At 32.6% G+C, this 576716-nt stretch overlaps 3 protein-coding genes across 3 annotated transcripts; all 3 read left to right on the top strand.

Moving 5' to 3' along the window:
- Positions 1-125136: 125136 nt before the first annotated feature.
- LOC143912670 (uncharacterized) lies at positions 125137-126793 on the top strand. The gene is made up of 3 exons (XM_077431966.1): positions 125137-125706; positions 125743-126718; positions 126789-126793. The coding sequence occupies exons 1-3, from the start codon at positions 125137-125139 to the stop codon at positions 126791-126793; spliced, it is 1551 nt and encodes a 516-aa protein (XP_077288092.1).
- Positions 126794-126848: 55 nt separating this feature from the next.
- LOC143912509 (uncharacterized) lies at positions 126849-217498 on the top strand. The gene is made up of 29 exons (XM_077431787.1): positions 126849-130347; positions 133471-133514; positions 143279-143369; positions 144583-144591; positions 145641-145715; positions 148896-149115; positions 186808-186928; positions 195009-195115; positions 200319-200460; positions 200536-200662; positions 205493-205633; positions 209719-209897; positions 209974-210124; positions 210211-210369; positions 210442-210567; positions 210645-210812; positions 210885-210998; positions 211080-211247; positions 211321-211542; positions 211615-211781; positions 211857-211923; positions 212023-212127; positions 212200-212331; positions 212403-212549; positions 212666-212888; positions 214563-214661; positions 215621-215783; positions 215858-215984; positions 216065-217498. Exons 1-29 carry the CDS (start codon positions 126892-126894, stop codon positions 216230-216232), a joined length of 7218 nt encoding a protein of 2405 aa, XP_077287913.1. The 5' UTR covers positions 126849-126891; the 3' UTR covers positions 216233-217498.
- A 13223-nt stretch (positions 217499-230721) lies between these two features.
- On the top strand, positions 230722-551653 carry LOC143913821 (furin-like protease 1). The gene is made up of 14 exons (XM_077433837.1): positions 230722-230870; positions 238660-239295; positions 506349-506714; positions 516356-516484; positions 531245-531410; positions 535264-535436; positions 537142-537351; positions 537429-537567; positions 537642-537828; positions 537895-538068; positions 539401-539519; positions 541525-541712; positions 543818-543938; positions 549681-551653. The coding sequence occupies exons 2-14, from the start codon at positions 239119-239121 to the stop codon at positions 550319-550321; spliced, it is 2790 nt and encodes a 929-aa protein (XP_077289963.1). The 5' UTR covers positions 230722-230870; positions 238660-239118; the 3' UTR covers positions 550322-551653.
- Positions 551654-576716: the final 25063 nt, after the last annotated feature.

Raw genomic sequence — 576716 nt, 5'->3', positions numbered from 1 at the left:
CTAAAATCGTACTGTGTATCTCTCTCTATTTATTATATCGGGAGGTTTTTTTTCTTCTTTTTACGGTTTCGGGTATAATTTAATGACCGTGCTGATCGTCGTCGTCGTCGTGTGGTCACTGTCGTTATTATTCTTTGTGCGGGAAGTTGGTCGGTCGTTAAGCTCGGACGATCCTTAACCCATTTAGAAAATTGATCGTTATATCGAAGGGGAGAGAGCTTTTAGCATTGCTCATCTGCTCGTCTTGCAAAAAGGAATGATTATTTTGCGCATACAAATGTATGTGTGTATGTACATGTGTGCGTTGTCGGGAAAAATAAAATTGGCTATCCTAGAATTACGTTCATATGTTCGGGTTCAATTAGATTTTTTGTTTAAGTTTAATTTATTTAACCCTTTGAATGCAAGTCTATCAGCCTGAAATAAGCCGTTGGGCGTTGTTTTTTGAGTATTTTAAAAATAAACAAGAATACTACCCGCTAAGCCTTTCCAGGTAGCATTGAAAAAAAAATGCATTGAACATGGGTCGTGTAATCCGTGTCAATGTTTATAAAGACTGATTTACACCGGAGTTTCTGAATTTATAGCCATAGCAGAATTTCTCGATGGAAATCCCTAACTGCTGAGTATTTAAGATTGTGGCTTGGCATTTAGATTGTGCGCATTACAGTTTAACAATAATGAAGACGATGGAACAGGTTTTGGAAAAATACATTCATTAATAGACTTCTTTCGCTTATTTTATATTGTTGCAAGATATATAAAAGAGTCTCTAAACACACCCTTACAAAACTTGATATCCTCGACGGTAATTATCTAGGGTTTGTTTGGATAAGCTACAATTTTTATACCTGCTTTCTATTGGATTTCTAAATAATTCTAGTTGGAAATGTTGCCGAAATTTTCAGCGTGGCGGGCTTTCAACAGAAAACGGGTCAGCACTCAAAGGGTTAATTATTTACTTGAACATTCGCTTTTGAATTAACTATATATGTACATTGTATATAGTTAATTCAAATGATGTACATATTTTCATTGGTGATGATCATTAACAGGACCTAATATAAGGTTTCGTATAATATTAGCGCAATACTGCGGATTGACTGTACATTAAGGTACATCGAAAACGGCGAATTTTGGAATTTGAAAACACATTTAGTTGGAAAAGATGTTCTGTATCGTGGGGAATCCGTTAAAAATAAAATATGGGCACTGCCGCAAGCCCAATCACGTTTGTGAAAATCGTAAATGATATTTTTGAAAATTTAAGCTCAGTTTTAGTAGTTTATATTTTTCAATTCACTTCATTTAAAAAACTTCACATGGAAAACGATGTTTAAGAGGCATCGACAATGGACTGAAGATGCGCTAATACAGACAATTGAGGTACGCGCGACAAACTTTCAGTTTTTTTTCGTACTTAGCAATATGAAGAAACATTCCGTATAAAGTTTTTTTAATGTAAAATTAGTTCATTTACATATATGCATGATGGAGGCAAAAAAAAAACTTCTAAAACTGAGATTTAATTTTAAATTTTTTTACTTTTTACGGATTCCCATGATATTTTCAAACTAGATGTGTTTCCAAATTCTAAAATTCGCTGTTTTTGATGTAACCTACTGTACATATGTACATATATGTAATACCAGGCCAATTAATTATGAATGTTATGAAGTGTCATTTTTATAGATAATCTCGGTTTAGCGGGGATTTTAAACGTATGTATGTACATATGTACATATGTAGTTCTACGTTATTCATTTGGTGTATCCAAAAGCTTTTGACATGTAACTTATGTAAATATGCACCATATGCTATAATACTATAAAAATAAAATACAACTACATATATAGGGATATATGTAGTTGAGGGATATATATATATATATACATATATAGGGAAGCCAGTAAACCTGGGGTATATAGACGGCATAAAATAGCAAATCCTCGTCGTGATATCTATCTAACCGTTATATGTAACTTCAGATATTAATTTTTTAATAACAAACAATAAAAATCAATTTAAAAAATGCTAGCGTAATTTTTGGACAAAATATTTGAAATATGATATTTTCAATTTTTGCTTATTTGAAGATATTATTTTTTGAACGTATCGTTTTCATTTCATTATAACGAGGCTCAGCCAGTACGATTTTATTTTGATTTTATATAATTTGGTATATTTGCAATATTTTTCATGAAATATTGACATTTTACTTTACACCATTTCAAATACGAAAGCTATAGATTTTGTTTTTCATGAAATACTTGTAAGTTGTGGATATTTAAGCAGCATTCTTACAACTTCAAATGACGATTATTTTTACTACAAACGCTTTATTGAAATGTACACATATGTATATTAAATATTTTGCTGCTGAGCCTGAATATGATATTTTCAGTGTAAATTGTCGGATATTATTCTAACCTACATATTTGTCTGGTAGTCTGCGCTCATCATTTTTTTCATGATTGATTATGATTTATAAGTGGAATTTTGATTTACTCTCTTGATTTACCATTTGGGCCTCACAGGGATGTTTTGTATTTGCATTTGGTTCTTATTTATTGGAACTGGCTGTAGGTGCAAGACATTCCTTATGTAAAATTTAACATTTGATATTTTTACGTTATCTGCTATTATTAAATTCTATTGTTTTTTATGATTATGTATACACGTATTTTTGTCTGTGTATATACATATGTATATACAAGGTGTCTCAAAAGAAAGTGTATATTTAGTGGATCGATTAAAAAAAAAGTAAGCCGTGTATCGAAAAAATGTTTATTAATTATTAAAGTACACAATTTGGGAATTTATTTCTTAAAAATAATACTGTCCAAATGTAGACCCTCGCGAACAGTAAAATTACTTATGACGGCTCGGCAGGTGGACTCAGTGATGGCTGCCATTTCGGGACGGATATTTTCTTTCAAATGCGCCAGGGAAGTCGGTTTATTGACGTAAACTTTAGATTTAAGATAACCCTATAGGAAAAAGTCCATAGGGGTTAAATCAGGACTGCGTGGAGGCCAATTTATGTCACCTCTCCTGGAGATCAATTTGCCTGAGAAAATTTCACGAAGTCGTGGCAGAGACGTATTGGACGTGTGTGACGTTGCTCCGTCCTGCTGGAACCATGTTCTTTGGTTATAGCCAGGAAAGTTTTGCAGTTCAGGCACCAAGAAGTCGTCTAACATCTCCACATAACGCTCTGAATTCAATTATAAACTTTTTTTTGAGACACCCTGTATTTATTTTTCTTTCTCTATTTTTTTCATGTTATAAGACATTCCCTTTACAAAGAATTTATTATTATAATTTGTAGTTATTAATATCCGCTATTTTATAGCATATTTTTATAGCTTATGATTATGTTAAATGTTTTGTTTGTGTATATATATGTTTTGTTTTTATTTAATTTCTATAGTTATTATTTTATTTCTTTTCTTTTCTGTTATATTTTTGACCATTGTGGCGCATTACTAATTCCTGTAATGCTACAATGATCCAATGGTTAATGGTCCAAATTTTAAATAAATAAATATTAACACATACATATGTTAATATTAATTATTAAGATTAACATAAATATTAATTCATATAAATGAATGTGAAATGAAATAGTTTTATAATGAAATGAAATATTTTTATTTTTGTGGCGCATTAGGAATTCCTGTAATGCTACAATGGTATAAACTTTAAATAAATAAATATTAACATTTTAGTTGGAATTAAATCATGATGTTAACGTTGAATGGTACCACAACTTCATATATGCCAATAAAATGTGTTTCAAACCGTATAAATTCTTTGAAAAATATTTAATGAAGTGGCATTTGCGTATGTATGTATGTTCAAGTACACCTTCCGAGAAATCTCAATCGCGCTGAAGTGGCAATATATTTTCGTTTATACAAATAACAGAAGAAAATAAAAAAATACACGTCGAATACATAAATCCGAAAACCAACGGAATTTTAATTGAATTCGTTGCGATCCTTTCATCTTGCGAATCTGAGACTCGCGAAACACTATACTAATAATTCTATATCGTAACATTTGCCTCCGGCACGTAGTGGTGGTGAATTTTCCGCGTGGTGATCGGTCCTGCGAGCCAAGTTTCCTCAGTAGGCTCGCGTCGCGTGCTACAGGTGGTTGTCGGATACTCTATACACACGTTGCTCATAATAAATCCTCGTCATTCGAGTGAAATTCGACTGCCGAAAGGGCATCGTATCGAGTGCCAATTATCGGCTCGTCAGCCTGTGGCGCGATCCGACCGTGGAAATTGTGCGCTTTCCCGAAAATTTCCCGCGAAAACTTTTACGTTCGCAAATGCGCGCGCGCGCAATCTGTAAACACGCTCTCTAGAGCCCCGTGAAGATTTTTGATGTTTACGAGTGTTTTCGTACAGTTTTTGTTGTTGTTTTTGTTTTTCCAGCGTTTTGAGGTCTGCTGATTTTTGATATCGTTGATGTCTGTGTGTGTATAAGCTCTCGTTTTGTTTACGTTACGGATAAGTTTAATTAGCGGGATGATTTCCCGCATAAACCGCGTTACGATTTGTTGTGGAATGTTTGAGTTTTGTTTGATCGTTCATATATACGTAAATTACTTTTAATTAGGAGAGAGTGTAATTGGATATGTAGTCCATTGCGTAATTAGATAATTTGTTTCCCTGAAAAGATGAAAATAAATAAATTAGCAAAGGCTATTGTAGATTGTTTTTTTACCGAACGCATTTTTGAGGTTAATTGTTGTTTTTCGTATGTAGGTATATATAATTGAAAGTTTAAATATTTTGTGAAAATTTAATGCGATAATACGTATTTTGACGCGGAATTTGATTTCCCTAAACATTTTATCAATTTATAATGAAACGTAGGTGAAGATAATTTTCAATGAAAACGTGATTGTTTGCTTTAATGCCTCATTTAAAGCCCACTAAATTATATTATAAATTCAAGTTATTAAATATACATGTATGTATATGTATGTGCGTGCGAGAGATTTTCGGCTTGTCTATCTGGATTATTGTGAAAATTTCATTATTCGATAATGGCCTACATGCTATTTATTTTTGGCCATGTTAATTATCAGATATACTTGGTATCTCTGGAACTGGATTTATTTAGTCACCAAAATTATATATATATATATATAATTTTGGTGACTAAATAATATGTATATATATATATATATATATATATATATATATATATATATATATATATATATATATATATATATATATATATTTATTTTGTATTTGGCACAAAGTTGTTGCACAAAGTTGTCAATATTAGCCCGATTGCTCGGCTTTACTCAGGCGGGTAAAAAGTGAAAAGGAATATTTTCTGATATTCCTCAAACCATTTATGGAAAACGTCCAAAAAAAGGGTTAGATTCAGATGAGATAGATCCAGACCAAATTTGATGGTCTTGAGTTGTAGGTTTGAATAGCGAAAATATAAACAATATTCGTATTTATATATGTACGTATATATGTACATATGTATATAGTAGAAAAGATTAACGTGTATTATGTTAGTCAGAAGTTGATGAACAAAATCATATGTATATAGATACGTATGAAATATTTCTTACGCTATCTTGTATAATAATTAAGTATGGCGTGGGCTGAATTTACAATATTATAAATTCATATGACTTTGGGCAATCAAACAATCTCTTTGATACGACTCGAAGTGTTATTGTTAGTAATTTAAGAATTTACCAGACTGTTGATATTATATTTTCCTATATTAAAATAGTGAAAGCTAAAAATATCGCGTTTCAATTAGATATATTTGAAGAACATGTGACGTTAACGCCCTTTGAAAGTGCGCTCGTTGCTTCAAGAGGAGTGCCTTCAGGTGGCTAATGAGGTGTGAGTTCACATCTCATATGTATCTGCTGGAACCCTCGCTCACACACCTGACTGAAAATCAGAACCAAACGGCCTGGAACCCCACGTAAACACCAATAAAATTAGATTAATAAAGTCGTGTAAATAACACAAAGGGTTTCGACGCGCAACCAACCGCCCCTTTAGGTGGTGGCTAATCTAATTAATAACGCATTTTTTATCCCCCCCGCTGCCCCTCCCGTTACGCGTAATTAATCCAGTTTAATTAAACGAGACCTTTTTAATGGACACACTTGGGTCGGTGAGAGTTTCTATTTCGAGATTGGAAAAGGTTGAGGGTGGCGTGGGTGAAAAATACGGCTAGATTTAACTGCCACGCGGTAAAATCAAGTCGGATTTGCATAAAGAATTTGATCGATACCCACTCGGAGGGACAGTTTCCATAAGTTTTTCCGCGACCGATAAGACAACGCTATTTTCCGACCCTTCTGTATCGCAGTTTCCCGAACTGTGCTCGGTGAGATGTGAATAAGCGTTCTGTATAAAACTAGTTTTAAACTGGAAAAAAAAAAACTTCAGTCAATAATAAACGAATCTAATACAACGTATACAATTTTCAACGCCGATTCTCTTTATATCAATATCCTTTTTATTGCTCAATACTATCATATATGTATATATAAAATTGCTATTCTGTGTTTATGCTGCGAAAACGGACGGCGTATTATAATAGTCGTCTCAATTCGATATACATTTGTACGTCACAGATAAACCATTGCCAACAACACGTATCATATATACATATATAAATGCGAATATAATAAGAAAAGAAAAAACTTCTATATAGTATGTATATATATGTATTTTGCTACCAATGTTTACTCTAGGCAAAAGTCTCTGAGCGATTACCGCCATCTATTAAAAATTAATTTAATTCATTTTTCTATTAGTGTTTTAGTTTTTACCATTTTTTTTTTCATATTGAACAATTAGATATAAATATCAAATTAAATATATTTAAAAGGTTTAAATATATTTAAGAGGTTGTGCAACACTTTTGTATCTTGTTAAACTAGTTAAAATTTATATACATTTGTAAATGTATACATATACATCCATACGTATACATATTTACGTATTTCATAATTTGTTGTTATATTCTGTGGATACGATACAGTCGAGATGCATTTAAAATCGGTTAAAAGTCTATCAATTATGTGATGAAAAAAATGCCAATTGAAGTATGCAAAATATATTAAAATATTCATAAATCTAAATTTTTATAGCTTTTGATTAATTAAAACTAGTTTTACCCGGCTACGCTCAGTATTTGTAATATAAACAGCATAAACATGGCGAATCTAGTAGTAAATATACATTTGTTTTTTTATTAAATTTATTTGAATCGAAAAAATATAATATTCAACCAATTGAATTGTCGAAATAGAAACTTTGTTGTGTTTACGAATTTCCAATCAACATTACATATTTATAAAGTCTCTTTCGAAATTATATATTAGATATATGTATATTTCATATTACGACTTTCACTATTGACTAATTCAAATTATTGAAAGATTAAACTGATTTTTATTTTAATAACTTATAATAATTATTAATCCATTTTTAATTTGATTTTTTTAATTTTAATTCTGATCCAGTCATTTTATTATTTTGCAGTTTTTAATATATTTTTTTGTTTTTATTGTTTTAACGTTTTCATGTCATTTAATGTTCATTGCGAAGTGAGTGAAAATTTTCAAAAACCTATTTAAAATTCATATCAAATGTTCGTAAATATGTACATATTATATTACATACATATGTACAACGTACGTTATTAAAATATTGTTTTCGCCTAAAACTAAAGTATCGTGTTTCTGCCGATATTATGTAAATATTCTCATTTAGAATGAAAATGAATAATAAACATGAGATTTCATTAAACTTGCAATTAGTAGGAAAAGAATATTTGAAAATCTCTGTCACATTGTGTAACGAAAGCACACATTTTTATTACGTTTCGTCCCAGTATTCTCGTACTACATACATACATACATATGTATGTATGTATGTACATATGTATATGTACAATATGCGTGAGTGAATGTACACAAGCACTCGAGTGTGATGATTCCCATTGCCCGGTTAATGCACGAATGTCCATGGGATTATCGTGAAACGTGAAAATTCGCATATGGCGGTTGTTCGTTATCTTCTCCCGCTAATTGCCGCAATGCTAGAGCTGAGCTTTCATATATACGATAAATTGTATCGACACTGCTCGTTTAGGATTGTTTTCACCTGTGCTAATGTGATAATTTTCATCACGTACATACATATCTGTTTGTGATTAAAGCTGTGTTTGTGATTAAAGCTGAAATTTAACTTGAAATCATTTATCGTGATAAACCGAAACTCTTAACGGAAAGTTCCCGCTGAACAAATAAACTGAAACAATTTCGTTTGATGCTCGTGTATGTATATTTATGTACATACCTATACATAAAGTTGATTTAATTATGCTCCATGTTTCACGTTTAGCAGTGGATCTTATTTCCGGCAGAGATGTGTATTGATTTTATCGTTATCATATTATACATGTTATACGATATAATATCATATTGTTTAATATAATACTCACTATACGAAATTTAATTCAAATATTACAGTATATACATATATGTATATACTTTTTTTGTTGTTGTTAATATATGGGGTTAGTTTTACATTTTTGAGCTAAAATTGACTTGTATATTTTTAAACATAACCGTGTCTATTTTCGTGTATCGAAAATATTGTATGATAAACTTTTAATAGGGGTAAACTTTATTTATTGAATTTTCTTTTGAATATTGGAAGTTTATATCTTGATGGTATTATATAATATATACATATATAGATAAATATACATTTATATATTTATATTAAAATTAACGTTTAAATGATAAAACAATAGTTTGCGTGTTGTTTTCTTAATTAATTGCCTCTCGTATTGTTATTTTCCTTCTTCTACTACCCATTTTAATGGTATCCTTTTTAGCTCTGTGCTATTATACTTTAGAATATCTTCTTCTATTATTATTTTACAATTCAATTTAGAAAATCTTTATCGTCTTTGGATAGATATTTCCTCTAGAAAAAATTAATTCATAACGTATTTACATATGTATGTACATACATATACAAATATAACCCACGTTTGCACATAACTATAATATACACATACATATATGATAGTGGCAGAAGTCCAATTTTTAGTTCCAAAAACACTATTTCTGTTTGACTTAATTCACAAATTGTTATCACTTATTTTAATTCCATATGTCCAGAATCTTGGAAAAGCAGAATAAACGTATTATCATACATACAGGTCACCAGTATTTTTTAATATTGTTAAACGAAAATCATTATATTTAATGTTTTGCGATATATTTCTGGAAATGAAGAAAAGTGGACTTTCAATTATAACGGCTCATATAACACATAGAACGGTAAAATCGCTAATTATTTTAGACTTTCAGAAATAACAAAACACTTTTTTTAACCTTTGAAGGACGGAGCGTCGAGATCGAACGAGTGTCCCCAACCGGGGTCGAGTAAGACCCCAGTATTTTTTATTCAAATACAGCTCAATACAAATGGGTTCAATATATATCTTATTAATCATTTTATACATCAACATAAAAAAGTTTTAGTCCTATAGCATGTTTTTGACTATTTTTGTATTAAAAAATAACGACAAGTATCGACATGAAAACGCGTATAGGTACGGCCAACAGGCAGCTGCATGACTCAATAGCCACGCGCCAAAAGCGGCGAAAACAATAGCTTACGAAAATATAGCTGTCTCTTTCTCTCGCATTGATTCATCGATCAACAAGAATATGCAAGCGAACAGTCAAAAACATGACGTATCTTTACCGCCTTTAAATCATACTTTGGAACGTAGAAATGTATAAATGTATGTTTTTACGATGTACCCCTTTTCTAAATCATACAAAATCTATTTAAATAAATTTCTTTTAGTTCATTCTAGGAATACAAGAAATATAGGGTGTATAGCTTTGAAAACCACATAGTTATTACGTAAAAATTGGGGCACTTGCATACCTCACTTCGGTGAGGGAGGGTTAAGGATTCACAAGCTTCGAAACACACCCACAGGTTGTTGTTCACTCATTGGTGATAACATACATATGTATGTTGTATATGTATATACATATGTACATGCATATTTGACTATTATGAAGGGTTTTCCGAGCGCTTTAAATTTAGCGATCGAACACATCCGAGGGCATTAATCCATTTTACAAGTGCAAATATATTTATTTGCACAGCACGCGTAGGAAAATATATGGCGAATCGACGGATCGAGACAACCTGCTGGGCGCCGCAGGTTGCTGAAAGCCTTTCTCGACTACTTGTCGTTTCAGTCCCCTGTAGACTTTCACATTAAACAAACTAAATAATCGATGGTCTCTACGTTTTTACAATGTGCACAAACAATGTTGGAGATGTGCGGGTGTGTGTGTGTGTGTGTGTGTGTGTGTGTGTGTGTGTGTCGACCCAAAAACGACGACACTCTTTAAGGCCAAACGTTTCAGTCGATGAATACGTTTTCACTCCTTCGACGCAATATACAAATGTTCATACATATGTATCTAATATATAATTTGGAAAGAGACGTATATATGTATGCATGTATGTATCCTTCGTTCGTAGAAATCCGTGACGTTGTCGAACAAATAATTCGCTTTTTTCCAATTCAAAGGATTCGAAGTTCCCGGGGGCGTAGGCGCCGAGGGTGAAGCATCAGGGCTCCCCCCCTAGGGGGCCCAGACGCCGGGGGTGTACATATATTTTTTTATAAGAGACTTACTATATATGTTTGTTTGTTAGTGACAGTCAATTTAATAAAAAAAAACAAATGAGTATTCAAATAAATTTATATAAAATAAAACTATTCAAATAAATTTAATAAAATGCTTACTATTAGATTAGTCATGTTTAAGCGGTTTATATTACAAATACCGAGCGAAGCCGGGTAATACAGCTAGTGTTATAAAAATAAATATGTCACTATCAGTTACATACACATGTATGTAGGTCCTGACCTTTCTTTTTAAATTGAACTTTTGAATGATTGACTAAAACTTGGAAGGCTTCTGAGATTGATTTTGTGAATAGATACACATGTGTGTGTTGTACGTATGTACATATATATGTAGGGAAAATAATAAATATGTAGCTGTTTCAATAAAATTAATCAAAAGATAGTCGCCGCACAATACATACAAAGTTCGATGTTGAACGATTGCTGAAAAAAATTGTCTACCGAAATATAAATCTTATATTTAGGGTAAGCAGAGACCCGAAATTTTCTCATTGGATGGGTAATTGTTGAAAAATGTCACATTTTCTTCGCAATTTATCCTCATTTTTCTTTTATTGACCCAATTTTTCTCATATTCTTTCAAACGTATATACATACATATTATGCTTTCATATATGAGATATAATATAAAAATTATTTTCATTTGAAATAATCGAACGTAGCGGAAGTTTTATGAAATACGGAAGGATAAAATTTCATTGTGTTTCAATTTGTTTTTTTTCCCTTATGATTCAATTGTATTATATACCTATATTAGAATTTTTTAAGTCTTTAACAATAACTTAAATTGCAGAATTTGTTAGAGTGGTGTTTGATTTGTTTATCAATATCAGAGTGATATTTACATTTGCCTTACTGTGGTAAAAAAAAATCCGTTAGCCACTATGCTGCACGCAAAGCGTCCAGTTGAAAGATGTGTGTTTTTGGTTAATTAATGCAAAATTTGGGAGGTTTATTATTGTATTAGGTATATAAATCATTTTATTATTTATTAACTGTCGAATATTATGAAATAAGTGTAAGAAATGAAAAAAAAAGACAAACCAGAGCCGTCATTTCAAGGCAGATATCATTCTCATACTGACCGGTGAGCGCGGCGCGTACTGAATTCCCCCTCTCTCTCGCATCTGAAAGGCACGTCTATAAAAGGTTTTCCGGGAAAATTATTATTTATATTGATATTGATCAATTTTTTTATTTCTTAATGATGTATGTATATTCGAATCATAGAGATTTTGATGAGGGATATGTGAAATATGAAGTCCATGCATTCGGTAAATTGAAAAAATAAAATAAAATACATATAAGTCATGTAAATAGCTTTACATTAAAAAATAAATAGTTATACAAGCTGATAAAATTATGAATTATATATATTATATGTGCATATATGTATGTAATTACATAGCTATTACATTTTAAACATTGGAATGATTCGGAATAGCTTCAATTATTAAACGGTTTCTCCGATTTAGAGGGTTTAAATAATTGTTTACACAATATGTAAATATTTCTTTATGTATACATATGTATGTATGTATGTATTAATATGAGTCATGTACAATATGTCATTGAAATGTTTCCGCAACAAAATGAGCGACCGCAATCGCTATCACTGAACTGAAATATATAAAAAAAAACATTGAGAAAACCCACTCAATTTGCATATCGCTGTTCGTATTTGCTTTTCAAGTTTCGTTTTATTACCCACGAAAAAGTTGAAAACAGAACGAACGCAGTTGACGAAATCGCCATTCCGGATGCACGCTTTCAACAGTGCTTATCGAATTAAAAAAAATAAACAGCAGGCGATAATTCAAAGGTCGTTGTTAATAATTGTGTTAGTCGGTCGAACACGGTAAAATTAAATCGGTATGTAATCATAAATATATGTACTGATGTACACTTCAGTTTTAAAGTGACTGATATTTTATTTTATTTTTATTTTACATATATACCAGGAAGGCCTTACAGGTAAATCCCAATGCGCCTTCCTGGCCAATTACAAATACAAATGCAGCATTTTTTTTTATTATAAGTCGTTGAATTGCGAGACACTGAAAAAACTCGCAAATTAACGAGACATCTATGAATTGTACATAAATTTTTATTGTACATCCATCAAATTTCAAATAGTGGTGACATAGTAGGTAGGAAGGATTTTTTAGCCAATTTTTTTTCCGGGAACCGTTTCAACAATGAAATCAGAGAAAATTGGCAAACTCTGATAGGAAACGATCAACCTGGAGTCACAAATCCAGGTCTGACCAACAGCATACTCTATATATATATGTATGTATATCTACATGTATAGTCAAATAACACATTCGAAAACTTATCGAATTTGAAAGATGACGTGTACCGAAATTTCAGGCTTTAGCTATTCCAACATGCTGGCAATAAAGTATGTAAATTCATCTGACACAGAAATATTTGACCTTTTTACGGGTTGTATGTAGTATGCAATATAGAAAAATGTGAAAAGCTTGTTTATTTTGAGGTGTGCCACCATTTGATTGACACTGTAACTATTAAAGTTGCCCTCGATTGAAAATAAATTATAGTAAACTCACGCTAATGGACGATGACTTTTTTGCCTTTCGCTTTTTATCAGTAATAATAAATCTTGCCGTTCGTTTCAACCCTTCTCAATGCATCTGAGTTGTCAAAAAAAAATTGGTGTTAAATTTATGAATAAATATAGCCGTTTTATATAAAACAAAGAAGCTCAGAAGCAATCGCCTTAGGCGTATCTTTATAAAGACCGTTAACTTTTGAAGTAATTTAAACGCTTTCTTAAATTATTTTTCACTAGATGTAGGATGTATTTTTTTAATGGGAACCTTATCTAGGCTTTCTTTCAAGTCAAAATAAATATACTTTGAAACATTTATAACAAGCGAGAAACAATTGTTCGTATATAAAGCGATATTGTTATCACACACACCTGCCGATTGTTATATCTGCATTTAGAATAATCGACAAACCATTATTACTTCTAACAGGACGTTGCGGTCGGAATGTTGTATATTATTATACTAAAAAAATGAAACTTGTGTGTAAATAAATATTTAAATATAATCGACACGTTTTTGACACGTGCGATTGTTTAGAATTTCAATAGCTTTATTTTTGGGATGGTAAAAATGAAAATGTATTCGTTTGCGTACGCAATGTGATATCTAGATATAGAGTTATTAATAAAATCCGTATGATACGTTCCTTATCTATTCAGATATATTATTATTATTTATACGATTTTCAATCATCGAGAGCTTATACAATACGCTGAATGATTCGAGGATAATAATATATTTTTATTAAAAACCCCCCCCCCCCGTTTTTATATTAGATTGTGTTGTGCGAATAATGGAGGAAGAGGACAAAACAACAGAGTGGGCCCTTTTGTTTCCATTGAAGGCCGGTTTATTCGCAATGAAGTCGTCGACAATGTCCAGAACCGAATCCAGAAAAACACACCATCACTTATCGTCGTTGGGAATCAATCTGCATAAGAAAACATCACGGAAAAAGTCGGCCGAAGCCGAACCGGATATGGAGCCACCCACAGGACAAAGGATGAGGATGAGACGAGGTTCCAGCATGTCTGAGTTGGATAAGATTCAACTGACGAGCGGTGGTTTGCCCGATTTGATCAGGTCTTCGACCAATCAAAGCCAATTGGGCCAATTTGCTCAGTCGACTCTCATGCTGAAGGGATATGGCTCGGTTCCTCACAGCCCGGCGTTGTCCAGAAGTCTAGTGAGTGCGACTAGGACTTCGAGCACCCAAGGAAGTATCGGAGATCTGATGAATCTGAAGAAGTTCGGCGGCAGCTCTTGGTCTGTTCGCAGTGAGACTTTGGTAGCCAAAGCTGTGCCTCTTTCGACAGTCACTCCTAAGATATCTCCAGGAAGTCCCACTTTGCCGTCACCACCTACTCCTCCTCCGATGCCTCGTCCTGAAGTCTGCACAGCGGCTTTGACAGCAGCTCAAAGGACCCAAAGGCTTTCGCGTTTGTTGCGAGATACGAGACCTCCTCCCACTCCGCCGAAAAGAAAGGTAAACCGATTAATAATGGTGGCTGGTTTGTGTATATAGCTTATATTATCGGGTATGTTTATCTGTACGAAATTCCAGGAACGAAATGTTCTAGGAATAATCAGCGACTATGTAAATTAGTATGTATTGTGTTTGTGTTTCGATTCAATTATATTTGTCGCCGATATTTTCGGGAAATTTGCAAATTTAATACAACGTCAACATTCCGAGAAAATAAATTAAGTCTCGGAGGAATTTTTGTGCCGGTTAAAGTGTCCATTTCAACGTTCTAACGATGTTTTTTCATAAATAATTTATGACCGAATTTCAATATGGCTTTCATGCATTATGTATTCACCATGAAGATGTCGGGAGTTGCCACTCAATCGAAATATGTTTTTAATATATTTGATTTAATATTATATCGCTATGCCGAATTCATGTACAATATTGAGTTAATTTTTTTGCATAAATATAAAGCACACATATAATTCTTAGAATCGATTTAAAGAGCTTCACCATATAAATTAATTCAATGGTATGATTGCGATAAATATTTATCCAATGTAATTTTACTTTATTTATCATAATATGATTAAAATTATATTATAATTTAATTATTTTGAATAGAAAATTTTATTTAGCATGGACGCAAACCACGTAACACATTAAAGTGCAAACGCTCTCTCGATAGATGTCACTATACTTTCAGTATGAAAATGAAAAGCTTTTCATGTTTGATATGTGTTTATTTATATAAATTTTCAATTTGATTTATTATTCCATTATATATAAAGAAATATTTCTTAGAAATTAAATGGACGTAACTTGATTGCAGCTTTCATATAATATTTAAATGTATACGTATTTTATTTACAGTTCACATAAATGTATCACTTGTTTTATTTCGTTGCAAGAATTTTCTTACTAGATACATTTTATCTCGGTCTTGTTCGTCCGATTGCATTGGAAAAATCTACATTTTCAGTTGCAGCCGTCTCATATTGTCGCGTTTACATTGCGATACAGTGAAACTTTGTTGCATTGATCCTTCGATCTGAGAATTCTAAGAATATTTCCGTTGCGAAAATTCGCATTGCATCGCACTTCCGTTTGCTTGTATCAAAGGGGTAATTTCAAGGATTTCGAAGATTTTCCATTGAGGAATTCAAGCCCCGCAACAAAAATATACAACGCGTTCCCGGCATTTGCGAAAACTCAACAAAAGGAAAGGCATACGCTTTTGAGACCATTGTGTATAAACTCCTTCTTAAAAAATAAATGGTTCTTTCCTTACAATCTTGCGAAACGTCTGGAATTTTACCGCCCTCCTTAGCCGCGTTCGCAAATATTTCCGAGGGAATTTCGCGATATTAATCCGCACATTGAACGTGGCAATAGACATTGAGTGCCAAGTCAAATAAATGCCTCGTAAACGAGCTCATTGACCACACGCCGTGCTGTGGTCGTGAACTTGGCAACGAAACCTTGACTCGATGTAGGATACATTATGTGGAAATGTAAATATGTATAGTGGGCATGTAGGACCTACAAAGGGGTGATATCATTCGATGTATTTTATTTTTATTTTTTCAGCCGGAAAATTTCCATTTCCGTTCATAACGAGCTTTCACTAAATGATTTACTTTTTTACCTATGCAAATACACAAACGTGTATACGTGGGAGTACATTTTGTATACAAAAGGGGAAAACTCGTACTTTATTACGTATTTATTCAGCCGAAAGGGATTTCCTCCCGGTATTTTAATTTCGCACGCGTCGTCAAACATTTTCATTATGAATTGGATATTAATTTAATTTCAGTCTTTGATGCGCCGAATTTAATTGAAATAATTGAATCAATTGTTTATGTAGCTTCTTCGTCTTGTGACATTTAGTCTTATCAAAAGTGAGATGTTTCATTGAAAAACTTTATTATTTTAACGTTGTTTTTTGATTTTTAAATGCTTTTTATTATTACTAAATTATTATGATCACAATATATATTATATATATTTTAATAGCTACTGATCTATTCATCATATTCTATTTTACAATTTTAATTTAACTTTGTCAGTAACCATAGTATTATATTATTCTAATTTTAATGTACAGCATACTAGGAAAAAGAGCTCAAAAGCCTATTTACAATTCTTATTTTTATTCGATTTTTCAAACACAACATATGTATGTATATGTACATATATGTATAATCATCCGACTAATAGTATTGAATTGTACACAAAAGCTTTATATATGTATGTATTATATAATATATGTATGTATTAATAGCTACTGATTTACTGATCATTTTAAATTTAATTTTGTTAGTAATCATAGTATTATTCTTATGTTAATGTACAGCATAATAGGAATAAAAGCTTGTTCGTTAATTTTTAGTAACAAACTCAACAAAAGAAATTCATTGGGTTGATATAGCCAAAACATATCTTAAATACAGAAAAGTTCAGAGAACATTTGAATAAGATTTAAGGTTAAGCATTCACACCATAATATTCAGTTATATTATATTTTGCCTTTAAGCAGCTTCAACAACTTTTTGTACAAATATGATTACATTTTAAAGATGTATATAGAGATTAAAACTTATTATGCTTTTTGTAATAAATATAGGGAAAAGATAAATTATGTAGTTGCAGGAGGTTCAAATGTATATGTTTCTTAATTATGTAATAGATACTGAATTGTTTTTCTAGTTCGTCGTATTGAAACTTAGTGTTTTGAAAAAACACTTCCTTTTCGCTTTTTGAAATACATACAGCCATTAGAAAATGTGCGTAGATACATATGTATGCACATACGTATATAATTATTTTATTTTATGCTTTTTATAGTTCCGAAATTTTGTGTTTTGTCACTTAATTTAGAGCAGTCCAATTCTTCAATGCGCAGTAATTCAGTAATTTCACTCTGCTAATGTCATTATATGCTTGCTATGTAAATATGTCGATACTCTCTTGTCGATAACCTCATTATTGATGATTGAGACCTCTATTGGTCTTCCAACGAGGAGTGTGGAAGCTCCATAACAGCTCTCTCCATCACTCTCTGCGCCAAGTGACTGCTACGTGTATGCAAGATATGATTAGTCCAAAACATTTCAATGGTTGGGCCATGAATATGACCGATTTTATTTAACCTATTAGTGATTTGAAAACGTATAACTGTCTAACTGTTTAGCCTGTGAATTGCGAAGAGGTGGAATAAAAACGTATTTGGATAGCTATGAGATAATTTCAATCTGACACAAGATTCCGATGTAGTTTTTAATGAGTTAGTTAGTGATTAAACTCCTCTAGCTTCATGTTGGAGACATTAACTTACTTCAGTAAAATATCAAAGCGACTTAAAGAGTGTAAGTGGTTCAAAATCAGATGACAATTTTTTGACGGGCAGGAATGTCACCGAACTAACAGAGTGATTTTTTTGATACTTCTTAAGGACATAGGAATAGGAAAAAAAAGTAATTGTATTTTGGTGTAAAGGAAAACATATTCCAAGCAGAATTTAATTGCCTTCAGAAGTATATATTTAGAAATATAATGGATTAAAAGCAAATCGAATTCCAAGATTCAAGCATGATATGAATTCTAATTACATCATAAATATTTATTTATTTAACATATATACTTGGGGGAGGTGGCAAAGCCGATAGACCTAAGGGGTTTGATTTATACATATTTGTAAATTAAATGAGAAAGAAGTTAAATATGTACATTAAAAATGACAATATCAAAATAAAAAATAAAAATAAGAAAGAAAAAAAAGTAAACAAGAAACAGAAAATATTGGGAAAGAAGAATTACAGAAATACACCAAGCTTATTCTTAAAAATATTAAGGTTGTCAGAAATTACAATATCATTGGGAAGACCAATGATATTGTAATTCCAAATTGAAACCACTCTGTTTGAAAAGAAGGAATCTCTGATCAATTTATTAGATTTTTCTTTTTGGAGTCTAAGCGAGTGACCTCTGAGGTTAGTGGTTTCGTTGAATATAATAAGATTAGACATATGACATTTATAATGATTATTTAATATTTTAAAGACTTCGATTAAGTCGCCTCTTATTCTTATCTTATTCTTATTATAGTGAGATTCATTATTTCCAATCTTTCGTTATAAGAAAGTGAATTCAGTTCAGAAGGATTCTTTGTAATGTAATATATTTTTTAAAATGAGGATTCCATATGCTGAAAGTGTATTCTAGTTTAGGTCTGATAAAAGTTTTGTATATTTTTGATAATATAGTTAAGTTCAGAAAATTGAATACACGTTTTATTACATACAAAGAAATGAGTAACATTTGTTCACAATATTGTAGATCTATTTATATATGTACATCGTCTTATTGGTAGAAAGTATGAGTTTCATTGTGGGTTAATTTATTAAAATCATTGTTCATGTTTCAATGTGTAATACAATGGAATGTTTTTCTGCCTTGTATTATATTTGTAGGATTTTAGTTTTCTTTTGAAATAGGCTTGCAAAGGGTAATAGTACATATGTATTATGGTATTTCATAAGAGCGTAATGAAGAGCAATATCGATGTACTCGTTTTGTCCGCGAGTCAAAGTTTGTTTCGAATAGCGAGAGTTTCCCCCCGAAAGTGTAGAAACTGTCCACATTCCACGACCAGCTTGAACAGTACCAAAAAGAAGGATATTGGAATTCCAAGGCAAAACTGTACCCCGAGGTCCTTTATAAAAGGGCTTTCGTGAATATTTTATTTCGCCTTCGTATTCGAATCTTCCTCGCATCGATCTCCCCTTCGGTGAGCGTGACGAGACTATATTGACTACTCACGATGCGAATTCCTTTAAAAAAAATTATGCTTATTATAATACAATATGTACATATGTATAAATAAAATAATTTGTTCATTCAAACTTTCGGTCATTTGCTAATTTTTACAAAATTTATTGCGTGTTACACTCTCGTGGCATTTACATTTTTTATATGTGGTTTGATATCAACAGGTTGTTATTATACACCTGCTGACAAATTAATATGCCGTTAAATTTGCTTGTTAAGTAATATGTTTTTTCAAAGTATATAGCTGTCCATTTTCCGGTGCGATATTGCAGTTATTGTTTTAGATTTATGTATAGCATAATTTAAGTTTCCCAACTCTCGGCACTTATTCGCTTCTTGGGATTCGTGATACTCTTTTTTTTAAATTCCCCAGACATTCCGGTATTCGAAACTTGTTTGCAACATTTCTAACAACCTAAGAAAAAGCTTTCTGTTCTTAGCTTTACAAGCCAACACACGTAGATTGAACTCTGTTTTATTTTCGTTCGATAGTCAGTGTAACTTTCAATATATTGCAATCAGTACTGTCGGAAAAATTGTTTTTAAAAGTAGTGTTGTTATGGTAATCAAGTAAAAAATAAATTCTTTTAAATACCAAAAAGTTTTTGGTCAGTTCTTAACTACAATTGGTCATTTACTTTTAAATTAAATTGTCAGTTACTATGAATGTATGTATTTGGTAAGATAATTTAATATGTAAGTCAGTGAGATAATTTATTTCTTTAGCCAGTTAATTCTTTTATCGAATTCACCAAAAAGTCTATAGAATTTAAAACCTGTTTATAGCTTCAAAATATTATTTAATCACACTTCATAGTATCATATGATAGAACTTCGTATAGCCAATTAGAAGCCAACTGTCAAAATAATCTGGCCATTTAATTAAAGTACTGACAGTGAAATTTGATGTAGTTTAACTCGATATTTGCATGTAATTGACCACTTGTTTTAATTACTGATCGTTTGTCTACTGACCCGAAGACATTGACCGCTTATTTGATTTACTAACCTTTAATTTGACCGAAAGGATTAGAAGGTACTAATTAAATACGCGTTATTTTATATTATATAATTTTTTTTATTATTTAATCAATGTTCAGCTGATCTATGGCATCAACTAACGTTTAAAATTAAATCATATACATAATTTTTATAAGTTCATATTATATGCTGATAGAATTTGTACAGTAAATTCTATTATATTATACATATGTACATATACAAATATTATAAAAAAGAAGTGTTGAAACCCCGTCTAATTGAAATTTATGTCAGTGAAAATTTCATCAATCTTCTTAATATATATTTTTGGTTTTTTTTTGTACATATACAGTGTTTCTCATTACATTATATGTAGTGCTTATCGTCACTTTCGATATGATTTTATTGGCGGTGTTGCCAAAAAAATTTTTTAATCGCTTTACATATTCTATTTTTGGGATTCGGCTTTCCATAGGGTATTTTCACATATTTTCCAGTGAAATTATCAAAAACTATTGACCGTGAAGCTTTCTATCGAAGCGTAATCAAATTAGTCCGAAAGCCTTGGCAACACTGCATCCGGTGGTCTCGTTCCCAAAGTCACCCAATATTTATGTGGCCCGGGAGGAAATATTGATTTGCCAAGCTTACTTTAGGAAATTGTTTGCCTATGCTGATTTCTCAGAGTTTCTCGTAATGTCGTATTTTAGGCTCGTAAATATAGCCCGGATATAATTTGCTTTTAATTAAGATTATGCTGACAATGTGTATGTACCTTATTTTACGAAAGGTGTATTTGTTTGTGTTTTTTTTTTAGATTTACTTATAATATTATACATACATATATATAAAAAGACAATAATACAATATCGTTATAAAGAATATTTTGATTTATTTTTTAATACCTACTATGTATGTACATACATATATGCATGTGCATGTAAATTTGATCGTATTGTAAGATTATGTTTTAGCACTTTTAAACAATACCGGGTAGCTGTGAACTTCATAAAATGGGTTAATGAATATAAAATACTATAACAACATTCCTTTGCTCAGACCATATTTCACGTATGAAACATCATATTATAGTCTATTTATCATTGTCAGATTCATTGGAAAATATACACGGGCTTGCATTCTTAGCATATGTATGTATGCATAAATTTACAAGCTTAGATCTCACCATAATCTCATATCTGTCGGGATTCGTGTAAACGGGTTTATATAATACTATATTTACATAATAATTTATATTGGTTCGGTTCCGCGGCAATTGGTTCAATTCCAAAAGGTTCAACGACACAATGTATCCGAAAATTGGTTCACTGCCAAAATGTACACCCGAAAAAATCTTCGCCGGACAATTGGTTCATTACCAAAATGTTTACGTGACAAAATGTCCACGAATATAGCATTCACGCGACAAAATGTTCAAAAGTCCTCAACCTCATCGAAAATTTCCATATTTTAATGGAAAAAGTAACTTTTTATTGTATAATATATGTAGCTATTCATGCTAAAATTTTGGATATATGCTAGCTATCTAAAAGTATGATATATGTATTATCAAAGCGGAAAAACTATGCAAATTTTGTTCTTGATTAATCAAAGGATCTCGGAATTTATTTTAAAAGCATAATACATACATACAGGGATCAAATAAATACATACAATTTTATATATGAAATTAATAGCTAAAAAGGTCCAGCTTCCCACGGGTATTTAATGTTATAATTTATGTATGTATTATTACAGTTTTTGTGATATGCTTTAAAGTTTTCCTGTTATCATTGAAATGAAAACATATACATATGTACATATGTAATATTCATGTATAAAAAATATTATGATTTTTAAAATATTACCAAAAATAATAATATAAGATATCGCATACTATTAATCCGTGAATATGATGTTATGTTAATTACCGAATGTTATCAAAATAGTTTCTCAATTTTATCTTCAAGATGAGAGTGAGAATTTTAATAAAATTGGATACACTTCACATTTAAAAGTCTTGAAAAGGCGATTCTGATGGTCTAAGCTCTAATGAAGTAATGTAAATTATAATAAATATAAAGGATCTTTTTTATATAAAAAAAAAATGTAATATATTATGTAATAGTAATTTCTTAGGAGCAATATTGTACACAAATAGATGAAAATAATATATCTACCTTTTACGTTTGATTCGAGATTGGGGTGACGGAGTTAGGAATAAGTGGGGTAAGAATGATGGAATTTCTTAGATAAACGCACTATTAGGGAACACTGTCACGATGGACAGATAACGAAGAATGCGGAGCGTTTAGCGACAATGATAAAGGATGCCTGCGAAATTGGTTCTCTTGGAAATGAAATGAGTATGAGCCGCACTCTTTTGAATGCATAATGAACGCCATCAATTCTGACACGTGAACCCACCCACCACCCACCCCCCCTTCGTCCATTATTAGAATTTGCGAATGCTACCGCCAGACCTCGACCTTTTTCAAACGAATAAAATGGCGAAATATAAAGGACAAGGAGTCCGGACTTGGTTCACTGGTGCGCCCAACGGGAATTCTCGCGTAATTTTTGATAAATATGGGCCTCGTTCCGTGTAGTGTGTTTACGCTTGTTACGAAGCTGAGGCGTTCGCTGAATTTATAAGGACTCTCTTGAAGAGAGATAACGATAAGTTCGAATGTACTCTTTTGGTGTGGGGCCAATGCAAGAAACTTTCCAGTTGACCTATTTCTGAGAAATTTACGAAATTATTTTTATATCAATCTATTACCTCGTTTAAAATCAAAATATTCCACACCCGCATACATTTTTAGTTTATTCACGTAAACATAAACGTATACTTTTTTTGTGTATCAATTAGGTGTTGTTTTCTTTTCGTTATTTTGATTTCGACATTTTGACTGATATGTATACAGAATCAGTTCATTGCTTAGTTACATTAGAAAATATATACATACATACATACAAAAATACACAGACATAACGTATGTATGTCTGTGCATGTTGCGGATAATTCGAACTAAAAAGTGAAATGAACTATCAATCGATATGTCACTAAACCAGCAGCGTGGTCTAGTGGTGAATATTGAATTATTTCGTGCTTGATGTCACGGGTTCGATTCCCACTAAGAGTCTCGTTAATGGCCATACCTTGTTTTGTCGAAGTCGATTGTTTCTTATCAGATTTTGTCAATTTTTCTGATTTTCATTGAAATGGTTCCTGTTGGTATTGTTTCGATTTACATGTGTAATAATTGTGTATTTAAATGTCTCGTTAATTATGAGTTTTCAATGTCTTGTAATAAATAAGCCATAGTGACGATCTGGAGCTAATCTGTAATGTCACTATGGCGAAATTGTAAAAAATAGATAAATAAAATCTATTATATAAACTTCATAGAAGTAGTGTCTTTATGCACTTTTTGGCAGTTTCAAATTTTTCTATGTTTATGATATTTTTTATTTTAATTCTCATAGCAAAATTATATTTCTGACTGTCGGATTATTCTTAAATAAATAAATAAATATTAATTTTAATAGCTTCTGATGTCGTGATCATTATAAAAATTACACACATTACTTTTCTTGTTAGTATTCATTACCCTACATATGTATGGACATACATATGTCATTTTAATGTTATAGTTTAAGGTGTAATAATATAACAAAGCTCAAATACCTTTTTACAATTTTCTTATAAAATCATGTATATTATATGTATATATATATATATATACATATATATAATTGTAAAAAAAATCGGAAAACTGAAAGTAGATTCTAATAATTCTCATAATGTATACAAATGAAACAATAAAATGGAATTTTCTTCTTAGTTCGTATTTATTTTCATATTGACTCACATATAATGTTTATGTATGTCTTTATGTGCTACGAATATTTTTAAAATTTCTCTCATTTTAATAGTAATAGTATTCATCCTGATAAGGTTATATTTAATCTAATGTACATATCATGTGTGTGCTATTAGGTGGATTTTGGATAATAGATCTCAAAATTGTATATAAAGTCATAAGTATGACTTTATATACAAATTTTTTGTTATACTTGTATGCATTACTTTTTAGTTTAACATTTTCATTGAAAATTCGAGGATTGTTACGCAGGTTGTAAATACAGTATTAGATAATAAGAGAGCAGTACTTAAAAATTAATTTATTCAATTTGGCATTCATAAGCGAAAAACTCATTTATTCTCTTTATTTGACCCAGTATTAACGGGCAAAAAATGAAAGCGACTTTGAAAAATAAAATGCCTCGTCCCAATGTATGTGTATAAACAGAATTTTTATTATATTAATATTAACGGCACTCAAATATAAATTTTTCCCTTTTCGGTGCAAGCAATATACGTTTATGAAAGTCACTTTAATTTCTCAGTGTCGAGAAACGTAATATATTTATTTGTCGATTAAAAAGAAATTTAAGATTTTTACGATCGCATATAAAAGAATTGCGCTCGAATTTGAAGCACGGATAGATTTTAATTTCGGCATAAATATATACATATATTTTTTAATATAATATTTAATTTCGGTGAAGCGATGTTTCGATTGAGTGTTTTTCCTTTACGGCTCTAATTAAATTTTGAGTAAATTACACTGTCTATGTAAGAAAAAATTTAATTAAAAATATACCTACTGGCCGAATCTGTCGTCTGTTACTCTTCTTTCATACACATTTATGTACGTTGTGCTTTATGATAATGTATTTTTTCTTGTTTTTTTTCAGGTAAGTACAACATACTATTTTTCACGAGCGAGACCTACTTCTCACCCTTTGTTCGTTTTGGGTGAGTTACACGTTTCTTTTTATCCATAATGATGCACACTTTCGAGAACCAGTGTGCTATGTGTATTTTTTGACATCGTATCACACAAGTTGTACACATTTTACTGCTCCAAATGTAAATGTGTACAATCTCTACTCATGTTATGTAATTACAAAGCTTTAATTTTACCATGACAATTTAAGGTATTTTATGCCTCAATATAATTATGCATTTGTATGTAAACATGAACTCTTCTTATGTGATAAGAATTTTATAACCAAAAATGTACCGAAACAATTCATTATTGTAGTATTTTAAGTTGAATAACTTTTAAACTCGTTAAATTATTATGGGTAGATTTACTACCTCTATTAACTGTTTTTTTGTTATGTAATAAGTTTGTGTTTTAAAATAAATTTGCTGAATTGAAGGATGAAAATTAAGAAATAATGTTAAAAATGAAAGATTTTCTTGAAAATTTTGTAGTAGTGCTTAACTCAAATGGTTAAGCTGAACTTAACCATTTGAGTGCTAATGTCTTTTCTGTTGAAAGCCCGACACGCTGAAAATTTCGCCAACATTTCCAAATAGAATTATTTAGAAATCCAATAGAAAGCAGGTATAAAAATTGTAGCTTATCCAAACAAACCCTATATCACTACCCTAGATAACTACCGTCGATGATTTCGAGTTTTGTAAAGGTGTGCTTAGACTCTAGTATATCTTGCAATAATATAAAATAAGCAAAATAAGTCTATTAATGAATGTATTTTTCTAAAACTAGTTCCATCTTCTTCATTCATATTCAGCAGTTAGAGATTTCCATCGGGTAATTCTGCTATGGTTATAAATTCAGAAATTCTGGTGTAAACGAGTCTTTATAAACGTTGACAAATAAATGACATTACCCATGTTCAATGCATTTTTTTTCAATGCTACCATTAAAGGCTTAGCATGGAGTATTCTTGTTTACTTTGTACATGCTCAATATACAACGCTTATCGGCGTTTTGCAGGCCCATAGACTTGTCAGCAAAACGCTGATCGGCGTTGGTCAGCATTCAAAGGGTTAGTGCAATTAGATAGTATCAAATTCGGTGGATTTAAATTGAAAACCGTTAATTTGAATAGCAGACAATTGTTTAAAAACATTATTTTCTTATTGTATTGTTCACAAAATAAAATTTATGTCTTTATTAGGAAGAGGTAAATCTCTTGTACCAAAATTGCTAAAGTGATGAAATGTAGGGTGTAAATTTGTGGAAACAATGCGATTTATCAAAATGTGTAGCGGATGAAACATTACCCTTGATAACTTTATTTATGATATTGTTCACACAATGCAAGTCACTTTTGACACATTGACTATTAATCCCAAGCATTAAACAAGACGTATTATACCCTCGAAATTGTATTTATACATAAAATACTAGTAACGTACGCTTTCTACATGTGTATATTTATTTATTATTTTTATAATAATAATAACAATAATATGACCAACGTGACCTGGCAGATTGCCCCAAAGTGTCACACCAGTCTTACAAAAAAATAAAATAACAAAGAAAAGAACAATAAAATTACCAATCATTAATCTCATTCAAATAGACTTGCGTTGAATCTCATGAAGCTGACTAGCTTATCAACATGACAATTAAACAGGTCTAAATGTTCATCTATCACATTAAGGAACCGGAAAGCCTTTACAGGAGAAGAGTTATTGCAAGCAGAAGTTTTCGCAGGAATGGGTCGGAAAAGTAAATAATGACGCAAAGCTCTACCACATTCAGGCGCCGAAAATTTGAGTTCCAATAAAATCGAAGGGTTGTTAATTCTTCCTTTTAATTCTCCGAAGAAATATTTGAAAATCGCAATAATTCTTCTCGAAGATAGTGAGTCAAAGCCTAGCATACCTTTTAAAAAGGCAATGGGAAATAAATTTCCTCATGTAAAGGCATTTAAGAAACTTTTTTTTAACTCTTCCTATCAAGAGAGAGATTTTAATTTCAGTGGGACTCCAAATTACAGACCCAAACTCTAATATGCTCCGGACAATCGAACAATAAAGCAACACCATTATACTTGAATCTTGTAAGTAGTGAGCATTGCGCAAAACAAATCAAGGCATTTAGGTATATATGTATGTATAACTCGTTGTGTATCTTTTCTTGTAGGCACTGTCGATTAAGAATGAAGCGAAGCGACTTTAGACATCGTCGATAGTTAGCGAGGGAAAATCGCTTTTCCTCTTGCATTTTTCACCGGCGTATTGGAGTCGGATCTACCCCGTCGTTGTGGCTACAATAAGAGCAACAGATATCAGTATGAATTATTCAGACTCGCCAATCGAACAGGCCGCGGTCGACGTAGACGAACAACGTTGCTAACCCTCAATTTGCATTCTGTGTACCCGTTCAGTAACCGGCTACAGATTTTTCCTCTTTTATTTTGATTTTTTATACGTTTTTTTCTTCAATTTTAATTCGCCTCCTTGTCCCAATAGTTGGTCTAACGTTCCCACCGAGTTTCCAAGCTGACTTAGTCCGGATTAGTACGAGTTACCGTTATAACTACAGAGTAGAGTAGGATATATGTAGTACATGTATTATATGTAAGTCGACGACAGGTCTATGTACGTATTATATTTGTATGTATGTGGACTAGGAGACGTGTTACGACCGTTGTAATTGTACAATTGGTACGTGTTGTGTCTCTCGGTTGTTACTCAATTACACTGCAGTGAATGTACGTCTTATTTACGATTATTTGGTACGAATTCGGTACCATTTTAGCTCCATTCATGGATTACTTCAAACCGTAGCCTTGGAGGATTGCAATTACAACGTTTTGTTAATTTTCAACGTGTTTAAGTTTTTATTGTGGTGCTAAAATTTATACATAGGTACATAGAACACGTGATAGAGGTAACGAAATGAGACCGGTGTCAGTATTAATTGCGTTTATTGACTACTATGGGGTGTTTCACGAACATGCAAACCTGTGTTAACGACGCGTTTATGTAAATTAAATCATACATAAATGTTCATACAAATATTAAAATTTAGGTATATGCATGTGCCACATCGAATTTGGGGATTCTTCGGAAAAAATTGAATTTTAATGATCATTTATTTATAAGAATAGTATAAAATGGAGTACTAAACAAACTAGTCTTCAGTGTTATATTATCACAGTTTATTCCATCATAAATGCGCTTTTGGCCAAAGTATATAAAACCTATAGTAGACGAAAACTTGAATTTATGAAGCATTATGAATTTATGTTTAGAAAGCGTCTAACGAAAAATTACCAAAATGCCCTCCTAACTTGAATCACTTTCATATAATATGAGATTGAAAAGAATAAATCTTTTCACTTTGGAGACGAGGAGAATGACGTATAATTGAAGTCTATAAGATTATAAATAACCATTTAAATTGTTCTACGATAAACCTCATTCCGTTTAACATTATCACTCATCTGAGAGGTCACACTCTCAGACTCCAAAAATATATTAACTTCAAAATAATTAGAGAATCCTTCATTTAAAATAGAGTGGTTAAAATTTGGAATAGTTTATCCAATGATTTAGGAACTTCTAGTAACTTAAAAAATAAACTTGATGATTTCCCTAAAATAGTAATACTACTTTTTTAGGTTAATTTTTATCTTTGTTTATTTAATTTTCCTCTATTTTAGGTTATTTATGCTTTTTTTTCTTATTTGATATTTGTATTTTTGTATAACTACATATATGTACTAAAAAAACCCTTGGGTCCATCAGCTTTACCGGCTTTTTAAGACGAGTATACAATGTAGTATTTTATGATAATCTTCATCGTTACGTTCTCAAAGTTGGTTATTTTACATATAAATTATCATATAATATATCATATAAATTATTTTACAGTTCATTCGCAGGTTTCTGTAACAAACTGTTGGGTTCATCTTTCTGAGAAAAAAAATACCGTTCTATTTGATATGTGTATCTATGATAAAATTTCAGAAAAGACAAAATCGATAGTGGATATCTCACAGAAGATATTGAGGTAGTTGTACTACTTTCTGGAAAAATGGAGTAACTGTACCTAGACTGCAACAAAGATAAGTCGTATGTTGTTAAAATAATGCTAGAAGAACAGTTGTCCGCATCTCAAACGAGAGAAATTTTTCTTTGTGTATTTATATGAAACTTTTCGGTCTAGTTTTTCTTGAACTGTTCTAAAAATAGTCCTTCAGCTGGTGCCGAAAAATGCTGCATATGCATAAGTTTCCTTTTACTATCATCGATCGCTTTTCATTATGTACATATGTACGTATGTATGTATATACACTTTTGCTTAGTATTCTTGGCATTGATCTCTGATACATACTTAAAGGCAACAGGTGCTTTACATGGTTTACTAACAGTAGCAACCTTGGCAACCATTTCATAACAATCGTAAAAGAAATAAAACCATTCAAGCGCAACCTATGAATCGCCTTAGGAATATATCTACCTTCCTTTGTTGCATATTTTTTTTTATTGTTTGATTCGCTCGCGAAATGCGAGGGCGTGTTTTTCATGTAACAATTAAACCATCGTTGCCATCGGAAACCTGGCACTAATAAAAATACGATCCCTAATGATTAAACCCACTTACTGTAATTATGTGTAGGGGGGTAAACGAGCTCGTTAATTCAACACATTTACATGTTATTCGTTAAGCTAATTAGGTCCAAAATACGTCTCTCCTTTTGTCCAATCTCTGGGATTTAATCATTGTCTTGTGACCGGAGCTATTCCGTCCCGTTTAATAATAATTGAGCACGTCGATTCTTCCTACGCTTTAGGAAACTTTGAGCATTGGGATATAAAAGCAATTTTAAATTTTGATCTCTTCCTGTGTTATTTGCGTAAGATTTTATATGATCATCTTTCAATGTTTGGCGTGTCGGAAAAAAAAGATCAAAACTCTTTGCGTTGACTATCGTTCGGTACTTGGAAAATTGAAAAGTTTTCCCTCTATCCGGGACGAAATTGCCTTTCAATGTTCGCCGAATAGAAACGGTCAATTCGAGCGTTGATATAATATTTACATTCGAATATTAGTTTTTAAAATGGTGCGTTTTTGTGAATAATTCTCATCGCTGGTAGGGAATATCGTGAGTGGAATTGTTGAGCACATTCTTTTATTTGTCTTTGTTGTTTTAGGATTGTCGTTCTCCCAACAAGGCTCTTACAAGAAGAGAGTTCTTAAACAGAGGTGATTTCACGACCCAAGGGATGATTAAATGAGGTTCGACGGTGGGTGATTGAGAGTGTGCTCGGATTTTATTTAAAGATTAGTTTTTCTTTCTTTCGGAATGAAAGAAAATTCCATCATGAAAATGGTTAATTTTTTGTCCTTCTTGTAATTTACACTATACATATGTATGTCTTCAATTTTTGCAGTGGAAAATTAAGTGCTTCAATTTAATTTTAAAATATTACTATTTACAATAAGAAATTATGCTAATCTATAGTTGTCTCCTTTGATACCCATCTGGTTGGTTGCTTACAGTATTTGACATTAACTAATAATTGTATACTATTTATGAGTTGGATTTCTTTGATTGCTTTAAATAAACCATATAAATGACTACTCTATTAGCTAGAATTTCCAATGCAAAGTAAATCTATTTACAGGCTAGCTTTTCCTTTCTCTGTGAATATAATCAAATTTTACAAAACAGTTTTCCCACGGGTTCATTATTATATATATATATGTATGTATATTCAATTCAATCTGTTTTATTAATTAAGTAATTCAATTCGGTTTGTTTTAAATTAAAGAAACTGTATTATTTTTGTTGTTATCTCAGTGAAATTGGGTCAATTTCAAGACGTGCTATTTGAAATGTACTTTTTATGTACGTATTATAACAAAATTAGGTCAAATTTTATGAAAATTCGATCAAGAATTTTTTTTGCAAGATGTGGTCTTATTGGGCGGTATCATATAGAAAATTGCAGATTGTATAGGGAGAGGCTCTGTCGGCTTAAGTCTTTACACAGCTACCGGATCAGCGAGAGATCCCTTTAAAATCACTGTGGTGAACTGTGCGATCGGATTTCATTCAAGCGTTTTTGTTCGGCTCAATGCAAAAAGGCAATGACGTGAATGAGAGTATAGTATGTAGTGACACCTGGCGCTACGAGCAGGTCCGCGCGCCGCAACAGTTCGAGGGGCGCTGGCGCGAGAGGAGCGCCGCCCCCCGACAGGGACGAGGCTATGCGAGAGGGGAGACCAGAGCCGTGCCGGGACGGGGGCAGTGGGGCAGGGGGCGCTGCCCGAAAATCAATAAACCGTCGTCGTAGAGGCCCTCGCTCGCTCATGCTACGGCCGCTCTTCTACGGCGTAAGGGCCGCCCCTATCCCCTGAAAGTCGCCCCCCCATCTCCCGAATGCCGCCCATCTCTAGCCATGCCGCCCTTCGTTTAGTAAACATATTATCAACTGGGTACCGAGTGTGCACGTGCGCGCCATCCGCCCTTCTCCGGTGCCCCGGAAATAGCGACTGACGGCCAACAGCTACGAACCCTCTACGCGAGACGCTATGACCACGATTCAAACGTCAAAACACTCGACTAGGTGTGATCAAAAAATACGATGAGTTTTGTTATAGATATGTGTATGTACATATTTAATTTTTATTTTATAACATTTTGTACCAGGCCAGTAAGTCAGGTCGCACACCAAAGACGCATGCAGCATATGCACGCTGCAATTGCTTCAGGAAGTATTTATTTTTCATACTACGCCGCGCAGCAAATGTTTTGCTCGGTGTGCGTGCTACCATTCAAATGTATCTATGGGTTTAATAAATGCATCCTGAAGTATTTGCAACGTGCATGCTGCATGCGTCTTTGGTGTGTGACCTGACTTACTGGCCAATTACAAACAATACAGAATTTTTATTATACAAGTCGCTGAATTACGAGACACTGAAAAACTCGCAAATTAACGAGACGTATAAGAATTGTACATTAATCAAATTTAATTAACAAATTTTATTGTATATAAATCATACTCAAATAGTGGTGACATGGTAGGTAGGAAGGTTTTTATCCAATTTTTAATCGGGAACTGTTTTGTTAGAGAAAATTGGCAAACTATCGAAACGATCGAAAAGCGCCAGACAGACTGAACCACAGATTAACGACACGTGTACCTTATGCGTGCGCACTGCTCGCACTTACACTAAGTGAAATCTACCCGAAGTCCCGACATACCAACCCTGTATACGTTCTGTGCTTCTGATGCTTTAGTTCCGAATTTTTCCTTATTAAATTATTAAAAACTCGCCAGAAAGATCGAACTCAATTTTAATAATTACCATTTTAATAATTGCATCTGAGCTCATCGAAAGGTTACTCGTCATCTGATGTGCGAGAATTGCGTTTTAAGCAGTCATCCAGTTAATCTGTGGTTCAATCTGTGTGGCGCTTTTCGATCGTTTGCACCAAACCCGTTATTTATTTATTTAACATATTAGCCACAGTGACATTACAGAGATCTCCAACGCGTCGCTGTGGCCGGTCATTCAGTAATAATAACATGATAACAGTAATAATAACTTATAATAATAACAATATTAACACAACATCATTAAAATCATAAAAAAAAGAAAAAACATAGATAAAGTAATAACAATCATTAATATTTATAATAGGCAAAATCAACCACTGGCATTCCTCGATAACCATTCAACCAGATTAGTATATTTTATATTGAAGAGGTCAATTTCACCAGAAATCCTGTTAAGCAGATATATCGCTCTAGATATAGGAGCCGTTGACAACATATTTGTGCGAGCCACAGGAGGAACAAACAAATCACGATTTCTCAAGTCCCTGAATTTACAAGGTGCATTAAACCTAAATTCCTTTAAAACCTGAGGATTGTGTATTATCCCCTTAAAAAAGTGTCTTCCCAGTAACATATTCCGACGAGACTCCAATGAGTTAAAACCTAACGCCCCTAATAGGAATGCACTAGGATATAGCCAAGGATAATAACCATACTGTTTCAAATAAAGATATCTGAGAAACCGTTTTTGGATTCTCTCAATCTTCAATGAATGGGTTATATGGGTAGGATTCCATATAATAGAAGAAAATTCTAGAATACTACGTACTAAAGATTCATAAAGAATTTTAAGCACCAGCGTACTCTGGAAAGGTTTGCTAACTCTTTGTAAGAATCCCAGCATTTTTGTTGCACGCAAACAAATATTGTCTATGTGTCGTTTATATTGATAACTGGCTTACCTCTTCCACAAGAATATTCGAAATATGATTTTTCTATGTCGAATTTTATTTAACTCTCATATAAAGACAATTTAATATATTATCCCTATTAATTCAATTGAGATTCGTGTAAATACGAGTAAATAATAGTACGAGTTTTTAGCTGGTAATTTTACCGATTTAAACATTTTCAGCACACTTCCAATTAATCCTTTTAAACGAAAACAAAAAAAATAGTGTGGCCAAAACACTATCCCAATAAACATGTTTCAATAGAAAATACTCAATATAAAATAGTATTAACAGTGGGAAAAAATCGTGTAAAGTGAAAATAAATACAAATCAAATATTCAGTACTTTTGATTTGAACTGGTCGACTACTTAGAGAGATTTGAAAGTTGAAAAGTACTACATATGAAACATAAAATACTCGACTATAGATTCCAATATTCATTTTGAACATAAAATTGACAGATTTTGAGACGTTGACAGAACAACAACAAGATATAGAAAAATCGCGCGATTTAAAAACACATATGTATATCTCCGAATCACGAGCCAATCAACATTTTTTATTACCAGATTCGTGTTAACTGGGCATAGATCTATAAGAAAAGTCATATTTTGTCTCTGTACTAAAAAAGTCGTCATTTGTCGAACAGTGTAATTATTCAGTACGCAGTATTATACGGAAAATGTATGAAGTCGTTATAAGCTGATTTAATTGTGTTCACAAAGAAAATTTACAAGATAATGGTGACAATGATGAATCTTTGTCAAATGACGATTCTGGTATTTTTTCAATGGTGGTTGTCATGTGTCTGCTGAAAAGGGGTTAAACAATGGAAGAGAGGATGATGTCTTGGTTGTCTCAATTTTCCTATGATATGAAGGCTTTTTTGAGTAGGGTATTTTCGTGATGGCAGTTTATTCTTTTTTTTTGTTCGGAAAAATTCAATTGTAATACGTTTTTCTTGAAATGTAAAAATAAATTTAATTAAAAATATATAATATTAGATTTCAAGTGAGAAGAATGGATTCAACCGATTGCGAAAGTCGAAATAATAAACGTTAGTTCGAAATGAAATTCAAGAAGGAACACAATATTCCTTTTATTGCATTAATTGAAAGCTTTCTTCAAGTAGAAAGCTTTAAAATTTATTATGTATAAAATTAATTAATGTAATATGTATGAAATAGTCAAATTTAATACAATACAACTTTTATCAGAAGCTAAATCAATATTTTAAGATCAATTCCAATTTTTTCCATCTTTCAGAATTTTGTTTTGACAACTGACGTGTCTTAGTATTGGCTTTTAAAAAATATCTTTATTTTGGTTTTATTTAAATATGAAGACGAATGGTTTTAAATTTGATGAGTGATGACGATCGATTGAGAACAATTAGAGTTTGAGGTCCATAGTTGAATGTATTTAGTTTGAATTTGTAAGTTATAGTTGAAGTGCATCTTCTTATAATATATTTTGACTAGTTGGAATATATTTCATCTAACTACCGTTATAGTTGAAGTGTATTTCAATTTGTAATATATTTTGACTAGTTGGAATATATTCCGTCTAACCCACGTAAGTTGATTCATATGGCGAATTACATTCCAACTGGTCAACATATATTACAACTGTAAATATAGTTCAACTATTAGTTGGTACTACATAGATTAAATGGATTGGTTAGGTTTTCGTGAAAACTTCACTCGACTAGTAAATTGAAATGGAAAGTTACCGTCTTAAAGCTATCGTAATATGGTAATCATATCTAGCAAATATTAACGAATTCTAAAGCATTCCTAACAACATCAGAGCTGTCAAAACTCAACTGTTATATTACACTGGCGCAAATTTTTTAAAGTGTTTTTGCGGTTGTAGAGATATAATTTACTAGTTGAATTGTATTCGAATATGAATGGTCTAAATCGCCAGTTGAAATATATTACAACTTAAAATACAGTTTGACTGTATTTTCATTTGCATATAAAATATTCCAAATGTCAGTACATATACATATGTATATAAAATATTCCAAAACTTTTAATGCAACGTATTTATATTTTTAAACTTCGTGAATTTAATCCCAGTTATAAGTAATCAGTAATATAGTATGGTCTTTGTCAATTCGAAACGAGCGTCATTTTTTATATCTTCTGTAAACTAAGTATATACCTATGTATGTGTTGAATAAGTGTAACAATACATGAGATATCATAATATTTATTCCAAAATATATATTTACATCCTACTATATCCATTTTCTAAGCCTAAATTGAATATTCACTTGTCTAATTTTGCCCATTTGTTGTGATATAGACGTGAAACGTGTTTTCAAAGCACCTTAATCTCGACCAATCCTGTGAATCGATCGTGTTGAAATTTGCCTAGCCGATATTTGTATACTTATATACCTATAGTGTGAAACTTAGAAGCTATTTTGCAATTCATACATTTCAATTTTGCACAGTGTGAATGTATATTCACAGTATTTTTTGAGTATACCTTGTACACAAGATATTCAACAAATAGAGGCTATTTTTTTCCGTTGTTACGTTTTTTCCGTCGTTTTTATCCACTTTCGGGCGCAGAAAAATGCGTCGTAACATTTCATGGCATGCTACGAAGCGCACTAATTGGATTTGAAACTTTTATATCCTCTAAGCAACTTCTAAATAAAAAAAAGATTCAACTGCCGAAAATTAAATGATCGCTGTCTTTGTACATACTTACAAGCCACCTGGGTGGGTGTGTGTTTGTGTTCCTTAGAAATTACAGTGCTCTCGAAGAATAATAGAGAGAGCAGCTGGATGTGGATGATAAAGGACGTCTACTGTACAAGTATGTATATACGATGAGAAACAACCTGATTATAAAGGTTATACAATTAAGGGGATCCAAATTGTAAGACAACGCTTACACAATGATTTCGACGAGATTTTTCAGGTTGAATTCAAAATCGATTTGAAATTTCACTTAAATTTTATTCGAGATTAATACGTATTATGTACCAATTATGTTATTGGATATATAGATAAAAACTTTAATTGCAATTTTTGCTAGTTGGCTAAAAAGTTATTGTGGTGGTATATTTCTTCGCAGATTGCAACTGCAAACTTGGCTACTTTTTTACACCCACTTGTATGTAACTTGTAAAAGTCTAACTAGCCAACTAAAGTTAGTTAGCCCTAGTTACATAGAAAAAGTCAAGCAAGTATAGTTTTCTTTCCATTTTCAATGCAAAACTGTAGACAAATTGATTGTTTTCCTGAAATTTTGTTATTTTATTTCTTTCTTGATTGTTTTTGGGTAGATTCTTTCTAACAAATATGAATAAAAATAGGTGCAAATAGCAAAATTTGCACCTAGAGCTTTATATATATATGTGAGATTGATAATTTATGTAATATATCATATTAGGAATAATTCTTTAAATTTAGATAAATGTTATTAGTAGATATTTTGTTTATATTATTTTATTTTTAACAATTAATTACAAACATTACAAAATTTTTTATTACATAAATCGCTGTATTTCCAGAGGCTGAAGAACCTGAAATTAGCAATTAATTAATTAACGAATTAATCCATGTAGGCATCTATGGAATTAGACTTGTACATAATTTTTTTACATATTGTTCATAAATCAAATTCAGATATTTGTGACATAGCGGATGGTTTTTGCCCATTTGATGGAGGAACCGTTTCAACAATGAAATCATATAATTTGACAAACGATCGACTTGGAGTCACAAATATTCAAGTCTGACCAGCAGTATTAAATATTTGCACGGGATCGAACCCGGTAACCTCTTGGTGCTAAACATAAAATGTTCAAATCGTGAGAATAATCCGGATAAAATTCTACATCTTTCAAATAGGGGCAGTCTTCAGAGATTTCATTTCACGGAAATTGACGATGCTTTCACCGTCTCAATTTTCTAGAATTTTCTCAAAGCTCTTGTGAGTTGTTGAACTAGACATTCAAATAGGTATATTGAGAATAAATACTACCAGTATATAATATGTATATGTATGTTATAATGGGATATGAATAAAAAATTTAATTGTATTTCAAATATGTATATGTATGTATGAACACTTCAACTGTCAATTATCATGTTTTGAATTTTAGGATTTGAAAATGTATGTATGTATGCGTGTGTGTGTATGTGTTCGTGTATAAATTTAAATTAATGATTAATATTTGGTAGGTCACAGGGGCATATCAGATCTCTACAGTGAAAGTGAACCCATAATTAATGGTTTGATAGTTTGGTATAATTATGCTCAATTATTTATAGCAGCATGGTGTGGCGCTGTCGATTATTAAAATATTAATTTGTACGCAATCGTTAAATAAAAAATATCAAAATTTCCACAAAAAGCAGTGGAATATTTATTAGGGTAGCTAATTAATCTCGTCTCGATGTCGAAATGGCAAACCGAGCAAGAATGGAGCGGCATTAGTGTTACCGTCGTCGTAATAAACCTTTGCGCTAATTATTTTCGAAACGGGGACAGATATCGCTTAACCGAGGCATTTACTTCTCTTTTTCGGTATGGCTTCCGCTCGATTCGGCTAATCTTCCTCGTAAAGTTTGTTTTACACACAAGTGCACCTTCCATTTTTACGTTTATAGCCAGTTTTCAACTTGACGTTTAATTAGCCCACTTAAGCCCATTTTAGATACATTTTAGGAACTCTCTCGATTCGCTCCACGCTGAGAGACCGTTTAATAGTGTCTCGTTGCCGAGTTTCTTACGATAATTATTTCGATAAGGTAAAATAAATGCCATCGAAGGTGAATCTTCTAGTGAATCTTCCATTCGAATTTCGTACGTGGGAAAATTCTCTTTGAAAAATTGTGAAGAGTGTGCATTTACTTGAATTAAATTTAAAGTTGACGCTGACGGTGAACTTTCTTCTTTATTTGCGAGAAGATGTTAAATTTATCTAACCGTAAACGCTCCGAGAGAATATTAAGTTTGCGGAGCGTGTAAGAAACTTAGCATTTTGTGAACATTGTATGTGTGTATGTATGTATGTATTATATTTGTGTATGTATGTAGGTCCATAAGCGTATCATACTATTTTCATTTTATATATTAATCTCGTGAATTTCTCCGTAAAGAAGTTGCGTGAATACTAATGAGATACACGTTTTAAATTAGAAATTCGATCTACATACTTACATACAACACATACATATATTTTCGCACGTTTTTACCGTCCATAAATTATATTTGCAAAACTTTTTCCGGTGAGGTTTTAAGTTTTTTTTTATATACATATTTAACTATATATCATTTATCACGGATAAAACTCACGTGTTCTAATGGATCGTAAACAGAACTGAATTCGACATGATTTATAATGGTCTTATTGTGGCTATTGATTCGATTAAGCCTTTTATATATTATATATTTGATAACTGCTGTATAATAGATTAATAGATTTCTTTATAAATATTTACCGTAATTCGTATGATAAATTGTTGTTACTCACATACGTACATATGATGTGATACACAATATTGTGAAATACTTGTTACTTGGTTTTTATTTGATTGAAAGTATGTACCCATATAATATTGTTATTGATGTTCTTATATCTAGTATCAAACACACACACATTGATGCTCTACAAAATTGTATTCAAATTAGTCAAAGAGCTTGGGAATATGTGAAACAAAAGCTGATATTAAAGTCCACTTACGTACATACATACATACGTACTCGATTTAAGAGCTTGACGTTGTCCAGACTATAAAACTATTTGAGTAAATGATACGTTAACAGTTCTATCACGTAAAGCAAACAAACAAAGAAAATACTCGGAAGTGATAAATAAATGTTGGTCGTTAATTTTGCCATATAATACATAGAATAATTAAAACCGCCTATAAATATTTGTACCGAATAAATAAATTTCCTTTGTGAGTGTCATTCATATAAGGTTTCATCCATTGTTTGCAGCTTCAAAGCAACCGATTAGACTGGGCAATAAAAAATCACGCTTTTACTTTTTTACTTACCAAAACGGAGACTAATTTATTATGTAAGTTTGACCCACTTAATTCGAATATGACAAAGATTGTTGTTGTTTTCTTCACGTTCATGAAAAATGAGCTTTTAAATTTTTTTTACAGATTTTTGGCTTTTGTAATCACTATTTTTTTATATCAACGTTCTAATTCGAGCGGTACATGATTTTAAATTACAATATGAAATTTTATAAGCGAGGCGTCATCGTTCATAAGAAGTGGGAGCGAGTGAGATGGAGTGATGCGCTCTGCATTCTTCTTCCTGCTCTTGAATCATGCATACGTCCATCAACAACAGCTATTTTTTTAGTTTAATTTAAAATCATTCACCACTCAAATCAGTACGTTTAAATAACAAAAACCACATTGTGATAAAAAATCAATTCTTATAAGAATTGATTAAATGAAAAATTATCGAAATAAGCTCACTTAATATTACGAAAATTAAGTAAAGATGTGTATGAAAAAGTAATTTGGAGTTTTAAATTCGCTAGTTAATTATTTATACATATCCGTATTTTCAAAACAATAAAAATCATAATAATAGAACATTCGACTATTGATTTCAATACTCATTTTTGACAAAGCAATACCAGATTTTAAGTTAAAGCCTGCAAAAGACAAAAATCTGTAAAAATTACGTGTTTTTAAAACGCTCATATCTCATAAACGAGAAAAAATCAAAGAAAACCACTTTGATATTCGAATTCAGTGGGTCAAATTTAGTTAAGACTGAATAGTTTCCACTCTGTTTATTTTTTGTAACAGTGTTATTATTAAAATTGAAAGAAAATTATGGAATTTTTCATAACACTGCTAGCATGAAATTTCGCGAATAGATACACATTTAGCTCTATGACAAAATGATGACACGCTCAAAGTTTTTGAGAGCTTTCTCATCGTGTAAAAAAAATCCAATAAAGTTGGTTACGGTTTTTTTTTTATAAATATAATTAGAATGTGTGCCCTTCGATGATCGCCTGTTGCTAAAGGTACCTAAAACTCAAGGACACCTCGTCAATTTATGTATACAAAGGGAGCGTATCCTTTGGATCAAGCGAGGGTATTTAGGTCACATGCGCCCTTCATTAAAACCCGTCACGGAAAATCCTGTGGGGGTCACTTTTTCCACCCCCCCCCCTTCCCCCTCTACCTCGGCGTTTTGATAAATGCGATAATTTTTATTAGCTTGCGTGCTGATAGGCGCCGTGCATGTGTGTACATACATATTATAATAGTGGTGCGGTTTATAATAGGCGTTTATAATGGATTAATTGATGTTTCGATGCGATGACGGGGATGGTGAACCTTTTTTTTCCCTTCGCCATCGTCGTTTATTTATAGTCGATTGACGTGTCGCGGGACACATTGTTGAACATTGTCGAGACTCGTTTCCCTTCGTATTACTTTCACCGTTGCGTTGTGTGCTCACGAAGCGTGAAAAATCAACTCTCATATTATTCGTCTCTCGGCCGTTATGTAAACATGATTTTTCCGCTATTGAATATTTTCCGGCCTGATTGAGGTTCAAATTTATTAGACGCGTATTGTTGCGGTTTAATCAACCGTTATATTGTGTATGGCTGGAGTTTGAAATGCTGTGTCGTTAAATGGGTAGTAGGGATGTGAATGTTTTTTGTCAGTGTCACTAGTAGGGATAATGCTTTTGAATTCGCAGTTATATCAATCTCCTGAGTGCTCCGAGTGTATCTAGAATGGCGTCTGAGTAGATAATGATATGAAAAATTTAGATATTTAAAGGGAGCCACGCGCATATGTATGTATGTATGCGCTGCAACTACGCGTAAAGTAGTGGTTTAGAACCTTTTTCATTATACTTTTACGCCATCTAGCTAAGCTTTCGTATTTTTTATGAACAAACACACATGTCTCAAGTGTATCAAGACTGTTAGCATGAGCTAAGAATACGTGTATGTTAGTTTAAAAAGCAAACTGCAACATTAAAGCTATTTTCGTTTTGATTGTCGGTTTTATAACATTGAAAAGTATTGTCAGTTAAAGTTATTTAATCGATAATACATATTCTAACCTCCATAAAATTGGGTAAATCACTAGAAAATGGACCGTGCTTGGTTTCCTTTTTAAAGGAATGAATGGAATTGTAGATTGTTATGGACAGCTTGAAGGAAAGTGCTTTGGACGTTTGCCAAGTATAATAAATTTCTTAACACTTAAGCTTTCTCATTTGTCATCATAAGTATGGAATTTTCATAGGGCTTGTGCCAAAAGTTCGCAACATGTGTTTTGTTGGCAACACGTGTCTTGCTTTGCTATGACCACCTGGCCGTTTCATTGCAGTTCAGATTCGGACTTGAATTCAAACTTTTAATCACCAGAAAGTACAAAGTTTCTAAAAGGAATCATTTACTGTTTACAGCTGATTAGGAGCCTTCTGATATTTTCTCTAGTCTTCATAGCTCTTTCGTCGTTGGACTGAAAGTTTAAAGAACCTTTTTAGAAGCTGCAGATTCTTTATAGATAGTCTTATGCGCACGTAATGAATTTCAGAGTTGTTGAGATCGTAAAATATATTTAAGTGTCTACTCGTGAGTAGAGGCAAAGCCTGAGGGATATTTTTGTGACCATAAATAAATCTCGAGACAGACTGTCGATGCGTAATACATTTATTTTACATTCTAAATATTTTTATATGGAAAATATTCTCCGGTATAGTTAAATATTCCCTGTAGCGATGTTTATGAGAGATATAAAAAATACTTATAATTTTGGAAAAACAAATTATAAGTAAAAAGGTTTTTTTAATAATTCATCTGCATTATACATTTATACATATGTACATTTAATATTTTTAGTTATTGTAGCATTTTTTTTTACTTTGATTTTAAAAGCTTTTTAGTGTTCATATAAAATATATTATTTTAATAGATCTGGGTCTACTCTAAAGGCTGATCCAGTAAAAATAAAAAAGGGTCTAAGTACCAAAAATCCAAAATCAGTTTTATACAAGAAATACATAAAACCGATTCTATATGCCAGTAATGATGTTTTGAAATATGGTTTTATTAACCCAAAATCGTCTTTTAATATATATCAAAATTATTGTATTTCTCATAAATACATTGACAAAAATTGATGTATATCTCAAATTCTTAACAATGGAACTTGGATCCAATTTTCAGTTTCAAAAACACTATTTCTGTTTGATTTAATTCACAAATTATTATCTCTCATTTTAATTCGATATATCCAGAATTTCGGAAAAGCAGAATAAACGCAATAAAGTGAATGAAGAATGTGAATGAAGAAAGGTGGACTTATGCACTTTTCAATAACGGCTGATATTTTGAATACATTATTTTGTTTTTATCAATTCAAATTAAAATCGATATAGTTTATAATATTCTCGTCACCCCCTCTTTACAATAAATGAAAATTTATTTCCCGAAATAAGTTTTTGTATATGGCTTGCTTTATGTATTGAAATTAGAATTTATAATATATAAAAACCGACTGTCGCTAAATATGTATGTATGTACATATGTATATTTGTATGTTTGTGACGGACGATCAACCAGTATGGGGAACCAATCACAGTTGTGTTTGGTCCTCCGGCAGCGGTGGACGTGCTGGAAGACCCCGGAGCGCGGGAGGCGCTCTGGGTGTCGGAGGCGCAGGCGCCGGGGGTGAAACCCCAGGGCGTCGGGGGTGCGGTGGGCGAAGCCCTTAGGGCACACACATACACACACACGCACATTCATTCATCATTTCGAATGGGTTGGATTGCTAAGTGTATAATGTGCCATTTTTATTACGATTAATATTACGTGCGCCTATAAATTACCTTACATTATAAATTATACTACATATAACTTTATTTTTATTCGTTTTTCAATTCCTTTTCGAAAGCACCCGTTGAAATCAACATGGATAACACTAGTGAAGATTAGTGGTGAAGAGTTCGTCGCCCCACTATGTTGCGTTTCCTTTCCGTATAAATTCACTACCTTCCGCGAAGAAGTTTACACTTCAGAAGCATGGACTGGCCTTCTGCAGGCGAATCTCTATATATACTATTCGTATTGGTTAGAAAATGTTGGCTGACCATCTGCCAAACTAAATGAAATCTACAAAGTGATTTTTCTTTGTCGAAGTGAGCGTCCGGGAGCCGGTGGGTGATGGTCATCCTTTGAAGGGATAGGGGTTAATCCCGTGCCGGAGGGTTGTCGAGCCCTGAGCGGGCAATGAGGGGCTCAACATGGCGGCGGGCTGCGCGCGCGGCCCCAGTCGCGGCCGAGCCTCCGAGCCGGCGGCAGGCGCCCCCCGCGAGCCCCCAACATGCCGCACGGGCGCGCGCCCCTCAAGCGCCCCCCACCCGCACGCACCCTCACCCCCACCTCGACCACCTCACGACATCTCTCCCGCCATCTCTCCACACTCACCATCCGCGTCTAGTGTCATCATACTCGGCGCGACCGTATATGCGTGCGGGTGTGTGTGTGTGTGTGCACGCGCGCGAAACTCTGACACTCGACCGATCGCATATATCGTAATTCGCCGCAGCGAAAAACACCGAACGGCTACGGGAGATAAATTTTAAATTAAAAAAAATAAAAATAAAAATTTTAATCATTATAAATAAATAAAAGTTTATTCGTGTGTCCTGTATGTGTAGATGTTGTTGTCACGTTCAATATGTTAAGTGATTGAAAAGTAATAATTCATTTTATATATATATATTTAATATAGGATAAATGCAATCGTATTGTTTATGTTTAAAATTGTGAAATTCGATATTGTTTGACCTGATTTGTTACGACGTTTGTTTTTTAATTAATTTTTGCAATGTTTTTTATGTAAAGGCGTGTTACAGCTTTTAGCGACTTGCTTGCTTTACACTATAGTTATTGTATTGTAAAAGTTTTAGTGTCGTTGAAGGTGATACCGTCACGGAGAAATTTTACGATTTAACGTAAAGCGTTAAAATGAATTCATTTTTGTGGAAAATTTTATGGCATATTTCATCCCTGTCGTTAGATTTTGCAATAACGTAATTATTGGATTTTTAGATTAAAATTTTACTTTATTGAGCCGTTTTTTCTTTCTTTTTGGATTGGATGTGTAATTGTAATTGCACAATATATGAACATGTAAAATAAAAGCCGAATTTGTCGATTTTTGGTAACTAAATTTCAATAAAAATAATCGTGAGAAAATTCGGCCTTTTTAATTTTCAATGATTTTGATATATTTTTAATTTTAAAATTTATATTAATTTTGTTAGTATTGAACATTTTTTATCATGTAATATTAATTGGAATATGTACTTTATTGATTTTAAAAAGTCAAAATTTGTATTACTATGTATGTATGTACTCACAATTTGTTCCGTTATATTATCATTCGTATAATTAAGCTGTTGTAAAGCAAAATCGATTCGTCAGTTTTTGACAAATAGCTATGGTCTACAAACTCACCATCCCTTTCGTTTCCACTCCACTTTTATAAGTGGCATGTTATACGTCTACGCGTCGTAGCCATTAAACTACGCCACAATTAGCCAAACGTTTGAACGAGCGACTTGAGACAACGACTATATTTTCCACGTCGAATCATTTCGACGTGTCAACAAGTTAGTAATAAAAGAGAGAGAAAAATAAAGGCGAGGAAATTCCGTAGCCTGTTCGTACGCGTGTATGTGTATGTGTGCAATTTCCACTTCTCCAGAGCGACAAAGTGGAAATTTCCTACGGGAAAATGGGTACATTTCCGCGTATAGTGCGGTAGAACTGACGGTTTCGGTGTAAATAATTAGCTTTCACGCGACACAATAATGGACTCGTTTAATCCTATGCGATTATTAACCGATATGCGAGTTAGCCTCGTGAGCGGAAAATACGGGTCAATTACAAAATGAAAGATGCATATCTATTTATCTGGCTATCGGAAGTCTTTTTACCTGTTAATCGGCAAAGAGCGTCCATTTTGTGACATTGGAAAGTGTCGCGTTACATGAGAACGCTCACTATGAGACAATCGCGAGCGTTTCGTGCTTATTGCACATTATATTTAGGTATATGTAAGTAAGTATGCATGGCAAACTGATTGCAGAATGCTTTGGTAATTAAATCCATCAATTTAATTTAATGTGGTGTGACCTAGAATTAGGAATTTTCATAAACCGGTAAACGGTAAATGATTTTTCCTACTACCGGTATACGGGAATATAAGTAAATGAAAAAAATATTTTTTTTATATGTTAAATTACTAAATGTGGCCTAAATATAGCCTGGATAGAAATCATTAAATCATTAAAATTACATCTTAGGTAAATAATGTAATGAAAATGCATCAAAGTAAATTCGTAAAAATAAATAAATTTTATATCTTATTTTTAACCAATCATATTTATTTATTTAAAGTTTGGACCATTTGAAAGTTTCTGTCATAATTTGAAACCACTTTCTGATAAAATTTTTTACGATTTGGTTGGTCTGTGTAGCCAGTGAATTTATCAATTTTAAATTGCCACATTTAATACTGGAAATAAACAGATTCCAGACATTTGCATTGACTTTTAATTAATTATTTATTGAAGTTAATGTATTCATGCTAACTTTTGTAGCATCACAAGAGTCCCTAATACGCCATAATATACATATAAACACAGATAAAAAATACCTTTAGACATAATCATAAAAAAATTATTACCATTATAATAATAGCAGATAAAGTAAAGATATAAAAAAATAAAATCTAATATAGGGAATGTCTTGCACCTAAAGCCAGACAATATATGATATGAGAACCAGCTGCAAAAAAAAACTTATGTTTAAAGATTTCTTTTGCAGGAAAATTTACACTTTTCATTATTATTTTTTTTATAACATGTTAACGTTGGATGTATATTAAAACTGTATTGTAAGCGTTTATTAGGTAAAAGATCGGTTTTCCCATATTGAATACTCGGTTGTTCTTTTAATTGTATGGATGATATTCAACCGACAATTGTCTGTTCGTTCGTATGTGGTTATATTGTTCTGTTAATGAATGAAGTAGGATAATTGAATTTTTTGTTCATATAAAATGTTTGTGAATAGATATAATACAGTATTCTTTTTTTATAGTTTTTGTTATAATTTGTTGATTTTCATTGACAAATAAATACGTCAAACGATAGGTTTTGATGTGTGAGTGCCTCTCGAAAATAACGAAGGGGATTTACGAAAATGAAGAGTATCGAAAGTTTGCTACCTGATTGAAAGATTGAAACGTTTGAAGAATTGATGAAGAGTAAACGAGATCGAGTTGGGGGTTTTTCACCGAAAGCTGTAAGTACGGGTGAGATAGACAGAAGGACAGAGAGAGAGAGAACGATAGTAAGGGGGGGTGCAAAATAAACAGAATACAGAATGAGTGGATGGAATCGAATAAAATGTATGCGAAAGGTAAATCGAAATATCCTCCACTTGAGAAAGTCTTTTGATGCGACTCCGCACTCAAACATTATAAATATTTAAACACTCGCGATTATTACGCAACTTCTGAAGAATGATAAATAATGCCATTTCAATTGCCGCCTAGCAAAAAAAGCGGGGGAAAAACAGAATGATTTAACACGTTACCGGGGTCCACCTTAAATGCTAAGATTAGACGTTAAATGGATCGTAACGCGAGTTTATTTCCCATTTCTCTCTCGATCGCACTTTATTGCGAAACAATCGACAATCTTGCCTCTGGTTCGTTCGTCTCCCATCGCTAATGGAACGTCTTTTTGATTAACTTCGATCTGCACAACAAGTTTATATTGTGACCTCTCTCGTCAATCATAAACTCGTTACGATTTATACGAAGCGTAATTGGAAGCTCGGAATATTCGATCGAACGTCTGCTAGATGTTTTTATCTGTGACGCGCTTTTCCTCCTCTTTTCATATTAAAAGATATACATACGTATATATACATATATAGTCGATAAATTGCTTGTTTTGTCAAAAAACCTTGAAGCATCTGTCCATGCTGAGATGAAGATATTTACGATTTTATCGAAGGTCTCGTATATTTAATAAGATTTCGACAAACTTCACGCAATCGAAAGTGACAGTTTATGTACTCTGGCCTTTTTGTTTTTTTTATGATTAAATGCTATTTTTGTATTAACAAATTTAGAACACTGGTTTTTCATATTTTGATGTATGTAAAATCAACAAAATTAAACATTTTCACACCAAGTAATCTTTAAATGAATAAAAAACCGGGTAAAATTACGCCATAAAGAAATGAATAAGGTCAGATGAAATGCTTTATATGGAGTTTATTGCATAATTAATTCAAGGAATTTTATCGTTTTGAAATATTCGTAAATGCATAAAATTGTATATAAATTAAATATCAAGAGGATAAAAAAAATCGTATGTATCCTAATAATATATATATATATATATATATATATATATATATATATATATATATATATATATATATATATATATATATATATATGGAGTAATAATTAGGAATAGAGAAGAAATCATAGACAGAGTTTACACGTTCTATGCAAAACTATACGAGAACGACAACGGCCAATTCCCCACTCTGGAATCGACACACGGCCAAAGGGTTCCTGCAGTATTGCCTAGCGAAGTAGAGGCCGCGCTAAAAACTGCAAAGAATGGTAAAACCCCAGGGGAAGATAATATTCCCATCGACTTACTAAAATGTGGCGGCCCCCCCCTAATTAATATCTTAGCTAGGCTTTTCAGCAAATGCATCCAGAACCAAGCTATACCAGAAGGATGGAATAACGCAACTATCATTTTAATACACAAAAAAGGCGACAAAAGCGATATCAAGAACTACCGACCCATTAGTCTACTTTCAGCGGTCTACAAGCTCTTCACGAAGGTTATTACAGAAAGGCTGAAGAATATCCTCGACGAGAACCAACCTATAGAGCAGGCAGGGTTTAGGGCAAATTTCAGCACAATGGACCACCTCCAAGTAGTTGGCGAACTAATCGAGCGCGCCAACGAATATCAACGGCCACTGTGCCTAGGTTTCGTCGATTATGAGAAAGCCTTCGATACAGTTAGTCATAATGCAGTACTTAACGCTCTAAAAACACAGGGAGTGCCGGAACCCTATGTGGGACTGTTAGCTACAATATATAAGAATGCCACAGCTTCAGTTAAAATTTTTTCAGGTACAGATAAATTTAGCATAGGAAAAGGAGTAAGACAAGGAGATACAATCTCGCCCAAGTTATTCAATGCGGTGCTTGAGGGAGTTTTCAGGAAATTGGATTGGGATACAGCCGGAGTAAGCATCAATGGTCGCTTTTTGAGTCACCTTCGGTTCGCAGACGATATAGTTTTAGTAGCTCGTGATTCAGCTGACCTACTTATCAGACTAACACAGCTGGACAGGGAAAGTAGAAAAGTAGGATTAAAAATTAACGTAGATAAGACTAAACTAATGTTCAATAGTTATTGCATGCCTGATAGCATCCCCTTAGATGATATACCAGTAGAAGTAGTAAATAATTATTTATATTTAGGTCAAATAATTGACATGTCTGGTAGTAAAAATGAAGAGATAAAGAGACGTATGAAATTGGGGTGGAGTGCATTTGGACGGATGAATGCTGTTTTTAAATCAAAAATGCCACTCTGCCTGAAGAAAAGGATCTTTGATCAATGCGTTTTGCCAGTGATGACGTATGGATGTGAAACTTGGACACTGAACGCCAAGATGCAAAATAAAATCCAATGCACTCAAAGAAGTATGGAACGCTGTATGCTTGGCATAACGAGGAAAGACAGGAAGCGGAACACGTGGGTGAGAAATATGACAAGGGTAGTGGACATAGTGGATAGAGTGAAGAGATTGAAATGGCAATGGGCGGGTCACGTAGCTAGGAGGATGGACGAAAGGTGGACAAAAGAAGTGCTTGAATGGTACCCGAGAGAAGGCAAAAGAGTAAAAGGAAGACCGCAAGGAAGATGGGTGAACGAAATTAGGAAAATGTGCGGAATGAGATGGATGAGTGTTGCGCAAAACAGAGACGAGTGGAAGCGTGTTGGAGAGGCCTTCATCCAGCAGTGGATGGCGAATGGCTGTAAATGATGATGATGATGATATATATATATATATATATATATATGTATGTATCAATAATATATATGTATGTATGCTAATAATATATACTTACAATTTATGTTAGAATGATCTTCACTGCTGTTTTTTTTTTTACTTTTATTATATGTACAATTCTAACTAGTTTTCAGATGTAGAAATTCACATTTGAAGATTAATTTATATACGTACATACATGTGTAGGCGTGGTTATTTGTTTTCTTAAAAAAAACTATAATATATTCGTATTTTCTAGTCTTGTTTGAAACTTGTTTTTTTCAGTACTTAATTGAATCGTTTCAGCTTAACATGTATTACATTTCTTTCGTGAATAATTTATAAGTAGCGCGTTTGTATTTTATTATGTTTTTTAACTGATTGTGTGTAATTTACGATGTAGTAAACTTTTCTTCCGAAAATCGCTTCTTTGTATAGGCAAAACGCTTTGGAACTTTTCCGTTAATCTCGCCGTGAATTTTAAACGTCAAATTAGTTAAAGAATATAATTTCGCGAAATAATAATTCGCATCAAGAAAATTCCTGCGATTCGTCGAAAAGTATACGCATAGTACATTCTATACGTATGTATAATATCTCACTTTCGCCCGAGTCTTGAGTATTAAATTTTAATTTAATCTCACGCAAAACTCATTATCTCATTATGTTTGTAATACCACCCCGCTATCACGAATTCAGACGGATAATCTGCGCCCGTTGATTGCGCTATGAATAAAATTACATTCGCGACGACGACGACGAATAGAGACGATTAAAATGAAAAATATGTATTACGGTTTTTGGTTGATAAAAATAATATTCTGAATAGCTGTACATGGTATTATAGCTTCCGGCTTCCGTGGAGAGGGTTGTTTTAAGTGTGTGCTGTAGATCAATACGAGTGGAGAGGGTCGCTCGGAGCACGACCCTCTCTCCTTCACCTTGTCCTGCGAAACCTGTTCGCGAGACTACCTACAGGTGAGAGGGCTGTTGGTCTCCCTCAAGGGTCCACGAATAAGGGAAGTTCTCTGAGGCGAATTACTGACGCGGCTATACAAGTTAGATTGTGGACTTTTCCCTCCCTGAAGCTTTTGTATCGGACTAGAGCGCAACCGCACGTTCCTTGTTAACTGGGATGCTAAAACTTGAAATTACACGTTAGTTGTTACTTGTCATTTTGTATAATGGTGGTTGAAAATCTTTATTTTTTCGCAGATTTCTATTAAGTATTATTACATTGCGAAATACTTTTGAAAAACTTCATCAATGTATATTATTTTTATAATTTTCTATTTTCAGCTCAATAAAATTGGTATAATACACTTTTGGGAGATAATAGCTCTATTTTGTGAATCCACATATTTTATTACAACTACCTATTACTCTATATAATATTAATAAGCTACCAAATTTGGAATACTATTTAATAATAGCCTAATTTGGAGCGAAAATGGATTTTCGGAGGGATTTGTGTCCGGGCTTCAAATTTTTACTGCAACATCTGACAATTAGGCTTGTTTTTAAGTAAAATCTATTGATCCGTTCAATTTCTTCCACGTAATTACGTCGCTTCAACCGTACTTTGTTTGTGCCATTTTTCTGATTGCAATTTTGTCTACATCATTCGTACAACTTCTTCGAAATTCTAGACACTCAATTATCCGCATACAAAGGAAGATATTACTTTTAGTTGTGTGATAAGTTTTCTCATTATTTCTAGAAAAAATCACGACGGTAACTTCAAGGGTTTCAAGGCTTTTTAATATTTATTTAGAAATCTGGTAAAATTAATCCACAGTTTTGCCAATACTTATTATAAAGTTTGGAGTAAATCGATTTTGTATAAAATTGTCTCAATTTTTTAAGTAAACTCGAGTAAAACGAGCTTCCATTTGAACTTTTGTCGCCAAACAATAGTCTAATTTAATGAAATCTCAATTTTCCCCTGAAAGAAAAATAATCTATGTAAATTTACTTGTTCAAGGTTTCAATTAAAAATGGGTTTCAAAGCTTTCTGAAAAATTACAAATAGTTTCAAAATTTATGATTCAAATGCTTCTGAACGACAATGATTTCATATTAGTATATTTTTGATCAAATTTCTGAAAATTCAAATACAAATCAAAGATTGTCTTTTAAAAAAAAATCTTACTTACATAAGATCCGTTATGTTTGAAGGTAGTGGAAGTCCAATTTTCAGTTCCAAAAACACTACTTCTGTTTGAATTAATTTACAAATTGTTATCACGTATTTTAATTAGATATGCCTAGAATCTCAGTAAAGCAAAATAAACGTATTGCAGGCCACCAATGTTTTAAAATATTAAACGCAAATCATTATATTTAATGTTTACAGAGATATTTCTCGAAATTAATAAAAGTGCACTTGTGCCACTTTCAAATATAGTGGGTCATATATAACAGTTTCGTGTCTGGATATGTGAAAACACCAATATCACTATTTTACAGAAACAATTCTATATGTTTGAAACATAGCTGCAAATCGCATGATCCGCAGTTGTCTGTTCGGAGAACCTTATACGACTCGCGATTTGCGGGTTGCCAATCTCCATATTATATATGTAGCGTAAAAGTCTCGCGTATCTATATATATGTATATATACAATAAATATATTTTCCTTCGATTTCATGAAAAAAAGTATTAATATTCTATTCGAAGCACGCGCTAGAGTACGTACGTACAATGCCCTATCGCAGTCGACCGCGATTAGGAATCACGTTACATTTGTATTCCAGCAAACAATTTTATTACATTCACGGCTCCCGTTCGGCCAAGAGTAATCCAAGTCCGATACAATATTCAAAAGGCATACGCTGCAATATTGTACCGTATATAATGTGAATTCATCGGCGCAGTCATAAAAATTTGATCCTAACTCACTTTACTTGAGAGTGTTTATCGTACATATATCGAGTTTCTCGTTGAATTCAGTTCATTTTTGAAGGTAAATATTTATTCACATCTGCATTCTAGATGCGCATCCCTCCGTAGAAATTGCTATTGTGTGGAAACAAAGGAAACTGGTATTGGAAGCTGCACGGTGAAAACTCTCGCTATTGCTCACTTCCTCGCTTTTCCAGATTTTTTTCTGCATTTTATTTTCATGCAACATTCAACGCGTTTAAGGAAACGTGCGCAATAGTAATGATAGCTTTTGTGGAAAAAAAACTCGATGACGATGTACAGTTTTGCATAAATTTACTAGGTAAATTGTTCGCGTGAAAGTTTGCTTTAGATATAAAAAGTCGTAACCATAAACTTGGTGATATATGAGGTTTCATTTAAAATTTATGATTATTTATCATGGTGTAATATGAGTGCAGGCTGTTTACACGCGTGGGGGGAATTATATTGTTTGATATAAACATTGATGGTTAAATAAAGGCATGCGTGCCATTTTGAATATTGTAGAATGTTTTATGAACCCCTTAAAGGCTTTAAGCAATCAAACGTGAAAATGAATATTAATGTATGCTTATATTTTCGATACGATGTTATTTAGATATTTTAATTAGGATATGGTATATATTTAATATTTCAATTAAGTCAGAATATAATTAAAATAGCTATGATTTTTTATACGCATTCTGTATCTCCAACATTATAAAATTAAATGGATTTCGACTTTTACAACAATGCTTGTATAAAAAAAAATGTCTTCAAAGTGAGTACCACACCAAAAGTACATATAGAAAAAAATAATGGCGTTTTGAATTAACTTAACGGTTTAATTTGAATAAATTAGAAGATATTTCCGGTTAAAAATAAAAGCACTCAATTAGGCACGCATTTAAACGAGTGTCCAAAATTCGCCCTTTTAACATTCAAAACGTTATATCTTTACACTAGTGCGTCGAGGCGATTAAAGAAAATGAGTTTTTCCCTTAATTGAAACGCATTCGCGCGACTTTTCCTCGACCTCGAAACGAAAAGTGAAAGCGGGAAATCTAATTTTCATCCTCTTCCCTCGACTACTATTACATCGCTTTCGAATGCAGGTGAGGCGTCTCGGTTACAACTTAAATTATGTAAAATCGTCCATCCGTGAGAGACGAGGGACTTTCCCGTTCGATGCCCGTCGATCCGTCACCACGAGGAAAAGGATGTTTAAGGTGGCCATTCACGTTGAAAAGTTTCTCGTGTGTATTCTCCGGGCACGAAATTTATAGTAGCTAGTTTTTTTATGTCAGAAAAATCTCTGAATTTCGGTTTTCCAACATCTTACCAAACAAAAAAATTGTTAAACACAATCTATGGCAGTTTTTTTTAAATTATATACGTATATTTTTTTTCATCATAAATCGACACTATGGATAATTTTGTATGCATCCAAACACATTATGTACAATGCAGGTATACAGATATTAAATACAAAACGCATGTAAATGTTTGCTTACAACTATTAAAAAATCCAGACAAACTGAATTTACAAAAAAAAGTGAGACGTGCTGATTTCATTGGATCCGTCACAAAATTTAAGTCAGATAAATCAGAAAATTTTAGCAGAAGACGGTCTATCTGAACGTAATAATTATTTAAATTTTAGCTAGCAGCCGTATACGTACATATTTGTTATCGCAATCATCGAAAAAATCAAATATATTTTTCAATTCTACATAGAATTTCAGCCCACGCTAAGGTCTGGCTTAATGTACATAAAACTATTTTTTTTCGATTATCATTTAAAATTTGTTTCATGTCATAGCTTTAGTTTTTTAGCTTTATTCCCAAACTAGTAACATTGTTATAAGTAGGGATAAGTGAAAGTAATCGACATTTAAATACTGATTGTTTTCACGACTTACTATTTATAGCAATATATTGTAACTAGCTTACAAATAAAGCTCAGTAGCTGAAGTTTTGAAATAAATTTAAAGTAGGAATTGAAAACAAATCAAGGAATTGCCAAAAATCGTAGGAATTGAAAACAAAGCTGAGGAATCGTGATTTGTTTGCTCCTTCTGTGGCTCGCACAAATATGTTGGAAACGTCTCCAATATTTTGAGCGATATATCTACTCAACCAGGTTCCTGGTGAAATTGACATCTTCAATGTATACTGTGATAAACTGGTTGAGTGGTTGTTGAGCAACGCCAATAGCTGATTTTATCAATTATAAATGTCAAGATATAGCAGGTGGTTATTATTATGATTAAGATTATTATAATTATGATTGTATAATATGACTAGCCAGTGACGCGTTGGAGCTCTCTGTAATGTCTAATTTGGCTAATATGTTAAATATATGTAAAAAATAAAATAAACACTATCTGTGTATACAATTGGATGGTCTCTGAAAACCCACTAAAATAGAAAAAAAATGCTAGAGATTGATCTGCTGATTTGTCTTGAGGTCGATGACCACCTTAAGGGGGGAGCACACGAGCCACAGTTTCATTACGACATCTCTCCGGTTTCATTTCGCGGGCTGCCGAAACCTCATCAGTATGCGAAAGTCGAATCCAGCGCGACTTCTCGTTCCCGTATATAAAATATAAGTATACAAGTATGTGTGTGTTTGTTTGCCGTCGGGAGATCCCGGGAATATCCCGGTTTTACGGTTCGGTCGAAACACGGTTCGAATGAAATATACATAATGAGTTGATGCGCCACTTACCGCCGTTACTTAATATTGCACGTCGCCGAAATTTAATTAGAAACACGCTTTTACCGACACATTTGTATGTGGGTGTGTGTTTGTGTGTGTTTATGGTGTGCATACACAGGTGTTTGTCGAAAGTTTAGTCGGAATATATATGGGTAATATTTCATCGAAGGATGTATGCCGTCACTAGCAGTGATGTCAAATGTGGGATTATTCCGAAGATTTTGCTCGGTACCGTTTAATGTTTGTCTGTTTGTAGTGTGTGGGTGATTGTTTGATGTTTTATTGTTAGATCTGGATTTAATTAGTGATCTTTGTTGTGTTTAGAATTATATTTCTCGGGTTGTTTATGTATTCTAAAGGTCAAACGATGTCGAATTTTAGGAATATTGTTCAATGTTGGTTCTGTATAAGAGTTATGAAATTGTATAAATATTCAATTTATGTCTAATATAAAAAATCGTAGACTACATTATTCAATTTGAATCATTTGAAATTAAAATTGAAGATAAAGTTATGTTTAATATATAATTATGTCAGCTAATGAATAATGGTGTATCTGAATTGTTTGTTACGTATAAGTAATATCTTTTATTTTTTATTTGAGCGTTTTTTATTCAAAGCTTCTCATATAAAAAATCAAATTTAATGCTTAATTTTACAATATGATATGTAATATGTACGATTGCATTTATTCAACAGATCCTAAAAAATTAAAGAAAAAAGTCAATACGATATCAGTGTGTTTTATTTAAAAAAATTATAATTAATATTTGTGGTTTTTAATAATGAGTGTGCTAAAAAAAAGTTTATCTAATTAAAATAAAAGTGAATGTGTTGTATCTGAAGCTTTCATGTTCCAATTTATTTGCTAAATAAATAAATTAAAAAATTGTATCAATCGATGCAAATTTAAAAAATGAATGTCTATATCTATTTATAAATGCATATTATTATAATATTAAAAAAAAAGAAGTGTGCTAATTTGGAAAAGTGAAATTATCTATATTTTTGTGAATATATAATTAAAATATTAAAATCAAAGAGCTTGGACATCGATCAGGTCAGAATGTTCTTTATTATATTTGTATATATGTATGTATGTAAAATGTAAATTGACTCAATGTGATACATGTATAATTATGTTGTGTTTTACTGGCAGAGGTTAACAAGTCGAAAGGATTTATATAACATCACTACAAAGTTAAACTGAACACAACTTTCGAATTACATTCCGCGGCTATTTACCCGGCGTATAAAAGGCTTTTAACGACACCTGTAGCACCTGCAGTGTGATTAAACTTTTAAATTAACATCGTGTCAATTCCGCCGCCTCGACTAAGTAACATAATCCATTAAGAGGGAATAGAAGTGTCCCTGAAGACAGACCTCGGCGAGTTTTCCGGCCTTTGGCGAGATAGCTGAGGGTTAACCCTTCGACTGTGCAGTTAAATTTTGTTTGAATTCGTCATATTTGTTCAGCTTCGGGGTGTTGTTATCGCTGTCCGTTGTCACGGATCGATATCCGGTTGAATGGTGGATGGGAGACGCGCCGCGAGGGACTGAAATGTTAACAAGATGGATGGGTACGAGTATACATAATTTATAAGGGATGGGGGGGTGAAAAAATTGCTTTGGCGTGTTGTTAACCGTTGACCGGGAGGACCACTTCGAAACGAGACCCAGTTCGTAAAGTGCGGTTCGCTTGGAAAATTGTTTTATAGTAATACTGTATAGAGGGGGTAAATTTGCCTGAGGCTTTTCAAAAACGATGTGTGTATGTACATATATAAATTTTAAATAAATTGTTTTGTTTCAATGAAAAATTCTATATAACCGATGATAGATGGCTTAAAATGTCCTGGAAAATGTGGATTTTTTCAATTACTTTCTACGTTTGTACGTCATACCTTTATTTCAGTTTTAATACATAGAGTGGAGATTTTAATTTTAACGAGTGTGTAAAATTCCTTTATTCCCGTTTGTATGAAAACTCCATTCGTTCGGAGAGTAGAATATAAGGGACTCCCATATTGTCCTACTTTTAAAGAAAAGCTTGGGAATTCTCTCGACGGTGGATTTTAAATTCCATTTTGAGTTATTAAGTCAAACTGTGAAATACGAGTTGAAATATTTCTATAGAAGTTTGATAACAGAAAAATCCAATGATATGCACCATGGAAAACTATCGAAGTTATCTCATTGAACTTTTTAACCTTTGAAAAGTTTGATCGATCTAATATATTTTCAATCGAGAAAATCTTTCAAATATATTACTATAGTAAAATTACTTTCCTTCAAAGTCGACGTTTAATGAAATTCAATTAATCATAACCCTTTTAAATTTCATCAAAATATAAAAGTGTCATCTTTCTATTATGCAAAATTTAATTCAATTTCGAAATTGATGATCTCGATTACATTTTTTTTCTTTTAAAAAAAAAAATTTGTTCATATTATATACATGTATACAAAATTTTAAAATTTTCCCTCCAACTTAAATTTATTAATATAAATAACGATGTTCCCTCCAACTTAAAATTATTACTTTATCTATGTTTTTTTAATTAAATTTATATTATACCATAATGCCATCACGGGCTGCCCCTGAGCAACACCTATGGTATTAAACTTGTACATACATAAATTAATATATATTATAAATGTGAAATCATATTTAAATAGTGCTGAAAAATAATAGTTATGATGGTTTAGCAAATTAGATGAGGAACCGTTACAACAAAAAAATCAGATAAATTAGCAATCTCTACGATACGAAGCAATTGACTTGGAATCACAAATATCCATGTTTGACCAGCAGCACTGCAGGAATACTCGGAATAAATTATTTTCAATCGAGATCGATCCAGGGCTCGAGGCCGGCAACCTATCGATGGTTGGCATTAACGCAACCACCGATCTATACTGCTGGCTTTTGGTATCAAGTTTATATGGGTCGATAGCTCACCTAATTTTTTGACCCTGAACCATTGCTATTCATTATTTAAAGCATTTACACAAATTCGAATGCACTCTATGTATGTGGAATAGCGAAGAAATATAGGAAACAGAACATGTGGGTGAGTAGTATGACAAGGGTAATGTGATATAGTGGAGAGAGTGAAGATTGAAATGGCAATAGGTTGGCTATGGGGCTAGAAGTATGACCGAAATATGGTCAAAAGAAGTGCTATAATGATACCTTAGAGAATTTGAAAGGGTGAAAGGTAGGTCGCAAGGAAAATATGTAGGTGGATGAAATAAAAAAAAATTGTGTTGAGATGGAAGCGGAAGTGAGAAGTATGACAAGGGTAGTAGACATAATGGATAGAGTAAAGAGATTTAAATTGCAACGGACGGGCCACGTGGCTAGAAAAATGGACGAAAGGTGGACAAAGGAAGTGCTGGAATGGTACCCGAGAGAATGAAAAGGGGTAAAAGGAGGAGGGCAGGGAAGATAAGTAGACGAAATTAGGAAAATATGTGGGATGAGATAGATGAGAGTTGCGCAAAACAAAGACGAATAAAAGCGTGTTGGAAGAGCCTTCGTTCAGTGGTGGATGGCAAATGGCTGTAAATCTTTATGATGATGATGATAACACAACATATATGTATGTAATGAGCGCTGATTTCAGGACGAGACCTCTAGAATCTTCCCTCTCCAGTTGCATAATGTATATTATTCAGTCATAAAACTATGTAGTGATAAAAAGTCAGCATTACTCATTATATTCTGCCATATAATAAAATATTATAAAAAATATTAATAAAGGCCAACGGGGGAGAATGCAATGTAGAAAGCTTTTTCAACCGATGCGATCGTAACCCTCGCCGGATATATAGCATGGGGTTATATCCTGTAGGATTATGGTCTTTCTTGGTGACTGAGCTTAGCCCTACCCAGTCAAGGATTAGAAGGCACCGCGGGTGTTCGGAATCCTTACATGACCATCGTAAATCCCCTACGACAGCCGGTACACCCAGTTGTACTTTAATGACCTTTAATAAATTATTGCCAGCTCGCGAACGACCACATGGCCGTAAATTTCGGAATGAATTTCGATTTTAAACTGGGTATACAAAACCCGCGGGTGAAAATTTTTTAAGTCGGTCGTTTGGGAATTTGTAATACGATGTTTTAATTTATCATTGTATCATTTTTTTCCTCTTTCAGCTGTTCGTGCCCTATGTATTTTTAATTGATTGAAAATATATGCCCAATTTTTATTTTTCATTACGTAGTAGACTGAAGAGACGTTATGATAATATAACGTTCCTATATTATTCGTAATGGTAATTTTATAAAAACATTATATTTTGATCTCTTTTGAAAATTTTACGTAATTCTTACACAAAAAATAATGCCGAAGGGAAGGCCTTGTTTTTATGTACTTATTTTTAATATCATATATTGTGTATATTACGTAATATCATACTTTGAGAATATGAGAAAAGGCAAAATATATCAAAATATTTATTTATTATATTAAATAAAATACATTATATCTTTTCGTATTTATATATGATATTATACATACATATGTATGAATATTTAATGTTTATACATTATTAAATATAGATTGTTTAAGCCATGGAATAATATTTAAAAAATATATAATATTTTTTCATCGTATATTTATTATTCGATTCAAATTTTAATATGTATTTTATGAACAAAAGCCATGAGATTTATCGGGATCAAACTTTTCATAAGAATTTAGAATGAAAATAATCTAAGATATTTGCGTGAGATTGAGACTTTTTTTAGTGTACATATATTATGCAAAATTTTAACTTTAATAAACCACTAACATTTATTTATAATAGTCTATGGGAACTATTACCGGTAATTAATTTGACAAATTGTTTCAATGTGTAAAAATAATTTGAAAATCCAGAAAATTTTAGCTTTAATATTTTTAAACTCACTTTGAAAATTAAATAGCCTTAAACTCGTTAAGAAACTAAAAGTGAGTTCAAATAAGAATAACAAGTAGTTTACTTTTGCCATAAATTTCTCAGTTGATAAATGCATTCTGCACTTTTATCCAGCACCTAGTATGCATACGTACTATTCCGTACACGGGCATGGCTATTGCAAACTTATTCGCTAATTTAATTTGGCATGAGTCAACAACCTTTCGCTACCGCGTGCAATGAACGCTCGCCGGAAAATAGACAAACTTTTTAATTGCATCTGTGATGCACCTCAAATAGTAGCATCCTACGAGGAAAAAAGCCCAACACAACATTCTTAGACACGTACGGGTTAAAAGTTTAAAGTCGAATTGTGCTGAATTAGTAAACTCGCTGAGCACTCACTCGACCTTTTTCTATCCGCCAGTCAGTGCCTTTTTTTTCGCACGCTATTGACTCGACATTTGTGCAAAATTTTCACTGTTCGCACATTTTTTTCCATCCACAAACCGTCGTCTGCGACGTTCGGACGTGTGATTAATGGTTGAAGGGCACCTCCTGTGCGATAATGTTAGGCAGATTGATGGTACCCCCTTTGCCCAGATGCCATACGTAAAGTGGGTCCAGACTCGGAAATCCTTCTCTGCAAATTATTCCGTATACATATTTTGATTTGCACTCTCGAAAAGTGCGATAATTTGACGTTGAACATATTATACAAATATATTTATCTCTGGAGATGAATGTTTTCCATGGAGCGCCGTCTTTGTTAGAATTTGTATGACAGCTTCCGAATAAAATTGAAACAATGAATATAGCAAAACGAGGCTTTCGTAGAATACCGTGGAGACCGCCGAAGTTGTGCAAAGTGGTGCGAAAAGGCAATAAAGCATACAGAACGGTTATTAATCAACGTCTTTATAACGAATTCCGTCGATTAATTTGTACAACTGTGCTTTTGAAACAAATTGATTATATTTCGTGAAAAAATTGACTTATACAATACGAAAACTTACATATATATTTTTATGTTTTATGTAAAATTTTAAATACGCATACCTTCATATGTATGTAAATATCTTTATTAAGCGAATGGTAAATAAATTCAATTTGAACAGAACGCTTTAAAATAATGAAATGTCAAGTGACGTATCAAATAATACGTAATGTAATTAGTCCAGTATGTGAATGTGGTACTGCAAATTTATTTTTGAAAATGTACAAACACACCATGTATGTATGTAGAATTTTAATAGCTATGAGAGGTTTTATTCTGAAGTTTCACTACTATTGATTTCCTATTTTTTTATTTGCAACTGACATACCTATAGATCACAGGTATACAACTTTTTTCGGATGGCGACCCCTTTCTATAAAATCCAAGCGATCCGCGACCTAAATATATTTGAAAAATACTATAAAATTTTATTTAAACACTTTCACGTTGGTCAAAAATCAAAATTATGCTGCATTCAATATATTTTTTTTTTGGGTTATTGATTTAGTTGGTGACCCTACAGGAAACCCTTTGCGACCTCAAATAGGGTCGTTGGCAACCCTTGCCATAGATTATATAATTTATATTAAAAATTTTATATAATTCAAATTTAAAACCATAACGATGTACATATGTAGGTATCATTTTTTTTATTTTATTATATTATATTTTTATTCAATCAATCTATGTACACTCGTCATTACAAATCGCTCCAATGCGACGAGTGTACTATATAGATCAAGAAACACAACAAATTATATATTACATCATACATAATTATTAAATAATTCGAAATTATACATGACACTATGGTCAAACATAGCAAAGTGAATTGCAAACATCGTGCACAATACAATCAACAAATATTTATACAAAAATACCATTCATTTTATACAATAATTATCCACAGAGACATCTATGGAGAGAAACCCGGTGAAACTTGAGATATAACATAATAACTTAAGATTTTGCGAGGGAAATGGGGAGGGAAAGCCAATTTTGCAGGAATCGTTTCAATGAAAATCAGAAAAATTGGCAAACTCTGATAAGAAATGACCGACCTAGTCACAAACCAAGGTCTGGCCAGCAACAACCAGTGTGATTGGAACTCCTGACCATAGTTAGATATGCTAACCACTAGTTCATGTTGCTGGTTTGATTTAATTATATTAAATGTCATGATAGAATGGCATTAATTTTGAAAGTTTTTGCTGAAAATAATATATTATAATTTATTTAGCTTTTTACCATAAAATTTATGTACATAAATTGATACAATCAAGGGCTCTTAGTGTATGGTTTATTAACGTGTAAGCTTGAATGAAATATTATGAAATTAAAAAAAATTAAATAAAGCATAGCTAAATTTTCTAAAGTTTTTTTTATTGAGAAACACGATACTGTATAATATTTTACATATAATGAATTTTTATATACATTAAATGGTAATAAGTATTTATTATCGCATGTCTAGTTGGATTGGATTGAAATTGCAAATAAAACTTTTCGATATTCTATTTTTAGCCATTTCAATTTCTAGCACTATACAATCCGTCCAATGGCTATACAGATAAATCCCTGATAAAACCAGCTTTTATAGAAAAAAAACACACTTGGGGATTAGTTTTACGTTCGAAAATAATTGAATAAACAAGACGCGAGGATAGAAAAGCTTGAGCTTTTGAAAGTGACGTAAAGAACCTTTATAAAATGGGCTATTTTTTGTCTGATATCATTGAACGATACTGTAATTCCTACATAATATTTTTTTGTTTAATCAAACTTAGTCTCACTTTTGTGTGCAAATTATTTTAAATAATGCTCTCATATGCCATGTCAAATTCCTCCACACACCATAATTATTATATTTACTAACATTAATTACGTTGAACTGAAATAAAATTATGGCTTGTACTCGCCAATTCCCCCTATAAATTATCGATAATCTCCGCTAGCGTGAAAGCTATCGAATTTCCCATTTCCTAGCCACCTCTCCCATTAGCCAAGATATTTTCTAACAAGTTTTCCGAGTCGAATGTATGTACATATGTACATTATAGATAGGTCATTGGACCGCTCGTTTGAACCCCCAAAAACAGATATTCCAAACACGTGATATTCAATTTGGCGATAGGAAATTGGAACAGTTGACTAGGTGAACGTGCTTATAATTGCAACCGTTTCGTTATTGTGAACACATATATATATATATATATATATATATATATATATATATATATATATATATATATATATATATATATATATATATATATATATATATATATATATATATATATATATATATATATATATATATATATATATATATATATATATATATATATAGATAGTATCTTGGAAATTTGCATCGGTTCAAATGAAATATTTGCTCGCTTTTGTTATGTTTTTATTCGTTTTTGTGTGTATTATATTATATACAAGATGAGGCAAGGAAACCTGACAATTTTCAGAAAATAATAAAATGAAAACTCTTTTGTATCGCATCACTTGTCATCTGGTATTTTTCTTACACTCTTCCAAACCGTCTTGAAAATTTATCATACATTCTGTATGGAAATTGAAACAACTCCATTTATTAACTCTACGAAGCCTTCAAAAAATTTTACTTGAATGATATATGTATGTATGTATCTATTCTCTATATAAAATTGATTAGGCTTGAATACATTGTATTATATAATTTAGTACGTTTTTTCCCAGTATTAACTCCATACCGTTATATTTGAAAATTCCATAATTCTTCACTTCGAGAAACATTTCGCAAAACATTATATACATATTTGTATGTATAATGTTTTGTGCTTAACAATATTTAAAAATACTAGTGGCCTGTAATACGTTTATTCTGCTATTCCATGATTCTGGACATATCGAATTAAAATAAATGATAACAATTTGTGAATTAAGACAAACATAAATAGTGTTTTTGAACTGAAAATTGGACTTCTGCTACTATCAAATATAACGGCTCATATTTACTTAGCCAAATATCGAAATATGCTTAGAAAATATCGAAAAAAATAAATAGCACACACGAGAAAAAATATTTGCATATTTTATTCGATCTGGATGATTCATTTTCATTATTTAAACACTTAAAAACCCTTGCATTTTGATCTTATCAAACATTTAAACCAAAAGAATGAAAATATGGCAAAAAAACTCAACAAAACCAAAGATCGCACAAAGCTAAAAAAAAGTTAAAAAACATAAATCACATGTTTTTGATACTTAAGATCACATATGGGTTATTTTTTTAATCATCGTAAACTTTTATTAGATGAAGTCATAACAATTTATTTAAATAATGCATTTTCCATGATTGGATTTGAATTGTAAAATGTTAAATTTGATTTCGATTTATAAAATGTTGAATTACAATAATTATTGTCCAGGTTATATTATAATATTTTTAAATAAGTGACTTAAAAGGTTGATTTAAAATTAAAAAAAGCAAATTTTATTTACCGATAAATGAAAAATTTTCGACTTTTTTATACTTTTTTTATAATTTATTTTTTGTTTGAATATTTATTTACTTTTTATTACATAAAAATGATGATACACCTCGTTTGGAGGCCCCTGAATTTTGAGGCCCCAAGCTTTTTTAGTATATAGGTAAATCCTAAATTATTGTATGTATTTTACAATAAAAAGAGGTTAGTAAAAACGAGCAATGTGTAGGAACTTGCATACTTATATTTTATAAAATTAGTTAAATCACTTTTAAAATCGTCTAATTTAATGTCATTCTTTTTTATAAATATATAAAATCAGATATTTATAAAATAAATTAATAATACTTTTATATTAAAGTAATCATTATATATTTTTATTTTTAAATCTTCAGATTTATGCTTCTCAATCTATATACGTGAACATAATATATTGTACGCGTTCGGCTGCCTATAATCAAATTTACACCGCATTACAGCCTCCATATACGTCCGCTATCTTACGTTGATTGATGATACGAGTCACTTACGTACATTAATACGGCAACCTTCTCGCATACAAATTCAATTAAAAATAAAAATACCTACTAGCAGCGAGATACAGAGGGGGAGAGGTGCCGAAATTCGCGGCGTACACATATTTACAACACATTCACGAAATCCTTTTAATATTCGTCCCGTACGCAAGCCATTATTCAATTTCAATTGTACCCGTATCACGCGGCCGGACCTTTTAACGGTATTAAATCATTTTTCCGGCCGAGACTTTTCGCGAAACGCCAATTTTCACCGATTTATTAAGTGGCTCGGGCACCTGGCGTATCGCCGTTTCCGCAGCTTGCATATGAAAATGGTCCATTTGCATGCGGAAAACGGACACTGTTTGCCCACTCGGCCAAATCAAGGCTTCGTAGGACGAAGACTCGTAAAAGCTCTCGTAGTCAATTGGAGTATCCGAGTGGTGAGCTTTAATCGAGTCAGAGGCACGTCGTCGGAATCCCGTATGAAATTTTCCTTCTCCCGGTTGGGAATAAGAAAATTCCGCATGTGCGGATTTAGCCGCTTCCTATTTATTACATCGCATATATAACGTATACGGCGTATGCTGAAAAATTGGACCAGATTTTTTTGACGAAGAACTATGTCTACTCTTAATAGTAGTCGTGACACGGAAAAATGTCGCTTTTTAAATTGATATACATCGGAGATTATCTCACGTATAGTAATGATGCTTGCAGTGTTGAATAAAGCAGTAACTGTCGTATTTAATTTAGACTAATAGGTTAGAGTAAGTCTGCAGTATTAACTTTGCATAAATTTTGTATGAACTCTCTTAAATCTCTCCAACTGTCCAACGGTCTCAAAAATACAAAAAGTAGCTTAGAATTGGATCTTATTTTATTACGTACATAGATCATATCGATGGCTTAGTGTAAATGTACATATTGTAGGTTCATTTTTGAATTTGTATTGAATTTTAAGTCTGTAATAATACAGGTTTTTCCTTTCAATGTAATTTAGGTGGTATACATAAATTACCTTGAAACGAAAAACAGGAATTATTCTACATAGTATCTACAAACTTAAAATTCGATACAAGTTAAAAAATGGACTTACAGATAATACAATAGAACATAATAGAGATATATTTTCTAACATATATTGACTGAAAAGCTGATAATTAATAATCATTGAAAATATCAACATGAATCGCAAGAATCAACCGTTTTAGGCAGAGGTGAGTTCATTGAGATATTATTATGGGCTCAGGTGAGATATTATTATGGGATATTATATTATTACGGGAGAAACAGAGGACGGGAGAAAAATCTTTGTGGCTTGCAAGAAACCAGAATTAAAAGTCCTCCAGAATCGAGGAGTTATGAATATCACCCCTCAGAATCTGTAAGGAGTGCTTGACAAGGGCGAAGAATCTTTTACAGGCTTATACATATAATATCTGTCAAAGGAATTTGCGTTGCACCATTTCGACCTTCAGAAAGCGAATGGCTTCAGAAGGATTCAAGATCTGAAATCCCGATTCTGGAACACTTCTAACCAGGGCACTATACAAAACGCGTAAAAATAAAGAGCTATTCAAGTGATGCACGTTTAGAATGACAAATCCAAACATCTTTAAGGCACCGAAACAAATTTTCGAGATAGTACGAGTATGTCTCACAAATCTCCATTTATTCTCAAAGGTTATTCCCAGGTCCTTCATGGAAATTTTTCTTATCAGCAATTCATTTCCCAAAAGATCTATGTATGTATGTAAGTTTTTATATCTAGGGCTTATATTTCATAGGGTTTCAAACATTAGGAATTGATTAATGACTCAAATGGAAGAAAAATTAGCCTAGCATTAGTATTTACATATGTACGATGAAGTCTTTTAATATAGATGATTATAAATAGCATTTAAATATTATTATAAAATACAACTTGCATTAATTATTGATTTTTTTTCTGTAAGTGCTTTGTACGTATATTTGCACTAGTTTTAATTGTAGAAACCTTAAATAATGGAATGATTAAAATATATGTATAACATTTCAAAAAGCACTTTTGTGTGTTTAATTTCTACGATGAAACTTTGTGCTTGATTTTAATGCGGACATTAGTTAAAAGTGACACATTAAATAAATTATAGCAGTTTTATACATTTTCATGAGGTGTCGTATGAAAAAACCTTTGTACGTATATATTTGAAAAAAAAATATATCATTAAATACCTTCAGGGTGGTTGGTATGTCCAATTAATTCTCTTGACACTCTTCTAAAAATAGACAAGGCATATGGAAATTCCCGTGAAAATCCATTCAAACGATACGAACGACTAACGGACACTTACACAAGTGTTGCCCGGGATATTGTTTTTAACGGTTTTAAGCCCCGGTTAAATTATATTTACGATCGACAAAAAAGAAAGCTCAAATACTATTTCCGAGCAGGCAATTAGCGCAATGATCACGCTATGTCAGCTAAAAATCCGCTTCACACGGCCCTACAAAGGACGACAATATCGAAAGGGACAAAGCCCAAATTTATTCGTTTCGTAATCCTCCCTATACGACCTGTTTACACATCTACTTTAATTTTGCTTTATTCCGTCCATACATCGTCGAGGGTTGTGTTGTCGACGTTCTCGTCTGACGCAGAATCTCAAAACTCTCACACCCTATCGCTTTTACAAATTTTTATTTATTTTTTTATTTTTTATTTTTTCATTTAATTTACACCAAGAAGGCCTAACAGGTAAACCCAATGCACCTTCCTGGCCAAAGACAATTATATAAATGTGCCAGCATATACAAATGTACATACATACAAGTTATACGAAACGAACGTAGTATACTTTTGTTGAGCATTTTTCCACGCACCACTCTCGCTCTTCGCTGTAAACGTGTATGTATGTTTCCTCTTTTTCTTTCTGTAGGCACATTTTTTTTTCGTTTTCCTTTCTAATGAAACCTACTTTTTTATTCGAATTTTTTTCGCGCTGACTACTCTGAGAGGGCACTCGAACGATCTTCGTCTTTTTAACGGCTCAAGAGCTTTGCCGGCGAAACGTATGAAAAGCTCGCAGAAATGTTTAACATTTGAAACTTGTTTAATTAATTGATAAATCTTGTAAATCTGCATAATCGTATTATTTCGCCTCGAATGAGTCGTACAGTTAATTTCGTCGTATAGCAGTCGTATAGTTACATATGTAGGTGGCTATTCACGTTGAAATTTGTCTGCAGAAATATCATCATACAAATCTCTAGCAATTTGTCTATTGTGACAGTTTCTCAGAGACTAGCACATTTTCTGCCAATATATGTACATATAATACATACATACATATATAAAGCTTTTGTTTACAATTCAATACTATCATTCGGGTGATTATACATATGTATATGTATTGTATTTGAAAAATCGAATAAAAATAAGAATTGTAAATAGGTTTTTGAGCTCTTTTTCCTATTATGCTGTACATTAATATTAGAATAATATAATTTTATGGTTACTAACAAAGTTAAATTAAAATTGTAAAATAGAAATGATGAATAGATCAGTAGCTATTAAAATAGTTAATAAGATGTATTGTGAACATAATTTAGTAATAATAAAAAGCATTTAAAAATCAAAATCAAAAATCGAAAAATAAACTTTTGTTTGATTTTTTTGTTAATATGAATAGGGAAAGGATTCTGAGAATGAAAGTCGTAGGATTTGTCTATCAATATGTCTCTCTCTTTGACAATTTTTTACTTTTATTTTATTACTGGTAAACTAATTTTTATATTACAAACAATACAAATACAAATACTATGGACAAATTTGATATAAAGCAAATTTTTATAATTAATCTATACATTTTTACAAATTATGTAGGTGGGTAGCACATTTATAATAATCAACTATTTCAATATGCTAGAAACTCAAATTTTCAAGAGACGTGGATAGGTTGCCAATTCAGTGGAACTGATAAATGGGCAGACTCTGATAGGAAACAATCAACTCATAATCAAATATATCCAAGGTTTACATATACAGCAACACTGCGCCAAGGTATTAGCCCATGACCCCTCAATTCATAAAATTATATGCTAGACACTACTAGATAAAACGATAAATATCATATGTAGTTAAAAACCCTACTATAGGCTTGTCTATATAAAAATATGGGTATCTAAGCCCACTATATAAATCCATATGTACATATGTATATACATTGTTATGAAGTGAGTTCAAAATACTAATCAACTTATTCCAGTTTCCAAGTTCTTCATTAGTTTGACAAATCAACGAACTAGTTTCAATAATCCGGCTATTTACAGCCAAAGTCCATATTATGTCATCTTTCATCCCCTTTTCGATTGTCCTGTTTACCGACTTACGAGTTTACTCGTAAGTAAGAGTGCGGTTTTACTGAAAATAAAATGCAATATATAAATCCATCGTCAAAATATCGCAGAATAATTTTCTCTCGCAACTATGTATAATATTTTACGATATCTCTCAGTGTTGGCTTTTGTTTTACATATTGTTCAAGACTATTTCTCTGAGTTATGATTTTTTTATCGCGATATATACGATCGACAGTAACCAAGTTTAAGGGTGGTATATTCCAGCTAAAGTCCAAAAGTGACCCTCCATAAAGTCAGACGGGTACCCTCTTAACAAATAATCAAAGTTAACTCGTAAACTTGGTTGTATTCTCGTTGGGAGTAAGTGCAGAAATGTCGAATATATTATATACATACATATGTATGTTTGTATGAACAATTAAATATTCCATTTTAATTACTGAATTATTTGTTTAATGTTGTCTATTATTTATATGGCATGGTATTTAATTGAAATATATACGAATACAGTGTTGTTGTTATTAATGTACCGAAGCAATGTGTTTTCATATTTTCTATTCGTTTGTTTAAAAAATACAATAGTAAAGTATTTTTGCCAAAGAACAATGTATTACCAGCAGAATAGACTAGTATATGTATAGTAAGCATATGTATGTGTAGTGCTTTGAACAAATCTTACTGGTTTCTCCTGGCCAGACCTTGTATTTGTGTCCAGGTCGATTGTTTTCTATCAGAGTTTGCCAATTAATTTGATTTTCTTTGAAACGGTTCCAACAAACCTTACCCATTTTCTAGCAGATCTCGAGCTTTCAGCAATCTCGAATTTCGCTGAATTGTATAAAATGCTGCAAATTTACAAATTTGACCATGAATGTTTTTATGGATGTTAATTGATATGTATTTATGTACTTTGTATAATACTAATATTATTTGTATCAAATGTACAATGTTTCTGGGCAGGAAGGCACATTGGGGTTACATGTTAGACTTCCTGGTATAAATTAAAGATAAAAATAAAATTACATGCTTCGTATTATGAAGCTACATCTTTCAAAATCCTTGAACCATATTTTTCTCGTTTTACTGAATTTAATTTATTTTTTCATGCACTGAATGTCATGCTTTTTAAGTACATAGTAATAATCATTTCAGGAGTCAAAATTTCAAGCTTGTAACGTCTACATTTAGGTGTAATATTATATAACTTTTTTTATTACAATGTTTTCAAACGTCATATTAAATTTTAACGCAACGTTTTTATGACCGGTTTCTACGCCACTTCATGCCTTATCTATCTCCATTTAATAAGTGTAATTTGACATTTCCTCCCCCTGAAAATTTTTCCACTCACTTCATCATCGCTCATCTTCGTATACGCGAGAGTATTCCGTATTCTTTCGCGACGGGGAATATTCGTAAAATGCTGTCACATATAGGTAATTTTTCAAGTTCACTGATTTTTTTTTCTTTATATTTTACTTTATTCATTTTGTCTTTCGTTTACGCTCAATATAACACATAATTTCGCGTCGAAATATCAGAAAGGCGTAGTCAGTAGCACTCCTGTTACGATCTCAACGAATCCCATCTCTTACACAGCGAATGGTTTTATGACACATATTGAATGGAAAAAGCGAGGAATTCAATTCTGGAATAATTGGATTCTTGCTCTTTCAGCATTTCGCTTGCGGCACACTCTCGCCTCTTTTGTAAAAAGATGCAATTTTCAATCGTAAAACTGCAATTTCGAAGAGCTTCCGTGAAAAACCGTTCGAATTATTTAACTAATCAAATTACTGCAAACTTGGCCTCGCACACGGCGTGAAATTTTTCAGCAGAATTCGGATCATCTATCAAGCAAGCCGCGGTCATTAGTCTGTAATTAAATACCGTATCGCTTACATAATCATCAGTCAAAAATCTCTTCGAGGGGCGGGGGGGACACGGCGTTAACTTTAATTGTGTTTCCACCATTTTCCGCGGTGAAATTTCACATTCGCACTTATCCGAATTGGGCGATAAAATCTTATCTAAATATCTCCTATTTACATAATGTAACGATCTCGGTTTCGTTTCGCAGGCCTCACGTTTAATTAAAATATTTCAATTTGCGGCGACTTTGAAGAGTTTCGTGACTTTGTTGTGTCGAAAGCGTTGTAAGACGCTTTTGACGGGAATCGGATGATTCTAGTGTTTCGTGTCTGTATTCTGTTATATAGATTATTTTACTTTGGAGATTGTTTGCAATCATTTCGACGTTTTCAAAGCGCCTTTTAGCCCCGACTCGGGCTTATTCAATCACGTACACTGCTGAGCAATTTCCACTAATTCGCTTTAATAAAGTTCTATGTCGACTACTTACTTCTATAGCTGCTCAGCAGTTTCCGAACGGACCGAAATCGGACGTTCGGTTTTCGGGTCTTCGTTAATTATACGCTCGTTACACTGTTTGGCTATCTTTGTTTTTATTCCTCTACTAGTCGAATTTTCCGTTTGGTGAATTTTCATATTATTTGCATTGTAAATTCCATTTGGGGAAAAAATGCCTTATTTAACGTTGTTGGTTAGAATTCAAATGAGATTTTTCTCTGGGGGATAATAAATTTATATACGATGATATAAAATTTGATGCAGCTGCACTGTAAGCGGAAACCATCTTAAATAACCTTAAGCTTTTATAGTACCCTTTAGAAAACTTTCATCATACGTTCACACGCTATAATACCCCCCCGTACACTACGCGGCAATTAAATTAAATTTATGATCACTTTTGTTGTTTTTACTGTATATATTTGAATAGGGAAGACATAAACATACGATCTACTTTTATCATAGCCAATGATGGTTTCTAGTAAATTTATATATCGATGGCTCGGTGCACAGATATTGAATGTCCATTTTTTAATTTTAAGTTTGTAGTTGCTGGAATAATTCAGGTTTTTCCTTTCGTTTCCTTTGTGTATACCACATAAATTACCTTGAAAGGAAAAACCTGAAATATTCCAGCATCTACAAACATAAAATCCGATACAAACCTAAAATTCGATACACATAAAAATAATGGATATACAATATCGATGCACCAAGCCATTGATATAGTCTCTTTATTGAGACATATTATTATTATATGTATGTATATTATACATTCAATATCAACGATTTACTTTCGAGTCATGTTGCGTATCTGGCGGCATTTTAATAATATGTAATTTTATACGAATGCTATGTAAATATAGTATATTCAATTATTGCTTTCCTTTTAATTCAGAATACCTTACTGACAGATCGAATGATATATAATTTTTCCGTGCGCGGATTTTTGGCCGAATGGACACTTGGCCGAAGGACACTAGATAAAAGAACGCTTGACCGAACGGGTATTACGCTGACAGACATTTGGCCGAACGGACACTAGATCGACAGAAATTTGACCGAATGAAATTTTGATTGTTTGAATTTATCAAAAATATCAAATTTTTATGATAAATTGAAGTGATTTCTGAATAATTTATCTGCTTTCAGTGAGTTCTGAGTAATTTTGATACACGATTGGTATCGAAATTATTCAAAACTCACTGAAAACTGATACATTATTCAAAAATCACAGACTTTTCATTAAAATTTTATATTTTGGATCAAATTTTCACTACGCCAAATGTCCGTCGGTCTAATGTCCGTTCAACCATGTGTCCTTTCGGTCAAATGTCTGTCAGCGTAAAAACCGTTCGGCCAAGCGTCCGTCGATCTAGTTTCCTTCGGCCAATAGTCCGTCAACCATTTCTTCATGTTGAATTTCTTTAACATATTGCGTTATGTATTCTGAAAGACACAACTATGTAACTATTATTCATATAAATAAAGCTTTTGAAGTGGTGGATTTATGTTAAAAAAATTCAAACTATTCTTATTTCATATATGTATATGTAGGTAGTATTCCATACTTAAACGTATATGTACATATGTATATAGATCGCAAGGTCGTTGTAGAAAAGTGGCTCGCATGTACAAGAAGATTGAACACAGATAAAAAATATAACAAAAAAAAATAACCACTACAAACTATCATTACGTCGAATAAACCTTTCACAATATGAATAGAAAACATTTAATATTTCACGAAGAAGACTTTGACAGTATTTTTCCTCGCGGGCCGAGCAATATAGCACAATAACGAATAATATTCACCACGATCGCTCTTCAAATATTATTATTCCGCTTCAATACATACCATGTGACATTTAGACCTGTACCACACATACCCATACAATACACAGTATATACATACATAAGTATGTACATACATTGTTTGCGTCGAGTGAAACATCATGCGAAAGCAAACAGCGAAGCACGTGTTCACCACTAACGTTCGTATCGAACATAAGGGGGTCACAGTGCAATCTCGCATGTTTCTATACACATATTCTATTTTCCCATAGGTAATGTATTGTTACGTACGCCGTGGATTGAGCGAATTGTACTTAGACCAACGGATATCTGTTATCGGTTAACTAAATGCATGCACTTACTTCCAAAGATTATATCTGGACTCTAAGTGCATTTAGGCTAAACAATGACCGTTATTAGCTATTTCTCAGAATCGGTACGGGAAGTCCCAATGTCTTGGAAATACATATCCGAATACGTGACTAGACAACAGGTAAACAGATTAGGCGTCCTGAGAGATCTACCCTTTATAAGGCGGTACGTAGGCGATATAATTCATTCTGGACGGAGCAGTGACAGTGTGTGTAACTCCTTTATCATCAATAAATGCTGTGAAACGACTGTTGGCCTTTTACTTGGATTCTCCACCCACCCCTACGCAACAGTATTATATAATGCATATACATACATCGGTTGTATTATTTGTGTACATACTGTGGCTGTATGAAATTGGACATTCGCGGATTAGCGGACATGTCCAATCGTAGGACACGTTTCCACGATAAAACGACGTTAATCCTTCGCGTTGTGGAAATTCGCGTCACGCTACATTGTGGACCGCGTCACTTTGGTTTTGTCACTTTTCATCTATGGACTTTCCAATTTGAACGCTGCTGGAAATATGTGAAATTTTGCCATTCATTTGATGTTGAATTTTCATTATATTTCAAGGAAATGTAATTTATATGTACGTCAAGTTATATATTTATTAAGTTCATACATATGTACATATGTGCTGTCTATCCAGGGCCCTTTAATTTAAATCATAAATCAATTTCATGTTATATTTGAGTCAATTATGTTCACGCGATATTATTGTATTGTATTGTATATATGTATTTCAAACGTATATAATATTAGAGGATATCTTTAAAATCATAATTAATTAATTAAATGTCAATGATTGACATGTAATGTTGAGTTTTCATTTGATTTAAAGAAAATGAATTGAATTCTTAATTACTACATGTATACGTATTTATTTAAGCTGATATTAGTATATATTTATGTTGACTATCTCGGTTTCTTTCCTTTGAACTAGAAGTCAATTCCATGTTATATTGAGTCAATAATGTCAAAACGATAGTTTTATTTTATTTACATACAATATTTTCATAATCAGAGCAGCGTGGACTAGTGGTTAGCATATATTTTGCTTTTGAGTAGAGTGGTCACGGTTCGATTCCCAATAGTAACTGTTGACCAGACCTTGGTTTATGACTCCAGGTTGATCGTTTCTTACCAGAGTTTGCCAATTTTTCTGATTTTCATTGAAACGGTTTCTGTAAATTGGTATCTCCTTTCCAATATCTCTTGAAAAATCTCAAGTTAGCGTCATAGAGTCCTGAGGTTTGCCAATTTGTATAATAAAAATACTGTAAAAATTTCTCTATATATGTCACTGTGGATGATGTTTATATGATGCATTATGCATAGATGCATTCACATTGTATAAATGCATCTATTGATTGTATTGATCATATTGTATCTGTATTAGTACACGCGTTATTTTGGAGCGATCTGTTAAAACGAGTGTACATCTTCGATTGAAATAAAAAAAAATATATAGAGGTATTCAATATTTTGAAAGACGTCTCAGAAAATTCGATAATCAATAATAACTTTATATAATTATATAAAATAACAGTTTATTTATTATTCATGTTATCACTGATTTATTGTTACAGTTACTGAGAATTTATTGCATAAAAATAACCATATATGGTAACTGTATTTTTTTGTTTCTGTGTTTCTCCTCTCCAAAATCATCAGGAAACCAATATACAATTAATTTCCTGTCAGGAATAGAGAGAAGAAATGTAAAGAACTTTAAATAATGCACATAGTTTAATCCACATAATTTATTTATTTATTTAAAGTTTAGACCATTGTAGCATTACAGAATTCCTAATCCGCCACAATGGTCAAAAATATAACAGAAAATAAACAAAATAATAACTAAAGTAATTAGACATGACAAAAATAAAACATATACACAAACAAAACATTTAACACAATCATAAAAATAATAAGCTATATAATAGCGGATAATAATAATACTTACAAATTATAAAAAACAACAAATAAGGGAATGTCTTATAAAAGAAAATAAATATAAACATACATATATATGTATCATATAATATATACACAGACAAAAATAATACATCTCTGAATCGCAACTTAACTGAAGCACGGTTCGATTCCTTGTAAGACAGTTATGTAGATTCAAATCGACGGTGTCTTGTTAATAAAACCAAATCAAATGTGTTTATTTCTGATATAAAGTAAAAAGTAGACCCTCGTAACATACTGTACAGTTTGGATTCAGAGATACGTATAATAAAGTACGCATATACATACATACATACATGAAACAGCCAGACTATTTTAGGCATCCTAGACATTTCACAGAACACCGGATTATACACATTTTCGATAGCACAACCATATATGTATATGTTTGTACGTACATACGGGTATTTAAAACGAGTATGGCATTACACGCACGCATCTACAATTATTATGGCTAATGTCCGCTTGGCGTGTGCGGCCTCATAGTCGACGGTGTTCGATGACCTTTTAATACGCTCTAAACAGAGCTCCAAGTCCCATATTTTAATTAGAAGAGAAAAGCTTCGTACACCCACGTGTCGAGAGCACCCTTTACCGTGGTCTATTTTGCCGTTTGCTAATTTGTTTTGTACGTTTGCTAAGTTTGGTCAAAAAATGTAGGGAGTGCACGCATTACGCACGAATCTATTCTGCAATACAAACAATACTGTGAAAATGTTCATTTTCATTTAAATCTCTTCATTCACTATATTTTGTGTTACCTGTGTGTTTTTATTATTTCTATCTACGTCGATATATTGAGAATACGACGATGCACATACATATATGTACTTCAATTAGAATTTATGCAATACGACAAAAAACATTTATTTAACAGTTTATTCTTCAATCAAAGCGAAATTTGTATTTAACAACAACACTTTAATTTAATTAAATATATATTTTGATATCAATGAGATTATTGATAGGTTGATGTAAATATGAGCCGTTATATGTATTTGAAATTGGCATAAGTCCCCTTTTCTTCATTCCGAGAAATATCTTGCAAAACATTTAATGTAATGTTTTGCGTTTTAAAATATTTAAAAATACTGGTGGCCTGTAATACGTTTATTCTGCTTTCCCGAGATTCTGGACGTATCGAATTAAAAGAATAGATAACAATTTATGAATTAAGTCAAACAGAAATAGTGTTTTTGGAACTGAAAATTAGACTTCCACCACTTTTGAATATAACGTTAATATCTAACGGCAAGATTATATTCGATATCCAACTGGACATATCGAATTAAAATACGTAATAACAATGTCTGAATTAAGTCAAACAGAAATGGTGTTTCTGGATCTGAAAATTTGACATCTGTCACTTTCAAATGATGTCATAAATGTTTTTAGAGCTGGAAATTGGAAATTCCGCCAATTTCAATAACGGCTCATATATTGGATTATTGGAATTATTGGATATATTGGAATTAGTTTTTTTTATTTATTTATTTTCTATTATCAATTTGTTAATTAATATTTAATCCTATTTTCCCCGTTTAGTATATTAGCTGTATCTCAAGCTATTAAAACTACATCAACGGCAAACTGAAGATGATTCAAGAGGCAGCCATTGATTTTTATCTTAAGATTCCTCAACACAAATTCCTAAATACGCCTTCAAGTATCGCATTAAATAGCTTAAGATAGATAATATCGTCGTATGTAATGACGTAATAAGACAATTTTCAACGATGATTTATGCGGCTTAATTTATTAATGCAAAATCTATTTTGTATAATAATAATCATAATTTTCAAAAAAATATATATCCACCTATTATATATTTCGAACATCGTACTATGAAATTAATTTCCCTTAAGATTAAACTGGAAATATTTTCAAAGATTTCCCGGATTTTTTGTATACTAAGTATCTGAATAGTCAAAAATCTATCTTTACATCTTAAATTTTTACCGCACTGCATGCATGTTTGTATAATATTCTATTCAGCGAATTTTTTGGCCACACCTCGTATTTACTTACGTTTGTTTGGTAACGTTTCAAATGGGGTGGTTGCACGCGGAAAGCGACTCGGTCGGTTTCCGGGACATTTGCTTCGGTCGTATGGACAAATTGTGCCTAATTTCACGCGTTAACGATTCAATTATCCGGTCTCAGACCAGATATGGCTTCCTCTCGAACCTTGGTCCCCCAATCCCCCAAGGCAATAAGGCCTAAGTGCTCCGATTTCCCAGGACCGTCTAAGAAGCGTCAATGTTCCTCAGTTTTGATTATGCATTCACGTCGCAGTCCTCGGTATATCAAAATTTTATTATCTAAATTTTATTACTATCTATTATCCGAAGGTAGGTATTTTGAAGAGGCGAGGCTTTAGTCGAACCCTTGAACTTCGGCTCGGAACACTTGAACGCCAGCCAAACAATTTCATGGATGTGAGTTCGAGTTCATGAGATCGAAGCCAATATTCCGGGGGAGAGTGGCTTTTCAACTAATAAATCATATTTCTATTAGCGTTCTCGTGTTGCTTTGGAGACGAGTAAAGAAACAAACAATATAGATAAATTCTAGATATAAAAAAGTCCAACTAAATTATTTGTAAGAAATTTTATACTTATTACTTAAAAACAATAGATTGAAGCTTTCGACAGAAATTTCGAAAGACTCGTAAACTGTGCTATACATATTTTTTTTATTATCAAATCTGACCCAAGCCATATAATTTCAAGATTTAACCCTCCAATTGAACGATCTTTGAAGAAGTACTTAATATATTTCACGAGAAACATTTTTTATAAAAATATTTATGAAGAGTGTTTGAAGAATTGTTGAATTTTCTTTTGATGTAAACAAATAGAAGCGCTGTGAAAAATTACAAATGCTATACATTTATACGACGGATTTGTGTTTAATACAGAGATATCTAGAAACATATTAATATTAAAAGCTTCTTAATATAACTGTTTGAAACTTGGATCATTTTAATAGTTAGTTACTGACTAACAGACACTACACGTAGAAGCTCAGTCTCCGTTAGTTTCTCTTATAATCAAATAACTAGCAAATAATCCAACCCATATCAAAGTTAGGCTTTAATTGAATTGTGATTATTAGTACATGCTGGTAACAAACTCATTCATTATTCAAGCTCAGAGCAATTATTATTATTAATTTATTTTAATATATGTTTGGAATTTTTTATGAAAATGCGTAAAAAGTGTGTATATAAAATTGCACACACTTTTATATACGTAGCTGTCGGCTAATAAGCCAAATGTAAGCAAATGTCACCCTTAGGATTAATTTTGAAGGAAATATTTTTATGCAGAAAAGAATAAACTTGAAAAGTATTATTGCTGTTTGCAGAACACACAAACTTTTTAAGCTTCCCATAAAGTGTTGCCGAAAATGGCTATAAATATATATGTATATTCATGAGAAAGCTTTTTTTAATATTAATTGACACACATTTTATCAAATATTTACGTACAAATTATTTTTATTAAATCTTAATATATACATATTATATTTAAAAATTCATTTCATTAGACGCTTGAAGATTTTTACAATGAAAATTAAAAGTCTACTACATTGTAGTTCACTCGAGCATAAAATGATTAAACAATTCTCTTTTCATTCTACGGCATTTTAAAAGCATCACTAATTGAGCTTGTGAGTTGGCTTAATGAAGCAGCTATTAAAATTCTAGTTGCTCCAGTACGAAATACATTGTGCCCGTAAATATATGTACATATGTATGTATACTACTATGATATAATATATATATATATATATATATATATATATATATATATATATATATATATATATATATATTGTACACACGTGTACGTGAATTGTATACGTCTTTGTAGGCGAATTGTGAATTCTCTCGCCAGTAACAGTTGCATCTCCAGATTAAATGTAGACTAAAATGGTTGCGGAAATTTGCAGCGCACTCTGCAGCTGCAACTAAAGACCGGAAACTCTACATGCATGCAAAATGTACATACATACAAACGCCATTATCTAACGATTTGACTTCCCTGATTGTATATTCCAAAAGCCTAAATATGTATGTAGCTACATACATATGAATGGGATCCAGTTCGATTCGAATGTGTGTTATTTTAGCATCATATAAAATTTTCTCACGGAATATTGCACACATTACGCTCGACATGACGAGAAGAGACAAGAAAAATTGTAAATGCATAGATAGAGAGAGTTCGACTTTATTTGAAGAAATATAAAGTATTTGAAAATAGGGTGCAAGGAAAATTATGTACATAATATAAGTGAAATAGTTGGAAGAAGTAATGTGTGTGTTTAAGTTAGGAGTTTGCTCAGAAAAGAAATGAATGGAGAAGGCTTCATTCAGCAGAGGATTGAAATGATTATTTTTGTAAATATAAATTTTAAACCATCCACTACATATACATATACTTATATGTGAAATATTTTTGATTGTTTATCCACATTTTTCTATTTGGGAACACAAAATCTGGTTTGCTTTCTCACAGTACATTAAATCTTGCCGTTAGATATTAACGTTATATTTAAAAGTAGCGGAAGTCTAATTTTCAGTTCCAGAAACACTATTTCTGTTTTACTTAATTCATAAATTGTTATTCAGAATCTCGGGAAAGCAGAATAAATGTATTACAGACCACCAGTATTTTTAAATATTGTAAAATGCAAAACATTTCATCTAATGCTTTACGTGATATTTCTCAAAATGAAAAAAAAACTTTAAAATTGCCACTTTCAAATATAACGACACACACGTGCCATGTTAGAAATTGCCCCAAGGCAACACATGTAGTTAGATTAATTTTTGCACATAAGCACTAACAATTTTTCAAACATAACAATACATAGAATAAACATAAAGACATTTATGGGCAATCAACAACATTTTTATTAAATTGTATAGCAAATTTGCCAGAAATGCATTATGCATTTATAAGATTCAAAAAATTCTAGACTATATATTTTTAATAATTTTGATGAAAGTGTGAATGGTGAATATTCCTGGTTATAGATGCATGTCTTATATATACTTGGAAATGCGTTCGTATATCGGACGTGCTAAAATAAAAATTGGTTTGCGTTTTTGTTGGCGTCCCACGTGATGGATCACCGACATTCTTTTGTGCCCGTCGTCCTGGATGGCTTTAGATCCAACTTCCTGTATCCTTTTGAGAAAAAATAGACGACAGAGGTTGTTCTTGCGCTTTGAAAAAAAACTAGTGAAAAAAATATGATCATAGGAATCGCTGGTGACGTTTTTGCGACAGTATACTCTTGCTGTGTCTGGTGATAACCTGTCACAAACATCTGACGTACAAGTAATTTTGTCTCGCAAAACATTGTGCATTGTTGTCTTTCCACAACTATAAAACGTCACGAGTGATGTGCCAGCAAATAGTACGCGTATAAAGTCAAAAACGAGTTTCCAATCTTGTTTTGGAAAATTTTCTTTCTCTTCTTCCGTCTCTTGCTTCATTCTCGTGTACGTAAAATGTATACATACGTACTTGACTATGTACATACATACATGTGTAAATACGTATATACATATATACATACGTACTTTAGGCATTGAATATTCGATTAGGCTTTACTCTGATCTGTATATCCGATATCTTTTGAATATAAATTGTCAATTTTTGGAATGATGTCAATATCATTAACTTTTTTAATAAAGTTTCAAAGAATTTCTTATACATATGTACATGTGTATATGTGCCTTGGTTTTGCTCAAAGTTTTTCTTGATAATACATACATATTAGGTTTTCAATATTAATTTTATGTTTATAAATCGTCAAATAATAAAAATTAATATTTCTATGCTTGTAGGCTATGCAAAACCACAGTTTTCAATTTAACACTAAGAGATTTGTTTTGGCCTGCATTTTAATTATAAGTCACTATAATCAACTGTTATAGATACATTGTACATAGCTGTGGCGTAATGCACTGGTAGAGCTATTGCATTTCGGTATAGATAGGTCATGGGTTCAAGTCCCAGCCAATTACGCTGCTAGCGAGGTTATAAAAAAAACAAAGATCGACCGTCTCTTGTATCCTCCTCCTCAGTTTCTTGCAAATTCGAGCTATTATCATCTAGAATATGTTGAATCTTATAAATGCATAATGTATTTCTGGCAAATTTGCTATACAAATTAATAAAAATGTTGTTGATTGCCCATAGATGTCTCTATGTGTATTCTATGTACTGTTATGTTTGAAAAATTATTATTTCCTATTGTGCAAAAATTAATATCACAATATGTGTTGCCTTGGGGCAATTTCTAACATGGCACGTGTGTGTCGTTATATTTGAAAGTGGCAATTTTAAAGTTTTTTTTTCATTTTGAGAAATATCTCGTAAAGCATTAGATGAAATGTTTTGCATTTTACAATATTAAAAATACTGGTGGCCCGTTTTACGCTTATTCTGCTTTTCCGAGATTCTGGACACATCGAATTTTGTGAATTAAGTCAAACAGAAATGGAACTGAAAATTTGACATCCGTCATTTTTAAATTTTATTTTTACATATATACATATATATACCAGGAAGGCTTGACAGGAAGACCCCTATGCGCCTTCCTGCACAATTAATTATAAACAATGCAGCATTTTATTATTACATAAATCACTGTATTTCCAGAAGCTGAAGAACACGAAATAACAATTAATTAACTAATCACAGAATTAATCCATTCCGACATATATGGATTTAGATTTTTGTACATAATTTTTACAAATTATACACACAATAAATACAGAAGATTTGTGAAAGCAGGAAAGATGATTTTTGCCAAATTTGAGGAACCGTTTCAACAACGATCAGATAAAATACCCCCAAATCTAACCAGCATATGACCAACTATTATTAATAACTGATAAAAAAATATATTGCTATTTTGTATAATTTCTAATGATATATTAACTTAGACCGTAATCAGGTTTTGAAGCTTTTTGGTGCTTACCATTTTTAATCCGCCTAAGAAATACCAACAATACAAAATAATATATAGCTGAAACAAAAACGGATTCCATCAAATTTGATTTCAATTTTATCTTCAATAAAAAACGACTTATAGTTTAATATGCAAAATTGGTAACAAATTTATATTTTGATATCGGCGGCTACACGCTTTTTATTTTCACACAAAACATTTCAATATCCCATCGATGAGTTACGAGGAGTCACGCAATATGCATTCTCGGCTAACAATAGGGACAATTTGCATGCACATTGCATACGTGTGTGCAATAACATCCCATTGCAAACCTGATGTAAAGTGTTTGTGAATCTGTGTGTATACATATTATACATATATGACGCAACAAGCGTAACATACGCCTCTTTTACTACGGCTAATACAAATTTCCCAAAAGCTCATTATACACCCTGTCGTTCACCGTGTCGTCGCTTAAATTGTATGAATAATTTTCCGAGTCTGCGTTAAAGGGATTGATTCGCTACCGTTAAGGGTTCGTCGAGTCGAACGTTAGTATATTATTCCGCCAAGTCAACGAACCTTATTCGAGAATTTGTAATGTTGTGTAAATGTACAATAAATCCAGGCATAAGATTTTTTCATGCTTTGATTCACTGTATATTCTGATCGATCCTTTCATACACATACACATACAATACATGTGTAATTTGCGATGAAAATTTAATTTCATTAATCAACAGCAAGCGTGCGAGTGACGCGACCGAGTATTGTGTAATTCGCTGACGCGGCGAATTATCCCATTTATTACTACCCGATGATGACGATAAGCACCTACTTGACCCTTGAAGAACCTCCTTATGAAAATACATCAGTTGATAGTGAGGAAAATGTACGGGTGTGAGAGCACCGCTCTTTATGACATGTTTAGCGTCGCTTAACGGAGATCGATGCCACCAATATTATATTACGTCGTCGTAAAGTAAACCGGTCTAGAGAAAGCTTTGCTTATCTTAGAGTCTTGGGGGTGTTTGCCACCACAAAAATCTAGCCAGAGAGTGTGTAATGGTGTAATTTTTTCTCGGAAAAACACCTTTAAACAACGCCAAGCTCTTATCTGCGGTGAGTTGTAGGAAACTGTAATTATCTGCTATGTTATGGGTCCTCTATAACCTACTCTGAACACTTAGATTTATTATTTAGTCTACTGAATTGAGTTTGAAGTTTCAAAAATGTGAGGATTCTCACACCTCGCTTTACAGAAGAGGTCCGTCCTTGAAAGTAGTCCGTAAATTGAATTTCCGTATAAAGAACGATTCTATTTGAGAGCTTCTCCGGAATCCTTCTTCAATTATGTAAATAGATTTTTAGCCATTTTTATATAAACATAATACGCTTATTATTATCTAACGACCAGATAAATGTTATATTAATAGAAGTGGCTTTAGGCGTCATATTATTGTCAAGTGACGATTGTCCTCAGACAATCATAAATAATTTTAGCATCAGTCGTTTTTGATGATTGGTGCTCGACGTATGTCCGATAAAAACTTCTCTGTTTGTTTATATTACTCGCAAGTTGGGCAAGCATCGGTAAAAATTGCACAATGCATTCAAAAACACATAATAAACAACATGGGATACATTTTTATAAGTAAATTGATCCGATTGTATACCGTGCATTGTAGCGTATTTAGAGTAATATTGACAAATTTTACAAAATTTATTGTAGAGTAATATTGACAAAAATTATTTATTCGTTAGGGCCCTTCTATTATTATTACATTTCTCTGCTTACGAACTTTTCATAAAAATATATCAAATGAGCTATATTCGATCCTTACGAGAACCGAGCATACTTTCGAATTCGTGCAATGTGTCGTAACATTGAAAGGACGTAAAATAAGGTATATATACATATTTTTTGAATAATTTATTATGTAACTATATAATATAATTCAATGCAAGGTCTTTAATTACATTACTGTTAGCTTTGCTGTCCGTAACATTACATTTATATAAAATATATACGTTTTCCATAAATGAAATAATAAAATCAACAACTTACGTATTTTATATTAAAATTTTATTAATGTAAATATTTCAAAATACGAAACACGAACTCAATACTAACAAAAAATAAAATCAAATTCTACCGACTGCTATACGCACGAACAATATTGTATTTCTTAACCAAAATGCAATGCGAAACTGAAACGAAATGTAATTGGCCATCGCGAGTCAAGTGGGGGTTTGAATGCGATAGTATGTACATTTTACGTAAGTCTCATGTTAGATCGGTTCAACTAAACATATACATATGTATCTATGAATTCAAACTGTTATTTTTTTTGTTTGTGCAAAAGCTTTATCCGCAAACAAAATTTGTAAATTTTTTCAATATGTCATTATAGTGAAATTCGATAAAAATTTTATAGATGGGTATAAAATAATTTGAATCATTCATTAAAAATATCCAATCCATTCAATTTCATTAAAATAATATTTTGATTCAAAATGAAAACAAATATTTTAAATTTGCTTTCTCTCCGTGACTTGTATAATAAATTGTCCAGGAACTTATTTTTATCTTTTATACATAATAAATATGAATGAATATTACATTCTCTGACGTTAATATAAACCCATAATTTTGAAATAATACTCTCCGTATTCCTTCGCATTTTTTCGCCGTAGTAAACGATTTAAACACGTAGATAAAATATGAATTTATTCTCTTACTATTGTGAAGGCAACCGTTGCGATAATTTACACTGTTAAATTTTCGAATTAATATTATACAATGAAAGATTGATTAATATCCCGTGCTACTGTATTTTAATAAACCTACTACAGTATTATCAAGCATCGTTTGTTACGTTTGATTATAATTTCAATCAAATAAAGTACCTACGGCGTTTGTTTGTATGTTTGCTTTAATTTCGCTCTTTGTGATACAAACGTTTTAATTGGTTGAGTAACTTATTTACATACGAATATTTGTATGTATGCTAGAGATATACGGAATATATTGAGATTTTTGTAATGTTTTTTTTTTCTATCAACGTATTCCAAATTCAAATGACCTACATACTTGATTTGAATAAATCAATTCCATTAACGAGTTGAAAAGTCACCCCTCAGTAGATGTAATTTTCAGATTTAATTGCTTAAACATCATGAATATTCATCTGAAGGCAAAAAAAAAATTCGATCATAAACAAATCGGAAAAACTCTCGAAAATTATTCATGGCCCGCAATTGACCCTTTCGTCGACGAAATTGTAACGCAATCATGAACGAATTCCGTATCCATTTATTTTTCAATTAACTTTCGTTTTTACACGACAATCGAAATATGTATTCCGCTTATCGTCGGCCATATAATCGCACTATAATTCATCAACGTGTCGAAGAAAAAAATAATTACAAACGCAATTTAGTACGTATACGTACATACATATGTGACGTTCGACAAAGCATGCGAATTTTTCGCGTGGTTTTTCTCGATGCCTATAAAACACAGAGGCACTTGAAAAACCAACCTTTCCGTTTTGCGTATGTGTAACGTATAATTTTTTAAACACACAATTTGCATATTGCGAAAGCTTGTTCACGGAATCCCGGCTAATTACGAACATGTGCACGCGACAGTTTCGATCGTTTCACCGTTACAAACAAATCAGCTTATATTTTCCTTTTCGAACAGGTCGTTTGTCTCGCCGTTTCGTATTTAAATTAACGAGTTCACTTACCACACAATAAATTGATTTCACATTAAACGTCTAGACGTGAGACCATTAAAATAGTACGAAAATACGAATATGTAAATTTGTTTACCTGCGCGATATTTACGCTTATTATTTTTGCATGTCTCATTCGTTTGAGCGTGAATGTTCGTTTGTAACGATTTCCTTTCATGAATGTTACGCTATTGAGACATAATTAAAATTTTATTATTTCCTATGTCATTTTAGCCGTATATTAAAGCTCAATTAGCATAGTTTTATATTGTGTGTAATTACTGAAAGTAATGGGATTTTTAACATAGATTAAAATCAAAGTTGTTAAGAAACGTGGCTTTTTGATTTGAAATTTAAACTCAGAAATTTATTAATCTAAAAGAAAACTTACATACACATTTGGAGAATAGTTATCTAACTTTTAATTAGCTAAGTAAGTAAGTATTCAATATGCCTTAAATTGACATAAATACATACATATATAATATAACAGAAATTCCAAAAATGTTCATTTGAATTAAAACTGCCTGATAATTAACAATTTTGGATCCACTTTTTTAATTTAAACTTTCAGACTTCTTTTGATTAAAATAATCATAAAAATATAGCATCCCTCTTTTTCGTCTGAAATTTTGAATATAATTTTCTTTTTACGATTTCTTTTATGAAAAACATCCACTAACTTTATAAAACGATAGTTTTACATGCAGTTTGCAAACTACTAACATGTGTATAAAAATTTAAGCTTAGATTTATTAAATATTCAAATTCATACCATAAAAGTATTCGTATTATATGAAAATGTTAATACTTTATTCTAAACTTTTACCTGGCTTAAAACTTAACTTTGATTATTAGCAATTTGTAAGCAAAAGGGGTTTAATTTGAATAAAGTTTAACCATAATAATTGTTACTTTGATATGAGCCGCTTTCTATAGACGTATATAACACTCGGCAATAAAAAATCACAAGTTTTTTTTCCTACCGGAGTAGAGACTAACCAATTTCAACTAAATTTAAAATGACAATGATTTTTGCTGTTTTTTTCTAGTTTTTGAATTATGAGTGTTTAAAAACTTGCGCAATTATTACAGTTCCTTAACTTTTTCAGACTTTAACGCACAAAATAGTATCGTCGAGGCAAAAGTGAGTAATTGAATCAATAGTCAGATATTTTTTCTATCAATTCTGATTTATTTGCTTTAAAATTCTTATAATTAATTAACTAACGAATTTACATTTTTTCCGTGATATTATGAGCTTATTTCACCAATTTTTCATTTTACCACGTTTAAAACAATTGATTTCCTATCTCACTATTTATTTTATATCTAAGCCTACTAATTTGAGTGGTAAATGAGCGGAAAAACAGTTTTTTCACAGCAATACTATATGTTGAGTTAAAGACTGCAACAGTCAAAAAACTGTAAACTTCGCGCATTCTTTTAAACGTTCATATCTCATAAACGAGAGGAAACCAACAGAAACCAATGTCATATTCAAATTCAGTGGGCCAAACGTAAAGTAAATAAAGATCGCTAATTCCCCGCTCCAGTATTTGTTTTGTTGCTCGATGTTATTTTGAATTCCATGAATTGAAAATGTTTTTTTCGTTAAATTATTATGTAAGTCTTTCAATATTTATTTATTTATACGTCCAAAAATCCAAATCAAATTTACTCGAACTGTGGCCGTGGGTGTGGCTGAATAATAGTCGACAACGCAATATCAATGTGTGGCATTAAATCGAAACGCGTGATTGATTGAGTAAATATTCAATCGAGCAACGAACGGCGAATTGGAAAACGGCCCTCGTCAAAAGTAAGTAGGTACGAGGTGTTGCGCTTTTCCAGGAAAAATCGACACGATTTCCCGTTATCGGGGGCAGGGGGGGTCCTTTTTGTAAAGGCGACGGGACACGCACAGCGTATATTCGAACCACGCAAGCCGCGATAATCTGCTTCACGATTATGATTTAATAATGATTTATAAAACAGCAGAATAAGGAAATTAGACCCCTATCGCGCATACTGCAGTACAGTCTAGGATTACGAAAGAAAAACGCCAATCGACGGCGTTGCTCAACCGTGGCGAGCTGATCGATATACGATTTGTTGGCTTCGACGTGAATAATGGATGACGACGAAAACAACTGGCCGACAAATCTATACATTTTCTACATTCAGATCGCGTAGAAAAACCAGGTCTGGGGCTGAAAACCACGGAAATAAGCTGCTAATTTATTTATGCCCTTCAGTGGAAGTGAAGACTTACCGATATGCGCCAAGACAACTTGATTCGCCTTCGTCGTTGAAGATTAGCCAGTTGCAAAATTTTCAATTTTCATTTAATCTTAAACGAAGAACGTATCTCTGAAGTACTACTGAACCAATCCCCGTCATTCTTTTTTTAAATTTAAATTAAGTTGCTATCAAAACTTTAGCTCCAGGACTTCATTTCTGAACTAACTGTATGGTTATAAATAGTAAATTGTAGCAGAAATCATAATTTAAAGACTTCGAAAAAAAATGTTCTGAAAAGATATCAATTGGAAATTATAAGATTTCAAGTAGTATATTTTAGTATTGAGATCATTTCATTTTACTGATAAAGTGGCGGAAACTCGTACAACAAATCACTTCAAACCTGACTTTAGTGACGAAAATACAGAAATATCTACGATTTTTATTGAAAATTTAAAATAAAATATTTCTAATTGAGTCTCAAGAAAAAAATCATACAACCAAATATTTTCTTTAGAGTTCCCACAAACAGTTTGATAGAAAGTTTTCCGCATTAAGAAGGTTTGATATAATCCGGTGAAATTTTCCTTTTTACATTATAAAACTATGATTCTTATTAAAAAATAGGTATGATTTATTAGTTTGTGCGCAAGTTTCAATGACAAAAAAACCATTGTTCATTCGATTCCAATAGCGCAGCGCGGCTGGAAAGCTGGCTTGTTAATTAAACCGAGGAAATTTATAAGTTTAATATGAAAATTCTGTAATATTGTTAGTGAAATAACTGTAAGCATATATGTACATATGTTTGCTTTCATATGGGACGTTTATGTATATTTGTGAACTGGTATATGTATATGAATTTTGCTCGATATGACAATTTATCGTGTAAATAGTTTGCAAGTGTTGATTTTCATTCGGTTCAGTTCAATACCTAAACAATGTGTTTGTATTTCGTCGTTATTAACTAAATATACACGTATTTATGATGCATTATATGATGTTTACTGTGGTCACCTAATGCATGCTCGTTGACAAGCAATTAGTTTCAATGACTAATTAAAACAATGCCCAATTATGTTATCTATAACCAGTTCTACGACTAACTAATGAATAAAGTAATACATTTTTTCAATCAAATACTGTTTCTAATCTTGAAATTACTGATTTGATTTTAATATATTGTATATATGAAGCTACCAATGAGACTGAATTTCAAATCGCACGACTGGATTTATTTCTTATCTAACTAATAAAACACCGGTCTAATTCAAATAGAAAGGTTCAAATTATATATTTATGACTATAAATCAGCTTTTACGTTCCAATTAATAATAGATGTTTTCCACAGCTTTATCGAGTTTAATCCGAGCTTTTCGTTGAAAAGTATTAAGCATTAAGAACACTGTTTGTAATCGATTGTTTATTTTATCGAAAGATAAATCCTACTAAGCTATTCATATCAATATTTTCGGTAAAACCTTTTAGGCTTTGTTTGTATCGTTCATCCTCATCATCAATATGTTTTTATGAACACATTTTTATCAAATTTAACTAAAAATTCAATTTACTACCTACATATATACAATCGCTCTTAACGACATGCAAACCTTAGATTTACCGTTTTATTTTACAATAAAAGAGAATGTTTGCCTTAATATTTCAAATAATAAACCATGTTTATTTTTTGTTGGTAATCTTACATTTTCAATAAACATGCATGACATGCAAACAGGAAAACGTATTTGAGTAGAAGATACGGTGCAAAATTCATAACTTTCAGAAAGCAACGCAAACAAAATCTTTCATATAAAGCGTACGACTACACATGCAATTTTAAATCTAACATCTCACATATTTTTCCGCATAAAGCGCTTTAAATAATCGTGAAGCTTTTTAATATTACTTATTCATTTTAAGTTTAAGTTTGGATCGTTGTGACATTACAGAAGTCCCTAATGCGCCACAATGAGAAAAAGGAAAAATAAAAATAAATAGACGTTTTTACAAAAAAACAGACAAAACATACATTTATACATAATCATAAAAAAACAATAGAATTATAATAACAGCAGATAAAGTAAAAATATCAAATGATAAAACACAAAGTAGGGAATGTCATGCACCTAAAGCCAGCACCAATATATAAAAACCAGCCGCAAATACAAAACATATAAGTTAAAATAATTTTCGATAACCTACGCTCACTGAGGTAGAAAATATCACATTCAAGCTCAATAACAACGATTTCATTGAGAAGTCGTATTAGCTCTTGGAATGGGAGCCATTCGATAAAGAACTTTGCGAGCAAGAAGTACAACCATCAAATGATGATGTCTAACACGCACATAATTATAAGGGACACAAAGTCCCAACTGTTCCAGCATAGACGGGCATGAAGTATTAACACGTAGAAGCTGGAGAACAAAGCGAATTAATGAAAAGTTCCTCCGAAATTCAAGGGAAATATACCGAAGCATGATACCAATTAATTAATTGAAATTCCAATGCAAATTCAATCAAAATAAACCATTGGAAATGTGATGCATCACAAATGCGAGTACACTGTTGTGTTTTTCCAATAATCGAGACAATAAAAAAGTAAGGTTTATAAAGACGTTTTAATTTAATTTAAGTACATATATGTATAATCTGTCTCCGTTAAAATATTTTAACCCTCCCTCACTGAAGTGGGGTATGCAAGTGCCCCAATTTTTACGTTTTTCGTAATAACTATGTGGTTTTCAAAGCTATACACCCTATATTTCTTGTATTCCTAAAATAAATTTATTTTAATAGATTATATGTGATTATGTGATTTAGAAAAGGGGCAAATCGTAAAAAAATACATTTCTACGTTCCAAAGTATGATTTAAAGGCGGTAACGATAAGTCATGTTTTTGACTGTTCGCTTGCATATTCTTGTTAATCGATGAATCAATGCGAGACAAAAAGACAGCTATATTTTCGTAAGCTATTGCTTTCGTCGCTTTCGGCGCGTGGCTATTGAGTCATGCAGTCGCCTGTTGCGTTTGCATGTCAATGCTTGTCGTTATTTTTAAATACAAAAATATTCAAAAACATGCTATAGGACTAAAACTTTTTTATGTTGATGCATAAAATGATTAATAAGATATATATTGAATCCATTGTATTGAGAAAAGCTGTATTTTGTTTAAGAAATACTGGGGTCTTATTCGACCCCGGTTCGGGACACTCGTTCGATTTCAACGCTCCGTCCTTCAAAGCTTAAGCACTCGGACGGATGCATAGCCGAAAAGTTATTATTAATGCAAAAAATTCTTCCCCTTCCTTCAACCCCCTATGTATTTATATAAAGCACCATAATAAAAAAATTGACTACTCTTCTCGCTGCTGTCTGAACAATACCTGAAGGTCACAATAAAATTCAAAAGTTTTCTCATTACGGCCAACTTTTGCGCCTTTCCGACCAACAACACAATGGCAAAAATCCCCGTCATAATGTTATAAAAATACATAAATATCACACATTAAATATGCGTACGTAATACAGAGCAACACGTACATTTCATACATATGTATGTACATACAATACGTCACGAGGTGAAATTTTCCTCGTCCACGCACTCATCGCTCGTGTTGCAATATTTATATTCGTATACATTGCGTTAGTAGCTACATACATATAGTGTCGCTTAATATTCCATCTGTGGACATAATAAATTCATGTGTCCTGACGTTGGCCTCCGAAGCCGTCACTTAGGGTCTAGAAATATCCGGAACCCGTGGGAACTCGCATTTCGCCTTAAAGTTTAATGAAACCTGCAATTCTAAAACGAAAATATGCCGTTGCCGGCAGAGAACGTCAGATTTTTCAAATTCGCATAAAATTAAAACTTGTCCACTTTGGGCTTACTCGGGACTGGAGTTGCTTAACTTTTTGAATCACCCGCATATGTATGAGTTTTATTCTTCCTGGGCGACGATGCTAGTTTTAGTTCTAAGGTTTAGCTAGGACTTGAAATTATGATAAAAACTTATCTTAATATTCAAATGATTTGCAATTGTTTTTATTTGGCACTGCATATGTGCAATATTTAAGTCTACATTTAAATCCAATATTGTCTTTTATACAGTTTCATATATTTTCATTAGGGACTCCTGTAAAGCAACAATGGTCCAAACTTAAACTTAAATAAATAAATAAATCATATATAATATATGACTTTTAATCACATACAATTTTTACGTTTCTTATTTTATTTTTTATTTTTATTTTTACATATATACCAGGAAGGCCTTACAGGTAAATCCCAATGCGCCTTCCTGGCCAATTACAAATACAAATGCAGCATTTTTTTATTATAAGTCGTTGAATTGCGAGACACTGAAAAAACTCGCAAATTAACGAGACATCTATGAATTGTACATAAATTTTTATTGTACATTCATCAAATTTCAAATAGTGGTGACATAGTAGGTAGGAAGGATTTTTAGCCAATTTTTTTTCCGGGAACCGTTTCAACAATGAAATCAGAGAAAATTGGCAAACTCTGATAGGAAACGATCAACCTGGAGTCACAAATCCAGGTCTGACCAACAGCATACTCTGAAAAATTCATTTTCATTCAGGGATAGAACCCGGCACCTTCTTGACGGTAAGCAGAAGCTTAACGTCCGAGCTATGCTGCTGGCTATGTAATCCTTCATAACATTTCAACTGTAAATTATAATTTTACAAAATAATAATAATATCATAGGGCAAGATAACGCTTTCTAATGAAAAATAATTTACTAACTCATCATCATAATCATCTACAGCCATTCACCATCCACTGCTGGATGAAGGCCTCTCCAACACGCTTCCACTCGTCTCTGTTTTGCGCAACTCGCATCCATCTCACCCCACACATTTTCCTAATTTCGTCTACCAATTGTCCCTGCGGTCTTCCTTTTAGCTTTTGCATTCTCTCGGGTACCATTCAAGCACTTATTTTTTCCCCCTTTCGTCCATTATTCTAGCCACGTGCCAATTCACAAAGTTAATACATACATAAATTAAATTTTACTTGCAGTTGCGAAAATTACCGTAAAAAATGAGACTATTTTTAATAATATATTAATGTTTATAAAATAATGATATTGTTAATTTTTACCAAACAAAGTGAAATGAAATTAATTAATTAATAAATAATAACTAAGGAATCGATTATATTAAGACCGGTGTGACGCTTTGGGGCAACCTGTCAGGTCACACTGGTCATTTTATTGTTGTTATTATTTTAAAATAATAAATTAAATAAATAAAATCTAGTTATTTTGTAAAATATCCTGAAATCTTTGCAAAAGTTCATATCTGATTTTCATAATTGTTTTAACGAGTATCGGAAATAAACGTATGCAATAATCTAATATACAAAATTCATACCATTTAGAATACTTTTAAATATCGTATATATACAAATTTATATATAATATATACATACATATGAATGTATGTTTGCATCTTATATATTTTATATTTTAAATATATGTTTTATTTCATTTTTGCACAGATTCAGTTCCATTTTCTTATTAATGAAAAGGTTCTTGAGGTTTTTATGGATCGAAAACAGAATATGTACATACATACATATGTATATTAGTCTAAAAATTGTATTTTCTTTCAATTCCTTTGTTTGTTGAAGATGAAAAATCTTTACGCCTATTTAAAGTTATTTAAAACTTATAAAACCATCTTGAATTATAGTTAACTCTAGATTGACAAATTTGAACAATTTACTTCAAAATTGTGTTATCATACAAATTGCCTACTAAGAGTTTGATGACGCTTTTGAGGATGGAAAATTTATCTTTCCGATATACATACATATTTCTTTATAAAATCATGACAAATCTGATATACCTATTCAGGATGATTTTTTAAACACACAAAATGGTGAAAATTTTAAGCGATGTATATTTAATAAGCAACTATACTCTGGTGGATCAAATTGCAGTTTCTATACATAAATTTCGCTTCCGTGAAAATACACCCACACGTAACACGGGAAATTTCTCGTTTATGTTGTGAAATTTGGCGTCCAAGCCATCCATCTATGTACTTAAAATATTTAACACATAATCGCTCCCATAAATCTGTCCCGTCCGGCCTAACATAATCGAGGCTTTCGCAAAAAAAAAATGAGGCTTCGTACATTATTCCACTTAGGGGCGTCCCTTCGTTTCCGACGTGCACATAAAGTTTGCAATTTTTGAACGCAATCATTCGAGCTCTTTATTATTAAATACTATTTAGCGTGTTCGGGATAGTATAGGCCCTTTTCGGTAATTGTCCCTCACACCCTTTCGACGATAAATAAGTCGTAAATCACTGTCTCTGTCCATTCTTGCCTTGACCTTTTTATTATCACTCGGTTTGTTTACATAGCTCTCCAATAAATTTAATCGTTTTTAAATTAAATATAAATTACGAAATTTCTACGCTTAATTTACTAGCTTTTAGCGAAGTGGTTGAATTATTGAGATGGAGCTTTATAATTAAATCTTTAAGAGGCAGGTATAGAAGACTTTGGAGAATGTACAATATTTTTGCAACCCACCAAAACGATTCCGTCTGAGGAAAATTATTGAAAATTGAGTAATTTATGTTAAAAGCATTTACAAATTACGTCTTTCTATCATTACTCAATCATCCACGTATTTTGGACTGCAAGAATGAACATATAATATTATCTACATATACATACATATGTAGCTTAGTCCCGATTATTCATGGAATGTGGGAATGTATTACTGTTGAATTCCTTCACGTCGGAACTTCAATTGGCTGTCAAAATATTCCGGCTCTAAGTTTTCATCTTAGAAATCTTACGAAAATGTCAATAAAGTATTTTAATATTAAAATTTCATCCCTTAAGACTTTTTTTATTATTTGTCGTATGTTAATTCTCTAAATACTTTCATATTTTATATACATTATATATAATAGATATTATATTAGCCAACAGTATGGCTCGGTGGTTGCGTATATATTTAGCACCGAGAGGTTATCGGGTTCGATGCCGTGCTAATATTTAATAATGCTAGACAGACTTGGATATTTGTGACTTCATTTCTTATTAGAGTTTGGCAATGCATCTGATTTCATTGTTTAAATGGTTATTCCATCAAATTGTTAAAATCCATCCTACCCGCTATGTCACAAATAACTGAATTTGATTTATGTATAATATGTAAAAATGTATGTACAAGTCTAAATCCATAGATGTATCTATGGATTAATTCATTATTTAATTAGTTGCTATTTTCGCGTTTATGTTATAAAAATTCTGCAATATTTGTAATTAATTGCCTAGGAAGGTACATTGGGGTCTACCTGTTAGGCCTACCTGGTATACATATATCTTTTTAAAACAAAATAACAAGCTTAAAGTATTCAGCTTAAAAAAATCTCTCTTGATGCACATTTTGTGTATTCAAATTAGCATCACTACCTTTAAAAGTATCAACTGTAGTTTTGCCAGACAGTTTTGGAAGACTCCTACAAAACTTTCAATGGGGAAAAAATTTCATAACAACCAGTCCTGTTTGTTGACTTTGTGCATGAATAAAATGTCGCAAGTTGGCAAAACGGAAAAGCAAAATCACGTAAAAATTAAAAACATACTCGCTTTTATTGTGCACCGTTATTGCTTGACAGTCTGTAAAATACGAGCTTGACATTTCTGGACACGCCACACGTTCAATGAAGTGCCTCTACACATAAACACTGTGGTAAAACCAGGCCGTTACGTTTCACTCTTGAAATGCCTATTTTTTTTTGCTTTGAGTATTGTTTTCCATTGATTTTCCCGAAGCTGGCGGAAATAGAACAGAGCCAGCGGGAAAGCGTTCACTGGTTGAAATATTTCTCACGTTAATATTGCAAACGTTTGTACATATGTATGTATGCATATACTATGTACGTTTGATACTGGGATATTTTTCTCGTCCTGACACGTGATGGATAACACTCACGAATTAACTTGACTGTATGACAATGGAGAAGTGATTTTGATTTTTAAATGCTTTTTATTATTACGAAATTATGTTCACAATACATCTTATATCTATTTGAATAGCTACTGATCTACTGATCATTTTCTATTTTACAATTTTAATTTAATTTTGTTAGTAATCATAGTATTATATTATTATAATGTTAATGTACATCATAATAGGAAAAAGAGCTCAAAAACCTATTAACAATTATTATATTATAAATTCTCATAATAATCTAATACATAATATTAATTAAATACTCTCTAAAGTCGACGATCTAAAGCAGATTGTGTTTAAGTAATCTGTGTTTATACCTGAAGGGTATAGACAATTTGTTGTAATCACCGAGACTGTTGTGTTAGTATAGTTATTAGTGATTCTGTCATAGAATCTACTGGTTAGTTTGTTAGTAATGTCTGTAAAAAACGGAATATTATTTATGGCATGCAGTTTTTTCAAGTTAGTATATATGGGTGTATTATAAATTATTTTAAGGGATTTATTTTGTATAACTTGGAGCTTTGAAAGGTTAGTATTCGAGGTATTATTCCATACAGGTGAAGCATAGGTTAACAGACAATGTAGAATGATTTCTCTATTAGATATGTGAACTGGAAAATAGTTTTTTGATTTCGTATATTTTTCCTAATATAAATATATGTCGTGCTAGATTTATATAATGCAATAAGTAGTAGTTTCTCTTTCAAAAAAAAATCGGCTAGTTAAGTTTCACAAATTGCAAAAGCACTTAATTGTTACAAACCAAAAATAAAAAAAAATGCTCTAAGTATCAATTAACGTAGATAGTTGTTTCGCCTCTTAAAGCCATGGAGAATCTTTACTGGAGTACATATAATACTCTAGATACTTAACCATACCACACAATAGACTGTAAGTGAACCGTTAAATTCAAGTGCATCACATAATAATGTATCTCGTTTCTTTCTAAGACAAAAAGAAACCAACGAAGAATTTTTTCCCCGAGACGTTTTGCTATTACGCTTTGCGGACAATATATATTATCATATTTTAACTCATATTTTTGTCATCTACATATTATAAATAAATTGAGAACCTCTCACAGTATATCCTACTTAATAAAAAAAACCGTTTAAAATTAAATAAAAATATGCAAAGCTTTTCTATTTTAAGTTTATACAAAATAAAAATACTCTTCACACTGTGGCAATTTTCTTATTTTTAACTATAAATCAGAGACTGATTTTGGCATAACAGGGAGACTTATATTAAATAAAGCAAATATTATTAAAAATTGTAATTATGTAGATGACATCATGACTAATAGTCTAAATTATTCTAAAAATGTATGAAATAAATCGAAATCATTGTTGATTCCGATGATGTAAATACATAATTATAATATAAACATTTTAACATTCATTATATACTCTATTAGTGAAGTAAAAATATATTAGAGATAATGAGAGCTCATAATGTAAATTTTATAAGATATACTTTGAAAAAGATAAAGTTATAGGCGTTTAAACAATTAAAATCTAACAAAATGAGAGGGTGGCTGAAAGTCAAATATATAAGGTTACTAGCTATCAAACGTCACTGTCTTCAAAAGTTTCGCAATATTAAATATGTTTATTACGATTATTTTTACCATCGAACTATCAGAATCGATTTAAATTTCCATCGTTGACCAAACCGCGCAAATTAGCAAAGTTTCAAAACGATCGACGAATAAAGGAAGTGAAACATAGAAAAGCCTTGTAAAAAACACGCTGAAGTTAAGCAGCAAATCTGGAATTTCGATTTTTAAATCTAAATCCCAAGCTTAAGACACGTTGTATTTTTTTTAAATATATGTAAACGCCGAATTAACAGTTGTTTCGCATTTTTTTTCATAATACTGTCCATTTTAAAGAGCAAAGGAAAATCTGTAGGAAATATCCTTTCAAAAACATTACTATGATGAAGACATTTGTCAAAGAAGGAAATCGCTATATTTGAAACCGGGCGCGTTTAAAAAATAGCCACAGCATCCGCCGAGTTTTGTGCCCGTTTTCCGAGTTCTCTTTTTCTGTAGGATTATCTTCCGGTTCGATGTGGTTTTCCTGAAAATTTTCACTGAAAGTTGAAAGCGTGTTGGGCACGTTTTCGCGACCGTAAACAGTAATATTGTGGGCGACGCAACACATGGGCGCGTGCAGCGGCGTCCGGGGGCGCGCTGGGGCGGGGGCGCCGGCCCCGGGCGGGATCGATACTGGCGCCCCCTGCCACCCCATGCCACCCCCTCGACCTCACCCTTTGAACGACGGCCACACACCCTTCTCACACCACCTTCTGGCAAATATTTTGACAATTACCGGCGCACGCCGTACCCCATTCATTGCACACCCCACACAATTGATGCATTCAAACTAAAAGAACCGAGTCATCAACAGACACCCATTTCGTTAATAAACTTTACAAAAATTCAATTTAGGTTAAATCCTCTTTCATTATTAAGGAGTTGATAAAATTTGTATATATATATAATAGCAAATCTACTAAGTCAGTTAACCCCTATGCTCAACTTGGTACTACGTACTAATATATATGTGCATACATACATACCCAGCAGTATGGCTTAATGGTAGCGTGTATGTTTAAACCAAGTGATCAGTGGGTTCGATCCGCTATACTGCTGGTTAGATTTGGGAGTATTTGTGACTCCAAATCATTCGTTTCTTATCAGAGTTTGCCAATTCTATCTGATCATTGTTGAAACGGTTCCTCAAAATTGGCAAAAAATCATCTTTCCCGCTATCACAAATCTTCTGTATTTATTGTGTGTATAATTTGTAAAAATAATGTACAAAAATATAAATCCAAAGATGTCTCAATGGATTAATTCTGTAATTAATTGTTATTTCGTGTACAAAATCACGTAATTGCTGCAATAAAAATGCTGCATTGTTTGTAATTAATTGTCCTGGAAGGCATATTGGGGTCTTCCTGTCAACCCTTCCTGGTATATATCTATGTAAAATAGAATTGTGCTACTGATTTCATCTTTGTCTACTGCATTTTCTTTGTGAACATCATAGCATTTGAATTTCATTTAAAACGGTCATTTGCTGGATTAAATTTCATACAATTTTCGCATTTCTTTGAAATGGTTGGATATTAGAAATAGTCTTAAATTAAGCACTTTAAAATTTGTATACAAGCTAGATAATAATCTATTACCGAAATATTTTAATAATCATATAGTTAGGAATAGAGATATACACAATTATGTATAAAAGTAGGAATAGGAATAAATTAACTATAGATAAAGTTAAGAAAGTAAAAACTGCATGAGGTGTTTTCCACAGAAGTGTTCAAATATACAATATCCTTCCTGAGAGCATTAGAGGTGCTATGTAGTAATATTGATGCTTTCTTGAGGGGTGTTAATGGGTACCTCTGTGCTTCTTCAAATGCTTCTATGCTTGAAATTATATTATATTATTTTAGGGTTATGTTATATTTAGGTTAGGAACTATGTTAAATTATAGTTGTTAGTTTTAGGTTAAAATTGTTAATTGTGAAATAATTCATTAGCAATTTGCTATTTAATAATAAATAAATACAATACTGACAATATTGTTCACAAGGCTAACTACATAAGCATATATTAGTATTACAAATCATCGTTGTTGTTGTATCGAACGGCATATGTCAATATTACTGATTCCTGTGAGCTAATCATTGTTTTATAGCAAATTTAAAGACAAAAATTAAATATATACATATAGTGTAGCGTCATTTCAATGCCAAAAGTTTGATTTTTAACATTCGACTTGAGTTGAAAATACTAATAAAATTGGCATATTTTAAAATACAAGTAGATAAACGGAATCGGTATAAAAAATACAATTTTTTGACCTGTCTTAACGCAACTTCGTTTAGTTGAATTTTTTCATATCGTGTATTCGAATTGTATTGGGAATTTTCCGCTTCAAATATGCATCGGGAAATTCCCTCAGGTGTATTTAGATTTGTAGTTCCCCAAAGCAAACAATGATGGACGTTTAGTACAGGACATTCCCTATTTGCCAATTGGCTCTATTTAAGTGGATTATATTTATGTATATACTTTGTATATACATATGTATTACATATTGTATTTACAAATAAAAAAATATATTATTATACAATCGAAACCCTCGAAAGTGCTTAGATGAAAATGGCTTCAAATTTTGCCATTGGATTTAAATTCTGTGACAAAAAAGCAAAAAACTTGTCACAAAAAAGCAAGATAAATTTGACCTAAAAAGTTAATTGCACTTTCCGGTACCCATCTTTTGAATAGTACATGTTTAAAGCCTATTCATAGCGACCGCATAATAAGCATTCAACATGAGACTCTTGACTAGTCTTTTGCCCAACTTTTTTTTATTTTTTAAATCTACATTTTGCGTGTTACTTCGAACGAATGTTTTAAGATCACGTCAAGCGTAACCACATAAAATGACATTTTTCGAATTACTTTTGTCCACACGGTCGATTCAATTCGACGTGAATATCGTATCGGAAATCAAATTTTCGTGGGAAATTCCCAGTCGACAGACGTCTGATTTTTCCATGATTGACACATTCGCAAGCGTTTTGTGTACAATTTCTTTTGCGAGAAAACATATTTTACTGTTGACAGATTGTAGGTTTTTTATGATCAGCCGCATGTAATAATTTAGTGTGCTGTATATTTTGAGATTTATAATATAATATAAATCGGAACACAACTCTCACCGAAATATTTAGCTTAGATCGATACACTTTAAGTATCTTATCATTTGTCATGGTCAAAGAAGAAAAACGACATCGTAAATAACCATAAATACTATCCATTGTTGCTCTTCAATTTATATATATAAATATCTACTTACATAAAAACTACATATATAGCAATTTTCATTGTTTGATATTACGTTCGTATTCAATCATCGATATAACTGAAATAACTTGCGATAAAATCGGAAGTTTTCAGTTGATCGGTATTATAATAGCTAAATGCTTAAATTTATTTATATAATACCTAGTATGAATATTGATTGTTTTCAATAAGCAATCAAGCACTACGACTCTGTGTTTGTATTACGATAATTGCTTTATGTTTAGTCTCGCAATATAGTTTAAATGTATACTGTTTAAACTGATTTTCAAGGACATAAAATAACAATATTATTCAAAATTATTATGTGCTTTAAAATTTGCATAGAATATGAGTAAATAAAATTATCATAGTTAAAACAATTTCATTTATTACATAGAAAATAAAAACAAAAATCTATTTGAAAATGTTTATATAAATTATATTGCATAAATATGCACATATTGATTCATTCATGTGCTTATTACATATAACTTTATGTTCCTAAAATCTAAAATCCTTGCATCGATATATAAATTCCTAGAGACTTGCAGCATTCTGCTGAGCCATTTTGCGATATTTTTATGTGACAACAAGGTAAACGTTTCCTCTTCAACAATCTTTCGAGACCATGAGTATATCCATTCTGCAGGACATAAATATAAAGAGGAGCACTTATCTCACGCGCTTTTCCCGGAAAACTTCTCCAGCAGCATGGGGAGAAAACTCGGTCAGTCAGTCTGCCCTACTCAGGTTTACGACCCTTCTTGCAGGCCGGTCGTTGTCGTCAACCCCCCGAATATTGGGGTCGGGAGATAGTAAACTCACTGACCAGATCCAACAACGCCTCATTTTCATCGTGGCTTTTGAAAAAACCTGTATATACATACACAGGCACCTAAATACGTAAGCACATGATACCCCTTCGTCGGATCTCTTTAGTTCAATTAAATTTCCTGGGAGCTTTCAGCTTTTATGCGCAATCTATATCAAACAGAGCGAATTACTCGCACGCCACTGGCGAAGGGGAGCTTTTCTTGTTCCACCGCACTGGAAAACTGGTACTCTCTCTCTCGCTGCTGGAGAGCCGTAAGATTATATGACAAACGTTTCCACTGTTCTTTAAAAGCTTTATCGTGCACTGCTTTATGTCAAACTTCCTAATGTATCTTTGAAACTGATACTTGCTCAGAAGCAAACTCTCGTGTCGCTAACGTCCATCTACATAGTAACGACACATTTCGAATGTGTATATAAATATGTATATACGATGTTTCTTTTAGAGCTTTCGCCGTTTGACTAAGAAATATAGATCGAACTATCGTTTTATCGAGCAACATTACTTGACATCTAAATAGGTCAACGGTGAAGTGAGATAAAAAAATAAAATAGTTCTTCCAATGCTTTCATATTAAACGAGCAATTTACTTGTCAATTGAATCAGAACGAACTGATCTTTTTGGTCCTAAATAAGTAATGTTTCTCTATGGAAAGTCATTTATTTAACAAAATACTCACACAAACAAAAAAAAACACATATGTACATACATATAAAAATATAAATTTATTTTGTACCTGTTTACTAAAAATATTAATTCTACCATGTACATATACATATACTATAGTTTTTCATATAAATGTCATTTATTTTCACCACAAAATCAATTACAATTAAGTACTAAACTATTTTTGAAACAAATTATGGTAGTACATGAGATATGAGTATAAAATAGTTTGGTTAAGGTCAGATTTGTATGATAGGGTATTGATATGTATCAAGTACCGAATATATGAGAAATTAACTGAACGAAAGTTATTCGATTTGGTTTCGAAAAAGCTCATATCTAGGAATTACATCAGTCTGAAAGCATATTCCTGGTAAAATATATACAAACATTGGTAGATGTTTTATCTTTTAAAAGTACAATGTTTCGCAGAGTTTCCGACGACCGGAAGTTGCACTTTGTTTGCACTGCGATGTGAAAAGAAAACTAAAATTAAAAATTAAAAGCTTTCGTCTTTGCACACTAAATACATTATATTACACAGCAGTTCCGATAAATACTAAATAAATACGATTTCAAGTATCATACTATAGCCGAATATGATCAAAACAATATTTATTTGTATAGAATTAAAATGCATGTACAAAATGAATTTTATCAACATGAATAATTGCATCGGCTTTTTATATTAAATTAAACACAGTGCGCGGATAACGCTCTGTAAATACTCACTCAATCACTTAACCACACACCCCAGCAATACATTTTCACTTTAATTCCGATAAATTCAAGCGAAACGATGAGGTTTGACCCTTCCACCTCTGGTCTTTCGAGTCCACGTGGGATCAATTGCCAGAATCGTAAAGCTGCCTCATTCAAAGACCGGTGATTTTCTTCATCTGCCTCGCGCGTCCGCTCGATAGATAATTAAATACTCGTACATTTTTATTCCATAATTGAATTTTTGATGAGCAAAATTGATTTTATACATCCTCGGCCGTATATTTATATTTAATTTACATAAATAAATGGCATATTTATTAGACTTTTCGCCTTTGTGATGAGGCCGTCATTGTGCCCAGCCGATTGGCAAGGCGCATTGTGCCGCGAGTAAATTTTCACCTTCTTCACATCGACCCTCGTCTTCCTTCGTGGACTATCGATCTGGAAACACGCTGAAAATACACCTTCCATCCATCCGAAACTTCCCTTGAATGTTCCAATGAATTTATTAAGAACTTCCATTACGTGACTTGCACAATGGCAATGAAAGAACTCACAGGTCGACCGAGGTTTTCACCCCGTTCCATTCCCTCACAAACAACAACAAAAAATCGCACACACACACACACACACACACACAAATAATAATAATTACATTTAAAATAAAAAAGAAAAATTATTTACCTTCCTGTGGCGAATTCAGTTCTCTTGGGGTTGCGTTATATTTCTAATCATATTTTCATTGCATTATTTTTTCTTATATCGGCGCTTTGTACCTGGTTAACGTTTATAATTTATTCGTCACCTCGAAATACTTACTTTGTGATTCATAGAATGATTTTCGCAATAATACTTTATCGAAATAATTTGAATAAATATTATAATATTTCCTCGTGTAAAATACTCTATATATCGAATAATTTAAAGCTGTAGGTACTTCAAATATTGAAGGAGTGGAGTAAAACACAAAAGGAAAGAGTAATGTATATAGATATTTTATGAAGGTTTTGTTGCTAAATTATATACGCCAAAACTTGTAAAAAAAAAAATATGTATTTATATTGTTACTTTATCTCTGTAGTAACAATAGATAAAGTTTTGTTATCATGCAAAAATTCGAACTCGCTTTTTTTTTTAAAAAAGCACGCAATAGAAACTCCCGCAATATTTTTTAATAGAAAATTAAACGAATATTCTTAATTTAATAAAGTTCCATTTAAATATTTATATCGATCTTTTTAAAGTGCCCTTAAATGTTTTAAATTATTAAAATATGTACATTTGATCTGACGAAAATATTTTCACAAAAATGATACAAATTTTAGATTTTTAAATGCATTTTATTATTTATATAAAATATTATGTTTATAAGACATCTATGTAAGGTTGTTATAATAGTGATCCAATAATCATTGAATATTTTACACATTAATTTTTTTTTTTTTTAATTATCTTATTTTAATGTGAGTATAGAATATACAGTGTAATACGAAAAAAATCTTTTCCGTTGGTATATTTTCATATGAAAAATATGTTATTTTTATTAATTTAATTTTGAAGAATCTTGAAAAGGCAGAATAAACGCATTATAGGCCACCAGTATTTTTAAATATTATTAAACGCAAAATATGATATTTAATGTTTTGCGAGATATTTCTAGAATATCATATAATATTAATATTATATAATATTAAAAAAACGAACCAAAGTGGACTTTCCACTTTCAATTATAACGGCTTATACATACATACGTATGTGTTTGCCGTTGCTGTACAGTTTTACAATTCAACAACAATTTCACGATGTGCTAATTATTACTGCCATAAATTTGATCTGATACACGAAGCCAGCTTTCCAGTTAAAATTTTAAGCGCTTCGGTTTATATTGTTGCGTAGGGGTGGGTGTAGGATCCAAATAAGAGGCCAAATTCGCTTCACATCATTTATTGAGTGATTATGGAGATCCAAGTACTGCCAGCGCTTCGACAAGAACGCCTTCATATGGCCTAAGTACCTGCTTATAAAGGGCAAGTCACTCACTGCATCTTCCTCGACGTTTTTTTCCCTATTGTTATAGTCACAAAACAGACATGCAATCCCACGGTCTCGCGCTGTCAGTTCTGAGAACTCTAGCGGGAAACTACTGAATGCCGTTACCGACCACTAAGTTCATTCAGGGATCTCAATTGTTAGCCGACAGCACTGAGGACTGTAGATAATCCTCGAAAACCAATTAAAACGGCGGCTCCTTTTAGCATATGCTACAATATTATAGAGTTGAAATGTCTTCAAAAAAAATAACACCTATTTGAATGGGTCAATCAACTGATAAAACAATAAGTCTAATAAGTCATGCATACATAAATAAGTCTAACTTTGACATCTACACATGTACATGTCAAAGTTTACAGGCATGCCGAATCAAACGATCACAGCGGCCACAACAAAAGGCATTACTTTCGACAGCACATAAAATGCAGATGGATTTTTTCCGCGTAGTAAGGAATGGGTTAACACGTCCGAACAACTCAATCACGTCGCAGATAAATAATCCAGAGCACGTAGGTCAAAAACAAGTGTGTGCATTGAGGTTAACCCCACGCCGTCATGTCCCGGTCATTTGTCAGCGAGCTCGATCCGAAGCAAAACTGGCGCCCCCTATCGAGGGGCTGTACCCACCCCAAAGCAGGGGATTTCGTCTCAAATGGGGCGTCGTCCCATTCACCTGAATCCTCGAAACATCGGTGACCCATCGAAACGAAAACCCCCCTCAGGACACCTTCGATAGGGATACAAGCATGTACCTCTATATAGGTGAAACAAACGTTTCCCTCGGATTTGAAAGTTATATAACTACATATAGAAATATATGTATGACTATTTGTAGGCCACGACTTTCGTCTTTAAAAGCATTACGGATTGTAAAATAGGTCAAGAATATCACTTTATAACAATAATTAAAAGTTTATCTGACACATTAGACTTACATAGGTACAGACCACGTCTAAGTTAGGCGAAAATTCCATGAAGTTTTGTATTGAATTTCCATGAAGTCAAATACAGAAACGCTCAAATGAACGAGTCAATTTTGACAATCTTTGTAAAACAGCAACATATGTATGTAGGTATTATCATTTCCGAAAAAAATACTATGTTGTTCTACATTTTATTTTGATTTTTAAATGCTTTTTATTTTTACTAAATTATGTTCACAATACATCTTATATATATTTTAATAACTACTGATCCACTGATCATTTTCTATTTTACAATTTTAATTTAACTGTTTTAGTAATTATAGTATTATATTATGTTACAACATAATAGGAAAAAAAGCTGAAAAACCTATTAATAATTCTTATAAATGCTCATAATACATTTAATAAATAATATTAATTAAATACTCTCTAAATTCGACAATCTAAAGCAGATTGTTTTTAGGTAATCTGTGTTTATACCTGAAGGGTATAGACATTTTGTTGTAATCACCGAGACTCTTCACAAGTGTGTTAGTATGGTTATTAGTGATTCCGTCATAGAATATACTGGTTAGTTTGTTAGTAATGTCTGTAACTAACGGAATATTATTTTTCTACACAAATTTAAACCAGCAGGCAAACCCACTTTAGTCTCGGTGTCTTTTCTAATTCAATCTCGCAGTGAGATAATTATTTCAGGTTTAATAATGATGCAGCGATGAGTTAAGCCAATTTCATTGTTCGATTCATTCTATTGGAACATGTTATTGTTGTTGCTTCTAATATAATATAATACAATTTCTTAGAAAGCCTTCGAAATAATCTTTTGTTAGGTTGGAATGATATTCTATTGCATACCATAAATTGGCACAATTTTGGCAGATTGTATAGAATAGAAGATGTTTATATAATTATAATTAGATTTAATATTAATAATATATAAAATGCTATGTGTCCTATTATATTTACTAACTTTATCCTTAACAAAACAATTTAATCTAGAAATATATTCAATAAACCTCTACATTACCTTTATAATAAAATATTTCTGGTATATAAGTACGTATGTAATGAAATTTAACACATTTAAAAAACTAATTGGAAAATAATTTAGTTTAACAAACAAAATAAATCTCTATTATTCAAATTTTATGATTTTTGGGATACTCACGGCTTTTTATTATTTTTTTTATACAGTGATTATTCGATACTTCTCAATATGGAAAAGCTTACTGAGTAGTTGGAAAATTGCATAAGTGCTGTTTTCCTACTACTACAGTTGGTGGTCAGCTAAAATGTTTGCAAAAGTTTTAAGTTTTTAATGGATGGTTCCTGCTTTCATTATTTTACTGTGTTCGAGATAACCCAGCAGCCCATTTTGTCTAATTAAGAGTAAATTAAGCTAAATATTTTATGCTATTCCAACTGGAAATGAGCTGTACATATTTAATGGAACAATTTATAAATATATTACAAAACAAAAGTTGCAACAAATGCTTACAAATGAATCAAGCTGAAAAATTTTCTATTTATACAATGCTTTCAAAGTCGGAGGAAAAGCCTAAATGTTTTTATAGCAAGAAGTAATAAAAAGCGACCAAGTTGTATCACTTGCAATATAATAGGTAGATAGTAACTTACACGAAATCTAAAGGTGTCAGGAGACAAAAACAGATACACAAGAACCACTGCAGATACACCAAAGTACCATTATCGTAATGTAGGAGAGTGGGGTTTTGGGGCAGAATCTCAAGTTGAGTTAGGACAGACAACAATTAATGACTATTCCTCGACCACTACACACTACCTTGTACCGAGCCTCATTTCACGTACAGCCCCTAATTTTATACATTTTTCCTAATGCGAGCTAAAGCATTCCTTTCAACAAATTTTCTTTTAACTCGAAAAACTAGACTAAGTACCAGAAAAAAACTCAAAATAAGAAAACATCATATAACGACGTTTCTCGTTACCAGCGAGCATCCTACACGAAAGCTCGCGTGAAATTAAAGCTTTTATTTCACACAAAGTTGACACGACTCCCTAGACTCTAAGAATGAGATATTGTATCACGCGTAACATCGCAAAGTATCCTGGAGATAGGTGTTATCTTCCAAGACGTAATATTATCGATTACCTTGAAACTTGCGTACAACTTTCTACACATGTATGTACATATACATATATGTTGCTCGAGCACATACATAAATATGTAGAAGAGGGGACCCTAAGTGAGGTCTCGATCGGTGGAAAGTCCCCCAGTATGCAATTTGAGCTTCGGTGTTTAGCCTCGACTGTCAGGGCTAATCCCCAAAGCCCCACATAGCATCACGACGGGGTAAAGAAGAGACGTGTTCGGTTAATGCGGGTTTTCAGAACCACTTAATTACCGTTTTATAAACGCCCGCACTCGTACCCACCAAATAGCTGGCTACTCCATGGATTTTAAATCTAGGACCCATATGTAGAATAGGATGTGGTCCCAGAAGACTTCCGGTAAAAAATTGACAAAGTGATCTATGTATGTATGTATGTTTCTGAATCAAATTTATCTGCGATTATATCGAGTTTGTTTCGTGTATTTCCATTGATGACTATACATACATAGAAGTATATACAAATGCTTAAAAATAATACTGATTTATTTTATTTTTCATCCCTGGTATATTAAATCAAAAATTAATATAATATATATACAACATTACAGTACATATATTATATTATGTATACAAGTCTTAAGTCTATTTTAATAATTAATAATACAGTGGTTATAATTTATTTTACACATTATTTATCTTGTCAGTATTTATTATTTTTAGACTATTTAAAGTCGATGATAGCAAATAGTATTTTGGTAATTTCTATATACCGAATATATCTGAAGGGCTTAGCCATGTTGTTATTTAAAATTTATAAATTATTCACGAGTTCAATCTGGTTGTTAGTGATTTTTTTTAATAGGATCTCCTGGCTAGTGTTTTAGTAATATCCAAATCATTTATGGTACATATACATATATATTTATTTTTATACTTCATGGAGTTCATTCGATATTTTCTTATTTGTTTACGTTACGAGTTTTATTTACATAAGAAATAATTAAATAATGTATGATAATTTAATATGAAAAAAAAAAATAACAATTCACGACTTTATCTGACACACACACAATTTTTCTAAATCATGAAAACGGGATCAGTGATCTATTCTGAATTTGAATGAGCCAAAGACTCGACTTCAAATTTTTGCTTGATCGTACATATGTAGATAAAGTAATAACTTAATTGAAATATGTGAAAAAAATTAACATTAACTTATTTTAATAAGTAAAAGCTTTTTGAAGTTAAAATAATTCATCTGCGTAGTATACTGGTATGTATGTATTTGGTCAAAAAAGTTTGTTTTTAAGTCGTAAAAATATAACCTGGAACTTTTGTTTTTATTGCGTATAATTTATTACGTTTTAGATAAATAAAATTAAAGCGTGGTTTCTTGTTCACGAAGCAATAAATACAGATATGAATTTCATCTATTTGATACTTCGTATATATGTAAGTACATTACATTAAAATCACCTTTACTTTGGTGAAGAAAAAAATTGTTTAGTATTCCAATAAGTCATGGTAAACGTCAAATGCATATTTTATTGTGTTGTAGATGTAGTAGAATTAAATAAAATATCGTGTTTCAACCACAATAGGTATTTTTACATAGAAAATTTTTTATATAGAAAATAAATAGTCATGTCAAGATATAAATTATATTTGATCTTATTTTCTTCATGCTTATAAAATATTATAAGAAATTTCACTAAAATACTTCTACTTCACTAAAATTAATTTCACTTAAAATACTTCTACAAAACCAAAATAAAACACTATATCTGTAAACATGTGAAAACAAACAATTAAATATGGGTATAACATCAGATAATGAATCTTATAATTCAACCAAACGGAAATAAAGCAGTTGGAAAACCCCGTAGTATGTGTTTTACTATTTGCGTAATATTTTAATTTGATCACCCCCGTAAGACAAATTTCCCGTCGGTTTGTTTTCAACACTCGTTTAGTTCCGTGCGAGTTGTTGCCGGTCATTTACAAGGGGTAGGTTGAGAGATCTCTATAAAGATAGTCACGAATTTGTTCGCAGACAATGCAATCCGAAGATATAATGTTTCACAATGGGGACAATGGCGTTGTTCACTATTTTAATGGCTTTTTTTACGTTTCGTTCACGTGATGCGTTTTCTAGTGGACCCTTAATTACACGCTTCGTGTAAGGAGAGGGCTCCGGGTATGGGGTAATCAATTAAACATACTAATGCTTCGGATATATTCAGGAAAACTAATTTCCCCTTTCGGATTATGTCATCAAAACATTTCGGTATAAGTCTTGTGTTGGTGTGTATGTTTTCGATTGAGATAATAATTGGCGTCTTATTTGTTTCATAATAATTACAAAATAATGCGTATTACTTAATGAGAACATACGAATAACAAAATGGTACCATTTCGACTACAACGAAACATACAAAATATCGTAATTGAATTCGATCAAGAAAAAGGACCAATTTTATTACTTGTAACCTGCAGAAAGTAATAAAATATCTGTTTATCTGTAGGTTTAATCGAATATGTACCTAATGAGCTTATAAAGACAATATTTGTGTGTTTGTTTAACGAATTTATAGCTTTGAAGATTAAGTGGAATAATATTTATATATATAATATAATATGTACATAATGTATATATAATTCCAAACATTATTACGACATTTCTGTGATTCATTTTGGTTCAATTTTTGATTCATTATGTTCATCAAAAGATTATTTTCTTCAAACGGAAGTTTCTTCAAACGAAGCGTCTTTGATGAACAAAATCTGAATGTAGATTAAGATTTGATCTATTGAAAGTTTGATTTTTAAAATAATCATGTTGCGAATATATAATATATACTTTCAGAATACGTTTGCAATATGAATTATTTGAATTATTAGTATTAATAAAATGCGCACATTATTCTCAGAATTTTGTCTGCTTCACTCTAACAAGTCCACAAACCGAATAAATTAAATAAATAGCCAATCCATTGAAGTGTGAGCAAAGTACGTGAATAAATAAGTAATAGAGAGTCTTGCAGATAATTGCGTCAATTTGAATCATTCAATAAATTAAGGATATTTCTCTCATGAAAGAATTAAACCGTTCCTCCGACAAGTTAATTGTCAGACACAAGCGGGCACACTCATGTTTTTGATACGGATCCGATTTGCACCCTTTTGTCTGATTTTCGTTATTTATTCACCTTGCGTAATAACTGCTATCGCGATAATAACCCGAGGTTTTCGTAATTAATGCCGACACCCACCAACCCTTTGTGACGTGATAGAAAATGGGGAATGAGGTAGACTCGAATGCCATCTCGTTCGAAAGTGATCAAAGCCGAACAACTTGCAAATTACCGTGTGAATTTCCTCGACGCGGTGGTTTTCCTCGCGTGGAAATTCGTTCGAAGGAATACCCATAATTTTCTCGTGTATATACGATCAATTTTAGTATTTTATCTACATTTATTTATACAAAAAATATGACGCTTATATCACACATCGTAACTCTGAATAGCATATTATATCTATGTACATATATTTTCAATCAATTTAATCGAATTTTGATACATTTTTGATGTATTTTTATTTTTATTGTATTTCAATCGAACATGTACTTATGAACATGCCGTAACAAAACGCTCAAAGTGACGAATGCACTAATACAAATGCAAATATACAATAATATAATCAATACAAGCATTTTATACAATTTTAAATGATACAAACATCATCCACATCATGGAGAAATTTTTGCAGCATTTTATTTATTTAGAAATTGGAATCTAAAGAAGCTGAATAACTTGGAACTGGTTCAGTGATAATCGATTGGCAAACTCTGATAGCAAACTATCGAGTCACAAACTAGACATTTATAAACAAATTCATACAAAAAGGGTTGCCATTTTGTTTGAACCGTTTTAATCAAACAATAAATTGATAGAACGCCGTTGAATTGTTTTTCTTATTTTATTTATTTATATAATTTTAGCTATTTAGGTAATTTAAAAATACATTCTTAATTGCTCAACCCTAAAATTTAACTCTAACATTCTTACAAAATGTTTGTCAATAAAATATATTAAGACATCGGTTGATTTTCCGCTATACGTAATTTGGAATGAAGATCGCGGAAATGCAATTTGTCTACGGAGTAAGCGGTCGACTCCTTCCTAATGGATCGAGACGAAATCTCATTATTCAATGCGCACTCGAGAAACCGACTTCTAGCGAGAAATTTAACCGTTTCGTCAACCGCCATAATATGATATTTCCAGTCTCATATTTGTCGTGAAAATCTATACATCATAAATCACGCGGATAATTTATTGACTTTCGAGCGCGCGCCTACGTCGATGCCTTGTTTGTACACAGGCACATATTTTTATTGAAAAAAATTGATAAGCAAACATGACGTTTGTTTTCACTGAGCCACTGAAATTTTTCCTATTTTTATTATACATACACTTACTTATATGTATGTTGGTTATGCTGTCTCTTTCACACCCTCCGAGATTCTAAAATATCGTGCAAGGGGGAAACTTTTCAATTTGAATTTCGTGTTCGCTTCGAAAATAAATCGCATGTATCGAGAATTGTACGTGGTGTTTGTTGCATCGCCGATAACAAAAATTCAATACGCTTTTACTATTTATGAGTTCCGACTGAAGCAATAACGTTTCATCCATGAATTATTCCTTAGACGTGCCGAATAATAATTGTTTTTGGAGATCAACATCACCATCAAAAACAAATGAAAATTTAAAATAAGATCAACATTATTTAAAACTCTGTTACAAAATACTATTGAAACTATTCATTATTGTATTCAAAATCTAGTCCAACTATCTGTAAGTTGAAATTTTTTTTAGTATGTACATATTAATTATTAAATTAAATTTACATTTAAATTACATTTGAATTCTTTATGTTTTGTTTTAATAATATTAAATGAAAATGTTAATACATGTCATAATAGGTATGCAAAATAGCATTTTCAGATTTGAAACTTTAAAATGAATGTAAATATTTTGATAAAATTATATACTTATTGATATTTTTTGACTTTCAAATCAACCTTTATACAAATTTGTGAATCATTTCAACCGTATGTTATAAAAATTGCCACAAAGAAACAAAACACGTATGTATGTATGTAGATCTTGTATGACGAGCTACACGTATCAAAATATATTGTATCGTATACGCAAGAGATAAGGCTACTACACACTACTACAGTGTATATAAAGATAGTGTAACATTTGCGAACGGAAACTGTCTCTGTAAGCTTAAAGGTAGCGATAAATGGACCATTACGAGCTTACTGCGAAAGCTTCGAGCATAACTGAAGCGTTAACCCGTTCTGCAGCACCGAAACTTTTATATACGAACGAACGTATTCGTTACGATTCATTTAAATTGACAAATCAAAGGAAATTGTACGTTTACGGGATATTTTTCTTTTGGTTTATATTTAATATGTACGGCAAACGTTTCACTCTGAAGACGCTTACGAAGAAAAGATTTAACTCCACGCCTGTGATATTTAAACTTTTGTTCGAAAAATAAATTTTTCCAGCAAAGCCTACGAACTTCTTTACCTACATTCCTTCAGTAATTAAAGCTTCGATTAATCCCCCTTCAGGCAAAGTAGGAAACTTTGTCTTTCGTTTTGTTTAGAAGGGAGCTTAACTTCCTTCCCCTCGTTAGGGGGACGTACCCAGTGTCCCATTTCTCAAGAATATATGTACATACATTGGTAATATGATTTATTTAATAGTTGTTTCATCAAATTCACATGAGTGATCATTGCTTAAATTCAATATGAATTAAATCTAAATAAAAATTAGCCAAAAGCGTGCAAACTTTCCGGTATTAAATTTGAGCAGCACGTGAGCCGAATTTCAAGTTATAAAAGTTCATCATAAATCAGTGTGATTTAACATTTAGTTTTGAAAGACTTTGACCACATTTTTCTGATAATTTTGTTTAACTAAATAAGATTATTTATTTTTTAACAACTATCAGTAAAAAATTAATCTACTTTTAATACTAACAATTCAAGTTATCTTTGTATGAATTCAATGATTCTAACTAATCTAACCTATGGTTATTACTAATTTATTATTATTATTACTAATGTTAATTTAGCCAGCAGTATGGCTGTTAATTTAGCCAGCAGTATGATCGGTGGGTTCGATCCGCCATACTGCTGGTTAGATTTGGAGGTATTTGTGACTCCAAATCGATCGTTTCTTATCAAAGTTTGCCAATTTTATCTGATCATTTTTGAAACGGCTCCTTAAAATTGGCAAAAAAATCATCTTTCATGTTGTCACAAATCTTCTGTATTTATTGTGTGTATAATTTGTAAAAATTATGTGCAAAAATCTAAATCCATATATGACTCAATGGATTAATTCTGTAATTAATGAATTAATTGTTGTTTCGTGTTCTTCAGCTTCTTAAAATACAGTGATTTATGTAATAATAAAATGCTGCATTGTTTGTAATTAATTGTCCAGGATGTGGTATTGGGGTCTTCCTGTCAAGTCTTCCTGGTATATATCTATGTAAAATAAAATAAAATAATACAATCTTCTTCCACTGTGTACTCATATAAAGATGAATGTTTGCTATGCAAATATAGTGTTATATAATTAGATACAAATGTGATCATTTTATTTTAAAAAGCTCGGTATTTTAAATGATTCAATTATTTTTCCAACTTTTATCCGTCCAAGTAACGCTGGGCAGTTCGGCTAGTAACAGATATAAGTCCATTTATTCATCAATCACTCAAAAAACATGTTCATACGTAATTAACTAACCATCACGATCAACGGTAAGATTAAATGTGACGCAAAAGGCAATTGGTGATTTTGTGCTTTCGTCGGAGATTTATCTCAATTGTGAAACGGAAAACTTCCCGATAGATAACTAATGTTCCTTATACATAATGTATGTACGTAGGCAGTAACAAGAAGAACACGAATAGTGCCAATTCATCGTACCACATACGTTTTGAAACTAATCAATCGTCGACGTGAGCGTGTTATAGCGTACATGGGAACATTTTCCCACGTGTCGAAAGTTTTCGACCAAGCCTTGTCCTCTTATAATGTAATATCATTAGGCCTGAATTTCTTCCGGGGGGGATTTGGCCATCGTTATGTACATATATTATATTACTTGACTCGAAACCAGGTGAGATGAGCTGAAAATTTTAAAAAATTCACCCTCGATTTTTGCGTTCGAAGAACAAAAGTTTGCTCGGTCCCGAAACGATTTGCGACATCTGGCGCAGTCACGACCTCTGCAATTAGATTGAGCACGTTCTCGAAACCCCAACCACCGACTTAGAGGAGACAATTTTTCACTTTTGCACACCTGTGGTTGTCGAAAAAGAAGCACTGCTGTCCGTGTAATTTATGTATGTCGCTGCCGTAGCCGAAATTCTCCCGAGAGAAAAAAAGAAAAATTTAAGTCGCCGTCACAATGAGTATTTCAGTACGCAATTGGGTTATGCCGTTTTATTCCATCTCCCTTTCCTTTGTTTTTTTATTGAAGTAACGCTCTGTTTACTTGTATAAAATTAGAATAGGTTTAAATTAAAACGTATTTTCTCGTTGAATATTTTATTTTATTTTATTCTACATAGATATATGTACACCAGGAAGGCCTAACAGGTAGACCCCAATGTGCCTTCCTAGACAATTAATTACAAACAATGCAGCATTTTTATTGCAGCAATTACGTGATTTTGCTTTTCCGTTTTGCCAACTTCCGACATTTTATTCGTGCACAAAGTCAACGAACTCGACTGGTTGTCGTGAAATTTTTTCGTGGTCTTCCAAAACTGTCTGGCAAAACTACAGTTGATTCTTTTAAAATTAGAGATGTTAATTTGAATACACAAAATGTGCATCAAGAGAGAATAACTGAGATTTTTTTAAGCTGAATAATTTAAGCTTGTTATTTTGTTTTACATAGAAATATGTATACCAGGAAGGCCTAACAGGTAGACCCCGATGCGCCTTCCTAGATAATTAAGTACAAACATTACAACATTTTTATAACATAAGTCGCAGTATTTCGAGAGGCCTTAGAACACGAAAATAGCAATTAATTAAATAATGAATTAATGCATAGAAACATACAAATTCAGATATTTGTGACATAGCGGGTAGGATGGATTTTGCCAATACGATGGAGGAACCGTTTCAACAATGAAATCAGACAAATTGGCAAACTCTGATAAGAAACGATCGACTTGGAGTCACAAATATCCAAGTCTGACCAGCAGTATTAAAGGTTAGCACGGGATAGAACCCGGTAACCTGTCGGTTCTAAACATAAACGCAACCACCGAGCTATACTGAAAACTATATGTATGTACATATATTTAAAGTGATTGTGAATGTTTAAATGGTGTATATATAACGACAAAATAATTGTTCGACCGAAAATGATAACGAAAGTGTATAAAAACTGCAATCCATCGATTGCCTTTAACTAACCATTTATTTTATAGATTGGGCTATTTTTTATATACATCTGTATATATAGTAACGAAGGCCTAATAGGCTAACCCCAACGCGCCTTCGTTACCAATCAATTATAAACATCAATAAAAAAATTATATAAAGTATCTCATTATAAAAGAGCATCATAGAGACATCTATGGATAAATTTGACGGAAAAATCACGGCTGTACTGACCCACTAACGTTCAACTTAGCACACACCCAAAACACAAAACGATAAATAAAAAACAACACCACACACTTAATTCTCTCGTCCATTCGAGGACTTGACCCTTTCATCCACTCTCAAATTGAAAAAGAGCCTCGAAATAGCGTGTCGGAAACGGTTGAAATTTTTTTTAAACACCCGGTATATTTATTATGTATGAAATCGCTACGCACTGAAAGCACTCTCACGAAAAGTGCGATCGTTTCGATTTTTACAAGCGACATTATCGTTCAACGGTACATACTAAAGGTACCTATAATACCAACCCTAGGTACCATTTCCAATATGTACGCACACAATTTCATACACCATGAACGGCGTATGAATTTTAATTAGAACCACCACCCCCTGTTCACCCACCCCACAGTCTCTTCCAAAACACCACACGCAACCGGGCATTTATATACGCGATTTTATCTAGTTTGAGCTTTCGCAGTTTCGCGTGACGCAAATTACGAACGTACACGTAGTAACAAAAACGTGAACTCGGTACACACGTGCGAACCGACCAAAATACACCCCCATGTGTATATACATATGTATATGTATACACATGAAATATTTACTCGTGATCGTCTCTCTCGCGCGCGATCCATCTTATCGGTGAGATCCGCTGTGAGAAGGTGAAAAATATTAATAAATAAAAATAAAAATAAAGTACGTGGTTGTTAGAACATAAGGAAACGCGAGGAAAAATAAATGAAAAGCTCTCGCGCCCCTTTCGGTTGGGTGCGAGTAAACTTTTCCAATCTGCACACTTTTCAAAAGTTTCGCGATTTAAGTGTACATATACATACGTATGCGCGTATGATGTCTACGTAATATATTTTTTTAATCTCAATTTAGTGTTATTTTGGTTTGCGAATATTCTATTAGCTCAAGCTCTGAAGTGAGCCTAAAACTTTGCCGAAAATCCTTGATTTTTTTCCATCCAGTGAGTTCTTGTATTTTAATTAGTCTCATAATATATTATTTTTCTTTTAAGGATACAGAATTATTTATTTTTTACATATGTACATACATAGGAAAGCCTAATAAATGAACCTCCATTTGGCCTTCCTTGCAAATAAAAAACATCGATAAGTAATTTATAGGGCAGATCATTATAGAGACTATGACTATATAGATCTATGAATTGATTTGACAAACATTTTTGAAGCATTCATAAATCAGCAAATTCAAGATATCGTATTTTGCGATTTGTTGGAATCAGTTTTTTGGAACTATTTCAATGAAATTAATTAAATTGAAACGATCGACCATATCCAAGGTCTGGCCAGCAGCACCGGGCCAGGGATAAGCTCATAACCACTTAGTTGAAAGCATTACATAAACGCTAACCACTTATATATGGTTGATGATGTCTTATTCTCTTAGGTAGGCCATTGTCAAGCTTAAAGCTAACATTGAATTTATAATCTATCATCTATATTTATTAAATTCATAAGCTATTATCATTTAAACCATCAGAATTAATGCTAGAATTGTCCGACGACTAATTGCTTACCACACATACAATATCGTTACAATAATCAGTACGTTTAATCAGAGTGGTGCACACAAATTTCCGCTAATTTGTAACTTAATACTAGACAGAAAACAATACTTTAATTAATTATAATATCATGATTAATTTTCATATTAAACATGATAAAATGCAATGCAAATTTGATTGTTTCACGGCTTTTATTTTAGGAATATAAAAGCTCCAATTTGAATCGGTGGTCAAATATCCTATATAATTAAATGAACCCCGCATGACTGAATAATAAAACCGATATATAATATATACATATATAATTATTGCTCAAAAAATAATGTAAATCGAAACAAAGTGCACGTATCAAATTCGCTTTTGTGAAAATAGCATATGATAGGTATAATATTCCACGTGCACGGACGTTACGTTGTCTTCAATCTTTAACCTATATTTTTATATTTATGTATAATAGTTTATACCTATAGATATACGAGAACGTTCTCCTAGGTCGGCGAGACCGTTCCCACTTCCGTTTCTACTGATGGCTTCCTCTTTTTCCAGCAGCCCGTTTTTCACATTTTCCTGCTTTTCCGCTCGGTGCTATGGTTCTATATTATAGCTGGGACGCATTCATACGATCCTCGCGTATAAAGCTCGTGTTTGTCCTACCCGTAATAATATTCAGATTTTATTTCCATATTTATATTTATTTTACGTGCCCCCTCACCATACATGCCAAATATCGGAAATATTTTCAATTAGGTATATACCGCTTGAAGGTATCCTCATAAATATTTCACCCCCCTCTTTCCCCTCTCTTACGACTGCGCCCCCAAAAATATATGTTATCGGCGATGTTTATAAAGTCGACATTATATCAAGTGTTTCGAAGATCCACGTATGTATGTACATACATACATATAATATACAGATATAAGTTTTTCATTTCAAATTGATCATTTTTTTTTGACATTGACATTGAAAAGGAGTCGATTTGAAATGAAAAACGGACAATTTAAAATGATCAAAATGGTCAATCTTGAATGAAAAACCTATAATTAATCAATACATATAATTGACGTACTATTGACTGAATGGACACTTGACCGACGGACGTTTGGCCGAACAGATAGGACAACGGAAATTTGGTCGAACGGACACTTGAATCGGCCACTATGTCGCGACTATTTGAATATGATTTCTAAATTTATGGTCTTAATATTTAGATATGTATAAGTTCAATACCATAAATATTACTCCGTGCACGGAATTTCAGCCGACGGACGTTTGACCGAACATTAGACCAACGAACATTTGGCCAAATTAATTAAACGGAAATTTTTAAGTGTATAAATTAATCAAAAATATTAAATTTTTATGATTTCTTAATATTGTGTCTATTTTAAGTGAGTTTTGAATAATTTTGATACACAATTAATAATCTTTTTCGTTTTATATAAATAAAATATTAGGTTTTTTTTTCAAAATCGATAAAAAAAATTCATAATATATAAATATGTATTGTATATAAATAAATAAATTTACATCAAACATTTTCTATCAAACAACAAGTACATATAATATGTCTAAAAAGCACAAAGCGGACAAATTATGTATTGTTTGAATGATTCCTACCCGCAACCGAATGAAAGTAAAGCCAGTTACGATACGAAATAGTGATTTTTATCGACGCATTCATTCCATACGTTATTGTTATTAACGCCACATATTTTCCGAAGGCAACAATGGACATCCGCAACGGTACGAACGACCGGAACCGGAAGTGATTGATGGCGACCACGCGCTCTTTACTCCGACAAACACCTATACGCCCCATAAACTTAAACTTTTACACCACAATTCGATTCACATCCACTGTGATTTATACTCTGTACTATTGCACTCTCTTGTCGCTTAATAAAAGCCTACGGTTGTATTGTTTTGAACGACTTGTCCAATCCGGAAATTTCTAAAATCAAATTTACTTTAATTTAAATACCAATATTTATATAAAGAATATATTTAATAAGTATGTACATATATTTTCTAAAAATAGTAGCATCAAATTTGAAGGACAAGTATGCTAATGTTACAAGTCAAATTCGCGGTTGCAAATTCGACTGGTTCTGACGTTGGAGCTTGAACGCCAAAAGCTTCGTTAAATTTGCATCGAGTTTGCAGACTCGTTCCGGAAAACTGGTCGTCGTATTGTTGCCGGAAAATCGTCCGCTCGAAACTTTGGCAATCATTATCGCTCGCCTTTTTCCAGCTCGGACGATTATTCAGAGAAAATCAAGACCGATTAAAACTTCAATCTGTAGATGTTCTTTTTTTAACGCTATTTCCACAAATCAGATCGCATTTTCAAAAAATTTATTCTGTATGTTCCTCTCTTATCGAATCGGACTTATATACATAGGTATAACCTATATATTTGGGAGGTTGTCGAGATTTGGATCTCGTTTTAATCCGTTGGAAATTTCGCTCGTTTGTAATTGTTCCCTAGGAAGCTACGTATACAATTATGATATTGAGTGCGTATGTGAAACCGTCGAACCATGCTATTAATTTATCGCAAATTTAGCGTGGATGTAATGTAGAGACCTTAAAATGTTACGATTATATTATACACAGCAAACTGACTAACCACTAATGCCTATGTTGAGGCTTTAACTAACAGTTGTTAATTACTTATTATTATTACAAGCATATATCTACGTATTCCGTAATATTATGTGTAACTAATTTTACATATACATATATGGGATAATATTTATACGTGTGTACGAAATAACGCTTCAGTTCATTTGACTAATCAAAACCGAACATTATACAATTAATTCATTTGATATTTCAAATATATCATACATTTTACTACTATGTATATGTATGTATATTTTGAATCTAACTGAAATATATTATATTAACTCAAATATACATTACAGCTAAAGTAAATTGATAAATCAAAATTAAACTGCATGGAAGTAATCCTTATTGTATTAAACCGCATAATGCTTGGCGTTTACTTTTTAAGCATATATAAAGTTATATTTTCAATGGGATCGCACTTTATATTCCTATGTATAATTTTGTTATAATACATGTGCTTAAAAGTTTTACAATACATGATATATATTGTAAAGTAATTACACAACTTTAGCCCAATCTACACTCTTATCTATTTTCGAGATAACTAATCCTTCAACTTAGACGTTTGTTGTTAGACTTATGAAAGCTAACATAGTATGAGTTGTACATATATGTAACACATACGTGTAGATTGTATGTAATTTCACTGGAAACAAACTTTCAGTTACGGAATGTGCAAACATATATACCTATATGTATGCTTGCAGATTAGATCGTAACGTAATTGGGATGGGGTTGGGTCGTTAAAAATCCGTTCAAGCTTCGATTTCTCAAATATTCCCGGGGTGTCTTGCATTTAAGGGTGGTTTGGGGTTGTTATTACACAAAAACGAGCAAATTCGACGAGGTTTGGTTATCTGAACCGACGTTTGGCCGCCTCGCTAAAATAATATCCCATATTGATTTTATGACTTTGCGCTCGGGGGATTCCTTCTCGCGCCGGCTCCTGTCGGAGATATTCCTTTTTATTTCGTCAAGTAATTCAAAGCCTTGTTTTCTTTTGTTATCTCCGTCTTCTCGTGCCCTCTCCGCGTAACCCTCTCCGATAATAAAAAGAATATCTGACTTCTTTTTTTTATTTCGTTCCCTTTCGAGCGTCCCGAATTTACATGGAAAATCCAGATGCGAGTTATTAGCTTGCGCGCGCGTCGTAATTTTCCGACTTAAAAAATAGAGCTTTTCCCACCGCAAAAATGGGCTTAATTGTATTGTATGTATTCCCTTAAATGTAAAATAGCTCGTAAGAGTTAATTTACTGTAGTTTTATCTAAAATTTATGCAACACTTCCATGAAAACTTTTGAATAAGTACGTGACAACGTAATCCGTTATGTTTAGATAATTAATAGGAGGTTACTTTGCAATTAATTTTCCCCTCAAACAGGTATTACACTGTATTGGATTTAATATTATATTCTTATAGTATTATTTTGGAATACTTATTTGGTCAATTAGCAAATAAAAAAATGTGTCTGCGTTTGACTCCAATATGAAAGTACACATACACATAGAATTAATTAATAATTTTCATATTGATTAATTTGTATAAACTTAAAATGTTTAAGACTTTTAAAACTTTCATTCTGTAATACGTTTTTGATTTCATTTATTCATCAAAAATTAAAATACGATAAAAAGGTAACCATCCGTCCAACAATTCAGCAAATTACTTATCTTGACTTTCATCCAAGAAAGTTCAGACGCTTTTCTATTTTTACGTGCTTTGTATAATTTTAATTAAATGATGATATACGCATTATATGTCAAAAGATAAAATTAAATCAATACATTTTTTTTTTCGTTACTTTACTAACAAATGAAAAATTCATATTTTTCTAAACAGACCCACATTTTCTTTTCTTTGGACTTACTCTGAGGTTTTAATAAGAATATTTCGCAATTTAATTAATAGTGAAATGGTGTAGATCAATGCGGTTCTCGACCCCTATCTCCAGGGGTTTTAGTACAAAGGGGCCGCAGGGCTTCGTCCCGGATAAACCGCCTCCCAAGAGAGCTTTTTCCGACCGGACGCCTTTTAATAATTCACAAAAGCTCCCAATTATTGAGCGACAAACATTTTTATATACAACACTCATTATATGTATTATCATTTCAAACACCCTGATTGTATAAGTATGCGTCGACAAATGACGATGTAAAAAATAAATAATTATATACTGTTAAAGTTTTTCATTTCCTACATTCATATTGAGTCAATTTACATTTGGTTTGAATAATGAAATAATAAGAAAAAGGTGAGTATGAAACGATTTTTTAAAGTGCAAGTACATTTTATATAACATGTTGTTCTTTTGTTACAGATTTTCAATTTATGTCGATTTTATTTTGAAATATATATTTATGAATGGAACATTGAATCATAAGTGATTTTTTATTGAAAGTGTTTGAAAAAAATTGTGATGAGCGAATTCTTTTTATAATAATAATTTGAAGTATATTTAAAAAGAGGAACAATGCGTTTACGATCATTGAAATATGCAACGAATACCATATCAAGAGATTTTGCTGTCAGCTCGACGCAGCCGTTTCATATCATGACTGCTAAACTTAGCCAAATGTATTTATTTTATTTGAACTCATAGTTAAATCAAAAATAAATAAAAAATGAATGTTAACGTTCGTGACTGTCAAAAATGTAAGCATTTTAATTCTGTGAATTAATCCGTGCTAAAAATAATTTAAAAAAGTAGGCCGTAGTGTGTGGTACTGATCCTCAGTACCGAGCCTATATAAATATAAAGCTTCGTGTAGAGATAACGAGCTTCGGGTATGTGATGGAGGGGCCGGGGCAGATGGAGGGTGAGGGCTCAGGGGTTGTGGCCCTCCCCGGGGCCTACGAGGGCCAGACTGACTACATCATCAGCGACTACATGGAAAGACTTGGTACAAGGCTCAACATCCTTGAGACCGAGCTCAAGTACGCGTGGCGTGCCTTGGACCTGCTCTCCCAAGAATACATCAAGATGTGGGAACGGTTGGAGCGCTTGGAAGGGTTGCTCTGTGAGCAACAAGGTGTCATAGCCCATCTGCTCGACTTCTACACGACCGATAGGGGTGTACCTGCAGGTCGTTTGGGCCAACTGGAAGTCATCAGAGAGATCCTCGGCAACGGCACTGTCGAGGACGGATTGGAAGAGGGTGTGGAACCGGTGACATCATCTCGCATGATTGTCGATCTGGACGTAGACGCGGCAGACTTACAACTCCCTGTACCTGATTCCGACGAGGCCTTCTACCAAAGCCTCAATCGTGCTTATCGCGAAGACTTAGTATGTAACGATGCGTCGCGACCTCCCTCGCAGCTCGACATGATATGGGAAGACCCAGAAGATACCGAAGATCCAAACACAGTTAAAGATGAAGTGCGCGAGCTTATGGAACAAGCTTTAGAGGACGAGCGACAAGAAGTATTCAGCGCTATGGACTACAAGGATTACAGGGGAAACTCTCCTTGCGTCAGCGAACAAGATTTGGCGCAACTCTCTAGGCTTAGCTCAATAGACCAAATAGCTATAGAAAAATTACATGAATTAGATAGGTTGACTTGCAAATTACAAAAAGATTCTAAGGATCTTAAAGAGCTGCAAAGCAGACTGATCAGTCCGCAGCATACGAAACACGACCACGCTGAGAATGAAATCGAAGCGCGCACTTTAGCCGAAGACAGTAACATAATCGATGAACAACTTCGACAAATTTACGCAGATTCCGAAAATTGGAGCTTTAGCAGTGGTCCAAGAGGAATTGAAGAGCTTATGTTACTAGCAGCTAGCGGTATACCTACGACAGTTCCGAACGCAGCATCAAATCGATCAGGTTCCAGGGTGTCGATAGCCGATAGCACGATCAGCACTGATAAGGAAGTCGCAGATGCCATGGCCGGAGGGTTTAGATCTCCTAGTGTAACTTCTCCGAGACATAAATACCTCGTGGATAAATCTGTCACGACCGAACCCTACACGACAGTAACGGGAAGGTTGGCTTACAGTTCGGCGGTAGCCAATGCTGAGTCAAATACGAAACCCCCTAAATCTCCTGGCGCACACTCGAGAGATCGATACGATGGCTCCTTCTCTTACGGTGATTCTTCAGAGTACAATAAAATGTTTTCAACTAATTACTCGTCGAGTTCAAACATCGCCGCTGAATCACTAATGCGAGTACCCGCAAAACCCAGCTCACCGACACTATCAGTGCACAGCGTTCGTACCAGGCAAGACGGATACCTAGGATCGAACAACAAGTTAAATATTCAACTCGTCGAAGGTAGAAGTAACTCATCTCCGTCGCCGAGTCCACCACCTCCTGCCCCTCAAGATGGAGGTGAAACTTTCCTTATGCCAGAGAGTACGCTTATACCTGGACCAAATCGAGGTCCCTCACCAGTCTTCCTAGCGACGGTTAGCCAATCGTCTACTTTGGTGGCACAACATGACCACGGCAGATTAAGTCCACGTTCACCCAAATCCCCAAAGTCATCTCCAAGACACGCCAAAAAGGACACGACAAACATAGTAGCGGCAAAGTCAGATTCGGGGCTTTCATCAATGAGTGGTTGGTCGAGCTTAGAAAAGAGTCCAAGCTCACCACGAACAAACAAAACTCCTCCACAACGGCACCAAAACGCATCTCCAAGCATAGCACAAAATGCTTCAATAACATACGCAGATCCAAAACGATACGTAGAAAGCGACACAGATTCATACCTACCGAAAAGAATACAATCAAACCAAAATATACAGAGTAATCATCATCCATCAGCATTTACGACGGTTAAATCACCTCAAAATATTCCTATCGGATTAGAAGCTTACAATCAATACTTATCAAGCTTGAGTGCTAATGGCGAAATAGATATAAATGCAATAGTTATGCCAGACCAACAACAATTACATCATCATCACCACCAACAACAACAACAACAACAACAACAACAACAACAACTACAACAACAACAAATACAACAACAACAACAGCAACAGCAACAGAGTTCCTCAGTTTACGGAGACTATCTTTATCGTCCGGAACAACCTGCAATTTACTCAGTGGCCGGAAGTAATCGAGAGCAAAATTTCACTTCAGTATACACGTCGAGTACTTCAAACATTGCACAAAACTACCCGGATGTAATTGAAACATACAATGAAAACGCACACGTTCCGCAAGTTTCACCGCATAGGTATCCACCTGAGCCTAATTATAAAGCTCAAACTGTAGTACACGGATCGTCTTCATCTTCGAAAAAGGCATTAACTAGAGGTGTGTCGGTTGGTGCAATGCCTAGTGATGGTGTTTCGAATCATGAAGGCTATAGAAATGCTATGTATCGAACGATGTTTCCTTCCGGTAATATAACGGATGCTTTGTCGTATTATCCAACGTCTGCTAGATACGATACAAATTTCGGTTTGCCCAGAGCTGATTATAATGACCCAGCAGCTTGGTTGGCTCCAGATTCTGGCTTTTTACCGCACGATTCTACTTCAAGCTCGATGGATACTACTGCTAGTATGACGTCGCAACATGTGCCCGTAAATGTCGAAGCGAGAAAGTATCAAAATCAACTTCAACAAGAATATTTTAGACAGCAACAAAGAGAATATGAGCAGCAAAATAACAATCAACCTATATACCAGAACGCTCAAATGTTTCAGGAGCACGAAATGAGAAAAAGGGAAGAGCAAAATCATAGGCATTGGCAACCGAGAGAGTATTCCCAACCGGGTTACGAACAAGACGTTAGAAATAGAAATATGAGAGAGCAACAAATGGCGATGAGGCAACCTTCTGGAGATCAATGCTACGATGCGAGCGGTCTTTTAGTATCTCATTCTGGATACGTTTCTATATCGTCCGATTTAAAGACTAGTAAAGCTCAAGATAAATTAGTTAAGAAACCCAAAAGAGGATCGTTAAAATCGGCGATGAGTTCTGTCAGTAGTTGGCTGCCAGATTTACATCTAACTAAGAGAAATCGATCAAATTCGCTTCCAGCAGGTGTTGAACGAGATGAAGTTGAGAACGAACGAGACTTAAAATCCTCTCGAGGACGCGGTAGTGGTCCTCTTCCGAGAAAAAAGAAGAAGTATCCATTAGTTGCTACGATGTCGGGAATTTTACAAAAAGCAAAACGGAAAACGCACACAAGCCACCAATCCCTGTCTGACCCAGAAACCTCAGAGACTGAGTGGTCTAGCGGAAGATCGAGTGCTCAATACGAAGACAGCGATTCGATGTTTTCCGATACTCCACTAGACAACAATATGTTTGCAAGAATTGCATCCAGTAAAAAGCAAAGGAGGTTAGGCCAACAAGAAAAAATGGACCAACAACAAAAAGTTCAACAGCTTCAACTGCAACAAATGAATCAGCACTATCCCAAACTTCAGCCTCAGTCTAATGCACAGCCCACGTTTGAATTGATGCCATCTCAAAGCCAGCAACAAGCACAATACACGGAACAACAACAACAACAGCAACAGCAACATCATCAACAACAACAACTACATCAACAGCAACTACAACAACAACAACAACAACAGCAACAACAACAACAACAACAACAACAACAACAACAACAACAACAACATCAACAGCAACAATATCAACAACAGCAAAAACGTGAATCTCCACCGCAGAGTTCTCAGGAAACCTCACCTCCTACACATCCATTATTTGCACAGGTTCAGAAAAGGCATTCGAAAGATAGAGACCAGCTATCAGACGGTCATAAAACTGAACCAGAAACGGATCTGTCTGACAACGCTCCATATGAAGAAGAAGGTAATAAAAGCTCCGGTAGTCAAAGCGGATCATCCTCTATTTTTCCCACTGTAGGAGACGTCAAACGAGGTACAGGCTCCGACGAGTCGGGAGGAGAAAATAAGTCTTACGGTATAAGTGGTGGTTCGATGGAGTTCGCCGTGTCTAGAGCTTTGGGAAAATACAGACTGAGGCAATCCTCGTCTATTTCTGATGATCAAATTTGTCTCGACGAACCGGTAGTGAAACCTGAAGACTTGGAAACGTTCGACGAACGAGAAGAGGCAATTAAGGAACCCGTTGTAGTTAAACCGAAGGTTGAAAAGAAAATATCACCTCCGGAGATTGTCAGTTCAATTTCAGTCGAAGAACCTCACCCGATACCCGAAGGTAGTCCATCTACTCAAAGTATAAGAAGTCATTCGAATAGATTCATGCCTCGACATCAACAAAGCTTAGACGTCCCATATTCGAGGCATGAAGATGATGATAATAGAAGTACACATTCTTGGAGAAGTGGATCTAGGGTATCGTCTAGGCGTCAAAGCACTGAAGATAGTATTGATTCCGAAGACGAATGGTACTGCTATGAATTGCGTAAATTGGAAGAAATGGAACGACAATCTTTGTTGGAGACAGATAGAAACGAACCGCTAACTGAAGAGCCTGAATATGAACAAGAATCACCTTCACTAGAACCTAATGTAGATATTAAAGAAAAGATGTCGTACGTTTTAAGAGAACTTAAAATGTTAACTAAACCTGTTGATACAGGTGAAATCAAGAAGGAAATGATTGCACCGCCAAGACGTAGGACAGAGAGGAATCAAAGTCCTTTGACAGCACAGAAATCGTCAGCTTATTCAGCATTTGCTAGAGTGACTGATTATCAAGGCTGGAAGGATTCTGAAGAGGTGGTGGAAGAACAAAAGACAACACCACCTATGCAGATCGACAAAGAGGAAAGTGACATAGAAGAATCTGAAAAAGGCGACGACGGTGAACAATCGTCCGGTGAAACTTCGGGTCCTGATAGTCCTGGAGAACAGAGCGCGGAGGAGCTAGAAGAGGAGCCCATTCCTGTCTCGGAACCACTTCCAACAGAGCCCACTTCACCACCCTCTCAAAAGGACGGCCCACTTGCCAGTAAATGGAAGCTGTTGAAAACTCTGAAGGAACGGAAGGCCGAAGAAAAGAACAATCAAGAGACAGCACAAGCAGCAGCTGCCGATAAAGACAAAGTTAGTACTAGTGTAAGTTACATTATGCAAAAATTGTATGAGATTAAGGTTAAGAGCTAAATATACTATAAGGTTAATGTTATTCTTATGTAAATTTAACCTACGTCAAAGGTAGCTTGATAAGATACGTCAAATCGCTTATGAATCCATACATCATCATACACATACATTCAAATGTATTAAATACATACATATATTTAAATTTTATTTTATATTTGGTCGAATTTAACTTTAAAAAATGCTAAATATTGCTAAACATACAATCTTAATTCATATACATATATATATTTTTTATAATCAAATTTCAAACATTAAAATTCCATAATCCATCCATATGAATCTTCCGATGAGCGCGAACCAAAAAATAAATCAGCTTCCATACAAAACATATCACGAGCACCTTCATATCACGAACATACTATCGACAAAATTTATTTACACATTTAAATATAATATACACACTTATTTACTCATGAATTGTCATCAAAATCAGCCTAGGTATTATTGTGTAAGTTAATTGTTTAACCTTAATGGGATATTTTTAGTCGTAAGTGAAGCTCAGTTTCTGTTGAGTAAACAAAAAAAAATTTAAAAAAAAAGTAGTAAAAATTTGAAAATGTTATGTAGTTGTAGTGTGATAGATGGTGCTTTAACAATGTTATTTTATTTTACTTGTGTAATGAAATTTACTAATGATGAATATTCTCCAACGAACTTTTTAAATAGATTAAATTCGAGTTTGAACCCGAAGGTTTTACCATGGTAGTCGTATAATTATATTTATCTACAATGCTACTTTGCATTCTTTTCTATGAATATTTTGGTCTTTTTTGAGTCGACATTTTACTTAGGGACAATAATATTTGTTGGTGTATTCACTTCTGAACGTCAATTACTAAATGAATATAGTACATAGAACGTCGTTTACGACCCACTGTTTTTTCACACACATTAAAAAGAATAAACAAGAAGTATGGTGAAAATTTTCAGCGTAATTACCTATACAATCTGAGGTTTGAACCGATTGAATTTCCAATATTCTTTATGGTGGTTAAAGCTTATCACCGAGAAAAGCTAAATTGCGCTCGAGGGAAATATAAGGAACGAGTGCTAAACTCCAACGTCCATTTTTCATATAAAAACAAGAAACGCTTAAGGTATTTTCATCATACAATATACTGCATTCTTGCTGACCTAATTATATTATATATATATACATTTAAATTATATAAAGAGTGTTCCCGTTTTATGTTTAGTAATATTATATTATATTTAGGGTGATTGTTACCTTATTGCCTAGTCTCGAGAGATTTTGTATATGCTGTATGCTTACGTCGTATTTTCCAAATGAAATTTATATATGAAAGGAAAATATTCCATAATAATAATAATAATATGTAAACAGTGTCATATGACGTTTTTCATACCCTTGTCAAAGTATATTCAAAAGAGTGGTTAGTGGAATATCGATTCGAAAGATATTCAGCGCACACTGAAATGACAATCTATGTCAAGATGAAAACCCAAAGACTTAATCTTTACGAACCATTTTACCTGGTTTATCCTTATTACCATACGAAACTTATAATGAATTCTTATTCCTAATATCGTCGATTAAAATATTTATATTAATTAATAGACAACCCCTACCTGATATGCCTAAACGTATGTATTTCCGACTACCTAACGAAGTACACGGTAACAGCGTCAACTGTCATTTAGATTAGTGTATTAGTACTGAATAGGATTAACGAGTATCTCCTTGGAATAATTATAATATATACATATGTATGTAACATTATATTAAAATGCACTTTTGAGAAATAGAAAAATCACGCGATGCTTTGAAATATAATTATAATATAAATATATTCAATTTGCCTGTAAGATATAAAAAAAAACTACTCATTCATTTCATTAACGTAACTTAAACTCTGTTATGTAATACATACATATATACTGATAAAATTGTATTTGTACACATAATATACAAAATGTACCAGTTTTATATATTTATACATTAATAAATACACAAGATTTTCTCCAACAAAAAATGTATATTCAAAAACTTTCAGGCACAAAATTTTCGCTTATATTAAACAATGTATTATATTATATAATTACGGGTATAAAATGGTTTAACAATTACAAGTGTGTAAACGCACCGAAATTGGGTGATTCATTTTGCAATTATACATTAATAAATATATACAATTTTGAACTATTTTATAGTACAATAAAATAAAATCAGTATTAAAATATTATCGTAAGTATTTAAAAAGGTACGTCTAATTCAGAATGAATATATAAGGGCTTGTGAAATGCATTACTTTGAGCAATAATTAAAAATATATTATTACATAGATATAATTAATACACACGCTAATATGGATCTCAAATATTTTACAAATTGATTTTAAATTGTTCTGTAAGCTTTTTATCTTTTTGTGTACCTCACAATGTTACGAATTTTGATGGGTATTATATGTACATAATACTCGCAATATGAAAATTAATCATTATCTTTACACTAAATAAGAACGGAACTATATTACATTATATTATACTTGCTTCCTTGCAAAATATAATTAACTGAATTATAATTATGGTTATTAATATAGGTTAAAATGTTAACACATTATTATGATTATTATTATTATATTATGTAACGTATGTTGTACATTATGAGTCCTTAGGACTTGCAAAGGCTTTTGTGATTGTTTTTGTTTTTGTACTCGAATGTTATGATTCACCCTCGAATCTTTTACAAATTGTGTATTAGCGCTTTTGATGTGATACGATGTCAATTGTAAGCAATGATGAGAAACAATAAATCGTTTTTTTATTATTTTTAAATTTTGTTTTGTTTTTTATGTTTCATATAGAATTTTTCATGAGGTGACCAGTTTAATTAATTAATTGAATTCAATTAAAGCTAGTTAATATTTAAATATACAATTCAAATTATTAACATATGATATGAACTTTATGTACTTGTAATATGTTTGTATGAAAATATACTGAATTGTATCTCATGAAAAAGTCTACGAAAACATGTTTTTTTTTATTTATTTTTTATATTATGTATACTAATTTTTGTTTTGTTTGTTTTTTTTTTTTAAGAATGGTACTTCTGGTGGTGGAGATGCTGGAGGAAGACCCAGTGGGTATGTAAAACAATATTTTATTTAAAGCTTAAGCCTTAAACTAAGTTTTTGGTTAGTTAATAGTTAATAGTCAAATTTAAATTAGTAAATAGTCAAATTTAAAATAAAATATTCAATGCCTACATACATATACATATATACATACATATTTTGAGCAGCTAATTTAATAGTTTAGTCAGTAAATATCTTTATTGGATTCATCAAAATGCCCATTCTATAAAATTCCTTATAATTACTGTCCAGAAGTATTTAAAGTTACTGACTAATTAACTATAGTCCATACAATATCGTAAAAATAGTTCATATGCACATAATTAAATATCAATATTTAAATTTTGATTACGATTAAATGATCGATCGAATTATCTTTGAAGTTTATGTATTACCTACTATTTTATAACATCCAATAAAGATAATTTACGAATTCTAAGTATTGTGATTCCAATTTTTCAATTCAATTCAATCAAAATATCATATTTCTAATCAAAATATTATGATTCTTATTTCTCAGAACAAATAATATCCGCATCATTCCAATTATATTAACATATTATATACAAATAAACGAATCGAAATGAATCGAATTTTTCGTATTAAATTTCAAGCTTGTATAGATTCGGAAAGCGAGTGAAACAAAATAATCCACCATTATTTTAGCGAGTTTTAGAGGCAACCAAAAATTCTAATAACGAGTTGGTAAGTTTTCCTTGTATGTGTATATTTTTTTACAAAGGATTATTTTCACCGCTGTACAATCATCCGAAAACTTTCGCAATAATACCGCTAAACCTCCGATGCAAGAGCTTTTGTTCGCGAATATGAACCACCTGAATCGGGTCACAGGGTCTCAACTTTCGATATTATTTATATCGGCAAAACTTCAACACGTATATTTTTCCCCCTATTGAAAATTGCATACGATGTTTTAACATAATCGAATAAATTTACATAAATTCAAAACGTACGTCAGTTTCTTAAAACGTTTTATATTTATCACAAAAGCAAATGTTTTTATCTAATTTTAAATTCATAGAACATTTTCTTTCACTTACCATATGATCACATTTACAAAGATAATACCTTATATATGTATTTTACATTACTAAGTTTCTCTAATATTCAATTTAATACGGCATTTAAATGAAATTTTGATATAACTATTACTATATTCCATTTACAAGAAATCAAAACATAAATATTATGAAAATGTCATATATTCGTCTGCTTTAAATATTTAAATTTTATTTTATTTTATTTTATTATATTTTTAAAATATTTAAAGCCGGGTTTAAAATTGGGTTCAATATAAATTTTTATCGCCAAATCATTAACTTAAATGTATGCCTATTTTTTACCACAACACAATATTAATTGTAATTCAATCACCACATTATCGAAGTATTTTGAATATTGTAAAATAATATTATACCAATCCAATGTACATATAAATTCACGGCATTATAACAGAAAAAGGGCTTTACAATGATACTTCCTCGTAATCGTAAGAGACACATTGTCCTTGCCTTTATATAGGGCAATACTTGACATACTTTTTAAATGCCTTTACCTTTGAAAATTGCTTTTGTAAAAATGACAATTCTAAATGTGGGCACTCGGGTAGAGATTTGTCGACAGATATGTAAATTTATGTCATGTATCTAGAAAAGACCTATACTGCCTATGTATGTAATAGAGACATTTCTTTTGATAGAGAATCTTTTGCCTAGCAACGATTTTTAAAATCAAATGTGATTTTGAGATCATTTTGTAAATAAATAGTTTGAAAGACAGTAAAATCTGTGAGCGGACTTTTGGCCGAAAGGACATTTGGCCCATTGAAAATTTAAATTGTTCTTATTTACTTCTAATCAACATTGGATGGCGAATGACTGTGAATGGTAATGATGATGATGAAAAATAGAATAATACCAAGCGATATTTACCGGTCCGCGGCACGAAAAAGTTTGAGCATCACTGGGCTAGGGCACATAAAAAGCAGCGAATTTTTGAATTTAGAAACAACTTAAATTGAAAAAGACGTGAAAAGTTCCGTATCGTAAGAAACTCGTAAAAAATAATGGTCATTAAGTGCCTTAAGCGTCTTCTACTATTTACTAAATAGAAATATTAAATATAATTTAAACAATTAAAAATTTCATTCGGCCAAATGTCCGTCGACCATAACAATCATAGCGAAGTTTTAACTAGTATTATTTTGTGAATCCTTTATCTGTCGGCAGACAAGTTGCTAGTCTCTAAGATACCGTTACGACGGAGGAATTGTTACAAACTAGTTTGGTGAATTGTCTGCAAGACAAATCTCTTCACGAATAGAGAAGATAAAGTAAAAAATGCCCTACAGTTTGTAAGTAAGCCATTCCCATGCCCACATTGCTGATATCATACCCACAGTGAAATAGTCCAAAATCGATTAATCCAAGTTAGGCGAACGAACTTAAGCAATTGTGTCATCAAATCTATTCTGTAGCTCGGATAAGGGCGAGGTCTCTTCTGCTTATCGGCTCAATAAATACACAGCCGTGAGACGTACAGCTATACAGTCACACAGAGACATAAATACAGCTGTGTTTATTCTGTTTACACGGCGGATTAAACCCACTCTCTGGGTACGAATCTCCATACAAGAGTTTCGATATTTACTTTGAAATCTCAAACTACATATAGAATGTCCTCTCTCTCTCCGTGTCCGCAAGTGTTGCTGCGATATCGCGCAAATGCTCCCAAATATTCCACATTACGATCTAGAAGCTCACTCCTATACGCGCTTATGTTATAGCTTTTGCTTCGACACAATGCAAAGTTTCAAGAATACGTAATGTGGTGTCTGAATTGGGCAAGAATATCACAATATGGGCCAAAATTCTGAACCGGCTTTGTAAAATAGCAACATGCGCAGACAGAGACGCTCCCTCTCCTCTCGGATCGACTGCTCATCTTTGAACGAGCTAGACGTGTGCTCAAAATAGAACAACCTTTCTCAAAATCAACAAATGGGTACTTTATACTTCCAAAATATCCACTAGGGTAGAATTCACTGGAAATGATTCGTATCTATCACTTCAATGAATACTTTCTTCGTTCAGAGACGCTCCCTCTATTCGGCGATTGCTCATCTTCGAGCACGCACAAGGTATCGTGAAAATAGAACAAGCATTCCTGGAATCTACATATGTATACTTGCTATATATCATTGAAATACTTGCTCGAGTAGAGTTTATCGGTAATTATTCGTGTTTAATACATTGCTTGCGTATCTAATTGTTGGCGCTACGGAACTGAGCATACAAAATAATGAGCTCGGATGCAAATATTTATAATGTGCGTGTGCTGTAAAGGATAATTAATAGTAAATAAAACAACCCCTACTTTATACAAGCATCGTGAACGCCTTTAATGACCTAAACTAATCATGTAAAACAACGTGTATTATTAGCTTTGAGTTTGCCCTCCTACACTTAGTGCTTGGAGTTAAACTAATGAAATGCCTATCACACTTAAATACCTATGTACTACGTAATCTGCACTACCGTAAATAAAGTTTCTGCACGATTTTGTAATGATTCTTATGTATTTATATGATATAACGTGTATAAATATATCACATATGTATATGATAAATTCATTCATATGATATATGTATTATATATATTTATGAAACACGCTTGCAGTTATGGTGTTCAGAGTTGATCAAATCCATTTTTAACACTAAAAAATTACAGTACAACATTTGAATGTAAATTACAGTATTTAGCGCAAAAAAAAGTTTTAGTGCGTTATTGCACAATATGTACGTTCGTTTTATGTTGGATTCGCGTGACTTTTTTATTTAATATTCACCTACAAATTAGGTTAACGGATAAAGTTTTTTTTTTCGCCAAAATATAAATTTATGAACCACTTTAAAATGCAAGCATGTGTCAGAATTTTCATATTATACATATAAATAACATTAATGTACTAAAGTGTAATTTGATTGCATTTATTTACTGTCGCCAAATAAATGCAATTGTAGGATTCCTTTTTGAGGGAAAATTTACAAAAGTATGTATTTTTAAAGCAACACTTTTTAACCGACGGTATAGTTAGTTGTTTTTAATTCGCATCGCTGAAACATTGCAAGAAAATAGACTGAGAATTACATTGCAAATCTAACGTGTTTCGTACCTCGCGTATATGTTACAGTCGAAATGTATTTTCAGTGTAATATATTTATAACTCTACAAGCGCAAATACACTTTCAATAATTTGCGCCAGTTGTATGTAATATAATATCTTTGACAGTCGAGTTTTGACAGTTCTGATGTTTTTACGAATGTTTTAGAATCCAATAATACGTTAATATTTGCTAGATATTACGAATTATGGTAATGAGTATCGTATTACAATAGCTTTGAGAATGTTTTCAAAGCAAAAATGTGACTTTCAAACTCAATTTACCAGTCGAGTGATGTTTTCACGAAAATCTAACCTCTTCATCTAAAATGCTACCAACTTAAAGTTGAGATGCATTTTTAGTTGTAAAATATTTTGATCTGTTGGAATATAGTTTTCCATATGAATCAACTTGCATGAGTTAGACGGAATATATTCCAACTAGTCAAAATATACTGCAACTAAAAATATGTACACTTCAACTATAACGGTAGTTGGTACTAGGTTACATGGAATATATTCCAACTAGTCAAAATATATTACAACTAGAAGATAAAATACATATGTATAGGTATATACAGATTTTGCATAAGATGAATTATTTTTGAAATGTGCTGCTTTTTTTACTATTTTTATTTAAGAGGGCTGGACACCATTGCCTTGTCCATACAAACGTATTACACTTCTCCATTCCTCAATTATGGCACCAGATAAATTATTTTGTAATATGCTATGGATATACACCATAGGCATGTTTCTATCTTTTCATTTTTTTATAGGAGGTAGAAGCCACCAAACATCTATAAAATCGCCTCGTTTTTACACCCACGAAAATAGTCCAGTGTGCTAATTTAACGGTTGATTTTTAAAAAATTACGAAAACTAAAACATAGAAAATATGTTTCTCATACTGATGATGAATTTTTTTTTAAAATCGGTCCAGTTTCGGAGGAGAAAACTGGAAAATACGAAACCTCGATTTTGTCGATTTAAAATAGGTATTATCTGGTTGAGGCGCAACTGTCCCATTCACTCAATATATATTTTGATATATATTGTCGCATTCACTCAATATACATATGTATATATATCGAAGAAAGGAACGGCAACAAAATTAAGGTTTCGGGTATCCAGCCCTCTTAAAGACGATATTGAATTGAATGAAATATTATAAGTCAAGGTATTTGAATCGTCTATTACGTTAAAAACGATTTATCTAATCTATAATTTGGAAAGAGACTTTGTATGTATCCTTGGTCATCGTCGTCGTCGTCGTCTTCTTCGTCGTCCGTAGATCGGTGACGTCATCGAACACGTAATTCGTTTTTTTTTTTTTCGATCCATGGGCGCCGATTTTTTTTTTTCGATTCAATGGATTCACCCCCGCGGGGGCGCAAGGTGAGTAGTTTCATGGGGCCCCGCCAGGGGCGCCACAAGGGGCGCAGCCCCGTGGGACCCCAGCCTCATGGGGCGCAGCCCCATGGGGCTCAAAAGGGGGCGCCACAAGGGGCGCAGCCCCGTGGGGCCCCGAAGGGGGCCCGGGGGGCCCAGCCTCATGGGGCGCAGCCCCATGGGGCTCAAAAGGGGGCGCCACGAGGGGCGCAGCCCCGTGGGGCCCCGGGGGGGCCCAGCCTCATGGGGCGCAGCCCCATGGGGCGCCACAAGGGGCGCAGCCCCGTGGGGCCCCGAAGGGGGCCCGGGGGTCCCAGCCTCATGGGGCGCAGCCCCATGGGGCTCAAAAGGGGGCGCCACAAGGGACGCAGCCCCGTGGGGCCCCGAAGGGGGCCCGGGGGGCCCAGCCTCATGGGGCGCAGCCCCATGGGGCTCAAAAGGGGGCGCCACAAGGGGCGCAGCCCCGTGGGGCCCCGGGGGGCCCAGCCTCATGGGGCGCAAGCCCTAATAGGCATTAACTAAGGGGGGCGAAGCCCTAGACGGCAATTAATCATGGGGGCGCGGAGGGGCGAAGCCCTAAAAGGCAACTGATCATGGGGGCGAAGCCTTAGACGGCATTTAATCATGGGGGCGCGGAGGGGCGAAGCCCTAAAAGGCATTAACTAAGGGGGGCGAAGCCCTAAACGGCAATTAATCTTGGGGGCGCGGGGGGCGAAGCCCTAAAAGGCATTAATTAGGGGGGGCGAAGCCCTAGACGGCATTTAATCATGGGGGTGCGGAGGGGCGAAGCCCTAAAAGGCATTAACTAAGGGGGGCGAAGCCCGAAACGGCAATTAATCTTGGGGGCGCGGGGGGCGAAGCCCTAAAAGGCATTAACTAAGGGGGGCGAAGCCCTAGACGGCTTTGAATCATGGGGGCGCGGAGGGGCGAAGCCCTAAAAGGCAACTGATCATGGGGGCGAAGCCTTAGACGGCATTTAATCATGGGGGCGCGGAGGGGCGAAGCCCTAAAAGGCATTAACTAAGGGGGGCGAAGCCCTAAACGGCAATTAATCTTGGGGGCGCGGGGGCGAAGCCCTAAAAGGCATTAACTAGGGGGGGCGAAGCCCTAGACGGCATTTAATCATGGGGGTGCGGAGGGGCGAAGCCCTAAAAGGCATTAACTAAGGGGGGCGAAGCCCGAAACGGCAATTAATCTTGGGGGCGCGGGGGGCGAAGCCCTAAAAGGCATTAACTAAGGGGGGCGAAGCCCTAAACGGCAATTAATCTTGGGGGCGCGGGGGCGAAGCCCTAAAAGGCATTAACTAGGGGGGGCGAAGCCCTAGACGGCATTTAATCATGGGGGTGCGGAGGGGCGAAGCCCTAAAAGGCATTAACTAAGGGGGGCGAAGCCCGAAACGGCAATTAATCTTGGGGGCGCGGGGGGCGAACCCCTAAAAGGCATTAACTAAGGGGGGCGAAGCCCTAGACGGCTTTGAATCATGGGGGCGCGGAGGGGCGAAGCCCTAAAAGGCAACTGATCATGGGGGCGAAGCCTTAGACGGCATTTAATCATGGGGGCGCGGAGGGGCGAAGCCCTAAAAGGCATTAACTAAGGGGGGCGAAGCCCTAAACGGCAATTAATCTTGGGGGCGCGGGGGCGAAGCCCTAAAAGGCATTAACTAGGGGGGGCGAAGCCCTAGACGGCATTTAATCATGGGGGTGCGGAGGGGCGAAGCCCTAAAAGGCATTAACTAAGGGGGGCGAAGCCCGAAACGGCAATTAATCTTGGGGGCGCGGGGGGCGAAGCCCTAAAAGGCATTAACTAAGGGGGGCGAAGCCCTAGACGGCTTTGAATCATGGGGGCGCGGAGGGGCGAAGCCCTAAAAGGCAACTGATCATGGGGGCGAAGCCTTAGACGGCATTTAATCATGGGGGCGCGGAGGGGCGAAGCCCTAAAAGGCATTAACTAAGGGGGGCGAAGCCCGAAACGGCAATTAATCTTGGGGGCGCGGGGGGCGAAGCCCTAAAAGGCATTAACTAAGGGGGGCGAAGCCCTAGACGGCTTTGAATCATGGGGGCGCGGAGGGGCGAAGCCCTAAAAGGCAACTGATCATGGGGGCGAAGCCCTAAACGGCAATTGCTCATGGGGCGTGGAGGGGCGAAGCCCTAGAAGGCAAAGGCTCAGGGGGGTGCCGAGGGCGAAGCCCTAGAAGGCAAAAAAAAAAATTTTGATTTTTTTTTTTTGATTTTTTTAAATTTTTTTTTTGATTTTTTTTTTATTTTTTTTTTTATTTTTTTTTAATTTTTTTTTTTATTTTTTTTTTAAATTTTTAAATTTTTTTTTTTTTTTTAATTAAATTAGCTTAGTCATGTTTAAGCGGTTTATATTATAAACACTGAGCGAAGCCGGGTAATACAGCTAGTTTATTATAAAGTTAAACTTTCAACGATGTAATCGGTGCTCTTAAAATATGTAGGTATTTATGTAAACGGCATGCCTTTCCCCTAATTAATTTAACTTAAGCTAATTTACTTCCCGGAAACGATTCTACTTGGATAAATAATATACAAAATATATTAAATAAATTATTATAGCAAAAAAAATATTTTATTATTAGGTAGATGTTGCATCATAGTATTTCTTCAGTGCGCGTATATTCTCGTTAATTTTCAATTTGAATTTCGAACAGCACCTCACATGAGTCCATTCATCATGATCTACGTACTATTCTACTAGTATAGTGCTTGACCCTATTCCTTATGCATGGACGTCGATAAGTTTCCCGGAATAGTTCTTGCCCCAGAGCGGTTTTGCTACTTGCGGTCGTCCTGGGGCATTTTCGTTGCGACCACTCACTCTGCGCAGATTTATCTGAAACACCCCAAAGAGGTTTCGGGGGTAAGTTTGCATCAACAAAGGAGCTATCCTAACACCATGCACACACTCTCGTCTCGTGTGTTCCACTTCATTAAATGCCCGGTGTTGCCTAAACAAGTGCAAACTATATAGACTCGGTTACTTTGACCGACGAAGGCAGGCAGTTGCATGCAAAATCAAATTATGGATTAACTAAATTACGGAAATTTCCACCTTATCAAACTCTAAGTAATACTTAGCCGATTATTATGTTGATAAAACTATGTAGCTAGAAGCATCTGCGCGATACTGCTTTTTAGAACATTTTTGTGTTTCTTCAGCCCACAAAGTTTGTTTTCTCAATTTCATATTAATTTTTTTATAGAGCATTATGAAGTAGATAGAAACCAAAAAACGCTCGGAAATTTCTGGGTTGAAATTTTGGGGTTGATTTTATTTAAAGGTACGTTAATATATCAAACTGGTCAAATAGCAATAATGAAATAAAAAATATTAAGTTTTAGTTATAATAAATTACTAAAGTCTTTAGAAGTGTCAAATGATAATATAGTTACATACATACATACATATAGTTTACATACATATATACATACATACATATATTTTAGTACGCTGCTTTTACATTTAATTTGCAAAACATAATAATCATTTTTACCGATTATTTTTCCACGAAGAGCTCCATTTTGTTTGTGTACTTAATATGGTTCAAAATGTTGTATATTCGTATTTTTTTTGCTTTTGTAATAAAAACACATGCTTAGGATTATTATACACGTGTCTTTTTCTTTGTAAAGTATCTGTAATTCTGTCACGTGTCCTTAGGATTTCACGCTCTTTGTGTGTACGTATATGTAATACATACGTATAATATGTAGGTACATTATACATTTTATAAAAATAACAAATAGACAGCTTATTATTTTTTTGTTTTTTGAAAGTATCATATCAAACCAACATTTTTAAAAACTCTACACCGCTTTTAATTAGAAAGTTACCGTGAAAAACATTGTAAAATAAAATCATAACCAAGAAGGTATAATACGATGATTACCCACCTACTTACCTACCCAGAACTTAAAAAGAAAGAATTGTAAGCGTACGGTTTCCGCTCGTAATTTAGTTAATTAAATGTTAAAAGGTCTTGTTCTTTTAACCCTAATTTCCTTGTTTTTCCCTTGCTCTTTTGTCGTATTCCATTAAAACATCTGCCACTTACAATTACTTAATGTAGGTTTGCACAAAAACCTTTACATATTTTTTCATCTTTGTTAAGAATTTTTAATTAAAAACAAAATGGCAACCGAATTATATTAACGAGTCTATTATTGATTTAATTTCAGAGGTCCTGAACATAATCCATTCTACAGTAATATTGACAGTATGCCTGACATGCGGCCAAGAAGAAAATCCATACCGTTGGTGTCCGAGCTGGTAAGAATATTTAATTTTACATAAAAATTAAACTACATATATTAATGTCAAAATAACATTTGTTAATTTCCACCGACAAGATAAGTAAAATCAATACGGTAATATTATACTTTCCTACGGGAGACATCAACATGCATTACATACTCTTTGACTCTATTCAATTGTGTTAGTTGTTTTGTTGTCTCATTTTTGATTGTGTTGTTATATATGTGAGATCAATGTCCTTCGTTTTTCCTTTATCATATTTCTATTGTCTTTTTTGACAAAATATTTTTGCTAATGTCACCCGACCCATACATTCTCAGTATTGTCTCTAATTTTGAAAAGAACTTCCCCTACTTTTCCTTCAGTGTAACCTCATTATGATGTGTTTTGTTTGTTTCATTAAGACAATAAACTTTTTTATGACCCTGAACATGTTTTGTTTTGATTTACCATCGAGTAATTTTTATGAAAAACGTACGTATTTATACAAAAGAAGGATCGATTTAGATATTGCTCAAAAATTTAAATAATAACTTGAATTTTGCATCGCTTTCCATTTTAAATTTTCCTTTTGAAGATTTGGGCTACAAGGCTGTGTGGATTACGTGAAATATTTTCCGGTTGCGGTTTCTCTCGCGTATCCTTTGAGCATTTGTCATTTTGTATAATTACTATGAGCAAAGTTTCCATCTATGTTTGGGATTATGCCGAGGACAATATTTTTCAGCAAAACTTTTACGTGTTTATTGAGGTCGGAAAGGCTAATATTTTGACAGTGAGAAAAGTAATTTTTCCGTAAACAATTATTTACGCAATAAAAAGTATGTTATTTATTATGAAATACCCTGTCCACATCCTTCTACAAATATCCAATTTTATTTTCAACAAATAACCTTTTATGAGATATGTGTGTTGTGTAATAAACTTTGGGTTTCGGTCGAATATCTTAATCTAAAATTGTCTACATAAGAAATGTATGTATGTGGGCGTGTAAATGTACATATATTTATGTATAAATATTATACATAATTTCGTCAAACCCCAAGATTAAATTCAACCGAAATTCATCGTTTGAATTGTAAAAGCCTCTTGAATATTTTACCCGTATTTTGTCGACGTTCTTGTTACCCTCCCGTACATAAATATTATTTAAATGTTTTAGTAAAATAATGCTTTGACTAATCCAATCTCTATTCTCTTCATTTATTTGTCATGGATGGATCTACAGGTGCTCAAGGTATAAAAATCTCCTTCCTTATTTTCATCTTTAAGCTTCGTTAGCGTGAATTTTGTTTGACATCATGATTATTATTATTTCATTCGCTTGAGACAAAAGTGCTTTTGAATCTAATTTTCAATTATATTTTTTGATCCTTACGAACGCTTTCAGTAATAGCTTTCAATTTACATACATTTTCATCGGCTTATTTCAACTGCCGAATTTTTTTATATACAATTTATGACAACGCATTCTTTCACATTTCATTTGCATTCAAGCTATATAAATATTACATTCATCATATTTTTGTAAGTGCATAAAGGACAGTAAAGCTTTTATTTCTGAAGATTGGCGATATGAACGAATGTATTTGCATCCCCAGGGGACATTTTAAATGCGTTGTGATCTTTCCATTTCATCTGAAACCACATATTCTACAAAGCATGAGCATACAAAATGTATACAAAGTGTATTTATCTTCTTTATTTCAAATTTGCTACACCTATCCCTGTTTAGTGAAAACGTTTGAACATTTTACATGTCCTCAAAAAATATTTATTTATTTATATATTTATCAAATATTCCACTTTACAAGAACACGCAAACATGCTTCTAGTGATTTCGAAACCTTTATTCATTTTATTTCGATAATATAAAATGTGTTAAACAAGCTAAAATAAACTACGTAGAAAGGTGAGTTTTGATCATTCGTTATTCTCTTATTCATTTATATTTCACTATGCATAGAAATGGATATTTAAGCTTGAGATTCGTTTCGTTTCGACTGAAATGAAACGAAATATAAAATACTTTATTATTGCTGAACGTGTTTTTCTTTTGCTTCAAAGTTTTATCTTCCAATCAGTATTATTCGAAGCATGAAATTATTTCAGGTAGAAAGAAAAATATTTTATTAGTAAACAAGTACTCAACATTCATCGAATGTTTTCAAATATATTTCCATAATATTGAATTTCTATTAAATAAAATTACGACAGACTGCAGCTTCTTCTGATGTTTTTATACATATATAAATTCTAATGTTTGAATAATATTTTGGTGTTTAGACAATGGCAGCCACAAAGAGAAATGCAGGCTTAACATCAGCAGTGCCCAGGGCCACCCTGAATGACGAAGAGCTGGTGAGTGTTAATTAGACCCAATATTTCAGTGTTAAATTTAACGTTTGATTTGCAAAACAACGAAAGGGGTTAAGTCCCTTCGATGATTGATTGAACCGTGACGCTTTTCCACGCGCCGATTATAAATCATTCACAGAATACCACGCGTATTCAAATGACATTTTTGATTCGATACATCCATCAAGGATGCTTTTGAGTATTTTTTTGATAAGAAAACATTCGCCTGAAAAAAAGTACATTACCAGATCGTTATCGATTCGTGTTCGCACGCCATAGAACATTTTCGGCATAGTACATACATATACGTAAAATAGAATTAATATCTTCAATACCCGTATTATTTTTTATTCCAGTAAGATTTTATCATCTGTGAATTGAATTTCGGTCTTTACGATCACTTTTCGTCTAGTATTGATTTCTTCCGATACCCCACTCGAAACAAATGCATTATTAATGCAATGTGTGCATCTATATTCGTATATGGGTCGCTCCACACTGAATATTAGCAATTTCAGACGTGAACTGATTATATTTTCGAGACTAAAAATATACAGTAGATTAACTTGTCATACATATAATCACTATCCGTTACACTTGACGCGAACAGTCAAAGTCTATAACTATTACATCAGTGGCTATATTATATTATACTAGCTGTATTACCCGGCTTCGCTCAGTGTTTATAATATAAACCGCTTAAACATGACTAAGCTAATTTAATTAAAAAAAAAAAAAAAAATTAAAAATTTAAAAAAAAAATAAAAAAAAAAATAAAAAAAAATAAAAAAAAAAATCAAAAAAAAAATAAAAAAAAAATCAAAAAAAAATCAAAAAAAAAAAATCAAAATTTTTTTTTTTGCCTTCTAGGGCTTCGCCCTCGGCACCCCCCTGAGCCTTTGCCTTCTAGGGCTTCGCCCCTCCACGCCCCATGAGCAATTGCCGTTTAGGGCTTCGCCCCCATGATCAGTTGCCTTTTAGGGCTTCGCCCCTCCGCGCCCCCATGATTCAAAGCCGTCTAGGGCTTCGCCCCCCTTAGTTAATGCCTTTTAGGGCTTCGTCCCCCGCGCCCCCAAGATTAATTGCCGTTTCGGGCTTCGCCCCCCTTAGTTAATGCCTTTTAGGGCTTCGCCCCTCCGCACCCCCATGATTAAATGCCGTCTAGGGCTTCGCCCCCCCTAGTTAATGCCTTTTAGGGCTTCGCCCCCCGCGCCCCCAAGATTAATTGCCGTTTCGGGCTTCGCCCCCCTTAGTTAATGCCTTTTAGGGCTTCGCCCCTCCGCACCCCCATGATTAAATGCCGTCTAGGGCTTCGCCCCCCCTAGTTAATGCCTTTTAGGGCTTCGCCCCCCGCGCCCCCAAGATTAATTGCCGTTTAGGGCTTCGCCCCCCTTAGTTAATGCCTTTTAGGGCTTCGCCCCTCCGCGCCCCCACGATTAAATGCCGTCTAAGGCTTCGCCCCCATGATCAGTTGCCTTTTAGGGCTTCGCCCCTCCGCGCCCTCATGATTAATTGCCGTCTAGGGCTTCGCCCCCCTTAGTTAATGCCTATTAGGGCTTGCGCCCCATGAGGCTGGGCCCCCCGGGCCCCCTTCGGGGCCCCACGGGGCTGCGCCCCTTGTGGCGCCCCCTTTTGAGCCCCATGGGGCTGCGCCCCATGAGGCTGGGCCCCCCGGGCCCCCATTCGGGGCCCCACGGGGCTGCGCCCCTTGTGGCGCCCCCTTTTGAGCCCCATGGGGCTGCGCCCCATGAGGCTGGGCCCCCCGGGCCCCCTTCGGGGCCCCACGGGGCTGCATCCCTTGTGGCGCCCCCTTTTGAGCCCCATGGGGCTGCGCCCCATGAGGCTGGGCCCCCCGGGCCCCCTTCGGGGCCCCACGGGGCTGCGTCCCTTGTGGCGCCCCCTTTTGAGCCCCATGGGGCTGCGCCCCATGAGGCTGGGCCCCCCGGGCCCCCTTCGGGGCCCCACGGGGCCCCACGGGGCCCCACGGGGCTGCGCCCCTTGTGGCGCCCCCTTTTAAGCCCCATGGGGCTGCGCCCCATGAGGCTGGGCCCCCCGGGCCCCCTTCGGGGCCCCACGGGGCTGCGTCCCTTGTGGCGCCCCCTTTTGAGCCCCATGGGGCTGCGCCCCATGAGGCTGGGCCCCCCGGGCCCCCTTCGGGGCCCCACGGGGCTGCGCCCCTTGTGGCGCCCCCTTTTGAGCCCCATGGGGCTGCGCCCCATGAGGCTGGGCCCCCCCGGGGCCCCACGGGGCTGCGCCCCTCGTGGCGCCCCCTTTTGAGCCCCATGGGGCTGCGCCCCATGAGGCTGGGCCCCCCGGGGCCCCACGGGGCTGCGCCCCTTGTGGCGCCCCTGGCGGGGCCCCATGAAGCTACTCGCCTTGCGCCCCCGCGGGGGTGAATCCATTGAAACGAAAAAAACAAATCGGCGCCCATGGATCGAAAAAAAAAAAATCGAATCACGTGTTCGATGACGTCACCGATCTACGGACGAAAACGACGAAAACGACGAAAACGACGACCAAGGATACATACAAAGTCTCTTTCCAAATTATAGATTAGATAAACGTCGAGATTCATAGTCTATACTAGCCTTTGAACCCTAATCAAGCAAGAAACTCAGAAATTATACTTAAATACACATTTGATTATATGTACATATAACTTGAGATTCCGTCGATAATCTGGTAACGATCGAGAATTCAAGTATTTATATTTAACTTCCCAAAAAAAAATATGCTATATAAACTAATGGCATTCGCCGCTGTGACTCAATCCTCGACAGTTTTTATTATAATTAAAATGCAAATAATTTCTTTTGTTTTCAACTTTGATTATTTTTTATTAATATATAAAAGCTTGATTTCTAAAATTTAATAACTACATTGCAATGAATGGGCAGAGAAACAAATTTTATATAAAATTATTTGAATACTCATTTGTTTTTATTATTAAATTGACTGTCACGAACAAACAAACATATATAGTAAGTCTCTTTCGAAATTATATGTATACCAGAATTCGGCGCCTGCGCCCTCTATGGCTTCCATCCCTAGGGCTTCGCCCCCGTGGACTTCGAATCCTTTGATTTGGAAAAAATCAAATCGGCGCCTATGAATCGAAAAAAAAATACTTTCCTTCGAGTTACCTTTGACGTTTAATTTAACTCAATATGTGTTCGAATTTAGAAAATGCACGTGTACAAGAAGACGCTGCAGGCGCTGATTTATCCCATCTCGTCTACAACACCTCACAACTTCGTGCTGTGGACTGCAACTTCACCAACATATTGCTACGAGTGTGAGGGTCTCCTTTGGGGAATCGCCAGGCAGGGAGTCAGGTGCACAGAATGTGGGGTCAAGTGCCACGAGAAGTGCAAGGACCTGCTCAACGCAGACTGCCTGCAAAGTGAGCAATTTTATATTTTTGTTCTGTTTTCTAAATGGGCATGTTCAACAGTGTGCGATGTGTGAATGAAGAAGCTTCTGTTCCTAAAATGTGTCGTGTCATGTTGTGAAAATCCTCGAGTTTCAAGGCATGTCAAAGTAAATATGAAATACTTTCAGATCCCTTTGACGACACGAAATAAAAACAAACATTTTGTGTTTGACGTTCGAGCCGGCTAAAGTAATCAAAGTTTGGCCTGCCGAAATAAATGTCGGTTTAAGTGTAAGGATAGCTACGAATGTTGAAGCTTAGTATGATATTATATGTACTTCATTGGATTTGTATAATTCTAAGTAGATTTCTATAAAATCCTATTGTAGTTTATCTAATTTTGTATTAACTCCTTCGTCGTTTTAATGGATTTATACACAATTTTTTTTCTTTGTTTTTAAATAATATTATCAAAATTTGTAATTCACTCGACCTATTGATGATGATCCAAAAAATATTAATGATCCGACTATACAATGCCATCAAAAAAATTCTGACATTTATACTGCGCTACAATATTCGTGTTTTCCTACATTTTCGTGTAATAAATGCATCGTATTCAAAACCAAACACAAAGTGCACTAAATGTGTTGAATGCAAAAACTTTCAGTTTCTTGATGTAAAGCATAAAAATCCCTGCTCGATAATTGTTTGTATGTGTGTATGCTCTGTTTTTGTAAATAATCTTAAAAAATGATAATAATAAATTACACGACAAAATATGTTAATTTTCATTTTAATTTCATTTTCATTTAAATAAAATGTAATCTCGTGCCATTTTGTCGTGTAATTTAATGAAATATTTCACTGTATAAATTATGTGGTTTTTTCAGCGTTCATTCTTTGACTGAACATGTTTATCTAGAACAAAAAATCAAAAATAACATACCTAAAAAAAATACTATCCAATACTAACAAAATAAATATACTTATAACAAAAACCTCACACAAAAATAGTCGATTACGTGCACGCTGTCAACATAAATTACAATTTCCATTAGCACAACTAAATGTACCGATCCTGAAACATTCAAATTTTGTACGCAGATAATACGTACAATATACATGAATAAACATCAATATTTCTCGAATACAACTCATGCATTTTCTGTAACAACTGTAATTTTACTCGTATCGATAAAAAAAAACACGCCATTTGCATCACAAATTTATTTATATTATTATACCAATCAAATATTCATTTCCACCGCTGTGAAAAGTTATTTTCATACACGAACTTCATTCATTTTATTATATTTACATATAATAGTGTAAGCTTTCAGTGTGACCCTCCAATACAATTCGGTACATCGATGTATAAATTAACTACGTGCATACATGTATATTTTGTATTTCTTCTGAAACTATCGTTACTACATGTTCGTTGAATAAACTGTTTAAATTGATTTACTCTTTGATATATTTGTAGGTATTTTACGCTAGATTATATATATATATATATATATATATATATATATATATATATATATATATATATATATATATATATATATATATACGTAGAACAAATTGTGTGTATTCAATCGTAGTTAAACAATTCGTGAATATATTTTAGAACTGAGTGTTGTGCTACATCTACGTTGTTGTTTTCCCTTACTTATACTATGTATATTATACCTATCGTATTTAACTGTAATATTATATCTTAACTTTTCCTTAAACTGACTAAGAACTTCTCTTCTAGAAACACTTTTAGAAGCCCCTCGATAATATTTTACTATATGTATATGAAAATAATCCACAAAATTATTTTCATAATAAAGCATCGTCGGTATAAAAATTTCTACAGCCAAAATTCCAGCCAGATATATTCTCAACAAGCCTCTTGTAAAAAATTACACATCTCAGATATGCATATTTATTTTTTAAATTTCATACATTATTTATAATAACATATGTGTTCCACGTACAAAAAATAAATACATAAATATAAATGGAAGTTCTCCGAAAGCATTTTTACCGTCTCCTCGAAAGCTGACATAAGTATAGCTAATAAACATATTTAAGCATATCACATGTAGATATATATTAAAAATAAACAACTTTTCTATTAAAAACCAAGAGTTGAATCAGACTGAGATTCAGATTTTGTATAATTTAAATCAAACGCACATACCTTTATATAAATAAAGCCAGCTACGATACTATGTATTTAGTCATCTTTGTCATTTTTGACAAAACTAAGAGTTTAAACAGATTGAGATTCAGATTTTTTATAATTTAAATCAAACGTACATACCTACATATATATAAATAAAGCCAGCTACGATACTATTTATTTAGTCATTTTTGTTATAGGCTTTTTACTTACCAGTGTAATTTGACTTACGTATACATATAAAAATGTGATTTAAATATTGTAGCTTCAACCTTTATTTACGGTTATATACATTGATACTATTCTAAAATTGCAGGTATTTAGCAAAGTTCTTGTGTAAGTTGAAGGATTTTTTCATTCTACTGACATAGTAGCTACAAAATAAGATCTTCTCACATCGCCTTGACCTATAACGAAGCAACGTGAACTAATTGCTATTACTTTGAGACATGCAACAAAAATAAGTAATTGTGTATCAGATTACTGTGTGTCAGTTCCATTTACATAAATGTTTACCCGGTTGCGCAAGACTGTTTTTAAAGGGAAAAAAATCCTATAAACGAGACGATAACACATCGCTGAAGGAACTGAGAAGACACGCGTTAAGAAAAAAAGCTAATTGCCTGTTTTTTACTGTCGGCTAAGGATATTCCCCAGAGGGGAGCGGGTACAGAAAGATAGGACGAGCAAGCGTAACAAAGAGCGTGTCCTTTATGCACGATTTTCGCCGAGTCCTGTGCGAGATTTTTGTTTGCGCTGCGAGCGCGCAAAATTCGTCCAAAACACAATTTCTGTAATCTTATAAAAAAACAACATTTTATTTACTCGGGGGCTGGGAAATTCCGTCGCTAGAGAATTTTCCTACCCCTCCCCGTCCCTTCGGTAAGGTGTAATCCTTGCAGGGCAAACGCCACACGACCTGAAGGCTCGCCTAAGCTCTCGTATTAAATATTACGCGCATTTTTCTTTGACTTTTCCGTTCCGGTCAGAAAAGCTCGCATGTAAACAGCGTTATTTCCGTGTTTTCCGCTTCTCCCGGCCTTCACACACCGCCCTTCACGTCCAGACATATCAAAATTTTCACCTTTGAATGGAGCTTTTAATTATATCCGCCCCCGTCTTTGAGATGTAAGCATTTCATATATAATGTTTTTAAAGCGAAAAAATCGCAAGAAAATTTAGAGTGTAGTAGACCAGTGATTTTCAAGTCGAAAGCTTTCTACCGAGGTAAATCATAATGGAAATTCTTAGTTAACCAATGAATTTCAATATGGACTCACCACCATCTCCATATCCATGAAAAAATGAGGTGACTATTTACAGAAAGGATTCTTTAACGCCTTGTTGAACTAAAGAATGAAGTAAAGCAGATCCTGCAAGAATGAAAATCTGTCTTTGTTGAATGAAGAATTTATAGCTAAACTTACGTACATATAAAGTCACATTTATGCTTTTCAACGAACTGAATATTCCGGTTAAGAATGTTTGCAATAAGAAATGAGACGGATGCATTGAAAACGAACGCAGCTCTTAGAAATAGTGCCGTATAAGAGATAAATGTAGAAAAATTTACACCTCTGCAAGAAATTTTTATTGGAAATACACAACTTTCTATTTAAATAATGCATTTTATTTCTGCCTTACTGGTTTGTGAAATATTACTTCTTTAGTCAACGGTTTGCAGATTTCAAATGGTTGAAAACCACTGTCGTAAACCTTGTTGAGTCAGAATGGCGTGGTGCAATTTCTCAGCTTCGAGGGTTTTTCCAGCGGAGTGAAGTTTAATAAATACTTTGGTTTTGGGTTTAATTAAATACAGCTTTCCAAATTGCGCCTCGCATCGTTTATAATAATTTTAAATAAGTGATATGATGCTAGTTTAATAAAAGCTAATTAATGTATGAATTGCACATTTCATATGAGACCGTGTTACATACAATAAATACAATGTAATTTGCATTTAAAACATGACAAAAAATTTAAATATAGATTTACACTATATTTATGTTTGTGTTATTTTCGTTAAAAAAAATGGAAATTAATTTTAAATCGCCCACATTTACATCATCTACTCTACATTTTTTCGGGTATCTGCAAGCTGTTGACCATTGCCTTTTTCTTTAATCTGAACATTCTAATAAAGGACGAAACAAATCATGATACTTACCATTTACCATTAATGATTCATTAACTCGAAACTTTGATGCTTTAAAAACTACATTAAATATATTGAGAAATATATTGACTGTTAAAGGTTTTTTTATTTGTATTCCACTCTTTTTAATCAACACCCGCTTTTTTAATTAATAAACAATAATGTTATCTAGAAATACAGTTGGCTTTACTATATTCTTGTGATTCAAATAAACGGCTTTTGTTAGAAATTATGGTAAAAAAAGAAAAATTCAAATAAAATCACCAATTGAAATTGAAATTTTATAAATATATTATTATATTATAAATTTGAAAAATAAATTTTCGAATTGTTGGTTTAAATATTGTATATAATTTTATCTATGTACATATTTAAGTATGTAATTTTTCTTTATATCAACAAAATCGTATCGAATGAAGGATATTGCTCATCGTTTCCTCCAAGTTTATAATTTAAAATCAGAACATTTCCAGGAACTAGTTTGTGAGACATTGTCCAAATATATTTTACATTCTCAGCTATCTATAGCACAACATATGTAATAGAACATGTCGAATAATCACCGCGAGGTAATTGTAATACATATTTATATGTATGTATGTGGATACAATATTCCTTGTAAAATATTTTTTATAATTTACGACGACACAGACCACGTAAAAATTAAATATTTTATAATGTGAACAAATTTTCCCGTGACACGAAAAATTAAACCATATTTTAAATATAATATGATTCGATAAAAAGTGAATTATAGAATAATAGAATTTCGTAACCTAAAATTAGGCACGCTTCAACTTAGAGTATCTTAGTAGCCACTATTACATACATATTATCTATATAACGGTCGTTAGAATGAATAATAGATTATTTTATGTAAAAACTTTGATGCAACACTGCATTGTAATTACTATTAAAAGATATATGTACATACATACATACGTAACTATGTAAAATAGTTATACTAGACATCATCGGATTTATAGCGATTTTAACAATTTAAACAGCTACAATTAAAAGATTGCAATAAATCAGCTATTTAACCATCTTTTAATATTACTATGCTTAAATTAGGGGGTCAACACAGTTAAAAAAGTCCCGTGTTTCGGGAATTCTTATTTTGAATCCCGGGAAATATATTTCACTCAAAGCTTTCTTCAAATGTTATAATAAAAAGCAAATGTACATATAGCCTGCGATGAAACTATTATGAAGCAAGTGTGTCCTTATTATATGAACGATTCCACAATTGAAGTAGCTCTTTGATATTCTAATGAAGATGAGTCAATTTTGTGTTTGAAGATGTATGAAGAATTAAATAATGAGCTATCAAAGACAAATCGACAAAATAACGTAAATAAAAATAGCCTCAACTTTAAAAAAGAAATAAAAATATACATGCCTGGAGAAACACATAATTAAAAAACATGTTCTCGTTTCCTTCAACTTTAAAACCGACTTGATTTCTTGATTGCTTTCAACTTTAAAACCAACTTGAAAAATGACCGAAACTGAAAAAGTTTTTTCCATTGCTGGAAATATTTGTGTCAAATCTAGGCTTTCGAATTCTCATTTAAATATTTTAATATTCTAAAGAAGCTATTTCAAATAAATTAATTTTAAATATAACATTCTTCCTAGTCAATGGAAATATATGACCATTGTTTACTTTTTTTTAATATTTTGTTAGTAAATTAAATTTAAAAATTAATTTTAATTTAAAAGAACGCGAGCTCAGTCTCATATCCTGGGAATCGAAAAATTCCGGGAAATTAGAAACCCTACTCTACAAATGTACATACATATATATGTAGGTACATTTGTATTTACACACTTTCCTTTTGCTTTTATTTTTTACTATTGTTTTGACCGTTGACATGTCAATGGGTAGTTTTGAAATGAAATTTATACTAGTTTTAAGACTAATATTAAAACCTTTGTTCATTGTATTGCCAATAAATGGGAAATTATTTTTGAATAGTTGCCAATGTGCTTTAATAGAATATCAGAACCTGGACAAAACAGCATTGATATAATAACTCAATTGAACTAATTTCTGGAGTTATCACCTTTGCTCCCTGAGGACGCCATGTGGCATTTATGAATGCATACATTATTAACTCTATTTAGTACTTGTTCAAATAAGTATGCATATGTACACATATTTTACGTTAATACGTGCATTTAAATGCTCACATTTCGAATTGCTCGGACTAATGTCCTGCGGCACGATTTGTTTACGTACCCGTGCCATAATTACTGGATATGATCCAGATCGCGATACGCAAAAGTATTATTATTGCATTTCGCTTTACAAAATTTTTCTCGCTTATCTCCTTATTCACTTTTTAGATCCTGACGGCGAGCGGTTGCCGATTCCCTAATCCTGTCCATCGCATCTCGTTTTATTCTTCCAACCCTTTTCTTCGGAAAAAGCACCGGTGATTTTTCCATTTTCAACGCAAATATCCCTCTTTCCCGGGTCGAAGCACTCTGAGTGGCTTTATATGTTGCCCGCGAAATATACTATATATGTACTCTTGCGAAATATTCCCATCGAGGGCTTTCGCACGCGTGTTATATTATATTGTACATACGGGAGGTGTTACAATGAATGATAGGATAAGTCATTTCGAATTTGAAAGGTTGTAACATTATCGCCATATAAACAATTGAAACACTCACATGTACGAAAAATAATGGACATGAATGCCTCAATGCTTTAAGCCATCATCTGTTAAATAAAATTTGAATATAAAGTCATATACATACATACATACACAATAAATTGCAAAATTTCAACCCAATAAACATACATACGTACATACAGTGGTAATGGTTTCCATGGGTTTCCGGAAACCCGTTGTTAAAAATCAAAAGTATCCGGAAACCCATTATTTAAACTAAAAAGTCATATAATTTTTATCAAAAATTATACAATTCTTGAAAATTTAATGAATTTTCATGTATGAAAGAAATGTACATATTTTCAAAATATTTGTTTTGAAAAAAATATTGGACACCCGTTGTTCCAAAATCGGGGTGACACCACTGCGTATATACGACTATTATATTTTCTAAGGATAAATAAAAGATATAAAGATATATACATACAATTCAGTGCCATTTCCTTATACACAGCACACATTTTTCAAAAAGCAAAAGAGCAAAATCAAATGCTTCACATTGTATGTAGAAGAAAAAAAGAGCACTGCTTACCATAAACCCTGAATCGCTCTGTATATTTGCTAAGTTATGACGTGTGTTTTGTCTCCACCATTATAGACAAGAAGGGGGAGTAAAAGGGTGCATAGATTGAGAGCGTTCGACTCTGGGGGATTTTAAAGCAATCCGTTCACCTGTGATAAATACGTTATCTCTCGTGTGTAAACGCTACCTGCTAGGTGAGGTCGCGCATATACAGACTATGAGGGATGGGGGCTGCTAAAACCACCCCCTCTACGTCCCCCCATACGTGGCACCGTATTACACTCCGTATACAAACACACACATACACATACACACACGTATATATCGTATAGTTTATGTGTGTGTGGCGTGTGAGGAAAATAACCCCTTCAGAGCTCTCTCTCACGGTACACACAAAAATCGTTATGGCGAATGCCTCGTTCTCGCCGGAGATTGGGAAGGCCGACTTCCCACCACCTCCTCGGCGACGAAAAATGTTGACAAAATAAATGCCGCAAGGAAAATCAATTTGGAAAGATTTATTATAAAGACCTCCTCCGCTTCCTCCAACTATATACGTTCGATTCTCCGTTATTCTGTGCGGTGCTTTCGTTGAACGTATAGCGATACAAAAATGCATTCTTGTTACATTTCGATATGACTATGATGTATTATACTGTGTGGGTGGATCGCTATTTCCAAATCCATAGTCTGTGACATATTTTAGCATCTGATCCTCCTACTTTGACGTAAAACTACATTCAACACTTGCCGCACTGTGATGGATAGAGAGTGATTAGGACTTATATTTTATTTTATTTCTCCAAATATACAGAATGCAGGATCTTCATATTTATGTACGTACTCCTCATCAAAACCTCTTTGATTTGAATTATATCATTACGAAATAAAAACATTGATCAATATCAACAAAAATAATTATTTTCGCGGGAAGCTCCTTGTACACGTGCCTCACAGATGCAAGAGAGGGAGGAAATTCAGTACGCGCCACGCTCAACTTTCAATATGAGAATGATATCCGCCCTGAATTGACAGGTCTGCTTCAGCTGACATTTTTGGATTTCTTGCATTATTTTAACTTAAAAACGCACTTTTTTAACTGGACGCTTGACGTCCAACACAGTGGCTAGGGGATTGTTTTAGCACAGTAAGGCGGGTGCTAAGGAATGGTGGATAAAATCTTTATTAATCCAAGATTATCCCCATTATAGCAATAAGGTGTATTTATATCATTAGAAATTGGTCTCTTAGCTATGTAAATTCAATCTGAATTATTGGTCAAATTTATGCTCAAATATATTAAATTTTGTATGAAGTCCTATAAATGGTTGCTATACACAAAACCATTGTTAATTAAAATTATTTTCACAAAGAAAATGTACAAGACAATGGTGATGACATAGAATTAAATGAATATTTGTAAAACAGTAACTCTGGTACTTTAATTTCCACAACAAATGCTACATTTAAACAAGACAGGCAAATCTACTTTCTGCTACGTTAATTTTTACTAAATATAATATTTGAATATAGTCAATATGAAATTGAATGATAGATATAAATAAATTACAAAATCTCATTCGCACAATTCTACATTTGGTATAAAAGTACGTTGTAGTTGATGATTCACATAATAAAAAAGCCTTGTAAAAAGTTGAAAGGTTTTCTTTGTAGCTCTGTAGCTTCGTTATATATTTAATAGTAATTTATTTATTATATAATATAATTTATATTAAATTGTGTCATTTGCATTGTTATCGAACAATCGATCGCGTTCGACCTAGAACCTCAAGGTTTTTTATCTTATAAATAATAAATTTATATACGTGCCAAAGTTCCGAATTTCATGAATATTTTAGCAATATTTTCCCGTAATCGTTTTGATTTTCAGAAAGAATACTGTTTGAAAAGCGTTCACGTTACATGTTATACATATATTATAATAGTGTCATATTAATAATTTAATTTGATTTTGTTATTAATTGAATTAGTGTTTGCTTCGGAAATTAAATTCACTCCAACTGGTAAACGTGAGTGCCTTACGAATAGTAATTGCTCAATATTGAATTATAGCGTAATATACTTAGATATGGAAACCTTGGAACAAAACTTGGTAACAAATCAACGAAGTTGAGATATCACTGAAATGTGGTCTTCCACAATGATAAAAGTTCAGAATATGAATCGATATATATGTACAATTCTATTATATTCTATTACCCATCAGAATCGTATACGAAAATAAATCTTAAGCAAAAGCTCTTTGTGTTCACAACCCGTACAATATTTATGTCAATTTATATGACTGTGGAACTTTTGCAACATATGAAGCGGTCCACATAACTTGAAAGTCACAGCTCGAGTGCAAAAGCTCATTGCAACTTTGCTTTATATCTGACATGTTGCTCTGTCAAGTTTCAAAGCGAACCAAAATGTATTTATATAACTGATAAAAGTGTGAAACACATAATATATTTACACATAAATAGCACCAACTATGTAGAACTAGTGAGATAATTTTAAATCCAAAAAAATCTCCAGCATTGCAATAATAATTACATCGTTGAAAAGTGCAAGGATGATGCTTTCTAAAAATATGTATTAAGTGATCTGGTGACTTAATATTATATAATAATTTTAATAGCTACTGATATGCTGATCATTTTCTATTTTACAATTTTATTATTTGTTGGTAATTATGTATCATCTCATTTTAATATTAATGTACAGCATAATATGAAAAAGAGCTCAAAAACCTATTTAGATTTCTTATAAATACTTATAATACATTTTATATAAAATACCAACTAAAGACTGAAGCCGACGATCTAAAGCAGATTGTGTTTAGGTAATCTGTGTTTATACCTGAAGGGTATAGACACTTTTTTTGTAATAACCGAGACTTTTCATAAGTGTGTTAATATGATTATTAGCTATTCTATCATAGAATCGACTGGTTAGTTTGTTAGTAATGTCTGTAACTAACGGAATATTATTTCTAGCATGCAGTTTTTTCAGGTTAGTGTACAGGAGTGTGTTATAAATTAATTTTAGTGATTTATTTTGTATTATTTGGATCTTGGAAATATAAGTATTGGAGATTTCATACAATTGCAGCATAGGTTAAATATATGAAATTTGTGTGAAGTCCCGTAAATATTCAAAATTAGTATGAATTTCAACGATTCTCTCTAGGCAAATGTAATAAATGGATCTTAAATAAATAAAAATCGCAATTTTAAATAGAGCTACGTTTGTTTTTCGCCTACTTGGGAATGGGTGTATATTGTACTTTGTATCATATGATTTAAAATCCGTACTTACAAATGACACTGACGTGTTTGTTTTGCGTGTTCATTTCATGCACGAACATGGATAAATCGTATGTATTTTCTGGAGCAATCATTCATTTATTTTTTTTCGATAAGAGTATCGCCATCGGATCGTGCGAGCTTTATACTTGACACTTTTTCATACAATGATATACATTTTTTAGATATACATACATACGTATATATGTACTCGTACCTTCACGGTTGAAGAGGTGATTTTTTCCAGAAGAAAATTTTTAGCTGCGGTGTGCTGTTAGTCCGTTCTCATCATCCCTAAACGGTGGCGGTTTTATTGGAACACTTCTTTTCTCATTCTTGTTCCCATCTCCATTACTCCGACGTCAACGAGAGTTCGCCCGTCAGCGGTTATTGCTAACTGAATTTATTACCGATGTAAACGTTTACGCGAACCAAGATGAATGTGAGCAAGCTTTGCCCGCCGTCGAACTCGATTTCATCCCTTGCTCGGGATGTGTTTTCCCCTCCCCATCGCACTGTCCCTCCTTCACTTTTGTCAAGATAAAAGCGTGGAGAACACAAAAAAACGTAAAGGAAAAAAAGAGAAAATGCTTTTTTTTGTGTGTGTGCAACCACGAACAATTTAAGAGCGAACAAAGGACCAAAATCTCCAAAGGTTCGTCTCTACGGGTGCAGCATATTCTTAGAAATATTTCAATCGCTTTCTTGCTTTAATCTCGGCCGGTGACTAATTTCGTTATAAATTTTTGCGAAAAATGTATTTATCTCTCGAGTCTGTGATCACCAAGAGTGATACCGCATATTTGATAAAAGAACCCTTAGAAAATATTATATTTTCTACTTAGATGTATGTATTAGTACACGCTTTTTATTCCAACTACCTATTTTAAAAATGGAAGAATACTCTTATTCCTATCTCCAAAAGTTTGGAGTGGAGGAAACGTAAGCGAGATTACATAAGTTTACTACAAATTTTCTATATACATAATTTGATATTTTCCTGAATTTTATATGAATACATACAAAAAGGGTACGAAAACTTTCAATACTAAATGTATGTTATCTAGAATTAAATTTTAAGTAAAGTCATTTTATCTTATCTAAATCAAGCAATAATAAAATTCAATTTTAGAGAAAACATTGATTAATCATACATATGTATGTACGCAAGTGTCGTCAGCCTTTTTTGGCTGCGGCTCAAAATCAACTTAAAGTGAGTATTTAAAAAAAATTTCGGATCAATGGGTATTTTTTTCATTTAAAATCTGTCTTTTCGTGAATATTAAGAGAAAAAACTTTTCCATTCCTCATATATTTTCAAAATTGTGTAATTATTTCCTTGTAGTCGTTCGTTGAAATTATTATATGTAATGGTTAATTGTCTTTTAAGAACAAAAGTCGTAAAAAATATCGATTACCATTGAGTTCGAGAGCATTTTTATTGATTTCATTTAGAAATATTATGTATGATATATTTGTATGTCACCAAAGCACTCTACGAATATATAGAGAATTTTGCTTCGACTTAATCTTTGACTAAACTTGAATTTCTTCAACTTTAATCGATCAAAAACGGGAAGAAAAAAAAAAGAACAATGTCAAAATCTTATTTTAACGACCGTGTCTTTCAAAATGGACCTTCTGAGTCGGCTAAAGAAGTGAAAACGGAATTAAATTTTAAATTTTCTTTTCAAACTGTAAGAAGACATCTCATGGAAGCTTTATATTAACATACATACATATGATAAATTTAAAGTAAATTCCACTAAATTCTTCCAAAAAAAAATAATTGAAAAAAATATTCAAAAATATAAGAGATAATATAATAAATAATATAAGAATAAAATAATAATGAATCTATCACATTAAGCAATATTTTTAATCCAATAAAATATTTTCCACTATTATTGCTATTCGTACACTCACTCGTTTAATCAATAAAATGATAAACTAAATTTCCTCTTTAATAATGAACTTAAACATCCAGTGAATCAATTAGTGAAATTGTGGAAATAATTTATGCAAGCTCACAAAATAAATAAGTCTATTATCCTCTCGAGGCAATAGACCGAAAATCGGTGTATTGCCTCGAGAATCGAAAATCGTTCTATTTATTTCATATTTATAATATGAACTAAACAGTTTAAAGTATGATTATAAAAGGTTTTAAACAAATTTATAAAAAAAATGCGTAAAAACAAGATGTACAGATATTTTTTAAAACTGCTATAAAGATAATATAATCTCATTTCATATGAAATGAGCTTTTGTTTAATTTTTCTGCGTTTTTTTATGTAGGTTTTTTATGTACCTTTTCAAACGAAATTATTTTCACTTACAAAATTTGAAAATTATTCTACAGCGGAAGTTTCGTTGCCATTCTTACAAACCATTAAAACGAAAGGTATTCATTTCAGTGAGATTTTCCTCACATTTCCAGGTCTCACGTAAAAGAATTCAATTTATAATTTTCACTTTTCCATCAACAATAACAGAGCGACGCTTAAAGGACGCCTCTGCGAGACACAAAATTTCCACCGACCTCTCGTCCGATTGAAATATTTATCACAGAATGAATTTTGCGAGGAGAATTTGCAAAGAAAGGTTCCCATAGAACCAACCTTCAACCTTTACGAGCGATGAACGTATAGTCATTTCAAATTATATACACAAAAAGCGACATCGACACGGCGTTCTAACAACGAGCAAACGTGTCGATTGATTGAAACTTTCGACATTATTATTTCGCCGTTAATTGAAAACCCATTTCGTCCCCCGCCCACCCACTAAAACCCCCTGACATGACGCCATGGCGTTATCAATGAAAATTAATAATTAGAATCGATCGGGCGACAATGTCGTGTTGATGCCAATATAATCGCCATTGCGACAATTATTATAGAATCGCAAATCGATAATCCCTTGTCGGTGAATTCACGTTTACACCGACGGGCACACATCCAATATCGTGATTAAACACGTTAAATAAATTCCAATTCTGCTTTTTAACGTGAAAAGTATCTAAAGGAAATGCGTACGGAGGCAATCTGTTGCCGGTTTTAATAAAAGAACCGACTTTTCTCTCAACATTTCAAATACTAACGAGCCGTTAATATTTACATTTCGACCGAACTGAAAAACAAGCGGAAAAAGCTGGCTTTGCGATCATTCTTTAATGCGCAATTCTCTGGAATTTTCGCAAAAGAATACTTGTTTTATTCATTTACATATACTTCCATGTGAACGTGTATGGTTGTGTGCAATTAAAAGAGGCTTTAGTTCCGTAACGCGATTATTCAAAGTTGCTTCATCGAATTTGTTAAGGCTTTCTTCATATAACGAGATTATGTAAGACACGTGTATGTATTTGCATGTATTTGAACGCTCAAATAATTATACGTGATAAATCAACTAACCTTAATTATCAAATTACGTATGTATGTATTTTTTTCCAAATGAATAACATAGATGATTTATCATTTATAGCTACTTGCGAGAATGATACTTTAGATAAATTACGTAATAATTTTCCGCACAGTAGTGGTAGTAAAAAGTTAAAAGCTTCCATTCACATATAACAGGTATCAATTTGTATTCTCACAAATGGCGAGATTTGCGTACAGACCTTGAAAAACTTTCCCAAAGTTTTCTCTGCGATTTCACTGAATTGTGTAACTCTTTTTCTTTTGTGTCTTTATCTTTGCGTAAATAATTCAAGCAATTTAACACTGTGATAGGATTGAAAAATGTGACAAGAGCATATTTTTTTTTTACTTTCTCTTTTTTACGAAAGTAAACTGTAGAAATATCAGAGCTAATATTCAAGTCGAAATTACCCTCATAGTTTCATTCCGACACAGCAATAAATAACACGTCGAGTTCATAATGCAATATCACAGTGCGTAAAATTTTTATGTACCCATTAATGACTTCGTAACATGTGATATATTAACTGCCTATGTAGCATCCATCTCGATTATGTACAAACATATATACATAGGTGTGTGTATATGTGATTTTTTTTGCGCAAAATTCAGTTAAAATGAACACTGGAATTCAAATTCATGCTTAACATATTTCCAACACTTTGTTATAAGTTTAAATTGAATTTAAAATATGTTTATGCCTACATTCTATATTTATATATTTGTTTTATCTATTTTAATATTTTGCTATTTTATATTTTATATATTTTTTGTTTTCGTGAAATATTATTATTTAATTTTTATCTCAAATGTAAACCACACGTTTCTCTCCAGCGTCCATTTTTCGCCTTAAAAAACCATACATAAAATTTACCTGCTTAAAGGTAAAAATACGTACGCTCTGCCTTGGGGTTTTCTACAAAAATGATAGTACCAAATTTATCAAGAATAAAAATTCACAAAGAATTCAGCATTGTGAAAAATATTTGTTTTATAAATATCATCTAGTACATTTGCTTTATGAACATCATTAGAAATATCATTGGTGTCATTTTTTACAGTCAAAATTCACGTTTTTGCATAAATTTGACGTAATACTGAAGACTGACTGCAGGTCACTGGGCAACATTATTTTTGTTACAAAGCAACAACCTTGCTCCATTCAATGATATACATACATAAGTATTATAACGTAGAGATTATGCGATTGGTTTTTGAGATGCACTGATCGCTTGGTCGCGTTCAAGGCCTCATCCAATGAACGAGCTGATTGCAACAACCAATAAGGTCTCGTGAATTCATAGATCGATGATCTCACTAGGCTGAGAGTATCCGATATGCATAAATAGTCGGTTATTCTTTTCTGCAATTCGTATCAACAATTAACTTCGACTCCCGATATTGGAAACCCCTCCAAACGTCCACGCAACAGTATTGAATTTATAAACGTAGTTCTATGTCACAAATCTAGTTCATTCGTAACTTGCGTTTTTCTTACGTAAGAAATCCGAGCCTTTCAAACGACTTGGCAATATTTAAATAATTATAAAATATATGAAACTCGACCGAAATTCTTTCCAAGTGAGAGCTATTCTTGTCGAAATAATCGCGCATATAGGAAACGCGTATGCGCGGATAAATAATGCGAGGGTATGAGTGTTTAAATTATTCCACATGTAAATGAATCATAAAGTAGATCTCCCGGATAATTTGTTCGCATAAAATTATTTTCACGATTTTGGACCCCTTTATACCTTACATTTTGTCTCGACCTTTATCGGCATTCGAGGGGTTAATTATGCAAATTTTAATGCGTCAAAGCGCACACGATTTATACGCATGTGTCGACTCTGATTGCGCGATTTTATTAACACTAACGCCGTTTTGTTTAAAATTTTCATAGCTTAAACCTTTTAAAAATTACCAGAGCCAAATTTAATCCACCCACTGTGCTTAAATGAAGCACTAAGCACACCCAAGCATACGATTTTCAGCTTTGCAACTATTATGTAGTACATTTTAGACAGCAGCATAGCTCGGTCGTTAAGCTTCCGCTTAGCGTCGAGAGGTACCGGGTTCGATCCCATATATCTGTATTTCTGCTGGTTAGACCTGGATATTTGTGCTCCAGGTTGATCGTTTCCTATCAGAGTTTGCCAATTTTCTCTGATTTCATTGTTAAAACGGTTCCCGGTAAAATTGGCTAAATATCCTTCCTATCTACTATGTCACCACTATTCGAGATTGATGTCTCGTTAAATTGCGAGTTTTTTAATGTCTCGTAATTCAGCGACTTGTATAATAAAATAAAATAAATACTGCAATGTTTGTTATTGGCTAGGAAGGCGCATCGGGGTTACCTGTAAGGCCTTCCTGGTATATACATATGTAAAAAATAAATAAATAAATTTTATTTTTGAACATCATTGAAGTTTGTAATAGTGTCGTTTACTAAAGCTATTTATTTACTAGTCTTTACATACAATTTCATATTTTTATTAATGATATACGAGTATGTAAGTGTCATTGCTATGAAATAGAGATTGCTTCGAATTAATAGCCTTATCACAAATAGATGTAGTTCCACGTCAAAATGTCCAATTCCATATAGGAGGAAATTTAATACGTGTCGTATTAGTCATAGGTGTTTGTATGTATGTGTGTGCTTAACTTGTTTATAGTGTGATGAATTTAGCTAAGCCACCGCACATCCTCTTGTTACGTGCACGAGACCGAATAGTTCACTTTGCGTAACACGACAAACTAATTCATGATACTTTAGCTCTGGGCCTGACCAAGCTCAAAGCCCTCGGTATTCAAACTGTGAGACGATTACTCAGCGGTTTGTACAATATGTCAAAATATTTCCCACACAAAAATTATAACAAGGGTTTATTGTTGATCTTCATAACATCCCATAGTGCCTACAAGACTTTGATTTTAGATCATTCCCTTCAAATACCTGGACTTTATCAACTATAAAAAATAGACTGTATAAAAGCCGATCAATGAAATATGAAGCCCTAATTTACATATTATATGTATAGTAAATAATATGATATAAAACCTAATAAAAACATTGAAAAAAGAGAGTAGTTGAGAGCGTTCCCTTTATTTATGTATGCATAATATATGTATGTATAATAAATAAATTGTTAGTAAATAATATTCCAACGTAAACAAGGAATGTGTGTTTATACATAGATATATGTATATAAATATGTAAATAAATATATAGGTATGTACAAGGAAAACGAAATGGAAAGTCTTCATTTTGCAAGTGAACGCTGTTTATTCAATTCAAATATTTACAATTCTTTACTGTTCAATGTTGAGTTGAGAATTAATATTATTGATACAAAATCAGTTTGTTTATTTATGCATACGAAATTTCAATGGAAAAATAAGAAAAAGCGTTTTTTTCAATAAATTAACAGTTGTGTATTTTTGGGAATATTATTGAAAAAAGAACAAATTGATTCTTACAACTTCGAATGCCTTATTTAATTCCAGGAAACGGGATGGAGATCGACATCATTCCCGGGATTCACGGGTTCCCGGAACATTCGATTTAAAAAAAAGTCAATTTAATTTATTTATTTTTTATATGAGTCGAGGCTATTTTAATTTACATGCGTTATTTTGTATTTTTTGTTAGTCTTTTTTAACTTCTTATGGAATTCTTTATTCATCGTCAAACATACAATTGTCTCATTTTTATCAGAAACTTAGAGAGCTTCTTCCATTATATAAACGTCAATACAAGAAGAATTCACTAAAAAAAGTTTCATTGTATTATATAAATTCGCCTTTATGAAACCATTTAAAGAACGCTTTGACGATTTTTCCCGGGATTCGTGATAAGATTTTCCTGGACATGGAACATCAAAAATTCCGTGAGTTCCCGGGAATTTTTGTCTCGAATCGACCCGGGCAGAAACCCTACTATGTACTTACTCAAATTACCCAATAATTTAATCGTAGTTTGTTTTGAACTAAATACCAGAAGCTAAAGCTTTAATATGTGAAATAATAACAAAAAGATCATAAGAAAATTCCATTTCTGAATTTTAACAATTTACTTTATTTTAAGAAAACAGTCCGCTCTACGATTTCACTGTTTCAATTTCAGCGATTTCCAAAATATGTACATACAAACATACGCGCTAAGAAATTCAACATATCAAATATCCTCCAATTTTCATTCTAAACTTGACGCAAACACACAAATAGCACCACATAATTGACCTGACATAAACCCACTTTCACAAACAATCCAATAACAATTCCAAACGCGATCAAAACGCATTAATGCACACCTGCAAAGTTCTAAACAACTCCGACAATCGACAAAACGAGCATGCACATATTGTATACACACTGGAGAAGTTAAATTGCACCTATGCAAGAGGTGCAATACATTCAAGTCCGAGAGCTACGGATGCAACACCCGCAATTAATTCATACGTAATAAGCCCTGGGACGTTGCAGTTTCACGGCTTTTGTGCAATTGCACAATGCACCGTTGCGCACAAACAAACGTGTCTCTCCCGACACGTCCGCAATATAAATCCGTCCCTGTTATCCAGTCAATTCGAAGCATATCCCGCAACATTCATCAGTTCCCCTGCTACGACCCCATCCCATTGCGAATCTGGGTTAATTGCTTTTTATAATTACATCGACACTTTACTGCCCCTCTTACCTATATTGAATACACACGGTGGACTAAAAACGACGATAGCTCATTTATGAAAGGGTGTATCTTTTGAACCGATAATTATACACATAACAAAAACAATACATTTTAGCAAATAAATAAATAAAATATCGGAGCTGAAGTATGTAGGTGTAGAACCGCGTAAGCCCCAGCATACTTAATATTTCTCCCAGAAATTAATATATGAGCCGTTACATTCGAAAGTAACGGAAATTCAGTTTGCAGTTCCAAAAACACTATTTCTGTTTGATTTAATTCAAAAATTGTTATCACTTATTTTAATTGGATATTTTCCGAATCTTGGAAAAGTACAACAAACGTACTAACCACTTCATCGCCATAAATGCACCGGTGTGCGCTCCTTCGTATTTAAGGCTATATATAACTCGTAATTAATTTTGGTTTCTTCACAATGACATAAAAATATCCTGTGATACTAATGAAATTTAAAAAAGTCAATATTTTTCCTTAGTTTGTGATATATTCAAGAGGTAGGAGTCAAGGGTTGGCACTAAACACATAATAAAATTATAGAATCGGTTTCTACAAACGCGTGGCGATTAAATGGTCAAAGGCCACCAGTATTTTTAAAGATTGTAAAGCGCAAAATATTATTTATTTATTTTATTTATTTATTTATGTGGAAAATTTACAGTTTATTAAGTTACATAGATTGATAGTAAAAAAACATAATTATGTTAAGTAAACCATTAATAATTTTCACATATAGGTAAAAAAAGAAAAGCTTAAACATTTAAAATAAGAAACAAAAATGATAATAGAGTAAGATAGTTAGAGAAAACAAAAAGAAAAAAATAGAAATAACAGTATAATAAAATTATAATCAATGTTTTGCGAAATGTTTCTCGAAATGAAGAAAAGTGGACGTATGCCACTTTCAAATGTAACGGCTCATATATGAATAAATAAAAGCTTAGTACGACCTCTGTTTTCCTCGAGATTTTGTCTACACACTACAGTCTTGGCCGTAAGACGTCGATAAATATGCAATGAATTTCAACATTTTATTTTTATTTAATCTATCAGGGAAGTGAAAATGCATATGAGTACGTGTTAAAGCTTGTACTATAAAGTTTATATGAGATAATGTGGAAATTTTATCTGTGAAGTTGCGTATGGGGTAGCGAAAATGCGCATCCGAATAGCTAGCTGTCATCACGTCGATTTGTCAGATGGATTCAATGTACATAATTTTTAATGATAATTCGTTAATGATTAAATTTTTCTAGCACCATGTCGGAGAAGTTAGTTTATTTTATTGACAGTAAATTTCCCATACGTCACTAAAACATCAAAGCAATCGGAAGATTAACAGTGGTTAAAAATCAAACAAAAAAATATTGAACCCCATCTAAAAAACAAGTAAAGCTGATAAAAAGCATCTTTATATCTTGTGAATTTGCTATGTTAATATCATTAAATGATATTAACATAGCAAATTCGATAATTGATAATAGTGTAAACGAAATTAGGTAATTTGTGCTCATGGACCGCTGGTTTCCCATCATTAATCGCCTGATCAGGTGTTTACGCCAAAACTTCATCAGCGTATAAATGAGCCGTATACAACAACCAATAAGGTATCGCAACCCATCGACCAATGATCTCTCTATACGAAGAGTATTCTATGGGTATAATAATTATACGGTTTTGGTCTGTGCTTCGTTCGGAGTTGGCAGGTCGACGGATCAAGAACAATTAACTACTGCTGCGTCTTTCACTCCGATCTCGGAAACTACTCTCCACGTCCACGCTACGATAATATAATTTTGACACAACATGACCGAGTCTTTAGGTCAAGTAATGATCACTTTTACAAAGCTTTATATATATTTACATAAGTATTATTTATATGTGGGAGATGAATCATATTTATAGGGTTCAATACTTAATTCATATCGCCGATGCTACGAATAACATGTAACCTAACAAATGCAGCTCTAATCAACACACATTGTATGTACATATACCTATATAATACAATTGAATATTAAAATTATAATGAATAAATTCGATTCATAGCACATTTATGTAGATACAGTGGCTTAATTTAATTACATTTATTGCACAACTTCCTACAATTGCCCCAGCCATTTAAAGACAACTTTCGCTATTGGGGTTTTAGTCAACTTCTCTAGTAGCCAAAATGTTCTACTTGTTCAAAAACTACATTGTGAATTATTTCAACAATAGTTCTGAGCTTTAACAAAAATATTTCACAAAGCTGAGCACCATTTCATATAATTGAAAATTGGCGATGTTGCTGTATCTAACAAGAATCGAATAAAGTCAAATCATTCTAGTTGGATACGTTGATAATTATCGGATAAGTTTTTCCAGCCATATTCCCGTTCAAACTGCAAACTTTCCCTTGTCGAACCCATTGTCTTCGGAAAAGCTTATGCTTGAGAAGGAACTTAATTTATCTTCGTCCGAAATATAAAAGACCATTATTATTATATTGAATTTAAATACCTTTCCGTAATAATTCACATAAGAGAGAAAATTTCAAGCTTTTGGATACGAATCTCAATAGGTACTGTTGAATGATTTATTACATTTCTGTTTTGATATTATGTATGTATGTATGTACATAAATATGGTGTCACGATAAAACGCTCACGGACATAACACTCAACGACACAACGCGCACGACATAACGCTCACGCGACAAAACGCTTATAGTCGCGTGAGCGTTTTATCTCTGAGTATAATGTCTGTGAGCACGTGAGATGGAGGTTAACGCTCAGAGACTTAGCGCCATATATTTGCCTAGAGGAAATATTGGTAGCAAACAGTATATATAGAAGTTTTTTCTTTTGTTATTATATTCATATCGAAACGACTATTATAGTACGGTGAGCATTATCTCATACAGACACACAGAATAGCGATATTATATACATATGTACATATGTATGTGTGTTAAGAATTTGAACTCAAACCGAGCTAGTGTTTAATCACTTTAGTTTAAAAATCATAATATCATTATCAAATCGGCTAAGTTAAAAAATTAAAGGGAAGCTAATAAAAATAATTAACGAAAAAAAGGCTGAATTTCTTGGAATTTTTTAAGGATCAATGGAGATAAGTGGAGATCACTTTTGACATGTATTTCGCTAATAATTTTTATCGTGTTCAGGATTTCCGGAATATGTCAAATTAAAAGAGCTTATTAAAATTTCACAGTATATGTATATGTACATAATATATGTAGCATTTAAAACATCGCTTAATTTTTCATTTAATAAAAAAAAATCAAACGCTTATATTGTTATATAGCCAGCCTATTTAACGACTAATACATTATTGTTATTTTACCACGAATGAAAATAATTTGTGTCGGCGTATTTCGCCTATTTTAGTCGATACTCTGGATTGTTTAGCTACATTTGATGCCTTCGCTAACGGGTCAAAGAAAAACGGACGAGTAAACTTCAAAGAGTAGATCAAAGTCTACCCTTCCACCTTTGCGAACTCGAAAATTAGTCACCTAATGGTTTATAACAAATTTTAATTTCTCGGCGATAACATCACAGGCCGCAAGCCCAATTCTCGCACGAATAATAAATACCCACCAATTCTAATAATACACATAAATACAAAAGTAACAAAGCCTAACAATGAAAAGGCCCATCTTGCAGCATCTGTTTGCGTTTACGACTGAGCGGCATAATTGAACTTCGATTAATAATAAATAAAAAAGGAATAATGTAACACATGAGGAGAGTTAATACGCCCTCTTTATATGCTCTAAATAAGGATTTTGCGAAAATTTAACTTTGCGAACATCTGCGGCCTTCGAAGCTTCCATTAGCCTGGATCGAGACGATCACACTTTCCCGTCCCGGGAAACTCTCAATTCGCGGTCTTCATTTTTTCCTCAGTTTTAAAAAGCTATGCCGCGTAAAAGCTCCGAGTTGCAACCACTCTACCATGTAGTTTTCTTTTTCTAATGGAACTAACCCGATTGAGTGAATTTTTAGCATCAGCAAACTTTGCAAATCTTTTCTAAAACATTTATATACCCATCACTTACGAAATAAATTCTTCATACACATAGGTATATAAGAGTATGACATTGTATTATATACATTTTAAGAAGTAAAATTAATCCACATATAAAGTATAATAATACGCATAATATTGAACTTCTTTCTTCTTTTATCAAGTCGAGGTTACAGTAGTAATCCATATACTTTCTATCAATTCAGTATTTTTACTCTATATGTTACTAAACCTACATATCTTGAAAATCTGAAATAATCCTGTTGCAATAGCAACGCTATGGTGTCGTGACATTTCCACATAAATATGTATGTGTAATCAATAATATACTTGACGTATGTTCAATATATGTAAATATATATATTTTACTTATAATTAAAAGACTTTTAACTTCAGCTATAAAAAGTACCGAAATAATTAATTATTTCTTTACAAAAGCTTCTACAATGCCTTTTCCTAGTTTCATAATAAATAGTATCGAGTATAACGAAACAAATTTTAGCATGTTTCAAACCTTCTCGGGATAATTGATATGTACATATTTACATACAAACATTATATTTATGTATGTTCAAAAAGTTAAAAGACTCAAATAAATAAATACCACTAAAAAAGTTGTAATGAAAGATATGTTTTTAATATGTAGTTATCAAGACCAAGAAATAAACTTCTACATATCGATTATAATAATTTACATTAAAAAATTCCAAATACACACAAACATATTGGTACGTTCCAGGGGGTTGGTGATGATGATTCAGACAACATCATCAACACAGCATAGCTCGGTCGTTACGCTTCTGCTTATCACCGAGAGGCGCCGGGTTAGATCCCATGAGCTGACCTCGATTGAAAATATTTTGTTTGAGTAAAAGATCTGTAGTGCTGCTGGTAAGACCTGGACTCTAAGTCGATCGCTTCCTAACAGAGTTTGCTATTTTTTCTGATTTCATTGTTGAAACAATTCCCGATTAAAATTGGCTAAAAACCTTCCTACCTACTATGTCACCACTATTTGAGTATCATTAATGTACAATAAAATGTATGTACAATTCATAGATATCTAGTCTATTTGCGAGCTTTCAGTGTTTCGTAATTCAGCGACTTGTGTAATAAAAATGCTGCATTGTTAGTAAATTGGCCAGGAAAGCGCATTGGAATATACCTGTAAGGCCTTTCTGGTATAAAATGTAATAAAATAAATAAATATATTTACATACACATATGTAATATTTATTTATTTATTTAATAGTTTTGGACCATTGTGGCATTACAGGAAGAACCTAATGCGCCACAATGGCCTACATTTGAAAAAGATATAAAAACATGATATAAAAACAAGTAAACTGTAAATAAAGGAAAAAAGCAAAAGCAGAAAACATGGTAAAATAAAATAATAAAAAAAAGTAACAAAAGGAAAATAATACATCATTCAGAGAGAGAAAAAAAAAAGAACAAAAGTGTAAAAATTAAAAATAAAATCCATAAATCCCATTCTTTGTTTACACTGAACAAAATTAAAAAAGTATATAAAAATATACAAAGGAGAAAGAAAAAGTAAAATAAAATAAAACAAAATATGAATAAAAAATAAAATCACAGCGAGGCCCAAATGGAAGAGAGTAGATTAAGATTCCACTCATTCATCACATTCAAATTAAGAAAGTAATGATGAGCGCAGGTTACCAGATAAATATGTTAAGATAATATCCGATAATCTACGCTCCCCAAGGTGGAAAATATCACATTCAGGGACAGCAGCAACGATTTCATTGAGAAGTCGAATAGCTCTTGGAATAGGAGCCATTCGAAAAAGAACTGTGCGAGCAGCAGGTACAACAATCAAATGATGATGTCTACCACGCACATAATTATTAGGGACATAAAGTCCCAACTGTTCCAGCAACAACGGGCATGACGTATTACCACGCAATAGCTGGAGAACGAAACGAATTAACGAGAAGTTTCTCCGAAGTTCAAGGGAATTATACCCAAGCATGCCCAAAAGGAAAGGAGTAGGATAGAGATATGGGTAATACCCATATTCTTTCCTATATAGGACACGAAGAAATGCTTTTTGCACTTTCTCAATCATCAGAGAGTAATTTGCTTCAATATAACATCTGTCATAAATTTAGCCCTGAACCACCAATTCTATAGGTATATATATACAATATGAAATTGATCTATCAGGTGAGTGACCTTTCGGATCACTTAGCCACAAGTTTAACCTTTTCTATGGCTTCATATGTATACATATTTGTACGTACATATTATATATTATACAGAACACTAGCTCCAGCATACTTTCCATATAGATAATATAATTAAAATTAATTTTATACTCCAATATACATTCTAGTTAGCGGTTATCTACAATAAGTCGTTTGTATATGTATGTATGTATGTATGTGTGTGTATAGATCGTCTTTGATATTTTACACGAAACCACAACCAAGCTATTATAATTAAGCACATTATAGGCGATCACTTTGTTGGAATTGCGCTTAAGAAATGTGACAAATTGGCTGGCTGGTGGAATGCTGTCGTTCGTTAGGATAGTCGTGTGAGGGGGCTTCAGTGAGCTTGGCGCCCAAGAATCTGCAGAATTTGAAACCCCTAGGCGGGTGACTGTGTGGAGTACAGAGGACTTCTATCATCCGACCATAATGTTTACCCTCTCGTATCCCACACGAAAATATCCGTTTTGATGTGCTTTGTAAATTAGCAAATATAATACGTGCTTATGTGTGGAAGCAGAATTCAAACTAAACAAACACAAGCACGCACTTCATTGTTGCAATGTTGGAATTGTAAACATTTTCGCCGCCACGAACACGGTTTAATTAAACAGTTAAAAGTACATGCATTCAGTACAAATATAATATAATATAATAGACGAGACGCCGCTTCAACTTTACCGTTTGCCGTTTAGTTCGTAGACTCCGGAGCAATTGATATTATATTTTTACTATGCATAAAAGCAAACCCATTATATTTAAGTTTCGTACGTTAAATGTAAGTGGGACATTTGAAAGTCAACCATTCGAAAAAGGAACTGTAGATCTGTATAGAAACAATTATCAAAAACTTTTTAATCAAATGTTTGCGTTTAGACACTTAATTTAACACTAGTCCACCAGCAGCGTGGACTAGTGGTTAGGATATTATACTTTCGAGCAGAGCGGTCACGGTTCGATTCTCACTAGTAGCTGCTGGCCAGACCTTGGTTTGCGACTCCAGGTCGATCATTTCCTATCAGAGTTTTCCAATTTTCATTGAAACGTTTCCTGTAAATTGACATCTCCTTTCCAATCTCTCTTGAGCGTCTTGAGGTTCCCCAATTTTTATAGTAAAAATGCGGCAAAAATGTCTCCATAGATGTCACTGTGGATGATGTTTCTATGAATTCGCATTGTATAAATGTTCGTTTTGGTTATATTTATCGTATTATATCTTTATTATTATACTCGTCACTTTAGAGCGAGTGTATATATACGATTTAAATCATAAAAAACTAAAATAAATACAATTTGGTGAGCAAATACTTTCATCGGATTTATCAAATTATGTAATCTATATAATAAGCAAATCACTCACATACGTATAATCGATTTAAAAATCATTTCATCGTATACGTGTAATGGTACAATAAAACTTCATATATCAAACTACAAACCAACTATTAAAATAAACTGACCATTTAATTGAAGTACTGACCGTTGAATATAAAACGTTGACTAATACATATATTATTCAGCAACATAGCTTGATAGTTGCGTCAATTCAAGTTCAAGCCATGGGTTCACCTCAATTGAAAAGATTTTACTCTGAGTATTATCTGTATAGCTGCTTGTTAGACTTGGATATTTGTGACCCCAAGTAATCAGATCAATTGGCAAACTCTCATAGGAACCGATCGACTTGGAGTCACAATTATCCCAAATCTGATCAGCAGCACCGCAGAAATACAACGAATCATACAGATCAAACCAGGGCAGAAACCCGGGACCGCTAAATCGTTATCATTTACGCTTTCCACTGAGCTATACTGCTGGCTATTTAATATAATTCATTATCGACTATTTTGTTAAAGTACTGCCTGTTGAATATAAAATACTGATCAATCTATATACATACATTTATAACTGAATGTACTGACCGTTTATTTTGAAAGTTACTGACCAAATAAAACGGTGCTAAAGGTCAATAGTTGGTATTATTCAATGACTCCGACAAATTTTACTGTAATATTCATAACAAAGTACCATCAAATGCTGTCTAATATTGATTTTATTGTTATTCTAGAATAGAGAGATTGCAGGCTTTTGACAATTGCTTTCAATTTATGTTTGAATCAGTTATTATTGAGCTTTTAATAATTTTCTTCGAATTCTAAAATGAATGCTTTATATATTGTATGTTACAAATAGGAATTTAAAAGTCAACCAATCAACACTTGAACGAATTATATTCGAACAACTTTCGTGTGAACATTTAATTTCTTTCGCGCGATGTTTGCAGAAACTCGCTTGAAATGTGACAGAATTTAATAAATTATGATTACATCGCGCGCGTTTCAATTAATTTAGCCGAATTGGCAATTAACCTTACCCAATTTACTGTATTTCCAATAATTTCACTGCCGCACCGTTATTTAATTTGGCTTCACCAGTTACGTCTGTTACCCCCTTTATATAATTTAATGTATGCATATCGTATATCTACATAATAATGAAATTCCGAAAATGAATTATCATAAATTTCACTTCGCATCCCCGTTCGCTCGAATTTCAGCTACTCTTCGACTTTACAAGCCGAAATCGTTAAAAATAAAACGTAACGGTAACGGTATCGAACGAAACGAAATAATGCGCTGGAGGTTTTATTGCGACGTCAGCTTTTATTAGCATTCGCGTTTTCGGAAGTTTTCGCAGTGAAAAATTTCTTCCGTTTAACTGCAACGACAAACAAGAGCTTTCAGTTTTGTTGCTTTTTCAAAAGAGATACAATGAATGAAAGCGCTTCGCTCTACATGCAACTTAAGATTTCATCTCTGTGAAGTTTTCCTCGTCTTGTTATGAATTTTTAATTGAAAATTATAAAACACCGCATTCATAGCGGTAATGATAATGCGCGCTATTTTTTTTATATTACTATTTTTTTAAATTAATCAACTCTCCGACTGGTTAGTTAATGTTTCGTAATGAGTTTTACCACTTTTGAACTCGCATCGCATAAACAAACGATGTAACTTTGTGGAAATTAAAATTATATTAAAAATCAAATACAGTATTTATCCACACATGATTTCATCATTAAATTCTTATTTATTTATTATTTTATTTCTTCGTGTATCCATTAAAAAAATAAACCATGAATTTTTACATAGAATAATATGTACATATCATTAAATAATTTTATAATATAATTAAATAATTTTACATTCAAAACATATTTCATAATTAGATTTTCGTGGAAATTATTATTGTATATCTATAACAATATATTTGAAATTTTAATTATTTTGTTTAAAAAATCACCAGTTCTTATAAAGAACGAAACTAGACGTTTACTTTCAAGCACAAAACATTTTTTTAATAATATAATTGTACATAATATAACATGATTATTCCCAAGAAATTTAATCAAAACTTTATTTTCGTTTTATTTAATTTAAATTTAATCAAAACCGAACATTTTACATTACACATTATTTTTCAATAAAATATAATTTTTTTTTATCTCAATTATACTAATGTATGAAATCTTTTCTTTGGTTGTTTTTTGGATAAGAGATTTTTCAATTTGATTATTAAATTTAATTTAATTAACCTACTTAAAGATCGGCCTTCATAACCATCAGCATAGATCAATGTTTAGTGTTTAATACTTTCAACTAAGTGGTCACGGGTTTAATCTCTAGCCCAGTGCTGCTGACCAGACTTTGGATTTATGACTCCGGGTCGACAGTTTCCTATCCTATGCCAATTTATACTATGTCATATACAATTATTTAATAAAACACATATAAACAAACAAACCTAAATTACCATAAATTTTAACAATCTTATGAATAAATGGCAGTATAAATTAAACAAAATACTTGAAATAATAACAATATACTCAATAACTTTGAAATAATAACAATATAATTATACTTCATCAAAACGATTCCAACAATGTGGCAACCTTATCTTATTTCTCGCAAAATTCGAGTTTTTAGTATTTGGAATTTGCCGATTTATAAAACTTTCGTCAAATTTATCCATAGATGCCTCTTTGATATTTTTATAATTTATAAGGCGCACTTACATATGTTTACTTGTTAAACCTTCCTGGTATATTTTATACATGTAAAAATAATTTATTTAAATAAAATGAAGCCAATTATTTTTATAATATACGTATATACAGTGAGCGCTTTAATTTATATTAAATATGTACATATGTACACTATCATGAACATAATCTATAGGTATAATATCTGAATCGGAATACATTATGTATGAACCAGTCAGTTGAAATCACAAACACTATGATCATAAAATTACAAAGTCAAACCACAGTTAACGAAGTCGTTTTCTGGAAAGTTAGCGCCTTTATTGAACAATTTCATCTAAAATTCACCTGAATCTATTCAACGACTAATAAGTATTCTTCATTCGCTCTCTCTCTTTCGCCAAGCTTTACATTTTTCCACGGCGACTCTCACACCGGCGACTATTATGTTTTATCATTGCGTTAGCGATGACAACTTTTTCAGAGTACACGGGACCACCTCGTACATATTTTATGAGCAGCTTAAACTTTAGCATAAAGCCACTTCTCTCTCGGCTGGTTTTATCCGTAGTTTTGGCGCATTCTGCCACAGGAAAGAAAAACCAGCTCCATCCTACCCATCTAAAACTAGGTACTCCGGATTGCCGCTCGGGAATTATACACTTGCGCCATCCTGCAGAACAAACGAGCTTTCGTTACACCTACATACATACATACACGTGTACATAAACTTGTGAGTATACAACGCGGTCGTAAAAGTGGAACGATCGCATAACATTTTTCCCATTCCGTTGACCGGGATTTCAGCGATTTAATTTGATTTAATTGTGATGAAAGGTGACTGGAGAGATCGCAGCTTTTGATACCTTCTGCCAGCTTCAGAAGCATCTCGACGACGAGCTCTTACTCCCTAGCACGCGAGCTTTTTAATTAAAAGATACGAATGCACGTGATTCAATACGTGATGTGAAAACATCTCGGAAATCTGGAGCTTTTGTAATGAGGCGGCAGATTGTCTTGTATTATATATATAATATATTTTTCCTCCGTTTTCCTCTAATTGAATTTACCGGCTGTCTTCCCTTCCTCTCCTTTTTATTTTATTTTTTTTATGAGCAATCTTTGCAATTGATTTATTCTTCCCTTTAACTGTTGTTGTGTTATATTTACATCGCAATAACACACTTTTGCGCCTCGCGTAATAATATTTATAGTTGAGTCCAATTAAAAATGTAAATCACTTTTGAAATCGCCGCGTAGTGAAATTTATGAGTCTAATTAAAAAGCCCAAGTCGAGTAGGGGATCATAGATTTTTTTCTCCTCGTCGTTGTTTTCTTTATATAAGATGTAAGAGTAGGTGGAGAGAGAGCTCAATGTCGCAACAGCCTTAGTGGGTATAAAATTTAAGCTAAATTGTATACGTTATTATGAGATTTCGGCGAGCGATGTCATAAGTTTGCGGAAACATTAATTAAATTTTTTCCACTTTTTAGTGTTTATCATTTGAGAGGACGACGAGATCGATACGTTTGTAATGTGTTTGCGTTAGTTAAACAGTGCTATAAATACGTATTATCTTCGAGATGAACGCACTAAATCCTCAGAGGTTGTAATGTATACAATAAGGGACCGAATTTACTGGGGAAACCTATTACAATAAATATCAATCGTGCACTAAGCAAACTTTATCACTCTCGTTTATATCATAAATGCGTTTTTGTTCTTATCAATACCATTATGTATAAATCCGACGGATTGAAGCGTTGTATTTAAACTTTGCGATTGATACGAATCGTTCATTTTACAAAAGTTTGGTTTATATTGTGAAAAATCTACGAAATGTATTATCTCGAACCAATAATGGGTAAAAGTTGGATGAAAATTCCGCTGAAACTTATACAATTGCTTTCAATTCCAACTCGTCTTGATAATATTGGAGTTGCAAAGAAACACACCAGAAAACATTATTTCGAGTTCAATGCTCTTCGAAATCCGCATTACAGATATGTAAATACTTCATGCAGCTTAACATAGTATATATTTATGAATGGTTACGTTTAAAATATTTAAGTGGTAGTTGAGCCCCTTTTAAAGTTTAATCTATATTGAAAGGTGGCGTCGTTTTAATATTTAATTAATTTATCTCCATCGCTATTTGCATATTCACCGTTATTAAACGCGCTTCATATAAAATATCCGATATATTTTTATTATTCATCATAATGGTAGTATTATAATTTGAATTTTACTACCCGAAATTCGCAATACAACGCGCATATTATACAGCGTACAATATATATTTTATACGACTTATAAAAAAATTTCAGTGAATAGATACATACATATATGTATTTTTATTACGATTCAATTTGATCCCTATCGTGTTAAAACTAAAAAATAGAGAGCTTCAAATATATACGAATAGGTATAATCGAATTAAAACAGTTGAAACACAACCTTTCACTACTCCAGGCAATAAAATATCTCGTGCGCGCACATGCAATGCACACGTGCGCGAATAATGTACACGTGTCATTCGGAAAGCTCTCAGCGTATTATTCGAGTAATGCCTGACATTCGCGAAACGAGCGAAATATGCACCGTTGCACTTTTATGCAACGACCAACAAAAGTGACCCGCGAGAGCTTTCGGACAAAAGCTCGCCGATTCAAAGTTTTACACATCCACATACCCAGGCGTGTCAAACTTTCTCTTTCTAAAATTAACTTTCGAATCATTTTTTTAATATTCGAACAAAAGTAATAACAATATGCAAACACAAAGATCAAGTAGATACAAAATACGTTATATTGTAATATTAAATTTTTTTTAAATCATTTGAAATTTGTATTTTATATTATTTTGAAAAAAAACTAATGAATTTCAAATTTCAATATGCAATCAATTTGAAACTAAATAGGTATATTTTAAAATATAATATCTGTTTTAATTTTCAATGACTCATATCAGCATGTTGTAATATAAATATTTGGCAGTTATAATGAAAGTGGAATAAGATATTTAAGTGAAAAACAATAATTTATGATTTAAAAAAGTAGCCTCCATTATTTTCTATAACTTTGTTTCGTTGATAAGGCATTTTATATATATTTCTTATAGCCTGATTTATGGAATTTTATAGAAAATAACAAAAGCAATTTTTATTACAATAACTACTTACTTCACTTTCATAGTAACCGCCACAGTGACATTTAGAAAAAGAACACTCAAATCACATTTTATTAGTATTTCTATAAAATATGTACATACATAGTAACAGTACATGAAGTTTTGTGATCATGCAAAAAAAAATTCGACATCGAGATTTTGAGAAATTTAAACTCAATGATTGATCACGTTTTCGAGGTTCATTTTTTATTTTTTACTTTTTAAATTTCAAAAAACTAGACATCGTTTCAATTGTTCGTCAACCAAATATATAATTTATAATTATTAGAACTCACCACCAATAGCACCATTTATGTGTTGGAAATTTTTAATTTAATTTTACTGTCATTTCTTAGTGAATTTTTGAGGCATATTTGAAACCGTATGATTTTTTTCATCACAAGAATTTTACGTGTCTGAGGACTCTACTTTGGTGTCCTCTTTTTGTTGTAAATTTTGGCATACTTCGGTCGGTAAAGTGTTATAATTTTTGTAACATTCAATATTCAATGTGAAAAACAAAGACTTTGCCATTTAGATCAATATTTTCAAGTGCAAAAAGCTTGAAAAATGTATATCTATATTTGTATTATACATACATACATACGTACTGTAAATTGTATATAAAACGTCGTGTTGTTTTATTTATTCATAAAATGCAAATTGAATTGAAAAATAGACATAATTTTTAACAAAAGACACACACTGAACCCCTAATCTTTCCATAAAAAGGTCAAAGAAAATTGTCCTGAATATTTGAACCCACTATAAACCCATGTTATGACCCACTAGCCAAAACGAGTTTGACACGCCTGCCAGAATGTAACCTTATTATTATTATAATACGACAAAATCCAAACAGACAAACAACAAGATCAACATTTAGCATTAACAATAATTAAGTTTATTATCTAAATTATTGACTGATTCGGGCATTTTATCTACATCGCTGTGTCTCTATACACTTTTCATGTTTTCCGCGCGCTCCAGACCAGGGACAGAGTACGTACCACACACATCCACCCTCCGCTCTACAAGTATCGTAGAAAATAAAAGCAGGCTACAGACCATAAAACGGCCACGGCTACCTAAACGTAGTTTGTAAGCTTCTGTATTTCGAGTTAACGACATTATCCTACATAGAGCCGTAGTTAGTGCGCGAAAGCAGAGCAAAATGCGTGTAGATATACATATTAGTTGATACAACCATCTTAGATGCGACCAATCAGATTGTCATATTTATCATCGCAACAATACATAGGCTCTATTGTTAACCCTCTCCCATTTTGTAAAAGCTCTATTGCAATCATATTGCTGCATAATTTGATGAAGAACATTCTTAAAAGTGAATTTAACTTATGGCTGGTTCTGTAGACGAAATTGATAAGTAGACTGTAGTCGTATATTATCTATTATATATATATATATATATATATATATACAAACAATATGTAGGAAGATAGACGTAGACGTACAATATTTTATAAGTATATACAGAATATAGTCGTAGAAAACAGTAATTTTATTCTAATACATCATATAATACAGTATTTAGAATATTTCTTATCATATTAATTAAACTTTTTTATAATTTTTAATCCTTCAACTGTATGTACATTGAACGTACGAAAGTATTACACATCCCATACACTTAATATCATCAACAAGTTAAAGGATTAAGATTTATTACTTTTTATACCTATGTATAATATAATATTTATCTACATACTGTGTAAATAAAAACGTATCAAATCAACGTCAAAAGAAAAACATAAACGGAAGAATACATTTCTATGCAAAAATTTATTTTTAATTAATTTGATTCCCAAATAGTTCTCAAGTTACGTTTGGGAATTGATCGTTCAACGCTTTCCTGTGCTCATGCATTTAAATAAAATAAACAATTTGCTTTGTGTAAGCTTATGTAGCTATTTTACATACATGAATAATATGTATACATATATTTGCCGAGTTCTCGCTATAGTGGTAGGTATTATCAATTTGAATATGTATTATGTATACCGCTAGGCATTCGAATAACATTAAATTAAATTTGTAATCTTAATTCACGCCCGTCGACGCTTTCGATGCTGTAAATTTATTTTATTTTCATAAATGCCTCCTTAGATTCATCAGCGAATCAATTCGATGATTATTTAACAGATGCTCTTTTTGCAAGACACTTTCCGGATTACGTTGAGACAATATCAAGCAAAAATCGTACAAGCATACATTTAATTATGCATTTATTTCGTAAACAATACATTGTAATTAGAAACTGATGAAATTACTCCCGCTTTTTAGTATTCATAGGCTTTATATTTACATATACATCATACAAAAATATTTAATGCGTAATCGCTTACCCTTCAGGCTTAAATGTATTACATTTTTCGTTCGGAAACTCTCATCGCTGAAAACATTACATTTTACAAACGCAAACTCACATACTTTGTGGATTATAAATAAATTCATCACATGGAACTCATATATGGTTTTTATTTTATTTTCTCTCTCATGTATGAATTGCAATTTTCATATTAAGTTGTTACTACACAAACACACTTCCAATTATAATACTAACACACAAACAACAATGACCAACAAGCTTTTTCCAATATACGCATTCTAATATACAGCAAAATACATATATATAAATAATATACAATTCCAAAATATTTTATTATAACTATAAGATTCGTAATATTAGCATTATATAAAATTCGCTATTTTAGAAGTAGTTCGTTTATTTAATTAAAAAAAATGTGCACGCAATAATTTGGAATTGAATATTAAGGTACACTATTTTTACCATTCGCTTTATAATAATATAAACTAACTTATCACCAGTCTGATTCACGGATCTGCAAATCGATAAATATCAAAATTTACATATACTTTATTATATAACATCAATAAAAAATAATTCAAAATCATTCAATAAAAATTTTCGATTTGTTGATACGAAAATGAAACATATATTTCTAAGCTCTCTTACCTTTCCACTGCCACAATAACACAAAGCTTCGTATGTATTGATAATCAAAAACATAATTACAATTAAAATATCATAATTATATATCACATACAATTTTATATAATATAAATATTAGGGTAGGTTGATTATTATTTGGAAACAGGTAAATTGTAATTGTTTTGGGAATCGTTCAAAGCAAAATAAATGTTGTCTCTGGCAAGACTTCTAATCAGTTTCAATCGTTTGCAGAATCGTAAAAAATTTCAATGGAAACAATCATTCTTAAGCACATCAAATACGTATTTTTTATGATTCTGTGAACGGAAATAATACAAAGCAACCACTTTCGAAATTAAAAAACGTATGAAAAGATCATTGGATCAAAAGAGCTTTTCTGCCAAATAATATGGGATTTAAAAAAACCGTCAAATACATGTGAATCTACCTTTTATGTTACATTCCCAATTCCGTCTAGTGTGAAATGTTCTTCTTTATACATACTTATTATATTATATTACCTATTCTATCTCACTTTCTACCCATACTCCGTCTGATGCTGTTCTGTCTCCATCCAGCAACTATTTTGCCTTTGAATGTGACCGTACTAATTTTATGTATTCTCTAAATTTCATACTTTATGCCTATTCAAAGTATATATTATACGACAGACTTGTTTTGTCGATAATATGTATGTTATATTTATGTCTCTAAGTGTAAGTCGTCGCCTCATTGAATATTGCATGCTCATCCAAAGCTTTCTATTGGATCCCTCTCACTCTTTTCTTTCAAATGTCGCACTCGTTTTCTCTGTGTACTAACATCTATATAGCATGTCCTATATATATTAAAAAAGTTAAAGTCATACGTCTGATTGTTCATTTTCAGTAATTAAATGCAATCAATTCGAAGGTTCAGTCCTTGGAATTTGATCTGACTTTGTTAACGTCTGAACAGACTTCAAACGTCTAAGTGATATTAATCTATTCTCAATGTTTGTTTTCATCGTTTGGTCTAGAAAATTGCCAATAGAAAGCTTTTCATACCAAGCTCGTGTCTCTTCTGTCGTCCGTCAAATCCAGATCATTTAGTAGCTGCCTTTTCTGCTTGCAAAAGGTTGATGTGTGGTCCCACGAATCTATTTTCAAATCTGTGACTGACCCTTTTTATACATACATGTATTGCCTTCTAGTTGAGTAGAACTTGCTGAGATTTTCAAAAGGTAAACAGACCACTATTCAATCCTTCCTTAGCTAGTTTGCATGCACTTACGAAAATATGTTTATTTAAAGTTTATCCGTCAAGGTGTCTTTAGTGCACACAGCTTCTTGATCTTCGCAAAACTAAACGAAATGAAATCTTCCGACATTTTATCATTGCTAATGAAATATTGAACGTTATATTTAAATATACGTTTTTCATTTAAAATAAAATGTTTTTCAACAGAAAAATTCAAACAAAATAATACAGACGCTCATTATTCTGATTGTATTGGAATATAAAGGTATTGTTCTTACTATTTATTTTTTATATAATACAATTATGAGCAATTATAATCAAGATGTTTCAATTTTGAAGAGTTTATATAAGATTCATAAATGCATAAATGATTGATGCTCGTAGTTTCTATTTTTATTTAAATAAACATTAACTCAAAGCGAAAAATTTTAAATGAATTTAATTGAAATGTTTACATTACACAGTATCTTTGCAACGGAAGTGTACTCTTTTTCCCAGATACTGTTGATTGAATTTTTCGCTTTGAATTTTCATATTATAAAAAGCTTCATTAGCTTCCACAAGACGAACGAACAACAGCTCGTTTGTCAAACTCTCTTTGGGAATCTCGACGGCGATAGTAAAGTTTTAATTCGCGAAGGGTTCATCAATTTATCTGGGCCACAATGATATTATTAAAAAGCACGTCTTCTTCCTTTCTCTCTCGCTCTCCACTTTGGCGCCGTTTACGATTTATCAAAATTATCTCCACTTGGCAAATTTCATCAAAATTAGTCACTTTTAAGCGGATATCTCTCGGCTATTTAGACCGCCGACGAACTTTCGCACCGGTCGAAACAAACGGTTAACTTTAATCGAGCCTAGTTAGCGAGACTGTTGTTTGTTGGGAGAATTAACTCTTTGATTCGACGCTATCGAGATTTACCAAAATTGTAGTAAACGCTAGAAAATAGGTCCTCGTCCAACCCCTCCCCCATTGACGAGGTTTTAGGACTTCATCTACCGCCTGACATATAGTGTGCTTTGCAGGGGCTGCTGAAAAGTCATCGAAGCATGGTGCAGAAGATAAAGCCAATTCAATCATCACAGCCATGAAAGAGAGGATGAAGCAACGGGAACGAGATAAGCCGGAGATCTTTGAACTCATCAGGTAAAAGCTAGGTCTATGGTACTACTAAAAACGAATAAGCCGATTCCGACTTAAAAATTACAAAAAAAAAAAAAACATAAGCATATCATCGCCAAGATGATTGTGCATATTATTTTTTTATCATAAATATATATAATAAATTTTGTCTTTTTATCACCGTAGGAGAATTTTAGATCAAAGGACATTTTGCGTCGACGATAATTAATTATATTTCTTAAACAAAATTCCCTTTCAGATTTTTCCCGTCATATTTTCGAGCTTTTGGTGCGCAAGAATTTTAATCGATTAAGATACTTGGAAAAATGAACGCAAAATAAATATTTTCACTACGCAACTCATCTCTCAACAATATCGCTTTGTTTGAATTACATTTTTTATGTGACGTATTGCGCTCGTTCCACGATCTTTTGTTCTTAGCGTATAATAGGTGAAAATATTGAACCAAATTTCAGCGTCACTATGACATGAGATATCTACATAAATTCCTTAAATATATACATATATAATATGTATATGTATAAAAAAATGTATTTTAGCGAGTAAAAAATATACACATACATATTAAAGTTGAAGATAAACCCAAACTAATTGATGTCACATAAAATAAATAATCAAAATTAAATTTTAATTATAAACAATATAAAGCACTTTACGTTATGTACTTTAAATAAAACTTTCTCAACCGTTAAAGAAAATTTTATATTTTACCGAATAATATTGACTCAATCTGACAATGTTTCCTGGAAATATTGAACCAAAACATACTTTTACATGTAGATCCAATTAATTAAATGTGTACCTTTTTTGATAAACACAACTTCTCATTAACTTCAACATGTCTTGTACGAATTAAAAATATATACATACATATATATATACGGTTAAATTTACACAGACAAACAAGACTGATAGTCAACAAATATAAAGCTTGAAATTTTAGTCACGTAACTTAACGAATTGTAGAATATTAAAATTCCGAAAGTAAATATGTATTAACTTTTTGAATAATAATAACAACAGTGTTCATTGAAATATGACCGGAATTGATTTATGTATATATAATAATTCCACCGCTCGAGCGTAAAAATGGAAGCACTTCCAAAAGAATGACTAATGTATTCTTTTATACAATATTTTATTAAAAATCAACCCGTCCTTTTTTAAGCGGCATGGCAGTAAGTAAGTGATCATCGATCATTTTCGCCGAACGTCTAGTCGAATCGGTATCTGAAACGTGAGCGTTTTATGAAAATTTTCAACGCGTCCACACGCAATAAATACAATAAGCGAGCGCAAATTTCATCTCTCGCGTCTTACATAAATAAATTTCGCAGAGTTATAGTTTAATATTGGACCCTTTTCTCGGCTTCCAGGCCGAGGGTTGCTCGCCTCATCAGACATTCAGCTGGGGATTAAGCTTTCCGGCTCGCACTGTGTTAATATTTAGATCACATGCGCGCATGCGCGTTTAATAAACGCACGGCCGAAGGGGAGATTCGTTCATTGTTCCGTTTTCAGACGTTTTGCGGCTATCTTCGGGGATAAAGCATCACTTTGTCTATACAGAATGATGCAAATAGCGTTCATTATTCCTGGAAGTAATTTTCGACAGCTAATGCTAAATAAATTCTAGTCTGTTCAAAATATTCCAACACTTTTAGAATAGCCATCAAAATCACCTTTGCTATAAAACATTTGCAATTATTATGATTAATTTTAATTCGAGTATACTTTTAAATGCTTTTTATTATTACTAAATTATGTTCACAAAACATCTTATATCTGTTTTAATAGCTACTGATCTACTGATCATTTTCTATTTTACAATTTTAATTTAATTTGGTTAGTAATCATAGTATTATATTATTCTAATGTTAATGTACAGCATAATAGGAAAAAGAGCTCAAAAATCTATTTACCATTCTTATAAATTCTCATAATACATCTAATACATAATATTAATTAAAGACTCTCTAAAGTCGATGACCTAATTGCAGATTGTGTTTATACCTGAAGGGTATAGACATTTTGTTGTAATCACCGAGACTCTTCACTAGTGTGTTAATATGGTTATTAGTAATTCTGTCATAGAATCTACTGGTTAGTTTGTTAGTTATGTCTGTAACAAGTTCAACTTTTGGTAAATCAATGAGCTTAATAATTTTCTAATTTTGAGACTTTTCCATATAAAATTGAAACTGTCAATTCTTCGCCTTTTCCCATTGTTGTATTCAACTTCCACAATACTAACCCATCAATAAACAATTAAAAACTTTTATTTCATTGAAAAAACTCACACGCAAAATATATCCATTTAGATTTTTTTCATTACGACTTAAAATCGTATCAAGAAAAAGTTAAATTCCGAAATAATTGTACATGAAAATCTTCATAGTATACATATAGTTTTTATTTAATTAATAATACCTATTATGTGTATAAAATGTGACGATATAATTTTAAATAGCAACAAAAAATCACGTTTTTTTCTTCTTACTCGAGCGGAGACTGATCAATCTTTACTAAGTTTGACCCATTAAACTCGAATATGACAATGTTTTATGGTGGTGTTTTCTCGTTTATGCAATATGAGCGTTTGAATGCGCAATTTTTACAAATTTTCGGCTTTTGCAGTCATTCACTCAAAATCTAGTACTGCTGTGCTAAAAATGAGAATTAAAATCAATATTTAGATGTTCTTTCTAATGATTGTGATATATTATAGCTTTAAAATAAGTAAAATTAATTATCTAGCGAATTTTAAAAGTACATAAAATTTCATGATCATAAAATTTCATCTATGTACATATGTACGTAGTAACAATAGATGAAATTTTATGATCATGCGAAAATTCAAACTCGAGATTTTGAACAATTCGAACTCGGAATCGATCACTGAAATTCTTATCGATACAACGTAAATTTTTTTCAAATTTTTAAGTTGACCGGAAATGGTACATCCCCTTATAGGTGTCCTCTTTTTGTAAGTTTTTGAATTCAATTATCTCCCAAACCGCTAACTCAATTGGACTGTAATTTTTTTACATGTCATAGAAATAATAATCTTTATATTTTTTACTCAGTGTTATTAAACAGATTTGAAAGCGATATTATACGTATTTAAAATTCAATTACTAAATTACATGTTCCCAATTGAATTGAATTAAAAAAAAAACAAATTTTAATAAAATCTTCGATTCAATTTTTTAGACATACAAAAAGATATATTTTCTTTAAGTATTATATCTTTAAATTAAATTTATTACGACTTTGAATTGAGTCACGTCGTCAGGAATAAAATGGTGTGAAATATCTGTCACTGCGTAACATTCGTAAAAAAGTTCAATTTATAGCAAGATATTCACACAAAATATGTATGGCGTCATGGTTTTTTCCAACTATTGGTGTGAATTATTAAACATATCATAAAACATGTTATTGTGTTATTTTATTTTGAATGCCGTTAGGTTTCTTCGCCTCATAGCGGATTTACACTCTCTTCACGTATTGGCCGATGTCCCCGTAGGCTCTCCGGCCCCTTTGAGAATCGAAGAAATGTCTTTTATTATGAATTGTTTTTCTTATCGCGTCGCGGTCGCAAGGTTGAATTATTTAATTGTGTCGAAAAAAGCTCGTGGAAGCTTTGTAAGCTCCCTTTACGGCGCATTACTTCGCAGGTTCCAAATCGATGTGACACATTCGAACACCCCTCTTTTTTATTGTTATTTGTTCACTGAATGCGAACCTAATTTCATACGAAGGCGCTGAAAATTCAGTTCTAGACACGACCAAAAACCCACATCTTGTATAATTTAGAACTTGTCGTGAAATTTAATCTCAAGGGCGTGTGACGTTTTCGTGAGCGTCCGGATAAAATATATCAAATGACGTTTGATTTTGATTTTTATCGAATCTGTATCAAAGTTTTATTTTTTGGGTCGTTTGGTATGCTCTGTCAAGACTGATGATTCTCTACGGTGTGTTTTTACTTTATTTGTATTCGGTTGACATTTTATGTTTTTTGATACAAGAATATCTTATTCGAATTTACATTAACTATGTATGTACATACATATGTGTAGATATGAAGTACAGTAGAACCTCGATTATCCGGACTAATTGGGGATGAAGGTATGTAGTTATAATTGACAAGGATAAATGTGTACATTCAGTATAAATAATTTTTATTTGTCTACATTTACATATATAATAACATGATGATCAATATTAAATTATTATTTATTGAGAAATTAAATTATGGATTTTTGCTTAAAGTTAGCTGTTCTTTTTGAAGCTGCTACATCGCGAATAATTTTCATACAATAATGGACCAGATATTGGGTGTCTAGACGATCGTCTTTGAATGAACCACATAAAAATACACTATTCGACTTCTTCATATCCTGATTTTTTCATAACTTTCATCTTCTGACATTAAAAATGAGTAAACTTCATAATTTTTTCACTTTATTTTTTTTTATATCCGAGATTGTTGGCGTTTGAACACCATATTTATTTGACATAAAATGTCCTAAGACACCACGTTTTAAAGCATTGATTATATGTAATTTGTCTTTTATTGATAATACAACACGTTTACTTTTCCATATTGGTAATATTAAAAATAAATATTTAAATCGCGATCAAATTTTCAAGAAACAAAACTTTGAGTATTGAATTTTGAAGACAAATGACCCGTTTCTCCGTCTTATTTTCGAATTTTCATGGTATGCATTTCAAAGCAGCAAAATCGTAAAATTTGTGTTTGTTTTTAACAAAACGGATAATCGAGGTTCTACTGTAGATGGAAAATATTTTGTATCTAATTCAAATCATGTACATGTCTGGTAATAAAGAAAATGAAATAAAGAGACGTATGAAATTATGATGGAGTGCATTTCAGCGAATGAATGCCGTTTTCAAATCCAAAATGACACTTTGTCTGAAGAAAAAGACACAATGAGTCTTGCCAGTGCTGACGTATGGATGCAAAACTTTGGCATTGAACGCCATAACGATGTACAAAGTTTATTATATTCAAAAGTGTGTAGAATGCTGTGTGCTCAACATAACTAAGAGATACGTTGGTGAGAAGTATGATGAGGGTAGTTGATATAATGTAGAGAGCTGAGAGATTGAAATGAAATGGCAAGTAGCTAGTAGAACGGACGATACATGGACGAAATTATACTTGAATGGTACCTAATAAAGCTTAAAAGGCAGCAAAGATAGACGGGTGGATGAAATTCGAAAAATGTGTGGGATGATATGGATGAGAGTTGTCCAAAGCAGGGACGAATGGAAGGCCTTCATACAGCAGTTGTTGACAGTTTGACTTGAGAGCATACAAAACATCTAAAGAGTATACTACGATTTTTTTAATAATACGTACCTATGTACATATAATATGTATGTATTTATTATTATATGCAAAATTTGAATCCAGAAAGGGTTTCGTGATCAACTTTAATTGGAAAAACACCAACACACGTACACGTTTTCCGCATTTATTCCGTTGAATTATACATAAATCATTTTGACGCGACTTCCGACGAAAAGGTGGCAAAAACCGCAGGCCGAGATATACGTTCATTTTTATTCATAGACAATTACGACCGACGTAATCCTAGAGGCGACTATTTAGTGAATTTTTTGGTCTTTTGCCAAACGAGCCGAGTGCCAAATCTGAACATCTGGCGAAACAACCTGTTGCCGATATGCAACTGTTTGCAAAAGTGTTTTTATGAACTCATAAATCACCATTTTCGGGCAAAACGCACGGACATCTCCTTTCTCGACATTTATCAAATTATAAAAAGGATAATTCATCAATTTCTTGAAAATACAACCATGGGAAAATTGAGCACGCCTACTGATTCAACTTTACGTTCAAAGTGGAGATTAAAAATCCGCAATGAAGATGTTCATCCGTGTCCAGTTTTATGCGCGACTTTCTGCTCGATTACTCATTATTTTTCCGGAAGGGAGGAAAAGCCGCCGTCGAAAATTAAACGCACTTCGTTCAAACGAGCCATAAAATTTTTCGCACATAAAAAGTCGTTTTATGTTTTGCCAGATGCGGCTTTCCGCCCTCGTCCTTCTCTCGTCATTCATATCCGGAAAATATGGACATTTTTCCATTATGTACGCACATTTTGCTTACGTGCATTATTGTCGCCCGACGCTAGCTCCAAATTTATGGATAGTTCGTCGCATGCTCGTGTTTTTGAGCTTGTTTTTTTTCGCCTTTTTTTTGCACTCACTCGTATCCAGTGTATGAAAAATTCATAACTCTTTCTCTCTTTTTGGGTGTAAAATAATAATTCATCGGTGGCGCATTTTTTCGCATAATTTATCGCATCAGAGCGAAATGTATACAAATATTCGCGTGTAATGGCGACATTTACTAATTGCTTTTTGTATTATACCATGGAAAAAAATGCTTGGATATTAGGTAATGCTTGAGGAATCTTAACTGTAACACCTGTTTTCTCTTTTACAGATTTTTATATAAAATTAATTAACAAATCCACTATTAACGATTTACAATTTAAGCCCACCTCAAATATTATTGCTTTAATTTGAAATCAATCCTTTAATCTTTTTTTTATTCTATTTTATTTCCATTAACTATATAAATATGTATAATATATGTATTTATGTATAATATCATTTAATTTAATGTTCTTTATTTAGTTTCATTAATAAATTAATATATTCTATTTTACTATTCAGAAAACCACATGATGTACTACATATATGCTATATGTATGTACTATTAATTTTTATAAAATACATTTTATTTTACATAAATATATACCAGGAAGGCCCTACAGGTATACCCCAATGCGCCTTCCTGGCCAATTGCAGACAATGCGGCATTTCTATTACACAAGTCGCTGAATTACGAGACACTGATAACTCGCAAATTAACGAGACATATATGAATTGTACATAAATTTTATTGTACATTAAGCATACACAAATATTGGTGACATAGTAAGTAGGCAGGTTTTTAGCCAATTTTAATCGGGAACCGTTTCAACAATGAAACCAGAAAAAATGGCAAACTCTGATAGGAAACGATAGACCTGGGTCACAAATATCCAAGTCAGACCAGCAGTACTACAGATATACTCAAAAAAAATCTTTTCAATCGAGGTCAGCTCATGGGATCGAACCCGGCTATGCTGCTGGCTATATATTATATATTAGAATATTAAGAGCAATAGATTTTTGAGCTCTTTTTCCTATAATGCTGTTCATAAAAATTATAATAATATAATACTATGATTACTAGCCAAATTAAATTTTAAAATAGAAAATGATCAGTAGATCAGTAGCTATTAAAATAGATATATTATATATATATATATATATATATATATATATATATATATATATATATATATATATATATATATATATATATATATATATATATATATATTGTGAACATAATTTCGTAATAATAAAAAGCATTTAAAAATCAAAAATCAAACCTATTAAGAGCGCGATATTTATTTTTTATAGCGAAAATTTTTATAGACATTGCAGTGAAATTTTCTTATATTATATAAAGCTATTCGAAAGAATATTCCAACTATTTTCCAACACTAGAAGCAATAAAAAATATACGACCTGTCGACATACGTGCTCTACAGCAGAAATTCCTATTCGACGATTTAACGACGATTTCATGAACTTTATTTCGAGTTTTAAAAAGCCCGAAAAAAATTCATTTAGTCCTTCTTTTTTAAAAAAATAAAAGTTAATTATGCGTACAGAAAGAACAAATTATTTTCGCATTAGTGAAGAGAAGAAGCTGAGCGCCGAAAAAAAGGTTCCATTTGCATTAACGCAACGTGCAGATCTTACGGTTTTAATATATTTATATAATACGTATGTATGTAAATATTTTTATATACAGGTGGAGAGAGCTGTACGCATCGTATTAATGTAATTTTTTCAGATATATTTTTTTTTATTAATTTTATTAAAGAGGATTTGATTACTTATCTATCGCTTTTAGACCTATAGTTTTCTGATCGATAAAGTGTTATGTTATGGGCTGTATTAGGGCGGTGTTCTCTGTGGAGGAGAAGAGCCATGCCGGTCACATGAAAGCTGTGAAGCAATCTGTCCTGGACGGCACTTCCAAATGGAGTGCTAAGATCGCCATCACAGGTTTGTGGCCTGGTGGTCGAAACATCGCCTGACTATCCTCGCTATGGTCCTTTTTAATTCTGTCTATGGTCTGTGTCTGTGTGTTACCTGTCGTCTGTCGCTCAGTGTCTTTTTTTTCGTCTTCGTTTTTCTTTCAATATATATTATATATGTCGTACAACTGTGTTTAGATGTCGTCGTGCCAGAATTAATTTCACTTCCTTTTGTTTTGGAATATCGTTTTGAATTAATTTCGAGCAACAAGCGTTACACAGGCCAGTCTGATTCTGCTGTGATGTCTCTGGTTGTGAATTTTTCGCCGTTGAAACGCTAAAAGCTCACAAATCCGAGCTTTGAAAGTTAAATACCGAGCTGTTTCTCTCTCTCTCTCTACTCCACCAGCTACATACATAGAATGCAATCCAGTGGATGGGGAAAATAAACTGGGGACTGCGCGAAATAAAATATTTCATTACCATAAATTTAGCATTTTATAATGGCTCTACCGTGAAAACCTTCAGTGGATTTAGACGTCGCATACCTACGCTTAAATCCTTTTCGAGATGTTTTAGTGTTGGACTCAGGAGTAAATTCCAAAGCTCAAGGCTCGTTTCAGTGGCAAGCTCGGCAATGTTATATATACATATATAAATAAAACGTATTGTTTGAATGTTGTAGAATTATTTTAAATTAACTACATAATAGATCGAAATGTTTATTTTAATTATTTACTTTTACATTTTCGACTGTTTTTATTTGTTTTTTCATTACTGTTACTTGCATCGCTTTGGTGTACATAATTCCAGCTTTCTTCTAATAGAGATATCCTTGTTTGACTTTTGTTTTGCATATTTGACGTGTATGATTTTACATCATTCTTAACGTGAGCACAAACTCTAATCCACATTGTATTTCAGCTGGCAGATGGTTCTTCTTCTTATTATCATTATTATTTTTTTTTTTTTTTTAAACATTTTGTATCCATTGAAACTTTAAATAATACTTAAAGGCTGTGATAGTGAAACTCAATGAAGATTTTTGACTTCTACTTCAGATGCATTAGTCTTTAGATTATAGCAATTTCACTTCAGCACATTTAGACTCTGTACATACAATATATGATTAAAATATATTAAAAATTTCATAGATATGCACCTGCTCTTCTACATACATATATCATATTATATTTGCTATTATTTGACTTTGCATTGATTATTCCACCGAATCACCGAAATATTCAAATGGAAGAAAGGTCCGGTTTTGACGTCACATTTGACGCTATCAACCCTTCGGGTTCATTTGACGTTGCCCTAGCCTTTTGGCCCTTTTTTCAACCCGAAACGACATTAACATTTTCCGACCGAATCTCATCTCTGACCGTTTCCGTACTTAAAAACTTACACGACTCGCAAGTACATAAATGTCCTAAACATAACCGATATTATTTACTGCTCTAAATTTAATGAAACGCGAGATTTTTCTTTAAAAATATTCTGCAATATTACGACGGTATGTGTGTGCATATATGTATATACATAATTTAAATTGGATTTGATAAAGATCGAAAGCTAGGGTTCCAGATCGTTAAGCAATAATTATTATTTTCGAACGCGAGTCGATATTTATGCCACCAATTCAGTGAATGTATTTCAATTTATACTATCGTTATTTCATTTCGGCGGTCCAATTAAGATTTGACCAAATTGCTAAAATTCAATGGATGCAGAACGAAGTCGTTCCAATTCTGATTGTTCTCTTTCGATTTGTCCGCTTTTCCCCCCCTGTCGCTTTTTTATTTGCTTTCTTTATTATTCCCGATCCATTACGAAACCTGTCTATCTCCGCGACATTATCCCGAAAAAGTGACCAAAAGATCTACTCTCGCATAGGGGAGGAAGTGTAGGGGTGGGGGGAGTGAAAACAAGGACTATGACTTCCTCCCCGTCTGCAGGTAAAATTTATATATAGAAAAAAAAACTTGGAGCATTTAGGAGCATCGTCTATTTTTCAGGCGTGGCTGTGTGTGGAAAATTCAACGATATTTGAAAAGACAAACTTGGAAAACGAATTGGAAAAATTCATTATTCATGTAATTAGGCTAAGTTTTTTATTTGTTTTCTGTTTTCCTTGACAGGTGCGGGATCGTACGAATCGACTCATTTAATATCATTAAAAATGACAGTAAAACAATTAGTGAAATAATCATACTTTTGCTATGCGATACGCTTATATGAATTACGACGATCATTTGAAGGGGAAAAAGGTCTGGAAATGAACCGTTATCAAGGGCATTAAAAAAGAGACCCAATTTATGAACAGACTTGCGTAGATACGTATTTAGATTGCGACCGAATTTCCATACTTCGTATGAATTTTCCTTTCAAACGATCAACCGTCCAAGTATCCCAAACCAAAAGCGTGTTTACGCTGAAGATACATTATTAAAATTATTATTTAAGTAATCTATATTCTTGGTAAGCACTGCTGGAAGTTTACGTGCAAAACTATGATTATTTTGCACAATGTGGGGAGTTTGAAGTTTGAAGTTTGTTCGACCCCGCACGCAGCACGGCACTGAAGCCCTTTGGTGTTTTTGTTTTTTGTTTTGGCTAGGAAAACGTTTTCAGTGGACCCGGACACTCATATAGACTCGCTAGAGCAGGCCAAGGATATAAATATCGAGGGCACCTCCAAGTGGTCCTGCAAGATCGCCATCACAGGTGGGTGGTTCCGTTTAACAGGTGCGGCTTGGCCAAATATAATACAAAAAAGCGCAGAGCTAAACAATGCAGGGTTGAAGGCTTTAAAACCGACCCCCTAAAAAAAACCCCACCCCACAAACCGTCCACTTTCACTTTACATACACTTCACCACTATACACTTCTTACTCTGAGATAAACACGAATTTGCATATAATCTATATGTACATACACTTTGTTGAATAGATCTTCCAAAAACACACTTCCAAATCTCCACACACTGTATATTCTGATTAAAATTTTGTCGCATATATAGTTTCTATTATATTTATATATCTTCTAGTGAAGTGTCGTTTTATCTTCATAGATATATGATTCGTACTTTGATGCTTATTTATCTTGGCGTTATTTTTATATACATATGTAGATATTCAACTCTCGTAATGTAATACATTAAAATGCGAAAGCTTTTTCTTATAATGTATTATTTGTTTTGCTCAATTAAAATCTTCTTTAACGTATTGAATTTTCATACTTCTTGCTTCACTTCGATACAAAGTGTGATACTATTCATACATCTTTTTGAATCTTCATTATTCTGGATCTTGAATTTAGCATATTTAGGCATACACTAGTTTTCGATTTTATGTAGAAAAGTTGTGTGTAAGTATGTTTAATTAGTAAAATCAATTTATCTTTGGGTATTTCTTAGTGCAATAGATTTTTTTCAATTCGATCCAGATATTTTTCACTTTCTATTATACTATTAGCACTACTATATAACATTTTCACTTGCGAACACACACGTTGTCTTATAACGATTTCTGTTTTTTTGATTTTCAATTATTAACGATGATATGTACATCGAAATATGAAAATAGATACTGTATGTAAATCTTCACTCAACTTTCACATCTCAACAAGCACTAATTCATACTGTATTTTGCATCTAATTTGTGAAAATCAAAACTTCCTTCTTGCAACTTTCGATACTCACACAAACTCTACTGTTTTCAAAAGGCACCCGCACGATTTAAATTTCGATGAAAAATAAAATACATTGTTTTGTATTCACTCTTTGCAAATAGAACAGGATAAAGAGGAGAAGGAAATTTTAAGAATATTCCGTTTCGTTCTTGTTTATTGCGATTTAATTCAGATTGCTTAAATTATTTATATTTTAACCCAGTGTATTGTTCTCTTTTAATTGCTCCTGCCGTTTGTATGGACTAACCCTTATTAAATTACAATCTATCACTGAAATTTGCATTTAAATGATACTGTTATTATCCTACCCTAAGAGCATACTGACGTCGCAAAGTCTATGCTAATTACTAAATTTATAATTTACTCAAACAATGGTCTTTTTGCTCAAAACACAATACAATCCAATTAGTTGGAGGGGTTTATTCATGTCTAAAATCACTCTCGCCGGAATCACAAATTTTTCATCATTTATCAATGGCTTGAAATTAATTACGCGCAAAATAAAAACACAAACTTTTCAGTTATATACATTTTCGAAAATACTTTTTTCTTGCATACAATGTAGAGAATCTGAAAGAAATGCGTATTATCCTTTTCATGATTTGGAATATTTTCAAGCGAATCTCATTATTCTTTGAGCTGTAGGCTTGGTAAGTAATTTAATTTTTTGTTATCTAATATAAAAGTAAATTGATATGTCAATTCTTTCAACAACTTAATAAAATACATACAAATTTACATATGTACATACATATATGTGAATGTTAAAATGACATATCAATTTATTTCAAACAAATAAATAAAACTTCGTTGAATGATTAACCACTTCAAATGCCATTGAATGGACTTTGTTGATCTAGAAAATATATTAAAAATCAATTGATGATTAATACGTTTGGTTTGTATACGAATTATCCCAATTTTATATGCATGAATGTATTTCGTTGGATAGGCATATGCACGGGTAATTTAAAAATACTGATTTTTGTTATCAATATTAATTAAATAACTATTTTATTTTACATTTCACATCAATGAAAATCAGTATTTTTGGTACAAATATTTATATGTCACTTTTTGCACTTGGATGTTGCCTATTTATGTACCGCTTATTATTATTTATGCAAATAATATTCCTTGTGAAAGCTTATACTGTAAAAAATCCTGTGGTGTATTTTAATTGTATTTTTCTTTTACCGCTTTTCCTAACGCAATCCATAATTGCGATTTTATACTGTAAAAATAGATATTTACAAAGAATTTATGCAGAAATTTAAATATCAATTCTTTTTCCTATTACTTCTTCTTTGTTAAAATGAAATTATTCATCATTATAAAGAATACATTATTTTTTTGATGCGACTTTGGTCGTGATTGACTTTCCTTTCAATTTGATCTCGAATTCTTCAGATAGCTTTCGAATTTGCTTATCTCATTTAAAAATTAATTAAAAGCAAAGTTTATTTTCAGACAATTCTTATACAATTCTGGCCAGATTATAAACATCAGCATCTGGCTAACTTTCCTATATTTTTCAGTGATCTGTGCACAAGGCCTCATCGCCAAAGATAAAAGTGGTACGTCAGATCCATACGTGACAGTTCAGGTATCAAAAATCAAGAAACGCACAAGAACAATGCCACAAGAACTCAATCCAGTGTGGAACGAAAAATTTTATTTGTACGTATACCTAAAACTATACATACATACATACATAGTTACAAGTTTCTGTGAATAATTTTGCGTACATTTCAGCGAATGTCACAATTCATCTGACCGCATAAAAGTGAGAGTGTGGGACGAAGACAACGATCTAAAGTCTAAATTGCGCCAAAAGCTCACGAGGGAATCCGACGACTTCCTGGGACAGACAATAATCGAGGTTCGTTCAAATGAATTTTCACCGCTAAACAATTTAAAGTTATGCGAAAAGCATTTCGAAGTAACATCTGGAGCATAAAGAGCCCAATAAAACTGCGACACTCTCTTATACACCTTTTGAAATGTGGTTCTTTTGTGTGTTCGCCTTATAAATTGTAGACCAAGAAGTATGTACTACGATCCGCTTTCGAGCAGTATTAAAAAGTGGTACGATCGTATATTTTTCGGCAAACATGTCTATTTCAGGAAACCGAAGTAGTAATTCTCAAATGTTTGACAGCCGGGGAAGGGCCAATATATACAAAACATACACCCGAAAACACTTACATACATACATACATACATATGTACGACTTTATCTGAGAGCAATACTTTTTCAGGCTGTGTGGGAAAATAAACGTTTATTTCGCGGAAAATTGACAATTTATACTTTCCGACATTTTCATAGGGGACATTTCGAAATTTATCGCCGATCGTGACGGACCAAATCATAAAATTTTAATCGCCCACACTAAGCGATTAACGATGCGGCTACGAAGAAAATCTTCGAAAAATGCATAAAATCCCACTCGCCCTATTATTAATAATTGATAGCTATTATTAATAATTGATATCTCGTTGATACAACGTGCGATAAATTCGTACTTTGCTATTAAAATTATACGTACATTATTGCAGACACGATGACTGATTCAATTTATGTAGCTTCCTTTGTAGAAAGCTTTTAGTATTACTCGTATTTCGTATTATATTACTATCACATAGATACATATATGAGCAAATATACATACATATTTGAAGAATTATTTACTAAATGAAAGTTCATAATGAATGGCGATTTAATTATTTTGAAAACTGTTTCGAGTCTTACGCAAAATGCCAAACTTCAGTGAGTTATAAATTATACAATTTTTGAATAAACAGCTAAGAAAAAGTATGTCGGTTTTGAGGAAAGTTCAAACAAAATTAAAATAGATTCATTAAGATAAGAAGTTTCTTTAAAATTTTACCGAAAAGCTACAGAGAAATTGAAAGACGATTTAAATTGTTTATGTATACGTTACAGTAAAATTTGTTATTGTCAGTGAAATTATAATTTCACTGACGCAAGCAGTGAATACTGATGTAACAATACAATTACAAATTTACTTCTCAATATAAGAGAATTTGTAATTCGAACGCTAATGCACCATGCGCGTCGTATTACCAACCCTAACTTAACCTAACCTAACGTTAAATAAATAAAACCAACACTAACTTAACCTTAAATAAATAAGTGTTGGCTGCTAAGATATTATGATGTATTTACTTTCGTATGTTGCAACTGATAGTGGATCATAAAAAGTGCGGATGGACAGAAGCGGGATTGTGAAGTGTGGTGGCGCGATTCGTGTCGGTGACGCACTCACAATAATCTTAAATAATCTAAAAATAATGGCATTTCACTATCATCCAACCGTCAAAAATTAATTTCACTAATAGGGGTCAGTGAATATACATACATATAATCAGATATGATTTCACTGAAACGTCAATGTAAATGTATAAATGGGTGCTACTTTAGTATTCCTTCACATATCTTATTTAGTATGCGATCTACCTTCACGTTTTTACTTTAATTTGCGGTCTCAGTTCTCGCGTGTGACACTGAGACTGAATAATACCGACCCTAACAACCAAATCATAAATGAATAGGGCCAACCTTAACTTAACCTAACCTATCCTGACCCTTAAATAAATAGGTGCTGGCTTCTAAGATATATATTTTTATTTCATCAATATTTTCACAAAAAAAAAACACATCTTAGCAGCCAACACCTATTTATTTAAGGGTCAGGAAAGGTTAGGTTAAGTTAAGGTTGGCCCTATTCATTTAAGATTTGGTTAAGAGATATGTATATATATCTGCTGACGATATTTTGATAGAAATGCTTCGACAACATTATGGGGCGGCAGGAAAAAAAATTGTAATAAACATTTGGTTGCTACGATACAAATAAAAAGAAAATAGTCAACTACGATTCAAAGATAGATCGCATGCTAAGGTAGACCGCATACTAAAGTAGCACCTATAAAAATGTATATAAATAAATAAAATAAAAAATGCTTACATGTAAATTATTTCGGCAAGTTAAATTAAATCTTTTACCTTCACTGCAACCTAAAAAGTTAAAAATATTTTTTTTAATTAACATACAGGTATTAAATAAAGTTCCATAGCAATTTAAACAACATGAAGATTCACCAGCTATATGCAGTCTCCATAGCAATAGTTCAATCGCCTTTGCCAATCATCTTTTGAAAAGATTGCACATAATTTAACAAACACTGATATTTATTTTTGAAACTGATTATTTATATACTTTAAATTCACTTTATTCAAAAACAAATGAATTTATTTTTCACACGCGATGGAAAATTTCAACACAGCAAAATTATTAAAGTGATTATGAAGAACACGCACTAAAATCACTTTTTATCACAATACTTCGCAATCGAACTTGAATGGTATCTTTCGCAAAAATATCATTGCAATAATTGATCATTTTAACAATGGATTGAAACGTTAAATGTTTGCGTACAATTTTTGCCTAGTATGAGGCTCGACCATTGTTCGAAAACTGAAGTTAAATAAAAAATAAATAAATGAATTCAATTTATTAAATTCAAACGCACGTACATATTTTTCAAACGTATGAACAAGATTTTCTCGTATTAATTAATTAAATTATTTTTTTATTGATTATATTTGACTTAAAACATAATGAATACATAGTTTGACCACTGCAACATTTGCAGAGTACTTCTCACTTTTGTATATATTTACTTGATTGCCGGACTATTGGCCGTATGGAAACTTGACCGACGGTAACTTAGACGAACGTACATTAGGCCGAATGAAATTTTGAACTGTTTAAATTTATCAAAAATATCTAATTTTTAAGAGGTCAAATTGATTTCTGAATAATGTATCTGTTTTCAGTGAGTTTTGAGTAATTTCGATACACAATCGGCCAAAAATCCGTCGGCCAAATATCCGTTCGGGAAAGCGTTCTTCGGCCTAATGTTCGTCGGCCAAAAGTCCGTGCAAGATTGAATTCATTAAATTAAAAACTTCCAAAACTAAAACTTCCAAATCACTAATTGCAATCTGGCTTATTTTTTTAGCCTTTAAAATTTTTTGAATACTTTTTAATTTATGTTAAAATCCATAAATATGTATATATAAAATTGAATATCTGTGTGTGTGTCTCGTATAGGCTCCTAAACCACTGACCGATTACGATGGAATTTTCAGGATTTGTTGTATGCATGTCCGGGAAGATTAATGTGAAAAAAAAATCCCCCAAAAACGGGAATGAGTGTCATTGCAACGCAATAATTTCAAATGTGTTCGCTGTCTGCGTTTTTCGGACAAATGGGAACGGAAACTGGAACGAGAATGCGAACGGGAACGGGAATTGCATTCGTTATTGTGGCATTGCAACGCATGCCGGATTCAGCTAGTCATTAATGAAATCGAAAACTAATTAATATCAATTTTAATTTTTAAAACTTTTAAAAATTTTCCTCAATCTTGAACAAATCAACAATTCAACACACCCCTAAATTTACATATGTATATATATATATGTACATAGGTTTGATTTATAATCTCGACAGCGAAATTTCCGAATACGCAAGAATTTCGACAAGTATAAAATTTATGCCAGAGTTGATTTATATTATATTTACATACATAAATCGAAATAAACCTAAAATCTTTCACAGCAAGATATATTCACGCATATATATTCATACTTGTTATTGAAATACATATCTATATTTAAGTATAAATATAATATATAATCAATTCTAATTAGTATCAGATCGAGATTTGTTTGTCCCAATAATGCATCAAATGATCTCATACAGTCTGTGTATCATAAATTTTATTTAAAATTCAAATATTCAAAAACTCATTTCAAACTGAGCTTTCAAATTTAATTTAAAATGACATCTACCGTCGAATTCTACCAAATCTCACTGTTCGATGCATCACTATTTTTTCGTTCCATTTATATAATATATTTGTAGGTATACGTTCATATGACGTACATTTATTTATTTTATTTTTACATACATACATATTTGTATACATACATACATATATACAAACATATACCAGGAAGGCTTAACAGGTAAACCCCAAATGCACCTTCCTGGTTCACATATTGATTAATACATGTAAATCTGAACAATATCTGACATCTATGGTCAGATATTAAAAACATCGTACGATAAATAACAATGAATAACTTTTTCATGTAACAATACTCAATAATCATCCATAGAGACATCTATGGAGAAAATCTGGCGAAACCTAAGAGATAATAATATTAACTCTAGGTTTTTTGCAACAGAAAATTGGATAATAATGCCAATTTCACAGGAATCGTTTCAAATCAGAAAAATTGACAAATTCTGATATGAAACGACCGACCTCGTCAAACCAAGGTCTGGCCAGCAATAGCTCGTAACCTATAGCACGATAGAATACAACACTTACCACTAGACCACACTGCTGGTTACATATGTATGTATTTATGTCCGTGAATTTTCATCAAACAAAATATACACCATGCTTAAAAAATACCAGGAAGTGGATTCGGCCGCTTTGTATATAGAATTATGAAAATACCAGAGTTGTCGCAATTGCTTTGTACATTTGATTGTGATTTGTAATAATTGGCATTATTAACATTACCACTAATTAGTACAAACGTACAAATGTACATATATGGTTGATTATATTGAACATTGAACTAACATAAGTCTGTGACATTTTCAGGTTCGGACACTTTCCGGAGAAATGGACGTGTGGTACAACTTGGAGAAAAGAACGGACAAATCAGCAGTATCGGGTGCCATTCGACTTCATATCAACGTTGAAATCAAGGGAGAAGAAAAGGTGGCACCCTATCACGTCCAGGTGAAAATTCTCACAATTACATCATTACATATATAAAGTATAGACGCTACCCTGATGTACGATTACTCCCCATTGATGACTAAAAAATTGATTCAGTGCTTCCCTATGGTGTTGTATTTTTATCGTACAATACTATTATACACGCTACAAATTGAAAACACAATAACAAAGAAACATATTTGACCATTCCTAAATTTTTTAATTTGAATCTACATACATATATACGAGTATATATGTATATAATTTTTTTTCATTATTATAAATATTTGCAATCGACCCGTCGCTCATAAGTAAATTTTATCACTGGTCAATTTTATTTTAGAAGATTTGGCAATCCATTAATTGCCAACTTTTTATCAATTATTCGAGCACTCTGCGGCGCTTCAGTCTAGTGTCTTTTGCACTAGACTTTATAAGAGCTTTTGCCAGCTCGTTTGAGTGGGTTTCGAGTCTACGCTTGTAGTTCCTTGTATACATATGTATTTCAGTTTTAATTAATGGTATAGATACATGTTTATGAATTTCAATGTTTCTCGCAAACCATGGGGTATTTGTTATTATTCTAAGAGCTTTATTTTGGAATCGTTGTATGATTTCCACGTTGGGTGACAACCCAATTTATGTAATTTAATAAACTGCTAATTTTCCAAACAAAATAAATAAATAACATTAATGAAGTTATTGTTTCAGTGATTAGTTGAAATTTGTCTTATGTACATAAATGTGACACGTGATTCATCAGACCTGTTTTTACATTATTTGTCACTAAAAAAAACGTTTAAAAAACTGCTCTAGTATTAGTAATGTTTTTAAAAAAATCAATTAATCGGTAGAAGTATTGGTAAATCGGTTTATCGGTACCCATTTTGTATTTTCCAGATCATCGATTCCGTTCACTTATCGTTATCGTTTCGAGTCTCATATAATAATACTGTAATTAAAATTTATAGGTATTGTTTATCAAGTATCAACCATGTCCCATTTATATGACGTTAAATAATAAAGGATAAAAATTGTTCCTGCCATTTCAAATGCCAGTGAGTAAATATACAATGTTTAGACACTTTGAACGAAATTGTATAGAAATATGAATTTTCAGATCATTCAGTCACAAACGCGACGGGTAAACAACCTTTTCCGGTTGGCGGAAATTGATAAAAACCTTAACAATGCTAAGGGATTTCGTCAAAACAATACACCTTTGTATATATGTATGTGAATTTTCAGTGCGATATACCTATACTTATTGGTTTCCGAATAAAATTTGACACATACATATGTACATAGATGCAGGGATGAGACCCTTTCTAGTATTTACAACGTACTGTACACAATTTATGGGAATAAATTTCATAAATATAGGGGCAGAGGATCGAATAGATGCGTGTTGTTCCACAAATGGTCAGATCCTTTTCATCTAATAATCCCTTATAAACTATATACTAGATAAATACTATTTATATGTAACAGATCAAGTGTAATTTCCAGTTATAATATGTTTCGACTAGTTGGAATATATATTCCATCTAAACTGGTACCAACTACCGTTATAGTTGAAGTGTATTTTCAGTAGGAATATATTCCGTCTAACCCACGTGAGTTGATTCATATTGCGAATTATATTACAGCTGAAAATATAGATCAACTATAAGTCGGTACCAAGTTAGATGAAGAGGCATAAAGCATTTGTAAAAACATAAGAGCTATCAAAACTCAACTTTTGTATTAAAATTGGTGCACATTGTTGAAAGTATATTTGGGCTTGTAGAGATTGTATTCGAATATGAATGACCTCTGAGTGCTGATGTATTTTCTGTTGAAAGCCCGCCACGCTGAAAATTTCGCCAACATTTCCAACTAGAATTATTTAAAAATCCAAGAGGAAGCAGGTATAAAAATTGTAGCTAATTCAAACAAACCCTAGATAACTACCGCCGAGGATTTCGAGTTTTGTAAAGACTCTCTAATATATCTTGCAAAAATATAAAAGAAACAAAAGAAGTCTATTAATGAATGTATTTTTCCAAAACTAGTTTCATCTTCTTCATTGTTGTTAAAATGTAATGCTCACAATCTAAATGCCAAGCCATAATCTAAAATACTCAGCAGTTAGGGATTTCCATCGGGAAATTATGCTATGGTTATAAATTCAGAAATTCCGGTGTAAACCAGTCTTTATAAACGTTGACAAATTAATGACACGGATTATACGGCATATATCAATGCTACCTGGAAAGGCTTGGCGGGTAGTATTCTTGTTTATTTTGTACATGCTCAAAATACAGCGCCTATCGGCGATTTTCAGGCCCATAGACTTGTTGGCAAAACGCCAATCGGCGTTGGTCAGCATTCAAAGGGTTAAACGCCATTTGGAATATACCTACTACAACTGAAAATACACTTCGACTGTAACATATATTCATATATATAAAATATAGAACACGTAAACTGAATTTCCAAAAGTTTTCTGATGACACAGCTAAACGATGTTTAAAAAAATAAACAAAAATAAAAACCCATTTCATTCGAGACGCTTCACGAAAACCTTCACCCTTGACACATATTAAAAGATAATTCGCAGTTTTTCACGCAATCGCTCCAGAAACGATGTCGAGTTGACGCGACATCCTGACACTATCTAAATGATGATTATCCTCCAAAAAAAAAAAAAATGTAATATTATGGGTACATCTATGTATAGGAAAAAAAATACTCACTTATCACTTCGTATATGAGACTCTTCTTTGGATTTTTCGTGTTCGCATTCCATAAATTGTTTAGTCATCCGAAAACGAAACGATTTTCTGTTGACACGTTTCATTTCTTCTCTGCTTCATTTCGAAATTCGTTGATGTATTTGTATTCAAAAATATGTATAATAAAACATATTTTTCAATTTGGAAAGGAAAATTCAGATATTAACTTTTAAAATGGGGAAATTGGTGAGGTGAATAATTTCATTTTTTATTTTCTCGACTTTGACAAGGTGAATTTCGGAGTTTATACAAATATTGAATAAAATTCACTCAAACGAATGCAAACTGAAAAGGCGTATTAAATCCGAAATAAAATTTCACATCATCAAAATATAAAGCAACATTTAACATAAGATTTATATTAAACGCTTTACATAGAACCCATGGCACTTGACACCATTGACACTTTACATAGAACCCATGAAAAGTTAGTAATATAATTGAGACTATTATACACTAGTGTTGTGCCCGATGGTATATCATCGCATGGGTTATTGCATATTAAGCTATTAAAAAATTAAATGAAATGTGTCGGTTCTGTGTTCAATCCGCACGCGGTTATATATTTTTCAAATGCCTTTTAAATTGTTTAGTATGAAAAAAATGGTAAAAACTACCTACCTACTTACCTATATATAAACAATATAAAACACCAATAGAAAAATTAATTAATCAAATAAATTTTCAATAGATGGCGCTAAATGCTCAGAGACGTCTAATAGCCTAGAGGAAACATTGGTAGCAAACAGTATATATAGAAGTTTTTTTCTGTCGATATTATATTCGTACATATTTGTTGGCAATGGTTTAGCTGTGAAGTACATACATATATATGTCGAATCGAAACAACTATTGTAGTACATCGAGCGTTATCTTACACAGATACACACACAGGCACACAGAATAGCGATATTATATACATACATGATATGATGATTTTAAAAGGATCATACCTATATACATAGTATACCCTTTTTTTTTATCAAATTTAGCGATTTATCGACTTTTGTAGATTTACTTACATATATGCACATATGTATAGTATATGTAGCATTTAAATAAAATCCATATGGAGCTTTTGTATGGTGACATTAAAATAAATGGAATTATTCCATATGTAGTTTTCCATGATTGCTATCGCACTTTTATTAAATATTCATACCCGTTATCGCAATCAGTTTTCTATGGGTTTTTTTTATTGTCTGAGGGTCATCAAATGCTAATATAAAAGTCACAATTATGAACGAAAATTTAAATTGAATTTCAATACAATACCCAAATAAAAATCAGTATTTTCAATATTGGCTAATCATTAACTACCATTTACAGTACACGTGTCTTCATGAAAATCAATTCCACTACCTGTGCGAGGAAGCTTGTGGTACTGTTACTCTTCCAAAGGCGATAGGTGACGATGCATGGAAAATTTACTTCGACGAACCACCCGAAGAGATTGTCGATGAGTTTGCCATGCGATACGGAATCGAATCCATATATCAAGCCATGACGTAAGTGATGCGTTCATATTTAAAACCAATTCCATTACAACTCCATTTAATAAAATATAAATTGAAACACTTTCAGACATTTCCATTGCCTCTCGACAAAATATCTATGCGCCGGAGTCCCGGCTGTCATGAGCTCACTACTTGCTAACATAAATGCTTATTATGCTCATACCACAGCATCATCAGCTGTATCAGCGAGCGATAGATTTGCTGCTTCCAATTTTGGAGTAAGTTTCATTTGTATCAAAGAAATTTGATTTGTTTGACTGGTATTCAATTTCCATGGGCTAATTTTGTATATTCTTTTTGACAGAAAGAAAAGTTTGTTAAACTGTTAGATCAACTTCACAATTCGTTGAGGATCGACTTGTCTATGTATAGAAACAACTTCCCAGCTTCCAGTCAAGAGAAGCTTATGGATCTCAAAAGTACTGTCGATCTATTGACGAGTATCACATTCTTCAGAATGAAGGTGCGGCTTGCACTAATTCATTTGCTGTAATGTAAATCGATTTTATATTAATGAATACTATTTTATCAACAGGTACAAGAACTAAGTAGTCCACCTAGGGCTTCTACCGTTGTAAAAGACTGTGTTAAGGCTTGCTTACGTTCAACATATCAATTTCTCTTTGAAAACTGTTATGAACTTTACAATAGAGAGTTTCAAGTGAGTCTTGTTTCATTATTTTCGTAAGTAATATTTTCAATTAGATAAATTAAATAATTATTGTTTGCTTTTATTAGGTGGATCCCAATGAAGCTAAGAGAGATCCTGCTGATCACGGCCCTCAGTTGAATACTGTGGATTTTTGGCACAAACTTATTGCACTGATTGTATCTGTGATAGAGGAAGATAGAAATAGCTATGCTCCTGTATTAAATCAATTCCCCCAAGAATTAAATATTGGACAGGTAGTTTTGAACGATACATCGACGTAACACTGTCTTGTAAATTGTCTGACATAAAAACTTTGAATATTTCAGTTGTCCGCTGCCACTATGTGGTCGTTGTTTGCCGTAGATATGAAATATGCATTAGAAGAACACGAACAACACCGCCTTTGCAAGTCTTCCGCTTATATGAATTTACATTTCAAGGTTTAAAATTCACTGTGCATACCTATAAATGTGTTCAAACTTGAAAATGCATTGAATTCTTATGAATTCGTTATTTTTTAGGTTAAATGGTTGCATACAAATTATGTGACAGATGTTCCACCGTACTGTGGTGCTGTACCAGAATATCCGGCATGGTTTGAACCATTTGTGATGCAATGGTTGAACGAAAACGACGATGTCTCGTTAGAATATCTTAATGGTGCTTTCAATAGAGATAAAAAAGATGGGGTTAGAATTTTTAAATCACATTTTAATATTCTTCTCTGTGACTTTTACTATACATGTGTTATTCTTATTACAGTTCCAAAAATCCAGTGAACATTCACTATTTTCAAATTCAGTTGTGGATGTGTTTACACAACTGTCACAGTGTTTCGACGTCGTATCTAAGCTTGAATGTCCTGATCCTGAGATTTGGAAACGGTATATGAAACGTTTTGCCAAAACAATAGTCAAAGTTCTCATTGCTTACTCGGATATTGTCAAAAGGGAATTCCCCGAACACCTCAAAGAAGAAAGAATTGTAATTGTTTTTGTATTACATATTATTTTATATTATCTGAATGAGATATATTTCATACAATACTTCTTGTAGGCTTGCATATTGATGAATAATATACAACAACTTCGAGTGCAATTGGAGAAAATGTTTGAACAAATGGGAGGTAAACGGCTTGAGACTGATGCTGCCAATATTTTAAATGACTTACAACAAAGTCTCAATGCTTCATTGGATCATTTAGCCGTATTATTTGCTAATAGGTGAAATATTTATTCTTTATTTACCGACTGCACTCAAATGAAAGATTTTGTTAAATGTAAAATGTAAATTTTTAGTTTGGAGGGAAGAATAACTGGTTCCGTGAAGGAACTTGGGGAACTGTTACAAGGCGTTAAAGGTGTTGTTACCACTGCAGCAACTCCACAGCAGCAAACTCCACTGCAGCAAACTCCACTACAGCAAACTACACTGCAGCAAACTCCACTGCAGCAAACTCTACAGACACAAACTCTACAGGCACAAACTCTACAGACACAAACTCTACAGACACAAAAACCTCCACAGCCTGAAGCTGATGAAGTTTTAAGACCACTTATGGATATTTTGGTTAGTATAAGACGTTTTTTTAGCATGAATATATTAAAAACAAGAAATAAATTGGAATTAAATTTTTTGCAGGATGGGTCATTAACTATGTATGCCGAATCATGCGAAAAGACTGTACTTAAACGATTGCTAAAAGAACTATGGAAAATAGTTATGAAAATATTAGAAAAAACTGTTGTACTTCCACCTATGACAGACAAAACTGTGCGTATTCTTGACTGGTTGTGTTTTAAAATAGTTCAAATTGTGATTGACTTTTTTCATCCACATTTCAGATGATGTTCAAGAATTTGACCGACAATGCTAAGAACATTGCTCAAAACGCCAAGATTGAAGATATGTCCAGACTGTTCAAAAATCACATGGCCGGAAAGCAAGATGTAAAGCATGCACTATCTGGAGTCATGGACATATCAAAAGAGGTACGTAAAAATCACATTTTCAAATGTCATTACTTTTTAATTATAACATTACCACTTTGCTATTAGAGTTCTATATTAGATATGCATTTATTAAAGTAAGACAAATGTACTTGTAGCATTTAACGGCGGTGGAACGCAATCTTTCGCCGAAACAATGTGCCGTTCTCGACGCTGCTTTAGATACGATAAAGTTATATTTCCACGCCGGTGGGAACGGACTTAAGAAAATATTCTTAGAAAAGAGTTCTGAGCTGCAGTCACTTCGATACGCTTTATCTCTGTACACGCAAACCACTGATACACTCATTAAGACGTTCGTAACGAGTCAACTGAACGAAGGTGAGTCCCATCCAAAGACGCTTCTATTGAAGTTTTATGTTATAAGAACAATATTTTTAATTTCAATGTGGTAGAATATTTACCAAATTTATTAATTCATAATACTTGTTGAATATGCAATAAACACGTATGTATATTGTGGCAAATATCTAGTTCCCCTTAATAACAAAGACACAATAACGAGACAACGGTCAGTGGTCAGCGAACGCGACGAAGATGAAAGTCTACCGGAAGGGTTAGAAGAACCATTAAAAGCAGTTAAACGAAAGACCAGTCGACAAGGTTACATCAAAAAATTAACACAACCTCGTAGCACTTTATACTTATTTTTACTAGCTTTATTACAAATCACTTCTTACGGTAATTGCTTTAATAACTTTTGTAAGCAAATTCATTGTACCGAGTCAATTTTTGTATTCAAAGTATTATAAATTACCGTGAGAATGATGGCAAATATGAAACAATAATAGAAAGTAGTAAATAGATAAAAGACAAAGCTGTAGGTACACTAGTTATATACTTTGAGTGCTTCAATATAGCGACGACGAACACACATTTTCACTTAGTGCAAACTGCTTATAATATTCATACACACATTACTATAAAGCATTGTTAAAAATACTTATGATTATATCCGATTGTAAATTGTATGCTAGCATTTCTCTTCATACTTACATAGATCATAAGTAGTTACCGCTGTAGATTTGAATTTGCTTATTGAATACCCCCAACACATTGTACCATAATGTATTATTATTATTATGTGATAATTAAGGATTCCGACTGTAAATTTGTAGTTATAATTAAAACTATTATCAAAAACAAATCAAAAAGACTTCACATTAATTATATAGAATCGACTGATAGCAATTTTGTTTTGATTGTATCACTTTTTAGAGCATTTGTCTTAAAATTTGATTTAAACTATCATAGACTTTTATATAACTGAGTAGAAAATTTTCATGGACTGGAAAGAAATTTAAAAGGCTGATTAGATTTGAAAATATTCAAAAATTAGTTTGGATTAATTATTTTAGTAATTCCATTTCTTATATGACAGAATTTATGAAACAAAAATTGCTTGTTTTTTACAATATATCATATTATATTATATAATTTTTAGACATTTTAGATATACATAGCTATTCTAATAAAACATTTTTCTTCATAAAAAGCTTATATCCACAAATGTATTTTTTAGAGCCATGTGAATGAATTGCTTTTTAAATCACTCTGTCTCACTAAAATATTATTGTATGTATTTACATGTGTGAAAATGAATTCACATCACTCTAAAATTTGGTAAACGAAACTTATATAGAATTATATATTTAATAGTATTAAATTTATAATATTAATTTAATTTCAATATTTACAAATTTTGGCAACAAAATTTTCCAAAAGTATTTCTTACGAATTAAAATACTTTACTTTCGGAATATTTTGTCTACATTTTTATTTCTATTGACATTAAATTTTAAAAAACATTATGCAAAAAAATCCTTTTTGCTTTCAGCACCTGAATTTTTATATAATAATTCAACGTTTAACACACAATATGCATTTACACATTTTTATATACACATTTATACTTATATAATATATATTTACAGCAAACATATATACTTTTTTCGTTTTAATATTTGAATTTAATGAAACTTTAAACATTTTTAGACACAACAACGTCTGAAGAAGGGAGCTTTGGAGAAGTTTCATTACAAGTCGACTTATTTACACATCCTTCCACTGGAGAACATAAGATCACCGTCAAAGGTAACTAAATATTTTTTATACTTCAGTATAATACCTATATATATATATATATATATATATATATATATATATATATATATATATATATATATATATATATATATATATATATATATATATATATATATATATATATATATATATATATATATATATATATATATATATATATATATATATATATATATATAAATATATATATATGGAAAATTACCTAATTGAGTAATAATGACTCCTTTCTTGGCGGTTTTACTTTCCTTTATTACAAGAAATAGAAGAGGGACTGCCGGCTGGTGTATGGTGATTGGCACATCACCTATTGAATGTTTTACTGATACTAATTATTAAATGAATGCCGTGCACCGTCGGTAGCCCTCTGTTTATACATTTATAATATATCAGGTGGGGAGCGACCATAACAATATGAAGATTGTCCATACTCCCCCCTATAAGGAAATTAATTGACTTATATACTAAAAAGACAATCTTAGTGTTAAAGATAATTCAATTGATACTATATAAATCTACTTTAACATGCATAAAAATGATAAAAAGCTGTATTGGACTGTATATGAAAATCAAATCTCAATCTTAAAATTAGTAAAAAATAAAATGAGTAAAAAATAATTAAGCAATTATTTAAATATTTGTTTTAACATGCATAATATCATAAAAAACTATATGTAGTGGACTGTATATAACTGAAATGAATTATATATATGAAAATGTAATATATATATGAATTATATAAAAAAAATGAAATATATATATATATATATATATATATATATATATATATATATATATATATATATATATATATATATATATATAAATTTATATATATATATATATATATATATATATATATATATATATATATATATATATATATATATATATATATATATATATATATATATATATTCAAATCCATATTTAACTCAATATTTCAACAGTGCTTGCTGCGAATGATCTAAAATGGCAAATCGCTACCGGTATGTTCCGGCCATTTGTTGAAGTCAATCTAATTGGACCACATCTTGCAGACAAAAGGCGCAAATTTGCAACAAAATCAAAATCTAATAATTGGAGCCCGAAGTTTAACGAAACTTTCCATTTGTAAGTACCCGTTTGCACCATTTGTTGTTACATCACATTCAAACTTCGTCAATAAATTGTTATTTTTATTTTAGCATGATTGGTGGAGAAGAACAATTGAACTTATTTGAGCTACACGTTTGTGTTAAAGATTACTGTTTTGCTCGGGAAGATAGGCTTGTTGGAGTAGCAGTTATGCTGCTTAAGGATATTGTTGATCAGGTTCATATTAATCATAAGGATATAAGAAACCTGAACGTATTTAGAGACAATTGGTATTAATTTATTAAATTCAATTTCAGGGTTCATGTGCATGCTGGTTGTCCCTTGGCAGTCGAATACAAATGGATGAAACTGGCTGGACAATACTTCGTATATTATCCCAAAGGAATAACGATGAAGTTGCGAAAGAATTTGTGAAACTCAAGTCCGACATTCGAACAGAAGATCCTCCGCCAAATTTGATTTGAATTTCTTCTGCAAACAATCTGCATGTTTCAATCGCACGGGCCGGCTAAACTTCGTATTAGTTTGATTTACCAATCGCAAATTGCCAAAATATGAACACCAATTATTAGAAAAAAAAACGATTAATTTAATCAGAATGAGAAATATGGTAAGTTCTCAATCTATTGTTTTTGAAGGGACCCTAAAAAAGATTATTATAAAAAAAATTTACTAAGACTAAGAGAAATATTAAAGAAAACCTATGCTTAAGATTTCTATCGAAATTTAAGATTGAAAGAAAGAACAATAATGGATTGAGGTTTTGCTGTACTTTATCATGTAACTTTTTATTACACATATTGTACTACTAGTTTTATTTACCTACTCAATATAATTGATTAGCTAGATAAGTACTACATATGTATGTATGTATGTATGTTCTTCGATTTTGTTTGTATTTATTGGAAATTGCGACATATTCCAAATACATATATTGCTTTAAATTTGTATTACAACTTGAAAGTTTTCATTTAGTATTAATTTTCTGTGTATAAAGCACAAAACGCCTCTCTTATGGAATGTAAATTAACACTTCTATTTAAACATAACTCTAAATATTTAAAGGAACTTCTCCAATTATAATGACAATTCATAAAGATTAAGAATAAATTGAGATTTGCTGTCATTGTTGTCCTTTTATAATCAAAAATGTAAACAAAACATTCTGTAATACATTAACCTTTCACATAAACTATTTAGGCTAACATTAATAAGTATAACTTGTATCATCGTTTTTATTTATTTTTATATTGGAACAATGTAATATAATCAAAACAATATCATTATTATGCGACTCAAAAGATATGTATACATTGATTTCACATCCATTTTTTACGTTTCACACGAAATTACATTAAACATTTTAAAAAATTTGCATAAAAAAACATTTACGTCTAATGAGAGCCAAAAAATCAACTTAAAGCTTTATTGATGTCTAAAGTTAATGATTTATTGCATTTCAAAAATTTTAATGTACAAAAACATTTGAATCATGAAAAATAAATTTAATTCAATAAAATAATAACAGAAAAGTACATATTCATAGCTATTAAATGCATTTAATGTCTGAAATTAGAATAAATGTTAAATTAACCTAAAGTAAAAATTAAAACACCATTTGCCAAATATGATTCTTATGCAAATCAAAAATTATATTAATTTTTGCCGTGTTGCAAAATATGAATGTTATTTAATAGGTATGAATATTATGATTATTGTTTCTTTTTTGCAAAAAAAAAAATTATCATTTTGATATACCGCAATTTTGTTTCAAAATAATTGTAGTACAGTTGATTTAATTGTAATTTTGCATAGATTTTTTCTTAAAGTTGTAAATAATACGTGAAAATTTCACAAAAAAATAATTATATAACTAAACGTATATACAAAAAGAAAAATAACATGTAAAACTGTTTTACTATAAAATAATTAAAATTTATATAATAAAATATAATGTGTTAGTATGATTATAAGCAATTTAAATTTGTACAGTTAAAGTTTATAATATACGCAATTATTCTCATTTTAATTGTGTAAGTTTTTAATAAATCAATACTTTGACAGAATATTTTTAAATAATATTATATATATTATTATAATAATATTGGTCGGTTTCTAAAATTTTCTTAATATTAAAAAATATTTCAGAATATATAACGTTTAAGTTCATAAAAATAAATATTTGTATAAATAAAATTTAAAGTATTATTATGAAGTCTACATATGTGCATAACGACATAAAGTTTTATATGTCAAAGAGCTAATGTATACCAGTTAAATATACATATATAATATATAAAAATTATTGTGTAAAGTGAATGCAGCGTTGTTGCATTGAGCTCATGTGTTCTATAAGTGTAAGTGCGCAAAACTTTAAGCCGGTGATGCTTTTCATTCATGTTCTACGAATATTGTGTTTGTTAATCGAACTTAACAAAATCAAAAAAAAAAAAAAATCGCCTTTATTCATTGTTAATAATATAAATATCGTACGATAGTCTTATCATGAAAATTCATCAACTCCACAATAATATTTTAAAATATATCATGTACATTTTTATAATAAATAGCTTTGATATAAAATGTTATACTAAATACTTGAGTGTTAATTGAATTTCATTGCTGTTGTTATATGTATCGTTTTTGTGTCACAAAATAATTTTTTAATATTAAATTTTTGTATTTCTTTGTATTTACATAGTAAGTATCGACGATTGTTTTGTGAATTTTCTTATTGGCTAATTCAATGTCATTTATAACCTTATTGATTAAAAAATATATACACATATGAACGTTTGAGTGAAAGTACACATGTTTTTTAAATATATTGAAAAAGAAAATATTATTGTAATTTTAATATGTGGAAGTTGATAGCTTAAATTTGTTGTCCTTCAAATATCTTATCTGTTATTGGTTGCTCAAAAATTATTCTTAAATATATAATTTACAACTACAAAAAATAATATCTTTCAATAATAAACTGCAGTGAAAATCCAATCTTTATATTTTGTATTTTTAAAAAAACAACAATAAGTTGAATTGTTTATCGTATAAAAAAGCTCAATGATTTTATTGATTGACGTTTTGTAGAGACTGTATTAATTACAGTATGTTTGCATGTAAATGAGAGTATATATGCAATATATTATATATGTGTATGTTTTTATTGTAAAATCTAATTAAAAAAAAGCACAAATCTTGTGAGTACTAATAAATTTTTAATACTCAAATTTACTTTGTTGCTTTTATTAATAAAATGTTTTCAATCCTGTGATATGTATCATATTCTTTTGTCGATAAAATTTTAATATCATTTAAATTTAATCTTAAGAATTGTTTTTAGAAGTTGGGCTTAATACTATCTATTTATATATATATATATATATATATATATATATATATATATATATATATATATATATATATATATATATATATATATATATATATATATATATATATATATATATATATATATATATATTATACATATATATGATATATCAATATTTTATTAAGGAGCAATACTTGTTTTTTTGAAAATATTCACTAAAAATAGAATTTCTTTCAATATATCTATTAAATTTAAGAGATATTTTTATTATACATCTTGATTTTAATATTTTTAAAACATGTTTCTACTATTATTTGTTGTTTTTTTTCGTGAGGTAGGAATTTTGTCAATATGAACTACCTAAAAACTGATAAAACTAGATCATATCATGCTATTAGGGTATCTTAGAAGAAACATCTCTTAGTGAGGACCAATGTCTAAATGAAGAGTTGTATTTGATAGATGATCAAAGTTGTATTTAGAATCGTTTTATTGATAAATTTTTATAAATATAAAATAATAACAAATTGTTGATGTTTAAACTGAACATTTTTTTTTCATTAAAAACAGTAAGCCCAATCATAATATAACAAAAAGATGCAAACAAAGCTTCAAATTATTATTATTTTTTTTTTAGATACATGTAACGACTTGTACGATAGTAATTATTTTTTAATTACTTTCGTAAGAAAGCGAGATCGGGAGCATAATGTAGACTTGGTACAACATTTATAGCAGTACATATAAAAGTACAACACCGGAGGATAGTATGTCAAAGCCCAAGTATAGTATTAATTTTACCAACTTTTATATGAATTCAGTGTTATCTCAAGAAAATATTACCGTAGATTTGATTCTTCTTGAAAATTAATAAAAAAAATATATGTATTCTTCACTTATTCGTCAAGAAAATTAGCAAATTTATATAAAAAATGCTTACTTTCACGTTATCTATTATGCTAGTGTTATATATAGTATCATATTTACATTTTCTTTACCTTGTAAGGCAGAACAAAATCCATTAAAATATTTAGTTACAGGTGGGCTCTCTCTCTCATACACGTGTGGTGTATCTTTATATATGTTTATAAAACACATGTCTGTACTTATGTTTGATTGAACATATGAATGTGCGTATGTATGTGTGTGTATGTGAGATTAAAAAATAAAATCAACGTCCATGTTTATAAAGATCGCATCTTTCTGTATACATATGTTTTAAACAGCAGAAAAGCCAAAAGCTGTATGTTTTTTAAACTTTTTTTGCGCACATTTGCCATAGGAAAATAAGATATCATTCTCAGAGCATACTGAAGAAACACTACTGACAATACAACTAATGATATGGTTATCAAGTATTGTAGTCTCGCGGCGTCATTGTAATTTATAGAAAACTGTTATACTGTTTTTAATCAATCATTTATGAATATATTTGAAATAATCGATATAAAAGAATGTAGAATTTTTATGGAAATAAAATTACAATTAGATAATTTGTTATTTACTTAATTTTTATAAAAATCATTGAATACTACAAATAGAAATTTCATTTAAATTTTTTGAGCCCTTTAATCTACATATTGTTCTTTGATTTGTTCTCGTAATGAACTATTCTTAAAAGTACATAAATGCAATGGCTCGTTCTATTGCATAAGCATATCTATTGAGAACTCGTTTCTTTGTATGAATCTATTGAATTGCAATTATTAAACTGATATTTTCTTCCCCTTCTACACGTTAGCTATTTCCATGGAATGCTAATGTCATTATTGGTAGATTAAAAAAAATTATGTTCAAAGAATATAAGAAATTCAAATTGACCAAATACTTACTACGTATGTTGAAATAACTTGTGAAAATAATTTTATTGTAACTGTGATACTTGATTTGTTGTACTGCCTGTAAATATATGCCATGAACGTTTTGTTTTAATTATTTTATATTGTTTAAATGATCCTCTCTTGACCCATTCCTATCCATACATCACAAAATGGTTTAAAACTTATATTTATACTCACAACTACATATAATGATTTAATTTCGCATCGAACAAAGCATACAAGTTAATCTAATTGTAGGATATCTAATTTGATTCTGCGTAATACAATATTAAACTGGGATTGCTACTTCATAGCTAATAAAATTAATCTCAGAAAAAGGTTTAAATGAAAATCGAGTACTTTAATTTAGTAGAAATTCGAAACTACACAAATTACGAATTGCTCTATACATTAGCGACCCAGGATTTATTCTTGGGGAGGGAGAGGGCAAATTGAACAGAGAAATGTAATAATATACAATTCTCTGGATAGTTTTTATTTCTCTGGATAATTCAGATTCAGGAATATGCATCTTACAATAGAGGAAGATTGTATTTCACAAAATAAATGACTTTTTGTGTATTTCACATAATTGAATTAAAAGTATTTCATCTTCTACTGATTTTTAAACATTTGTTTAAAATGTGTTTAAATATTTGAAGGGTATCTGTCAAACTCGCACACGATTAGGTCAGTTGTCAAACAACACTCGTGTGTGAAATTTGTTTGGTAATGGTTTAATGAGCGCACCTCCGTTAGATCGTACACTGACTCGTCAATGCACACATTATCTTCTTAAGGGCGAAAACACAAAGCGGTGAATTTGGCACGTGGTTTTTTTTTAGATACTTTTAAACATGTGAAAAAAATGAGCCGTGACGGGCATTCATGGAACGCCCAGCACGCCCCACCCCAAAATGACCCTCTGGACCTTTTTCGGTAAAATTGTATGCTTGTATTTATCCTTGCTTGACAGTGATCGATAACGGTGTACCCTATATTTGAAGAAATGTAGGAGACCACCCACAACGAGGAGCCATGCACACGATGTGTCGTTCACCGCTGTGTGTTTTCGCCCTAAAATACACGTGGAATATAGCCATGTTTACTTTGTCGCAAACCTATAATTAGTGTATTGTTACAGTCGAAGTGTATTTTCAGTTGTAATATATTCCAACTGGCGTTTTAGGTCATTCATATTCAAATACAATTCAACTAGGAAATTATATCTCTACATTGTAGAGTCTACAAGCGCAAACACACTTTCAACGATGTGCGCCAGTTATAGTTAAACACTTGAGTTTTGACAGATGATGTTTTTACGAATGCTTTAGAATTCAATATTGCGTTAATATTTGCTAGACATTACGAATAAAGGTAATGAGCACCGTATAGCGATTACTCTAAAAATATGTTCAAATCAAAAATGTGACATTCCAACTCAACTTACTAATTAAGTGACGTTTTCACGAAAATCTATACTCTTCATCTAACCTGGTATCAGCTTATAGTTGAAGTGTATTTTTAGTTGTAATATATTTTGACAATTTCTGATGTAATTCCCCATATGAATCAACTTACGTGAGTTAGACGGAATATGTACATATATTCCAAATAGTCAAAATATATTACAACCGAAAATACACTTCAACTACATATGTATAACGGTAGTTGGTACCAGATTAGTTGGAATATATTACAACTGGAAGATACACTTCAACTGTAACATATACAATACTGAGTCATTGTATCCATTAAAAAGATTTGTCACTTTAACTGTAACACATATACGACCTATTTTTGTTTTAATTTAAGTGCCAATAGTCAAAAGTTATCTTCAAATAGACTCACCAGGTGTCGCATGAAACTTTTATTAGTCAAAACTTTTAAGATGTCAATTGCCAAGTACGAAAAAGGGAAATTTTATGGAAAGCACATTTAAAAGCTGATATTATTCCCGTTTCTGCTCATTTTTATTTCAAAATTTCAACCCATGGTACGTATTCAAGACAGAGAAAGGAAGATGGAATAAACAATTGAGCATAATGACCAAACTAGTTCGTATGTCAATTTGTTCTTTTTTGTACACTATAACTGGTCAGATCGGTTCGTGTATGAACAAATTAGTATGTTCATGAACGAATGAAATTGTACACTATAATGTATGTACATATATAAAGTACATGTCATATTGCCACAGAATTACCATTTAAATAAATTAACGCAAGCTTAAGAAGGGAAAAAACAGGTATAATTTGAGTTTCATTCACAACAAAAACACAAAGATATAAAAAATGTAAATGAGGTTTGAATACCTTTATTTTCTATAGAAACTATTTTTAAAGGTCTCGTCAGAGTTTATACTAATATTTGTATGGAATTGGGCTATTCACTATCGGTTGAACAATCTTTGCAGATGAGCAGCAAACTACATTACATGCAAATGAATTGGCAAGAGTTAACTACATATATACCTATGTACATATATAATATAATAAAATACATATACCCGAAAATCTTAATATTAATTAGACTCACTCCCTAATTTGCATATAAAATTGGATGAGAGCATATTTGGAAAGAAACACATTTAGCTCAAACTCTAATAATATGCATACAAATTTGATCCAATCTTTATTATTTTCCATCCTTATAAATAAAATCAACCCAAATTTAAAAAAAAACTTAGATAAAAATAGATGCATTTGAACACTTTGATCGATAGTATAAACAATTTGACAATAATTCCCCCAGGTGAATGTCCTAGTCGTTATATTTTATGGGGCTTACCTGTTATTTCAAATCGTTATAGGCAGGTATATATAGCGCAAGAAGCACAAAAGTAGGTGTATCTCGCTCTCTCACCAATACGGTCACAATTTGCTCTCCAATCATCAATATACCAGGTAGATATTTTCGCTAGTAGGTCACGCATAAGGTCCCAGGGGAGACACATTCGCTCATACAAAAGACCCTTCTTACATAGTTACAGAAGGGTTAAATGCAAAATGAACTTTTGCTGTCTATACAGTTATATGTGTAGAATACTGAACTTTGAAATGTAGAAAAACATATTCATATGCAGGTCGTTACATTTTTTGTATATATTACTTTGGTGACATTTTCAAGTGTACATTGCCCATATTTGCTTTATGTAGGAAAGGACAGAGTGAATTTAAAGCTTTTTGACACTACATATAAAAAACAACATTAATGTTTGTATATAGTGATACGTACATTTATAGAAATTGAAAAAGGTATATTCTTATTATATGGCACTCAAGCTATTAGAACTGACACGATTGAAAGCCGAACTGAATAATGGCGGTATAATTAGCCCTCCCTCACCGAAGTGGGGTATGCAAGTGCCCCAATTTTTACGTTTTTCGTAATAACTATGTGGTTTACAAAACTATACACCCTATATTTCTTGTATTCCTAGAATGAAATACAAGAAATTTATTTTAATAGTTTTTTTATGATTTAGAAAAGGGGTACAACGTAAAAAAGTACATTTCTATGTTCAAGTATGATTTAAAGACGGTAGCGATAAGTCATGTTTTTGACTGTTCGCTTGCATATTCTTGTTGATCGATGAATCAATGCGAAAGAAAGAGAGCTATATTTTCATAAGCTTTTGATTTCGTCGCTTTTGGCGCGTGGCTATTGAGTCATGCAGTCGCCTGTTGGCCTTACCTATGTGCGTTTGCCTGTTGATGCTTGTCGTTATTTTTTAACATGCTATAGGACTAAAGTAGTCAAAAACATGCTATAGGACTAAAACTTTTTATGTCGATGTATAAAATGATTAATAAGATATATGTATATTGAACCCATTTGTATTGAGAAAAGCTGTATTTTAATTTTAAAATACTGGGGTCTTACTCGACCCCGGTTCGGGGCACTCGGTCGATCTCGACGCCCCGTCCTTCAAAGGTTAAATACGCATACATCAACTATGCATTTAATAAATTTGTTTGGACTTACATATATGTATGTGTGTGTAGACTACGATAGTGAATAAACCAACTTGTCAACGTATAAATTGTCAAATCTGATCATTTACCGTATGCACTCAATATGCTATGGATACTTTGACTAGTTAATGTAGAGTCTACATTAAAGGATGACGACATTACGACGTACATTGACTAGTCAATGCACGCATTATCGCGTGTACACATGTAATATAGCGATGTGTACTTTGATGTGAGCTTTTAGTTGGTGCGTATGTTACAGTTGAAATGTATCTTTCAGTTGTAATATATTTTGACAAGTTGGAAATTTGGAATTTATTGCGTCAAACCCACGTAAATTGATTCATATGGCTAATTACATTCCAACTGGTCAAAATATAATACAACTGAAAATATACCTTAACTATAAATTCGGTACCAGGTTATATGGTGAGGTTAGGTTTTCGCGAAAACATCACTCGACTAGTAAATTGAGTTGGAAAGTCACATTTTTAAAGGTTTTTACTACATTTCTCTTCTTATTGATCACGTTTTTAGATTTATCGTAATGCCATACTATTTACCATAATTCGTAATACCTTGCAAATATTAACGCATTTTTGAATTCTAAATTATTCGCAAAAACATCAGAACTGTCAAAACTCGAATGTCAATGATATTATAGTACAACTGGCGCACATTGTTGAATGTGTATTTGCACTTTTAGCGTTATAATTTAATAGTTACATTGTATACCAATATGATTGATCTATACCTGAAAATAAATTTTGACTGTAACATGCAAAATAACAAGTCATTGTATAAATTACCAAGATTTGACAATTTAACTGTATCATTTTTAATTCATATTCTGAACCACTTAAACAAATAATGTTTATATAACACGTTATATATTGATAATTAAGAAGGACTCACTGGAGAAATTTCCGAAAGTCGAAAACATACCTGCCCTAAAAAAGAAATATCCAAATAGGCACATAAATTTGACCTGCTATCAACATATAATAAAAATATACATTTTTTTGTAGATAGGTATGTATATATGGGTAGTATATAAGTAAAAAAAATACAACAATTTATTGTTTAGGTACTTCGGGTGTCCTCTTCATCTTAATTCAGCTACATAGTAAAGTGATGATAAATTTAAAAATCTGAATTTGTACAATAAGTATCAAATAAAATTGGTCACCTCTGGTATACATTGCTGGCATTTAGTTAAAATATTGTACCGGGCGACGCACGATTTTATTGTAGACGTTCGCTTAATCCACAATTGATTTTAGAATTCTAAGAATTCAAAGATTCTAAGAATCTAAGAATTGTAAAAATAAAATATATAAAAATTGAATGAAATAATTGTACATTATAACTAATTTTGTGGCATATACAAACCGGTCTCCGTGACGAGACAGAATATTAAATGACAGAAAACGCAAATATCGGAAGGCAAAGATCGAAAATCGAAAGATCTTAAGTCGAAAGATCAAAAAAAAAAATAGTGCATGGTAAACGGTACATACTCACTTAATTTGCGCGAGCAGGATACAACAGGAACAAGAGGAACAGGCTTTTCCTCCCGTATTAATGTGCGTGCGCAGTTGAAAAATAATAAATCTTCAAACGAATTCACAAGAAAAATTCTTGGCGTTAATATTTAATAAGGATCGTAACTACAGTATAATTATTAAGAAAATAGATTGTGTATATTGTGAAAACAGAAATAAAAAAAAACTAGGCAAAGTAATTTTAAAATTGAAATTTATCAAAAAATACTGTTTTTTCCTAAACTTCATCTGCATAATGACCGGAAGAAATTTAAGTTGTATTGTTTAGACATAACATTTCAAATGTAGATAATTTAGACTTCAAAATAAAAATTTCTGAATGTTTTCTTCTTTTCAGGCATAATTTATTCATTTTATTTTTATTTTTTACATAGATATATACTAGGAAGGCCTGACAGGTAGATCCCAATGAGCCTTCCTAGACAATTAATGAAGAGCACAAAATTAAGAATTAATTAAATAATTAAAAAAGGGGGCAGGCAAAAATTTGAAACTAATGATAGCATATAAAATGAATATTATATGTACGATGCAAATAAAATTGAATTACAATCATTAAAAAAGTTTAGATACAAGAGGCATATGCCATAGGTAGACGAATTCCATAATATTAAAAACGTAATTATATAGAATTTCAATAGAAACCAGGTATACAAATTGAAGATAATCCAAACAAACCCTAGATCACTACCCTATATAGCTACCACCGAGAATTTAGAATTTTGTAAAAGTTTGCTTAGATCCGGATGCCTCATTCAATTCCGGATTTCGCTTACTGTTTCACTTTCGGATCCCGATTGCTGTTTCCGTTCTGGATCCCGATTACTGTTTCAATTCCAGATTCCAATTACTGTTTAGGTTCCGGATCCCAATTTGTTTCAGTTTCGAATCCCGATAACTATTTCAGTTCCGGATCTCCATAACTGTTTCAGTTCCGAATCCGGATGCCTTTTTCAATTCCGGATCCCGATTCCTTTTTCAGTTCCAGATCCAAATTCCTGTTTCAGTTCTTGTTCCGGATTCCTGTTTCAATTCCGGATCCAGATTTCTGTTTCAGTTCCGGATCCCGATGCCTGTTTCAGTTCCGGATCCCAATTCCTTTTTCAGTTCCAGATCCAGATTCCTGTTTCAGTTCCTTATTCGGATTACTGTTTCAGTTCCGGATCCCGAAATCTCTTTCAGTTCCGGTTCCCAATCCCTATTTCAATTCCGGATCCGGAATATTTTTTCAGTTCCGGATACAGATTCCTGTTTCAGTTCCCGATCAGGATTATTTTCTCAGATCCGGTTCACTTTTATATTAAAAAAACCCATTCATTTTTGATTGGCTGTCCTTCGATACTATTTTTTTTTCGATTCTTTTAATAAAGTACAAATTGATTTTTACTATAAGATTAACCATGTTTAATCGGTTTATATGATACTCATATAAATATATTTTATTTATACTCAATATAAAATAGTATTAACAGTGGGAAAAAATCCCAAATGAAAATACGTACTTTTGACTTTTGATTTGAATTGGACGACTAATTAGAGAGATTTGAAAGCTGAAAAGTACTATAGGTATGTATATTAGCTACAGAAGGCGCGTGCACAGTACTCACACAAATGCATTTTTCATATACAGTCTGTTGAAAGAAACACGCTAATATTTATATATTTTGCATTTGGAATAAATCCTTTTTCAGAACATTATTAGCATATTACCCTTATAAATCGGTACTCTGCAACCTTTGCTAGTTTCATCGGACCATGATTTTGGCATCGTATGTGAGCTATTTATATAGGATTCATCCGTGTAAACTATAGGGCGGCCTTACAATCTATACTCTTCTAATTTGGAAAGATATATGGATCTCTTCAGTCGAATTACACTTTTTTCAATAAGTATTTGTTTATTATTTTTCATCTTTCTCCATTTGAAACCTAGCCTACGAACGATAACTCTTAACGAATAAATTGCACCTTTAAATTTTAAACTATCTTTCAAAACTTCTAATAACTTTTGTAGGGTCGGAAATGTCCTATGAACTAGATGAAAATCGTAGATAGTTCGCCTGATGACCTCTTGATCAAAACTATCCACTGTAGTTATTTTTGATAACCTTACACGATTTTTGCCCGGTGTCCTTAAAACAACTCGCACAGTCGATGAAGATGTGGATGCTGCTGGATCTGATGACTCTGAAGATATAGGTTGTGTCGTTGATGGCTCCGATATTGAAGATTGCGATGTTGGCGGTTTATTAGCCACCACAAATTGATTTCGTACTTCACAAACAATTCGCTGAACACTTCTTTTAGAAACACCAGTCGCTTCCGCAGTTGAAGCATATAAATTTTTCATAAAACTATTTCTTTCGTCACTTTCACTATTCACTATACGATGCATGAAATAGTTGAAAACATTATACACAATTTCGCGAGATTGTCCCGTTAGTGTTTTCCCAGATCCAATTTTATTACAAAGCATTTTATTATCATATATCCACTAATTCTAATGAACTAACTCCAATTAACCAATAAGCAAACAATATAAGAACGCGTCACGTCAGTTTGTGGGGGTTGATCGGTGACTGACCAGTGAAACTGGAAAAAATCACCCTGTAGTGCACACTTTGAGCAATACAAAAGATAATTATTGTTTCTGTCATGCTCGGTAAGTGGGTGCGTATGAAAGGGACCAACTAATTATCCTAGAAAACAGATACAAAAAATCTAATTCATATCTTCACGGACACAATATACGTGTTTGTTTTGGTACGTGCCAGCTTACGCTGCACGAGCTAAACAAATGAAAGATAAAAAACCCAACTATAAATTCCAATATTCATTTTGAACAGAAAATTGTCAGATTTTGAGACATCGATCGAACAACACCAAGATATAGAAAAATAGCGCGATTTAAAAAACACATATATCCGAATCTCGAGCCAATCAACATTTTTTATTACCAGATTCGTGTTCACTGGGCATAGATCTATAAGAAAAGTCATATCTCGTCTCTGAACCATTTTTCGTGTCGAACAGTGTTTATTTGACCTAAATATTTTGATTTTGATTTTTAAATGCTTTTTATTATTACGAAATTATGTTCACAATACATCTTATATCTATTTTAATAGCTACTGATCTACTGATCATTTTCTATTTTACAATTTTAATTTAATTTGGTTAGTAATCACAGTATTATATTATTCTAATGTTAATCTAAAGCATAATAGGAAAAAGAGCTCAAAAACCTATTTACAATCCTTATAAATGTTCATAATACATCTAATACATAATATTAATTAAAGACTATCTAAAGTCGATGACCTAAAGCTGATTGTGTTTAGGTAATCTGTGTTTATACCTGAAGGGTATAGACATTTTGTTGTAATCACCGAGACTCTTCACAAGTGTGTTAGTATGGTTATTAGTGATTCTTTCATAGAATCTACTGGTTAGTTTGTTAGTAATGTCTGTAACAAACGGAATATTATATATAGCATGCAGTTTTTTCAGGTTAGTATATATGGGCGTATTATAAATTATTTTAAGGGATTTATTTTGTATTACTTGGAGCTTGGAAAGGTTAGTATTCGAGGCGTTATTCCATACAGGTGAAGCATAGGTTAATAATGGTAATATGAGCGCGCGATATAATTTTATTTTATTTAGCGTTGATAAAGAACTATGGCGATTAAATATTGGATATATTGAGGATATACCCCGCATCGCCTTGCATTTCGCTGCCTCAATGTGAGGTGCCCATCTCATTCTTTTATCAAACGTTACTCCTAAATATTTTATTACTGACTGCCATTTCAGACTTTCTACAGAGGGGATTTTCAGATCTGAACTTGGCTTATGTTTTCTAACACTAAAGAATATGGCGTCTGTGTTGGTTTGATTAATTTGAATTTTCCACTTAGTGAAGTGTTCAGTCATTGTTTTAATTGCAAATTCAAGATTTTTAAGAATAGTGTCTGGTTTTTTGCTACTTGTGAAGCAAGCTGTATCATCTGCATATAGGGCTATGTGACAGTTTGACCTAAATATAAATAAATATGAACATATTTAAAAATCAAAATCAAAAAACTTGCACCCCAAACACACGCAGCATCCGACCACACAAGATCGAATGCAAACGCGCCGGTGCATAAAAGCAACACACACACACAAACACACAGCCACCTCATCTAGAGCTTCCGTCTGTGTGTGTGTGTGTGTGTGTGTGTTGGCAGAGGAGAGGGGCGCGTCCCGTTTGACAGAGGCGTGTTTACTGGCTAAGCAGCCGCCAGTGCGGCCCCGGCAGCCGTTACGTGCGAACGTACTATACCGTATTTCTGCACGAATCAGCACGTGCAGCTCCGACCCGAACACCCCACCCACCAAACCGCAGGGACTCTGCCCTCGACGTGAGTTTTCCCCCCGCGGAAAAACCCCATCGAACCTCACCCAACCCCCCACACCCCGAAAACCAGAATCCCAGAGGTCGTTCACTCTGTAGGTAGAACCGAGATGAAGAAGAAAAAAAAACCTGGCCGTTTTTCACGCCGTACACACGATCTCGATCGCCGAAATATAATATATGATATATACATATGCGAATCTGCATCTTAGTGTGTCCCGCGTCCGTGTGTTTGCGGTCGTTAATCGCGTGCAACAATACAGAGTTTGTACGTGTGCAGCGCCACATCGCTGTGTGGATTGTAAATACGAACAGCTGTAGTAACGCGTCAACGTGTTCCGGCGTGTAAAATGTGTCAAAATCATATGTGTGTGTGTGCGTTTGTGTCAGTATGACAGTGACAGGTGTTGAAGCGGAATCTTATTTAAAAGTTGGGAAGCTGTGTTTGTGTGTGAGTGGTGGTTTTGAGAAGCGCGCGCAATTCATAGTCGAATACGTAATCGGATGAATGGATATTTAAATTTTGAATGAAAATTATTTGTTTTATTTTTCAATTGTTTTTTTTTTCTTTCTTCAGTAGTTCTTTTATTTCGTGCGTGAAAAGTGTGTTGAAATTTCGAATGGTATTTTTTATTTATTATTTAATATTTATTGCCCTACTTTTGACGTTTTATGTAGGATTGTTGAAAATGCTATCGACTTCGACTTTTTTTTACTTAGCCCTTTGAGTGCTGATGTCTTTTCTGTTGAAAGCCCGCCACGCTGAAAATTTCACCAACATTTCCAACTAGAATTATTTAGAAATACAATAGGTATAAAAATTGTAGCTAATCCAAACAAACCCTAAATGACTACCACCTAGGATTTCGAGTTTTGTTAAAGTGTGTTTAGACTCTCTAATATATCTTGCAACAATATAAAATAAACAAAAGAAGTCTATTAATGAATGTATTTTTCCAAAACTAGTTCCATCTTCTTCATTGTTGATAAAATGTAATGCTCACAATCTAAATGCCAAGCCACAATCTAAAATACTCAGCAGTTAGAGATTTCCATCGGGAAAATCTGTTTTGGGTATACATTCTCAAATTCCGGTGTAAACCAGTCTTATTAAACGTTGACAAATTAATGACCCGGATTATACGACCCATGTTCAATGCTTCCTGGAAAGGCTTAGTGGGTAGTGTTCTTGTTTACTTTGTACATGCTCAAAATACAACGCCTATCGGCGTTTTTCAGGTCCATGGACTTGTTGGCAAAACGCCGATCGGCGTTGCTCAGCATTCAAAGGGTTAATGTGTGTGAATGTTGAATTAATAACTAAGAATGACTCATAATACTCGATGTATGCATATCTGGGGCACAGAGCTTTTATCTTTTTATTACAAGGTTTATATTATATTATGCTTAGGTCAAATTAAGGAGAGGTCTGATATTTGATAAATCGATAAATTTAAATCAGCTCACAATATGTACATATGTATATGCGGTGCCCTGTATTAATTAGTCTTCAAGAGGTATTCGAAAATTAACACAATAGAAAAAATTTGGATTGTGGTAAATTTGTCGGAATCGGAGTCGTTAAAAAGATCGGAATTTTTTAACAACTCCACAGCCCCAATATTTATGCAATTGTGTATTGTGCTTTTATTTTGAATAGTATTCTTACAATGTATGCCAGTTATGTATAATATATCGAAGTATGTGTGATAATTGGATGTATTTCAAGTTAACTGGTGTATTGATTGCAATATTTTTGACTTAATAATTGATTTATATCGTGTTTATTTTTTAAAAATTGAAATACCGACAAAATTCGTATAGCATTTGTTTGATTGGTGCTTATGTATTGTAAATTGTTAAATTGTTTATTGTTCTCGAGTTATTTTTATACAACGTATAAGAAATACTTGAAAATGAAATGCTTTAAAAATAATCATTTTTTTATGTTTTCGTATCGGTTGGAGATTAATTACATTCTAGGAAATAAAAAAAAAATTTAAATCTTTTTAAAAATAAAAATGATAATTTTCCAGACGATAGAGAGAATAGTATGTATGTACAATCTCTGTCGTCCATATAAATAATGTATAAATAAATAATATATGTACATATATAAATATAATATAATGATAATAATTAAAGCCCGGACCCTGAGGGAGCCGTTTATTGTTCAAATGTTGTAAATGCATTGTTAAAGGTTTGCCGAACCCTTTTTACAAAGCATTTACAACAATTGAACAATAAACGGCACTATTTGTACATTTAATAATAATATTAACCTTTTCAACTCGTATGTCGCCGCTGAGTCGCAAAACGGATTTTGCGTTCCACTCGTATGTCGTCACTGAGTCGCCAAAACTTTAAACTCGTTTATATACCATGTATTGTGTTCGATTAATTATTTTTGCAATTTATTATATTATGCATATTCCATATACACTATTATTCATATAAAAATCACGAATTTGCAAGACACTACTGCTTCCCTATTGATTTTCGATGTTTGTTGGCCGTTTTTCGATATGTGATGTATTATTTCTAAAATAATATAAACTCTTATGTACGTTGTATAAGTTTTTTGTTGCAAACAAAAAACTGATAAAAATGCGTTTTATTTTCATTTTAAATTTTGAGTATGAATCCTGAAAAACGCACGAAATTAATTAGGAGCTAGGCCTACCACCCCTACACAAAAAAAAAATTAATGGAAAGGGTTAAATAACAAATGATAATAATAAGAATTGATTCATCAATCAATTGACAGTTTATGACGGTCGTGTAGTACATATGTACATAGCTCTAAAAAAAAATCAATGAAATTTAAATAAAAAATATTATTTGGTTTATAAATGCATAACAAAAAAATAATTCAATGTAAATACATATGTATGTATGTACATATATCCTTATATGTATGTATATATTTAAAAAAAATTAAGGGACATACAATAGTTAAACCTTTTTCTAGGGAAATGGAAACTCCACCGTCGAAGACATTACAGCCATTCCCTTCCACTACTGGATGAAGGCCTCTTCAACACGCTTCCATTTGTCTCTGTTTTGCGCAAATCTCATACATCTAAACCCGTCCATTTTTCTTATTTCCGAATTCAATATTATCAACATTTACAGCTATTCGCAATCCTCCGCTGGACGAAGGCCTCTCCAACACGCTTCCATTTGTCTCTGCTTCGGGCAACTCTCATCCATCTCATCCCACACCTTTTTATAGTTTCATCCCCCAACTTCCCCTGTCATATCATGTATGCACATACGTAGGTATAATATTATATGTATGATCTTAATTTTGTACGAATTGATTCACAACCTATGTATGTATTTAATAATGATTAAATTGCCCTGCAATTATATAACAATTACACAGAGTGCTTATTCCGTATATTATATCATTTGTATCTCCATATATTTATATGTACGTGTATGCATATTGCAAAACATTTAAATACTGATTAATCGATAAAACAATTATACAAGTGTGTTTCGGTATAGTATGTTATTCATACTTGGTATTAATCAGCGTTTATTGCAACTACAAATAATTAATTGTTGATATAATTATACATTTGCGATTTTAATATATATATATGATTTTATATTTGACATAAATTGGTTATTATGTAAGTGTATGTGTCTATATATACTATGCGTTAATTAACCAGTTTTTCTTAATATGAATTATTATGTTTTAAACCGAATAATGAATTGCCTCGCGTTATGTGAATATCTCGAAAATTTCACTTTAATTGCAAATGTAATGAATTATTTAAAAAAATGTATAGTAAATTATATGCTTTAATAATTACTATGCATACGATTTTTTATGTTTTTAATTTTAATTAAAGAACTATTTCAATTTTATTTTGCATGGCATCTACATACATATACATACATGTATGTATGTATGTATATATGTATTTGTGTTCCAAATACGACTGCATACTCTTAGTTTTAAACTTTAAAACGTACATATTTATTAGTTAAATAAGTCATAATATATATGTATGTATGTATGTATGTATATATCATATATGTATATATAATAGCGCTATTATTTGTGTCTGTGTGAGATAACGCTCGCCGTACTATAATAGTAGTTTCGATTCGAAATATGTATTTGAAAATACTCCCAACAAAACGTACGAATATAATACGTACATAATAACAGATCAACAAAAAACTTCTATATATACTGTTTGCTACCAATGTTTCCTCTAGGCTTATAAGTCGCTGAGCATTCAGCGCCATCTATTGGAAATTTATTTAATTAATTAATTAATTAATTTTTCTATTGGTGTGTTATATTGTTTACATGTAGGTAGGTAGGTAGTTTTTACCATTGTTTTCATATTAAACAATTAAATATAAATATATTTAAAAGGTATTTGAAAAAAACACGACCGCATGCGAATCGAAAACAGGAACGACATATTTATTTTAATTTTATTAAATAACTTAATATGCCATAACCCATGCGATGATATTTCATCGGACACCACACTAGTTATATATAAATACGAAAGGGATGCATGATTGTACTATATTTGTTTTTTATGGACATTTCAAATAATAAGTATTGCAATCATTTGAAGTTGATAAGAATGCCTGACGGATCATTTGTACGTGGACGGCTGAGCGAGCGTGCTTGGATAGAATGAGGGGGCAGTAAAGGGGAAATGAGAATTGACCGCAAGGGCTGTGCATGCTGAAACCGCTAGCGACAATAACCTATGGTGTGGTTCATGTATCAATTCCTTTCCAAAACCACCCGTGTTGAAATATCAACGGGCGCAACACTAGTTTTTCTATAAAACTTGATATTAATGACTATTTAATCGATTTAGTGGCACGGCTGCCGACCTCCAATCTCGGTCTTATTTATTTTGTTTAGCAATCAGTAATCAGCATTTATGTTACATACATATCAATTGCTGTCAGTAGTCGCATTTGTTTAGATAACGTGATTGTATGTATGTATACCCAAATAAGTATATACATATGTATTATATAAACCGGACGAGAAATTAGTGTCGTGCCATCGAATTGCACCATTGTCACTATTTATATTTATTAAATATAAAAATAAAAATCGCTTATCTAATGTGTGTGTGTAGGCATACCTCAAAAAAAAAAAAAAGAAGAAATGCGAAACAGTGTGTCTAATATATAATCGACCGCCTTCGGTGTATTGTATTTAATTTCAGGAATAACCCGATGGAACATTTTTTCTTCTTGTTTGTACACTTGTTTTTCCATCTTTTTCGAACCGGCTTGTTTGTTCAATAGCTTTATCATGTTTTTTCAGCGAAATAGCTCTATGTATGTGCATGCATACATATGTAGGTGTGTATACTTTGTGAGCAAGCGTGTATCCACACTCGCGTTCATACAATTGTATAATACAACGCGGTTGTATAATTAGTCGTTTACTTCTAAGAAACGCGAACGCTCATTTTGCACGATTACGCGTTTTTATTTTCACTCAATTAACGGTCGGTACACTTGGGTATAATTTCTAGGCTTTTTAACGATTCACTTCGACCGCAGTTAGCTCGGTGGCGTGTACTTGAAATTACTATTTTTCATTTCGCAGCTATTACTATTTTAAAAACACTCAATTGTGTACTATATGGTACGTATGTATTTATGTATGTGTAGGTAGACAAAAGCTGTTCAAAACGTATACAAAATGTTATTAAAAAAAATAAAACAAACTGCGTATATACTAGGGATTGCAATATCGGTTAACCGCCGTGTAAATATAAATAAATACCGGTAAATTTTAACAAATACCGGTAAAATCAGTAAATGCCGCTAAATTTTAAATTTTATCGGTAATTGCCGGAAACTATTTTATCACGAATGAAGTGCATATGCAGTCATATTATTACATTAGAAATTTATGCAAATGGCGTATCGTAGGTTAAGTTGTCTGGAATTTGTATTTAATGTGACAATTTGAAATTGATTAATTAACCGGCAACACAGACCAACCAAATCGAAATAAACCCGATGAGACGGCTGTTTCAACTATGATCCAAACTTTCAAATGGTCCAAAATTTAAATAAATATACATATATATGTACATAATTGGTTACAATTAAAGAATCAAAAATAAAATTGATTTGTTATTACGAATTTACTTAAATGGCATGATTCACATGAGATTTATTTTTAATTATATATAAATATATGATTTAATCTAGGCTTAAGTTTTTTTTTACCGGTATACGAGTATTAGGAAAAATCATTCACCGTTTACCGGTTTATGGAATTTGACGGTAAATTGCAATCCCTAGTATGTACTTTGATTATTATAATTAAATGTAGCGAAGATCGCGGATGCAGCAATTTGCCGCCAGATTTATCTGCCGTGGAGATCGTTGCTCACTTTCCCTGTATTTTATTTCTTTTAGATAATTTTTGTCGAAGAAAATATAATTTTAGATCACATTGAGAAAATAATATACTTCTCATAGGTATTTCTCGTCTCAACATTGGAGAGGCTATCTTATCAAAATTATAAATATCTAAGAGGTCAGACTCGAAAAATATATTTCTTGCAAAAAAATAAAATTTTTCTTTTTTTAATTGTTAGAGTAGTTTAAATCGGGAATTGTCTATCAAATTAATAAGTAACTTTTAGTATCCTAAACCTCTTAACGTAATGGGTATTTTTGGTAGTTTTTATTTTTTTGTCTATTCTTATTGTATTTTTTTTTATATCCTTTAGTTTATGGTTTTATATATTTTTTTGTTATTATTATTGACAAACCCCTTGGGTCTACCTGCCATGCCGCTTATTCTAGGTATTTTTATATAAATAAATACCGGAATTGAAAACTGTTCTTGAAAGGCCTATTTTCTACTCTATACTATGTAGTACGTCTCGATAAATTGCTCAATTAATTGTGCGACAGATAGCTGGTCTTTGGCGGTGAAGGCGAACTTATGCCAGTAGTGCTCTTCTCTAGTATGTATTGACTTATCTCTCAACTTATCATAACGCCATTAGAGCAGTTAAATAGCTTATGTCACAGGCTATTTAACTGCCCCATTATCGTTATGATAAATTTAGAGATGAATCAGCATTAGAGTTTTGTTCCGAAGGTTCACCATCACGGGTCCACGGTATCCTTTATGATACTTCATTGGATTAAATGCATTGAAGTATCGTAAAGGATACAAAAAAAGTACATATGTATATACATCGGTAATGTAAAGTCAAATCTACACATTAAATGAAACCAAATGCTATACCTACCTTACGACTTTATGTACTTGGGTCAATTTAGTCGAATCAAATTCAACACTCTTTCCATATGTACATACATATCTGTATATCGTTAACACTACTATATGACGACCTAAATCACTTTTAAACGTCCACTCGCACTCATCATAACAATCTGAATTTGAGTGCTCGAACATTAATCACACTTATAATTTTACTGTCTCTTTCCACTCGTACGATTCTGGACGCGCTGGATAAATTCGCATACGACACATATGTATGTATATATATTGTGTGTACATGTGTACATATTATACATATAGTATAATGCAAGCGTGCACGAGCAAAAACCTATCACTTCCGGTTGATAAAAACACCCCCGTACGCTCGTCATCCGGATGGGAAAAGTGTGATATGTTGCGTATTTAATCGTGTCAACGTCCTCAAATTTACGGGTTTATAATATTACCATTTTGCGAAATGAAAACTGTCAATTTTTTCGTTGTTTCACATATGTTTTTTTTTCTTTTGTCGTTTCAGATTATAACCGGGGACGATTATATGGAGCTGAAGCGCGTCAAGCTGTCACATGGACGTCGGTCATTATGGGCAACAAAAGTGATAGAATACGCGAGAGTGTAGAAAATTTTCCCAGTTGATGCCATAAGTAGCTAAGCCGACTCAAAACAATAATGACATTAACCCGGTGTTGAATATTTTAGATAAACAAACAAAAAAAAAAACTCATCTCCCATCTAGTTGTACGGACGTCTATAACAAATTTACTATTAGCATAAATTTAATTAGATTAAATTCTCAAAATCAATGAAAATATTTTTTCATTCTATATGTATGTACATATGTAGTATATGTATGTAATTGATCGCTGATTCGTCGTGAATTTCCCTTCGGATGTGTGATATTTATTCGTGTCGACGTGTATTTTCTTAGTATAATTTTTAAATAATACCACTAGGTACTCTGTAACAAATTGACAATATGTGCATGCAAAGTGTGGTGTTATGTGCCCTATCTCTGGGATGTGTTCTGCTTATGGGAAGGGGGGTCGTGGCCACCGTCGGTCACTACACCCACTACTGGGCTGTTCACGTCGAAGGAGGAAGACACGTCGCTGATAAGGTGGCTGCCGACCACGGATTCGTCAACTTAGAGGAGGTAATTTAATCACTCTTTATCTAGGTCAACATTTATGAGCGACACTGTACTGTACGAGATACATACGTAGTTTTTGTTTGAAGGGTTTTTGATCGAAATTGGCACAGTGGATTTATTTATTTTAGGTTCTCGATGAAGGTCTCGTGTCGTACAGTGTCGGTCATTTGTGTTCAATGTTTATTTTTTAATTATTATGCAATTGTGTATTGAATTTCGCATGTTTTGCTACCGAAATATCTGGTGCTCTCAGACGACTGGCCAATTTTGCTACTGTATATACAGTAGTGTTTGCTTAATACGAACCAGATTGCAGTATTATCTCGGCTGTTGCGTTAGCCACAATCAATTTGGTACGATCGTTTACGATTATCAACTGCAATATGTATGTATGTACATATGTGTAAAAGTACTGTGCGGTTGGCACAAATATTCGGAAATCTTAAGAATCAAATATGATTCATTGAATCGTGAATCATCAGATTCAAGCATTTATTGATGATACGATTAATAGCCAATACCAGTGGTGTAGTGCTAAATAAGAAAGTACCAGGGCCGTGTTTAATTTTTACAACCCTCCCCCCCCCCGCTTTTTTCATTACTTAAAAAATATGTATCCTAATATTGGTAGTACAAATATTTATAAACAAATCAAATGATAATTAATTTGAAAAGTCAATCAAAATGGTCCGAGTAAGTCTTATTATTTTTTACAGTACATAGTTCAGTTATACAAATTTTGTTAGATGATTTGATTTCGGCATCATTCAGTTTCTATAATTTTTCCAAATGGGTTGTTGTTGGGGCTGTTTTTAAAATTTTAGTTGGTCATAGGACCCGGAAATATTTTTCCCAGGGCCCGGGATTTCTCTCGGCGGCCCTGAGTATGAGCCAATATATCGATTTTCGATCAAATCTAATATAATGCAGCTACCAATCATTGTTCTATGTACGTATGTACATCCGCCTGGCTACTAGTATGTACATATGTAGGTAGGTACAAGTATGTAGCTTCACAAACAAGAACATATCTTAGAAAAGTTACGCTACTGTATTTTTTTTTCTCACCGTTCATGAATAAAAACATATTTTTCACTCGCGAACCACTTTTGTGTTTCAGCGGCATTCTCATTATCGTAGTTCGCTCGTATATGCACTTATGTGTGTATATTTTATACGTATTCTTATTATTCGGCGCAAATATTATACTCGTAGAATAATTAAATTTATAATTGGCATAGCTTTTATACGTACTCATACATATGTATGTACATATGTGTATACATATGCATGTATGTACATACATGCACGTAACACAATGTGTTTGCCACCGAGTGTGTATACAAGGTTTTCGTCCAACTAGCGACGTAAGGTCGATCTGATAAGATCTAATGTTTGCATTGGCACAGATCGTGAATTTTGAACGGCCTTTTTTATTTATTTATTTTATTTTTTTTATTTTTCGAATCGGATATGGGTATATTATTATTTTGATTAAGTGGTGAATTTGAATGTTCGATTGGAATAATAGTCGGCATCCTCTCATATTTGCTTATGAATAATTAAAAATTGGAATGAGAAATATATACATATGTATATCAATTACATATTCTTTTGTATAATTTTTTTTTAGTGACATGTGGAATTAATTTTGTTTTTACTTTTTTTATGAATAATTTTCAATTTATCGTAACACCAAAATCTCTTAATCAAAATCTTAATTACTTTTTACACGATTTTTAATGTCCTATTAAGATAAAATTTTAACTTAATTATAAATACGTAGTGATCCATTGATCGTAGTATGTACTTATGTACGTACATATATGATGCGGAGTCGGAGTCGTGGCTTTTTGGGTTGAGTCGGAGTCGTAGTCGGACTCGGACTCTGATTTCGCGTTTGAAATCGCATTTATTTATTTTTTTACTTAATAATATACATAAATAATACATTTAATTTCTAACTAAGGTGACTCATTAATGCACAATGTATGCAGATCTGAAATGGTGTTCTCATGTTTCGGTCAAATTGAGTAGAGGTCTTATATTTGACAAATCTGTTACTCCAAATGCGTACATTTTATTGGTTTCATGTTTGAATTCTCAATTTTTTTAAATTTTAAATTCTAAATCTATATAATATAAATGAATGTATGTTTGTCTGTCTCGTTTAGGCACCTAAAGCACTCAACCGATTACGATGGAACTTTCAGGATTTGTTGTATGCATGCCCGTGAAAAAAAATCCAAATGCGGGAACGGAAACGGGAAAAACGGAAATGAGTGGCATTGCAACGCAATAATTTCAAATGTTTTCGCGTCGCGACCTGCTTAGTTGGGGTGAAATAAACAAACAATAAAATGATTTTAAATGTGTTCGCTGTTTTTACGACAAATGGGAACGGAAACGAGAACGGGAATTGCATGCGTTATTGTGGCATTGCAACGTATGCCATTGAATGAAAAATGTTTAAACGAAAGTTGATAAATTACATCAGATCACTCTACAGTCCAGTTACAATATTTGTAAACCTTATGTGGGTGGAAATAGTGCGAAAAAATTTGAACGTTTTCATTTGATACGTACATTATTTTTATGATTGCAATATGTTTTTTGTCTCGAAATCACGCACTCGGTGTTTCGTTTCCTGCAAAATCAAAATACATACAGTTAGAATCGATCTCGAACGAGCCACACCATGCTTACCGATTACTAATTACATAATTTTCATTCCAGTCGCTCGCTGTAATATTTCATTGAGCGCACATTTCATTGTCATTGTCTTGGGACGAGTCGGAAGTCGGTGATCCGAACAAAAGAATCGAACAATGCGTAATTTTTTCGCATCATCAAAAGTGCGTCATCCGCATTGCGCGTATGTAATGTAATAATTTATTACGCGCGATCGGCATCGGATAGCGCCGTGCAGGAAACATCAGCGTCGTCGGCGTCACCTTCCCGAATGACCCACTACGAAAATGTTAATTGAACAACAGGTTTTTAAGCCATGTTCATTGCCGTCGAACCGCTGGACCGGTCTGCCGAGACAACGGATCCGGTCGAACTAAACCATGTACATATGTATATACATAAATATGTATACATATGTGTAGGAGCGCGAATAGACGCGGACATTCACGGTCGGATGATGAGTGAGATATATCTACATATGTATATCGTCTTCGTCTGACTGAACCTGCATAACATCTCGAGACAGGAATACCTCAGCAGGTTACATTTTAGACGTGATATTATGCAATCGTTTAGGCAAGTCTGATCCGAGAGTAATGGGACTGGTGAGCTTAGAATCTTGTTGTGGATTGGGTTCAGCCTCGTCGTATTATGTGTTCATTATGTCCTCAAGATACATACTTGAAAATGCATTTGTGGTTATGACGTCAGTCAGTGTCGATGCAACTGTACAAGGTCGCCGTGTACACAAAGCCTACGCAAAATGAGTGTTCGTACCTGCATTGAGCAGGTAAATGATACCGTTGAGTGGCTCGATTGTGTTGTAAACGTTTTTTTTTCACTCGAGGAATGTAAATCCGGCAGAAAATATCACTCTCGAGAGAGTGAGAAGTCAGTCGGTTTTTTCAATGTATGTATGTACATATGTATAAGTATGTATGCATGATGTAAGTTCTCAAGTAAATTAATGTCATAAATTTTATCTCGATTCGTAGAAGTGCATGCACATACCGGTTGCTAGAAATCTGTAAAGGGAATGTCGATTCATAAAGGAAAGGAATTATGTAAGAATTTCGTAAAGATGAAAAGTGCAGACATGTAAGAAAATCGTTAAAATTTTGAATAAAGACCTTGATTGAAACTTTTTTTTATTCATATGTACATTTGTAAATTTATTGTGATCTCTAAATAGTACATATTACTCTGGTTTATTGTACCTATAAGTTATATTGACAGTTTGTATGAATATGAATCTAATATATATTTTCGAAAAAGACTTTGTTGGTTCGTAGAAAAACAAATGAATATTCAAATAAATCTATAAATAAAATAAAACTAATTAAATAAATTTAATAAAATGTTTACTATTCGATTGGCCATGTTTAAGCGGTTTATATTACAAATACCGAAAAAAGACGGGTAAAAACACTAGTATATATGTATTATAAAATCTCTGTTTAAAAGTTTTGAATATGTGTACGCTTATATGTAATATATCTTCAGTATCATCATTAACAACTATTCAGCATCCACTCCTGAATGAAGGTCTCTCCAACACGCTTCCACTCGTTTCTCATCAACTCTCATCCATCTTACTCTACACATTTTCTTAATTTCGATTACCCCTCTTCCTTGCAGTTTTCCTTTTACCCTTTTTCATTCTCTCGGATACCCTGTTCTAGCACATATTTTGCGTTCCATACTTCTTTGAGTGCATTGGACATTGTGTAGCATCTTGGTTTCAGTGTCCAAGTTTCACATCCATACGCCATCTCTGGCAAAACATATTTGATCGAAGACCTTTTTCTTCGGGTAAAACAGCTTTTTTGATTTAATAAATACGGCGTTCATTCGTCCAAATGCACTCCATCCTAATCTCATACGTATTTTTATTTTTACTCCATCTTTTACTACCGGACATGTCTATTACATATATGTATGTCCTTAATATATGTAAATAACTAATGACTACATACTTCTACTGTTTTATCATGTGATGAAATGCGGTTCGTTGTATATAAGAAATATTCGTCATAAATATAAAAAAGATCATTCATTTTGAATATCAAAATGATCAATAATTACGATCTTGTAAATGTATACATAAATATGTACATATGTATTTATACGGCTTAAACTTTTGACCAGGCTAAAATTAGATTCAAGTATACTAAAACGAAATTTTCTTTTCGGTTTATTGAGTATGAAAAGTCTTCCCATTAAAGCCTTTGTAAATCTCTTTTAAGAAACGTTTTACAACAAGAAATCTAGAGGTGAGATATTACATAAAATCTGTACCCAGCAACGTCATGAAACAGAAGTCATAACCACAATGCTAAAAATAAATTCCGAAGAAATACAACATGGGGGAGTGCATATATGCACACACATATGAATGTATGTACCTACATATGTATGTATGTATATACATACATATGTATCAATTTGTCGTAGTTCGTCAAATCGAATCGCTTTGAAATTAACCATTTCAACGAAACTTTCAATCAACCAATCGAAATGATTATCGCACAGATAAAGTCCAGAGAAAATTTGTGCATTCGGGTTCATCGTACGTATGTATGTACATACATATGTTTGTAATAAATTTGAGTTTGGCGTATAAATATATTGTGACACTTTGACGGCGAGACACCTCTACCGAGACCCGAATTTCCCATGCGGGATAAGGCTAGGATGCGAATGGCGCTCTGGGGACACTCTGGCTAGAAATTTTCGCAAGATCACACTTTGCGTTTTACAAACTAGAGACATGGACAAAAAAGATGAACGTTTCACTTGTCAAACAGACTGGTAGGGACACGTGCGACGAAAATTGCGGAAGCCTGACACAAGTGTTGACACTTTGCTCACCGGGACGTGTGCACTAATTTTTTCCTTCTTTGTACTACAACACGTGAATGTGTGACAGACAGCAGCTTCGAGACTGAAATTTTCGTAGTAAGGCTTATAGTCGATTTGACTACGCATCTCGTACGTAAGCGGTTACATATGTATATAAGTACATATGTATGTACGTACTGAGCCGTGTGTGGAAACTCGGATCCTTTACGCCGGTATTATTTGATCGCATTAAGGAATTAAGTGGGATAAAGCTCCCCGAAATAGGATTTATCTATGTATGACGAAAATACATTGAGGATTCGACGTTCGCATTAGCGGTGAGAAGCCTTTACGATGTGACTCCGGTGTGCCAAATTCTCGTTCGGTATCTGCATGTCTGTCTTCAGACACTGGACTATTTTTCCGGTCGGATTGATTGAAAAGCTCTAATTTACCTCAGGTGTAAAGTTGGCCATTTGGCGTAAATGGGGGGGCCTTTGAAGAATTTCGCAAATTTGTGTTCACCGTTTTGACGGTATTCTGCGAAGATTTGATTCAGTTTAGGTAAATTTCGCGATCTGATTGAGAAGTGGGCGTTTGAATCGTCCGTGTCAAATCCCGTCACAGGAAGTGTGAAGATTTTGTATGATCGTAATCTGCTGACGAAGAAGTGTGATTATAGAAAATCTTCTCAGTCGAATCATTTTTTGAAGTAAAAACTTCCTTACGCACTGTAGAGTATGTAGCTGAACGTGCTATGCAACGTTGCAAACCGACTCTTCTATGTTAGAGTGGGATGCTGAAGAGGCGTCTTATGCTAACCCCTTCCTTTTCTTGTAATTTTTAGAGAGCATCATAGTTACATCTATGGATAAATATAGCCAAAGTCTGATAAATTTGCATTTTTTTTTTATAAATGGCTGAATTTTGAGCTGTTGAAAAAACTCGAAACTCGCGAAACATCTTTGGGCAAATTTGCAGCATTTTATAAATCAGCGATTTCGGGATGCGTTGAGCTCGAATTTTGTGAGAAATAGGACAGCGTTGCCAATTTGTTGGAACCGTTTCAATGAAATCAAATAAATTGGTAAACTCTGACAGGAAATGATCGACCTTGGAGTCACATATCCAAGGTCTGGCCAGCAATAAGGCCAAGGATAGAATCCGTGAGCACACAAATAAAAGCATTAGCCCTTTGAATGCTGACGTATTTTCTGTTGAAAGCCCGTCACGCTGAAAATCTCGCCAACATTTCCAACTAGAATTATTTAGAAATCCAATAGAAAGCAGGTATAAAAATTGTAGCTAATCCAAACAAACCCTAGATCACTAGTTTTGTAAAGGTGTGTTTAGACTCTCTAATATAACTTGCAACAATATAAAATAAACAAAATAAGTCTATTAATGAATGTATTTTTGCAAAACTAGTTCAATATTCATAGTTATTGTTAAAATGTAATGCTCACAATCTAAATGCCAAGCCATAATCTAAAATACTCAGCAGTTAGGGATTTCCATCGAGAAATTCTACTATGGTTATAAATTCAGAAATTCCAGTGTAAACCACTCTAAACATTGACACGGATTACACGACCTATGTTCAATGCGTTTTACTTTATCTATGTACTTATTAACAATAGATGAAGTTTTGTGATCATGCGAAAATTCGAACTCGAGATTTTGACTGATTTGAACTAAGAATCGATCACTGATCACGTTTTCATGATCTAGAAAAAAATGTGTGTCTGTATTTTGGGGATTTTTTGAACACCGTTAGTCCTATCAAACTGAAACTTAGTATCGGTTACTGAAATTCTTAGCGATATGACGAACATTTTTTTAATTTACCTGGAAAGGACTTGTTGGCAAAACGCCGATCGGCGTTGGTCAGCATTCAAACGGTCAAACGTTAACCATTGCTGGTTGTAAACGAATACTGATATAAAAAAAGTTTCCTTGAATAGTGACATTATAGAATAAAAATTCTTATCTTTAAGAAAATTTTATCTCTAAATTTCATTACCCAAAAGCTCAGATAAGATCCAATCGAAAAAGATATATTTCCAATTAAAAGGAACATGAGATAAGAAAAATGGCACTCCAATTATAAGTTAACCCGTGAGTTATCTCGTTACCCTCCCTTGAGAAAAATCACAGGATGATTGGCGGATCCGTGTTAGTCGTCCCTTTAATATTCAAAATTATACTGAATACAATACATATCTGTCTGCTATGTCAGATTTTGTTTCACATCAATATATTTTACTCGTGTCAAAATTTTGTCCAAACGAATATTTGTACGTATGGACCAGTGGCGTGCGGTAAAATTATCTCTCTTTTTGTCGTACAGCCTTACTTAATATGCGCGAACAGGATACAAGAGGAACGGGCTGTTCCTCTTGTATCCTGCCCGTGCACATTAAGTAAGGCTGTACGACAAATAGAGAGAGAGTTTCACCGCACGCCACTGGCTATGGACATACATACATAGTCCTCTCAAATAAGATATCATTCGTAACCGTAACATGTACCGATTTCGAAGTCCATGTACATATTTAAATTTTCCACGTTTATAAAATTTCGCGATTGATTGACAAAATTCGATTTATAACTGACACACGGTTAAATAAAATAAACCGTCCACACTTCCGATCGTTTTCCGAACAAGTGCACAAATCGACTACAGAAGTCAGGTTGACATTTTAAAATTTAATTTAAACCGTGTGTCGGGACGTCGAACGTCTTCCCCCCTCCCCTCTCTATCTCGATTTGGCGCGAAAAACGAATGACGTCATCGTGAATCGCAAATTAGACGACTTGTCGATATTGTCGGCGGGAAATTCGACGCCGGAAAACGTATTTGCTTTGAGTCGATACGCAAACACGATTTTCATATGTCGGATTGACAGTTAACGAAGGAAGCGTTGACGTGTATCTATTATACATATTGTATCATGTTATAACGTGATACGACCATACATAAATTCAGACGAGGTCATTCTTTCGTTTTCTTCGAACCGCTATTTTACGTCCAAATTTGATGTATGTATGAATGTATGTACATGATGTTGATATTCAATATTTGTGTTTACGTTTGACGTAATGGTTGATTAACGTTTTGTATATTGTTGTCTAATCGAAATTTTATACTCTATTTGTTCTATGTAGTGTGTATGTACATATGTATTGGGGGTTTGGTTATTTCAGTGTGCATTTTTTATTGTTGGGAAAAATGTTCCCTTTGAATAATTGGGATCAATTTTTATACACCCCCTTTGCGATCGTCCCAGTTTGATGGGATACTTTTGTAGAATATGATATTTTTATTTTAATGCATTTTTTATGTATCGTTTGGCAGCAAGAAATATATGTATATGAAAAAATAGATGTAAAAAAGTTTTGATTATTCATTTTTTTACTAATTAGATCTTCATATGAAATTTGTATCTATGGTTTTTGGATGAAATTTGCGTTACATACAAATTCAAACATATATGATTTTTTAAACGTATTTTTAATATAAATTTAAAATCTTTATTGGTTTAGATTGCAGGACGATCGACAAAAGGACACCCGCAAGGCTCTAATTGAGAAAATGTGTTATATTTTTCACAAATTTACTATAAAATTCTCATATTAACGTCCTAGCTTGATATTTTCATTCGCGTTAATACAAATCCTATTCATCTAGTTGTTACTTAAATTTGAATTTAAACGCATTTAAAAGAATAATTCTTCAAACTGAATAACTTTTCTAAGGAACATCACATACAGACATACGTGTATGTATGTATGTACATACATATGAGGCGTTATATTTGAAAGTGGAAAAAGTACACTTTTCTTCATTTAGACAAATATCTCGCAAAACATTAAATATAATGTTTTGTGTTAAACAATATCCAAAAATACTGGTGACCTGTAATAGATTATTCTGCTTTTCCAAGATGTTCGACAAATCGAATTAAAAGAAGTGATAATTGATAATAATTAATAATAATTCGTGAATTATATAGGTCAAACAAAAATATTTTTTTTGGAACTGAAAATTGGACTTTTAAATATAAATGCTTATATGCACTTACATATTTATGTTTGATTTAGATTCTTGAAAAAGCAATGGAAGAAATAGATGAAATTCTAGACATTAAACTTTAAACCCGGTAGAAACAATAGCGATTCTCTTCGTTTGTCCAAGTTTACGTTCTAAAGCCATTTTTTGCCATGCGGAAACCTTGAATGTGTGTCGGGCTTTATAAAGACATTTCGCAGTTTGTTTTATGACTCAATTGACGTATGTACATACGTTCGTATATTTTTGGGAAAGTCGCTTCTGCAAGGTTTTGGCCGACGTAGAAAGTTTCAAGCTGTGCGTGTACGAAATTCGTTCGGATCGGCGCCAACACAAAGCAAAACTTTCCTAATTATAAAATCATCAAGAGTGAATTTAATCATCCTCCGATGTTTTTACGCGGCTGGGTTCGTCGTGTGTACACACACACAATAATTTCGCATTAGCATAATCGAATCGACGCTCGTCGGAGTTTGCCAAGTGGAGGAATTAAAAGCGTATTAAGTTTGCGCGTTACGAGGTGTAAAAAATTGCACAATTCCCATCATTTCACCCGATCTCCGTTTCCTTCCCGAGTTCTTCTCGTACCCGTCATTAAACCTAACGTTTGTTTTTACGACGGAATTTTCCGTTTAGTAGAGCGTTTTCCCGCGCTGCGTTCGCTCGATCTCTCGCATTTTTCCCGGTAATTGGACGTAGTGCACTCCGGGGAGATATCAGGTAAATAAGTAATTATGCTGGCAATAGATTCTGCAGAATCTTTAACGATAATTTACCAGCGTTGGTTGGTAAGACAATTCATTTAATATATGTATGCCATTTTCTAGGTTCTGGCTCTTTACCCGGGTAAAAGTTTCTACTAAGAGCTACTTTATATTCGATTCGATAACGCTGTTGCTCTCTTTATGGCAGTTCAGCTTCACGAATTTATCTAAAATGCATTTCAAATGTTTGTGTCTATCTAAGATTCATAAATTTTCAACTGTTTCGTTCAAATAATCGTTATCAAACGAATGCACTTCGAGTATGATGAGGTAATTTATTGACCTCGAGATTTTTTCTATTATGAAATTAGTGTATTTATTAGGTTTTTTTATAAACTACTTTAATGTTCTTTTAATTTTGATGTTAAAAGCATAATAGAAAAATAGGTCGAAAATATATTTACAATTCTTAGAAATTTTTTTATAATATGTATTTTTATACATATATTATTTGATTATGGATTCATTAACTCAATGAACTATGAAAAGTAAATTATGCTTCGATAATATGTGCATATACCTATCTGAAGGGTAGAGACATCTTGTTCTAATCACCGAGACTCTCCACTAATTTGCTGGTGTGGTTATTGATGATTCAAAGCAAATTAAAAATTGACTAAACATTAGGTAGAGTAAAAATATTAAATGTTACTTATGATTTAGATTCTAAAAAAAATTTATACGTACTCCGAAGATAACTGAAAAGGTAAATATGGCATTAAGATTAGATCCCAACAATAAATAATGTTGTTAAATTTTTATATCGTAAAAATTTAACAACATTATTAATTGTTGATTTCTTTGTAAAAAAATGAAAAGTAACTGATAACAAGGCCAATGCAACTTTTCCTAATTTCAAAAACCAAACCAACTTTGTCTTTACAAAATGTCTTTACTTTTTAATTAAATCAATGAATATATATACGTACTTAATAATGTATGTACATAGTTGATATAATGGAGAGAGTAAAGATATCGAAACGGCAATGCGAAAAGAATGGATTGTAGATGGACGAAAGAAGTACTCAATACCCGAGAGAATGAGATGGATGAGAGTTACCCAAAATACCTGTGTTGGAGAAGCCTTCATCCAGCAGTGGATGGCAACGGAAATGAACTAAATGTATTTTATACAAAAATAACTTCTCAATCAGTAGGTATCGGTATAATAGTTTAAAAGAAAATTTGCATCGGTTGCATACATGTGTTTCGTATTTAATTAAATTTCGAAAGTGTCACCTATTTCTTATATAATTTATTACTTATATGTAACCATATTATATTCATTTATATAATAGAACAATAAAAAACTGTAGAGTGATTAGTAGAACCGATCGAATATCTTATACAATATTCAACATACATATGTAGATCATACATACATATATGTATATTATATAAAATGGGAATAGAAAACTAAAAATAGTCGAATTGATGTTTGCTTAAATTCCACTTGTAATATTCCAACGGCTATCGGAGGACGTTTCGTCCCTATCTAAATCGAATCTAAATTGTATGCGAAAACTAGCAAGGTGTGTAGCGAGATCGCGATCCAAATTTCCGGTCACGCAAACTTCTCCGATGCAATTTTTATCCTCGGACCGTGAGAGGATGTCCGTATCTATCGGTTCGATAGGTCCAAAACTTACATATACATATGTACATATGTAATATGTATAAAATTGTCGCTGGTTTTGGACCGATAACGAAATCATTTTAACCTTTCTCGCACTCTGTCATCTTATCACGGCGCGGAATTTATCGGGGATTTTTCGTTTTTTTTCCCCCATTATCGGTCTATTTCACCAAATGTTTATCGTCACATTGTGCGTTGTGCGTAACAATGTTCCGCTGGAGCCCTCTCGAATGTAAGATAATATACATGTATGTATGTGTTTGGGGTCAGTAGGTTTCATTCATTAGCAAATTGCTGTAAGTTGGTGACAAAATGTGACGCTTCACAATTTGACTTTGTCGTGTGTGCGAATATTTGCACATCTCTTGATCTTTTCGAGTGGGTGAAAACCCTTTTCAGCAAATAATGTCTCCTCTGTTCCACGCTTTGAGTGCGTGTGTGTGATTGTGAGCCGTTTCGGGTTGTGAGTTTGTGCCGGAAATGAAATCGCAAGTGTGTGTATATGCCTTTATATGCATGTACCAATATCAAAAGCAAAGACATCGCTCGATTCTATGTGTATTTGAATAACGTTTACGAAAACCGACGAAATTTTTCGTTTTAATTATTTCGACAGTGAGTTCTTATCTCAGGATCTACTATGTGTGTGTGTTTTTTTTCGGGGTATTTTTGAGTGCAATCGACGAATGATGAGTTTGACAGATAAGACTTAAACGAACTCATTTATTTTTTCGTTCAAGATATTGTTGAGATTAATGTGTGTTGGAATAGTAGTTTCAGTAAATATTTATTTTGTTTTGTTTACAATTTGCCATATTGATATAACAGAAGTCTTCGCTATGGCTAAGCAAAAAAGGGTACAAGAATAAATAAGGACGCAAAAACAAAATAAGATAATAAACAACGATAAAGATATGTATATATCATCATCATCATCATTTATAGTCATTTACCATCCACTACTGGATGAAGGCCACTCCAACGCACTTCCACTCGTCTCTGTTATGCGCAACCCACCCCACACATTTTCCTAATTTATTTCTAACCATCTTCCTTGCGGTCTTCCTTTTACCCTTTTACAATCTCTCGGGTACCATTCTTGCACTTCTTTCGTCCACCTTTCTTCCATTCTACGTGACCTGCCCATTGCCACTATATCATCTACGTTTGTTATGCTTCTCACCCACGTATTCCGCTTCCTATATTTTCTCGTTATGCTTAGCATGCAGCGGTCCATACTTCTTTGAGTGCATTGGAATTTCACAAAATCATTTCATTACGTTTAGTAGCAGAATCTTCATACATATGTATATCAAATTATGAACCAACGTCAATAAAACTGACCATTCAATTAAAATACTGACCGTTCTCTAAATTCTCATCCAAATGTACTGACTGAAGTTTATTTTATTAACGGACCATTTATTACGGACATGTGTATGTATGTATGTAGTGGTTACTATAATAATTGATTAAAAGTTATTGACCAACTAAATATAGGCCGTGATTAATGTGTATTGAAATATTGAGCACATCGTCTTGTATTGTTTGTTATTTTAGATAAGTTTAAATTACCCTATTATTGGTTTATATTCTAGCAAAAAATTGTACTTCCTTATCATTCATAACGTCATAGTAACGAAACTCGGCGGTTACAGAAAAAGTAGCGATAAGAGTTTGCGCCTTAGACTATATTTTTGTTTGTCAAACATTCTGCAATCAATTCACGTGGAATTAATTCCACACGAAACTTCTCCATAATCATAAATATTTAATCGCCGATCGATTAATTCGTTTTGTGTTATTTTCAATTCCTGTGGTGGTCGGGGGGAGGGGGGTGAGGAGAGTGAAAGAGTTTGAATAATAAATTTTGCACTGTTTATTCATGAGACGAATTTCATGTTGAAATTTCGCCCTACTCGATTTTAGTGGTCGACGGCGTTTGCTTCCCGAAAACTGGCCAAGAACCAACTTCCATTAGCATATTATCAAATATTCTCGGTCTTTAAAGCTTTCGGCATTAATGAGGAGATTAACATGAACTGCCGCCATATTGACAGCTTCCAGATTAGGCGGCGACGATCCAGTTCATCTGTCTTCGCATTATGTTATGTATTATGCATATAATTATTACATTGTTAGTCAACCGACAAACTAACCTCGTTCAACGTGTACATGAATATTCCTTCTCGCTCTCTGTCTCTGGCGTATATTGTTGTGCAAATTTCAACGAAACTAATCTGTACGAATCGCAGTTTCGGAACTTCCTTACGGTGTAATCTTATCTGCAAAGGATTCACGCTCTTTCATATCTACATACATATGTATGAAAATAATTAAAACATATATAATAAGGAAACGATACATCTTAATTTAATATTTATTTTCTTGCAATACGTTAATCTTCCGGTCGAATTTAAAAAATTTAAAAATAAAAATGTTTTATTCTAAGCGCCCTTGCTTGACTTCTTGTCGACAATGCCATGCTTAAATCTTTTGATGAATCATTCAGATATGATTAAAAGTAGGTCTTTTTCGTGTAGTGTGAACCCGGCGAAAAGACTATCAGGTACGCCTAACTTCGTTGCTATGTATACATTAAGGAGCTGCAGGAGTTTTTACGCGTGCTGGACGATTATTCAACTAACTTGATTAAATAAAAGACACCCCTCGTTAGTTATTTTTTTTTTTTTTTTTTTTTATTTTTTTATTTTTTATTTATTTCATACCAGGAAGGCATTACAGGTAAACCCCAATGCGCCTTCCTGGCCAAATTACAAACAATACAGCATTTTTTATTAAATAAGTCGCTAAATTACGAGACACTGACTTAAACTCGACAATTAACGAGACATCTATGAATTTTACATACATTTTTATTGTAATATTTACATTAATCATACTCAAATAGTGGTGACATAGTGGGTAGGAAGGATTTTTAGCCAATTTTTAATCGGGAATCGTTTCAACAATGAAATCAGAGAAAATTGGCAAACTCTGATAGGAAACGATCAACCAGGAGTCACAAATCCTGGTCTGACCAGCAGCATTACAGATATACTCAGAAAAATTCTTTTCAATCGAGGTCAACTCAAGGGATCGAACTCGGCGCCTCTCAGTGTTAAGCAGAAGCTTAACGACCGAGCCACGCTGCTGGCTATATCGAAGTTTAAACGAAATTATGGAACTTATGTATATTTTTTCATTGTGTTGTTATCGTTTGTAAATGTCTCTGCAATTTATATTCTCGCCCAATAAATGGCAATGATCAGTTGTCCAAACACGCGATTTGACAACAATTGAAGGATAAATTGAGGTCGTCGGTAGTGATTTGCGATAATGTATTGTAATAAAATCTCAAATAATAAACTTTACGTGTTGTCGAAACGCGCGTTCACATCGTCGTTTTTTGCGTTTATTTGTTTGCCATGTTCTCAATTATGGAAAATGATTTTTAAGAAACATCGCCGAAACTCGACGTATATAATCACGTCATTAACTCGGGTTAATAATGATATAATTTTAGGCTGAACGTGTTTCGTTTTTTTTTTTGCTTTTGTTTTTTTTTCGTTGTCTTTTGTTATGTCGGTTACCGCCGTGATGCTGGGCATATTTGCCGTGTTCGAAGAATCTTTCGTGTGTTTATTTAAATCTGAGTTCTCAAACTGTTCTCCTACGCAATCGACGTACTCAAAGTTTTTTTTAAGTGAAGACAATTTATGGTCAATTTTGTAGATTCGCATAAATTTCGTAAGAATTCGTTTAAAAAAACCGGAATGTATGTAAATTCAAATGTTTTGATTCCGCAAAATTTTTATATAAAAAATAAAAACAACTGAAAGTGATTTTGTCTTTTTTTCTATCGTAATCACACGACTGATTTGATCAATTGCATAATAATATGTATTTATATTTATATTAGTTATATAAATATAAATACATATTTGTTTGTATTTGATACATATGTACATAGATTATATATTATACAATATAGATTAGCAACAAAGATTTTTTTAATTACTTGTTATAATTAAAATCCTGCAGTGCTAAGGACTAACACAAAAGCTAACTATCAAAAAAATATTAAGTGCATGCAATAACAAGTAGCAATCAAATAGTTTTGAGATTCCATTCGACATTCCATTAGTTTAGTGAGTGCACATTTATGTATAATTTTATTAACTTACATAGTATATATAGAACATATCAATTGATTCGCAAATAGGGATTTCAATTAACCGCTAAATTTCATAAATGATTTTTCATACTAACGGTAAATCGGTATTTACCGGTAAATTAAAAAACAATTCTTTCGTGGATTACAAAATTGTATGCGGTTACTTTTTATAAAAAGCGATAACCTATGTAGATTGAAACGTATATAATTAAAAATAAATCTCAGGTGAATAATATCATATAAAAATATGTAAGTAAATTTGTTATAATAAATTTTATTTTTAATTTTTAATTTTAAGCCAATCATATTTATTTACTTAAAATTTGAACAAATTGATCATAATGGAAACAGTCGGCTGATCGCATTTATTTGATTTGGTTGAATTTATGAATTTGAAATTGCCAAATTTAATACTAAAAATAAACAAGTTCTAGACTACCTAATCCACGATACGCCACTTGCATCGATTTAAGTGTAATAACTTATATTAGTGTTATTACTATTAAGATCCAATAATATAAGTGTTTATACATACATATGTACGGTAACGTAGTTTCCGGTAATTACAGGCGTTTGCATTTACCGGTATTGCAATCCCTATTCGCAAACCTACAACAATTTAAGTAATAAAAATTGTGTTGTGGCTTATTAATAATAAGTTATTATACATAGATTGAGCATCCCTGATGTAGATTTTACCTTCGATCGCATTCTCCGCCGGTTGTCCCTTCTGCCCTTCTTTCTATCTATCTCTACCATACCTGGTACCTCCTTCCTCAAAAAAAACAAAAAAAAAACATTCACAATGAAGATGCTCCATTATCAATCGCTCAAAATGCTCTTCCTGCAGTCCCTTCAGAAGTAAACAAACATGTATGTATGTATAGGTACATACGATAATATAAAACCACGAGCGCATGGAACAAATTTACCCCGCGCGCATGCATTGCTTCATCTCTTTCGAAGTATCATTATTATACAAATATTTAGGACAATTCTCACGTAATCCCACGCTACACATACAATAAAGTAAAAAGTACGTACAATTCGTATTTTGCGCAAAACTATCGCGGTACAAATTGGCCAAATCGATTTCGATAGTCGGACGTGTGGTGCTTCGCGCATCGAATGTGGGCCAAGGCAAATTAGAATGTCACGCGTCGTTGTTGTACACGGTAGCGTAATGATGATATGAACATACCAAGGGAGAAAAAAAAAGAAAAAAATCCATATCACGTATTGTCCGTCGAATTACGTACACACGTGTGCTTAATATGCATGCGCAATTTTCCTGTGTACGGTCGTCTATCAAAAGATGAGCGCTCATGTCTCTATTCATTAGCGATCTGTCATCACATTTGATGTGATATCTCGCCGTTGCGTCGGCTAAGGCCGGTTCCTTGGATTGCGGCAGGATGTCCTGTCGACGTGAACAGCGAGGTCAACCCTGCATTGTTGAAAATGTAAAATTATGCAAATTTCTCACGAAACGACACATTTTTCGTAAATAATTAATTCCTCGTCAATTTTTGTTCGGGTTCGGAGTGTGTGTCATTATGATGATGATCGTTTTGTGTACATTTTGAAGGATTTCATGGTACGCCTGAAAATAGTCGTGTACTTACTTGGTTTGTGCCCAATTGGAATTAATGCAACAAGCTGTCGGGCGAATCAGTTGAGCAATTTATTGCGGCGTTTAACTAATATGTAGTAGGTAAGTGACAGGTCATTGAAGGACTTTGGTAATAAACAATGAAGCAAACGCTATGGCTTTATTGTGGTCGAATTTAAATCGTTTTATTTAGTTTTTGAATTATTTATTTATTTATTAAAAAATCAACAGGCCTCAGATGTAGAAATTCATAAAAATATACAATCTGAGCCCAATTATAGATTTTTACAAAATATATAATACATATATCTAGTACATATAGCCAGCAGTATGGCTTATGTTTAGCACCAAGTGATCAGTGGGTTCGATCCGCTATACTGCTGGTTAGATTTGGGTGTATTTGTGACTCCAAATCGATCGTGACTTATCAGAGTTTACCAATTTTATCTGATCATTGTTGAAACGGTTCTTCAAATTGGCGAAAAAAATCATCTTTTCTGTTGTCACAAATCCTCTGTATTTATTGTGTGTACAATTTGTAAAAATTATGTACAAATCTAAAATCCATAAATATCTCTATGGATTAATTCTGTAATTAATTAATTAATTAATTGTTATTTCGTGTTCTTCAGTTTCTGTGAAATACGGTGATTTATGTAATAATAAAATGCTGCTTTTTTTGTAATTAATTTTCCAGGAAGGCGCATTGCGGTCTTCCTGTCAAGCCTTCCTGGTATATCTCTATGTAAAAATAAAAAATAAAAAAAATATATATATATATATATATATATATATATATATATATGTACATATACATATGTATATAGACAAAAAAATGAAAAAGAAAAGAATAAAAATTAAAATATGACTTAATAGGACAATGCATAATTATACATAAAGTGATACTATATAATTGGATAAACATAAAGTGATATAATATACATAATTGAATAAAGAATTATCTACATATTTACATATAAAGTTTCAATAGATTAAGTTTTGTAATTGAGATTGCGAAATTGCATTCGTCAATAATTCTTTTGATCTTGAAAATGATCTAATGAAAATTTAGAAAATTATGTAAATTGTATATTTTTAATTTTATTTTAAAAATCAATACCACAGTGACTCGACAGGTAGCCCCAATGTGTCACTGTGGTTATAATACAAATATATAATACAAGTATAATAAAAATAATAAAAGAATATGGAGTATGTAAGAAATACATATGTATCATAAAAAACAAATAATAATATGTACATATAGAGCCAGCAACATTCTCTACAACAGATAAATCGTTTCATCTATGGGTTTTACAATCAACTTGAATATTTTTTTTACTAAATATAAAAGGAAACTCGTGCAATTTTATTAATTAACAAAATCTCATTATAACCAACTTCTAGAGACCTGTTTAATTACATAGTTGAAATTTCGTTATAATGAAAATAAAACACTGCTGTTAGGAAATTTTGTTTCAAACCGCAAAATAATCTTTTAGTATGGAAATTTCATATTTTTTTTAAATTATAAAAATAATCGTACGTATGTATATACTGTTCTTTAAAATAGTTGAATTTTATGAGTTAATTTTGCTATTGCTTAGTTAGTAGAAAACGTATTCTTATGTACACATAATTTTCAATGATATATGTGGAATGCTTTTTTGACATGATAAATATAAGAAATTACGCAAATAATTTTTTTTATTTAATTTTAAACTTCAGAGAAAACTTAAACACATCTGATTCATGAATACAAATATCGGGCGAAACATTCGTTCATTTCAGTTCAACGTTTCCCGTCTCGAATTTCATAGTTTCGAATTATTTATTATTTAAATTAATTATTGGGAACGCGTCCGTAACACGAGCCGGTCTCTCGCTGTGTGAAGTTTTAAAATGCAACACGTTTCAGAGCGAAACTAAAACGCATTCAGTGTAATCAAACACCCAACGTGTAAATGCATCAAACTGTCACAATTGTGCACATATGTATGTATGTAAAAGGATGCGCGTCCTTCTCTAAATAATTTGATTTAATTTCGAATTGGGGGGTTTTCCCGCCCGTTTTGATTCGACGATCCGATCGTTCAAATTACACCGGACGCCCGGTCCATTGTGCGAAATCGTGTCGGGTTAAATAATGTAAGTAGAAATAACCTCGTCACGGCACCTGTACACTCTTTAGGGGGGGGGGGGGGTGAGGGGTGGTAAAGACAGGCTGAAGAAAAAAAGCTCGCAAGGCCGTAAATATATTTTATTATTAGGGGACTAAAAGCTTTTCTTATCTGTATGTACCTTTTCGTTGTGCCTTATTTTCTAGGAATCCGCTTTTATGGGGCCCGAATGTTAAATGGAAAATTTTCTTGTTTATTAAACACTAGAGAAATGCGCCACTGTTTTGAGTCGACTTTGAAATTGGGAAAATGTCACAAAAGTTTGTATGTATGCGGTTTCGTGATAAATGGACGCAATTCAATTTCGCAAAATGTGATGTTTAAAAATAAAACATTTATCTTGATTTGCGTTTGATAATGAGCAAAAAATATTTTGAAGTGTTATTAATGTCATTATGCATTATTAATTTTACTTCGATACACATTCTTAAATAGGAATTCTTACAATGAACTTTTCTCGTGTGAAATTGTCTTAGTAAATTTATGTTTTTTAGAATTGTGTTTTTAAATTATTTAAAATAATTATTATACATCTAAGTTCTTGAATATTAATGTTGAGAAGGGGAGGGGGGATGTTAAAATTCACCGGGAGGGGAAGAAAATTAAAAATTTCTGTTTGTCTGTTTAAATTTCTAAATGTCTGTTTTTGGGATTTTGAAAGACGTGGTCGTTAAAACTAGATTTTGAAAGTGTTCTCTTCCTTATTCTTCCCATTTTAGTTAATTTCTTTTATATAACCAATTCACGGTATCCTTTTAATGCCATTATGGATGGCACATCGCGATAATTAAATTTGTTTGGAAATTTGTATGTATCCCGCGACCCTTGAAAATGTATTGAAATTATATGAGCCCTGTTCCCTTCACTCGATGCTAGTGTTTTTGGCATGTTTCAATAAAATAAGATGATTTTTGTAATAATTATTTCTGTAATAACGTACATATTGGAAGTTTCTTGTTGGAAACCCATATTAACGGAATGTGTATGAAAACACTGTAATACTGTATAATATGTATTAATTAAATTTCGAAACAATTATTGAAGTTAATTTTGCCGATCTTTCCCCAAGCGAGTTCGCTTCATTATATTATATAATGTTGCCCTGTAGATACGGCTCGCAAATGAAAAATTAATTTTCCTTTTATTGTATAGTAAGCTGGGTGTTTTCAGCATATACCGTGTAAATGGGATGTATTGTAGTCGTACATAGATTGTAATCGTTCCGGTCTGTATTCTATTTGACTTAAAAGGTTTTCCGCCATGATAATTCCGTCCTTGCTTATTAATAGCCAATAAATGCGATAAAATGTAATTTAGAATCAACGTTCACGTAGATTAACGATCTCAATTTAAAATCCCCTGTAAGTGGTACAGGGTGAGCTTTAAGTGCCTTGTTTCCTTCGCATTATTTGGTGTTGGCATATCTTGTAGGAAGATCTGTCTTTTCTACGGCTAGCGCCTTCGTTTCACGCAGTGGTATGTTGTTGATATTTGTTATTTGATCAAAAATGTTTATTTTAATGTTGTAAAATTAGTAGAATTCGGTTCATGTATCGGTTTTGTTAATTTCGAAACTATTTTACATAATTGTTGAATATTGTGTTGAAATTTTATTTGGTCCAGGTATTTGAACGTATCCAACGGAGGAGGAGGATATTTAATACACGAGATAATTTTCTGAAACGGGCTAAAATTAAGAGTAACAGCTGAGGCTATGCTTTTTGGGTGGCGTGGAAAAAATTTAATATGCAGCTTTGAATTTGAGTTTGAAGACTTTTCTGATGGTCATTTAAATGTCGTACATTTTGATAGCTTCGGTTTTGATTGAATTAGAAGTTACTGACGAAATAAGTTGCTTCGTTATTTATGGACAGCTGTATAAGAAGCTTTCGGTTATAAGTATTTTATAATAAATGGAAGTTTACCCTGCTTGATTCTTTCTATCTCTTTCTCTCTCTCTCTCTCTCTCCTCTCTTACCTCGCATGACCATTGTTGTCTTTTTGTTTGTTTATGACTTACCTTTTCTCTTCGGCATTGTTTCTTTACAAGAGTACTTATTTTACCTTTATATTTTTTTTGTATATATATGCCGGTATCAATTCTCGGAAACGACATAGGGTCCAGGTAATTAGAAAATAAATACAAACCATTTTCAATATTTACCTCTGCCTCCCGTAATATATACCTGTACAGTTCCGAAGGGAACATACATACATATGTATATATATTGCTTGTAGTTATTTTACGAGTGGATGGGTCTATTTTGATTGTGCGTCTTAATGTTTTCGTATCAATTTATCTATTGTATTTGTATATATATATATATATATATATATGTAGGTATTACATATATTATAATATACATATGTGAAATAACTCTGCTTAATGAAATGCAATGAATGTTCGTTTTGTTGAATGGCTCGAAAAGAAAACCCCTCCCATTTTTTTTTATTTAAGCTCAATTTTCTTGGGACCCTTCAATTTTATTTAAATCAACGACGTCGTTGAACTTTTACATTATATGAAGAAAAAGCAATTTCGTCGACTATTCAACAAATCTTTCTGAAGAAATCGTTTCAAATTGACGATAAATTTGAATCAAGTGATAATTTCTTTTGATAGAAACCTTTGGCGGGGGTGTGTGAATTCTATTGTTGAAATGAAAATAAGTCGAACTCATAATCGAAAGGCAATTTTGAAAATTAAATAAAAGTCTAGACCGAAATGCTCGGGATTACTTTATCGTTGTTATTTCACGTCTGCACTCGCTGTTAAGCTTTTCGGAGTTGCTGTGTCTGTAATTATGCTCATCTTTTTTTGTGCCGGGTTGCAAAGGTGGGTTTTTATGGTTTACCTGGAAAAAATCCGTGACAATACCCTCCTACAAAACTTGAGAAAATTATTACAGAAGCTTCAAAGCAACAAAAAATATATGTATAGATGTACTTGTACATAATAATATTTAAATATATTTTTTAATCAACACTTTTAATTTTTCATTGACGCTTCTTAATTAATTTCGCAGTGTTTTTCTTCGTTCAGTCTAAATAATTTTTAATGAAAAACGTCAAACGCACAATTGGAGCTCTGAAGGGGCGCGATTAAAATTCGAGGGTTTTTATTTTTACTAAAGTGTAATTAAAAGATTTTTCTTCCACGTGTCAGTTTAATTAATTGCGTTCGCTTGTTCTCGACGGATCGCTCGTTCTCCCAACGAATGAATTTGTTTCGCTTGTTTGTTATTCATTTTCATATTTTATGTTTGCCTATAAATTATATATAACATTTTTATTCATATTCTGATATACATATGTATGTACATTTGTGTATGTAGTAAGTGCATGTGAACTGTGATAGGAAGGCGTAATTCGATATTGCCATATCTTGTTCGCAATATAAAGGTAGTACAATAGTAGAGAAAATAGAAAGTGATTGATCATCCATGAAAATAATGAAAAATGCGTACATTAAAGTTTCATCGGTGATCAATCACTTGTAGACGCCTAGATTTTATGTGAATACATAGTTTCTTCTATTATACGCTTTCGTTTATTAATGTTTGATCAAATGTATTTGTATGTATACATATATTTTTGGATTTTACTTATATCTTCAATATATGTGTGTATATGTATGTACTTTCATATACTTATATTTTGTACAAAAACATTTTCAACTTTCTTTATTTCCTCGACAATTGCCGTAATACTGTTATTAAACGCTTCGTTAAACTCAATAATATCGCAATAATTTGAGCAATGCACCGAACTGGAGCATCGCTGTAATTTTCTACCATTCGATTTATGTTTTTGTGCTCACTTTGTATTCACAACTCCATACAAAAAAATATGATTATTATCTGTTTATTATCAAGGACAGATCCAGAAGGGGGATTGAGGCAAGTTATATCCCTCAAATTTGATAAACATTTGTACCTATCAGTATTTTAGAATGATTTAAGTTTAATTTGTATGCTGCAATAGTCACACATATGTAAGACCCGTACTATGAAATGATGATCACTATGACTTTTGGTCACGACGATACATTCATTCCTTTTACCATACAAACAGAATAGTTTCGCGCTGTATTTACAGTTGTGTTTTGATAGTTGTGTAATCCATATTGAAGTGTTTTGAATTTTAAATACCATTTCAAGAGCAGACTACTTGAACTCATCCATTGTCTCAAAATGCGGGTAAATAGAAGATTATCAGTTTTTATCCCGCCAAAAAATATATATTTTAGCTTGCTGGATAATGCATCCACGAAGTTTATTATGTATCCGTCGGTGGATAAAAAATAAAAACAACACAGGGGAAGAAAACACAGGAAAAAGGATAAGTTCGTTGCGGGGAGGAAACATAAACGAATAAAGTGATGGAGCGTCGGCTCTCATGATGTAATAAAATTGAAACGAAGGCTTTGTTTTTAAGCCCTCACTTTGGCGCATCTTAATTTCGTCGCAATTATTCATCCTCACCTTTCTTTCTGTTACGCCCCCTTGACGACAATTACGCTCTCTATAGAAGGAAAAAAGTAAATTTTGTGAAAGGGAGGCAAAATAAAACGAGAGCGAAAAAACCCGAAGCGAAAAACGTGGCGCGGCTCCCAAAGCGTTGCGCGTTGGCGGGACCTCTTAACGAGAGGATCGCTTTGTTTAAACGTGGCAAATTTAAAAACACTCTAAACGAGAAATGGCGGAAATGTAAAATAACGGAAGAATACTGATTCAATGGACGTGACTATATTTCGACTGCAAGCTTTCGTGGAGACTTCCGCTGTGCTGAGTGGTTTTCCCAACGCTATCTCTCCAAATAACGAGTGCTTTTTAATTCGAAAAACCTATCCAGCAGCTGCATATATGTATGTATGTACCAAGGATGACTTGTTCACCAATAATCCCACATCTGTAGCAGAATTTCAATACGTATGTATAGTACATTTAGTGTATTGTAGAAGATGTAAAAAAGACTGGTTACACATCAGTGTCGTATGTACATAGAAATTTGTGAGATATGCTCTAGAGATATGGTTATATGTACCTATAGAATCCTCTTTGTGTATAATCGGTCGACTTTACAGTGAAATTCTTCGATGACATCGACGCGTCGATCTTGCCTAGTTTTTTCCTTATTGCATATCGCTTATCGCATATCGCATATCGCTTTGAAACGATGATCAATCAGTTGGCCTAGTGATTTATATTTGTATGTATGTATATGTAGTCCATTCGCAGTATTGCGAGGAAAATTGTGCTAAAATCAGTAGAATTTCACTTTTTGATATCGAAATTCATGGAATCATGAGCTCTTTCATCTACGCGTGTCACATTTTTATACATTCAGAATGTATGTTTGTAAGTATACATCAAAGGCGAGAAGAAAATGATCGGTGATCAGAAATTTAATGATTTATATACATTTAGTAGCTATTGGAGGCGAGGAGAAAACGCGATAGCCATTGTGAGGATCCATTGTTCGTTTTTCTGACGAACATGAGAACCAAATAATAACCATTCGTTTTTCCGTCATGTTTTTCTTTCATATTGCTCAAATTATCCTTGAAATTATTTGCCTAGTAACAGCACGAAATCACATTGATTTGCGGTTGTATTTTACATGTACAAATAAATAGTCAAATGTGGTTTTATTCATATATGATACTCCGATTGAGAATTATAAGTATGTACATATGTATTATGTACTTGGTAATTGAAATTCGATCGCAGTGGGAAACCCAATTTTCTTTTTCTAATTGCATATATCAAGACGTTCAGTTTAGATTGGAATAATATCAAAACACAGCTTGAATAATGTATGTAAAGTTTGTTATTCTAACCTTTGTGTGCTGGCTATGGGTCAACTTCGATCCGACTTTCTAAATACAACATTTTACCTTCCGGTCAATATTTTGATAATTTAATACATTTTGACATTTGCGTAGCGATAATCTTGTATATTCGTTCAATAACACTCACTGGGTACCTACATAGTAAGTTTTTGTAGTTGTTTTTATACATTGGCATTTTGACGCTCGATCGTATCTACATACATATTTTATTTATAGCAATCGTATTAAAAGGTGACCTTCTTCGAAATAAATCGCAAATATATTTAAGCAGCGTTTTTTTGCAATTTTACCCGTGGATAAGTTAATCACCCTCGTCATTTATTCGATATTTAAATTTTTGCTACACAAAATATTATTCCTTACAATTTATCAAGCCAGACGTAGACAGTTACTGAAAAATATACAAGATTTAATTTTGAATTCAAATATAAAGTTTAAATTTTGATTCAACGCGTGACTCAATTTTGATTCATACATATGTAAATTGAAAATGGTTTTAATTTAACTCGAACATGATTTTAAATTAATATCGAGAAAAACGAGCATTGCTTAGTAAATAGGTAATATATGTACATACATAGATGAAGATGATTTATTTGCGATATTCATTATGACCTTTTCAAGCACATTCGCCAGTAAGGCACTCTTTATCCTGCTCACACATATTATTACTTAAAATATATAAATGTTACAATTTATCAATATAATAAACCCCCAAAATGAGATTATTTAAGGTCAATGTCCATTCCAAAAATAGTGAAAGAGAAAAGTGTACTTTTCAGGAAAAAATTGATAAATATATCGATGACATATTTAAGCAAGCTTCCATTATAAAAATGTGTAAAGAAAAAAATAACAAAGAATATCAAGAATTTTATAAACTAATGAGAAATGGAAACCAATTTATCACACCAAATTTTAAAACAACACAAATGCAAAACCATTATATTTTCCAAGCCATAAATAACTATAATAATCTCCCTTCTGAATTGCGCTGTATTGTTAACCAAACAGAACAAGTAAAAAAAATTAAACACTTCTTCAAAAAAAACTTGCACTGAAAAATTTTAATGTAATTTTTATATAAAAAATATTATAATAGATTTTAAGAATTTATAATAGAATCGTAGCTCCCTTATCAGGCACAAGAGCTACTCTTATCTGATAAGGAATACATGTCTAACTTTGAAATAAACATTATATCCTGTAAATACATGTATATGAATAAATAAATAACAAAAAAAATTTGTATGTATGTATATACAAGATAAGCTCCTTTGATAGTAAACATGGGATACGATAGGATAGGAATAATCGAACTCAGAATGCTGCTGATCTGCGATTTTATTTCAGTTTTATTGCACTACTTGTAATGCAATGAATCAAAATAGCAAACGAGAAATTTCAAAGAGCAAATTCAACGCTGAATTTGAATTTGACTAGTTGAAAATGAAACTCAGATAAGCGAAGCTACAAAACAAAATAAATCCGCATAAATTTCATTCGTCGAAGGATCGGATCGCATAACCCGTTGCATGCCGATGCGAAAATTATGCAATCCTCCGTTTCGATTCGACCGAACCGTGCAAAAGTCGAGATTGCCCTCCGAAATTCCACTTTATGAACCTATCAAACGGTTTATAGGAGACTGCGCACAGAACAAGTCTAGGTATATGGCTCTTTTTTATTAGCTTCATTAAATTGATGCCGAATACGGAGCCCTTAGCCGGTGGAACAAGGGACCTGTGTCCCTTTATCCTTTATTTCTGTCCTGGGCTTTGTTAAGCGTTTCGATACGGCTTCGGATACGTCTCGTGTGTGCTTAAATATAACACGGGGGTGAATTGTGACCGCGATTCGGTGAGCTGTTTTCCACGCCGGGGTCAATCTGACCCCGGTCGTTGCGGGCTTGCGACCTTTAGTCGTCAGCGACGGGTCAGATCGACCCTAACACGCTAATGGGAACGAGCAATCTAAAAATCTTCCAGTCCATTAACACCTCAAATGATAAATACCTATTCGTAGGTGTGTATGCGCGCGCTCGTATAATGTGAACACGGTGGGTAAATAAAAATGACCAACATTTTAAAACACATGAATTTTATGGTACAAATAATAATATTAAAAAAAAATCAAATCGCTTTTGTAAAGTAGACTGAATTGTTTTCTTTGCTACGCTGAAACATTGCACGAAACCAAGGTGGGACGCTGGAAAGGCCTCCCCTCTGTCTTTCGGGTTTGCTACAAATGGTTGCAAACCACGCGGCTGCATGCTCATTTCGATTGTATTTTGACTATTTGATTTTCAGCATGTACGAAAGACGAGATATTCATGGGGTTGCACAGATGACATTTCGATGTACATTGATGATTGGAAATTCTTAAAATTGAGTTGAATCTTTCTGGCAAGTTAAAAGGGCAAAATCCGAGACAAAAGTATGAAATGAGCATGCGGCTGCGTGGTTTGCTGATCTTTCTTATCTGATGTGAATAGAAACATTGCGTATTGAAATTCAAATGATAAAATGTATATATTATACAAAGTTACGGCGACCATATTTTTTGGAGAAAATAAAGGACATATAAAGAATCGGTTTTAAAATTAAGAAAATGCTTTATATGTAAGTTAATAACATTTATTATAAAATATTAGCATACAAAATTTAGAATTTTAAACACACATTTATTACAAATTATTGAAATTTAAAAGACATTTACCGCTCGATTTAGTACGTTTACATAAAAAAAAATATTGAGATAGAAAATCAATCCTTATATACGTTATTAATGTGAAAAATTTGCGAAATAAGCTCATAACATCACCGCAACAAAATGTGTGAAAAAAGTAAACTTTTGACTTTTAAAATTCACTAGATAATCAATTGTAAGTATTGTAAAGCATTGAATAATTACAATCAATAGGAAATACACCTGACTATTGATTCCAATACTCGTTTTTGTAATAACGATACTAGATTTGTAAAAACTGTAAAAGCCAAGAAACTGTTAAAATTGTGCATTTTTTAAACGCTTATATCTCATAACCAAATAAATAATTGTATTCAAAAGATTGACTGGTCTCCGCTCCGGTAATTTTTTTTGGTGCTCAGTGAAATCAATACAGATATGATAAAATTTATGAATGGCATCTTTAAATATTTCGACGTTTATATTTTTAGCGATAGTCGATATTACAAAATAAAGGACAAAAGGGCAATTTTGAAATATAAATAAATCTATTGGATTGAATAAAGGAATGTCCTCTTAAATAAAGGAAGTCGAAGTGTATTTTCAGTTATAATATATTCCAACTGTCGTTTGTAGGTCATTCATATACGAATTCAATTCAACTAGTAAGTTATAACTCTGCAAGTGCGAATACACTTTCAACAATGTGCGCCAGTTGTAATATAACATCTTTGACAGTTCTGATGTTTTACGAATGATTTAGAATTCAATAATGCGTTAATATTTGCTAGCTGTTACGAATTATGGTAATGAGTATCGTGTTACGATAACTCCAAGGACGTGTTCAAAACAAAAATGTGACTTTCCAAATCAATTTACTAGTCGAGTGACGTTTTCATGAAAACCAAACTTTAAGTTGAAGTGTATTTTCATATGTAATATATTTTGACCAGTTGGTATTGTAATTCGCCTTACTTGAATAAACTTAAGTGTATTAGACGGAATATATTCCAACTAGTTAAAAAAATTTACAACTGAAAATACACTTTAGTTGGTAACAGGTTACACGGAAAATACTCCAACTAGTTAAAATATAATGCAACTGGATGATACGCTTCAACTGAAACATATATACACAATTGCTTTCGAAAATTTTACTTTCGATTTCTGAATTCAAAAAGTGTTACCATTTTTGTGCCCATTGTGTATCTACAAATTAATTTACTGATAAAAGTTAAAAATATACGTTTAAAAGAAAAGCGTACACCACTCGCTCGTTTATTTATTAGTTTATTTTTATAACGGTTGTAAAACTTCTTACTATTACTATGTTTTCTATCGAATTTTCATTACATATAAAAGTTTTGAAGTGCTTTTGTAAATTTGAGATCAACGCGTGATTTATCTTCTTCGCTGGTTTTCCCACTAGACAGCACCTGTCTGTTCAGTAACAAAACTTAGCTTCAACATCTACATAGTTTTTACTCATGACTCATGAGTGATTGACTGCAGTACTTTCTGTTTCGTTTTAAACTATTTAGATCTATCTTAATTATAATTAACACCTTAAATCTCACTTTAATATGAAATCGTTTTACGACGTATGTACATATGTATGTATATATGTTTGTTTGTAATATAATGTTCAATCATTTCATTTACAATTGATTTACAAATCTCATAAATAAACATTTTGAATTTGAATTGTGTTCATAATCACAATTGTCTTTATTTACGGGAAGAAAAACTATGGAATCCTCTAGATTGATTTCTTAATATAATGATTAATATTATAAAGTGAGAGTTTTCAGCTTCAAGGTGACGTCATCGAGATTATCGATACTAATGATCGACTTCATGTCATACTGACATTTAAACCTCGCAAACGTTATATTAAATCAAAGGAACCAAGAATAGACAAGTCAAGCTAAGCCTACCCTTAAGCGATTTCCGATTTTCGCATTAAAATATGTGTGCGTGTGTAATCAATATATGCATGATTTTTTCTGCTCTTCCTGCGGTAATATGTATTTAATGTATTTCAATTTATCATTTTGAAACTTTTTTCCACAATTCATGAGACGCGTGCGTTCGTCCTCGGTGCTGAAGATGATCGTATTAAATTACGGAGTAATCTTTTTTATTTATTTTTTGGAAAAACAAAAAAAAAAAACATAATAGAAAGTGCCTTTGGGCTGGTTTTTTGTGCTAATAAAGTCTACTCGGAGAACAACCGATTCCGTTTCTCAAGTTTTGTGCTGGCGATTCCGTCCAATAGCCGGGGGGGGGGGGGGGGTGAGGGCAACTTTATTGAACCGAGCTCTTTTGTTTCTGGCGAATCCGTAGATTTGCCGTTCTTACCGCTAAATCCTTTCTTCGGCGAAGTGAAATAAAAAAAACAGCATCCTCCTAATGAAATCTGTTATAAATATCCACCCCGTTTGTACCGATCGTCGTCTACGTCGTTGTGTCGTGGCGAAACTTCAAATTGGATTCGTTGCTTCTTGTTTAAATCTTCATTGAAATTCGTTTATCTTTATTCAATATTCCTGAGCTGAGACGAGGTAGGGACGCATTATGTAGACTCGGTCGACTTGATTTCTGATTTAAATTGTTCGACACGGCTTTGTTTTGCGAGACTAGTTCATTAGCATAAAGGATCTCCCTGTCTCTGTCTCTCACCGTCACCGGTGTATCTCTAATGCCAGTCATCTCTGTAATAGTTTATAGCGTCGCCAATCGCGTCATTTAAATTACATCAATCATAAATTTTCAATGTACATAGTCAATATGTCGTGTCTTTAGTGCACAATGGTGATATGTCCGCAAGGCCCAATTAATATGCGAGACTACTCACCGAACAATTCTTTTGTCGAATACAATTTTGGAATCTCATTATACTGCGCTATGAACAAAAGTCAGTTGGGAAACAAGTTGCTCGTCATCAAAAGGGTCTACAGTCGTTCGGTCAAACAATTGAGCAATTTGCTATGCGATAAATTGTCGAATCTCTCGGTAAGTGGCCTTCTTTAAAGATTGCAATAAATGATAGAACTTCATCTTTCCTTGTTGTTGTTTTCCTCGTGCCTATCCCGTCTTCTGACTTCAATAATGCGATCTGTCATGATACTCCAGCTCTTTCAGCACCCAGCAGCTATCAGTGGCTCAGCTAGAGTTTTCCTAATGGCAGCCTCCACTCCATCTTGTTGGGGATCTTAATTTGCTGACTTAAACGGTTCCCATTATGTTGAATTTTTACTAGCCTCTTACTTCACTTTCGATTTTTTCGTCTGACGAAATTTGGGTTCTTATCCGATCGTTTTCAAACTTTGCAATTTTGCTCGGTTTGGTCATCAATATATGTATGTGGAAATGAAGTCCGCCATTACGATGGTGAAAAATAATCGTAATAGACACGTTTGAAAATACTCCCTCGAACTTCTCCCTGACGTTTATCCAGCGTTTTTTTTTATTTATATATACATATATGTACATATATGTAGATTTAGAATTTAAATAAAAAAAAATTGAGAATTCATACAAGAAACTAATAAAATCTCTTTCTCGATCACTTCTATTGTCCACATATTGCATTTGTCCACACTGTTTCGATCGTTTTTCCCCTTTTCGCCACTCTCTCTCTAAGTCAGATTTTAATTGCTTAAACGCCAATAACCTTTTCTTTTTTCACTCTATATTTTATAAGATTTGCTTTATAGATTCTCATTATCTCTCGTATATATTTTTAGTTCACTCATTGTGTTATTACAGGCTGTCCTGGCCTCGCCTCGCCATGTACGTAAAGAACTGGAGGATACGTCTAAAAGAGATGGATGACACATAATTATCGTCCAATTAACTGTCTTTCAATTATAATTTCATTTGACTTTAATTTTCTACTAGTGTGTTGCCTGTTGATATTTCAACGGATAGTTTTCGAGCGGAATTGATAAATGATTGAAGTTTAAGTTAAAACTTTGTCAATAAAACGACCGCGTGCTTTGCACTGCACACTACACTGGTTTAAACCTTCCTTTCGCAAACCTTACCTATTTCTTCATAACTAGATAAGAAATAAGTTAGGTTAGACGAAGAGGAAAAATATAGTCATATCAAAGCTATTCACTTATCTATATGTACATCCATAAAGAAGATCATCTTCAAAAGTTAGCAATGTGCTCGGATAAGAACAAAATTTAAATAACAATTAACTCAAATTAACTAAATTGTGGTATTATCGCCATTGTGCTTTGACGATGAGCTATTTTATATATTTACATATGTATATTATGGTTTCACGACGAAACGTTTTCGAACAAATCGTCTAACGACAAAATAATTACGCGACTAAATGGTTACGGACAAAATGACTTCGCGACATAATGTTCATACACAACATTTTATCTGTAACCATTTAGTTTCGCAATTATTTTGTAGTGGACGTTGTGTCGCTAGACGTCTTGTCTGTAAACCTTTCGACGTGACACCGTATATTATGTATGTATGCACACGAGTGGGGAGTAATTTGTCCGTGGACGTTGTTGAAAGTGTGTTTTAATTTAAGGCTTTAATTTAATGTCGTAAGTTTAAAGTCATGATGCGTAACCTACGATGTGTAATTTATATGTGTATGTGAATATTTTAATCCTCCGACCCTATTCATCACCTCGAAAATGTCTTTATAATCTAGTTTAATGCTAGGCGAACTTTTTAGTAGAGAATTAGTGCAGAACCTGCGCGATGCTTGATATAAAGCTTTCGCCGCGTGAAGAACGATCTCACTCCGGTGGGAAGTTTTAATTGATTTTAATGCGAGTCGTCTTCTTTTCTCGTGCTGTATGAGACGTCTTAATACAGGATTGGATTGAAATTGAATATTGAATAAATATCGGAGGAACTATTTGATTTTTTTTGTTGTTAATATCTTGGAATTTTTCAATTTTTTTTTTGACAGTTTTAATTTAAAGTTTTCAATTTTTTAATTAAAAAAGTTCAAAAGCTATTTAAAACAGATTGATTTTTCATCATATATATAATTCCGTAAGAGACTTTGTAAGGTTGTATATGTATATGTAAGGTTTGGCGTTTTGTTAGTAGAATCCGTGACGTCATCGAAAAAATCTAAATTTTTATGACGACATATCGATATCGATACCGATTTTAGTTTTAATTCCGATTCAGATTTCAGTTCCGATTTGAGTTCCGGATCCGGATTCCTTTTTCAGTTTATGTTTCGGATTGCTTTTTAGTTCCGGTTTCGGATGCCTTTTTCAATTCCCGATTTTGATTTTTGAAATCCGGTTCAAGATTCCTGCTTCAGTTCCGGTTCCGGATTCTTTTTTCAGTTCCGTATCTGGATTCTGTTTTTAGTTCCGTTTAATATTCATGTTTTTTGTTAAATATTAAATTAAATATTAATTACATTAAATTTAATATTAATTATTTTCATATTTTGATAAATACAAGTTAATAAAAAAGCAAATGAACGTTTACTATTAGATTAGCCGTATTTAATCGGCTTAAATTACAAATACCAAGCAAAGCCGGGTAAAACTACTAGTATTTAATAATATACTGTTAAAATTTATTTTTGGTCAGCATAAGTTAATGAATACTTCAGATTGACAGTTTGTATTCACAAATAAGACATCATTAAACGTTTTTAAAAGTCTACTAATTAGTATGCAAAACCTAATTGAATTCCAGTAATTGATCAATCAACGTCGAAAATTTTCACACACGCAGAAATAATTTGACATTTGATTACAAGTAAATATTCATACTATTTTAAATATTTTCGTTTAATAATACAAATAACACATCCGACTAGTGACATACATATCATCTTATCATAAGTAAATAGTCTTTATTGCTTCAAATGTTCCATTGGTACAAACGTGCGATACAAAAGCGACGATATGTGTGCTGAATTAATGAGACCAATTACCATATTTATGTTAATAACACATTGCCAAGATGGAATTTGCGCGCGTGCAAATCATCCCCGACTAAATATAGACTGTCGAATTCTAGTCAAACGTACCCGCAAATTGTACGGGGTGCAAAATTTTTAAAATTTCACATCAACGATGTATGTATATGTACATATGTACATACATGTAAAGCAATAAGAAAATACCTATGTTGCGGAATGCGGAAACAGATTCCGTATATGTTAGTACGCATAGTCTCATTGTGTCAGCCGAATAATGGAAATTCTCCCATGATGGATATCGCAAGTTGTGTGTGAGTGTGTGCGATTCGAGGGCTTTTGCGCGTTTCGCAGGAATTTTGCCAATATAATATGGGGGAGGGGTGGGTGTGAGGGCCAATGATAACGGTAAGGGTATAAATCTAAATAACGCCGCAATATGTTTGATTGAGTGGAAATCATCGTTGTCGCACGTGCGAAACCCCTCACTTTCTGCATATTCGAAAAATTGTATTCCCGGTGTGATCTCCCCGTGTTCGACAGGTGAGCGTTCAATAAAATGTCTCCCCTCGGATTTTACCGGTGTATTTTCGGATTTTTCAATTTTAGTAGCGTTTTATCTGATTTTGATGTATTTTGGATACTAGGGAAGTCGTTGCCGAAAGATTTTGATGTTTTTTGTTAAGACGGTTCTAAAGATGTATTTTCTGCTCAAAATTTCGATTTTTGGAGTGTTGAGGTGGCTATTCATGTAGAATTTTTTTTGTAGACAAATTTGATCTATAGCAGTTTGGTCTGTCCCTGTTTTTTCTTAGAAATCCGCAACTTTCTGATAAAAGATTGGACTTTTGTTCACGATGAAATACAATGGTTGGATGATCTTAGTTGTAAGATGTAAAATTATTATTAAATAATCATTTATAGTCACAATACTTTTTTTTAGCAATAGATGTTTAAATGTAATGATTAAGATCAGTTTTTTTGTTCATATGATTCGAAAATTATCTTTGACATAATATTTTTTTGTTCTATAAAGTGTCAAAAATGATTTAAAAAGATGTGTCTCTCGTTAGTTCTGTTATTGAGTCTTTAGTTATGAATGTTAATTATTAAAAATATATATATATACATATATACAAATATATGTACATATATATATATATATATATATATATATATATATATATATATATATATATATATATATACATATGTATATACAAATATTTTACATGTTGCCATTACGAGTTGCCCCTAAGTGACACCTACAAATGTATGTTATTAAACGGTATATTAATTTGAAATCATATTCAAATAGTGGTGACAAATAGTAGGTAACATGGTTTTACCAATTTTTTGAGGAACCATTTCAACAATGAAATTAGATAAATTGGCAAACTCTGATAGGAAACGATCAATTTGGAGTCACAAATGTCCAAGTCTGACAAGCAGCACAGAAGAAATACTTGGAATAAATTATTTTCAATCGATTTCAGGGCTTGATCTCGAAAATCTCTCGGTGGTTAGCATTAACGCAACCACCGATCTATACTTCTGGTATAAGTGAATGCCCACCTTTAGACTTCGTTAGTCAATTAAGTCAATTCGAGCTTTATTTCTTTGTACATACAGCCTAATACTAAAATTCATCTTATGAATCTTAAAATATTGAATTTTAGCAATATTTAAGTACAATATGTCGCTTGTATGTCAATATTTACAATTTGTCGTTTTTTATGCTTATTCCCATACGTGAGTTTCCAACATTTTTACATTTCTAGTACATTCCAATTATAAACTAGCTTTTAAACTTTTGATAACTATAAAGTAGGTCACTTTTTAGAACTAATTGAATTCATATCAGTCATCCATAAATTATTCCTAATCACAATATCAAAGGAAAACTCTTCGCTTCATAATACATATATGTGTATATATTTAAATAATACTTTATAAATACATATGGCTGCAAAATTTCCACGTCGGGCCGTATACGGTTTGGGGCCACAATTTGCAATCCACTGGTGACATTCATGTAGATTCGCAATTTTTGACGAAGTGGTGATGCTGTGGTGGGTGTGTGTGCGCGCGCGCGGCCCTAGAAAATTAAAAACAGGATTACTTTTTCTGCACGAGCACCGATCCGAGATTGCCAACTTGGGTACGCTTGGTACCTTCGTAAGGAAAAGGAGACTTTAATCCGTTTATACATTTTAAAGTTGGTTGTACATTATTTACACTCGGAGTGCTCTCGAGATTAGAATCGTGACGTCTGGTAGGGAAACGTTCCGGATTCGATTTTCGCTACTACTTGCTAATTGTCCTTGCTAAAAGCAAGTCATGAGTTGAATCTCCTTGCACGTTTTGACTAAAAACTGGTCGTACGCTCTTTTTATGTCGATTTGGATAGATGTCGGGTGCAATGAATTCGAAATGAAACGTAAGAGGATTGTTCTTCTTTTTAGGATGTTGGTATTTTGTGTTATATGCACATACATATACTATGCATTTCAACGTACTTTAATTACAAATGCATTCTTTGAAAGTGTACAGTAGGTACATAATAAAAGAAGAAAAACTTATGTTTTCAAAATCTTTTGTGCTAATTTTGTATGAAACAAATAAAATGAAAAAGAGTTTGATTAAATACAAATCATATTAATAGGAACAACGTACTCATATTATTAACACCTATTGTATATGCCGTAAAAATCTTTGATAAAGTTAGAAATCAAACCGTCAATCTACATATGCTGTTTCAGTTTATCGAAATGATAATATCTAAAAAAATATTCTTGCATTTGTGCATATCAAAAAGTACTGTTTAAATGCTTTTAGTTTAATATTATTTGTTGATATTTTGATACGAGTATTGGGTGATATTTTTAAACTATGGTGTTCCGACGAAATCGCTTGGACGAAACCACGCAGCGCCAAAATCCTGCAACGCATATACATATGTATAATATAATATAAACACATATAAGCAAGAGAATAAATATAAAAAAAGTAATATAAATATTAAAAACAGGTCTAGTGTATGTATAAGAAAAATCCGATAGAACACAGTAGTGATAAAATAAGAATTGTTTATTTATTTTAAGTGTACTTTTGAATTTATTCACACTTTATTGAAACTTGAATAACAAGAATTTTATATATATTCACAATTTCATATATTACATCTGTATATATATATGTATATATATATGTATATATATACATATATATACATATATATATATATATATATATATATATATATATATATATATATATATATATATATATATATATATATATATATATATATATATGTATAGAACAAAATAGTGATAAAATAAGAATCGTTTATTTATTTTAAAGTGTACTTTTGAATTTGTGCTAAGCCTTCGATATTACTTTTAATTCAGGACATAATTATTTTTAATACTAGCTGAACCCGTTCCAAGTGATGGTTGGAGCTCTACTAACGTCTCTTCAAAACCGTGTATATAATAATATATATATATATATATATATATATATATATATATATATATATATATATGTATATATATACATATATATATATATATATATATATATATATATATATATATATATATATATATATATATATATATATTATTATATACACGGTTTTGAAGAGACGTTAGTAGAGCTCCAACCATCACTTGGAACGGGTTCAGCTAGTATTAAAAATAATTATGTCCTGAATTAAAAGTAATATCGAAGGCTTAGCACAAATTCAAAAGTACACTTTAAAATAAATAAACGATTCTTATTTTATCACTATTTTGTTCTATCGGATTTCTCTTATACATTAGACGTGTTTTTAATATTTGTATTACTTGTTTTTATATTTATCTTCTCGTCTATATATATTTATATATGCAGTGTGTGATTTTTTCGCCGTTCTACTTTGGTTTGCGAGATTTTGTCCCGCGCGGTTTTGTGACGGCTAGACTATGCACTTGATGTCTGATTCGTTCTTAAAATAAGGAATTCACTATAAGAATTTTCGTCAACTATGGCTTTTATTTATCTTGGAATTAAATGTGCAGGTATCAATACGTATTTGGTAAAAATTTTAAGCCTATGTATATGCACAGAAAAATCCAAGATTTTTTAATAGCAAACTTATCAATCAAATACGTAATATTGATTTATCTCGAACGACTTTGTGAAAGGAAAGAAGGAATACGTGATTCTGATATCACCAAACGACAATCAATTACATATGACAAATAGGTCGCTTTTTCCGTAATGGTGTCGTCTATCGATTCGACGCCCACATAGGTACTAAATTTTGCGATCGCTGAAACATACGTATACCCTTTGGCCGTGTCACGCAGCACTATTGTCGATTCGGTTAAACTTTTCGAGATCTTATCCCGAGTAAATGGACGAATAAATGTTTGGCAATTTTCGTTTTGCGTTTTGCGAAATTCAACTAGACGCGAATGCATCATCGCAGTCCGGTGCATTTTACCGGTTAACCTTTCACGTTTCGCGTTTGCAACACAGATCTGCTCTCATCTGTGGCACGTTTCGCCATTTCACACTGACGTTTAATTTGTTTTCGTTTTCCTCAAATGGTCGAATCGAATCGTCGTGTAATGAAATACACTGCATTATCGATCGCATCCAAATGCAATCGTTTTGTTTTCGTTTTCACATATACTATCAGCTTGCGTATTATTTAGGTGTTATCTAAAATTATACGCTGTGGACGTTTTTGATGTGTGAACGATTGGCTTATTTAAATTGCAGTGGAAACTTCCATCTTAAGCAAAAAGTGTTTGTTGAATTTAGATTAGTCGTGTTTCTGTATGACTCGTATACAAAATAAAACGTGTATATAGACATATATGTATGTATATGTATAAAGTGGTGATAATGTTTTAATTGTAAAATATGTACTTAATATTGGGAATTATAGAAACTTTGTAATGTGGTTTCCATAGGATTTCCTATTTCAAATACGCTGCGTTTTAACATTTCAAATATTTTGATGGATCAAAAGTTTTGACTGCTGAAAGTTTCATGCGACACCTGGTGATTTGAAGATGCTTTTTGATTGCTAGCACTTCAACTAAAACTTATAGTTCGTATATTAACAAACTAGTGTATTCATGAACAAATCGGAATGAACACTTGGACTGTCACATATACATACGTAATGTTTATAATTCATATTTTAGTATCTCAGTATTTTTGTTTTAATATTGTGATTTTGAATGTAAAATATTTTACTTTTTTATATATATACATATATTATAAGGCAAAATGAGAAGTTATCATTGTTTTATTAGTTCTATATTTCATTTATTCAATATAAATATTTTTTGTGTTGTTTATTACATATTTTATTTCAATCAATCATGTAAACTCGCCTTTACAGATCACTACAAAGCGACGAGTGTACTCATACAGATACAATTTATACAAGCATTTTTATACAATGTGAATTCATATAAACATCAAACACAGTGACATCTATGAAGAAATTTTTGCAGTATTTTATTATGGCAAACCTCAAGACGCTGAATAGCTTGAGATTTGCAAGAGAGATTGGAAAAGAAATGACAATTTACAGGAACCGTTTCAATGAAAATAAAAAATATAGGCAAACTCTGAAAGGAAACGATCGATATGAAGGACTTTGGAATTTTAAGAAATAATCTAATGAAATTCCAAATCCAAAATATATTATGTGGAATATGTCGATACAAATTTAATACTTACGTCACTTTCATATAACGAAAGGTTGAAAATAATGAATCTCACTAAGATAAGAGGCGACTTAATCGAAGTCTTTAATATATTACTAAATAATCATTATAAATGTAATATATCCAATCTTTTTACATTCAACGAAAACACTCACCTCAGAGGTCACTCGCTTAGACTCCAAAAGGAAAAATCTAACAAATTGATCAGAGATTCCTAATTTTCAAACAGAGTGGTTTCAGTTTGGAATAGTCTTCCCAATGAAATTGTAATTTCTGTTAACCTTAATATTTTTAAGAATAAGCTTGATGCATTTCTTAAACTTAAAGGATTTCTGTAATTCTTCTTTCCCAATATCTTGTTTCCAAATTTATTATTTCTGTTTCTTGTTTACTTTTTTTCTCATTTAATTTACATACATATGTACATATATGTATAAATCAAACTCCTTGGGTCTATCGGCTTTACTGCCTCCCCCAAGTATAGTAAATAAATAAATTTGTTGGAATTCATATGATGTTGAATCAAACTATACGTATGAACATGTTTTCTGTGATTACTTTTCATTTATAAGTTCGTTTTCGTTTGTATGTTTTTTTACTGTATCTATGTTTTCATTTTCTCCGTGACAATAATAAACTATTCGAGTTCTTTTCATCTTCTCAGGAACACGTCTATGTTTTCATTTATTTTTCTTTTGTTTCGCACTCGTCATTCATTCAAGTGATTAAAATACGCCTATCGGTCCCCGTCCGGATATCCTTCAGTTTCAACCGAGTTCACTTCCATCTCTAGCGAGAAATAATTTTCCATTTCACTTCTCATTCAAAATCACTTTTACGCATTAAATACGTGACAGCTTGATGGTTACACCCTCGGGGAATCCAAAACTTGCCGTCATTCTGCAGAATTCGCTTAATCGTAATTAACCTCCTACATCCTCTTACTCCGCAATTTAAATTATTATTCGTCTGCGGTTTCGTATCGTCTATGTACATATATACATTACATAGATATGTATGTACATACATGTCTATGTAAATTCAAATATAAGAATTGTAAATAGGTTTTTGAGCTCTTTTTCCTATTATGCTATACTTTTATATTACATAGAATAATATAATACTATGATTACTAACAAAACTAAATTAAAACTGTAAGATAGAATGTGGTCAGTAGATCAGTAGCTATTAAAATAGATATAAGATGTATTGTGAACATAATTTCGTACTAATAAAAAGCATTTAAAAATCAAAATCAAATGTAAATTTAAAAAGAAACGTGTTCAATGTTTGTTTTCATTTTTTTTTCGATTGCATCGCGATGCAATGTGACACCTATAGACGAGAATAGAGTTACGCGAGATCATTAAAAGAACTCGGACGGATATTTTTAGTGTATTAATTAAAGTAGAGGAAGTTGTGACGTGCGTTTTTAATTTATTTTTAAATGGCCGTTTCCTCTTTTGTCTCCGGAAATTACACATACTGATTTGACATTCAAGTAACGTACACTTATAACACTAATATAATATTATTATTATATTAGATTTGTAATAAGTAGACACCGGATAGTCACAGTGCTTTTTCTAGGAATCGGGGCGTCTTAGTTCTATTTACAAAGCTAGAGTCCTAAAAAAAAACGTTCGGCGATCCTTTAACAACGCAATGAACAATACACAGCACCCTCTGGGTCCGTTTTTTTCAAGACGGCACCTTGGTTATCCGGCCTTAAGTAATAAGCCATGCAAAAATGTCATTTTTAGTTTCGAATTGCAATTTCAATAGAATTCGAAACGGTCGATTCTAATATGTATGTAAGTAGAATTTTTCAAACCGCAACCTTTGAATTTGCGGTTATTACTTTGCGGAAAAATACCGACGGAAATCAACACAAATATATCCGTAAGGTTTTCTTTTTTTTTTTAATTGGCCACAGTTTTTCGGTACGCTGAGTGCTTATAAACCGCATGATTCATGCATAGTCCAAAACTTGGTGTTAAAACATTCCGTTTTATAATAAAATGTTTGCAGGACAACCTACTTATATGTACATATGTATATAATACTATTGGTTATACCCGGCTTCGCTCGGTATTTGTAATATAAACCTCTTAAATATGGCTAATCTAATAGGAAAACTTTGATTAAATTTATTTGAATAGTTTTATTTTATTTAAATTTATTTGAATATTCATTTGCTTTTTTATTAAATTGAAAGTCACGGATTCTACGAACCAAACGATAGTTACATAAATACAAAGTCTCTTTCGAAATTATATATTAGATATTACAAATATGTATGTCGATTAAAAAAATAATAATAAGTTTTCTGACTATGTGACATTTTCGGGCTTTGCCTGGCATATAGGGAGAATTCGGATTTATTTGGGGGTTTTCTATCCAAATTTGACGTTTCTATAATGAAAACTGTAGAATTGCATAACCCTTTGTGTACTGAAGTCTTTTCTGTTGAAAGCCCACCACGCTGAAAATATCGCCAAAATTTCCAACTAGAATTATGTAGAAATACAATAGAAAACAATTATAAAAATTGTAGCTAATTCTAACAAATTCAGATCATTACCCTAGGTGACTACCGCCGAGAATTTCGAGCTTTGTAAAGGTATTTTTAGACTCTTGCATTAATTATATCTTGCAACAATATAAAATAAGCAAAAGAAGTCTATTAATGAATGTATTTTTCCAAAACTAATTCCATCTTCTTCATTGTTGTCAAAATGTAATGCTCACAATCTAAATTCCAAGCCACAATCTAAAATACTTAGCAGCTAGGGATTCCCATCGGGAAGTTCTGCTATGGTTGAGAAATTCCGGTGTAAACCAGTATTTATAAATTTTGACAAATGAGGGCTGGAAAGGCTTAGCGGGTAGTATTCTTGTTTACTTTGTACATGCTCAAAATACAACACCCATCGGCGTGTTTCAGCCCCACAGATTTTTTGGAAAAACGCCGATCGGCGTTGGTCAGCATTCAAAGGGATAACGGAAAAACTCACTTGTGTTTTTGTATAAAAGCCCTTCGATTCTGTGCTTCGAGCTTTTTTAAAACCTACTTAGGGTCCACATATGGTAGTTAACCATAATATAGTGTACTAAATTAACTGTAGATTTACATCAGTATATGTATGAAAATACATTGAATTTAATATACCTATAGAATAGATTTTTTTTATGTCCGTTGTTTTCAGATTGAATGTCTTTAGATATTATAATCGTGATTAAATTGAAATAATACGTCATTGCCTTTGTATAAATCAATTACAACTTACAATATAGACGTCGTATGTATTGTGCATGGAACAATAAGATTCGCAAATGGTAATTATCGGTTGACATTGTGACGGTTATTTGTTTATAGCCTTTGATGATACAATTAGTACTATTACAAAATTTCCAATTTCAATATTACATTATGAAATTTTGTGCACGAAACGCCCGTTTATTGTTATGCACTTATGACACTGTCTGCATGCATGCATTCATGGTAATTTTGCGGCCATGCCACTGGCGTTCTCGTATCATTCCATGTACATAAGTTATTCTTATATATAGAGATACGTTCGTAGTTATCTTATATGAGCTAAATATACCGAGATCAAAGCGTCTGCGACGAGAGCGACACACACACACCGTATACGAGTATAATGTGTAGGGAGAAGAAAAAAAAGGTTAAAAATATAAGCGAATTTCTAGATCGTGGCTTTGACCTCCACGGAGATACGCGTGTAGTTTGGCACAGTTCCAGCCAACGCGAAACATTGATTTTCCTTTATGGTGGAGATGCTGCTCGGAAAACTAGCACTTAATAAAGGGCGCGAGGGCGGGCCGAAAGTTATCCGATAATAACAACCGCCCGAATAACTTATTACTTAAGTAACTAAACGTGTCGACACTCGTAAAAAACCCTTTATCATTTTTGTGATGCGAAAGGAGATGGAGGGTGAAAGATCAAACCGAAACTCCTAACGAGCGAGATGGAGACCCGTCTCGTTATGTAGGAAACGAATGTTTGCTCTCTGCGCTTGTAATTAACAAACTTTAACTGTAGGTTAACCTAGCCGGCACCGGCTATATGTATTAATTTCGTGCTGAGAGACGTCCCGTCGTGATTTCGTGTATATTCTATGAGATAATTGGGGGATAAATCAATTTATTATGATGTAAGTGGGCAATGGTGGTAGACAACCTTGATAGGAACTTATTACGAATGTTTCGGTGTATTTTTTGATTTTTAAATGCTTTTTATTATTACGAAATTATGTTCACATTATCATCTTATAACTATTTTAATAGCTACTGATCTACTGATCATTTTCTATTTTACAATTTTAAATTAATTTTGTTAGTATACATAGTATTCTAATGTTAATGTACATCATAATAGGAAAAACGGCTCAAAAACCTATTTACAATTCTTATAAATGCTCATAATACATCTAATAATATGACTTAAAGACTCTCTAAAGTCGATGACCTAAAGCAGATTGTGTTTAGGTAATCTGTGTTTATACCTGAACGGTATAGACATTTTGTTGTAATCACCCAGACTCTTCACAAGTGTGTTAGTATGGTTATTAGTGATCTGTCATAGAAGCATTGTTTCGGTTTATAAAATCGATCGTTATTACGTACGCGACTGTTTGAAATCCAGATTGTTCATATGCACTCCCAAGTGTTATATTTATTTATTTATTTTATTCTAAACAGAGCATTGTGGCATAACAGGAATACCTAAAGCGCCACAATGGTCAAAAACATAACACAAAAAAAACAAAATAACAATTATACACAAATCAATACACAACGAAAATATAAAATTTCAATTATTTAAAACGAAAATTTCAATTATTAAATCGTCTTTTTGTAATATAATGTCGTCGTCTTTAGAAAAAGTGTTTTGATCTTGCTTAAATTACTTATTTAAAATTTTATTATTTTTAATTGGATTTTCTATTATGAGAATTCGATATCATCAAGTAGTTCAAGTACATATTCGATAGTATCACGTAATTAATAATTTTCAAAGTAAATTAAAATATAGATGAATGCATTTGAATGTGTTCTTTAATTTTCTAATGCGTTTGAATGTATTATTTTTACTATATCTATGTACATACGTAGTAACAATAGATGAAGTTTTATGATCATGCGAAAATTCGAACTCGAGATATTGACTGATTCGAACTCGGAGTCGATTACTGATCACGTTTTCATGATCTAGAAAAAATGTCTGTGTGTGTCTGTATATTTTGGGGATATTTTGAACACCGTTTTAGGCCCATCGAACTGAAACTTAGTATCGGTTACTGCAATTCTTATTGATACAACGTAATTTTTATTTAAATTTTTAAGTTGACGGAAAATGGTACCTGCCCTTATAGTGTCCTCTTTTTTTTTAAAGTTTTTGAATTCAATTATCTCTCAAACCGCCAACTGAATCGGACTGATTTTTTTACATTTAATAGAAGTAATAATCTTTACAATCTCATATTTTTAAAATATTTTTATCTGAACCGGATGTAGTACTTTTACTCCAGAGAAATCGAGGTTTTTTATATTTTTCTCAGAAACCTTTTGATATATTGAACTGAAATTTCATACCTACAAGCTCAAGTTTAATACCAAGTTATGTATGAAATTTGGTAAGCATCCGTCTACCGGAAGTGGCAGTTTTCTCTTGTTCGATTTTTTTATTAGAATTTAACTGAAACATATTTAAATTTACATACATACATATGTATATATATACACCTGTATGTATGTATGTATGTTCAACTTGATTAATTTTCGTATAATATTGTATGTATTCAAAAATAATTTAGACAATATGAATATCATACTATCGGAATAGCTAAGAAGAATAACTATTACATACGATGTATATCAAAATATTATATAGTACTTATGCACGAATTTGAATTAAAATCCGTAGTTTCGATTAGATCAATCTTAAAAGCTTAATGTGTTTAATTATTTGTTTTAAAAAAATATTTTTGTCGAATTTAAGTTCAAATGAAGTTCATTTGAATATTTTTACTATATTTTGACTTTTTTTTAAAAATTCTAAACTATTTTTACAAAAATATTGCCCTAATTTATCAAAAATCTTTGCTTTACACCACGAGTTCCAAAACTTTGTATAACCCTGTAGGGTCACCAACTAAATCAAACATCATATTATCTTCATTTTTAATTTTAAAAATATTTTATAAACATTAAAAATGTATTTTTCAAACGTTCTGGGGTCACGGGTCACTTGACTTTTATATTAAGGGTAATCGCCATCCGTAAAAGGTTGGGAGCCTGCGTTTTAAAAGTTTTAATAACACTCCCATATTATGTATGTATATAAAAATTAGCTATGCTTCTTTTGTGTAAAAAGATAAAAATTTAATATTCTTCATGCAGAAAATGATTATTCAATAAATTTCTATAGCAAACACATGGTAATATTTATTATTATGAATGTACATATTAAATGTTTTCACTAGAAGTTAATAAATATTTTGACCGTTGCACATGTCGTTTTTAAACATTCTGAACATACATGTGTATAATACTTCTGCAATGCAAATGATTCATCGAATTACATATTCCGACAGGAAGCCTTATTTTGCATAAAAATTCGACGCGAATCGTAATTTTCAATACTTAATTGTCTACTTATCTGTCGATGGGCAATATTAATATGTATGGCCACTTACAGCATCGTTCGGAGAATATATGTACATATAATATGTATGTACGTGTGCAGTATATCTGTGTTGGAAATGCATTCACGTGACACGATTAGTTTTAATTTAACCGACACGTGAATAATCAAACCGGTTTATGATAGCATCCGAACAATAAAGCTCACGTTTCAATTCATCTGTCAATTGTATTCGCGTTTAATTTATTGCACTCGCAATCGTTTGCAAACCCTTTTGATTAAACATAGACAAATTTTACGACACTATTGAGGAGGTACTTTAATCAATGTTAATTTTTGTCTCGTACGTAGCAACGTACATAAGCTTTATATAGTGAGAATTTGTATCATATGATATATTTTTTACAGTTCATTTTTGATGCAAAAATGACATTTTTTTTATGTGCCTGGGCAGATATGGACTGACTGACAGTTCGGTATATGTAAATATGTGTATGAAGGTACACGCAGCGTACATTTAATTCACCTTTCACTAAAAAAACAAATTGAAATTGAAACGAACAAGCTTTAATAAAATGTTTGTTTGTTTTCTTTTACTTTTATATATGTATGTATTTATATTGTACGTATGAATGTATATACATATGTATATGTACATACATACATTAGAATACTTTTACTTGGACATTTCGAACTCCTGTTTTTAGTCTTATATCCAGGGTTGTGGAGTCGCTTCCAAATTTACCGACTCTTAATTTTACTTATGCTCCGACTCTGATTTTGGCTCCGGCTCTGACTCTAACTCCGACTCCCACTTGAACAATTTTAATAAGATCGATTTTTCTTGCCAACTTATAAATAAATGTTAGTTACAAAAATAATAGTGAAACTCACTAAAAATTGACATGTAACACGATTTCTTAAACTTTTGATAATTCAATTAGGTATACATACATAATAAAAAGTAATTACATTCATAGTTTATGTTTATGAATTTCATACACAAACAAATCAATTTAATCAAAAAATGGTAGTAAAAATGATGAGACGGAGAAAATAATCAGCTTTGGCCACGATACATCAAAAAACGTGCTGTTTAACGATTTTATTTATAATGTAATTTAAATTCAGGATTTTTATTAAGAAATTATTAAATATAAGTGTATTTACTTCAATAAAGTTGGAGATTCTAGTTGACAAATACCGTAATACTATAACATAATTAAAAGGAGTTGGAGTCGGTTGACTTTTTACGACTATGATTCCGAATCTGACTCCGACTCTGAATCCACATCCCTGCAAATCTACATAAATGTTTTGTTTTGATAAATATTATATATACATATCCTTGTTTGAGGAACGTTTCTTCCTACTTCCACGCACAGTTAAGGAAAACGCTTACCGTGAAATAAATAGTTTCAGTTTTATTTGAAATGCATCATTCATTAATCATTTTAATTAAATCACCATCCAGTACAGTTCCCAGCTTAGTAAGTAAATTTAATCGATACGAAAAAAAGCCCACGAAACAAATTGCAAGCAACGCTCGAATAGATTCGACTATTTGTTTGCAGCGTCCTCTCGCAAAATCATTACAATTTTCGTCGCCCTTTTTCGACATAAGGCCCTTTTTCATATCGGAAAAATATTTTTCACTGAATGCTTAACGTTTTTTTCGTTTTCGCCCGCGCGAAATATCTCCACCATTGCATTGTGTGGTCCCTGAATTATTCTCAGTCTCACCCACTACAATTTTTTCCCCTTTTGGTAAACTTCACCCACACACATATAAAATACCCAACACACACACAAACTTACAACCATTCGGACGAAATATATATTTATATAAAACTGTGGGGGATGAGAAATATTTGTCCGAATTCTTTTGTTGTTCGTTCATTGAGGCTTAGGCTTTGATTGAAACCGGTCACCGAAAATGAGCATCGGCCAAATTACACGCGAAATAATATCCCTCAGGGGATAGATTTGATTTCTTGTTCGCCTTCAGTCAATATCGTAAGCTGGCTCAATACCAGTTTCTTTCTATTCCTCTTCTTATTCCACGAACACACACTCGCATACGTACAAACATACATATATAAAGTACTGAAATGGAAATGGGATCCTCGCATCCAAACAACGCCATATTATGATATCGATGATACGTTCCCAAGTGAAGGAGTATGTACATGCTGAAAAACGTTGTTGTGTCATCCAATATCGATGAGAGAATATTTTTTATCTAACGAATTTCCAAGTCGTCTGCCATTTTCAGTGATGAAATACACCGACAATAAACGTCTTATTGTATATATTCGTATATAATATATTTTATGCTACGGTGTATAATCTTCGGTTGCTTCATATTCAATCATACGTATCGACTTTTGAATAATACAGTACTATTTTGAAATGCGTGCTGTAAGTAATGACATGGCATAAAAATGCTTTCAGGAAAATGTACCATGTAATAGTCATGAACGTTTGAAACGGTTAAGTACAAAGTTGTGATGCAATATTTTTTATTTTAATTGAAATACTGTTCAGCAAACAAGTCAATATATCCGAAATGGTCATTGTGTGAAAGCTTTTTGGATGCTTTTGTATTATTTCACAGTGTTTGTCGGATATTAGAAAAACTGCTTTTTCTTAGTACGTGTACCTAAAAGCATACCTATGTTTTTGTTTGATTTTCATACGATTATATGTACATATGTTGATCTCATTGAGTCTGAAATTACATATATTATTTTTAAATGTATTTTTCGTGCAGATATTATTCCATGAATTATTCCACGAAAACAACCGTACTTATTTATTGAATTAGTTCAATGCTTTTAAATAGTTTATGCAAATGTCATTATTTTCAAAACTTAAATTTCTTGCATCCAATCCCTATACAGCACTTATTTTGTAAGTTAATTTGAGTACACGTTTAGTTAAAAACATTTTTTATTTAAGTTTATGTTTGACCATCGTGGCATTACAGGAGTCTTCGTGCGCCACAATGGTCAAAAAATACATTAGCATTATAATGATAACGGATAAAGTGAAAATATAAAATAATTAATTACAAAGTAGGGAATGTCCTGAACCTATATATGTATGTACATATAGCCAGCAACAATATATGTATAAGAACCAGCCACAAATACAAAACATCCCTACGAGGATTATCATTTCATCTTTCATATTCAAGGTTTTCTGTGTCTGGCAAATACCAATAAATGATACATTTTACAAAGGCCTTTTCAATTTATGCGAATTTAGAACGCTGTTTTAAATCTAATACATATGTATTTAGCGTGAAATTGCAAGCATTTCCATTGAAAAATATACAATGGAACCTTACGCAGTTCATCTAGAATTTATCAGATCAAATCCAAATTTTTCTTGTGGGTATTGTGAATTGTGTATCTAATCATACATTATTAGTCTTCTTTAAAATTGCAGATATGTATAATCATTTTCAAAAATTACCTAATTATTATTTACATATTTGGTTTATATTTGCTATCTGTATTATATGTGATGGTCAATTCATACTAAAGTACTGTCTGACAAAAGCCCAGCATCCAATCGATCGAATGCTCGACGATGGACGTGTCGACCACCTATCCGTGCATTGTGGCAAAGTTGAATCGCACACACGGGTCATTGAATTTGTTGGGACCGAGCTCGTAAACATATACGCTTTATGTTAGGCGTTTCAAACCCACGGACTGCGGCCCTATAGAATCTATTGAACTATTGGAATGAAACTGGGCTGGAAAATTTGTTGAAAATTACAGTGGTTTCTGGTTATGTAATGATATGATTGAATTGCACGAGAAGCGGTTTTATTATAATATTGATTGGTTTTTCAATTAATTTACATATGTATGTATTACTATATAATGGGAAAGAAGGGCTTTCACTATTGACTTTTTAAGTATCTTTCGTCCCGCACACCTGCGGTGTGCGGGACGAAAATCCGGCCCTCGGCTATTTTGACCAGCACATATATTGAAAAAATATTCCCTTCACGATTTAAGTCGAAAGTAAGGGTTTCAGGTAGTTAAGCCCAAATGTCTTTTGAGAGAATCCCAAATGACGTTTGGGATTCCTTTAATTTAGCAAAATAAATAAAGCCTATTTGGAATAACGGCATATGTATGTGTAGGTAGTTCATCTTTTTTGCACGTGCACACTGTGAGTATTTAAGTTCTCTGAAAAGTTGTGTTTTATCACTTTATCAGGATTAATGACGATTTGTCCGAAAATTCATTTGATATTGATTGATATCAACAATGCAAATGAAGAATATTTTTAGTTGGAATTGATCGATCTTTCGAGCAAATGATGGTTCGAAATCATTATTTAAAAAATAAATTTTAGGCTAAATTGGAGTCGGATTATCCATAAATAAAAGCATTTGCTGGAAAAATATATAAATTTTTGGTAGCACGTACATATGCAACTAGATGTTTTCCAAAATGAAATTTATTAAAATGATACATCGATCAGCATTTAATTTTTTTTTCTTAATTTTTAAACTATGTATGTAAATAGATATTAAAAAAAATTAGTTCTTCAAAATAAGCGAAAACATCGCACTAAATAAAATATACGCACATGTTCCATCAATATTATAAATACGTTTTCATTTCCAAAATCTATACTTTTTTCTATACAATTTTGATATTATTTTTTACGGATTTTCCATGATACAGAACGTCTTTTCCAACTTCCAACATAAGCTGTTTCCAAATTCCAAAATTCGTTGATTTCGATGCACACTTAAGGTATAAATTCTTTATGCAAAATTATGACACATGTGCAAATTTGTTTAAACTGGATTTCAATAAGATTTTTTTTCATCCGGCCATTTTGAAATTCCAAGCCGGCCCATTTCTCAAAAAGTTGGGGACCCCTAATCTAGAGAATAGTCTTCAGATGACCCATATTTGTTTATCTATATACATGTAATATGTATTTTTGGACATGCGATGGTCTATTACCTCACAAGAATATAATAGAACAAATTGTATGTATGTATTCAAAATAAAATAAATAAATTATGAAGTAAAAAAGAAGATAAAAAACCATGTGAAACGTATAAGAGGTTAGTAAAAATATACATTGACGGCTAAAGAAAAAATCAAGTTGTGTTTTTTTTGTAAATTCGTATTATATTCTTAGAATTATACCGTGTGAATTTATTCCGAAAATAATAACAATGAAGATTATTTTTTTTGTTCACTCGTAATATATTTATACAGAAGCAGATGATAGACAATTTAAATTTACCGAAATTTTCCAAAGCCGACAAAAATGTATATGTAACACACTTGAACTTGTTGCTAAATTGATCTTCACACTTTTCAATAGTTTATGTATGAGCCGTTGACGCGAATCATTTATTTAAAAATTTAAACGTAAGATCGTTAATCTTGGTCATTTTACTAATTAGCCATTCGACTAATGTGCGACTTTTGATATAATTTTATATCCAATAATTCCAAATTTCGATCAAATTAGTAAGGTCATATGTATGTATATATGTTATATTAAAAATCTCAGAGATATGTGTATTATGTACATATATAATGACGCCCAAAAGTCATTTTTTATCACTCTACATGACAAAAATATTATGACACCGTACCACATTTATTTGACCTTACTAGTATTCTGGTGTTCAATGCCCAATTTTTGCATCCATACGTCATCACTGGCAAGACACATTGATCGAAGATGTTTTCCTTCAGGCACAGTGTCATTTTCGATTTGAATACGGCATTCATTGCACTCCATTCTAATTTCACACGTCTCCTTATTTCATTTTCTTTATTACCGGACATGTCAATGATTTTATCTAGATATGTATAAATAATTTCTAACTTCTTCTGCTGCCCTATTATCTAATGTAATACTATCGGGCATGCAATATTTATTATATGTACATTAATTTCTCGTAATGAATTTATAAATTTAAGATATTTATGAAAATCGTATTTAAATTCATTTATGGCCTTTTCAGGTTTTCATTGTAGCAAAATCTGTAATTAAACCTTTATGTGTAGTTTTTTTAGAATATATCTTTAAATTAGTATTGTCATGAACCCGTTTAATCTTTCCTGACCCATAGAAGTTCTCGAATATTAAAGATTAAATATTGGGCGCCTCATGTTGCACCCTTTAATATGGCGCCCTTAGCCACGCCAGAGCTGGCCCTGCATACATACATACATATATCATAGTATTGAGTATCACAAAAATAAAATTCGAGTTGAAAACGCCTGTCTTACATTATACTTGGATGAGAATTTGTTCAAGAAATCGTTTATATTGATGTAATAATCGCCGCACGATAACCTCGTACGCTCGTATTTCCAATTTTATTACGGGGTTAGTAGACATTATTATATTTTTTCACCGTAAATACATAAAGCGGTCGCGATTCGGCAACCGGGTCCATTATCATCGCCGCCTTTATTTTCCGCCGGGAGGAAAACTCGGGACGTGTAAGCAGTGGCGCGCGTTGATCTAGTGATGAAGGGGACGACTTGCATCAAAATGCCCCAGGGCGGCCTCTATGCCCTCGCAGATGAAAACCCAACGATCCAATATCTAGTCGGTCGATTTAATGCCGAGCCAATAGACGGTTGCTGGATTTCTGCGCACATCTATTGCGGAATAAATACATACGTTCCGACGGATCCGGTCACAAAAAATAAATTGCAAATATAAAGAGCGAATGCATGCATGGTACTGGCGATGTGTATAATAAGGCGCTTTTGAGGAATTTTATTCGGTTGAATGTGAATAGCATACATGTATAAGTATTTGACGAAAGTATATATGTGGTCTGTAAGTCTGCTCTCGGATGATTGACGCATCGATCATAAAATAAGGAGCTCTTTTTTTTGTTTTTTGAATATTTTACGGCCATATTTTAGAAATCAAATTAAAATTTACTGTAAGTTATTATAATTCATTTTTATATTTTATGCATTTTATTTTATATTTTATCCCGTGTGTTCTCACGATTGCCCCGTGTCTTGGGAATTCTTATCTCGAATCCCGGGAAAAATATTCCAATCCAAACTTTCTTTAAATGGTTTAATAAAGGTGAATGCATACCCTACGACGAAATTATTATGAAGCTAGAGTATTCTTCTTGTATCGACGATTCCACAATGGAAGAAACTCTTTTAGATTCTAATGAAGATGAGACAATTTGTGTTTAACGGCGAATGAAGAATTATATATGGAGTTATCAAAATAAGGTAAAAATAATGTGAATAAATATAGCCTCGACTTTAAAAAAGAAGTGAAATATTCATGGTGACAAGTGAAAATTTAAAAAAGGGTTTTCATCAATTTTAATTATAAAACTTCGACCGAATCTAAAATTTTTTTTTTACATTGCTGTAAATATTTGTGACAAATTTAGAAATAAGGTTTCGGATTCTCATTTAAATATTTTAGTATGCTTGATAAGCTTTTTCAAAAATAAATTTTATTTTGTTATTACTTTTTTTTCAGTTAATCTTATACATACATATATAAAACCGAAACGGCGTTTGTAAATTGTTTCTGATTGGCTATCGTCAAAATCGTTTCTGATTGGTCAAAGACGTTTGTTATTCGTCGGTCGTTTAATAATATAACTTTTTTTCGATTCAAATAAATTTAATAAAAAAACAAATGAAGATTTTTTTCATGGTTTTCATTTCATTTCCATTTACCGAGCGAAGCCGGGTAGCGCCATCATTAGCTACATATATAAATAAATAATTGTAACTAACATATTTGGCCACAATGGCGCATTGGATCACACTGTAATGCTACTGCGCTATAATAAATAAAGAAATAAACTTATTTAAAATAGTTTTTTGAACAAATAAATTTTATATTAATAAAAATTAAATAATAAGTATTAAATTGAAAAAAAAATCTTTACAACCCGGGAATATCGGGAACTATGCTATTATTATTATTAATATAACTATTCTCGGACTTTTTCAATTCCTGGGACACGGGACGGAGCCCGGGATCGTTCCCGGGATTCCCGGGATCCCGGGACACATGAAAAAAAAATTTTTTTTTCAATTAAATATATTTTTTATTCATAAAAAAATATTTATTTATTTACAAAACAATACATAATATATCTTTTAACTCGAAAAAATTTAATTATAATAGTAAAGAAGATTCTTAAGAATACTTAAATATTTAAATGAGAATCCGAAAGTCTAATTCTAGATTTGGTACAAAAATTTACAGCAATGGAAAAAACTCTTTCAGTTTCGGTCGAAGTTGGTTTTAAAGGGACGAAAACAATTTTTTTAAATTATCAGTTTTTTCTCCTGTCAGTATGTATATTTTAATTTCTTTTTTAAAGTCGAGGCTATTTTTATTTACGTTATTTTGTATATTCGTCTTTGATAACTCCTTATTTAATTCTTCATTCATCGTCAAACACACAATTGTTTCATCTTCATCCGAATCTAAAAGGAGTTTTTTCCATTGTGGAATCGTCAATACAAGAAAGATATACTCGCTTCACAATAGTTTCATTCGCTTTTATTACAATATTTAAAGAATGTTTTGTTCGGTATAAAATCAGAATTATTTAAAATCTGTATTAAAAAAATCATTTTAAGCTTCTTCTTTCTTCTATTTAAATTTTTGAGAATATTTTACGATTCTTTGTGTATTTGATTTATTATTTCCCTTCGTGCAGTCGTGAAAATGGTGTATGTTTTCAAGATTTTTTTTAATCCAATTCCCGGGATTCGAGATAAAAATTCCCGGAACACGGGACAACAAAAAATCCGTAAATTCCCGGGAATGTCTGTCCCGGGTCGACCCGGGTCAGAAACCCTAGTACCTATACATATAAATACATATGTATGTATGTATTCATAAAAAAACTCGTTCTGTAAGTTACCTATGCGTCTATTTTTATATTTTGATTGAAACTTGTTGACTGAAGCTATATTTGATTACGATGTGAAAAAAAATATTTGCGTGTTTAAACTGAGTCGAGGAATAATTCAATTTGAATTTTTAAATTCGAAATGATTCAATAAAATCGACAGTGATGGTTGAATAAATTTTAACGATATTTTATTATTACCTTCATCGGAATAAACGATTCGGTATAAAAGATTCATCGCATCGCATCGTCAAAACAAGCCTTAGTAGATAATTAAAAATGCATAAAAAGTTAATTAAACCTTATAACACGCTTTCGCGAACAAAGTACTTCATAATAATAATAATCTGAACAAACTTAGTACCACTTTATAACTGGAATTGAGTTAAATGAAAACGTTTAACGTTTCAATGAAAATTTACCTGTGTAGTAATTTTATTTTTTTGTATTGTTTCAGGTATGTAAAATTCGAATGGTTATTTTTTCACCCGGCGATTGCAACTTTTTACAAATTCGCATCACGTTTCACATAAAGACAATGAGGTATTTTATCACCGTTTTTACTACTTTTTGCTTGTGTGAGTTTGGAGGATTTTTTATGGTATTCACAAATTGATGATTGTATGCGTAAGTACCATTCGAAAAAATATAATATATACGATATATGAATTCCTGCGGTTTTGTTTATCGATCTCGTATATTTATTACCTTTTTTTTCCCCGTAAGTGTATTTTTTTGAATAACTTATTGGATTATTAGACTATATGTATGTATATATGTAAGTACTGCGTACACTGGAAAATGGAATAGGATGAAAAATAAATCATTTTATGTGAACTTTGTCGGAGATATTATATTATATAATACATAGATAAATCTTGTTTTTATATGGCGTGTGCTGATTTAGTGGATGCTTACAATTCAGATATTTTACATTATTATAGGTATTATTAGGCTATATTTAAGATGATTTTTTCGGTTCCAATCACATAACCATGATGGGTCAACTTAATAATTATTTGTTTATCTAGAATAGTATAAATACATTAATACAAGTTAAGTTTTCGGAACAATTGATTGTTTTTTGAGTCTGAATTTCCATAAACTACATAGCTATCAATGTTTAAATGATTATTTAGTATTTAAAATCAAATGAAAATAGATACGTAAGACAAAGAATATTGTTAGCATTCTAATTTTATATCTTTATCATTATTTTGAAATATATGTATAATTCCATTAACTTGACGATCGTATTGAGCATTTAAAATAAATTTTTAAAGCTTTGAAGTCGATCCGGCGTAAAATGTACATATTGTAAAAAGCAGAATAAATTTGAATAGAAATTAAAATACTTAGAATAATAAATAATTTAAAATATGTATATAAATTAAATATTATTTCATAATTTGATTTCATTCTTTTGGTAGCCGTCGCATTTAATACATTTTTACTTTATTTTTCTTACACAAACTCAGTACGTTTGTATATTTGAATTAGAGATCTCAAATCTGTGTATTCGAATACTTTTTAAACAAACATTTTTTTTATTTTCAATCTACAGAACATTTGATTCTGTTTGATGTACCAGAATCTCTCTTAAAAGTCTCTTAAAATGTTAATGATATATGAACTATTTTAAACTTCATCTAATAAAATATAAGCTACTATTTGATATTCGATATTCGAATATATTCGAATATTTGGTTACCCTAATCTGAATCGATACTTTTAAATAAAGATTGAAGTCGACGTGCACCTTTAAAATAAATGAAACGGATTTTCGCTTCATTCCGCGGGATTTTTATTCGCACTCGATAATCTGCATTCTGCTCCGGCAGGCAGCTTTTCCGATCAACACAAAAGAGGCTTTTAAAGTGGCCGCCGGGGAACTTTTGTCTCGCGCGATTTTATTCGCAAAAGCTCACAAAAGCTCTCGCGCCCGATACGAGCGAAACGTCTCAGATTATACACTGCGTGCGCGTTATGTACGCGATGCGACTTCCTCCACCTCTATTGTGTTTATTTTTCTTGCTTTTCCACCTCTGAGTATTCCGAAGCTCGTATTCCAACTTTTAAAAGCATCAGGGACTTTGGGCGACGGGGATGGAGTTAATGTTTTCCTTATTTATTTCACTCATACCTATGTATGTATGTACATATGTACGTTTGCCGCGTGTAAAAAGCCTGATCAAAAATAAGATACAATCATATTTACGATTCTTTGTTATTGGATTGATCAAATCGAACCATTCGCATAACTAGTTCAAATCTGTGTAATGTTAACAATCGATTTAGTGACTATTTTAACCAATTTAAACTCGGGTAAGAATAATAATATATGTGGGAATTGATGTGAATTAATGAAATGTTGAGGGGTAATGAGGGGCAAACAGTGGTACACATGAGTGTACACTGTTATAGATTGGCGGAACTGACGCCAGCGAGTCTGAGTTGAGAGAGTTGCGGCAGCCCCGCTGCCGAGGCTGGCCGGATGCGTACGCGCATCGTGTATATTCTTATATTGAACAATAAACGTGTAAAGTGACCTAAGATCGCCTTTAATTTATCTCTCCTGCAATCCTCCCTATACCCAGCAACCCTACATATATGTATATTAAAACAGACGCGATGTAAGGATGTATATAAATATGTATATGGCAGAACGTGGGAACAATATGGGAAGCCAATCACAGTCGAGTATTCGAGACGCGGGGAAGTGTGGTAGTGGGAGTGTGGGGGGGGGGGGGGGTGTGGAGCATCATTCGCAAGTTGGGCTGACACATACACACGCACACACACATACACACACATACACAAACATAAACACATACACACACACGAGAAACACACGGAGGCCGCGGGGGTGCCGGGGGGCGGCTTTTTTCTGATCCCGTTTTCTGTTTCCGATCCTCTTTTCAGTTCCGGGTCCGGATTCTTTTTACTTTATATGTACATATGTACGTAGTAACAATAGATGAAGTTTTGTGATCATGCGAAAATTCGAGCTCGAGATTTTGACTGATTCGAACTCAAAATCGATTACTGATCACGTTTTCATGATCTAGAAAAAATGTGTGTGGATTTTTGGAGATTTTTTGAACAACGTTAGTCCTATCGAACTGAAACTTTTGATCGACACGACGTAAATTTTTTAAAATTTTTAAGTTGACCGGAAATGGTACCTCCCCTTATTTCAATTCCGGATCCCGACTACTTTTTCAGTTCCGGATCATGATTCCTTTTTCAGTTTTGGATACTGATTCCTTTTTCATTTTCGGTTTTGGATTCCATTTTGTGTCGGATACGGACTCCACTTTCAGTTCCGGATACCGATCCCTGTTTCAGTTCCGATTCCCGATTTATATTTTAGTTCCGATTTCGATTAACTATCGCTATACATATTGTAACTTTATTTTAAATCATTTATCAATTTGTTTCCGAAACTACCCGATGAAATTTCAACGGGCACAACACTAGTTTACTCATAATCACTTATAATAACTTTTGGTCAAAAACAATGTTTTTATGTTTAATTTTAAAACCATTCTAAATCTACCGAATGTTTAAATCAGTAACTACATATGTATGTACATATGTATGTATAACAACAAGATCGGCAAATCGCGATAGAAATTATAAAAGCGATGCAATATTAAGTTATATGAAGATATAAAATACTTTTTATTCAAGAACAGAGTAAGTATGTGCGAATGATCTGATGTAAAATAGTTGAATTGTTTATTTTTCCAATGGAAAGTTCTATATGTTCGTTAGGGTGGTAGTCTCTTGTTGATGGTTTTATATGTCAACTTGATTGATCTTTAAAACCACTTCAAAAATAATAATACATTAAATAGGAATATTAAGTTTAAGAAATTATATAAAAATAATCTACAAGATTTTCCATTTCTTGTTTCCAATTTATATCATATAAATAATTTGTAAGTCAATTCAAGGACGTGTTATGTTAAAAACATTATTATTTCATCTTTCATATTCATGGTATTCTGTGTCTGACACATGCTTATAAATATTAAACATAGCTACACTTTACGAAGCCCTTTAAATTTCCGAGAAATCTAAAAATATGGAACACTGCTCTAAATGTAATACATTGTATTTATATAAAAGTGATATAATATTATATTTTCATTTTCCTCCAAACAAAAAGTAATTTTAGATTAACGAGGTTTGTGTCGTATTTTCTTCTGTTTTAATGTCACGGCATATAATTCTGTATATACATATATGTATAATGTAGCCTTAGTATTTCAGATCGAACAATTATAATAGTTCGATATTTGAACAGTATAAGAGACAGATTTGACTATATCCCAAAAAAAGTTCGCAAAACATAATCTGGAGAGAATTCTCTAGAAAGAAAAATTCTCTCCAGTTACGTTTATGCAAAATAAATCTACTCTTCGATAATAATAGAACCAACATCATAGATTTTCACAATCGTTACTCAGTTTATGCAACTCGGAAGAAAGGATTCCAAGGACGACAATACATTACAATGGTTAAAAGTATTTTTCACAGAAACTTATTTTAACGGCTGTAAAACTTGAAATAAGTTTGTATGTTTCACCGAAGGTACAATATGTATGTAAATAAATATTATAGAAGGTAGTATCTCGTTGTGACGCGTGAGTTAGGGCTTCCAAGCCGGCTTAAACCGAAACCGAAAATCCGGCTATTTGACCATTTTTCAAAAAACTGAAAACCGGCTTTTTAAGGTTTTCTTTAATTCGTGCTTTTTTCCTCAAAACTAACAATTATGAATTTCAAATGTACATACTCGTATATGCGGCTTTGAGATTTAGTAATAAACGAAGAACAGGTCTTAAACCAATAACATATAAAATATTGAAAGTAGTTTTAATAACCTACACAAGGACATTCAGAATTTCGACAAATCGGGTTTTTCATAATTTGTAGTTTTTGCGTGTTAAGGTATAAAAGTATAGAAAACGTTATCATAAGTTGTTAAGAATAAAACAGATGTGTAAAATAAATTTGAAATATGTAAATATTTCATAGTTCATTACGTTTTCGGACACAAATTCATCTCAGCAGTGTTCTTATTCACGATTCCACGATAACAGTTTTTCTACGAGGTAAGACATTATTTTTTAATATATTCTTGATAGTAGCTTATTTAAATAATGACTTTGTGTCCCTAATAACTATGTGCGTGGTAGAAATCAACATTTGATGGTTGTACCTCCTGCTCGCACAGTTCTTTTTCGAATGGCTCCTATTCCAAGAGCTATTCAACTTCTTAATGAAATCGTTGCTACCGTCCCTGAATTCGATATTTTCCTCCTAGGTGAGCGTAAATTATCAGATATTATTTTATAATATTTATCTGGTATATTAAGCTGCACTCATCATTATTTTCTTAATTTGAATGTGGTGTATGAGTGGATTCTTAATATACTCTCTTCCAATTGGGCCTCGCAGGGATGTTTTGTATTTGTATTCTTATTTATCGGAACAGGCTGCAGTTGCAAGACACTCGCTCCTTTGTATTTTTACTACTTATTAAATTATCTTTGTATTTTATTACTCATTTAAATTTTCATTTATCCGCTATTTTATTAATTTAATGTTTTTTTTATGATTGTGTTTACATGTTTTTTTTATCTTATTTTGTGCTTTTGCTTTTTGTTCTATCTATTTATTTTTTGTTTTTCTCCCCCCCTTTTTTAGTATCTAGGCCATTGTGGCGCATTAGGTTCTTCCTGTAATGCCACAATGGTCCAAAACTTTTAAATAAATAAATCATTTAATTATTTGTGCGTATTCAGGATGTACCATTTTACGGCTTTGATATATGATACAAATTTTTTTACTTGTAATATTTGTAATAATAATATATAATCATGATCTTATGAAAGTTCATAATGTTTATAAATCAATTTAATTTATAAGCAACTACCTGAACCCGGCATGCGTTGCAACGCCACAATAACGCATGCAATTTCCGTTCTCGTTCCCGTTCTTTTTCCCGTTCCCGTTCTCGTTCCCGTTCCCATTTGACGAAAAAAACCAGGCAGCGAACAAATTTGAAATTATAGGGAATGACATTCATTGCCGTTTTTCCCATTTCCGTTCCCGTTTTATCCCGTTTTTTTTATAGATTATTTTTTTGCATAATATAATATCTATATTCACAAATTTTTTTCGATATAAAAATATAAATCTTAATTTTCTTTTTATTTGTAAAAAAAAACCGAAAACCGACTTTTTCTTTCGGGCGGTTTTTTGGAACCCCTACGTGTGAGTACATATTATGTTAAGAGCTCCGCACGCGCCTACACCGTTCAAGTCCGCTTCGGCATGCAGACAAATATCATAACTTTCGCACTATATCACATTTGTTTAAAACTTTTATCGAAATCGATTAAAACTTCCATCGAAGTAATTTATATTCGTCCAAGATGCCGGCTGGCTGGGCGAGGTCTTCGAGAGATACCTCTACGAGTTATCGATGAAATTACCGAAAAGTGTCTGCCGGCGAACTTTCGGCACAACTTCTCTCGAACATTGTCAGGTGCTTACAAGGCCGTGTCTCGTTCGGTCCTTCAGATTGATCCTTAAGTGATTGAAAAGGATCTGTCGACAATTTAACGCGTATGGATTTTCATCATATATACGTGTATATATGTACATGTAAATATTAGATAGAAACTCATAACTTGAAGTCGAAGACTTGAAATCAATTGCTAAAGAAATTTGGATTTACTATACACACTTTTCTACATACACGTATAAACTACTTAACTGTATCTGCCCTGTTTCTTTCAGAAGGCATTGAAAAATTGATTAAGGGACACGCAACTTGGTATTTACAAAAATATACAATGTATATGTATAGTACAGTCGAAGTGTATTTTCAGTTGTAATATATTCCAACTGACGTTTGAGGTTATTCATATTCGAATGCAAATCAATTAGTACATTATAACTATAAAAGCGCAAATACACTATTAAAAAAATCTCGAGTTCGAATTTTCGCATGATCACAAAACTTCATCTATTGTTACTGCGTACATAGATAAAGTAAAAATGTACAGTTGTAATGTAATATCTTTGACAGTACTGATGTTTTTAAAAATGCTTTAGAATTCAATAATGCGCTAATATTTACTAGGTGTTTCAAATTATGGTAATGAGTATGGTATTACGATAACTCTAAGAATGTGTTAAACACAAAAATGTGACTTTCCATTATTCAAGTGATATTTTCACGTAAACCTAATTATAGTTTGATTGTATTTGCTCTCCATCTAACCTGTTACCAAATAATAGTTTGAGTGTATTTTCAGTTGTAATTTATTTTGACCAGTTGGAATGTAACCAACTTACGTGGGTTAGACGAAATATATTTCAACTAGTCAAAATATATTACAACTTAAATTACACTTCAATTATAACGATAGTTGGTACCAGGCTAGATGGAATATATTCCAACTAGTAAAAATATATTACAACTGGAAGATACACTTCAACTGTAACATACATACATATGTACATAGAACAGTGAAAATATGTATTGTTATTCATGTTTTTCATTTAATTGATTAATATAAATTGAATATTAGATTTGAATAAATTATAGATTATATTCCTATTAAAATATAGATGAGAAAATGCTATAAAAACAGCTTTAATAATAATCATAACGCAATCGATAAACAATATAATTCAAATAGTATTATGTTATATATGTATTTATAATGAGCTTTCGTACTACCTATACATATATCAAAAATAGTAGTATGAAAGATCGCAAAATCGAGTTGACGAAGAAACACTATTTGTATTTTTCGATATTTAATTTCGGGAATGGATGAAAACAATTTTAAATATCTTCCTTTTACGGTAATATTTTCTTGAAAAATGTTTTCAAGAGATTCATCAAAGTGAAGAAGATATAAGAGGTTCGTGCGTACTCACATGTGTACATAAAATATTATATATGTATGCTTGTATGTATGTAGAATCAATATACAAATTGAAAGTCACGAATTCCAAACGGATCACAGTGTTCTATTTCAGTGACACTGTATCTGAGAGTCGATCCAATCTTTTGGCCTTTAAAACCTGTTTTTGTCCTCAAAAACCTCTTCGTCGCGAACGTACAATCGATCGCCTTCACTTTAACATTGAAATAATTTTACCGCGATAAAAACTAGATCACCTTATCTCCGGGCGAATGACGTAAAATCATTTCCGCAAAGCGTCATATACTATGCACATATGTACATACGTACATATAAGCGTATTATATGTAAGTTAGTTACCGTTGTAACTGGATCTGAATAATTAGCGAGGCGTGTTTCCGCACTATCCCACTAATTCCATCATCGTATTGCTATAATTCAACGAATTTAGGGTCAATAAATGTTGAATCTAGACCCTCGTGAGATTTACAACTATAAATCAGGCAACATTGTAGTGGTGTTGCGGCGAAACCACGACCGCACTATTAAGACGCGGTTTACAATGTTTGACTGGTAGCAGAGAGATACGAACCAAACGGTCGTTTCCTCGTCATGACTATATTTCGATGCGAATTTTATATGAATTTATTCTATTTGAGTGCTATCGAACGTATATTTTATGCGCGCTTTTCCATATTTTCGCACGGGTTGAGATATCGAATCGCGTCAATATGTTTTCTTGTTTTTGTTATGTACATATGTATGTATGTTTATAGTTAATCTACATAGAGCGGATGTTAAACGATTGTCAATGAAGACTAAACTAAGACTCACTAAAGGCTCACTAAAGCCTTTCGAGAGTCTTTCTACTTTAAATAAACTTTGAAGTTAACATTTCTATCGTGCGTAACCTTCCACACACTTTTTAAGTTTTTTGCTTGTATAGGTAGTACTTGAAATGAGGATTATATGTATGTATATTCATCGTATTTATACTTTTGATAAAATATTTCGCAAATTTTAAATACAGTTTGTATTAAGATATTTGCTTACGATATTTTAAGAGAAAGATAATAACAAAAATGTAGGACAGGTGGTTTTTATTTTCCATGAATTTCATTTCTATTACTTTTTTAACTTAAAGTTATTACGTTATCTTCTGGCCGATGTAGAATCAAACTGGGCTAATTTTTGGTACAATATATATTATACATAGGTGTGTGTGTGTATGTGGTTAAATCTTGATTCAATGGCATTTGTAGCAATTCCTATGACCTTCAATGAAACTGAATAAATCTGTCCAACGTTATGAGAATCGAACCATTAACCTTTATTTTTCGAGTCTAATGCTCTACTTACTTAGTTATGGCTTTTTTTTTCATGTGAACAATTTTTCGCCGTTAAAATATTCCAAAAGTCACACCACTCTTTGACTAGAACAATTATCATTCATTGCGCTTATTTTCATAAAGCGAATTGCATAATAAATCGTTCTCGGCCTACATTTCATTTTTAATTCTCCCTGAAAATAAATCCAAAAAAAAAACGAACTTTTATTGTTAATTGAAACAATGCGACGACCGCGAATTGCTTTACATATGTATGTATTATATTATAAAAAATTACAACAAAAAAAACCATATCGTTATCTCTTTATTTAATTTGTGTGTTAATTTGTTACTTTGCGTTTGGTATGATTTCGATCGTCGTCTTATCTCCCTTTTTATTGTGTATAATATTACATGAATGAAAGAATCTTGTATTCTGTAGCCCTTATGGCGATTCGCACCCATCAGATTTTCCGCCAACGGAAAATATATATACGCACTGCACACAATGAAAACGCTTTATCCGAGATTTTCTTTGATTCCAGACGCTGACCTGAATTTTCACGCACACACTGTAGAATATTTTCCTTTACATTTACAGGGCTGTATATACTTTATAGCGGGCGAATAAAAAAGCAATAACTCGCCAAGTGAATTAATCTTTCTGGCGTAAGCTTATTGAATATTTTGTAGACTTTGCGCTGTGATCCAGATTTTCCAGGATTAATTTCCCTCTGTTATGTATCTACCTGATATTAATTTGGGTTGGCTTTTTTTCGTTTTCTGTGCCGTCTGATTTTCATTCAATCATAATTTTAGTCAATATTTGTTTGTATTAATTAAACATCAATTTTTCTAATATTTGTTGTTTAATAGTACATATCATATTTGAATCGGTTGCGTAATAATTTTAGCTGTTTTTTCTCTATGAAATAATTCATTCAAAAAAAATTAAAGATGATTTTTTTTATAGTCGAGAAATTCTCTTCGTTTGTATTCTGAAGTGAAATAAAAAAATCGTTCAAAAGTATTGTTACTAATATTTAATGGAAAAAAATAATTTACGGAAGCTATTACAATGAGGAAAATATGTACATTTCTGAGAATGTTTAATCATACTTTTAGTGTAATCCTACAAAAGTACTCTTAAATTTAGCGAATAAATGTTCAGCACACACAGGCTTCAATTTGAAGCAGGAAAAAAATCCTTTAAGGCTATTTTACGGTATCTTACTGTGTCAAAGATCGATCAAAGCACGAAAAAATTTATGTGTCTCTTCGCAAAAATTTCTAATAAAAAACTTTCCTCACATTTTCTTCGCAAAGTGATTTTTGACACGCGTCTCCATTCGATCTTTCTCTTGCCGAAAAAATAAAACAGATGAAAATATACTCTTCCAAGTATCTTCGAATTCTAATCTGACCTTGCAGTCACCGATAGTGTTGTCTTCGGTTTCCAAACTTACACCTTTCGGGCTAATTTGATCCAATGATTGATTGCCTCCAATGGTAATCCGCGATCATCAATTCGGCGCGTTCCACCTGATTTGACAGGGGACCAACCGGCTCAGCTTAATTTACCTACTAAGAACCATTTTTCCCTCTTGCTGCTTTATTACGTAATAATATCCCTCCTCCCCTTCCAGATATTGGCTCGATAAGTGAGACTCGACGAACGATCCCAATTTGTCCCCGAAGATGAATTTCAATCGAAGCCATACACATACACACACACACCCTCATCGAAAAGTAATATTGAAAAAGCCTAGAAAAACAGATTCGTATAATAATAATGCGATATTTAATTTAGGTGTTTTCCACGTTATTGATATTGGGTTGGGGAAAATTTGGACGTGTGCTCTCCGGGCTTTTCCGTGGTTGAGGCTTTCTGCGGTTTTCGCCAGGTCGTAAGTTAAATGGTGAGGCTTAAGCTCATTTACAGTCCTGTCGTTTTCTGCCCGCTCTTAACCCGAATCCACTCTGAACGTTTCTTCCACCTGCCTAATACGACCATCAGCCAAACCAAATATATAACGCAAACAAATCGCCGAACCCCTAACGAATATAAACAAGAATTTATTTATTTCGAACTGGTATTCATTAACGTGCAGACGTGATTCGCTCGAAGCGTATTTATATGTTGTAGAAATTAAACGTTACGACCACTTTTCTCCAGACGATATTGGCGCTTTTATTTGATTTATAAATTTGATCATATTACATGGATACGTTGCCGAAAATACGTATATCACATTACATATGTGTTTGATCAATCTATATATTACATTACATTGTTGATTAATTTCGGTATATTACATAGTATGAACTTGAGAATACGTTAAATTTTGTTGACTTTGTGTATTAAATGGAATTACTTTTAGTTTACCATAGCTATAATTAATAATCCATTAATATTTATAGAAAAACAAAATTTAAATCAGTAAAATAATACATATTAATATTTAATCTCAATGTATATAGTTTATTTATTAATTTGGTCTGGAAATACTTTTATTTTAAAAATTACCACTTGTTTTCGTCTTGTAAAAAATGATTTCATGATGCATAATAGCACATTAGAACTTCGTAAGTCAAATTATGAATCAATTTTCAAATTAAACTAACCAATCGATGTATTTAACTTATCATTATGGGTATATGTATATTGTTAATCGTTTGTCTACTACTAGGAATTCGCGGACTTTTTGTTTTGTTTACTGAACATTAATTTAGGGTTTCTGGACTCCACTCGACCTGGCCGGGTAATGTCTTAAAACCCGGATTCGGGATTCGGGTATTTAAAATTTCGAGTAATGTAAAAATTCAAAATGATTATCAGTCGATACATTGAAAATATCCAAATATGCATGTATGTGTTTTTTATAGATTCTGCGTGTACATGATTCAAATATGACCTTATCTGTTCGACAACTTGATTTTACGACTTGTGAGTTCTGAGAAAACTGAAACGGATTTTGCAAATACTGAAAATAAATACCGAAAACGATACGGCGTACTGAAATTTGGCTAAATTTAGAATATCACCCATATACAGTAAACATTGTTTCAAAATTATCATCATACATGATTTCGTTTACGGTAAGCACTTTATTTTTATTATTTCGGAAGAATGTAGGAAATAATGTCAGACCTATTAGCGAAGTGAAACTAATAGAAACCTCGTATGAATCCTTCAAATCGAAACAAACTTGAAGTAAATCAGATAGTACTTTAAGTGTAACTTTTTTCAAATCGCTCAAACACTTCTCTTTTGTACATCGATTTAGCGTTAAACTTTCCATAGACCTCACTCTCATCGCGGACTCTCTTAACCAGCTTTCAGAAGTAACCTTTAAAAGCCCTTATCCCAACTTAACGACCGATTAGAATCGTAAAGGATTGTACGAATATAGTGATCCCCCAGTTTTCCAACTTTCGATAAGCTCACCCAAATCCTAAATACAGTTACGCAATGACTTCGAAATCTTAACAGCTCCTTTTCGTATATATATATTATTTTTTTCATATTACATTAGGAATCCTCTAACCATCCAATGTCGCTTCATTTCATATATATATATCCCATATTAATTGTATTGAGAAAGTTCAACTTAAATTTATTAAATCCTTACGCTACCTTTTTCCTACCTATACCCATTCTACTGTTTCCGACATTTTAAAAATCCTTTCTTTTAACAATCTTTCTGTCAGGCGACGACATACTGATGCTATATTCTTCTTTAAGCTCATAAATGTTTTCCTTGATTGTTCTGATTTACTGAATAAGGTTAATTTCAGAATCCCAGTTCGGTACTCTAGACGCGTTGCACTCTTTTCACTTGATCCTTTCAATACTAATTCCCAAAAATATTTTTATCTGCAGCGCGTTTATCGTATGTTTAACGGAGAGCTGAATGAGGTTGATCTATTTGGTATTTCCCTACATCAATTCAGGTCTAACATCAAGAGAATCTTGACCGATTGATTCATTTCTTCTCCTATTCTATTTTTCCAATATTTCCAATATTTTTATACTTTAGTTTAGTTATGTAATGTGCTATTTAATCATATTATAGCTTTCATTCTTTTCCTTTTCATTTGTTTATTTTGTATTTACCTTTTTCATTTGTTTTATATTTGTAAATTTCAATTTCTTCTTATATTCTATTTTATAATATTTTCCAAATATTTTAATACTATAGTTTAATTATGCAATGTTCTACATATTTTGTCATGCCTTTATTATTTACTTTTTAATTTGTTTTCCTTATATTTATCTTTTTCATTTTTGTAAAAATCTATTATTGGACTCGGATGTTACATATATTATTTATTTACTATTTGTTTTTTATACATATCTATGTACATCCTGTCTGTTGATTTTTCAATTAATAAAATAAAAATAAATAAATAAATATATATATATATATATATATATATATAAATATATGTATGTATATACCTATATATACATATATATATATATATATATATATATATATATATATATATATATATATATATATATATATATATATGTATATATATATATATATATATATATATATATATATATATATATATATATATATATATATATATATATATATATATATATATATATATACAGTATACACAATACACGTGCATCGTTTGAATTTTTGAATGGGGAAACACATCGAGCGTGGGTCGTGTTCGCAGAGTCGACAAAAGGTCCGTTGTTCCGCTTCTGATTCGCGAATAATCGCATTTGAATGTAAGTGTTTGAGGAGTCGTTCACGAGGAAAAGCCATTTCGTGTGTCACTTAGCGATGCCTGTCCTCCCGTCCGAAATGACTCATTTTCTGGCGAGCTGATTCAATTTCGTCCCCTGTACCATCCCTCTACCCTGCCCCCCTTTCCCTTTTCTTCGGCAAGTTCGATTGGGGCCCTTGTCTGATCAATTAAGTTAAGTGATTCTGCGACTGACTGTCCTCGTCGTCACCCATCGACCAACCTTCGAGACTACTCCACAACTTCGAATCCCAAAGAAAGTGTGATTTTCACTGTGGAAATGGGTTTAAAATTCTTTCTGAGAAAACGAGCTCTGTTTCGATGAACGACTAGTCGTTTTTCGTGGAAGGTTTACTGGGTGTTTGATTTCTAAAGTACATAATTCAATGAAATATCGGTATTTGACTATTACATTTACCAAGACTAGTCATTTAGTCTCTCATAATCTTTATTTGCATATTTTAAAGGTTTGAATCAGTTTGATTGAATTATGTAATAAAAAATGCTGCAATGTTTGTAATTGGCTAGGAAGGCGCATTGGGGCTTACTTGTTAGGTCTTCCTGGTATATATCTATGTAAATACGAAAAAAATAGTTTTTGATTCCATACCCTAATCTTTTCACAGCCTAGTATTTTAGTAGCCAATTCGGATAAAAATTTCGTCCATACTAGGCAAAGTTTGACACGTTTCATAACTTGAATTTTGTCACTAGGACGTGTGCCCACATAGTATATGCTACATATGTACAAATATGTATGTAAATGAAAGTAGCTCTTTCCAAAATACATAGGCGCGTAGTAACGAACCGGTCGACAGCATCACACGGCACCTCACACCTATCACAAAAGGACACCGGCGGAAAATTCGCGGAAAATTCAGTTAACCCTCGAGTACACGACCAAAGGCTCGATTGTGAGGGACAGACCTCGCGACCTTTACCGCAACACTATACTGGGGACACTCGAACGTATTGAACAATTCTATGGACTCTCGTGAATATGTAGAGGGACTTGCTTTGTACACTTGCGACCTACTTACCCCGCCTACTTGTCGTCGTTAAGAAGGTTTTGTAGCGGGGCGTGAAAGCGATTTCTGAATATTTACCGGGTCGAGCTTTCAGCACTTTCCCGGTCGATTTTCTCGCTCGTTGGGTGAATTTTGTTTAATGATTGTTTGTATTTATTCTTCACATTTCAACATGTCAGTACTCACCGATGATTTGGTTGTGTGGGTGTGTGTCTAAGATAAATTGATGTGGCATGCTAACCACTTCGTCGGTCTTTTCGCATGAAATCGTTGCTAAATTTTATATGATCGAATAAATAGGAATATGATTTCTATATTTGTTAAATCTATATGTTTAAAATTGAATGTCTCTTGGTCTGTCTGTCTCGTATAGGCTCCTTAACTACTCCACCGATTACGATAGAACTTTCAGGATTTGTTGTATGCATGCCGGGAAGCTTACTGTGAAAAAAACGTGAATAAACCTCTTTTACTAATAATATTCGTAATTATGATTGAACCGACGCGAAAGTTTGACGCTCCATTTTGTAGCTTGGTAACCATGTTACCAGCTGGTTTATGACGGCTTTGAAGAGACGTTAGTAGAGCTCCAACCATCACTTGAAACGGGAACGCAACGGGAACGGGAATGGGAATTTCATGCCTTATTCTGGCATTGCAACACATGTCGGGTTCAGCTTTAGTTTAAGATATAATATATGTAGCTTCGTCGAATTTTAGACATTGAAAATTATGATTTATATGAGGTTTAATAATGTTATCAAAATTCCTCGGCTATTTTTAAGAGCGTTTAAAATTTTATTCTAATCGAAAAAATCGAGATAAATTATTTGGGCTGTGATCAAAATTTCTTTTGATTAGATTTTACATCAAAAGCCTGATTTAATTTGATTTGGTCAATATAATTATATTTAATATATATGTACATATTTCATTTATAGTATCGGATTTTTCCACGTAACTAAATTTTATGTACACCTATACATACATACATATGTATCTAAAATTAAATTAAAAAATATTTATAGAAATGATTATATTATATACTTAAGAGGGCTGGACAGCAGCGCCTCGTCCATACAAACGTACTATACTTCTCCCTACCTCAATTATGGCACTAGAGAAATTATTTTTAATATGCTATGGATATCCACCATTGGGTTGCATCTATCGTTTTATTTTTTTGATTAATTATTTTTTATAGGAGCTAGGAGCCGCCAAACATCTATAAAATCGCCTCTTTTTAACGCCCACGAAAAGAGTCTAGCGTGCTTATTTAACGGTCGATTTAAAAAAAAATACGCCGATAGATGCACAGAAAATATCTTTCTCATACCGATGATGAAATTTTTTTAAAAATTGGTCCAGTTTTGGAGAATAAAATAGTAGAATACGAAACCTCGATTTTATCAATTTAAAACACGTTTTATCTGGTCGAAGCGCAACTGTCGCATTCACTCAATATATACATACACTCAATATATATATATCGAAGAAAGGAACGGTAACAAAATTAAGGTTTCGGGTGTACAGCCCTCTTAATACCATTATTTTATAATACCTTATTACCATTATTCTATAATACCTTATTACCATTATGACAAACGACCAACTTATTTTTACTGTTAACTGTTAACTGTTTTCAACTATTACGACAAACTTATTTTTGAAATAAAATTGAACTGTCGAATTAATTCGAAAAATATGCTAGCAAACTGTTCATGCAAACGTTTGAAGAAAATTCTACAATGACCTGGTCATTAAATTAAATGATTATTGTTTTCAGGACATTTTTAAAGCCTTGGATCATTTTTCGGAAATTTTGATCATTATTCACACTATTCAATACTTATAAAAATAAGAAGTTTTTAGAACCTTGTTTCAGGAGGTAAGGCTTTGTTATTCTAAATCTTTTTGTATAAAAGTTGAATTGAAAAGACTAGGATTCGCATTTGACATAAAAAATGACGGGGGACTAGGACACTGGCGGAGACACGCACCGTTGATTAGTTTATTCAAATTACAAAATGATTCCTATCAGCAGAAATTTCAATATGAAAATTTATATTACTTTATAAAGTTCTATTAATTTTCTTGAAGATGCAACTGAAACGTGTAATTGTTTTCATTTCAAACAATCAGTCGATTATGAAAATTATATACTATCGCCTAAAATGATTAAAACCGTTTCAGCTCTTATCTTTCGAGACCGATCGAGAGAGTTTTCGCAATAACAGTCACTCGGCCGTAAAAACTCTTCTTCCGAAAACGTTTCACCATTCATCAAACACTGTTAATTCAATTATAAGGTTGAACGGGAAATTTTGCAGAAAATACTCCAGAAACTTGGGATCCCATTTCCAAAGCCTTGCATATTCCTTCGTCGCGCTCTCGCTAATTTAATTTTATATCACGAGGACAATTTGACAGCTGCAAAGTGTGCTCGATTAATCCAATATTTGATTCGTTAAATTAAATCCGCTAAAATTAAACCTGCACACAAATACACCTGATCTAGAAAGCAATTCGCATCGCAATTTACATAGAAATATGTTTGAAATCATTTGAAAATAGCCAGTTTGCTAATCCTCAAGAAATTTAAATTTAGCGCATATTTGTAAACAGACACGTCAAGTTTACGCCATTTAATCACATTAACGCGTTTCGTGTTTACTATTTATGTTCCCGACATTCAAGACATCTTTCAACTCGTGTTGCATTACGTCAATATGTTAAAATGCTGAAACGTTTTATTTTCAGTTGACTCTGGGCACTTAAAGTGCTTTGCATGTTGGTCTGGAAGCTTTTCGAAGCGAATTTGCCAGTTGTATTGTTACTGTTATATAATATAAATATGTAGAGTTGTATTATAGAGTAAACTCTCTTTCTCTCTCTCACTTTCAATTTGGTCGTGGCTTATGTGCCATACTGTACTTGTACACAACTTTGTGCTGGACTTTCTGTAGTTTTATCGCGTAATAGGGTGTAAAGTTTCGCCGAACGCTTAGCAGTTACTAACAGTTATTATATAGTTTGTCCCACTAACTGGAGCTTTCCTTCACACGTAGGGTCGATGAATCGTTCGTTTTAAATACTTGTAGATTTTCTGTTTAAACAAATATGTAATAGTTACACAGCTAGTTTCAAAAGTTAACCAAACATGGTTTTCGATTTTTGGTTTATTTATATGTGTATGCCGATAAAACTTTGTAATGGTGAGAAATTTCGAAATTTTGACTGATTTTTATATAGCTCTTATCAAAACGTGGTAGAGTTTTCATGTTTAATAAAAGTATGTTTGTGATATCAAAATCAAATATATGAGCGGTTATATTTGAAAGAGGCGGAAGACCAATTTTCAGTTCCAAAAACACTATTTCTGTTTGAATCAATTCACAAATTATTATCACTTCTTTTAATTCGATATGTCCAGAATCTCGAAAAAGCAGAATGAACCTATTACAGGACACCAGTATTTTTGAATATTGTATAACGAAAAACATACATATTCGAATTCATTCATATTCGAATACAATTCAATTCGAGGTCATTCATATTCGAATTCAATTCTAGTTGAATTGAATTCGAATCTAATCCAGAATCTCGGAAAAGCAGAATAAACGTATTACAAGCCATCAGTACTTTTATTGTTAAACGCCAAACATTCTATTCGATATTTTGCGAAATTTTTCACGAAATGAAGAAAAGTAGACTTCTGCCACTTTCAAGTATAACGGCTCATATGTACATACATATGTACATATATAATTGTATTTTTTTTTTTAATATTTCACTACTTTTAGTTCAAGAAATTTTGCCAAAAATTACCCGATGCTCTGGACTTCTTCGGTAGAATTATTGTATTTTTGTTCATTAAATTTTTTGTTCATTAAACTTTTTCAAAATACTCGAAATTTTCTAAAACAATTATATATGTCCACATCAAAAATTATATCCATAATTCTGTAAGATATTTGAGTCTATGAAAAATATGTGCGATATTTAAATACATGGTATACATAATTTATACTTAAATATTAACCCACATTTTTCATCGAATTCAAAGCATTTTATTTCACATATATGTACATATGTTTTCATTCGGAATATAATAATTCAGGCTTCATACGTATATTTTCTGAATGTGAAAATAGCATTATTTAATATGTAATTCAATATTTTATTTATTTTATTTATTTTATTTTATTTATTTGGAAAATTTACAGTTTACAGTTTATTAGATTGATAGTAAAAAAAATATAATTATGTTAAGTAAACCATTAATAATTTTCACATATAGGAAAAAAAAGAAAAGCTCAAACATTTAAAATAAGAAACAAAAATGATAATAGAGTAAGATAGTTAAAGAAAACAAAAAAAGAAAAAAAATAGAAATAACAGTATAATAAAAATATCAGAATAATAAGAATAATAATATGATAAAAATTATGAAATAATATAAAAAATATAATATATAACAAAAAACAAAAAGACAAAATAAATACATCAAAATAAAAATTCATAATCATAATCATAAACTTTCATTAAAATTAATCATCGAAAAACAAATTTGCAATAATTACTCTAGCTTGTATAGCATTAATATTAAATAAGTCAAACATAGAAATTGTTAAGATTAGTGTGTTGACGGTGGAGCTTGCACGCCAGATGAATGAGCTTCTTCCATAATTAGAAAAAGTATTAGGTATGTAAAGGAGCTCATTACATCTAGTCATTCTATTTGGTACACGCAATGATAGTCTGCTCAATAATTGAGGACAGTCAATCGAGCCGTTAAGGATGTTCAAAATTGTTGAGATGTCAGCTATCTCCCTTCTTTTGACAAGAGGAAGTAGATGCTGACACCTACAAGCATCTTCATAGGAAGTATAGGTTAATCCAAAACGGCTACTGACGTACCTCAGGAATCTCTTCTGAATGCGCTCCAATCTGTCTCTTGCACCAGAGTAATCTGGGTTCCAAACTTGGGATGCAAACTCAACAATACTTCTTACGTATGCACAATATAGTATTTTGTATGATTTTATAGAAGTAAAGCATTTGGAGGACCGGATGACGAACCCGAGGGCCTTCGACGCTCGAGCTACAACATTGTCAATATGTTTACTAAAGGATAGATCAGAGTTTAAAAAGACTCCCAAATCCCTAATTTCCGATACCCTTGTGAGTCTATGTCCGTTAATTGAATGAGGAAAGTCAACTGGACATAGTTTTCTGGTGAAGGTTATGCAGGAGCATTTTGCTACATTAATTTCCAACTTATTTATGCTGCAATAAGCCTCTAGTCTGAACAAATCATCTTGTAGGGCCAAAGCATCATTTCGGTTGTCTATTCTCTTGAAAATCTTCATATCATCAGCAAATAATAGTACATTTGAATTCTGAAAACATTTTTCAATATCGAAGATGAAAATATTGAATAATAGAGGTCCCAAGAGGGAGCCTTGTGGAACACCAGAAGGAATATTCATCCATTTCGATATAAATCCATTTAATGAGACAGCCTGTGATCGACGCGTAATGTATGAGGTGAACCATCTATAGAGATCACCATGAATACCGATCTGTAAAAGTTTTTCAAGGAGAATATCGTGATCAATCTTGTCAAATGCCTTACTATAATCTGTATATATAGTATCAACCTGAGACCGATCGTTCATGGCATTAGTAACGAAATCATTAAATAGTAGTAAATTTGTTGTAACTGAGCGTCCTTTCTGAAAACCATGTTGTTGCATACTAAGAGATTGCGAGATAGCTGGAAAAAGTTGGTCGTACACTAATTTTTCTAATATCTTAGCAAATATACATAGCTTTGATATAGGCCTGTAATTGGAAATTTCGTTTTTTTTTCCTTTCTTATGTACAGGAGATATGAATGCTGATTTCCAGATACAAGGTACAAGGCCCTCACTAATAGATCTTTTATAGATAATGGTTAGTGGTAAAGTTAGGCTTTCAGCACATTTTGAGATAAAAATTGGAGAAATTAAATCTGGGCCTGCTGTTTTATGAATATCAGTTGATTTCAAAATATTTAATACTTTTTCACTTCGAATTTCAATTGATCCAATTTCAGAGGAAGATGTGACAGAACAGACGTTGGTTGGTAAGGGATAAGAGGAAGTCGATTGATTAGAGACCGGTTTAAGGAACGTCGAGTAAAAGAAGGAAGAAAACAAATTACAAATGTCCACCCCCGTATCAGCAGTAATGTCACCATGATACAGAATATGAGGTAGGACGTTGTTTTTGTTCCTTGATTTAATGTAGGACCAGAATGCTTTGGGATTCAAGGAAATGTCGTTTTCTACTAAAGTCATATAATTTTTGAAACATTCTTTCTCTAAAGTTTTTGCCCGATTGCGTAATAGTACAAAGGTATGATGGTCAGCCAGGTTGTTATAATTTTTGAATTTCTTAAAAAATTTGTACTTTTCCTTCAGGACTTTTTTTAGGGGTGCAGTATACCAAGCGGGAAATTTTCTACTTTGAACATGTTTCTGTGGGATATATTTATCCCTTAAATTATATATAAGATTATAAAATGAATTTACAGCATCATCAAGAGAAACAGTATGTAAATAAGACCAAGAAACAGAGTTTAATTCATTTTGAATCTCGTTATAGTTACCAAGATCAAAAAGGAATCTAGTATAAGGTTTAGATTTAAGTGATCGATAAAAAGTTAGATCAGCAGTAATTAACAGAGATTTATGATAAGGATCCTCAGGAACGAGAGGATCTAAACAGGCATCTACTACCAAATGTTCATTTGATAAAACTAGATCAAGAATACGGCCGAATAAGTTAAGTACTCCATTATATTGTTTAAAATTACAAAAATGTAATGCATCAATAAGAGTCATTTCGGTGCTTCTTAACGAATTGATAGGTATAAGTCCTCCTCTGGAGATATCCTGGGACCATTGGATGTTACTTAGATTGAAATCTCCAAAAATTAAAAATCTATCATCCGGGTAGTTAGTTGAAATAGTAGACATGTTTTCAAGAAAATTAGTAAGTTGAGTATTAAAAGAATTACCTATGTTCTCAGAACATAAATACAATACACATATATGAAATTTGAGAAGGTTGCGATGATTAGTGGTGCTGCGTAAAGTGAGAGATATCCAGATATCCTCCGCAGAAGAGTGCCACTCTGGACGTGAAACAACTCCAAGTTCACGCTTAGTTGCCACAAGGCAACCACCACCACGTATTTGGTTTAAGCTAACATAATTACGATCTCTTCGCCACACTATATATCTTTCATCAAAGAGTTCCTGATCACTTATAGTGTCCATCAACCAAGTTTCAGTAAGCAAAATAATATCATAATTGGACATGTTTATATTTCGTAAAAAAATATCAGTTTTTGTACGGAGACCACGTACATTTTGATAATATAAATTAATAGAATCCATTAAGTGGTCTCAGAAAAATAATAAAAAGGTACTCACACACATATATATATGTGCATATACAAATGCATATAAACACATACACACATATGTACATACAATTATACACGAAAATACACATGTCAATATTTATGCAAACATAAAAATGAAACGTATTAATAGAGTAGGAAAATAAAGCACATGGAAATAAGGAACATGGAAAGTACGCAGAATAAAATATAGCAATGTAATAAAAATAAGATAAATTGTAAAACGTAAATAGAATTGGCAATTGATGAGTACGTAGTGATAGACGTGTAGATATCTAGAAGCATAAATATCAGCAGTTATGTGTATATGAATATAAATATACACATACATACTTGCATCCATAGAAGCGATACGGAATTACCGAGCAAACCATCACTCGTGATACCAATTGAGTTAAAATAAAATTAATAAAGCGAATTATATAGTTTTTTGGCAAGTATTTGTTCATAATATAATAATAAACAATGATTTAGATGACAATTGATGATAGAATTGAAAATAAAGTGCGTTCAGAAATATAAGAAAGAACCAATAATTAATAAAGAAAACAAAAACCATAATATATGGGTAGAATTGATAGAGTGCATAAAGATAGACGTATAAGCCTACATGCGTAGGTAAGCATAGACATATGTATACAAATGAGCATGCATCAATAATTATAAACAAAGATATAGAACTATTGTTCAAATAATAATCATTGATGGTAGTAAATGAATCTGAACATATATTAACAAAGTGAAAAATGGAATTAACCAGTTTATATTCTTTAACAATAATATTAATATTAAGACAATAATCAATAATAGAAGTGAAACTATAGTTATAAATAGAGCAAAAAGTATGGAAGAAATTACAAGTAAAAAATGTAATTGCATGTACAAGTATATGTAATTATAAATGAAGATATAGAATCAATTATCAAACAACAATTATTGATGATAGCAATTGAATTGAAATAAGTATAAGCAAAATAAAATATGGAATTAGTTAGTGTATATTCTTTGATAATAATATTTATATTCAAATAATTATTATTAATAAAAGTGAAAATATAGTAAAAAATATGGTGGAAAATACAGTAAAAAATAAAGTAAGAAATGTAGATATAAAATATAGAGAAGAGAATAACAGGATCGGTAAATATAATTGTCACATAAAAGAGAAGGTAAGAAAAATATAAATAAAAAATTAGAATTGATTGCTTATTCATTGAAAAAATATTTATATAATCTTTTTTAGGTCGTCCAAAGTCTTTATGTGTAGAATCTTTGAAGTGGAGTTTTTTCTTAAAAGTATGTTTGAATTTCTTACCCAGACGTATTGAAACCCCTTATCTTTAGCATAGGATTTTGTTTTGGTCAAAAGTTGCTTATTGGCAATGGTTAATTGATCATTTATGTAAATTTTGGTATTATCAACACCAACACCTATATCATTAACTGTGAGATTCTTGTGTTTACGGGTAGTCGCAACAAAGTCTTCTTTAATATATCTATTGATGAAGCTCACTACAAGTAGTTTATCCGAAGTGCGGGTGGGAACTCTAGTGATATAATTAATTTCTGATTCTAATATTATGCGTTATTATTATTAATTCAAATAATTTACAATTTTCATAATTTTAGACTAAACAAAAATATTTCATCTCATGTAGGTACATATGTACATATATGCATTTGCATATACATACATATATACATACATGAAATTATGAGTTTGTATTGAACATGTACAATACAGATTCGTAATTTCTCATACTAAGTAATTGAAAGATTTTCTAATGCACATATGTACATATAAATTTAATATGCATATTATATTTTTATTTTATTACATACATACATTTATACATGCATCATATGGACGAGTGGTTATCATATTATGCTTTCGAGCAGAGTGTTCTCTTGTTGATACACAGCAAATTTCCGAGAAATACAATATGTAAGTAGCACTTTTATAAGATTCAACAAATTTGAGGTGCTAATAACTCGAATTTATGAGAAACTGATGGGGACGATACCGATTTATTAGATACGTAACGACAATTATGCTAGTAAAATCGGAGAATTCCAACAGCAGACCGTCGATCTGTGTTATAATAACCACAAGATCTCGCCAGCAGCGTATTTAGCTGGGAATCAAACCCACGACCTCTCTCTGGTATGCAAAAGCTCTACCAACGTTCTACGCTGTAGCTACATATATGTATGTATGTAAGTGCTATGAAACTGGAATATTCTTTCTAGATTTTGCAACATAAATTATAAATTTGATCAGTGATATGATACATATATGATATATGTGTATGTACTATGTAGTTAACGAGGCACCTCGACTCATGAGCAAACAGAAAAGTGTCATTAATTAGTCATCCCCAATTGCAGCCGAGCCCAAATCGGTATCAGGTGCACATACATATAGTACATACATACATGCATACGTCTCTTAACTTCTATCTGGAGTATCTACTAAAGGTACCTTCATATCTGCACCTGGCAACTCAAGTCGTGAATTATGCTCCGCGAGCTGAGCTTACGCTTTGTTGACTGAACGGAATATCTGCACACAAACACACTAAATCAAACAAATACACACCCACACACACACTCGAGCCGAGTGTGCCCTACGTAGGGCACTAAAATTGCTAACCATCTGTGTCAAATCTCCTGCCTCTGCAGCCGACGCAGAATCAACCCTTTGATTACGGCAACCGCATATTTGTGCCACCCCATTCCGGTGCTTTGACGGAAGCTCGGCCCCGTTCGCGTGTAACGCCAATATTCGCGTACGACGAGATTTCGCCTATAGCGAGCTCGTTTAGAAAATGTCCCAGTTCCAATTTCAAATTACAGACGAACTATGTAGTAAATGAATTCCTTCCAATTAAGGTCTCGCTCTATTTTGCTTGAATTGTCCTCGGAGGGTTTTTAATTACAATTCCAATGTTTTTTTTACATAACTAGAGCAACGCTGGGTAATTCATCTAGTTAAACCCGGTTTCCAATCACTTTGTGGTGTGATTTATACAATTATACCATGAGATACCGAATGAAACGTGAACAACGAGTGTTCCAAATTGTAACTTTTATTTGAGGCGACATATTATTAGGGTGACCATACGTCCCATTTTGGACGGGATAGTTCCGTTTTTTACTTGTTTTGCGTTTGTCCCGTCGTTTTCGTAAAATTGTTTGATTTGTACCGTTTTGTCCTTGTTTTTCCAAATCAATTTCTTTTCCAAAAACAAATATTATTATATAAACAAACATTTACATATAATATATTAATTTTAAAGTAACTTTAAATGATAATAAGTAATTTATTTTACATGTTTCTAAAAAAATTTGCGTTGTGCTATTATTTTCATCATAACTACTTATGTTTAAATAAATGTTTAATGCAATATTGTATTATATTTATTTATTTTATTCTTTTTCATTTTCTTATTTTAAAGAAATGTACATTCGGGTAAAAATTATATTACTAAAAAAAGAAGAAACGAAAATGAAAGAAATCAAAATTTTCGAGTTCACATTAATTTTTGCAATTAAAAGAAACTTAGGATATATGTTTGGAAAATTTAAGTTATATTTTTTATTAATTAAACACTTCAAAACCAGCCGCGGAGCATGAACATCAAATATTACATATTTTTTTTGTATCTTCTTTCTTTATTCCTTGTATACAAAATTATTAATGGTTATTTGAGGGAAAAATTATAAAATTCTTGGACGTGCAACACATTTTTTATAAGGGGGGGGAGGCAATTTTTTTGCGGAGCGTCTTTTTTTTAAGTCCTAGGAAATATGTTCACCCTACATATTGTAATTCTGCGTTAAAACATCCTTAAGAATATACTGAATAGTTTCCTTTAAATTGTATTACAGCTTGTACGCATTTCCAATTATAATATAATGTTAACCAAATTGGTCACATTTAAAAGCACACATGCGCCATTTGCAAATTTGCTAGTTGGCATTCACTTACACTAATGAAATTATTAAATAATTTTATCGAACTCGATATAAACGGTACTTTCATCAAAATATTACAATAATATAATTAAGCATCAAACCATTACGAATATTCAATCACAAAGCACACTCATCGTACCATACGCACACAGCTTTCGATTAATTTCGCGATAAATTCATCACGAATAATGTTTTAATGAGCAAACACCGACCGTGGAAGTGTAGTCGGGAAAAAAATTCATGCAACATGCTGCTTATTAAAACATACGCGGAATTTCGATATTTAAAAAGAAAAAATTTGCGTGAATTGATTACGCCGAATTTGAATTATCATATAAAAATGATTCAGAATTGTCTGAAATTCCGTGAATATGCTGTGGATTTGATTAATTGGAACCGGCAATAATTGAAATGTTATAGGCGAGCGTTTTTCGAATTTTTCGCTATGTATGTAAGTGGATACTTAAAACGCACACGACAGCTTGTTTTTATTATTCTTTTCGCATTGGGTATTTTCGCAAGCGTTCGGCGAATGTTTTTCAGTGAAAAATATTTGAGTGTTTTGGCGTAATATTGATCCCTGGCGGACTTGACGTGAGCAACATCTGTCGTTGATTGAGTTAAGCCTGTAATTGGAAATACAAAGGGCGACCGAACACCGATATTAAGTCTAAATCAAATCAGCTTTCAATTAATATGCCGATATGTCAAAAACCAATATTGACTTTGGAGGTTGCAGGCGAAGTGAATTGCTGTTTAATGAACGACCGAAATTGTCGATCGAAACTATGTTTGTTCGTCGTATGTATGAAATTTCAAACTAGAGAGTTACATATGTATATATGTACATACACACATTTAATATATGTATAGGTATCTCAAATGTATTAACTTCGATCACAAATCTGCTTACAAACTTGAAATATATCAGTTAATTGTATGTCCAATAGTAGCTTTGTTATGTGTATGATACTTTACCTGTACTATGCAGGCATATTATATAATGTTCATACACAATGAAAATCAAATCAAGCGATTCATGAGCATGGAAAATAAAACGTTTCGTTATACAATTTTTAAAATTACATTTTAATAACTTTTTAATTTCTCAATAATGCGTATGGTAATTTAGGACTGCTCATTACAAGACAGTTCATCAGTGGACTATTTGTCATAGACCATTTATCAGAAAAACTATTTATAGCCAGCGTTGTTGCTATCCACCGAGAGGTCCCGGGCTCAAGCCCTGGTTTAATTTCGATTGAAAAGAATTTATTTGGTGTATTTCTGCAGTGCTGTTAGTCAGACTTAGATATTTGTGACTCCAAGTCGATCGTTTCTTTTTATAATTTGCTAATTTATCTGATTTCATTGTTGAAACGATTCTTCATAAAATTTGCAAATCAACTATCACTATTTGAATATAATTTATAATGTATAAATATATATATGTATAAGTTTAATACCATAGTTGGACGAAACATATGTCCAAAATGTTCAAAAACACACTTCGAGAAACATTCAAGTTACTCGCATCGTGTCAATCCGGTATAGTGGCATAATTGTAAAATGTATATAAAAAAAGACAGAGGACCATTTATCAAGCGGACGATTTATCTAATAGACGTTCGTTGAAGAAAATATGTTTTTCTTAATCATTTTCAGTTAGCATAGGATGAAAACTTTGGTAAAAATATTTAGATTTTTAAATAACTTTTTAATTTATAATAAAAAGAAGAGCATAATAAAAAGTTATCGTTCTTATCGTAAAAGTATTTTATATCCGTTTTTCATAAATCGTCAACTAGATGAATTGGCCCGCTGATGAATTGTCCGTGACGAATAATCCCTAGATGAACAGCCCGCATACGTGTGTATGGATATTGTATAGTATTGAATTTGTAGTTTTTTAAATATATAGCAAGAGTGGATCATTGATGTCAAATGTTACAGGTCTGGAAATTTGAAATTTGGTCTATTCGTTGCATTAAAGAAGACCATATGTTCTTTCGTATACAGAAAGGATATTTTTAAAATTAGCCTCGGATTTGAAGTCTCAGTTCGACTCTATGACTGAAAATATTGTACGTTTGCAATATGATTATCAAATTTTCTCAAAAATTCGATATAAGTTTGCTTTTTAAGAAAATTCAGTAAATATTGCGTGTCGTGCCACCAAAACTAGCCTATATAAAAAAAATCGATGCAGATCGTGATGTGTCTAAAAAATTACCTAGTCACTTTAAGCTTGAGAGTTTAATTAAATTTCAGGATGAAACGTGAATTTCATATATTTGTAATATCCGAGAATGTAAAATTTAATCACAAACGATAAATGACACAATTTCCAGATGGCGCTTTAAATAAATAATTGTTACTTTGTCATTTAAACACGCTCTCTAACACTTTATAAACATTTTACTATCTAAATAGCCTCACTTACTTTAGATTTATAACAGCAATCACTGCGACGTTAAAAGCGACTTATCCACTTAAAATTTCATTACGTCGCATACATTTTTATGCATCTCCAGCTTTTGCTTCAACAAATGGTTCCGAAAAAATATTATTTTAATAAAGAATAACGTATGAATTTCGATAAACGTCGGAGACCTACCATTGTCGATTATTCCTTTTATATATGTATATATATTTTTTTAATTTTTACTCAATTGCTCAGTTCTTTGTTATTTCTTTCGATTACCAATTCGACGATTTCGTTCGAGAAATATTCATTGTTCTTTTCTTTCGATTTTTTCCACATCGGCAAACTTCCACTTTGTATATTTTTTACGACTTTCGACATTTACGTTTGTATTTAATTGGAAAATTTTTCGCAAGCAATTTATTTCGATCATTTTCGGATACACCGTACTTAATAATTTTTTTTCAATTTATATGAACGGCTTTTCTTTTAGGGTAAAAAAGAAAAGTAAAAATTATATCAAAACGGCTTAATATAATATAACATTTTATTTATACGATAGCATCGCGGATACGTTTCATTCGAAGGAAAGTAATGAAAATAAAAATAACTTACAAAAAAGGGTACGAGTACCATTTATAAACATCACCCCCTATTTCTTACGGTAGCGTTTTTTTGTGTTCGCACTATTAGCTTTCTCTGCGTTTCCATCCCTCGCTAGTTTCGTGATCGGAATCTTAAGAGTCATTCTGAACGAAAAAAACTCTCTTGTTTTTTTTATAATGCAATGTCACACCTTATAAATTTATTACACTACCGGAAATAAGCAAATATCAAATACGATTTGGAAAAAATATTGAACGTGTGTCTGTGAGGATATTATGAGAGATCACGTGTCATACGAGAACATGAAGTCTTGTATCGCAGCTTGCACAGCTTGAACGGCGACATATCGTCTTATTTTTAGGAGGGGAGCATTATTTTGGAGGGGAAACTAAAAATACACTGGGTCACTTGAAGGATGAAGTAGTAGAGACACGCGCCTTCTTGTCAAACATTGAAAGTGCTTCTTTAAGTACACTCGATAGTCCAATGAACGCTGTTCACAAATTCATAGCGTCGTGTGTTTTGATCGCTCGTAAAAACGACCATTTCTTCTACTGTGTATGTATAGTTGAGTCAACATATTACGTCTATCTGTGAATCCACCCTACCAAAAAAAGAACTTCAAAAAAATTTTGGCAACCCTTTTATTTATTTTTTGCATAATGAAATATATGTAATGAAATAGCCAGCAGTATGGCTCGGTGGTTACGTTGTGTTTAGCACCGAGAAATTACTGGGTTTGATCCCGTGCTAATCTTTAACCTTTGAAGGACGGAGCGTCGAGATCGAACCGGGGTCGAGTAAGACCCCAGTATTTTTTAATCAAAATACAGCTTTTCTCAATACAAATGGGTTCAATATATATCTTATTAATCATTTTATACATCAACTTAAAAAGTTTGAGTCCTATAACATGTTTTTGACTATTTTTGCATTAAGAAATAACGACACGCCAACGCACATAGGTAAGGCCAACAGGCGACTGCACGACTCAATAGCCACGCGATGAAAACAATAGCTTACGAAAATATAGCTGCCTATTTCTCTCGGATTGATTCATCGATCAACAAGAATATGCAAGGGAACAGTCAAAAACATGAATTATCGCTATCGCCTTTAAATCATACAAAATCTATTAAAATAAATTTCTTGTAGTTAATTCTAGGAATACAAGAAATATAGGGTGTATAGCTTTGAAAACCACATAGTTATTACGAAAAACGTAAAAATTGGGGCACTTGCATACCCCATTTCGATGAGGGAGGGTTAATACCGCTGGTTAATATTTGTGACTCCAAGTCGCCAATTTTAAGTTTGCCAATTTATCTGATTTTCATTGTTGAAACGGTTCCTCAAAATTGGCAAAAATCATCCTACCTGCTGTCACAAATATCTGAATTTGATTTATGTACAATATGTAAAAATTTATGAACAGGTCTAAATCCATAGATGTCTCAATGGATTAATTAATTGTTCATTTCGTGTTCTTCAGTCTCTCGAAATACAGTGATTTATGTAATAAAAATGCTGCACTTGTTTTTATTTCGAGAAATATTTTACAAAACAAAAAATATAATGTTTATTAATTAAATAATTATTTAACAATATTTAAAAATACTGGTGGCCTGTAATATGTTTATTCAACTTTTCCGAGAATCTGAACATATCGAATTAAAAGAAGTGATATCAATTAGTGAATTAAGTCAAGAAATAGTATTTTTGTAACTGAAAATTGGACTTACGCCACTTACAAATATAACGTCTCGTATATGTATATGTATATATGTTCATACATACATAAATACGATTCGGACTTAAAATACCAATAGAAACACGATCAATTTTCAAAACCACTATCTTATATACATGTAAATGTACATATGTACATATGTATATATGTATGTTACAGTTGAATTTACAGATATACATACATATGTACATATATAGGTATGTTACAATCTTCTAGTAATATATTTTGACTAGTTGGAATATGTATATTCCATCTAACCTGGTACCAACTACCGTTATAGTAGAATTGTATTTTCAGTTGTAATGTATTTTGACTATTTGGAATATATTCCGTCTGAGCCACGTAAGTTGATTCATATGACGAATTACATTCCAACTGGTCAAAATATATTACAACTGAAAATACACTTCAACTATAAGTAAGAGAGAGAGGTTAGGTCTTCGTGAAAACGTCATTCGACTAGCAATTTGAGTTGGAAAGTCACATTTTTCTTTTGAACACATTCTTACAGTTATCGTAATACGGTACTCATTACTTTTATTCGTAATATCCTGCAAATATTAATGCATTATATGCTAAAGCATTCGTTAACACATCAGAGCAGTAAAAACTCAACTGTTATATTACAACTGGCGTTCATTCTTGAAAGTGTATTTGCACTTGTTGAGATATAATTTACTAGTTGAATTGTATTCGAATATGAATGACCTAAAACGCCAGTTGGAATATATTACAACCGAAAATACACTTCGACCGTAACATATTCACATGTACATTCATACATATCTTATACATACAAAGTGATTATTTGTATGTTTATTTGCTGACACTTTTATATGTTGGTCCATTATTGAAATCAACAATTTTCAACATACGATGACCAAATTTTATATACACATTTCCATGGTACCCTATTTTAGACCCTAAACAGGTTTTAAAATGGCTCGAAGCTCATAGTCGAAGGACCCTTCAAAACACGCGAGAAATACCGGCGAGTTATAAGTTTATTTATAAAAAAATGTTATTAGGAAAAAACAACTATCAAAATTCCAAAGTGTGATTAATGTAACCTAAATTCATAGTAATTTGATTCTAAAGCAATTGGTAATCATTCAGATAAATATCTGCGTAAGATGTATGGTTGTTTATCGTTTAGTCGAAACGGGTAGTCCTAATATATCGAATCTTACGGAAAAACTACTTGCAAACTTTCGCCGAGTACCCTCTGGACGAGTGGTACATTACTTATGTCATTTATCATCGTGGTTTTTAATCTGGCTCCAACTTTTCGCGGTTGGGCTAGACAGAGACGACTGGAGGCAATTATAACTTGCACCGGTTTTAAGGGTTCTATCCCAGTTCTACTTTCTTTGTCTTAATTTTCGGCTCGCCTACTCGTTTAGCCGAACTTTCTTGCCAAGTTTTTCTTTTTTTTTTTTTGCTCGGACGGTTTTTGCCTTCTTAAACGTTTTATTTGTACAGATCGATCCGGGCCTGCCATAAAAAATCGGACGAATTCCAATAAACAACACAGACTCGAGGACGACGGATATTATTATGTCTATAAATAGAAATATCATCTATCATTTTGTGGGATCGGAAAATTGAGCTGCTTCTTGCTTTGAGCACTTGTGAATCTTCCTTCGTTCAATTTGGGTCGAGTTGTATGTACCTTTATAATATGATACGGATTCCATCGATGATACTGTATTTCAAAAAAAAAAAATTCATACATATTTACTATTGGAAATACTTATAATCCTGCTATATATAAAAAAAAAACATTATTCTATAATACAATAATCCCTCAATTGTGTAACTATCCTTTGGTGAAAGCTTATTTTATTAACAAAAATCATATTGTCTTGAAATAATTTAAAAAGAATTTTACTAGAAAATTTATATTGAGAAAATTTTATATTATGAATGCAAATGTCTTGAATGACATGAATGAACCATGAATTTTGGATACATAATTTTAATTTGTATACCGAAACTACAATATCGAAGATGCTGACTTATATAATTAAAGACGATCTCATCGAAATTTCTTATAATAGGATTTTAACTCAAAGAAAGTCTTGTAGGATTCTGTTGTTCCCCGAAAGTAGCCCATTTAACCCTTTGAGTGCTGACGTCTTTTCTGTTGAAACCCCGCCACGCTGAAAATTTCGCCAACATTTCCAACTAGAATTATTTAGAAACACAATAGAAAACAGGTATAAAAATTGTAGCTTTTCCAAACAAACCCTAGATCATTACCCTAGATGACTATCACCGAGAATTACGAGTTTTGTAAAGGTGTATTTAAACTCTCTAATACATCTATCTAATATATAAAATAAACAAAAGAAGTCTATTAATGAATGTATTTTTCCAAAACTAGTTCCATCTTCTATATTGTTGTTAAAATGTAATTCTCACAATCTAAATTCCAAGTCACAATCTAAAATACTCAGCATTTAGGAATGTCCATCGAGTAGTTCTGCTATGGTTATAAATTCAGATATTCCGGTGTAAGCGAGTCTTTATAAACGTTGACAAATCAATGACATGGATAACCTATTTGTCTTGTAGCCTGCACTCATCACTATTTTCATAATCGGATGTGATGTATGAGTGGAATTTTGTTCTTCTTCCATTTGGGCCTCACGGGAATGTTTTGTATTTACAGCTGGTTCTTATGTATGTATTGGTACTGGCTGTGGATGCAAGACATTCCTACTCTGTATTTTGTTATTTGTTTTTTTTTATGATATACATTTTTATGTATTATTTTGTTTTTTATCATATTTTTCTGCCTTTGTTACTTTATCTATGTACGTAGTAACGATAAATGATGTTTTGTGACCATGCGAAAATTCGAACTCGAGATTTTGACTGATTCGAACTCAGAATCGATTACTGATCATGTTTTTATGATCTAGAAAAAATGTGTGTGTGTGTGTGTCTGTGTATTTTGGGAATTTTTTGAAAACCGTTAGTCCTATAAAACTTAGTATTGGTTACTGAAATTCTTATGGACACGACGTAAAAAAAAGGGGAGGTACCGGGAATGGCACCTCCCCTTATACATAGGTGTCCCCTTTTTTTTTTAAGTTTTTGAATTAAATTATCTCCCAAACCGCTAACTGAATCGAACTGAAATTTTTTCACATGTAATAGAAATTATAAATTTTATTTGTTAATGCTACCTGGAATGGCTTAGCGGATAGTATTCTTGTTTACTTTGTACCTGCTCAAAATACAACGCCTATCGGCGTTTTTCAGGCCCGTGGGCTTATTAGCAAAACGCCGATCGGCATTGGTCAGCATCCAAAGGGTTAAAATGTGTTATTTACATATAACAACTGAGATCTTGAATTCGAGGATTCCATCTGGCTGACTAAGATGTCCATTGAACATAAATTTCAAATTATTTGCTGATGTACAAATTTTAATTTAAATATACATACATACGTAGTATATCATATGTATATACAAATCCATCAAAAAAAATAAGCTCAACTCGGTAGCTAAACGTCTATTGTAAACTCTCCTGGTTTTAAGGGAGAGTCTTTCACCGTAATTAGGTCCTTTACGAAATATTTCAGTTAGCTTAGTTTATTTTGGTTTGCGGATGGGTTCCCTGTTTCTCTCATCTCTCTCTCTCCTGCTTTCGCCGTCTCTTAGTTAAATTCCAGTTTAATACGCATAACTAAGTCGCAGCATCTTTTGGTCGGCGTCCCACGTTAGTTCTAAATGTCGTAGTGTTTGGCCGTTTGGCTCGTTTTGTTAAATTTATGCTCGACGTGTTTGCGAAACGTGCGACAATGAAAAATGTCAACATATTAATTTCAAAGCTTATATGTATGTATGCAAGTTTTGTGTATTGTTTTCGATAGATGGGTAAATTCCTAGATAAATATCTGCACTGGTTGTAATTTACAGTACCTATTCATTATCCTTCTCTACACACTGCATAGCTTCCTTTGTGTTGTATGTAATGCATTTGCTGTCTGTTTCTAAACAATACGAAACGTACATATGTGCAGTTTATATCAGCATGGTTTGGAATTTTAATACGAAAGCCTATTCAAGTTTGAGATAGTATGCGATTACAATGCTGATGGAGTTTTTCGTGTCCTTCCTCACAGAACAGTTTTAACTTCCTCTATTGGTATAATATGTTGATTCGTCTATAACCTTCGAAAGAGTAATTTTGTCATATATTCATATATAATATGTATGTAATGACGTATTTTATCAATTGCATAGGATATCCGTCATATTATGTATGTGCAATATAGCCAAACAAAGCGCCATTAAACAAGTAAATCGGAAGTGTTGCATTTTTTTCATATATTGATTGATATTGTGATATCATGACTGGCATGTCTAGTCTTTGTCGTCACGATTTTCACTAAACTCACCCTTCGGAGTATTTTCAGTGACATTTTACCGTTGTATTGACATTGATCGATAATTTTGAATACCATATTTGAAGAAATGGAGGAGAAACTTGTCGAAATAATTAGACAAATTAGCAATGACATTAAAACGTTCTATCACAGCTGGAGTTTACCTATGCATGACGTGCCGCACTTTTGAGTGCGTTATTACTATAAGGGAAGTTCGAAGTATTGCATCTAAGCCATGCAAAAAATAACATAATTTCAGCAATACATAGTACTTCAAATTAAATCAATTTAAATTTTATTGGAATAGTACGATATGTTGTTTGAGCGTTTTAAGTTATCGAAATGTTGCTTAGCAGAAATATTTAGAATTTACTTATATGCTAGTAAAATACCAGAAGTTTATATATCATTAAGTTTTGAATTTTATCAATTCGACATTAAATTAATCATCATTTTAGTTTCCAAACGATGACATCAACTCCACGACATTTGTTAATTTTATGACGTATTGAAAAATGGTCGTTTCTCTGAATTCAGATAAGGAAATTGGAAATTGATAAAGCTATCTCGTTTATTTACTGCTTTATATGACACTTTTTAATTTACTGCTTTATCATAATTATTAATTGTTTTTTTTTTATTTTTTCAGGTAAGGAACATATTTCAACCATTTTTTGGATTTTTCTTCCCACGATTTAACTGTGATAATTTGGTATGTATTTTTCTACTATACGTAACTAATTTTGTAATGAAATGTTTTGATCGTTATTTAAAAAAAGATTGTTAACAACTCGTTAGTAAAGTGTTTTTTTTTAAAGAAACTTATTGATAGTTAAATCAAAAATTAAGTGATCGATTTATAATTTGTTTGCAATGAAATCTAAAAAATATTAGTAGACTAAAAACAATTAATCATTTCCTCATCCATGATAAGTAATTATAGCTTTGGAGTAGACGAATCACTGAAATATATTCCCAACTGTAAAAACTAACAGATTGGTCACATCTCTAAACAAGATCCATTTTTATCTTTTTCGAAACAATGCAACGTCGATTGAAAATACACATAAGTAAACCAACAGTTTCGTTTATCGTATTTTATCACAAAAAGCCCCTGAAATGAAAACCCTTCACTGAAACATCAGTTTTGTTCAAAACGTGAAACCGAAATGAGTTCATTGTACATATGTACATTCATACAAGTAGAAATTCATCGTATTCGCAAGGTATTAGCGCATCAGAAAGATGAAACGTTAATGATTTTAATCGCCATACATTTTATTTTTATTTTACATAGATACATATATACCAAGAAGGCCTAACAGGTAGACCCCAATGCGTCTTGCTAGACAATTAATTACAAACATTGCAGTAATCGCTGTATTTCAAGTTACATAAATCGCTGTATTTCAAGAGGCTGAAGAACATGAAAGTAACAATTAATTTATTAATTAAGTAAACCATAGAGCAATCTATGGATTTAGACCAGTATATATTTTTTTACATATTGGACATAAATCAAATTCAGATCTTTGTGACAGCGGGTAGGATGATTTTTGCCAATTTGATGGAGGAAACGTTTCAACAATGAAATCAGTTTATGTAATTGGCAAACTCTGATAAGAAACGGTCGACTTGGATACACAAATATCCAAGTCTGATCAGCAGTATTAAAGATTAGCACGGAATCGAACACGGTAACCTTTCAGTGCTAAATATTACCGCCACCTCCGAGCCATACTGATGACTACATATACTTGTAAATAAATAGTATTCACAGACTAATAAGCGTTCCGTTACAAATCGCTGCAAAACACGCGGCTGCATGTTCATTTCGATTGCGGTATTTTTCGTCTTGACGAAATTCGCGACTGTTTGACCGCATGTTCACTCGAACTTGTATCGATGTCGAACGTATGTATGTATGTGTATTTCGCTCGCATATATTTTTCCGGTAGTACTGCTCGCACTTGAGAACTCTATGTCAGATTCCCAATATACCTCTCCACTCGACTTGCGATCCTGATACTTTTGTCTCGACTTTTGCCTTTTTAAACTTGCCAGAAAGATCCAACTCAATTTTAATAATTGCCAATCATCAATGCACATCGAAATGTGATCTGCGCGACTCAATGAATATCTCGTCTTTCGTACATGCTTAAATTCAAACAGTCACGAATTTCGCCGAGACGTCAAATATCGAAATAGAAATGCGATTTCGACAGCGATTTGTAGCAAACCCACTAATGACTAAACACACTTGCGCTTTTAAGCCTTCAAGCACCCGATTGGAGATCACCTCAAATTTTAACGATCCGTCAGCCTATCTCTCGTTGATTGTTTATAAATAAACGTAGATATATAGTACAATGAGATGGATCCCCCGACAGACGTGGCGGTTAATGAAACGGGTAGGTAGCCCCAGGCTGGTTGGGATAAACCCGATTGTTCCAAAGCCGGAGTCTGTACATACAACCCCTTCGCCGCCGAATAATTGCGTCCGGGCAAACGGGCATCCCTCGGGGTATCTGACGTTTCTTCAATTTTCTGGCTGAACTGAGGCTCAAGTGTCACCTGTTGATCGCTTTTTGCCCGGTTCCGCTCACCTGCTTCCATCGCTATATTTAGAGACCGCCGTGTATAATTGCGTTTCGTATCGCCGGAAGTGACGTTGCCTCTATTGCGCTTCCGCCGGTCGAAACCAATCTGAGGACGAAACTATGGACCGGTTTATTTCCATTATCGGTGCATTGGTCAGTATCGTTCGAATATTCAGACTAATCGTCTATTGGACTGCTGAATTTTCATTGAAGTGGATTTTGATACCGAAATTTACGTATAACGATTATTGAAATCCAAACATAGAATTTGAATACTTCGTGAAACTAAATACGTAATATCTAGTAATGATTGTTTAATAAATCGAAAAATGCTTGTTTTCAAGTTATTTTTTTTTATTTCATGCTTTTTAGCGTTCCAGAATTTTATTTAACTATAATTTCAAATCCTTTCCAATTCAGCTGGAGCGCTGTCATTGTAAGACTAGTGTTGTACCCGATGAAATATCATCGCATGGGTGTTGACATATTAAGTTATTAAATAAAAAAAAATGTGTCGGTCCTATTTTTGGTCCGCACGCGATCGAATTTTTTTTAAATATCTTTTAAATAATCCAATTGAATATTTATATTTAATTGTTCAATCAATACGAAAACAATGGTAAAAATTACCTACCTACCTACATATAAACAAATTAATTAATTAAATAAAATTTCAATAGATGGCGCTAAATGCTCAGAGACTTATTTCCCTAGAGGAAACATTGGTAGCAAACAATATATAAAATATATAGAAGTTTTTTCTTTTGTTATTATATTCGTGCATTTTTTTGTTTTTAGCTGTGACGTACATATGTATTTATGTACATATGTATTTTTTTAATTATTTTTTTTAATATAGATTTTGCTTTTAGATTTGTCATGTTAAAGCGGATTATATTACGAATACCGAGCGAAGCCGGGTAATACAGAAAGTATTTAATAATCAAATTAAATTATAGTAAAGTATAGGAACGCATACGTGACAGACAGACAAACATTGATTTATATAGATATGTAGGATTGTTATGAGTGGTACGTAATGTCAGGTTGGTATGGGTGGTACGTAATGTAGTATTTGTACGTTGGCAATGCGCGCGCGCATTGCCGCGCATTTACAAATTATTTAAGTAAACATTTCCTTAACTACACACTGGCGCTTCATACTTTCGCGTTGATAAAATCGTAATTACGAATATTATTATTATTAAGAGGTTTTTTCCCTTTTTTATTTCACAGTAATATTTCCGGACATGCATACAACAAATCCTGAAAGTTCCATCGTAATCGGTTATTTGGTTTAGGCAGTGTCGGTTTTAGGGGGGGGGGGGGTAGGTCGGGTGGCGCCCGAGGGCGCCGAACGATGCGCCATTCAAAATTTTAGATTAGAGCGCCAAAGGCGAAAGTTCTTTCTTAAAGGTGTTTAGAAAAAATTGCCCGAGGGCGCCATCGGGTGTAAGACCGGCACTGGGTTTAGGAGCCTATTCGAGACAGACAGACAGACATTGATTTGTATATACATATATAGATGATATGATATATTGCCATTTAACTTGGAGCATTATTTTTCGTCAATGCACACTCCATCTATTGATCTTACCACACTTAGGTCGACGAGGCTTTCCCGAAAGCAAAGAGTTCTTATCTTTGATGGGACATGTTGTCTACACACTTAGTCATGGCCGTGACACATCAATAGTCGTGCCGCGCATTTAGACATTTTTACTTTAATCTATTAGTGAAGTGAATATGTCTATGAGAAAGTGAAAGATAGACGACAATGTATGTACGTAGTTCAAGTGAAAATTTGAAGTATTTATCTTCGTTACTTAACCTAGGACTGAAACACAATTTGATGGTAGTTTAAGTGGACTATTTTTGTTTTCTATTATGTATGTATTCAAGTCTGATGTCGTTTGAAAATGACATTTGCCATTGAAGTTGTAGCTTTGTAAACAAAAGAAGTTTCGACCCCCTTCAAAAATGCGCATTTTATTCAAAAGATGACTTTCTGGTTATATTCGCTTCTACAACAGCGTATTTTAATTTTAATTTCAAGTGTACATAATTTTACCTAATTTATTTAATTCACAAACCACTTCTTTTAATTCGATGTGTCCAGAATCTCGGAAAAGCAGAATAAAGGTAACACAGGCCACCAGTATTTTCGAATATTGTATAACGCAAAACATTATATTTAATGTTTTACTAGATATTTCTGGTAATGAAGTGGACTTACGTCAATTTTAAATATGAAGTTCTTATATAGACTTTTGGTATAGCTGATAAGTGATAGTTAAATAATAAAATTATTATATATATACATATATATGTATATAAATGACCTTTTTGATGTTAAAAGCGTTTAAGTGAATTGCGTGAAAACGTTTATGGGAATAAAATGTTCAATACGTAGTATGTTATTAAATATAAAAGCTCGATGTAATACTTTTTAATACAGTTGCAGCTCTTTAAGTGGAGTTTGCCAGCCCCTAGGGTATTGTTATTATTTTTAAAAGTCTGAAGAAAATGAAAATTACTTGAAAGTAATTGTTCGTGCACATTGAAAATACATGTTATTTTCGCCAAGAAAACAATTACTTATTAATAACAATAACAAACCGACTTCATTTAAATATTAGTATACGTGCGCAATTACAATAACAATACAATATACTATACCCTATCAACAAAGTTATTTATAGACATATAAATATTTAATATTAATTGGCTACCATATCAATTAATCAACATTCATACGTCGCACAGCGAACAGGTAGCGTTGGAACAAAATAAAAATGAATATATTTTCATGGTTCAATTACATAAAACGTTTTTAATTCCAACTGGATAATAAATTAGCCGTTGAAAATTCCAAGAAATGTTATTTTTTAATAGTAAATTTCATTCATTTTAACGCATTGTTTCAAATTAATTGGTCGCTCGACTTCAAGCACTGCTCCTTCATCAAATGAAGCATGTATGTATGTACTTTAATGGGAACGGTATTTAACCAATAGTTATATGTATCTATACATAGTACTAAATTATCAGATTGGAAATGTTTTTGTAATCAATTCATTTATCAAAAATAATAGAGGGAACAATTTAAACGTCCATTTTATAAAATAAAAGTGCATTAAACAGAAATTTTGTATATTAAAAAAAGTTTCTATACGGATACAGATTGCATTTGAAACTTTGCTTTGATCATTGAAAAAAATATTTGCTACTTATATAGCGGATGAAATGTGTATTAAAATAACAGATAAGCTGTATCAGCAACGTCGCGAATGCCAAAGTACTAACCGACAACGATCAACGCTTCTCTACTGGATTCCTTCTTTTTTACTCTTCTGCTTGCGACCTTCGACACCTACGACCTTGGCTTCGACTCTACAACCTGACATCATCATTCATATTCATACGTAATACGTAAACGAATTTAAACACTTTTGACAGTTGGCAGTTGTCAATAACGGAAGACTGCAAAGTTTGCCACTTTTTGTGTCTATTAACATGCTTAAATCTATTTTTTCGAATGATCGTTTCATTAATGGTCACTTCATAATGCCAAAATATTTTATTCGATGCACAAAATATTCTATTCGAGATTATTTAATGCACCGAAAATAATGCAAATCCAGCAGCAAGCTCATATCGCCTTGCTGCTGGATGCTGATGTTCTCTACAAATCTTTTGCGCATGCGCACATGTGAGCTGTCACTCTTGCGTATGCGCATGAGTGAGACGACTCTACAGCCGTCTCACTTGTTCTGGAAGCAAAATCTCCTTTTCCGTATGTATGGACGCTTTTTATGTATGGACTTTTGCTTGATTCGTTGATTGATATTTCGTACGTTACGTCTTAACCCATTTGAACCCACGCGGTCAGTTATGAACTTACACGATGTATGCCAGCTCGGTCATTCACGGCATTTTACAATTTTGCGTCGTAAAATAAAGGGATCACTCAGGCCCGCCGTAAAACCTTTCGTTACGCTTGGTTAGATGTTGGTGATGAAATTTAAGAAAGTCACACGAAATTAAATCAGTTCCTTTTGGAGTTTTGAGGGAATAACATCGAGCGCTTTTCGACTTGCAGATATGTCGAAGAGAAAACATACGTAAGTTTTTTATTTTTACATATTTTTTATTTATCTTTATGTTTCTAATACAGTAGGACTTATTGTATAATATGCATAAGAGAAATTGCGTTTATATATCTCATATTCCTGAAAAAAAAAATCAAAAGTCGACGGAGTCGTATATGACTCCTTGGGATAATGACACATATTTTTTTCCAGAGAATGCAATTTTACTACTGCAAGAAAAAAGTAGGGTGGAAATCAATCAACCATTTAGCATAAATATGTATAATAAATATATGGGTGGGGTTGATCAAATGGATAACCATATTTCTAACTATAATTTAAGTATTGGAGGGAAAAAATGGTACATGCCTATTCTGTTTTGGAACATCGATGTAGCTGTGAATAACGCTTGGATTCTAAGCAAAAGTTTTGGCTGTAAATTTGATAAATTAGGATTTATCAGACAGGTAACAGAGACGTTGTGCAAGTGTTGTGGTCAAAAATGAAAACAATTGGTCCCATTCAGACCCGGCAAAGTTAATCAAAATCAAAAGGAAGTTGGAAGACATTTGATATTGGTCAAACAGAAAAGGAGAAATTGTGGACACTGTAAAAATAAAACGTTTTCCGCTTGTGGTAACTGTGAAATTCCATTGCATGACAAATGTTTTGTACCGTATCATAAAAATTAATTATTTTGTCTTCATGTATTTTGTTTTTACGATTTTTGAACCCAAAATCTCGTTTATGACATTTCTTCTTTTAAAAGGGTGCACCCTTTTTTTTGTTGACGATGTGTATATGTCACAATATATGTACCTACGTGTGTTATGTTATGCGATTTGAAAATATCATTTTATCGAAGAGATGCGTGTTTGTTATTTTTAAAATTAATTTTATAAATTTCTTAACAATAAAATTACAAATAACCAGTGAGAAAGTATTATAACTGATTATGTGACTCCATTGTGATTTTTGTTTTATTTTAAAAAACATGTTTCATTAGCCCCAAAGGTCGTTCACGACACCACCTTGAAAAAAATTAAAAATTTAGAAAAATCAATTAATTATCCATCCCTATCCTATAAAAAATATTTCCCATGAAATAACTCAAAGATTTTGGAAAATAAACGAAAAAATAGTCCTGGGCACATGGGACATGTGTTTTCACGCGAGCTCTGGGTTCAAATGGGTTAAGTTAGTAACTTTTATTATTTTATTGTAATTTATTATGTTCTAAATTATTATTTGTTATGGTCCTACATAAATATAGATAGCCAAAGTAACAATGAAAGTGGATTTATCACCGTTGTTAATAATAATTGCAATTGTTTAATCAAAAACTTACTAAAAAGGACATTTGTTTCTCTACCATATAATGAAAAAAAGAGATTATTGTTAAGAGCCCAAAACCCACAACAATATTGGAAATTCATTCAATAAGAAACGAAAACATATCAAAGACATTTTAATAAATATAAATATGACAATATTTGGAAGAATAAAATTAAATTAAAAAAAAAAACTGATCGTGTTTTGGACAGCATCCTCTGGTTGAAAAGTCACCGCACCCCACTGCTACATACATATGTATGTACATACATATGATATTATATACTAAGAATTCCGAACCGCTTCTTCTTATACTCGTATACGCATTTTATATCTTATGAGCCAAATTCGCATACGACTCGCAATCCGGAATTCCGATTGGCCCTTTGAAAATTTCCCGCACATTTTCTTCCTGTTTCCCAACCTCCACACTTCAATCGGTTATTTTTCCCTCGTTCCCGTTTTATATACATACATACATACATACATATATCTCGGTTCGCACTTCCTCGTCTTCTCAGTCGCCTTTTGATGTTTCCGACGAGTCCTCCCTTGTCACGCGATTCGCGGGTCTCAGAGTCATCCATCCCCGAGTTCTTCGTGCACTTCCATTAGACTCCTTCACGCCTGACGATCACCGTTAACTTGACGAGCGTGTCAACGACCGGTGGTTTGAGTTTCGCTAAACAATGTAAACGTTCAACTCACGAAACGGTTAATATGACGCAACTCTACGTATGAAAGATCATAATTGACTCAAACGTTTCACACGTCAATACTTAAATTACTCATTTTATTTAGAACTTTAAAAATTTGACTTGTTTGATTAGAAGAGTAAGTCTAGACCGAAAGTGAAACGAAACGCTATAGCCTAGTGTAGTGGTTCTTAACCTTTTCTTTGAATCTGAAAATATGTTCCCGCACCCCCTTGAAAAATGAGTTTTGGAATCTTTGATTTATTGTTCTGACTGACTTTTATGTGTTCTATGTATTACTCGCAGTAAAATATCTTCACTCAGATCCTGGATTCGCGATCAAATTGTATCGTTCTATAATAGAATCTGCTGGATTTTTTTTTTGTGCTTCAGAATCTAATTAAGTTTTAACAATTATTAATGCACAAGCTTTTATTAATTCCTCAGCAATTGTGAGGTTTTCTTTTTTTAGCACACGGATATGCCACTTGATAGGACACTTCTAACAAGGGCTTTTGAATTGTTGCGCCACATAATTTTGTGATTGCACCACTGGCATCAAATCGAGCCTTCTTTGACTTCAAGATGTTCAGACTATGATCTGCACCTTCACCACCATGCATATTGTTGAAATGTTCTAATAAGTTTGATGGTTTAAGATTAGAGTTTGAAAACATCTTGGAACATAAGATGCATCGAGGTCGTTGTCTACCATATTTTTCTGTTGTACAAGTGAATCCGTAACCAACACAATCGTCTTTCCACTGGCGTTTTTTGACATGGCGGGGCTTACTATGATCAAATGATAATTAGAAAGAACGTATAAGATAGTGATAATATGTACTTCAAAATTTTGCTATAAAAATTCTTATGTTTGTGTGATCATTATATCCTATTCGGGCCTTAATCACTGAACAATTAATTTGTTTCTGCTTTAAAATGGTAGATAACGTTTGCAATTCAACTTTCGTGTGTGTACACTCACTAGTCTCAAGAAGTTTTTTGCTATCTATCTATCTATAATTGTAAATAGTATACCAGTGGAGACGACGGTGTGCAAATTATGAGAAAACTATCTTTATTATTTACGAGAAATGAGGAGAGAGCTTGACGCGATATCCTTCCATAAATTATATTATTTTAGTTATAGCTACCCAAGCGCTTTCGTCACGAAAAAAATTGGCCGTGGTCATCGAATATTAAAATAGTTAAAACTAAATTTATATTGTTAGAAACGCCTCCCGTACCCCCTGATATGCCTTCTCGCACCCCTTAGGGTGCGCGCACTTCCTGCTAAGAACCACTGGTCTAGTGAGACACAGTGGCGACACCTGTCGGCTATTTTATAAGATTCGTCAACTTGAGCTTGGCCTCTGATGTTTCGATGTGCATTTGTTATCATTGTTATCGATGTGTCGCTTGTTCATATTCGCTAAGAGGGAGAAGAATTTATCGAAAGGGGAACGATGCGGGGTTTGGGGGGTGTGGTCATATCACGAATCTGTAAAAAATGTTGAATACAAACACAATCTCTATTTTTCCACATATTGTTTTAAATTTATATTTTACCATAATACCATTACGGGTTCTACCCCTGAGCGACACCTATGGTATTAAAATCGTACATATGTACATATATAAATTTGAAATCATATTCAAATAGTAGGTAGGATGGTTTGACCAATTTGATTAGGAACCGTTTCAGTATTGAAATTGGCAACCTCTGATAGGAAAGATCGACTTGGAGTCACAAATATCCAAATCTGACCAGCAGCACTGTAGAAATACTCCGAATAAATTATTTTCAATCGAGTTCAACCCAGGGCTTGAGCTCGGAAACCTCTCGGTGTTTAGCATAAACGCAAACACCAATCCAGTAATTAAAAGTAAGCACTCCTATCATGACAAATGACCTTTTACACTCCATTGTTTTGTTAATCCGATAAATTCTGCAGTAAATAATCTTTATGACCTCTTGGAGATTAGAATATCTACAGGATATGTAGACATACATACATACATATGTACATATGTCATTACTTTAATCCAATCTTATCATTCAATTTGCTAGGCAATTTGGTTACACGTTCAGCTAAAAATATTGTTCTTTCATCGTGTCAACTATATTTTCATGTGTTTTCATTGCTGTAAATATTATAAGTTATGCAAGAATTTTCTGAGCATTTTAGCATATTTCATGGAATATATTAATTTATGTATGTACTTGCTCATATCCATAATCAAATTAGGTATAAACCGGAAACTGTTCATAATAATATAATTATGTATATTTTAGAAATGAAAATGTAATCTATTTTGGAATAAATGATATTATCATATACTCGTACATCTTATAATTTAATTACAACTAATCCCAAAGATCTTCGCATAATATTAATTTAACATATTGAATGTTTGAATATATGAATACATTTCATTTAATTTAAAATGATTACTTTCACATGATTTGAATCGGTCTTGTGCTATACGAGTTGAATGTAAATCATATCAAAAATATTATATACTTAATTTCACCCGTCTTTCACAAGATTCGATCAATTCCAATTTAAACTAACAGAGTATAGAATTTTATTTCACAGAATATTGAAAAGTATCAGATCGGTATTTTTTCAATGTTCTGTTACTTCCGCACGCTTTGCAAATTTGACGAACGGTGAATCATTTTGTCAATTTTGTTGTCTCGCACCGAAATAGATCCACCTCAAATTCCAATATGCGTTTATTGCTCGTGTTTCGTTTCAGGAATCTTTATTAATTTTGCTCGAGCGAAAACCGCAACCGAGGTAGCTTCGCCGGGAAGAAAATCTGTATTGTTAGCGTTTGGCTTATAAGCTTTCATTAATCTTCATCGTGCTAGCTTATCCTGGCTAGGTGGAAACTGCACCGTTCCACACAAAAGTCTATTACTCTCTCTCACTCTCGAGTAATTAGGCTCTCGCTATCAAAGTTTCACGTTCATCTATGTGCTACCTGCATTCATACAAATAAGCTTCACATATACCAAAAAGTAGCTTAATTGGCATATTAGTCGCAGACAGAAACTTTTCAAAGTATTATATTATACATATATATATAATTTTTTTTCGTATTGTGACTAGTTTGTCAGTGCGCTTCGCTAATGTTGTGTTCACGTTCGTTGAACTGTGTGGCGTGTCACTCACCGAAGTATGAAAATCATTTGGTCGTGCACGCTCAATTATCGTTAGCTCGTTTGTTGCTAAATTATTATTCGGATAGTTCAATCACACCTAGTCATTGTTTGTTGTGTATTTTATACATAATATGTACTCATACGTTTAAAATTTGTCTCATATTTCATATACCAGCATTAGTGCTCCGGAAGATTACTTCAGCACCGGGATTGCGGTGCTAGGAATTTCCGATCCCGGGATCTCGGTGCTAGCACCGGGAAATCAAATGTATAACAACAAAAATGTTCAATTGCATATTTTTATATTTCAAAACCGTTCAATTGCATTTTGCAAACTCTCTCGATGTTTCACGCAATAAATACTCCTCCTCATATTGGCGTTCTTGTTTTGAGAGTTTGGCTACATTCTTTAAATTTTCGGTTCGCATCCATTTCTAGATTTCTAAGATTAAATAAAAAGCATTCTTTAATGTAATCAATTAAAGTAAAAAACATCACTTTGATTCATTGATTCGTTTTTTACAAATAGTTTGTACCGTCTAGTAATTATTCATCGAAACAATCCACCTAATATAAAAACTGCAATTACATTGATTTTATGTAACAAAATTTGGATGTGACCAACCCACGACTTTATCAATGTAATCACACATATCGGCTATGAGCATTTTCGATACAAATGTTGGGAAACTTACACGAGATAAAAGTTCTACTTCCGGTTTACGAATTATGACCAAAACCTTATCAACTCTACATAAAGAAACACATATACATTTTCAGCTTAATATGTTCAGAGGTGTGGAAAGAATCGTGGTCACAACAAAACGGGTCAGAGAAAACCAATGGACTATGATTGTCATTGCTCATCCCACTATTATTCACTAGTGAATAGCCCGATGAAACATCATCGCATGGGTATAAAATTATTATATACTCTTATAAAACTAAAAAAAAAAATCCGGAACCGGAACCGTTATTTTCGTAGACTCTCATAGATAGTTTTCAATTCTTTATTTGTAATAATTTTCGATTCTTAAAAATACGCAGACTCCCATGGAGAGTTTTCAATTATTTATTTAAAGACTTCCTATTTTTTTCTATTATTATTAGCTATCGCCCCGAGCGATACTGCAAATCGAAATCGATTCACTCGATCCATGACACCCGACTTCTCCCGACAACTACCGAAGATATGACTCCGTTTTGATTGGTTGTCCATACGTTCTGTTCGATTATTGAATATTAACGTTATTTAGAGCAGCCTTTATATCCGTATCATGGTGTACTGGTCAGTGTATATTGATCTGGGCGCGATGGGGGTAGGTTCGAGTCGGCGTCCTGGAATTGATTTTATTTTTTCAAATATCGCTAATATATAAATTAATTTCAATTTCAATAATTTCAATTAAAAATATATATTTAATTGTTTTATATGAAAAGAAAAAAAAATGGTTCAAAACTTCGATAAATGAAATTATTAAAATTACGTATTTTTATATGGCGAGAAGGAATATTTCAATTAATGTTTAAAAAAAAAAGGCGAAATGAAAAATTGGATTTGGCACGATGTCAGAGACCATTAGCTCATTTAGACCCATATTTAGGCTATTTGGGGTGATCGGTTCGAGTCGCGACAAAGTCGTCTCGTCGAAAAATGAATTAATCGATTTTTATCGATTCGTTCATTATGTTCGGCGAGAGTTAGGACACACACACACACCCACACACACACCCACACACACACAGATTACCGTCGTTATATATATGATTATATAATGTTGTTTTATGATTTTTCCTTATTATTTTTGTAAAAATAATATTTTTAAAGAAATTTTGCCAGCACCGTAATCCCGGTATTCAGACTAGTTTCAGCACCGGGATTCACGGTAACAGAAAACACCGGGATTCCGGGATTGGAAGCCTTAACCAGCATATATGTATTTACCTACATATATACATAATATAAAATATATATACAAGTCCTGGGTTGACCTCGATGGAAAACAATTTATTCGGATGTATTCGGATGTATTTCTGTGGTGATGCTGCTCAGATTTGAATATTTCTATCTCCAAGTCGATCGTTTCCTATCAGATTTTGCCAATTAATCTGATTTCATTAATTCGAAATCTTATATGTGACCGACCATATACAAGAAAAAGTATTGATATTACCGATATCTCTACGCCACTCTTTCCTTTTGGGCATGTTTGGGTATAATTCCCATGAGCTTCGGAGAAACTTTTCATTAATTAATTTTTTTCTCCAGCTTCGACTTGGTAATACGTCATGCCCATAGTTGCTGGAACAGTTCAGACTTTATGTCCATAGTAATTATGTGCGTGAAAGACATCATCATTTGATGGTTGTATTATACCTCCTGCCCGCACAGTACTTAATCGGATGGCTCCTATTCCAAGAGCTATCTGACTTCTTCATGAAATCGTTGCTGCCGTGCCTAAATATTATATTTTCCACCTCAGTGAGAGTAGGTTATCGGAGATTATTTAACCTATTTGTCTTGTAGCCTGCGCTCATCACTATTTTCATAATCGGATGTGATGTATGAGTGGAATTTTTTCTTCTTCCATTTGGGCCTCACGGGAATGTTTTGTATTTACAGCTAGTTTTTATTTATTCTAAACATTTATTTATTTTGTGTATTTATTGGTACTGGCTGTGGATGTAAGACATTCCTACTTTGTATTTTGTTATTGTTTTTTTTATGATATACATTTTTATGTATTATTTTGTTTTTTATCATATTTTTCTGCCTTTGTTAATTTATCTATGTACGTAGTAACAATAGATGAAGTTTTGTGATCATGCGAAAATTCGAACTCGAGATTTTGACTGATTCGAACTCAGAATCGATTACTGATCACGTTGTAATGATCTAGAAAAAATGTATGTCTGTCTGTGTATTTTGGGGATTTTTTCTTTTTATTCTGTGAATTTTTATTTTGAATTTTTTTCTCGTTTTATTATATAGGCTATTTTAGCGCAATATTCAATACCAAAAATAAATAAATATAAATACTGTAATTGGTGAATAAAATGTTCGAGCTAGTTAATATCTTAAATACTCTATACGTATCAAGGACGATAGATCAATTATTTTGCGGAAGCAATATTAATGCAATCGGGTACTGTTCCATAATTAACTATTCTCCAATGTTATGAATGTAAAATAAAATTAATTTGAATACAAAACGAATTATATGTAGATATATTTGCTGCACCTTGTATCCGTTGATAGAAAAACTTTCCTTTTTGTACATATTATAAATGCATACGTATTTTATATTTGTGCAAGCTATTGAGTACGATATACCGTATTTATTTGCGATTGTGAGTAAAACCGCCATGTTTAAATAAAAATGGTTTTCTCTCAGTACTGTTATTATTTTATATCTCTCTAAGCTGCTCTCTGACGTGAAAAATAAAATTGTGAACGATTTCAAAACCTACTTCATGCGGGTGATACGCTAGAGTAGCTCAAATTGCGCTGTAGTACATATGTACATACATACGTACATACTATATATGCATGTTGTTCGTACATGCGCTTAAAATCTTTAAATTTGTATTCTTACAACCTTTGAATCTTTGGAACGTAATGGGAATTCGGGAAGATCGCACTTTTCAATTGTGATCGGATTTTGTTGCGCAATTTCAACAATTTTACTTATAGACAAAATCACGTTCGTATGTATGCACATACATACATACATAAATAAATCAGACTATTTAGAAATCTTTTATTATAGGATGTCTCGATTACACATTCCTGGCAACATGTGAGAATTTCACAACATGTGCATCTTTCAAATTTTTTACAATCGATACATGTATACTAAAGTATTATAGTTTCTGTTTCATACATCAGAACATTTTGTTTAGATTTAAAAAAAGGAAAAATTCCTTCATTGAATATACATTTACAGTTTTCCCTTCCATGATCTTTCGATATAAAAAATATACCAAGCAAAATACACAATGTGTGTTTAATTATTTGCGATCTGTTTAAATCGAGTCGATCGTCTCCGGTAACGATTTTCTTGATGCCATAAAGGTTTTTTTCAAATACAAAGCCTTCCCGTTCTCTCCGGATTATAATTTTCGCCATAAATTATTCACTGCGGCTTACATTGTTTGTCGAATAACATTTTTTTTTCATAAGCGCGCCAACCGCGGTGTAATAAACTGAAAAGACACTTGCGAACTTCGAATAGCAAGAATCGCGTCTGCGGAATAACACTCAAAGGAATATCTAACATAATGCGAGCCGAAATCCTATATCAAAAAGGAGGACGTAAATAACGAGGCGTGCTTTATACTCGTATCAATTATTTATGTATGTATCTGTCATTTTAATAGGCAAAATGTTTTATAAGCGTCCTCTTTTTTCGTACCAAATCCGTACCAAAAAAAAAAATGTATTAATGTATGTATACATATGTATATTCGCCGAGTACAGACTGTGACGGTGGGATCTTTTCTCTTTTCTTCAACTTATTTTTTTATCCACCTTTTTTTTGACCATTAACTTTCTTCTAAGCATGATCAAATTCTGTCTCGACGACAATTTTTTTGCTAACCCCTTTTGGACCGTCTGATTTAATCAGTCTATTACTTAAGTAAAGTGTTTTGCGTAGTTGTTTACAATTAATTGTTACGCGCATTTTACATTTTATAATATAATTTCTTTTTAAATGTACATTAGAGTACATCTAAAACAGGTTGAAAATATGTTCTGTATCATGGGGAAGCCGTTAAAAATAATACAAAAATTCAAAAAAATATATTTCACTGCCGCCAGCCCATTCAAGTTTGTAAAATGGTAAAATTTTATCTATTTACGAAAGTTTTTTTTTATATAATCTCAGTTTTAGTAGTTTATTTTTTTTTAATTCACCTCATATAAATGGAACAATTTTACATTAAAAAATCTTACATGGAATGTTTTATCATATTGCTAAGGTACGAAAAAAAATTTGTCGCGCATACCTTAAACGCGTATTGGCCTGTCTCCAGACCATTATCGATGTTCTTAAACATCGTTTCTTACATCATATGTACAGGTATGTACATTGAATGAAATTCACACACATACACTTTTTATGTACTTACTTTTCATTTATACCTAGTTAATTACCTATAATTCGATAAATTGCGTTACTTGTAATTTTTTTGTAATAATTCATTATTCATATTATAAATCGCTATTATTTTTATTACTAATGATTTTATACGTTGTTTCTTACTAATATCATTCTAGTTGGAGTCGAATCATAAGATTAAGTAATCCCCCCTGGAGAAAGTCTGAAATGGCAATTAGCAATAAAATATTTAGGAGTAACGTTCGATAAAAGAATGAAAAGGAGATACGTGGTATATCTTCATTATACCCAATAGTTAATCGCCATAGTTCATTATCAACTCAAAATAAAATAAAATTATATAGTGATTACAACAAAATGTCTACATATACCTTTCAGGTATAAAAACAGATTACTTGAACACAATCTACTCAAGATCTTTGACATTAGAGAGTCTTTAGTTAATTATATGTATAAAATGTATTATTAGCATTTATAAGAGTTGTAAATAGGTGTTTTAGTTCTTTTTCCTATTATGTACATTAATATTAAAATAATATAATACTTCATATTAATTACTAGCAAAAAATAAAATAAAATTGTAAAATAGAAAATGATCAATAGATCAGAAGCTGTTAAAATTTATATAAGATAATTTAGTAATAATAAAAAGCATTTAAAAATCAAAATCAATAAGATTAAGTCAGAGTCGGAGTCGGTAAATTTTGAAGCGACTCCACAGTCCTGGTTCATCTGGTTGCAGCCATTTTATTCTTGAACTCATCTGTTGAATAGAGCCTATCAATATGTATTTAGCGATCACAAAAATTCGGAATTTTATGATATTTTTCATTGTTTAAAAGTTTGCGTTTAAAATCTACATATATCAGATGCAAATTTTAGTATGAGATGCAAGGTTCAAATGGTCAATATGTTTGCGAATCAATGTTTAAAATTCCTGTCTAATTAAATTCTACTACAGTTTTGTTGCTCATTTTATACAAATATATACGCGCGTTCTGAAGAAAAAATTAAGGTTATTAAATCCCTATGTGACTCTTTATACATGTATATACATATGTATGTACATGTGTATATTTGCACTATTGACCGCAAACTTCAATCACTCTGTATTTTTTTTCTCTCCTTTTGAACTGTGAACTTTTCACGCGGCTGTTTTTGTCATATTGCTGCGAAAACTTTCCGCAGTGCTAACCGTTTTCTTCTTTGTTCCTGTTTTACTTAAGGAGCGTAAAGGAAAGCCTTTAATCGCAACTCTTCATAGTATTTCCAAGTTCCAGTAGGACAATGGCCTTTGCCTTTGCTTGGAAATTTCAAAGATAGAAGTCATTTTCCGGAATGCCAGCCAGACTTGGATCGGTAATGCGTTTACTACAATAGCCCACTATATCCAGATCGGTCGGATAAAGCAATCTGGAACACTGTAATCATCGAAATGGAGAATAATGCTACCGTATTATACAATAATATATCACGTCCTAGGATACTTTGTGCGAATGCACCCGCATTTAAATACTAAATTACAATATGTGCCCGCCGGTTATCTTCCAGCGCAATACGTGTAAAGCATTCGCAATAACCGTTTAAAACTTTTGAATATATGAGGACAATTTATCATGCAAAATTGTAGTAATTGTGAAAACTTTATATTTATACGATTCCTCATACTGTGCTTGTCGTTGTGATTTTATTATATTATTTAGCATATCGTAACGCTGTTTATTTTCTTGCGCGTCATATTTACATAATATTCAAAATAAAATTTTCGGGAAGGTGTGCAATTATTATTTTCCGACGATTTATGTCAAAGATGGCGTTTTTGATTTTCTCGGAAGTATTTTTAATTAACACAGCTTCATACAAAGCTAACATCTATGTATTTACGCAAGCAAAAGCAATTAAAATAACAATTCGTTATTTTCCGCCGAGTCGCAAGATAACGAGGTACATACGTACGTACGTATGTCTGTATATATGTACATACATGTATGCTCTTTTCATACAAGGAATTATCAATCTGACTGTGAGACGCTCTTGACCTTTTCGTCATACTACATTATTTTAACAAGAATATATCTTTTTACATTTAAATACATACATATGTACATACAGTGTAGTGCTGATTTACACAATTTTTACCAAGTGTCATCATTGACTTTCAGATTTTATTACAGAAATGTAATATTTGCACGTCGTCTTATCATTTAATAGCTTATATGTATGTGACGAACTAATGTTCAATAGTTATTGCATGCCCGATAGCATTTCATTAGATGATAAACCAGTAGAAGTAGTATAATAATTATTTATATTTAGGTCAAATAATTTACATGTCCGGTATTAAGAAGAATAAATAAAGAAACATATTAAATTAGGACGAATGAATGCAGTTTTTAAATCAAAAATGCCACTTTGCCCGAATAAAAGGATCTTCGATCAATGTGTTTTTGCAGTGATGACGTATGGTTGTGAAACTTGGACACTGAACGCCAAGATGCTATACAAAGTTCAATGCACTCAAAAAATTAAGGAACGCTGTTTGCTTGGTATAACGAGGAAAGACAAGATGCGGATTCCGTGGGTGAGAAGTATGTCAAGGGTTGTATGTAGATATAGTGGATAGAGTGAAGATATTGAAAGGGCAATGGGCGGGATACATGACTAAAATAATGGACGAAAGGTGGACAAAAGAAATTCTAGAATGGTAACCGATAGAATGCAGAAGGGCAAAAGGAAAACTGTAGGGAAGACGGGTGGATGAAATTAGGAAAATGTGTGAAAAGAGTTGCGCAAAACAGAGATGAGTGGATGCGTATTGGAGAGGCCTTCATCTAGTAGTGGATGGCGAATGGCCGTAGATGATGATGATGATTTATTTAAAAGTTTAAAACCATTGTGGCATTAAAGGAAGAACCTAATGCGTCAAAATGGCCTAGATAATAAAACAAGAGTTGTTTTAGATAACCAATTATAATGAAAGTTTGGGAATTAAATCCCTTAACTGGCCCGGGAACAGTCCAGACCTGAACATTATCGAAAATTTATGGGCGATTTTGAAGAGGAAAGTAAGAGCCCGCAATCCAAAAACGCTTCAGGAGCTGGAAAACAGAATAACGGAGGCATGGGCAAAGGATATTTCCCCAGATGTTATAAAAAAATTGTTTTATTCTATGCCCAGAAGAATTGATCAGTAATCAAAAACAAAGGGGGAATTACTAAATATTAAGCTTTATTTTATTTATATATTATTGTTTTATGTATATATTATTAATAGGAAACATTTAAAAAATTTATACCTTGAAAACCGCTTTAAATTAAATTAAAAACGCCCGCAAACTGTCAATACTTTTTTCCCAACTTTGTCCATTTCGTAAATAATTCCAATATCTCAATAAATACATCAATATAATTAATAATTTGTCTTGTTTTATTATCTTAATGATCCTTGTCATGATTTCAGAAACTTTTAAATCAAAAATATTGCGATATACACGAATAAAATGAAATTTTGCTACTGCGTACCTATTTTTGTCGCTCACTGTAGGTATCAAATGAAAATGATGTGTTTTTATTCGTCGGCTTCTTTGTAATGCGAATAACTAAAATAGAACCTCTAATTTACGTCGATAAGATCCCGATTAAATGTTTTAATATATTTACTCGAAAGTGACATTTATCTTAGTGATAAATAAATTTAGATAGTTTCTTAGCGCGAGTTTCATTTTCCGGTCTCGGTCGCTAACGCGGCGTTTTTCCGAGTTTTCCGGCGCCGTCGGAAAATGGATATTGTGTCTAGGCCACTAGGGTGAGAGAGACTCTCATTGATGCTGCACGACAGCTGCGACGACTTGTTTCATAACTTGTCCCCGGCCGAATTACCTAAAATATAGTGTGACACTTTCTCCTTAGCCGCTGCTGAAACTTGCCTTTTTACTACTTTCCTTTATATATTTAATATACGCCGTGGTGTGATTAGCTGTCATATTTACTTTGGGCTGGCGTGATTGGACTACCCAAGTGCTTTTATGTGGGGGAAAAACTTGTCAATACACACTATAATGCGATAATAAAACATAAGCTATGTTTGTGCCTTCGTCGCGTTTTGCCACACGGATTGTTTATTGTGGATGTTGATTGAGTTTGTTTGAAACGACCTTTGATTATATGCGATGTGAGTTTACATACATACATATGTATGTATATTATATGAACTTATATATAAGACTTTCAGAAAGCAATTCGACTCTCTTAATTATTACGTATTTCTCAAGTATTGTTGATACTTCTCAAATGTACATAAATATTATGTTCTCATTTATATTACATACAACTTCATACGTATTCAGGTCTATTCATACTAGCACAGCACAGACCGACAACTGCACGTAAATAGCAGTACGAAAAGTATTCTTTGGTACGTTCTACATATTCAACCAGCAGTGTTGATATTTAGCGCCGAGAGGTCTCCGGATTCGATCCCATGAGCTGACCTCGATTTAAAAAAATTTATTCTGAATATAATCTGAAATACTGCTGCTTAGATTTGGATATTTGTGACTACACGTCGATCCTTTCCTATCAGAGTTTTCCAATTTATCTGATTTCATTGTTTCAAATCAAATTGGCAAAAACCATCCTACCCAACATGTTACCACTATTTGAATATGATTTCAAAATTGTATTATCTATAACATAGATGTCTCGCTAATTCTTATATACATATAGTATTTGTATTATGTTTATATGTCTAGTCAAAGTGACGCGTATTCTGATATGTCACTTTGGCAAAAATATGTAAAATAAATAAATATATGGACATATTCATATGTTCCGTAATGCGTACGTGGCATAGACGTAACAGCAATAGCCAAAAAAATCTATTCATATTATATAGAACTACATGTCACCGCAATGATTCAAGCAAAACCGGTTTCCTTTGGCCACTGGAAATAAAGTCATAGTAGCGAGTGCACGAATATTTTCGGAAACGTCATATTGTGACAATGTGACTCGACAATACGACGTAAGCAATATTGCGCCGTATCATCGCGCTCTGTAATGCATATGTAAGCCGATTTTGGTTTACATTCGGCCAAAACTTTCGTGAACGTGCGCCGCTGTATAGTATGAATGGAAGTAGTTTTTTCCGTGCACTGCAGTGCTAGATAGTACAAATAGACCTTTATACCTATACTATGCGATAGTTCAAATTTACATGCAAATGTAACGGTTCGTATATAAAGTTCTGAAATAATATACGAACCTAATAGAGGTATATATGTACGTATATAATAATAAATAAATAAAAAATACTTTAAATTGTGCTTATTCCTGAATATGGTATATTATAAAAATCGAGCTTACCTCATCTATTCCGCATGCCAACGAGTTTAGTTTTGATCTTTTGGGATTTCACCTTGTCAGAATTTCAATTCGTTGAGATTTTGGCTGTCGAATTATATACATATGTATAAACCAGGGGTTGGAAACCTTTTTCAAGCATTGAGCCAAATAGAAAAAAAAATACAAAATCTGCAAATTCTACGAGCCGCATTAGATTATTTTATAAATATTTAATCAAATATAATAATTATATATCAATTTTATTCGGATTTAATATAAATCTTAGAGTCTTCTGATGTTCTGATACATCCAAATATGTATCTTGAAGTCTGTTCGTAAATGATTTTTGAATTTTATTAATTAGCTTTATACAAAAAGTGTACAAAAATTTTCTCAGTTATCTAATATATAATTTTGAAAGAGACTTCGTAACTAAGTATGTATGTAAGGTTTGTTGGGAACATCGAAACAAATCAAAGTTTCTATGACGATCGTTGAATATTATTTTTTTTTCGATTCAAATAAATTTAATAAAAAACCAAATCAACGTTTACGATTAGATTAATCATGTTTACTCGGTATTTTATATAAAAAATACCGAGAAAAGCCGGGTAAAACCACCAGTACAATATAAATTTGACGTAATTGTTGCAACTTCAATTAGATATAATAATTGAAGTCGAAACAATTTTTTTTATATTATTTAAAGAATAGGTAATGTTGAGTTTCTAACATTCATTTTCCATACAAAGAAGCGAATTTGGTTCCCAACCACTGATACATAAAAAATGCTTTCAAAACATATAAAATACAGATAAAATATATTTTTTTAAGATTTTCCTTCAAAATATTTACAATGCTTCCCATATTTTTAAATACTAATCAAAACACGAATCACTTTCATTTAAAAATAATGCACGATTATTTCTCTAACGACTGATAGTAACGCAACATTTCTTAATACATCTGGTAAATATTTCGACGAATATCATAATAGTCTCGAACTGATTACGTTATCTTGACACAAAATGCACCCAATTTACATACATGATAAACTGTAGACTATTTGCATAACACACACACACACATACCTATGTACACTATATTTGCATACGTTTGTGTGTCGGTTAATGACCAGAGCCCACAATCGAACGTGCACATCTGCGCGACACAAGTCGAAACCGTATAATGTACGGTTCAATAGTGCAAAAATAGACCGAAACATACACCCGTACTTACATGCATGTTCGTATAATACGAACATACACCAAATAGACCAATAGTCCATCGTACATGGTGCACAATATTGGAACATTGTCGTAATTGGTATTTGTCGCTTGATTAATCACCGACATGTGCAAAAGCGATGCAGAGTTCATATGAAACGCGCCGTTCAAACTGAGCGAATTTCCGTGGCTTTGACTCGACGTTTGAGAAAAATAAAAAATACGCTTCGACGAAATGCTTTGGATACGCGAATCAGTGTTAAAATATATATACATATGTAGATTTTACACAATTCCATAATTCTTTTGATTTACGGACTATTGGCCGAATGGACACTTGGCCGACGGACACTAGGTCGACGGACGATTAGCCGAATGTAATTTTTAATTGTTTAAATTTATCAAATATATAAAATTATAATGTTGTGCAGATAACTTCTGAATAATTTAAGTTTGTTCCATTATGGCATAACAGGAATCCCTAATGTGCCAAAATGTTAACTATATAAATATATATATGTATGTACATACATATATAAATTTGCCTGAAGAAAAAGATCTTCGATCAATGTGTTTTGCCAGTGATGACGTATGGATGTGAAACTTGGACATTGAACGCCAAAGTTACTACACAAATTCCAATGCACTCAAAGAAGTATGGAACGTTATATTTTTGGCATAACGCAGTAAGACAGGAAGCTGAATATGTGGATGAGAAGTGTGACAAGGGTAGTGTAGTATAGAATGAAGAAATTGAAATAGCAATGGGCGGGCCACATGGCTATAAGAATAGACGAAAGGTAGACAAAAAAAGTGCTAGAATAGTACTCGAGAGAATGCAAAAGGATAAAAGGAAAACGGCAGTGAAGATGGGTTGACTAAATTAGGAAAATTTGTGTGGTGATATGGATGAGAGTTGCGCAAAACAGAGACGAGTGGAAGCGTGTTGGAGAGGCCTTCATCCAGCAGTGGGTGGTGAATAGCTGTAGATGATGATGATGATATTTATACAGACAAAAATACATTTATAAATAATCATAAAAATACAATAGCATTATAATAATAGTAGATAAAGTAAAATGTCAAATAAACAGAATACATATATATGTAGAATGGAATCTCTTCATATACAGCCAACACCAATATAAAACATCCCTGCGAGGCCCAAATAGAAGAGGGAAAATCAAAATTTGTCTCTGTGTATTTATGTTGTATCTATGTTGAACTTTGTGTAACATTTTGGCGATCGATGTCCAAGTTTCACGTCTGTTTTATTTTTATCCGATTCAATTGATCATATGTATAAATACCCATGACCGTTAGCTCTGTATAGAAATGACTATACCATGAATTGTTTCCCGAATTTAATCTCCAAGATCCATATGCCTATTAACATTCAAGAACATACTTGCATTTATCTTTTCTCCAATTGTTTACATTGCCAATGATTCAAATATACATTGTTTGAATATAAAAGGTTATTTATGAATACATTCAATAATGGGATGCTTGAAATTTTAAGATTTTCTATAACTTTATAATGAAAGCACTCTCTATCATCTACATAGTACGAACCTTATGAACAGTAAAAGCTTTTAAAATCAGAGCTTTGTTTGTATAATTAATTGATTTTTTAATCATCTGGGGTCTAGATACATGAAACGACTAAATTCTGTACATGTTTGACTTACATTATGTTTGTATTCCTATACTTTCATAGAAGCCCTCTTGACTTATTTTCAAATTCGTATTTTTTAAACACAAATTGTAAATACATATTACATATATAATATTTTACATAAAATTGAGAGCCTCTGAAAAGGTTTAAAGCATTCACATGAATACAAAAAACAAAAGTATGTATGTAAATTATTATAATTTCATTCCCAAATAATACGTTGTAGTTGTTATAATACTATTTGACGTTATAATGAAAAACTACACACAGATTTTATATGTTAATTATTACATCTGAATTTACATACAAATCATAGAATATTCAAATATTTCGAATTTCGAATAATAACACTAACTACATATGTAGGTTTAATTTGCGATATGCCACGTACATACATATACATATGTATGTTAGTGGCGTAATACATTCATTGAACATTGTATATTTTACAATTCCTGAATTATAAAGGCACACTTCATATATATACATACATACATGAATAATTAACATTAATAGCATTTTTAATTAGCTTTCAAACATGTGTTACAATTCGCCACATTGATATATTTATTTTGATACTCACATTTACATTGATTTTGTTTCAGGTAAGAAAACGTACATACATACATAAATATGTTCATTTTTTATACGGATTTCCTTTGGTGAGTTTGTAGAATTTCTGTTTTTCCTTTTATATAAATAATTTCAATGTTTTGCATAATTTTATCGCAATTAATGATGATGTTTCGAAGCGAAGGATACATATTATTATTTCTCCAATTTGCTTCCGATATTTTAATAACATCTCGGCGATTCTGATTTATTTTCAAAATGGCATTTCAATCGTATCTATCCATGTTTCCGAAATAATTTCTATAAAATGAGCAAAACATATTAAGTTTATTTTTATGAATTTGTTCATAATATCATTTGAAAGACTATATATGTATTATATGTTCTTTAAATTGGTCCTGACTTTGACGAAAAAATATCTGCTTTAGAAAGTTTTAAGGTTTATTTTTTTCTGTTGGGGATTTTTGTATAATCAGCGTTTTTTTTTTGACGTGTGATTTTTGTTGGTATTTTATTATATTTTAAATTAAAAAAATACTGCCAGTAACATTCATATTTTGTGTACATTCGAATGAGGAAAATTCAAAAGGAACTATTCAATTTCGTATTTTTTACCTTGTCGTATTCATGTACCTTGTTTGGTCACGTTTTCAGTTTCCTAGAAATTTTTCGCTCTACGCTTTTTCGTTAACATACAAATATATTCAATTTTTTTTTGTAATACTGTAATAACAAATCGATTACTCAGATACGAAAATCAAAAAAAGTTCAAATAACCTAATAAAGAAATCGAATTTTTATATCGTAAACCTAGCTTTCATCGAGTTGATGAAATAAGAAATATCGGTTCAAGTTTAAAAACAAGTTGAAAACTGTGGATTTGCACATACATTTGTACATTTTTCACATTATATATACATATATTATATCTAGGTTTAAAATAAATGGTTCTTTATGGTATACTTCATTATTTTGCTACTTTTATTACATATTCATCGTTAGTAAAATATCATTACTAAAAAAGTGGAATATTTTATTATTTAACATTCCCATTTTTCAAAGGAAGTTTGGGTGAATCGAAAAGTTTATAATCGTAATTTTACAGGAAAACCGGGCATTTATTTTTATACAATTTTCGTCATCGCAACGGAGTCAAATTAGAGGATGAGGGAAATATGAGAGGAGGAGGTGCACAAAGTTAACACATTTGCGGCCGATTTACTGTCGCGAGTTTTTGAAGTCCCGGGCAACGCCCACCGCAAACCGCGTCACAATTACGGTATCTTTTCGCCATTGTTCAACTTTTAAACCATCGAGCCGTCTCGTCTATCTTTTTGTTCCAACTTTGCTCTCCTCTCGGCGGAAAGCACGGAAATTAACTTAGGAAGTCTTTCGCACTTAACGACCGACCAATTAAGTAAACCGGCGACGCACTCTCGCCACTTTCAGCCAGAGCGATTTGAATTTTTACGATTTTTAAATTACGATCCTATTAAAAGTGGTCCACTTTTTGAACTTTTCATTTCAAATTTTGAATTGAATTCGTCTCCGCCGATTAGGATTTGAAATTTTCCAGCGTTCGGTTCGAACTCGTGTGCGTACTCGTCTATGGAGTTTTTGCTGATATTCCTTATCCACCCCTTGTTTTTTAGCGCACTTTTATCTTAAATCGGCTGGGATCGCTCGAAAAGTTTCCTCAAACGACCGCCTTTGTCATCTCGGAAACTTTTTACGGCGTTCGTTTGTCGCAGATAGAATGTTAACGTTTTAATTAACCCGTTAAAGCTCTTGTTTTACTTCACTTCTCTCGCCTATCTGTTCAAAACGGACACACTTGCTTGTTTCCTTTTATCTCTAGCGATAATTTATTACGCAACAAAACAACAGCGATTCGCCGGTAAATTATAAAATATCTATATGGAAACTAAATTCTTATTCAATCAATTGGTCAGTAACTTTGCAATTAAAAGATCAGTATACATATGTATGTATTAGGGATCCCAATCGAATATTCGAATATTCGAGTATTCGAATTATTCGTCTGATTTTTCAGCTATTCGTTATTCGAATATTTCATCAATTATTCGAATATTATTCGTATATATATTTTTTTATAAACTAAATAAACAAAATCAACATGAAAAGAGTGATGACATATAAGCCGACGATTATGAAGAAAATGAAATATATAATGGAGATAATTGTGATAAAAATGAAGATAATGAAGAAGATGAAATGTCTACATGTGAAGAAACGGATTTTTATTTATTAAATACGGAAATGTTTGAAGAAAAATCACTTTTAATCTCTACGAAATTTTACAAAACATCAGAAAAATAATACGAATATTTAAGAAGTCACCGGCGAAATATACATTTTTACAAGAAATCATAATGAAAAAAGAAAATAAAAAATTGAAATTATTATTGGCTGTAAAAACGAGGTGGAACTCAATGACAACTATGAAAAGACGATTCATTCAAACTTATGCTTGGTACATACATATGTAATTACCATTTTTTTTAATTTTCGAATATATTCGAATATTCGAATAGCTCTTGATTTACTATTCGATATTCGAATAGTTGTAGTCGACGAGTATTTGGGATCCCTAGTATGTATATATGAATTTGGTTCATTCATCAGTTTGAACACAATATTTATTGTATTGAGTCCATCAAAATGGCCATTTTATAAAATCAGTCACTTATTTTCGTCTTATACAAAATAATTTTACCATTCGAACTTACTTCATATGTCATTTAGAGTCAATAATAAATAAATTAAAATAGTTGTTTTTAAATATACTAACCAAACAACTATACATTCATATTTTATATATGGAACTAATTGTTTTTATTTTAACCGGATCATACTGACCGCTTAGTGTAGTTGAAACCATTTATTTATAGGTATAATAACTGACCAAAATCATTTAAAAATTTTGACCCAACTACTACATATGTAAATACAGACTGAAATAATGTACTCGGGAATATTGAAATGCGGACCATTCGATATATTTAACTGACCACCATTTATTAAAATTTATGAGCAATTATTCAAATTACTGTTCATTTAATAGAATCATTTAAAGTTACTGTCCATTTAAATTCCGGCCTATTGATATGCACGCAATTTTTAGAATTTAATTAACCTAAATTAGCCTTTAATGTTTCCTGCGTGTGCTTAAATTCATATTGTAAACCAACGTTTTGTGTTTCACTCTCGAGTCCCTAATGCGCCACAATAGTTGAAAAAATACGGAGAGATGAGAAAAATTAAAATATATACATACTTGTGTATATGTACATATATACATATACATATATGTATATAAAGACAAAAAATACACTTATTGATAATCATATAAAACAATAGCATTATAATAATAGCTGATAAAGTAAAAATATCAAATAATAAAATACAAAGTAGGGAATGTCTTGCACCTATAGCCAGCACCAATATATAAAAACCAATATAATATATATGTATGTAAATATATAATATATATAACCATTATATATATGTATGTATGTATATACAATCTCTGTATTTACAATTAAAATCGGCTAATATTTATCATAATATGAGACGATTTTGATTTTATTTATGTAATAATAACATGACACAATTGTCCAAAGATAGAATTTACTTCATCGCTTTTAATTACGACCGGAAGTTATATGATTTGCAACACATTCGCAAGCTGGATGATTTTATATAAAATGAATGTTTGCATGAAATCTTTTAATTCTTATTCGCTTAGTATTTCATTGTTCCGTTGAGCGCATATCTTACCCCATTTATCTGACCGTGTGTGTAATTCAAATTTAAATTTATGTTCAAAATCATCATATTTAACTATTCACCATTCGCTGCTGGATGAAGACATCTCAGGTCACCTTCGATTCTTAACACTTCAATTCGTATATATTATATGTGCATACATAAACATTCTAATGCATGTATTTAATGTATGTATGTCCTCTATGTTGTTATTCACTCACGACTTTATCTATCGATCACTTTTCGTTATGCAAATGTACATACATCCATAACTTTATTCAAGCTAAACTCAATTTATTTTCAAAATAATTTTTCTTCAACAATAACTTTATTATATAGATATATTGGTTAAATATATAAAATTATTCAAACATAATTTAAATCTTCTGAAAGTAATATATTATTTCTTTCTTTTTGTATCATTTTCCCTCTATGCACATACGTATAAACTCTTATGTATTAATGTATTAAATACACAGATATTTATTTTTTATTACAAAAAAAAGTCTTAAAACTTTATCAAATAATGGATCTTTCTTCGATGATGAAAAGTTTGCACATCGTATTTCGAAATAATTTATGTCAATTTAAAGTTGAGTTTTGACCTTTAATTTCTTTTAATACGTTCCAAGAATGTATGCATATGTATAATGGTAATAAGTAAGTGATTTATATTATTATTTAATTAAATTATAATTTTCTAAAAGCGTATAGCGATAGTCAATTTAGGCAACATTTTATTTTATTTTATTACAATCAATCAATGTACACTCGTCATTACAGATCGCTCCAATGCGACGAGTGTACAAGAACGGTCAGAATATAATAATTCATATAATACAATCAGAATACGTAGAATACAATAATTAATTGAGTATAGAAATAATGATCATAGAGACATCTATGGATTATTTTTAGATTTTTGTGCACAATTGTTGCTACAATTTTATACACATAATAAACACGAAATTATAGATTTCAGATTTCTGTGATAGATAGATTTTTGTGACAACAGGAAATGACCTATTACTAATGTTCAGGAACCGTTTCAACAATGATCAGATAAAATTGGCAAACTCTGATAGAGAAACGATCGATTTAACCCCCAAATCTAACCAGCAGTTTATTGGCAAATCGAACCAGTGATCGTAGTGGTGCTAAATATGCGATGACATTTCGGCGCGAAGATATTTCAGCGCGACGTCATTTGAGCGCATTAAAAAACCTTAAAACCAAACAAAAAAGCAAAATTTGTATGCAAAATAAACATACGAGTATACTTCCAAGTATCCGGGCTAATCTGCTAAAATCTGTTAACATTTATATTTCAATACATCATAATTATCGCCGCGCTGAAATGTCGCAGTGCCACATATACACAGATTTCCATACAACTTTCCATACGACTTACTAACATTGTAGGTAAATTGATCAAATTCATAAATTAAGTCTTCCGAATCACGAGTCAAGAACAAAGTGCTTCGAAGGACATCTCTTAATTTTATGCACGATCATTCCGAAAAGTCCGAAAATAAAGTCCTCTCAGTCTAACTAAAGTGCAATTACCTTACAGTGCTATTTTTCAGCGCACTCAGTTCGACGTGGTACCCGTAATTTTCTTCGATATCTCCACCACCGGATAAAAGTCTCCATTCTGCACCAACGTCAATGAAAATCCTTTTAGGTTATACGTGTTCGTTTGTTGGTACGTCCAATATTTCAGTCGAAGCTTCAGCACCACGGAGGCTGGGTTACGAGGGTAGACATCTAAAAAAGTTAACTAGTCGCAAACCCAGCTCTAGTTCGTACATTCGAATGTTCATAGGTACTGCGAAACTTTAATTAAGTTAACAATGGTCGTATGCGCCACGACTACCAGCAACCATTCGGCCATTAATGTCCGTAATTGGATAGTTCGCATGCGTTCGTACATATGCATATGCACAAATGCTCTCGGAACAATGCAACGGACGAGATGTATGAAACAATTCCGTTCGAAATTAGTTTTAAATTCTTTTTTCGCATGCCTCCATTCCGCTACAATGCAATTCGCTGTTATAAAAGTGTCTGCAGATGAGCTTTTCAAATTTTCTATTAGTCGAAATGTATGCTAATATGACTCATATAACTAACATAAACATGTTAATCATTAATAAAAACGATCGGATAAGAACCCAGACTTCGTCACACTACAAAATCGTTTCCGAACTAAGAAGAGGCTAGTAAAAATATGCAATTTTTGGGGTACGGATCTCTCTAATATTGCACAAAAATATACATATTATATAGTACAGTGTTCGCCAAGTGAGCTGCATTTGGGCGTTCATTTATTTAGTCTTATCCTATTGGCCGTTTTTTTTCTATAGATGCTGTTGACAGGGGTTTTCAATAAAAAATATAACATGTATCTAATATATGTATAATTTCGAAAGAGATTTTGTAAATTTTTATTTTATTTCAATTAATCATGCACACTCACTCAAAGCGGCGAGCGTGTTAAACAGATTAAGACTCGAAAAATTAGATATTACCTATGTATATTAAATACATAATTATTACATTACATACATAAACATGTAAATCGAAAATCAATACCTGATATCTATGGTCAGAAATTACAAACATCGTAAAAAATACGATCAATAACATTTTTCATGTAATAATACGAATTTTTACATTCAATAATCATCCATTAAGATATCTATGGAGAGAAATCTGGCGAAACCTGAGATATAACAATAAATCAAGGTTTGAAATAGAAAATTGGATAGGAAAAGCCAATTTTACATGAACCGTCTCAATGAAAATCAGAATAATTGGCAAATTCTGATAAGAAACGATTGACCTCGACAAACCAAGGTCTGGCCAACAACGAGGCTCTAGTGGGAATCGAACCCGTGACACCTAGCACGAAAGAATACAACACTAATAACTAGACCACGCTGCTGGTTATGTACATACATGTATGTATGTATGTATGTATGGAAGTTTTGGTTCGTAGAATCCACGACGTTATCGAAAAATTCCGGATTCCTTTTTGAGTTCCGGATAATGAATATTTTTTTTAGTTTTTGTTCTCTTATATATAAAAAAAAAACTATTCGTTTCTGATTTGAATATTATTTTGTTCCGCTTCAAACAAATTTTATAAAAAAAAATGTATGTTTACTATTGCATATATGTATGTATTAGCCATTTTTAAGCGGTTTATATTGTAATAAAATTAATCAATAACAATGTAAATAGTTTCATGATGAATATTTTGGATAAGATCCATCGTTTCCTTTTTCTCTTTGTCGGGGGAGGGATATGTCTACTTTTATATTTAGGCTTGCACTTATATTTAACGACATCGGTCCGTCCGATTTAATTACTCCGTTCCATTGAGAGTATTATTTTTAAATAAAATGAACATCCCTGCTGGCAGCTAAATAATGTCTTGTTTAGAGAAAAAAATATTTAACAGTCATTAGAAACAAAAATAATCTTTATGAATGGTGCTAAAATTCCAAAAGTATTCATTGCAGTTATTTCTTTTCAAAATATGCGAGAACAATATCAGTTGACAGGCATTCGTCCTTCATTAGGCGAAAAAAAAGGGTTCACGCCCAAAATACGAAAACAGCTCACCTGGCAAACACTGATATCGTATGTATATTTCTGTGGAAAATTTTCGTGTTAATCATTTCGATCACGGAACAAAACTCATCAATAATTGAGATCCAATTTCCCGGTAGCTGTTTCGAACTGTACATATATAATAATATCGTTGCTCTAATTTCATATCAATTAATGGATACTAATTTCAAAATAAATTTCGTCCTAAATTTGGTGATGAATATTGCGCAAGTGGCAGTAATGGCTATTCACGTTTCATTAAATTTCACTCGGCTACTTATTAAATTTTTAATATGAAATTGTACGTGTCAGTTTAATAATAGTGGTGGCTGTTTTTGGCTTAAATCCGTCGGGGATTTGGACTGAAATAAAGTGTGCCATATTCTAGGAAAGGTTTTGTGTATTCAACGTGAGCCTGGATAAACTTTTGACTGTTTATTTTTGGGGGTAGGTAGGTATAGTTTTGGGTCGAGGCGATTTTTGGCGAATTTTCCTTCAAAGAAAAAGAAGGAAAATCTTTCCCTACGATGGGAGTGTCGCGAATTTTCTGTCTTCGCCATTATTAGAGGTGCCTGAGGGCCACAATCGGTTAAGGCAACCGCTAACCAGTAAGAGAGGATCGCTACTTTTGATGTCACCCCGGGGCGAACTTTTTATTTTCCCAACCCCGAAAAATTTATCCATTCGGATGAATTTTCACAGAAACGAGCGAACGAAACGGGAAAGAGCTTACGTTTGATACTTTCGCAACTTTTTTTTATTTATGCAAAGTGTCGAGATTACGCATTCGCTCTCTTCATTTGTGTTTTTACCTGTCTGGATGCTGTGTTAAGTTTTTTTTCATTCGATTTATGTACGCACATTTTCGGCCTAGTATAAATGTGTAAAAAACTTATGAATTTTATTCATCGAATTTGAAATGATTCAGATCCCAACAATTGCGTATATATTATCGACATTATAAACATGAAGCTCAATATTATATAACCATTATTTTATTTTATTTTTGTGGCTTTTTTTGGCGTTTTGTAATTAAAACCAAACGTCATTGATGGCCCACTGAGGATTTAATTTGACCCAGCGCCTTCGGGGATGTTTTCCTTCAATTTCATCCAGTCTTGAGTCGATATCTCATTAACGAGCCACATTGCTTCATCCTCCAGTTTTTCTGCTGGCGAAAAATGTAAAAAAAAATATTTTCATCTCGTATCTTATTCAAGATTTGCATAAATTTCTATGTCGCTGTATAATCCCAAAGCTATGTACATATGTAGTACGTATTTTTAAGATTTAAAGACGTCCATTCTTCATAATATTCCCTGGTATTTATCATTCGCAATGCACATACATATGAACATAATTCTCAGATCTCAGCGTATCTTTAATTTTCAGGATGTATGACTCATTCGGTCAACTTTCAATCAACAATGTGCATATTGCGCAAATTAGTCATAATGTGAGTATGTATTATGACACATGACATGTGCACTCAATTCGCATGGATGAAAATTCTCCATATACATATATGGGAATGTTAGCGTTATTTGGTTTGCAATTTTAATATAGTGACTGCATTTTTTTTTCAATTAATATTCTATCATATGTGATTTCAAATGTTACGTTTTCATTTATTAGAAATAAATCGGAATTGAAAAGTGACAAAAATGATAATATATTGACAGTTAGTAAAATTGTTTATTATGTTTAAACTTAGGAACTGTTTACGTCAGCCATTCCCAATCTGACGTAATCTATGGTTAACTCGAAAAAATAAGGCATGTGATTATTTAGTCAGTAACTTTGTTTGAATTAGTCAGTAAATATGTATATAGATGCTCAGTAAGTCACATATGTATATTGCCAGTCACTGACTGCTTGACTATTTATTGTCTTTTTGTTAAATTATACTTGATTTACTGACCGTTTATTTTTATCTATATGGTTTGTTAGAGTTGAAGTGTATTTTCAGTTGTAATATATTTTGACTATTTGGAATAGATTCCGTCTAATCCACGTAAGTTGATACATATGGCGAATTACCTTCCAACTGGTCAAAATATATTACTAAAATTTGGTTCCAGGTTAGATGAAAAGGTTAGGCTTTCGTGAAATCGTCACTCGACTAGTCAATTGATCTGGAAAGTCACATTTTTTTTTAACACATTCTTAGAGTTATTGTAATACCATAATACTCATAACCATAATTCGTAATACCTAGCGAGTATAAAATATTAACGCATACTTGAATGTTATGTGACGATTTTTCCTTTATGGTAAGGTTCTTTTTTTAAAATTGACAAACGTTACCTATTTACAAAAATTAGCTCGGGATTTATCTATTTAGTAAACATATACATTAGTTAATATTTTAATATAAATTTAAACGAGAAGGGAGTATCACAGGTTTTCGTTTGTAAGAAACATGTTTTAGTTTATAGAAATGGACTGTTAAAATAAATAAAAAATATACAAAACCACTTGTCTGCATATGTACTTTGTATATACACTGTTTAAATCTAATTTAAATGTTTCATTTTTTTTCAATACATAATACATGTACATATGTACTTTGGACTAAACTTATTTAATTTTCAAAAACAACTTTATATTATCTTATGTGTGTAAATATATACATATAAAGATCATTCTAAAAATAGGCTTCTCGTAAATCTACCCTCAAGTGCACCCTTCTTACTATCAAACTGAATGATCCATATTTTTGCAACTCGATTTTTTTGATTATCGAATTCATATTTTTCCCTGTCGCCTTTTTTTGCGAAAAATCCACTCAAGGGAGGGTCCACTTCCCCGTGTAATAATTCATCCTGGTTTTCCCGGGGTGGGGGCAGGGTAGAGCCATTCTTTACTGGAAAACTTTGTAAATTTAAAGCAAACGTTGGCAATTCGCCCGACGTGTGCGATTTCATACAATCGGTCTTCATTCAGTGCGGCGAACACGATAATTTTCCTTTTTCGCTGTTTCGGACGTTTAATTAAAACCAACAATATGTATTTTTATAACATTCAATCTACCGTGAGATAAATCGCACGGCTTTTTCCTGCTAAAAAATTATAAAAAATACACAAACGTAAAATTATGCGGTATTGTATGAAAAATGTTCTAGTCTTGTATGGTATTAGGGTACATGACGTTTACGATCATATTTTATCTAGGACAAACCGCTTGTCCATCTGATTATGCTCGGCTTTTGTACCATCGTCTATCTTGCCTCTCTGGCTTACATTGAAATTTATTCCCCGTCCGACATTCATTATTTTTTTTAATATAAAATATATATTTTGTATTATAGAATATTGTGATCATAGGTAACGCATCGAATCGATGTTACTAATTTGAAGTGAGGGCATTATTGTCCCAAAGCGCACATTCCTGGAAATGAGTTCTCTTTCTCTTGAATCTTGAACTGAAAGTGCTTTTTGTCGACTTGGGAATTTCGAAGATGCGATGAAAACTCGTTCTTCGTTAAGTGAAAATTTATTTATTGGATCTTGTCTTACATTTTTTTTCAATATCTAGTATTATATTTCATTCTAGCGTTTAAATTAATTGCTCTCTTATATTATATAATTAATTCATTTGATAGAATTAAGATTCAGAAATAGGTATAATAATAAAAACAGGCGTGCCGTCATTGGACTAGAGGCACTGGTTTAGTACCCTAGAATTAAAAAATATCAACAATTCATATACAATAAATTCAAATAGTTGTCCGTATTGATATTGTTCAGTCGGATTAAGTCCAGAAACCGGAATCGAAACCGGAACCGGAACCGGTAGTGGATTATTATGGTATAGTCCGCCGCGTCGTTCACTTGCACGGACTCGCCGTTTCCTTTGCGGTTCTAGCGAATTATTATTATTTGTTTTATATGTATATATTATTTTTCTCTCATATCCCCTGTTTGAAAAGTCACGGCATGCCATCGACATATATAATATATAATATTTCATATTACAAAACCAATGTAATTTATTTCGGTATCAAATAATATATTATATGATTTATTTAATAAACACCAGACGGTCCATATACCTATATAGTATTGCATAATACTCAATTTCTATGTAGCGGAAATTCAAACTAATAATGATTCGCATATGTAAATCCAAAACTAACCACTTATTTTTTATTTGTATGAACATAATAATAATTTTATTGATTTTAATATTCCAAATCATATTTACTCAGGAACGAATAATAAATAATAGCGTATGGAGTTTTTGAACGTGAATTGAATGCATCCATTAAATTCAATCATACAATTTTGAAACTTCCCTTGCAGTCATACTGCACTAATGCACAACAATCATAACACGCAACCTCACACACCAGTCAATCAGCATATATGTAATATGTTTTTTACGTCCTTCGAGCACAATGATGATAAGTGCTAAGATAATTTTATAAAATAATGTTACATTTTCCAAGTAATACTTGTTTACACACGGTAAGAGTTCATTAGATTTATGCGGTTGAACGCTTCACGAAACGTTGCAACGATTATACATATATTTCACGAAACTATTCCTTAGTCCCAATTGCGTATGTATGTACATATGTATACACATACAAATGTACATTAAGCAAAAGAAGGTTCCATTTTTATGGTGTGTTGTATAAAACCCAATGTCAATTTTTAAAACATCGATTTACGAAGTACATACCAATATGTAGATATGTTTTTGTAATTGTGAGAACATTTACCTATAAATTATGATCAATGTTTAAAACACGAACGCTGAAACGCCGAACTCGTTTTTATGGTTTTTAAAAAATGTTTGTGTGTTTGTATGCTAATACATTATTTTACAGATAATTTAAACGCCTTAAATATTCTATTTTGATTTTTAAATGCTTTTTATTCGGTTCTACGACAACGTCTATGGACAAAACGTTTACGCACAAAACGTCTACGAATAAAACGTCTACGGACAAAACGTCTACGGACAACACGTCCAACAACAAAACGTCTAAGGACAAAACGTCTACGGACATAACGTCTACGGACAATACGTTCAACGACAATACGTCTACGAAAAAATGTAAGTAAGTAAGACACAAGTAAGGCTTTACGACAAAAATAGGGAGAATTTCACGGAACGCCATTGACGTGTAACATATTTGTTCATTATTTTTCGTTAAAATATTATATATTTTTCTTATTTGTTTTAAAGTATTACTAGTGGTTTTACCCGATTTCGCTCGGTATTTATAATATAAACCGATTAAACATGGCTAATCTAATAGTAAACTTTTTATTAAATTTATTTGAATATTTTAATTTTATTTAAATTTATCTGAATTTGTTCGATGACTCCACGGATTTTACTAACCAAACAAACATACAAAGTCTGTTTCGAAATTATATATTTGTATGTAAGTATTTTTGGTTGGAAACATCGAAAACAAGTCAAAGTTTCTGCGACGACGATTCCATTGGTTGAATATATATTTTTTTTCGATTCAAATAAATTTAATAAAAAAAAAACAAATTAATATTTACAATTAGATTCGCCATGCTTAAGCTGTTTATATTACAAATACTGAACGAAGCCGGGTAAAACAACTAGTACCTATAATGTTGATGGTTTTCGACAAATTGTAATTAGATATCTGTATTTATACCTGAAGGGTACACAAATTTATAGGTAGGACTATGTTGCGACCAGTAAATCTCATTTGGTAAATTCAACGTTGCGAGATCAATGGCTTAGCGTTGTTTATAATTGGGGGCAGACTAAAGTGGTGGAAGGGACACTTATCACGTCCTTTATGTCCGAATGGGAATCGGGATATTTTATTTAATTAGGTCTTCTGGACATGCATACATATCACCACTGTGCTCTAAGGATGCGATATAAACATACATACATATGTAAAGACAGGTATAATCATTTTCACTTTTAATCACGACCAACGACTCTAACACAAGACAATGTCGCGTGTTGGCAGCTCGCCCCCGTTTAGCGATCAATGTCGACGGCCTGGATGCATTGTGTCGGTGCATGTGCACGGCCCTGCACACCGCAGGTCAGTCATGATCATTGACACGTGACGCTTTGCGGTTTCAACTGCGACTCGACACGCTGATTAATATTTCGTGGCTTGCATCGCATACGTATACGTACATGCATATAAAGGAGAGACAAAATTCCCAATCGGCCACCGAAAAACGTGCACTCTCTATTCTAAAGCACCGTTTCACTCTTGGGTGAAATTTTCACGGGGATTACCCGGCGTGTCGGTTGACCGAGTGAGCCTCTGCAGGATTATGGTCTCGTTCGGAGTGCACCGAGTGCACTTAATTGCATTAACATGTACTTTGTTGTCGGAGCACACTTACATACATACGTGCATAAATAGGCGTACGTACGCAAGTGTGCGCCGTGTTAATTTCGGCAAGCCGTGTCAGACACTGCAGTTATGATAATGTGTTGTGTATGACATAATTGTAATCAGTTGATGCACCTTGAAATCGATTTAAGCTTACCAGGATGCACCTGAGGTGTGGTATCAAATTTAAAAGGTACTACACACTTGAATTATTATATAAATTTAAAGCAGCGACTATTGTATTTTCATATAGCCAGCAGTTTGGCTTAGTGATAGCGTATATATTTAGCATCACTGAGGTCATAGGTTCGTGTCCTCGCCACTGCTGGTTAGATTTGGGGGTTTTGTGACTCCAAATCGATCGTTTCTCTATCAGAGTTTGCCAATTTTATCGGATCATTGCTAAAACGGTTCCTGAAAATTGGTATTAAAAAAAATCTAATCCTGTTGTCACAAAAATCTGCCTGTGTATAATTTGTATTAATTATACACAGTAATCTGAAATCCATAGATGTCACTATGATTATTATTTCTGATTAATTGTTATATTCTATATATTCTGATTGTATATGTATGTGTTACTGTATTTCTGATTTCTGATTGTTTATGTATTTCATTAACGTACACCCGTCGCATTGGAGCAAATCTGTAATGGCGAGTGTGTATTGATTTGTGACAATAAAATAAAATATATGTATGTATGTAAGTATTCTAAGCTACTGTGAGCGTTCGTAGTTTGTTGTTTATATTATTTTTAAATATGAGAAATTTTATCATCAGATTGAGGCCAATGTACATATGTACATGTGTATAAATGAATTTCCTCTTCCATTATTGTCCTCCTTCTGACTGAATAGCTTGATCTCTCTGTAATGAGCTGATATGAGCTCTGCATATTTACAATCTGCTTCCATTTGTTCGACATTCCTTAGTGTTAAAATCATCACTAAAAAATAAATTACTAACGTTTTTAGTCTGTTTAATTACATTTGGTTATCTACTTTTTTCCCCTATCCCAAATATACATATTTCAATCACAACTACTTATCTCCACATGCATTAGTGTGTTTAAGAATTACACAATTAGTACCAATCAAGCTTCTGTCCTTGAAATCGGGTTAAACAAAATATAGAAGAAAGCGGTTATTCATATGTATAACAATAATCTAATCAGTATATTATATTCATCAAAAGGCTAGATGATTGTATGGAATATGGACGAGGAAAATACCTTATTGGTACTATTATATATGTAATGGAAGTAAGGTCTCCTGTCTCGCCCCATTTTTTTTATATTTGTTGTCATCATAAGTTTTATTTGCCGAGCTAACAATGTTTAAACAGTGCCTGAAATCAGATCAGATTTACATATATATGTATGACTGATCAGAACAGCAGCAATTTGAAATGCTCTAGTCTTATAGTATGTAGATTCTATGTACATATTCATATTGAAAAATCAGAATATTCATTACAAATTTTATCATCAGAATATCTATTACATAAATATTTAAATTTATGAAAATTACATCTAACCTACCTTATAATCAAATATTCTTATATATTTTATGAGTAATATTGTTACTATTATTATTCGATCATATTTGGAGTTGACTTGTCGAAATATAATATTGGTACCGATAACGTTGTTATCAATTTCGATCACTATTTCAAATTAATTTTGAAATGCTTTATATTAGTATACATTTCATGTACATTTAGAAGGCCTTGTTTTTGGATTATAATTATTAGATTTATAAATAAGTTTGGCGAAAACGTTTTAAAATAAATGGCGTGTTTACTGGATAAATCGCCTAATCTATGTTTAAGTGGACCTTTAATGGTATTTCTAACGTCGTTTAATACCAACGTTCTTGTCGATTTCTATCTTGTTTTTCATGTTTGTTTTCAGCGTTTAATTTCTTTCCCGAAACATTATCCCGAGTGTGCCGATATGGGATCCCTCTAAATAAATGAAACTTGATATAAAGTGAAATTCTTTTGCGATGATTTTGCATTTTCTTCCGTGGTTAAGCGGTCTCTGGTTTGAACTGGGTCGGCGAGCCTGAACGTTGTAATTTAGTTGTGAAAAAGTGGTTAAAATATAATCGCGTTAGTGCGCATTTTCCCTCTGGTTTTTCCCCGGCGAGTTAACCTTAGCGACGGAATTAATGAGTTTTCTTGGAAGTTAAACTTAAACCTTTTAAAACACGCCACTGCTGTAAACTGCACTCCGTTGCAAATTAATGCACCTGTCAAATGGACCTTTGTCGAACCTAATGCACGTCTATGCAACAATGTCGATGCAATACCCCAGAGACTAACCGAGGTTAAGAATTGCTAAATTAATGTTTGTAATAGTACTACATACACATGTTTATTGTTTAATCTCTAAATCTACCCAATAAAATAAATAAAATTAATTTAAAATCCAAATCTTTCTGTGCTCACAGAAAATCTTTTCTGTATAAGGCCAATTACAAAAAATGATTTTAATCGAAAATACTCGGGTATTACTAGCTTACTAGCAATTCCTATATTGTTTCACCTTACTTTTTCAAAGTATATACTTGTATTCAAATCAGTGTTCCGAAATAAATGGTTTCGTCGCGTGATGTTTTTATCATTTCCGTTTCTGTTTTTCGGGAATCGAGTGAAGGGAACAGATCATTTTAATACATTTTCAAGGATCAATAAAATATCATTTATGTTAAATAAAAATATCATTTATGACATTAAGAGGATACAGTGAGATTGGTTCTATAAAATTCGTTCAAAAACGGGAAGAATGAGCAAAAGAACAGTATTTCAAGATCTCGTTTTAACGAACATGTCTTTCAAGATCCCAAAAACGTATGTACCTTCTGAGCTAAACGGAGAAGTGAAATGGAATGAAATTTAAAATTTTCTTCACACACCGTTAAGAAATCGTCTTATAAAAGCTGGATTACGGAGTATCAAATGTAGAAAGTATTTGTACGAAGACATTATAAGAGAAAAAACTCTAAAGCCTTACTTACAAATCGTATCAAATATTCATAATACGTAATCTTTTTTTATAATAATCTTTCAAATTGGCTATCGAAAAATGTGCTATGATAATTTGTGTTTTCATATTAAAATGTAGAAATATCTTTTTATAATCTGTGACCAATTTTTTAGTGTGATTATCTTATATACTATTTTGTTTTTTCATTTGCCAGTTATCCCACATAATTTTATTTGAAACTTTTATTTATTCTACTATTTATTCGTTACCTTTGTTAAGATTTCTTACCATACACCTGTTCATCATTTTGTCTCATCTTTTTCTTCCAAAGATACAGTTTTCAACGTCAAAGCTTTGAATACGTCATTACTGGCAAAGCGTATTTATCAAAAGATTTTTTTTTTATAATATATTATATATGTACATATGTATGTACATAAGTAGGTATGTATATATTTTATTTGAAAACTCTATTTCACTTGTAAATATGTTTCTTCTTATTTTCTTTTGCTCGTATTCGGTCATGTTTAAAATCTCACACGGACGCGTGCGTCTTTAAAATAAACGAAATTATCAACATTTTTTTTTCTTCTTATAATGAATCCATTTCGAAGAGAAATTTTTCATACAGCAAATTATCGGCGAATCTCGAAATTCTCACATTAGCACACGAACTGTCTCTTTTGATCACGTCTAACGAAATAAGCTCGCGTCAAATTGATTTTATCACTCAAAAGTTTAAGTGCGAATATATTGAATTTTGCAATTTAAATCCCTCGGCCGAGACGACCCTTAATTCGGCCCAACTTTGGGCCTCTTCTTCAAAAGATTTCGTCCGAAAAGGGAAACGAACAGATCGATTAAAGTCTCGTCTTAATTTCGTAGTCCTTTGCTCGTCGAACCGGCGAATCTACAGTGCTCTTTGTTATTTATTATTAGAAACATTCTTTTGAACGCACAGACGATATTATTATATATTGTTATGTGATAATAATTCAAACAATAATCCCGTTGAAATGTTGTTATATTGAATTATTGCATGAGCGAGATCGCCATTCGCACTTAAAGACATCGTCGATACTTTACGACCGAATAGCGCCACTTGTGTCATTTTTATGATGTTTTCAAGAGTTTCGCTCGTATATTTCGACTTGAAAAAGGAAAAACGTGACGTTAAACGGGTCAACGACGACGTAATACCCCTGCAAGTGTTTCGCGTTAAAATAAACGTGAAGTAATCGCACACGAGTGTAGCAGCACCGCAATCACTCAGCAGGACATTAACGCAAATGGACAATTTGAGCTAAAAAAAAATCCCCCAATTCAAATACAGTGGTTTTTCCATTTCGGAAAACTTCCACGTACGTCAAACAATCAACGTCCGGGAACCGATCTGGCGAATGGAAAACTCCCGGACGAAAAATATGCGAATATTATAACACACTAGTGTTATGCCCGTTGATTTCAACACGGTGGCTTCGGAAAGGAATTGATACACGAATTAAAATAAAGTTATATGTATATTATATATATAAATAGATACAGAGTAAAGTAATTCATAGGCGCGAGCGCGTATTAATGTTGAAATGATGAATTAATGTGTATGTGTGTGTCTTCGCGGATGTGTGTATGTGTGTACGTGCATTTGACGCTGACGCCACCCGTTACAACTCGCTCAATATCAAGAGCTTAGTTCCCCACTTCCTCACATTCCCGCTACCTCGCGTCTTCTCGACACGGTCGGTCGGCACGCCACATCCCTATGCATAACGCATGTACATATACTCCAGGTATTCTGTAATTTGTTTTTTTTTTAATCTCCATACTTGACGATGCACTCGCACATACATACATACATCCCGTCCGTTTTTATATATATTATTATATTATATTAGCCGCTTCGATCCCAAGCGGACACGGGTGGCTGATACGCGCGCAAAACACCAGACCCAACCGGTCATTTGCCTCCGATGCATTTTCAAATATTTTCCACATGGTATTCCAATACGATTTAAATTGGATTATGTTGACATTTTGTAGTGATACATTTGTAAAACCAATACTCACGAAAATAAATTAAAAATATCGTGTATTTCATATGTAAAAAAGGGATTTTTCCAAACTTGACACATACATAGATGGATCGAGGATCAGTTCTAAGAAACACGCGGTACCTGACAAGCAGCGATAGTTTTAATCTGCTGCGGTATTCAAGTGGCTAGTGTTGTATCCGATGAAATATCATCGCTTGGGTGTTGGCATATTAAGTTATTACATAAAAAAATAAATAAAAGAAATGTGTCGGTCCTGTGTTCGATCGGCACGCGGTCGAATTGTTTTCAAATACCTTCTAAATATATTAATTTAATATTTATATTTAATTGTTTAATATAAAAAATTGTAAAAACTACCTTTGTACGTATAATCAATAGAAAAATTGATTAATTAAATAAATTTTCAATAGATGGCTCTAAATGCTCAGAGACTTGCCTACAAGAAACATTGGTAGCTAACAGTACATACATATATATAGAAGTTTTTTCTTTTGTTATTATATTTGTACATTATGTTGGCCGTGTTTTAGCTGTGACGTGCATATGTATGTCGAATCGAAACGAATATTATAGTACAACGAGTGTTATATTACACAGACATACACACACAGAAAAGCGCTATTATGTATATATATATGATGATATTGCATATTATATGTATGTATTATTTTTGATGAAAACACCTCAGAATAATTCATTTTATATACTGTTAAAAAGAAACGTTGTATAAAAGAACTGAGCTGTTGAAATTTGGTTAAATTTTCCATTATTCATATCCACTTTTAATCTGTATTTGCCTCGTAATCTTTCAGAAAAAAAACAGCGTTTTGAATTTTACATCTAAGAATATTGTTCTTAATCGGTGATTGTTCACATAAATTACGATTTGATTAAAGCGTTGGTGTTTTTGTGTAAATTTATTTGCATTCCAACTTAGAACGTCTTATTTGTGTTGTAAATTGTGTTGAGAAGTGCAAGAATGCTAAACTAATCGTTGTTTCAGCTACTAAAATCTTTCGGGATTTGGTTGAGATATTAATGTCGCTAGCATAATCTGTTTTCAAACATTCGAGTTAATATTGCAGTTCAAACAAATATAAATGAATTGTGGAGTATATTTCGCTGATTGAAAAGTATCGGATTTTAAAGCTACATACATATAAATTCGGCTGAATACGAAAAATAATCAAATTCTTCTGATCTCAGAATTCATATTCAATTTAGCTTTTATACTCGCAGGAAATCGAATGTGTCGAAATCACCGGTCAGATTTTTTTAAATTGATACCTATTAGTATTGATGCGTTCGTAATGATGTCTAGTATGTACCATTATATGTATGTTCGGCAACACGAGTCGACTTTTAAGCGTCAGTCCAAATTGGTAACTATTTATAATCGTAAAGAGCATTCGAAAGAATGCTTGTTGGCTTCCCTTCGAATAATAAAAATCTTTATTGATTCAGCTGTTAGCGCCGTTTGCCTTTCGGCCAAATTCAAACTCGTAAATTAAACGACTCATTAACCAACAGATTCCTCTATTCTTGAGAATGGCTCTCGTATAACTCAATTTTTCAATTTACACAAAAAACTCGATTCATTCCGATTTGCTAATCAAAGGTTAATCCCGGCAGTGAAAATACCGCTTAATTGCGTGAATTTTTTTCATTGTTATTGACTTTCAGATACATACATATACATACATATGCTACATACATTTGTAACTGATTAGAGTTGAATTTAAAAACGTCAGGTTATTCTAAAAGATATCTTATATACGCAACCTACATATTATACGCAACCTTATATATGTACCTTACCTATTATACGCAAACTAAGGCGGGCAGGACGCTTTAACCCACAAAAATGGTTCACTATTGTCAATAACACTGTTCGACACGAAAAATGGTTCAAAGACGAGATATGACTTTTCTTATAGATAAATACAGTAAATACGAATCTGGTAATAAAAATGTGTTTTTTTAAATCGCGCGATTTTTCTATATCTTCGTGTGGTTCGGTCGATGTCTCAAAATCTGTCAAATTCCTGTTCAAAATGAATATCGGAATTTATAGTCGGGTATTTTATATTTCATTTTTAGTACTTTTCAGCTTTCAAATCTCTCCAAGTAGTCGTCCAGTTCAAATCAAAAGTCAAAAGTACGTATTTTCACTTGGGATTTTTTCTCACTGTTAATACTTTTTTATATTGAGTATTTTCTATTGAAACATGTTTATTGAGATAGTTTTCTGGCCACATTATTTTTTTGTTTTCGTTTAAAAGGGTTAATTGGAAGTGTGCCGAATTTTAATTCGGTAAAATTGCGAGCTAAAAGCTCGTACTAGTATTTACTCATATTTACATGAATCTGAATTGAATAAATAGGGATAATACATATATCAAATTTTCTTTATATGAGAATTAAATAAAATTCCACTTAACAAGATCATATTTTGAGTCATTTGGTGATTTAAGTTTGGTGATAAATGTCATAGCGACGAATTGGGGACACCTGTAGTGTTGCTATGTATGACCCAACATGAAAATAAAATAAAAATATATATTAAAGCGAATCACTTGGTGTATTATACAATATATTGATATATATTTTGGTTGCATATTTTACATAGTAATATTTACCGATCTTGATTTTTTTAAATTAAAATAACAAAAAAAAACGCAACTCACAATATTTAAATACATACATATGTATAGTTGAATTATTTTATAAACGAAAATAAAATCGAATTCAAATATTCCGATTTAAACAAAACATAAAGAAAAAAAAGACATTCATTTGTTGAAATTTTCCAAAGCCGACCCATTTCTTGTGCAAGTGACATTATTTCAAATATTTCATTGATATTTAAAGGTTTGTTCCAAACAACTTACTATTTAATTTTACAAAACCGTGTATTTGAAATAGATTAAACCAATATGCAGATGTGCCCCATATTCAGACAACCAAAAAGAGGACTCTAACAGTAACATGCATGCATTGAATGCATTGATAAAATCGCAACTATGATACATATACATTCGGTGTAAATTCGTTTCAAACACATTCAAAACTACACTCACACCTCTGCTATATTCAATTACAACAAACGCGCCAAGTAGTTCAGGCAAAACCGTTACCCGCCGAACCAACCGTGAAACTTATTACAACGTGCTAACTTTTTACCGTTGCAATTCAGTTACGTTAATCGAACGCGAAAACAACACCAAAACTCACTTTTAAAACCCAATAAACCTCGACCACTTTTTTTCCCACTTTCCGCTTCACGCACCCCTAATTTACCCCCGTCGCCCTTATTCAATACTCAATACCATACCACACCGTACTACAGATTGTCTCCGAATCCATACATATATACATACGCAGGAGAGGCTTAAGACGAGAAAAGGGCCTATCTGACGGGTCGTATATGATGCGACAAACTTTCTCTAAACGAGGGACAGGCACTATCAATTGACCCGCACATGGGTTTATTCCCAAACCCAATTCCCCCAACAGTCTCCCAGTGTCGGGCTTTTGTTCTCCAACGGCTATTTTTGATCCCGTAGAAGTGCGTCTAAATTTTCCAATTAAACTTTTGATTATAACGCCATTAAAAGTTCGTACCAATTAATTCCCCCTACCCCACACATGGACGTTTTTAATGCATTAATCATAACGTTCAATCTACTGTGTGTGTTTGTACTTAAACTGGTCAATCTGACTAGTGGAACTGTTCCCAACCTTTTTTTAATTGAATACCCCTTCACAGCCCATTGCACATCGAATGGCACTCTTCATACATACTAGGATTTCTTATAATTTAATAAGCCTCGTTGTAATAATATATTTAAAGCAATTAATTTGCATTATTTTCTGTTTCGTGTTGCATTCAACATGGATAAAGGAAACCGTCAGATCTAACTAATTCCTGGGGGTGGCACACGCGATTGGGAATCTTTGGTCTAGTCAGTGTGATAGTAGTGTATGTATGTAATTGGTATGGGTATTATGGGTCGTTTACACCGGTGTACACCGCAAATTCGCCGGTGGTTAAAGTGTAATAAACGTTCATTATCGCTTCCTAGAATGTAAAAGGTCTCATCTAATAGAACGTTAGTTCTAAATACTGCACATGTTTTGTTTGTACATATGTATCAGTGTAAACGAGTCAAGATTGTTTTTGTTTGTTTAATCTATATATGCATAATTAATTATAATAGTATATTCTGCGTTTTTTATGTTTTATTATATTCAAAACATTCTTACACTCTTTTAATTATTGAGAACATAAATATTAATCACTATATATGTATGTACATACTCGTATGTGCGTTTACGTATTCTTTAACTAATCATCATCGCCATAAGCTCACCGGTGCGCGTTCCTTCATATTTAACCCTCCCTTACCGGAGTGGGGTATGCAAGTGCCTCAATTTTTACGTTTTTCGTAATAACTATGTGGTTTTCAAAGCTATACACCCTATATTTCTTGTATTCCTAGAATGAACTACGAGAAATTTATTTTAATAGATTATGTATGATTTAGAAAAGGGGTACATCGTAAAAAAATACATTTATACATTTACAAGTATAATTTAAAGGCGGTAGCGATAAGTCATTTTTTTACTGTTCGCTTGCATATTCTTGTTGATCGATTAATCAATGCGAGATAAAGAGACAGCTATATTTTATTTTATATACATGCTTGCGTAAGTTTTGGCGCGTGGTTATTGAGTCATGCAGTCGCCTGTTGGCCACCTATGTGCGTTTGCGTGTTGTTATGTTGATGTATAAAATGTTTTTATGTTGATGTATAAAATGATTAATTAGATATATATTGAACCCATTCGTATTAATAAAAGCTGTATTTTGATTAAAAAATACTGGGTTCTACTCGACCCCGGTTCGGGACACTCGTTCGATCTCGACGCTCCGTCCTTCAAAGGTTAAGGCTATGACTAGAAATTAATTTTGGTTTCTTCACAGTGACATCTAAAATATCCTGTGATATTAATGAAATTGAAAAAAGGAAATATTTTTCATGAGTTTGTGATATATACATACATATGTATTTAAGAGGTTGTGTCAAGGATCGGCACTAAACACATATTAAAATAGTTGAATCGTTTTCTGCAAACGCGTGGTGATTAAGTGGTTAAAACTTGCCTTACTGTGCTAATCCGCTAGCCACTGCTAAAATAGTGCAAAATCTACGAGCTAAATTATTGGAATTAGCTATAAAAGTCATATGCGTCAAATATAATAAAATAAGTGCAAGGAATGAAAAAAATAGCGGATGAAGCCGAGCCCTCATTCCAAGGCGGATATCATTCTCACACTGACCGTTAAGCGCGGCGTACTGAATTCCCCCTCCTTGTTGCATCTGGAGGGGCCCGCGTACAAGCGGCTTCCCGCTAAAATAATTATTTCTGTTGATATTTATCAATGTTTTTATTTCGTAATGACATTATTCGAATCATAGTAGTTATGATGAGGAATACATAAAATGTGAAGATTCAGTAGATTCAATATATTTGGAGAAATAAATTAACATGTAAAACCTGGCCGCTCGCTGTCCATCACAGGGTGGTAAGTGTTAATACAAATACTGATTGTGTTTTATTGTTGCCAAGGGCTAACTTTCCAAAAATATGTTTTCAATGTTCTTTTGTATTTTGAACATTAAATTTATTGAATATTCTTTTGTTCTTGGATAGTTTAGTTCAACATGTAATTGAATCTCTCCAAATTTAAGTCTCATGGCTGCGCTTTTATTGCGAACGTCGCATTTACGACGATGCAATATCGGAAAATTGCATTTTATTTTTAGACTTTCCACCTGAAAATGGAACGATTTTCCATAAGAAATTTCCATAATAGCTTTTACGCTGTTGCGTCTATACAAATACCCATTTTATTTCCTCGATATTGTGTTATATGTATTTTTTTTTTGTTTCAGGTAAGAGTCGCTGTATTTACCGACCCATTTGGCATTTGGATTTTGTAAGAGTCTTTTTAAATTACATTTTTTTCCATGTACGTACACATTAAACTCTTTGTTGTTTTTTCTTTTAAAATTGCGTCGTAATTGTGTAACGATGTTGATGTATTTTTTATACGTCACGTTGCCTTTGAATTATTATTATTATATAAGGTTAATTTTTTCGCGTTAATAATCGGGAAGGTCGTGTAATCAAGTCGTCGATAGGATAAAATTATCCCTGCCCCTTACGCCCCCGTCCCTTCTTATACCTTCTTCCAATTTGCGAAATTTATTTTTCTGCCTTTGATTCATTTGCGCGAATCGCGACAAAAGCGCCTTTTCTCATCTGGCCTGCGCGAAAAATGTAATTAGAATACGGATCGAATCGTCTCTCCCTTCGTGAATATAATTTTCAACGTGCTTCACATCTGCGTCCCTATTTATGGTATGTACATATGTATGTGTGTGTATGTGTGCGAGATTTGATCATAAAATACTGTGAAAGCCAAAACTATTCAAATTTTACCTAAACCTATTTATGTATATAGCCAGCAGTATGGCTCGTTGGTTGCGTTTATGTTAAGCATCGATAGGTTAATGGGTTCGATCCCGTGCTAATCTTTAATGCTGCTGGTCAGACTTGGATATTTGTGATTCCAAGTCGATTGTTTCCTACCAGAGTTTGCCAATTTATCTGATTTCATTGTTGAAACGATTCCTCCATGAAATTGGCAAAAACGAGCCTACCCACCAATATCTGAATTTGATTTATGTACAATATGTAAAAATTATGTAGAAGTCTAAATCCATAGATGTCTCTGTGGATTAATTAATAAATGAATTAATAGTTATTTTCGTGTTCTTCAGCGTCTCGACATTTGGCAATTTATATAATAAAAAGTTTTTAATTGGCTAGGAAGGCGCATTGGGGTTTAACTGTTAGGCCTTCCTCATATATACATATCTATAAAAAAATAAATAGTTAATAATTATATTGATGATAAAATTTTTTTAAAACCTTAAGATTTTTCCAAAATTATTGACACACACAATTGCGATCAAAATCAATGTAAATATATATGTATGTACGTATGTAAAAATATCACAATTAGTATAAAGATAGGATATGTATTTAGAATATTCATCTCATAGTATGTTGATTTCTTTTATATTTACTAATTACCTGACATAGCAACGAAAATTAATTGAAATTTGTTTGTGTAAGTTGAAAGTTATACTGAATAAAAAATGATATAAAGATAATTTGAGAGAGATCAGTCAAAATCACGCAGAGCTTTTTCACTAATTGCATATGTGTACAATATAATAATTAATGTCATATTGTCCAATCCATCCATCATGCAGTATTTTTATATAGATCAATAAAAGTGAAAAAAAAAACAACAAAAGAATAAAAATATAATTTTTATTTTTAAAATGAATTACACCCGAGCGCAATTGCGTAAAGGGAAATTTTTCCATGAAATTTTTTTTACCCAAAAAATTCACAATATTTTTCGATCACAGCTTTTTTTTTTGTAACCATAGAATACCATTCTACGGAAAATGTTCAACGTCAGCTTTTCGAACCGAATACCGGTCATCGTAATTTCGTCTGCCTTTCTGGTCGAAAACTACCTTTGCGATTAAAATTTTGAATAACGACAGCGGACAGTGCTCATAATGGGTTTCTCGCCGCCGAACAATATTACCATCATCCCTCCCTATCTCTATACCCCCCCCCCCCCCCCCCAAACGCAGATTTCGTTACGCTCTGCCAAAAATTTTGCAGAGTTTCGTCCGAGAGCTGTCGAAGAATAAATCTTCGCCGGAGCACTTATCCGAAAAGCTAATTTTGAAGCCGCGCATCTTAAACTCCCCGCAATTTACTTTTACCACCGGGGTCCTTTTGATGTATCGATCCATCTCGAAGCGTGCGAGATGAAATGTTTGAGTTGATTTCACTTTTGTGTGTGTGTTTGTGTTTGTGTACTACATACATATTTCGCTTTACGTATAAAGTGCAACGTAAACGCAAATTCAAAGCCCCACGGTTTGCTTGCTTATTTAACTGTCGAACTGTGTAAATATTGTCAGTTGAGCTGACTGCAACAGCTATGTATCTCGATTTTGCCTTTGTTGTGTTGTTAACACTTTAATTTCCAACTGGCCAGAAACACGATAAATATTAAATGTGCGTCCCAGTCCTTTGCCGGCTCTCGAAAGTTTACTATTATTTATTTATGTTTGTTGTATGTATACATACAAACATGCTTGCGGTGTTAACGTTGTACGTTTGTTGTTTGTTGCATTTGCATACATACATACTACGTATTGTAAATTTGAGATGTGGCTTTGAACTGCTTCGTTTTTGTGTGTGTTTTCTGCTATGTATGTATGTAAATGTCCAGTTTTCAATTTGGTTCACAATGTTGTTGTGCTCTAAATTGGATAGTTTTAAACGAGGCCGAAGATCATCCCATGCAAATGTGCCCGGATAACGCCGAGCACAAAGTGTGTTTGTTCGCAATGCGATTCCAATACAGAGTCACTATAGTTGGTCCGCTGTTGGAAGATTCTGTTTACATCATTATGTATTTTTATTATATGTATAAACAATATTAAAACCAAAATAGTTACTAAAAAAATCAATAAAATGGAAGAGGTAGATATTCAGATATAGGAAAGAGAAATGATTTTATAAAATGAGGATCTCAATGAGGATAAGAAATCAAAAAATTGGATTAATGCGGACAAAAATGTTATTAAATGAGAAATAGAATAGATGTACATGCATATGTACATATAATACATAGGAAGAGTCACTTTTGTTTGGAATTATTTCAAATTTAAATCTAAATTCATATACGTATGTATGAACCTACATAATATAATAAAGAAATTAAATAAGAAAATCTTCCAAAAAATTTTAATATTTTTTTAAACTGTATTCAAGCCAGCAGCATGGCTCGGTGGTTGCGTTTATGTTAAGCACCGAGAGGTTGCCGGGTTCGATCCCGTGCTGATCTTTAATGCTGCTGGTCAGACTTGGATATTTGTGACAAGACAAGTCGATCGTTTCCTACTAGATTTGCCACTTTATGTGATTTCATTATTGAAACAGTTCCTCCATCTAATTGGCAAAAACCATCCTACACACCATGTCACCACTGTCTGATTTATGCACAAGCTTAAATTAATCCATAGATTGATTAATAGACATTAATTAATATTGGATTAATGGATTAATTCATTAATTAATGGATTAATTAATAGCCAATTTCAGAATCTCGAAATTCAGCAATTTACCTGTTAGGCCTTCCTGGTATATGTATGTATATCTATCAAAAAAAAAATACCGTGAAACTTAAGAATTGATGTGTCCATTTGTGTCACGTTATATAAACATAGGTACAAATATATATTTAAAAGAAAACTTATCGCTAAATATATGTTCTTTTGGAAAATGTTCTTTTTACTTAATTTTAAATTGGGTCTAATGTTGAGCTTTCCTCCGGAAAGGTGGTTTCGCTTTTTAAAAATTATCCCGTGCAAGATACATAACGCTCATTTATGAAACCTATTGTGTGAACTTGTCTCTATACTTTGTTCGTGTAAATTTTAATCATTTTCTAGAACACACTTAGCGCTAATGAACACATTAGAATTTAATAACAGCGAGCAATAACGGTGTGACGCGAATTTCAGTTAAATTTAATTAAAAAGCAACTTTTACGTTTGATTAAATAATTACATATGTACATACATTATATGTTTTATATACATATGTAATACAACATGTTTATTTTGAAGTTCATATTACACTAGTGTCAAATATTCGATATCAAGTAAACAGATTTCAAAAAGGCTCCGACGCTCTTTTTATTCGCCATTCGCCGAATTCGTTCATTATCATTATTTCGCATGTGCCCATATTGGCGTTTTCCCATCTGTGTGTGTGTGTGTGTGTTTTTCCCCCGATTCGATGTGTAATGCGATCTGCTCTCGTCGTTTCTGCATATTTAATATGGATAGGTCTGGGGAATCAATTTCGTACCCGAAAAGGCTATCTCTTCCAAATCGAATCAATGCTTATCTCAGTCTTATTTTTACCCTTCTCAAAAAGCACCCCCTTATGTCCTTCTAAATATTCTCCAGCAGCCGGTTCTTTTTTATTTCACAAAACTTTTCCTACCTCGACGACGGAACAGGGACATTTCCTCCCAAGTCGTACACGTCTATTTCGAACTCTCTTTTACTATATACGTACATCTATATCTATATATGCTTATACATATATATATATATATATATATATATATATATATATATATATATATATATATATATATATATATACATGTACATATATTGTGTTTCTAAGAAGAGCGTTTCCTTGCGATTGTAATATAATAATACGTCGTCAAACGAATGTAGTCGCTTGTTAACGGGGAACATCTGATGCGAAGCAACGTTTTTGGGTCTATTTTTTTTTGCTTAGAAAAATCTGTGTATGTGTGTATATACGTATGTTTGTAGGTACATATATGTATCATACTTATACGTATATTCTTTTTAAAGAAAACTTCAGCGTATTTTTCCGTTTTCCTGTACATCGAATTTCATCATTGACAATAGCTTTTGTTGAATAGATTTTCCACCGTGCGTAACTTAATCGTATAAGTATGTGAATTTGTGTTATAGACTGTATATAATAGCTATTTTTTTATACTTGTTTTGTACAATTTTTATACATATTTTGTGAAAAATTATGTACCTACAAATGTATGTATGTATGTATGTACATTCGAAGTTTTTAATTCTGAAAGTTGATACGTCGTTTTAGTCAAAGTTATGCTTTGAAACAACCCTTTTCCCTCAACTTGTTCCAATTACCATTAGGGACAAGTGAGTGCAGACTGTTCGCAATCAATGTATAAAATAATTAATAATTTATACACATTGTGTACATATATGTACATACAAAATAAACTTCCTTGTGAATAACAAACGCCTTTTCGCCGTCGACTGAATTTTACTTCGTAACAAATTGAAATATACGCTGGGGGGGGGGGGGTGGTTTGATGGGTGATAGGGTGGGGGTGCGGTTTTCGAAATTAATTTTGTCTTAGTGGGTCGTCATCAACTTTCGGCCAACAATTGAGTTTGGCAGTCGTAGTCAGTCGTCTTTGTCATTGTATGAAATATTGTTCGAAGTTGTGCCGCCACCTCTAACAACTTCATTCGCCGTCGTAATAAACGTCAAAGTTTTCCTTTGTCGCATTATTCAATATGTGAACGAGTCTCGTTCAGACGCTAATTCAATCATGAATTTTAGCCGCAACACGTATAAATTACCGGTATTATGTACGTACATACGTTTATGTTTATATGTGAGGGGTGGTATTATTTCGACCGTCACATTACAAAACGTTCTCAAGTCCGTGTTGTGTTTGTGTGTGTGTGGTTTGTTTTGTTTATTGTTTTGGGTCGCACGTACTGTGACTTTGCCCAGTGAAAAGTGGAAGGCCAATGTCTTGAGCCGATGTACTGTGAGGAGGCTGGGTGCTGAAAGATGAGTCATGTTTGTGTGTCTGGGTTTAATTTAATATTATCGCTTGGTTTGTGTGGAAAAGTGTATTTTATATACTATATGTATGTATGTATGTATGAAGTATGCAAATGTGACAGAGGTATCGTCGTCGTTTTCATATATTGCTTGACCTTGCTCCTTTTCTGGGTATTAATATTTAGTGTGCTTGAATGAAGATATCTTCAAATTAAATATTTAATCATTTTTAATAAGGATTTCGCTTTTGTAACTTCCTTTGCGTTCTGAATGTAGCTTTGTTTACATGCTCTTTTAAGTTCGGGCTCAATATATGTAAATATTAAAATGTACATATACATATATTAGTTAGCGGTCTCCGTGACGAGCCGGAATTTTAAATTACAGAAAACGCAAATATCGCAAGGCAAAGATCGAAAATCGAGTGCAATTAATGTGCGCGCGCAGAATACGGGAGGAAAAGCCTGTTCCTCTTGTTCCTGTTGTACCCTGCTCGCGCAAATTAGGTGAGTATGTACCGTTTACCATGCTCCCTTTTTTTTGATCTTTCGACTTAAGATCTTTCGATTTTCGATCTTTGCCTTCTGATATTTGTGTTTTCTGTACTTTAACATTCAGCTCGTCACGTAGTTAGCTAGCGTTAGGTTTGAAACAAAAGGCAAATAACATAATTTTATTTACATTGTACAATTCTTTGAACCGCTTATCTAATTTTTTATATTCATACATCTACTTATCTTTTTATGAATTAAAAAAAACTATAAAAATACATGTGTGTTTACTCCGTAGTAGTAGAGGGACTAGGCTTGTTCCCTTAAATCTTTTTAATATTAATTTTAAAAGATTAAAGGATTTAATCATTTGAAAGGAATAAGGACTCATCTAAGAAAATGTGAACTCAACTCATCGTGTGTAGTATATAAGTATATGTATGTATAATTTGATAGAATGAAGTTTTAAAAATACATACATCAGTGGCGTGCCTTCATTGGACTAGAGGCACTGGGTTAGTGCCCTATAATTTGAAAATATCAACAATTCAATTACAATAAATTCAAATCATCGTCCATATTGATATTTTTCACTCGGATTAGTGAAATTCGGAAATCGGAATCGGCACTATCTGAGGTAGTGGTAGTGAATTGTTATGATATGGTCTGCCGCGTCGTTCGCTTGCACGGACTCGCCGTCTCGATTCCCTTCGCGGTGTTGGCGAATTGTTTTATATGGGCGTTCCGTCGAAAACAAAGCAATTTTTCACAAAGTTTTTCTTCGAAACAACAATAGTTACATACAAAGTCTCTTTCGAAATTATATATTAGATGTATATAATGTGATGGCTAAACTATTGGTCCTGTGCCATACATTTGATTCGACAATATATGTATAGTCCAAGTATTTATCAAATATGATTCGGTTGGGGAAACTTGACTTGACTTGTCCTGCTTTGACGTCGCAAGTTGCGGTCGATCCTACATAGCCTGCCGCGCTCGTCGTCAAAGTTAACCTCAGGCATTCCGAGTTCTTGGCTCGACTCGAAAATAAGTTCCTATTGACTTACCAATCTTCCGCAACGAAATCTCCAACTTGCGCCGAGAACACAACCCTAAACTATTTACTTTACATAATGACACCGCACGCTCTGTGAACGGTTCACGATTTACCGAAAGTGGTCTCTCTCTCTCCCACCCACCCACCCACCCATCTGTCGCCTCCGTTCCGCTCCGAGTTATTGTCTCAAGGCTTTGCTCCGTTACCTTCTATTATGACCGGGTTAATCAATGGACTTGTCGCGTCGTATCGATTGTTGCGGTTCATCGCCGTTTGTTGGCGATGAATCAACCGATCTTTTTCGGATTCAGTGATCGTTGATGTTTTATGAATACATTTTTGACATGCTCTTATTTCACTCACATATGTATGTACAGTGGTGTAGTGCTAAATAAAAAAGAACCCCCCTCGCTTTTTTCCTTGATTAAAAATTTTATTAAAAAAATCAAATGCTAATTAACAAATATTCTTACTTGTTTAAATTATGATGTTTTTTTTTATATTTTATAAAAACTTCCACACTGCATCATCTTCAACATCTTTCATTTTTCAAACCCGTGTTTGTATGTCGAAAAACTATCAAATTTGAACAATTTAGAGATGACTATATATTTAAGCTGAGTTCCCTTATTTTATCTATCCTCAAGTGCGTATGGTCAATAGTTCAAAGAATTTTTTCTTTCGAAGTTTTGGGTGGTTTTAGATAATAAAAAAAGCCCATATATTTCATTAAATGTCTTTTAAGTTTTGAATATGCTCAGATTATATTTCGGTTGGGGTTATCAAATGTTAGAATGAGAGTCTGCTCACAATATTTGGTATCTATACAAAATTTTATATGAAATATTAGCCAAAATAACTTTAATTGTACTCGAAAAACAATGTTTATATCAATCAAAGTGCCAGGGTAGCGACCTGGCTCAAAAAGAAGTACCAGGTTGGTGACCTGGCCCGACTACACCACTGCCTGTATATGTATATAACCATCGGGAGAAGCGCCGGGTTCGATCCCGTGAGTTGATCTCGATTGAAAAGAGTTTATACTGAGTATATCTGTGCTATGTACACTCGACTGTAAGCATTTCACGGTCAACGTATTTCGAATTTTGCGACACGTGAAGTTTCGTAGAATTTCATTAGGGTTTATGACGTATTTACGATTCGGAGTAAATTAATTTTCGATAGAATAATTAAATATTTAAGGTTTTCGCGGCTAATGACTCAGTTATCGGCTCGCCAGATTGGGCTTATGTTTTGGTATTTTAATAAAGATAGATTCTCAAAAAGTTATCAACAACTTTCAAAAAATCCAGCAGCATGCCTAGCACCGAGAGGCGCCCGGTTCGATCCCGTGAGTTGACCCCGATTGAAAAAAAATTATTCTGAGTATATAGAGTTTTCCGTGTCTCGTAATTACCAATGTGTATTGTGAGATGTATGTAAAAATTGTACCGCTTAATGTACAAATGATTCGTTCGGTTTGCAAAAATCGACCAAATAAATGATACATTTTTCATGCGATTTTTATTTTATAGAGAAAAACGTGTCGTGTTTCAACCGGTATTAAAACTATACTTCATTTAGTTATATTCAAGTTTAATTAAACTTGACAATTTTCAAATTTAATCAAAGCAAATTATATATAATGAGTTTTATTTTATAAGTTCAATGAAATTTCATCTTAATTCATAAAATTATTATTATTCATTATTCCAGTATTATTATCCTTATCTTTTATATGAATTGTCAGTTAAATTCAAATTGTTTATTTGCGATGATTTTGTTCTGTCTGACAGATATGTTCACAGTTCGAAACCCATCGCATATATTCATTCCGGCTCCACTAAGTATGATTTGGATTTGTTTACTAATAATATGCAAATTTCTATTGATTCTCCGAGACCCCGTGAACAGATCGTCCACATATAAGCAAGATGAAATCTCACCACTAGATTTGGGAAATTTAAATTCGTTCACTTCGGCTAACTGAACTAAACACCTAGTTGAAGTACCAAATGTTACATTGTTCAATTTGAAGTGTTGTATTGGAGAGTTGACATTGGATCTCTAAACGAGTCATCATGTATTTGTATATGTACTTGTACACATCATGTATTTGGTTCTTGTTGATATTAAAAGTATTGTTGCGTGGACGTGAAGAGGGGTTTCTAGGATCAGAGAGAAAGACGCAGTAGTATAGTATAGGTTATTTATTGGTCTGCACCCGTTGGCTTGCCAGCTTCGAATGACGGAGCAAGCTCCCACACTTACATATTTATTTATTTATTATTTTTATAATAATAATAACAATAATATGACCAATTTAACCTGACAGGTTGCCCCAATGCGTCACACGAGCCTTCAAAAAAAAAAAATAACAAAGAAAAGAACAATGAAAGTTACCAATTTCAAATGTGCATCTATCACACTAAGGAACCGGAAAGTCTTTACAAGAGACAAGTCATTGAAAGCAGACATTTTCGCAGGAATAGGTTGGAAAAGTAAATGATAACGCAAAGCTCTATCACATTCAGGCGCCGAGAATTTAAATTCCAATAAAATCGAAGGATTGTTAATTCTTCCCTTTAATACTCCAAAGAAATATTTGGAAATGGCAATAATTCTTCTCGAAGATAGTGAGTCAAAGCCTAGCATACCTTGTAAAAAGGCAGTGGGAAATAAATAGGGGTAATATTTATAATTACTTATATAAAGACATCTAAGAAACTCTTTTTGAATTCTTTCTATCAAGAGAGAGAATTTAATTTCAGTGGGACTCCGAATTACAGACCCAAACTCTAATATGCTTCGGACAAGCGAACAATAAAGCATCACCATAAGGGCGTCTGCACACTTGCCGGATCGGCCGGTGCGGACCGGCCGCAGCGGTTAGCCTCAATACAAATGAGCGGTAGCCGCAAGTCCGTCAGTGTGGCGGCTATCGCTCATTTATATGAAAGCGGACGTACTGGCATACGCAACGGGCTAGCCGCAACGAACGGTCCGGCAAGTGTGCAGACGCCCTTATACTTGGGTCTTGGAACTAGTGGGCATTGCGCAAAACAAATCCAAGCATTTTAGTAGCCCTACAGCACATATCTGAAATATGAGTCGAAAATTTGAAGTCACTCCTAAACAGTATGCCAAGATCAACAGTTGAGCCAGTTCCCGCTAACTGATAGTTCCGAAGGCTATAAGCGAACTCAATAGGGGAAGAGACCTTGAGAAGGAAACAACATGGCATTTAGTCAAGCTGAATGGTAGATTATTATTTAAAGACCATTCAGATAGTAATTCTATCTATCGTGCTAGATTTGATCCAATTCGCGTTGGTAAAATTGCTGGATAAAGTTTTTAAATGACCCACGGCACAAAAGCGCCAAATTTTTATACCCATCGAGCACTCTCCACACAGAAAGATTGTTGGTCGGAGGCCCTTTTTGGCGCTTTTTATTAAAGTTTAACCGTGTTCGAAAAACAGCGGTTACACTTTCAAAGGGAAGATTTTCCCTCGTATGAAAAAGCGCAATACTCGGGTAGCACACATATAATGTAAATACATATGTACGTTGTTATGCTGCTCTGTGCCTTTTGAATATTTTTACACAATTTGCAAGTAGTAAGTGTATTGCGAACACACGCCACCGCGCCGAAAGCTGAAAGTAATCAAGTTTTGCGCAGTTTGTGTTTTCGTTTTGCGTGTTTTACGTATTTATGTAGGTACCTAAGGAAATGTTCGCATTCGCATTCAAAAGAAAACACTCAATTAGACTTTGATCAACGGCGTTTCTTCGCGGCAGCTCTTTCGCTTTTGTCGTCAAAGAAGACGAGGTGTAGAAAGAAGTATGCGATTGCATATTTGCAGCGTGTTTACTTTGCAAAGGGTGCACGTTTACTTACTACTCGCTCGTGACTATTATAATCGAAGTCATAATATTATTGGAGTATCTGCATACCGACATAAATATGTATGTATGTATGTAGATACAATATTGTGGGAATCGTGTATAGTTTTATCTTCTGTTCATATAATATCTTCATTCGTTTTATAACGTAATTAGTCTGATAATTTTTATTTATAATTATGTATGATGCACATTTACAGGAATTTTCATCTGGTTTTTTACTTTTCATATACAATGTACGTACATATGTAGGCAAAAATTGGCTTAAATTATGTATGTCCGTAATATAATTTTTTTTAACATACATAATTCTTATTTTGAGACGAATCTTGTTTGAACATGTATGTATATGTAGAACTAAGCGAACATTAAAACACATTCAAATGTCAGAATGAGTTTTTTTCACATCCGAACCAAATGATTGCTTTTTGTTTTTTACTGTTCATAAGATACGTGCAAATGTATGTACATATGTATGTATGTATGTATGTAAGTACAAATATTCAAAATATATCTTAGGTATTTTCCATACACACGAACGTATGTATGTATAAGAATAGTTACTGGTCCAGTGATCTCTATCCAATTTGCATATTTTTTTGTTCACTATATCTACATTTTGTTATTGTCGGCATTTATATTTTTTCTCCTGTTTAATTGCACTAAACAAAATTATTACTTGATTTACTAACCGGAGTGAAGACTAATCATTCCTTACTAAGTTTAACCCACTGAATTCGAATATGACAATGATTTTGTAAGCGATTAAAAAATGTGCAATTTTGTGCAAACTAATTATCTAGAGTAATTTTTTTTCTTCTTAAGTTTATGATATATATTAATGTATGATATATATTATTTTATTTTATTTATATATTTATACCAGGAAAGCCTAAAAGGTAAACCCCAATGCGCCTTCCTGGTCAATTACAAACAATGCAGCATTTTTTATCACATAAGTCGCTGATTTACGAGATACTGAAAACTCTAAATTAACGAGACATCTATGAATTTTGACTTGTACATACATTTTACTGTACGATAGCTGAACCCGGCATGCGTTGCAATGCCAGAATAAGGTATGCAATTCCCGTTCCCGTTTCAAGTGATGGTTGGAGCTCTACTAACGTCTCTTCAACGCCGTGTCGTCATAAACCAACTGGTAACGTGGTTACCATCGAACACATTTCCTTGACTACACGTCGGTAAAATCGTTATTATGAATATTATTATCAAGAGGTTTTTTCCCGTTTTTTTTTTCACAGTAAGCTTCCCGGACATGCATTCAACATATCCTGAAAGTTCCATCGTTATCGGTTGAGCGGCTTAGGAGCCTATACGAGATATACAGACAGACAGATAAACAGACAAACAAACGTTCAATTTTATATATATAATATATAGATTAATCATACTCAAATAGTGACATAGTAGGTAGGAAGATTTTTAGCCAATTTAAATATGTTTGCTTTTAGTGATTACAGATGTGTACATGAGTACATATATGCATACATATGTATGTACATATATTTCAATCTGAATTGACGCTCAGCATAAAAATTGTGACAGTTTTCGAAAGAAGGAGAATATGAACTCGGTTTCGAAGAAAAGTCAATTTTTGGAATTTATAACACACTAGTGTAGGGCCCGTTGATTTCAACGGGTGGTTTCGAAAAGAAATTGAAACTCGAATAAAAATAAAGTTAAAGATATGGAATTGACTGGTTTCGGAAAGACAAAGGCAGAAAAAAATGAAAATTATGAAAAAAATGAAAAATATGAAAAAAATGAAAAATATGAAAAAAATGAAAAAAACTGAAAAAAACTGTAAAAACTGAAAATAATGAAAAATATGAAAATAATGAAAAATATGAAAAATATGAAAAATATGAAAAAAATGAAAAAAAAAAAAATTTTCGATTGTCGACGAAAGCCGAAGTCGATTGTCGATTGTCGACGAAAGCCGAAGTCGATTGTCGATTGTCGACGAAAGCCGAAGTCAATTGTCGATTGTCGACGAAAGCCGAAGATACGCGAATGATTGGTTCCCCATACTTGTAAAGGGTAATCGAATATTATGTACGTAATTTAGAGCATTTTTTCTATCGAAACGGCAGTGTAGTGGTTAGCGTGAATGTTCTGAACGCGGGGACCCCAGCTCGATCCCGCGTTTTGGAATTAATTTTATTTTTCAAATATCGCTAAAATATAAATTAATTTCAATAATTTCAATTAAAAATATATATTTAATTGTTTTATATGAAAAGAAAAAAAAATGGTTCAAAACCTCGCTAAATGAAATTATTAAAATTACGTATTTTTATATGGCGAGAAGGAATATTTCAATTAATGTTTAAAAAAAAAAGGCGAAATGAAAAATTGGATTTGGCACGATGTCCGAGACCATTAGACCTCATTAGACCCATATTCAGGCTATTTGGGGTGATCGGTTCGAGTCGCGACAAAGTCGTCTCGTCGAAAAATGAATTAATCGATTTTTATCGATTCGTTCATTATGTTCGGCGAGAGTTAGGACACACACACACACCCACACACCCACACACACACCCACACACCCACACACACACCCACACACACACCCACACACACACCCACACACACACAGATTACCGTCGTTATATATATGATGTATGTATATCAAGAGTAGATTCTAAAATTATACAGTGTGGCAAGTGGAAAGTTTGAGGATCTCTACATACAGCCACAACACGCACACACAAACACATACATATGTATGTACACCCCGAAACATGCACGGTTGCCATCTTTTCACCACGAGAATTGCAAACGTCGTGAAAGTCGTTCGTTAGACTAGCGGGCATGTCAAAGTTCGCCGCGAAGGAGAGCACCTCCCGTTTCAAACCCCCCACCCCGTTCGCATCCCCGTGCGCCCGCCCCTACAAAAGGGATGGAATTTTCTTTGATCCCGTGACGTGTCCTCGAAAGCCCTCCGGAAAATTTTGCAAGCATTTCTGTGTTTGTTAACCCTGCCTTATTGTCTTATGGGCCTTTCTGGAGCGTTTCATCCCGTCCCAGCCCGCCAAACCGCGCCTCTTATAATATCGTCGGATAAGCGCTTTTCTCCTTACCCTGTGCGCTTCGTATCTGGCAAACCGAAGTAGGAAATTTCCGCAGATTTCGTCAAAGTGGATTTTTGATCATTACTGCGCGTCGACGTCGTGTGTTTTTCAATGGATCCGATGTCGCCAATCAGAATTATCTTGCGACGATACTTGTTCGGAAAGCTCTCCTTCAGAAACGTGTCCGATGTCTGTCTTCAATATTGTATTTTACGGTGAAATTTAGATTGCCGCATTCGGCGAGGCTGTATTATTTTTTCATTATGTGGGAGTCTTTGACTTTGAACCAGTATAAATATGTATACACAAATATATCAATTATACATATTTGTTGGAACACATAAATTTAATTTTTAAAAATGGTTTTTATTATGGTCCGTGTCAAATACCACTTTTTAAACAAGAATATTGATCTTTTTTTTCTTTTATAAATTAAAATGACTTTTTCAGTCCGCTTCCTTTCTTGTGTGGGAAGAAAAATTTTATTAAAAAAATATATGGTAATGAGAATTAAAAATTATATATTCATATATACCTATACATATGTACATACATACATACACTTGCATGTATACATATATACTATAAATGAATACATTTATTTTATATGTAGAACGTTCCTATCGTAATATTTAATTGTATGTCGGTGAATACACGTGAATTGGCAGATATGTATGTAGCAAAAAAAAACTCACATAAAAAGTTCATTTGTCTGAAAAGCTAAATTTTATATTTTAATGGAAAACCTTCGCAAAATTTTATCATATTGGCTTCTCAAATGTCAAAATCTCAATTTGTCGTCTGCTCTATTAGATAATGAAATTTAATTCTCTTTGAAGCTCTTATTTAATAAATGTTTGTATATATACATGCATATATCGTCTATCTAGATTTAATAATATAATTACAAATATTAAGTTTTGTAAATGTATTACTTATTTGTATAAGCTCATTTGAATTCGAATTAAATTGTATTATGGTTTTATTAATTTTATTAAATAGTTATAGATTGATGTGTGTACAGGTTTAGTCCCAAACTGTATCAATACTTTACGCAATCTCCATTTAATTTCACCCTTGTTAATAATCGTTCTCGAGAGCTTATATGGCTGTTTGTGTGTGTGTGTGTTTTGATATGCAAATTTTGTTTTCGGGTTTTCCGGTTTAGACGCGCTTTTCCTATTCTTATTGAACTGAGCCAACAATGTAATTTCAGTTATATATTTAACTGGGGCGGATGGGCTTAAACGCCGACCGAAAAACTTGAAGCAACCATTAGATGTTACCGAATTGGGGCCTCGCGGGACTGTAAAACTCAAATCCAACCCTGAAGGGTGTTGAAAGCCCACCGAGCTGAAAATCCCTTTTATAACTTGTAAAGCTTACGGCGTCTAGGTGGCCGATACGATGAATTCCGCTTTTTAAGCTTTTGTGGACTTAATTTAATGGATGCTTCCGAGAATTCATTAAATAATCCTCGTATTGTTGGCGAAGATACATTTTTTTTAATATACATATATTAAATATATATTATTTTTATCTTATTCGCGTTTTCGAGCGTTGTATTGTGTTTTATTGTTAAGGCGTAAAAATGAAAATGCCGAGCTTAAAAGCGAAGTTCGCACAGTCTCGAATAATTCACCATCAATCTCTCTCAAGGAAAATACTTTCATCTCAAAAAGCATTTGTCAACTGCGATAAAGGTTCTTGTCCCGTAATAAATCCGATCGAAATTTATTATTTATCAGTTTTAAGCCTTCGTTTCATGTATAATACAATAACGCATGTACGTAGTTTCGATACAATGAATTTCCCACAATTGCGTTGGTATAATATGATATTGTAATAATCAGTGGATAGCTTTGTGCATATTGAACCGAATTGCATTCATAGTTTGAATGCAATTGCGTCCGTTTGTCATTACATTGGAATGCCAAATGCAGATCTGGCACGCGGTCGGCCTGTTAGCGAATATCTTCGTTTTATTTTTAATATATTCCAGAAGTGTTTGCATAACTGAATGTTCCGTGTCTTGAGTGTCTTAATGACGACATTCTGGAATTTTCCGCGGAGAAAAATGATACACTAATCTGAAAGTTGGCGTTGTGACTAGAAGGCTATTTTTAAGACTTTTTATTTTAATGTCGCATCTTTCGAGGTGTATTATTATGTGACGCGAAGTAGATTTATTAATGTTGTAGCCGTTGCAATATTGTATATGTATACATATGTATATTTATTTTTTCGTTCGTTCTAATATACAAATGTACATATGTACATATACATATGTATATATACCTACATTTACTTAAAAGTATTCTGTTCCATCACGGCAAATACAAATGTATTAACCTATGTATATATACAGATGATATTTCTGATATGTGAAGAACGCTTTTGAGCAGCATATATATGTATATGTACATATACATATGTATGTATAAGGAATGTTTCATCTTATTTTACAAACAAATAAATATTGTCCTAGTGATTTTTCTTTTCAGGGGAAATATTATTTACCCTGTATTCGTATGTACCAAACGAGAAACTTTATGCTAGCAAAAAAAAAGTCAAAGAATAGTCTTGCAAGAGATTTAGTTTGATTTATAAAATTAGGGAATAGTAGTTAAAATTCTACATAAACCCAATTAGTCAAAAGCTAATTGATGTGTAGTTTCATATTCAATTATCAATTGATTCATCATCACTATTGTCTATTGAAAAAATATTTGTTTTGCCTTTGAAAAAAATACTTTCATTCAAATTTTGATGGTAAAACTATCGAGAATATTCATTTGTAGTTTTGTACCATTGTGGCATTACAGAAAGAACCCAATGCGCCACAATAGTCTACATAAGAAAACGAGAAAAAATACAAAATTAAAAGTATCAACTAAACAGAATACGTAGTAGGGATGTTTTGCATCCGCAGCCAGCACCAATATACGCATGTATAAGTATGTATCATATTCAGGAATGGCAGCAACAATTTCGTTAAGAAGTCGGATAACCTTCGGAATAAGAGCTATCCAATAAAGAACTGTGCGGGCAGAGATACAACCATCAAATTATGATGTCTACAACGCATGTAATTATTAGGGACATAAAGTCGTAGCTGTTTCAGCAACGATGGGCTTGACGTATTACCACTTAGAATGTGGAGAACAAAACGAATTAATGAGAAGTTTCTCCGAAGTCCCAGGGGATTGTACCCAAATATGCTGAAAAGGAAAGGAGTGGGCTAGAGATATGGGTAATACCCATGCATTTTGCACTTTATCAATCCCTATAGAGTAATTGACGTATATTGTATGTAGATATATATATATATATATATATATATATATATATATATATATATATATATATATATATATATATATATATATATATATATATATATATGTGTTTATGTATATACACCAGAAAGGCCTAACAAGTAAACCCCAATGCGCCATCCTGGCCAATTACAAACAATGCAGCATTTTTGCATCATGCAGCAAGTCGCTGAATTACGAGACATGTATGTATATGTGATATTGAATAGCACAATATTGGGAATTTTGTGCCTTTTTTTCAATATGTACGACCGTAAAATGCATTCGAAAAATTGAAATTGCAACAATTTTCAATAGCTCTCGATGCCTTTATCGCCCGAGGGCTGGTCTGTGCATCGGTTTTGATCCGCGACAGGCAAAATACAGGAATGTCACGAGCAGACGGACCACATTAGGCGAACGCACGTGAATCGATGCTGGGACAGAGATTGATAACTGGCAGGTCGGCGAGCCGGGCTATGTATGACGGTGATTTATTCGACCCCGCCTTGAATGTATAATGCAAGGGGCATCCTCCCGCCACCCCCACCCCCTCCATATCTGTCTGATGGGGAGTTATATGTACGCCAAACCCACCCCCGCCGAATTGATAAGCTGAAGAGCCATGGAATCAGCCGAAAATCCATGAAATCAAGCGGAGTGCCTCGAGGTCTGGAAAGGAAAAGCCTCTCGGCGGCGATTTTCTACGACGCGATATGATGAAAATGTTGATTGATGCGCGCCGCGAGCTTTTCATCATCGACGCCCATTGTTTCGTCGCATCCGTCAACCTGATGCGGGGGTGTGTTGGGTGTATTCAATTTTCTCGCTGATAAGGTACATACATACATATGTATATCTGTGTGTTATCTCTTGTTTTTCCAATCGCAAGTTTATATAACTTGAAGATATAAAGGGTAGGGATTTGTTTGTATTGACGTAGAACTATGCCGTTAAGTTGCGAGAATGCGTTCTAGAAGTGAGCGAAATGTGCCTTTCTTGAAATAAAAAAAAAAATAATTTACACATTTTAATCTACAATCCTGGAAGGTTTCTACGGCACCGGGATTGTGGTGCTATGAATTCGATCTCGGGAAATAAAATGTATAAGAAAAAATAAGTTAAATTGCATATTTTCATATTTCAAAAATGTTCAATTGTATTTTTCAAACTCTCCCGATGTTTCACGCAAAAAATACTCCCATATTGACCTTCCTGTTTTGAGAGTTTGGCTACATTCTTCAAATTTTCGGTTCGGATCCATGGTTAGATTTCTGTAAGATAAAAAAAACACATCCTATAATGTAATGAAAAAAATCAGTTTGATTAATTGATTCGTTTTTGACAAATAGTTTATAACGTCTAGTAATTATTCAACGAAACAATCCACTTAATATAAAAACTGCAATTACATACATACATTTACTTTATTTTGAAAAAAAATATCACACCAAAGAAATTCAATAATTAATATTAATATAGTTTATAGTAATAGTACTGTAACGTATGTATACTAAACAGAGCCGCCGAGTAACGGCGATCGGATTAAGACGGGTAGACTTCCTGAGAGACCGTGAGACCGGTGTAAGTGGTTTTAGGGATTAGCAACAAGCTAAGTGCATGAAAGCTAAACAATGATTGCACTTCTCATACCGTGGGAATAGATATCCGAATACGTGACTATACAGTAGGTAAGCAGAATAGACGTCCTGATAGATCTACCCCTTATAAGGCGGTACGTAGGCGATCTCATGTCATTCTGGACGGAGCAGTGACAGTGTGTGTAACTCCTTAATCATCAATAAATGCTGTGAAACGACTGTTGGCTTTTTACTTGGATCCTCCACCCACCCTTTCGCAACAGTACTATCAACTATATTAAAATTAATTATTGAATAAAATTATTATACATATATCGAAGAACTGGACATATAAATATTATAATAAAATTTACTTACATCAAAATAATCTTCGTACAATTAACAGAAACAACAGCATCTTAGCACAACACACACCGCGTAGCGAGATCTGAACACTTGAAAATCCATTGTGGGACTGAGATACAATGGATTATTTTCGGTTAATACATGTCTCGTAAAAGGAAAAATTTCAATATATGCTTCAAATATCATTGGAGTTGAGCACAAAATCTGCGACACAATTCAGGCTGTTTATTCCATTTCGCGGGAACGGCGAGCCGGCGTCGAAACGCCTCAGAGCAAACAAATGGACTATGACTGTCATTGTTCGTTATATTATGTTGTTTTATGTTTTTTCCTTATTATTTTTGTAAAAATTATATTTTTAAAGAAATTCCTGCCAGCACCGTAATCCCGGTATTCAGATTAGTTTCAGCAACGGGATTCAATTCCAGAAAATACCGGGAATCTTAGTTTGCGGTATTGCGTCAACGATATAATAAAATGTTGGAAATCCCTTAAATTCAATTCAATAACACGTTACGATTACCCACGTTGATAGTTGTGGTTAAATGGAAATATGTACGTATATTATATATTCTATATTTGTCTTTTCAATATCAAAACGCAAATTTATTGGGTGAATTGGTATTTAATCAAATGTATATACATAACATACGTACATATGTAAGTGGCATATTAATATATTAATTTCTGTTCTCCATTTTGATACACATGTACCTACATACATACCACTTATTGGAAAACTTTACAATTTAGACATAATAATATATTATTAATTTTAATTGAATAAAATTAATGTAAGTGGAAGAAATTTATAACACATTGTTTGCAAACTTTATGACTTTTATCTACGTTATTAATATTTCAAGTGGAGCGAAATACTGAGTTTTACGTTATTTTATATGTGAATTTTTAAAATTTAATATTGTGCCTACATATTGTATGTATATATTTGAAATACACATACCAAGTGTGGAATATCGAGTGTAAGTTTAAAACATTATTTATATTAATATAATATGTAGAAGTAGAAGATTGTTTATTTATTTCATCCCCATGAAAATCCGATGTATGTATTTTATCACAATCTTAAACAGCAATTATTTGTTTTTACCATTTTTCTTTTTATTAATTTTAATCTTATAATCTAATAATCCTATCACATTAGTTTATATCATGTAATGTATCGTATTTTACAAGGTAAGTATAAGATTATATTTTGATTTATTGAATTAAAAAAAACCATTTGGCCTCTTAATTATGATATAAAAAGATGAATAAAAATTAAAATTGCCTTCTTTTTCAACATTTTTATCTAATACCTCGTTTTTCTTTCAAGTAAAATACGAAGTCTCAAAAATGCGCATCATTTCTTTTACCGCCTTTTAAAATCATAATTTTTTATCTTCAACATTTTTTTTAGATTTTATATTATTAAGTTAATCGACCAACCATCGGGTATTTGTTTAACGTAAATTTCTCTTCGATGAAGTGGGCCCTTATAATATCACGTTGAATACAAATTAAATCAAACGATGGCTTTTAATCTCTTCCAATTCCATTGATTGTGATTTGGAACATAAAACTTTCCAGACGGAGTTGGCATAGTTCAACAAAGCGATTATCAAATTTAAGTCTACCGTTTGAGATAGTTGAAACACCATTAATCAATTTGATGTCATCGTATAGGACGATCTGAACGAACGGAATCGATTGTGTAAATTGTAAATGTCGGCTGCCGTTTGGCATTTAACCGTTCCGTTTCGTACGTCTGACCTGACCGGCAATAGTGCTACGTGAACCGGAACGGCTAATTTCGACCAAACAATTAAACGACTACATAAATCTGTGATTCGAACTGCCGGGTCCCCTAGTGTATGTGTACATTGTCTGGCTTCGTGTAAATAATTGGCGAATACTCCGTAACACCGATCGAACATTGTCAATAGATATCTGATGGCTTTGCGAAATTCTGGTGAAATCAAACATACATATATTCAAATATTAGTTTTTGTATATGTATATGTACATACATATCGATATCAATAACATCGATACGTGTGTTCGAAAAACGAACTCTTCAGAGACATACATATCTGACCCCTTCCAAGTCTTAATTTAAATACACCACGGTGATCCATTTCTTCGATGATTATTCGTTATTGATTAGAATACCGTTTATAATGTTTTAATTGGTGTGACGACAATGTCCCCAGACGAAACGCCAAATGATAAAACGTCCCCGACAAAATGATAACGCGACACTAATCCTAAGTCTACGGAGAAAATGATAACGTGATATAATATGACGTTCACATGTTTAAAAACGAATTTTTTAACGAATAAAATGTACAGTATTTCAATAAAATGTGTGATGATGAATATCTGTATATGTACGTCCTTTGACATATTAATAAATGAATATAAGAAAATCCAGTCTAATCGAAATTTAATCTTAAATAATAAACTTTATCATTAGAACTTTCGAATACTTCGTACTAATAAGAAAACAATGATTTTGTTCACTTTCTTTGTTATTAACCTTAAGTGATAGTTTCGTTTCAATAAATAATATGAATTTATTTAAATGAAATCTCAACTCGTTAAATAAAAAAGATATATATACGGTCTAATAATAAAATTTAAATGTAGTTTACTCGTCTTCTTATATATGTATGTACGTATCAATAACTTTGATTACACATTTCAAAATCTTTACGATCATTATTGTACTTTTAATCGCTTATTATATTAAAAAAGTTTTTGATGATGAATCGAACGTACATACTCTAATATTATGTAATTCTGTTAACCTCCCAAAATGATTAAAAAAGTGAAATAGTCACAATGTTCTTATTAGTACGAAGAATTCGAAAGTTCTTATGATAGAGTTTGTTATCTAATATTCATTTATTAATATGTCAAAGGACGTGTATAGATCTTCGTCATCACACATGGTATTGCAAGCTTGTACGTATTTTTTCGTTAAAAAATTCGTGTTTGAACATGTGAATGTCATATTATGTCACGTTATCATTTTGTATGTAGATATTATGTCGCGTTATATTTTTGTCCGTGGACATTATGTCGCGTTGTCGTTTCGTCCGTAGACATTATGTCGTGTCATCATTTTTTCTGGGACGTTGTATCGTTCGACGTTTCGTCTGGGGACGTTTCATCGTGGATCCATATTAATTATTAAGAAAAGGGTATTTGAGAATCGATCGTATTGCAAACTGATTATGGCGACACAAACACGATTAGAACACGAAAATGGTTTTGACTATGTATGATATTTACATGTTTAATGAGCTGTTGTTTCGGAGCGTGTTCTCGCTGTCGCTGTTTTCGGTTAATTAAACGGAAAATGACGTCGATAAAAATAAAAGTCGAGAAAAACGCGGACAAGCAAAGAGGCTTAATCGATAAAATTTAATAATAATAACGTGTTCGTTCGTTCGTTCGTATGGGGAGATGCGCCACGAACCTTTTAACAAAGCGAAATTCGAACGCGGAATGGAAATGGAAATTAAAAAGACATTGTTTTTAAATGGAGTACGTGTCGGCGGCGCGAATGAATCGGAAAAACAATTAAGGAAATCCGGTCACGCAGAATCCATCTTCCATAAGCGGCCGGAAAACCGCGTGAAAAATCAAACGCACTTTCCTCTTCGCCCGCCCTCCGCTTGCGGAACGAAATCGATGCCAATAATCACGTCCGCTCCGTAATAAATATCCTTATCTGTGCTTGAGTGTAGTTTGATTTATATCGTATCTACATAAATACATTTAGTTAATTAATAACTCGATTTTCAACGATTTTGGTACGAACAAAAAATATTCAATTCTTATATAATAATGTGTAGGATGAAAGATAGAATGCTTATTATGTTATTAACAGGGCTGTAGAATTGAAGTCGGAGTCGCGGAGTGGTGGCATTTCAAGTGTAGTCGTAAAAAATCTACCAACTATGATTCCTTTTTATTATTTTCTTTAATTAATAGGATTGACGGTATTTGTTGACTAGAGTCTAGAGAAATTGGAATTTAGTAATTTCTATATAAAAGTCATGAATTTAAATCACATTATAAATAAAATCGTTGAGTTACACGTTTTTTGTTGTGTGTTGTGACCAAAATCGATTGAACTATGAACACTAGTTATCAATAATTCTATTTTAATTACTAACAATTTTATACGTTATCAAGAAGACTTGTATGAATGTATGTATATACATACATATAAATTCATATTTATAGGAATTTAATAATCGAATTTTTAAACTTTCATCAGAATTTGAGTTGTATATTTTTATAAAATTTTATTTATCTTGACAATTTTGTTTATGAGACAAATCTTGTAATCGTTAAAAAACCCCCGCTTTCACCTAGGCGACTTTCTTGAAAATTAACACACAATTTCAATATTATAAACAATTCATATCTAAACTATTGTACATATGTATGTACCGAAAGCTTATAATATGTACATATATGTATAATTAGTATATATGTATGTAAAGTATGTATTTGAAAAATCTTTTTTTTTATTTCAAAATATTTCGAAAATAAATCTGGTTTGAATCATATTATATTATATTATATAATATTAAAAAAAAAACAGAATGCATATCAAAGTTAAAAGAAATAACATTCATAATTATTATGAATAGTAGTTTACTTAAAAATGACATCAAAGCAGTTTGATATGTACATATATGTACTACATATTACATTGTTGATAAAAAACACATTGTAAATATCATTGCATGTTTTCCAATGTTTTTTCTCAGAAATGAACGACCAAGAAACTCACATACTGAGTAAAAAAAAAAAACAGTTACAATGTATAAATAATGCCACATCCTTTTCCGAGGCAGATATCGGTACATTGCATGACCGACCTCATTGTTTTTTTAACGTTTTCGTTTGTTTTCTACTTTCGTGTAAATGTTGTCGGCACTGCGAGGTCACGACATTTTAATAACCTTTTACCTGCAACGATTTGTTCCTCACAGGAACAGAATGTTCCTTTGTCACACCTTTGCTAGCTTTATATTGTGTATGACGTTTCCATATTTCAAAAGGTCTCGCCGCCTGAAAACGGTACGATTTACCAGCCGGGTTCATATGATTCGCGCTTATTTATTCATTCTGGAATCCTTATTCCCTTGCTGAAAAGGTTTTGTCTTCGGCTCTTCCACTGTTTGCCTTTCGTCTCTCTCTCTCTCTCTTCATCTTTATATTGGCCAGGTGGGTGCGTATTTCAATTTGTTACAGCGTAATAAAAATATTTACAAAAGCAAGATGGATAATACTATTGTATATAATATTTCACAATACTTTTTTTTTCTATGACGTCCTCGGACAAATTTCATTTTATCCTCTTTATTCCTTTGTTATGAATATTTAACAATGTAAAAGTTGGAATAAACCGCCTAAAAATCAGCACTTTGTATCTACATATGTATGTACATTATATGTATAATAATTTCCTCAAAATTCTGTTAATCAAATGTTAAACTTTTTTTTAATAATTATACATGTACATACACTTTATTTATTATATGTATATACATATAATATTTTATTATATGTATATTATTATATTTATATACATATAATAAAATAAAATCGTTTTATATAATCGTATTATTATCAATGATACGAATTTGATACGATCAATGATACGAATGAAAACTTTATACGAATTTGGTCAGGTAATTTACGAGTTTGATTGGTAAATATTTGCACTGAATTTATCAAAATGTCCATTATATAATATGTACATATTAGAAAACTAATCATGTATTTTTGACTTAATAATGATTACAATATGTATGCGTAATAGCATAATATAATTCAAATGCCATATTACAAAGCAAGATTTGAATCATTCAAAGCTACATATACATGATATACATGCTATAGTATGTATATACATGAAGCTTTTAAGCGATGAATAATCTTAAAGGTTAATGTTCCAATTATCTGTACGTAATATCAGTTTTTAACAGTTATAAAAATAATATAATAATTTTAACAGTTTCGTCAAGCTATGGTACTTTTTTTAAAATGGGTCGAAGTCGCAATCTTCCAATTTTATCAACACATTTCAGCCATAAAGCGAACCTCGCATTAGCTCGAAACAGTGAAAAGTTGGACTTACTCCACTTTCGAAGCGAAACGGCTCATATAATATAAAAAGTTGAAACATTTCGCATGTAAGTTTATTTACTTTATTTCACTTTTTTATAGGCGGTAAAAGATACTCGTAAATTTTGTGCTTGAACCACTGTACGTATGTATGTACATATGTGTATAATAATGGACATATCTATATGTATACGACGAGACGGGCTTCAACCTAATGGATTATAGTCCATAAATCTGAAACTACCCCCAAAGTATTTTTTCATACAGTCGACTGACATCTATCAAACCTTATAAGCTCGGCCATTATCAATTCCCTGATACATCCCGAAATATGTACATAGATTAATTAAACGGCAGCAACGCATCGTATACGTATGCATGTATATGTAAATTGATTTATGCGGATTATTGCGAATCTTGCGTATCACTCATTGCCGTCGCAACACTTTGTGCCTCGCAAGGCATTAATTTCGATTGAGAGAGATAAATTTGACAATTTTCACAAGTGGCCTCCGTCGTAAAATTCACGCTCTGGGAGCAATGTCGGGAGCACTTTGGTCGAAATCTAAAGAATTAAGTTAACGATCGCGATAAATGACGGTCAAGAATTTGTCCCGTTGGTGTCGCGTGCTTTCAGCGTGAATTAGGATGGAAGGGTTCTGGGCTCCCTCAGGGAAATATCCAGAAGTTGTGCCCATTCCATGTGTCTAACTTTCGAAAGTGCCCTCGGGAACCGCCGGCTGTTGACTTTCACTGCAGCTTCCGGTTCATATTTTCACACTAGCAAGTGCCTTTCCCTGTTTCGGTTGTTATTCACACACACACACACACACACACAAAATAAATAAAATTCAGAAATGAACATATGTACATAAAGAAATACCTCACGAAGGCGTGTTTTCAACATTCTATTTGTATAATTTGAATTGTAATTGATAAGAACACCGTACGTATAAATGTATTTGAACACAGACATATGTACATATGTATGTACACGTGTGGTTCTACAATGTAAATAGTTTAATTTGAATATCAAGTAATCTGCATGTGAATCTAAATTTATCATATTAAATGTTATTACGCTGTTGACCAATACTATGTAAATATTTTCTATGATTCGCCGAAATGTGTTATGGTAATGCTTAATGGAATACTATTAAATGTTATAGGATTGTTATATCATAAAATTGATTGCTTGGTAGAAGATAAATAACCACTTAAATGTATACTATGTATGTATGTATGTATGTACATACACAGTGACCATATTTTTTTGCCGAAAATAAAGGTTATAAAAAAATGCGTTCATAGCATTTATTATAAAATATAAGCATACAATATTTAGAATTTTATACAATCATATTTATAACATATTATTAAAATTTAAAAGACATTTACCGATCGAATTAATATGTATGTACGTTTAGATAAAAAAAAAATGAGATAGAAAACCAACGCGACGATACGGCACAATATTTCTTGCGTCAAGTCAATGTTGTCTCAATATGAAGTTTCTGAAAGTAGTCATATGCGCATTCGCACTTTCATCAGGACGTGAGCATTCGCTACTTTGACGTGACTTCGTGCATGAATATTTCCACAGAGGCTAAAAAAAACCTTTTTGCTTGATACGTTATGGTGACATGATACGTACTGCTGTATTGTATGAATAGATTTTGTCGGCTACTACTGTTGCATCTACGCCACATTAGATATGAATGTACACGAAAAAATGCCTTTCTTATTGCAATTCCTGGTACGTGCTGTGCCAGTATGAATCAACCTTTAAACTTAAAGCAGGAAAATTTCAAAGTTTTCAACTAATGACATCATTATTCAATTGTTCATTATTTAATATGCACGATCGTGTGTTCACACTCTTCGGTTGTATTTTAAATTCTTCGCATGTTTTTAAAGCCTGCAGACTCATTATCTGTGTTTTCGTTGACTTATGTATAATAGAAGGAATTCCTTTGTTTTCAATAGCCATGACATGACACATGTACATACGTAGAAGCTTAAAAATGTCGTACTTGAAATACTAACGACAGTTATTTCACAAGCAAGTTGAAAATTGTTCGTTTTGCATACGCAATGTGTGTGTATATCGAGCGCAATAATTCACATTTAACGAGTGAACTGTACATTTACTTCAGTTAAAACGAAACCTAATTTCAGAAAAGTGTTCGTATTCTTCGAAACTCTTCCTCGAAAAAGCAATGTAATGTAAACTTGTATCAAAGAACAAACCGTATAGTATGATTAACTGCTATCTAGAAAGAGGTATTGCTTTTTATTTGTCAAATAAAAATTTTCTATAAAAAAGAACCAAACAGCACACCAAAATGTCGAGTGTTATTACATTTTCCGTAAGGATACTGGAATTTTATGTGCGAAATCGACTTATTCCCTTTTTTTACAACTTCCACGTCTTTTATAGCCCAACCCCAATAACAAACGCCAACGGGAGCGTATTCAAAAAAAGGAAAAAAAACCTCCACCCAGAATTTCTTCAATTTGTGAGTAGACACATGTAATTTAGGGAGTCTGACTTGCAGTACTCGAGTGTGTCTTTCGAAAGGTGGTAGTCGGTTGTTTATTCGGTGAAACGTTAACGACTTCCGTCACGTTTGAGTTCTTTACGTCGCTTATCTAGAATCATTATATTTTCACGCGACTTCGTTCGTTCGTGTGCTGGTGAATTTTCAAATTCGTGGAAAAACTCGCCTAGTTGCACAGGGGGGGTTGGCCCGTGCCGTTTCAAAATTCACATAATATATTGCGGCAGATACGGGCCCGCAATTTAAAACATCTGCACGGGTAGTCTAAGCATCGCGTTGTACGAATGCACGTCTGAAAAATGCCTCGCTCGTACGTCGGTGTATGAAAATGTGGAAAACCTGACGGGGAAGACTTTACCCTGTAATGTTTATATATGTACCTATACATACATATCTACGCACGTTTTTTGGTCCTTAATTATAAGTATTTATTTTATATCAATTAATCATGCACACTCGCCTAACAGATTGCCGCTTTGGAGCAATCTGTTAGGCGAGTGCTAAGCAGATTAATAACATAAAAAATACATCAATTACAGAAGTAAAAAATAGTAGATAAAAATACATGACGTTTAAAATTCTTACAATTAATAAAAATATGACAGCCAAGTCAACAATGAACAATTAAAATTGTCAACTATTAACTGCTCTAGTTGGTCGTGACCCCCGTAACCGAGGAAGCGGTGCAGCGAATGAAAGTGATATGACAAATACCGATGGCAACATCCAGTGAATTTAAGAAACGGATACCTCGAGGAATAGGAGAATTAAAATATGCCACAGTTCTTGCCGGAGGAATATGAAATAGGGGCAATCTCCGCCAGAATAGACTGACATCAGATAAAACCTCTAAATATAAAAATAAACAAGAACTTGATGTGGGCAACATTCCTCCTGTGTTCAAGAGAAGTGTAGCCGACCATATGCATGACAAATTTGGATGGAAATAAATATGGGTAAATCCCATATTGCTCCTTATAAAAAGAAGCCGGAGCAAGCGTCTTTGAATAAGTTCAAGTTTAATAGATTGAGTTTTGGCTGAAGGACTCCAGATCACAGAGGCGTATTCCATGATACTTCTCACCAGAGCATTGTACAACAGCCTCAGAACAGTGAGATTATGAATATGGCGGGAATTGCGAAAAACAAACCCTAGCATCCTTGAAGCTGAACAACACATAGAATCAATGATTGGAAAACCTTAGGTCACTTTGAAAAGCAAACCCAAGATCAACATTAGATTCAACCCAGTTCAATTCAGAGTTACCAGCAAGATAAGGAATGATACGATCAGGGATGGATCTATGTAGATCTAGAGTTACACATAACCTTACATTTGGAGACATTGAGATTAAGAGACATTTAATTTTAATAAATGTGTGGAATTCAATTTTCATCGAGAGGAATAGATTTGAGACAAAAATCCCGCGAAAAAAAAGAATATTTAATGAAAAAATAAACCAGAATTTTTGATCGAATGTCCACTCGAATCGGGAAATTAGTATTTTTCGCAAGCCAGTATCGGAGTGTCCGTTCGCCCGCGCAAAATTTCAGCGCTTTAATTATTCCGGCGACAGGAGGGCTAAACTTGGCGGCATTTAATTAAAACCTCACTTAATCAAAATAATAATGGAGGGGGATGAAGCGGAGAGGAAGGCGGTGGCCCACTTTTCTGATATTGTTCCCTCTATTGTTATTATCGTCGGCGACGTTATTTTGGATATCGCCCGTGTAATAACTTCCATTTGGTCCCAAATTAATATTAATTGTGGCCAACGACGAGCGGTGACACTTTGCGGAAAATTTCACGCTATTTTAAACCGTGGAAGAGTTGTCTGTCATAATAAATTTTCTGTAGACTATGCTAGCTTTCCGGTCACAAAAAATCGTACTGTTTTGCCCAATATCACTATGGAACTTTATTCGTCATAAAATAATGATCGTTCATTTTATTATAATAGCCAATTAATTAAATACAGGCCGTAAGATAAATTTGTATACCCACGTATAATATTCGGTTGATGTATGTACTATTGGCCGAAAAAATATCAAATTTTAATGATAAGTCGGAATGATATCTGAATTATATATAAATATGTATATATTTTAGTGAGTCTTAAGTAATTTCTATACGAATTTCATAATTTTATATAATACATATTAGAGGATAAAAATGATATATAATGCACTTAATGGGCTGGCGGCAGTGCAAAAATTCTTATATTATTTTTCACGAACTTCTTGTGATATCGAACGTCATTTTCAACTTGTTTAAAGATTTTTTCAAATAAAACAATTCACTGTTTTTGATGTGCTACTCATACATTTTTGCGCCTTTTTCATCATCATCATTCTGTATCCATTACTTATTCGAAATAAATTAAAGCAATTAAAATTCTCAATCGGTGAAATGTCCGTTCGGCCAAGCATCTGTCGGGTCAATGTCAATGGAAAGGAAACGATCGACCTGAAGTCACCAACCAAAGTCTGGCCAACAGTTACTAGTGGGGATCGAACCGTGATACGAACCATAATATGCTAACCACTAGTCCACGCTGCTGGTTAAATAATCAAACCATTTTTTCTCGTGTACATGTACAAATACACATACATACATATTTATGTATATACAATATGTATATAAAGATACATAATATATGTATACGGTTTTTATCTCATTTTATATCTCGATATATGTATATCAGTAAAAAGGGTGTATTTTATTCTTTCGTACAAAGTTTTCGTAATGTACGTTTAAAATACAATTATTGGTCACTAATACAGTGGAAATGTATGTTCGGCTCACTTCAATACACTCGAATTTTAGAGGGGTAAAAGTTATACATATACATATGTATATAACCCAGTTTAATTTCGAAACTCAACATTGTTTAATATTATATTTCTACCTCACAAATTCATTCAAACTTCGGGTGTTTTTATTTTTCCCTCTTGAAAATAATGAGAACTCCTCGTTATTCCAAAATTACAGGCGGTATTATTTTTTTATCGATAATTTGAAGAGCGGCACTTAAAATATAGTTGAAGAAAATGATTGATTTCAGCTCCGTGCCTTATTTTGCTATTGAAAGACTGGAAGTATTACAGCAGCCCAAAACGAGGTTGAGAGTCTCAGTGGTGTGGCGCGGCTCTCGAACTATGTACCTACACTAGACGATATTAATTTTACGTATTGAAATTTGTTGAAATGTAATTTGGAGTTAAATTGCGTCGATTCGGCTTGGCGGCTCCGCTTCTGACGAATAGTAATTAATTATTTAGTGTTCAATGAACCGCATACCGCCGATATAATCCCACTGCCGAGTTCTTTCTTCTCCTCCAATTAAGCGATAATCAAAGTGTTTTTCCGGGAACCGTCTCTGGAAGCCGGGCAGGTTTTTCCGCGGCCTGGAGAGCTCTCTTAATTGCCACTTTTCAGGGAGAAAGGTTTTTGCATGAAGGGCGTTTCATTAATTTCATAGACTTTTCCGACGTCCGCGCGAAACTCGCCGAACACAAGTAAGCACTTGATTGCGCTGTCGCTATCGCTACTTCCGCTTTTCATCGACTATGTATATTGTTGTTGTTGTTTTTGTTGATGTTGCTGTCGGTGTCGGTGTTGTAGGTGTACACGTGCGAATTGCGTGGCGTTTAGCCAAAAGCGAACGGAACAAAACGAGCTTTATTTGCACGGGGGACTTTGCGTACCGGTCGTCGTCAACCTTTTTTTTTTTTTTTTGGCGAATGTTTATATAATCCTGAATTTTATTGAGTCATTTATGCAAAGAACAAAGAAAATCGGGATGATAATATGAGCCGTTATATTTGAATGTGGCATACATACATATGTAAGTCCACTTTTCTTCACTTTGAGAAATATCTCGCAAAAAATTAAAAAGAATGATCTGCGTTTAACAATATTTTAAACTACTGGGACCTATACATACGTTTATTCTGCTTTTCTGAGATTCTGGACATCTTATATTTTAGCGATTCTAATATATATAAGGCCTACATTGCTTGCGACTAGGGATCCCAAATCTGAATATTCGAATACTTTTTATACGAACTTATCTTTTTATTTTTAATAATATCTTGAACTTCTTAAAACTACAAATAAATAATTTAAAGCTACTATTCGATATTCGAATATTTGGGATCCCTACTTGCGAGCCATCCGCCTATTTTCCCGCCTCGAATACAAACCTTTTGAAGCCCCAAATAATACAAAATAAATCCCTAAAAATAATTTATTACACACCCATATATACTAACTTGAAAAAACTGCATGCCATAAATAATATTCCGTTCGTTACAGACATTACTAACAAACTAACCAATAGATTATATGACAGAATCACTAATAACCATATGTAACACACTTCTGAAGAGTCTCGGTGATTACAACTAAATGTCTATACCCTTCAGGTATGAACACGGATTACCAAAACACAATCTGCCTTAGATCGTCGACTTATGAGCATGTATAATGAGCATTTATAAGAATTGTAAATAGTTTTTTGAACTCTTTTTTCCTATTATTCTGTACATTAACATTAGAATAATATAATATTATGACTACTAACAAAATTGAATTAAAATTGTAAAATAGAAAATGATCAGTAGATCAGTAGCTATGAAAATAGATATAAGATGTATTTTCAACATAATTTAGTAATAATAAAAAGCATTTAAAAATCAAACCCGCCCATTTTCGTGTCAGATTTAAAAAAAAACCTCGCCTATCAGTCGTGCAAATATCACATACTTTCATTTGTAAACTTTCAAGAGCTGTAAACAATTTTAAAGCTCACGAAAAACATTTGAATTAAAAAACATTCTTACTAGTACATCTCCGAGGACTACTTTTAGCCCGTTAGTGTAAAGTTGGCCATCACTGGCGTACTGTGTATGTACGTAATGTACCTACGTGTATCCTTTTGGATGCGGGCAACTTTTAAAAGCTCCCTCTCTCATTCCCGCTCGCTTTCGCCTCGCTTGCTAAGCTCTCGCGTGCGTATTCTATGCCATTTCGCAAATTATACCCCGTGCCGGGATGCCTCTTAAATGCACAATTCCAGATGAAGTCAAACCCAAATGAAGAAATTTAATATTCGACGGTTTTGGGTCCCTCTCTCCCCGTTCTTTCCCACGAGCGTTTCGGCCGTATTCGCGCAAATTGCAAACAAGCGAAAGTGTTTAGCAAAGCTTTGTCGCGCATACTTATCCACGTTTAAATGTAAAATATCCTCACCTCTCTGTTGATTTCCATCCGGGGCTAATTGCATTATTTAATAAGATCCGAGCACACGTAATGGATCGTAAAACGTTCCAATGATACATATGTATATCGTATGTATGTATTTGAGTGTATGTCTATTTTTAAACAGCTTTATAATTCATGTAACGAATCTGAGATTAATTTATTTCTTTGTTTTGTTTCAGGTAAGAAAACATCATACATATGTATTATACATACTTCGGTGAGTCAAAAACATTTCGTCAGGATTTCCGTTTGTGTAAATAATTTCAATACTCTGAATAATATTATCTTATTTTAATGATGTCTTCAAACAGAAGGATAGACGCTATTATTTCTCCTTATTTGGGTTCAATATTGAAATCGGCTTCTCGGCGATTCTGATTTATTTTCCGATTGATATTTCCATCTGAATAATAATAATAATAATAAACTAGTTTTCCTTTGAATAAAGGACCGTCTAATTTAATGTAATGTATGTATGTACGTTACTTAATATGTTTATACATACATATAGTACACACACGTGCGTATGTACAAGGAAAAGGTCAATGTATTAGAGTCAGTAGGAATACACTTTCCTTGGGAAAACTGGGATGTATTTGAAAATTTGTGTTAGTGTTTTATTAAATTCGATGCTTGCACATTATTGTTGTTTGTGTGATTGCGAAATTTTAATCGACTTCTTGGAAAACTCTATTCTCTTAATTGAAAATAAATATAATGCGATTAAATTTCAAGTACTTTAAAATTTCTTTCGTAATAATATGATTTAATGTTCTTTATTATATTTCAATTATTTTTAATAAGAGTAAAATATGAATATAGTACATATGTACACAATCTAAAACTCGTATCCGGCTACTGCAACTCTCGTCCATAATATGCTTAAGCGAAAGATATTATTTTGTTTGAAATCCGCGCATACGCTCCACGAGACTTAACTTCAAAGCTTTCGACAAAGAAAACTTCTCTCGGCTGTATGGAATTCTTATTTTATGCAGCTTTATTTGATCCTCCATCGTCGAAAATCTAACCTCACCCTAGAAAAACTAACGTATTTTATTCAGGAGTTTGATTTAAATTCATCATTGTGGTACTTCGATTTCAGATTCGTACCCTTTCGGATGTAGCGGCTATTTATAAAATAATATAAATAATTTAATAAAACTTATGGAAAATATATACGATCACACGTGAATTTAAATCAAAAATACACGGTAGATACCTGCTTGATGATAGCCCATTTTATTCAAAATGTAACAAAATTAGCATTTAGTTTATATATTCTAATAAAATAAAAGCTCGACGCCATCACAATGACTGTTCGTACATATATAAGAAATCTCTCAAGGACTTTTATTTTCAAAATAATTATGGGAACATGAAAAGACAAAACGGCGACTTTGAATTCTCGTCAATCAGCCAAAACTAATCATAAATGACTCTTTTAAACTGAAATAGATTACTATAATTTTTTTTTAAATACTTAAATAATCAATACTATTCTAGAAAAATCCACTTTTTAGAAATTTTCGACGATATAATTCTATTGGTTGGAGGCAAAGGACATTGTTTAAAATCGATATATTTTTTATTTAACGTTCACTTGATACGACGATAATTTTTCATTAGATCCATCGATGAAAATCCAAAATTCTCAGCCTGTAATGTACATATGTACCTACCTATACATACATACAATACTCATTTATGTACGTCTATAATCTGCATAATTTCGAATGTATAGATTATTATATATATATATATATATATATATATATATATATATATATATATATATATATATATGTATATATATATATATATATATATATATATATATATATATATATATATATATATATATATATATGTATATATATATATATATAATATATATATGTATATATATATATATATATATATATATATATATATATATATATATATATATATATATATATATATATATATCATCATCATCATCATTTACAGCCATTCGCCATCCACTGCTGGATGAAGGCCTCTCCAACACGCTTCCACTCGTCTCTGTTTTGCGCAACACTCATCCATCTCATTCCGCACATTTTCCTAATTTCGTTCACCCATCTTCCTTGCGGTCTTCCTTTTACTCTTTTGCCTTCTCTCGGGTACCATTCAAGCACTTCTTTTGTCCACCTTTCGTCCATCCTCCTAGCTACATGACCCGCCCATTGCCATTTCAATCTCTTCACTCTATCCACTATGTCCACTACCCTTGTCATATTTCTCACCCACGTGTTCCGCTTCCTGTCTTTCCTCGTTATGCCAAGCATACAGCGTTCCATACTTCTTTGAGTGCATTCGATTTTATTTTGCATCTTGGCGTTCAGTGTCCAAGTTTCACATCCATACGTCATCACTGGCAAAACGCATTGATCAAAGATCCTTTTCTTCAGGCAGAGTGGCATTTTTGATTTCAAAACAGCATTCATCCGTCCAAATGCACTCCACCCTAATTTCATACGTCTCTTTATCTCTTCATTTTTACTACCAGACATGTCAATTATTTGACCTAAATATAAATAATTATTTACTACTTCTACTGGTTTATCATCTAAGGGGATGCTATCAGGCATGCAATAACTATTGAACATTAGTTTAGTCTTATCTACGTTAATTTTTAATCCTACTTTTCTACTTTCCCTGTCCAGCTGTGTTAGTCTGATAAGTAGGTCAGCTGAATCACGAGCTACTAAAACTATATCGTCTGCGAACCGAAGGTGACTCAAAAAGCGACCATTGATGCTTACTCCGGCTGTATCCCAATCCAATTTCCTGAAAACTCCCTCAAGCACCGCATTGAATAACTTGGGCGAGATTGTATCTCCTTGTCTTACTCCTTTTCCTATGCTAAATCTATCTGTACCTGAAAAAATTTTAACCGAAGCTGTGGCATTCTTATATATTGCAGCTAACAGTCCCACATAGGGTTCCGGCACTCCCTGTGTTTTTAGAGCGTTAAGTACTGCATTATGACTAACTGTATCGAAGGCTTTCTCATAATCGACGAAACCTAGGCACAATGGCCGTTGATATTCGTTGGCGCGCTCGATTAGTTCGCCAACTACTTGGAGGTGGTCCATTGTGCTGAAATTTGCCCTAAACCCTACCTGCTCTATAGGTTGGTTCTCGTCGAGGATATTCTTCAGCCTTTCTGTAATAACCTTCGTGAAGAGCTTGTAGACCGCTGAAAGTAGACTAATGGGTCGGTAGTTCTTGATATCGCTTTTGTCGCCTTTTTTGTGTATTAAAATGATAGTTGCGTTATTCCATCCTTCTGGTATAGCTTGGTTCTGGATGCATTTGCTGAAAAGCCTAGCTAAGATATTAATTAGGGGGGGGGCCGCCACATTTTAGTAAGTCAATGGGAATATTATCTTCCCCTGGGGTTTTACCGTTCTTTGCAGTTTTTAGCGCGGCCTCTACTTCGCTAGGCAATACTGCAGGAACCCTTTGGCCGTGTGTCGATTCCAGAGCGGGGAATTGGCCGTTGTCGTTCTCGTATAGTTTTGCATAGAACGTGTAAACTCTGTCTATGATTTCTTCTCTATTCCTAATTATTACTCCGCTCTCTGATCTGATTGCGATCATTTGGTTTTTGCCTAAGAAAAGATCCTGTTTGCACTTTTTCAGGCTACGGTTATTCTTAATGGTATTTTCTATTAGCTTGCTGTTAAAATCCCTGACATCCCTGACTATTCTCTTTTTAATTTCCTTATTTACTAGATTGTATTCTTGCTTATTATTATCCCTATCTAAATTCCTTTTATGCTTAATTAGGTTTTTTGTTTCCGCTGAAATTTTGCTTAATTTAATCTGTTTCCTGAATCCACCTAATTTCTTACCTGTTGAGGTTAGAACCGAACTAATTACAGTGTTCAATTCCTCGATGTCTGCTTCTGGGTTTAATTTCCCGTATCGATTTCCAATTTCGAGTTCGAATTCCTTTTTCCTAGACCTTAGTTGAGCGAAATCTGGAGAGTTACTGCATCCTTTTATTAATTTCCTACGTTCGCAATTTATATTAATGGCCATCTTGGCACGGACTAATCTGTGATCGCTACCTATATCTACTTTACTTAAAACACTAACGTCTTTAACGGAGTGCAGGGCATTTGTTAGGATGAAATCGATCTCGTTTCTGTCTCCTTTAGGACTCTCCCAAGTCCACTTATTGTTGGTGTTTTTCCTGAAAAATGAATTAGTGATAAAGAGCCTGTTGTGTTCTGCGAATTCTATGAGGCGATCGCCTCTGTCGTTTCTTTGGCCGGTACCAAAATTGCCTACTGCTCTTTCTGTATTTGCCTTTTGTCCTATTTTTGCGTTAAAGTCGCCCATGATTATTTTAATGTGGTGACGGCTATTATCGTATGCGTCCTGTATTTTTTCGTAGAAGTCTTCTATATATTTATATATATATATATATATATATATATATATATATATATATATATATATATATATATATATATTAATTAAAAATTATCCCTTTGTAGCATGACTTTGGTACAATATTTTTGATGTGCAGGAGATAATGTTGAATTTACAACAATTTTAAAAGCCTTTCCATTTTTATTCTGCAGCATACATATGTACATGTTTTTATTTTTATTTTATTTATATATTTATACTAGGAAGGACTAATAGATAAACCCAATGCGCCTTTTTGGCCAATTACAATTACACATACACATATATGTATATAAATATGCATATGGAAATATATCTATACGCAAATATTTTTATGTTGTTTTTACCTGAACTTTACTAATGAAAGTAAAAATGAAACGGGTCACAATTTCAACGTCGAGTTAAAAGGAAAACGTATAAAACGAAACATACGAGTAGATGTTCACGTACTTTTTACATTTGTATGTATGTATGTATATTCGTTTAGTTGTTTAATATCCTAAACGTGTGCGCGAACCCACCTACCACGTAGACAACCTTCAGAGCAAATACCTTTTGCGTAATTGAAGGGCCCAAACAAAACCTAATGTATGGGCAAAGAGAAATAGGGCCCTCCGGATAAACCGCGTGATAAAATATTAACCTGTGTCTGTTTTCTCCCTCTGAAATTTTAATATGAGATCTTAACGGTGCGTTTCCGGCTTGGCGAAAGTGCGTAATGTGTGTCGCATTAAGGGACGCGTGAAAACGACTCTTTTTCCACCGACGAGACTCCTCCTTCCACTTTCCCAAGTTTTTCTTTTTGCCGGGATTAAATTTCGCTACGTTGAAAGAGAAAAGAATAATAAAAAAATATCTTATGTAGACCGCTTTAACCGAGTTTACTATGAAAATAAATGTTCTCAAAGTTCGCATAAATGAGAGCCGTTTTGCTTCTACTTTCGTTGGATTATGTCCGCTTCACAATAATTGTTAAATTGTGCGTGGATGCTCTCAGGTTTCACCCTTTTTTCCCCTCAAGTGAATATATCGACGGTTCCGTAACAGAACCGTAACAAGTTTTAAACGGCCGTTATTTAATTTTGCACTTTAATGTTCGAAGCCCCAAAGCGCAATTTCCCATCGTCGAAAAAGGTTTTCGAACGCGCTTTGTATATTGAAATATTGATCGATCAATTTCAAATATGTTCACAAAGTTTAAAATAAAAACTTTCTTAATTTAAAATGTATTGCTAATGAGAACGTTTCAATTATTGAACACAATTGAAACGAAATTCTAAACTTGCCTAATACATTTTTGTCTAGTTGTTATTCTACAGTCGGTCTGTAACTACATAGTACCTATACACACATACCGTACATATTATATACATATACGAATTTAGCTAGCTTACTTCTCAGTTTGATTTCAAAATGTGTTTTCAACTACAAACAATATTTCACCATCGATAAAGCTTCATATGCAATTTGAACTTCATATACGATGCTTCATATACGAATCATATACTTCATATACGAAATAAAGCTTCATATAACCAATAAACTGACCATTTTATATAATATTCAATCAATATACAAATCGATGACTTAGTCCACAGATATTGTACAATGTATATTTATTTTTGAATCTTTATCGTAGTTTATAGATGATGGAATAAATTAGAGATTCCCTTTCAATATAATTTATGTGGTATGCATAAATTACCTTGAAAGGAAAAACCTGAATTATTCCAGCATCTACAAACTTAAAATTCGATACAAATTTAATAATTAACATACAATATCTGTGCACCACGCCATCAATATGTCAAGCTAACCTTTTCTTTTAATTACCGACCGTTTTGTGTTCTGATCGAAACGTATTGACCATTTAATATTCTTATTGACCATTGATATTTTTTTCTCGACTAGTAGGAATTCATAGATTTATCATTTATTTATTTAACGTATTAGTATTATTATTTATCATGTTAGTAATTTCAAATGTCTGATGTATTATATTATGTACGATGTATGTATAATATAAAAAATTCAAAATCATTATCGTTTTCCAATGAAATGTTTGTTTTCTATAATTAATTATGTAGTATTTCAAACGCAATGAGACGCAAACTTGGCAATGGACATTTAATGAAACAATTGGAAATGAAAAGACTCACTCATAATTATAAATGAAAATTGCAAAGCCTACCCATTAACCAGTAAATAAATGAATCAGAATGTAATAAAATGCTTTCGTCATTATTTTAAATATAATTTAACTCACTGTAACCAACACTACCAGTTTTCACAGTGGTTTATTATCGTTTAATAAAATAATCGACCTTGTTTTATTATGTTGAACGTGTGTAGTATAAGAGGCTTAAGTCACGCAATTTTCCCTTGATGCTTGTCAAAATCAATGTTTGCGTATTTTCCGTGTAATCTTTTGGCTCAGATTTATAATATATTTTTTTGTCAAAATCTTCTTAATTCGGTAACGTCTTCTTTGTGATATTGCCTCACAAATAGGACGTCCATCAAAAAGCAATGTCGCCGAGACATCTCTGTCGTGACGACACGACTAAAAATTCGTCATGTAGACGGAAAACGCTGACGGGTGTGTCGCGTCTCGCAAAACCTCCGGGAAATATTGTATCGCGGAAGAATCTCGCGGGAAAACGTCAAACAACGACGCCCCGAATCAAAGAGGAAAAACTGACACGTAAAAACTCTCGCTCGCAATTTTCCAAACCGTTGTTACCGTTGCTTGCGCGCGCGCGCTCGTTTTATATATTATACGTGTTCGTGAGCGTGCTTCTGTATTGGCATGCTATGTAAGAGTTCCACGATAAGAAAATTTTCGTGCGGAAAATGACAAGGTTACTGAAAAGGAAAAGTGGGCAACGAATGTTTTTGCAAAAACAGTCTCTCCCCCCCCCCCCCCCCACTCCATTCCCTTATTCTTTTTCTCGGGCATGTTTCCGGACTGACTTGCCACAACCATTCAAATGACTATGTCGAAAGCTCGACTGTTTTGATAGTCGTTGTTAAAAGAAATTCGGAAAAAATTTTCAATGAAAAATATGTTATATACGTTCCGATTCCATATTCAAATTTAAATTTATGTATAGATATTATACATGTTTTATATCTTCAAATAAACAATAATTCTGCTTACATTGCGGTTGTTATCGATATATTCAATTTTCCATCTCAATGCCTCACACATTTTTTGTACGTTTCTTGGAACTGTTGACACGATTTTATCAATTTCGTGCTTTTTTGTTCAGTCATTAACTTACATAGATACATATATTCTAAGAATTTGAAAAAACAATCTCAACTCGACGAAAATGATAATCATTTTTATCGTTGCCTGTATTAGAGTCCTACTTAATTAAATTGGAAGTATGAACTCAAGTTACCTGAAATTTTATAGTTCAAATATTAATTCCACCCACATGTATTTACATAAATAAATGATCCACTATAATTGAAAGTGTCATAAGTCCACTTTTCTGAATTTCGAGAAATATCCCGCAAAACATGAAATATAATGTTTTGCGTTTAACGATATTAAATACTCTTGACCTGTATGTAATACGTTTATTCTACTTTTCCAAGATTCTGGACATATCTAATTAAAATAAGTGATAACAATTTGTGAATTTAGTCAAATATAAATAGTGTTTTTGGAACTGAAATTGGACTTCTGCCACTTTCAAATATAACGCCTCAAATATTGTAATACTTCAAAGCATTACTCAAATAACTTTTCGTTCATTTATTTTTATTTATCGATACAAAAGACCATTTATTTGACAAATTAATTCGAATTATTAGCTCACTTATATATATATACATATATGATTTACATTCATATTAATTTCAAAATATTAAAACCTGTAATTTATTAATGAACATGTGATCAAAATTAAATTTATGAAATATCTTTCCTTATATATTTTTTATTTCAAACGTATATACCTAGATATGTTTGTATGTTGATATTGATGAGATCTCTACCATTTTAAACGGTCGGTGTACGAATTCGAACCAAATGTGCTATTTTTGTTCCTCGAGCTCCACATTAATCACAGCCCTAACATTTCCCTCACATTAAATTCCCATCCATTTTTCTGCGTCCTCATCCTAGATTGACGTCCCTATGGTGTCATCGACACGCGACTATGAATTACTTTTCTCTTTTTTTCTATTTCATTTTAAATGAATGTATTTCAAATCGCCACACGCCAACTCGTTCGAAACAATGGAAAATGTCCTTTCTGAATTCGGCAGTTATTTTTCGGCCAATTTTCTTTTGAAAGTGAATCGATATGCGATTCGTATTCGCGACTTTCGCATGCACAAAACAGCAATGCCATTAAGCTTTTATTGACCATCTTTCACGTTTTATTGGCGCTATAAATTATGATAATATATATTTGCCTCAAGATTGCGATTTCGGTCTCGTGTAGGCCGCGCGCACGCATATTTGATTTCCGGTGGATTTTCGCTTTTGTTTTATTTATCTATTGGATTTGTTATGCGGCTAAGAAAATTCGACTCGTTTATATGTAATGTTAGACGTGGGCGTGTGTGCTCCTTTCATATTTCCATATTTCACGTGCTCAGACTTACAAGCGTATTAAATTCGTATCACGAGAGAGCGTCTCTCGTCGCTGCGATGCGAATTTTGGCTTTTGAGACTGTCGGACCCCTCAAGGCGAAAACCCCATTCTCCTCAAACTGATTTCCTTAGGCAAACGCCAAACATTATTCCAGATGACTGGTTCGGAAAACTTTCGGCGGTTCACGTTTCAACGGTGATGTATATCTGCGAGGTCTTCCTCTCACTCTCCCCTCTCCACTCTGATTTGAAACACAATTTTAAATATAAATTTAAATTTAACGAAGTTTTAAGTATCCTAAACACACTCCCGAACTTTCCCGGTATACGTTCAATATACTGAGGGGGAACCGTTTCTGTTGTAGACTGTATCGAAGTGGGAAAAACTCAAGAATATACCTATGTATGTACATATATAGGAAAACTGTCAAATTTTGACTCACGGATGGCTTAAGATGAAATATTGGGACGGAAATGTATTCTTCGAATATAAAATTTTGTATTGAATAGAATTTTTCGGATCTTATTGTGTGGTGATTTAAAAATATATATACATTTGTTCAGAATTAAGTATTTTCTTTATTTATTTGTGTGCATATTGTTTATGTATGTACATGCATATTTTATTTTATTTTTACACTAGCTGAACCCGGCGTGCGTTGCAATGCCACAATAGCACATGCAATTCCCATTCCTGTTATTGTTCCTATTCCCGTTCCCGTTCCCATTTGTCGGAAAAAAGCAGACATCGAACACGTTGGTCGCGACGTGAAAACATTTGAAATTATAGCGTTGCAATGACACTCATTCCCGTTTTTCCCGTTTCCGTTCCCGTTTTTTTACGATTTTTTTTTCACAGTAATCTTCCCAGACATACATACAACAAATCATGAAATTCCATCCAGTGATTTAGGAGCATATTCGAGACACACACAGACATTCATATTTATATACATATATAGATAGATATATGTATGTATACCAGGAAGACCTAACAGGTAAACCCCAATACGCCTTCTTAGACAATTAATTACAAACATTGCAGCATTTTTTATTACATAAATTGCTGTATTTCGAAAGGCCGAAGAACGCGAAATTAACAATAAATTAATCCGTAGAGACATTTATGGATTTAGACTTGTACATATTTTTTTTACATATTGTACATAAATCAAATTCAGATATTTGTGACATAGCGGGTAGGATGGTTTTTGTCAATTTGATGGAGTAACCGTCTCAACAATGAAATCAGATAAATTGGCAAACTCTGATAGGAAACGATCGACTTGTTGCCACAAATATCATAGTCTGATCAGCAGCATTAAAAATTAGCACGGGATCGAACCTGGTAATCTCTCGGTGCTAAACATAAACGAAGCCATAAGCTTTAAAATGGCGGGCAACGCTGGTCAGTTTATATTAATTTCCAATAATATGGCCGAACTATATTTGTATGTTGATTTATTTGCATCATAATATTTCAAGGGGATGTAACATATAATAGAGTGCGCAATTAATTACAATAGCGTATGGCCTTAAAAGTTTATTCTTTCGTAAACAATATGAGGAAAAGTGGCGTGTTGATCCTTACAATTTTTTTAGAGTAACATTTCGGCGACAATTTTATCCTTCGCGCATGAATATGATTTATAGTGCGTAGAAAAGTTGGTCGCAAATAATTTTCGTTCTCTTTGCGATTTTTCCAAAGTTTGCGCTATGAGCACGTTCCAAACTGCGAGATACGATCTTGAAAAACAAAAAAAAAAAAAATAAGCATCCACGAACCCGTTTAACTTTTTCAGTAGTTGTATGTAGTATAAATAAACCCATTGCTTTTTATATGAACCGCTCTTCCACGTCCCATTACCCGTTTTTCTACGCGTAAAGATATTCGATCACAACAACAATAATCATATTCCTCGAAAATTTACATTATAATACATTTAAATTCTTCGATATTTGTATCCGAAACATTCCGTATAACATTGCTTGATTGAGAAACTGTTGATTTTGTCAAATTTTTATTGTTTTGTTGACTTTTTTTACTACCGCTTCGTTTCTCAAAACGGCAACTAATTTTTTTTTTAGTCACTTCATACTATGTACATTAAATACATTTATTTATCGGTTTTTTAAAATATCTTTTCTATGAAATTATAAAATCTCTCACGTCCTAAAATTATCATTTAATTATGCATAAAATGACAGAACTTATTATATGTCAAATAACAAACCAACTGTCAAAATAAACTTATTATTCAATCAAATTACTGACCGTTAAATATAAAACAATGGTTTATGCATTTATAACTGACCATTAGAATAGAACTAACGAGCAGAATAAACCAGTGGATAGCATAATGCATTGAACAAAGTTGTCACTGGTTCAAATACCACTGGTTTCTGCTGGCCAGACCATGGATTTGTGACTCCAGGTCGATCGTTTCGTATCAGAGTTTGCCAATTTATCTGATTTTCATTGAAACGGTTCCAACAAATTGGCAACCTTACCCGTTTTCTCGCAAACCTCGAATTTTTCTGAATTGTATAAAATGCTGCAAATTTTACAAATTTGACCATAAATGTCTGTTTGAATGTTAATTTACTTCGTGTAATACTAATAATATTTGTATCAAATGTACAATGTTTCTTTTCAGAAAGGCGCATTGAGGTTACCTTTTAGGCCTTCCTGGCAAAGATTAAAAATAAATAAAATTATAACACTGATCAGTCATTTAAAATATTCTACTTAATTAAAATATGTACTTATATCGATAATTCAGACTCATTATTTTACGATCGCTTTACCCAAATACACACTCTATAGCTAGTGTTTTTACCCGGCTTCGCTCGGTATTTGTAATATAAACCGCTTAAACATGGCCAATCTAATAGTAAACATTTTATTACATTTATTTGAATAGTTTTATTTTATTTCAATTCATTTGAATATTCAATTGTTCGATGACGTCACGGATTTACGAACCAAAAATACTGACATACATACTTACAAGGTCTCTTTCGAAATTATATATTAGATATAACTGACCATTTATTATAATTAGTGACCGTTTGGTTTATTTTAATTGCTGATAATTGACCAAAATCATTTAAAATTACTAACCAATTATTATAAATATAGACCCCTCAAAATTCCTCTAACAATCCAGTCCGATAAGCAAACTTCACCTGTATCGTATTGTATGTATGTATGTGGTTTACTTTCAAACTTTAAACCATTCGAGTGCACGCGCCGTGTAAAAAAAAATCACTAGCACGAAATGAAATTGATTTTTTGCGTGTTGTGTAAAACGTTGCAATCGCAGCGTCGGCTTTTCATCCAGTTTTATTTTCCTCATCAGCCGTTTGAAATATTCCACTATAATAGGGTAGCATGTAAAGAATTTTTTGTCACAATTTCATTTATGTCAAAGTACTTCGTTCCGCTTAACCCCGTGTCGCCCGGGTTTTGTAAATACGCGCGCGAAACTCGGTTCGGCTATCCCTCGGGGTGTGCGCGGGTCGATCGACTGATTGAAAATTTTTCCAATCGTTCACTTTTCGCGAACGAATATTTTTTGCATATAGGATGAATGTATGTACATATGTACACGTATGCGTGTGCCAATATTTAGAATTATTCCATTCTTTTTTTTTGCCCGCGCGCAGGCGACGCACCGAGCGAGATAGACGTGTGCTACGGGATTTCAAATGCTTCATTCATATTTGATTCCATCCGCCTCTACGTTCTGACAAATATTTTCTTGTAATATTGTTACGACAATTTTTTATATTATTTTTTTGTTGAAAATATGTTTATTTTGGTCGTCGTTTCGATCCAAGATTCGATCTCGCACGTAAACGAATTATAAACAAATAAAAGCAAATGTGCTTAGGCGGGGTTGAATAGGACTTTTATGTCTTTTAAGATATTCGAAGGTACTTAAAAGATTGTAGAATCGATGAAATTGGATTGTGGAATGCCGTTCGTCATCTTTAACGGCATTGAGTTGGTATATGTACATACATAATACGTCGAATTTTTATGTTTGCTTTATATCGTCGACTTTAGAGAGTTTACATTATGTCTAAAATGTATTATGAGCGTTTATAAGAATTGTAAATAGGTTTTTGAGCTCTTTATCCCATTATGCTGTACATTAACATTAATATAATATAATACTATAATTACTAACAAAAAAAAAAGTAGAATATATGTAAATTATCAGCAGATCAGTAGCTATTAAGATAGATAATATGTAAGATGAATGTGTATATTGCTTAAAAAAACCCATTCAATTGCTTTAATTTTTTATGAAATAATGGTTCTAGTTATTTAAATAATCAGTACAGATTAAGTAATATTTATGAATCGCACCCTTAAATAAAATATGATACCATATTAAAATTTTCTCGTTTCTATTGATCGTATGTTGCTCAAAATTATTCAATTTGCCATTTCAAAATTATTCAATTTGCCATGTATTATATAGAATTGATTTTCTAAAGTTTTTACGCGTGCAAATATTGCATTGTACATTTAAAACTGACGTTTTTAAAAAGGAGAATATAGGGTAACTGATAAAAGTCTGTCATATTCATTGTTGTGTGCTAATATTATACAATATATGTATAACATTATTTTAATTCATGTATCAATTCCTTTCCGAAACCACCCGTTGAAATACGTAGGTAGTTCGTTTGAAATAATAAATAGCTTAATTAAAATTTAAACCAATCAAAAATTACAAACGCTTATTAATGAAGCATTAACATTTTTGTGAAATATACTAACTCTTCATTTAATTACAGATTTTTTTTAAATAAATAAGCCTTCAAACATTTATTATTAGGTTTAAACTTTTCAATTGTGTATATTGGTACTATACGTATACGTATGTACATATTTTTGCTTACAATTTTGAATCAAAATTTATCATGCTGAAATATTTTTATACTGATTCGTAGTTACTGCCATATTTTGGTCTGAATAGCATCATTTCCATCTAGCAATCTTGTTTAATTGAAATTTGCTCGCATTCAAAAAACAAAATTGGGATATTTCGCATATTTTCAAATTAGGGAATTGGCCCCCTGTAAAGAAAAAAAACGATACGACTTTTTCACAAAAGCTACACACCCCATTGAAAATTTTTACGATGTGTAGCACAAACTGCCCGTACCCGTACTCACCTACTACGCTCGTAATCCGCTTATATTTCACAATTTCTCTCTATTGCCAAAACGTTCACCAACCCTAAAATGCTATGTCCCATACATACATGATACAGAATGAAGTTTTCAGAATTTAATAACATTTTTTTTTATTATATTATAAAAATAATAAAACTAAATGAAAATTGTATAATTTATGTTATTGAAGCAATGTGTGCATAAGGGTATATATGTATGTATGTATGTAGATTTTAAAAACTCTTCTATAGACTGTTTTTTACAACCATTTGCTAGAGAATAGTTATTTTCACTGATTTGCAATATTCGTTGAGTTGGTTGATTCAATGCTCGGAGTCATAATTGTATATAATACAATCGGTTGAGTACTTCTTTCTGCATGCAACAAAAGCTCTCGGAAACTGTATAATTGATAGAAAAACTCCTGGAATCTGAAATTCTAAACAAAAAACTATGTCAATGGGGATTTTAGTTTAAATGATTTTTTTATGTTCATAATGATAGACATTAAAATCGTATGGATTTTAATTTTTGACCTTAATTTTTACTATCATTAATCATGGCTCTGATTTATGATAGTAAAAATTAAAACTTTTTTCAGAATTTTCATATTAACAACCTGTACCTGTGGTATCCCGACTTTGTGCGACAGTCAAAAATGCCCCGACATAAACGCGCGGCGACAAAACCGCGAGAGACAACCGCGCGGTCACAAAACCACCCCAACAAAATGCGCTCGGCGACTAAACTGCGCCAGGATATTGGAAAAAATTAAAATATCAATTTCGATTTCTATTGGACAACTCGTAGGATACAAGAGCACTTTCAATGCAGTAACGATTACCGGCCTCGATGCGTTGCTTAAGCTATCATTGAAAGCGGGAAATCACTAATAGATTATGCTTTAGTTACATTAATCAAATCTAAATTAAAAAAGTCTAAATAGAAGTCCAAACCGAAGTCGTAATCGAAGTCGAAGTCAAAATTGATATTTTAATTTTTTTATATATTCTGGCGCGGCTTTCTCACCGAGCACTTTTTACTGGGGCGGTTTTGTCGCCGCGCAGTAATAACGGGGCGGTTATGTCGGTGCGCTTACATATGTACCGAGCGGTTTTGGCTTGACACCGTACCTGCATATTTTTTACGTAGGTACATCGATTTAATTCCAAAGAAAGCGTTCGATTTAGGACGTGCTCGGTGATCATTTACAAAGCCCATCCTATTTCCGATACGTCTCCTCTACGCACGGCTACGTAATGATTTTCCTTTATCGATCCGTAGACAATCCGTAGAGCTAGAGCGAGCGCCACATTGACTACGGAGCAAACTCTCCACGTGATGTACGAAGCGGGACGGTAAACAAACGGTCCTATTCAAACTACCACACGAGCCATACAAGTACGTATACATTGTATGTATATACAGGGTGGAGAAGATAGTAGCAAGACTTCTGGAGTGAGACAGGGACACCCCCTACGAAAGCTCACGTGGGTACATCTACATATATGTATGTATGTATGTATATACTGTAATCTCCTTAGGCTTACCACCTCACATGCGACCCATAAATATTGCACTCCTTTCCCGCCCCGTCAACCTTTTGTGCTTTATCTAAATTTTAGCGTACTCGGTGTGTGTTGAAAAAAAGATGGAAATAAATAAATAAAAATAAATAAAGCCCGTATCACAGCGTAAAATCGCTCGGTGTGTAGTGGGTTTTATTTTCGTAATGGACTTTTGAAATATCGCATAAATTTCCAGACACGTCTCGAATGATCGCGAATTCTATGTTGAGGCTTGATTTATTTCGTCTGAATATATTCGAGGTCGATTTAAAGAAAGCACTATGGCTAGTTAATATTGTATTAAATGTGTGCAGCTTATGTGCAGGCTTTTCTAAAGTTGGCAAAAAACTTTTAACGACTTTATCATGAAACCCGCATATCTATAGTCAAAGTTAGGATAGCATGAGACAGTGTATGTACATATGTGCATTTTAAATTTGCTAAGCGTACAATATTCATTTTTGAATTTTTTTTGTGTTCATTTGGAATGTTCTTCAGATTTTTTTTAATTGAACCAAATCATCGATAATTAAATTTTATAAGAGTTTGCCATGTATTTGAAATCAAAGTATGGCAACCTGATCAGAAGTATTCTAGAATCTGGAGTCCTTCAGAGGCCATTCGCTCTCTGGAGATCGAAAGCGTGCAACGCAAATTTCTTGGACATATTCGCACTTGTCAAACACTCTTTACAGATTCTTATGGGTGATTTTCATAATATCTCGATTCTGCAGGACTATAAATTTTGGGTTCCTGTACGGCACATATATTTTGGCACCCGTACTTTGTTTCTATCTGTAAGAGCCCATACTATAATATTTGATCATCATCATTTGATGGTTGTACCTACTCCCCACACATTTCTTTATCGAATGGCTCCTTTTCCAAAAGCTATCAGACTTATCAATAATATCGTTGATGCTGAGCTTGAATATGATATATTACACCTCAGTGAGCGTATTATCAGAGATTATTTTAACCTACATATTTGTCTGGTCATCATTATTTTTCAAAAATTAATGTGATGTATGAGTGAAATTTTTATCTTCTCTCTTCCATTTGGGCCTCGTAGGGATGATTTGTGTTTGCGACTGGTTCTTATATGTATATTTGTGCTGGCTTATATGTAGGTGCAAGACATTCCCTACTTTGTGTTTTATTATTTGATATTTTTACTTTATCTGCTATTATTATAATGCTATTGCTTTTTATCATTATGAATAAATTTATTTTTTTGTCTGTATATATATGTATGTATGTATATATTTTTATTTTTTTCATCTCTCTATGTATATCTTTTCGACCATTGTGGCGCATTAGGATTCTTATAATGCCAAAACTATACAAACTTAAACTTAAATAAATAACATCTTAATGAACCTCTATCGAAGGCAGTTGATCTTTTTAACATTCTTGCGATTCATGTTGATATTTTCAACGATTCTTATGGTTTAATTTTAATTTTTCTTAAATATCGCCTTTTTTGTCACTAAATGTCCTGTTATGTTTGGAAAATTGCTTATAAAAATAATCTAATCTAATATATTTTGCCTTATGGTAATTTTTTGTCATAGCGCATACGATGTACATATGTACGTATTTATGTATTTAATAAAATAAAATAAATAAAAAAAAGCTAATAAAAGATAAATGTGTGTAAAGGAGCGTATTAAATTACCAAGATCAAAGTGAATAATTCGAATAATTTCGATCTTGATTAGTCCTTGAGACTGGAAATTCATGAAGAGCTGTTAATTAAGTATTATAAATTTCTTTCACCGGAAGCTTTGAAGTAAAAATTAATGATTAGTTATCTTTCATTACAAAAAAAACTGTCTCAAGTTTGCTATGGGAACACTTTTTACATAAAAATCGAAATTATTAAGCTTACGCAATATTTTAATGTTTAATTTTTCATAAGTTCAAACGTTATTTCATCGACGATACTGTTTACACAATCGCGCAATATTTCACGTGTTCAAATTTCAAACTTGCTGTTTTTTATCTACATACATACATATGTACATATGTGCATATGTATTCAAAATGGACTTTTTAGTAAATACTCTTACGTACATACATAGCAAACAGTATTTACACGTATGCTAAAGTTTTCCACGTTTGCGACAATAATACTGACAGTATATTATAAATTACTGTCGTGAATTCACTATTCATTTCAATTTGTGAACTTTTCTCGTCACATCCGAACTTTGTCTAACTGCTTATGAAAACGTATGCCTCGCGTATTCCATCTCGTAGTACGTAGACGAAAATTTATTGCGCGGATCTAAACCGTGTGTATGTATCTCCACGAGTAATACGATTTAGTTTAACTAGAAAGTACTGGGGGAATAAATTCCGCTATTAATTTCACGGTTTACATATAATACAAGTTATACTGGGTACGATGGTTGTGATCCCCTTATCTTATGGTGTTTTCTATGCCGTATGGAAAACGATGTGCTCTGTCACGCTTACCTCCTCCCCTAACTCGTATTTTATTCGTGGTATTTGAATAGTTACATCAACCTGTAAAAGTTGGTCGTAAATATGCTGCTATCGTGTACTTGAATGTATTAAATATTTATGGAATACGAGCGTCAAATGCTCGATAGGTTGTATGTGTGTTAATGCGTCTGGAAATTTCAGAATTTTTTCGTTTTCTTGTTGCTAGTATTTTGATTAGTTTGTGATGTGGAATATTGGTAAGTAAACGTAGAAGCTCAATTAGTTGCTCTATGATCCTCTTAAAGACCAATAAGCTCGGTGAACTCATGAACTGTGCAAACTCGATCAGTGTTTGTGTAAACATAATATGTGGATGTTATTTAAATGACACTTGATTAAGTACAACACAAGTATTTCGAAGCTAATTTTATTTTATTTCAATCGAACATGTATGTACATATGTACACTCGCCTTTACAGATCGCTCCAAAGCGACGAGTGTTCTTATACAGATACAATAAAATAATACAAACAATACGAGCATTTTATACAATTCGTATTCATACAAATCGTCCACAGTGATATCTATCGAGGAATTTTTGTCGCATTTTTATTATAGAAATTGCCGAAAATCAAGACGCTTAATAGATTGAGATTTGTAAGAGATGGGGAAGGAGATGCCAATTAACAAGAACCGTTGCAATGAAAACCAGAGAAATTGGCAAACTCTGATAGGAAATGATCGATTTGGAGTCACAAACCAAGGTCTGGCCAACAGCTACTAGTGGGAATCGAACCGTGACCACTCCACTCGGAAACATAATATGTTAACAACTAGTCCACGCTGCTAGTTAATGTATGTTCAAGCATTTTCTTGGATCGAACTTTGAATGTTTCAATTTAGAAATCTAACACTTATATATGTACATACTTGACCATTTCGACTATATCCCTACCCCACTCCTTTCCTTTTGGGCATGCTTGGGTATAATTCCCTTGAACTTCGGAGAAACTTCTCATTAATTCGTTTCGTTCTCCTGCTCTTACGTGGTAATACGTCATGCCCGTTGTTGCTGGAGCAGTTGGGGCTTTATGTCCCTATTCACTATGTGCGTGGTAGACATCATCATTTGCTGGCTGTACCTCCTGCCCGCACAGTCCTTTTTCGAATGGCTCCTATTCCAAGAGCTATCCGACTTCTTAATGAAATCGTTGCTGCCGAGACTGAATGTGATATTTTCCACCTTAGTGAGCGTAAATTGTCGGAAATTACTCTAACCCATTTATCTGGTAGTCTGCGCTCATCATTGTTTTCATGATTGATTGTGATTTATGAGTGAAATTTTGATTAACTCTCTTCCATTTGGGCCTTACAGGGATGTTTTGTATTTGTAGTTGTTTCTTACATATTTATTGAAACTGGCTGTAGGTGCAAGGCATTCCTTATGCTATATTTTATTTGATATTTTTACTTTATCTGTTATTATAAATGCTATTTTTTATGTATGTATGGATGTATTTATGTTTATGTTAATTGTTATTTTGTTTTTTTTTCTTTTTTGTGTTATATTTTTTGACCATTGTGGCGCTTTAGGAATTCCTGTTATGCCACAATGGTCTGTTTAAAATAAATAAATAAATAAATAAATATCCACTAAGGAAGATGAATTAGTATTCATTTCGTATTTTGTGAGGATATACATACTTTTTTTCTTCGCGCATTCATCATACTCGACGCAACCAGCAACCGGTCCTTAATCTTCCCTTAAGGAAGAGAGGTGGGATTTTTTTTTCACACAAAGCGAGGATCGCACTCGAGGCACCTCATTGACCTCAGGGGGGTTGATCTTCCATCTAGTGACCCCTCGGTGGGGCACAAAACACCCCTACAGTCAGCACTGATTGCCGTTTCTCGGCACGTACGGTTAATAAACGATGCCTGTTGACCGTTACGGTCCTGGAGCGTTATATACCTTAGGACTTGCGACTCTCTCGTGACGGCTCGCCATTTGTTTACGCTTGAGGAATGACCCAGCCGCCGTCTGAGAGGGTTCGTATTTTATACCTGTCGTCATTGAACCCCCCCGTCTCATTGTTGTTAAATTAGAGCGGCAAAATGGAGAAAAATCACATGTTGTTTAAATTTTATTAAGCGGTTGGGTTCGTTCGATATCGCGTGTATGTTTTAAATATTTTATGTGTTCGTAATGATTTTTTTTCGAGTACCCTTTTTACGTTGTTTAATTATGACTGTGTGTTGGCACGAAGTGTCGTTGGTATGTTGCTGGATTTTTATTTTTAATATTTAGGCAATTTATGTGTGCATGTTTAGTTATGTGAATAGTTGATTGATTAGTTTTTTTTTCAAATTATTATTAAGTAATTTATCAGTTGGTCATTACTTAAGTATAATAATTCTCGGTTTTCCTCCTACAATCGTCATTATTTGACTTGGATGTTTATTCAACTAACTATACCTATACAAAACTCATATGTAAATTCTGCTTGTAATTAAATAAAATTACATTCCTTGTTACATTTGTCAGATTTTCGTTACAGGGTTATAATATATTTTAGATTTGTTTTTCTTTTCTTATAAAATATTTTTTTAACTGTACATATGTATATTTCAATATGTAATCTTGGTAATATAAGTTTGATTGATCAATTATATGTAGCGTTTCCAACAAATCCTTCCTAGTACCGAATTTAGTATTGACCTTTGAAATTGATACCATGAAAATATTTAGATTTTGTACATACATATTGGTATATGTGTTACAGTCGAAGTGTATTTTCAGTTGTTATATCTATATTCCAACCGGTGTTTTAGGTAATTCATATTCGAATATAAATCAATTATTAAATTATAACTCTACAAGCGCCATTTGTAATAGATATAATATCTTTGACAGTCGAGTTTTGACAGTTCTGATGTTTCTACGAATACTTTAGAGTAATACCTAAATATTTTTTAGGTCTTACGAATAAAAATAATGACTACCATATTACGATAGCTCTACGAATGTGTTCAAAACAAAAATGTGACTTTCCAACTCAATTTAGTAGTTGAGTAACGTTTTCACGAAAACCTAACGTTTCCAACTAACCTAGTACCAACTTATAGTTGAAGTGTATTTTAAGTTGGAATGTGATTCGCCATATGTATCAACTTACTTGGGCTAGACGGAATATATAATATTACAATTGAAACTACACTTCAGCTGTAACGGTAGTTGGCACCAGGTTAGATGGAATATATTCCAACTAGTCAAAATATATTATAACATTTCATCTGTTGTAACATATACATATGTACATGTACGATACATTTGCTAAATGTAATGGGTTTCTTTTTCATATATTGTATGTCTATATAGACGTTTTCCTGGTAATTATTTTGGATTCCTATTTGATTTCCGTGGCAGACTGTGAATTAAAAAGCCTTCGGCTGTTTTCCGACAGTCAACATTGTTATTTATGTTTGGTATCACGAGGGAAGAATTTTCTTCGAATTTAGTGTTTATTAGTCAACAGAATATTCTTATTTATTTACATTATTTATTATTTCGTATAAATTGCTATATTTTGGTCCAGGTAAACAAAATGTGTATTATAAATATATGGAATACACATCTCACTTGTGAGCCATTGTTTACCAATAGAGAGGTCAAGGGTTCATATTCCGGCTGGAATGAGTAATTTTTCAATGTATTTACGCTGCTAGCTAGAGCTGGATGGTTATTAAATCCAGATCGATCGTCTCCTGTTTTTGTTTGCCAATTTAACTAACTTAATTGCTATGACGAATCCAAAAAATTGGCATTCTCCCCCTCCATTTCTCGCAGATTCATCGCTTGTTGATTTTTAAATATTGTAGTATAATATGTAAATATGTACCTACATTGTTTAATGCAGTTTGTATTTATGAACAAATTTGGCCATAGATGTCGCTTTGGGGTAACCTGTTATGGCACCTTTTGTAAATATGAAATACATACATACATACATATGACTATATAAACATATGTATATAAAATAATGCTTTGTTATGAAAGTCGGATTTTTCTTATTGTATTAAATTGTTGCATCGCTTTTTGTCTGCATACAAGAAATTATTCAGTCACTGTACATTTCCTCAAAAAACAATTTTTTTTGTTCATATAATGCTAATGGGCATTTTTCCTTTTTGCTCGCTCCCTTTTGACACTTCATCATCCCGATGTGTTCCCATTTTATTGCGACATTTTTCCAAAAGGTTAATAATTTTTTATTTGATTTTTTTCAGTCGACACCTCACCCCCTTCGCTTAAAAAAAACACGAAACCGCTAAAATAAAATAAAAAGCATGCGTTTCTCTGACGTCGGTCGGCCCTCCTTCCATTCACCTGAATATTAAACGGCAATTTGTGCGAATTCGGCCGAAAGCGAACATAAAAATTAATTATGAGACGTTTTATTGCCCGCCACTCTCTTCTCGATCCTTTCATACGCTATTTGCATATGCAAAGGACGAAATTCTCGGGGTCATGCCCGTATTCTCCGCGCTTCAGGACGTATTAAGGCTTAAACGCGAACGAGGGACGGAAAAACACGAATGACGTCCGGCAATATTTAGGGGAATGTGTACGACTAACAATATGCAAAAATTGTCGCTTTCATCCCTTGCGGTCCACGCTCGTAATGCGGTTTCATTCCTTAATGGTAGCACCGACCGACGACATTTCGAGTCATTTGGGTCACCTTTGTCTCTCACTCGGATGTATTTGAATGTAGGGTGTTTGTTTTGTTCTTTTTTATTATACTATACATGCGTAGAGGTGTTTCCCGTGTTACAATTTTGATGTGGAGCTGATATGTATGTATGTACATCTCATGAAAATGTGACGTACATACATACATATATACGATTCAAAACATATTTGTGTCACGTTTGGAAGTATCTATTGCATAGCAATAATCATCATCATTTACAGTCATTCACTATCCACTGTTGGAATACCTCTCCAACACGCTTTCATTCATCTCATTCTACACACTTTTTGTATATTTCATCCAACCATTTCCCATGTGGCCTTTCTTTCACCCTTTTAAATTATCTTGGTTACCATTCTGGAACTATTGTAAGTTCTTCTGTGTAAGTGACTCGCCCATTGTCATTAAAAAAAACAATTATTATAAGTTTTTATGGGATATTTAAAGTTGTGTTATCGTTTTCATAACGTTGACAACTTACTATAACATTGTGACGTATAATTATATCTAGTCGTATGCAATATGTTGTCTTAAATATTTTATTTTATATGTATGTATGTATGTACGTATGTACATACATATGTATATACCAAGAAAAGATAAACCCCAATGCGCCTTCCTGGCCAATTACAAAAATCGATAAAAATTTATAGAGCTTTAGTCAATTACGTCAGCTGTATTATTAATGTATTATGGTTTCTTATGAAGTCTCGTAAATGAATGTAATTAATGAAACTAAAGTCAATTTTAGTGATGTTCACAAAACAGTATTAAATAATATTAGACAATGGTGACAAAAATGGATGAGTCTTTATAAACAGTGACTCTGATATTTTTATATCTACGTATATACATATCATGAGCCGTTATATTTGGAAGTGGCATAAGTCAACTTTTCTTTATTTCGAGAAATATTTCGCAAAACATTAAATATAATGTTTTGCGTTTAACAAAATATAAAAATACTGGTGGCATTTAATAATAAGTTTATTCTGCTTTTCCGAGATTCTGGACATATCGAAATAAAAAAATTCGCAATTTTTTAATTAAGTCAAACAGAAATAGTGTTTTTGGAACTGAAAATAACACTTTCAAACATAACGGTCAATATACATAAAATTAACTGAGGTGTATATTTTTCGATTTGAATTAACTTTATATCATTTTATTTTATTTTTTACAATTGCTTAATCGCTGAAGCTTTACATATATGACTATTGCTGTATTAGATGGGATGGGATATTTTAATTCAAGTAATTAATACTTATCCAGAAGCTTTCTTATTTATACAAATGCAACTGAAAATGCAGCTGCAATCAATAAAGTTATGATTAATATTTTATATAAATATCTTTATTTAAATTATCCTATAAATATACAAACTCTAAAGATCGATCTGGATTTCAATACCTGAGTATAATAATTGAACTATTTCTATATACATATAGACTAGTAATATAGAATAGTAATAGATGTACACTCATTGAGCTACATATGTATATATGTACATACATACAAACATATATGTATGAGCCGATATATTTGAATGTGGCCTAAGTCCACTTTTCTTCATTTACAGAAATATTTCGCAAAACATGAAATATAATGTTTGGCGTTTAACAATATTTAAAAATACTGGTGGCCTGTAATACGTTTATTCTGCTTTTCAGAGATTCTGGACATATCGAATTAAAATAAGTGATAACAGTTTGTGAATTAAGTCAAACAGAAATATGTACAAGCTTTTAAACGAAAAAAACATTGTTCAGTCGAACATTCGCGAATTTTCTGACATTTTGACGTTTTCTAATATAATCCCAGTGCAAAATTATAAAGTTCGGTGCTCCAAATTGCATTGCAACAATGCACAATAATGGCTCGCACGCGAACTTCTCGCCTGAAAATGTTAATAACGTTTCGTTTCAAACCCGACGAAACTACGTAGGATTTACTGCATAGTTTATGCGAGAGCTTCTTCGCGACACTTGACCCGGCCCCACGTCACCGAGAATCCCCGCCCTAGAGAGGTGCGGCAACCCTTAAAACCCCTCCTAGTACTAGTTGTCGGCCCAGATGAGTTTTTGTTTAATTTATTATGCGTCCTTTGTGTGTTCCGTTCCGTGAATACAAATTTTTCACGAGCGACTTGACGCCGGGACCTCTTTAACCCACGAGACTTCGATTGTTAACGCCGATTTCGCATGTGGATGTAATTTCGTTGAATTTGTGCGAATTAATCCGTTCGTTAGTTTTAACGATGGCCGGGGATGGTTTTTCGGGGAGGTTTGCTGTAACGGGTCGCTCATGTAAATTTCTTCGACGATTTTGCCACGCACGGACGACTCATCGTTGACCCGTATTAACCTAACGAACGTGTCTTGTTTTGCTTATTCTCTACTCAACCCCATCGGTGGCAAACCTTTTTAATTCGCGTATGAGATGAAGTGACTGAATGAGGTTTTTCAAATTTAAAAACCAAAATTCGATGTTTTTTCATATTCTTCTTAGTGGTGCATGCAATATGTATGGCTAAATGTCAAAGGTTTGTCGAATTTGTTACAATTATTACTGTATGTATGTATATGTACGCAGTTTTATAGATAAGATAATATAATCAAAAGTTTTAACATAGGGCCCCGGGTATCGTACTGAAGTTGTATCTTGTTAGATAAGCAAACACCTCATCATTAAATGTGAAAAGGGTTCATTTTAAAAGGCAAGCTAATTTCAGTCCTATGTATACATAGTGGAAAATATTAACGGCAGGTCTTTTAGTATATTACATATATAATATGTACATATAAAATAGATTTTAATTTCATATTTTAATTTCGTAGAAAATAACCCTTTGTCTACATGCTGTGGATAGTCTTTCTATGTAAAACTGCCAGCTCTTTGACGTTGTACATAAATGTTCGTGCGTCTTACAGTCTGTGTAATGTTTTAGGATTTATGACACCACATTTCGAATGCATCTAGCATGTTCCTTTCTCTATTTTTTGATGTCCATGTCTCGACTTCGTACAATTCAATGGAGAACACCAGAGATCGCATTTTCGTTCTCATAATAGAACGGTTCTTCCATATATTTATCAGACTGACCATCGCCGTCTTCGCCATTCCTACTGTTTTGCGGATTTTCGATTGGCATCCTACTTCCCTTGTGAGCAAATGCACCTACATAGGTAGATAATTTCGTCAACTTCCTCATAGTATTTTAAAGCGTTGGACTTTATGAGAGTCTTCAATCTGTCAACGAATAGCATATTTGTTTATCTCTAGACCCAGGTGTCTACTCTCTATCTCTATTCTTCGTAAGTAGTTAAGCTATTTCATCCACATTGGTGACCATTAACATTGTGTTGACTACTTTTCTCGATATATGTATATTCCCCATATATGTATGTAGGTCAGGAAAAAGTATGCATTCCTGTAGACACCTTTTTAGACTTAAATTTTTTGCGAAAGAAATTCATCTCTCCTTACTGTTGTCGCAATGAATTATAGTGTTATTTAAAATACATATTGTACATATATGTAAATATTGTAAATTAAAAATATGTTATTTATCTCTATACTAATAATTACGAATCTATATAGTCTATAATAGTAATATTTTGAAACCCGCAACTCTTTGAATCTCTTTCGAACACAAGCATACCTTTTAAATACAATAATAACATAAATAAATTATGCAGCATAATGTTGTTTTTATACAAATTTCAACAAAATTAAAATGCTTTTTTTATATACAATATTTTTATAATTTAAATATTTGAAATGATTATGATCGCCGTATTATTTTATATAAATTTTATTAACCAGCAGCGTGGTCTTGTGGTGAATGTTGAATTATTTCGTACTTGATGTTACGGGTTCGAGTCCCACTAAGTTTCGTTGTTGGCCAGACCTTGGTTTGTCGAGGTCGATCGTTTCTTATCAGAATTTGCCAATTTTTCTGATTTTCATTGAAACGGTTCCTGTAAAAATTGGCGTTTCCTTCCTTCCCATCCCAATTTTCTGTTGCAAACCTTTAGTTATTGTTATATCTTAGGTTTCGCCATATTGATCACCATAGATGTCTCTGTGGTTGTTTATCGAATAAAAAAATAAAAATTTCGTATTGTTACATGAACGTTATTCATCGTTATTTATCGTATTCAAAGGATGTTTGTAATATCTGAACATAGATGTCAGATATTGTTTAGATTAACATGTATCTACATATGTAATAATTATGTGGACCAGGAAGGCGCATTTGGGGTTTACCTGTTAAGCCTTCCTGGTATATTTGTATATATGTACATATGTAAAAATATGTATTTAAAAAATAAAAATAAATAAATTAGATAGGAATATGTGTATAATATTAATGACCCCATGATGAAAAAAATCCATCAGTTATTTTATTTAACTTTTATCATCATTTTAATGTATTCCTGTCTCTCTCTTCTCCTCATGCGCCTACTGCATATTTCATTTAACTTTTTAATTTCGTTCACAATTCCCTAAAGGTGCGTTAAATCCCATTCAAAATTTTTCACTTCTATATTCAAGCCTGTTTTCCCAGCTTTAAATTAATAAATTAACATTTTTGATTTCATATTTTGAATATGCCCATATTATGTAATACAATTATCATCACAAAATATATGTAGATAATAGGAAATCTATAGTGAGTAAATATTTCAACAATATTCAAATTATTTCGAAATACATTTACAGACCACTAACAATTTAAAATTAAAACTATTTAAACGAGTCATAATACCTGCATGTCATCGAATTTTCTCACAATCACATCTATCGATGCTTAGTGAAAAAAAAGCCTTTCATTATGATGATTTGGAAAACATTGCATTGTACAAACAACAAAAAAACCTCACTATAGTAAATTTGCAACGTCCATTTCGAAACGTAATACTTTTTGCATAATTGGATTATATTGCAATTAGCAGACATTGCACATCGGAATCGATTCGTTTCTCCTTTTTTGCCTTTTCCGTTCCTTTTTCTCGATCGGTAATCAGTCACGGCTTGCAACGAACCACCACCAACGAGGATAACAATACCGCTCGCATCTTTGTTCTCATGCAAAATCCGTACAAAATTACACAACGCGAAATTTAATCAAGTACAATCGGTCCGCCAACTTCCGTCGTCAACCGGAATCATTGCAAAGTTTTATTGTACGAACGGGAGCGTCTATTTGTGTTCGAGAAAGTCGAGTTAGTTTTCCCAGTTTTTGGTGTTTGTCCCACATTTCGACCCGGAGGATAAGGGCGCAAATTTATATAGGGGGCTTCCCTTTGTCGAAATATCGTCAAAGGCGAAAATTTCCGCAATTTACCATTATTCGTCTATTCTCCGGGGTTTTGTATATACATATGTATGTATATATACACATTTATACCGCAGAGTGAATGCGACGGACGCTTTTCTATTTCATCATATGCACATATTATATACATAGGTATATCGAGCTGCTGCGTTCCCCGTTGCGCTAAATGCATTCGCTGCAATTCGTTTCATAAACGCAACGACCACTTTTAGTCACGCTGCGTCGCATTCACATAAGCTTGACATTTAATTGCGCAATAAACGTAAACTTCAAATAAAACCGATATATGTGAATAAGTGTCCCTCTATTACAGTAGTTTATGGGGATATTGCGTGTGAATGCACTCTCGTGCGTCCCACCTTCTTAGGGGTTGTAGTAATAATTGACTATCTTTTATCAAACGATGGCTTCTATTGTGTTTTGTTTGTTCTCAAAACGTTCTTTGTAACCATAGCTAATAGCATTTTAATGTAAACTGTATGCTTTCGCTGCCTTTATATGTACATGTATACTAAGTTCAAGAATGCATCTTTTTATTCAATCGTTAATAATTGAACCCTACTTTTTATATAATACATTCAGAAATAAATACATACATAGGTTTGTCGATCTATAGGTTTTTCTTCTATTGAGGCTAAAATCGGTGCGACTGACAAAGGTACAAGTACAATGGGTGTAATTGGGTCTGTCTTAACCAAGGCAATTTCATTCTGCTTGAATACGTTGAAATCTACATAGAACGAGACTGCATTGGATTAAAACCGATTTTACGAGACGGAATTGGAAGATTTCCCAAATCTCATAATCCTGTGTTCATATTTTATATTTATACTAGTACTGCTACCCGGCTTCTCTCGGCCCCACTTTTGACGATCTCTTCCGTTTTTGCATCGATGTAATAATAGTAACTTGAAATGGAAATGCTGTCTAGTAGTGAGAACACCGTCGAACTATGAAAAAAAAATTATTTAACGGCCGACCAATCACAAAAGTCTTTGACCAATCCAGCCAATCAGAAACGACTTTGACGACAGCCAATCAGAAACGAATTACATATGCCGTTTCGGTTTTATGTATTAGAGTCGATTCTTATTATATTCTTCATATGTCTATGAAAGCTTTCAGGTTAGGTTTCTATCAAATATTGAAGCCAGCTTTTCTTCGTAAGAATTTTATTTTGTCTTGATTTTCTATTTTCAATATATTCATAAGCAAAGAAGAATCAATCGCTTTTATATTTATTTATATATATTTTAGCTATCAAGCTAATTTAATTATTATACTAGTGACCTGTGTGCACATAATTGTGCACTCCATTTGATCAGCCGATATAAATAAAATAATAAATTAAAAATACGGTTTTTTTAAAAAAAAAAAAATTAAATTGTAAATATTATTATTATATGGCATAACCAGCATCATGGACTAGTGGTAAACATATCTTGCTACGGTCGGTGTGGTTAGGAGTTTGAGTCGCACTCGTTGCTGGTGGCCAGACCTTGGTTTGTGACCTGGTCGGTCGTTTCCTATCAGAGTTTGCCAATTTTTCTGATTTCATTGAAACAATTCCTCAAATTGGCTTTCCCTCCCCATTTATTTCGCAAAATCTTGATTTATTATGTTATATCTCAAGGTTCGCCGGGTTTCTTTCAATAAATGTTTGTTGATTGTATTTTAGACGATGTATGTTTAACCATAGTTGTCATGTATAATTTTGAATTATGTAATAATTTGTACTAATATATAATTTTTTGTATTACTTGATCTGTAGGTATAGTAAACTCGTCACATTGGAGCGATCTGTAATGACGAGTTTGACGATTGATTGATTGAATAAAATAAAAATATACCGCATACATCGAACATTCACGCACAGCACATGGGCACGCATTAGACTATTATTTTATACGATTACATGAATTTATTCAACTCGACGATCTTGAGAAGGACTCGGGCAATCGTAATCAAAGTAAAATATACATATATATGTATATGTGTATGAGAGCCTATAATATAAAATTTATAAGATATAGTGTGAAAAAGATAAAGTTACAGGCTTTTAAACAATTAAATTCTGACAACACGAGTGTGGGGCGTACATAAAAACAAACATTATATAAGGCTTCAGGCTAATGGCAAAGGGTTTGCTGTCACCGTCTCCTAAATTTTTGGATTCTTAAACGTGTTTATTGCGATTATAATTTCAACATCGAATGTGCGGAAGCAATTGAAATCTCTATAGGTGGCCAAACCTCGCTAAATGGCAAAGTTTCAAAGCGATCAAAAGAGTCTAGGAAGTTTGTCACATCGATTGGCGAAGTGAAACTAAGTTAAAACTTTGTAAACATATATCTCTTTTACTTTTAAAATTATATACAGACATATATAATATTTTTAAAACAAGCTTTTCTATAATGCTATATTTCAATATAACAATTTAAATGGTAGTATTATCGCATCAATTTTATACACTGACCATTCTGACCATTCATGTACATATATTCTATTTATTTCAGTCTAGCGAACTTTTATATTACATTTTAGTCCAAAGTTAAATTTAAATTCATATTATAAAGCTAAATTCATATTATATTTTTAGTTCCATGCCCGAAATTTCGAAATTCATTAAGCTCGCTTCAGCATAAACGTTCCGGATTTGTACTTGCGATCAGTTCCAGAGTACCACGCTTGAGAGGCGTGTTCGATGAGCTTTTGAGACACATTCCATTCGAATTAGCCTACTATAATGGCCTTCTCCTTTCGCTCGAGAGTGTAATTTCCCCACGCGAAGGCTAAGGGCGGTTTTCGCAGCCTAATGGCCAAACGTCTCCTCCCACCTCCCCCCTAGAACCACCCCAACATCCAGCGGTGTGTGCCCTCTTCGTATTTATGCGACTCTCTCGTGCGGAAAAACGCAGATCTATTGTGCAGCTAAGTGCCCGGTTTTGAAATATGTACATGTATTATATTATAAAAGGGAGTCCGCATCCCTTCGAAACCTCTCGCATTTACGTATAAGTATATCTCCTAGCAAAATGACAGCCCACCCTTTTGAAATTCTATACAGAATCCGGTTAGTAGCTATCATTTCGTTTTCGATGATTTTCAAAAATGACCCGGTTTATTTCACAATTCATAGGTATGTGATGCGAATTGAGGGTAAGTGTGTGTGTGTGCCTTTTGAATAATTTGATTATTGCAAAAGGGAGCATAGAAAGCCACGCGCAGATTATTTCATGCGGGTTAATTCATGCTAGCGTGATAATTTAGCCCTAGGGAGAAGTGCGGGTCACCTTTTTTTTACCTGCTTTTGACCCCTTTACGGCGTTGAAATTTATTTTAATAACACGCTGCCGCTTCGATAATTTAGATGCTCGCTTCAAAGGTGAACCAATTTGTCGACATTTAATTATAAATATTGTGTGTTATTATTGACTCGCTTTGTATTTGTTTGATATACTATTTTTTATGCAGACTTGCCCTAAAAGTCAACTAGAAATTTAAAAATATTTTTTTTTAAATTTAAACATATTAAAAGTGCAACCACTATAAATAAAAACTTATTTAAATATAAGATGTAAATATCCTAAATTTGTACTTCGTATTAATACGTTCTTTCTCCAGAATTATATTTAATACAGCTCTGGCTACAGTTTTCAAATATGTATATGTAGAGATGTTATCGTTGAGCTTCTGAATTTTCTGGCGTTTGGAATATCCTCAAAGAAAATAATCAAGATCAGGGGAACGTGTTGGCCACAAATGGCTACATTTCGTGAAGTTACTCGCTAAAACTTTACCTTAGAAACTGTTTCAATTGCACTTTTTATGGGTATAGATGCAAATTAGCTCTTCGTATGCAATGCATAGACATTCTGGAAATCCTTAAGTCCTCAGAACGTTTGCGAATCGATGTTCCGGGTTCTTGTCTTATTTATTTTAAATTTAATTTAATATATATAAGATTTTGCGGTTTTGATTATATATTTAAGGATTTTTCAATGTGTATGTACATACATAGATATTCCTATGCAACTTTTAGGACACCTGTATTGAATATTTTGTAATATGATTTTTTTATTTTATTTCCAGGTACGTTACAGTGGTTTCAGTTTTTTCAGTCGGCGAATATTGGGATGGAGTGCATCGAAAACAGGTTTTTTAAGTCTATTTATTACGTTTTCGGAATTGATTAAATTTGTATGGAGCAAAACAAGAAGCAACAAAAAATTTTCCTCTTTTTTAAACTTCAGAGTGAAAACTCACTGAAAAGCGTGTTACGTTCGCTTAACATTCTGCTTCGTAAAAAGTTTAGTTGTTCAAAAACGTCGATACATTTATTTCGCTTTAACATAAAGAACGACGACGTTGAAAATGTTATTTTATTTTTTTTGATGTTCGTTTGTTTTTGTACTTTTATATGAAATTAAATTTATTTTTGAGTACGTGCCGTACTTAACTATCTGCGAATAAATTTCGGGCAAACGTTTGAAAATATTATTCGAAATGAAATTCTCTCCTCGATGGCTGGCCATTTTCCTTAATGATGCGGATTCCTTGCTTCTTTCATTCATTTTCCTGTAATAAGCAACGATACTGGAGGAATTCATTTATTTTTTATTCTTCCACTTCCCCTACTCTTTACGCTTAAAAAGAACATTTTTTAACATTTAAAAAAGAAGGCGGCGTCGAGGGGGGGGAGGCGGGGGGGGATTTCCTTTTTCCGAAACTAATTGCAACAATTTTTTACACTGCTAATGAATCTACAAATTCACCGATGTTTCATTTTCTTAATTTTCGCAAGCTGTGCAAGGGACGAAATTTGCATGCCGGCTAGCTGGAACAGCACAGTACAAAAATGCATAAACACTCGGCCAATTTAATTTTCACACGTACGAAGCTCGTTTTCGGAAATGTATTCATTGTCGGTTTTCGCACACTTTCAAAGTGCGCAGTTTTGTTTTGTTTTAGCGAAAGTCCTCCCAGTTTCAGCTGTGTTTATATTGTCTTGAACGAGTCGCATCCGTATCACTCGTAATCCCTTCTCGGTATCTTGCGCTCACCGTATCCTATCCACTCGTGCTTTATATTATCCAAGGTGATCCTCCAACTCTGTACACACTACGTTGAAGATGTGGCTAAAATAGTCCTTTATAGACACAATTCACATGGGTATGTACAAATACATATGTATATGTATGTAGAAATTTACTACAAAACCTATTCGTTTGCTGAATTCCTTTTTCAAACTCAAAATTTTTACTAGGCAATCAATGTCTTGAAAACTCTTTTAGGAAGCTAAATTATATTTTTTTCTAAGACTACAATCATATGAAATTAAATAATTTTTACTTATTTTAAGTATACATACATATGTATGTACTATATAACTCGATGAAATCCAACCGATAGAAGAGTCAAGGTTTAGGGAAAATTTCAACACAATAGACAATCTTCAAGTAGTCGGCGAACTAATCGAGCACACCAACGAATATCAACGGCCATTGTGCTTATATTCGTTAGCATAAGTAATAAATAATTATTCATATTTAGGTCAAATATTAGACATTTACGATAGTAAAGAAGAAGTAATAAAAAGACGTATGAAATTAGGATGGATCACATTTGGACAAATGAATGTTGTTTTTTACAAACCTCCTTTTTAATCAAAAATGCAGTCTGCCTGAAGAAAAAGATCTTCGATCAATGGGTTTTGCCAGTGATCACGTATGGATGTGAAACTTGGACATTGAACGCCAAGATGCTGCACAAAATTCAATGCACTCAAAGAAGTATGGAACGCTGTATGTTTGGCATAAAGAGGAAAGACAGGAAGCGGAATACGTGGGTAAGAAGTATGACATGGATAGTGGACATAGTGGATACAGTAAAGAGATTGAAATGACAATGGGTGGGCCACGTGACGAAAGGAATGGATGAAAGGTGGACAAAATAAGTGCTAGAATGGTACCTGAGAGAATTAAAAAGGGTAAGTGGAAGATTGCAGGGAAGATGGGTAGATGAAATTAGGAAAATGTGTGGGGTGAGATGGATGAGAGTTGCGCAAAACAGAGAAGAGTGGAAGCGTGTTGGAGACGCTTACATTCGGCAGTGGATAGTGAGTGGTTGTAGATAATGATGTTTATAAGAAAATTCGTTCAATCATTATTGCTTCGAATTGTATTTATATATATAAAATACTTCTCTTTACCATGTTCGTTAAATCGTTTTTCTGGGTACTAATAATATTCCATTTGAATTTATTCCTGGAAATTTTCACTCTTAATATGAGCAAATAAGCTCTATAATTTTATTATCAAATAACATGTTGTTTTCAACAATTTCGCTTAAAAAAATCTTTTTCCATTTACTTACATATTCATACATATAATTAAACGTCGAACACATTGTTCCTTCTGAGAAAACAATTATTTGGTGGTGAACGAAAATGTGAAATAATGGATAGAGTATATATGCTGTACATATACATTTTAAATTGTATTATTGTTTTTACCCGGCTTCGCTTAAACATGACCAGTCTAATATTAAACATTTTATTAAATTTATTTGAATAGTTTTATTTTATTTGAATATTTATTTGCTTTTTTTTATTAAATTGAACTTCTCGGATTCCACGACCCAAGCAAACAAACATACATACAAAGTCTCTTTCGAAATTATATATTAGATGTACATATGTACATACATACATACATACGTAGTAGAATATACTAGACGATGGAACTATGTAGACAGTTGCTCACTTGCTAGTACTCATTGTACCAATATAAGAATTTAGTTCTGAGTTTAAATAATGGATACATATATGTAGGTAGTTGTCTCTATAAATAGATACATATTTAATCCAAAAACTGTATTAGGTCTTAAAAAACATCCTCTCGTTCGAAGCTGTGAAGTTTGTCCTCTCGTATCGAATTTCGTGACGCTCTCGAGTTCAGCATGTAGCATTTTTGTCAAGTTGGGGCACACCCCAACACAAATTTACTCGTCAGCGACACTAGTGCCACTCGAGCTGCCTTTTCCATCGAGGTAAGCATCTTCGGAAAGAGTCAACAAGTTTCTTCTCACCCCCACAACACTGGCCGGCCATTGTTGGTCGGCACACCCCACCCACTCCTACACACTTGTCCCTTGCACTGCGCAATTTGGGTTAAGGTCGCCAAGGGACGACCGATTGGGGGACGAGAGACCCCACTTCAAATTAGCGTCCTCACCCGACGAACTTTGATGACTCATCAATATCGCAAAACGTGAGGGTACGTGGATCTAAACCCACCCCTGTGTCCGTTATAGGTAGGATTTTTCTTAGGGGTTCGTTTTTTTCTCCCCCCGTCAATTTCGCGGTGCACGAGAGAGAAGCTCGTTATGCAGGGCTTTCTGCCGCCCCTTATTTCAATTTGATCTCCGTATCAAATATGTGTGCTCTAATCGAATAGAAGATTGCGTCTTTATGGCGGAATAGGGTGCTCACCCTTCGCACCATAAAATGCATTCAGCTAGTAAATGTGTTTTTTTTTTAATGTCTATTATATGTTTAATATATGAAGTATAGTACGAAACACCTTGGTTCATATTATAAATATTTCTAACGACTGGTAAATTGTAAAAACGCTATACATCTGTGCACATGGTGTTTTTGTACACATAAATTTTCGTAATTTTGTTTGAAAAAGAGTACATAATATTATGCGAATAATTCCTTAAACTTTATTCGCTTTTTTTTCTGCTTCGTTTGAATTTTCCCACCTCTATACAATTCACAGGTGCAATTTTATTTATTTCGTATGATTTTTTTTTATAAAATGCTGTAATATACATACATATGTATGTATATATTAAATCTATAATGTATTATTTAATATTTCAGTATATTTAATTTGCATTGCTATTAGAATGGATAAAACATTTTATTTAACTCGAAATATTTAATTGAAAAAAACTTTTATTACAGTCATTTTCATCATTACCATAATGCTTAAATAACTAGTATGAGTTTATAACATTTATTACATGTAGATGATCTGAATGTGAATGAAAGCTCATCCAAATAAATCTACATACATACATATAAATAGTAATTTTTTGAAATTCGAACCTCTTATGAATATTAGAATTATTCTTATTTGCTTATAGCTTCTTGATACATATTATATAAAAAGGCATCTTTAATTCAAAATATTTAACAGATTTAAAATACGTGCTGGAAACTAAACATTTCGGTATTGAAATGCATACATATACATAGTCAATCTACATACATTAATGTTTTTGTATAGACTTTTCCTCACGCTTCTACGAAAAGCCTCTTAAATATGTTGTGTTTACATATTTTCTTCGTCGACAATGCACGTTTTATTAATGAATTTCCTTTATGAATATTTAATCCCAATTATAAATATTTGGTCGTGCGTATTCGTCCCCGTACGCATATTTTATGAATGCAAATCGACTGGCAGAGTGGGTATTCAAATTTATATTGTAATATTAGAATTGCGTTCACGTAGTACCTGAGAGCTCTCCTATGACAATATCCACGCCACAGCTCGAAATTAAAAGGTCTCTCATGGTTACTTTTCATCTGCGTCCCTATTCTTTTTCACGTTGACGCGATATTATTTTAAAAATCCGCGCCCTTTATTTTTTACTTTTCATTTTGAATCGCGGAACTGATGGGGGGTAGTCTGGCGCAAGGGATGATGCGGCTACTAGGCGTGGCGGTCTTTACGTGCTCAGAAACAATTTCAAGGAATGAATATTTCATACTGGAAAACAGCCTCTTTTCCGCTAGGAATTTTTCAGCATTCACCTGAATGAGCCTTTACGTCCTTTGGCATTCTTTTTTTCGATCCTTGCGAATGACACTTTTTTTTACTCCCCCTACCTTGTTTGTGTGTGCAGAAGATTCACGGAAACAATTCTTCCCGCTTTGACGAGCTTCAACCCCTCCTCTCGCACTCGTTTCAACTTCGCTTACATGAAACGCATATATCGATTGTGTGTTTTACGCTTTTTCTTAGTAATAGACATTTTAGTTAAGTTTGAAATGCTTGCTAGTTGTATATGTTAATGAAAATACTATATTGCATTTATTTGATATATAAACCGTTATATTTGAAAGTGGCAAAAGTCCACTTTTCTTAATTTCGAGAAATATCTCACAAAACATTAAATATGTATAATGTTTTGCGTTTCACAATATTTAAAAATACTGGTGGCCTGTAATACGTTTATTCTGCTTTTCCGAGTTTCTTGACGTATCGAATTAAAATAAGTGATGATAATTTGTGAATTAAGTAATAATGTTTTTAGAACTGAACAGAAATAATGTTTTTAGAACTGAAAATTGAACTTTCAATTATTTATTTATGGTAAAGTTTGGACCATTTTGGAATTACAGGAGTCCCTAATGCGCCACAATTGTTGAAAAATATAATATAACGGCTCATATGTATGTACGTACATATTTACATATATAATATGTATGTATGTTGCGTTTACTTCTATTATATTTATAGGTATGTTATATGTATATATGGATGATGACCGTGTATGTTGAATAAATGATATCTTTGGAATTGATATTAAACAGTAAATGGCGTTAGGCATTTTAAAAATAATTTAATGCCGTCTAAATGGCATCATATTTCATTTTCCCTGTTCTTATTCTTCTTTAGGCTAATCATTCAGTTGCCGTGAGCGACATTGAATATTTAAATTAATTTTTGGTCTAAATTTGAAATATCAACTTGAAAATATTGTGGGGGAGATGACACTTTTATAACTTTACCTACGTCATATGTCAAATAATTTCAAAATAGACTTAGAAGCCAACAAATTATTAAAGAACTTATGATGTCAAAGCTAATAATACAATATCATACCGTTCTATCGGAGAAATTTGTAGTTTAAATTTGTTATTTAAACTACCTACATACATATATGCACATACATATGTCCGTTTTATATAAGTATATCTATTCTAAGGTTGCTACTCTTCTATGATTGTGTTCCAAATTTTTCATTAAGAGTATTGGAAAGAAGTTGTAAGATTACGTTTAATGTTTAGTAGATTATTTTGAGTGAGTAAACAACATTGGAGAATTCGCATAGAAAAAATCTTATACAACTTCGATCCGATTTACATATAAAGGAACGCGTTCGAGAAAGTGGCAAGCAACTATGCATGTAGTGTTTCAAATCGAAAATAGACTTTTGCCCCATCTATTGATTTTTACTTTGCGATTGGATTTTCTCGCACGTGTGGGGACCACCCCATCGCTCCGTTTGCGGAACACGAAGAACACGATAATGAATGGAAATATCGAAATAATTCACGGGGCGTGGCTCCGGGCACAATTTGCAATTTCGCGATCCCGAGACGGACGATTGAATTCGAATCGGGTTCGTTTCAGCCGTCGTGAATGTGTGCGCTTTCAGTCGAGCGAGTCCTGCGTGAAATCTGCGCAAGGTGCACTAATAGACCTGGGGATGGTGTTTCCATGGAAACGTCTTCCTGTCGGCCGACTCCCTCTTCCTCTCCTGCAGCTGAGGAACCACTCTCGCCCTCCAACGAGAGGCCTCTCTCAGCCTCCCTTCTCTCCAGGTATCCCTCCTTCTTCCTCTCCCCAACGGACTTCTCGCCGGTGGACCCTTTAAACATGCACTAGGCCTCGTCCACACTGTACAATACAGAAACTGACTTATCATTTTTGTTCTTATTTACAAAATAAGCTATTGCTTCATATACCTAATACACACACAAATGCTCTATACACACATTTACATATTAGTGACGGTGCGTTTTAGAGCGAAATCAGACAATGGTGAATGTGGGACGCGGTTTTTTTTAGATAGTTTTACACATATAGAAAAAATGGGGCGTTCGTGGCATAGTCCTTTCAAAACGATCGATAACGAATATGGAATGCACCGTTATCGATCACTGTCAAGCAAGGATACTATTTTACCGAAAATGGTCCAAAGGGTCGTTTTGGTATATATTTGGTATAGGTCTGTCAAGTAAGGATAAATACTACTGTTGCGTAGGGGTGGGTGGAGGATCCAAGTAAAAGGCCAACAGTCGTCTCACAGCATTTATTGATGATTCAGGAGATACACGTATTACCAGTGTTCAGTCCAGAATGACATGATATCGCCTACGTACCGCCTTATAAAGGGTAGATCTCTCAGGGCGCCTAATCTGTTAACCTGTTGTATAGTCACGTATTCGGATATGTATTTCCACGACATTGGGTCTTCCCGTACCGATTCTGAGAAATAACTAATAACGGTCATTGTTTAGCCTAAATGCACTTAGAGTCCAGATATAATCCTTGGAAGTAAGTGTATGCATTTGGTTAATCCGATAACAGATATCCGTTGGTCTAAGTGCAATACGCTCAATCCGCGGCGTACGTAACACTACCATAAAATTTCAACGACATAAGCCGAATGTATCGTTTTGAAAGGACTATCCCATGTATGCCACGTTTTTTCTATATGTTTAAAACAATCTAAAAAAACCACGTCCCACATTGGACGAAATCGCGCAGCGAAAATATTGCGCAAAACAAAATAGCGCGGTGACAAAATTGCACAACGTATACATAAAGAAATATAAGCAAGAAAATATATACAAAAATAATCCGATGGAACACAGTAATGATAAAATAAGAATCCTTTATTTATTTTGAAAGTGTATTTTTGAATTTGCGCTGATCCTTCGATATTTTTTTTTTTATTTAGGACATATGCATAATTATATTTAATATGTCTATTCTTGCTATTCAAGTTTCGATAAAGTGGCAAAATATTTAAACGTACGCATTAAAAATTAATAAACGATTCTCATTTTACTGTGTTCTAACTGATTTTTCTTATACGTTAGACCTGTATTTAACATATGTATATATTACTTGTTTTTATATTCATTTTCTTGTTTATATTTGTTTATACATGCATTGCCGTTTATTTGCCGAAAATCGGTTTTGCCATTTAAACCACTATAAACCTGGGATTAAAATTTAAATCTAAATCTAAATATTTAAAGAATTAATTTGAACACATCAAAATGTATTCCTTTAATTTATAATTAACCTGGTACAGTCAGTCTATAGTACGCTAAAAATTTTCAGCTTGATTTTAAGTTGTCCCTTTGACTAATAAAGATCAAATTTTGACGTAGATCTACGCTACTTGTAGTAGACGTGGCACATACATAAATTTCAGGTTTGCAATTATTAAATTCATCTGTTATTTAATTAAAATACATACAAGTATTATATATCGTTGAGTAGAATAATAGACTTATGAGTTTGAAGCATTGCTTCAAAGTTTTAATGAAAATGTATGAAATTTAGAAATTCGACAAATGCTCTTAATAAACGAAACAATTGCTATTTCTTATGATGGCCACAAAGCAAACGTTTAAGACAAAGGTGATATCGATAAAATAAATAAGTCTTTCTAAAACGGCAACTCTGGTATTTTCATTTTCGCGGATTCCAATGTTGGAATTTGCTGTGTCTTTATATCGAGTGGCTTGTTTCTAATGAATGTTATTTCTGTTGATATATCTATTCTTATCGTGCCAGGCTGTTGTTATTGTACGTAAATAAATAACATACATATACATATATGTAGTATAGTATGTTGTTCACCACGCCTATCGATAAAATCAGCACACGTGACCTAACGACCTAAAAGTGCACAATATTTTAACGGGAGTATATATTTTTTTCGGTTTTCGTTCAGATAATGTCCCAACTCTCGTTATTTTAATCGATAATCCTTGATTTGCAGCAATAAATAGGCTAATTCTAGGATAATAGGACGCTGCGGTGAATAAGCAAGAGGCTTTGTCCTCGGTTCCTATGGTGTTGGACAGAATGTTTCCATAGGATTAGAACGTACATACATACGTACACATATCGATACAAAAATAATCTTAAAGCAAACAATACTTGTTTGCTGGTACTTATCTCATACATGTGTTATATAAATTTGAATTCTTCAAAAAGTAAGACGAAAGGTATTTCATTCGTCCGTACATGGTGATGAAAAGTCTCACGGTGAAAGCTCACCCTGTCGCAGATCTGCATAAGTAGATTTTCTCGTAAAGTTCGTTAAATAATTAAACTGGGAACACTTTCAAGACAACGCAACGCAACGTTCATAATTCGAACGTTATTTTGTAATACCATTACCCTTGCTACTACTCGTTACAAGCGTACGCGATCGTTACGTACGGTATATTTTAGTCAGGCTGGCTCTCTCTCGAGCGGATTTTCCACCTGCGAACAGCGGAAAAACGCATTCGCGCAACGGGGGGGGGGGGGGGGGGAGTTTTTCGACCCTGCTCTATGGGTGGAACAGAGGGGAGGATTTTGTATTTATGAATATGGCTTTCGTCTGGCGCAAACGTAGCTACGTCGGTTGCCACTAACCAACCTACCCACTGTACAGGACATCCCGTGGATAAACTGATTTTTCTGCACTACGATTTGCACTTTTTTATATTATATTGGATCTGAAGGTAGCTGTATTTTCTTTTATGAATCTATGTACATATAATATGTATGTATGAATATTGAAGACCAAATTATTGGCACGTCTGGTATTAAAGAATAGAAAATAAAGAAACGTATTAAGAGGGCTGGACACCAGCGCCTTGTCCATACAAACGTATTACACTTCTCCCTTCCTCAATTATGGCACTAGAGAAATCATTTTTTTAATATGCTATGGATATCTACCATTGGGATGCATTTATCGTTTTATTTTTTTGATTAGTTATTTTTTATAGGAGCTAGGAGCCGCCAAACATCTATAAAATCGCCTCTTTTTTACACCCACGAAAAGAGTCTAGCGTGCTTATTTAACGGTCGATTTAAAAAAAAATACGCTAATAATAAAATTTCTCATACCGGTGATGAAATTTTTTTTAAAATTGGTCCAGTTTCGGAGGAGAAAATAGGTGAATACGAAACCTCGATTTTGTCGATTTAAAATACGTTTTATCTGGTCGAAGCGCAACTGTCGCATTCACTCAATATACAATATGATTAAAGTGTTTTGCATCAAATTTTGTATACTATCTCTCATTGTTTTGACTTACATAGACCGTAGAATGCAAAATTTTGTGATGAAGTTCACTTTTTCTGCCAATTTTGATCCGCCCAATTATTTATTTATTTAAGAATACTAGACGAAATTAAAATGAACAAGAGAATATACAAAATATAAATTTAGCTTGAAAAAGGAATAACGACAAAAACGCACTACATATTTTAAGGAAATCATGAAGTTTATTGTTAAAATGATTTATGTATGTATGTAACTAGTTATTAATTCATTGAATAGACTATTCCAAAAATTCCACTCTATTTTTAAAGAAAGATTCTCTAATTATTTTGAAGTAAATATATTTTTGGAGTCTGAGAGTATGGCCTCTTAGATGAGTGTTTTTGTTAAACGTAAGGAGGTTTATCATAAAACAATATTGTACTGATTTATTATAATTGTATAGCCTTCAATTACATCACCTCTTATTCTTCCACTCTACAGAGTGTAAAGATTCATTCATTTCAATATCATAGCATATGAAAGTATTTTTGTAATTCAACGTTGGACCTTTTCTGAACATACATACATACATACATACGTCTTTTTTAAAACAAGCAAATTCAAGTTTTTGTCTTATATACCTAAGTGGGTTTTATAAATTTTGGCCAAACCTTGGAATTGAGACACGTTTCATAAGATACAGAAAATAATAATAATTTTTAATAGGCATTAAAAAAAATCATAAATATTTTCCCGGCATTTCTGTGAAGTGCAATTTTATAAAATCGAATTTATTTATACTTGAGTGTGTAAGGAAAGCCGTCAAAGAGCTTTAGCATCATTATGTAGGTATACCGACGATTTTAAAATTCACAAAGAGATTTTAAATCGCCTTCTGTCTCTGTCTTTCAAATCCCAATCGATCGTCGTCGCGTATTCTCTCATCGGAAGCTGGTGCACGTCTCGACGTTTTTAAATGGCCAGCGCAGCGTGAATGCCTCGTTACCGTCGAAGCCTTCGACGATTCTGGACCCGATATTGATTTTTCTCCCGGCGACAATAAAGTAATGTATCCGGTGGGTCGGTGTGTGCACGGCACATCAATCTATCCATCCATCCATCCGTCTTTTCATCGCGACACACACAGGGGACGAAATCACATTTTGATGACGGGTCGCACGTCGATTATCTTTCCGCATGACCTGATTACATACTCTGCATGCATCGACATTAGAACAAAGGCGCTTGCAAAGGGAAACATTTGCATGAAATGAATTTCAAACTTTAGTACTTGTTGCTGTGAGTGAATGGTTTTTAACGGCTCGATATTATAGTGACTATTGAAAGCAATTCTCATTGTAATGTACATACATACGTTGAAGTAAGCCCCTATCGGTAGTTACATAGATATGTCCCCTATTGAATTATCGATTGACTCATATTATCGTGTTTTGTTGTTTGAAGTATGTGCGTTGAATTTAAATGAAGATTATTCGAAATACTTGTGTGAGGAGTTTTAGAAATTTTCAATCATTTCTGGTATACAGACATTGGTAAGATACAAATCTCAAATACATATACTTATCATATGATGTACAGGTGCATTTTCTGTAACGATTTATCTAATTAAATTTATTTATTAAGTACATATTTACATATATACAAACAATCACAGCGTAGTGCACTGGTAGAGCTATTGCATACCAGTAGAGTGGGCGTGGGTTCAATACCTGGCCAAATACCCTGCTGGCGAGGTCTTGTGGTTATTAAAAAACACAGATTGACCGTCTCTTGTTTAAATTTTCCGATTTTTCTAGCTTAATTGTTGTGACGGGTCCAATAAATCAGTATCCTACCCCGCTTTTTTCGCAAATTCCAGTTATTAGCATCTTGGATATTTGTTGATTGAAAATAAATGTCTCTATTAGTATTTTATGTACTGATACGTTTGAAATTGTTAGTTCAATGTACAAACATTAATCTAACCATATGTATCGCTTTGGACTAATTTCGGTCATGGCTCATTCAATTGTATGTATGTATGTATGTATATGTAAAAATAAAATAAGCATATTTATTGGATGAAAACCATAGCATATATTATTTGGACTGAAGAAAATAAAATTTTCTACTTTATATTTCAAAAATTAAATTAGTTCAGCTTCTGAAAGGCTCACATATTAATATTGTAAGTTGAATTTCTCACTGTCATTCCTTAGCACAATTAAAATTAAAACGAGAGATATCTATATAAGCACATCGCTTTTATTCCTTAGTTTTCATTTTAAATTTTTAAACAAAGCCAATCCTACTAATATAATACTTCTCCGACTTTAATGTTTTGTAAAGTTTGTTTTGTAAGCGACAAAACGCTCATTATATTCACAGTTAAAACGCTCATGGGACAAAATGCTAATGCGACAAAACACTGACAGAATTATTTGTTCGTATAAAAACGTAATTTTTTACAATGAAATTATTCAAAAATTCAATAATTTTTTTTATTGAATTTTAGAATTTTAAAATAGCTTATTTGTACGTACGAATGATTTGGCTAGCGTTTTGCGTTGAGCGTCAAGTGAGCGTTTTATCTCTGAAAATAATGTACGAGAGCGTTTTGTCGTGATACCGTACATAGTTATAGGTATATAATTAATTAGGGAAAAAATATTTTTCATTGGTGTTTTTCCTTCATCGGTAACATGCTGTTTTTATGCTAATATACAATCTCGGTGATGATATTCAATTTCTCGTCTAAAACTGTTACATTCCACAGCCATTATCACACCGGCACACATGTGCCCGCCTGCGCACGCACGAGACAAGAGAGAAAGCGTCTCGGTAGTCGAGGAAACGGAAAAATATTCAACAATGGTGTCGAGTTTTCCGAGTGAGTCGGGGAGGGAGAGGGTTGAGGGAAAACCTCGCCGGGCTCGGATAAACGCCACGAGTATTTTTCCCGGGGAAAATGTTGTGGCATTTCCATCGGTCGGAAGCGAACTGGGGGATCCCTCCTATTATTCTTACACAAAATCCGAGAACGTTTTAATGGGTCGTATATTTTTTCTTCGCGGTCGCTTTCCCCATTCTTACATGGGTATGCGTATGTGTGTTTGCCGTTCGAGTTTCCCTTTTAACGGATTCAGGGCTAACTTTCAAATGTATCACTTTTGACATTTCGCACTAGACTTATTTAAGGCGAAGACTCGTTCATATACAATAATATTCCCTGGCTATTGTCAACGCAGGGCGAGCTATTGAAATATTTACCTGAAAGATGTTATTTATTGTCGAGCTATCTTTCCTTTGTGACGTCGCCGTAATTTGAATGTATATTAACTGTGTTAAATTTGGGTCTTAACCCCGACATTTTAGCTAGGAAAAATTGCCTCGGTTTTGTTAGCGTTTGTGTAATTTATAATTTGGTTATTGCCTTTGATATTTCTGGCTTAAAATCTTTGAAATGTAATATTCAATCATAATACGTATGAAATTTTTTATTTAATTTGATCCTTTCTAAGAAAGACATACATATATGTATGTGTTTCTTTAATATATATTTAAATATGTTGCAGTGAAGTTTTAACAGTCAGTAATATTGTGTGACTAAATTTTACTGTGATTACCTAGAGATGTTACAACAGAATTACAAATTCACTTCTCAACATCAATGATTTTGTAATTCGAACGCTAATGCACCATGCGATAGTGCACGTAGTACTACCAACACTAATTTAACCTAGCCTAACGCTACCTCGAATAAATAAAACCAACCCTAACTTAACCTAATCTTAAATAAATAAGTGTTGGCTGCTAAGATATTATGATGTGTTTGCTTCCGCGTGTCGCAACTGATAGTGGACCATGAGGAGAGTGGGAATGGACAGAAGCGAGGTTATGACATGGGATGGTGCAATTCGTGTCGGTGAAGCACTCACAATAATCTTAAATTAATTGCATTTCACTATCGTTCAACTGTCAAAAATTATAATTTCAATAATAGGGGCCAGTGAATATGTAATTTCCGTACCGAAAATATAACTATACCCAGTGAAAATGTAATAAGATATGATTGCACTGAAACGTGAGTGGAATTATAATTTCACTGTGACTTATATGTATATAATTTATAGTATATTTATGTGCATGTATGTATATATTTTGAAAACTGTGGCATTACATAGTGGTAAAACACACTCGCTCGGCGTTGCCCAGGCATTCTTGAATGGGAGCTTTTTTTAAAATTTGTATGTACAACATTTATTTAGTTTGATTTACAATAAAAAAGTTTCTTTTATAATTAATTTTACACTTAAACATGTTGTAAGTTTAAACTTAAACTTAAACGTATTGTAAGTTGCATTACATTAAATCGGTTAAATATTGAACTTTTTCAGAAAAATTGTATTATACAAAGAGATTTTGTAAAAAATACAGAAACACCGTCAGATATTTATTAAAATATTATAAAATAATTATATCAAATTTAGTGGTTTTAAATTGAAAAATGTAGATTGCGGAAAAACGAACAAATATTGGTATGCGGTAGATATGTGTTTGTTTGAAACTAATTCAAATTAGGTCCGAGTATAACGTTGATAGATGAATTAATTAAGTTTTTCGTTAAGAAATCAAATATGTTAAAAATATTTAAATGCTTTTTATTATTACTAAATTATGTTCATAATACATCTTATATATATTTTATTAGCTACTGATCTACTGATCATTTTCTATTTTACAATTTTAATTTCATTTTGTTAGTAATCATAGTATTATATTATTCTAATGTTAATTTACAGCTTAATTGGAAAAAGAGCTTAAAAACCTATTTACAATCCTTTAATAAATCAAATATAAAGTTTTTCTAATATACACTTTTTTAAGGGCTTAGAAATTCCGTTTCATTTTATTAATTTAAATTGTCTTTTTCGTTGTATGCTCGCGTTTATAGTAGGGTTTTCGGATGACACATCTTTGCTTCCCTCTTTCTATTTTACTGGCAGCAATTTACGAAATACACGCAAGATTGCAGGCCATTTCGTATAAATAGACCTCCCTTTTGGCAATTACACCGGTTAATTAATAAAATGTTCAAGACTGCGGAACGGCCGTGGTTAGCGAAATATACGAACACAATGTGCGACCGAATCACCCGGAAAATAAAGTCTGCAACTTGCAAGTCTTCGCGATTTTTAAACGTTTTGTTTTTGAGTGTGATAATAAAAAATTTCATCGTGTTTTATTATTTTCGGCTGTTTTGAAAATTTACCTAGGGCTGACCAACAAATTGTCGCGAATTCCAGTATATTAATATTGCACCAGGTGGCGTCGAGGCACTTTGCGAAACTTTTTTTTAGAGGGAAATTAGTTTTGCAAGTACGGCCGTTTTATGGGGATTAAATTTACGGGACGGTCGTATTTGCAGGGTACTTTTTTTTCGCAAGGGGAAACTTTACCACCCCTATGTGAATATGTTATGAAATGGGCCAGAAGTTTTGAAACCTTTCCGGTTTTCTGTGAAAGCAAATTATATGCTTGAAAAAAAGAAAGTTGGTGCTCTCTCTCTGAAAGGTTTCCTAAATGTTATAAATTACGCATTTTCTTCTTCATATATAAAAAAACACACTTTTTACTTTAACATGCATATATGAGCCGTTATATTTGAAAGTGGCAAAAGTCCACTTTTCTTCATTTCGAGAAATATTTTGCAAAACATTTCATATAATGTTTTACGTTTATAACAATGTTCAAAAATACTGGTGGCCTGTAATACGTTTATTCTGCTATTCTGAGATTCTAGACATATCGAATTAAAATCAAGGATAAAAGTTTTTGAATGAAGTTGAACAGAAATAGTGTTTTTGGAACTGAAAATTGGACTTTCACATATAACGACTGTGTATATTAAACGGACTATTACATATACATACGAGTATATGTTTTAATCAAATCACAAAATACATACTTTGAAAATTTTGCGAACGTAATAAAGATTTACTACCGAGTAGCTTTCGATGAATATTTTTATTATTTCTTCGATTGAAATCGAAAAATTTTTCCTGGAAAAATCTTTTTTAAATATTTTCCTTGTCATAATCTGTCTTACTTAGTGTGAGGTCAAACTTTTATACAATTTATTTATTTAGCTCAATCGTACATTAAAAATGAATTTTGATATATTTTACGCCGGGTCTTGAAATTGGGTCTTGAGCGTCATATAATAATTAATTTTGTGCGGGTTCACCATCAACGTCTAAATTAAATCACCAATGTTCCTATCTATAGCATAAAGTCAGACCTCAAACTATGAGTTGGGTCTCGTGACACATTTCAAAAGAAGGGGGAGGGGTCGGAGGTCTCGAACGCAACATTAATTATCCCGAGACGAAACCCGATAAGTTTTGATATATAAGTATGATTTTTTTTTTATTTACTTCAAATCGGACGTTAAAGTTTAACATCTCACGTGCGTATTTGATTTTGAAACACATCCAACCCTAACCGTGTTCTCCCTATATAAGAAACCCGCTAACGTAAATACATTTCCCGTGTAGGGACCCCCGAACACAAGAGGACCAAATTGATTTATAGCATACCATCTCCGCTGCGAGATTCTGGCTGATGCTTTGGGAGAATTAATCCTTCCTCGTTTCTTTTTCTCGAGTCTTTTTCGTCCGCTTCGGCGAAGGCTAGAGATGGACACGCGATAGTTTTTGCTATTTGTAATTTTCATGGTTAATTTCCATCGCCTACAATTTTCCACCCAATTTGCACTGAAACCCTCGTAAATTTTCTTCTCGAGATAATGTATGTCTTTTATACTATATACATATATAAAATTAACCACATCTCTAACCATTTAATGACGACTTGATATAATAATATACGTATACATTAAAAAAAAACAATTTGAAATATATGTAGTTTTGGTAATTGGATTATTAGTCATATTGCGGTGGTCATAAAGACAATTTTTACAATTACAATCGCGAATACGCAATATTTGGCAGTCAAGTTCTCGTTAGTATGATAGTTATCTTTAGTATGATGGACTTTTCGGCTGTCAGATGTTCCGTTATAGAGATTTTAGTGACTTTGTGACTAGTGCTTTGTGACCAATAATCACGAAACCGTAGTTTTATACATTGATTATACATATGTATGTAAATTTTCAGCGATAGATTTTTTTTATTTAGGTATCATTTCCATATATTGTAGGAAATTTTATAAAGAACATTTTAGGCATATTGGTCATTTTCTAATTCCCCTTTTCGATCAATAAATCAAACAAGCTGTCAATAATATATCAAAATAATCAGTTGGTATTATAAATGGTCCATAGCCATCGGTCAGTATGTTTGTGGTTAGTTAATAATTGGAAAATGATCTGTAATTAATGTACATATATATGTACTCAGTAATTTATATAAATTAAAGATGATTTAAATTAAATAGTCAATAATTCAAAAGAAGGACATTCACTTAAATAATTCGATGTTCAAATTTCTTTAAGATTATCGGAAAATATAAAAACAGATATCAAATCAATGTACCATTTGAACATTCCTTGAAAATAATACATGAAATATTGTTAGAAAATGGCTTCAAGCTAAAAAAATATCTAGTTATGTGGCAAAATTAAAAAAAAAAACATTTACGATAAAACCAATATTATCTAGTCTTGGTCAAATAGAATAATGGTATCGTAACTAGGTCCATACCGGGATACCAAAATCAGTGAATTGGACATGAGTTTTTACTGACTATTTATTATTTTTACGTACCGTTTATTATTTTTTACTTACTGACCGTTTATTGTTTGTTTATGACTGACCATTTTTATAAATATTTACTCAACATTATTCATTTTTATTTTTTTACATATATATACGTATACTGCGAAGGCCTAACAGGTAAATCCTAGTGCGCTTTCCAAGCCAATTACAATTATCGATAACAATTACATCATAGACATATCTATGGATGAACTTTGATAAACATATTTCCAATTTTATATTTTATGTATCAACAAATTTTGAGAATGCCATAAGCTCGAATTTTAGCTAGAGACGGGAAAGGTTGCCAATTTGGTGGAACTGTTTCAATGATCTCAAATAAATTGGCAAACTCTGATGAGGAAACGATCGACCTGGAGTCACATATCCAAAGCCTGGCCAGCAAACACCACGCCAGGGAACGAACCCAGGATCACTCAGATGAAAGCATTACACGCTGAATACTGAGAAATTTTGTTGCTGTTGATATATTTATTAACTGACCAAGAAATTTATTACCATTATTTTATTCTGAAAAGCGTTTTTCTTTTTATAATTTAGTTTTTTTGTCTTGCCATAAAATATTAATGAATATAGATTTTCCTGAAAATGTCAACTTTGATGATTATAATTAGACTTGTCTTGTCTTGCTGTTTTTTAAATAACAATAGACCCCCTCCAAACATTTACAAAGCAAGAGAGCAAAAATGCATGGACAATATATAGTAATTGAATATTACTAGTGAAAATATTAAGTGAACCATTTTTTTAACCAAAATCATCGTCCCAACGCCAATCTTTGGTTATAATATATCCATTTTTGATTTGATTCATGTGCATTCATTCATTTCATCGGTCTCCCTGATTCATTTTGTTCAAAAGATATTTGATAAAAATATATTTTATATATGTACCATACATAATGTAATGCACAATAATAATTTATTTCCCGTGAATAATTATAACACACCACGCTTAATAATTTCGGAAATTTTGGGTTAAAATAATATCATATCATATTTAAAATTCGAGATACTGTTTTTTACACACATACGTTTATTATATTTTACGTATTCATTATTATTTTATACGTATTCATTATTTACGTATTATTTATTCATATTTTACGTATGTATGTAATTTGATTTATTATTCCTATAAATAAATAATACGAAACGCAACCATTCCCGATACCCACCGCACTTAATAAGCTTTGCGTTCTTTTCATTTTTTGCTCGGCGATTTTCTTTTGAAGCAAAAGAAAATACGACGTGTGAGAGTTGAGCAAGCGACAAATCCCGTTAAGGACGAAGCTGCCAGTAAAACCTTTACAGGTTTCCATCGCTCGCCTGGAAGAGAGAAAAACTCGAGGAACATTACGCGAAGAAATATCCTTCCGTTTGTTTTATTTTAAAATTTACTCTTTTTTAACATTGACCGTCGCCATTTTTACATTATATATGCACGTAGTCGCGCATTGTTTTTTTTTTTTTCAATTTCATTCTATATATTGCTGCCTATCCAAGGACATGAATTGGTAATTTGGTGGAATTCGACATCTTTTGTACATAATATGTACGTAAAAAGCATTTTCCCGTATTGTATTGATAATAACGACTCGGCTCAGTGAACCGTTTCAGCACTGTCACTCACCAGCAACGTTCTCACATGATTCACATGTACATATATACATACATACGTACGATGGGGGAGAAATCGCTTTCTGCTTTGAAATGTCTCTAATGTTACGATTTCGAATCATTCCAAGCATCTTTGATGATAATTCATCAATTTATAACATCAAAAAGATGTACTCGAGTAGCTTCAAATCAACATTAAAATACTGTGGAATTACAGATAGTTGAACAGCCACTGTATCACCCTGTTCAATCGTGTCTATTCGTAGTTAGTTCAATTCATAGATACACAAATTGCACGTATTGATTGCATTCAGCGGTTGAGAGCCCCTGATGCCGGTTCAGATATACGCAGATAGTAACAAACACGGCAGCATGGATACCACACAATGGATCGTATCATTTTAGCCAAATCGATTTGGTACACGGCCAAGCTTGCAGCTTCATATCATAATGGATTCTTGCACATTATATGTAAGCGCAATAGTTTCGCACACAAATGTACTGGAAGCGTGTAAATGGTGTAAAAACAACGTAAAAGTTGCAAACTTGCAGTATGAAACGTAGTCAAAACTAACCTTTTGCGCATTCGCTGTCAACTTTATTTACATTTTCTGTCATTGTGAATTGGTTCTTTTTGCTTTCCGTATATACATATGTAGAATCTACACGTACATATTTTATATGTTGGTGAAAAACTTTGACGAAGGAATTTTTTTCTGAAATTAATATATTCCATTAAAATTTATCAACATAGTCGTATTAATTGATGACTTTAGTATTTTTTTCGACTGCATAGATATGTTCCTGTTTAAAATACAATATTAATACCACTTAAATTTGAAACTATAGTACCAGCTTTAATATGTCAAAAATATATCATATACACTTGTATATATAGGTACAGACATACATATATATATATATATATATATATATATATATATATATATATATATATATATATATATATATATATATATATGTATATATACATATATGTAATGCTCAAGAGTTTTAATATTTGATATTTACTCACATAAGTTAGTTTGCGTACAATAATATTTGTTTATTAATAGGTAATTAAAAAGTACTGTAAATTGGATTAACTGTATGTAAAGTGTTTTATACAGATATTGGCACATTGTTGATATTAGTTTCACTCTCGGAACTTTCATGAATATAGTGAACGCTTATTGTCAAACTTCTGCTATACAACATTTAATATAGTAGTAATTTTCAACTCATTGATTATTATTTTAATTATGCCGCACGGCAGGCGGTTGTTATTCAACTATATTATACTAGTTGTTTTACCCGGCTTCGCCTCGTATTTATAATATAAACAGCGTAAACATGGCGAATCTAATAGTAAATATTCATTTGTTTTTTTTATTAAATTTATTTTAATCGAAAAAAAAATATTCAACCAATCGAATAGTCGTCAAAGAAACTATGACTTGTTTTTGATTCCCAACCAAAAATACTTACATACAAACTTACATACAAAGTCTCTTTCGAAATTATATATTAGATGTATGTATGTAGATACACATATACATATATATGTAGATTAAATTAACTGTTTCTAGTTACAGTGAAATAAAATTTGTAAAATCAATTCTGTATCTATGTAGTACATGTACGTAGATACGGTTTTTCATTTTAGAGCGTCGTGCTGTGCAGTTTAGTGTGCGCTTTATGAGAAATTTTCCGTTTTCACGTGTATTTTCATTTTAGCTTTTCCACGGCGCAGCTTTTATTGTGACATCTGATTTGAACTTGTTCATACAATATTCGACTTTTCTACCTATAAAGTTATTTTACAATTTTTCTCTTTTAATTTGACCATAAACTTTTCACTTTAGAACACCTGTCATTTTTAAAACGTCATATAATAACTGTAAAATCAATTATTTAATATTCGTTGTTACTCGCTTCACATTATTACAGTAAATCGAATCATTTGACTTTCGCAAAAGAGTAGATTTTGTTATACTTAGATATGATGAAATTAAATAGCTAAAATAATATATCTATCTTCAAAAATGTCTATTTTCGTATGAAAATCTCTTAAATGTAATTAGCACAATTTTCCTCGCAACTAAAAATGTTATGTAATATTTTATTTATAGGCGAATATTTCATTTAAAAAAATTACATAGTGCATTTATGTATGTATTATATAAGCTTAAAACTTAATAATATTGTACGTATAATCTGCAATACGTTGTACATACATACATATTTTATTTCAATTTAAATTGACCAAATTTTGAATACCATTTCATGGCAGCTTGGAAAGGGGTAAGAAGTGTCCATATAGAATATAAACTTTCACCCACCTGAGAAACGCGTTGCAGTTTGGCCAGTTACATATATGTACATATTATCATCATCATCATCTACAGTCACTCACTTCACTGTTGTATGAAAGCCTCTCCAACAAATTTCCATTTGTTTCTGTTTTGTGCAATTCTCACCCATCTCATCCCACACATTTTCCTAATTTCGTCTACCCATCTTCCCTGCGGCTTCCTTTTATTATTTTGCATTCTCTCAGGTACCATTCTAGCACTTATTTTGTCCACCTGTCGTCCTTTCTTCTAGCCACGTGGCCCGTCCATTACCATTTCAATATCTTTACTCTATCCACTATGGCCACTACCCTTATCATACTTCTCACCCACGTGTTCCGCTTCCTGTCTTTCCTCGTTATGCCGAGCATACAGTGTTCCATAGTTCTTTGAGTTCATTGGACTTTGTGTAACATCTTGGTTTTCAATGTCCAAGTTTCTCATCTATACGTCATCACTGGTAAAACCCATTTTTTTTCAGGCAGAGTGGCATTTTAAATTTAAAATCAACATTCATTCGTCCAAATGCACTCCATCCTAATTTCATACGTCTCTTTATGTATTCTTCTTTACTGCCGGACATGTCTATTGTTAATTACATACATATAACGCATCATATATATCGTTGATACATATTCAATTATATTTGTATAGATAAATGTGAATTGAATTCTACAGATTAATATATAGAATTCGATTGGTAAAATATATTAATATCATTTCTTAAGACAATTCAATTAAATAATAAATCGATTTTTCGTATATACAGCTGGTAAGATACGACTTCTATGTTAACATATGTACGTACATACATATGTATATAGATATACTACCCCCGATATATACGAGCCATAGATCTCACAGCTCACATACACGTGTGTGGTCCACTCCTAACTGCAGCCGGGAGCACTCCTGCAACGAGATTCGGCAGACCTGGAATTGTTCCATACATAATTTATCGCTTTCATGACATATTTATAGGCACTCTCTCGTTCGCTCTTGGTTATTTGATACGTGATAAATTTATAGAGTCCCGAGGATTTCAGAGGATTCGGCATTTGGAACGGCCGTAAAACTGCTCTCGGCAAACTTGCCATTTGGTATTCGCGGTGCGACTGCGAAATTAAACTACCTATATGTGTAGTCATCTCTATTGGACCACTTGTCTAATGTCGACTTCCGTTTTGAATGATGAAGATCGTTTGTGCGTCTCAAAACCACCCAGAGCGGTATCCTCTCATACGTGTGCGAATTCCAGTTGCGTAACTTACGCCTCGCATTTATGTATGTGTGTATGTATGTACATATATGCATATCGGAGCTTTCGCTTTATTTACGAGGAGAACTTGGAATCGCGGGCTTATCCTGTACATTGTACGTTAGTGTTTGCGATACGGAGACTTTATTGGAGGATTGAATGAAGGTTTGTGATACAATCTGACGATGTAATATTGTATTGTCGCGGTATACGGGTCTCGTGGATTGATCGTCAATGGTTCTATTGCTGATTCGGTCGGGAGATTTATTCCGTTTCGAGTATCGCCGTAGATACTGGTAATGTTTGTATGTATGTATGTATGTACATATTTATGTATGTCGTAAAGATATATACATATTCGACGATTTTGTTTTATGCGAAGAAATCGGTGTATGCAAAATTTGTACGACGTATGCATATTGGTATGTTTTCCTCAAAAATATCCTTTATTTTCCCTCGAAATATTTGCCAAATTGTAAAATTACTAAGATTATTTCTAAATTTATATACATTTATTTATTAACTTTTTTTTACAGCCATGTGAAAAAATTCTAAGCCTATTTTCATAAAAAGTAGTTTAATGAAAGTCTCCATCCCCCCTATTAATTCGTTTAATGTTCTTTTTTTATTATTTTTTTTTCTTCATTTAAATACTGCGAAAGAAAATAATATAATTTACAGTTAAAAAATTCAACGCCTTACTGTATATGCTTTAAAAACTCAACCTTATTCTGATTAGTTTTGTATTATATTTTAAAAGTATTTTACTGTTTATTATAAATAATATTCACAATATGACTTAAGTGTATTATTTGTATAATAACTACTGATTTATTGATTGTTTATCAGTTTTTTACAATTTTTACTTGTTGTGGGTATTTAAAATGTTGTCTTTTATTTTAATGTTAGTATTACTTGTTGCACTGTGATGGATAGCGAATGACCAAGACTTATAATTTATTTCATTTCTCCAAATATACTGAATTGAAGGTCTTCATATTTTATGTATTCCTCATCAAAACCTCTGATTCGAATTATTTCATATCGAAATAAACACATTGCTTAATATAAACAGCAATAATTATTTTCACGGGAAGCACCTTGTACACGTGCCTCAAAGATGTGGGAGAGAAACATAGGAGTTCAGTACGCCGCACTCAATGTTCAATGTAAAAATGATATCTGCCTTGAAATGATGGCTCTACTTAAGTCGTTATTTGTTTCATTTCTTGCACTTATTTTATAATATTCGACGTTTAATGGTAAAATGATTTTTATAGCTAATTACAATAATTAACATCGCTGATTTTGCATTATTTTAACTTAAAACACACATATTTAACTGGACGCTTGGCGTCCAGCACAGTGGCTAGTGGATTTTTTGTGCACATAAAGGTATGTGATAAGGAAATTTGTTAAATATTGACAAACATACATATCTATAACTAAAAATATAATTAATTGAAATTTCACTTACATAAGAAATCACTTTGTAAATACAATAAGATAAATATATTTTTTTAAACCAATAAACATATGTATGGTTGCAATTTAGAAATGTAGTAATCGGTGTTTAATGCATCCCAAAAAATCGGTTGGATCGTTTATACATAAATATGCGCATATTAAATTTGAACATGATCACATTTTTAATAATAATTTAATATCAATGAAAATGCATAATTTAAAATGTCGCTCTTTTATAAAATGCAATCCCGTAATGTTTTCTATCTCTGGACCATGCATATTCCTTAAATAGTTGAATACCGTACCATTTCGCACAGGCTCTCCAGAGCTCCATACATACACGGTATTCCCATTCCAACATGCAATATTCTGCAGTATGCACCATACCGAATTTTCTCATTTTATAATAATAAACGAGGAGAGAAACAACGTAAAATACCCGGCGCATTCAACGAATGTTCATTACGAATATTTTAGCATGTTGTTCGTTTGACGCTCGGATGAAATATAATTAACATTATACGTTAAATTTACGTAACGTGGCGCTTTGGGAGTTCATATCGATATTAGTGTAATATATAATGGATGAAATTCGCGCGGTGAAATAAATCACAAAGTGTGCGCGATTCGCTCTTGTTGTCGGGTGATTTTGAATTTGAATTGCGGTCGGAAAACGTTTCAGTGGACGACCGTCGTATCCGGATTTCCGGTCCGGAAAATGGGATGACTCCCGACACGTCAATCCAGGGAAAATCTCCGGTGTACAGAAAAGGGGTGTCGCGTGCGTGGATTCCCTTCTCTTCCCCCGCCACTTAGGAGTAATCTCAACGACGCTATCAATTTAATGTATTTTTATCCGGAAATTCGTTTTGGCCCCGCACTTTATCCCGCTTTCGTAAGTAAACAATAAAGGTTCGCTATTAATCCGGGCTTATGTTGGTATCAGCGCTCTTGACGTTTCCGCGCCGGGGAGCTTCTGAGATCGGATAAATTTGCTCCACACGGATACAGAGAGTTGTCGGAAAAGTTCTACTTTCAGATGTGGAATTGGGACTTTTTCCTCCTGCTCTCTCTCTTTCCATCTCTCCACATCCACTGTTGAACAGAGGATTTTTTGATACATCTTCGTCCCTTTCACGTCGATGTTCAAATCGCATCTTTATTTTTTTATATACACATCCATTCCCTAATACAATCTTACAACCTTTCCTGAAAAGAAAATTTTCTATTTCAGGGTTGAAAAAGATTCTTGATTAAAATTTGTACTGACTGTTACTTAACGAGACTTTGTTCAACGTTGACAGTAGTTTCATCGATCGTTAAATTTTAAAAAAGTATTACAAATATACATATGTATGTACAATGGAAAAATATAATTTTTTATTTAAAATTTATTTTAAATGAATTTTTTAACAAATATTGTATTTCATTATGTATTCGAAAGCGTAAAAGCTATTAAATTTATTCCACAATTGTTTCAAATGAAAATACTAGAAATAAAGGATCGGAAATATTTGTATCATTGTGTATGTATTGTGAAAACAATGATGATAATAATTTAACAAACAATTCAAATACGTAAATATACATACGTATACATACGTAAATATATACATATATATTCCGTAGTCCGATTTTTTTTTTCAATCAATTTCGTTATTTTTGATTGGAAAAATACTCTACACTTACATTAATTTTTGATTTTTCATTTTGATGCCGTGTTTCTTCTCACTAAATTTTTCATTCGGATACGTTTTTTTTTATTCCAGCCGGAATTTGAACCCACAACCTCTATAAAATGTAAACCATATGTTTCTATATAAAATATTTAACCTCTATGATTCGAATTATTTCATTACGAAATAAATTCATTGGTCAATATCAACAGAAATAATTATTTTCACGGGAAGCCCCTTGTTCACGTGCCTCAAAGATGCGAGAGAGAGAGAGAGATAGGAGTTCAGTACGCCCCACTCAACGATCAATGTGAAAATGATGGCTCTACTAAAGTCGTTATTTGTTTCATTTCTAGGGCTTATTTTATATTATTCGACGTTTAATACATGTTAAAATGATTTTTATAGCTAATTACATTAATTAAAATCGCTGATTTTGCATTATTTTAACATAAAACACACATTTTTAACTGGGCACTTGGAGTCCAGCACAGCGGCTAGCGGATTTTTTTGCATAGTAAGGCAAGTGTTAAACTGCATGACTTTTTAGGTTTCATTTTTCATATTTTGACTTTAAGAGAAATAAAGCCTATTCACACAATATACATATGCTCTGCAAATACTAATTGTTGAGTCGTTGATATGATAACCAAGTGAATAAATACCATTTTATAATATTTCAACACTTTTCAATTTTTCCCACATCTATTTGTTTGTAAAATAAAGTGGATCAAAAATTGATCAAATCTGTTTCTACATATATTTTTTTTTACAATTTCTCCATAGTGACATTACAGATTAGCTCCAGGTCGTCACTGTGCCTAATTTATTACCAGACCTTGAAAACTCATAATAAACGAAACATCTAAATACATAATTATTACATACATACACATGTAAATCGAAACAATATCTGACATATGTACTGGTCAGATCTTACAAACATCGTATAAATACGATTAATAACATTTTTCATGTAACAATACGAATTTTTACCTTCGATAAACAACCAGAGACATCTATGGTGAGAAATCTGGCGAAACCTGAGATATAACAATAACTCAACGTTTGCAACAGAAAATTTGGAAGGATAAGCCAATTTTACAGGAACCATTTCAATGAAAATCAGAAAAATTGGCAAATTCTGATAAGAAACGATCGATCTCTACAAACCAAGGTCTGGCCAACAACGAGATTTTTAGTGGGAATCGAACCCGTGACATCAAGCACGAAATAATTCAATACTCATCATTAAACCATGCTACTGGTATGTTCATATATGTACATAGTTAAGTTAGATAAATCAATAAAGTCATTTTCAGTACGAATTTAAAAATATTTTAATTAAATATATATTTATAGTTGCATTCAATTTGTTATCTATGTAAACTTAATATTTTTTATACCATGACCTTTTCACATTTTATGAAAAATATTTTATACCATATTCCCTTCAACATAGCAGTATATTTAAGTATCATAGCTACACAGATCGCTACTTGCTATGATATTTCCGTCGTTGTTTCCACTTTATCGTCGGTTGTCTGACGATGAGATTGTAAAACGGCTCATATTCCTCGTGTTGACAAGTTTTTAAAGTCGGCTACGTTGATACATATTCCCGACCAGGCAGGGGTATTGCAGCTGGGCTCCCCCCACCCCCACAACATGAAACCACGTACACGGTTTGTTTTAGAGCGCGCAACTTACTAAGTAGAGTAGAAAATTGACTACGGTACGCTGATTCATCAGAAACACTCACCCCGGCTCAGACTCCTGTTGCAAGCACGTACATACATATAAAACATAGAGACCTCGCATAACGACAACCGACTTAATTACCACTTGAATATAACGTCACGCTCTACCAATATAATTGGTAGTTTGACGCCTCATACGCGAGATTATACCACGTCGCGACGTCGTCTACGTCTAATTTGTATCGAAATTAACCCCGCGTTGTCGTTTATCTACGGCGTAGCTGAAACATGCTTTAATTTGTTCTCAGACTTTGACTTAATAAACATATGTATGTATGTATGTATGTACCTATATTTATAAACCCACAGCTAGAGCTCAATCAGCCTTTGACTAAGAAGTCAATTCAAATTAACGTATGTACATAAGTAAGAATTGTGTATTTTACAATACATACTACAGAATTATATCCCAATATGAAAAAAAATCCATCGTTGACCAAACCACGCAAAATGGTTTCAAAACCAACGGAAGAGTGTAGCAATAGATACTGAATCGTTAGCGAAGTCAAACATAGAAAAGCCTTGTAAAAATTTATATGTATATATATATATATATATATATATATATATATATATATATATAGATAGATAATATGTACATCAAATGAAAAGTACATAGATTTGGCTAAGATCATAAATATCTACGTTTATTCGGTGGCTTTCAATATTGCCATAAATTCGAGATAATAATATATTTGAATACAATCTTCGTCGTTTGTGTTGGCATTAGAAGCTGTATTGTCCTTATTTGTATGAACAATATTGAAAAATGTGTTCTCGTTAGGTTATATACATATGTTAGTAAATAGTAGTCGTGGCACGAAAATATTTTTTATTTTAAATCTTAGATTATCTCTCGTGTTTTTTAAATAATTATATCGAAGAATACAGGCCCGACCGAGGGTATATGGCGCCTCTAGGCAGATTGGGTTTCAGCCCCCCCCCCCCCCCCTCCCTCAACCCAACCTTGTATGTATGCCTACCTCCCCTACCTATTTATGAAGAAAAAAGAATAAAATAATTTATTTTTTTTCAAAATAAACGAATTTTATATTCAATGAATAATATTAAATTCATTCGATTACATAATTCCATATTATTTTGAATTCAAAACTTTTAAAATACAATAGTTTTTATGTACATAAATATGTATGTATGTACATACATATCAATGTTCAAAGAAGGTTTCAAATAAAAGTTTCCCTGGCTTTTGCTAATACAAAATTCGTAATCAATCGATATGGAAGAATTTATTACAAATTTTCAATATTCAATATTTCTAATATTTAATTTAACGTTGTGTTTCAACAGTATTTTATTAAAATACAATTTCAATTAACGATTATGTTTGGCAAGTTTTATTCGTCAGTTGTTGATATTTGATAGTCGATTTTCTACATTTCTCTTAAATTATAATGTTTTACAATCAGTACTGTGAAAAATTTGGTTGACTATAAAACGTTTTATCAGTTCAAAAAAAGCAATTTTTTTTCAATTTTACAATCAAAAAAAGAAAAATTGATGGCGCCCCTTTGCTATGCCGCCCCTAGGCAACTGTCTGCTTTACTGCACCTTTGAGCCGGCCCTAAATGAATGGATTAAGAACGACAATTAACTACCATAGCTTTTCCGAAATTGTATGAAATTTCGTATCAAGTCCTCTACATTGTATATGTATGTGAATTCCAATGTTTTTTCATCTATAATACGTTTTACAATACAATCGTGAATACCACGAAAAAAATAATCCTTGTGTTTATATCAAAAGCCGTACGAGGTAAGATTTTGATGTTATTACATTTAAATCAAATGCATCTATAGAATTTAACACATTGACGTTTTACATCTTACTTTCTATTGAAATTCCTCCGATTTTTTTTTTGAATATATCAAGATTATGTTCAAGTTTCTAAAGAGGATTCGAAAGATCAGATGTCATATGACAACTTTTCCCTCAACTGATCCCCTCTGTATAAAAGGATTTCGGTAACTTTGCGATGGCAGTAATACATAAAATTTCTTCGTCCTCATATTACCTTGTCATATTTCTTTGCGAGCTATTTTTTTATCCCAGCCTCGATTTAGCACATAATACATTTCTCGTCGCGAGATAATTAACCTGTGAATAATTAAAATTAATATTCAATTAAAGCTCCGCTTGAAAAAAAAAGTATTTTTTTTCCCTCTCGAAGTCATAATTCAAAGTCGCGCTTCCGCTCAGGTAGACCTACTCTTTTTTAAATTTAATTATAACTGTATTTATCTCGTTGAACATCGTGTCTAATTGGACATTACAATATGTTTTAATTTCCCCGCTACTCCCGCTTCCCGTAAATTTCGTAATAATCACCTAAAGTCTACCCGAAATTTAATTAAAACTTCATTTAGGGGTTGGACATGGTTGTACGTGATTCGCGTCCTTCTGCGAACATTTGTATAAAAACGTTCAATTTTGCTAAAGCGTAATTAATTTTATGTAACACATACATATATGCGTATACACGCTCAACATCCGTCAAATATCAGCAACATGTGTTGCTAAGTATTATATTAATACGCATCCTGATAAATAAATACCAGTATATACACATTTACGTACATACATACGTCGGAATATATGTATAAGGAATGATGAATAATTAATTTTTAGTTTTAGATGTTATTTAAATATATATTGACCAATTCATATTATTTTTAATTTTTCCATGAATACGTAGTAACAATATATGAAGTTTTGTTATCATGCGAAAATTCTAACTCGAGATTTTGACTGATTCAAACTCAGAATCGATCACTGATCAAGTTTTCATGATCTATAAAAAATGTGTGTGTGTGTGTCTGTGTATGTTTTTGGATTTTTTTAATACTGTTAGTCCTATCGAACTGAAACTTAGTATCGGTTTATGAAATGCTAATCGATACGATGTAATTTTTTTTCAAATTTTTAAGTTGACCGAAAATGGTAGGTACCTCCCCTTGTAGGTGTCTTTTTTTAAATTTTTTTTTTATTTAATTATCTTTCAAACCGCTAACTGAATCAGTCTGAATTTTTTTTATTGTAATAGAAATTATAAATGTTATTATATCTTAGTATTTTTACCTCAACCGAGAGTAGTATGTACTTCTACTCTAGATGTTCGAGGATTTTTATATTTTTCTCGGAAACCTTTAGGCGTATTGCACTGAAATTTCATATCTAGAAGTTTAAGCATAATACCAAATTATGTATATATGAAATTTGGTGAGCACCCGTCAACCGAAAGTGACAGTTCACTCTTGATCAATTTTTCTCCCACTATTTTATTCGACCCCTTAAACATGTGTGCTCTTCATTTTTATTAGCTATTGTACAGTATTCACCTGTGTGACGAGCTTTTTATTTTCCATGAACTAATTTACTATGCGTTTTTATCTCTAAATATTATAAAGATTTTTACTGCAGAACAAACTGCTTATTTAATTTTTTTCACACGTGCAATTTATAGAAATAGTGTTACGTAAACTTGTAAGCAAGCCGTTTGAATTGATATCTTTTAATATGATTGAATAGCTAAGTATATACATATGTTCCACTGATTTCAAGAAAGTGTGTGGTAAAAATCTTGTGGGTAGGTTTTAAATGTATGACAAACAAATAAGTGTATTATATACATATGTATATTCGAAATTTATGTGTTTTATGATGAATGATTATTAATATTTTATATATAATATAATATTTATGTAGTACATTTATAAGACTTGTGATATGAAATATGCCTTCACTTAAAACTGTCATAGTTTCAATTTGAAAAACCATCAGTAAGAAAAGTCTTGCTTTAAAGTTAAATTTTAATCATTTTTCTAGATTTTAATCTGGATGCTTATAAAAGTTCTTCTTTCTAAATTTGTCAGTTTCATCTGGCAATTATTTTTGTACTTAGACGATTTCCAATAATCCATAATTTATTTCCACTTACTATTATATCCGCTTCGGAAGTAAATCTAGATATAAAAATCTTACCCAAGTCATCTACACTACATTTCTTAAACGAAGAATTTGTTGTTAATGCTTTTCGCAACTTTTCTTTAACACCCATCTGAATCGAATCTCTATAATTTGATGTAATCAATTTAAGCCATCATCAATTAGAAAAATGACTTCAACCAATACGAAACAAATCACGGTAGAACAATAGAAGACGTCCGCGCAGATATCGACCTACATCAATCTGCGGTTTCCTCGAGACGTGCTCTCCTCCGACTTTGACAGACATATCGTTTTGACAATGCCCGAATACTCATTGATAAATGGGTGGCTGGTGAGTTTGAAGACTCCTTAGCACCCGGTGGAGAGGGAGGGAGACATGAAGGGATGGTTGCGGCAATTAACCCAGAAATAATTTCTATGCCGATTTCTCCCTTCGCCTGTGCCAAAGTGGGCAAGTTGACAGTTCCCCGCCCCCACCAGGAGGGGTGGCCGGGGGAGAGAACCCGTTCGTTCATTCTTCGTGGGAAATTAATCCCCAGGGCTTTCTGTGAATGTCTTATCGCTTCGTCGTCCGCCTTTTTCTTGCATCGTCCAATTCTTCAACTCAACCCCTAACCCCTACTCTCCCTCCTGGCCTCCATGAACCCCGTGACGCGAGACGCTAATCTCCTCATTAATTATTCGACCTCTTTGTGGTCCACCACCCCGTTGCCGTATTGTTGGATCAAACACCCGTCGCATTTTTTAATACATATATGTATATGTATATGTATGTATTAAAAAGATGGGACTGAATATCGCATCATCCCCTCACGTGTGAAATCGAGTACGCTTTCATGTAAGCGTGCTAAATTCTATAGTGCCTACGGTTGGGTTTTTCCATAACTGCATGAAAATGTTTTTCCGTAACGAAATATGAATATTCAGGAATTATTAATCTTTATTCGTTTAATTTGAATTTTAAAATTTGAAGCTGAATTTTCAAGCCGTTCAAGTGATATTCGGATTATATAATATTAAATTAATTGAGAAAGTTATTTAATAATAAGTTTAATACACACAAAGTCTACACATTCAACTGATTTGTGGTGATTATCTATGAAGATTTTTATTTATTGAGGTTTGTTGGATTTAATCTTAAGTTTTTTTTTTTATAAAAGGCAAAAAATATAATAGATGGAGTTTGAATATTCAAATTCTTTAAAGAAAAAACTATTGAATACATTCGCTGTAATTCAACATCGAAAATAAATTACCTTAAGATTATATGGTCTACTTAACTATCGATTTATTCAAAAACAGAAACATACAGTAGGTATAACAATATTTTTACAAAACATTGATACCAAAAAAGTTTTGACATATTTATTTATCCATTATATGTATATGAACTCTGACCATAGATGCCAGTTGCCACTACAGGTTGCCCAAGGCGACACCTATGATCAAACTTAAGTCCATAAATACCAAATACCATTATTACACATAATGATTATACACAAAATATGAGTTTAAAACACTGTCTGACAACCCTTGCCACTCAACTCTTCCACTGTGGAAGCAACTATAGCAGCTCCGTCAAAAATAGATTAGGGTTTCTGAAAACCCGGGTTTTCAAAACCCGATAGATCCTGATAGATAGGTCCAATATTTTGAAAACCCGACGGATCCGTGTCCACAATCAACATCAAAAACTTCCGGATTTTAAATTAATTTTTATTCTTTGGTAATATATGATAATATTTAAAATAGACTCAACTTAAAAATGGTTTGTTCGGTAAATTCAAAACATTTTTCAATAACTAAACATATGCATTTTATGTAACGTAATGTGAAATATCGACAGTAAAACAGAATGAAATATTGTATGTTATAAAAATTAATAACATATTTTAATCGAGCTATTTGTTTACTGAAGTTAAAATTAATTAACAAATAAATACATATCAATATTAATATTCTTAAAACAATTACATATATCTCAGCAGATATATATCAATATTATCGACAAATTTAGCAAATATGTGATTTTGTGTCCCTTTATTACCATCATTATTATTATAGAATTTTGTAGTTTTCCGAAAAATATATTGAAATTTATACTTATATTCGGTCAAAAATTAAACTGATTTTTTAAGAGAATTACAAGAAATAATTAATGTAAAGTAGTTACCGTTAACGAAATGATGATGGTGATGATAATGTTGAAACGATGTTTTCATTCTGAAGCCTTAGAGTAGTCGATTCTAAAAATATATAGTATATGTGTGAAATTCTAAATTTAGCCAAATTTCAGTACGTCGTATCGTTTTCAGTATTTGCAAAATCCGCTCAATTGTTCGCAGTTTTCTCAGAACTCACAAGTCTTTAAATCAAATTCTCGAACAAATAAGGTCATACACGTGTACACGCAGGATCTATAAATAACACATACATATTTCGATATTTTCAATGTATCGAATGAAAATCGTCTTGAATTATTTTTACGTTAATATGTACGCTAAATTTTAAATACCCGGATCCAGTGAGTTTTGAATCCCGGATCCCGAAACCGAGTTTTAAGTCATTACCTGGCCGGGTCGAGTCGAGTCCAGAAACCCTAATGTAGATGTTCCTCTTCCCAATTCATCGAGAAATTGCAGTTCGCCTCATTATTGCTGCAGCTTCACTCAATTCAACTAGGAAGGTTGACTGTCCCAACATTACATCAGCATCATCATCCCCCAGTCTTGCAAATACTCCATCGATGTCAGCCAAACTGTACTCTGCAGTCCTTCATGCAAAAAATTTTAAGATTATTGATACGAATTAACATATACGAAACGCTAAAGATTTTATTCAATCTAATTAATAAACCATTTAATATCACCTATTTTTAATACGATACTATTAAATTATTTAAAAATGAAAATCTTTCAAATAATTATTTTAATTTTAAATTTATTAATAAAATATGTATCTCATATTTCTGTGTATGTATCACATATGTATGTATGTATAGTTAAAGCTCCAGTGGAACCGTACTCAGATTAAATCAGCATAACATACCGCAAAATCCTATATTTGGAGAAATTAATATTAAACACACTATGATGACCTTTGGGATTGATAATGCTTCATTTAAGCTTTGTCAACCGGAAGTGACACTTTTACTCTTATCATATAACGAAACCAGAGTTTCTAACTATTAAAATTGTGTAAATAGGCGGAATGATATATTACACAACATTAACATTAATCTTGAATCAGTTTTGTATAATTTCACATTAAAGTTTAAACATATATATGATAATTTTCTATTTGAATCAACATTTATTTTGATTGTACGCTTTTGGATAATTTCATAGTAGCTAAATGAGACTAGCGTGCCCCACTTTTTACAATAGTATGAAATTAGCCTGTTGCTTCAACAAAGGAAATGTTACAATTGACACATTTTCAATAAATATTTAGAGCACTTATCCAATTTAGTAGCCTTGCGAGGGTGTGTATGGAAAATAATACAGTGTGTTTTTCCACAAATACGGACAGGACAACGGGGGCGTGGGTTTCGGATCAAATTTGCGGTATTGTTCATTCTGCGAAGGGCTCGGGCGGAAAATTCGCCTCCGGATATTATCTCAAATGAACCAATAAACTTTGTCATCAGGTTTTTCCTTTATCGCTTTAGAGGGGGCGGCGCGCGACTACTCTTTACGTTGCGGACGCGTCCCGAATATTAAAGTGGCGGACGGCCCTGCAATTCTCACCACATCTTTATATATATAATGTGTATCTATCCATTTTCTAGTATTTGTGTGTATAGCGTGTCTTCTAGAAGTATTTGTGGGGTGTGTGTGTGTGTGTTTGTACAATAGACGTCGGGCTTTTCGGAAAAGCTCCCGGACCCAATCGATACTAAACATTAATTCGATTCGATTTTTTTCACTCTATTTTATTTTTTGTGCCAACCACTATTTTCTGGGTAATTCACTTTAACGTAATCGGCTTTCACTTAATGCCCGAATGGTCTAATGCCGGGCCGTAGTGCTCCATACATATTTTATAAATTCTGGAAACGTCGTGCTGTACGTATGATTTTTACATTTTGCCTCGGGCTGCTTGTTGGATTTGTGTTTGTTATTAAAATTTAATTAAGTGAGCCTTTTTGATTACGAAATAATATCGTTTAAAAATATGTACTCTTCAAAAGCTTTATTTTTCATCTCTCCCATTGGAAAATCACTGATAATCAGATTAACTGATAAATATTTCAAACATGGCTTCTATCACTCGCTAAATATTTTGTAAATAAGTTTTTTTTGGCACGGGGTCAACTGAAATTTTGATACGAAATTGTTTTACTGTCGGAAATATTGATGTTCTCATTATATGTATCTTCTAGTAGTAAATGGGTCAAAATTGATTATATATAGGAATCCATGTTTTACTGAAAACGAAAAATAACAATATTAAGAAGTGTGAAATGAAATTTACCATAATTTTGTATTTGTTTTTTATAAATTGTGTATAAAAAAAGTTTGGAATTTAACATTTGTAAATAAAAATTTCCTCATCATTTTTTTAAAAATGAGGAGGAAATTTTTTAGGTATTAAATCTTTCACAATCGTTTTTATAAAAAAAACCTTTAATTTTTTTGTTAATAAAAAGGTTGAAAATCAACAAGGCGTGAATTTAATTTTTCTAGTAATACACATAAAAAGTGTCATTTTTCGACAATCGAACTTTCTCTGTACGTCTGTTATCATTCTGTTTCCTCTTTCTGTTCAAGTTCCGTGTCCAATGTCCTCCTTAAAAGACACGAAAGAAATGAAGTTTTTCATATATTTCCACCATTATAGGGTCGCGTCTCGATTCATATTCGACGACTTACTTTTATTCCCTTTGTCGTCCGTTGAACGCGTGCTTAAAAGGAAAATCTCGTATCGGATAGCATTAAAAGAAGAAAACGTCACCAGACACATAGACCGCAAAAAAAAATGTTACCATTTTTATATTAAAATAATAAATTTTGTTCTCTTTCGCTCATACAAAATTTATTCCTCTCGCCCGACTTATCTCTTTTGGTTCTGTGTTCCAAGTGCTCCGAATATTAACTTTTCCGAGGACACTGCCGTTTTTATTGACCATGGGGGGCTTCAAAAACTTTTTTATTATTTTTAAAAGTATACACATATTCATCTATGTACATACGTACGAGACGGTACCTAACCAAAGGTAACTGAAATCTTGCTTTTAAGGATCGTATATTCAATAAAATTCTTATAATATAATCAACTTCAAAAGATTCTCCATTAGACCTACAACTTTCCTTCAATTTTATGTCTTTTCGCTCTCTTTGGGTTCTCTTTTCATTCGATGTAACAGAAAAAATATCCACACAACATCAAGCTAATAGAAAGAGTGATATTTAAAGATTTTGCCTCTTTTTTATTTCATCTTTATACATATATTGCACATTTGACCCGGGGCTTGCAGTGCGTTGTCATCGTGCAGAAATCAATCACAGGTTTGCTTCGTTCAGAACTTTTGCTTTCCTTTTAAACTTCTAATCGATTCTTCGTCCAAAAGGAATTGATTTCGAATACACAACCCATTTGAACCCAGAGCTCGCGTGAAAACACATGTCCCATGTGCCCAGGACTATTTTTTCGTTTATTTTCCAAAATCTTTGAGTTATTTCATGGGAAATATTTTTTATAGGATAGGGATGGATAATTAATTGATTTTTCAACATTTTAAATTTTTTTCAAGGTGGTGTCGTGAACGACCTTTGGGGCTAATGAAACATGTTTTTTAAAATAAAACAAAAATCACAATGGAGTCACATAATCAGTTATAATACTTTCTCACTGGTTATTTGTAATTTTATTGTTAAGAAATTTATAAAATTAATTTTAAAAATAACAAACACGCATCTCTTCGATAAAATGATATTTTCAAATCGCATAACATAACACACGTAGGTACATATATTGTGACATATACACATCGTCAACAAAAAAAAAGGGTGCACCCTTTTAAAAGAAGAAATGTCATAAACGAGATTTTGGGTTCAAAAGTCGTAAAAACAAAATACATGAAGACAAAATAATTAATTATTATGATACGGTACAAAACATTTGTCATGCAATGGAATTTCACAGTTATCACAAGCGGAAAACGTTTTATTTTTACAGTGTCCACAATTTCTCCTTTTCTGTTTGACCAATATCAAATGTCTTCCAACTTCCTTTTGATTTTGATTAACTTTGCCGGGTCTGAATGGGACCAATTGTTTTCGTTTTTGACCATAACACTTGCACAACGTCTCTGTTACCTGTCTGATAAATCCTAATTTATCAAATTTACAACCAAAACTTTTGCTTAGAATCCAAGCGTTATTCACAGCTACATCGATGTTCCAAAACAGAATAGGCATGTACCATTTTTTCCCTCTAATACTTATGTTATAGTTAGAAATATGGTTATCCATTTGATCAACCCCACCCATATATTTATTATACATATTTATACTAAATGGTTGATTGATTTCCACCCTATTTTTTTCTTTAACCGAATATCAGTTTCCAGGGGTGGTAATATGTATGTATGTGGAATCCGGAAGTTGAGACTCGTCCCAATTATCAATTTCTTCCCGTATCTCTGCAGTAGTAAAATTGCATTCTCTGGAAAAAAATATGTGTCATTATCCCAAGGAGTCATATACGACTCCGTCGACTTTTGATTTTTTTTTTTCAGGAATATGAGTTATATAAACGCAATTTCTCTTATGCATATTATACAATAAGTCCTACTGTATTAGAAACATAAAGATAAATAAAAAATATGTAAAAATAAAAAACTTACGTATGTTTTCCCTTCGACATATCTGCAAGTCGAAAAGCGCTCGATGTTATTCCCTCAAAACTCCAAAAGGAACTGATTTAATTTCGTGTGACTTTCTTAAAATTCATCACCAACATCTAACCAAGCGTAACGAAAGGTTTTACGGCCGGCCTGAGTGATCCCTTTATTTTACGACGCAAAATTGTAAAATGCCGTGAATGACCGCGCTGGCATACATCGAGTAAGTTCATAACTGACCGCGTGGGTTCAAATGGGTTAAATTAATATTTGTGACAAAATATAGGAAGTTCAGAATTATAAGGTTTTTAATTGAACACACGTTTTTTTTATTTTTACTTTTGAGTGCTTCCTCTTACTTACCCAACGTATTCATACTTATTGTTATCGGTTAATTATTAAACTAATAGATAGTCATTGGATTGATTCCTTTGCGTGTACTTAACTACCTCTCCCGTATTATGTTTTAGCTTTTAACGATGATTCATACCCTTTTATCAAACATAGGAAATTCAAAAATCCCTTTGATTCCCGATCAACGCAAAGCCATAAATCCATTTTGGTCGTTTGAACCCTTTGTATTATTAACTTCGTGTCATTAATTTTCCGAATTTTCCGGTACCCATCCTTTTTTCGTGCACATTACCTACATCATGTTTATCAATGGATCATTATATAATATAATTCTTGATCTAATTTAATAAAATATTAAATCAGTCTATGTATATTATATTATAATACATAGCTAGTCGGGTTTTTTTTTTGTATTTTACGTTCTCATTGAATATATAAGATAAGAAGGTCCCCTTAGCGATAATGTACGGTTATATTTATTTATATTTACTGAAACACCCCAAATGAAGTACCCCGAGTGTGTAAGAGGAGAAGTATCTATCTATTTATTATCGTTAGAAGGGGGAGGGGAGTTTCGCGCGCTAAGAAGAAAACCCAGAAAGAAAAATGATTTTCCTCTTTTGCTCCGGCAAATGTTAGCAAAGCTCCCGCACAAATGGATGATCTGTAAAATATCTTACATTTGCTTAATAGCACAGAAAATGGCGACACATTTTTTTCCTCTTTGTAGGTCGCACTATGGAGCTGTGTGTTTCGAGATAAGCCTTAGTGTCTTGTATTACTGAATGCATGCATATGTGTATGTGTTAGTGTATTTGTGACCCTTTTGATCACGTTATTGGAGTGCATTGTACATCTGTACCGATTTGTGTAGAAAGCCTGAGAAATTGGAGTGCATCGGACCGAGTGCATTACTGGAATTGCAGCAAATCTTGATAAGAATTTTTTCGCTTTTGAAAATGGATGCAGTCCCTTTTCTAGACCAAGTTATCTTCCGATATAGTAACTCAAAGTTCATTTTATAAGCTGGTGTTTGATTTTGATAATATTTTTTTACGATATTTCAGTCGCATTCAATAATTCCCATTCGATGCAACTTTAACTTCGAATTCTATTGATTAAATCAACCTAAAAGTGAAGGTCTATATATACATATTTACTTTATAGACTTCAATAAATTTAAATTGTATACAAAATAAGTCATATACGAATATATTTTTGAACTTTTAGAATTTGTAAAACTTTTATAATCACAGTGGAAAAATAAAGTTGTAAAGTGAAAAGTAGTATATGTACATAGATTAAGCAGTTCATTCTCCTCTGAAAATAATGTGATTTTAAAGTACGTGTATTTTATTATACAATATTCAATTACTTATTTTCTATATATTATATTTGACATACATATAATGAAATATATTATGTATTTAAATAACCATTATTATGTACATTCATTAAGTATGTACATATGTATATGTATATATCTATAAAAAATGCATTCTCACATTCAGTGCATTTTTATCAATCCTATGAAATTTAGATGTTTTTAATGTACTTTTTTTCTTAAATAATGTTCCTTTATTCACCCAGAAGTGAATTCTATTGTAATTAGGCATAATATGTAGTATAAGAGCAACAATATATAATAATTAGAAATATTTTCTCGAAGTATTAATATCTATTATTACATTCAACTATGCTCGTTTCGTTGTGCGCTCGTGTGGGCTTTGTTGATGTAAACTCTAGATTTCATAACATTTTAATAACATGTAAAAGGAAAACCCCTTTTCACTGCGTAATTAACGTTGTTACGTATATTATATACACACTTGTGTACATGTACGTGTATATGCATATTTATAATTTGAATTTGTGCCGCGAACACCAAAGCAAAATGTACCCTATTTGTTGTTCTATCCCCATTATTTGCCGCACAACCTAGACATAATGTGTAGGTGGTTTCGTATTATGATTTTAATTTAATATCCATGCACCGGTCCTGAGTCCAGAACAATATCCCGGAAAACTCGAACAATCAAATGCACAACTAACCAAACAATGAACCCGCATTACCTGGCAAATTTCATCATAAATATCTCCTATATGTAGTATGCACATATATGATATAACACAATAGATTAGTGTTTGTTTTTTTATGTTTGTATGTTTACTATATAAATTCATAATGTACCATCTTAGGTTAATATAAAACTTACTGATAATTTCAAATTTGGCATAAGTACCTCTTATCTAACTTAGACCATATACGGATTTCGGAACCTAAGAGGGGAAGGCTCATGTACAAAACACCCGGGCAACGCCTTGCAAATGTGTTTTGTCTGATACATAATTCGACATTTTTCAATATACAAATGTATCTTATGTTACCTCAACTTATATCATAGAGGATTTTGGAAAGGCTTAAAGCACGAGTTCGTAAGGTTTTCAAACAAAAATTCTCGGGCAACGCCCTGCAAGTGTGTGTGTCGGCTCTGCAATTTGATTTTTTTTCAATATAGAATTACACATTTGGTAATTTACATATATTACCGTACTCTAGCTAAGACTGTAGACAACATTTGGAAAGGCTATGAGTCCCGGGTTGAAATACTCCCATGCTCGGGTGACGCCGTGTAAATGTGTTTGTATCATTTCAATATAAAACAGTCGATTATTGCATAGTATCTCATGGTGGCCTATTTTTGGAAACGCTTCTTAATTCTCATTCATATACGCCCGAGAAACGCCATGCACGTGTTTCTGTACCCTGTCCAATTAGACAGTTTTCAATATGTTATCATAGATTCACCAAATTTTATATGGTATCTTATGTTATATGTATAGTTAGGGAACTAAAACTAAAGTTGATTTTGGGAAAGCCTCACAGTTTGAGGTTAAAGGACCCCATCAATAAACGCCCGAACAACACCGTGCAAATTATTTCGTCTTATACGTATTATAATTTGATAGTTTTCAATATAGAAATACCAAATTTGATGTAGTATATATCATGGTACTGTAACTTATGTAGACTATAGATGGGTTTTAGACTGGCTCACATCTCCAAGTTATACATAAACGCCCGAGCAATGCCTCGCAAGCATGTTTGTCCACTATAAAGTTCGACAGTTATCAATATAGAACCGCCGAACTTGATACAATATCTTACGGTGACCCGATTTAAAACATAACCGGGCTCACAGCCAGGGTCTAAAGGTCCCTATACATTTGTAATAGGGAGCCCGTTACCGGTAAACCGGTTTACCGATAAATGGCTCGGTAATTTATCGGTAAATTATAACTTTTATCGATATATCAAAAGATATTCGCTGCCCTTTATCACATTTCTTTCTTTTATTTTATTTTCTGGCAACACTGTTCTGACTTGAGTACTCTAGGAAAAAAAATATACAATAATGAATATACTAGTAGAAGCTATAAAAAGGATTTACAATGTACATGAACTACATGTACGTTGTAAATCCTTTGTAAATACTAATCTATAAGTTTCAGATTCCGATGAGAATATTGCAGTAGTTCCATCTACAACTTAATGTTTTTTATTAGTAAAATAAAGGCTTAAATTAGCTATTAGAAATAAAAGTTTGGGAAAGTTACCTACCCAGAAGGAAATTAAATAAATGAATTGTTTAGAAAGGACATGACTTTTTTGATCAAATAAATTTAAAAAAGTAAAAATTAGATCCCAACTAACGAACAATAATGTGAATACATTATTTTTTCTTCACTGTTATTTTCTTAAACGCCAAATAAAAAATAATATAAGTCCTTTATAAAATATTAATTTATAAATAATTCATTACCACGTATACCTTTTTTTTGGCAATTTATCTTATTATATAATAAATAACGTTAATTACCATTCGGTTAGATAGATTTACCACAGAAAAACAAAAAAGTAAACCGGTAATTGGTAAAAAAAAAAATATTGGATTATCGGTAATCAGAAATTACGGTAAACTAAACTCTCTATTATGTAATGAGCAACACTGGGTGAGTGCGTTTGCCTCTTATTATTTGACTGCATAATTGTGATTCGGATGGAATCATTTTGAATGCTTTCTTCAACTTTCATTAAAAAAACATCATAATTCACGATATTCAAAAGCAACGCCGGTTAGACTTGATATATTTATTTCAAGTGTTATTTCACTCACAATAAAACTATGTAGGTGACGTCTTTATTTCTATCGTAATGTTTTTAACGTGTATGCGATATTAAATACTGATGATTTCTCCGTGTGTTCGGTAAGTAGAGTGTGATTAATTTTAGCATTAGTTCAAAAATGATGATAATAATAAAGCGTAGTTTATGTGCGTGTCATTAGCGTAAATTACCACATAATGAGTACACGGGCTTCCATAGAGCAGTGTATTGGCATGAAATGGCCATTTTTACCATTATTACGCATTCCACCCCCTAAGTTCGCATCGGGCAGGTGATAAATTTCCAAAAATATTTCCACCGGTTATTATGACCGTTTTTAGCGTGGTTAATTTAATATTTTAGCACTACTTTCATTTCAGTGTTGAACGTACATATTTGGGAATCCGTTCGGTTTGAATGACGCAAGTGAACCATGGAATTGTAATAAATTTTACTGTTCAAATTATTAGGTTTTTGATTTATATGGTGTAATTAAACCAACAAAATAGTAAAGCTTTTTACCTTAACGAATGAATTATTACGCTTCGGCTTATCGACACTAATCTAATTATGTACCTAAAACTCTATTTTTATCCAATACTGTTAAAACATTATCGTATTTGAATATAAATCAAAATATGTTTTTGACGGGTAATGCATATATTCGTGCAAGTACTTATTATTGGTATGACTTGAAAAATTCACCTTTAAATTCAAGATTCACAAAACACTTTTTTTCTCATTGTGGGTATTTAAAATGTTCTCTTATTATAATTCTAGTGCTACTTGCCCCAGTGTGAATGACAGCGGGTAATCTAGTCTTATATTTTATAGTATTTCTCCAAATAAACTGAATGCAGGAAAGGCGTGTAATGAAGCTAATCAAAACCTTGTAAAAAGAGGCCTCATTCAAAAAATTTCGCATAATAGACACACATGGTTTAGATATCTTCTTAACATGAGAGATAACATTGAGAGTAGGTACACTTCAACGTTTCGATTGCCAATAAGCAGTAAACCCATTTTCAACAGACGTGTTTTGAACACAAGTCGGAAATATTCCAGACTGATATTCGTTTCGCCAAAAAATAATACATATATAAATAATATATGATATAATAAATTCACAGTGAATCGCTTTCCATATTGTCCGCATTGAAAAAACACTCTTTCAAACCCCTTCAAAAAAAAATTCATTACGTGATTACGCTCTTCAATCTCGAGTGTAACATTTCGCCTTTCACATTTTTACATGAAGCTGCGCCATATTTTCGCGAATTATCTCTCACATTCAGTGTACGTGACGCTGTTAAAAACGTAATACGTATAAAGTAGACACGAGTATGTACTTCAGACGTACGGATAAATGAATCTATCGGATTGGAACCGTCCTCGGGCTAGGTTTGTGGGGGGCGGGGGATGAAAATTCGTCATTATGTTAAATGTGCGTTTGGAAGTATACACGTGGCCTACTATGTATGGTGGATAAGGGTGTACATGTAGTACATCTGCCGGAGATGATTAACCTAAAGTGCGCGTGCCACGAGCGCCAATTAGGCGCCATTTATTCCATTTCGCGACCATTATATGTATGTGCCTCGGCTTGTTTGCCTCGTTCAACTCTTGTGAAATTTCGTCCTGTTTATTCTGCTTGTATTTATGTATGTTGGTTCTAATCAGAATGTAACTTCATTTTGTTGTAACAAATCTTTATATAAAATTCTTATACATATGATACGGTTCAAATTCGTATGTATGTAACTGTATACATATGTACATGTACATACGTTTGTATGTGATAACATTGATTGACTGTATTCGTTACGTTGTTCATCAATCTTCAATAAATATATTTGCTGCTATCTCTTAGGAGAAAAATCTCAAGGTCTCAATTTCTAATGAACATGATACTTATTACATTTTGTATCACCATCATCATCATTAACACCCATTTTCCATTCACTGCCTCTCCAAAACGCTTCCCTGCATCTCTGTTTTCGGCAATTCTCATCCATCTCATCCCACACACTTTTCTTATTTCATCTACCCATCTCTCCTATGATCTTCCTTGCACCCTTTTAAATTATCTTAGGTACAATTCAAACACTTCTTTCGTCCATCTGTCGTCCCTTCTTCTACATAGTTACGTAACTCTCTATTGCCATTTTAATCTCTCCATTATATCAACTACTCTCGTCATACTTATCCACGTATTTCGTTTTCTATCTCACCTACTTCTTTGAATGTTTACAATACATACATATAATACTTCTATAAAATAAAATAAAAAACCAAAAAAATAGAAAGCTACTTTTGCATATCCAGCAGTACAGACTTTGGTTTGTAACTCCAGGTATATCGTTTCCTATCAGGTATATCGTTTCCTATCAGGCATCTCCTTATCTCAAATAATTCAGCGTCTTGAGGTTTGCCGATTTATATAATAAAATGCTCCAAAAATGTCTCCATGTGGATGATGTTTGTATGAATTCGCATTGTATAAATGCTTATATTCATTATTTATTTTTTGAAAATCAACAGGCCTCAGATGTAGAAATTCATAAAAATAAAGAGTAAATATAACAAAATAACATCCGAGTCCAATTATAGATTTTTACAAAATACATAATATATCTAGTACATATTACAGACAAACAAATGAAAAAGAAAATAATAAAAACTAAAAATATGACTAAATAGGACAATGCATAATTAAACTTAAAGTGATATAATATAATTGGATAAAAAATAAAGCGATATAATGGAATTGGATAAATAATATATAATAAAAATAGAAATGGATCAATCAGTCAAGACTCTCCTGATGGCAGTCCTGAATTGATGTAAGTATGTAAATACCGAATAGATCAACCTCATTCAGCTCCCCGTTAAGCATACGATAAACACGCTGTAGATAGGAATATTTTAGGAAATTGGTTTTGAAAGGATTAAGTGTAAAGAGTGCAACGTGTTTAGAATACCTAACTGGAATCCTGAAACCAACCTTACTCAGTAAATCGTATATTATATGAATCGTATTATATCTATATTAGTAAACTCGTCGCTTTGGAGCAATTTGTAAATTTTACATTTTGTACATTTTTACGTTTTGAAATAAAATTTTATTTAAGAAATGTTTTTTTCTCGTTAAAATTATCTAACAAATAACTCTCATCTTCAAATGTCATTAGTGAGTAAATATTTCTAGCAAGCCTTAATGAATGACACTCGAGTTAACAGAATCTACACCGCGACAGTACTTAAAATTTAAAAAAAAAACCAGTTTCAATACTAAGCATTATACAAACATACATACATATAATTGAAATGTATAAACGCGTAGCTCAATGATATGCCATTCCTTCGTTGAACTTTCCATATTTGTTAAACAAAATTCACCCGTAACGCTCGGTTGCACTTAACAAGAATCAGATAGTTCCAACTGTCCATATCTGTTGTGGTAAACTTGGAAATTGCACCCAGATGTTCCATTTAACTTTCCTTTACTCGTATCTACATAGTACAATACGAACTTTTCATGCGCGTTTAATTTCCACGAAAAAAATATATTATACGCTTAGCATTATCTGAAATACTCTTTATAATTTTTCCGTAAATCAATCAACGTCATAAACAATCACTTTTTTTCCTCCCGGGCTCGGTTTGAGCACGACGTGTTGGGGTCGACTAGATCCCTTATTGTCGAAATATATAAAGTTGGGGCAAAGTTCGTGGGAAAACTCTGCGAGACGTACACCGATAATCCGACGTAATCTGCACTTTGACTGAAATTAATTATTTCTTCCGGTGGTGTTAGTACTTTTCCGGTTTTTTTGATTAAAGATGTTTTTGATGTACGGTTTTTCCGAGCTTGACGAGCGTCTGTTAGGATTTCCGTTTCGCGTAAGCCCAAGCACTCTCGTAAACCGGAATATACTGTTTTTTCATGTTATTATTAAAAATACATAAATTTTATCTTATCTTCTTAAGGTGCGCCCAAATTAGGACGCAAGGCACGCGCGAACACACGCCAAGAATATACGTACATATATTATATAACCAGCGGCGTGGACTAGTGGTTTGCATAATATGCTTTCGAGTAGAGTGGTCACGGGTTCGAGTCCCACTAGAGTCCCGCTACTAACCAGACCTTAGTTTATGACTCAAAGGTCGATCGTTTCTTATCAGAATTTGCCAATTTTTACTAACCTCTTCTTACTTTCACTTATACTGATTTTCATTGAAACGGTTCCAACAAATTGGCAACCCTTACCCATTTCTCATCAACTTTTCACATTCGTCGTCAACTTGCAATATTAGGTATTTGATATTATATATTGATAAATTATACAAAACAGCAGCGTTGGCTAGTAGATCTTATATCTTGGTTTGTGACTTTTTTGATTTTCATTGACACGGCATCAAATTTCAAAAGTTGGCATCTCCTTTCCTATCTCTCTTGCTAATCTCAAGTTATTCAGCGTCTTAAGGTTCGCCATATATAAATATATATAAAAATCAATGTTTCTCTGTCTGTTTGATTGCGATGAAACTTACATGAGTTGTTGTTTGCATGCCCGCGATGGTTTATGTGAAAAAAATCGCCCAAAAACGGGAATGGGAAAGGGAAAACAGGAATGAGTGGCATTGCAACGCAATAATTTCAAATGTTTTCGCATTGCCACCTACGTTGTTAAGGTAAAATAAACAAACGAAGTGTGCTGAATTTTAAATCGGTAACATTTCGAGCTAAAAGCTCGTACTACTATTTACTCGCATTTACACGAATCTTAATCGAATTAATAGGGATAATATATTAAATTGTCTTTATATGAGAATTAAATAAAATTCCACGTAGAAAAATCATATTTCGACTATTCTTGTGGATTAATAACAAATATTCGTTTATTTTATCGAGGTTAGCCAGTTATCAATAGAACTAGTGTTCTATAAAATTAAAAAATATGTACATTTGCATCACTTAATCTACAAACACAAGGATACTAAACCTACTATCTGTCTCCGCAGATGATGTTCGTCGATGTGCGCCTTGTATGTTCGTGCGCGTCTTGTGTATCCGTGCGCTCCTTGCGTTCTCATTAGTACGAAACTTTACAATATAATAGAAGATTTTCCTATCTGTTGTTTTATGACACTCGTTTTCATTTCACTTAATGTATTTCGATAGATCGAGCGATTATAGCTAGCACAATTGAAAAGTTAACGTACCGTATCGAATATCGCTAAGAGATTTACAGTAAACTGTGCCAATTTTAAACTGCTGTTTTCGAAGCGTGACTGACAACCTAAACGAAATCTTGCAATTATAAAATTTAACTCGAATCTTGCCAAATTGCTCGACCGCTGGTAATTTTTCATGTACATATTATAGGATATGTCGTAGTTATTCAAAATGAAAATTAATGGAGTCTTGCTTAATTGGCCAGAACTGTGCCTTGAGGTTCAACTTTGGCGTGATTTATATCATACAAAGTTACGAAAATTTATAGCGATTTTTTTTACGTTCGAGTTCTTAATTGTATTTATTTTTATTTACGCTTTTTGAAAAGCCGATGATTCAAACCAGAAAATCTGAAACGTTAATGTGAAATAATGTGCTTGTAATTTTCCGCTTTGAGTTTTTCTTTTGCATTCGCAAACTCCTTTAGAAAAGTTTTAAGTCCGTCCAAATTTCTCTTTAATACCGTTATAATTTCCAAAATCGTACTTGAATCGATCGTCGTGAAAGAAAATATTTTTTCATGCTTAAAAAATGAAAAGTGGTATATTTCGGACATTTAAGCGGATTAAACGTGACGAGCTGGCAAGTTCGCAACCTTTCCGTATGAATTGTGCGTAATATGTTATTGCAAGTGCTCAAATGGCACATTCAAAAGACCCCCGAAAATATTTTAAAATAACACCCAGTGACGGCTTTAACGACATAAATGTGCAAATTGGCTTTTAGAGGATAATAAATACGTGATTTCGCGCGAAAGTGCGAGCATGTGAATTTTATCTCAGTGTTTCAGGCATATTAAAGTCCCGGTAACCGAAAACGGCTCAGATTCGTAAGGTCACTCTACCTTCATAAATCTAGCTTATCCCTTAAGATAATAAAGGTATCTTTCCTCCATCGGGGCCGTTGAAATAAAACAATAAGTCGCGTGATATATGTGAACTCGCTCGCTCATTCGCTCGCGTTAATTGACACAGATTTATCTCTATAATAATGGAATTACGCTAATTATCAACCACTGTTACACATCCCCTTTATGTCTTTATTATACGAAGGTTTAGATATGGTCATTTATGCGAAAGCCTGCATGTTGCGACCGCAATCTGCTGCCATCCGCTCGGAAGAGTTTCGGCTTTCAAATGTAAACTTATGAATCCATTCCGGTAACTTGTTAAAATGTTGTAGAGTTTCTCGAACTTTAAATAGTTGTGTTTTTATTTTAAAAATTATTGGATTAGTAGAAATAAGTGCATATAGTGTGTGCGTATTATGATCAAGTATGTAAATATGTTTATTTGAGATTCAAGCTTATTTGAACGCAGCTTTTTCTTAAAAAAACATTGAAAAACAGCAGCGTGGACTAGTGGTTAATAAATTGTTCTTTCTAGCAGATTGCTCACGGGCTCGAGTCTCACTAGAGTCCCGTTTCTGACCAGACCTTAGTTTGTGACTCCAGGTCGATCTTTTTTATCAGAGTTTGCAAATTTTTTTGATTTCCATTGAAACGGTTCCAACAAATTGGCAACCCTTACCCATTTCTCATTAACTTTTCACATTCGTCGTCAACTTGCAATATTAGGTATTTGATATTATATATTGATACATTATACAAAACAGCAGCGTTGACTAGTAGAACTTTGGTTTGTGACTTTTTTTGATTTTCATTTAAAATGGTTCCTGTAAAAATTGGCATATCCTTCCTATATGTTTTATTTTTGCTATAGTGACACTGACATAAATCTCCACATACATACATATGTTACTGTGAATGTTTGTATGAATTTGCGTTGTATAAAATGCTTAAGTATAACATATTGATTGAATTGTATCTGTATAAGTGCAGTCGCCGTTTTGTAGTGACCGGTAAAGGCGATTATTCCTGTTCTATAAAACAAAAATTAAAAAAAATATTAATGATATTCGTTTATGACTGAAAGCTTGGACGTCAAACTTTCATATTTGCCAAATTATCAATTTCGATTATTTTAAATTGAAATCTTATATATAAATTTTGTGATTATATGTACATATACATATGACCTAGCATTAAGATTTCATAATCGTATATGGAATTATGAAATGTTCTTTCTTACTTCATTTTGTTTACAATTCACATACTTTTATACTAGATGTCAAAAAAAAATGAGTAGAAATCAGTTGAAATCTATAGGTCAAATTATTGCAACGTCACAAATCATCATATATTGATACTTCGTTGATGTGTACATATATACCTAGATAAAGTAATAATATTTTTAATTCTGAATTCATTCAATATAAAATATACTAGTGTTTTTACTCGGTTTCGCTCGGTATTTGTAATATAAACCGCTTAAACATGGCCAATCTAATAGTAAACATTTTATTAAATTCATTTGAATATCCGTTTGTTTTTTTTTAAATTGAACTTCACGGAATCTACTACCCAAACAAACAAACAAACATACATACAAAGTCTTTTTCGAAATTATATATTAGATATGTACGTATCATCTATGTACGTTGCAATGTCAAATATTTCATACGGAATTAAATTTAATACTTTATTCGCTCTACGTACCTACGTTCATATGTATATTGAATTTTATTCAGTCCTTCCAACTCCAATATATATATATATATTATATGTATATGTACATATTTTTATGCTACGTTTAGTTTTGAAACCACACTAATCTTATTACAATAGTATTCCATTGCCAAAAACTTCGAGAAACCTTGCACAATTCTGTTCGTATATATGAGAATATATCAAAAGCACACCATATTTACTCACTGCTGACGAAGCAGAGATTCGTGATTCGATATTGTATGTAATGGAAAAATGCACGAGTAACATCTGGTGACATGAACGCGCGTGAAGCTCACTGACACGATATTCCGATCAGCTGTCGACGTACTGCTGACACAATTGCGACTGTTTGTTGACAGATACAATGTCAGTTGTCACTTATAGTCTCTCGACAGAATTCTGAAGTCTCCAAGCAGTGCTATGTCACGTTTTGGGATTATATTTTAAGGTTTAATGCATTGTTTGCCAGGTTTAAATGGATATGATTTAGTCTTTTTGTGTGATACTAAATACACTCGTGATCTATTATGTACTTCTGCAAAGCTTTTTATATTAAAATATTTGCAAAAGCTTACAAAATATATGTATATACACATATATGTCCATTAAAAATCTTGGAAGATTGTACATATACATACATATAATATCAAGAAAATCTGAGTTTTTTTTTATTTCCATAATTACATATAATAAAAGATACATTTTGAAAAGAAATTCAAAGGGAAAGAAAATTTCAAAAACAAATTGCTAATATAAATTTTCCTTTCGTATTCTTTATTTTTACAGCAATATTTCTAGATTAATATGTATGTACATATGTATATTATATCAAAGGCTTCGTTTTTTTAATTTGTATTTTATTTAGACTTGTTAAAGAAATGCATGCGGAAAAAATTTCATTCATCTTTAATTACTCAATTGTTTTCAATGAAATGAAATCTGTTGTTTTCATAAAAATGGTGATCTGTAATACGTTAAAACTGCTCTTCTAAGATTCTGGAAATATAGAATTAAAATAAGTGATAACAATTTATGAATTAAGTCAAACAGGAATAGTTCTTTTGGAACTAAAAAATGGATTTCCGTCACTTTCAAATATAACGGCTCAATAAAATAATATATGTATATAAAAACGGACGCGATGTATGTTTGTGGGTATGTGCGGGGCATCGACAAGTATGGAGATTTAAAAAAAACAAATCTTAGATTACTAGCAGTATACTTTATGCACAGGGATGTGGCGTGATGACCGATGAGTTGGACCAGGTGACGTCAGCGTCAGACCATAGCAAGCTATATGCTAACCATTGCTGCTCGTTTATATACATAAATATTTGTAACACTACCTGAACCCGGAATGGGTTGCAATGCCAGAATAAGGCATGCAATTCCCGTTCCCGTTTCAATTGATGGTTGGAGCTCAACTAACGTCTCTTCAACGCATTGTCATCATAAACCAACTGGTAATGTGGTTACCAACGAACATATTTCCTTGACTACGTAATAAGTGTGCTCATGTTCAATGCCCTCCCTAAGTGCGTCAGGTCTTCCAAGACCGTGGATGCATTCTTGCGAAGTGCGAGGTGCGAAGTGCGAACCTCTGTGAAAGATATATTTTTATATAACATTTTAAAGTCAAGTAATTAAGAATGAACGAACATATTTCCTTGACTACATAATGGCGATTCAATTTTTCGCGACGGTGAAATCGTAATTACGAATATTATTATTAAGAGGTTTTTTCCCGTTTTTTTTACAGTAAGCTTCCCGGATAAACATACAACAAATCCTGAAAGTTCCTTCGTAATCATTTGACTGGTTTAGGAGCCTATACGAGACAGACAGACAAACAAACAGACATTCAATTTTATACATAATATATTATATATATGTAGATATAACTTTATTTTAATTCGTGTATCCTGTTCTTTCCGAAGACACCCGTTTAGCTTACATTGATACAGTCTAACTAATTGAGTCGACAACCAAAAACAAATTGTACTTGGGTGTTTATACCTAAAGTGTCGGAAAATTTTGCTATAACGTTTACACGTGGTTTATTGTGCCACTGTGCTTAATATGTTTAATGGCCAAGATTTAAAAAAATACAAAAATTACAAAATAAAGCTATGAGAGGTATTTTGAATGTGAGTAGATTAAAAAGTATTACAAGTATGTTAGATGAATGGGGATGTATGAGTATTAGAATTAGTTTAAATCTTAATACATTGTCTTTTGTTTATAAGTTAGATCATAAGTTTTTACCTTAGTATAAAGATTATACAATAAGAAATAGAGATATCCATAGTTATTATACCAGAAATAAGAACAATTTCGTTGTAGGTAGAGTAAGGAAAAAGAAGACAGCTGGTGGTGTTTTTCACAGGGGTGTGCTCATGTTCAATGCCCTCCCTAAGTGCGTCAGGTCTTCCAAGACCGTGGATGCATTCTTGCGAAGTGCGAGGTGCGACGTGCGAACCTCTGTGAAAGATATATTTATATATAAAATTTTAAAGTCAAGTAATTAAGAATGAATTTTTAAATTTGCTAGATAGCTAAAATTATATAAATAAATAAATAATCACCGAGAGAGACCCTTTACAAACTTGTTAGCGTGGTTATTGGTGATCCTGTCATATATAATATCATTATGCCAGCAGTATTTTGTTTTCAATCGAGGTCAATTCACGGGATCGAACTCGGTGACCTTTCAGTGCTAGACAAAAGCCCAACCACCGAGCCACGCTGATGGCTGTATGTGTATGTATGTATGTACATATATAGTCAGAAGTATGCCTTAACGGTAGCGTATATGTTAAGCACCAAGTGATCAGTGGGTTCGATCCGCTATACTGCTGGTTAGATTTGGGGGTTTTGTGACTCCAAAACGAGCGTTTCTTATCAGAGTTTGCCAATTTTTTCTGATCATTGTTGAAACGGTTCCTTAAAATTGTTAAAAATGATATTTCCTGTTGTCACAAATCTTCTATTCATTGTACATATGTACATACAATTTGTAAAAATTATGTACAAAATTTAAATTCATTGATGTCTCAATGGATTAATTCTGTAATTAATCAATTAATTGTTATTTCGTGTTGTTTAGCTTCTGGAAATACAGTGATTTGTATAATAATAAAATACTGCATTATTTGTAATTAATTGTCCAGGAAGGCGCATTGGGGTCTTCCTATCAAGCCTCCCTGGTATATATCTATGTAAAATAAAATAAAATAAAATAACCTCTTGGTCAATTTGACTGCATACACATACAAAGCCAAACTTGAAACTACTATTGAACACTTTTCATATGTATAGTATTCACAGTACGTAGCACTGAAACGAGCTCCACGTACAACACATTCATTGCACTGGTCGGGGGTCTATTTATACACGTCCGGGTCGGGTTCCGGGGCTCGTTTCCCTCGTTACTACACTAACGAGTGTATGTATGTATTTGCTAGTTCATATGCACAGTTAGTACGGGGAACGTTTCCTGGAAGGGGTAAACAATCGCTGCGGTGGCAGGCGGCGAGTTTTATCACCGGGCCTCCGGCAATATTTTTAGCATGGCACATTCCATCACTTTAATTATGCACGAGTCTCTGCGGAGGATATTACTTATTCGCGTTTGCGGCTAAATGGGACTCCGTCTGCGGCGGCGGCTAGTACGTGAGAGGAGCCGAACGCCGCGCTTAATCTCACCAGAACACCCCCTTTGCCTACCCCCCCACCATCACGTCGTCCTGCTCCCTTATTTTATATTGTAGGACTGACTGGCTGGGTCCTGTGTGTATGTGTGTGTGTGTTTTCAGTGAAAAATTACTTTTCGCAATGGCCGAATTTCGTTTAATACGAAAAGCGGCGTCGTGATCCCCGAGGCGCATTTGCTTATTTTAGTGTTATTTTTAGACGGATTTTCTTCTTAAATTTTTGCGTTGCTTTGATACGGAGCTTTTGCCGTGTAAGTATATCATAACTGATGCTTTCTCGCCAGATTTGTTTTTTGTATTTGTTGTTTGAATATTTATATTTCGGTTACTTTTTTATACTTGTCAAAGAGAACATGAATTAATCTCTTTGTGTTGAATCAAATTAAAGTTACATTTATGTATAATTAAATAAGAATAAAGTTATAGGCGTTTAAACAATTAAAATCTAACAAAATATATAATAAAAAAATGGCTAGAAAAGTTGGTATATAATGCAGATTAAGAAATATTTTAAGTCTTGCCACATGCGGTTTATTGTGCCACTGTGCTTAATTTGTTTAATAGCCAAGATTTAGAATGCAAAAAATACAGAATAAAGCTATGAGAAGTATTTTGAATGTGAATAGTTTTAGGAGTATTGAAAGTGTGTTAGAGTATTAGAATTAGTCTAAATATTAGTACATTGTCTTTTGTTTATAAGTTAGATCGTAAGTTATTGCCTAAGTACTTTGATGATTATATAATAAGGAATAGAGATAAACATAACTACAACAACTACGGACAGACAGAGTTGTAAGTAGAGTAAGAAAAAATAAGTTAGCTGGGGGTGTTTTTCACAGGGGTGTGCTCATGTATAATATAATGCCCCCCCTGAGTGCGTCAGGTCTGCCATGCACCATGGATGCATTATTGTGAGCTGCGAAGAGACACCTCTGTGAGAGACAGTACATACATATACATAATTATAAATTTTAAAGTTAAGTAATTAAGATGTATTTTTAAATTATCTTGATAGCTAAGATAATATATAAATAAATAAAATAAAACGAGTGGGTGGTGGAAAGTCAAACATATATTTAGCCAGCAGCATAGCTCGGTTGTTAAGCTTCTGCGTAACACCGAGAGGCGTCGGGTTCGACGTTTTGTCGCCGAGCACTTTTTGCTGGGGCGGTTTTGTCTGCGCGCGGTTTAGTCGGGGCGTTTATGTCGGGGCGCTTATTGACCGAGCGGCTTTGTCTGGACACCCTGCTCGAAAGCATAATATGCTAACCGCTAGTCCACGTTGCTGGTTGATAACAGAAAAGTTTCTTTCAACTAACTTTTATACTTATTTACATACATATTTTGTACCTTATGTAATTTACATATGTAGATATACTATAAAAGATCAAACGCCAAAATATAGTATTTTCGAATGCCTAATATAAAAAAAAAACAACAATTTTCCCAAGGCTTTCCAGTCACATTACCGTAACATAAAAAGGCTTTATCATCTCGTCTCGAGATTGGAGGACTTGATCCTCGGGGCGTTTTCCGGCTTTGCCGTCGCCATTTGATTGAACAAAGGAAGTTTTCATTAGCAAGGGTAATTATTTCCTTTTAGTACGACGAAAACCGCTCGCAAGCTTCGAGCGCCCGCTTTTGTTCCACTCCCCCTCACATTGTTTATTAATATATTTCACATCGGACTGATTTATGGCCGTAGCCTAAGGCCGACCATATTTATTTCGAGAAAATTCCTAATATTACACTTTTGCGTAATCTTCTTTCGACCTGTAGAATTCGCTCCTGGTTGCGCACAATCGGAAAGTTTCGCGTCGATTTTCCACCGGGCAAAATTTGATTAGCCGTCGACTCCCGGGGACGAAAGGTCCATTCGATTACGCTTTTTGCCTCTCTGAAGTCCCTTAATTTTTGATAATCCGTTTACAATCAATGACCAAGTTCCAATTATGTGGACAGATTCGTGCGACTAATTGAATTTCGTCGGGTCCAACGAAACTAGAACGGATCCCCGTCAACTTTTTCATCTCTCGTTCGTACAACTTTAAATTGTTATTTTATATAAAGTAACCGTCCCGTTCATGCTGAAGTTAATATTACTAAACGATTTTATAGTGAGTGTTTATGAAAAAATCAGACGCAAACATATATCTGTATATCATATTTGGAACTCAATTTTGAGTGTTTCATTTTGATTTTTTGTCAAAAGCAAATTCTTTTTCTTTTTATCAAATTTGAGTCATTAATTATCCATTATCTATGTATTTAAATGACTCCTGTAATATATGTACACAAAAATGATTCCATAACACTGAAATACATAGCTGTAATTTTATTCATATTTCTCATAACATACATACATACTTATATATATTTTTAAAGGATTTTTTGAAAATTTTGACGCTTCAAATGCTGATTATCCACTAATTATTGCAATGTTTTCCTTGTAGTTTAAAAATAAAGGCCAAAAATTGTTAAAAGAATCAATTTCAAATGAAAGTTGAAAACAGATAACTTTTATTCACATTTTAAGGAAAAAGTGACGAAAACTGGGTCACTGGATATACGTACAGTTGCCTTATATGTACATATGTATTTAGGTACAGCTAATTCTCTCTTTAGTTATCTCAATATGAAGCCTTTCGTTCAGAATGTGTGTAAACCGATACGCGAAAACACAGAGAGGGAGAGATCACTATTATTTCGGATATAATATTTCAGCTAGTGTATGTTATTCCAACCGCAGCAGCCGAACCGGGTGCAGTTAATGTGTTAACCGACAGATGTTTCCAACCCTGTCGTTATATTTTAGTATCGAAAGATTTTTGGATGAACGTTACACTCGCCTCGCATACATACGACGTCTGAAGCGTTTTCCGCACTTCAAAATGAATAAAATTACCATTTAAAAATAACCAATTGATGCTTATGTACGTACGTATACATTGTGTATACGAAATGTTTTGAGTTTTATATGTATATAATTGAAGTTGAACCGTATCTATTCGCGAGTGCGGCTTTATAATCTGCAACCCCCTCGCAATGAAATTTATACAGGTGCGGTCGTAATTATCTCCAACTTTGGTTATTATGTGTAGTTACAGATTTAGGGAAATACTACAATATAAACAACTTTAGCTTCCGACCCGCCGTATATCGTGTGCCATAATTAATGGGCCACTTTGCGAGAGCTATTTTTTATACGGGGTGATTTGCGATGTATTTTGTACGATATATACATACATGTACACAAAGTCTAATTCACTCTTATTATGAAACTTTGTATGCCTGACTGTATGAAGCGTTGTATCAGGCGAGAAACACGATAAGGGTAGCTAAGAAAGCGAAAAAGGTGAAGAAATTGAAATGCATGAGCTATGTAGATGAATGAATGAAAGGTGGACATAAGAAACGTACCCAAGAGAGTGTAGAAGAATTCAAGAAAGGCTTTAAGTGATTTAGGTGGACGAGATGTGTGGTTAGGTTGATGTTTATTACCGAGAATAGAAACGAATGAAAACAAGTCGACGAGGCTTTCATTCATCTTAATGTTGATGGTGATAATACATGTTCATTCACTTTTTTTTCAGACTTCGATATTTGTGACTCCAAGTCGATCTTTTCCTATCAATCAGACTTTACCAATTCATCTGATTTCATTGTTGAAACGGGTCCTTCATCAAATTGGCAAAATCTCATCCAAATGTCGCAAATATCTGAATTTGATTTATGTACAATATGTAAAAATTTATGTACAAGTATAAATCCATAGATGTCTGTATGAATTAATTTATTTTTAAATTCGTGTTCAAAATACAGCGATTTTTTTATGTTTTTTATGAATTGAAAAAAACAAATGAATGTTTACTATTTGATTGTTTTGCCATGTTTAAGCTGTTTATATTTCAAATACCGTGCGAAGCCGGGTAAAAACACTATAATAAACTAAAATGACGAATCCATTGGACAGATTCATATTTGAACTAATAACATGACATTTGATATCGTTTCTGGGTATCATATTTATTATATTATTATACAAAGATAATTCAGTAAAAAAAATAATAACCTCAACTCAAAAATATTATTTAGTTATTGTTTGTTTTCGTTCATTGTTTGTATATTATATGTAATACGTAGTAGAATTATGCAATGAGTATTCTCGACGTAGAACTCAATCAAAATTTAAATCCTTTTCTGAAATATGATAACGGTCTATGTTCCATTTATTTTATAACATTAATTTCATCCCTTTTATACCTATATACATGTTCATTTTTTTTAATTAAAGATTTTTCTTTTTGTTTATAGATATTCCCCAACCACTACCACTTCAGACACAACTCAGTCCACAAAAGATCAGCAACACCATCACCACACCATCACACAAAACTGACCAACGACGGTCGAGTGAGATGGGCCCAACAGCAGAGGATTATCTCGAGAAAGAAGAGGGATTTTGTACCATTTTCGGAGCTGAAATCGTCCAGCAGCCCCGCAGACGTAAGACTGACCCCTCCAAGTCCTGTCAGCTCATCTGCCTCCATCGACAGATCCGACAGGGACTTGTTGGCGCCTTTTTATCCAGACGACAAGAGATCCCGATACAAACAGTCGCCATTCATGGAATCTTACTTTCCGCTTAACGACGTCCTCTGGCCCAAGATGTGGTATTTGGTAAGTGAATTTTCCCACTGAAGCATATCGTCATTTTTCGCGCAATATGATTCTGGCAGCTTTTCCGAGGCAGCCTCGCGAGTATTTTCCACTATGCAAACGAAATATGGAGAGCATGTCTGACATCTGATCTCAACGAAAATAATGCACAATACTGTCGGTACTACTGAAGATTCTCTCTCCTATACCCAGTTTGCTTTTATGAAAAGGTGAAGTTTGAAACATACGTATTTCCTCAACGTGAGCCTTATTCTCTTTACCTTTCACGGACCGGGCCGCTTTTATTATTCTTCCGTGTATTTTTAATCAAAATCATCTCTTTTCATAGCCCCTCCGGCGTATCTGTATAATAGGTATGCTGTTTAATCGACCGTCGAAAGAGATTCGCATTCGTTTTAATTATTTCGTAAATATCGTGTCGTTTAACGATGATATACGTGTGCTATAACGTTTTGTTTATTGCTCCGTGTTGTCATTAATTTTTTCGTTATTTACCAACTGCAGATTTGTTTTTTCGCGTTTCGTTTTGCGATTCATGCCTCATTACGATTTGTTTGTTTTTGTATGAAATTCGTTGTATATTTTCAACTTAAAGAGGAAATTGAAAGACAAACGACACTTGCATCGATGACCTAATTTTTTCAGTGTTATTTTATAATAAGACGATTATTAGCTTTGGTATTTTAACCGTTTTTTCTACATTCATAGATATACATACATATAGGTATATTATGAAAATCGAATTGATCTAAAAGAACAATTGTATGGTCCAATTGCCATAGTTTAACGCTTTAATTGAATTTTATTAAATTTTATTTTTAAAATATACGAAAAATAGCCAATCGGAATCAATATCGTTCAATTTGAGACTCACCTACCCAATTCAAAATAATATATTTAAGTTTGAAAAAGCTTTTAAATATCTCCGATCTTTTCCCATCTACGGTCTGAGTTAAGTATCGTGAGGTATTATACCAAATCTGTTGGCTTTATGTTGTATGTACATTTGTATATATGTATATATATTGAAAATTGTAAGATTCAAGGCAGACACATATACATATACACATGTACATACATATGTATGTATGTATGTACACATGCTCCGCACTATCCAGGAAACTCTTTAGCCACGATCTCAAATCCTTTCCAAAATTTATCATTGGCCTACATAGGTTAGATAACCGTGAGATAGTACATATGTACATAAGTACATACATATGCACATAAATATGTACATATATATACCAAATTTGACGACCTATGTAATTTAAAACTTTGTATGATTGTGTGTGAACCCCAAGTCGATCGCTTCCTATAAGGGTTTTTCAATTTATCTAATTTCATTGGAACCGTTCCGAAAAATTGGCAACCTTAAATATTTCTCGCGAATTTTCAGTTTTGCAGCATCTCTGATTTATAAAAATGCAAAAATATTTGTCAAATGTACGCATTGATTATGCTCTGTAAAGTTACTATATATGAAACTTGTTTATCGATGTTTATAATTGACCAGGAAGGCGCATTGAGGATTACCTGTTAGGCCTTCCTGGTATATACACTATGCATGTGTATAAAAATATATATATACATATAGACCAGCGGATCAAAATATGGCCCGAGACTATGATTTTTATTTTTCAAAGAAGACCCTAAAAAAACCATAAATAATAAACATAAACTCTATTATATTTCTATACAGTACAAAAAATGTAAAATGTGCCCGGTAACTACAGTAGCGGGCAATGAAAGGTGTCCACCTCGAAAAAACACATATTTTCGTGTTTTTCGGGCTTATAAACGATTTTATTAATTTTTTTTTTGTTTACTAAAATTGAATTTATGAAGTTTGAAAGAAATTCAAGTAGTAATGCGAAGAAATCAAAACGAAACTACAATGTTATTCAAATTATTAGGAGTCGGTGATTTATGGAAAGATTTAGTAGTGTAATTAAAAAAAAAATTTTTCATTAAACTAATGTATAAATAAAAAATCTAAAAATATAAACATTTCATTTATTATAATAATACTTATATATAAAATTTGTTTCAATATTTGATTGGCCCCCCCTTATTTTTTTTAACAGCCTCAACTCTTCGAGGCATTGATTTAATTAAATTTTGAATATATTCATCTGTGATATCGTTATCCCATATATATTTTATTTTTTCAATTAATTCTAATTTAGAGGAAGGTTTTTTATTATTAATTTTAGAACCCATTATAGCCCACAGGTAATATTTAAAATATTGATAATTAACCTTTGTCTCGAGAAGTTTAGAATCGCCTTAAGATATAATATATCAATAAAACGTAAGCATTTATGTAGTCGATCTAAATTTGTTTGCATAAATATTTTTCAAACTGATAAAAGATGTAATATATTGCATTTTTATTCATACATTTAAATGCGATATATAACATTGTACATTTTTTTCGTTCACACCGCATACGAAATTTCCTACGCTTAAACAAAATAAATCGTCGCATTTTCGAGACTTTTCCGAGAGTGTATCCTCGAGAGTGCCTCCGCATCTCCGCCGAGAAAAACTCTCACACACAGAGAGAGGGCAGATACGCGAGCACACAGGGGCGCGCCTCGCTCGGGCCGATAGGGGCTTGTGTTTGTCTATTAATGATATCTCGCCAGGGGCGGCGTGTCACTCCATCATTGTGTCAGGACGAGGCGTGAGGAATGAGCGGCTTCGCTGACACGAAATCAATTTATTTGTGCGCACATCTCGCGCCACCCCTGCGCCCCGACCCCATCCCCGTGCACTGACAGGTGTCTCGCGTCTTAACGCAACCCCGTCTGAAAAAAACACACCCCCACACCCGCCCGCCCACCCCACAACAAATATTCCCCGGACACGTATCAATTATTCCCAGCCATCCATCATCATCACCTGCCCCGCGACTCGATCGCGGAAACATTGGTGTACGCGAACCCGCACTCACGGCCAACCGATCCCTGTCACTTCACCTTTCGTGCTTGTATGCGTACATATATGTATACAGAGTGGGAACTTATTCCTCTATGGGAATTTGTGTCGACTGAATTTATCGCGAAAATTAATCGCGAGTCAAGTCAATTCTTTTTTTTTTGTATATACATACATACATATGTAGTACAAATGTACATGTCAGTGGCGTGTTGTCAATAGACTAGAGGAAGTAACCAGGTCCCCTAAAATGTAAAAATGTAAACAATAAATTAAATTCGTTGTCCATACTGATATTGTGCACTTTAATTAGTGAAGTTCAGAAGCCGGAATCGGCTCTACGTGAGTTAGTGGTAGTGGTAGTTGATCGTCATGTTATGGTCCACCGCGTCGTTCGCTTACACGGTCTCGCCGTTTCAATTTTAATTCAATTTACTCGTCTCTTGAAACATACTTTAATTACTTGTCTATGAAATTTCACTAAAAATATTCTGGTTTGTAATGAAACATCATTTAGTTGTTTTTTTTTGTTAAAATAACACGTATTTACACATAACTTTTTGAGTGCAAATATGGCATGGGACTCGGCTCGCGAAACGATACATACCCTCTGAACAGATCTGTGCGGTGCGAAATTTCGTTTTATAGAAACAAATATTGAGGCCTTGGAATTTTGCATTCTCGATCCATTGTTCGGCAAATCATTCATAAGATTAAAATTTGAAGACAAAGAAGATATTATTAAGACTGGTAGGCTACTTTGAATACTTCTTTTAGTACAAAAATGAAAAATTATACATATTGAGAATTATACAAAAGAAATATAAATTATAATTATGGCGCTTCCGATAATATTTGTATTCGCATGCGTACATTCGTTAATACGCGTGCACTCGCCACTTTGAATTTACGTCATGCGCTAATATTTCCATGGTAGGCAAAGAAAACCAAAAGTTTTGCTTTATATGTTACGATGACATGTACTGCGGTTTAATATGAATAGATAATGTTGTCTACTGCTATTATGTTTACGCCACGTATATATATTATGGAACATGAATGTGTTCATATACATATGTATGTATGTAGAATGTATTGTAAAGAATATTTTTCGTAATGTTATTTACATAAAGTTGTCAGTTTGTGCTGTGCTAATATAATCGGACCCAAATACGTACGTTTTATTAGCTTAATGTATTTAATATTGTGCTAATATTTATTTATAAATAAAAAAATATAAAACACTGGAAGAGAAAAAGTTTAGTCAAAAGTTTATTTACTGAATCGGAATCGGAAGTTAAAAGTTTACACATCAGAGTCGTTTCGTAGTACTTTTTTATTCAACGCATGAAAGTTTCTTCTCAACTTCTAGTGATTTTATCTAATATTTTAAATCTTATATGTATGTTTTCTTGCATGCTATTCAGTTTTTTTTCATACTGTAATAATTTGTTTACTAGCATTTTATTACAAACAATCTCAATCATTTCTATTAGTTTGAAAATCTCTTTAAAGTTTGTAAGAGGAACTGTTTAACTTAAATATATAGATATATCTTAGTCGCATAATTATTATATGAATTGTTCCCTTTAGATAAAACTTTATGTACACAATGTTAAAAGTAATTTTAATAATCTTGCTGTTAGTTTTCTCAAAGGCTATTTCCTATTTTCATCTTTTGTATTAATCTGTGTACGTTTCAACTATGTAAAACAAACGTGCTGTGGAAAATTAGGCATTTATGTACGTGCTCATACCTACATTTGTATGTGGTTGAATTTTTAATGTCCACATAAATAAATTCTCGTTCCATTAAGCTAATCTATGGCTACCTAATGCCAATTATTACTACATTCACATTCTATTTTACCATTGATTAAAATTTATTTAATTTATAAAAAATGTTTCGACAAATATTTCAAACGTAATTACTTACGATGACAATACAACTTTTTATATACAAAAAAAAATGGATCGAACCTCCCCTCCCGCTCTCGAATTACACTTATGTATATAAAAAGTCGTTAGCAAGAGCCGATAAAAGCTATATTGTCAAATTATATCAGATGAAATTATCAAAATTTAGTACTTGCATATAAATATGTCGAGTTTTCCATTGATCAACAGTTGAAAAATAGAACGTTTAAAACATTTTAAAAAGTGTTAATAATTGTTTAACATTAGAATAATATAATACTATGATTACTAACAAAATTAAATTAAAAAATTTAAAATAGAAAATGATCAGTAGATCAGTAGCTATTAAAATATATGTATATAAGATGTATTGTAACATAATATCGTAATAATAAAAAGCATTTTAAAATCAAAATCAAATTGCGCTAATAATATGTTATTTTAATTTAAAAGTCATATGTTATTTTAATTTAAAAGTCATATGTTATTTTAAAAGTCATGTGTAATGCTGGTTTAAAATGAAATCCATCAAATTTGATTCCCATCGCGAATACTACATTTTAAAACGTGCCATTGGACTTAATTCGTTTGTATTGGACAAATAATAATACGCGCCGACAAAACGATTTTCCGCGCTGTTCGCGAGCATTTTCTTTTTTTATTATTTTATTTTCCTCTCGCCGCGCATTTTAAGCGCGTTTCTTTTCGGCTCCAATTTTTCACTTCTTTTTATTTATGGCGACTTTATCGCCGTTGTTATTTCCGTCGCGTTAAAGCCGGTTTTCATTGTCAACACACCGTCGGTCTCCGGACGAATGAAAACTGCGTATTTTCCGACCGCTTCTCGAACGGAACATCTGCATTTTTCCGATATAACCCCGACCGTATGTGCCGCGAATACCAATGCCTTGAATATATTATTCCCCTATACCGGTATATACAATATCTACTTACATATAGGCATATGGGTGTTTGGGTGTGTGTATATGAGACTTGCCCGTTTTCTCCGGTCCTCACTTACGTCCTATTTTAAATAATGTTTTATGTATGCCGCTTGACTGAATCAGGAAGACCACCAGCTTCTGCAAATTTATGATAAACATATTTCTGTATGTGCCGCATATCATCCGGCTTTACCTAATAACGATCCTTGCTATGGCAAATTTGACTGCGAGTGCGTGAGGCGTTTATTCCGAATAAAATACAAACGCTCATTAGAATTGAATTTCGTATCTTGTTCGAGTGAATTTCAGTATCGAAATTTGCACAAACAAATGTCTTGTTTGAAGTGGTATTATTATACGAGTACGTCTATTCGTATATTATACGAGCTTCTTATACTCGTATGCTATGTTATACGCAAACAAAACACTCATTCAATAAAAAATATTGGTTTATGAAATAAGTAAAGATATGTTGTACTTTAAATAAGTACATACATACTTGTGGTATGATAAATTACCATTGAAATGTATCATATATTATTATATAATATTTTTTTATTAATTTATTATATACATAAAGTAAATATTTGATTGTTTCTTCAAAAGCATGATTGTTTCTTCAATTTTGAATAATACGTATGGTTTCGTTTTTCGACATTAGACCATCAAATTTGATAAGCTATCTCAAGGTACACTCACACTGAACCTAAGCGAATTTGAGAAGGGCTTGGAGCCTTAGATCGAAGGGCTCCCTTATAAAATCACTCGAGTGTGTTTCTTTGTTTGGAAAGCTTAAGTTTTCCACTTTAGACCAACATTTTTTTTAGACCCAAAAGAGTTTTAGAAAGGCTACACGCCCTAGATTGAAGGGTTGCCATACGAACACACTATTATGTTTGCAATTCCTATGTAATTTCAAAATTTTCAATATATGAGCCATTATATTTGAAATGAAGAAAAAGTCAAATTTTCTTCATTTCGAGAAATACTTGTGAATGAAATCAAACAAAAATAGTGTTTTTGGAACTGAAAATAGGACTTCCGCTACTTTCAAATATAAATATAACGGATTATTATTATTTGTTTTGGGACAACCATCTCTTCTAGGACCTTCCATAGGCAGTTCTATGAAGTATTACGGGAATCTTAAATTCTCGACTTTTCTCGATTATTTATCATATACATATGTATTTAAAATTTGTTCTCGTCTGCCCCTGCCTTAATTAAATCCAACTTGCTCTTCTAGCATTTTCCAGTCAAGGTAGTGTTTTAGTCTTGCCTTCAGTATACCGAGCAATACTTTGCTTAGATGAGCGATGAGTGACACTGTTCTGTAATTTCCACATTTTTTGTAGATCCCTTCTAATAAATTGGGATAAATATAGATTCCGCCCACTCTGATAGTCATCTTTTCCGATTTTCCGAATTACAAAGATCCAGAAGCATTCTGATGCTGTATAATATTTTAATATTCATATTATTTCTCACTGATAATATACATGCAGATGTTATATATGTACATATGTATATATGTATAAAAAAATTACTTAAATTTTATTGTCCAACCCAACTGTGACATTTCGAATCCGTTAGCCAAATCTACGCAATAAACTACGACTACAATTTTCATTATGGAGACGATATAAAAATACAATGTCTTAGCATTCGTTCAAGATTCTTCTTTTATTTTATTTTTTCTCCGGTTGCGCAGAAATCCAATAAATCCTTCGGATAACTTCTTGAACTCAACCCTCCCCACGTTCATCTGCCTTAATTCGTCGGCCGGTAAACCGCAGGAAATTTCCCCAAAATATTCCTTCATTATTAAGTCTAATTTATGCGCAACAGTAAATATTATGATATATATGAAACTAGTGGAGCGCACATGGAAAAATAAAAGAAACGAAACCATACAAAATACGAACATAAAGCTGAAACACAAATAATACTATTATTTATATGTACATACATAAATTGAAATTCCTTGTTCTTGCTCATGTCGTGCTCCTACAAAATCCACGAATCGTTTTCGTCCAATTGCGTGCCCCTTACATAAATTGGTATGGCCGAACGATTCTGTTAAGGGAGGACTTGCAGGCACAATCCCATAAATTTTATGGAACGCGAAAATGTATCATTTTCAGCTTTAACCTTTCATGCACCGTTCGCAATTTTTTTATTGTGCGCGTAACCGGTATTGTGTACTGTTTTTACTTTATTTTGTTTTGTTTTTTTTTTTCACCCCCGTTGCGTTGTTCAGAATTTTAAGTTTACTCGTGTTCGTGACACTTTGAGTGATTAGTTGCTCAATAAATTTCATGCGCGACCGTTGGTTGAATCTTTGACAGATTCCGGTTTGCCCGATCGTTCAGAGATGGATTGACTTTGTCCGTTTGGACATCTCGGATTTATTCCCTGTGTATTGACCGATGTGAAACTCGTCTGAAATTATTGAAATCCTATGACTTTTTCAAAATATTTTATTACATCCAATATATTATAATACTTACATATCATTCGAAATTTAACCTACGCTAAATAATATTTCAAAATTAATTATCGATAGTGGATTTTTTTATAAAAATAAGATAAATATGACTGTGTTTTTGAGTGGAATGTACTAATAGAGTTGGAATCTTATACATATGAGCCGTTATATTTTAAAGTATTATAAGTCCATTTTAACATTTTGTATGAAAATTGAAAAAACTTCATTTATTATCTCTACGAAGCCTTCAATTTTTTTTACTTGAATGATATATGTATGTTTGTATCTATAAATTCTTCATACAAAATTGATTATACTTGAATACATTGTATTATATAATTTAGTACGTTTTTTCCAGTATTAACTCCATGCATACAACTCGCGTTATTTATAACTCAAATAAATTCTCTTAAGGATATATGTATGTACATATGAGCCGTTATATTTTTAAAATGCCATAAGTCCGCTTTTCTTCATTTCGAGAAATATTTCGCAAAACATTAAATATAATCTTTTGCATTTAAAAATACTGTTGTCTTGTAATACTTTTATTCTGCTTTTCCGAGATTCTGGACATATCGAATAAAAATAAGTGATAACAATTTGTGAATTAAGTCAAACAGAAATAGAATACGTGGGGTCAAATAGAATACGTGGGAGTGAAGTATATATGACAAGGGTAGTGGATAGAGTGAAGAGAATGGAATTGCAATGGGTGGGCCACGTGACTAGAAGAATGAAGAAAATAAGTGCCAGAATGGTACCCAAGAGAATGTTAAGGGGTAAAAGGGAGACCGTAAGAAATATGAATAGATGAAATTAGGAAAATTCTAGGGGTGAGATGGATGGAAGTTGTACAAAACAGAGATGTTAGGAAGCGTTTTGGGAAAGCCTTCATCCAGCATGTTCATTGATAATTTTTCATTCAAAAATATTTTTATATTCCAGCAACAGTACATATATGGCTTTATATATAGGTATATTTTAATATACAAAAATTAAAGATAAATATTATAATTGTGTGTATATTCAATTTGCTCTTTGAAATTATATTTCGCATGAATCACCTTTCACTTAAAACATCTTTTTCGTACATACAGTATCTACATATATACATTTTATAATATTATCTATAGATATAAGCAATTCAAACAAATATTTACATTCGAAAGACGACATACATATTATATCATATGCATTTATGTATACGAGTATATTGCTTGTAACACGATTCAAAGGAACTCCTTTAAATATTCTCCTTTTAATTTTTCTTCAAACATATCTTTGCTCAAAGGAAAAACTCTGTTACGACAACAACTGAAATAAATTAAAATTATTTTTTTTTTCAGAATCGTGGAGGAGGACTCGACATGAACGTAGTGTCAGCTTGGAGAGAAGGCATCACAGGAAAAGGAATAGTAGTTACAATACTGGATGACGGCCTAGAGAAGGATCACCCAGACCTTATACTTAATTACGTAAGTACCATGCATAGCACTGTAATCGAAAATACAAAATAGATCGAAATTTTACGAGGTACAATGGAACAAAAAGCATAAAATAAATATTTCACTCGTAAAATCAAAGCAACTTGCCGTTAACTACCCTCGCATTTTACTTTCGTAAGTATAATACAAAGTTTCCGTTTAATTTCCTCCCGTTTTCCTTACCGCAACATTTGCATACAATCTATATTCATAACGAGTCTCTTTTTATTGGACGTTTTATCTCCTCTCGACGGTGGCTGTACGTTCTAAAGTTGCCGATGGACGCCAAAAACCCCGCAGCTGCAATAAAGACGGCCCGCCATTTTGCAAATGGGTCTTAAATAACGGCGAACCCCACTGATCTAGAGTACCCTTATACAGACAGGGTATGTCCAATTTCAATATGGTCCGTTTGAGTGTGTGTTTTTCGCAGGCGTTGCTTTTTTTATGGCACTCTTGTCTGTGTTGTTGTTTTTCACGTGTCCCAAATGCTGGATGCGATCCAAACACAGACGCGAATTATGCACCAAGCCTTAGTGCAGTGTGCGCTTGTGTCAACTGCATTTCCTGTCATTCGATTACGCCAATCTCGTATGTATGGGATCGATGTTGAAACTGATAGTGTTGTCCTATGTACTTGAATTGTCTGCACTATAAGTACATCTTGGATTAAAATTTATAATTGTATTTGCTTTAGTTATGATAGGTTTATTTTAATTTTTGATCAGTTACTAGTTATAGTTGGTCAATAGCTGTATTATAATGTACGAAATTGAACAGTCAATTTATCAAGTTTATCATAAAATTCAGCTACAAAAAATCATTTCATTATTAACTTGATGTTGATGATATGTATGTAACCAGCGGTATGGACTAGTTATAAGCAGATTATTATTTCTCGAGCAGAGTGGTCACAGGTTCGAGTACCAGTTCGAGTCCCGCTGCTGGCGAGACCTTGGTTTGTGACTCCAGGACGATAGTTTCTTATCCAACATACCAATTTTTATTGAAATCTCTCTTGCTTATCTCAAGTTATTGTGGTTCGCCAATTTGATTATAAAATGCAGCAAAAATTTCTCCATAGAAGTCACTTTTAATGTTTGTATGAGTTCGCATTGTATAAATTGCAGTATATTGATTGGTTGCACTCATTGTATATGTTTAAGTGCACTCGTCACTTTGGAGCGATTTGTAAAGGCGAGTATTCATGTTCTTTGAAATAAAATAAAAAATAAAAAAAAATGTCAAATGAAGGACCAATTGTTAAATGAACTATTGTTATTACTGTGTGAACTTCTGGAATCGTTGAATAAATGCTGTGAAGTGAATTTGGCCTTACATTTTGATAATGAACCCACCCCTACACAACACTATTTTTAACAAAGCAACTACATTATAATTAAAATTAATAAAATAATTATCTAAACGTAATTTATTTGTCTTTTTTCAACATCATCGCCATCCATTACTGATTAGAAATATGTAAATTGAAGTAATTCAAAATTTCATAATCCTTCTACGAATAGTCCGTCGCCCTAATGTCCGTTCGGTCAAAAGTCCGCACATAAACTTTTAACACGCTTAAGTTTGATCTTCAATATTACAATATATATACCTTTATAGTACTTTTATAACTTTATATAGAAATAGAATTTATATAAAAAAAACTAATAATTTTTATCTGTATAAAAAAAAAATTCAAAGATTGTAGAAAAAGCACATATATCTTATTAAACATCCTTATTTGAAAACTCTACCTGTGATACATATTCAAATAACATATGCTCGCTCACATTTTTACTGTATAAATTTGCAAACATTTCCAGCCCAGTTTAATTTAATTTAAAATGTACACATTTACTTACGCGTAACGTAAGTAAATGTATCTTCTCAAACACTGTCACTCACGTCCTACACTATCCATTAAATCTAATTGTACTTCCAACGTTTAACGTTCGTATGCATTAATCACATTAGATACCTACTCTCACGACGCAATTCGTCTCCTGAATAAATTTTTAATTCAAAGTTAAACCGTATTGTCGGCGACACAAAGACAATTCAAATAAAAATAGATTCGAAACACGTGTGTATCGTTGCAGCGTTTGATCAATCTTCTCGGTTTATTGCTCTGCAGTTTTCCCGGTTTTATGCGAGCGCTCGGAAAATTCCGGCGGAGCTTCGCCATTTTCGCTTGCACCGCATTGAAATTTTTTCATTGCTCGTTTTAATACCGAAAAATTGCACAGTGCACAGAGGTAATAAATTTCCTCCGAGATGCAAATGAAATTCAACGGCGAGTCGTAATAGTGGTGGTAGTCGGAACTGGGCGACTTTGCGACGCTTTAATATTGAACAAATTCCGCTCGAATTCCCCATCTGACCTATTGGCACACTTTTCCTCCTCTATTTTATCAAAGATACAGGATGCGGTCGAAAATCCAATGATTTTTATTAATTTAACTTCTATGATATTTGTATCTATAATACATACGTATAAACATAAATCTAGTTAATCGTCTAGTACTGTAATCAGAAACAAATCTAAATATTTTTTCGTTGTTTTTTGCTGAGCATTTTTTACTTTATTTTATTCAATCGAACATGTACACTCGCCTTTACAGATCGCTCCAAAGTGACGAGTGTACTAATACATATCAAGAAACATTATATTTTATATAAATACATAAGTATATCAATACAAGCATTTAAGCAATGCGAATTCATACGAACATCATCCACAGAGACATCTGTGGTAAAAAATTGCAAAGTAGCATTGCAAGCAAACAATACGATCATTGCAATCAATACAAGCATTCATACAAACATCATCCACAAAAACATCTATGGAAAAAAAATGCAGCATTTTATTATACAAATTGGCGAACCTCAAGACGCTGAATAACTTCAGATTTGCAAGAGAGATAGGAAAAGAGATGCCAATTTTTTTGAACCGTTTCAATGAAAATCAGAAAAAATGACAAACTCTGATAGTAAATGATCGACTTGGAGTCACAAACCAAGGTCTGGCCAGCAACCACTAGTGGGAATTGAACCGTGACCACTCTGCTCAAAAACATAATATGCTAACCACTAGTTCACGTTGCTGCTTTCATGTGTAAATAAATTAATCATTGACATATAGATATGTATATATTTTTTTATAATACTAATTATTTTATTAATAAAAATATACTAGTGTTGCGCTAGTAGATATTTCAACGAACAGTTTTTGAATCCAATAGTTATCATCATTTACATTTTACAACCATTCGCCATCCATTGCTGGATGAAAGCCTCTGCAACACACTCCCATTCGTCTCTGTTTTAGAAAACTCTCATTCATCTCACCCAATATACATTTTTCTTATTTCATCCGAATTCGAGCGTCAAATAAAATAGCCTATTTTAGTATGTCGAAACATTATTCAACTTTCCTGTTCTTGAATTGATTCTTCATCACTTTCAAGCTTAAATTTCTAATTGCATAAAGGACAAACACACGTGGCCAGCGTTTCTCAGGCGTTTTTTGTATAGTAGCCTTTCTATCCCGAGCCCTTGAAACTCCAAGCCCTTAAAAATTGTGGCCCTATTGTTCCCGAGATAGTACACACACTTAATTATGTACGTGGTTCAAAGTTGGAAGCCGGATTTTTATAGCAAAAAAAACATTTATACTATTTGTACATTACCGTTAATGTTTCACGAATTCAAAATTGATGTTACGACTTCAAATCAGAGTTGAAATATTAAAATAAACAAGAAAGTTTATTCATTTATAATTCGATAGCTTTCCAACTTCATCCTGTATATTTTATACGCAAGCACTTCCATACATTCGTTTGTTTACGCTCGCAAACATTAACACATTAAATACACTCGGCCGTATAATATAATTAATCATCGCAGTGTGCATTTATTTACATGTACATATATATAATATTTGTATATGTGGGTTTCCTTTGTTTCGACGTATCGTTCCGTTTATAGTGCGCGCGCGGAAAAACTTTCGTGACCCGTATAATTTTTCCTCGGTTTTCCAAGTGCCAATTTTCTTTCGGGTGCGTACTACTCGACGTACGCCAGTGATTTGGAATTGGTCCAATGTTTTATTTGATGCCAAGCGCGGAAAACACTCGCACACTTTCCTACTATCGCTGAGCAAATCACCCCTGTGTTTGTATATTATATAATAAATAGGCGTGTTTTTATTATACTTCTTATTTTCGGACGTAATCTCTAACATTTGATGCGATATCTGGAAAATTTTCCGGCAGTATATATATTTTTATTTCCTTTGAAAATGTGCGATATTTTTAATATTACTCAGGTTAGAATATTCGCTTGCGAATTCAATACGAGATAAGATTCTTCCGTTTTTTGACTCGTCCAGACATGAATGGGATGTACTGCTGAAAATGGAAATGAAAATTCTGTACATTTTCTCATGCACATAACTCCTTCAATATATGTATATAGAATACATATATACGTATGAAGCTCGTTTTAGGAGCTCGGCTTTTCCCAGGTGATAGTACTTAAAAATTCAAACAAATTGTTCGATACGAAATTATAAAACCCTACTTCATCGATATTGAGTTGGTAGTAACGTTACAAAGTTTCATGCTTATTTAATAATTAATTAGCGTAAAGTTTTCGGCCTTCGCTAGTCTTCAGTTTTAAGTAGTTTACAAAGATAATTTTAATTGCTTTTTAATGAAAATCAAAAAATATTTACTAAATATAAAACAGAGTTTTAAATCTACATCCGAATTATATTGTGAACAGCCAGCATTGCACAAAAATCCTAACTTTGCCCGGTGTTCTTAAAAAAAACCTTCAAAAATTTCTTCGAAAATTGATTTTTGAAATCCCATTATGTACAATAACTTTATACATATAATCAACCATATTTGGTAGGTCTATCGACAAATGTTTAAACATACCTATTCATATAAAACTGTGGAATTACACGGCGGACAAACATATGTACTTGCATGATATTTCTCTAGCATTTTTGTATAGGGCCATTCGACCTTAGTGTCCGAATTCTTCCAAAACACGAGCTACGTTAATTTAAGTTAACTGCGGAATTTTAGTCGTTAAACGCACCTGCCCGGCGTTTCCTGGGTGTTTTTATATGAGGTCTTTCAAACTGCCAGCAGCGTGGCTCAGTGGTTGCGTTGATATTTAGCACCGAGAGGACGCCGGGTTTGATCCCGTGAGCCGACTGATTGAAAATAATGTATTCAGAGTATAATCTTGAAAGCTGTTGGTCAGATTTAGATATTTGTGACTCCAAGTTGATCGCTTCCAATCATAGTTTGATAATTGGGTAATTGTTAAAGTGGTTCCTCCATCAAAGTGGCCATAACCATCCTATCCACTATGTCACCACTATTTGAATATGATTTCAAAAATGTATTATTATCTATAACATATATGTATATCTCGCTTATTATTATATATTATGCTTATATGTCTGTAATCTTATATAAAGTATTTGTATTATGCTTATATGTCTGATCACATTGACGCGTTAGAGTATTCTGTAATAACACTGTGGCAAATATGTAAATAAATAAAACTGGGTCTCTGAATTCTTCCAGAGTACGATCAGAGCTAGGAAACCATGAGATAGTATATCATATTATATTTAAAACAGTGCATAGTGGACACACACGTGACCAGCGTCACTCGGATATTTTTTGTAGGGACAATGGACTGTAAATACTTTCAAAACAAGTCGTTTGTTTGTAAATGTTAGAGTACCGTGAGATAGTATTCCAAATTTAGTGGTCTTCAGTTTTTAACATGCAAGCAATCTTTAAATTTTAGATGCAAATGAAAAGAACAAATACATACGTATGTACCCATACATCCGTGTTGAATCAAATTTTACACAATACCTTTTGAATATAATATAATAATAAGACACGTGTGTTGTATGTATGTACATATGTCATGTTCGGTCTTTAATTATTACAATCATCAAAAAGTAACTTGGCAAACGCGACGACTTATAATCTCGTTACTGCCTTGTTGAAATTCCACCAAATTGCTCTTAAGTCGTTGTTGGAACCACGCGATCTGTGAAAATTTGATTTGAATTACGCACCATCCCGGCCATATTCTCTCACTAAAACCATCTCGGTAAACTCACCTTTAAGCGCGCGCGTATGTAAAATATTTTAGCCAGAGAGTTAATTTAACTTTAACCATTAAAATTGATTAAATCACCGCCTGCCGTATAACGCAAATTTTCGTTTTTCATTAATTAATTATCTCTCGTGCCCGTTTTCTATCGCACACACAAGAAACTCCGACCGGAAAACAAAATTTTAATTCACAACAGCGCTAAACCGTTTATAACTATTATAACTGTACATTTGGTTTCGTTCTATATGCATTGAAAACGATTACTTAATACGGCCGGCCGTATTGTTTTATTGGTGTTATAAGTTTTGCTTCGTGTGAAAGCACGTACTCTTGACGTGTGTATGTAATTGCCCATTTACCCGTGCCTGAAGATTATCCCAACTATTAATTCTGAGGATTTTTCTAGTTAGACTTTGGAGAGTGTTGTATTGACGAGTTAAATAGAATATATCAGAATCATGGGATTATAAATGACCTTGTACTAAACCTACTTGAATTAATATTGAACATAAATACGTACGTATTTATGTTGATGTCTTACATTGATAGAATTTATATACACGCTTTAAGCTCAATATGTTATATCTAACGATTTGCTACTGTTATTATATGATATGTACATAAGTACTTTTGATAGTAAATATCCAAGCGTGTGTCGGGAGATATTCCGCTTCATTTATTAGTTTTATTACCTATACTTATTTATTAGTTCGTTCTTAGTTTTTCGTGTATGGGCCATTGGTGTTTTATGACGGTTCATTCCACTATACATCTCTTATCATTGAAAATTTATTTTTTTAAGTGAAAATTCCCTTACGCAAGTAAATTCTCTCTCTGCACTGTTAGACTAGAGTGGATTACTCTTCCTCCTTTTTGAAAATTACCTCACAAACCTAACCTGTTTCTTATCTGTTGTGTATGTAGATTTTATGTAAGTAAGTTTCACTTATGCGCGTAATGTAAAATATACGGTATATATATATTTTTTAATGCTTGAAAATGTTTCCTTTGGCAAATTCGTGTACAAAATTTAAGTTTTTCGAAAGATAAAACACTTGCTTTATTATATACTATATTTCGTGTTTATTTATTGAGGTGTGAAAGACAAAGTGGAGTGTAGTCTATTAATTACAGCAGCGAACCTAAAAGTTTAACCAACCTGCTTTAAAAGCTCACTACACTAATGAGTTACCACACGGCTTTAAGTAATTCCTTTTAAACAGTATTTGACTTTCAATTTTCTTTGACTTTGAGTTGTGACGTGAAACATAACGGCCATACAACGGCCGACAAATAATATTAACAAAAGCAGCTGTTCTTTTGGCCTAAGCGTGCTCTCCGTATTGAGAATAAAGCGCTATTCGCGCTCCATATTTTACCCAGTCTTGCGTACTGTGCACAAAAGATTTCTTGAAAACGTCGTAATTCCCTTTTAAAATGGTCCAAGACCCCCAGGGGACGTACATTAATAAAGCTGGAACATGTATATACGTTGTCGCTCCAACATGATGTACCGTTTGCTTCCTCGGGGAGCGGTAGGTGGTTGCTATTCTACGACTCGGCTCCCCAACTTTACGATTTTCCTATATACTACCGAGAAAAACTTGAAAACATTTCATGTCCTTCCCCACTCGTCCTCCTTTTGCCTTCGTTAAAGCTGAAATCATCTGAAAAAATCTAAAATTACCCCCATCTAGCGTTCATCGTATTCTGCAGACGTACAGTGCGCAAAAAAAATATTTTCACAATTGCAATATATAATACATTTGTATATACAAAATTGTATACATATATAGTTTCAAAAAATATATAATGAAATCCTTATATGAATATTGGACTAGAGAGATCCTCTTAAATATTTTACCTAATATTTAAAAATGTCAACAATTCAATTACAATATGTTCAAATTGTTGTGTATTTTGATATTGTTCACTCGGATTAGTTCAGAAACCGGAATTGGCCCTCTCTGAGGAAGAGATAGTGGTAGTGGTAATAAATTATTACGGTGTGGTCCACCGCGTCGTTCGCTTGCACGGACTCGCCGCTCAATTATTTTCCCTTCGCGGTACTGACGAATTGTTACGTATCGGCTTGCCGTCAAAGACAAAACATTTTTCCATTTACTCGTCTCTTCGAGCATATATGGAATTTTCTCTAAGAATATCCTGATTTGTGTATATCAAACGTATTTTTTTTGGTTTAAATAACACATATTTACGCATCATTTTTTTTGTACAAATAAGGCAAAGTACTCGGCTCACCAAGTCCCTTCAGAACAAATCAGAAACAAATAACGAGGTCTTGGAATGTCGCATTCTCTATTGATTGTTCGATAAATCATTCAAAAGATTAAATTTTATAGACGAACAAGATGTTATTAAGAAAGGTATATTACATACTTAGGATATTTCTGTTAGCACAAAAATGTAAGATTTATACTCAACACTTCAAGACAGATTATTATAATTCAAAAATATTTTTTATTACATATGGATTTACATACATACATATATAAAATATAGCCTGTTTTAATCGTCACGTACGCCACTGGTACATCTATTATAATCAATTTTTATAAATATAAGATACGACTGTGACGAGTTTTGAAGCAGAATTATTTTAGTTTAAAAAAATCATATCTTTTTATCGTCCAATATCGTTTAGATTTTATTCCCGTTTTATACTCTGTGACCATCTTTGGGGTCGCTTCATTAATTTTACATCAAAGGCTGTGCATAAATATCACATTTCGCAAAGGACTCAGGGAACAGACGGGATTTCGTCTATGATATTATATTATATTATAAGCCCGATAAATGAAAGCTCGCTGAATAAATTCAAATTTTAATCTCTACAAATCCTTTTATTACCCATTTATAAGTAATTCGCAAGATTTTCATCTAGCAGAATCCGCAACGGGTCCCGCAATCTCCTCAAAATTCGCCACTCGCAAAAAACATACATATTGATATCATTTAATTTATTTATTTTTAATCGACGATTAAAATGAATTATAATTAAATTAAATATGTACATATGGTTTAAATTTAGCTGAATAAGTTTACATTTTCACACTACATACAAGGAATTGTAATATCGGTTTACGGGTAATACGGCAAAATTTGGCCATCAGTAAATACCAGTAAATCGTCAAAATTTACCGGTATTTATCGCAAAATATTTTATCGCGAATTAAGTGCATATACAGGCATAATATTACACTTACAATCTATGCAAATATCGTGTTTTGATTACATTGGTTGTCTGGAATTCGTTTATTTCCTGTATTAAATGTGGCAATTTCAAATTGATAAATTCACTGGCAACACAGAACAATCAAATCGTAATAAATGCGATCAAACGGTTGTTTCAATTATGATCGAAACTTTCATATATAATATATACGTTTCAATATTCGAATATTTCAAGTATATATTTGTAAATATTTCTTATATTGAACCGTCTGAACAATTTAATCACAAATCATCCCTGTATATACAGTCGGGATATTTCTCAACAATTCAAATGAATCCTTCCAATAACTCTTATCTCACTATTCCAAAATGTATGTTCATACACATGGAATATTTACGATTCTTATAGTGCGCTCTTGAGACGTTTTAAATCATAGCGACCGTCGGTGTATTGTCTCGCGTAATTTGAGATTCATGAAACGTGTGAATTTCAGACGAGACTCACAGCCTCCAGTTATTAATATACCAGCAGTATGGGGGAGGGGGGTAGGGGGTTAGTCAACAAGTCTTCCAAGTCCTCTGGCAATTTAAACTTTTAATTGTAATCATTCATTGTTTAAGTCTCCCCGGGCACAAATTGCACACGACGATCGTGATGAAAGCCACTACCAACCCTCTACTCACTCGAACACCAGGTTACACATTATGTATGTATGTATGTATATTACACGTGTGTATACACGTAGTTTAAGGTCTGACGGTGTAGTTCCGTCGAACAAACAACTTGGTTGTTTCAGCTGAAGCTGTGAAAATTAATACCCTATTTTACGTTGATGCATCACTTTTTTGGTTACATATACATATGTAGTTTGTGTTGCGTTTAGCAAGGATGGGAAATTTGTTTTTAAAAGCTTTTATATGGTTTGACAGGTATCTTCTCAAAATGGATAAAGACTAGTTCTGAAGAAGTAAGTAATGAAAGATGAATTGAAAAATTGATTATTAGTTAGGTTATGTATACATTTGTAAACATTTCTCATATTTTTCCGGTTGAACTATTAAATCAGGCAGTCGTGTCAAAATAAAATATTATACAAGATCAATCTGAAGACGACATCTACTTTATTATTTTATTTTTCATTATCATTATTATTTTGATTTTTAAATTCGTTTTACCCCCGACACCATTGTTAAATTTGTACATATATAAATTTGAAATCATATTCAAATAGTGGTGACAAATAGCAGGAAGGATGGCTTTTTTCAAGTTGACGAGGAACCGTTTCAACAATGAAATCAGATAAATTGACAAGTTCTAATAGGAAACGATCGACATCGATACTATGTATATTAGGAAAGGAGTCACAAATATTCAAGTCTGACCAACAGTGCTGCATAAATATTACGAATAAATTCTCTACAATCGTGGTCAGCCTAGGACTTGTGGTTAGCATTAACGCAACCACCGAGCTATACTTTATATGTATTATATATGTATTATGGGAACATAAAAATAAAACTATGACTGTTTGATCTGTGTACATATATTAAGCTTGTATTGGTTAGAAAGTGTGTTTTGGAGAAATAAACAATGAAATTTGAGGTTATGGGTAGCTGTTGGAATGAACTAAACAATTAGATACAACATTACTTCTTATTGAATACTTATCTCGCAGATAAAGCTCAATGAAGAGATGTACTTTTAGCAGTGAAATTGTCAGATCTGACATATTTGGCCAAAAATCAATATATATATATCGTGTATTACATTACACGAAGCTACACGCCAAATTTGAAATTTATATATACACATGAGAGTTAAAACTATAAATATTTATATATTAGAGATAACGGGAACCTATGTATAGAGCAAATTTTATAAAATATAGAGTGAATTATAGGCGTTTAAACAATTAAAATCTGATATGGCCATATCACGGCGAACAGGTTGGAAGATAGGTTATAGTAGCTTGCTAGACGAACAAAAGTCACCGTGCCCAAAATTTTTGATATTTGATACGCATTGTATACGATATTTTATCTCCAACGTAATGGCAGACGATACATTAATGTATATTAATGACCAAAATGAGCAATATGGCAAAGTATGAAAACGATCGGATAAGAGATAAGAGAGATAAAAAAATGACGACTTACACGAAAACCATGTGAACTGTATAAGAGGTATGTATGTAATAAAAATGACGATTTTCTAGAAAGAACACTTCCGCCATACAGATGCGTGGCGCGCATTGTATGGGCGCTTTAAATTCTCGTAAATTAATATAAACATAATAATCGACCTAATTAAACTGTTGAATGTTTTTTGAATTATTATTCTAACCAGCGGCATGGACTAGTGGTTGGCAAATTATGCTTTTGAGCATAGTGGTCCCAGGCTCAAGTCCCTCTGGAGTCTCGCTACTGGCCAGATCTTGGTTTATGACTCCAGGGCATCGTTTGTTAGCAAAGTATGAAAAATTTTAAATTAGCTTCCCCTTTCCTATCTCTCTTGCTAATCTCAAGCTATTTAGCGTCTTGAGGTTCGCCAATTTGATTGTAAAATGCTGCAGAAATTTCTCCATATATGTCACTTTTAATGTTTGTATGAATTCGCATTGTATAAAATGCTTATGTATATTGATTGTAATGTATCTGTATACAAGCGGACTGGTATACATATGTTCGATGAAATAAAATAAAATAAAAAATCCACTTATTCGAAATTTTAATCAAAATAAATTGATTTGTTTGGAAGCACAGAGCATCGTTTAAAATCCACGAAATTTTCCACTAGGTTCAACGAGGAAAATTCAAAATTCGCATTTTTCAAATATACATACATACATATGAATTCACCACATATGGCTATTATGAAATTGGGTTTTTGATTCGTGCAATACAAATACATACATACATAAATAGTATTATATAATATAGGAATATACGGTGAGTGGTTCGTAAAAGGGATGCTGAATACTTTTAACATCGTAATTGCTTGCTGAACCAATCGATAAACTATCGTCGGCCTGTTGATTTAATTTCCGTTCGTTTGCTATGCTAATACATTTTAAATTTTACTACACTCACTATTACTAGACTGATACGTAAACAAGTACATTTATTGTATACATGTGTATATATTACCTATATGTATGTATGTACATATATATGTACATACTTCGCTGCATATTAATCTGTATCTTAATTCAGCAGATCTAATACGATGTCTCTTTACGGACTTTGGAGTTGGTTTTAAGTTCCGTTCGAATTGATACAACACTCAGAAGTTGTTGAGTAGTATTATATTATATACGTAATATAATTAATTTTGCTTGAGAACACTGCAAAATATTTATGAAGTCATTTGTCTTTGTTTCCCTCGAGTTTGATTGAATTAGTTTCATATAAATCTTTTATACAAAGCAAAAGCGCTTCGACAAATTTGTTTGTAGTATTAAAATTACTTTTCCATTATACCTAATTGTTTTTATGCGCATATTATGTATTTATGTATATTACATTTTTCAAGCGACCCTTATAATTTCACTGTAGTGCGGAAGTTTTATATGAGAACAAAAGTTGTATGTACTTGATAAACTTAACTAGTTAAAATTTTAATACTACATACATTTTCTCTCAGATTTACATATATGTACTATTATACAATGAATGAGCATTTAAAAATAACATCGTTACCAAGGTTGTGGAATCAGCTCAAAATTTACCGACTCCTACCCCGACTTTTTTATATGATTCGACTCCGACTCAAACTCGAATGATTTTAATAAGATCCATTTTTTGCCAACGTATTATGTAAATTGTTAGTAATAAAAAAAATTTCTAAATATAAAAATTAAAGGAAGTATAAATATCACTTACAACTAACATGTAACCCAATATATTGAATTATTGGTAATTAAATAGGTATAAATAATAAGTTCATTATTAGTTTAGGTAACGTGGGAACATGAGAAAGAGTTTCCACTGTCTAAATACATTCGTGGGTGAACAATAGAGGCCCCGGATTAAGCTAACGGGACTTAGTAAGTGCCCGAACAAAGGATGCGCTGGAGTTCTCACAGACCTAGGCGGGTGCGTGCGTAAACAATAGAGTCGCCAGGATAGACATTCTAGTGCCTAGATAATAGACAAATTAATGGATCGGGGAAGCTGTGTTGTACAACTAGTCCTTTATAAGGAGGTACACAAGGTAGATCAGATTATTCTGGAGTGAGCGACGGTTCCGTGTGGACCTCTAGGATCATTGAGTAAATGCTGTGAAACGATTTTGGCCTTTCTTTTGGATCATTGATAAAAATGAGAATAAAAAAAAGTATCAGGCGTAGATCAGTTTATTTTGGCCACAACACATCAAAATACGTGCAATTCAACGATTTTATTTAAATTTTAATTTATTTTCGTGATTTTTATTAAGAAATTGTTGAATTTTTATTTATTAGTCGGTTTACTTGCAATAGAATTGCACTAAAAATGACTGTAGTTGACACATACCGTAATACTATTAAGTAAAGAAAATAAAAAAGGAGTCGGAGTCGGTTGATTTTTCCTAACTTCTTCTTAGTTCAGAATCGATTTTAGTTCAGTTTGGGTTCTTATCCGATCGTTTTCAAACTTTGCCATTTTGTTTTGTTTGTTCATCAATATAAGTGGAAATGACGCCCGCCATTACCACGGTGAAAAATAATCGTAATAGACATGTTTGAAAATACTGCATAATTTTTATAAGATATTAATATCTAATAAATTTATAAATAAATATATATTTATTATAAGTATTAATATGTTATGTTTATTTATATAATTAAATAAATAATTTATTATTATTTTAATTTAAAAAATATAAATTCACGGTGACTTCTATCGTTGACGGTGACGTCTATCATCTACACTGTCCCATTTGTCCACACTCTCGCTAAGGCAGATTGAGCACTTTGCCATACTCATGAACAGTTTTTTTATATATTGTCTTAATTTTATAAACAAAATATAGATGAGGCTAGTTTTAAAAAATCATTTTTTTAAATCATTTCCGACTCTGACTCCACAGCCCTGGAAATTAATTACGTATTAAATAAAGCTTTTATTATGCATATACATATATGTATATATAGAGCGACGACAGTTTCGTGCTAAGAATTTTCCTTTTATATTCTATCATGTAATGAAAAAATAGTTAAGTTTGTTTGGTGGGGAAACTTTCCACGATCGATCTCCCGACTTATAGAACCAATTTCGCTTTCGCAATTTTTCCGAACAAGAATGCAAACTTGTCGATTTTAAACAATGTATTGAAGAAAGTTGTTATTTACGGGATAAGTTCACCCACCCAGTCAGTAATTTCCTCGGTTAATAAGAGTTTATTTTTTTCCACAGAATCCTCAAGCTTCCTACGACGTCAACAACCACGACGAAGATCCCATGCCAAGGTATGACATGATCGATTCCAATCGTCATGGTACCAGGTGTGCTGGCGAGGTGGCCGCAACCGCTAATAACTCAATGTGCGCTGTTGGTATCGCTTACGGAGCCACAGTTGGAGGTGAGTACTTTCAATTTAATTTATGTTCACTCCCCCTACAAACCAGGGATCGATAGCAAAATTTGCATATTGAAATATAAATATAGGTTGAATTTAATTCGTGAAGGGACACGTGGTAAAGGGAGCCAATAGACTTGTTTAGTGCTTAAATGTTTCGCAGCATACCTATGTGTACATATGTACTTAAACATATACTCGATGCAAGCATGTCAACTTAATTGTAATTTATGTATATTCACTCTCTATAAACCAAGGATAAATGGCAAAATTTCGAATTAACCCCCTCCCTCCCAACGTCTCGCAAAATACACTCGTTTACAAAGCCTTTGAATCGTCATCGATAGCCAATTGAAGATATATTTGTTGTATATATATATAGTATCTGTTTATTTGGTAACCTTTTGGTTTTTTTTTAATTGTTCAAATATTATAAACTTCATACATTGAACATAACGTTTTAGTTTGTTAAAAATAACACCCCTTTTGAAAAATAATGGAATAAAAAACTGTTTTTTTATATATCACATATCACTGTGATTTTTTTTTATTAATAAGAATTACATATATGTATACATATGTTCAATGTATACAGCAGCGTGGATTAGTAGTTAGCATATTATGCTTTCGAGCATAATATGCTCGAAATCTTGGTTTAAGACTCCAGGTCGATCGTTTCCTATCAGATTTCGCCAATTTTTCTGATTTTCATTGAAACGATTCCTATAAAATTGGCATTTTCTTTCCTTTCTCTCTTGCAAATATCAAGTTATTCTTTGTTTGGATGTTCGCCGGTTTGTATAATTAAATGCTGCAAAAATTTCTCCATATCTGTGGACGATGTTCTTATAAATTCGTATTGTATTAATGTTTGTATTGATCGTTTTGTATACATACATACTTGCAATGTAACTTTTCAATGTTTGACCATAGATGTCGTATGTTATTTAGTGTTTCTCGATCTTTATAAGTACACTCGTCGCTTTGGAGCGATCTGTAAGTGTAAAAATAAAAATAAATAGAACATAAGATAAAATAAAAATTAAATACGGAGATTATATATCCTTCTAATTTATATCAGCTCATTTCATTCCAGATAATCGTTATGAGAAACTATTTACGTGTACCTGTTTGAAATTAATTTAGCTTGCCACATTTGCCCCATGATTTTTTAGATATGCTATTCAAATACTTTCATCAAAAGTATTTACATATAAAAGAAATTATCCTAGATCTAATAATCGTTCTATAATACGTTTTAATTTTTTAAATCTGATATTTCACCCTCATTTTCAGTGAATCGTTGCTTTTAATTTCCGCATAGAATATCCCTTTAAGACCGAAAGTTTAGCTTTCCCTGCCTTCGGAGATATTGTTATTTTAAACGTAATGGATTTCTAGTGCTTTTCACAATCGTAAAATTCAAATTTTAATCTATTCTAATGACCGAAAGCGAACCAACCCACCCCACGCGATCCTTTCGTTCGATGCACGCTATTTGCATTTTTACTATCGGGTCTATATTGAGTATACCGTGCGAATTTTGCGTTTGAAATCGTTTCCGTGTAAATACCCTTTCGTGTCGGCAAACACAAACTCCTGAATAAGCTTTCATCGTGCGTAAACTATCGATTTGTTATTCATTCGCACAGGTTGTTTAAATTCTTGGAATACTTTGGTTGCCAAGAACTTGAATATCTCGAGTGTTTTGCGCTTCTCCGAAACCCCCTTCTTTTTCACCTCACTCCTCCCCCCCCTCTTGCCTTTGTCCCCTTGAATAAACTTTCGTGTGGCACAACGTTCCGCTTTCAGGACGAACCTGAATAACCCAACGTTCCGTCTGAAGGGCAAAAGTAACAAAACATACGCAAAAAAAAGAAATCCTCGTACATTGTGTGGCATAATCCCATGCTTTTTCATATTTCAATATGTAACATGTGTGTGTGTATATAGGAAAAAATATAATTGCAATTTTGTTCTTAGCAGTAGTTTTCCTTGTTTCTTCCGCTATGTGAAATATGTGCTGGATATCATGGAAACGCTTTTTTTGAGTGGCATTTTTCCACTAAAGTAATTTTGCTGTGTGTTTCAAATTGTACAAGTAAACTTCATCAATTTCTTATCGCATTTATTTTTATTAGATATAACAACTAGTAGTTATTTGAAAAGTAATTTTGTTTATACTAGAGAATATAATATTTTCTATAAATATTAATTTTTTTTTTCATTATTTTGAGCTACCTTTTTATCATTATTTTTTTTTAATAAACTGGGCTTTGTATCTTTGTTACTTTAAAAATAATTAAAACTGGAAAAAAATATTGAAAACTTCCCTTCATCCAATTTCTTGAAATCATAACTAAAATTTCCCTATTTATTTATTTATTTACTCCATATAAAATGGCTTTTAATAAAATACAGAAAACATATACACATACACGCATATACATATGTAAATATATATTTAAATAACAAAAGTAAATTACACATGAATTAATATAACAAAAAATAAAATTGTATTAGAACCCAGAGACACACCCAGGGGACATGTGTATAATAATTAGTTACTCACTTATAAATACAATATTTATAGTGAAAAATTAAAACAAATGAAATATTAACCCCATACAATTTTTGAAAAATAATTTGAGAATATGTAATATCTCCGAGAAAATATTTATAGCCTTGAAAATATCTTAGATATGTTCCAGGCTTTAAATATGCACAATTATAATAATTATATTAACGGACAAAAATGAAAAGATTAGATTTGTACACATACACACATACATATATTCATTACTACAAATAAAATAATTAAAATATAATACGAGTTGGAGTCTAACTGAATCCAAACTCATTCCAAAAAAATCAATCAAATCACCACAATCATTGCCATACGTAATTAATGTAGCAATGGGAGAATGGAGATAATAACTAGTATGTACGACAACAACTACTATCTTTATAACTGCAGATATTGAATAAAGCGAAGAGGAGTTTTTAGTTGTAAAACAGATTCAAATGTAGAATGACAATCAACAAGAGAATTGACAATTTTGTAGAAATAATCAAATCAAAAGTCGGGGTACCGCAATATTATGTCAAAATTTTATATGAAGTCTGATAAACAAGCTTAATAAACGAAACTTGTTGATTCCAATGATATTCACAAATCAAATCTGTAAAACAACTGATACAAATGAATCTTTCCAAAACAAGAACTCTGGTATCTTCCTCTCCGTAAAATATCAAAATAATAACATATCAATATTTAGCCGAAGTTCAATATCTTTTATCGAATTAAAAATGTAAAATCTACATATTGCCTTAAATGTTTTCCAACTCTATTATACGATTAATTCAATAGCAACACACACGATACAGGTCTCGATTGATTGACAATTACCACGACCTTACAACACCGAACACCAGGTTTGGCAGTTGAGCTGGTTGTACCACCGCACAGCGAACGTGATGCTGTAATTTGTTTTGTCCGGACCACACTTGGCCACCCCTGACGCTTTGTACCACCCCACACCCACCCAACACCCTCCGGCCAGATCTCTCTTTGGCGGCTATCGATTGCGTCCCGTTTCGCGTTTTAACCTTTGATAGCAGCGAAATCGGTTTTCGCCCATTTCCCCGTGTCGTCGAGCGCATGAATATTCATCGCGAGAAATGAGCTTAACGCGACAAATATTTCCGAGTCGAACGTATAAATTTCCATATCAAAGTCGGACCCAAGAAAATATCCGATTCGACATCTGGCGGATATATTTTATTTCCAGCATTCAAATGCCCGACCCGCTTTCGGGAGTCTGTATTTTTGTGACCGTCCGTTATTTTTTCGCAGGCGTCAGAATGCTCGACGGAGATGTCACCGATGCTGTCGAAGCTAGATCTTTGAGCTTGAACCCTCAGCACATTGACATATACAGTGCTTCGTGGGGACCAGATGATGATGGAAAAACGGTAGATGGACCGGGAGAGTTGGCCACCAGAGCTTTCATCGAAGGTGTTACTAGAGTAAGTTCACTTTTCCGCATATATTTTAACATTAATCTACATAAAAACCTTATTTATAGTGAATTTTTGAATATTCATACGTATGTATGTAAATTATAAAGAAATAAAAAAAAGTAGATATTCCTTATACTATACATATATAATATTAAACTAAAAATAAATAGCAAACTAGTAATACATATATGTAGTATATAATATTAGACAATACTGAAGCCATACATATTGGTTATAAATCTAAATCAACCTGCATACATATGTACGTCAACCTCAAATAAAAACATCTTTAAGAAGATTCCAATACTTTTAAATACATGGTTGACTCTTATCATCAATTTTCCATATACATATATTAATATATCCATATATTAATATTTCCATATACATATATTAACATATCCAGATATCCTTAATACATATGTATTAAGGATATCTGGATATCGAATCGTGTTGCTATATTAGACGATCTCTAAACATATTGTATGATATGTATTTATCTCAGACATATCGCCATTAAAAATGCTTCATGACCCAATTCCGGGTCGCGACCCATAAGCTATCTAAGGGTTAGATCATCTGTGAAACAGTAAAGCTTCTCAACCCTTTTCCAGCGCATGACAACTATAGACGTCATGCTTAAAATGTATCGAAAATGACGTGACTCACTGTGTAAACAAAATACTTCAAACGTCATTCACTATTTAAAAAAACACTACATGTGTCAATGTACCTACGTACATATTTGTTTACACGAATTTTGCTTTTGATTTTTATATGCTTTTTATTATTACTAAATTATGTTCACAATATGTACATCTTATATCTATTTCAACAGCTACTGATCTACTGCGCATTTTCTATTTTACAATTATATTTCATTTTTATGTTAGTAATTAAATATATGTAGTATTATATTATTTTAATGTTATTTAATGTACAGCATATTAGGAAAAATAGCTCAAAAACCTTTTTACAATCTGTGTTTATACCTGAAGGGTATAGACATTTTGTTGTAATCATTGAGACTCTTCACAAGTGTGTTAGTATGGTTATTTGTGATTCTGTCATAAAATCTACTGGTTAGTTTGTTAGTAATGTCTGTGACTAACGGAATATTATGTGTAATATACATATGTATACGGGTGTTATATAAGTCACATGAATAAATATTACAATATGCATATATTTATGGTCGAAAACTCGATTTATGAATTCGCTAAAAAAGTACCGCGAAAATTGCCGCAGGCAAAGGGTTAAATAATGTTTCAATAAAATCACATACATAATATGTAAGTCTGAAATTGAAAACTCTCATTTCAATAGTGACATATTAATATTTAAAACTGGGTGAATATCCATTTATTGAAACAGAAAAGTGAAATGGTTTTTGTTCAAATACATATTTGCTCTCTTAAAAAAAATCACTTGATATACGTAAGCCTGCTCTACTCACGTACATACATACATATAAACATATGTTTGTATATAAAACCACTTTTTTAAAGTCTAAACGTTATATATTGTCACAAAATATACGTATGTACGTAATGTGAAGAAAAAGTGGACGAGTACTTTATTTGTTAAAAAACACACCGGTTTAATTTAACACTAATAAAATTTTCGAATTTAAACATTTCTTCTACTCGTTTCGTGTAATCTAATTTGCATTTCCGGCGTCAACAAAATTTAATTCTTAATAATATTACAGGGTCGTTCTGGCAAAGGGTCAATATTTATTTGGGCTTCGGGCAACGGCGGTAACGACGGTGATAATTGTAACTGTGATGGTTATACCAATTCCATTTGGACGTTAACGATTAGTTCAGCGACTGAAAACGGAGATGTTCCTTGGTATTCGGAGACGTGCAGCTCCACATTAGCCACAACTTATAGTAGTGGTTCTGCCAACGAAAGACAGGTAAACAACCTTTCTATTTTAATCAAGCAAAATTTTATTCGGGATTACACGTACATATATCATGATCGTATTTACAGATGATGACGACTGATCTTCACCATCAGTGCACTTCCACGCACACTGGCACATCGGCTTCAGCTCCATTAGCGGCTGGAATATGTGCGTTAGCATTAGAAGCGAATAGGGATTTAACCTGGAGAGATATGCAACATATAGGTATGTCTTATATCTACAGTTTCCATTTTCGTTTTATAATGAATCTTCATAGTATTGTTTCGTTTTGTTTTTAGTTATAAGAACTGCAAGACCAGCCAATTTGCAGCAGAGCGGTTGGAGAATGAATGGCGCAGGACGAAACGTATCCCATTCTTTCGGATATGGACTTATGGATGCTGCTGCGATGGTTCGATTGGCTCGAACGTGGAAAACGGTTCCGGAGCAGCACAGATGCGAAGTATCTTCATCCGAGACTAATAAGTATGAACGATCTGGTTTTGGGTTTTATTTATATTGAATTTCGATTTATTTGTTCATGTATTGCAGGTTAATACCGGCTAAGAGCCACGTGAAACTTAAATTGGTAGTCACTCAATGTATGGGAGTGAATTATCTGGAGCACGTTCAGGCCAAGATTACACTAAAAGCTCCACGTAGAGGTGATATACAGATTAATTTGACATCCCCAGCGGGTACCGAAGTCACACTGTTAACCACCAGGTATGATTAATATCGAATATAAATGTCCTATCGTAAATCATAATACCACGAGTACATATAGTGCATTCAATCAGTTATAATTATCATATTTAGATGAGAAAAATCTCGTGGGTAAAAATGCTCATTTGACTTTTGATTGGCAAATGTAATAGTCACCGAATTTAATCTTCTAAACCTAAACTTTATTTTTATTAGAAATATATTTTTAGAGTATGAGCTTTCAGTTAAGTGTTTTTTTTATACATTATGAGGTCAATAATTATAGTGCCTATTTTTATTTTTCTTAACTTCGATTAAATATCCTCTCATTCTTCTCGTCTTCATTTTTTTATTTGTCATTTATCATTTTAGAATTTATATTTTTAATATTCAACACTGAGAAGTTTTACGTAAAACTATTCGCGACAGAACTTAGCGTGATGACTTGTTCAACGGAGACACAAATCATGAACGAAGACACATTAAGATATGCACGTTGTATTTTAGACACACTGAGACACAAGCGCTCAATTTTAATGGGTTTTCCTTTGTTTTCCTTCCCACAACATAAAAATATGTATTTCATTTTTAAAATCTCTATTAATCTGAGATATTGTTGAATAGTCAGTCCTCAGTATTGCGTCAAAGCTATGCGAAAAATATATAATATGTTATTTTATATGAAGTCCCATGTTCGCAAGCAAATTCTCATGTCAAATAAATTACCTATAATACATATTGTAACGTAGAGATTAGTGGATTGGTGCTCGTCGATATTTGGTTTACTAGCACTGATCACCTGATTTCGCGCTCACGCCAAAAAGCCCTCGACGTATGAACAAGCTGTATACAACAACCAATGAGGTATCGCGATCTATCAACCAATGAGTATACACCCTGGGGTATAAATATTCCACAATTTTGGTCTATGCTACATTCGGAACTGGCTGGCCGATGGAACAAGATTAATAAACTACCACTACTAATGCGTCTTTCACTCCGTACTTGGAAACCCCTCTACACTTCCACGCTGAAATGTGTATTCAAGCTATAGCGTATGTAGGTCTGCTTTGATATGTTAACAAATCAGTAAGGTAATTTTTTGCTATTTTCTCCGGGTACGAAAATATGTTAGGTCTTTACGGTATACAATGTAATTTATGTTGAATTAAATGATAGTGAAGTTAAGCGTGCGTGCACTCGAGTGCTTCCCAAAGAAAACATTCAAGAGTCGATCGCATTTTTCACCCTCATCACGACACTTTTGCCCCGTCAAACCCGTTTCTTCCCAACCCTGCCTTTCTGGAGTAAATCTTTTTTACGTATTTTTCCCCCCTTCTCTTTGCTATACAGATCGCACGATGGATCACACAGTGGGTTCATCTCATGGCCGTTCATGTCCGTGCACTCGTGGGGTGAATCTCCGTTCGGGGCATGGGAATTACATATTCACAACGAAGGAAAATATATGGGTGAGTTTTCTTTTATTTCGCACTGAAAGCGTTTATTAATTCTTTACGCAAAATTGCGAGAAGGTTGTATTTTTAATTTTAAATAAATTCATATTTAAAAAGATTCGACGATTTAAGATTATACGTTAAATATAAATGTATATAATATATTCATGTCGTTATTTTGTTTTTGATCTGTAATTGGAATTGTTTATTATTGTAATTAAAGTGAGTTTATTGTTTGCTGAATTTGTATAGGAATTGGTTTTCTTAAATTTGTTGTAAAATCAACTCCGAGAAATTGAGTAAAAGTTTGAAACTCAAATTAAAATTTAATAAATTAATTATTTTACCTTTTAAGTTTGTATTATGATATCTCAACTTTACTTAAAAAGTTTGATTCAAATCAGTATCTTTAATCTGAAGTATGATTTTTAATACTGAATAATAAATCTGCTTCTACAAATGTAGGTATCTATAGGTATATCGAATATAAAATCCAGTTTTAATTATATGTATGTTTTTATATATTTTTTTTATTTAGTCTTATTGTGTTACTATATAATATGTATGTATGTGTATATTATAAACAACTTTTCTCGTTTGTGTGTAAAATTATAGGCCGAGCAACACTTCTAGAATGGTCGCTTCAATTTTACGGAACATCTATCCCGGCAGATAAGAACGACCCTAGTCCTTACAATAACATTCATTACAAAATAAACATATCCCAAGCCGTCTTAGTGCCTTTACCGATACCAACTAACAAACATAGGAGTAAAAATTCAGGAAAGGGACAACAAGGTTTTAACGTTTCACCCCCGTACGTGGTGAACACGAACGGAAACCCGAGAAAAAACAAAAATCTAAAAAACTCGCATAGAAACTCTCAGGCAAACAAAAACAAGTCTTCCATTAGGCCTACCGTCACCAGTTTGAGGGGCATCACGAACAAAACTTCGATGTACAACAAGCATTACGGAAACGGAAAGGGTCCTCAGAGACAGACCGATTCGAGACAATCAGGAGCATCCAGGACTACACCTCATCAGGCGTTATTCGCAACGGAAAAACCGAAACTCGGAATAACACCCCTGCCGAACACGACCAGGGCATTAAAATTGGACAAAACTACGAAACCCTTCAAGGCAAACAACCTGGACCCGTCGACTTTCGTACAAACGACGAAAATTCAAAAGAACGTATCCAAGCAACCGAACATCGATCTGAACCTCAAGCCAGACAGCCACATATACAAGTACGAAACCACAGCCAAAAAATCAGAATTCAGAGCGACCGAGAAATTCGTACCGACGACCAAACCCTACCAGACCACCTCATCTCTAGACGATGTCTCGACGAACCCTCCGAATTTCCAAGGGTTCATTTTCATCGACCAACCTCCGGATGGACACGTAGCGGTTATGAACTCGAAGATTCCATCTCTGTTCCAAAAGTACCCGAAAGCTCAACACATTTATCCGGCTCTGTTCCCGTATCCCAAGGTGGAGGTCATCGGCAACAAGCCATCCAGACAGCATCCCCCTCTGTCGCAGTTTCATCCCGAAATGTATTTGGGAGGGTTGGTTCCGCAGGATTCGCTGGATAGCGAAATGGAGAGAGGATATCACGATTCCAGAATCGCTGCAGACGACAAGGGTACTTACTACGATTTAACCAAACACACAAGTTTTGATTTGTAGACTCGAGTTTATTTGGTTGCTGCATCCTACGATTTTATTTTTATTTTTTAATACCCCTATGTATTTGTACTTTTTTTTTTCGTTTAATTTTATTTCAAACTTTCGTCCTCAGCTCATATTTTCACTTCCTTTATGTATTTTACTAGGCATTGTTTTTTTTATATTTATGTTTTGCATGTTTGTATAAGCTATGTATAGTGTTTTTTTTATATATTTATTTTAAATTTATATTTGCCCTTTAATTTATTTTCTTTCAAAATATACAACATATTTTTATTAAAGTATGGCGTAGTTTATTAATTGATTTTTTTTTATTATTTCAGCCCAATTTTTAAATTGGGACATGATATTTTATGGAACTGACACTCCAGCACAACCCGATGACTATGTTCCTAAAAAACCCAATAAGCCTTTGAACATTGCTGGAGAAATGGGCGATGGGGAAGGTGAAGCTGGGCAACACAATTCTTTAGATGATGAAATTTATGAAGGAAAATCTAGAGACACAAAGGTAAAAACACAATCATACTATTATTAAAAAAGAAATTCATATATTTTTTTATTAGATGAAAGCGTATTTTCTCCTCGCAAAAACGATTTTTAAAAGTATTGCCAATTGCATATATTGATCTTAAACGTATTTATTTTCCATACATTTAAAACATGCCTAATATAATTTTACAACACGCTTTTATAATGTGAAAATTTATGTATAATATGTAAATGAGTATTATTATAAGTTGGCGGTGTTATTTTATTACTTCGAGAATCAGATTTATATAACTCGTTTTTATATTTTTGAAAAATATCATATTTCAAACTCTGAAAGCTCATTATATAAGTGTTCTTCGGTACATACCTTTACTAGCTCGATTTCACGACGTAATTTATCCATTTATTTCCGAATCGTTTCACAGTGTTATGAATCGAAAAGGTTGATGATCGGTGTATATTGCGTTTCATCAATAATCCAAAATATCATATTATAGTCGATCCGATGTAGCGTGAGGCTTACGAGAACCGAGAATGCTGTCGTATTCGTGCAATGTGTTGTAACATTGAAAGGCCGTAAAATTATTTTTTTATTTCTTATTTAACTATATAATATTATTACAATATAATTCAATACGAGTCTTTAATAATAATACTGTAAGCTTTACTATCCCTAAAATGAAAATAAAAACATCTGTTAATATAAAATATATACATACTTAAGTACGTATTCCATAAATAAATTAATAATATCAACAACTTACATATTTTATATTAAAATTTTATTATTGTAAATATTTTAAAATACGAAATACAAACTCAAAACTGAAAGTCAAATTCTACCGTACACTATACGCACGAACTATGTTGTATTTCTTGACCAAAACGCAATTCGAAACTGAAACGAAATGTAATTGGCCATCGCGGGTGGAGTGGGGAGTGAATGTGAACTTAAGTCTCAAGCTAGATCGGTTCGACTATTTATATACATACATATTATACTAAAACCTAAACGAAAAGATATATTGTAATTGCAAAAGAAAATGATTGAGATACAAAGCCTAAAAGCATAGATTAATCGTTGTAAATGTGTTTAGTGATTTTGTTTCTATATTCACTTAAAGCTCTTCAAACATAATCGTGTCTTTCGATAAGGATACATTTGATACTAGTTTTATGCCCGTTGAAATTTCACCGGGTGCTTTCGGATTGATACCTGATTTAAAATAAAGTTACAATATGAATAGTAATAATTAATTGGAATCGGAACTGAAACATAAATCGGGAAACGGTTATGTCAATTAAATCGTGCAATAAAAAATAATAATAAAATTATAAAACCCGAAGTTGAAATCCGAATCGGAATCGGATAATATGAAAAGTACGCATTTTTACATCGCGTGACGTAAGCAAAAATGTACATATGTTTAATTTACAAAACCCAATATCCACAATTATTCATTTATTCATTTATAGTTTTTTTGGATCATTGTGGCATTACAGGAAGAACCTAATGCGCCACAATGGCCTACATTTGATAAAGAAGAAAAACAAAAAATAAAATAAAGAGAAAAAAGCAAAAGCAGAAAAACATGATAAAATAAAAAAAATAATAATAATTATGCATAAACAAACCCCGATCTTTGTCAGCCGTCGTGATGTAATATGGTATAAAGCCCAGTCAAGCAACTGAGCGGCCCAGGTTCGATCCGCGGTCGGTCCGAAACATTGAATTAATTTTATTTTTCAAATATCGTTTAATATGAAAACAAAAAAAAATAATTCAAAATCTCGCTAAATAAAATTATTATAATTTCGTATTTTTATATGGCGAGACCGAAAAACTTAAATTAATGTTTAAAAAAAAAGAACTATTTGAATATTCGACGATGGTTTCACGGCTAAGTCTCTGAACTCAGGTATACCTATAAGAGGATATTTGTTTTCGCGTGAGGGTTCGCCGGATCGACTCCGAATGAGAATTTATACAAAGTATAGGCTTTTTATCGATTCATTCATTATGTTCGGCTAGCGTTAGGACACACAGATTACCGTCTTTATATATATGTATATATGATGATATACAATAATGTAACTGATTGATTGTTGTTTTTATTTTGAAAGGTTGTCGAAGGGAGAAAGATAGAATTGCATCCTGGCGGTCCATCCGAAAACAATGAATTCCCACCATCATCGTCATCCGGATGCTTAAATTACGTTTCGTCACAGCCCCAACACTGCATAGGTTTGTGTTTATTTATTCTTGTCATGTACTATGCAATCAACAATTCCGATATGCGTCTCACAAGCCGACAATCTCCCGAGAGGAAGCCACACAGAAGATCATCCGTCTCGCAGTCTTGCAAAATCGCGAACCAATCGCCGAGAAGTCACGCCGATTATACGATAATATCCACGTGCGAACATCGCAAATGCCTCATCGACAAAAGTGCAATAGTGTTTCAGAACTGTAACGCCGAAACAATGACAATCGTAAATTTTAGTCAGAGATCGGACTCGACTTCCGCCACGTATCGTCCGTCTGTATCAAACAATAGGTTTAAGATAGTTGTTATCGTAGACGTGAACTCTTCAGCCAGCATCGGTACGAATTCGTTCCTATGTTCATCTTGCGAACTTTCGCAATCTTCATCGTCGTGCTGGAACGGAGCGTTGGCGAATTCGCATGCACAGGGTGTCCTAGACGTTAGTCATTTCTTTTATAAGTTGCACTCAACAACGTCGCGATCATGCGATCCACACTCACAATCAGTTCGATAATGTGAACGTTCGATGATTTTCAATTTTGTGAATTATTAGCTAGTTAATTTCTAAAAAAAATCTACAACCAATCAATATCATAGTTTTAACGTGACACACGTTCATTTGTGATTGTAGGTTTTATTATGTATTAAAAAAAATGATTCCCTTTCTTATATGTGATCCTTTTTTTTCTATTTCGTACGTTATTCCAAAGATTGACGCAATTTACTTTGTAATAAAAAAAGGATGATTTCGGCTTTTAATTTCAAATAAGAAAAATTGAATACATTTGCTATTAACTTTTTATCATGTGAATAGTTGAATGTTGCTGATTCGTTCAAAGCTTATTTTATGTAATCAAAATTTTATATTAAAATGGAAAGAATATCAATATTCTTTAGTTTAAATTATACAAAATTATTACAATGCGAACTTTGTTCGCAATGATCTTTGTTGAATGCATTTATATTCCTATTTTGTGATTCTTATTTAAATTTAATATCTATAAGTTTATGTATTGACCAATTCTTATCAATTCTTATGTAAGTATTTTTTTATTATATTTAATCTTCACTTAAATTTTATGTACTATATTATGTATTAATTAATCGTTAGTTGATCCAAAGACGGCAATTAATTTAACTGTTGTAAAAAAATGTATGGTGGAAACTTGATGTATTATGTATATGCGTATAAATTTCATATATGTGTTCAAGTTGTACAGTGCCAATTTTTATTAATTAATATTATAATTATGAAAATAATCAACCGTAGTTATTTTTAGCGATTATGGTAGGTTTTGTATGATTGAGTGATTATAATTACAATACTGTGAAACGGAAAACTCGCATGCCAAATTTTCCGCGTAGATTGTATTGTATCAAAAAATAAATAATAAAAAAAAACATTCTTCATTTCGCACAAAAATATCGTAAATTCCGCCGTGTTTTGCAATTTGCGATTGAACGTAATCTGATCACTCTTTTTTATAAATGTTTTTTTTTTTAATTTTTTGAGTAAAAGAGTGACTCAAATCTATTTATGTACATACATATATATCTGTGTAAGCGTGACGATTTTTAAATATGCCAAAATTTTTTTAAGAAAGTCGGATCGATATTGATAATTTTATATTTGCCTACACGATATCAAGTGCAATTAAGTACTATTAATATTAGTAAAAATTCGCGGTGAAATTTCTAATTTTTAATACGAAATAAGCATAATCAATGTCACCAACCTGTAATTATAATAAAATATGTAAATATAAATTGTACTCGTTCGTGTGTAATTCGTCAAAAAAAAAATTGAACTGACCAGTCGCTTAATTAACTATTGTAATTATGTTTATACGTATATTTAGAATACGATGTCGTCGAAATTCTTATTTTTTCATTCTATCAAACCTTTGGATCCTATTTTCCAAAGACATGTATGTATGTAATTATGCTTTTTATTTCTTTAAAATCAATTCAATCTTTTATTATAATTTTTAAGTTACAATATAAACCAATCATTATTATAAAATGTATTGAAATGTCTGTTTAATCTTTTTTTTTATTTCTTATTAATTAATTTTTATTGATTATTAATTGAAGCCGTCACAACGTGTAGTTGGATTATACTTATATTTATTTTATTTTAATGATAATTTATTTTATAAAAAAAAACTTTAGTACGGCTTTGATTACGTCAGATAATATAATTTGTGATATTTTAGTACCAGTGATATATGGAAAATATAATATCTATATTATATTTGAGTAATATTATTACTTTATTATGTACAATTCGATGATAACGACATGATAATATTTTATTTAGATACAATTGCATATTTTTAAACGTACTTACTTATCAATAATACTTGATTTTTACACGTGTTACCAATACATATATACATATATTATTCCTGCAAATCCTAATGTATATTATATTACTTTTTGTTGTAATGGAAATATTTAAAACTGTGTTATGTCATTGTTTAGATTGACTTATTGTTACTGTTTATTTTTAAATATTTTTATTTATTGAACATTTTTTTATACTTGCATACTTACTACACCTGAGACATTTGATTGGTTCCTAAAATTAACATTTTTTTTACATATAATGTATTATATATGATAAAGAAATCGTCTTAAATTGATTGTTCGTTTGTATGCCGCATTTTATTTTTCATTAAAATTAATGTGAATGGAAAACTTCGCGGAAATCTGTATATTTGAAATATGAATTAAGTAAAATAAATTACCATTATCTATGAAAGACTTAAATAATACAATAAACTGTGAAATGTTTTAATACATAAAATAATTCAATTGTTTTATTGTCGATAACACCCTGTTATGTAATTTTTTTTTCTATCTTATTCTTTTGTTAATATGTTTTTTCCATATTTTTTTCGTCCTTCGTGTAATATATGTAGTGGTTCTTAACTTATGAGTCGCAACCTGATGTGAGTATTTTTACGAGGTTCATATTAGTTTTTACTTACCTCTTATACAGTTCACATGGTTTTTTACATTTTAAATATTTAAAATGTGATCAATGATTGATTCTGAGTTCAAATCAGTCAAAATCTCAAGGTCGAATTTTCACTCTGTCACAAAATTTCATCCATATTTACCACATACATAGATAAAGTCGCAATATATACATTGTATTTATTTGGTCAGTAACTTCATTCGATAGACTATCAGCTAGTTATATATCAGTTACTGACTGCTTGACAATTGTCTGTCAAAATATATTAAAAACAATATACGGTTCATGTACATATGTACATACATACATATGTATATACACTATAATCACAAAATTTTCGTAAAAATTACTGACGCCATCATATGTACATATAATATTATTTATTATTTGTGCAACTTATCTTTCCGATTTTTGTCTTTGAAATAAATACATATGTATGTACATTTATGTATGAATTCACCTGAAGATAACCTTGTCTATGCTTTGATGATCTTTCAATATTAATACAAAGTCAAAGTTCACATTAATAAAATTTATTGTTATCAGCAATGTAAGTAATATATTTCGAGACGCAAAACCAAACCGTTGCTCAAATCTTGACCGCGGCTCAAAAAAGTTAAGAACCCCTGATATAATCCATTCCTCTCAATACAATACGATGCGAATTTACTTTTTTGTTTATCTAAGATGTTTCTTTTTTCCATTCTTTATTTATACTTGATCGTTTCCAGTGAAAGTTAACATTCTTTATTATTTACATATTATAATATAATTTGACTGTATTTCTTCTCACATCTGTTTGTTAGCGATTCCGATCATCAGATGATTGCCGATTTAACACATTAATCCCCCGCCGCTAAATCACACCCACACTCACACACATACACACATATATTATATACATAATAGTGTATGTAAGTAGTGCAATTTAACCGGTAGTTGGAATGGTACAAAGTCAAAGTACAAAGCTTTTGTTTTCTGTTGGTCTGTTATTTGTATTCACTGTTGAGTTAACAGGTGGCGGTTACCTCTACTCGCATCGATAAACCGAACGAAAGCTTTCGCAAATGGCGACACCACTAATCGAATTGAAACTGCATTCCGAATCGAAAACTAGAATGCATCTGGATTATCTCCGTCTCCTCCCTCCCCCCCCCACGTCCATATTAGATTGAGAAGAGAATATGTGGGGGCGACGACTATTTTTCATTCACGTAATTCTCGTCGACGTAGCAAAGCGAGGGTGAGTTCATAACATCGACTCTCCTCAACTCTTTGTACATTTTTTTAAGCAACTTGTACATATTGTTTTTTTTTTAATAACATATGTTTATTTTTTTCTTATTTTTTTGTGTTTTTTTGCTTAGTTTGGTATATCGATGTTGTTGTTGTTTTTTTTTTTGTGTTAACCCTTCTGCGTCTATACGAATTCAAATTCATATAAAGCGTCTTATTGGTTTGGATATAATTTCAATTAAATTTGTTCAAAAGCAATATTTATTTTTGGTTTGAAATAGATAGAACTTCCTTATCATAGTTATATTTTGCTTTATTTTTATTTATAAATATACTGCTTTATTATACAACTCACATGTACTTAAGAGGGCTGGACCCCAGCGCCTTTTTCATACAAACGTATTAGACTTCTCCCTTCCTCAATTATGGCACTAGAGCAATCATTTTTTAATATGTTATGGATATCCACCATAGGCATGTTTCCGTTTTTTATTTTATTTTTTTGATTCTTGATTTTTTGATTAATCAAAAAAAATAAAAAATACAAACATGCCTATGGTGGACATAAATAGCATATTAAAAAATAATTTATCTAGTGCCATAATTGAGGATGGGAGAAGTCTAAAATACGTTTGGACAAGGCGATGGGGTCCAGCCCTCTTAAATGTATTGTAGATATTATTTATTTATTTAAAGTTTGGACCATTGTAGCATTACAGGAATTCCTAATGCGCCACAATGGAAAAATTATAATTATATGAATGAAAAAAATCAATATTTTATCATAAAGCTCTGTATATAGTATGACTCACATAATGCAAGCTTTAGCCTCACTATGCTTTATATAATAAACAATCTTGCAATTTTTTAGTTTTAACATAATATTATTTGTTTTATTATTAACATTAGTGCTTATTATTTAATTTACTTCTCCACTCTATCTATCATCATATGTATGTACTTTCTAGTATACTAATTATTTTTAATTAATTATACCCAACACAATTCTTACCTGCTTTCTGGTTCTCACCTACTACTATTTTATTTACAACTGGTTAATTTTCTGATTTTTTTTTTACATTTGAATTATTTCAGTTTTTCTTACTTTTGAGGAAAATGTGTTTTGCACGATTTTAACCATTTGTATACAAACATTTATTTTGTACGTTATTTTATTTTTGTACAGATTTTTTGTCATTTTTGTTTAATTGTGCTTAAAATTAAGTTTGCCAATATTCGTCTCCAACAATCGGCACGATATATGAGAGAAATCTTGAGAAAACATTATATAGGTATATATACATACGTATGTAACTAGTACCTCAAGATTGCACTCAAATTGAACCGATTAAACGGAACAAAACACTTCAAGACCAATTGAATTGGATTTGTACATAAATTTACGTTACCTAAATTCAAATTGGTTAAGAAGAGTTTTATTTTTCAAAATACAACACGATGTTTTCAATGTTTTAATTAAACATTTGCATTTGCCTTTCAGAATGTCACCAAGCTTACTACTTGTATGATGGTCAATGTTTACCCGGTTGTCCTGAGAAAACGTTCCCGAGCCAATCTTTCATATCCCGTATAGCAGCCAAGCCACTTGTCCTCGACAACTCTCCCAACACTTCCGGTTCTGCGTCTCTGCGCCGGAAACGAAACCGGAAAACGAAACGACAACCGACCAATGGCGTTAGGAATGTGATGCGTCCCCAGCAGCCGAAGATATGCCTGAACTGTCACTACTCGTGTCTAAACTGTTCAGGTCCATACGACTACCAGTGCACGAAATGTCCAGAGGATGCACAACTAGTATTCACCCACGACGGAAACATAGACGAGAGATATTGCTATCCGAAACATTTGATGTCCGAATTGGAAACTTCGATCTGGTTGCACAGATTCTATTTGTTCTTCGGCATCGTGTCTTTCGTCTCCGTGTGTGTGCTTTTGTACTTTGCCATCTCCAAGTTGATGAGGTCGTGTAGCAACAAGCCCATTCCTAAAAGTCAAAAGTCTAAAAGTCAAGAAGCGATCGGCTACAATCGTCTTAGCACCGATAGTCAATCGAATGTCGATATTAGAAAGGAAATTAACAACGCCATATTCGACGATTCCGACAGTGACGGATCTGTATAGTCATTTACGTTTTTGACTAATCTTTAGTCATAACAATGCTATATACAGGGTTTAATTATTTAAGTCAACGGCGTAGTGCTATTGCTACGTTTTGTGCCTACTCTCAAAAAATGAGCAGCATTTATCTTCCATCGGTAACTATTTTTTTCAACTTCAACTTTGATCGACATATACAGAGGTGTGCCGTGACTTTTAAAACAAGGGACAAAAAATATATTTTTTTATATTCATTTTTGTGCTAACAGAACTATCCCAAGTAGCCTATCTTTCTTAATAACATCTTGTTTGTCTTGAAAACTTAATCGTCTGAATTATTTGACGAATAATCGATTTAAAATTCTACATTCCAAGGCCTCGGTATTTATTCTAAGTTCTTATTCTCATTCTACATTCTATGGCTCGGTATCTGCGCGCTCCCCCTGATTTGTTGAGAGGGAACCGTTTCGGGAGTCGAATCCTTTACCATATTTGTACTCGAAGAGTTCTGTACAAATATGTATGTATTATTTTAACAAAAAAAAAGTTCAGAATTCGTAATAAATAGCTCGTTATAAATTCGTAATAAAATCAGCTTGATGGACACAAATCAGTATTCGTAATAAAAATTCCATAAATTCTGGAAGAGATGAGTAAATTAAAAAATGTTTTATCTTCGATGGAAAGCCTATACATAAAAATTCGCCAGTATCGTCAAAGGAACAGAAATGAGACCGTGAGTCCGTGCAAGCGAACGACGTGGCGGACCATACTATAACAATCCAATACCACTATCTCAAGTAGGGCTGATTCCGGTTTCTGAACTTCACTAACCAATATGGACAACGATTTGAATTTATTTTGATTGAATTATTAATATTTTAAATTTTAGGTAAAATATTTCTGGGGACTAGCCTAGTCCGTCTGGTCCAATGACGGCACGCCACTGGTATACATATATATCAAGAATCGATAAATTTAGTGATCGTGAGAATATTCGACCTCGAAATTTTGACCGATTCGTACTCTCCATCAATCACTGATCAGTTGCATGGTTTCTATTTTTTTTTTTTGTCATTCGACTTTCTAATCTTTGTTTCCTGATTTCATTTCATTGATTCAGTCATGATTACTGTATGACATTATTTTTTATTAATATAGTTTTATGATTCTTTTCTATTTTTATTTAACTTTACTTAATTATGCCATTGTGAAATTATTATTTTTTTATTTGGTCACAATTATAATTTTAATTATGAAAATGATTTCACTGTTATTTTTTAAGCACGCTCCAAACATTCTTATGATCTTATTATTAGTTTATTTTTACTATGTGCAATAAAATTTAAAAACCAACTATTGATTTTCATTTCAACCTTTATTGAACCATATATAACTAATGTTATCAATATTTTAAAATTAAATCTGAAATTCCTCATTTTAGTATAAATCTAATATATAATTTCGAAAGAGACTTTGTATGTAACTATTGTTTGTTCGTTTAAAAACAAATGAATATTCAAATAAATTTAAATAAAATAGAACTATTCAAATAAATTTAATAATATGTTAAGTATTGGATTGGCCATGTTTAAGCGGTTTATATTACAAAAGCCGGGTAAAACCACGTCAAATATAATTTTGAGCCACTCTCAGATATATGTATGTACATATGTATGTATGTATTTACGTATTAGTGCTTCCTATCCCGGAAGGTTACTTCAGCACCGGGATTGCGGCACTGGGAATTACCGATCCCGGTATCCCGGTGCTAGCACCGGGATTTCAAATTTATAAGAAAAAAAAATTCAATTGCATCTTTTCATATTTCAAAAACGTTCAATTGCATTTTGCAAACTCTCCCAATGTTTCACGCAAAAAATACTCCCATATTGGCGTACTAATTTTGAGAGTTTGGCTGCATTCTTTAAATTTTCGGTTCGCATCCATAAATTTCTGACATTAAATAAAACACATCCGAAAATGTAATTAAATAAAGTAAAAAACATCGCTTTGATTCATTGATTCGTTTTTTACAAATATGTAGTTTGTACCGTCTACTAATTAATCATCGAACCAATCCACCTAATATAAAAAAACTCCAATTACATTTACTGTATGTAAAAATTAGGATGTGACCAACCTACAACTTTATCTATGTATTTGAGGAATATAAGAAGGATGAAAAACAAAATTCGATAATCGAACATATATACATATGTACATATGTATGTACATACACGTTCTAACATACCGGCTATGAGCATTTTCAATACAAAGTCGAACACAAATGTAGGAAAACTTTCACAAGACTAAAGCTCTACTTCCGGATTACGAATTCTGACCAAAACCTTATCAACTCTATGTTAGTACAAAAATAATACAAATATGTTCAGGTCGTGGAAAGAATCGTTGTCACAACATTTTTGACATTCCTAAGAGGAAAAAATCCCTCTTCCGGTTTATTATATTTTGTGATTTTTTTTTATTCATCAACTTGATACAACAATTATACCTAAATTTTTACGATCAAAGCACACATGTTAAAGGGGTCGAAAAAAATAGTGGAAGAAAAATTGAACAAGAGTACACTGCCACTCTGGTTAACGGATGCTTACCAACTTTTATACATAACTTGGTAAAATTTCAGTTCAATAAATTAACGAATTTCTTAGATAAACATAAAAAACCTTGATTCTCTAAATTAAAAGTACTACTTTCGGTTTAGGAAAAAATATTGGGGTATAATATCAATAATTTCTATTACAAAAAAAGAAAAGTCTGATTTGATAAGTGGTTTGGGAGATAATTTAATTCAAAAACTTAAAAAGAAAGAGTACACCTAAAAGGAGAGGTACCATTTCCGGTCAACTTAAAAATTTGAAAAAATTTACGGTGTATCGATAAAAATTTCAGTAACCAATACTAAGTTACAGTTTGATAGGACGAACAGTGTTCAAAAAATCCCCAAAATACACTGACACACAATTAACATACAGACACTCACACAGAAACACATACACAAACACATTTTTTTCTAGATCACGAAAACGTGATCAGTGGTCGATTCAGAGTTTGAATCTGTTAAAATATGCTTCAAATATCATTGCGGTTGAGCACAATATCTGCGACACAATACAGACTGTTCATACCATTTTGTGGAAACGGCAAGCTGGCGTCGAAACGGGTGGCAAACAAATGGACTATGACTGTCATTGTTCATCCCACCATTGTTCATTATATAATGTTGTTTTATGTTTTTTTCCATACTACTTTTGTAAAAATAACATTTTTAAAGAAATTTCTGCCAGCACCGTAATCCCGGTATTCAGACTAGTTTCAGCACCGGGATTCACGGTACCAGAAAACACCGGGATTGGAAGATTTAGTACGTATAGTTAAATAAATGCACATAATCTAACCAATATATTTAAAACTATAATAATATAATAGATTATTTAAAACTCTTCTAAATCTACTACCATGGCAAGGTTTCAAAAGTGTAAAAATCAAATTAATAATTTTTTTGACTTGCATCAAGCTGAAGATAACTTAAAAAAAAAAGATCCTATACATATGTACATACATACATATAATGTTCATCACATCCTCTAATAAAATCATGTATCATTATCAAACCACTTGTATAATATAATAACCAAGCTTTCCACATTCATTATCCAATCACTGCTTCATCAATCGAGGTATATACCGCAGTCACGAAAATGGCATAACTACGCGGGACGCCCTGTATATTTTCATTAGCGAGTTCACCCAGGGAAAACCAATAAATTGACAGAGCCGTAGGGGCGGCAGCGGCACAGGAGCAAAACAACGAGCCTATTTAACGGCGAGTGTTGAAATATTGCAGTTGAAGTTCGTACGAACGGCAGCCCCGTATAAACATGCCGGATAACTGGAAACACTGGAAATTAATGTTCGGAGTTTTTTTTTCCCCTATAACCACCTTCCCTCCCCCTTCTAGGGCGTCGCTGTCTAATGTTGATATACGGCAAAACTAATATTTTTATGTTCTACGATGTGGTAGTTGTAAGGTATGTATGTATGTGTCACGCTTTCCATCTGAATAAATAGACATTGCACTTACTGCAAATATGTACATCTGGAACTTTTCCGACGCCTTTCAGACACTACATTGTTACGTGGCAGATATTTACGAAAGGTTTGATTCTTATGATAGTATTTTTATTCTACATATGTAATATATAATTTGGAAAGAGATTTTGCATATACATATGTATGTAACATTGGTTGGTTGTTGGTTGATTTGAAGATCTTGTCACATTGAGGACACAGCATTTTTGAATGCTAAAAGTTAATTTATTTTCGACAGACCAACTTGACAGTGCATCTAAGTCCAACTGGAGACGGGCTGCGTCACTATGAGACTTAACTGTCTCAGAAAGTTTGAGGTCTACAGCGAATAAAAGATTGTCTGAATACTTTATTATTTTGGAAATGTCATTAATGTAAATTAAAAAGAACAATGTCCCCAAATTGGACCCCTGAGGTACCCCAGAATGCGAAATAAATTCGCTTGAGGAATTGGGGTGATTATAGACAGATTGCCTCCTATTTACAAAGTCATTTTCGGGAAGTTGCATCAAGCCATTTGATAAACCAAAATTTCTTCAAGCTATTCTGCAAAATTGTATTTGCCTAACCATTTTAAGTATATGTTGTTCTTAGAAATTCAAACATACAAAACTTACATAATTGATTATTTTAAGACTTTCATATACATTTTCATTTAGTTTATTAGACTTTGTTATTATTTTATGTCATATTTTATGAACTTGCGGAGGCTTTATATTGCCATGAGATATTTTACCAATATTTCTACAAAATCGCTACCAATTCGAGATTATCATATAGCAACAATACATTAATTTTTCAATACAATAAATATTGTCGATTTCTAACTATAATAATCACTAAGCAATAAAAAAAATCACCAGAGCGGAGTTAGACAATCTTTAATAAATTTGACCCACTGAATTCAAAGATGATTATAATTTTTGATGGTTCTCTCCCGATGATTATTATGAGATAATAACCTTTTTAAAAATTGTATAATGTTTTAGTTCAACATCTGGTTTGGCTTGAATGAAAGTATTGGAATCAATAGTAGTCAAATGTTTTATTTTTTATATTGATTATAATATTTTATTGCTTTAATCACAATGGGCGATCCACTTTAGTTCACATTATTTTATTTCGTAAACTCTAAATTCAAATCACTTCTTGATCACACTATTATGTGTATATTGAAGGGGTAGCTTAAGGAAACCGCGCATTAGGGGCTGTCTTTCGGTTAACTGGTTGCCGTCCGCATGTAAATGCTCCCTTGAATCGGAAACTGCGAAACGGTTAATTACCGACGCCACTGTGTATCATCCACAATTCCACCAAATACCTAAGGTTGTGGATAAAATGTAGGTTCCGAGGTTCCGGGGTGTCTCTAGGAAGCTCCGTTTCTATCCCAGTGTGTATCTCTCTCCGGGGAAAGCTCTGCCATAACCTTCGGAAGCTGTACTTTAGATAGCGCAAATCTTCCCATAAATATTGCATGTCCGACGTTGTGAAATATACGGGGATTTAAGTGAATCCTTATCTTTAATATGTGTATGTATTATGTATGTAAATGTAAAGGTGGTGTTTGTGTTGCAAAACGATCCGATCGCGTCGTATAACTATATATAGCAATATCATTATTCGAATGCTGTAAGTCATTAAAACATTTTCTTGTTATTTCATCTTTGAAATTGAAATCTGGATGTACATAATCTCAAGATTCGCTGTAAATCGTATTATATGTGATTTAAAAAATCTTCTTACTGAGACAATTCTAGGCTTCAGAAATATACTTTCAATTTTAAAATTCTTCAAATTTCAATCTACTTTCTAACAAACTTTTCATTCCATTATTATATTACATATTTACATATTGGTCGTCTCAAAATAAATTCTGACTACAATGTTTTGTGATTTTTTTTCATTTGGATTTCCTTATTATTATACACACTCTTGTTTTATTCATTTTTTAAAGTAAATTTACCCTAAATCTATACATATAAATTTTTTTTATTAGATTATTCATATCATATTGAGCAAATTGTTATAATATATGTATATAGAGTTCAATTATATGTTTTTACCCGGGTTCGCTTGGTATTTGTAATATAAACCACTTAAACATGGCCAATCTAATAGTAGACATTTTATTAAATTTATTTGAATAGTTTTATTTTATTTGAATATTCATTTTTTCGATGACGTCTCGGATTTACGAACCAACATTACATATTTACTTACATACTTACAAAGTCTCTTTCGAAATTATATATTAGATTATACAAATAATCAAATTGCTCAGAATATTTTGTTAGAGTACCAAAAGATCATAAACCAAATTTGGCACTTTAAAATTTACACCCAATGATTTGCATAGCTGATAAACAATTATTTCATTTATACATAAATATGTTTATAAACATACTTTTGAATCAAAAATTCCACTTTGTCTGAAGAAAAAATCTTCGATAAATGTGTTTTGCCAGTGATGACGTTTGGATGTAAAACTTGGACATTGAACACAAAGTACAATGAACTAAAATAAATATCGAGCATTGTATTCTTAGCATAACGAAGAAAGACAAAAAACGGAATACGTGGGTAGGAAATATGACAAGGGTAGTGGATATAGTGGATTGGGTGAAGAGATTGAAATGGCAATGGGCTGTCCACATGGCTACAATAATGGATGAAAGGTGGACAAAAGAAGTGCTAGAATGATACCCGAGAGAATTCAAAAGGGTAAAAGGAAGACCACAGGGAAGATAAGTAGATGAAATTAGGAAAATATGTGGGGTGATTTGGATGAGTATTGTAGAGGCGTATTGGAAAGGCCTTCATCCGGCAGTTGATGGTGAATGGCTGTAGATGATGATGATGATATAAATATAAACTATTTTTTTCATAAAATCGATAATTTAAGTAATAGTACCTACTGTGAATATAAATTCGTTTGAAAAAATCTGTTATTTTCAGCTACTAAAACAATTTGATATGATTAATTGTGGGCCTTTGCAAATTCGTGTTTAGTGCTATTAGTTGCTAAGTTCAAAGTACGAAGTCAACGAATGTAGCTATTTTTTAAACATTTCATTGTTTTTACGATTTTATATTTATTTTTTGCAAAAGCTCGCGTGTATTGAAACATTACCGTACACTGCCATTGTTCGCGTCGTGCCACCCCAATTTAAAGTCGATTTATTTCGAATTTAACGGCGTCCACCCCCGGCCCTTGCATTTGCAACAGCATTGTTTTCCCTCGGCCACTAATTTGCATTTAAAAAGCTTCCAGTCTTTTTTATACTTTTATTTTTTTGCCCCTTTTGAGACCCTTCGGTGTGACGCGGAAGTCAACAATATTCTTGATTAATGGCCGCCTCCTCACAATTGCTCCGCTCCAATTGCGTTCGATGTGTTTTACATTAAAATTCAGTTATATCCATCCGTTGCTAACGAAATATTGCTAAAATATTGTCTAGAACCGACCCTTTTTTTGGGGGATTTTTTCAATTTAATTTTCAATAAAAGATTTCGATCTGAATCGCAACTGCGCGCGCTCATACATATCTTCTGGTTAATTTTGACTTGAACGTAATTGCTTCTGATAGCAATTGGATTTGTGGCTAATGACATGTAATTTCATATAGTATATGTATGTATATTAAAAAACACCGAAATAATTATATACATATGTATATAAAATCACAATTTGTAATAAAACATTGGTGAAAAATAATAATAAAAAATCGCTGATCGAAATGGTGTTTGTTGTATGAAAGGTGTGCGTATTTCATGGAATCCGACAGCATAAAAACGCCGAAAGGCTATAAAATATTTTTATTTGCGATCTCTTCTCAATGATGTACTGTATGGGAGTTGAATTTTCTAGTTTTTTTTACGAATGGGAATTTCCAATAGCGTACAGTAATAAAACTGTCGATACTGTGTGCAAACATTGACGTTTGATTCGATTTACGTCCCTTCTCCATGCCACAAGACGCCTCAAATATATCAGAATTTTCCACATTATAATTTGAAATTTATTTAAATTGCCTTCCCTTTTATATAAATCGTACAAGTATTTAAAAAAAATTGTACTAACTTTCCTCTCGATAGAGTAGATATTTTATAATGTATATAATACATATCTACATCTATTACAGAATGATCAAGCGTTGTCCATTTGGATCAAATATTTATCTCATAAAGTATTTAATTATATTTGGAACTACACATAAGCGTTAATGGATTTCTTGGCGTACAAAGCCTGGCATACAAAAATGGCGTAATTGAAAGTCAAAAGTAAAAAGCATACCTTTAAAGCTCTTGGACCTCTTTCAAAACCCATCTACGGTCTAAACATGGGTAAGATATTAAATTTATTTCATTACATACACCGTATGTACATTATGTGCCATGAAAGGAACTTTCTTAAGGTGACACATATGGTAAGATTATTTTTCTACATTAGTACTAACAATTTTTCAAACATAACAGTACATATAATACAATAGAGACATCTATGGACAATCAACATAATTTTTAATACATATCAAATTTGTAAAAAGTACATTATGTAGGTAGCATTTTATAAGATTCATCAAATTTGAGATGACAATAACTCGAATTTGCGAGAAACTTAGGGGGTAGATACCGATTTATTAGATCTGTCACAATTAAGATTGAATAATCGAAAAATCAGAAGATGTTCAGTTTGTGTTTTAATATCCGCAAGAAATCGCCATCAGCGTATTTGGCCTGAACTTGAACCCACCTCTCTACTGTTATGCTCTACGAGTGCACTACGCTGTGGATAATAAGTTTACCGAATTAGATATTCATAAGATTTTCATAGCGGACATACATATATATTTATTACATATGTATGTCCTCAACAACACTCAACAAGCATTCTTATTTATATATGTAGGTACATACACAGAAGATATAAAAATAGCCGAGTCATTCATATTCGTACATTTAATTTTGCGTGAAAGTAATATATGTCATGTGTCAGCAAAATGGAATCTACATACATACATACATACACCGCAATACTAACCGTAGAAAAAATAATAAAAAAATGTGTACCTGCTTGGAATACAAGAAATCTACACGCACTGTCACACACCACAATTTAGGCTCGAAAATACGTCGTTTTCAATAAATTTCAAATACACATTTCAATTTTATTTAAATAATGAAAGCGTTTCGTTCCAGTGCAGTGTTATTTAATGCGACCAGTCAACCGATAATATTTCCATTATTCACCGTAATTGAATTATATATAGCCTATGCGAAATTTCCCGATATTACTTTTAACGCAGAAAACCTGCGAACGATTGCAAATAATTAAATTAATAAACATATAGAATATACGCCGACGGGCTTATCGATTTTATTCGCAGCGTCTCGTGCTTTTTGCCACTCTTGATAATTTTCCTGGGGTAAGTGCAATCGTTTCGACTCCATATTACTTTCTTCCCCTCCCCATACACAAGGTTTGCACGTTTATGAGTTCCGAGAGATACTACAGACTCCGACAACCTTCTAATTTTCACCATCCACCCTCATCTTATCGTCCAAAGCAAACATCATTTTAGCACCATACATACGTACGTGAAAATGTATTTGTGTGTAATCTCTTCAACGTAACGAGTCAGTGGTTCACAAATAAATTATTTTACCATTTGAAAAATGAAAATTTAAGTTACTGTTTATGGTAGGTACCTCGTTTCTAATCAATTTATTTAATATTTAAGGCTTTTTTGTATTTTATTTTAAACTAACAATTATTATTGACAGTTAGTTCGTTATGTGACGCAAGAAGTTCTATTGTACCATTATGAATAATAAAATGATATTTTTGAAATCAAAATCACGTGACTGATTTCCTAATTTTACAATCAGAATAGCCTAAAAATTTTTTTGGCAAATTTCATTAAAGCCTAATGAAAAAGATCTTCAATATATGTAAGTATGTGTTTTGGCAATGATGAAGTATGGTGTGATACTTTGTTTGAACGCCAAAGTGTTACACAAAATTTAATGCACTCAATTAAGTTTGGAACGCTGTATGCTCAGCATTACAAGGAGAGAGTGAGAAAATGGAATACGTGAGTTAGAAGTATGATAAAGGTAGTTGATATAGTAGAAAGAGTGAAAATATTAAAATGAAAATGGGCGAGTTATGTGGCTATAATAATGGACCACAGATGGACTTAATAAGTGCTAGAACGGTACCCCAGACAATGTAAAAGGATGAAAAGAAGGCCGCGAGGAAGATGGGTAGACCAAATTAAAAAAATGTTTAGGTTAGTTAGATGGATGAAAGTTTCGCAAAATAGACTAATGGAAGCGTGTTGGGGAGGCCTTCATCCAGTAGTCTGATTAATGGCTGTAAATAATAATAATAAAATATTTTTATTCCAGACGATAGGGAGAATAATGCAATCCTCATCGTCCATGTAAATAATATATACATAGATAATACAAAATGAATGATAAAATAAATAAATATAATAATAATATACATATGCACATATAATAATATTATTAAATAATAATTATAATTTATTAATCAATAAGTTATTAATTTATTGATTAATAAATTATATATTTACATAATTTATTAATTTATAATTAATATTTTACCATGATGCCATTGCGGGCTTAGCCTTGAGCAACACCTATGGTATTAAACTTGTACATATGTATTTAAATCAATAATTATTTATTTGAAATCACATTCAAATAGTGGTGACAAATTGGATGAAGAACCGTTTGGATTAAAAAATATGCAAGTCTGACGAAATACCAGCAGCACTGTATAAATTTGAAATCATATTCAAATAGTGGTGAAAAATACATAGTAGGTAGGATGGTTTTTGTCAAGTTGATGAGGAACCGTTTCAACAATGAAATCAGATAAATTGGTAAACTCTGACAGGAAACGATTGACTTGGAGGCACAAATATTCAAGTCTTACCAGCAGCACAGCATAAATATTCCGAATAAATTCTCTTCAAACGAGGTCAACCCAGCCCTAAATCCCGGAAACCTCTCGGTGGTTAGCATTAACGCAACCACCATGCTACACTTCCGGCTAATGATGTTGATGATTTCATAAAATGTACATACATACAAATTTGCAGTTGCTGTAAATTTGATTGATTGATTGAAAAAGAAAACAAAAGCTTTCTTACAATTTAACACGGGAAAAGTTTGAGGAGCAATACACAAAGACAATTTTTCGCCAGCGTATTATGATGTATATATATATTATGTAAATATTAATCCACATAAAGTATTGTATCACCACTACGATAAAAACGCCACTTCGATTATCCCAAAAGCATTATTAGTTTCTATGCCGTCATTGCATCGAACGCATATGGGGAATTCATGAATCATCATATTGCAATAAATACCATGACTATGTATTTGTCGTGTGTCGTTATTGGAATTCTTTTCCATTGTATGAATATGAATTCGACTTCTGAACAGCATGCTTCGACTGCGAAATACTACACATAATACACAGACAATTTTAATTCTAGATAAAAGGTGTAATTTAAAGGTGTAATTACGATTCACTTATACTCGCCCGTGTTTCGTTTCGAAGTAATTTTCAATTAGGTTTTTTACTGCTTTTATACGTGTTATTAAAATAATACATCAATGTACACAACGGAATTACATTCTCGCTTCTTTATTGCCGCCTATAAATTATATGACACCTTTTCTACCCCCGCTGCGCTGGAACATCCCTTCGGTAAAAATAGTTTGGGGTTGGATGGAGAAGGAAAAACATCCGCTCGTGTTCACTTATATTGTGCAATTCACTCGCTCTCTCGTCATACGTGTATTTTTGAAATATAACGTACCACCCCATGTTACAAACCAACCACCTGGAATCGAAATTTTCTACTGAAAATATCATACAAGACACGTGTCCCTGAAACTTTTTCGTAAACGTGATTAAATTAAATAAAGAAAACCCAAAAAACTTGAAACAAGATTATTAGATGAGGTATACATATGTTTGTATTTCCCAAAGCATTCCCAAATTTTATTGAATTTTTTTTTAATTAAAAACAACTCACAGTTCAACCGTTTCTTAACAAATTAATACGTTTATTTGTACTTTATATGTGCGTAATAACAATAGATGAATTTTTGTGATCATGCGAAATTCTTACTCGAGATTTCGACTGATTTGGGTCGATCAGAACCGATCACTGATCATGTTTTCATGATCTAGAAAAATATGTGCCGGTCGGTGTATTTTGGTTTCTTTGAACATCATCGTAGTACAAACCAAGCTGAAACTTCCAGAAATATTTATCGACACGATGTTAATTTTTTTTAATATTATTCATTTGACCTTAAGTGGTACCTCCTCTTTTACTGTCTTTTCTTTACGTTTTTAGATTCAATTATCTTCTAAGCCACTCAAAAAATTCAAAAATGTGTAACCACACAATTTTTTCCAGAGTACTGAATATCTCGAATTGAAAGCTAATATTTGTATTATTTATAAACTTACTTTGAGTTGATTAGGCTAGAATTCGTAAACCGATATTAGTATTTTTTTAAACGATATTTCATTATTTTATTTTGACCATTTTAATTATTTCTATCTTCTTGATATGTTATCCTTATAATATTTGTAGTGACATTAAGCAATCAAAAGATTTTGAACCAAATTTAGCAGCCGGAAGTAGAACTTTGGTCTTGTGTGAGTTTCTCTACATTAGCGAAAATGCTCTCATGTGTGCGTCATTATCGAATTTTGTTTTTTAATACTTCTTTTATTCCTCAAATACATAGATAAAGTCATGGGTTGGTCACATCTAATTTTTTTATTATTTTAGTTATAGAAAGTTTAATTTTGTCAAAAAAATAGTCCGCGAAATACATAAATGTCAAGAGGAAGATGTTTTTTCACCTCAAACAAATTTTTTGAAGGAAAATTTTATTAATTTCTGAATTGAAAAGTGTCTCAAAAATAATCTCAGAATACATTTGACATTTTATTATTATTTTTTATAATATGGCACTTTTTTTAATGTGCATTTCAAAATTTTTCAATATAATATTTAATGAAAATACGACAACAATTTTAAGGAGATTTTTTTAATATAAATATGTACGTATACTAATGTTTGAGAAGCGCTTTTGTTAGAATATTACTGTCTACATAATCTGTAGATAATATATATATGTATATGAACACTGCTGCGTTCCATTTTTACATAATTTTAATGGAATAAGTTCAAAGACAAACAAAAGACATTTTTAATAAAGAGTATTACAAAAAATATATTATATTTTTACATTTGCATATCCAAAACGTAGCATGTTATTATTATATAAATACACTCTTCTTTATCATTTCCTTTAATACGTTATTTCTAAGTCGCTGAATTGTAAGATGATACATATTCTAAACCTTCGGAGATGAGCTGAGCTACTCATTAATTTAATTTACATTGTTTTGTTTTTCTTTTGCGTATATAAATGTAACGTTCTTTATTGAAGTTTCCAACCTAATTGCATTCTAGCTTATGGAATGCAATCCACTCTGTATAGTATATTTGTATAATACTTGGCTAGTTAATATATAATCTATTGAAATTTCAATTCCGTGATAAACTTTATATTTATGTAACATAACGACTAACAGAGTGGTCAAATCTGTGCATAAATAGAATAGGAACTGATAACCAAAGTTAGTGGCAATTTTGTATGTATGTATGTAAGCTATCAAACTTTGGTTCGCATTTGAATTAATAGCATAGAGCTACCTACATGTACATATATATCTCCAAATGTAATCATGAAATTCTTCGAATTTTACTCTCTATTTTAAATTTATGATTAAAAATGTTCGGTGGCCTGTCATCGGCAGGCCTGATCGATACATGGTTCTATATTTTGTTTGCATTTGTCCACCGCTAATTGAATTCTTTACGATACTTTCCATTGTTTCGGGGAAAACTTGCAAACAAACGATGGAAAAGTTTTTTTTAACATGCTCTGTTTCAAAAAATAGCTGTGTGTACAATGCCATTTTCAGTCATTTTAAATTCATGGTAATTAGGTCGTGGAAAAATGAAACTCGCGGTAAAATGTCGTATATAACAAACATGTATACAATTTTTTTTTTCATAAAAAGAAATATTCACTGTGAAGCTGTTTCTTACTGGCAACTGTATGCATTATATACGCCTTGTGTAAAATACATTTATGTAATTGAAGTTGTATAATTTTACGTTGTGTTCATATTAAGCGAGAGGAATTTAAAAATCGAATGCGTAATTTTCAACATAATGTTCATATAACGAACTATCAAGATAAAATTAAATGTTTACCAATCTATGATCTATCATAGCGCTCTAGCGCTTTTAATCGAAAATTTCATGGCAATTTGTGTTTCGATTTTAATTGTTTTACATTTTAACTAGGCAATTATTTTTATACCCAATTTTTGTTCACATATTGATATTTTCCTGTATATTAAAATAATACTTAATAATAAGATTGGATATTTCGATACGTTTTTACTTTATTTTAAAATTAAAAATTGCATTGATAAACAATTATTTTATGATAAACATATTAAGGTGTCAGTATTTCCTGTATTTATATACTCAGTATTTTTTAACAATAATCTTGCGAGCATTTTTACAAGTCAGTCATCACCATTAAATGTAATTATTATTCCACAAATATTTTATTTGAAATATAATGAATCATAATATATTATTATTTCTACCACATTGAATCCTTAATACTTAATGAAATAAATTATTAAAGCCAATATCCTGAATATAAATATGAACCTGAAACTTATTATGGCTGCAGAATGTATGTATATGTAATTATTATAATAAATCAAAATCTACTTTGATTCCAATATGTTATATTTAAATGTACTATTACATGGACTCAAGAATAATAATATGAGCCGTTATACATATTTGAAAGTGGAATAAATCCACTTTTCGTCATTTCGAGAAATATTTCACAAAACATTAAATATCATGCTTTGCATTTAACAATATTTAAAAATACTGGTGGCCTGTAATACGTTTATTCTGCTTTTCGAGATTCTAGACACATCGAATGAAAATAAGTGATAACAATTTATGAAGTGTCAAACATAAATAGTGATTTTGCAACTGAAAATTGGACTTCACCATTTTCAAATATAACCGCTCATATATGTTCATTCAAACGTAATAAATACATAAGTGCTTTTATATAGAGTACCTTAAAAAGTAAGAAATCAGTCACAAATCTTTCACATCCAGCTTCAAATATTGTACATACAATATTCAAATAAATAGGGAGCACTGAGCGAAAGCACAATGCGACAAGTACCTCCAACTGTCAAATTGAATTTCCTCGTTTGATATATGAAATCAGTTTAGATTTCGCATAAACAACGGGAATGTTCGGGAATTGTTCCCTTCGGCTTGGCATATTTAATATCCGGCAGGTTGCTCTTCGGAAGCTGCACGAAATGATTAACTTACAATGATTAACTTTATTTATTTTGCAACTGTCACCGCGGTGGCATTCCCTTCGTTTATTATGCCACGACACTTTGATCTCGCAATATATTTCTGGCGCTCAGACTGAAATGAAAAAAATGTATATGTACATATTTGAGAAATGGTTCCTCAGATGCAAAGGATGGGTCCTTTGTAGGCTTCCTCCCACCACCCCACTTGGGCGTTTTTCGTTTTCTTCGGTGTATTGCGTTTATTTAGAATTTCCTCTTCATTAGTTTTTCGAGCAGGGGTGGAGCTTTTGCGTAGCTTAAAGCTCGTCAAACCGCGCTCGTCCTGGACCAAACTTGCCCGAGTCCTCTTTGTGCGCAGCCTAATTGCAAAGTTAAAACTGTTTCGGAACAGGCGATTCGAACCGCAGATTGAAAACAGGATGCTGGTAACTGAAGCTCGAAATTAACTTGTGGCAGCAATGCTGACTAAATATAAAACGATGCCAAGGATTGAAACTGCACGTTCTGTGTGTGAATTGCCTTTCGGCATTTTTGTATGCATTACTTTTAAATCGTGCGCAGACCTTTGGCCGAATGGACACTTGGCCAAGTATCCGTTCGACCTAATGTCCATTCAGCTAAGCGTCCATCGACCTTGTGCCGATCGGTCAAGTGTCCATTCGGCCAATAGTACGTTAACCTTCTAAATGGTTCCGCAAAAACTGGCTCACAGACCTTTCACTCAACGGTGTTACGCGCACAAAATTTCACTCATGCGACAACTGGCTCACAACAGTTAATTTGACAAATCTGCGGATTTTCAAAAGCATTTATTTAGTTTGTAGTACCGGTAGTTCCAAAAGCTGGTTTTCGGTCAAATACTAATACCAACAGTATCGGTACTTTCTATAATGCCCGTGAGCCAGTTGTCGTGACACCCTTCTGAATAGAATAAATCATTAGTCATTAATAATTATTTTCCACCTCAGTAATCGTAAGTTATCAGAGATTATTTTAGCCTATTTGTTTGGTAGCCTGCACTCATCATTATTTTCATAAATTAATGTGATGTATGAGTGGAATTTTGATATTCTGTCTTCCATTTGAGCCTGGGAGGAATGTTTTGAATTTGCAACTGGTTCTTATATATTGATGCTGGTTGGTGCAAGACATTCTCTACTTTGTATTTTATTATTTTATATTTTTACTTTATCTGCTATTATATCAATGCTATTATTTTTTTATGGTTTGCGGACAGGTGAGAATATCACATTTAGGCTCAACAGCAACCATTTCATTGAGAAGTTGGATAGCTCTTGGAATATGAGCCATTCGATAAAAAACGCCGTGAGCCGAAGGTACAACCATCAAATGATGATGTGTACCATGCACATAATTATTAGGCACATACAGTCCCAACTGTTCCAGCAACAACGGGTTTGACGTATTACCACGTAGAAGCTGGAGAACAAATGAGAAGTTTATCCGAATTTCAAGAGAATTATACCCAAGCATGCTGAAAAGGAAAGGAGTGGGGTAGAGATATGTGTAATATCCATACTCTTTCATATATCGTAAACGAAGAAATGCGTTTTGCACTTTCTCAATCATACCAAATTGCTTCATGTGGATTACACAATTGCATTATACTCTAGCTTGCTTCTCACAGGCGAGTAGAAAAGCTAGCGAGAAAACAAATGGTTGGAGAATAACCTAGCACATCTCAAGACAAATCCGAGTTGGCGAAAGAAAATGTCAGCGACTGTTTTGATGTGATTGTAAAAGGTGAGTTGAGGATCAAAAGTGATACCCAAATCGACCATTGATTCCACACGCTTCAACAAGAATGATATCCGTTATAATAGAGCGAATGTGCACGTCCATAGCTCATAATTGCACGTGTATTAATATTAAGTTCTAGACCTAAAATAGAACCTCCACGACAGCGTTAATATCAGCTTGACACAAAAGAATAATTTGACTAATTTGAAAATAATAGTTTGACGTACACATATAATGCGTTCTAATTACGTATAATTCAAAGTTGAAAGCACATATGTACATGTATAAATGATTGCGATGTTTCATACATTTTAAACATAAATCAACAAAACTAATTGAACAAAATGATTATTTACGCTATCGTTGATTATCCCTGTAGAGGAAAATGTTAATTATGCAGCTATAGTTTGCTATATTGTATGTAGTTATGAAATATCCAGGTAAACCTGCTATGCAAACATAAGCGGATAATAGCCGTTTGTAAGCCTTGGTAATTAATTAATAATATTACATACATTACTCACATACATATATATGTATATGCATATCGATCTTGGAACATTTCATCATGTACATACATAGTTATTATATTATAACATGCATGTATTTTAATATTAAAAAATAACAATAGCAAAACGTATTTATTTTCACGTATTGACGCAACAATGGTATATATTTATCAAAATGTTATTTACGTTGATTAAATCTAGGAAGAATAATTTAAAATCCCTTTTCCTTTGACCGCATTTTTACTCTCATCTAAATTCAAGACGGCAGTAATCCCTTTTCGCACTTTTCCAAATTAAGTTTGTCGACCTATATATTTTTTTTAAGTTTTCCCAAGACTTGATTCGGCATAGTCGTGTTTGCCACAATGTGTGTGACTCGAATTTTAATCAAAACCACTTTCACTCCACGAGAAAAACCTACGAACAGAATCAATTTCACATGACAAACATTACATTTATAATAGTATGAATTAGCGCGTTGATGAAATTTGTCATTAGTTTAAATCCAGTCATACTCAGCAATTGCATTCACATTCATTTATTGTTTTTTTTTTTTATTATTCCAATAGGATTTGAACCGGAGATGAAAACGCAATTATGTACACCCGGCTACGTTGATACAATATAATACCGGTGGTGGTTTCGTATGTACCGTTAATTTTGTTGAAAATTTTGTATACTTTTGAAATTGTCAATGGTTTTATTATTCCCAAAGGAGCATCTGCTGCATTATCATCAACCGAGTTTAAATTCCGTTCTCACCGTAAAGAGACGGGGCATTATGAAGTTTCGAGCTTACGACTTTTGACTTGCAAATAAAGTTATACATTCTATGCAAGAGTCGCTTTCGCGCGATGTGTGCGAAACTTAATTAAGTAAGTCTACCAAAAGTCTAATTATTATCGACTCTCCAGTGTATGACGATATAATACAAAGTGTGACGAAATTGCAAATAAATTTACATACAATTTTTATTACTTTGACAACAAATCCCTCTGAAAGTTCGCAGTGCATATATTAAACAGCAAATATGTACATAAATACTTTGATTATTTACATATTTAAAAGCTCAATATAAATTTAAAATGGTTTAAATCTATACTAAATTCACCATAGCTTTTACAAAATGTCGATAGATGGCTCCAATAACGATTATAATTTATAAATGCAAATGTATAATACGTTAATCTGTAATTAATTTCAGAATTTCCATCATGAATAAATCCCATCCGACATATTTATAATTTCTCAGTGTTTTTTTTTTATTTGATATCACTAATTATGAATTTTGTTTAAAACGAGATTTCGTTTAATCTTCAGGATATTGCCAATATTAAGAAATGATTAAAATGTTAAATATTAATCATTATTCTAACTTGTAAACGCCATAAATCCACTTTTGGTAACAAACAATAATTTAATGTCATTTTTAGTTTTCGAACACAAATTCTGTCAATCTGTGTAAAGTTTTAAAACCAAATCTGTGAAATGTGATTCAATATAAAAGGCAATAAAACACTTTTTATTTTCTCCGAGCAAAATGTAATTTTGGATTTACGGGTAATATAAGTTAGTGTAACGATATATGTATGTAAGTATAATACATAACCAGGGCTGGCACGTCATATTTTTCTTGTATGTGAATTTCCAAGAAACAATTCCATTTTTAACAAAAAAATAACGGTTATTTAAAAAAAAATTACCGTTATTTTCCGTCTGAAGAATCCATCATTAAAATAATTGAAATTATTTTCTTGAGCAACTTATCCCAGTATTTGACCTCGCTCAAATATAAATTATTTTCTATACAAAGATAGTTTGATTTGTTTAAAGCCTCTTTTTTTAAATCACTCCACTTCTCATTACAATCAAAATGACGAGTGCTTCCCTCGTGTGCCTTTAATAAAGTTTTTTGAGTTAGTTTGGCGCCTTTTTGGTCTCGCACCTCTGTGCTAAGCAAGAAAGTCATGCACAGGTCCTGTACATGACTTTCAAAAGAAAATGGAACAACTTAAATTTTTTTAACTATTATTACTTTTTACTGTCGAAGACATTTCAATCATTCAAGTTACATGCTTATACATAGTAAAACATTAAGGTTGGACTTCACATAGAGATTAAACGGCAAATAAATTTATTAAATTTAAGTTACTCCCCATATATTATTTGACTAGTCTGTGCATAAAATAAAACGGAAAAGAGACTTTTCAATATTTAATAAATTTTACCCACTAAATTCGACCATAGATTCCACACACTTCAACAACACGGATCCAATGGAATATCCGTGACAATAGAGCGAATTCGCACGTCCATAACTCATAATGGCACATTTACTAGTATTCAGTTCAAGAGCTAAACTGGAACTGAATTCCAAAACAGCGTTAATATCCTCTCGAAGGAGGCTTGCCTCTCATCCTTAATACCATATGAACGGCACATCACTATGATTAAATATTATATGAATTAAATATAATATACATAGATACATATATTGTCAAAAACCATTCATTGTCTCACCTGATTATGACTGAATTCAACGGCACTCGCATTTAAATTAAATTCCCACTTTTCAATTCGAGCTTTTATCCCGGATTCGATTCGGACTTTATTTCCAAAGTTTCTTGCGGCTCTCCCTCTCTCCCCCAGCTTCATTCTATTTGATTTTAAAACGCGCTTTATCGCCGCCCCCCCCCCCCCTTTCCCGAAAACTTTAACTTGAAAAGTTATTAAATGCCGGTAGTTGCGCTCGTCCTTAAGCATCCGCGAAATCCTCGCGAAATGAAAACTGAGCTATAAAAACCAACCGGACGAGAAAAATTAGTTTCGCCAACCGGTTAGGAAGGCGATAGGATGAGAACAAATGTTGTTTTTCCTAAAGGAGCAAAATCGATCAATCAAACGTCGACAGATAAGAGGCGAGCGTTAACATAATTTTCGCTTCGACTGACCGCCGGCCGAATGGTTTTCAGATGACTGAGCGAAAAGCGTAATAAAAGAGCGACCATTAGACGTGGGGACCCACGTCTCCAGGGGTCCCCCAGCTTCGCGGGGTCCCTCCTTTATCTCTAGACGAAAATAAATTCGAAAAGAGAGAAAATTACAGTGAGCACGATGCCGTCATGCCGATGTTTATCTTTGACAGTTAAGGCTCGATACTATTCCGCTACGGCGGCGACACTAACGCCCCCACGCAAAAAGCTACAGTCATCACCGTCGACTCTGTCAAGGAAAAACAATTTTCATCCTACGACAATCGGGAAAGTCGTTCATATGTATTATACATATGTATAAGCAGATATCGATCTAATTTGACCTTCCTTCGAATTATATTCGAATATAATGTTTCGAAGGATAAATATATCCTGTATGATCCCAAATACATAAATGCTACCGACAATGTATAATACAATATATATATATATATATATATATATATATATATATATATATATATATATATATATATATATATATATATATATATGTAAGTACGCCATTTTATCTCGCACTTGTGTATTTCTCAAGTTCTATTATATAAATAATAATAATAATATTATTAGATATATAAAGACGGCAATCTGTGTGTGTGTGTGTGTGTGTGCGTCCTAATGCTAGCCGAACAGAATGAATGAATCGATAAAAAGCCTAAAACTTTGTATAAATTCGTTAGCGGTCTCGAACCGGTGACCTCTCGAACACAAATATCCTCATATAGGTATATTCGAGTTGGGAGTTAACCGATTACGCCATGGTCCGATTTGAAATTGTCCTTTTTTTAAACATTTATTGAAAATTTTCGTTATCGCCATATAAAAATACGTAATTGTAATATTTTTATTTAGCGAAGTTTTGACAATTTTTTTTTTCATATTAAACAATTAAATATATATTTTTAATTAAAATTGATTTATATTTTAACGTTATTTGAAAAGTAAAATTAATTCCAGACCGGGGGATCAAACTTACCCCCCCCCCCGCGCACCCAGAGACCAATAGGCAGACCGTTCGTCTATGGTCCCGATCAACAAAATGATTTATATAACATAATTTATAATATTCGAAGTTGCGAGGTCAATGACCGTGGTTTGTTTATATATAATTGTAAGTATTGGGTTTTGTAAATTAAACATACATACATAGTTCACAAATCTTTTTGTTTACGTCACAGACGCGGCAGCAAGCAAATAATTTGATGATAAAAATACTCGACGATGTAGGGAGGCCGCTCTCATCTTGAGAATGGCCTCAAAGTGAGTCACGCACCCATCTACAACGCGCTGCAACCCTTTAGTAGTCTTCATTGACTCCTGCTTGTATTTCGTCCATAGTTCACCAGTATAGAGAATAGTACCAAGGACATAAATAATAGTCTCTTAACCTCTATACTTGAGTGGCAAAATAGTCTTGCTAGCATATTTACCCTTATATAAGGCAATATTTAAATATATACATATGTATTTATTTATTTTCAAATAGAATGGTTTATATTTGGAATAATCTATCCAATGAATTAGCAATTTCTAGTAACTTAAACCTCTATAAAAATAAACTTAATGATTTCCTTATAATTTATAGGTTTTTGTAGTTCTTACTTTTTCAGTTTATCTTGTGTATTTTGTCTTCTTTTTCTTGTATTTATTTTATTTTCCTTTATTTTTTGACTTTTAAAGCTCGCTAGATAATTAATTATACGTATTTTAAAGTTGTAAACATTAGGAAAAATACAATACTAAATTTTGAATTAAAAACTGGAATAGCCAAAAACCTGTGAAAATTGCACATTTTTTCAAACGCTACTTTTTCAAATTTCTTAAACAAGAGTAATCCAAACATAAGTTATTGTCAAATTCGAATTCAGCGGGTCAAACTTAGTAAAGATTGATTGGTCTTCGCTCCGGTAAGTAAAAACGTGATATTTTGTTGCTCTGTGTAATTATAAAAAAATTATATACATTTGTATTTTTGGTAAACGGATTATTTCGCACATTGCGATCACGCATACGGCAATAGTTGCTCTGAAATTCGCAAATACGAAATATCTGACACTCGAGCTCTCGCTAGTTTGATAGTTCGCGTGCGTAACTCTCGGTTGATAGAATTTTCGGGTATTAGATGTTCCATAATCGAGATTTTAGTGACTTGCGCGAGATTAATTTGTGCGAAATAATCACCGAGCCATATTTTCTATCGGAAAAAATAGGTTAATTTTCAATATTGAGTTTGAATAAATGTGATCAAAATTTTACTTATCAATACCAGAGTAATATTTCCAATATTCCAACAATGTTAGTGAGAAAGCTATTATATTTATTTATTTGAAATATTTCAAAACGTTCTTATATGGAATTCAATGTATGCATGATTAACCGTATGAAATTTAATTGGATTTTCCGTTTGAAAAATATATGATTTTCGTATCGTTGTGTGTGTTCCAAGTGTAGTTCCAAGAAGTTCCTAATTGTTTTTTTTTATATAATTAGTAAAACTTAGCAATACACTGATACGAAACCATTGATGAACCTTCATCGATACATGTGAAAATAGCCTTAATTTGTTAACTTGAGCTTTTTTTTATATTGTTTAATTTAAATTTCGATTGAAGATTCAAACAAATTATATACTTTCGGTAAATAAATTTTTAAATTTTCATCTTCCATATAAAACCGCGAATAATTGTATAAAACGTGCAGGCTTTCTGTGGTATCCCAGGCTTAAACACATTTCTAGTAACACGTGTTCTACGTAGACAATAGAACGGAAAACACGTCTTTGTAGTTTATACATATGCTAGGCAAATTGTATGAATGTGTAGGTAGTTTGATAAATGATACATTTCGGCGACTGTCATCGCCTGGCGCCGACACGAACTTCAATTTCGGTAATTTGGTGGGCTAAGATTTTATACCAAATCAAAATAACACTGTTATGCTTGTAACATTTAATAAATATTGTTAATTGAATTTCCTTTCCGGCCGTAATTAAATTATCATGTAACTGTTATGTATTTGTTCAATATTTTGTATAATCATTTTTTTTCATCGACCGTATTCATAAGCTCGTAGGTACATATTTATATGTATGTGTATACTTTGACAGGTCTTTGAAACTGTTGTGCAACACGATATCGGGAAAATTTAATGAAAAAACTGTCCTACATAACGTGTAACATCTGCCAAACTCTTTCCAACCATGGAAATTCTTTCAAATTCAATATATAATATAATGTGTGCAAAGTAAAGTCAAAACGTGTTCGACAGTACTACATATAATATACATTTTTGACTCGGCGTCTTTTGTGTCTTTCATGAATACTTTTTTTAAATTAAATTTTCCATAATATATTTCACAAGAAAACTGCTTGCCATTTATTTCAATGTTGCAAAATAAGCCTGACTTATTTTCTTCCTAGTTTTTTATTGCAATTTAATAAAATAACTATCATAAATTGCGAAATTTTAAATGAAGATTTGAAAGAGATTACTTAATTGAGAAAAAGATGATTAAAATAGTGATGTAACCTTTTTAAATCTCACAAAAGTGTATCTTAAAAAAAATCATTAACCCGGTATTAATATAGGAACAACAGAATTGGATATTTGTGACTCCAATTCGATCGTTTCCTATATTTGCCAATCTGATTTAATTTTTGAAACGATTCCTCCATTAAATTGACAAAAAGAACATCCTACCCACTTTATCACAAATATCTGAATTCGATTTATGTACAACATGTAAAAAATTATAAACAAGTCTAAATCAGATTAATTAATTAATTAATCAATTGTTAATTTCGTGTTCTTCAGCCTCTTGAAATACAGCGATTTATGTGATGAAAAAATGCTGCAATGTTTTTAATTAATTGTCTAGGAAGGCACATTGGGGTTTACCTGTTAAGCATTCCTAGTATATATCATTGTAAAAATAAAATAAAATAATTGCCCAGTGAGTTATATCATCGGCTATTATTTGTTTGTCAAAAAAACTTATCACAAGTATAATTATCACTAAATTTTCGTACAAACTACGGGCCATTTTTTGAAAGAAATTGACCATTTAAATTGTCGCGGAAGATAAATACGCCCCATTTAACATTGATATAAAATTATAAAATACTCTCTCATACGAGAATATAAAAAAGTATATAGCCTCAAACTCTCAAAGAAAGTAATTTTTTGACATTAGAAGTTTTATGAATTTTATTTTTCAAACCAGCAACATAACTCAGTGGTTAACGTATAAAGCTTTCAACTGATGGGTCATGGGTAAAATTCATAGCCCCGTGTTACTGACCATACCTCTAATATATGCGATGTACATATGTATGTACTAACATTTCTCACAAATTCGTGGTATATCGAATTATTTGATTATAACAGTTTGCACATAGATGACGCTATTATATTGTACTTGTGTTGTACCAGATGAAATATCATCGCATGGGCGTTGACATATTAAGTTATTAAATAAAAAAAATTAAAATAAATGTGCCGGTCCTGCGTTCGATCCACACGCGGTCGGATTTTTTTAAAATACCTTTTAAATATATGTAATTTAATATTTATATGTAATTGTTTAATATGAAAAAAATGGTAACTACCTACCTACATACATATAAATAATATAAAAAATAATTATATAATTAATTAAATAAATCTTCAATAGATAGTGATAAATGCTCCGTGCAGTTTATTTGCTATGAAAATAATAACAGAACTGTAATTTTAAGTATTAATGTATAAAAAAATTTACCATAGGTGTCGCCTTAGGGCAACCTTTCATGGCACATATTTAGCACATACTTTAGCCAGCAGCATAGCTCGATCGTTAAGCTTCTGCTTAACACCTAGAGGCGTCGGGTTCGATCCCATGAGCTGAAATCGATTGAAAAATATTTTTTTTGATTATATCTGTAGTACTGCTGGTCAGACCTGGATATTTGTGCTCCAGGTCGATCGTTTCCTATCAGAGTTTGTCAATTTTCTCTGATTTCATTGTTGAAACGGTTCCCGATTAAAAATTGTCTAAAAACCTTTCTACCTAGTATGTCACCACTATTTGAGTATGATTAATGTACAATAAAATGTATGTACAATGCAAAGATGTCTCATTAGTTTGCGTGTTTTCAGTGTCTCGTAATTCAGCGACTTGTATAATAAAAATGCTTTATTGTTTGTAATTGGCCAGGAAGGCGCATTGGGGTATACCTGTAAGGCCTTCCTGGTATAAACATGTAATAAAATAAAATATTGTAGAAATGTATGCATGATAAAATACAATAAATTTACTTTTTTATTGGAACATCCACCCTCTCAGTTAGTTTGAAATATAAAAACTAATTTAAAAAAGTAATAATTGTCAGTAAAAGTAATCATTAAATAAATGTACACAAAATGAAGGGCATAACAAATACTCATTAAGGTAAAACTCCTTCTAAAATTTACACCCAAATATATATATATGTATATTGAAACAACTTCAAAACAAAATTAACAAGCAAATATAAACATCGAATATTTTC

The sequence above is a fragment of the Arctopsyche grandis genome, chromosome 6 (assembly GCF_051622035.1).
Source record: "Arctopsyche grandis isolate Sample6627 chromosome 6, ASM5162203v2, whole genome shotgun sequence".
Lineage (NCBI taxonomy): Eukaryota > Metazoa > Arthropoda > Insecta > Trichoptera > Hydropsychidae > Arctopsyche > Arctopsyche grandis.
This window is presented reverse-complemented; position numbering and strand designations above follow the sequence as displayed.

Excerpts from the sequence above, each read along its gene's own strand:
- LOC143912670 (XM_077431966.1), top strand. The coding sequence starts at position 125,137 with ATGGAGGGTGAGGGCTCAGGGGTTGTGGCCCTCCCCGGGGCCTACGAG. Across the intron at positions 125,707-125,742 it reads CAAACACAGTTAAAGATGAA|CGACAAGAAGTATTCAGCGC; the intron begins GTGCGCGAGCTT and ends TTAGAGGACGAG.
- LOC143912509 (XM_077431787.1), top strand. The coding sequence starts at position 126,892 with ATGAGTGGTTGGTCGAGCTTAGAAAAGAGTCCAAGCTCACCACGAACA. Across the intron at positions 186,929-195,008 it reads GAGATCTTTGAACTCATCAG|GGCGGTGTTCTCTGTGGAGG; the intron begins GTAAAAGCTAGG and ends GGGCTGTATTAG. Across the intron at positions 200,461-200,535 it reads TGGAACGAAAAATTTTATTT|CGAATGTCACAATTCATCTG; the intron begins GTACGTATACCT and ends CGTACATTTCAG.
- LOC143913821 (XM_077433837.1), top strand. The coding sequence starts at position 239,119 with ATGTGCATGCAAAGTGTGGTGTTATGTGCCCTATCTCTGGGATGTGTT. Across the intron at positions 537,568-537,641 it reads GAGAGATATGCAACATATAG|TTATAAGAACTGCAAGACCA; the intron begins GTATGTCTTATA and ends TTTTGTTTTTAG. Across the intron at positions 537,829-537,894 it reads TCTTCATCCGAGACTAATAA|GTTAATACCGGCTAAGAGCC; the intron begins GTATGAACGATC and ends CATGTATTGCAG.